At 47.5% G+C, this 482,500-nt stretch overlaps 1 protein-coding gene across 1 annotated transcript; it reads left to right on the top strand.

Moving 5' to 3' along the window:
* Positions 1 to 223,012: 223,012 nt before the first annotated feature.
* Positions 223,013 to 476,505, top strand: LOC145348421 (disintegrin and metalloproteinase domain-containing protein 12-like; the record flags this gene model as incomplete). The annotated part of the gene is made up of 21 exons (XM_080196638.1): positions 223,013 to 223,439; positions 281,250 to 281,359; positions 305,175 to 305,251; positions 312,908 to 312,986; positions 315,922 to 315,998; positions 330,287 to 330,461; positions 339,822 to 339,887; positions 349,740 to 349,811; positions 356,903 to 357,069; positions 361,350 to 361,434; positions 368,633 to 368,775; positions 376,745 to 376,922; positions 379,692 to 379,784; positions 383,853 to 384,048; positions 404,103 to 404,211; positions 418,297 to 418,489; positions 436,224 to 436,301; positions 441,328 to 441,442; positions 455,191 to 455,265; positions 462,617 to 462,691; positions 476,374 to 476,505. Coding segments are annotated over exons 1-21 (2,524 nt in total), but the record flags the coding sequence as incomplete, so codon positions are not given.
* Positions 476,506 to 482,500: the final 5,995 nt, after the last annotated feature.

The raw sequence follows: 482,500 nt of genomic DNA, 5'->3' as shown, positions 1-482,500 counted from the left end.
AATTACAGATCAGAGAGTCTCACGTCTGTGGTGGGAGAAGATTCTGAAGGAGAGAATCTATCTCCATTTGGAGAGGCAAGGGTCGTTCAGGGATAGTCAGCATAGTTTTGTCAGAGGGAGGTCATGCCTAACACATTTGATTGAATTTTTTGAGCATGGAACCAAATGTGTGGATGAGGGTAGTGCAGTTGATGTTGTTTACATGGATTTCAGTGAAGCCTTTGATAAAAATCCCACATGGGAGACTTTATTAAGAAGGCTGATGCACATGGGATACAGAGTGATCTGATAAGGTGGATTCATAATTGGCTCGCGGTCGGAGACAGAGGGTGGTGACAGATGCCTGCTTTAGTGACTGGGAGCCAAAGACTAGTGGCTTACCACAGGGATCGGTGCTGGGCCCCCTATTGTTTGTCATTTATATAGATGACATAGATGACTATGTGGGGGTGTGTGTGTGGGGGGGGGGGGGGGGGTGGTGGGGGCAGGGGGGTTAGGATCAGTAAGTTTGTTGATGACACAAAGATTGACCTGATGGTTAATAGTGAGGTTGAGTCTATCGTGTCACAGGAAGATATGGATGAGTTGGTCAAACGGGCGGGTAAGTGGCAGATGGAATTAAACCCTGAAAAGTGTGAGGTGATGCACTTTGGAGGGAGTAATTTGACAAGGAGGTATTCAATGAAAGATCTGACACAAGGAAGTTCTGAGGGACAAAGGGACCTTGGCATGTTTGCCCATTAGTCTCTGAAGGCAGAAAGGCAGGTTAATAGGGTGGTGAAAAAGGCATATGGCACACTTGGAATACTGTGTACAGTTCTGGTCACCCTGTTATAGAAAGGATAATATTAAACTAGAAGGAGTGCAGAAAAGATTTATTACAATGTTACCGGGACTTGATGGATTGAGTTATAAGGAGAGGCTGGATAGACTGGGACTTTTTTCTCTGGAGTGTAGGAGGCTGAGGGGTGACCTTATAGAGGTCTATAAAATAATGAGAGGCACAGACAAGGTAGATACCAACATCTTTTCCCAAAGGTAGGGGAGTCTAAAACTAGAGGGCATAAGTTGAAGGTGAGAGGGGAGAGAGACAAAATTATCCAGAGGAACAATATTTTCACAGAGGGTGGTGCGTACCTGGAACAAGCTGCCAGAGGTAGGAGTAGAGGCGGGTACAATTTTGTCTTTTACAAAGCGTTTAGACAGTTACATGAGGAAGATGGGTAAAGAGGAATACGACCCAAATGCTGCAACTGGGATGAGCTTAGGGGTTAACAACAAAGGGAGGCATGGACAAGTTGGGCCAAAGGGCCTGTTTCCATGCTGTAAATCTCTGTGATTCTATGATTGATACTGCCTGACGCTGATTGATTGATGCAGACTGACGCTGAATGATTGATACTGACTGACACTGATTGATTGATAAAGACTGACTCTGATTGATTGATGCAGATTGACGCTGACTGATTGATACTGACTGACGCTGATAGATTGATTCTGACTGATGCTGATTGATTGACACTGACTGACGCTGAATGATTGATACTGACTGACGCTGATTGATTGATACTGACTGACGCTGAATGATTGATACTGACTGACACTGATTGATTGATACAGACTGACGCTGATTGATTCTAAGTTGATTGATTAATGCTGACCGCAGCATATTTATTAATATTGATGCTGGATGTTACAGACTGAGTTACTGAATCTCACAGTCACTCAATGATACTGACTGACATCATTCTTATGCTCGTCTCTGCCTGATTTTTGTTCCCTCGTGTACGTCAGTGCATGGGCACAGAATCTCACTCTGATTTTTATTTCTTGTTGTTTAACAGCTACAACCGCTGAGACAACATTAGCCACAACTACCAAAGGTACGAGGAAAGATTAAATTTCAATCTCACTCTGACCCAGCCTCCCATATTTATTTGGGATTTTATCATTGAAATTCAGATGAATATGGATAATGAATTAATTATTGTCAGTTGTGCTTGCAGTGTTTCACTGTCTGTGTTGGAAGCTAGATTTCTCCGTACACAGAGCTGTGTTCTTTGCAGACAGAATGTATTGTACACACCGTGTGCTAGTTTCTGTTTCTCAAAATATTTTACAGACATTTACTGGTTTATTCCTCAGTCCAATGTAATGACCAATCAGAATCAAGCTGTCCAGCTAGGAATTTATCAATAAATAGTGAGAGTTTCTACAGGTATTTGATCAGGAAAAAATCTGATAGTGAATGAAGCTGATTGATTGATACTGACTGACTCTGATTGATTGATACTGACTGATGCTGATTGATTGATACAGACTGACACTGATTGATTGATACAGACTGACCCTGATTGATTGATACAGACTGACAGTGACTGATTAATACAGACTGACCCTGATTGATTAATACTGACTGAATCTGATTGATTGATACAGACTGATACTGATTGATTGATACTGACTGACAGTGACTGATTGATACAGACTGACCCTGATTGATTAATACAGACTGACACTGATTGATTGCTACTGACTGACACTGATTGATTGATACTGACTGACACTGATTGATTGATACTGACTGACACTGATTGATTGATACTGACTGACACTGATTGATTGATACTGACTGACACTGATTGATTGATACTGACTGACACTGATTGATTGATACAGACTGACACTGATTGATTGATACTGACTGACACTGATTGATTGCTACTGACTGACACTGATTGATTGATACTGACTGGCACTGAGTGATTGATACTGACTGACTCTGATTGATTGATACTGACTGACACTGATTGATTGATACAGACTGACACTGATTGATTGATACTGACTGACACTGATTGATTGATACTGACTGACACTGATTGATTGATACTGACTGACACTGATTGATTGATACAGACTGACACTGATTGATTGATACTGACTGACACTGATTGATTGATACTGACTGACACTGATTGATTGATACAGACTGGCACTGATTGATTGATACTGACTGATGCTGATTGATTGATACTGACTGACACTGATTGATTGATTGATACTGACTGACGCTGATTGATTAATACTGACTGACACTGATTGATTGATACTGACTGTCGCTAATTGATTGATACTGACTGATGCTGATTAGAACATAGAACATTACAGCGCAGAACAGGCCCTTCGGCCCACGATGTTGCGCCGACCAGTTACAAAACAATGACCCACTAACCTAAACCAATCCCTTCTCGTCCATAAACCTATCCACGGATCTCTTAAACGCCCCCAAACTAGGCACATTTACAACTGCAGCAGGCAGGGCATTCCAATCCCTCACCACCCTCTGGGTAAAGAACCTACCCCTGACATCCGTCCTATAACTACCCCCCCTTAATTTAAAGCCATGCCCCCTCGTGCTAGATTTCTCCATCAGAGGAAAAAGGCTATCACTGTCCACCCTATCTAAACCTCTAATCATCTTATATGTTTCAATAAGATCCCCTCTTAGCCGCCTTCTTTCCAGTGAAAACAACCCTAAATCCCTCAGTCTCTCCTCATAGGACCTCCCCTCCATACCAGGCAACATCCTGGTAAACCTCCTCTGCACCCTCTCCAACGCCTCCACATCCTTCCTGTAATGTGGGGACCAGAACTGCACACAATACTCCAAGTGCGGCCGCACCAGAGTTGTGTACAGTTGCAACATGACGCTGCGACTCCTAAATTCAATCCCCCTACCAATAAACGCCAAGACACCGTATGCCTTCTTAACAACCTTATCTACTTGACTCCCAACTTTCAGGGATCTATGTACACATACACCTAGATCCCTCTGCTCATCCACACTATTCAGAGTCCTCCCGTTAGCCCTATACTCGACACATCTGTTATTCCTACCAAAGTGAATTACCTCACACTTCTCCACATTAAACTCCATCCGCCACCTCTCGGCCCAGCTCTGCAACCTGTCCAAGTCTCCCTGCAGACTATGACACCCTTCCTCACAATCTACCACACCTCCGACTTTGGTGTCATCAGCAAACTTACTAATCCACCCAACTATACCCTCATCCAGATCATTAATAAAAATTACAAACAGCAGTGGCCCCAAAACAGATCCCTGACGCACACCACTTGTAACCGAACTCCATGATGAATATTTACCATCAACCACCACCCTCTGTCTCCTATACGCTAGCTAATTCCTGATCCAATTACCTAGATCACCCCCAATCCCATACATCTGCATTTTCTGCAGAAGCCTACCATGGTGAACCTTATCAAACGCCTTACTAAAGTCCATATATACCACATCCACTGCCTTACCCCCATCCACCTCTTTGGTCACTTTCTCAAAAAACTCAATAAGGTTAGTAAGGCACGACCTACCCGCCACAAAACCATGCTGACTATCTCCAATCAATTCATTACTCTCTAAATAACTATAAATCCTATCCCTAATAATTTTTTTCTAAAACCTTGCCCACAACAGAAGTGAGACTCACTGGTCTAAAATTCCCAGGGAAGTCTCTGTTCCCCTTCTTAAACAATGGGACAACATTCGCTAACCTCCAATCTTCCAGTACTATACCAGAGGCCAACGACGACCTGAAGATCAGAGCCAGAGGCTCTGCAATCACTTCTCTTGCCTCCCAGAGAATCCTGGGGTAAATCCCATCCGGACCAGGGGACTTATCTATTTTCAGACCCTCCAGAATATCCAGCACATCCTCCTTATCAACTGTAACACTGTCAATTCTACTCCCCTGCAATCCAGTGTCCTCCTCAGCTATATCCATGTCCCCTTGCGTGAACACCGAAGAGAAATATTGATTGATACTGACTGACGCTGATTGATTGATACTGACTGACCCTGATTGATTGATACTGACTGACGCTGATTCATTGATACTGACTGACACTGATTGATTGATACTGACTGACACTGATTGATTGATACTGACTGACTCTGATTGATTGATACTGACTGATGCTGATTGATTCATACTGACTGATGCTGATTGATTGATACTGACTGACACTGATTGATTGATACTGACTGACACTGATTCATTGATACTGACTGACACTGATTGATTCATACAGACTGACACTGATTGATTGATACAGACTGACACTGATTGATTGATACTGACTGAAACTGATTGATTGATACTGACTGATGCTGATTGACTCATACTGACTGATGCTGATTGATTGATACTGACTGACACTGATTGATTGATACTGCCTGACACTGATTGATTGATACTGACTGACACTGATTGATTGATACAGACTGACACTGATTGATTGATACTGACTGACACTGATTGATAGATATTGTCTGACGCTGATTGATTGATGCAGACTGACACTGATTGATTGATACTGACTGACGCTGATTGATTGATACTGACTGAAGCTGATTGATTGTTTCTGGCTGATGTTGATTGATTAATACTGTCTGACACTGATTGATTGATACTGACTGTCGCTAATTGATTGATACTGACTGATGCTGATTGATTGATACTGACTGATGCTGATTGATTGATACTGACTGACACGGATTGATTGATACTGACTGACACTGATTGATTGATACTGACTGATGCTGATTGATTCATACTGACTGATGCTGATTGATTGATACTGACTGACACGGATTGATTGATACTGACTGACACTGATTGATTGATACAGACTGACACTGATTGATTGATACTGACTGACACTGATTGATTGATACTGACTGACACTGATTGATTGATACAGACTGACACTGATTGATTGATACTGACTGACACTGATTGATTGATACTGAATGACACTGATTGATTGATACAGACTGGCACTGATTGATTGATACTGACTGATGCTGATTGATTGATACTGACTGACACTGATTGATTGATACTGACTGACGCTGATTGATTAATACTGACTGACACTGATTGATTGATACTGACTGTCGCTAATTGATTGATACTGACTGATGCTGATTAGAACATAGAACATTACAGCGCAGAACAGGCCCTTCGGCCCACGATGTTGCGCCGACCAGTTACAAAACAATGACCCACTAACCTAAACCAATCCCTTCTCGTCCATAAACCTATCCACGGATCTCTTAAACGCCCCCAAACTAGGCGCATTTACAACTGCAGCAGGCAGGGCATTCCAATCCCTCACCACCCTCTGGGTAAAGAACCTACCCCTGACATCCGTCCTATAACTACCCCCCCTTAATTTAAAGCCATGCCCCCTCGTGCTAGATTTCTCCATCAGAGGAAAAAGGCTATCACTGTCCACCCTATCTAAACCTCTAATCATCTTATATGTTTCAATAAGATCCCCTCTTAGCCGCCTTCTTTCCAGTGAAAACAACCCTAAATCCCTCAGTCTCTCCTCATAGGACCTCCCCTCCATACCAGGCAACATCCTGGTAAACCTCCTCTGCACCCTCTCCAACGCCTCCACATCCTTCCTGTAATGTGGGGACCAGAACTGCACACAATACTCCAAGTGCGGCCGCACCAGAGTTGTGTACAGTTGCAACATGACGCTGCGACTCCTAAATTCAATCCCCCTACCAATAAACGCCAAGACACCGTATGCCTTCTTAACAACCTTATCTACTTGACTCCCAACTTTCAGGGATCTATGTACACATACACCTAGATCCCTCTGCTCATCCACACTATTCAGAGTCCTCCCGTTAGCCCTATACTCGACACATCTGTTATTCCTACCAAAGTGAATTACCTCACACTTCTCCACATTAAACTCCATCCGCCACCTCTCGGCCCAGCTCTGCAACCTGTCCAAGTCTCCCTGCAGACTATGACACCCTTCCTCACAATCTACCACACCTCCGACTTTGGTGTCATCAGCAAACTTACTAATCCACCCAACTATACCCTCATCCAGATCATTAATAAAAATTACAAACAGCAGTGGCCCCAAAACAGATCCCTGACGCACACCACTTGTAACCGAACTCCATGATGAATATTTACCATCAACCACCACCCTCTGTCTCCTATACGCTAGCTAATTCCTGATCCAATTACCTAGATCACCCCCAATCCCATACATCTGCATTTTCTGCAGAAGCCTACCATGGTGAACCTTATCAAACGCCTTACTAAAGTCCATATATACCACGTCCACTGCCTTACCCCCATCCACCTCTTTGGTCACTTTCTCAAAAAACTCAATAAGGTTAGTAAGGCACGACCTACCCGCCACAAAACCATGCTGACTATCTCCAATCAATTCATTACTCTCTAAATAACTATAAATCCTATCCCTAATAATTTTTTTCTAAAACCTTGCCCACAACAGAAGTGAGACTCACTGGTCTAAAATTCCCAGGGAAGTCTCTGTTCCCCTTCTTAAACAATGGGACAACATTCGCTAACCTCCAATCTTCCAGTACTATACCAGAGGCCAACGACGACCTGAAGATCAGAGCCAGAGGCTCTGCAATCACTTCTCTTGCCTCCCAGAGAATCCTGGGGTAAATCCCATCCGGACCAGGGGACTTATCTATTTTCAGACCCTCCAGAATATCCAGCACATCCTCCTTATCAACTGTAACACTGTCAGTTCTACTCCCCTGCAATCCAGTGTCCTCCTCAGCTATATCCATGTCCCCTTGCGTGAACACCGAAGAGAAATATTGATTGATACTGACTGACGCTGATTGATTGATACTGACTGACCCTGATTGATTGATACTGACTGACGCTGATTCATTGATACTGACTGACACTGATTGATTGATACTGACTGACACTGATTGATTGATACTGACTGACTCTGATTGATTGATACTGACTGATGCTGATTGATTCATACTGACTGATGCTGATTGATTGATACTGACTGACACTGATTGATTGATACTGACTGACACTGATTCATTGATACTGACTGACACTGATTGATTCATACAGACTGACACTGATTGATTGATACAGACTGACACTGATTGATTGATACTGACTGACACTGATTGATTGATACTGACTGATGCTGATTGACTCATACTGACTGATGCTGATTGATTGATACTGACTGACACTGATTGATTGATACTGCCTGACACTGATTGATTGATACAGACTGACACTGATTGATTGATACTGACTGACACTGATTGATAGATATTGTCTGACGCTGATTGATTGATGCAGACTGACACTGATTGATTGATACTGACTGACGCTGATTGATTGATACTGACTGAAGCTGATTGATTGTTTCTGGCTGATGTTGATTGATTAATACTGTCTGACACTGATTGATTGATACTGACTGTCGCTAATTGATTGATACTGACTGATGCTGATTGATTGATACTGACTGATGCTGATTGATTCATACTGACTGATGCTGATTGATTGATACTGACTGACACGGATTGATTGATACTGACTGACACTGATTGATTGATACTGACTAACTCTGATTGATTGATACTGCTTGACACTGATTGATTGATACTGCCTGACACTGATTGATTGATACTGACTGACACTGATTGATTGATACAGACTGACACTGATTGATTTATACAGATGGACGCTGATTGATTAATACTGACTGACACTGATTGATTGATACTGACTGACACTGATTGATTGATTCTAAGTTGATTGATTAATGCTGACTGGAGCATATTTATTAATATTGATGCTGGATGTTACAGACTGAGTTACTGAATCTCACAGTCACTCAATGATACTGACTGACATCATTCTTACGCTCGTCTCTGCCTGATTTTTGTTCCCTCGTGTACGTCAGTGCATGGGCACAGAATCTCATTCTGATTTTTATTTCTTGTTGTTTCACAGCTACAACCGCTAAGACAACATTAGCCACAACTACCAAAGGTACGAGGAAAGATTAAATTTCAATCTCACTCTGACCAAGCCTCTCTGATTGATTGATACTGTCTGATGCTGTTTGATTATTTCTGACTGACACCGATCAGTACTGATTGACCATAAGATTTCGGAGCAGAATTAGGCCACTCGGCCCATTGAATCTGCCCCGCCATTCAATCGTGGCTGATATTTTTCTCTTCCCCATTCTCCTGCCTTTTCCCCATAACTCCTGATCCCCTTATTAATCAAGGACCTATCTATCTCTGTCTTAAAGACACTCAATGACCTGGCCTCCACTGCCTTCTGCAGCAAAGAGAGTTCCACACATTCCCCACTCTCTGGCTGAAGAAATTCCTCCTCATCTCTGTTTTAAAGGATCGTCCCTTTAGCCTGAGGTTGTGTCCTCTAATTCTAGTTTTTTCCACTAGTGGAAACATCCTTTCCACATCCACCGAATCCAGGGCTTGCAGTATCCTGTAAGTTTCAGTTAGACACCTCATCCTTCGAAACTCCAACGAATACAGATCCAGAGTGCTCAACCCGTTCCTCATACGACAAGCTCTTCATTCCAGGGATCATTCTTGTGAACCTCCTCTGGACCCTTTCCAAGGCCCAGCACATCCTTCCTTAGATACAGGGCTCAAACTGCTCATAATATTCTAAATGGGGTTTGACCAGAGCCCTATACAGCCCCAGAAGTACACCCAGCTCTTGTATTCAAGCCCTCTGGACACGAATGTTAACAGTTCAATTACCTTCCTAACTGCCGACTGAACTGTACATTAACCTGAAGAGAATCTTGAACAATGACTCCCAAGTCTCTTTGTGCTTCTAATTTCAGAAGCATTTCCCCATTTAGAAAATAGTCTATGCCTCCATTTCTCCCTCCAAAGTGCAGGACCTCACACTCTGCACTGTCCCCGCTTCCTCAATACTAGCTGACCCTCTACAAAGCTTTGTATCATCTGTAAACTTAGCAACAGTGTCTTCAGCTCCTTCCTTCAAATCATTAATGTATATTGTGTGAGGCTAATTGATTGATACTGTCTAATGATGATGAATCGCTGATTGATTGATACTGACTGAAGCTGATTGATTGATACTGACTGACGCTGATTGATTGATACTGACTGAAGCTGATTGATTGATACTGACTGACGCTAATTGATTGATACTGACTGACACTGATTTGTTGATACTGACTGTCGCTGATTGATTGACACTGACTGACGCTGATTGCTTGATACTGACTGTCGCTAATTGATTGATACTGACTGATGCTGATTGATTGATGCTGACTGACGCTGATTGATTGATACTGACTGATGCTGATTGATTCATACTGACTGATGCTGATTGATTGATACTGACTGATGCTGATTGATTGATACTGACTGACACTGATTGATTGATACTGACTAACTCTGATGATTGATACTGCCTGACACTGATTGATTGATACTGACTGATACTGATTGATTGATACAGACTGACACTGATTGATTGATACTGACTGACACTGATTGATTGATACTGACTAACTCTGATGATTGATACTGCCTGACACTGATTGATTGATACTGACTGACACTGATTGATTAATACTGACTGACACTGATTGATTGATACTGACTAACTCTGATGATTGATACTGCCTGATACTGATTGATTGATACTGACTGACACTGATTGATTAATACTGACTGACACTGATTGATTGATACTGATAATGGAAGTTTGATGAGGACTTGTCTTTTGAGGTAGTATGGGCAGAGATTAGAAATAGGAGAGGAGAGGTCACCCTGTTGGGAGTCTTTTATAGACCTCCTAAAAGTTCTAGAGAGGTTGAGGAAAGGATTGCGGAGACGATCCTGGTTAGGAGTGAAAGTAATAGGGTAATTGTTATGGGGGACTTTAACTTTACTAATATTGATTGGAATTGCTATAGCTCTAGCTCGTTAGAGGGGTCAGTTTTTGTACAAAGCGTGCAGGAAGGTTTTTTGACTCAGTATGTAGATAGGCCAACTAGAGGTGAGGCTATATTGGATTTGGTGCTGGGAAATGAGCCAGACCAGGTGCTAGACTTGGAAGTTGGTGTGCACTTTGGTGATAGTGACCACAATTCGGTTACGTTCACCTTAGTGATGGAAAGCGATAGGCATGAACCTCGGGCTAGTGGTTTTAGCTGGGGGAAGGGTAATTATGAGGCTATTAGGAGAGAATTAGGAAGCATAGGTTGGACTAGGAGATTACAGGGACTGGGAACGTCTGAAATGTGGAGTTTTTTCAAGGAGCAGCTACTGCGAGTCTGTGATAGGTATGTCCCTGTCAGGCAAGGAGGAATTGGTAGGGCTAGGGAACCGTGGTGCACCAAAAAAGTTTTTCGTTGGTTAAGAGGAAAAAGGAGGCTTATGTTCGGATGAGACGTGAGGGCTCGGGTAGTGCACTAGAAAACTTTAGATTGGCTAGGAGGGAGTTGAAGAGTGAGCTAAGAAGGGCTAAAAGAGGACATGAGAAGACTTTGGCTGATAGGATTAAGGAGGATCCTAAGGCGTTCTATAGGTATGTTAAGAACAGAAGGTTGGTTAGGGCAAGATTAGGGCCAGTTATAGACAGCAGAGGGAAGTTATGTGTGGAACCGGAGGAGATTGGAGAGGCATTGAACCAATATTTCTCTTCGGTGTTCACGCAAGGGGACATGGATATAGCTGAGGAGGACACTGGATTGCAGGGGAGTAGAATTGACAGTGTTGCAGTTGATAAGGAGGATGTGCTAGATATTCTGGAGGGTCTGAAAATAGATAAGTCCCCTGGTCCGGATGGGATTTACCCCAGGATTCTCTGGGAGGCAAGAGAAGTGATTGCAGAGCCTCTGGCTCTGATCTTCAGGTCGTCGTTGGCCTCTGGTATAGTACCGGAAGATTGGAGGTTAGCGAATGTTGTCCCATTGTTTAAGAAGGGGAACAGAGACTTCCCCGGGAATTATAGACGAGTGAGTCTCACTTCTGTTGTGGGCAAGGTTTTAGAAAAAAATTATTCGGGATAGGATTTATAGTTATTTGGAGAGTAAAGAATTGATTGGAGATAGTCAGCATGGTTTTGTGGCGGGTAGGTCGTGCCTTACTAACCTTATTGAGTTTTTTGAGAAAGTGACCAAAGAGGTGGATAGGGGTAAGGCAGTGGACGTGGTGTATATGGATTTTAGTAAGGTGTTTGATAAGGTTCACCATGGTAGGCTTCCACAGAAAATGCAGATGTATGGGATTGGGGGTGATCTAGGGAATTGGATCAGGAATTGGCTATCAGATAGGAGACAGAGGGTGGTGGTTGATGGTAAATATTCATCATGGAGTTCGGTTTCGAGTGGTGTGCCTCAGGGATCTGTTTTGGGGCCACTGCTGTTTGTAATTTTTATTAATGATCTGGATGAGGGTATAGTTGGGTGGATTAGTAAGTTTGCTGATGACACCAAAGTCGGAGGTGTGGTAGATTGTGATGAAGGGTGTCATAGTTTGCAGGAAGACTTAGACAGGTTGCAGAGCTGGGCCGCGAGGTGGCGGATGGAGTTTAATGCGGAGAAGTGTGAGGTAATTCACTTTGGTAGGAATAACAGATGTGTCGAGTATAGGGCTAACGGGAGGACTTTGAATAGTGTGGATGAACAGAGGGATCTAGGTGTATGTGTACATAGATCCCTGAAAGTTGGGAGTCAAGTAGATAAGGTTGTTAAGAAGGCGTACGTGTCTTGGCGTTTATTGGTAGGGGGATTGAATTTAGGAGTCGCAGCGTCATGTTGCAACTGTACACAACTCTGGTGCGGCCGCACTTGGAGTACTGTGTGCAGTTCTGGTCCCCACATTACAGGAAGGATGTGGAGGCTTTGGAGAGGGTGCAGAGGAGGTTTACCAGGATGTTGCCTGGTATGGAGGGGAGGTCCTATGAGGAGAGGCTGAGGGATTTGGGGTTGTTTTCGCTGGAAAGAAGGCAGCTAAGAGGAGATCTTATTGAAACATATAAGATGAATAGAGGTTTAGATAGGGTGGATAGTAATAGCCTTTTTCCTCTGATAGAGAAATCTAGCACGAGGGGGCATGGCTTTAAATTAAGGGGTGGTAGTTATAGGACGGATGTCAGGGGTAGGTTCTTTACCCAGAGGGTGGTGAGGGATTGGAATGCCCTGCCTGCTGCGGTTGTAAATGCGCCTAGTTTGGGGGTGTTTAAGAGATCCGTGGATAGGTTTATGGACGAGAAGGGATTGGTTTAGGTTAGTGGGTCATTGTTTTGTAACTGGTCGGCGCAACATCGTGGGCCGAAGGGCCTGTTCTGCGCTGTAATGTTCTATGTTCTGACTGACGCTGATTGATTGATACAGATTGACGCTGATTGATTGATACAGACTGACACTGATTGATTTATACAGATGGACGCTGATTGATTAATACTGACTGACACTGATTGATTGATACTGACTGACGCTGATTGATTAATTCTAAGTTGATTGATTAATGCTGACTGGAACATATTTATTAATATTGATGCTGGATGTTACAGACTGAGTTACTGAATCTCACAGTCACTCAATGATACTGACTGACATCATTCTTACGCTCATCTCTGCCTGATTTTTGTTCCCTCGTGTACGTCAGTGCATGGGCACAGAATCTCATTCTGATTTTTATTTCTTGTTGTTTCACAGCTACAACCGCTAAGACAACATTAGCCACAACTACCAAAGGTACGAGGAAAGATTAAATTTCAATCTCACTCTGACCAAGCCTCTCTGATTGATTGATACTGTCTGATGCTGTTTGATTATTTCTGACTGACACCGATCAGTACTGATTGACCATAAGATTTCGGAGCAGAATTAGGCCACTCGGCCCATTGAATCTGCCCCGCCATTCAATCGTGGCTGATATTTTTCTCTTCCCCATTCTCCTGCCTTTTCCCCATAACTCCTGATCCCCTTATTAATCAAGGACCTATCTATCTCTGTCTTAAAGACACTCAATGACCTGGCCTCCACTGCCTTCTGCAGCAAAGAGAGTTCCACACATTCCCCACTCTCTGGCTGAAGAAATTCCTCCTCATCTCTGTTTTAAAGGATCGTCCCTTTAGCCTGAGGTTGTGTCCTCTAATTCTAGTTTTTTCCACTAGTGGAAACATCCTTTCCACATCCACCGAATCCAGGGCTTGCAGTATCCTGTAAGTTTCAGTTAGACACCTCATCCTTCGAAACTCCAACGAATACAGATCCAGAGTGCTCAACCCGTTCCTCATACGACAAGCTCTTCATTCCAGGGATCATTCTTGTGAACCTCCTCTGGACCCTTTCCAAGGCCCAGCACATCCTTCCTTAGATACAGGGCTCAAACTGCTCATAATATTCTAAATGGGGTTTGACCAGAGCCCTATACAGCCCCAGAAGTACACCCAGCTCTTGTATTCAAGCCCTCTGGACACGAATGTTAACAGTTCAATTACCTTCCTAACTGCCGACTGAACTGTACATTAACCTGAAGAGAATCTTGAACAATGACTCCCAAGTCTCTTTGTGCTTCTAATTTCAGAAGCATTTCCCCATTTAGAAAATAGTCTATGCCTCCATTTCTCCCTCCAAAGTGCAGAACCTCACACTCTGCACTGTCCCCGCTTCCTCAATACTAGCTGACCCTCTACAAAGCTTTGTATCATCTGTAAACTTAGCAACAGTGTCTTCAGCTCCTTCCTTCAAATCATTAATGTATATTGTGTGAGGCTAATTGATTGATACTGTCTAATGATGATGAATCGCTGATTGATTGATACTGACTGAAGCTGATTGATTGATACTGACTGACGCTGATTGATTGATACTGACTGACACTGATTTGTTGATACTGACTGTCGCTGATTGATTGACACTGACTGACGCTGATTGCTTGATACTGACTGTCGCTAATTGATTGATACTGACTGATGCTGATTGATTGATGCTGACTGACGCTGATTGATTGATACTGACTGATGCTGATTGATTCATACTGACTGATGCTGATTGATTGATACTGACTGACGCTGATTGATTGATACTGACTGACACTGATTGATTGATACTGACTAACTCTGATGATTGATACTGCCTGACACTGATTGATTGATACTGACTGACACTGATTGATTAATACTGACTGACACTGATTGATTGATACTGACTAACTCTGACTGATTGATACTGCCTGATACTGATTGATTGATACTGACTGACACTGATTGATTAATACTGACTGACACTGATTGATTGATACTGACTGACACTGATTGATTGATACTGACTAACTCTGATGATTGATACTGCCTGACACTGATTGATTGATACTGACTGACACTGATTGATTGATACTGACTGACACTGATTGATTGATACTGACTAACTCTGATGATTGATACTGCCTGACACTGATTGATTAATACTGACTGACACTGATTGATTGATACTGACTAACTCTGATGATTGATACTGCCTGATACTGATTGATTGATACTGACTGACACTGATTGATTAATACTGCCTGACACTGATTGATTGATACTGATAATGGAAGTTTGATGAGGACTTGTCTGTTGAGGTAGTATGGGCGGAGATTAGAAATAGGAGAGGAGAGGTCACCCTGTTGGGAGTCTTTTATAGACCTCCAAAAAGTTCTAGAGAGGTTGAGGAAAGGATTGCGGAGACGATCCTGGTTAGGAGTGAAAGTAATAGGGTAATTGTTATGGGGGATTTTAACTTTACTAATATTGATTGGAATAGCTATAGCTCTAGCTCGTTAGAGGGGTCAGTTTTTGTGCAAAGCGTGCAGGAAGGTTTTTTGACTCAGTATGTAGATAGGCCAACTAGAGGTGAGGCTATATTGGATTTGGTGCTGGGAAATGAGCCAGACCAGGTGCTAGACTTGGAAGTTGGTGTGCATTTTGGTGATAGTGACCACAATTCGGTTACGTTCGCCTTAGTGATGGAAAGGGATAGGCATGAACCTCGGGTCAGTAGATTTAGCTGGGGGAAGGGTAATTATGAGGCTATTAGGAGAGAATTAGGAAGCATAGGTTGGACTAGGAGATTACAGGGACTGGGAACGTCTGAAATGTGGAGTTTTTTCAAGGAGCAGCTACTGCGAGTCCGTGATAGGTATGTCCCTGTCAGGCAAGGAGGAATTGGTAGGGCTAGGGAACCGTGGTGCACCAAAAAAGTTTTTTCGTTGGTTAAGAGGAAAAAGGAGGCTTATGTTCGGATGAGACGTGAGGGCTCGGGTAGTGCACTAGAAAACTTTAGATTGGCTAGGAGGGAGTTGAAGAGTGAGCTAAGAAGGGCTAAAAGAGGACATGAGAAGACTTTGGCTGATAGGATTAAGGAGGATCCTAAGGCGTTCTATAGGTATGTTAAGAACAGAAGGTTGGTTAGGGCAAGATTAGGGCCAGTTATAGACAGCAGAGGGAAGTTATGTGTGGAACCGGAGGAGATTGGAGAGGCATTGAACCAATATTTCTCTTCGGTGTTCACGCAAGGGGACATGGATATAGCTGAGGAGGACACTGGATTGCAGGGGAGTAGAATTGACAGTGTTGCAGTTGATAAGGAGGATGTGCTAGATATTCTGGAGGGTCTGAAAATAGATAAGTCCCCTGGTCCGGATGGGATTTACCCCAGGATTCTCTGGGAGGCAAGAGAAGTGATTGCAGAGCCTCTGGCTCTGATCTTCAGGTCGTCGTTGGCCTCTGGTATAGTACCGGAAGATTGGAGGTTAGCGAATGTTGTCCCATTGTTTAAGAAGGGGAACAGAGACTTCCCCGGGAATTATAGACGAGTGAGTCTCACTTCTGTTGTGGGCAAGGTTTTAGAAAAAAATTATTCGGGATAGGATTTATAGTTATTTGGAGAGTAAAGAATTGATTGGAGATAGTCAGCATGGTTTTGTGGCGGGTAGGTCGTGCCTTACTAACCTTATTGAGTTTTTTGAGAAAGTGACCAAAGAGGTGGATGGGGGTAAGGCAGTGGACGTGGTGTATATGGATTTTAGTAAGGTGTTTGATAAGGTTCACCATGGTAGGCTTCCGCAGAAAATGCAGATGTATGGGATTGGGGGTGATCTAGGGAATTGGATCAGGAATTGGCTATCAGATAGGAGACAGAGGGTGGTGGTTGATGGTAAATATTCATCATGGAGTTCGGTTTCGAGTGGTGTGCCTCAGGGATCTGTTTTGGGGCCACTGCTGTTTGTAATTTTTATTAATGATCTGGATGAGGGTATAGTTGGGTGGATTAGTAAGTTTGCTGATGACACCAAAGTCGGAGGTGTGGTAGATTGTGATGAAGGGTGTCATAGTTTGCAGGAAGACTTAGACAGGTTGCAGAGCTGGGCCGCGAGGTGGCGGATGGAGTTTAATGCGGAGAAGTGTGAGGTAATTCACTTTGGTAGGAATAACAGATGTGTCGAGTATAGGGCTAACGGGAGGACTTTGAATAGTGTGGATGAACAGAGGGATCTAGGTGTATGTGTACATAGATCCCTGAAAGTTGGGAGTCAAGTAGATAAGGTTGTTAAGAAGGCGTACGTGTCTTGGCGTTTATTGGTAGGGGGATTGAATTTAGGAGTCGCAGCGTCATGTTGCAACTGTACACAACTCTGGTGCGGCCGCACTTGGAGTACTGTGTGCAGTTCTGGTCCCCACATTACAGGAAGGATGTGGAGGCTTTGGAGAGGGTGCAGAGGAGGTTTACCAGGATGTTGCCTGGTATGGAGGGGAGGTCCTATGAGGAGAGGCTGAGGGATTTGGGGTTGTTTTCGCTGGAAAGAAGGCAGCTAAGAGGAGATCTTATTGAAACATATAAGATGAATAGAGGTTTAGATAGGGTGGATAGTAATAGCCTTTTTCCTCTGATAGAGAAATCTAGCACGAGGGGGCATGGCTTTAAATTAAGGGGTGGTAGTTATAGGACGGATGTCAGGGGTAGGTTCTTTACCCAGAGGGTGGTGAGGGATTGGAATGCCCTGCCTGCTGCGGTTGTAAATGCGCCTAGTTTGGGGGTGTTTAAGAGATCCGTGGATAGGTTTATGGACGAGAAGGGATTGGTTTAGGTTAGTGGGTCATTGTTTTGTAACTGGTCGGCGCAACATCGTGGGCCGAAGGGCCTGTTCTGCGCTGTAATGTTCTATGTTCTGACTGACGCTGATTGATTGATACAGATTGACGCTGATTGATTGATACAGACTGACACTGATTGATTTATACAGATGGACGCTGATTGATTAATACTGACTGACACTGATTGATTGATACTGACTGACGCTGATTGATTGATTCTAAGTTGATTGATTAATGCTGACTGGAACATATTTATTAATATTGATGCTGGATGTTACAGACTGAGTTACTGAATCTCACAGTCACTCAATGATACTGACTGACATCATTCTTACGCTCATCTCTGCCTGATTTTTGTTCCCTCGTGTACGTCAGTGCATGGGCACAGAATCTCATTCTGATTTTTATTTCTTGTTGTTTCACAGCTACAACCGCTAAGACAACATTAGCCACAACTACCAAAGGTACGAGGAAAGATTAAATTTCAATCTCACTCTGACCAAGCCTCTCTGATTGATTGATACTGTCTGATGCTGTTTGATTATTTCTGACTGACACCGATCAGTACTGATTGACCATAAGATTTCGGAGCAGAATTAGGCCACTCGGCCCATTGAATCTGCCCCGCCATTCAATCGTGGCTGATATTTTTCTCTTCCCCATTCTCCTGCCTTTTCCCCATAACTCCTGATCCCCTTATTAATCAAGGACCTATCTATCTCTGTCTTAAAGACACTCAATGACCTGGCCTCCACTGCCTTCTGCAGCAAAGAGAGTTCCACACATTCCCCACTCTCTGGCTGAAGAAATTCCTCCTCATCTCTGTTTTAAAGGATCGTCCCTTTAGCCTGAGGTTGTGTCCTCTAATTCTAGTTTTTTCCACTAGTGGAAACATCCTTTCCACATCCACCGAATCCAGGGCTTGCAGTATCCTGTAAGTTTCAGTTAGACACCTCATCCTTCGAAACTCCAACGAATACAGATCCAGAGTGCTCAACCCGTTCCTCATACGACAAGCTCTTCATTCCAGGGATCATTCTTGTGAACCTCCTCTGGACCCTTTCCAAGGCCCAGCACATCCTTCCTTAGATACAGGGCTCAAACTGCTCATAATATTCTAAATGGGGTTTGACCAGAGCCCTATACAGCCCCAGAAGTACACCCAGCTCTTGTATTCAAGCCCTCTGGACACGAATGTTAACAGTTCAATTACCTTCCTAACTGCCGACTGAACTGTACATTAACCTGAAGAGAATCTTGAACAATGACTCCCAAGTCTCTTTGTGCTTCTAATTTCAGAAGCATTTCCCCATTTAGAAAATAGTCTATGCCTCCATTTCTCCCTCCAAAGTGCAGGACCTCACACTCTGCACTGTCCCCGCTTCCTCAATACTAGCTGACCCTCTACAAAGCTTTGTATCATCTGTAAACTTAGCAACAGTGTCTTCAGCTCCTTCCTTCAAATCATTAATGTATATTGTGTGAGGCTAATTGATTGATACTGTCTAATGATGATGAATCGCTGATTGATTGATACTGACTGAAGCTGATTGATTGATACTGACTGACGCTGATTGATTGATACTGACTGACACTGATTTGTTGATACTGACTGTCGCTGATTGATTGACACTGACTGACGCTGATTGATTGATACTGACTGACACATTGATTGATACTGACTGAAGCTGATTGATTGATGCTGACTGACGCTGATTGATTGATACTGACTGACACATTGATTGATACTGACTGATGCTGATTGATTGATACTGATGCTGATTGATTGATACTGACTGACGCTGATTGATTGATACTGACTAACTCTGATTTGTTGATACTGACTGACGCTGATTGATTGATACTGACTGACACTGATTTGTTGATACTGACTGATGCTGATTGATTGATACTGACACTGATTGATTGATACTGACTGACGCTGATTGATTGATACTGACTGACACTGATTTGTTGATAGTGACTGATGCTGATTGATTGATACTGACTGACACTGATTTGTTGATACTGACTGACACATTGATTGATACTGACTGAAGCTGATTGATTGATGCTGACTGACACTGATTGATTGATACTGACTGACGCTGATTGATTGATACTGACTGACACTGATTTGTTGATACTGACTGATGCTGATTGATTGATACTGACTGACACTGATTTGTTGATACTGACTGACAGTGATTGATTGATACTGACTGAAGCTGATTGATTGATACAGACTGACACTGATTGATTGATACTGACTGACTCTGATTGATTGATACAGACTGACACTGATTCATATTGATTGACCATGACTGATTGATACTGACTGATGCTGATTGATTGATAAAGTCTGGCAATGATTGATTTACGCTGACTGACACTAATTGATTGACAAGGACTGATGGCAGTTTCACTGATAGTGATTGCAACTGATTGACTGGTAATGACTCACAGTGATTGATACTGACTGAAGCTGACTGATATGGACTGACGGTGATTGATTGATACTGACTGACTGATTGATTGATACTGACTGACTCTGATTGACTGATGCAGATTGACACTGATTGATTGATACTGAGACTGATTGATTGATACTGACTGAAGCTGATTGATTGATGCTGACTGACACTGATTGATTGATACAGACTGACACTGATTGATTGATACTGACTGACCCTGATTGATTGATATTGACTGACCCTGATTGATTCATACTGACTGACTCTGATTGATTGATACTGACTGACACTGATTTATTGATACAGACTGACGCTGATTGATTGACACTGACTGACACTGATTAATTGATACTGACTGACACTGATTGATTGATACTGACTGACACTGATTGATTGATACTGACTGACGCTGATTGATTGACACTGACTGACACTGATTAATTGATACTGACTGACACTGATTGATTGATACTGACACTGATTGATTGATACAGACTGACATGGATTGATTGGTACTGACTGACACTGATTGCTTGATACTGACTGACACTGATTGATTGATACTGACTGTCGCTGATTGATTGATACAGACTGACACTGATTCATATTGATTGACCATGACTGATTGATACTGACTGATGCTGATTGATTGATACAGTCTGGCAATGATTGATTTACGCTGACTGACACTAATTGATTGACAAGGACTGATGCAGTTTCACTGATAGTGATTGCAACTGATTGACTGGTAATGACTCACAGTGATTGATACTGACTGAAGCTGACTGATATGGACTGACGGTGATTGATTGATACTGACTGACTGATTGATTGATACTGACTGACTCTGATTGACTGATGCAGACTGACACTGATTGATTGTTACAGACTGACACTGATTGATTGATACTGACTGGCACTGATTGATTAATACTGACTGACACTGATTGATTGATACAGACTGACACTGATTGATTGATACTGACTGAAGCTGATTGATTGATACTGCCTGACACTGATTGATTGATACAGACTGAAGCTGATTGATTGATACTGCCTGACACTGATTGATTGATACTGACTGACACTGATTGATTGATACAGACTGACACTGATTGATTGATACTGACTGACACTGATTGATTGATACTGACTGATACTGATTGATTGATACAGACTGACACTGATTGATTGATACTGACTGAAGCTGATTGATTGATACTGCCTGACACTGATTGATTGATACAGACTGACACTGATTGATTGATACTGACTGACTCTGATTGATTGATACTGACTGATACTGATTGATTGATACTGACTGATTGATTGATACTGACTGACTCTGATTGATTGGTACTGACTGACACTGATTGATTGATACTGACTGACGCTGATTGATTGATACTGGCTGACGTTGATTGATTGATACTGACTGACACTGATTGATTGATACTGACTGACGCTGATTGATTGATTCGAAGTTGATTGATTAATGCTGACTGGAACATATTTATTAATATTGATGCTGGATGTTACAGACTGAGTGACTGAATCTCACAGTCACTCAATGATACTGACTGACATCATTCTTATGCTCGTCTCTGCCTGATTTTTGTTCCCTCGTGTACGTCAGTGCATGGGCACAGAATCTCATTCTGATTTTTATTTCTTGTTGTTTAACAGCTACAACCGCTAAGACAACATTAGCCACAACTACCAAAGGTACGAGGAAAGATTAAATTTCAATCTCACTCTGACCAAGCCTCCCATATTTATTTGGGATTTTATCATTGAAATTCAGATGAATATGGATAATGAATTAATTATTGTCAGTTGTGCTTGCTGTGTTTCATTGTCTGTGTTGGAAGCTAGATTTCTCCGTACACAGAGCTGTGTTCTTTGCAGACAGAATGTATTGTACACACCGTGTGCTAGTTTCTGTTTCTCAAAACATTTTACAGACATTTACTGGTTTATTCCTCAGTCCAATGTAATGACCAATCAGAATCAAGCTGTCCAGCTAGGAATTTATCAATAAATAGTGAGAGTTTCTACAGGTATTTGATCAGGAAAAAAATCTGATAGTGAATGAAGCTGATTGATTGATACTGACTGACTCTGATTGATTGAAAGGATGGTTTGATCGAGTAGACGCAGCATGGATTCGTGAAGGGGAAGTCGTGTTTAACGAATTTATTGGATTTCCATGAGGATGTGACTTGTGCGGTAGACAGAGGGGAACCGGTGGATGTGGTGTTTTTAGATTTCCAAAAGGAGTTTGATAAGGTGCCTCACAAAAGGTTGCTTCAGAAGGTTAGGGTGCACGGAGTTGGGGGTAAGGTGTTAGCATGGATAGAGGATTGGTTGTCTAATAGGAGGCAGAGAGTTGGTATCAATGGGTGCTATTCTGGTTGGCAGTTGGTGACTAGTGGAGTGCCGCAGGGATCGGTGCTGGGGCCACAGCTGTTTACTATTTATATAGACGATCTGGAGGAGGGCACTGAGTGTAGGGTAACGAAATTTGCTGATGACACGAAGATGAGTGGAAAAGCAAATTGCGTGGAGGGCGTGGAAAGTCTGCAGAGGGATCTGGATAGGTTGGGTGAGTGGGCGAGGACCTGGCAGATGGAGTATAATGTTAGTAAATGTGAGGTTATCCACTTTGGCAGAAATAATAGTGGGAGGGATTATTATTTAAAAGGCAAAAAGCTGCAACATGCTCCGGTGCAGAGGGACCTGGGGGTCCTTGTGCACGAATCGCAAAAACCCAGTCTGCAGATGCAGCAGGTGATCAAGAAGGCGAATGGGATGCTGGCCTTTATAGCGAGAGGGATAGAATATAAAAGCAGGGAGGTCTTGCTGCAACTGTACAGGGTACTGGTGAGGCCGCAGCTGGAGTACTGTGTGCAGTTTTGGTCGCCGCATTTGCGGAAGGATATTTTGGCCTTGGAGGGAGTGCAGAGGAGGTTTACTAGGCTGATACTGGAGTTGAGGGGGTTGAGCTATGAGGAGAGGCTGAATAAACTGGGCTTGTACTCGTTAGAGTTTAGAAGGCTGAGGGGGGATCTTACAGAGACGTATAAGATAATGAAGGGGCTACAGAGGGTAGAGGTAGAGAGATTCTTTCCACTTAGAAAGGAAACCAGAACTAGAGGGCACAGCCTCAAAATAAGGGGGGGACAGTTTAGATCGGAGTTGAGGAGGAACTTCTTCACTCAAAGGGTGGTGAGTCTCTGGAATTCTCTGCCCGTTGAAGTGGGGGAGGCTACCTCACTGAATATATGTAAGTCACGGGTAGATAGATTTCTGACAGACAAGGGAATTAAGGGTTATAGGGAGAAAGTGGGAAAGTGGAACTGAGCCACTTCAGATCAGCCATGATCTTATTGAATGGCGGGGCAGGCTCGAGGGGCTAGATGGCCTGCTCCTGTTCCTATTTCTTATGTTCTTATGACACTAAAACAAAAGAACAAAGAAAATTACGCTACAGGAATAGGCCCTTCTGAACATGCTGCCCGACTGAACTGAAACCCTCTCCCCTTCTGGGACCATACCCCTCTATTCCCTTCCTATTGATGTATTTGTCCAGACACCCTTTAAAACACAGTATTGTATCTGCTACCACTACCTCCCCCGACAACAAGTTCCAGGCACCCACCACCCTCTGTGTAAAAAAAAACTTGTCTCATACATCTTCTTTAAATTTTGTCCCTCACAACTTAAACCTGTGCCCCCTAGTAATTAACTGTTCCATCCTGGGAAAAAACTTCTGACTATCCACTCTGCCCATGCCCCTCATAATCTTGTAGACTTCTATCACATCGCCCCTCAACCTCCGTTGTTCCAGTATATACGTGAAACAAACCAAGTTTCTCCAATCACTCCTCATAGCAAATACCCTCCATGTAGTCAACATCCTTGTAAATCTTTTCTGTACCCTCACCAAAGCCTCCACATCCTTCTGGTAGTGTGGCGATCAGAATTGAACACTTTATGCCAAATGCCGCCTAACTAAGGTGCTATAAAGCTGCAACATGACTTGCTAATGTTTAAACTCAATGCCCCGGCCGATGAAGGCAAGCATGCCGTATGCCTTCTTGACTACCTTATCCACCTGCATTGCCACTTTCAGTGACCTGTGTACCTGTACACCCAGATCCCTCTGCCTATCCTATCCATATTAGACCTTCCAAGAGGCCCTATCACATATTTGTCTGGATTAAACTCCATCTGCCGTCTCTCCGCCCTAGTCTCCAACTGATATATATTCTGCTGTATTCTCTGACCTCTATAAGATCACCCCTAAGCCACCTACGTCCCGGAGAAAGAAGTCCCAATCTATCTAGCCTCTCCTTATAACTCAAACCATCAAGTCCCGGTAGCATCCTAGTAAATATTTTCTGCATTCTTTCTAGTTTAATAATATTCCAAGTGTGGCCTTACCAATGTCTTGTACAACTTCAACAAGACATCCCAACTCCTGTATTCAATGCTCTGACCAATGAAACCAAGCATGCCGAATGCCTTCTTCACTACTCTGTCCACCTGTGACTCCACTTTCAAGGAACCATCAACATGTACCCCTAGATCTCTTCGTTCTATTTCTTTGTCCTTAACGCTCCACTATTAACTGAGTAAGTCCTGCCCTGGTTCAATCGATCAAAATGCATTACTTCGCATTTATTTAAATTAAACTCCATCTGCCATTCGTCAGCCCACTGGCCAATTGATCAAGATTCCATTGCAAACATAGATGACCTTCACTGTCCACTATCCACTGTCCACCAATCTTGATTTGATTTATTATTGTCACATGTATTAACATGCAGTGAAAAGTATTGTTTCTTGCGTGATTATTGTTGCTGAACCACTTCACCAGATTCTCCATCTCATTCCTGTATTCTGTCTTGTTATTGTTTGAGATCTGACCCATTATGGTGGTGTCATCACTAAACTTGAAAATCAAATTGGAGGGGAATTTGGCCGCACAGTCAGAGGTGTATAGTAAGGGCTGAGAACACAGCCTTGTGGGGCACCGGTGTTGAGGATAATCATGGAGGAGGTGTTGTTGTTAGGAAGTTCAGGATCCAGTCACAGAGAGAGGTGCCGAGGCCCAGGTCACAGAGTTTTGAGATGGGTTTGTGAGAATAATAATGTTGAACGCTGACCTGTAGTGAATAAATAGGAGTCTGGCACATAGGTATCTTTGTTATCTAGGTGGTCCAGGGTTGAGTGCTGGGCCAAGGAAATGGCGTCTGCTTTGGACCTGTTGCAGCACTAGGCAAACTGTAGTAGATCCAAGTAGTCCGGGAGGCTGGAATTGATTCGTGCCATGCCTAACCTTCCAAACACTTCATAATGATGAATGTCAGAGCCACTGGCCGATAGTCATTAAGGCACGCTGCTTGGTTTCTCTTTGGTACTGGAATGATGGTCATCTTCGTGAAGCAGATAGGGACCTCAGATTGTTATAAAGTCAACAATGTTGCAGTGTTACAGATGTTATCTGCCTACTAAATCCTCATCCAGATCATTAATATGAATTACAAATAATAGTGGACTCGTACCACCGAGGAACACCACTTGTCACAGCCCTCCATTCAGAAACACACCCCTCCGCTGCTACCCTCTGTCTTCTATGACAGAACCAGTTCTGTATCCACCTTGCCGGCTCACCTCTGATCCCATGCGACTTCACCTTCACGCCATGAGGGACTTTGTCAAAAGCCTTACTGAAGTCCATGTAGACAACAGCCACTGCCCTACTCCCATAATCATCTTTGCCACTTCTTCAAAAACCTGAATCAAGTTAGTGAGACACACTGCCCCTTCACTAAACCGTGTTGTCTCTCGCTGATACACCCACTTATTTCCAAGTGGGTGTAAATCCTGTCTCGAAGAATCCTCTCTAATAATTTCCCTACCATTGACTTAAGGCTCACCGGCCTGTGATTACCTGGATTATTCTTGCTACCCTTCTTAAACACAGGGACAACACTGGCTATTCTCCAATCCTCTGGGATCTCCCCTGTAGCCAGTGAGGATACAAAGATTTCTCTCAAGGCCCCAGCAATTTCCTCCCTTGTCTCTCTCAGTATTCTGGGGTATATCCCATCAGACCCTGGGGATTTGTCCATCTTAATGTTTCTCAAGGACCCCAATTCCTCCTTTTTGATCTCAACATGACTCAAACTATCTACACACCCTTTCCCAGATTCATCATCCACTAAGTCCTTCTCTTTGGTGAATCCTGACGCAGAGTACTCATTTAATACCTCACCCATTTCCTCTGGCTCCATGCATAGATTTCTTCCCTGTCCTTGATTGGTGTAGGGCAGAGGGTTTTAGATTCGTAGACCACTGGGAAGTCTTTATGAAAGAGGGGCAAATATACAAGAGGGATGGGGTACAGTTAACTGGGAAGGGCATGCATATCTTAGCTGGAAGGTTAGCTGGAGTGTTTCGGCAGGGTTTAAACTAATATGGAGGGGGGGTGGGGAGGTGGACGGAACTGGGATTGGGGATAGGGTAAGCCCGGAGGGTAGGAAGAAGGATCGGATTGTTTCTGAGGGTCTTCGGTGCATGTGTTTCAATGCTAGGAGTGTGACTGGCAAAACAGATGAACTGAAGGCATTAATGTTCGAAAGGAAGTTGGAAGTGGTGGCGGTGACAGAGACTTGGTTAAAGGAAGGGCAGGACTGGCAGTTGAATGTTCCTGGGTATAAGTGCTTCAGGCGTGATAGGGGTGGGTCGCTGAGAGGTGGGGGAGTGGCGTTGTTAGTTAAGGATTGCATCATAGCAGTGCAGAGGGAGGGAGGTATAGAGGATATAGGAATCGAGTCGCTTTGGGTGGAGTTGAGGAATAGGAAGGGAGATGTTACTATGTTGGGTGTGTACTACAGACCGCCCAACAGCCCGAGGGCTGTGGAAGAAGGGATAAGCAGGGACATTCTAGATAAGTGCAGGAAGAATAGGGTGGTGGTAGTGGGAGATTTTAATCTCCCCGGGGTAGATTGGAAGGTGCCGAGATCAGAGGGTGCTGACGGGGAGGAATTTGTACAGTGTGTAATGGAAGGATCCCTGGAGCAGTATGTGGATAGCCCGACCAGAGAGGGGGCTATACTGGACTTGGTTCTGGGGAATGAGCCTGGGCAGGTGGTTGACGTTGAAGTAGGAGAGCATGTGGCTAACAGTGACCACAACTCTGTCTGGTTTAAGATATTAATGGATAAAGATGAAGCCTGTCCTAAGGGGAGGGTGTTAAACTGGGGGAGGGCTAGATACAACTGGATTAGGCAGGATCTTAAAGATACGGACTGGGGTAAGCTGTTTGATGGCAGGTCGACGCTGGGTATGTGGGAGTCTCTCAAGGGAAAACTAAAATCTTTGCAGGAAAGACATGTGCCGGTCAAGAGGAAGGATGGGAAGGGTAGAATTAGAGAGCCGTGGGTAACTAGGGATATTGAGGACCTGGTCAGGAGGAAGAGGGAGGCGTACATTAGATCTAGGCATTTGAGGACAGAGATAGCGTTAGAAGAATACAGAGAATGTAGGAGAGAACTTAAAAGGGGCATCAGAAAGGCAAAAAGGGGCCACGAAATGGCTTTGGCGGGCAGGATTAAGGAAAATCCTAAGGCATTTTACTCCTATGTTAGAAACAAAAGGATGGTTAGAGGGAAGATTGGTCCTCTCAGGGACAGAGGAGGGGAACTATGCTTGGAGCCTGGGGGAATGGGGGAGATCTTGAATGAATACTTTGCGTCGGTATTCATGCAGGAGAGGGGCCTGATGTCTGGTGCTGTGCTTGAGGAGTTTGAGGATCCGTTGAGGGAAATAGTCATCACGAGGGAAGAGGTGTTGGGACTTTTAGACAGTATAAAGACGGATAAATCTCCGGGGCCTGATGGCATCTATCCCAGGCTGCTAAGGGAGGTGAGGGATGAAATTGCTGGGCCTCTGATGCAAATCTTTGTCTCTTCTTTGGACACAGGTGAGGTCCCAGAGGATTGGCGGATTGCAAATGTAGTACCGTTGTTTAAAAAGGGTCAGAGGGATAACCCAGGGAATTATAGGCCGGTGAGCTTGACTTCAGTTATAGGCAAGCTAATGGAGAGGATCCTCAAGGATAGGATGTATGAACATCTGGAGCGCTGCAATCTGATCAGGGATACGCAGCATGGCTTCGTCACAGGGAGGTCGTGCCTTACGAATCTAGTGGAATTTTTTGAAGAGGTGACAAAAACGGTTGACGAAGGACAAGCCGTTGATGTCGTCTATATGGATTTCAGTAAGGCGTTTGACAAGGTCCCTCATGTAGGCTGATAGAAAAGGTGAAGGCTCATGGGATACAAGGCCAGGTATGTAGATGGGTGGAGAACTGGCTTGGGAGGAGGAGACAGCGGGTAGTAGTGGAAGGCTCCTTTTCCAATTGGAGGTCTGTCACCAGTGGTGTGCCGCAGGGCTCGGTACTAGGACCTCTTCTATTTGTAGTATATATTAATGACTTGGAAGAGGGGGTAGGTGGTGTGATCAGCAAATTTGCTGATGACACTAAGATGGTTGGATTGGTGGGTACTGAGGAGCAGTGCCTGGCAATGCAACAGGACATAGACAGGCTGGTAGATTGGGCAGATAGATGGCAAATGGAATTTAATCCGGAGAAATGCGAGGTGATGCACTTTGGCCGGAATAATGTGGAGGGGAGTTATATGATAAAAGGTAGAACTATCCGGAGTATAGATACGCAGAGAGACCTGGGGGTGCAAGTGCACAAGTCCCTGAAGGTGTTGGTGCAGGTGCAGAATGTGATGAGGAAAGCGTATGGTATGTTAGCCTTCATAGGAAGGGGTATAGAATATAAGAGTAGGAGTCTGATGTTGCAGTTGTATAGAACGTTGGTTAGGCCTCACTTGGAGTAATGCGTCCAGTTCTGGTCGCCGTATTACCAGAAGGATGTAGAGATCCTGGAGAGAGTGCAGAGGAGATTTACCAGGATGCTGCCTGGTATGGAAGGGTTGTCTTACGAGGAAAGATTGAACGAACTTGGGCTGTTTTCCCTTGAGAGACGTCGGCTGAGGGGGGATCGAATAGAGGTTTATAAGATTATGAAGGGGATAGATAGAGTAAATGTGGTAAGCTTTTTCCGCTATTAGAAATGGATAGAACGAGGGGTCACGGGCTTAGGGTGAGGGGGGCTAGGTATAAGACAAATATTAGAGGGCAGTTTTTCACGCAAAGGGTAGTGGGGGTGTGGAATGCACTGCCGAGTAAGGTGGTGGAAGCAGGCACGCTAGGGTTGTTTAAGAGTCACTTAGACAGCCACATGAGCGGTCTACATATAGGGGGATATAGCAGGCCTTACTAAACATTGTAGGCTTGGGATTCCATTTTTGCCTCAGGGATGTTACAGTCTTTGCCTGTTTAATAATGAATTTTTTGTCTCCACAGGCATTTAAGTCCACCTTGTTGACCAGCAAGGGGCATGCATGCGGCAGGTTGTAGTGGGCGTTGGACGTTGCTTCGGGAGTTGCCTATTGCTTCATGTCGTTAGTGTGCTTAAACTGGACCATCTCGAGGGCAACATGACAGCTCAGAGACTATCTCTGTTGCTGTGCGGACACATGGATTTGGGCCTGTGTCTGTGGGAGTTTGCGCGTTCTCCCCGTGGTTGCGTGGGTTTCCTCCGGGTGCTCCGGTTTCCTCCCACATCCCAAAGATGCGCTTTTAGGCTGATTGATTGGGTAACAAATTGTCCCTATATTGGACCTCCCTGATCCTCGCACATTAGGCGTAGACTAAAATCATGAATAGGTCACTGAGACAGTGGGACGGCGGCGCGGGCTCGTTGGGCCGAAGGGCCTGTTTCCCGTGCTGTGTTGTTCTTTGTTCTTTGTTCTTTTTGTTCTTGAGTCATAGAATCATAGAGGTTTACAGCATGGAAACAGGCTCTTTGTCCATGCAGCCCTTTTTTTTAAACCCCTAAGCCAATCCCAATTGCCTGCATTTGGCCCATATCCCTCTGTACCCAATTTATACATGTACCTATCTGTTGTTCGTCCATTGTCATCGATGAGGACCTCGACACCATTAGTCATTTTGAGGCTGGTTGTGGTGTGTCCGAAGATGACTGATCAGGTTAATTCAGGCACGGAATGTCCTGGCACATATCGGACAGTCTTGTGTAGACACTGTAGTTGTTGCGCTGGTGGCTGTGGACTTGCGCAGCTCACACTTAAGTTGTGCTTCAGCAATACACCTTGCTTCATGAGCTTGTCGGCCTTTGTGGATGAGGCAGCGCCAGGTAGGGTGGTTTTGTGCCAGCGTTTCCCAGGTGGTCATGTCAATGTCAAGCGACTTCAGGGAGGCCTTGAGTGTGTCTTTGAAACGTTTCTTCTGCCCTCCATGCAAGCGCCTTCCAGCAGAGAGTTCCCCAAAAAGGAGCTGCTTGGGTCTGCGCTCATCTGACATACGGATGACATGACCTGCCCACCGGGTCTGCGCTCTCATCAGCAGTGTGTGGACTGACGGTAGACTTCCTCTAGAGAGAACTTCAGTATCTGGTACTTTGTCTTGCCATCGGATGCATAATATTGTGCTAAGGCAAGTCACGTGGAAATGATTGAGCTGTCTTGCATGCCTTCGATACACAGTCCATGTTTCACAGGCATCCAGGAGGGTAGTGAGTACCACGGCACTGTAAACCTTCAGTTTTGTTGCTGAGATGATTCCTCAATGTTCCCATACAATGAAGCACAGTCTACCGAAAGCAGAACTTGCCTTTGCTATTCTGCAGTTAACTTCTGTATCAATAGTCACTGCTTGGGAGAGGATGCTGCCAAGATAAGTGAACTGGTACACTGCCTGTAGTATCTACCCTTTGATTGTGATTATGGGTTCTGTGTACGGTGCATGAGGAGCAGGCTGGTGCATGACTTCGGTCTTTTTAATGTTGTTGGTGAGTCCAAAGTTGTCACAAGCCGTGGAAAATTTGTCCATACTGACTTGTATCTCTGGCTCTGAGCCAGTATACAGGGTGCAGTCATCGGCAAAGAGGAAGTGTCTCAGAACAGTCTCCTTCACTTTGGTAATAGCTTGAAGTCTCCTCAGGTTGAAGAGTTTCCCATCCACTCTGTACTGGAGGCTGATTCCAGCAACACTGTCCTGGAAGGCATCATTCAGCATGGCAGTAAACATCATGCTGAACAGTGTGGGTGCGAGCACACAGCCCTGTTTGACACCATTGGTGACTGGGAATGCCTCAGAGGATTCTCACCATTCAGTACTCTGGCCATCATGGAACCAGCGTATGATCTGTATGAATTTGAGAGGGCAGTCGAACTTTGACATGATCCTTCACAGAGTTGTTGGCTTACAGTGTCGAAGGCTTTCGCAAGGTCAACAAAGGTTGTGTAGAGCTCGTGATTCTGCTCCTGACACTTCTCCAGAAGTTGGTGCGCAGCAAAAGTCATGTCAGTGGTCCCACGACCTTTGCAGAAGCCACACTGTGATGCATCCACTCTGGATGCAGGCCCAGTGGCAGATGAGTGACCAGACGATTTAGCAGGACTCTTGCGAGGGTTTTTCCTGCGATGGAAAGCAGCGAGATTCCTCGGTGGTTGTCGCATACTTGCCGATTGCCCTTCCTCTTGTAGAGGTGTACGATGGAAGCATCTTTAAGTTCCTGGGGAATGGATCCTTGCTTCCAAAAGGACTGGAACAACTCAGTGAGCCTCTTGATAAGTGCAGGACCAGCAGCTTTGTAGATCTCGGCAGGTATGGCATCTGCCCCTGGGGCTTTGCCATTGGATAGCTGGCTGACAGCTTTCGTGACTTCGGCTACTACCGGTGGGTCATCCATGGAGCTCTTGATATCAACCTGGGGAATCCTGTCTATTGCCTCATCGTTAATACATGACGGTCGGTTGAGGACGGCTTCAAAGTGTTCAACCCATCTCTGCAGGATGTGAGCCTTCTCTGTAATGAGAGTTGTATCATCTGTACTCAGGAGGGGGGAACTCCCGAGAGATTGAGGTCCATAGAGAGTGCTGAGGGCTTCATAAAACCATTTCAAGTCGTTTCTGCCAGCGTATCCCTGTATTTCATCTGCCTTGGCGCTCAGCCAGGGATCCTGCAGTTTATTCTGGACTGTCTGGCGAGCACTGGGGGTAAAAGCATTTTTCTTGGCAGCTGAGGATGGGTCGTTCTGACAGGCCTGATGAAGATGGTGCTTTTCAACAAGTAGAGCCTGTATCTCCTCATCATTCTCATCGAACCAATCATGCTGCTTGCTGGTAGAGGGCCCAAGCATCTTCAGCACAGATGTATGGATAACATCTCAGAAGTGTTCCCAGTCATCCTCAGCGCTGCCTGCGAGGTGTAGGTCAGCAAGCTTGATTTCTAAGTCTTCAGCCAGTGCTGAAGCTATGCTGGGGTTCTTCAGCTTGGCCGCATTGATTCTTTTCATAACCTTGTTTCCTTGTGGTCGCCTCATGGGTCTGATGCGGAGCCTCATTTTGGAGACAATGAGCCTGTGATCTGTCCAGCAGTCAGCGCCACACACGGCCTTGGTCACTCTGACATCCTGCCTGTCTTTTCTCCTGACAATGACATAGTCGATAAGATGCCAATGCTTAGAGCGGGGCTGCATCCAGGGTGTCTTGTTACGGGTAGGCAGACGGAAGGTTGTGTTGGTGATGAGGAGGTCGTGTGCTCCACAGGTCTTCATTAAGAGTAGGCCGTTACTGTTACACTTGCTCACTCCATGCCTCCCAATGACTCCCTGCCAGATTGCAGAGTCACACCCTACTCTTGCATTGAAATTGCCAAGCAAGATCAGTGTATCGGTACTGCTCACTGCTGACAGTAAGGCGCCCAGTTCTTCATAGAACTTGTCTTTCATCTCGTCCGGGTTGTTCATTGTGGGGGCATAGACACTGATCAGGGTGGCTTGACTTCTGTTCTGGAGCAGAAACTGTAATGTCATAAGCCGGTCGTTCACACCCTTGGGTAGACTATCAAGTTTCCGAACAAGGTGACTCCTGACGGTGAATCCAACTCCAGCATCACGTCGCTCATCTCTGCCGCAACTGCTCCAGTAAAAAGTGTATCCACCTCCAGTTTCAGTCAACTGACCCACGTTGGCAAGACGAGTTTCACTCAGGACTGCAATGTCAATGTTGTATCTTGCAAGATCTCTGGCAACTAAGGCTGTTCTTCTCTCTGGTCTGTCTGCTGTAGGGTTGACCAAAAGCGTGCACACATTCCAAGTGCCAATGGTGAGCGGTGTCATCTTGTGTTTTATTTTGTTTGTTCAATTGCAAGATGGGATCCCCGCCAGCCGCGATAAACTGGCCAGGGTGTAGTGAACCAGGCAATGTTTAGGGCACCTTTTCTAGCCCCTTCCTCATTCTATGGAGGTGAGCAGTGTATTCCTGAAGAGGACTGCTCAGTCGCCCAGGTAGACGCCGAGTTTCACTGCTGCTTTGGTCAGCGGAAAATGACCATTAGACCTGAGTCGCCTGTGTGCAGGTCCGTGGCTACAGCTCCCAGTGTATCCACACCTGCTACTTCATCACTCACCCATTGCCACAGGACTTCAAGGGTTGATCAGGACACTGATGATGATGATGATGATGATGTCGAAACTAGCGCTTGATTTGGATTAAAGTGAGGGAGATTTGTGCAGCGTCAGCCTCACTCTCTCTTCCTAATTCCCATCTCTATCCACTGGCAAGACAAGACTCAAGACGGCTGGAGGTGGGACGAGGCGCAGTGGATGACCAGGACATCTTCTGTGTCTTGTCCTGCTCTTTGCGTTCCATGACACTTGCAGAGACCGCCTTCTTGACCACTGGACCTTCCATTGGCCTCGTTCGCTCAATCCGCTGGAGTCTGTCTTCACATGCTGGGATAGATATCTCCCTATCTCACCGAGGGTTGAGACCCATTGGCTATCCTCACCTGGTTTAGCCGGCTTGTTGAAGCTGTTGCCCCGGGTGTGGCCGCTGTCACATGCAAACAGCCACTGGGAGCCACAGATGAGAGCTGAGTGCCAGGTGGGGACAAAGGATGGACAAACAGCCCTGAAAAGGACACGACATGTTCCCCCACCAGACGTACTACCCCTCCCTGACACCCCACACACGCCCTATCATGTACCTATTTAAAAGCTTTTTAAAAGACAAAATTGTACCCACCTCTACTACTACCTCTGGCAGCTTTTTCCAGACACTCACCACCCTCTGTGTGAAAAAATGCCCCTCTGGGCACGTTTGTATCTCTCCCCCCTCACCTTAAACCGATGCCCTCTAGTTTTAGACTCCCCTATCTTTTGGAAAAGATATTGACTATCTACCTTGTCTATGCCCCTCATTATTTTATAGACATCTATAAGACCACCCCTCAGCCTCCTACGCTCCAGAGAAAAAAGTCCCAGTCTATCCAGCCTCTCCTTATAATTCAAACCATCAAGTCCTGGTAGCATCCTAGTCAATCTTATCTGTATTCTTTCTGGTTTAATAATATCCTTAATAAGTGGGCCAACCCTCTCTCTGGCTACCCTCTTGCTGTTTATATATGTATAAAAAGCCTTAGGATTTTCCTTAATCCTGCTAGCCAATGATTTTTCGTGACCCTTTTTAGTGCTCCTTACTCCTTGCTTCAGTTTCTTTTGACTTGTATTCCACACTTGCTTCGTGTGTTCCCAGTCTCCTAGCTTTGACAAATGCTTCCTTTTTCTCTTTGACCAGGCTCAGAATATCTCTTGTTATCCAAGGTTCCCAAAACTTGCCACACTTATCCTTCACCCTTACAGGAATGTGCCGGTCCTGAATCCCTATCAACTTACACTTGAAAGCTTCCCACATACCAGATGTTGATCTGCATCAAACATCTGCCCCCAATCTACTTTCTTCAGTTCCTGCCTAATATTGTTGTAATTAGCCTTCCCCCAATTTAGCACCTTAACTTGAGGACGACACTTATCTTTATCCATCAGTACCTTAAAGCTTACTGAATTGTGGTCACTGTTCCCAAACTGCTCCTCTACTGAAGTTATAGTTATAGGGACTGTACAATTAGGGATGCAGATAGGCGGTCCTGTGGATGTGAAAGGGACTCGTGGATGATATGTTGCCTCCCTGGTGCCAGGGTCCAGGATGTCTCTGAACATGCAGAAAGCATTCTGAAGGGAGAGGGTGAATAGCCAGAGGTTGTGGTACATATTGGTAGTAACCATATAGGTAGGAAGAGTGATAAGGTCCTGCAGCAACAGTTTAGGGAGTTAGATTGAAAGTTAAAAAGCAGGACCTCTAGGGTTGTAATCTCAGGATTATTCATAAGAACATAAGAAATATGAGCAGGAGTATGCCATCCTGCCCTTCGAGCCTGCCCCGCCATTCAATAAGATCATGGCTGATCTGTCGTGGCTCAGTTCCTCTTTCCCGCCCTCTCCCCATAACCCTTAATCCCCTCGCTTATCAAAAACCTATCAACCCGCGTCTTAAATATATTAAGCGAGGCAGCCTCCACCACGTCAACGGGCAGAGAATTCCAGAGATTCACCACCCTTTGAGTGAAGAAGTTCCTCCTCAACTCCGTTCTAAACCGCACCCCCTTTATCTTGAGGCTGTGCCCTCTAGTCCTACTGTCCTTTCTGAGCGGGAAAAGCCTCTCCACCTCTATCCTATCCATCCCATTCATCATCTTATATGTCTCAATGAAATCTCCCCTCATTAAACTCTAACAAGTACAAGCCCAGTCTATTCAGCCTCTCCTCATAGCTCAACCCCCTCAACTCCAGTATCAGTCTAGTAAACCTCCTCTGCATTCCCTCCAAGGCCAAAATATCCTTGCGTAAGTGCGGCGACCAAAACTGCACACAGTACTCCAGCTGCGGCCTCACCAATGCCCTATACAGCCGCAGCAAGACCTCCCTACTTTTATATTCAATCCCCCTCGCTATGAAGGCCAGCATCCTATTCGCCTTCCTGACCACCTGCTGCACCTGCAGGCTGAGTTTTTGCGACTCATGCACAAGGACCCCGAGGTCCCTCTGCACCGTCGCCTGCTGCAATTTGTCGCCATGTGAGTAATAGTCCTTCCTACCATTATTCCTACCAAAGTGGACCACCTCACACTTGCCAACATTAAATTCCATTTGCCATTTCCTGGCCCATTCCCCCAGCCTATCTAGATCCTTCTGCAGACTTTCCACACCCTCCGCACAATTTGCCGTTCCACCAACCTTGGTGTCATCAGCAAATTTCGACACCATACACTCGGTTCCCTCCTCCAGATCATCTATATAAATGGTAAATAGCTGAGGCCCCAGCACCGACCCCTGGGGCACTTCACTAGTCACCAACCGCCAATCCGAACAGCAGCCATTGACCCCCACTCTCTGCCTCCTATTTGACAGCCAATCCTCGATCCACGCTAACACCCTACCCACAACTCCATGTCCCCTAACCTTCTGTAATAACCTCTTGTGCGGCACCTTATCAATCGCCTTCTGAAAATCAAGAAACACCACATCCACTGGCTCTCCTCTATCCACCGCCCTAGACACATCCTCATAGAACTCCAATAAATTCGTCAGACACAACTTCCCCTTAACGAAACCGTGCTGCGTCTGCTCTATCAAACAATTCTCCTCAAGATGCCTCGCTATTTTCTCCTTGATCACGGATTCTAACATTTTGCCTACAACAGACGTTAAACTAACCGGCCTATAATTCCCCGCCTTTTGCCTGCCACCCTTCTTAAACAACGGCGTAACATTAGCCGTTTTCCAATCTTCCGGCACTTCTCCGGAATCCAGCAATATTTGGAAAATAATCATCAAGGCATCCACTATCACCTCCGCCATTTCTTTCTGAACCCTTGGATGCATTCCATCCGGTTCTGGGGACTTGTCCACAATCAGTCCCTCCAGTCTGTCAATCACTGCCTCTCTAGTAACAATAATGTCATTCAGGCCCTCCACTCCTACCACCTTTCCATCGCTAACACCCGGCAAACTATTCACGTCCTCCTCCGTGAAGACCGAAACAAAAAAGTTATTCAAGACCTCAGCCATTTCCCCATCCCCTACCACTAAGTCCCTCCTCTCATCCTCTAAGGGTCCAACGTTCACCCGAGCCAGCCTCTTCCTTTTTATATATTTATAAAAACTCTTGCTATCCTTTTTTATATTAAGCGCTAGCCCAGCTTCATAGTTTATCCTACCCTTCTTTATCAACTTCTTTGTCAATCTTTGTTGACATTTAAACCTCTCCCAATCCTCTTCTTGCCCACTACTCTTAGCTACTCTAAACGCATCCGATTTTAATTTAACACTTTCCTTCACCTCCTTCGTTATCCACGGCTGATTATCTCTCCTCCTACGGTCCTTTTTAACCATCGGAATAAATTTCTGCTGAGCACCAAGAGTGATCTCCTAAAAGATCCTCCACTGTTCCTCAGTGGACCTACCTTCCAACGCGCTCCCCCAGTCAACATTCGCCAATTCCTCTCTCATCCTACCGTACTCCCCTCTGTTCAAACAAAGGACACAGGCCTGGGAACCCACTTTCTCCTCCTCCATCTGCATCAGAAACTCCACCATACAATGATCACTCTCCCCAAGAGGATCCTTCACCACAAGGTCCCTAATTCTACCCGCCTCATTACATAACACCAGATCCAAGATAGCTCGCTCCCTCGTCGGCTCTGTCCCTGTGCCATGTGCCAGTGAGGTTAGGAATAGGAAGATAGTGCAGCTCAACATGTGGCTAAACAGCTGGTGTAGGAGGGAGGGTTTCAGATATCTGGAATTAACCAGAGACCAGGTTATATTCAACTTAGAGTTGTGTAATGTGACAGGATTAATTAATGAGCTCAGAGTAAAGGCACCCTGAGGTAGCAGCGACTACAATATGATTGGATTTTACATCCAGTGTGAAAGGAAAGAGAGTGGGGCAAAGACGAGTATTTTGAATGTAAATGAGGGCAACTGAGTGGGCATGAAAGCTGAGCTGAATGAAGTGAATAGCAATACTAAGCTATGGGATAGATCAATGAAAAAGCAGTAGCAGGCATTTAAGACAATATTTCAGAAAATTGAGAATAAATATATCCTTGCTGTGATGAAAATGTTTGAACAGAGAAGACACCAATCATTGTTAACTAAAAAGTTAAGGGAACCATCAAACTCATCACAATACACAAAAATGAGCGGAAGGTCAGATGATTGGTCAGAATATAAATAACAGCAGAGAAGAAAAGGATATTCAAGTGAAAGAGATTAGAGTATGAGAAGAAGATAGTTCGGAATGTATAAATAAATAGCAAGAGTTCTACAAGTATTTATTCAGAAAAGAGTAAGTAAAATGAGTTTCGGTCATCTAGAGAGTAGGAATGGGAAGTTAGTCATAGATAATAAGGAAATTGCAGATGAAATGATTACATATACTGCTTCTGTATTCACTCTAGAGGATATAAGAGTCATTTCAGTAATAGCTGTTAACCAGGAAGTGGAGGTAAGTGGGGAAGCAGTACTGAGTTAATTGGTAGAGCGGTGGGCTGACAAGTCTTCGGGTCCTGATGGACTTTATCCCAAGTGCTATAAAGAGGTGGCTGATGAGATTGTAGATATATTGGTGTTCATGTTCCAAAATTTGTTACATCCTGGAAAGGTTCCATCATGATGTGGATGTGCCGGCGTTGGCCTGGGGTAAACACAGTAAAAAGTCTGACAACACCAGGTTTTAGTCCAACCGATTTATTTGATAGTACACGCACAAGCTTTCGAGATTTCCCTCTTCGTCAGGTGAATGGAGAGTTCTGGCCTTGGACAGAGCATATAAAGCACAGACAGTTTAGAGATTACTGATTAGAATGCGAATCTTTACACCTAACCTGCTGTTCAAGTCCTAAAGTGGCTGACAATGTGAGTGGAAGGAGCTCCACTCACATTGTCAGCCACTTTAGGACTTGAACTGCAGGTTAGGTGTAAAGATTCGCATTCTAATCAGTAATCTCTAAACTGTCTGTGCTTTATATGCTCTGTCTGAGGCCAGAACTCTCCATTCACCTGACGAAGAGGGAGTCCCCTCGAAAGCTTGTGAGTTTACTATCAAATAAATTGGTTGGACTAAAACCTGGTGTTGTCAGACTTTGTAGAAGGTACCATCAGTCAGGAAAGTAGCAAATATGCCAATTATCTGTTCATGAGGGGAGGGAGGCAGAAAATAGGAAATTGCATCTAGTAAGCTTGAATTTGTAGATGACATTAAGGTAGGTACGAAACGATGTTGTGAAGAAGACATACAGAGTTTGCAGAAGTGTTTAGTAGGTTGACTGAGTTGAGCAACACCTCCTCCATGTTCATTCACAACACCGCTGTCCCACCAATTATCTACCGCTATCCCACCAATTATCCACCGCTGTCCCTCCAATTATCCACCGCTATCCCACCGACTATCCACCGCTGTCCCTCCAATTATCCACCGCTATCCCACCAATTATCCACCGGTATCCCACCAATTATGCACCGCTATCCCTCCAATTATCCACCGCTGTCCCTCCAATTATCCACCGCTGTCCCACCAATTATCCACCGCTATCCCTCCAATTATCCACCGCTGTCCCTCCAATTATCCACCGCTGTCCCACCAATTATCCACCGCTGTCCCTCCAATTATCCACCGCTGTCCCTCCAATTATCCATCGCTATCCCTCCAATTATCCATCGCTATCCCTCCAATTATCCATCGCTATCCCTCCAATTATCCACCGCTATCCCTCCAATTATCCACCGCTATCCCTCCAATTATCCACCACTGTCCCTCCAATTATCCACCGCTGTCCCTCCAATTATCCACCGCTGTCCCTCCAATTATCCACCGCTGTCCCTCCAATTATCCACCGCTATCCCCCCTATTATCCACCGCTGTCCCTCCAATTATCCACCACTGTCCCTCCAATTATCCATCGCTATCCCTCCAATTATCCACCGCTATCCCTCCAATTATCCACCGCTGTCCCACCAATTATCCATCGCTATCCCCCCTATTATCCACCAATTATCCACCGCTATCCCTCCAATTATCCACCACTGTCCCTCCAATTATCCACCGCTATCCCCCCTATTATCCACCGCTGTCCTTCCAATTATCCACCACTGTCCCTCCAATTATCCATCGCTATCCCTCCAATTATCCACCGCTATCCCTCCAATTATCCACCGCTGTCCCACCAATTATCCATCGCTATCCCCCCTATTATCCACCAATTATCCACCGCTATCCCTCCAATTATCCACCGCTGTCCCACCAATTATCCACCACTGTCCCACCAATTATCCACCGCTATCCCACCAATTATCCACCGCTGTCCCCCCTATTATCCACCGCTGTCCCACCAATTATCCACCACTGTCCCTCCAATTATCCACCACTGTCCCTCCAATTATCCACCGCTGTCCCTCCAACTATGCACCGCTGTCCCACCAATTATCCACCACTGTCCCTCCAATTATCCACCGCTGTCCCACCAATTATCCACCGCTGTCCCTCCAATTATCTACTGCTGTCCCACCAATTATCCACCGCTGTCCCACCAACTATCCACCGCTGTCCCTCCAATTATCCACCAGTGTCCCTCCAATTATCCACCACTATCCCACCAATTATCCACCGCTGTCCCATCAATTATCTACCGCTGTCCCACCAATTATCCACTGCGATCCCACCAATTATCCACCGCTGTCCCATCAATTATATACCATTGGGGATGATTTGATTTGATTTATTATTGTCATATTTTTAGTATTCAGTGAAAAGCATACCATTCATAGAGAAGAGTGCAGAATATACTGTTCCAGGTTAAGCTAGGGTGTAGAGAAAAATCAACTCACTACGAGGTAGGCCCATTCAAAAGTCTGATGGCAGAAGGGAAGAATCTAGTAGAACCGTAGAACCATAGAAAATTACAGCTCAGAAACAGGCCTTTTGGCCCTTCTTGTCTGTGCCGGACCTTTTTTTGCCGAGTCCCACTGACCTGCACTTGGACCGTATCCCTCCACACCCCTCTCATCCATGAACCTGTCCAAGTTTTTCTTAAATGTTAAAAGTGACCCTGCATTTACCACTTTATCCGGCAGCTCATTCCACACTCCCACCACTCTCTGTGTGAAGAAGCCCCCTCTAATATTCCCCTTAAACTTTTCTCCTTTCACCCTTAACCCATGCCCTCTGGTTTTTTTCTCCCCCAGCTTCAGTGGAAAAAGCCTGCTTGCATTCACTCTCTCTATAATCCATCAAAATCTTATACACCTCTATCAAATCTCCCCTCATTCTTCTACGCTCCAGGGAATAAAGTCCTAACCTACTCAATCTCTCTCTGTAACTCAGCTTCTCAAGTCCCAGCAACATCCTTGTGAATCTTCTCTGCACTCTTTCAACCTTATTTACATCCTTCCTGTAACTAGGTGACCAAAACTGTACACGATACTCTAAATACAGCCTCACCAATGCCCTATATAACCTTACCATAACACTCCAACTTTTATACTCGATACTCCAATTTATAAAGGCCCATGTACCAAAAGCACTCTTTATGACGCTATCCACCTGTGACATCACTTTTAGGGAATTCTGTATCTGTATTCCCAGATCCCTCTGTTCAACTGCACTCTTCAGAGTCCTACCATTTACCCTGTACGTTTTACTTTGCTTTGTCCTTCCAAAGTGCAATACCTCACCCTTGGTGGCCTATTCTTATTGATTGCAGTCTGTGGGTTAGGAAGTCCAAGATGTAGAAGCAGAGGGAGTTGTCGAGGACCAGGCCATGGAGTTTGGAGATGAGTCTCACCGGAATAATGGAGTTGAAGGCTGAGCTGTCATCAATAAATAGGAGTCTTTGTTATCAAGGTGTTTCAGAGTTCACTGTAGGGCCAGGGAGATGGTGTCTGCTGTGGACCTGTTGCGGCAACAGACGAACTGTAATGGATCCAGGCAACCCGAGAGGCTGGAATTGATTTGTGTCATGACTAACCTTTCAAATCACTGTGATGGATATCACAGCCACCAGATGATACTCGCTGAGGCAAGCTGTCTCGCATTTCTTTGGAGCAGCGATGATGGTTATCTTCTTGAAGCAGTTAGAGACCTCAAGTTGTTTTAAGGTTATTTGGCCATGCTAAAATTGCCCTTTAGGGAGATGAGCAGGATAAATACTTGCGATTATGGAGATAGGGCCTGGATGGGATTTTGGTCGGGTCAGACTCGATGGGCCAAATGGCCTTCTTCTGCACTGAAAGAACGCTATGATTCCATGATTCTGGGTCAGGGTTGCCTGATTTGAATACCTGAGACCTGGACTTCAGCAAGCAGTGGATATCTCTGTCCACCCATAGTTTCTGGTTGGGAAATGTACGGATTTGCTTCTTTAGCACATATTCTTCTACACACTTACTAATGAAGTCAGTTACTGTAGTGATGGAAATACAGGTAATCTCTTCTCTTCCAAATTTTAAAATCTCCACTGGCATTCCATCCATCCCTTCTTTACATGTTTAATGGCAGTTTTGACTTCATTCACTCTTGGTCATGTTTCATAGGGAGTTGGTGAATTTCCTCAAACACAATTTCCTCATCTACAATTGTACCACATTTTAGGAGTTCTCTCCATTAAAGGCTGATATTTTATCTGTCTACCAGGTGGGTTCCCTCCTTACTCTACACTAGTTTGATGTCTCAGATGTTGGTCCATATATTGCCTTGGTGACACCAAGTAGGTGAGCATTCAGCTCCTTAGTTAGAGCGGCACGGTGGCACAGTGGTTAGCATTCCTGTCTCACAGCGCCAGGGACCCGGGTTCAATCCCTGGCTTGGGTGACTGTGTCGAGTCTACACATTCTCACCATGTCTGCATGTGTTTCCACCCAGTGCTCCGGTTTCCTCCCACAGTCTGAAAGACATGCTGGTTAGGTGCATTGGCCATGCTAAGTTCTCCCTCAGTGTGCCCAAACAGACGTCGGAGTGGACTTTCACAGTAACTTCTTTGCAGTGTTAATGTAAGCCTAATTGTGACACTAATCAATGAACTTTAAACTTTCCACCATTGGTTCTTGATTTCACTAGTTGTTCTTTGTATCTCTGTCTTTTCTGCTTGATGGGTTCTCCTCTTTAACTTGCTTGTTATGTCATTTTGCCAGGCATGGAAAGATTTCCTCTTCTTGCTGATGAGGTCTTGGATGGTAGGGTCCTTCTCATTGAACCAGTGTTGGTGTTTCCTGATCTTGTCGTTGATGGTTTCTTCATAGCTTGAGATGATGGCTGTCTTCAGCTCTTTCCAGTTTTCCTGCATTAGAATGTACGCTTTGAAGATTTCGGTGAACACAGTGTTGATTGTTTGCTCGTATGTTTGCTTCTTGAAACCATTCAACATGGATCTTTTCTCTGAGCTGTTTCTTCATGTTTCTGGTGGAGTTTGATGAACACAGAGGAGCCAATAGGCTGTCCAGCAGTCTTCTGCACTGATCATCGCGTTGGTGATGAGGGGATCTGTTTGATCTTGGCATGATGATGGAGTTGGTCCTGTACTGATGCTTTGATGATGGATGTTTCCAGCAAGTCTTGAGCTTGTCTTTTTGTGGGAATGTATGTTCGTGATGACAAACTGGTGCCGGGCATTTGGTGACCAGGAGAACCCCATTGGAGTAGTAATTCCCAACTCCTTTCTCAATGGTTCCTTTCCAGAGTTGGGATTCATTTCCAACTTTTTTCATGGATTGCCACCTTGCCATGCTGGAGGGGCTTAAGTGTTCCATTGATCCAAAATGTGATGCCATTGAAGTCTTAAACTCCTAGCAGAGTCACCCAACGACATAGGCAAAATGGGAACTAAGGATCTGCAGAGGGAGTATGCAAAGCTGGGAATCAAATTAAAAAGTAGAACCGACAAGGTGGTTATCTCTGGATTACTACCTGAACCACATGCAGATGGGCGCAAGGTAAATAGGATTAACGAGATGAATGGGTGGTTCAGGGATTGGTGTGGGAGGAATGGGTTTGAATTTATGGGGCATTAGCACCAGTATTGGGGCAGATGGGACCTGTTCAGATGGAGTGGTCTTCGTCTGAACCGTGCTGGGACCAGAATCCTGGTGAATCGTATAACTAGGACTGTAGATAGAGCTTTAAACTAATTAGGTGGGGAAGGGGTGGGAGAAATTACAATATCTAAAGTAAAGGCGGGAAAGTGGAACTGAGCAGCGACAGATCAGCCATGATCTTATTGAATGGCGGGGCAGGCTCGAAGGGCTGGATGGCCTACTCCTGCTCCTATTTCTTATGTTCTTATGTTCTTAAAAGAGAGGGTACAGACACGGGAAAATGTTGAGGATGTCCCAATAATAAAGGGAGTAGGGGGCATGAGAAAGGTTGGTAGCGTTCCTGCAAATAGGGTCCAGATAAAGGCTGGGATAAAGACACTTTACCTGAATGCACAAAGCATTCGGAACAAAGTGAATGAGCTGGTGGCGCAGATCAGCACAAATGGATATGATCTGGTGGCCATTACAGAAACGTGGTTGCAGGGTGGCAGGGAGTGGGAGCTGAATGTCCAGGGGTGTCAAGTGTTTAGGAAGGATAGACAGGAGGAAAAAGGGGGTGGGGTAGCTCTGCTGATTAAGGATAATATCAGGGCGGTAGTAAGGGATGATATAGGCTCCAAAGAGCAGAACGTGGAATCGTTGTGGGTGGAGATAAGGAACAGTAAAGGGAGGAAGACGCTGGTGGGTGTGGTCTATAGGCCCCCAAATAATAACTTAGAGGTGGGGCAGGCTATAAACAAGCAAATAAATGATGTGTGCAGGAATGGAATGGCGATAATTATGGGGGATTTCAATCTGCATATTGATTGGTTGACCCAAGTTGGATGCGGTGGGTTTGAGGAAGAGTTCTTGGGATGCTGTCGGGATAGTTTCCTTGAACAGTGTGTGACGGAACTGACAAGGGAGTGAGCTATCTTAGATCTGGTGTTATGTAATGAGGCAGGAAGAATTAGGGATCTTATTGTGAGGGATCCTCTTGGGCCAAGCGGTCATAATATGGTTGAGTTTCTGATGCAGATGGAGGATGAGAAAGTGGGGTCCTGAACCTGTGTCCTCTGTTTGAAGAGGGGAGTACAATAGGATGAGAGAGGAATTGGCAAATTTAGATTGGGGGCGCAGATTGGTCGGTAGGACTGCTGAGGAACAGTGGAGGATTTTTAAGGAGATCTTTTTCGGTGCTCAGCTGAAATATATTCCGATGGTAAAGAAGGAATGTAGGAGGAGATAACCAGCCGTGGTTGTCGAAAGAAATAAAGGAGAGTATTAAATTAAAAGCTGATGCGTTCAGAGTGGCTAAAAATAGTGGGCGAGTAGAAGATTGGGAAAGGTTTAAAAATCAACAAAGAATGACTAAGAAGTTGATAAAGAAAGGAAGGATAGACTATGAAGCTAAACTAGCACTAAATATAAAAAAAGGACAGTAAGAGTTTTTACAAATATATAAAGAAGAGGAGGCTGGCTAGAGTGAATGTTGGACCCTTGGAGGATGAGAAGGGGGATTTAGCGGTGGGCGATGAGGAAATGGCTGAGGCCTTAAATAAGTTTTTTGCCTCGGTTTTCACGGAGGAGGACACGAATAGTTTGCCAGATATTAAAGATAGAAGGATGGTAGGAGATGAGGGCCTGAATGCGATCACTGTCACTGGAGAGGTAGTGCTCGATAGACTAACGGGATTGATGGTAGACAAGTCCCCAGGACCGGATGGAATGCATCCCAGGGTCTGAAGGAAATGGTAGAGGTGATAGTGGATGCCTTAGTGATTATTTACCAAAATTCACTGGATTCCGGGGAAGTGCCGGAAGACTGGAAAACGGCTAATGTTACGCCGCTGTTTAAAAAAGGTAGCAGACAAAAGGCAGGGAATTATAGGCTGGTTAGTTTAACGACTGTAGTTGGAAAAATGCTTGAAGAAGTAGCGTCATCAAAGAAGAAATAGCAAGGCACCTGGAAAGGAATGGTTTGATAGAGCAGACGCAGCATGGATTTAAGAACATAAGAACATAAGAAAATAAGAAATAGGAGCAGGAGTAGGCCATCTAGCCCTTCGAGCCTGCCCCGCCATTCAATAAGATCATGGCTGATCTGTTGTGGCTCAGTTCCACTTTCCCGCCCTCTCCCCATAACCCTTAATCCCCTCTCTTATCAAGAACCCATCAACCCGCTTCTTAAAAATATTTAGCGAGGCAGCCTCCACCACTTCAACGGGCAGAGAATTCCAGAGATTCACCACCCTTTGAGTGAAGAAGTTCCTCCTCAACTCCGTTCTAAACTGCCTCCCCTTTATCTTGAGGCTGTGCCCCCTAGTCCTACTGTCTTTTTTGAGCGGGAAGAGTCTCTCCACCTCTATCCTATCCATCCCATTCATCATCTTATACGTCTCAATGAGATCTCCCCTCATTCTTCTAAACTCTAACGAGTACAAGCCTAGTTTATTCAGCCTCTCCTCATAGCTCAATCCCCTCAACTCCGGTATCAGCCTAGTAAACCTCCTCTGCACTCCCTCCAGGGCCAAAATATCCTTGCGCAGGTGCGGCGCCCAAAACTGCACACAGTACTCCAGCTGCGGCCTCACCAATGCCCTATACAGCTGCAGCAAGACCTCCCTACTTTTATATTCAATCCCCCTCGCTATGAAGGCCAGCATCCCATTTGCCTTCCTGACCACCTGCTGCACCTGCAAGCTGGGTTTTTGCGACTCATGCACAAGGACCCCGAGGTCCCTCTGCACCGTCGCCTGCTGCAGTTTTTCGCCACGTAAGTAATAGTCCTTCCTACCATTCTTCCTACCAAAGTGGACCACCTCACACTTGCCAACATTAAATTCCATTTGCCATTTCCTGGCCCATTCGCCCAGCCTATCTAGATCCTTCTGCAGACTCTCCACACCCTCCGCACAATTTGCCTTTCCCCCAATCTTGGTGTCATCAGCAAATTTCGACACCCTGCACTCGGTTCCCTCCTCCAGATCATCTATATAAATGGTAAATAGCTGAGGCCCCAGCACCGACCCCTGGGGCACCCCACTAGTCACCAACCGCCAATCCGAATAGCACCCATTGACCCCCACTCTCTGCCTCCTATTTGACAACCAATCCTCTATCCACGCTAACACCCTACCCCCAACTCCATGTCCCCTGACCTTCTGCAATAACCTCTTGTGAGGTACCTTGTCAAACGCCTTCTGAAAATCCAGAAAGACCACATCCACCGGCTCTCCTCTATCCACTGCCCTAGACAAGTTGTGTTTGACAAATTTATTCGACTTCTATGAGGATGTGACTAGTGCAGTAGACAGAGGGGAACCGGTGGATGTGGTGCTTCTCAATTTTCAAAAGGCGTTTGATAAGGTGCCTCACAAAAGGTTAGAACAGAAGAACATAAGAAATAGGAGCAGGAGTAGGCCATCTCGCCCCTCGAGCCTGCCCCACCATTCAGTAAGATCATGGCTGATCTGTTGTGTCTCAGTTCCACATTCCCACCCTCTCCCCATAACCCTTAATCCCCTTGCCTATCAAAAACCTATCAACCCGCGTCTTAAAAATATTTAGCGAGGCAGCCTCCACCACTTCAACGGGCAGAGAATTCCAGAGATTCACCACCCTTTGAGTGAAGAAGTTACTCCTCAACTCCGTTCTAAACCACCCCCCTTTTATCTTGAGGCTGTGCCCTCTAGTCCTACTGTCCTTTCTGAATGGGAAGAGCCCCTCCACCTCTATCCTATCCATCCCATTCATCACCTTATACATCTCAATGAGATCTCCCCTCATTCTTCTAAACTCCAACGAGTACAAGCCTAGTTTATTCAGCCTCTCCTCATAGTTCAACCCCCTCAACTCCAGAATCAGCCTAGTAAGCCTCCTCCGCACTCCCTCCAAGACCAAAATATCCTTGCATAAGTGCGGTGACCAAAACTGCACACAGTACTCCAGCTGCGGCCTCACCAGTGCCCTACACAGGTGCAGCAAGACCTCCCTACTTTTATATTCAATCCCCCTCGCTATGAAGGCCAGCATCCCATTAGCCTTCCTGACCACCTGCTGCACCTGCAGGCTGGGTTTTTGCGACTCATGCACAAGGACCCCGAGGTCCCTCTGCACCGTTGCCTGCTGCAGTTTGTCGCCATGTAAGTAATAGTCCATCCTACCATTATTCCTACCAAAGTGGACAACCTCACAGTTGCCAACATTAAATTCCATTTGCCAGTTCCTGGCCCATTCGCCCAGCCTATCTCGATCCTTCTGCAGACTCTCCACACCCTCCGCACAATTTGCCGTTCCACCAATCTTGGTGTCATCAGCAAATTTCGACACCCTACACTCGGTTCCCTCCTCCAGATCATCTATATAAATGGTAAATAGCTGAGGCCCCAGCACCGACCCCTGGGGCACTCCACTAGTCACCAACCGCCAATCCGAATAGCACCCATTAACCCCCACTCTCTGCCTCCTATTTGACAGCCAATCCTCTATCCACGCTAACACCCTACCCCCAACTCCATGCCCCCTGTCCTTCTGTAATAACCTCTTGTGAGGCACCTTGTCAAACGCCTTCTGAAAATCAAGAAACACCACATCCACCGGCTCTCCTCTATCCACCGCCCTAGACACATCCTCATAGAACTCCAATAAATTCGTCAGACACGACTTCCCTTTAACGAAACCGTGCTGCGTCTGCTCCACCAAACAATTCTCCTCAAGATGCCTCGCTATTTTCTCCTTGATCACGGATTCTAACATTTTTCCTACAACAGACGTTAAACTAACCGGCCTATAATTCCCCGCCTTTTGCCTGCCACCCTTCTTAAACAACGGCGTAACATTAGCCGTTTTTCAATCTTCCGGCACTTCCCCGGTTGCTTCAGAAGGTTAGGGTGCATGGAATTGGGGGTAAGGTGTTAGCGTGGATAGAGGATTGGTTGTCTAATAGGAGGCAGAGAGTTGGTATCAATGGGTGCTATTCTGATTGGCGGTTGGTAACTAGTGGAGTGCCACAGGGATCGGTGCTGGGCCCTCAGCAATTTACCATTTATATAGATGATCTGGAGGAGGGCACTGAGTGTTGGATGACGAAATTTGCTGATGACACGAAGATGAGTGGAAAAGCAAATTGCGTGGAGGGTGTGGAAAATCTGCAGAGGGATCTGGATAGGCTGAGCGAGTGGGCGAGGACCTGGCAGATGGAGTATAATGTTAGCAAGTGTGAGGTTATCCACTTTGGCAGAAATAACACTAGGAGGGATTACTATTTAAAGGACGAAAAGCTGCAGCATGCTACGGTGCAGAGGGACCTGGGGGTCCTTGTGTATGAGTCGCTAAAACCCAGTCTGCAGGTGCAGCAGGTGATCAAGAAGGCTAATGGGATGCTGGCCTTGAAAGCGAGGGGGATAGAATGTAAAAGCAGGGAGGTCTTGCTGCAACTGTACAGGGCACTGGTGAGGCCGCAGCTGGAGTACTGTGTGCAGTTTTGGTCACCACACTTGCGCAAGGATATTTTGGCCTTGGAGGGAGTGCTGAGGAGGTTCACTAGGCTGATACCGGAGATGAGGGGGTTGGACTATGAAGAGAGACTAAAAAGACTGGGTCTGTACTCGTTGGAGTTTAGAAGGATGAGGGGGGATCTTATAGAGATGTATAAGATAATGAAGAGGATGCATAGGATAGAGATGGAGAGGCCCTTCCCGCTTAGAAAGGACAGCAGGACTAGAGGGCACAGCCTCAAGATAAGGGGAGGGCGGTTTAGAACGGAGTTGAGGAGGAACTTCTTCACTCAAAGGGTGGTGAATCTCTGGAATTCTCTGCCCATTGAAGTGGTGGAGGCTACCTCGCTAAATATATTTAAGTCACGGGTAGATAGATTTCTGACAGATAAGGGAATTAAGGGTTATGGGGAGAAAGTGGGAAAGAGGAACTGATCCACTTCAGATCAGCCATGATCTTATTGAATGGCGGGGCAGGCTCAAAGGACTAGATGGCCTGCTCCTGCTCCTATTTCTTATGTTCTTATCCATAGTAAGAAGTCTCACAACACCAGGTTAAAATCCAACAGGTTTATTTAAGAACATAAGAATGTAAGAACTCGGAGCAGGAGTCGACCATCTGGCCCCTCCAGCCTTCTCTGCCATTCAATAAGATCATGGCTGATCTTTTTGTGGACTCAGCTCCACTTATTCGGCCACTCACCATCACCCTTAATTCCTTTACCGTTCAAAAATGTGTCTATCCTTGCGTTAAAAACATTCAATGAGGGAGCCTCAACTGCGTCACTGGGCAGGGAATTCCACAGATTCACAACTCTTTGTGTGAAGAAGTTCCTCCTGAACTCAGTCCTAAATCTGCTTCCCCTTATTTTGAGGCTATGCCCCCTAGTTCTAGTTTCACCCACCAGTGGAAACAACTTCCCTGCTTCTATCTTATCTATTCCCTTCATAATCTTGTATGTTTCTATAAGATCTCCCCTCATTCTTCTGAATTCCAATAAGTATAGCCCTAGTCTACTCAGTCTCTCCTCATAAGCCAACCCTCTCAACTCCAGAATCAACCGAGTGAATCTCCTCTGCACCCCCTCCTTTCTCAAGTAAGGAGACCAAAACTGTACACAGTACTCCAGGTGTGGCCTCACCAGCACCTTATACACTGCAACATAACCTCACTGTTTTTAAACTCCATCCCTCTGGCAATGAAGGACAAAATGCCATTTGCCTTCTTAATTCTTAATCAATTAGTTGCAAACCAACTCCTTGAGATTCCTGCACATGGATACCCAGGTCCCTCTGCACAGCAGCATGCTGCAATTTTTTACCATTTAAATAATAGACCATTTTGCTATTATTCCTACCAAAATGGATGACCTCACATTTACAACATTGAACTCCATCTACCAGATCCTCGCCCACTCACTTAGATTATCAATAAACCTTTGCAGACTTTCAGCTTCCTCTGTACATTTTGCTCTGCCACCCATCTTGGTGTCATCTGCGAATTTTGACACACTACACTTGGTCCCCAATTCCGAATCATCGATGTAAATCGTAAACAGTTGCGGTCCCAACACTGACCCCTGAGGCACATCACTAGCACAGGTTTTCAGAGTGTCTTTCCTTCTTCAGGTAAGTGAGGAGTTGTGTTCACAATCAGGGCATGTATAGACACAGACTCAATTTACAAGACAATGGTTAGAATGCAAGTCTTTACAGGTAATCAAGTCTTTACAGGTTTACTGTAAGTGGAGAGGGTTAAGCACAGGTTAAAGAGGTGTGAATTATTTCTAGCGATGACAGTTAGTGAGATTTTGCAAGCCCAGGCAAGTCATGGAGGTTACAGATAGGGTGACATGAACCCAAGATCCCAGTTGAGGCTGTCCTCATGTATGGCTGTCAGTTTCTGCTCAGCAATTCTGTGTTGTGAAGGCCACCTTGGGGAACACTTATCTGAAGGTCAGAGACTGAATGCCCGTGACTGCTGAAGTGTTCCTCGACTGGAAGGGAACAGTGATTCTCGAGCGGTGTTCATTCATCCGTTGTTGTAGCATCCGCATGGCCCCCTCATAATGTGCCATGCCTCAGGATATCCTTTCCTGCAGCATATCAGGTCGACAACATTGGCTGAGTCACAAGAATATATACCGTGTACCTGGTGGATGGTGTTCTCACATGAGATAATGGCATCCGTGTCGATGATTCGGCACGTCTTGCAGAGGTTGCTGTGGCAGGGTTGTGTGGTGTTGTGGTCACTGTTCTCCTGAAGGCTGGGTAGTTTGCTATGTATAATGGTCTGTTTGAGGTTGTGTGGTAGTTTGAAGGCAAGAAGTGGGGCTGTGGGGATTGCCTTGGCAAGACATTTGTCTTCATCGATGACATGTTGAACGCTCTGGAGAAGATGTTGTAGCTCCTCCACTCCGGGGAAGTACAAAGGGTACTCTGTCCACCGTGTCCCACGTTTGTCTTCTGAGGAGGTTGGTGTGGATGTTTGCTATGGCACGTTGGAACGGACAAGCCCTCCTTATATACGGGATCTGCTCAGATGAGGAGGATCACAAGAGCCACCTACAGATGCTGAGAGATGCCCTCATAAGAACAGGACATGGCAGTCGACTCATCGATCGACAGTTCCGACGCACCAAGCGAAAAACTGCACCGACCTCCTCAGAAGACAAACATGGGACAACGTGGACAGAGTACCCTTCGTCGTCCAGTACCTCCCCGGAGCGGAGAAGCTACAACATCTTCTCCAGAGTCTTCAACATGTCATCGATGAAGATGAATATCTCGCCAAGGCCATCCTCACACCCCCACTTCTTGCTTTTAAACATCTGCACAACCTCAAACAAACCACTGTCCACAGCAAACTATCCAGCCTTCAGGAGAACAGTGACCATGACACCACACAATCCTGCCACAGCAACCTCCGCAAGATGTGCCGGATCATCAACACGATGCCATCGTCTCACGTGAGAATACCATCCACGAGGTACATGGTACATACTTTTGCAACTCAGCCAACGTTGTCCACCTGATACGCTGCAACAAAGGATGTCCTGAGGCATGGTACACTGGGGAGACCATGCACATACTGCACTGAGCAGAAGCTGATAGCCAAATTCTATACACATGAGGATGACCTCAATTGGGATCTTGTGCTCATGTCACACTATCTATAACCCCCACAACTTATCTGGGCTTGCAACATCTCCTAATAGTCCTGGCTGGAGACAATACACATCTCTTTAACCAGTGCTTAATTTTCTCTTCACTCACATTGTCTGTATCTCTAAAGACTTGATTACTCATAAACTCACATTCCAACCATTAAATTGAGTTTGTGTCTATATATGCTCTATTTGTGAACACAACTCCTCACACATCTGAAGAAGGAGTAACACTCCGAAAGTTTGTGCTGGCAAATAAACCTGTTGGACTTTAACCTGGTGTTGTGAGACGTCTCACTGTGCTTACCCCAGTCCAACGCCGGCATCTCCACTTCAGGGTCACCCATGACAATAAGACCAAGCGGAGGAACCAGATGAAGGGCAATCCAAACAAGTTTTCAACAGAAGATATCGATGTGATATCGAGCTGCAATGGTGGATAGGGACATCTCCAGCTGTTGAGATTATCTTGCAAGTCTAACCGGATCTATTTTCTGTCAAGAACCATGTGTTTGAGGATGTGCAATGGCTTTCCCATCTATTTTAATGTCATCTATAAATTTGGATATGTACATTCTACCCCTGGACTCAAGACATTAATATAGATTGGTCCCGAGGACTGAACACTGTGGCAACCCACCAGTTACAGTCGCCAACCAGAACAAAGACCCATTTATCTCCACTCTGTTGGTGAGCCAATCCTCTATCCAAGCTAATGTATTACCCCAAACCCCACATGACCTTACCTTGTGTACTAACATTATGTGCACACCTTTACCAAATGTCTTCCTGAAGAACAGATACGTATTTACTGGACACTGTTATCCACTTGGCTTGTTACATCTTTGAAGAACTCTAGCAAATAAGTCAACATGAAACCATGCTGACTCTGATGGATTGTATTTTAGCTTTCTAAAATATCTGTTTTTTCATTCTTAATAATGGATTTCAACAGTTTCCACCAACTGATGTTAAACTAACTGGTCAGTAGTTTCCAACTTAGTGCCTTTCCCCCTTCTGAACTGATCAACAGTGACTGGTGATGACAGATACTCAGTGATATTGACCAACACTCACTGACACTGACCGAAAGGTTAAATCTCATGGGATCCAGAGTGAGGTATCTAAATGGATACAAAATTAGCTTCTTGTCAAAAGCCAGAGGGTGGTTGTAGAGAGTTGTTTTTCAAACAGGAGGCCTGTGGCCAGCGGTGTGCCTCAGGAATCAGTGCTGGGTCCACTGTTATTTGTCATTATATAAATGATTTGGATGAGAATATAGGAGGCATGGTTAGTAAATTTGCAGATGACACCAATATTGGTGGCATAGTGGACAGTGAAGAAAATTATCTCCAATTGCAACGGGATCTTGATCAGTTGGGCCAGTGGGCTGATGAATGGCAGATGGAGTTTAATTTAGACAAATGCGAGGTGATACATTTCGGTAGATTGAACCAAGGCAGAACTTACTCAGTTAATGGTAGGGTGTTGGGGAAAGTTACAGAACAAAGAGATCTCGGGGTACATGTTCATAGCTCCTTGAAAGTGGAGTCACAGGTGGACAGAGTGGTGAAGAAGGCATTCGGCATGCTTGGTTTCATTGGTCAGTATCAGTGAGTGTTGGTCAGTGTCAGTGAGCGTCGGTCAGTATCAGTGAGCGTTGGTCAGTGTCGGTCAGTGTCACTGTGTGTCAGTCAGTGTCAGTGAGTGTCGGTTAGTGTCAGTGAGTGTCGGTTAGTGTCACTGTGTGTCAGTCAGTGTCAGTGAGCGTCGGTCAGTGTCAGAGTGTCAGTCAGTGTCACTGTGTGTCGGTCAGTGTCAGTGAGCGTCGGTCAGTGTCAGTGAGTGTCGGTCAGTGTCAGTGAGTGTCGGTTAGTGTCAGTGAGTGTCGGTCAGTGTCAGTGAGTGTTGGTCAGTGTCAGTGAGTGTTGGTCAGTGTCAGTGTCAGTGAGCGTCGGTCAGTATCAGTGAGCGTCGGTCAGTGTCAGAACATTGAATACAGAAGTTGGGATGTCTTGTTGAAGTTGTAGAAGACATTGGTAAGGCCACGCTTGGAATACTGTGTGCAATTCTGGTCACCCGATTATAGAAAGGATATTATTATACCAGAAAGAGTGCAGAAAAGATTTACTAGGGTGCTACCGGGACTTATGGTTTGAGTTAGAAGGAGAGGCTGGATAGACAGGGACTTTTTTCTCTGCAGCGTAGGAGGCTGCAGAGCTTATAGAGGTCTATAAAATAATGAGGGGCACAGATCAGCGAGATAGTCAATGTCTTTTCCCAAAAGTAGAAGAGTCTAAAACTAGAGGGCATAGGTTTAAGGTGAGAGGGGAGAGATACAAAAGTGTCCAGAGGGACAATTTCTTCACACAGAGGGTGGTGAGTGTCTGGAGTGCCAGAGGTAGTAATACAGGTGAGTTCAATTTTATATTTAAAAAGCATTTAGACAGTTACATAGGTAAGATGTGCATAGAGGCATATGGGCCAAATGCAGGCAATTGGGATTAGCTTAGGGGTTTAAAAAAAGGGCAGCATGGACAAGTTGGGCTGAAGGACCTGTTTCCATGCTGTAAACCTCTATGACTCTACGACACTCACTGATACTGTCTGACACATAGACACTGACCAGCATACACTGATACTGACCAATACTCACTGATACTGACTGACTCGCACTGACACTGCCTGACACACAGTGACATTGACTGACACTGACCGACGCCCACTGATACTAACCGATGCTCATTGACACTGACCCACGCTCACTGACACTGACCGACGCTCACTGACACTGACCGACACTCACTGACACTGACCGACACTGACACTGACCGACACTCACTGACACTAACCGACACTCACTGACACTGACACACAGTGACACTGACCGACACTCACTGACACTGACCGATGCTCACAGACACTGACCAACACTCACTGACACTGACCGACGCTCACTGACACTGACCGACACACACTGACACTGACCGACACTCACTGACACACAGTGACACTGACCGACACCGACCAACACTCACTGATACTGACCAACGCTCACTGACACTGACCAACACTCACTGATACTGACCAACGCTCACTGACACTGACCAACACTCACTGATACTGACCAATGCTCACTGACACACAGTGACACTGACTGACACTGACACTGACTGACACTGACTGACACTGACACTGACTGACGCTCACTGACACTGACCAACACTCACTGATACTGACCAACACTCACTGATACTGACCAACGCTCACTGATACTGACCAACGCTCACTGACACTGACCAACACTCACTGATACTGACCAATGCTCACTGACACACAGTGACACTGACTGACACTGACACTGACTGACACTCACTGACACGGACCGACGCTCACTGACACGGACCGACGCTCACTGACACTGACCGACACACACTGACACTGACACACAGTGACACTGACCGACACTCACTGACACTGACACACACTGACACTGACCGACACTCACTGACACGGACCGACACACACTGACACTGACACACAGTGACACTGACCGACACTCACTGACACTGACCGACGCTCACTGACACTGACCGACACTCACTCACACTGACCGACGCTCACTGACACTGACCGACGCTCACTGACACTGACCGACACTCACTGACACTGACCGACACTCTGACACGGACCGACGCTCACTGACACTGACCGACACTCACTGACACTGACCGACACACACTGACACTGACCGACACTCACTGACACTGACCGACACTCACTGACACGGACCAACGCTGACTGACACTGACCGACACTCACTGACACGGACCGACACTCACTGACACTGACCGACACTCACTGAAACTGACCGATACTCACTCACACTGACCAACACTCACTGAAACTGACCGACACTCACTCACACTGACCGATACTCACTCACACTGACCAACAGTTGGGGCCACTGCTGTTTGTAATTTTTATCTGGATGAGGGTATAGTTGGGTGGATTAGTAAATTTGCTGATGACACCAAAGTCGGAGGTGTGGTAGATAGTGAGGAAGGGTGTCTTAGTCTACAGGGAGACTTGGACAAGTTGCAGAGCTGGGCCGAGAGGTGGCGGATGGAGTTTAATGCGGAAAAGTGTGAGGTAATTCACTTTGGTAGGAATAACGGATGTGTAGATTATAGGGCTAACGGGAGGACTTTGAATAGTGTGGATGAACAGAGGGATCTAGGTGTATGTGTGCATAGATCCCTAAAAGTTGGGAATCAAGTAGATAGGGTTGTTAGGAAGGCATACGGTGTCTTGGCGTTTATTGGTAGGGGGATTGAATTTAGGAGCCGCAGCGTCATGTTGCAACTGTACATAACTCTGGTGCGGCCGCACTTGGAGTATTGTGTGCAGTTCTGGTCCCCACATTGTAGGAAGGATGTGGAGGCTTTGGAGAGGGTGCAGAGGAGGTTTACCAGGATGTTGCCTGGTATGGAGGGGAGGTCCTATGAGGAGAGACTGAGGGATTTGAGGTTGTTTTCGTTAGAAAGAAGGCGGCTACGAGGGGACCTTATTGAAACATATAAGATGATTAGAGGTTTAGATAGGGTGGACAGTGATAGCCTTTTTCCTCGGATGGAGAAAGCTAGCACGAGGGGGCATAGCTTTAAATTAAGGGGTGGTAGTTATAGGACGGATGTCAGGGGTAGGTTCTTTACCCAGAGAGTGGTGAGGGATTGGAATGCCCTGGCTGCTGCAGTTGTAAATGCGCCTAGTTTGGGGGTGTTTAAGAGATCCGTGGATAGGTTTATGGATGGAAAGGGTTTGGTTTAGGTTAGAGGGTCATTGTTTTTTAACTGGTCGGCGCAACATCGTGGGCCAAAGGGCCTGTTCTGCACTGTAATGTTCTATGTTCTATGTTCTAACTCTCTCTGATACTGACCGACACTCACTGATACTGACTGAAACTCACTCACATTGACCGACACTCACTGACACTGACCGACACTCACTGACACTGACCGACGCTCACTGATACTGACCGACGCTCACTGATACTGACCGACGCTCACTGATACTGACCAATACTCAGATACTGACTGACACTCACTGACACTGACCGACATTCATTCACACTGACCGACACTAACTGACACTGACTGACGCTCACTGATACTGACCGACACTCACTGACACTGACCGACACTCACTGACACTGACTGACCCTCACTGATACTGACCGACACTCACTGACACTGACCGACACTCACTGATACTGACCGACGCTCACTGATACTGGCCAAGGCTCACTGATACTGACCGATACTCAGATACTGACTGACACTCACTGGCACTGACCAACATTCATTCACACTGACCGACACTCACTGATACTGACCGATACTCAGATACTGACCGACACTCACTGATACTGACTGACACTCACTGACACTGACTGACACTCACTAACACTGACCGACACTCACTGACTGACAGTATCTTATCTTTCTTCATCCATTCGTGGGACATGCATGTCGCTGACTATCCAGCATTTATTGGCCATCCCTAGTTGCCCCTTGAGAAAGTAGTGGTGAGCTGCCTTCTTGAATCACTGCAGTCCATGTTCTGTTGTTTGACCCACAATGCCATTAAGGAGGGAATTCCAGGATTTTGACCCAGAGAACGGTGATATATTTCCAAGTCAGGGTGGTGAGTGGCTTGACAGGAAATTCAGAAACTGCTGTCTAAGGATAGAAGCATAGAATCCCTCCAGTGCAAGAGGAGGTTGTTTGGCCCATTCAAACCTGCACCAACAACAAGCCCTATCCCTGTATTTACCTTGCTTATCGTCCTGATTAAGGGGAAATTTAGCATGGTCAATCAACCTAACCTGCACATCTCTGAACTGTGGGAGGAAACTCACATAGACACAGGAAAAATGTGCAGACTCTGCACAGTCAGTGACCCAAGCCAGGAGGAACCGTGCCCCCAGAATTACTGCAGTGCATTTTATAGATAGTACACACTGCTGCTACTGAGCATCGATGGTGGAGAGAATGTATGTTTGTAGATGTGGTGCTAATCAAGCAGGGCTGCTTTGTCCTGGATGATGTCGAGCTTCTTGAGTGTTGTTGGAGCTGCACCCATCCAGGCAAGTGGGGAGTATTCTCTCACACTCCTGACCTGTGTCTTGTAGATGGTGGATATTCTTTGGGGAGTCAGGAGGTGAGTTAGTCGCTGAAGTATTCCTAACCTCTGACCTGCTCTTGTAGCCACTGTGTTTATGCGGTGAATCCAGTTACGTTTCTGGTCAATGGTAACCCCAAGGATGTTGACAGTGGGGGATTCAATGATGGTAACACCATTGAATGTCAAGGGGCAGTGGTTCGTGTGTCTCTTATTGATGATGGGCATTGCCTGGCATTTGTATGGGGTGAATGTTACTTGCCACTTGTCAGCCCAAGCCTGGATATTGTCCAGATCTTGTTGCATTTGAACATGGACTGTTTCGGTATCTGAGCAGTCGTGAATGGTGCTGAACATTGTGCAAACATTGGCGTATATTCCCACTTCTGACCTTATGACAGAAGAAAGGTCATTGATGAAGCAGCAGAAGATGGTTGGGCCTAGGACACTACCCTGAATTTAGTTTATTTATTATTATCACAAATAATTAACACTAACATTAACACTGCAATGAAGTTACTGTGAAAATCCCCTAATCTCCATACTCCGGGTACACTGAGGGAGAATTTAGCATAGCCGTTGCATCAAACCAGCAGGTTTTTCAGAATGTGGGAGGAAACTAGAACATGCATAAGAAACTCACGCAGATCTGAGGAAAATGTGCAGACTCTGTACAGACGGTGACCCAAGCTGGGAATTGAACCTGTATCCCTGGCACTGTGGTGCTGCAGTGCTAACAACTATGACACTGTGCCGTCCATAGGGACTTATGCAAAGATGTTGTGGAGCTGCGATGACTGACACTCCACAACCACGACCATCTTGCTACATGCCAGGTATGATTGCAACCACTGGACAGTTTGCCCTAGATACCAATGATTCCAGGTTTGCTAGGGCTCCTTGACACCACACTCTTCAAATGCAGCCTTGATGCCAAGGGCTATCATTCTCACCTCACCTCTGGAAATCAACTTTTTTGTCCTATACAGACAAAACATACCGTTCATAGAGAAGGAATCAAGAGAGTGCCATGTAGTATTACAGTCATAGCTAGGGTGTAGACAAAGATCAACTTGATGTAAGGTAAGTCCATCCAAAAGTCTGACAGCAGCAGGAGTCGGCTGGGACATGACCTCAGACTTTTGTATCTTTTTCCTGATGGAAGGAGGTGGAAGAGAGAATATCCACGGTGCGAGGGTCCTTAATTATACTGGCTGCTTTGCCATGTAAACAGAATCAATGGTTGGGAGACGGGTTTGCGTGATGGATTGGGCTACATTCACAACCTTTTTCAGTCCCTGTGGTCTTGGCAGAGCAGGAGCCATACCAAGTTGTGATACAACCAGAAAATGCTTTCTGTGGGGCACCTGTAAAAGCTGGTGAGAGTCATAGCTGACATGCCAAATTTCCTTAGCCTTCTGAGAAAGTAGAGGTGTTGGTGATCCTTCTTAACTATAATGTTGACATGGGGTGACCAGGACAGGTTGTTGGTAATCTGGGCACCTAAAAACTTGAAGCAGTGGACCCTTCTACTTCGATCCTGTTGACGTAGACAGGGGCAAGTTCTCCTTTATGCTTCAATGACAATCTCCTTCGCTTTGTTGACATTGAGGGAGAGATTATTGTTGCTGCATCAGTTCCCCAGATTCTCTATCTCATTCCTGTATTCTGTCTCATCATTGTTTGACTTCAACAAAACGTCCCAACTCCTGTATTCATGTTCAGACCAATGAAACAAAGCATGCCGAATGCCTTCTTCACCTTGCTGTCCACCTGTGTCCAAATCTGTGACAATCTGGCAGTAATATTCTTCAGGGCCAGGCTAAGTCAGTCTGTGGTGGTGCCACAGAGCCATGTGGGCTTCGTTGGTTGAGGAGATTTAAGAGTCAATCACATTGCTGTGGGTCTGGAATAACATCTAGGCTACACTAGGTAGAACATAAAATAGAACATAGAAAAACTACAGCACAAACAGGCCCTTCGGTCCACAAGTTGCGCCGATCATATCCCTACCTACTAGGCTTACCTATAACCCTCTATCTTACTAAGTCTCATGAACTCATCCAAAAGTCTCTTAAAAGAACCGATCGAATCCGCCTCCACCATCATCGCTGGCAGTCGATTCCAGGCACCCACTACCCTGAGTGAAAAACTTACCCCTGACATCTCCTCTGTATCTACTCCCCAGCACCCTGAACCTGTGTCCTCTTGTGGCAGCCATTTCAGCCCTGGGAAAAAGCCTCTGAGAATCCACTCGGTCAATACCTCTCAACATCTTATACATCTCTATCAGGTCACCTCTCATCCTTTGTCTCTCTAAGGAGAAAAGACCGAGCTCTCTCAACTATCCTCATAAGGCATGCCACCTAATCCAGGCAACATCCTTGTAAATTTCCTCTGCACCATTTCTATGTCTTCCACATTCTTCCTGTAATGAGGTGACCAGAACTGAGTACAGTACTCCAAGTGGGGTCTGACCAGGGCCTATAAAGCTGCAGCATTATCTCCCAACTCCTAAACTCAATTCCTCGATTGATGAAGGCCAGTACACCATATACCTTCTTAACCACATTCCCTATCTGCAAAGCTGATTTGAGCATCCAATAAACCCGCACCCTAAGATCCTTCTGATCTTCCACACTACTAAGAGTCTTACCCTTAATATTATATTCCTTCATCCCATTTGACCTGCCAAAATGGATCATCACACACTTATCTGGGTTGAAGTCCATCTGCCACTTCTTCACCCAGTCTTGCATCCTATCTATGTCACATTGCAACTTCTGACGTCCCTCCAAACTATCCACAACACCTCCAACCTTTGTGTCATTGGCAAACTTACCAACCCATCCCTGCACTTCCTCATCCAGATCATTTATAAAAATCACAAAGAGCAAGGGTCCCAGAACAGATCCCTGGGGCACTTCACTGGTGACTGACCTCCATGCAGAAAAAGACCCATCTACAACCACTCTTTGCCTTCTGTGGGCAAGCCAGTTCTGGATCCACAAAGCAATGTTCCCTTGGATCCCATGCCCCCTCACTTTCTCAATAAGCCTTGCATGGGGGACCTTATCGAACTCCTTGCTGAAGTCCACATAAACCACATCTACTGCTCTCCCTTCGTCAATGTGTTTAGTCACATTTTCAAAAAACTTAACCAGGCTCGTAAGGCACGATCTGCCTTTGACAAAGCCGTGCTGACTATTTTTGATCATACTATATCTCTCCAAATATTCATAAATCCTGCCTCTCAGGATCTTCTCCATCAACTTACCAACCACTGAGGTTAGACTCACCAGTCGATAATTTCCTGGGCTATCTCTTCTCCCTTTCTTGAATAGAGGAACCACATCCGCAATCCTGCAATCCTCCGGAACTCTCCCGTCTCCATTGATGAAGCAAAGAAGCCAGAGGGTCTGGAATCTCTTCCCTCGCCTCCCATAGGAGCCTGGGGTACATCCCATCCGGTCCTGGCGACTTATCTAACTTGATGCTTTTCAAAAGCTCCAACACATCCTCTTTCTTAATGTCAACATATTCAAGCTTTTCAGTCCGCTGCAAGCCTGCACTACAACCACCAAGATTCTTTTCCACTGTGAATACTGAAGTAAAGTATTCATTGGGTACCTCTGCTATTTCCATCGGTTCTATACAAACTTTCCCACCGTCACATTTTATAGGTCCTATTCCTTCACATCTTATCCTTTTGCTCTTCACATACTTGTAGAATGCCTTGGGGTTTTCATTAATTTTACCTGCCAAGGCCTTCTCATGACCCCTTCTGGCTCTCCTAATTTCCTTCCTACAAGTCGTACACTCCTCTAGATCCCTAACATTACATAGCTCCCTGAACCTTTTGTACACTTTTCTTCTTGACTAAATTCATCACAACTTTCGTGCACCACAGTTCCTGTAACCTACCAAAATTTCCCTGTCTCATCAGAATGATGTCATGCAGAACTCCAGACAAATATTCCTTGAAAATCTGCCCCATGATACTGGCTGACACTGATTGATTGATTATTTCTGCACATTTCCCTTGGAAAACCTCTTCACAATTTATGCCTCTAATTTCCTACCTGATAGCTTCATAATTCCCCTTACTCCAGATAAACACTTTCCTAGCTTGTCTGATCCTATCTCTCTCCAATGCTAATGTAAAGGGGATAGAGTTCTCCCACTGAGCGATCCGACACCTGTCCAAGTTCATTACCCAATACCAAATCAATTACAGCCTCTCCTCTGGTAGGCTTATCCACATACTGTGTCAGGAAACCCTCCTGAACACACCTAACAAACTCCTCCTCATCTAAACCCCTTACCCTAGGGAGATTCCAGTCGATATTTGGGAAATTAAAGTCTCCCATCACAACAACTCTGTTATTAATACATCTGTCCAGGATCTGTTTCCCTCTCTGTTCCTCAACATCCCTGTTATTATTGGGCAGGCTATAGAAAACACCCAGTAAAGTTATTGACCCCTTCCTGTTCCGAACCTCCACCCACAGAGACTCCTTAGACAATTCCTCCATGGCGTCCACCTCTTCTACAGCCGTGACACTATCTCTGATCAACAGTGCCACTCCTCCACCTCTTTTGCCTCCCTCCCTGTCCGTCCTGAAACATCTGAAACCCGGCACTTGAAGTATCCAGTCCTGTCCCTGAGATGCCCAAGTCTCTGTAATGGCCCCCACATCACATTTCCAAGTAGCGATCCACGCTCTAAGCTCATCCACTTTGTTATCAACACTCCTAGCGTTGAAATAGACACTTCTCAAACCTTCGGCCTGTGCACTCTCCTCCATCACCTGCCTATTCTCCCTCTCACACTGACGACAATCTCTTTCTATTTGCGAGCTAACCTCCTCTCTCCCAGTCACCTCATTTCGATTCCCACCTCCCAACCATTCTAGTTTAAAGTCTCACCAGTAGCCTTAGCGAATCTTGCCGCCGGGATATTCGCCCCTCTGGGATTCAAGTGCAACCCGTCCTTTTTGTACAGGTCACACCTGCCCCTAAAGAGGTCCCAATGATCCAGGAACCTGAATCCTTGCCCCCTACTCCAATCTCTCAGCCACGCATTTATCCTTCACCTCATTCCGTTCCTGCTCTCACTTTCTCATGGCACAGCAATCCCGAGATTACTACCTTTGTGTTCCTCCTTCTCAACTCTCAACCTAACTCCCTATATTCTCTTTTCATGACCCCTTCCCTTTTCCTACCTATGTCAGTGATACCAAAATATACCATGACCTCTGGCTCCTTTCCCTCCCACTGTTCATTAGTGATAGACCATACGGTTTTGTATGAGGGAGGTTATGCCTCACAAATTTAGTTGAGTTTTTTGAGGAGGTGACAAAATACGATTGATGAGGGAAGGGCCATGGATGGATTTTACATGGATTTTAAAATCATCTACATGGATTTTAGTAAAGCATTTGACAAGGTCCCTCATGGCAGGCTGGTGCAAAAGATTAAATCATACGGGGTCAAAAGTGAACTCGCTAGATGGAATCAGAACTGACTTGGCCATAAAAGACAGAGGGTAACAGTGGAGGGGTCTTTTTCTGATTGGAGGTCTGTGACTCATGGTGTTCAGCAGGGGTCTGTACTGGGACCTTTGCTGTTGTGATATATATAAAGGACTTGGAAGAAGATGTAGCTGGTCTGATTAGTCAGTTTGCAGACGACACAAAGATTGCTGCAGTTGCAGATAGTGATGAACATTGTCTGAGAATACAGCAGGATATAGGTTGGCTGGAAAATTGGGCAGAGAAATGGCAGATGGAATTTAATCCAGATAAATCCAGATGCATTTTGGTAGAACCAATGCAGGAGGGAGCTATACAATAAATGGCAGAACCATTAGGAGTACAGACACACAGAGGGATACTTAAAGGCAGCAACACAGGTGGAAAGGTGGTGAAGAAGGCATATGGCATGCTGGCCTTTATTGGACGGGACATAAGAGTATAAAAGTTGACACATGATTTTGCAGTTATATAGAATGTTGGTTAGGCCATGTTTGGAATACTGCGTCCACTTCTGGTCACCGCACTACCAGAAGGACGTGGAGGTTTTGGAGAGTGCAGAGAAGGTTTACCAGGATGTTTCCTGGTATGGAGGGTCTTAGCTATGAGGTGAGATTGAGTAAGCTAGGATTGATCTTCCTGGAAAGATGGAGGTTGAGGGGCAACCTGATAGAAGTTTATAACATTACGAAGGGCATAGATAGGGTGAACAGTTAGAAACTTTTTCCCAGGTCGGAAATGACAAACACAAGCGGCCACAAGTTCAAGGTAAGTGGCGGAGGGGGGGCTTCAATATAGATATGCAGGGGACACAGAGGGTGGTAGGAGCCTGGAATGCACTGCCAAGCCAGGTGGTTGAGGCAGATACGCCAGGATCATTTAAGACTTATCTAGATAGCCACATGAACAGACTGGGAATAGAGGGCTACAAATGGATGGTCTAGTTAGGAGCACGTGATCGGTGCAGGAGGGTTGAAGGACCTGTTCCTGAGATGTATTGTTCTTTGTTCTTTGTAAATTGAAGGAACATTTACATACACTGTGATTCAGCAGATGATTCAGCGCGGACAGGCATTTTTGTGGACGTAGACGGGAGTCGCGGATGGTGGTTTGTCTCCCTGGGGCTGGGATTTGGGATGTCTCTGGGCGTGTCCCAGACATCCTGAAAGGGGAGGGTGAGGAACCAGAGGTTATAGTACATATAGGTACTACTGATGTAGGTAAGAAGAGGGAGGCACTCGTGAAAAGGGACTATAGGGAACTGGGTAGGCAGCTGAGGAAGAGAAAAGCGAAGGTAGTAATCTCAGGATTGCTGCCTGTGCCACGGGAGAATGAGGGCAGGAATGGAATGAGGTGGAGGCTGAATGCGTGGCTGAGGGACTGGTGCAGAGGGCAGGGATTTCGGTTCCAAGATCACTGGGACCTCTTTAGGGGTAGGTGAGACCTGTACAGTAAGGACGGGTGGCACTTAAATCCCAGGGGGACTAATATCTTGGCGGGAAGACTGGCTAAGGCTACCGGGGGGACTTTAAACTAGAAAGGATGGGGGGAGGGAATTGTGATGGGGAAACTGGGACGGAGAAGGTTAGCTCCCAGGTAGGGGAGGACCGCAGGCAGAATAGGAGGGAGGTTAGACAGGGGGTGGAGAAGGGAAATGCCCAGACTGAGGGGCTGAAGTGTATATATTTTAATGCAAGGAGTGTAGTGAATAAGGTAGATGAGCTTAGGGCGTGGATTGCTGCTTGGGAATGTGATGTGGTGGCCATTACGGAGACTTGGATGTCTCAGGGACAGGACTGGGTACTTCAGGTGCCAGGTTTCAGATGCTTCAGGAAGGACAGGGAGGATGGCAGAAGAGGTGGTGGAGTGGCACTGTTGATCAGGGACAGTGTCATGGCTGCAGAGAAAGAGGATGCCGTGGAGGGACTATCTACAGAGTCTCTGTGGGTGGAAGTTATGAACAGCAAAGGGTCAAAAACTTTGCTGGGTGTATTCTATAGGCCTCCCAATAGTGACAGGGAAGTTGAGGTGCAGATAGGGAAACAGATTCTGGAGAGATGTAGTAATAACAGAGTTGTCGTGATGGGAGACTTCTATTTCCCAAACATCGACTGGAATATCCCTAGGGTAAGGGGTCTGGATGGGGAGGAGTTTGCTAGGTGTGTTCAGGAAGGTTTCCTGACACAGTACGTGGATAAGCCTACGAGGGGAGAGGCTGTACTTGACCTGGTACTGGTGAATGAACCAGGGCAGGTGATGGATCTCTCGGTAGGTGAGCATCTTGGGAATGGTGACCATAATTCTATCTCCTTCACAATTGCATTGGAACGAGATAGGATCAGGCAGGCTAGGAAGGTGTTTGCCTGGAGTAAGGGGAGATACGAAGAAGTCAGGAAGTTACTTGTACAAATAAACTGGAAGGAGGCGTTCTTAGGGAAAAGTACCGAAGGAAGGTGGCGGATATTCAAGGAATGTTTGTCTGGAGCTCTGCATGACAACGTTCCGATGAGACAAGGGGGTTTTGGTAGGTCGCGGGAACCGTGGTGCACGAAGGCTGTGTTGAACCTAGTCAGGAGGAAAGGGAAGGTGTACAAAAGGTTCAGGGAACTAGGAGAGGTTAAGGATCTTGAGGAGTATAAGGACTGTAGAAGAGAGCTTAAAAGGGAAATTAGGAGAGCCAGAAGGGGTCATGAGAAGACCTTGGTGGGTAAGATTAAGGAGAATCCCAAAGCCTTCTATAAATATGTGAAAGGTAAAAGGATGAGAAGAGAAGGGATAGGCCCTATAAAAGGTGAAGGGGGAAAGGTCTGTGTGGAACCAGAAGAAATGGCAGAGGTGCTCAATGAGTACTTTGCCTCAGTATTCACGGTGGAAGCTGATCTGGGAGATTTTGCTACGGATTTGCAGCAGATGGAAAAGATTGAGTTTGTGGATATTAAGGTGGAGGATGTGTTAGAACTTTTGAATTCTATCAAGATAGATAAGTCGCTGGGACCAGATGGGATGTACCCCAGGATACTGTGGGAGGCGAGGGAAGTGATTGCAGAGCCCCTGGCGATGATCTTTGCGTCGTCAATGGAGACAGGAGAGGTTCCGGAAGATTAGAGGATTGCGGATGTAGTACCTATTTTTAAGAAAGGGAACAGAGATAGCCCGGGAAATTACCGACCGGTGAGTCTGACCTCAGTGGTTGGTAAGCTGATGGAGAGGCTTCTGAGGGACAAGATTTACGAGCATTTGGAGAGGTTTGACATGATCAGGAATAGTCAGCATGGATTTGTCAAGGGCAGGTCATGCCTTACGAGCCTAGTTGAGTTCTTCGATAATGTGACTGAACACATTGACGAAGGAAGTGCCGTGGACGTGGTGTACATGGACTTCAGCAAGGTGTTTGATAAGGTCCCCCATGCAAGACTTCTTGAAAAGGTGAGAGGGCATGGGATCCAAGGGGCTTTGGCCTTGTGGATCCAGAACTGGCTTGCCTGCAGAAGGCAGAGAGTGGTTGTGGATGGGTCTTTTTCTGAATGGAGGTCAGTCACCAGTGGAGTGCCCCAGGGATCTGTTCTAGGACCCTTGCTGTTTGTCATTTTCATAAATGACCTGGATGAGGAAGTGGAGGGATGGGTAAGTAAGTTCGCTGATGACATGAAGGTCGGTGGTGTTGTGGATGGTCTGGAAGGATGTCAAAAGTTGCAGCAGGACGTAAATAGGATGCAGGACTGGGCGGAGAAGGGGAAGATGGACTTCAACACAGATAAATGCGTAGTCGTCCATTTTGGCAGAACCAACGGGATGAACGAGTACACTATCAAGGGCAGGAGTCTTAGTAGTGTTGAAGAGCAGAAGGATCTTGGGGTCCGGGTCCACAGGACTCTTAAATCGGCCTCGCAGGTGGAAGAGGTGGTCAAGAAGGCGTATGGTGTACTGGCCTTCATTAATCGAGGGATTGAGTTTAGGAGTCGGGAGGTAATGCTGCAACTTTATAAGACCCTTGTCAGGCCTCATTTGGAGTATTGTGCGCAGTTCTGGTCGCCTCACTATAGGAAAGACATAGAAGCTATTGAAAGGGTACAGATGAGATTTACAAGGATGTTGCCTGGACTGGGAGGCATGCCTTATGAAGTTAGGTTGAGGGAGCTGGGTCTCTTTTCCCTGGAGAGACGAAGGTTGAGAGGCGACCTGATAGAAGTTTATAAAATGTTGAGAGGAATAGATAGGGTGGATTCTTAGAGGCTATTTCCCCGGGTTGAAATGGTCGCTACGAGAGGACCCAGATTTAAGGTGCGGGGAGGAAAGTACAGAAGTGATGTTAGGGGTAAGTTTTTCACTCAGAGGGTGGTGAGTGAATGGAATCGGCTGCCGTCAGTGGTGGTGGAGGCGAACTCGCTGGGGTCGTTTAAAAGACTTCTGGATGAGTATATGGGGTTTTATGGGATTGGGGGTTATAGATAGGTCTATAGATTGGTAGGTGTTGATGTGATCGGCGCAACTCGTGGGCCGAAGGGCCTGTTTGTGCTGTAGTGTTCTATGTTCTATGTTCTATGAAAGGGAAATGTCGAGGCCAATCAGAATCAAGTTACCAATGGGACCCACTTCTTGATCTCTAAGGTGCCTCTCTTTCATGCTGCAAGCCTGCACGACTTCTCCTGTGAAACTACCCCTTCCTAGCCCCCTGTTCCTTCAGGTGTTGACCTCTTCCATCACTTTACGGATGATCGAGAGTACACTGATTGGGCGGTAATTGGCCAAGTTGGCTTTGTCCTGCTTTCGGTGTACAGGACATACCTGGACAATTTTCTACATTATTGGGTAGATGCCAGTGTTGTAACTGTAGTGGAAGAGCTTTGCTAGGGGAGCATATATCACATGGAGTGAATCAAATAGCTGGAAACTGGCATCTGAGATGCTGAGGACCTCTGGAGGAGGACAAGATAGATCAAGCACTCAGCACCTCTGGCTGAAGATTGCTGCGAGTCAGCCTTATCTTTTGCACTGATTTGTTGGACTTCTCAATCATTGAGGATGGGGCTATATGTGAAGCCTTCTCCTCCAGTGAGTTGTTTCATTGTCCACCACCATTCATGACCGGATGTGCAGGACTGCAGAGCGTGGATCTAATCCACTGGTCGTGGAATCCCAGATTTACACTTCATTTTAGGTATGCCTGGTGCTGCACCTGGTGTGCCCTCTAGCACTCTCCATTGAACCAGGGTTCATCCATTGGTTTGATGGTAATGGTTGAGTGGGGAATATGCCGGGCTATGAGGTTGCAGATTGTGCTGGAATATAATTCCGTTGGTGTTGACGGCCCACGGGCGCCTCATGGATGCCTTGCCGAGTTGATAGATCGAAGTCTGTCCCATTTAGCATGGTGATGGTGCCACACAACACAATAAGGTTAGTCTCAATGTGAAGGCAGGATTTCATCTCTACAAGGACTGTGCGATGGTCACTCTTACCAATACTGTCATGGACAGATGCGCCTGCAGACGGCAGATTGGTAAGGGTGAGATCAAGTATGTTGTTCCTTCTTGTTGATTCCCTCACCACCGGCTGCAGTCCCAGTTTAGCAGTTATATCCTTCAGGACCAGACCAGCTCGATCAGTAATGCTGCTTCTTGAGGGTGGAAATTGAAATCCCCGCCCTGAGTATATTTTGTGCCCTTGCCACAGTCAGTGCTTCCTCCAAGTGTTGTTTAATATGGGGGAGTACTGATTCATCAGCTGAAGGAGGATGGTAGGTAGTGACCAGTAAGAATTGCCCATGTTTAACCTCAAGCCATGAGATTTCATGGGGTCCAGATTTTCTGACATACAGTGCCTTATATAGACTGACGCTATCTTGCATGACCAACACTGTCTCTCTTTGTATTCATTCATGGGGTGTGGGCGTCGTTGGTTGGGCCAGCATTTTTGCCCATGTCTGAGGGCATTTATGAGTCAACTACATTGCTGTGGGTCTGGAATAACATCTAGGCTACACTGGGTAAGGAAAACAACATTAGTGAACCAGATGGGTTTTTGCGACAATTGACAGTGGTTTCATGGTCATCATTAAACTTCTAATTCCGGAGTTTTATTGAATTCTAATTTCACCATCTGCCGTGGTGGGATTTGAACTGATGTCCCCAGAACATTGCCCTGGGTCTCTGTATTACTGATCGAGTGACAATTCCACTGCGCTCGTGCCTCCCCTTATACTGACCGATACTGTCTCGTACTGACCGACACTGTGTGATGTTTGTAGACACTAACTAATACTGGCTGACATACACTGATACTCACAGGCAAGCACTGATGCTGAATCATATGAATGACATCACTCTAACGCTCATTTCAGCCGGATTTTAAAATCTGCATCAGCTCAGAATCTGACTTTGATATTTTCTTGCCATTCAACAGGTACAATAGCCCAGCCAACTCAAATCCCAACAGATGAAGCTAGCACAATGACTGAAGGTAGGGACTCTCTTTGACCAAAACTCTCAAACTGAAGAAGTGTTAAACCAAATGAATTACAATTAATATATATAATGAATTAAAAATTGTCAGTCGGGCTTGCAGTGTTTCATTGCGTGTGGTGGAGGTTACATATGTTCAGATACAAGTCTCTATTCTTTGTGAATTGAAGGAACATTTACATACACTGTGATTCAGCAGACAAAAGGGAAATGTCTAGCCCAATCAGAATCAAGGTCCGAATGGGACCCCCATCTTGACCCCTGAGATGCTTCTCTTTCATGTTGCAAGCCTGCATGACTGTTCTGTGAAACTGCCCCTTCCGAGCCACACACTTGAATGACGTCTTCCATGACTTTACTGATTGGGCAGTAATTGGCTGGGTTGAATCTGTTCTGCTTTTAGTGTACAGGACATTCCTGGACAATTTTCCACATTGTTGGGTAGATGCCAGTGCTGTAACTGTATTGGAAGAGCTTATCTAGGGGAGCAGCAAGTTCTTAAGCACAAGTCCTCAATACTATTGCTGGAATGTTATCAATGTGCATTGCCTTTGCAGTATCCAGTGTCTCCACCACATCTTGATATCACCTGGAGTGAATCAAATGGCTGGAGACTGGCATCTGAGATGCTGAGGACCTCTGGAGGAGGCCAAGATAGATCAGCCACTCAGCACTTCTAGCTGAAGATTGCTGCAAATGCTTCAGCCTTATCTTTTGCACTGATTTGCTGGCTTCCTCCATCATTCAGGATGGGGATATTGTGAAGCCTCCTCCTCCACTAAGTTGTTTCATTGTCCACCACCATTCACGGATGTGGCAGGACTGCAGAACTTGGATCTAATCCACTGGTTGGAATTGCTGATACTGGTTTGAACAGAAAGTTTGCAGACGACACAAGGGTTGGTGGATTTGCAGATAGTGATGAGGAACATCAGAGGATACAGCAGAATATAGATTGGTTGGAGTCTTGGGCAGAGAGATGGCAGATGGAGTTTAATCCAGACAAATGTGAGGCAATGCATTTTGGAAGGTATAATACAGATAGGAAATATACAGTGAATGGCAGAACCCTTAAGAGTATTGATAGGCAAAGGTACACAGGTCACTGAAAATGGCAATGCAGGTGGCGAATGTAGTCAACAAGGCATAAGGCATGTTTGCCTTCATTAGCTAGGGCATTGAGTTTAAAAATTGGCAAGTCATGTTGCAGCTTTATAGAATCTTTGTTCGGCTGCATTTGGAATATAGTGTTCAATTCTGGTTGCCATACTACCCAGAAGGATGTGAAGGTTTTGGAAAGGGTACAGAAAAGATTTACCAGGATGTTGCCTGGTATACAAGGTATTAGCTGTGAGGATAAGTTGGAGAAAATTGGTTTGTTCTCATTGGAATGAATGAGTTTGAGGGGTGACCTGATAAAAATCTATAAGATTATGAGAGGCATGGACAGAGTGGATAGTCAAAAGCTTTTTCCCAGGGTGGAAGAGCCAATTACTAGGGGGCACAGGTTTAAGGTGCGAGGGGCAAGGTTTAAAGGAGATGTACAAGGCTGATTTTTTACACAGAGTAGTGGGTGCCTGGAACTCATTGCCAGGGGAAATAGTGGAAGTGGATACGGTAGTGACTTTTAGGGGGCATCTTGACAAATACATGAATAGGATGGGAATAGAGGGATATGGTCCCTGGAGGGTTAGGGGGTTTATGTCAGGCAGCATGGTCGGTGCAGGCTTGGAAGGCTGAAGGGTATGTTCCTGTGCTGCAATTTTCTTTGGGGGATATGCCGGGCCATGAGGTTGCAGGTTGTGCTGGAGGACAGTTCTACTGCTGTTGATGGTCTACAGCGCCTCACGGATGCCCAGTCTTGAGTTGGTAGATCGGTTCAAAGTCTGTCCGATTTAGCAAGGTGATTGTGCCACACAACACAATGAGGTTGGTCTCAATGTGAAGGCAGGATTTCGTCTCCACAAGGACTGTGCGGTGGTCACTCTTACCAATACTGTCATGGACGGATGCATCTGCAGCCGGCAGATTGGTAAGGATGAGATCAAGAATGTTGTTCCATCTTGTTGGTTCCCTCACCACCGGCTGCAGTCCCAGTTTAGCAGTTATATTCTTTAGGACCAGACCAGCTCGATCAGTAATGCTGCTGTCAAGACGTTCTTAGGGGCACAAATTGAAATCCCCGCCCTGAGTATATTTTGTGCCCTTGCCACAGTCAGTGCTTCCTCCAAGTGTTGTTTAATATGGGGGAGTACTGATTCATCAGCTGAAGGAGGATGGTAGGTAGTGACCAGTAAGAATTGCCCATGTTTAACCTCAAGCCATGAGATTTCATGGGGTCCAGATTTTCTAACAGACAGTGCCTTATATAGACTGACACTAGTTTGCATGACCAACACTTTCTCTCTTTTTATTCATTCATGGGATGGTCAGGCCAACTTTATTGCCCATCCCTGAGGGCATTTAAGAGTCAATGGAGTAAAAGTGTTGGTAAGTGTAAGGTTATCCACTTTGGAAGGAATAATAGTAAAATGGACTATTATTTAAATGGTGCAAAATTACAACATGCTATTGTGCAGAGGGACAAAGAACAAAGAACAACACAGCACGGGAAACAGGTCCTTCGGCCCAACGAGCTCGCGCCGCCATTTTAACATTGTGAGTGCCCTCTTTTACCTATGACCTTTGTCTACACCCACTGGACTCCACAATAAAGGAACCATAACCAGACAACTAATTTAGGGACAATTTGTTAACACCAGTGAGCCTAAGAGCATGTTTTTGGGGTGTGGGAGGAAACTGGAGCACCCGGAGAAAACCGACGCAAGCACAGGGAGAATGTGCAAAACTCCCACAGACACTGGCCCAAATCCATGTATCTGCACAGCAAACAGTGATAGTCCCTGAGCTGTCGTGTTGCCCATCAGCTGGTCCAGTTTAAGCGCACACGAACGACATGAAGCATTAGGCAACTCTTGAAGCAACATCCAAGAGCAGCCCTCGCATGATCCACCGCGTGTACGCCCCTTGTTGGACAACAAGGCGGACTGAATCACCTGTGCATTAAAACAAAATCAATAAACATGCACAACTTATACAGACATTTACGGAATCCCCAGAAGCTCAGATGTAAGACAAGGGAGCCATAAAATATGTTGGAAGGTCCATAGGAATCAATTGATTCCCAGGAACATCCCAAGGCTCTTGATCCTTATTTAGAACAGTTTCCTGTATCCCTCCATCTCTAGTCCACTCATCTGCCTATCGAAGTAAACCTTAAACAAGTCTAGCGTGCCTGCCTCCACCACCCTACTTGGCAGTGCATTCCAGGCCCCCACAACCCTCTGTGTAAAAAACCTCCCTCTAACATCCGAATTATAACTCGTCCCCCTCACCCTAAGCCCATGGCCCCTCGTAATTTTTATCCAACCTAGGAAAAAGCTTACCACTGTTCACTCTATCTATACCCTTCATAATCTTATACACCTCTATTAGATCTCCCCTCATTCTCCGTCTTTCTAAGGAAAATAACCCCAGTTTGCCCAATCTCTCCTCATAGCTCAATCCTTCCATACCAGGCAGCATCCTGGTAAACCTCCTCTGCACTCTCTCCAGGGTCTCCAAGTCCTTCCGGTAGTATGGCGACCAGAACTGGACGCAGTCCTCCAAATGCAGTCTAACCAACGTTCTGTACAACTGCAACATTAGATGCCAGCTTTTATACTCTATACCCCTTCCTATAAAGGCAAGCATACCATAAGCCTTCTTCGCCACCTTCTCCACCTGTACTGCCACCTTCAAGGGCTTGTGTACTTGCACCCCTAGGTCCCTCTGCGTTTCTATACTCTTAATAGTCCTACCATTTTATCGTATAACTCCTCCCTACATTATTTCTTCCAAAATGCATCACCTCACATTTATCTGGATTAAATTCCATCTGCCATTTCTCTGCCCAATATACCAGCCTATCTATATCCTGCTGTATTGTCTGAGACTGCTCCTCACTATCAGCAAGTCCAGCCGTCTTTGTGTCATCTGCAAACTTGCTGATCACACCACTTACTCCCTCTTCCAAGTCATTTATGTATATTACAAATAGTAAAGGTCCCAGTACTGAGCCCTGCGGCACACCACTAGTCACAGACCTCCAGCTAGAAAAAGACCCTTCCACTTCTACCCTCTGTCTCCTGTTACCTAGCCAGTTCTCAATCCATCTATACACCTGTCGTTGTATCCTATGAGCCTTAACCTTTTCCACCAACCTACCATGAGGGACTTTGTCAAACGCCTTACTGAAATCCATATAGATGGCATCCATGGCTCGTCCCTCGTCGACCGTTTTTGTCACCTGGGGGTCCTTGTGCACGAATCACAAAAACCCAGTTTGCAGGTGCAGCAGGTGATCAAGAAGGCGAATGGCGTGCTGGCCTTTATAGCGAGGGGGATAGAATATAAAAGCAGGGAGGTCTTGCTGCAACTGTACAAGGCACTGGCGAGGCCGCACCTCGTGTACTGTGTACAATTTTGGTCCCCTTATTTAAGAAATGATATATTAGCTTTGGAGGAGGTGCAGAGAAGGTTCACCAGGTTGTTTCTGGAGATGAGGGGGTTAGCTTACTAGGAGAGATTGAGTAGACTGGGTCTGTACTCATTGGAGTTTAGAAGGCTGAGGGGAGATCTTATAGAGACATATAAGATAATGAAAGGGCTAGATAGGGTAGAAGCAATGAGATTATTTCCACTTAGAATGGAAACAAGAACTAGAGGACACAACCTCAAAATACGGGGGAGTCAATTTAGAACAGAGTTGAGGAGGAACTTCTTCTCCCAGAGGGTAGTGAATCTTTGGAATTCTCTGCCCATTGAAGCAGTGGAGGCTACCTTGTTAAATGTTTAAGTCACAGATAGATAGACTTTTGACCAATAAGGGAATTAAGGGTTATGGGGAGCAGGTGGGTAAGTGGAACTGACCCACTACCAGATCAGACATGATCTTATTGAATGGCGGGGCAGGCTTGAGGGGCTAGATGGCCTACTCCTGCTCCGATTTCTTATGTTCTTATGTTCTAATGTTCAACTACATTGCTCTGGGTCTGGAGTAACATCTAGGCCAAACCAGGTAAGGAAAACAAATTTCCTTTCTGAAAGAACATGAGTGAACAAGATGGGCTTTTATGACAACTGACAATGGTTTCATGGTCATCATTAAACTTCTAATTCTGGAGTTTTATTGAATTCTAATTTCACCATCTGCCGTGGTGGGATTTGAACTGATGTCCCCAGAACATTGCCCTGGGTCTCTGTATTACTGATCGAGTGACAATTCCATGCGCTCGTGCCTCCCCTTATACTGACCGATACTGTCTCGTACTGACCGACACTGTGTGATGTTTGTAGACACTAACTAATACTGGCTGACATACACTGATACTCACAGGCAAGCACTGATGCTGAATCATATGAATGGCGTCACTCTAACGCTCATTTCAGTCGGATTTTAAAATCCGCATCAGCTCAGAATCTGACTTTGATATTTTCTTGCCATTCAACAGGTACAACAGCCCAGCCAACTCAAATCGCAACAGCTGAAGCTAGCACAATGAGTGAAGGTAGGAACTCTCTTTGACCAAGACTCTCTATCAATGGTTTGATCGAGCAGACGCAGCACAGATTCGTTAAGGGGAAGTCGTGTTTGATGAATTTATTGGATTTCTATGAGGATGTGACTAGTGCCGTAGACAGAGGGGAACTGGTGGATGTGATGTTTCTCGATTTTCAAAAGGCGTTTGATAAGGTGCCGCACAAAAGGTTGCTTCAGAAGGTTAGGGGGCATGGAGTTGGGGGTAAGGTGTTAGTGTGGATAGCGGATTGGTTGTCTAATAGGAGGCAGAGAGTTGGTATCAATGGGTGCTATTCTGGTTGGCGGTTGGTGACTAGTGGAGTGCTGCAGGGATCGGTGCTGGGGCCTCAGCTATTTACCATTTATATAGATGATCTGGAGGAGGGGGCTGAGTGTAGGGTAATGAAATTTGCTGATGACACAAAGATGAGTGGAAAAGCAAATTGTGCGGAGGGTGTGGAAAGTCTGCAGAGGGAACTGGATAGGCTGAGCGAGTGGGCGAGGACCTGGCAGATGGCAAGTGTGAGGTTCTCCACTTTGGCAGAAATAATAGTAGGAGGGATTATTATTTAAAGGGTGAAAAGCTGCAGCATGCTACGGTGCAGAGGGACCTGGGGGTCCTTGTGCATGAGTCACAAAAACCCAGTCTGCATGTGCAGCAGGTGATCAAGAAGGCAAATGGAATGCTGGCCTTTATTGTGAGGGGTATAGAATATAAAAGCAGGGAGGTCTTGCTGCAACTGTATAGGGCACTGGTGAGGCCGTAGCTGGAGTACTGTGTGCAGTTTTGGTCACCGCATTTGCGCAAGGATATTTTGGCCTTGGAGGGAGTGCAGAGGAGGTTTACTAGGCTGATACCGGAGATGAGGGGGTTAGACTATGAAGAGAGACTAAATAGACTGGGTCTGTACTCGTTGGAGTTTAGAAGGATGAGGGGGGATTTTACAGAGACGTAGAAGATAATGAAAGGGATGGATAGGGTAGAGGTAAAGAGATTCTTCCCGCTCAGAAAGGACAGCAGGACTAGAGGGCACAGCCTCAAGATGGGCGGGGGGTGCAGCTTAGATCAGAGTTGAGGAGGAACTTCTTGACTCAAAGGGTGGTGAATCTCTGGAATTCTCTGCCCGTTGAAGTGGTGGAGGCTACCTCGCTGAATATATTTAAGACATGGGTTTATAGGTTTCTGATAGACAGGGGAATTAAGGGTTATGGGGAGAAGGCGGGAAAGTGGAACTGATCCACTTCAGATCAGCCATGATCTTATTGAATGGCAGGGCAGGCTCGAAGGGCTAGATGGCCTGCTCCTGCTCCTATTTCTTATGTTCTTATGTTCTCTCAAACTGAAGAAGCATTAAACAAATTGTATTACAATTAATATATATAATGAATTAAAAATTGTCAGTCAGGCTCTCAATGTTTCATTGCGTGTGGTGGAGGTTACATATATTCAGATACAAGTCTCTATTCTTTGTGAATTGAAGGAACATTTACATACACTGTGATTCAGCAGACAAAAAGGAAATGTCTAGACCAATCAGAATCAAGTTCCCAATGGGGCCCACTTCTTGACCTCATGCTGCAAGCCTGCACAACTTCCCCTGTGAAACTGCCCTTTCCTAGCCCTCCCCTTGTACAACCTTTTCATTACTTTACTGATTGGGCAGCAAGTGGCAGATTGGATTTGTCTTGCCTTTTGTGTACAGGACATTCCTGGACAATTTTCCACATTGTTGGGTTGATGCCAGTGTTGTAACTGTACTAGAAGAGCTTATCTAGGGGAGCAGCAAGTCCTCAAGACTGTTGCTGGAATGTTATCAGGGCCCTTTGCAGTATCCAGTGCCGCCAACCATATCTTGATATTATGTGGAGTGAATCGCTTTGGCTTCTGAGATGCTGGGGACCACTGGAGGAGGTTGAGATGGATTATCCACTCAGCGCTTCTGGCTGAAAATTGCTGAATATACTCCACCCTTATCTTTTGCACTGATTTGAGGATGGGGATTTTGTGGAGCTTCCTCCTCCAGTAGGTTGTTTCATTGTCCACCACCACTTACAACTGGATGTGACAGGACTGCAGAGCTTGGATTTAATCCACTAGTTGTGGAATCACTTAGCTCCCAGATGTACACCTCATTTTAGCTATGCCTGATGCTGCTCCTGGCATGCCCTCCTGCTCTGTCTTTTGAACCAGCATTGATTCCCTGGCTTGATGGTAATGGTAGAATGGGGGATATGCCGGGCCTTGAGGTTGTAGATTGTGCTGGAGTTCAATTCCGCTGCTGTTGATGGCCCACAATGCCTCATGGATGCCGTCCTTGAATTGGTGGATTGTTTCGAAGTCTGTCCCATTTAGCAGACAGTGTGACAGTGCCACACGACACGATGGAGGTTAGTCTCAACATGAAGGCGCGATTTCATCTCCACCAGGACTCTGCGGTGGTCACTCTTACCGACACTGTTGTGGACAGATGCATCTGCAGCTAGCAGATTGGTAAGGATGAGTTCAAGTATGTTATTTCCTCGAGTTGGTTACTTGACCACCTGCTGCAGTCCCAGTCTAGCAGTTATATTTGCTGTTATTAGGGGGCATAACTATAAAATTCATGGTGGGAGATATAGGAGGGATGTCCGAGGTAGATTCTTCACTCAGAGAATGGTTGGAGTGTGGAATACACTGCCTGCTGTGATAGTGGAGTTGGATACTTTAGGAACTTTCAAGCGGTTATTGGATAGGCACATAGAGTCATAGAAAAACTGCAGCACAAACAGGCCCTTTGGCTCATAAGTTGCGCCGATCTTATCTCTACCTACTAGACTTTCCTATAACCCTCAATCCTATTAAGTCCCACGTACTCGTCCAGAAGTCTCTTAAAAGACCTTATCGAATTTGCCTCCACCACCACCGAAGGCAGCCGATTCCACTCACACACCATCCTCTGAGTGAATAACCTACCCCTGACATCTCCTCTGTACCTACTCCCCAGCACCGTAAACCTGTGTCCTCTTCTGGCAGCCATTTCAGCCCTGGGGAAAAACCTCTGAGAATCCACTCGATCAATACCTCTCATCATCTGATACACCTCTATCAGGTCCCCTCTCATCCTTCGTCTCTCTAAGGAGACGAAGGATGGAGCACACCAGAATTATGGGGAGTGAGATAGCTTGATGTTGGAATTGGACATAGCTCGGCACAACATTGAGGGCCAAAGGGTCTGTACTGTGCTATAATGTTCTATGTTTTCTATGTTTTATATCCTTTAACACCCGACCAGCTCAATCAGGAGTGCTGCTGCCAAGACATTCTTGGGGGCAGAAATTAAATTCCCCACCCTGAATATATCTCAATGCTTCCTCCAAGTGTTGTTTAACATGGAGGAGTACTGATTCATCAGCTGAAGGAGGATGGTAGGTGGTAACCAGTCAGAGGTTCCCTTGTCCATGTTTAATCTCAAGCCATGAGATTTCATGGAGTCCAGATTTTCTGACAGACAGTGCCTTATGTAGACTGACACTATCTTGCATGACCAACACTGTTTCTATTTTTATTCATTCATGGGGTGTGGGCATGGTTGGTTGGCCAGCATTTATTGCCTATCTCTGAGGGCATTTATGAGTCAACTACATTGCTGTGGGTCTGGAATAACATCTAGACTACACTGGGTAAGGAAAACAACATTAGTGTTTTAACGACAATTGACAGTGGTTTCATGGTCATCATTAAACTTCTAATTCCGGAGTTTTATTGAATTCTAATTTCACCATCTGCCGTGGTGGGATTTGAACTGATGTCCCCAGAACATTGCCCTGGGTCTCTGTATTACTGATCGAGTGACAATTCCACTGCGCTCGTGCCTCACCTTATACTGACCGATACTGTCTCGTACTGACCGACACTGTGTGATGTTTGTAGACACTAACTAATACTGGCTGACAGACACTGATACTCGCAGGCAAGCACTGATGCTGAATCATATGAATAACATCACTCTAACGCTCATTTCAGTCGGATTTTAAAATCCACATCAGCTCAGAATCTGACTTTGATATTTTCTTGCCATTCAACAGGTACAACAGCCCAGCCAACTCAAATCGCAACAGCTGAAGCTAGCACAATGACTGAAGGTAGGAACTCTCTTTGACCAAGACTCTCAAACTGAAGAAGCATTAAACAAATTACATTACAATTAATACATAATGAATTAAAAATTGTCAGTCGGGCTCACAATGTTGCATTGCGGACGCTGGAGGTTATATATATTCAGACACAAGTTTCTATTTGTGAATTGAAGGAATATTTAAATACACTGTGATTCAGCAAGCGAAATGGAAATACCTAGACCAATCAGAATAAAGGTCCCAATGAGACCTACTTCTTACCCCCGAGATGCCTCTCATTCATGCTGCAAGCCCGCACGACTGCCCCTGTGTACCTGCCCATCGGAGCCCACCTTGTACCATGCCCCCCCCAACCCCCGCACAATCTGATACTGACTAAAATTGACAAGGACTGATAATGACTGACATTGATTATTGCTCCCAGATACTGCCAGGCACCGACTATTACAGGCAGGAGGTGTCGAGCCACAGACTGTTACAGCCAGATACTGCCAGGCACCGACTGTTATAGCCAGATACTGCCGTGTACCGACTGTTACAGGCAGATACTGTCGGGCACAAACTGTTACAGGCAGATACTGTCGAGCCACAGACTGTTACAGGCAGATACTGCCAGGCACTGACTATTGCAGCCAGATACTGCTGGGCACCGACTGTTACAGGCAGATACTGCCAGGCACCGACTGTTACAGGCAGATACTGCCAGGCACTGACTGTTACAGGCAGATACTGCTGGGCACTGACTGTTACAGGCAGATACTGCTGGTCACTGACTGTTACAGGCAGGCACTGCCAGGCACTGACTGTTACAGGCTGACATTCTTGTGGGCAGAAATTGACCTCCCCACCCTGAATATATCTCAATGCTTCCTCCAAGTGTTGTTCAACATGGAGGAGTACCGATTCACCAGCTGAAGGAGGATGGTAGATGGTAACCAGTAACAGGTTTCCTTGTCCATGTTCAATCTCAAGCCATGAGATTTCATGGGGTGCAGATTTTCTGACAGACAGGGCCTTATGTGGACTGACGGTTACAGGCAGACACAGCCAGGCACCAACTGTGACAGGCAGACACTGCCGGGCCACCGACTGTTACAGGCAGATACTGCAGGCCACTGACACCGACTGATACTCATTGACAACGACCAACACTCACTGATAATTACTGGCACTTATTGATGTTGACCAATGCAAACTGACACTGACCAACACACACTGACACTGACCGACACTCACCCACGCTGACTGACACTCGCTGATACTGACCGACACTCACTGACACTGACCGATACACACTCCAACTGACCCACACTCACTGACACTGACCGACACTCACTCACACTGACCGACACTCACTCACACTGACCGACACTCACTGATACTGACCGACACTCACTCACACTGACCGACACTCACACTGACCGACACTCACACTGTCCGACACTCACTGACACTGACCGACACTCACTGATACTGACCGACACTCACTGACGCTGACCAACACTCACTCACACTGACCGATACTCAGACACTGACCGACACTCACTGATACTGACCGACCCTCATTCACACTGACCGACCCTCATTCACACTGATAGATGCTCACTGATACTGACTGACACTCACTGACACTGACCAACACTCACTCACACTGACCGACACTCACTGATACTGACTGGCACTCACTGACACTGACCGACACTCACTCACACTGACCGACACTCACTCAGACTGACCGACACTCACTCTCACTGACTGACACTCACTCACACTCACTCACACTGACCGACACTCACACACTGACAGACACTCACTGACACTGACCGACACTCTGACACTGACCGATACTCACTCAGACTGGCCGACACTCACACTGACCGACACTCACTCACACTGACCGACACTCACTGACACTGACCGACACTCACTCACACTGACCGACACTCACTGATACTGACCGACACTCACTGACGCTGACCAACACTCACTCACACTGACCGATACTCAGACACTGACCGACACTCACTGATACTGACCGACCCTCACTCACACTGACAGACACTCACTGATACTGACTGACACTCACTGACACTGACCGACACTCACACTGACCGACACTCACTGACACTGACCGACACTGACACTCACTCAGACTGACCAACACTCACTCTCACCGACCGACACTCACTCACACTCACTCACACTGACCGACACTCACTCACACTGACAGACACTCACTGACACTGACCGACACTCTGACACTGACCGACACTCACTCAGACTAGCCGACACTCACTCACTGACCGAAACTCACTCACACTGACCGACACACACTGACCGACACTCACTGACACTGACCGACACTCACTGATACTGACCGACACTCACTGACGCTGACCAACACTCACTCACACTGACCGATACTCAGACACTGACCGACACTCACTGATACTGACCGACCCTCACTCACACTGACAGACACTCACTGATACTGACTGACACTGACCGACACTCACACTGACCGACACTCACTGACACTGACCGACACTGACACTCACTCAGACTGACCAACACTCACTCTCACCGACCGACACTCACTCACACTCACTCACACTGACCGACACTCACTCACACTGACAGACACTCACTGACACTGACCGACACTCTGACACTGACCGACACTCACTCAGACTAGCCGACACTCACTCACTGACCGAAACTCACTCACACTGACCGACACTCACACTGACCGACACTCACTGACACTGACCGACACTCACTGATACTGACCGACACTCACTGACACTGACCAACACTCACTCACACTGACCGACACTCACTGACACTGACCAACACTCACTCACACTGACCGATACTCAGACACTGACCGACACTCACTGATACTGACCGACACTCATTGACACTGACCGACACTCACTGATACTGACCGACACTCACTCACACTGACCGACACTCACTCACACTGACCGACACTCACTGACACTGACCGACACTGACGCTCACTCAGACTGACCGACACTCACTCTCACTGACCGACACTCACTCACACTCACTCACACTGACCGACACTCACTCACACTGACAGACACTCACTGACACTGACCGACAATCACTGACACTGACCGACACTCTGAAACTGACCGACACTCACTCAGACTGGCCGACACTCACTCACACTGACCGACACTCACTCACACTGACCGACACTCACTCACACTGACCGATATGGTATATATGGATTTTAGTAAGGCGTTTGATAAGGTTCACCACGGTAGGCTTCTGCAGAAAATGCAGATGTATGGGATTGGGGGTGATCTAGGTAATTGGATCAGGAATTGGCTAGCAGATAGGAGACAGAGGGTGGTGGTTGATGGTAAATATTCGTCATGGAGTTCGGTTACGAGCGGTGTGCCTCAGGGATCTGTTTTGGGGCCACTGCTGTTTGTAATTTTTATTAATGATCTGGATGAGGGTATAGTTGGGTGGATTAGTAAATTTGCTGATGACACCAAAGTCGGAGATGTGGTAGATTGTGAGGAAGGGTGTCATAGTTTGCAGGAAGACTTAGACAGGTTGCAGAGCTGGGCCGAGAGGTGGCGGATGGAGTTTAATGCGGAGAAGTGTGAGGTAATTCACCTTGGTAGGAATAACAAATGTGTTGAGTATAGGGCTAACGGGAGGACTTTGAATAGTGTGGAGGAACAGAGGGATCTAGGTGTATGTGTACATAGATCCCTGAAAGTTGGGAATCAAGTAGATAAGGTTTTAAGAAGGCATACGGTGTCTTGGCGTTTATTGGTAGGGGGATTGAATTTAGGAGTCGCAGCGTCATGTTGCAACTGTACACAACTCTGGTGCGGCCGCACTTGGAGTACTGTGTGCAGTTCTGGTCCCCACATTACAGGAAGGATGTGGAGGCTTTGGAGAGGGTGCAGAGGAGGCTTACCAGGATGTTGCCTGGTATGGAGGGGAGGTCCTATGAGGAGAGACTGAGGGATTTGGGGTTGTTTTCGCTGGAAAGAAGGCGGCTAAGAGGGGATCTTATTGAAACATATAAGATGATTAGAGGTTTAGATAGGGTGGACAGTGATAGCCTTTTTCCTCGGATGGAGAAAGCTAGCATGAGGGGGCATGGCTTTAAATTAAGGGGGGGAAGTTATAGGACGGATGTCAGGGGTAGGTTCTTTACCCAGAGGGTGCTGAGGGATTGGAATGCCCTGCCTGCTGCGGTTGTAAATGCGCCGAGTTTGGGGGCGTTTAAGAGATCCGTGGATAGGTTTATGGACGAAAAGGGATTGGTTTAGGTTAGTGGGTCATTGTTTTTTAACTGGTCGGCGCAACATCGTGGGCCAAAGGGCCTGTTCTGCGCTGTAATGTTCTATGGTCTATGTTCTATGATACTCAGACACTGACCGACACTCACTGATACTGACCGACCCTCATTCACACTGACCGACCCTCATTCACACTGACAGACACTCACTGATACTGACACTGACCGACACTCACACTGACCGACACTCACTGACACTGACCGACACTGACACTCACTCAGACTGACCGACACTCACTCTCACTGACCGACACTCACTCACACTCACTCACACTGACAGACACTCACTGACACTGACCGACAATCACTGACACTGACCGACACTCTGACACTGACCGACACTCACTCAGACTGGCCGACACTCACTCACACTAACCGACACTCACTCACACTGACCGATACTCAGACAGTGACCGACACTCACTGATACTGACCGACCCTCATTCACACTGACTGACCCTCATTCACACTGACAGACACTCACTGATACTGACCGACACTCACTGACACTGACCAACATTCACTGACACTGACCGACACTCACTGACACTGACCGACACTGACACTCACTCAGACTGACCGACACTCACTCACACTGACCGACACTCACTCACACTGGCCGATACTCACTGATACTGACCGACACTCACTGACACTGACTGATACTCACTGACACTGACCGACACTCACTGACGCTGACCGACACTCACTGACACTGACCGACGCTCACTGACACTGACCGACACTCACAGACACTGACCGACACTCACTGACACTGACCGACGCTCACTGTTACTGACCAACACTCTCTGACACTGACCGACACTCACTGACACTGACCGACACTCATTGACACTGACCGACACTCACTGATACTGACCGACACTCACTCACACTGACCGACACTCACTGACACTGACCGACACTCACTGATACTGACCGACACTCACTCACACTAACCGACACTCACTGACACTGACCGACACTCACTGATACTGACCGACACTCACTCACACTAACCGACACTCACTGACACTGACCGACACTCACTGACACTGACCGACACTCACTCACACTGACCAACGCTCACTGATACTGACCGACACTCACACTGACCAACGCTCACTGATACTGACCGACACTCACTGACACTGACCGACGCTCACTGACACTGACCGACACTCACAGACACTGACCGACACTCACTGACACTGACCGACGCTCACTGTTACTGACCAACACTCTCTGACACTGACCAACACTCACTGACACTGACCGACACTCATTGACACTGACCGACACTCACTGATACTGACCGACACTCACTCACACTGACCGACACTCACTGACACTGACCGACACTCTGATACTGACCGACACTCACTCACACTAACCGACACTCACTGACACTGACCGACACTCACTGACATTGACCGACATTCACTCACACTGACCAACGCTCACTGATACTGACCGACACTCACACTGACCAACGCTCACTGATACTGACCGACACTGATACTGACCGACACTCACTGACACTGACCGACACTCACTAGCACTGAAAATTCTATCAAGTTTATTAGGCATGAATGACCTCTCTCTGACAAAGTCATACTAACTCTCTCTAATTAACACAAGCATTTCCTCGTGGATATTCATTCCCTCCATCAGAACTTTCTCCAATAGTTTTCTTACCACTGACATGTGATTCACCAGTCTGTAATATCCTGGTTCATATTTACCATTCCTCTTGAATGGTGGAACCACATGAGCCGTCCTCCAGACCTCTAGTCCTTCCCTTGTGATGTGGGGATGCCAGCGTTGGACTAGGGTCGGCACAGTAAGAAATCTCACAACCAAAAGCTTGTGCTACCAATCTGTTGGGCTTTAACCTGGTGTTGTGAGACTACTGACTGTGCCCACTCCAGTCCAACACCAGCAACTCAACATCAGGAGGGGATTCAGCAATGGTAACACCACTGAATGTCAAAGGGCTTGATCATTGATCATGGTTTGATCATTTCATGTCAGAGATGGTCACTGCATGGGATTTACTGTCAGTATCAGTCAGTGTCCACTGGTGTCTGCAAGAATCCTTTCAATCGATCGTCTCATTTAACACTGAAGTTACGTTACATAAGAGATCTGGAAAAGCAATCCAGGGATAAGGGTGGGATTCTCCCAAAAAGATTCTAAGTGTAAAATTCACTTAAATCTGGAGTCGATCCTGCTGAGTTTTTCCACTGGATTTTAAAAAAAAATCTCCAACAGTCTATGTCTGTAGACTACCTTCACGTGAATTACTCTGAAAAGTGGTGGACGGAGCTGATTCCTGCTGAAGAGGCTGAAATCAGCATGCTGAGCAGGCCATTGCACATGTGCCAATCTCAGGGAGAACACGAGACAAATGCTCCCATTATTGACACACTGCCCTCATCACTGACCCTCACTACCACACAGACATCACTGGCCTCATCACTGACCCTCACTCTCACACGGACATCACTGGCCTCATCACTGACCCTCACTCTCACACGGACATCACTGGCCTCATCACTGACCCTCACTACCACACGGACATCACTGGCCTCATCACTGACCCTCACTAACACAGACATCACTGGCCTCATCACTGACCCTCACTACCACACAGACATCACTGGCCTCATCACTGACCCTCACTCTCACACGGACATCACTGGCCTCATCACTGACCCTCACTACCACACGGACATCACTGGCCTCATCACTGACCCTCACTAACACACAGACATCACTGGCCTCATCACTGACCCTCACTAACACAGACATCACTGGCCTCATCACTGACCCTCACTAACACAGACATCACTGGCCTCATCACTGACCCTCACTCACACAGACATCACTGGTCTCATCACTGACCCTCACTACCACACGGACATCACTGGCCTCATCACTGACCCTCACTCTCACACGGACATCACTGGCCTCATCACTGACCCTCACTACCACACGGACATCACTGGCCTCATCACTGACCCTCACTAACACACAGACATCACTGGCCTCATCACTGACCCTCACTCACACGGACATCACTGGCCCCATCACTGACCCTCACTCTCACACGGACACCACTGGCCTCATCACAGATCCACACTATCACACGGACATCACTGGCCTCATCACTGACCCTCACGACCACACGGACATCACTGGCCTCATCACTGACCCTCACGCTCACACAGACATCACTGGCCTCATCACTGACCCTCACTACCACACGGACATCACTGGCCTCATCACAGACCCACACTACCACATGGACATCACTGGCACCATCACTGACCCTCACTCTCACACGGACATCACTGGCCTCATCACTGACCCTCACTACCACACGGACATCACTGGCCTCATCTCTGACCCTCACTCTAACACGGACATCACTGGCCTGATCACTGACCCTCACTACCACACGGACATCAGTGGCCTCATCACAAACCCACACTACCACACGGACATCACTGGCCCCATCACTGACCCTCACTCTCACACGGACATCACTGGCCTCATCACTGACCCTCACTACCACACGGACATCACTGGCCTCATCACAAACCCACACTACCACACGGACATCACTGGCCCCATCACTGACCCTCACTCTCACACGGACATCACTGGCCTCATCACTGACCCTCACTCTGACACGGACATCACTGGGCGCATCACTGACCCTCCCTACCACATGGACATCACTGGCCTCATCACTGACCCTCACTCTAACACGGACATCACTGGCCTCATCACTGTCCCTCACTCTCACACGGACATCACTGGCCTCATCACTGACCCTCACTACCACACGGACATCACTGCCCTCATCACTGACCCTCACGAACACACACACATCACTGGCCTCATCACTGACCCTCACTATCACACGGACATCACTGGTCTCACCACTGACCTTCACTATCACACGGACATCACTGGCCACATCACTGACCCTCACTACCACACAGACATCACTGGCCTCATCACTGACCCTCAATCTCACACGGACATCACTGGCCTCACCACTGACCTTCACTATCACACGGACATCACTGGCCTCATCACTGACCCTCCCTACCACATGGACATCACTGGCCTCATCACTGACCCTCACTACCACACGGACATCACTGGCCTCATCACTGACCCTCACTACCACACGGATATCACTGGCCTCATCACTGACCCTCACTCTCACATGGACATCACTGGCCTCATCACTGACCCTCACTCTCACACGGACATCACTGGCCGCATCACTGACCCTCATTCCCACACAGACATCACTGGCCTCATCACTGACCCTCACTACCACACGGACATCACTGGCCTCATCACTGACCCTCACCACCACATGGACATCACTGGCCTCATCACTGACCCTCACTCTCACACGGACATCACTGGCCGCATCACTGACCCTCACTACCACATAGACATCACTGGCCTCATCACTGACCCTCACTCTCACACGGACATCACTGGCCTCATCACTGACCCTCACTACCACACGGACATCACTGGCCTCATCATGACCCTCACTCTCACACGGACACCACTGACCTCATCACTGACCCTGCCTACCACATGGACATCACTGGCCTCATCACTGACCCTCACTACCACACGGACATCACTGGCCTCATCACTGACCCTCACTCTCACACGGACACCACTGGCCTCATCACTGACCCTCCCTACCACACGGACATCACTGGCCTCATCACTGACCCTCACTCTCACACGGACACCACTGGCCTCATCACTGACCCTCAATCCCACACAGACATCACTGGCCCCATCATTGACCCTCACTCTCAAATGGACATCACTGGCCTCATCACTGACCCTCACTACCACACAGACATCACTGGCCTCATCACTGACCCTCCCTACCACACAGACATCACTGGCCCCATCATTGACCCTCACTCTCACATGGACATCACTGGCCTCATCCCTGACCCTCACTACCACACAGACATCACTGGCCTCATCACTGACCCTCCCTACCACACGGACATCACTGGCCTCATCACTGACCCTCACTCTCACACGGACACCACTGGCCTCATCACTGACCCTCCCTACCACATGGACATCACTGGCCTCATCACTGACCCTCACTCTCACACGGACATCACTGGCCGCATCACTGACCCTCACTACCACACGGACATCACTGGCCTCATCACTGACCCTCACTCCCACACAGACATCACTGGCCCGATCATTGACCCTCACTCTCACATGGACATCACTGGCCTCATCACTGACCCTCACTACCACACGGACATCAGTGGCCTCATCACTGACCCTCACTACAACCCAGACATCACAGGCCACATCACTGACCCTCATTCCCACACGGACATCACTGGCCTCATCACTGACCCTCACTACCATACGGACATCACTGGCCTCATCACTGACCCTCTCTCTCACACGGACATCACTGGCCTCATCACTGACCCTCACTACCACACGGACATCACTGGCCTCATCACTGACCCTCACTACCACACGGACATCACTGGCCTCATCACTGACCCTCACTACCACACGGACATCACTGGCCTCATCACTGACCCTCACTCTGACACGGACATCACTGGCCGCATCACTGACCCTCCCTACCACATGGACATCACTGGCCTCATCACTGACCCTCACTCTCACACGGACATCACTGGCCGCATCACTGACCCTCACTACCACATAGACATCACTGGCCTCATCACTGACCCTCACTCTCACACGGACATCACTGGCCTCATCACTGACCCTCACTACCACACGGACATCACTGGCCTCATCATGACCCTCACTCTCACACGGACACCACTGACCTCATCACTGACCCTGCCTACCACATGGACATCACTGGCCTCATCACTGACCCTCACTACCACACGGACATCACTGGCCTCATCACTGACCCTCACTCTCACACGGACACCACTGGCCTCATCACTGACCCTCCCTACCACACGGACATCACTGGCCTCATCACTGACCCTCACTCTCACACGGACACCACTGGCCTCATCACTGACCCTCAATCCCACACAGACATCACTGGCCCCATCATTGACCCTCACTCTCAAATGGACATCACTGGCCTCATCACTGACCCTCACTACCACACAGACATCACTGGCCTCATCACTGACCCTCCCTACCACACGGACATCACTGGCCTCATCACTGACCCTCACTACCACACAGACATCACTGGCCTCATCACTGACCCTCCCTACCACACGGACATCACTGGCCTCATCACTGACCCTCACTACCACACGGACATCACTGGTCTCATCACTGACCCTCACTCTCACACGGACACCACTGGCCTCATCACTGACCCTCCCTACCACACGGACATCACTGGCCTCATCACTGACCCTCACTACCACACGGACATCACTGGTCTCATCACTGACCCTCACTCTCACACGGACACCACTGGCCTCATCACTGACCCTCCCTATCACATGGACATCACTGGCCTCATCACTGACCCTCCCGACCACACGGACATCACTGGCCTCATCACTGACCCTCACTCTCACACGGACACCACTGGCCTCATCACTGACCCTCAATGCCACACAGACATCACTGGCCCCATCACTGACCCTCACTCTCACATGGACATCACTGGCCTCATCCCTGACCCTCACTACCACACGGACATCACTGGCCTCATCACTGACCCTCCCTACCACACGGACATCACTGGCCTCATCACTGACCCTCACTACCACACGGACATCACTGGCCTCATCACTGACCCTCACTCTCACACGGACACCACTGGCCTCATCACTGACCCTCCCTACCACATGGACATCACTGGCCTCATCACTGACCCTCACTCTCACACGGACATCACTGGCCGCATCACTGACCCTCACTACCACACGGACATCACTGGCCTCATCACTGACCCTCACTCCCACACAGACATCACTGGCCCGATCATTGACCCTCACTCTCACATGGACATCACTGGCCTCATCACTGACCCTCACTACCACACGGACATCAGTGGCCTCATCACTGACCCTCACTACAACCCAGACATCACTGGCCACATCACTGACCCTCATTCCCACACGGACATCACTGGCCTCATCACTGACCCTCACTACCACACGGACATCACTGGCCTCATCACTGACCATCTCTCTCACACGGACATCACTGGCCTCATCACTGACCCTCACTACCACACGGACATCACTGGCCTCATCACTGACCCTCACTACCACACGGACATCACTGGCCTCATCACTGACCCTCACTCTGACACGGACATCACTGGCCGCATCACTGACCCTCCCTACCACATGGACATCACTGGCCTCATCACTGACCCTCACTCTCACACGTACACCACTGGCCTCATCACTGACCCTCCCTACCACAGGGACATCACTGGCCTCATCACTGACCCTCACTACCACACGGACATCACTGGCCTCATCACTGACCCTCACTCCCACACAGACATCACTGGCCTCATCACTGACCCTCACTCCCACACAGATATCACTGGCCTCATCACTGACCCTCACTACCACACGGACATCACTGGCCTCATCACTGAACCTCACTACCACACCGACATCACTGGCCTCATCACTGACCCTCACTACCACATGGACATCACTGGCCTCATCACTGACCCTCACTCTCACACGGACAACACTGGCATCATCACTGACCCTCACTACCACACGGACATCACTGGCCTCATCACTGACCCTCACTACCACATGGACATCACTGGCCTCATCACTGACCCTCACTACCACACGGACATCACTGGCCTCATCACTGACCCTCACTACCACACGGACATCACTGGCCTCATCTCTGACCCTCACTCTCACACGGACACCTCTGGCCTCATCACTGACCCTCCCTACCACATGGACATCACTGGCCTCATCACTGACCCTCACTCTCACACGGACATTACTGGCCTCATCACTGACCCTCACTACCACACGGACATCACTGGCCTCATCACTGACCCTCACTCTCACACGGACACCACTGGCTCATCACTGACACTCACTACCACATGGACATCACTGGCCTCATCACTGACCCTCAATCTCACACGGACATCACTGGCCTCATCACTGACCCTCACTACCACACGGACATCACTGGCCTCATCACTGACCCTCACTACCACATTGACATCACTGGCCTCATCACTGACCCTCACTACCACACGGACATCACTGGCCCCATCATTGACCCTCACTACCACACGGACATCACTGGCCTCATCACTGACCCTCACTACCACACGGACATCACTGGCCTCATCACTGACCCTTACTCCCACACAGACATCACTGGCCTCATCACTGACCCTCACTACCACACGGACATCACTGGCCCCATCATGGACCCACAACCCCAAACGGACATCACTGGCCTTATCACTGACCCTCACAACCACACGGACATCACTGGTGACATCACTGACCCTCACTCTCACACGGACATCACTGGCCTCATCACTGATCCTCACTACCACAAGGACAACACTGGCCTCATCACTGACCCTCACTACAACCCAGACATCACTGGCCTCATCACTCACCCTCACTACCACACGGACATCACTGGCCTCATCACTGACCCTCACAACAACCCAGACATCACTGGCCTCATCACTGACCCTCACTCTCACACGGACATCACTGGCCTCATCACTGACCCTCACTACCACACGGACATCACTGGCCTCATCACTGACCCTCACTACCACATGGACATCACTGGCCTCATCACTGACCCTCACTACCACACGGACATCACTGGACTCATCACTGACCCTCACTCTCACACGGACACCACTGGCCTCATCACTGACCCTCCCTACCACACGGACACCACTGGCCTCATCACTGACCCTCACGACCGCACAGACATCACTGGCCTCATCACTGACCCGCACTTCCACACGGACATCACTGGCCTCATCACTGACCCTCCCTACCACACGGACATCACTGGCCTCATCACTGACCCTCACTATCACACGGACATCACTGGCGTCATCACAGACCCTCACTACCACACCGACATCACTGGCCGCATCACTGACCCTCACTATCACACGGACATCACTGGCGTCATCACAGACCCTCACTACCACACCGACATCACTGGCCGCATCACAGACCCTCACTACCACACAGACATCACTGGCCTCATCACTGACCCTCACGACCGCACAGACATCACTGGCCTCATCACTGACCCTCACTTCCACACGGACATCACTGGCCTCATCACTGACCCTCACTACCACACGGACATCACTGGCCTCATCACTGACCCTCACTATCACACGGACATCACTGGCGTCATCACAGACCCTCACTCTCGCACGGACACCACTGGCCTCATCACTGACCCTCCCTACCACATGGACATCACTGGCCTCATCACTGACCCTCACTCTCACACGGACATTACTGGCCTCATCACTGACCCTCACTACCACACGGACATCACTGGCCTCATCACTGACCCTCACTCTCACACGGACACCACTGGCCTCATCACTGACCCTCCCTACCACATGGACATCACTGGCCTCATCACTGACCCTCACTACCACACCGACATCACTGGCCTGATCACTGGCCCTCACTACCACACGGACATCACTGGCCTCATCACTGACCCTCACTCCCACACAGACATCACTGGCCTCATCACTGACCCTCACTCTCACACAGACATCACTGGCCTCATCACTGACCCTCACTCTCACACAGACATCACTGGCCTCATCACTGACCCTCACTCCCACACAGACATCACTGGCCTCATCACTGACCCTCACTCTCACACGGACATCACTGGCGTCATCACTGACCCTCACTCTCACAGACATCACTGGCCTCATCACTGACCATCACTCTCACACGGACACCACTGGCCTCATCACTGACCCTCCCTACCACAGGGACATCACTGGCCTCATCACTGACCCTCACTACCACACGGACATCACAGGCCCCATCATTTACCCTCACTACCACACGGACGTCACTGGCCCCATCACTGACCCTCACTCCCACACAGACATCACTGGCCTTATCACTGACCCTCACTACCACACGGACATCACTGGCCCCATCACTGACCCTCACTACCACACAGACATCACTGGCCTCATCACTGACCCTTACTCCCACACAGACATCACTGGCCTCATCACTGACCCTCACTCCCACACAGACATCACTGGCCTCATCACTGACCCTCACTACCACACGGACATCACTGGCCTCATCACTGACCCTCACTACCACACGGACATCACTGGCCTCATCACTGACCCTCACTCTCACACGGACACCACTGGCCTCATCACTGACCCTCACTACCACATGGACATCACTGGCCTCATCACTGACCCTCACTCTCACACGGACAACACTGGCCTCATCACTGACCCTCACTACCACACGGACATCACTGGCCTCATCACTGACCCTCACTACCACATGGACATCACTGGCCTCATCACTGACCCTCCCTACCACACGGACATCACTGGCCTCATCACTGACCCTCACTCTCACACGGACACCACTGGCCTCATCACTGACCCTCCCTACCACATGGACATCACTGGCCTCATCACTGACCCTCACTCTCACACGGACATCACTGGCCGCATCACTGACCCTCACTACCACACGGACATCACTGGCCTCATCACTGACCCTCACTCCCACACAGACATCACTGGCCCGATCATTGACCCTCACTCTCACATGGACATCACTGGCCTCATCACTGACCCTCACTACCACACGGACATCAGTGGCCTCATCACTGACCCTCACTACAACCCAGACATCACAGGCCACATCACTGACCCTCATTCCCACACGGACATCACTGGCCTCATCACTGACCCTCACTACCATACGGACATCACTGGCCTCATCACTGACCCTCTCTCTCACACGGACATCACTGGCCTCATCACTGACCCTCACTACCACACGGACATCACTGGCCTCATCACTGACCCTCACTACCACACGGACATCACTGGCCTCATCACTGACCCTCACTACCACACGGACATCACTGGCCTCATCACTGACCCTCACTCTGACACGGACATCACTGGCCGCATCACTGACCCTCCCTACCACATGGACATCACTGGCCTCATCACTGACCCTCACTCTCACACGGACATCACTGGCCGCATCACTGACCCTCACTACCACATAGACATCACTGGCCTCATCACTGACCCTCACTCTCACACGGACATCACTGGCCTCATCACTGACCCTCACTACCACACGGACATCACTGGCCTCATCATGACCCTCACTCTCGCACGGACACCACTGACCTCATCACTGACCCTGCCTACCACATGGACATCACTGGCCTCATCACTGACCCTCACTACCACACGGACATCACTGGCCTCATCACTGACCCTCACTCTCACACGGACACCACTGGCCTCATCACTGACCCTCCCTACCACACGGACATCACTGGCCTCATCACTGACCCTCACTCTCACACGGACACCACTGGCCTCATCACTGACCCTCAATCCCACACAGACATCACTGGCCCCATCATTGACCCTCACTCTCAAATGGACATCACTGGCCTCATCACTGACCCTCACTACCACACAGACATCACTGGCCTCATCACTGACCCTCCCTACCACACGGACATCACAGGCCTCATCACTGACCCTCACTACCACACAGACATCACTGGCCTCATCACTGACCCTCCCTACCACACGGACATCACTGGCCTCATCACTGACCCTCACTACCACACGGACATCACTGGTCTCATCACTGACCCTCACTCTCACACGGACACCACTGGCCTCATCACTGACCCTCCCTACCACACGGACATCACTGGCCTCATCACTGACCCTCACTACCACACGGACATCACTGGTCTCATCACTGACCCTCACTCTCACACGGACACCACTGGCCTCATCACTGACCCTCCCTATCACATGGACATCACTGGCCTCATCACTGACCCTCCCGACCACACGGACATCACTGGCCTCATCACTGACCCTCACTCTCACACGGACACCACTGGCCTCATCACTGACCCTCAATGCCACACAGACATCACTGGCCCCATCACTGACCCTCACTCTCACATGGACATCACTGGCCTCATCCCTGACCCTCACTACCACACGGACATCACTGGCCTCATCACTGACCCTCCCTACCACACGGACATCACTGGCCTCATCACTGACCCTCACTACCACACGGACATCACTGGCCTCATCACTGACCCTCACTCTCACACGGACACCACTGGCCTCATCACTGACCCTCCCTACCACATGGACATCACTGGCCTCATCACTGACCCTCACTCTCACACGGACATCACTGGCCGCATCACTGACCCTCACTACCACACGGACATCACTGGCCTCATCACTGACCCTCACTCCCACACAGACATCACTGGCCCGATCATTGACCCTCACTCTCACATGGACATCACTGGCCTCATCACTGACCCTCACTACCACACGGACATCAGTGGCCTCATCACTGACCCTCACTACAACCCAGACATCACTGGCCACATCACTGACCCTCATTCCCACACGGACATCACTGGCCTCATCACTGACCCTCACTACCACACGGACATCACTGGCCTCATCACTGACCATCTCTCTCACACGGACATCACTGGCCTCATCACTGACCCTCACTACCACACGGACATCACTGGCCTCATCACTGACCCTCACTACCACATGGACATCACTGGCCTCATCACTGACCCTCACTACCACACGGACATCACTGGCCTCATCACTGACCCTCACTCTGACACGGACATCACTGGCCGCATCACTGACCCTCCCTACCACATGGACATCACTGGCCTCATCACTGACCCTCACTCTCACACGTACACCACTGGCCTCATCACTGACCCTCCCTACCACAGGGACATCACTGGCCTCATCACTGACCCTCACTACCACACGGACATCACTGGCCTCATCACTGACCCTCACTCCCACACAGACATCACTGGCCTCATCACTGACCCTCACTCCCACACAGATATCACTGGCCTCATCACTGACCCTCACTACCACACGGACATCACTGGCCTCATCACTGAACCTCACTACCACACCGACATCACTGGCCTCATCACTGACCCTCACTACCACATGGACATCACTGGCCTCATCACTGACCCTCACTCTCACACGGACAACACTGGCATCATCACTGACCCTCACTACCACACGGACATCACTGGCCTCATCACTGACCCTCACTACCACATGGACATCACTGGCCTCATCACTGACCCTCACTACCACACGGACATCACTGGCCTCATCACTGACCCTCCCTACCACAGGGACATCACTGGCCTCATCTCTGACCCTCACTCTCACACGGACACCTCTGGCCTCATCACTGACCCTCCCTACCACATGGACATCACTGGCCTCATCACTGACCCTCACTCTCACACGGACATTACTGGCCTCATCACTGACCCTCACTACCACACGGACATCACTGGCCTCATCACTGACCCTCACTCTCACACGGACACCACTGGCTCATCACTGACACTCACTACCACATGGACATCACTGGCCTCATCACTGACCCTCAATCTCACACGGACATCACTGGCCTCATCACTGACCCTCACTACCACACGGACATCACTGGCCTCATCACTGACCCTCACTACCACATTGACATCACTGGCCTCATCACTGACCCTCACTACCACACGGACATCACTGGCCCCATCATTGACCCTCACTACCACACGGACATCACTGGCCTCATCACTGACCCTCGCTACCACACGGACATCACTGGCCTCATCACTGACCCTTACTCCCACACAGACATCACTGGCCTCATCACTGACCCTCACTACCACACGGACATCACTGGCCCCATCATGGACCCACAACCCCAAACGGACATCACTGGCCTTATCACTGACCCTCACAACCACACGGACATCACTGGTGACATCATTGACCCTCACTCTCACACGGACATCACTGGCCTCATCACTGATCCTCACTACCACAAGGACAACACTGGCCTCATCACTGACCCTCACTACAACCCAGACATCACTGGCCTCATCACTCACCCTCACTACCACACGGACATCACTGGCCTCATCACTGACCCTCACAACAACCCAGACATCACTGGCCTCATCACTGACCCTCACTCTCACACGGACATCACTGGCCTCATCACTGACCCTCACTACCACACGGACATCACTGGCCTCATCACTGACCCTCACTACCACATGGACATCACTGGCCTCATCACTGACCCTCACTACCACACGGACATCACTGGACTCATCACTGACCCTCACTCTCACACGGACACCACTGGCCTCATCACTGACCCTCCCTACCACACGGACACCACTGGCCTCATCACTGACCCTCACGACCGCACAGACATCACTGGCCTCATCACTGACCCGCACTTCCACACGGACATCACTGGCCTCATCACTGACCCTCCCTACCACACGGACATCACTGGCCTCATCACTGACCCTCACTATCACACGGACATCACTGGCGTCATCACAGACCCTCACTACCACACCGACATCACTGGCCGCATCACTGACCCTCACTATCACACGGACATCACTGGCGTCATCACAGACCCTCACTACCACACCGACATCACTGGCCGCATCACAGACCCTCACTACCACACAGACATCACTGGCCTCATCACTGACCCTCACGACCGCACAGACATCACTGGCCTCATCACTGACCCTCACTTCCACACGGACATCACTGGCCTCATCACTGACCCTCACTACCACACGGACATCACTGGCCTCATCACTGACCCTCACTATCACACGGACATCACTGGCGTCATCACAGACCCTCACTCTCGCACGGACACCACTGGCCTCATCACTGACCCTCCCTACCACATGGACATCACTGGCCTCATCACTGACCCTCACTCTCACACGGACATTACTGGCCTCATCACTGACCCTCACTACCACACGGACATCACTGGCCTCATCACTGACCCTCACTCTCACACGGACACCACTGGCCTCATCACTGACCCTCCCTACCACATGGACATCACTGGCCTCATCACTGACCCTCACTACCACACCGACATCACTGGCCTGATCACTGGCCCTCACTACCACACGGACATCACTGGCCTCATCACTGACCCTCACTCCCACACAGACATCACTGGCCTCATCACTGACCCTCACTCTCACACAGACATCACTGGCCTCATCACTGACCCTCACTCTCACACAGACATCACTGGCCTCATCACTGACCCTCACTCCCACACAGACATCACTGGCCTCATCACTGACCCTCACTCTCACACGGACATCACTGGCGTCATCACTGACCCTCACTCTCACAGACATCACTGGCCTCATCACTGACCATCACTCTCACACGGACACCACTGGCCTCATCACTGACCCTCCCTACCACAGGGACATCACTGGCCTCATCACTGACCCTCACTACCACACGGACATCACAGGCCCCATCATTTACCCTCACTACCACACGGACGTCACTGGCCCCATCACTGACCCTCACTCCCACACAGACATCACTGGCCTTATCACTGACCCTCACTACCACACGGACATCACTGGCCCCATCACTGACCCTCACTACCACACAGACATCACTGGCCTCATCACTGACCCTTACTCCCACACAGACATCACTGGCCTCATCACTGACCCTCACTCCCACACAGACATCACTGGCCTCATCACTGACCCTCACTACCACACGGACATCACTGGCCTCATCACTGACCCTCACTACCACACGGACATCACTGGCCTCATCACTGACCCTCACTCTCACACGGACACCACTGGCCTCATCACTGACCCTCACTACCACATGGACATCACTGGCCTCATCACTGACCCTCACTCTCACACGGACAACACTGGCCTCATCACTGACCCTCACTACCACACGGACATCACTGGCCTCATCACTGACCCTCACTACCACATGGACATCACTGGCCTCATCACTGACCCTCACTACCACACGGACATCACTGGCCTCATCACTGACCCTCACTTCCACACGGACATCACTGGCCTCATCACTGACCCTCACTACCACACGGACATCACTGGCCTCATCACTGACCCTCACTATCACACGGACATCACTGGCGTCATCACAGACCCTCACTCTCGCACGGACACCACTGGCCTCATCACTGACCCTCCCTACCACATGGACATCACTGGCCTCATCACTGACCCTCACTCTCACACGGACATTACTGGCCTCATCACTGACCCTCACTACCACACGGACATCACTGGCCTCATCACTGACCCTCACTCTCACACGGACACCACTGGCCTCATCACTGACCCTCCCTACCACATGGACATCACTGGCCTCATCACTGACCCTCACTACCACACCGACATCACTGGCCTGATCACTGGCCCTCACTACCACACGGACATCACTGGCCTCATCACTGACCCTCACTCTCACACAGACATCACTGGCCTCATCACTGACCCTCACTCTCACACAGACATCACTGGCCTCATCACTGACCCTCACTCCCACACAGACATCACTGGCCTCATCACTGACCCTCACTCTCACACGGACATCACTGGCGTCATCACTGACCCTCACTCTCACAGACATCACTGGCCTCATCACTGACCATCACTCTCACACGGACACCACTGGCCTCATCACTGACCCTCCCTACCACAGGGACATCACTGGCCTCATCACTGACCCTCACTACCACACGGACATCACAGGCCCCATCATTTACCCTCACTACCACACGGACATCACTGGCCTCATCACTGACCCTCACTACCACACGGACATCACTGGCCTCATCACTGACCCTCACTCTCACACGGACACCACTGGCCTCATCACTGACCCTCACTACCACATGGACATCACTGGCCTCATCACTGACCCTCACTCTCACACGGACAACACTGGCCTCATCACTGACCCTCACTACCACACGGACATCACTGGCCTCATCACTGACCCTCACTACCACATGGACATCACTGGCCTCATCACTGACCCTCACTACCACACGGACATCACTGGCCTCATCACTGACCCTCACTACTACACGGACATCACTGGCCTCATCAGTGACCCTCACTCTCACACGGACACCACTGGCCTCATCACTGACCCTCCCTACCACATGGACATCACTGTCCTCATCACTGACCCTCATTCCCACACGGACATCACTGGCCTCATCACTGACCCTCACTACCACACGGACATCACTGGCCTCATCACTGACCCTCTCTCTCACACGGACATCACTGGCCTCATCACTGACCCTCACTACAACACGGACATCACTGGCCTCATCACTGACCCTCACTACCACATGGACATCACTGGCCTCATCACTGACCCTCACTACCACACGGACATCACTGGCCTCATCACTGACCCTCACTCTGACACGGACATCACTGGGCGCATCACTGACCCTCCCTACCACATGGACATCACTGGCCTCATCACTGACCCTCACTCTCACACGGACAACACTGGCCTCATCACTGACCCTCACTACCACACGGACATCACTGGCCTCATCACTGACCCTCACTACCACATGGACATCACTGGCCTCATCACTGACCCTCACTACCACACGGACATCACTGGCCTCATCACTGACCCTCACTACCACACGGACATCACTGGCCTCATCAGTGACCCTCACTCTCACACGGACACCACTGGCCTCATCACTGACCCTCCCTACCACATGGACATCACTGGCCTCATCACTGACCCTCACTCTCACACGGACATCACTGGCCTCATCACTGACCCTCACTACCACACGGACATCACTGGCCTCATCACTGACCCTCACTACCACATTGACATCACTGGCCTCATCACTGACCCTCACTTCCACACGGACATCACTGGCCCCATCATTGACCCTCACTACCACACGGACATCACTGGCCTCATCACTGACCCTCACTACCACATTGACATCACTGGCCTCATCACTGACCCTCACTTCCACACGGACATCACTGGCCCCATCATTGACCCTCACTACCACACGGACATCACTGGCCTCATCACTGACCCTCACTACCACAGAGACATCACTGGCCTCATCACTGACCCTCACTCCCACACAGACATCACTGGCCTCATCACTGACCCTCACTCCCACACAGACATCACTGGCCCCATCATTGACCCTCACTACCACACGGACATCACTGGCCTCATCACTGACCCTCACTACCACACGGACATCACTGGCCTCATCACTGACCCTCACTCTCACACGGATACCACTGGCCTCATCACTGACCCTCCCTACCGCATGGACATCACTGGCCTCATCACTGACCCTCACTACCACACGGACATCACTGGCCTCATCACTGACCCTCACTCCCACACAGACATCACTGGCCTTATCACTGACCCTCACTCTCACACGGACATCACTGGCCTCATCACTGACCCTCACTCTCACAGACATCACTGGCCTCATCACTGACCATCACTCTCACACGGACACCACTGGCCTCATCACTGACCCTCCCTACCACAGGGACATCACTGGCCTCATCACTGACCCTCACTACCACACGGACATCACAGGCCCCATCATTTACCCTCACTACCACACGGACATCACTGGCCCCATCACTGACCCTCACTCCCACATAGACATCACTGGCCTCATCACTGACCCTCACTACCACACGGACATCACTGGCCCCATCACTGACCCTCACTACCACACAGACATCACTGGCCTCATCACTGACCCTTACTCCCACACAGACATCACTGGCCTCATCACTGACCCTCACTCCCACACAGACATCACTGGCCTCATCACTGACCCTCACTACCACACGGACATCACTGGCCTCATCACTGACCCTCACTACCACACGGACATCACTGGCCTCATCACTGACCCTCACTCTCACACGGACACCACTGGCCTCATCACTGACCCTCACTACCACATGGACATCACTGGCCTCATCACTGACCCTCACTCTCACACGGACAACACTGGCCTCATCACTGACCCTCACTACCACACGGACATCACTGGCCTCATCACTGACCCTCACTACCACATGGACATCACTGGCCTCATCACTGACCCTCACTACCACACGGACATCACTGGCCTCATCACTGACCCTCACTTCCACACGGACATCACTGGCCTCATCACTGACCCTCACTACCACACGGACATCACTGGCCTCATCACTGACCCTCACTATCACACGGACATCACTGGCGTCATCACAGACCCTCACTCTCGCACGGACACCACTGGCCTCATCACTGACCCTCCCTACCACATGGACATCACTGGCCTCATCACTGACCCTCACTCTCACACGGACATTACTGGCCTCATCACTGACCCTCACTACCACACGGACATCACTGGCCTCATCACTGACCCTCACTCTCACACGGACACCACTGGCCTCATCACTGACCCTCCCTACCACATGGACATCACTGGCCTCATCACTGACCCTCACTACCACACCGACATCACTGGCCTGATCACTGGCCCTCACTACCACACGGACATCACTGGCCTCATCACTGACCCTCACTCTCACACAGACATCACTGGCCTCATCACTGACCCTCACTCTCACACAGACATCACAGGCCTCATCACTGACCCTCACTCCCACACAGACATCACTGGCCTCATCACTGACCCTCACTCTCACACGGACATCACTGGCGTCATCACTGACCCTCACTCTCACAGACATCACTGGCCTCATCACTGACCATCACTCTCACACGGACACCACTGGCCTCATCACTGACCCTCCCTACCACAGGGACATCACTGGCCTCATCACTGACCCTCACTACCACACGGACATCACAGGCCCCATCATTTACCCTCACTACCACACGGACATCACTGGCCTCATCACTGACCCTCACTACCACACGGACATCACTGGCCTCATCACTGACCCTCACTCTCACACGGACACCACTGGCCTCATCACTGACCCTCACTACCACATGGACATCACTGGCCTCATCACTGACCCTCACTCTCACACGGACAACACTGGCCTCATCACTGACCCTCACTACCACACGGACATCACTGGCCTCATCACTGACCCTCACTACCACATGGACATCACTGGCCTCATCACTGACCCTCACTACCACACGGACATCACTGGCCTCATCACTGACCCTCACTACTACACGGACATCACTGGCCTCATCAGTGACCCTCACTCTCACACGGACACCACTGGCCTCATCACTGACCCTCCCTACCACATGGACATCACTGGCCTCATCACTGACCCTCATTCCCACACGGACATCACTGGCCTCATCACTGACCCTCACTACCACACGGACATCACTGGCCTCATCACTGACCCTCTCTCTCACACGGACATCACTGGCCTCATCACTGACCCTCACTACCACACGGACATCACTGGCCTCATCACTGACCCTCACTACCACATGGACATCACTGGCCTCATCACTGACCCTCACTACCACACGGACATCACTGGCCTCATCACTGACCCTCACTCTGACACGGACATCACTGGGCGCATCACTGACCCTCCCTACCACATGGACATCACTGGCCTCATCACTGACCCTCACTCTCACACGGACAACACTGGCCTCATCACTGACCCTCACTACCACACGGACATCACTGGCCTCATCACTGACCCTCACTACCACATGGACATCACTGGCCTCATCACTGACCCTCACTACCACACGGACATCACTGGCCTCATCACTGACCCTCACTACCACACGGACATCACTGGCCTCATCAGTGACCCTCACTCTCACACGGACACCACTGGCCTCATCACTGACCCTCCCTACCACATGGACATCACTGGCCTCATCACTGACCCTCACTCTCACACGGACATCACTGGCCTCATCACTGACCCTCACTACCACACGGACATCACTGGCCTCATCACTGACCCTCACTACCACATTGACATCACTGGCCTCATCACTGACCCTCACTTCCACACGGACATCACTGGCCCCATCATTGACCCTCACTACCACACGGACATCACTGGCCTCATCACTGACCCTCACTACCACATTGACATCACTGGCCTCATCACTGACCCTCACTTCCACACGGACATCACTGGCCCCATCATTGACCCTCACTACCACACGGACATCACTGGCCTCATCACTGACCCTCACTACCACAGAGACATCACTGGCCTCATCACTGACCCTCACTCCCACACAGACATCACTGGCCTCATCACTGACCCTCACTCCCACACAGACATCACTGGCCCCATCATTGACCCTCACTACCACACGGACATCACTGGCCTCATCACTGACCCTCACTACCACACGGACATCACTGGCCTCATCACTGACCCTCACTCTCACACGGATACCACTGGCCTCATCACTGACCCTCCCTACCGCATGGACATCACTGGCCTCATCACTGACCCTCACTACCACACGGACATCACTGGCCTCATCACTGACCCTCACTCCCACACAGACATCACTGGCCTTATCACTGACCCTCACTCTCACACGGACATCACTGGCCTCATCACTGACCCTCACTCTCACAGACATCACTGGCCTCATCACTGACCATCACTCTCACACGGACACCACTGGCCTCATCACTGACCCTCCCTACCACAGGGACATCACTGGCCTCATCACTGACCCTCACTACCACACGGACATCACAGGCCCCATCATTTACCCTCACTACCACACGGACATCACTGGCCCCATCACTGACCCTCACTCCCACACAGACATCACTGGCCTCATCACTGACCCTCACTACCACACGGACATCACTGGCCCCATCACTGACCCTCACTACCACACAGACATCACTGGCCTCATCACTGACCCTTACTCCCACACAGACATCACTGGCCTCATCACTGACCCTCACTCCCACACAGACATCACTGGCCTCATCACTGACCCTCACTACCACACGGACATCACTGGCCTCATCACTGACCCTCACTACCACACCGACATCACTGGCCTCATCACTGACCCTCACTCTCACACGGACACCACTGGCCTCATCACTGACCCTCACTACCACATGGACATCACTGGCCTCATCACTGACCCTCATAAGAAAACATAAGAACATAAGAACATAAGAAATAGGAGCAGGAGTAGGCCATCTAGCCCTTCGAGCCTGCCCCGCCATTCAATAAGATCATGGCTGATCTGTCGTGGCTCAGTTCCACTTTCCCGCTCTCTCCCCATAACCCTTAATCCCCTCTCTTATCAAAAACCCATCAACCCGCTTCTTAAAAATACTTAGCGAGGCAGCCTCCACCACTTCAACGGGCAGAGAATTCCAGAGATTCACCACCCTTTGAGTGAAGAAGTTCCTCCTCAACTCCGTTCTGAACCGCCCCCCCTTTATCTTGAGGCTGTGCCCCCTAGTCCTACTGTCTTTTTTGAGCGGGAAGAGTCTTTCCACCTCTATCCTATCCATCCCATTCATCATCTTGTACGTCTCAATGAGATCTCCCCTCATTCTTCTAAACTCTAACGAGTACAAGCCCAGTTTATTCAGCCTCTCCTCATAGCTCAACCCCCTCAACTCCGGTATCAGCCTAGTAAACCTCCTCTGCACTCCCTCCAGGGCCAAAATATCCTTGCGCAGGTGCGGCGCCCAAAACTGCACACAGTACTCCAGCTGCGGCCTCACCAATGCCCTATACAGCTGCAGCAAGACCTCCCTACTTTTATATTCAATCCCCCTCGCTATGAAGGCCAGCATCCCATTCGCCTTCCTGACCACCTGCTGCACTTGCAGGCTGGGTTTTTGCCACTCATGCACAAGGACCCCGAGGTCCCTCTGCACCGTCGCCTGCTGCAGTTTTTCGCCGTCACTCTCACACGGACAACACTGGCCTCATCACTGACCCTCACTACCACACGGACATCACTGGCCTCATCACTGACCCTCACTACCACATGGACATCACTGGCCTCATCACTGACCCTCACTACCACACGGACATCACTGGCCTCATCACTGACCCTCACTACCACACGGACATCACTGGCCTCATCAGTGACCCTCACTCTCACACGGACACCACTGGCCTCATCACTGACCCTCCCTACCACATGGACATCACTGGCCTCATCACTGACCCTCATTCCCACACGGACATCACTGGCCTCATCACTGACCCTCACTACCACACGGACATCACTGGCCTCATCACTGACCCTCTCTCTCACACGGACATCACTGGCCTCATCACTGACCCTCACTACCACACGGACATCACTGGCCTCATCACTGACCCTCACTACCACATGGACATCACTGGCCTCATCACTGACCCTCACTACCACACGGACATCACTGGCCTCATCACTGACCCTCACTCTGACACGGACATCACTGGGCGCATCACTGACCCTCCCTACCACATGGACATCACTGGCCTCATCACTGACCCTCACTCTCACACGGACAACACTGGCCTCATCACTGACCCTCACTCTCACACGGACACCACTGGCCTCATCACTGACCCTCACTACCACACGGACATCACTGGCCTCATCACTGACCCTCACTCTCACACGGACAACACTGGCCTCATCACTGACCCTCACTACCACACGGACATCACTGGCCTCATCACTGACCCTCACTACCACATGGACATCACTGGCCTCATCACTGACCCTCACTACCACACGGACATCACTGGCCTCATCACTGACCCTCACTACCACACGGACATCACTGGCCTCATCAGTGACCCTCACTCTCACACGGACACCACTGGCCTCATCACTGACCCTCCCTACCACATGGACATCACTGGCCTCATCACTGACCCTCACTCTCACACGGACATCACTGGCCTCATCACTGACCCTCACTACCACACGGACATCACTGGCCTCATCACTGACCCTCACTACCACATTGACATCACTGGCCTCATCACTGACCCTCACTACCACATGGACATCACTGGCCTCATCACTGACCCTCACTACCACACGGACATCACTGGCCTCATCACTGACCCTCACTACCACACGGACATCACTGGCCTCATCACTGACCCTCACTCTCACACGGACACCACTGGCCTCATCACTGACCCTCCCTACCGCATGGACATCACTGGCCTCATCACTGACCCTCACTACCACACGGACATCACTGGCCTCATCACTGACCCTCACTCCCACACAGACATCACTGGCCTCATCACTGACCCTCACTCTCACACAGACATCACTGGCCTCATCACTGACCCTCACTCTCACACAGACATCACTGGCCTCATCACTGACCCTCACTCTCACAGACATCACTGGCCTCATCACTGACCCTCACTCTCACAGACATCACTGGCCTCATCACTGACCCTCACTTTCACAGACATCACTGGCCTCATCACTGACCCTCACTCTCACAGACATCACTGGCCTCATCACTGACCCTCACTCTCACAGACATCACTGGCCTCATCACTGACCCTCACTCTCACACGGACATCACTGGCCTCATCACTGACCCTCACTACCACACGGACATCACTGGCCTCATCACTGACCCTCACTACCACACGGACATCACTGGCCTCATCACTGACCCTCACTACCACACGGACATCACTGGCCTCATCACTGACCCTCACTACCACACGGACATCACTGGCCTCATCACTGACCCTCACTACCACACGGACATCACTGGCCTCATCACTGACCCTCGCTCTCACACGGATATCACTGGCCTCATCACTGACCCTCACTACCACACGGACACCACTGGCCTCATCACTGACCCTCACTACCACACGGACATCACTGGCCTCATCACTGACCCTCACTACCTCACGGACATCACTGGCCTCATCACTGACCATCACTACCAAACGGACATCACTGGCCACATCACTGACCCACACTACCACACGGACATCACTGGCCTCATCACTGACCCTCACTACCACACGGACATCACTGGCCTCATCACTGACCCTCACTCTCACACGGACATCACTGGCCTCATCACTGACCCTCGCTCCCACAGAAAGGACAAAGAAAGTTACACCACAGGAACAGGCCCTTTGGCCCTCCTAGCCTGCACCAACCATGCTGCCCAACTTAACTAAAACCCCCTACCCTTCCACGGATCATTTCCCTCTATTCCCAACCTATTCATGAATTTGCCAAGACGCCCCTTAAAAGTCACTACTGTATCCGCTTCCACTACCTCCCCCGGCAACGAGTTCCTGACACCTACTATTCTCTGTGTAAAAAGTCTGCCTTGTACATTTCCTTTAAACCTTGCCACTTCACCTAATGAAGGGCAATGCTCTGTAAGCTCGTGCTACCAAATAAACCTGTAGGACTTTAACCTGATGTCGTGAGATTACTTACTGTGAATTCCCCACTGTTACCATTCTGGGGGTGTTCGAGAGAGGGCTATGTGGGTCACCATTGACCTGAAACTGAACTAGACTAGCCATTTAATTACTGTGGCAGACTGCAAAAGAAAACCTGGCATTGATATTGACAAGATATTAACACTGAACAATATGGGGAATCTAATGCTAAAATTCACCTGTTTCTAAAATTCAAAGTGCTATCGTAATAAAACACAAAATATTGAGCCTGTTTCTGGTTTTTCCTTTCCACAGATATGAGGTCCACAGATACTGATGTGAGTACCTCTCCAGAATTCCAGCCGCTTACCACAGAGTCTGCAGGTAACAAATCACATGAAACCTTCATGTTTAATAATCGTTACTTTTGGTTTTCTGCTTTCCTGAGGTCTGGGCTTTGCTGGCAGACCAGCATTTATTACCCATCTCTGTATGCCCTTAAGAAGATTGTGGTGAACTTCCTTCTTGAGCCGTTGCACTTCGTATGGCATCGCTACACCTATAGTGCTGTTCGGGAGAGAGTGTCAGGATTTTGTCCCAGTGACATTAAAGGAACGTTGCTGTTAGTCTGGATTGTTGTCTGGATTGTGGAGCGGAACTTCCAGAATGTGGAATTTCCCCCTGTATCTTCTACCTTTCTTCTTTGAAGTAGTCAAGGTTACATGAGCTGCACTCCAACTGGCAGAGGGTGTGCAACTCAAGTTGGTGAGTGAGTGATTTTTAAGGGTTGACTTCTACCTGAAGTCTAGTCAGGTACTTGGCATGTCATAATATTCAAGGCTATGAGCCAAGTGCTGGTAAATGGGATTAGATGGGAGTTCAGATGTATCTCGCATGTCAGTGCAGGCTCAATGGGCTGAAGAGCCTCTTGTGCACTGTATGATTTTGTGATTTTGTGATTCTAAGTCACATGGGATCCGAGACTCCTATTTACTGACTATAGCTTAGCATTCAACACCATTATTCCCACAAAAATCATCTCCAAACTCCGTGACCAAGGGCTCAGCTCCTTCCTCTGTAACCGGATCCTTGACTTCTGAACCCATGAACCGCAGTGGATAAAAATAGGCAAAACGCCTTCTCCATGATCATCCTCAACATCGGTGCCACAGAAGGCTGTGTCCTCAGGCTCTCGCTATATTACTTATATACTCTGTGGCTAAATTCCCATCTGATGTTTTCTGATGACATCACCATAGTGGGTCAGATGTCAAACAATGATGAGACAGAGCACAGGAATGAGATGGAGAATCTGGTGAACTGGTGCAGCAACAATAATCTCTCCCTCAATGTCAACAAAATGAAAGAGATAGTCATCACTTCAGAAAGTGTAAGAGCGAGCATACCCCTGTCTACATTGTTGGTGATGAAGGAGAAATAAAGGACAAAGAAAGAACAAAGAAAAGTATAGCACAGCAACAGACCATTAGGCCCTCCAAACCCGTGCTAAAATAATCATAGTCATAGAGGTTAACAGCATGGAAACAGGCCCTTCGGCCCAACTTGTCCCAAAGCTAGTCCCACTTGCCCGCATTTGGACCATATCCCTCTTTCCCATCTTACCCATGTAATTCCCTGTGTTGTTGTTCATCCATCATCATCCATCGGGACCTCGACACCATTAGTCATTTTGAGGCTGGTTGCGGTGTGTCCGAAGATGACTGATCTGGCCAATTCGGGCATGGAATGTCCTGGCACATATCGGACAGTCTTGTGTAGACACTGTAGTTGTTGCGCTGGTGGCTGTGGACTTGCACAGCTCACACTTAAGTTGTGCTTCAGCAATACACCTTGCTTCATGAGCTTGACGGCCTTTGTGGATGAGGCAGCGCCAGGTAGGGCGGTTTTGTGCCAGCGTTTCCCAGGTGGTCGTATCAATGTCAAGCGACTTCAGGGAGGCCTTGAGTGTGTCTTTGAAACGTTTCTTCTGCCCTCCATGCAAGCGCCTTCCAGCAGAGAGTTCCCCAAAAAGGAGCTGCTTCGGTATGCGCTCATCTGACATATGGATGACATGACCTGCCCACCGGGTCTGCGCTCTCATCAGCAGTGTGTGGACTGACGGTAGACTTCCTTTAGAGAGAACTTCAGTATCTGGTACTTTGTCTTGCCATCGGATGCATAATATTGTGCTAAGGCAAGTCATGTGGAAATGATTGAGCTGTCTTGCATGCCTTCGATACACAGTCCATGTTTCACAGGCATACAGGAGGTAAGTGAGTACCACGGCGCTGTAGACCTTCAGTTTTGTTGCTGGCCTGATTCCTCAATGTTCCCATACAGTGGAGGGCAGACTACCAAAAGCAGAACTTGCCTTTGCTATTCTGCAGTTAACTTCTGTATCAATAGTCACTGCTTGGGAGAGGGTGCTGCCAAGATAAGTGAACTGGTCCACTGCCTGTAGTATCTACCCTTTGATTGTGATTATGGGTTCTGTGTACAGTGCATGAGGAGCAGGCTAGTGCATGACTTCGGTCTTTTTAATGTTGTTGGTGAGTCCAAAGTTGTCACAAGCCGTGGAAAATTTGTCCATACTGACTTGTATCTCTGGCTCTGAGCCAGTATACAGGGTGCAGTCATCGGCAAAGAGGAAATCTCTCAGAACAGTCTCCTTCACTTTGGTAATAGCTTGAAGTCTCCTCAGGTTGAAGAGCTTCCCATCCACTCTGTACTGGAGGCTGATTCTAGCAACACTGTCCTGGAAGGCATCATTCAGCATGGCAGTAAACATCATGCTGAACAGTGTGGGTGCGAGCACACAGCCCTGTTTGACACCATTGGTGACTGGGAATGCCTCAGAGGATTCTCACCATTCAGTACTCTGGCCATCATGCCATCATAGAATTGGCGTACCATCTGAATGAATTTGGGGTATCAGCCAAACTTTGACATGATCCTTCACAGAGTTGTTGGCTTACAGTGTCGAAGGCTTTCGCAAGGTCAACAAAGGTTGTGTAGAGCTCGTGATTCTGCTCCTGACACTTCTCCAGAAGTTGGTGCGCAGCAAAAGTCATGTCAGTGGTCCCACGACCTTTGCAGAAGCCACACTGTGATGCATCCACTCTGGATGCAGGCCCAGTGGCAGATGAGTGACCAGACGATTTAGCAGGACTCTTGCGAGGGTTTTTCCTGCGATGGAAAGCAGCGAGATTCCTCGGTGGTTGTCGCATACTTGCCGATTGCCCTTCCTCTTGTAGAGGTGTACGATGGAAGCATCTTTAAGTTCCTGGGGAATGGATCCTTGCTTCCAAAAGGACTGGAACAACTCAGTGAGCCTCTTGATAAGTGCAGGACCAGCAGCTTTGTAGATCTCGGCAGGTATGGCATCTGCCCCTGGGGCTTTGCCATTGGATAGCTGGCTGACAGCTTTCGTGACTTCGGCTACTACCGGTGGGTCATCCATGGAGCTCTTGATATCAACCTGGGGAATCCTGTCTATTGTCTCATCGTTAATACATGACGGTCGGTTGAGGACGGCTTCAAAGTGTTCAACCCATCTCTGCAGGATGTGAGCCTTCTCTGTAATGAGAGTTGTATCATCTGTACTCAGGAGGGGGGAACTCCCGAGAGATTGAGGTCCATAGAGAGTGCTGAGGGCTTCATAAAACCATTTCAAGTCGTTTCTGCCAGCGTATCCCTGTATTTCATCTGCCTTGGCGCTCAGCCAGGGATCCTGCAGTTTATTCTGGACTGTCTGGCGAGCACTGGGGGTAAAAGCATTTTTCTTGGCAGCTGATGATGGGTCGTTCTGACAGGCCCGATGAAGATGGTGCTTTTCAACAAGTAGAGCCTGTATCTCCTCATCATTCTCATCGAACCAATCATGCTGCTTGCTGGTAGAGGGCCCGAGCATCTTCAGCACAGATGTATGGATAACATCTCAGAAGTGTTCCCAGTCATCCTCAGCGCTGCCTGCGAGGTGTAGGTCAGCAAGCCTTTCTAAGTCTTCAGCCAGTGCTGAAGCTATGCTGGGGTTCTTCAGCTTGGCCGCATTGATTCTTTTCATAACCTTGTTTCCTTGTGGTCGCCTCATGGGTCTGATGCGGAGCCTCATTTTGGAGACAATGAGCCTGTGATCTGTCCAGCAGTCAGCGCCACACACGGCCTTGGTCACTCCGACATCCTGCCTGTCTTTTCTCCTGACAATGACATAGTCGATAAGATGCCAATGCTTAGAGCGGGGCTGCATCCAGGGTGTCTGGTTACAGGTAGGCAGACGGAAGGTTGTGTTGGTGATGAGGAGGTCGTGTGCTCCACAGGTCTTCATTAAGAGTAGGCCGTTACTGTTACACTTGCCCACTCCACTGCCTCCCAATGACTCCCTGCCAGATTGCAGAGTCACACCCTACTCTTGCATTGAAATTGCCAAGCAAGATCAGTTTATCTCATTGTTCTCCGGAGCAGTGTACCTGGTAGCTGTGGGGAGTGTTGGATTTACTTTAAACCCTTTTTGACTGCATTTCCGGTTCGTGGGGTTTCTGTGAGTACTTTTTATTTCCGTAGCGGAAGTTAGGCGAGAGGCTAGTTGGGAAGGGAGAGCGGGGGATATAAATAAAAGACAGTGATAGACAGCGGGCAGTGTCGGGAGCGGGCAGCGGAGTGAGCGGGAGCTGAGTGAGAGTTATAAGGGCTTTGGCTCGCTGGGCTTAGGCGAGAGCAGGCTTAGGCAAGGTGAGTTGCAGTTTCTATCTTTCCCGTGTTGCATTTCGGCGCATACAAACCCAAGTGAGGTTGGGACATGGCAGGGGCTATGGGGAGATGTTTTAGCTGTGTTAGGTGCCACATGTGGGAGTTCCTGGAGGCATCACGTCTCCTGAAGGCCCACATCTGCGTCAAGTGTTCAGAGCTGCAGCGTTTGAGGGCCCGGGTCAGGCAACTAGAGGTGCGTTTAGAGGATGCATTTCTGGTCAGGGAGAATGAGGAGTTAATGGCTATGAACAATGAACAAGTGGAGGTCCCAGGGGCTGAGGAGCAGGATGGGTGGATAACTGTTAAGAGGAAGAAGAGGAAGAAGGAGAATAGTCCTGGTCTAAAGACCACCCCAGTGGCCCCCCAAAAGGCATCGACAGGGGTACAAAAGGAAAGACAGGAGGGCCAGAATGACTCAGAGGGAAGGAAGGGGGCTGGCAATGTGATAGTGGTGGGGGATGGGAGGGTCAAAGGAATTGACAGGAGGTTTTGTGGGCAAAAGCGTGACTCCAGGATGGTAGTCTGCCTCCCTGGAGCAGGGGTACAGAACATATCGGAAAGGATAGAGGGAATTTTGAAAGGGGAGGGGACCCAGGCAGAAGTAATAATACACGTAGGAGAGAGGGACATAGGAAGGCAGAGTAGGGCAGATGTACGCAGGCAATTTAGGGAGTTGGGGTCCAAACTGAAGAGCAGGACCTCCAGGGTGGCATTCTCTGGGCTGCTGCCTAGTACCAGCAGGGCTAGGAATAACGAGATCATGCAGCTGAATGCATGGCTGAGGGATTGGTGCAAGGTAGAGGGCTTCACTTTTGTAGACCACTGGGAAGTATTTGAGAGAGAAGGGCAACTGTACAGGAGGGGTGGGGAGAATTTGAATGGGAGAGGGACAAATGTCTGAGCAGGGAGATTAGCTGGAGTGTTTAGGCAGGGTTTAAACTAATAGGGAAGGGGGGCGGGTGGTGAGACTGATAGCTCATTAGACACTGAGGTCGGGAGTGAGTTGGGTGACAGGGTAGGTTTGGGTGAAAGGAAAATTATCCGGGGGAAGGAGGTTCCGAGTGGTCCTGGAGGGTTGGACTGTGTCTATTTCAATGCGAGGAGTGTAAAACGGATGAGCTTAGGGCCTTGATGTTCGTGAGGAATTTAGATGTGGTGGCAGTGACGGAGACGTGGTTAAAGGAAGGGCAGGACTGGCAGCTGAATGTTCCTGGGTATAAGTGTTTTAGGTGTGATAGGGGAGGGTTGAAGAGAGGTGGTGGGGTGGCGCTGTTAGTAAAGGAGCACATCACAGCAGTGCAGAGGGAGGATAATATGGAGGAGTTAGGGATCGAGTCGCTGTGGGTGGACTTGAGGATTAAAAAGGGAGAGATTACGATGCTAGGGGTATACTATAGGCCACCCAACAGCCCGAGGTCAGTGGAGGAAGGTATTTGTAGAGGCATTTTAGATAGGTGCAGAAAGAATAAGGTGGTTGTAGTGGGTGACTTTAATCTTCCTGGAGTGGATTGGAAAGTACCTAGAGCTGGAGGTACGGATGGGGAGGAATTTGTAAAATGTGTGTTGGAAGGGTCCTTGGAGCAGTACGTAACTAGCCTGACTAGGGAGGGGGCTATATTGGATTTAGTGTTGGGAAATGAGCCGGGGCAGGTGGTTGAGGTTGCGGTAGGCGAACATGTGGCTAACAGTGACCACAAGTCTGTCTACTTTAGGATATGATGTGGATGCGCCAGCGTTGGACTGGGGTAAACACAGTAAAAAGTCTGACAACACCAGGTTTTAGTCCAACCGATTTATTTGATAGTAAACGCACAAGCTTTCGAGGTTTCCCTCTTCGTCAGGTGAATGGAGAGTTCTGGCCTCAGACAGAGCATATAAAGCACAGACAGTTTAGAGATTACTGATTAGAATGCGAATCTTTACACCTAACCTGCTGTTCAAGTCCTAAAGTGGCCGACAATGTGAGTGGAAGGAGCACTGATCACAGGTTAAAGAGATGTGTATTGTCTCCAGACAGTACAGTAAGTGAGGTTTTGCAAACCCAGGCAAGTCACGGGGGTTACAGATAGTGTGACATGAACCCAAGATCCCTGTTGAGACCGTCCTCATGTGTGTGGAACTTGGCTATCAGTCTCTGCTCAGCGACTCTGCGCTGTCGTGTGTCGTGAAGGCTGCCTTCGAGAACGCTTACCCAAAGGTCAGAGGCTGAATGCCCGTGACCACTGAAGTGTTCGCCAACAGGAAGGGAACAGTCTTGCCTGGTGATTGTCGAGCGATGCTCATTCATCCATTGTCGTAGCACCTGCATGGTCTCCCCAATGTACCATGCTTCAGGACATCCTTTCTTGCAATGTATCAGGTAGACAATGTTGGCTGAGTTGCAAGAGTATTTACCGTGTACCTGGTGGATGGTATTCTCACGTGTGATGATGGTATCCATGTCGATGATCCGGCATGTCTTGCAGAGGTTGCTGTGGCAAGGTTGTGTGGTGTTGTGGTCACTGTTCTCCTGAAGACTGGGTAGTTTGCTGCGAACAATGGCCTGTTTGAGGTTGTGTGGTTGTCTGAAGGCAAGAAGTGGGGGTGTGGGGATGGCCCTGGCGAGATGTTTGTCTTCATCAATGATATGTTGAAGACTCTGGAGAAGATGTCGTAGCTTCTCCGCTCCAGGGAAGTACTGGACGGCGAAGGGTACTCTGTCCACTGTGTCCCGTGTTTGCCTTCTGAGGAGATCGGAGCGGTTTTTCGCTGTGGCACATCGGAACTGTCGATCTATGAGTCGAGCGCCATATCCTGTTCTTAAGAGGGCATCTTTCAGGGTCTGGAGGTGTCTGTCACGATCCTCCTCATCTGAGCAAATCCTGTGTATACGGAGGGCTTGTCCATAGGGGATGGCTTCTTTAACATGTTTAGGGTGGAAACTGGAGAAGTGGAGCATTGTGAGATTGTCTGTGGGCTTGTGGTACAGTGAGGTGCTGAGGTGACTGTCCTTAATGGAGATGCGTGTGTCCAAGAATGCAACTGATTCTGGGGAATAGTCCATGGAGAGGCTGATGGTGGGGTGGAATTTGTTGATATCATCATATAGTTGTTTCAGTGATTGTTCACCATGAGGCCAAAGGAAGAAAATGTCATCGATGTATCTAGTGTACAGCATCGGTTGAAGATTCTGTGCGGTGAAGAAGTCTTGTTCGAACCTGTGCATGAAGATGTTGGCATATTGAGGTGCAAATTTGGTCCCCATGGCTGTTCCGTGTGTCTGGATGAAAAACTGGTTGTTGAAGGTGAAGACATTGTGGTCCAGGATAAAGCGGATGAGTTGTAAAATTGCATCTGGAAACTGGCAGTTGTTAGCATTGAGTACTGAGGCAGTCGCAGCAATGCCATCGTTGTGGGGGATGTTGGTGTAGAGTGCCGAGACATCCATTGTGACGAGGAGTGTCCCTGGTTCAACTGCTCCATGTGTGCTGAGTTTCAGTAGGAAGTCCGTAGTGTCGCGACAAAAGCTGGGGGTTCTTTGTACAATGGGTTTCAGGATGCCCTCGACGTAGCCGGAGAGGTTCTCACACAGAGTCCCATTGCCCGATACGATGGGACGGCCAGGTGTGTTTGCCTTGTGTATCTTTGGGAGGCAGTAGAGATCTCCAATGCGGGGAGTACGTGGAATGAGAGCACGGAGGGTGCTCTGAAGGTCCGGATCAAAGGTCTTGATCAGAGTGTTGAGTTGACGAGCGTGTTCTTTGGTTGGATCTGTGGGTAACTGTCTGTAGTATTCCTCATTGTTTAGTTGTCAGTACACTTCTTTACAGTAATCCGTTCTGTTCAGTATGACGATGGCCCCTCCTTTGTCTGCTGGTTTGATGACAATGTTGCGGTTGGTCTTGAGAGCATGGATGGCGTTGCGTTGTGCTTGGGTGATGTTCGGGGCTGTCTTGTGAGTGCGGCTGATGAATCTGGTGTTAACGCACCTTCTGATGGTTTGGGCATACAAGTCCAGTCGAGGGCAGCGGCCTTCCGGAGGAGTCCAATTGGATTCCTTCCTCTTAGGTTGCTGCACTGCGGCTGCGGGCAATGGAACTCTGTGTGAGAACCTCTCCGGCTATGTCGAGGGCATCCTGAAACCCATATTTCTTATGTTCTTATGACCTACGTTGGCAAGACGAGTTTCACTCAGGACTGCAATGTCGATGTTGCATCTTGCAAGATCTCTGGCAACTAAGGCTGTTCTTCTCTCTGGTCTGTCTGCTGTAGGGTTGTCCAAAAGCGTGCACACATTCCAAGCACCAATGGTGAGTGGTGCCACCTTGTGTTTTATTTTGTTTGTTCGACCGCAAGATGGGATCCCTGCCAGCCATGGTAAATTGGCCAGGGTGTAGTGAACCAGGCAATGTTTAGGGCACCTTTTCTAGCCCCTTCCTCATTCTATGGAGGTGAGCAGTGAGTTCCTGAAGAGGACTGCTCAGTCGCCCAGGTAGATGCCGAGTTTCACTGCTTCAGTCAGCGGAAAATGACCATTAGACCTGAGTCGCCTGTTTGCAAGTCCGTGGCTACAGCTCCCAGTGTATCCACACCTGCTGCTTCATCAATCGCCCATTGCCACAGGACTTCAAGGGTTGAACAGGACACTGATGATGATGATGATGGTGTCGAAACTAGCACTTGATTTGGATTAAAGTGAGGGAGAGTTGTGCAGCGTCAGTCTCACACTCTCTTCCTAATTCCCATCTAGATCCACTGGCAAGACAAGAGTTGAGACGGCTGGAGGTGGGACCAGGCACAGCGGATGACCAGGACGTCTTCTGTGTCTTGTCCTGCTCTTCGCGTTCCACGACGCTTGCAGAGACCGCCTTCTTGATCGTTGGACCTTCTATTGGTCTTGTCTGTTCAATCCGCCGGACTCTGTCTTCACATGCTGGGATAGACATCTCCCTATCTCACTGAGGGTTGAGACCCTCACCTGGTTTAGCCGGCTTGTCGAAGCCGTTGCCCGGGGTGTGGCCGCTGTCGCATGCAAACAGCTACAGGGAGCCACAGGTGAGAACTCAGTGCCAGGTGGGGACAAAGGATGGACAAACCACCCTGAAAGGATGCGACATGTTCCCCCACCAGAGGTACTACCCCCCAATCCCCCATCACCCCATTCATGCCCAAATTCCCTAAATGCTTTTTAAAAGACAGAATTGTACCCGCCTCTACTACTACCTCTGACAGTTTGTTCCGGATACTCACCACCCTCTGTGTGAAAAATTGCCCCACTGGACCCTTTTGCTTAATGTAGAAAAGTGTGAAGTGATTCACTTTGGAAGTAGTAATAGGAATAGCGTACTGGACTAATGGTAAGTTACTTGGTAGTGTGGATGAGCAGAGAGATCTTGGGGTACATGTGCATAGATCTCTAAAAGTTGGCACCCAGTTTGATAGGGTTGTTAAGAAGGCATACGGTGTGTTAGCTTTTATTGGTGGAGGGATTGAGTTTAGGAGCCATGAGGTCATGTTGCAGCTGTACAAAACTCTGGTGCGGCCGCACTTGGAGTATTGTGTACAGTTCTGGTCGCCGCATTATAGGAAGGACGTGGAAGCATTGAAAGGGTGCAGAGGAGATTTACCAGGATGTTGCCTGGTATGGTGGGAAGGTCTTATGAGAAAAGGCTGAGGGACTTGAGGCTGTTTTCATTAGAGAGAAGAAGGTTAAGAGGTGAATTAATAGAGGCATATAAGATGATCAGAGGATTAGATAGGGTGGACAGTGTGAACCTTTTTCCTCAGATGGAGATGGCTAACACGAGGGGACATAGCTTTAAATAGATATAGGACAGATGTCAGAGGTAGATTCTTAACTCAGAGAGAGTAAGAGCATGGAATGCCCTGCCTGCAACAATAGTGAACTCGCCAACATTAAGGGCATTTAAATGGTCATTGGATAAACATATGGATGATATTGGAATAGTGTAGGTTAGATGGGCTTTAGATTGGTTTCACAGGTTGGCACAATATCGAGGGCCAAAGGGCCTGTACCGCGCTGTAATGTTCTATGTTCTTTTGTATCTCTCTCCTCTCACCTTAAACCTATGCCCTCTCACTTTAGACTCCCTTACTTTTGGGAATAAATATTGATTATCCAGCTGATCTGTGCCCCTCATTATTTTATAAACTTCTATAACATCACCCCTCAGCCTTCTCCGCTCCAGAGAAAAAAGTCACAGTCTATCCAGCCTCTCCTAATAACTCAAACCATTAAGTCCTGGTAGTATCCTTGTAAATTGTTTTTTCTGCACTCTTTCTGGTTTAATAATATCCTTTCTATAATAGGGTGACCAGAATTGCTCACAGTATTCCAAGTACGGCCTTACCAATGTCTTGTACAAATTCAACAAGATATCCCAACTCCTGTATTCAAAGTTCTGACCAATTCTCACAAAGCCATGCTGACTGTCCCTAATTTGTCCTTGTGTCTCTAAATGCCTGTAGATCCTGCCTCTCAAAATACCTTCCAACAATTTACCTACCACAGATGTGAGGCTTACTGGCCTGTAGTTCCCAAGCTTTTCCCTGTGAGAAGGCAAAGGGATGTTTGGTAAGTAGGAGGCTTTCAAAAGTGTGTTAACCAGGGTTCAGGGTCAGCACGTTCCTTTTAGAGTGAAAGGCAAGACTTGGAGAAGTAGGGAACCATGGATGACTCGGGACATTGAGGCTCTGGTCAAGAAGAAGAAGGAGGCACGTGACAAGCATAGGCAGCTGGGATCAAGTGAATCCTTGAACAGTACAGAAGGTGCAGTAGTAGACTTAAGAGAGAAATCAGGAGGACATAAAGGGGACACGAGATTGTTTTGGCAGATAAGACAAAGGAGAATCCAAAGAGATTCTACAAATACATAAAGGGCAAAAGAGTAAATAGGGAGAGAGTAGGACCTCTTAAGGATCAACAAGGTCATCTATGTATGGATCGACAAGAGTCGGGTGAGATGCTACATGAATATTTCTCATCAGTATTTACTGTTGAGAAAAGCATGGATGCGAGGGAATTTGGGGAAATAGTGATATCTTGAGGAGTGCACATATTACAGAGAAGGATGTGTTGGAAGTCTTAAAGTGCATCAAAAAACAAAGAACAATACAGCACAGGAACAGGCCCTTCAGCCCTCCAAACCCGCATCGATCATATGTTCCTAACTAGACCATCCATTTGTATCCCTCTATTCCCAGTCTGTTCATGTGGCTATCTAATAAGTCTTAAATGATACCAGCATGTCCGCCTCGACCACCTTGCTTGGTAGTGCATTTTCGGCCCCCACCACCCTCTGTGTAAAATACGTCCCCTGCATATCTGGATTGAATCTTGCCCCCCTTACCTTGAACTTGTGAGCCCTTATGTTTGTCATTTCCAATCTGGGAAAAAGCTTCCAACTGTTCACCCTATCTATGCCCTTCACAAATTTATAAACTTCTATTAGGTTGCCCCTAAACTCCATCTTTCCAGGGAGAACAACCTTAGTTTACTCAATCTCACCTCATAGCTAAGACCTCCATACCAGGCAACATCCTGGTAAACCTTTTCTGCACTCGCTCCAAAGCCTCCATGTCCTTCTGGTAGTTTGGCGACCAGAACTGGACGCAGTATTCCAAATGTGGCCTAAACAACGTTCTATATAGCTGCAACATCATACGCCAACTTTTATACTCTGTGCCCCACCTAATAAAGGCAAGCATGTCATATGCCTTCTTCATCACCTTTTCCACCTGTATTGCCAACTTTAAGGATTTGTGGGCTTGCAGATCCCTCTGTGTGTCTATAGTCCTGATGGTTCTGCCATTTATTGTATAGATCCCCCTTGCATTATACCTACCAAAATGCATCACTTCGCATTTATCTGGATTGAATTCCATCTGCCATTTCTCCACCCAATTTTCCAGCCTATCTATATCCTGCTATGTTCTCGGACAATGTTCATCACTATCCGCAACTCCAGCAATCTTTGTGTCGTCCACAGACCAGCTACATCTTCTTCCAAATCATTGAAATATATCATAAACAGCAGAGGTCCCAGTACAGAGCCCTGCGGAACACCACTAGTCACAGACCTCCAATCAGAAAAAAACCCCTCCACTGCTAGCCCCTGTCTTCTGTCCAAGCCAGTTCTGTACCCATCTTGCTAGTTCACCTTTGGTCCTGTGAGATTTAACCTTTTGCACCAGCCTGCCATGAGGGACCTTATCAAATGCTTTATTAAAATCCATGTAGACGACATCCACGGCCCTTCCCTCAGCAATCATTTTTGTCACCTTCTCAAAAAACTCAACCAAATTTGTGAGGCATGACCTCCCTCGTACAAAACCATGTCTATCACTAATTAGACTATTCTGTTCTAAATATGTATAGATCCTACCTTGAAGAATCTTCTCCAACAATTTCCCTACCACGGACATCAAGCTCACTGGCCTATAATTACCTGGGTTATCCTTGCTACCCTTCTTAAATAACGGGAACACATTTGCTATCTTCCAATCCTCTGGGACCTCACTTGAGTCCAATGAAAAAACAAAGATTTCTGTTGGAGGCCCAGCAATTTCATGTCTTGTCTCTCTCTCAGTAATCTAGGACAAATGCCATCTGGCCCTGGGGATTTGTCAACCTTAATACTTCCTAAAACACCTAACACTTCCTCCCTTGTAATTGTGATTTGTTCTAACAGGTCTACACATCCTTCTGAGACACTACCGATCAATGCGTCCCTCTCTGTTGTGAATACTGATACAAAGTATTCATTTAGGATCTCACCTACTTTGTTGTTTTAAGCATAACTTGATGGTTTCAGTTATAAGAAGAGGCTGGATAGACTGGGACTTCTTTCTCTGGAGCATAGGAGCTTAGGGGTGATCTCATAGGTCTATAAAATAACGAGGGGCAGAGATCAGCTAGATAGTCAATATCTTTTCCCAAAGGCAGGGGAGGGTACAACTAGAGGGCATAGGTTTAAGGCGAGAAGGAAGAGATACAAAAGGGTCCAGAGGGGCAATTAACACATGCGGGTACAATTTACAAAGAGTTTAGACATTTACCAGTTACATGTGTAAGCTGGGTACAGAGGGATATGGGCCAAAGGCAGCCAATTGGGACTAGCTTAGGGGTTTTAAAAAAAGGGGCAGTATGGACAAGTTGGGCCAAATGGCCTGTTTCCAAGCTGAAAAGCTCTATGACTCTACGACCCTTAACCAAGGGGAACAGCTGCTCCCTATTCACCGTAACCACACTCTCCATAATCTTATACAGTGCAATCATGCCCCCCCCCCAGCAAGCCTTCTCTGCTCGAAAGAAAACAATCCAAATCTATCCAATCTCTCCATATAGCTCAAATGCTCCATCCCAGGCAACATCTTGGTGTATCTCCACTATTACCCCAATCACATCCTTCCTATAGTTAGGTACCAGTATTGCACACAGTACTCCTCACCAACGTTACCTCCTTGCTCTTATACTCTATGCTATTGCTGATAAAATCAAGAGTCCCATAAGCCTTCTTAACTGCCCCAGTCACCTGCCATGTTGCATTCAGGGATCTGTGAATAATTACCCAATGTCCCTCTGAGCTTCCTCAAGTCTTGCCATTCCTTGAATACTCCCTTGTCTTTTTACTTCTTCCAAACACTTATCAGCATTAAATAATATCTGCCAGTGCTCTGTCCATCTGACCATCCCATCAATATCTTCTGTAACCAATGTTCTTCTTCTTCACTATTAACCACGCTGCCAATCTCAGTGTCAGCTGCAAACTTGCTAATCATTTAGTTTCCCTCAATGTGGATGGCCATAAAACAATAGATAAGGGTCATGGGTAGAGGGGGGGACTGGTAGTGTTGAAATAGCGGCGTGGGCTTGTTGGGCCGAAGGGCCTGTTTCCCGGGCTGTTTTTGTTCCTTGTTCTTTATTCCTCCCACATGATCATCCATATTGTTTATGGATATAACAAACAATAAAGGTCCCTGTCGGCCTCCAGTCACTCAAATATCCTTCAATTTGGATCCTTTGCATCCTGTTACTGAGCCAGTCCCTGGCCCATCTGCCAGGGTTTTCTGAATTCCATGTGCTTTAACCATCTCAGTCAGTCCCCCAATGTGGGATCTTATCAAAAGCTTTACTAAAATCCATATAAACTACATCAACTGAACTTCCCTCATCCACACACTTGTTCACGTTTTCAAAAAATGTTATCAAATTTGTCAGGCATGACCTCCCTCTGACAAAGCCATGCTGACTATCGCTAATTAACCCATGCCTTTCCAAGTGGAGATTAATTCACTCCTTCAGAATTCTTTCCAATAGTTTCCCAACACTGACGTGAGATTCACCAGTCTGTAATATCTTGGTTCATCTCTACCATTCTTCTTGAAAAGTGGAACCACATTAGCAGTCCTCCAGTCCTCTGACTCTTCCCCCATGGCCAGGAAGGAACCCCCTGCAATTTCCTACCTTGCCTTCCACAGTAGGGCAGCATGGTGGTTAGCAATGCTGTCTCACAGCTCGGACCTGGGTTCAATTGGGTTCAATTCTGCCCTTGGATCACTGTCTGTGTGGAGTTTGCACATTCTCCCTATGTCTGCGTGGGTTTCCTCTGGGTGTTCCAGTTTCCTCCTATGCTCCAAAGATGTGCGCGTAATGTGGATTGGCCATACTAAATTGCCCCTTAGTATCAGGGGATTAGCAGGATAAATGTGTGGGGTTATGGTAAATAGAGCCTGGCTGGGTTAATAGAACATAGAACACTACAGCACAAACAGGCCCTTCGGCCCACGAGTTGTGCCGATCACATCAACACCTTGGTCTGTACAGACTCGATGGGCCAAATGGCTTCCTTCTATTTTGTGGAGAGGGTCCAAGTGGAGAGGATCTCCATATTGACACAGATATCAAGTTTCTACAAAGACTCGCATTCCATCTAGTATTCTGTAAGTTGAATTTGTGTCTTTATATGCCCTGTTTGTTTACAGAACTCCCACTTACCTGATGAAGGAGCAGCACTCTGAAAGCTAGTGGCTTTTGCTACCAAATAAACCTGTTGGACTTTAACCTGGTGTTGTAAGACTTCTTACTTCCTTCTATATTGTAGGGATCCTATGATTCTAGCTTGGGATGCAATTCATCCGAGACGGGGATTTGATCAGTCTTCAGCTTATCAGAGCCTCCAATGGGGGGTGCAGTTTAGAACAGAGTTGAGGAGGAACTTCTTCACTCAAAGGGTGGTGAATCTCTGGAATTCTCTGCCCGTTGAAGTGGTGGAGGCTGCCTCGCTAAATATATTTAAGACGCGGGTAGATAGGTTTTTGATAGGCAAGGGGATTAAGGGTTATGGGGAGAAAGCGGGAAAGTGGAACTGAGCCACGACAGATCAGCCATGATCTTATTGAATGGCGGGGCAGGTTCGAGGGGCTAGATGGCCTACTCCTGCCCCTATTTCTTCTGTTCTTGTGTACCTCCCCCTTTCCCTATGTCAAACTGGTCAAGGTTCTCACAGTCCCTTTTCCTGAATTCTGTAACTACACCCTCCTTTTCCTAAGTGAAGACCAATGAGAAGCATTCCTTTAACACCCTTCCGAAGGCTTGCAGCTTCACATACAGGTTGTGTCTCTGCTCGGCCCTACACTTTGACATGCTGGTTAGTTGCATTGACCCGAACAGGCACCGGTCGGTGGCAACTAGGGGAATTTCACAGTAACTGCATTGCACTGTTAATGTAAGCCTTATTTGTGAATCATAAATAACTTTAACTCTTTTTTCCCTGGTGAACCTCTTCCCCTTAATGTATTCATAGAATATTTTAGGATTTTCCTTAATTTGTTTGCAAGTCCTTTTTCATACCACCCCCCCATGTTCTTCTAATGAGTCGTGATACTCTTTTGGAGAGCCATTGCAGACATGATGGGCCAAATGGACTTCTTCTACACCATAATAATTCTGATTTACAATATCTATCAGATACTCTGAACTTCAGAGTAGATATGAGGTGCGTGCGAATTAACAAACTGTGATTGAATATACCGCACTATAGAATAAGTGACAGATGTAACCAATCCCAATTCCATGGATTTGTTGACATCCCAACCAAATGTCTATCACTCTGTGCACTGAACAATCTCACTGAAACTTTGTTTTTTCCATCAGTTTTTTTTAGTCTCCACATCTGAAGATCTCTCAAAGTCACTCTGATTCAAACTGCCTCAACAGCAATCCACTTCGCAGGGTTGTGTCTCACCATCTGAGATAATTTTTCCTGGTTATCAGCGTACACTCAAAATTCATTGTTCAGGAACAAGTTCAGATCTTCAGCCTTGCCAGGCAGAATACCATAGCTCCAAGTGTGTAACTTTTGCCCAATGACCTGCAGTACAGAGTCACCATACTTCAGCTGCCATCTCTGATCTTCAGGACTTCTCTTGTGCCAATTTTGCTCAAAGTCTGCTTCCTGAAGTTGTTTTTTTTTAATTTGGAGCCTATGGTTCTATTCCTTTATTTTAATTTGACTTAACAGGATCCATTTATGTCCCCTGTCTTTTATCCCTTGTCTGGAATATCTTTTTGGGGCCATCTTTTTGAGATGTGCTGGTTAGGTGCATTGGCCATGCTAATTTCTTCCTTGTTGTACCCAAACAGGCACTGGTGTGTGGCGACTAGGGGATTTTTACAGTAACTTTGTTACAGTGTCAAGCTTCTTGAGTATTGTTGCAGCTATACTCAGCCAAGCAAGTGGCTAGTATTCCTGACTTGTGCCTCATAGGTCCTGGACATGCTTTTGAGTTACACATAACATAGAAACATCAGCAACTTGGCCGTTCAAGCCTGCTCCGCTATTCGTTACGATCATGGCTAATCATCCAACTCACTAGCCTATTCTTGCTTTTTTCCCATAACCTTTGATCTCATTCACCTCAAGTGCTTTATCCAGCCGCCTCTTGAATACATTCAATGTTTTAGCATCAATTACTTCCTGTCGTAATGAATTCCACAGGCTCACCACTTTTTGGGTAAAGAAATATCTCTTCACCTCCATCCTAAATGGTCTCCCCTGAATCCTCAGACCGTGACTCCTGGTTCTAGACTCCCCCACCATCCTCCCTGCCTTTACTCTGTCTAATCCTGTTAGAATTTTATAAATCTCTCTGAGATCCCCCCGTCATTCACCTGAACTCCAGCAAAAACAATCCTCACCGAGCCAATCTCTCCTCATATCTCAGTCCTGCCACACCTGGAATCAGCTTGGTAAGCCCTCACTGCACTTCCTTGAGAAAGGATATCCTTCCTCTGAAAAGGAGATCAAAACCAGGATGTTGCCTGGTATGGAGGGGAGGTCCTATGAGGAGAGACTGAGGGATTTGAGGTTGTTTTCGTTAGAAAGAAGGCGGCTAAGAGGGGATCTTATTGAAACATATAAGATTATTAGAGGTTTAGATAGGGTGGACAGTGATAACCTTTTTCCTCAGATGGAGAAAGCTAGCACGAGGGGGCATAGCTTTAAATTAAGGGGTGGTAGTTATAGGATGGATGTCAGGGGTAGGTTCTTTACCCAGAGGGTGGTGAGGGATTGGAATGCCCTGCCTGCTGCAGTTGTAAATGCGCCTAGTTTGGGGGCGTTTAAGAGATCCGTGGATAGGTTTATGGATGGAAAGGGATTGGTTTAGGTTAGAGGGTCATTGTTTTTTAACTGGTCGGCGCAACATCGTGGGCTGAAGGGCCTGTTCTGTGCTGTAATGTTCTATGTTCTATGTTCTAAAACTGTGCACAATAGTCCAGGTGTGGCCTCACCAAGGCCCTTTCATTGCAACAACACATCCCTGCTCCTGTACTCGAAACCTGTCACGATGAAGGCCATTTGCCTGCTTTACTGCCTACCGTACCTATGCGCTTACCTTCAGTGATTGGTGCTCAAGTTCATCCAGGTCCCGCTGCACACTCTCCTCTCCCAACTTATAGCTATTCAGGTAGTAATCTGCCTTCTTGCTTTTGCTTCCAAAGTGAATAACACGCCAGAATGAATAATTGCATCTGCCATTGATTTGCCCACTCACCCAACTGGCTCCCGCTTGTCAACTCTACTAGTTACATCTTTAAAGAATCCCAACAGATTGTCAAGCATGATTTCCCCTTCATAAATCTATGCTGACTCTGTTTGATCGTGCCACTACTTTCCAAATGCTCCACTATAAAGTCCTTGATAATGGATCCATGAATTTTCCCCACTACTGATGTTAAGCTTACTGATCCATAATTCCCTGTTTACTCTCCACCTCACTTTTTGAATTTTGGAGTGACATTAACTACCCTGCAATCTACAGGGACTGTTCCCAGTCTATAGAATCCTGACCACCAATGCATCCACTATTTGTAGGGCCACTTCTTAAATACTCTGGGATACAGGTTATCAGGCCCTGGGGATTTATCTGCCTTCAATCCCACCAATTTTCCCAGTACCATTTTTCAATATTGATCTCCCTCAGTTCTTCCTTCTCACGATATTTTGCATTCACCAACATTTCTGACATCTAATTTGTGTCCTCTTTTGAAGAGAGAACCAATGTATGTATTCAGTTGCTCAGCCATTTCTTTGTTCCCTATTACACATTCCCCCATTTCTGTCTGTAGGGGATCTACATTTGTCTTCAGTAACCTCTTCAAGTATCTATAGAAATCAGTCTTTATGTTCTCTGCAAGCTTTCTTTCATACTGCATTTCCCCTTCTTAATCAATCCCTTGGTTCTTCTTTGCAGAATTCTACGTTGCCCTCAATTCTCAGACCTATTATTTTTCTTGGCCAATCTGTATGCTTCTTCCTTGGATCGGATACTCTCTCTAATTTCCTTTGTAGACCATGGATTGGCCCTGTTAACCATTTTGCTTTTGTGCCAGACAGGAATAAACAGTTCTCCTCACAGAATTTCTTCAGACTGTTTCCCTTAGATAAAGAAGGTTGGGAGCTTTGATAGAGATATTGAAAATCATGAAGGGTCCGGACAGCTTAAAAAGGGAGAAACTGTTCCCATCGTAAAAGAATGGAGAACGACAGGACATAAATTTAACGTAATTAATAAAAGAAGCAAAAGTGATTGGAGGTGAAAATTTTTCACACAAGGAATGGTCAGAGTTTGGAATGAACTGCTGCAGAATGTGGTGGAGGCAGGTTCAATTGAAGCATTCAATATAGAATTAGACTGTTATTTGAAAGGATAAATGTGCAGGGTTCTGGGGAGAGGGTAGGAGAATGACACTAGGTGAATTCCTCTTTTGGTTCAGATGCAAATGAGTCAATTGACTTTCTGCTACACTGTAACAATTATGTAATTTTTGTGACGTCCCAACCAGTTCTGGTAGCCACAGTATTTATATGGCTGGTCTAATTCTTCTGCTTCCCACTGTTCAGTCGAGGTGACTGTGCTGACTTCTCCCAGAATGCTCCTCGGTGAAGTCTCTCTGCCACGCTCTGTTGATCTTTCAGCGAAACCATTAATTAATGGATGATAAGGTTTTGATTTTTAAGCTGAATACCATTTACAAAGAACAATACAGCACAGGAACAGGCCCTGTGGCCCTCCAAACCCGCACTGATCATGTGTTCCTAACTAGACCAACCGTTTGTATCCATCTATTCCCAGTCTGTTCATGTGGCTATCTAGATAGATCTTAAATGATCCCAGCGTGTCTGCCTCAACCACCTTGCTTGGTCGTGCATTCCCGGCCTCCACCATCCTCTGTGTAAAATACATCCCCCGCATGTCTGTATTGAATTTTGCCCCCCTTGCCTTGAGCTTGTGACCACTTGTCAATTCTGACCTGGGAAAAAGCTTCAAACTGTTCACCCTATCTACGCCCTTCATAATTGTATAAACCTCTACTAGATCACCTCTCAACTTCCGTCTTTCCAGGGAGTACAACCCTAGTTTACTCAATATGGGCGGCATGGTAGCACAGTGGTTAGCACTGCTGCTTCACAGCTCCAGGGACCTGGGTTCGATTCCTGGCTTGGGTCACCGTCTGTGTGGAGTTTGCACATTTTCCTGGTGTCTGCGTGGGTTCGCTCCGGTTTCCTCCCACAGTCCAAAGCTGTGCAGGTTAGGTTGATTGGCCATGCTTAAATTACCCTTTAGTGTCCTGAGATGTTTAGGTTAGATGGATTAGTGGGTAAAACATATAGGGATATGGGTATAGGGCCTGGGTGGGATTATGGTTGGTGCAGATGGGCCGAATGGCCTCTCTCTGTACTGTATGGTTTCTATGATCTCTCCTCATAGCTAATACCCTCCATACCAGGCAACATCCTAGTAAACTTCTTCTGCACGTGCTCCAAAGCCTCCATGTCCTTCTGGTAGTTTGGCGACCAGAACTGGATGCAGTACTCCAAATGTGGCCTAACCAACGTTCCATATAACTGCTACATCATCTGCCAACTTTTATACTCTATGCCCCGTCCAATAAAGGCAAGCATGCCATATACCTTCTTCACCACCTTTTCCACCTGTGCTGCCACCTTTAAGGATCTGTGGACTTGTACATCCAGGTCCCTCTGTGTGTCTATACTCCTGATGGTTCTGCCATTTATTGTATAGCTTCCCCCCTGCATTAGGTCCACCAAAATGCATCACTTCGCATTTATCTGGACTAAATTCCGTCTGCCATTTCTTCAACCAATCTTCCAGCCTATCTATATCCCGTTGCATTCTCTGACAATGTTCATCACAATCCACAACTCCAGCAATCTTTGTGTCATCCACAAACTTACTGATCAAACCAGGTACATCTTCTTCCAAATCATTTATATATATCACAGAACAGTAGAGGTCCCAGTACAGAGCCCTGCGGAACACCACTAGTCACCGACCTCCAATCAGAAAATAACCCCTCCACTGCTACCTCTGTCTTCTATGGCCAAGCCAGTTCTATACCCATCTAGCTAGTTCACCTTTGATCCCGTGTGATTTAACCTTTTGCACCAGCCTGCCATGAGGGACCTTGACTAAGGCTTTATTAAAATCCATGAAGATGACATCCACGGCCCTTCCCTCATCAATCATTTTTTGTCACCTCCTCAAAAAACTCAACCAAATTTGTGAGGCATGCCCTCCCTCGTATAAAACCATGTTGTCTATCGCTGATGAGACTACTCAGTTCTAAATATGTATAGATCCTATCTCTAAGAATCTTCTCCAACAATTTCCCTACCAAGGACGTCAAGCTCACTGGCCTATAGTTACCTGGGTTATCCTTGCTACCCTTCCTGAATAACATTTGCTATCCTCCAATTCTCTGGGACCTCACCTGTATCCAATGAAGAGACAAAGATTTCTGTTAGAGGCCCAGCAATTTCATCTCTTGTCTCTCTCAGTAATCTAGGACAGATGCTATTTGGCCCTGGGGATTTGTCTGCCTTAATGCTTCCTAAAACACCTAACACTTCCTCCCTTGTAATTGCGATTTGTTCTAACAGGTCTACACATCCCTCTGAGACATTAGCAATCAACGTGTCCCTCTCCTTTGTGAATACTGATGAAAGTATTCATTTAGGATCTCACCTACTTCCTTGGGTTCTAAAAATGATTCCCCTCCTTTGTTCTAGAGAGGTCTAACTCTTTCTCTGACAACCCTCTTGTTCCTTATGTATGTATAAAATGCCTTGGGATTCTCCTTAATCCTGTCTGCCAAGGACATTTTGTGACCCTTTTTGTCCTAACTCCCTGTTTGAGTTCTTTCCAACTTTCTCTGTATTCCTCCAGCGCTTCATCTGTTTTTAGCTGCCTGGACCTTATGTATACCTCTTCTTTCTTTTTGATTAGACCCACAATTTCTCTGGTTATCCACGGCTCTCAAATCCTACCTTTCCTGTCCTTCCTTTTATCGGCACATGCCTGTCCTGCACTCTTATCAACTGCTCCTTAAAAGACTCCCACATACCAGATGTGGATTTACCCTCAAACAGCCTTTCCCAATCAACGGCCACCAAATCCTGCCTAATCCAGCTGTAGTTAGCCTTCCCCCAATTCAGCACCTTACCCATAGGCCAACACTCATCCTTTTCCATGACTATCTGAAAGTTTACAGAATTGTGGTCATTGTTCACCATATGTTCCTCACTGAAACTTTGATGACCTGACCGGGCTCATTCCCCAGTAATAGGTCCAGTATAGCCCCCTCTCGACTTGGACGATCAACATATTGTTTCAAAGAACCTTCCTGGACACATCTTACAAATTCCTCTCTATCCAGACACCCAGCCCTAAGGGATTTCCAGTCTAAATGAAGGAAGTTAAAGTCTCCCACTATAACAACTCTATTTTTACTACACCTGTCCAGAATCTCTTGACATACCCGTTCTTCAACTTCCCGTGGGCTGTTGGGAGGCCTGTATACCCCCAACATAGTGACTGCGCCCTTCCTGTTTCTGAGCTCCACCCAGAGTGTCTTATTACATGATCCTTCCAAATTGTCCACCCTCTGCAATATGCTCCCTCACCAGTATTGCTAATCCCCCACCTCTTCTAGCCACTCCTCTGTCTCGCCTAAAACACTTATACCCCAGAATATTCAGCTGCTAGTTATACCCCGGAATATACAGCTGCCTTCTCTTAACCAAGTCTCTGTCACTGCAACCAAATCCAAGTTCCGTGCGTGCAGGCTCTAAGTTCATCTGTCTTACCTGTTATGCTCCTTGCATTTAAGCAAATGCACTCCAGACCTCCAGGCCCACTGACTTCACCTTCCCCCAGATTGCTCTTCTTCTTAGGTTGCCTTGTCTTGGCCCCAGGCTCATCCCCAGTCTCTACGCTTGCTGACCTATCGTTCTGATTCCCACCCATGTGCCACATTAGTTTAAACCCACCCGAACCACACTAGCAAACCTCCCAGCAAGATATTGGTGCCCCTCCAGTTCAGGTGTAACCTGTTCTTCTTGTACAGGTCCCAGCCTCCCTGGAAAACTTTCCAGTGATCCATGAATCTGAAATCCTGCCTCCTGCACCAGTTTAGCCATACGTTAGCTGCACAATCTCCCTGTCCTAGCCTCACTAGCACATGGCACGAGGAGTAATCCAGAGATTGCTACCCTAGAGGTCCTTTTTTTTCAGCCTTCTACCTAATTCCCTAAATTGCTCTTACAGGACCTCCCTGCTCTTTCTGCCTGTGCCATTTGTACCAATGTGGGCAATGACATCGACTGATTACCGTCCCCTTTCAGTGTGCTTTCTACCCGCTCAGATACATCCAGGATCCTGGCACTAGGGAGGCAGACTACCATCCTGGAGTCTCGTTCGCTCCCACAGAACTGCCTGTCTGTGCCTCTAACTATTGAGGCCCCCACTACTATTGCTCTCTTATTCTCCCCCTTTTCCCTTCTGAGCCACAGAGCCCAACTCCGTGCCAGAGATCTGGTCACTGTGACTTACACCTTGAAGGTCATTTCGCCCCCGCCACCCCCCCCCCCACCCCACCCCCCTCCCCCCGCCCCCACTGTATCCAAAATGGTATACTTAATTTGGAGGGGAACAACCCTCCCGCACTGACTGCTTCCTCCCCTCCCCTCTCCTGACTGTCACCCAGCAAGCTTCGTTTTTAGGTGTTACCACTTCCCGATAACTGCTATCTATCACCCCCTCTGCCTCCCGAATGATCTGAAGTTTATCCAGTTCCAGCTCCAATTCCTTAAGGCTGTCTGTGAGGAGCTGGAGCTGGATGCACATCCCGCAGGTAAAGTCAGCAGGGTCACTAATGGTGTCCCTTACTTTGAGAGAATCCTCAAACTCTTGTGAACTGTGAACCCTTATCATGAACAATAGTTGTTGAGATGTCATAGATCTCATGATAATAACTTCTGGCCACATTAAATGTGCATCTATTAGAACAAAATCTACATGCAATTGTTGCCATAGCATTTCAGGCCTCTCAGCGAGTAACATTCACATTCCATTACGGATACAATCCAGGTAACCCAGTCACTGATTGCAACAGACTCTATAATACCACTGTTAACAAGTCATACTAACTCCTCTTGGACCTTGGGACAAATTGCATATGGCACATCTCTTGCTTGCTTGATCTTGAGTTTCACTTGAACCCCTTTAACTGAGTCAAATGTTTATTCGGATGTACTCTTGTATTTATCCAGAAGGTGCTATAGTCTGTTTTGGCATCAACTAATCTGTTGAAAGCACCAAGTCTCCCAAATAGAGCTGATATGGATGGCTCATACCAAAGAAAAGCTAAGCAGCAGCCTTAATGACTATTGGCTGGTGGCGCTGACATGCATCATTATAAAGTGCTTCAAAAGGTCAGTCATGGCACAAATCAATTCTGCCCTCCCAGACTGCCTAGGTCCACTACAGTTTGCCTATCGCCGCAACAGGTCCACAGCAGATGCCATCTCCCTGGCCCTGAACTCAACCCTGGAAAACATAGATAACAAAGACATCTATGTCAGACTCTTATTTATTGACTGTAACTTCAATATCATTGTTTCTACGAAACATGTCTCCAAAATCCGTGACCTGGGCCTCGGCTCCTCCCTCTATGACTGGATCCTGAACTTCCTAACCCACAGACTACATTCAGTAAGGATAGGCAATAACACCTCCTCCAAGATCATCCTTCACACGGTGCCCCACAAGGATGTGTCCAAAGCCTCTTACTATACTCTTTATACGCACATGATGGTGTGGCCAATTTTCCTCCAAGTCGATTTTCAAGTTTGCTGATGACAGCACTGTAGTGGGTCGGATCTCAAACAATGATGAGACAGAGTACAGGAATGAGGTAGAAAATCTGGCAAATTGGTACGATGACAATAATCTCTCCCTCAATATCAACAAAAGAGATTGTCATCGACTTCAGGAAGCATAAAGGAGAACATGCCCCTGTCTACATCAATGGGGACAAAGTAGAAGTGGTCAAGAGCTTCATTTTTAGGTGTCTAGATCACCAACAATGTGTCCCAGTCACCCCATGCCAACACTAAGTCCACAAACGTCTACTTTCTCAGAAGACTAAGGAAATTGGCATGTCAGCTACAACCCTGACCAACTGTAACAGATGCACCAAAGAAAGCATTCTTTCTGGTTGTATCACAGCTTGGTTTGACTCACTCTGCCCAAGGCCGCAAGGAATACAAAGAGTTGTGAATGAAGCTCAATCCATCACACAAACCAGCCTTCCATCTGTTGACTCTGCCAACACTTCCCACTGCCTTGGAAAAGCAGCCAACATAATTAAGGACCCTACACACCCCGGAAATTCTCTCTTCCACTTTCTTCCGTCGGGAAAAAGATACAAAAGTTTGAGGTCACATACCAACCGACTCAACAGTGTCTTCCCTGCTGCCACCAGACTTTTGAACCGTAACCTTTAAATGGCACAATCTCTCCTATGTTCGCCCTTAAAATAAATCATCTGGTTTTAAAAGAAAATGTTGCAGCTTTTACTGGCATGTAGCCTCAGGAATTAAAGATACAGCAGCATCAGTATCAACATCCATCCTAATATTACGACTATTAGGTGGCATGGTGGCACAGTGGTTAGCACTGTTCCCTCATAGTACCAGGGACCCTGGTTCGATTCCCAACTCCTCTGTGTCTACGTGGGTTTCCTCTGGGTGCTTCGGATTCCACCATCTCATTAAAAAGATATGCAGGTTAGATGGATTGCCATTTAGTGTCAGGGGGACTAACTAGGGTAAAATGCATTGGGTTATGGGGTTAGGACCTGGATAGGTTTGTGGTTTGTGCAGACTTGATAGATTGAATGGGCTCCTTCTGCACCGTAGGATTCTACAATATGATGCCCATTTAACTTCAGAATCACCCAGAATCAATGAGATTCATCCTGTATGGATGAGATGTTCAAAAAACAAAGAAAATTACAGCACAGGAACAGGCCCTACAAGCCTGCACCAACCATGCTGCCTGACTGAAGTAAAACCTCCTACCCTTCTGGGGACCATATCCCTCTATTCCCATCCTTTTCATGTATTTGTCAAGATGCCCCTTAAAAGTCCACTACCTCCTGTAAGAACATAGAACTTAGAACATTACAGTGCAGTACAGGCCCTTCAGCCCTCGATGTTGCGCCGACCAGTGGAACCAATCTAATGACCCTCCAACCTAAACTATTCTAATGTTATCCATATGCCTATCCACTGACCATTTGAGCGCCCTTAAAGTTGGCGAGTCCACAACTGCTGCAGGCAGGGCATTCCACGACCTTACAACCCTCTGAGTAAAGAACCTACCTCTGACATCCGTCCTATAACTACCACCCCTTAATTTAAAGCTATGTCCCCTCGTGTTAGCCATCACCATCTGAGGAAAAAGGCTCTCACTGTCCACCCTATCCAATCCTTTGATCATCTTGTATGCCTCAATTAGTCACCTCGTAACCTTCTTCTCTCCAATGAAAATAACCTCAAGTCCCTCAGCCTTTCCTCATAAGGCCTTCCCACCATACCAGGCAACATCCTGGTAGACCTCCTCTGCACCCTTTCCAATGCTTCCACATCTTTCTTATAATGCGGCGACCAGAACTATATGTAATATTCCAAGTGTGGCCGCACCAGAGTTTTGTACAGTTGTAACATGACCTCACGGCTCCGAAATTCAATTCCTCTACCAATAAAAGCTAACATACCGTACGCCTTCTTAAAAACCTTATCAACCTGGGTGCCAACTTTCAGGGAGCTATGCACGTGTACCCCGAGATCTCTCTGCTCGTCAACACTACTAAGAGTCCTTCCATTAGCCCTATATTCTGTACTCCTGTTGCTCTTACCAAAGTGAATCACCTCACACTTTTCTGTATTAAACTCCATCTGCCACCTCTCGGCCCAGCTCTGCAGCTTATAAGAACATAAGAACATAAGAAATAGGAGCAGGAGTAGGCCATCTGGCCCTTCGAGCCTGCCCCACCATTCAATAAGATCATGGCTGATCTGTCGTGGCTCAGTTCCACTTTCCCGCCCTCTCCCCATAACCCTTAATCCCCTCTCTTATCAAAAACCCATCAACCCGCTTCTTAAAAATATTTAGCGAGGCAGCCTCCACCACTTCAACGGGCAGAGAATTCCAGAGATTCACCACCCTTTGAGTGAAGAAGTTCCTCCTCAACTCCGTTCTAAACCGCCCCCCCTTTATCTTGAGGCTGTGCCCCCGAGTCCTACTGTCTTTTTTGAGCGGGAAGAGTCTCTCCACCTCTATCCTATTTATTATGTCCCTCTGCAAACTATAATATCCATCCTCGCTGTCTACAACTCCTCCGACTTTGGTGTCATCAGCAAATTTACTAATCCATCCTTCTACACCCTCATCTAGGTCATTTATGAAAATGACAAACAGCAGTGGCCCCAAAACAGACCCTTGAGGTACACCACTTGTAACTGAACTCCAGGTTGAATATTTCCACCACCACCCTCTGTCTTCTAAGGGTAAGGGTAATGAGTTCCAGGCACCCACTGCTCTCTGTAAAAAATCTGCCTTGTATATCTCGTTTAAACCTTGCTCCTCGCACCTTAAACCTATGTCCTCTAGTAACTGACTCTTCCACCCTGGGAAAAAGCTTCTGACTATCCACTCTGTCCACGCCTCTCATAATCTTGTAGTCTTCTATCAGGTCTCCCCTCAACCTCCATCGCTCCAGCCAGAACAAACCAACTTTCTCCAATCTCTCCTCACAGCTAATGCCTTCCATACCAGGCAACATCCTGGTAAATCTTTTCTGTACCCTCTCCAAAACCTCCACATCCTTCTGGGTAGTGTGGCGACCAGAACTGAACATTATATTCCAAGTACGGACTAACTAAGGTTCTATAAAGCTGCAACATGATTTGCCAATTTTTAAACTCAATACCCCAGCTGATGAAGGCAAGCATGCCGTATGCCTTCTTGACTACCTTCTCCACTTGCATTGCCACTTTCAGTGACCTGTGTCCCTGTACACCCAGATCCCTCTGCCTATCAATACTCTTAAGGGCTCTGCCATTTACTGTATATTTCCTATCTGTATTAGACCTTCCAAAATGTATTACCTCACATTTGTCCAGATTAAACTCTATCTGCCATCTCTCCATCCAAGTCTCCAACTGATCTATATCCTGCTGTATCCTCTGATGGTCCTCATCGCTATCTGCAAATCCACCAACCTTACGTCCACAAACTTACAAATCAAACCAGTTACATTTTCCTCCAAATCATTTTTATATATTACAAACAGCAAAGGTCCCAGCACTGATCCCTGAGGAACACCACTTGTCACAGTCCTTCATTCAGAAACACACCCTTCCACTGCCACCCTCTGTCTTCTTTGACTGAGCCAGTTTTGTATCCATCTTGCCAGCTCACCTCTGATCCCATGCGACTTCACCAGTTTGCCATGAGGGACCTTGTCAAAAGCCTTATTGAAGTCCATATAGACCACATCTAATGCCCGACCCTTATTGAGTGGGAAGGCAAATTGCGTGGAGGACGCGCAAAGTCTGCAGAGATTTGGATAGGCTAAGTGAGTGGGCAACGATCTGGCAGATGGAGTTTAACGTTGGTAAGTGTGAGGTTATCCACTTTGGAAGGAATAATAGTAAAATGGATTAATTTAATGGATTTATTTAAACGATGAAAAATTACCACATGCTGCTGTGCAGAGGGTCCTTGTGCATGAATTGCAAAAACTCAGTCTGCAGGTGCAGCAGGTGATCAAGAAGGCAGATGGAATGTTGGCCTTTTACGCGAGAGAGATGGAGTATAAAAGCAGGGAGGTCTTGCTGCAACTGTACAAGGCACTGGTGAGACTAGAGTACTGTGTACAATTTTGGTCCCCTTATTTGTGAAAAGATATGTTGGCTTTGGAGGGAGTGCAGAGAACGTTCACCAGGTTGATTCTGGAGATGAGGGGGTGAGCTTATAAGGAGAGATTGAGTAGACTGGGCCAATATTCTTTGGAGTTTAGAAGGCTAAGGGGAGATCTTATAGAGACATATAAGATAATGAAGGGGCTAGACAGGGTAGAAGCAGAGAGATTATTTCCACTTAGAAAGGAAATAAGAACTAGAGGGCACAGCCTCAAAATAAGGGAGAGTCAATTTAGAACAGAATTGAAGAGGAACTTCTCCCAGATGGTAGCGAATCTTTGGAATTCTCTGTCCATTGAAGCAGTGGAGGCTACCTTCTTAAATGTGTTTTAAGTCACAGGTAGACAGTTTTTTGACCAATAAGGGAATTAAGGGTTATGGGGAGCAGGCGGGTAAGTGGAACTGAACCACTATCAGATCAGCCATGATCTTATTGAATCGCGGGGCAGGCTTGAGGGGCTAGATGGCCTACTCCTGCTCCTATTTCTTATGTTCTTATCAATCATCTTTGTCACTTCCTCGAAAAATTTGATCAAGTTCGTGAGACACGACCTCCCCTTCACAAAACCACGTTGCCTCTCACTAAGTTCCAAGTGGGAATAAATCCTATCTCGAAGAATCCTCTCCAATAATTTCCCTACCGCTGATGTAAGGCTCACCGGCCTGTAATTACCTGGATTATTCTTGCTACCCTTTTTAAACAAAGGAACAACATTGGCTATTCTCCAATCCTCTGGGACTTCCCCTGTGGTCAGTGAGGATACAAAGATTTATCTCAAGACCCCAGCAATTTCCTCCCTTGCCTCTTTCAGCATTCTGGGGTTTATTCAGTTGGAGCTTTTCTTCATGTTTTTGGACATTTTCTTCTACACAGTCAGAATTCATTTCTTCTGTGTTACCAATTATTTTTGTTGAATGCATCTTGTTCTACTTTTTGAAGGTACCCAGATTCTTCTTCTGAATATTCTCCTCAGGAAAAGCTGGTATAACACAATAAAGCTTTGCAATGTGACCCATTTTGACACACTGTTTGCTTTGACTATCATAGCTCCAGTTTTCACTCACTGAATAGTCCATTTTGGCACATCTTTGACATGTTTGTTGCTGTTTTAAGAACATAAGAACATAAGAAATAGGAGCAGGAGTAGGCCATCTAGCCCTTCGAGCCTGCCCCGCCATTCAATAAGATCATGGCTGATCTGTCGTGGCTCAGTTCCACATTCCCGCCCTCTCCCCATAACCCTTAATCCCCTCCCTTATCAAAAACCCATCAACCCGCGTCTTAAAAATATTTAGCGAGGTAGCCTCCACCACTTCAACGGGCAGAGAATTCCAGAGATTCACCACCCTTTGAGTGAAGAAGTTCCTCCTCAACTCTAAACCGCCCCCCCTTTATCTTGAGGCTGTGCCCCCTAGTCCTACTATCCTTTCTGAGCGGGAAGAGTCTCTCCACCTCTATCCTATCCATCCCATTCATCATCTTATACGTCTCAATGAGATCTCCCCTCATTCTTCTAAACTCTAACGAGTACAAGCCTAGTTTATTCAGCCTCTCCTCACAGCTCAACCCCCTCAACTCCAGTATCAGCCTAGTAAACCTCCTCTGCACTCCCTCCAAGGCCAAAATATCCTTGCGTAAGTACGGCGCCCAAAACTGCACACAGTACTCCAGCTGCGGCCTCACCAATGCCCTATACAGCCGCAGCAAGACCTCCTTACTTTTATATTCAATCCAACCTGTGGATCTTCATTCCTGCAACAAATTGTGAAGCTTTTTTAGCAGCCAGTTCCACTGACACTGCCATGTTTACTGCTGTCTATGTAGTCAAAGTATGTTCATAAGCAATTTTCTTTGGATAGTCACATTTTGGAGTCCACAAACTAGATGATCTCAAAGAGTATCTTCTAGTGACTCACTGAACTCACAATGTTGTGCCAGCCTTTATAAGGTTGCTACAAACTGAGCAATGCTTTTGCCTTTCACCTGATTCTCTTCAGTGGAACATAAACCATTCCGTGATGATCAAGGCTTTGGGGAGTAATGCATTCAATGATCTTTGTCAAGTCAAGGTAAATTTTAGTGCCTAGCTTTGCTGGATGAACCAAGTTCCACAGCAAATTGAATGATTTACTCCCAACTGTTATGTAATTTTATTTGCTTGTACAAAGTACTGAAATACTCGGCAGAAGAATTCCATGATTCATTTTCTTCATTGAAAGGACCCATGACTCCTAATTGACCCATCATTTCTCCTGCAGACACTAGCAACTTGAGACTGCTCGGTACATTTTTTTTATTGTCTCCCCAATATTCCCTTTATCACCATGAAAACTGTTGATTTTATGCTTTTCTTTTCAAACAACCCCAGCCATATGGATGAGCATCCACTCTTTTCAAGGATAACAGATACTGCCTTGAATCTTTTCTGATCAAACCACCTACCCTCCCTCACCGCCCCCAACCAACCCCCCACCCCCCCACTTTTAAAACCAAAGCAAGAAATTACACAACAGTAGGTTCAAGTCCAATGGGTTTATTTGGTAGCACATGATTATTTGGTGACTCACCTGATGAAGGAGCATTTGGTAGCATGATCGACTTACGTTACCTCTCACTTCTCATTTCAGTTCTCCACCTTGGAAATCTGCCATCCTCACTGATCTCGTCTAGATCCACGGCAATGGGTTCACTTCTACCTGCCCCTCTGAAATGACCTCGCAAACCACACCACTCAAGGGCAATTCGAGATGGGCAACAAACACTGACCCAGCCAGCAACATTCACATTCCATAACAGAATAAATTTTTTAAAATAACTTGCTCAAAGCAAATTACATTACAATCGATCTGTGAGTTGATAAAAATTCCCAGTCCTGGAATGTTAACTCCCTTTCATAGATTGTGCCAGACATGTTCAGCATATCCGGCATTTCAGCTTTTATTTCAGACTTGCAGCATTGGCAGTATTTTGTTTTTGTCTCAAGGGATTGAATGAAACAAGTCACTGATCAGACTGCAACGTGGGCACTGTCTGCGCACCACAACCAAAATGCAGGATAAATGTTATTATCAAGCTGAACCTTGTGCAGTAATGTGCTGTAGTCTGACCCATTTCTCTTTTCTTCACTAGAACCAGAGCCTTCAATTGGCCCAACACTTGTGGTGCCAATATTGACGATGGCCGTTATGACCTATGTTGCCTCGAAGCTACTGGCAAGGGGGGGATTTATATGCCAAAAACCATTTTTAATCTCTCCAGCTTCACAGTTGGCTTGTGGTATTCGGTAAGCAACACCAGAATTATAATACGATTTCTAACACTGCAGGCTTCTAAAGCAGTCCAAAGCAGTATCATAGAGTCGTCGAATCCCTACAGTGCAGAAGGAGGCCATTTGGCCCACCAAATCTCTCAAAGAGTATCTTACCTAGGCAATGCTGACCATTGTGCCACCATGCTGCAAGGTGGATTTAAAAGTGTCGATCGATAGTGGACCAGGAGTGAGACAGAATGAAACAGGAGAGAGACTGGGGAACGGGATCAGGAAGAGACTGGGAACGGGATCAGGAAAAGACTGGGGAACGGGACTCGGACAGAGACTGGGGAATGGGACCAGGAGAAAAAGACTGGGGAATGGGATCAGGAGAGAGAGAGAGAAAGAGAGACTGGGGAACAGGATCAGAAAGAGACTGGGGAACGGATCTGGAGAGAGACTGGGTAATGAGATAAGGAAGAGACTGAGGAACGGATCAGGAAGAGACCGGGGAACAGATGAGGAGAGAGACTGGGGAATGGAATCAGGAGAGAGACCGGGGAATGGGATCAGGAAAGAGACTGGGGAATGGGACCAGGAGAGAGACTGGGGAACAGGATCAGTAGAGAGAGACTGGGGAACGGATCAGGAAGAGACCAGCGAACGTGTCAGGTGAGAAACTGGGGAACAGGATCAGGAGAGAAACTGGGGAGCGGGATCAGTAGAGAGAGACTGGGGAGCCAGATCGCGAGAGAGATCAAAGAATGGGATCAGGAGAGAGACTGGGGAAAGGATCAGGAGAAAGACTGGGGAACGGATCAATCTTAGCAAACTGTTATAGCTTCGGCTGATAAATCCATGGTCCTCCTGGATTTCTTCCTTGGATCTTAGCAGAAATGGCTGTTCCATTTGCTTTAATTTCCCAACTACCCTGAGATTCATGGAATGGATCTTTAGGTTGGTAAGTGGCAAGAAGGGAGACAGGCAGAAAGCAGCAAAGTACTGGCAGAAAAATTCACGGCAAACTGGTTGTTACAAAAAGGAAATCATGTTTAACAAATTGAGTGGATTTTTTGAAGGAGTCACATGTGATGTGGATGAAGAGGAACTGCTGGATGTACTGTATTTGGATTTCCAAAATGCATTGGATAAGTTGCCACATCAAAGTTTATCGTGGAAAATAAAAGCTCATGGTGTAGGGGCAACATATTGGCATAGGTTAAAGATTGGCGAACTAACAGGAAGCAGAGAGTTTTGTTGACCATTGGGAAGTCTTTGCCAAGGAAGGGCACTTCTATAAGAGGGATAGGGAACACTTAAATGGGAAGGGGACACATATTTTAGCTGGGAGGTTGGCTGGAGTGTTTAGGCAGGGTTTAAACTAGTATGGAGGGGGGGTGGGGAGGAGAGAGACAGCTCACTCACTGGGAGTGAGTCGGAGGTCAGGGGAAGTCTAGTTGATAGGGAAATCCCCCAGGAGAAGGAGGATCCGAGAGGGCCTGAGGGTCTTAGGTGCATCTGTTTTAATGCGAGGAGTGTGACGGGAAAGTCGGATGAACTTAGGGCCTTGATGTTCGCGAGGAATTTAGATGTGGTGGCAGTGACAGAGACGTGGTTAAAGGAGGGGCAGGACTGGCAGCTAAATGTTCCGGGGTATAAGTGTTTTAGGTGTGATAGAGGTGGGTTGAAAAGAGGAGGGGGAGTGGCACTCTTAGTTAGGGAGCAGATCACAGCGGTGCAGAGGGAGGATAACATGGAGGGGTTGGACATTGAGTCTTTGTGGGTGGAGTTGAGGAATAGGAAGGGGGCCATTACTATGCTAGGAGTGTACTATAGGCCACCTGATAGCCTGCGGGCAGTGGAAGAGGGTATATGTAGGGACATTTTGGATGAGTGTAGGAAGAATAGGGTCGTTGTAGTGGGAGATTTTAATCTCCCTGGGGTGGATTGGAAGGTGCCTAGAGCTGGGGGGTCTGATGGGGAGGAATTCGTAAGATGTGTATTGGAAGGATCCTTGCAACAGTATGTAGGTAGCCCGGCTAGAGAGGGGGCGATACTGGATTTAGTTCTGGGAAATGAGCCAGGTCAGGTGGTTGAGGTTGCAGTAGGCGAACATGTGGCTAATAGTGACCACAACTCCGTCTACTTTAGGATACGAATGGAAAAAGATGAGAGCTGTCCTAAGGGGAGGGTGCTAAATTGGGGGAAGGCTAGATACAGCCGGATTAGGCAGGAGCTTAGGGATACAGACTGGGACAGGCAGTTGGAAGGCAAGACCACGTTAGGCATGTGGGAGTCTTTCAAGGGAAAACTGCACAGGGTGCAGGAAAGGCAATGTGCCGGTTAGGAGAAAGGATGGGAAAAGTAGGATTAGGGAACCGTGGATTACTAGAGATATAGAAGACCTGGTTAGGAAGGAACGAGAGGCGTATGCCAGGTCTAAGCAGCTGGGAACGGAGAGAGCGTTGGAGGAATACAGAGAGAGTAGGAGGGATCTCAAACGGGGAGTTAGGAGAGCAAAGAGGGGGCATGAGATGGCTTTGGCAGGTAGGGTTAAGGAGAATCCAAAGGCGTTTTACTCCTATCTTGAGAACAAAAGGGTGGTTAGGGGTAAAATCGGTCCTCTCAGGGACAGACGTGGGGAATTGTGCTTAGAGGCAGAGGGAATGGGGGAGATCCTGAATGAATACTCTGCGTCGGTATTCACGAAGGAGAGGGGCTTGATGTCTAGTACGGTCATTGAGGGAGCGGTAGACCGATTGAAAGATCTATTGATTACGAGGGAAGAAGTGTCAGGGCTTTTAGAGGGCATTAAGACCGATAAATCTCCGGGGCCTGATTGCATTTATCCTAGCCTGCTTAGAGAGGCGAGGGATGAAATTGCTGGGCCTCTGACGCGAATCTTTGTCTCTTCTTTGGACACAGGTGAGGTCCCAGAGGACAGGAGGATAGTGAACGTGGTACCGTTGTTTAAAAAGGGTAGGAGGGATAGCCCGGGTAACCGTAGGCCGGTGAGCTTAACGTCAGTGGTAGGTAAGTTGATGGTGAGGATTCTTAGGGATAGGATGTATGCGCACTTGGAGCATTGCGATCTGATTAAGGATACGCAGCATGGCTTTGTCAAGGGGAAGTCTTGCCTTACGAATCTGGTAGAATTCTTTGAGGAGGTGACAAAAACGGTTGACGAAGGACGAGCCGTTGATGTCGTCTATATGGATTTCAGTAAGGCGTTTGACAAAGTCCCTCATGGTAGGTTGGTACAGAAGATTAAAGCTCATGGGATATGTGGTCAGATATCTAGATGGGTAGAGAACTGGCTTGCAAAGAGGAGTCAGAGAGTAGTTGTGGAGGGGTCTTTTTCTAGCTGGAGGTCTGTCACTCGTGGTGTGCCGCAGGGCTCGGTACTGGGACCTCTTTGTAGTGTATATAAATGATTTGGAAGAGGGATCCATCAGCAAATTTGCTGATGACACCAAGATGGCTGGATTGGCGGGCAGTGAGGAGCAGTGTCTGGCAATACAGCAGGATATTGATAGGCTGGTTGATTGGGCAGATAGGTGGCAAATGGAGTTTAATCCGGATAAATGTGAGGTGATGCATTTTGGCCGGAATAATGTAGGGGGAAGTTATATGATAAAGGGTAAGCCCGTAAGGAGTATAGAGTCGCAACGAGACCTGGGGGTGCAAGTGCACAAGTCTTTGAAAGTGGCAGCGCAAGTGGAGAGTGTGGTGAAGAAAGCCTATGGTATGTTAGCCTTTATAGGAAGGGGTATAGAATATAAGAGCTGGAGTCTAATGTTGCAGTTGTACAGAACGTTGGTTAGGCCGCATTTGGAGTACTGCGTACAGTTCTGGTCGCCTTACTACCAGAAGGACGTGGAGACTCTGGAGAGAGTGCAGAGGAGGTTTACCAGGATGTTGCCTGGTATGGAAGGACTGGGGTATGAGGAAAGATTGAAGAAATTGGGGCTCTTTTCCCTTGAAAGACGCCGACTGAGGGGGGATCTAATAGAGGTATATAAGATTATGAAGGGTATAGACAGAGTAAACAGAGGTAAGCTATTTCCTATAATAGAGTCACGTAGGACAAGGGGCCATGGACTTAAGGTGAGGGGGGAGCGGTACAACACAGATATTAGAGGGAGGTTTTTCACACAGAGGGTAGTGGGGGTATGGAATGCTCTGCCAAGTAAGGTGGTGGAGGCAAACACGCTAGAGTCCTTTAAGAGTAACTTAGACAGGCACATGACTGAGTTGGAGATGGGTGGATATAGGAGAACCTTTAAATAAGGGTCATTAGCATTGGGGTGTCCCTAGAAATGTAAATGGGTATAGTATGATAATAATGTTTTTCTCTTTTCATTCACAGGTTTTAAGTCGGTCCACCTCGTGTCCAACGAGGGGCATACACGCGATGGGTCGTACTGGGGCTGCTCTTGGTTGTTCGAGCTTGGCCTAGTGCTTCATGTCGTTAGTGTGTGCCTAAACTGGACAAGATACTGGGCAAGACGACAGCTCAGTGACTATTGCTGACTGCTGTGCAGACACATGGATTTGGGCCAGTGTCTGTGGGAGTTTACGCATTCTCCCCGTGCTTGCGTGGGTTTTCTCCGGGTGCTCCAGTTTCCTCCCACACCCCAAAGATGTGCTGTTAGGCTGATTGGCAGGAATAAATTGTCCCTAAATCAGTTTTCCCTCAATCTGGATGGCCATAAAACATTAGATAGGGGTCATGGGTAGAGAGGTGGTGTTGAGATGGCAGCGTGGGCTCGTTGGGCCGAAGGGCCTGTTTCCCAGGCTGATTTTGTTCTTTGTTCTTTGTTCTTTATAATATTTTTCTAGTTAGCAGAATGTGATGAGTGGTGTGACACAGGGTCACTGCTGGGCCCCTAAACCTTTACAATTTTTCTCAATGGCTTGGATGAAGGGAGCACGGTTGCTAAATTTGCTGATGCTAAAATGTTAATTGAGAAAGCAAGTTGAGAAACATAGAAATATAAAAAATTGGAGCAAGCCATTCAGCACTTCAAGTTTGCTCCACCATTCATTATGATCATGGCTGATCATTGAACTCAATAGCCTAATCTCACTTTCCCCCATATCCTTTGATTCCCTTCATCTCAAGTGCTAAATCTAACTGCTTCCTGAAAATACTTAATGTTTTGGCCTCAACTACTCACTGTGGTAATGAATTCCACAGATTCACCACTCTCTTGGTGAAGAAATTTCTTCTCATCTCTGTCTTAAACAGCCTACCTTGAATCCTCAGACTGTGACCTCTGGTTCCTGATAGCCATCAGGAACATCCATCTTAGAAACACAGAAACATAGAAATAGAAGCACGAGTGGGCCATTCACTCATCTAGCCTGCTCCGCCATTCATTACAATAATGGCTGATCATCAAATTCAATAGCCACCATTGGGAACATTCTTTCTGAATCCTATGTTAGAATTTTATAAGTTTCTAGAGTTCCCCTCTCAATCTTCTAAATTTCAGTGAATATAACCCAAATAACAGACCTGCCATTCCAGGAATACTGCACTCTCTCAATAGCATGGGCATGCTTCTTCAGATAAGGACACTAAAACTGCACACAATACTCAAGATGTGTTCTCACCAACACCTTATACAATTACAGCAAAACATCTCTATCACTATACCCAAATCATCTCACTACACAGGCCACAATGCCATTTGCCTTCTTTACTGCCTACTTTACCTGCGTGCTTACTTTCAGCGACACCTCACTCAAGTTACGCCCATTCAAATAATAACCTGCCTTTCTATTACTGCTACAGAAGTGGATAACCTCACATTTATCCACATTACACTGTATCTGCCATGCAGATGCCCAAACACTCAACCTGTCCAAATCACGCTGAAACATCTCTGCATCCTCCTCACAGCTCACCTTCCCACCCAACTTTGTATCAGCTGCAAATTTGGAGATAAAACATTCAGTTCCCTCTTCCAAATCATTAATATATAATGTGAACAGTTGGGGTTCTAGCACAGATCCCTGTAGAACCCCAATAGTCACTGACTGCCAATCGGAAAAAGACCCTGATCACTGGACCCAATCCTTTCCATTGCAAGTTAGTCTCCAATCCCAAGCAGGTGTTTTCTAGATAATCATCTATACACTAAACCAAACCAAATGGTCGATAAGGATGCCAGTAAAAGTGTGAAGTCTGAGGATTGGGAGCAATTTAAAATGCAGCAAAGAACGACCAAGAAACTGATGAAAGATAAAAGAAAATATGAATAGAAACTAGCAAGGAACATAAAGGTGGACCATAAAAACTTATTTAGATACGTGCAAAGGAAAAGATTAGCTAGAACAAATGTGACCTCATTACAGGCGAGAAGAGGAGAATTTAAAGTAAAATTAAAGTTTATTTATTTGTCATAAGTAGGCTTACATTCACACTGCAATGAAGTTACTGTGAAAATCCTCCAGTCTCCACACTCTGGCGTCAGCACCTGTTCGGGTACTCTGAAGGAAAATTTAGCATGGCCAATCCACCTAACCTGCACATCTTTGGGCTGTGGGAGGAAACCAGAGCATCTGGACGAGACCCACGCAAGCATGGGGAGGATATGCAAACGCCACACAGACAGTGACACAAACTGGGGTTTGAACCCGGGTCCCTAACCACTGTGTCACTGTGCTGCTCTATGATGGAGAACTAAGAAATGGCAGAGAAACCCAATTTCTTTGCATCTGTCTTCACAGACGAAGTGACAGAAAAATTCCCAGATTTACTAGACAGCAAAGGGTTTTTGTGAAACTGTGGGGGTAAAATAAATCAGCATTAGTAGAGAGGTAGTATTTGAAAGGTTAATTGGATTGAAGGTTGATAAGTCCCCAGGACAGGTGGATAGGGAACAGCTCTTCCCCTTAGTTGAAGGGTCAGTTATGAGGAGATACAAGTTAAAAGTGAGGGGTGGGAGCTTAAGGGGGGAATTTGAGGAATTTTGTTTTTACCCAGAGTCTGGAATGCGCTGCCTTGGAGGGTGGTGGAGGATGGATGCCTCACATCCCTTAAAAAGTACCTGGATGAATACTTGGCATGCCATAACACTCAAGGTTATGGGCCAAGTGCTGTCAACTGGGATTAGATGGGCAGGTCAGGGTCTTTCATGCATCAGTGCAGACTCGATGGGCCGAAGGGTGTTATGTAATGAGGCGGGTAGAATTAGGGACCTTGTGGTGAAAGATCCTCTTGGGGAGAGTGATCATTTTATGGTGGAGTTTCTGGTGCAGATGGAGGAGGAGAAAGTGGGTTCCCAGACACGCGTCCTTTGTTTGAACAGAGGGGAGTACGGTAGGATGAGAGAAGAATTGGCAAATGTTGACTGGGGGAGCGCGTTGGAAGGTAGGTCTGCTGAGGAACAGTGGAGGATCTTTAAGGAGATCTTTCTTGGTGCTCAGCAGAAATTTATTCTGATGGTTAAAAAGGACCGTAGGAGGAGAGGTAATAAGCTGTGGATAACGAAGGAGGTGAAGGAAAGTGTTAAATTAAAAGCGGAGGCGTTTAGAGTAGCTAAAAGTAGTGGGCGAGAAGAGGATTGGGAGAGGTTTAATGTCAACAAAGATTGACAAAGAAGTTGATAAAGAAGGGTAGGAGAAACTATGAAGCTGGGCTAGCGCTTAATATAAAAAAGGATAGCAAGAGTTTTTATAAATATATAAAAAGGAAGAGGCTGGCTAGGGTGAACGTTGGACCCTTAGAGGATGAGGGGGGGACTTAGTGGTAGGGGATGGGGAAATGGCTGAGGTCTTGAATAACTTTTTTGTTTTGGTCTTCACGGAGGAGGACGTGAATAATTTGCCGGGTGTTAGCGATGGAAAGGTGGTAGGACTGGAGGGTCTCAATGACATTATTGTTACTAGAGAGGCGGTGCTCGACAGACTGGAGGGGCTGATTGTGGACAAGTCCCCAGGACCGGATGGAATGCATCCGAGGGTTCTGAAAGAAATGGCGGAGGTGATAGTGGATGCCTTGGTGGTTATTTTCCAGACGTCGCTGGATTCCGGGGAAGTGCCGGAAGATTGGAAAATGGCTAATGTTACGCCGTTGTTTAAGAAGGGTAGCAGGCAAAAGGCAGGGAATTATAGGCTGGTTAGTTTAACGTCTGTTGTAGGTAAAATGTTAGAATCCGTCATCAAGGAGGAAATAGCGAGGCATCTTGAGGGGAATTGCTTGATAGAGCAGACGCAGCATGGTTTTGTTCAGGGGAAGTCGTGTCTGACAAATTTATTGGAGTCCTATGAGGATGTGTCTAGGGCGGTGGATAGAGGAGAGCCAGTGGATGTGGTCTTTCTTGATTTTCAGAAGGCGTTTGACAAGGTACCTCACAAGAGGTTATTGCAGAAGGTAAGGGGGCATGGAGTTGGGGGTAGGCTGTTAGCATGGATAGAGGATTGGTTGTCAAATAGGAGGCAGAGAGTGGGGGTTAATGGGTGCTATTCGGATTGGCAGTTGGTGACTAGTGGAGTGCCCCAGGGGTCGGTGCTGGGGCCTCAGCTATTTACCATTTATATAGATGATCTGGAGGAGGGAACCGAGTGTATGGTGTCGAAATTTGCTGATGACACCAAGATTGGTGGAACGGCAAATTGCGCGGAGGGTGTGGAGAGTCTGCAGAAGGATCTAGATAGGCTGGGCGAATGGGCCAGGAACTGGCAAATGGAATTTAATGTTGGCAAGTGCGAGGTGGTCCACTTTGGTAGGAATAATGGTAGGAAGGACTATTACTTACGTGGCGAAAAACTGCAGCAGGCGACGGTGCAGAGGGACCTCGGGGTCCTTGTGCATGAATCGCAAAAACCCAGCCTGCAGGTGCAGCAGGTGGTCAGGAAGGCGAATGGGATGCTGGCCTCCATAGCGAGTGGGATTGAATATAAAAGTAGGGAGGTCTTGCTGCAGCTGTATCGGGCATTGGTGAGGCCGCAGCTGGAGTACTGTGTGCAGTTTTGGTCGCCGCACTTTCGCAAGGATATTTTGGCCTTGGAGGGAGTGCAGAGGAGGTTCACTAGGCTGATACCGGAGTTGAGGGGGTTGAGCTATGAGGAGAGGCTGAATAAACTAGGCTTGTACTCGTTAGAGTTTAGAAGAATGAGGGGAGATCTCATTGAGACATATAAGATGATGAATGGGATGGATAGGATAGAGGTGGAGAGACTCTTCCCGCTCAGAAAGGACAGTAGGACTAGGGGGCATAGCCTCAAGATAAAGGGGGAGCGGTTTAGAACAGAGTTGAGGAGGAACTTCTTCACTCAAAGGGTGGTGAATCTCTGGAATTCTCTGCCCGTTGAAGTGGTGGAGGCTGCCTCGCTAAATATTTTTAAGACGCAGGTTGATGGGTTTTTGATAAGCGAGGGTATTAAGGGTTATGGGGAGAGGGTGGGAATGTGGAACTGAGCCACGACAGATCAGCCATGATCTTATTGAATGGCGGGGCAGGCTCGAAGGGCTGGATGGCCTACTCCTGCTCCTATTTCTTATGTTCTTATGTTCTGCACTGTTGTCTTCTGTGATTCTGTGACCAGGTGACCAGAGTGTTCAAGGAGGTGACTATAGACATAATGGATGCATCTGTGGTTATATAAATTCTAGAAAGGTTCCTGCGGATGGGAAAGTTCCAAATGTAACCCCACTATTTAAGAGGAAGAAGGAGAATGGAGAATTACAGACCTGTTAGTTTGATGTCAGCGGTTGGGAAAATGTTAGAGTTTATTATTAAAGATGTGATAAGTAGACATTTGGAAAGGAAGGTAAAATTGGGCTGAGTCAGTATGGGATTATGAAAGGGAAATCATGTTTGACAAGACTGTTGAGAGCTGTTTGGGAATGCTGCTTGTGTATAGATAAAGGAGAACCAGCGGATATGCTGCATATGGATTTTCAGAAGGCTTTTGATATTACAAAATACAATTCAAATGGAATTGTCGGAAATATGCTGGTATTGATTAAGATTCATGTTGGGGTCACAGTTATTCACAATCAAATGATTTAGATGTTGGGACCAAATGTAATATTTCCAAATTTGCTGATTGACACAAACTCGGTAGGAATATAAGTTGTGAGGAGAATGCAAGGAAGCTTCAAGAGGTCTTGGGCAGGCTAAGTGAATGGGTTGAAACACGGCAGATGCAAAGTAATGTGAATAAGTCTGAAGTGATGAACTTTGGTAAGAAAACAAGAAGACAGAGTATTTTTGAAATGGTGAGACTGTGGAGTACAGTCCTAAAGTGCCCTGGATGCCCTCGTTCACAAGTTGCCAGAAGTTAGCATGCAGATGCAGCAAGCAACTAGGAAAGCAAATGGTATGTTGTCTTTACCACAAGAGGATTTGAGTACAGGAATAAATATATCTTGTTACTGTTTTATCAGAGCCTTAATGAGACTTCATCTTTGTGCATGACTTTTGCTGCCTTATCTAAGTTATAGAGAGAATGCAATGATGATTCATCAGAGATGGTTGGATTAATTTATGGGGAGAAATTGAGGAGACTGGGTCTGTATTCCCTCGAGCTTTAAGGAATGAGGGGTGACTTCACTGAAACTTATAAAATTCTTAAAGGTATGGCCGGATAGATTAAATGAAATGCTTCCTTGCCTTGAGTCTGAAACAAGCAGACATAATCTCAGGATCACAGACAGGCCATTTAAGACTGATGAGGAGGAATTTCTTCACTTGGAGGATGGTGAATCTTTGGAATTCTCTATCCAAAGGAGTTTGGGAAGCTCAGTCACCAAGTCTGTTCAAAACAGAAACTGATAGATTTCTAGGGACTGAGGACATTGAAGGATATGAAAGTTGCACAGGGAGGTGTTGTAGAGGTAGATGTTCATCTAGGATCTAATTAAAATGCGGAGCAGACTCAATGGGCTGAATTCCCTCCTCCTGTTCCCATGTTCCTACTAAACTCTTACTGCCTGTGGAGTGATTGCCTCCTGCAATGTTTGGTTCAGGAGGATTCACCTTCCCTGATGTTCTGATGTGATTCTAGCTGCCCCTTGGAAATCCTGAGTTCATCTGATACAGCTGGAGACACTTACTACATGCACGGTTCTCCAAGTATCCAGGCATGACACTGCATTGCAAGCAAAAGTCTCAGGTGCCCATCCATGATCCAAGGAAAAACCCTCTATTCCCTCTCTAACAGTCTAGTTGGCACCTTGATTAAACTATTAATTTTAATTAATGTTTCTAGATCTGCTATTTCTTATGATCTTTTGGTATGTGTGCTGTATAACAAGCTCAAAGCGAGTTATTCTCAATTTAGAGCGCGGCAAGATGCCTCTGCTGAACCGGATGATCTATCCCCACATACCACAGTCTAACAGCTCAATCCAGTAAGTAACCATTTCCAAAACTCAATCACTATTACAAACATTAACACGTTGAAGCAACCTAGCTAGGGCCAGTGATAGGGCCAAATATCACTTACATCCAACTATTCGTGAATTGCAGTGAATGTAACATCTATCTGCTGTTACAATTCAGGCCAGAAACTCCGAGTATTTTACGAAGTCTGTGCGAATCCTAAGTTTTGCAGTTTGAATTTGGCTCAGATAAGCATGAGATGTCACACATCAGGTTTCAAATGACCCACCAGGGAACTTTTATCAAACAAAGTTTACTGAAGTATATATACTGCAGGCCTTTGCTTCAGAAAGGCAACTCCCCCCAATCCCCTTGGAACTTTATAAACTCCTAACTCAATAGAAGCAAACCGACTGGAAGAGGAATTATTTCCTCCGCTAAGATCTCTACTCTCATTACATGACACAAATTCAACTGATGGAACAACAAACCTGTTGTAAAGGATCTGACCTTAGAAAATTCAGAGTTTCTGTCTTAGAAGAAGGGATCCGAAACAAATCATAGCTGAAAACCTCTGTCTTCCTTGGTAACTGAGATTCTCCACTGAAAGTGAATGGAATTTTGGCCAGAACGCCAAATTCTGTTCTCACTTGCAGGTAGACAGGCACGGATGTGATCGGTGAATCCTTTGCCACAATATTCATGGACTTTGGGAAGCCCCTTGTTCGCATTGTTACAACATACAATTTTGCCATTGAGTTATTTCTTCTAGAATTCATATAGGGCAATCCTAACTTCAACAAGATTCTTTTCAAATCATTAAATTTCTTTTGGATCTACATTGTTAATCTTCCATTTTTAAATCCTCCCCAAAGGTTCCACTTTGTCATTCTGCAAGGACATTGTTAGAAAATGATTGATTGAACAGCTACTTATTTGTCCCCTAAATTGGAACTAAATACCCCAGAATCTAAAATCATTTCTTATATCACCATTTATTGACAAAGTTAATCTACTTATGTCTTTGTTAATCCATCTTTGGGGTCCTGGTGCATAAACCAGGTTCGGGAAATAATCAAAGATACAAATGGAACATTGGCCTTTTGCACCACCTGCCATGAGGGACTTTGTCAAACGCTTTACTAAAATAAACTGCTCCAGGTGCAAAGGTTAATCTCATGGGATAAAAGGAGAGGTGGCTAGATGGGTGGAGAACTGATGTGGCCACAGAAGACAGAGGGTAGAAGTGGAAGAGTCTTTTTCCGGCTGGAGATCTGTGACTAGTGGTGTTCCGCAGGGCTCTGTACTGGGACCTCTGCTATTTGTGATATATATAAATGATTTACAAAAAGATGTAGCTGGTGTGATCAGTAAGTTTGCAGATGACACAAAGATGGCTGGACTTGCGGATAGCGCTGGACATTGTCAGCGAATACAGCAGGATATAGATAGGCTGAAAAATTGGGTGGAGAAATGGCAGATGGAAATTAATCCAGATAAATGTGAAGTGATGCATTTTGGTAGAACTAATGTTGGGGGGAGCTATACAATAAATGGCAGAACCATCAAGAGTATAGATACACAGAGGCACCTAGGTGCGCAAGTCCACAGATGCTTGAAGGCGGCAGCACAGGTGGAGAAGGTGGTGAAGAAGGCATATGGCATGCTTGCCTTTATAAGACAGGGCATAGAGTATAAAAATTGGCGTTGCAGCTGTATAGAACATTGGTTAGACCACATTTGGAGTACTGAGTCCAGTTTTGGTCGCCACACTACCAGAAGGACATGGAGGCTTTGGAGAGAGTACAGAGAAAGTTTATCAGGATGTTGCCTGGTATGGAGGGTCTTAGCAATGAGGAGAGATTGGGTAAACTGGGGTTGTTCTCCCTGGAAAGATGGAGAATGAGGGGAGACCTATTAGAGGTGTATAAAATTATGAAGGACATAGATAGGGTGAACAGTGGGAAGCTTTTTCCCAGGTCAGAGGTGACGATCACGAGAGTTCATAGGTTCAAGGTGAGGGGGGCGAGGTTTAACTCAGATATCAGAGGGACATATTTTACACAGAGGTGGTGGGGGCCTGGAATGCACTGCCAAGCAGGGTAGTCAATGCGGACACGCTGGGATCGTTTAAGACTCATCTGGATAGCCACCTCAACAGACTGGGAATGGAGGGATACAAACGAATGGTCTAGTTGGACCAATGAGCGGCGCAGACTTGGAGGGCCAAAGGGCCTGTTTCTTGTGCTGTACTGTTCTTTGTTCAGTCAAAGTGTGAAAGTCATCAAATATACGCAATCCTGCTTGAAGCACATCTGGAATGTTGTAAACATTCTGAGCAACCACACCTTGGAGGATAAGCAGAGTAAATGTCACTGGATACTAAGCAGAAGCCCAGGCTAATTTTCTAGGAGCAAAGGTTCAAATCCCACAACAGTAGCTGGTAGAACTTAACTTAAATTCGAGAACTGAAAAGCTAATCACATCAATGATGGCCACAAAACCATTATCTATTGTCATTTTAAAAAATTCATCCAGTTCATCAATGCCCTTTAGAGAAGAAAATCTACCAAAATTGCTGAGTCTGACCAACATTGGATTTCAGACTCCAATTAGTTGACTCTCAACTGTCCTCTGAAATAGCCCAACAAAGCCACTCGATTCAAGAGCAAATGTGGGATGGAGACAAATGGTGGTCTTGTCAGCAAAGCCCACACTCGATGGAAGAATTTTTACACTTACCAGAATGATACCTGGACTCTAAGGGTGAAATTATGATGTCTGTTCAATCAACAAAGTAGAAATGTATTTCCTGGAATTCCAACTCAGGGATAATTTGATCAAAGTGCCTCAGATCTTGAGGAGAACAGAAACAATTTCCACAGGAAGGTTTCCAAAGGAAACTTTTGGGATTTGGATCAGCTCAAATTTTTTACACTGTTTTGCAAGACCCGTCCATCTCGTCAGGAAACTCATGATGGGGGTTGACTACAACGAGACTGGAAGATCCTGCCAAAGGAAAGGCTGGAAAATCCCGCCCACTGTCTGAAAATCAGAGCCAGTACTTTTGAGATTGAGACTGGGAAGAGTTTCTAAGAGTGGTAGAAGTTTGGGAATGTTCTACAAATGGCAATTGAGTTCAATTGTGAATTTTAAATTACAATAGATTGCAGATCATCCTTGATCCCACTGCATGCTGGAACAGGATCATGGAGTTAAATAGCCTACCTCTCACAGAAATACTCCTGTTACAATTTTTAGTGACCTGATACTCCCAAGCTGATTTTACTGCCATGACCCACCTGAGGGCCAGTCAGCATTTTTCTGTCTCACCTTCACTCCACTTTCGTTTTCTGTATTTTTTCCTCTCCCATATCCTTGTTTCAGAGCAACTGATGGAACCACTACAACCAAGATATTGTGATGCTCTGATCTGAGATTCAGATCTGAGAAACCTAGGGCTTTCTGTTTTCACTTGCACCTGCCCAGTTAGTCAGCCACTTGCTCCTTGGTCCTTACATATTCTTTTATCTGGGTGAATGTGGGAGATGGGGACTGCAGAGCGACCAAAACATTCACTCCTATAAAGTAAAGCTAAGTGAATCTCAAATTCAGCATTCATTTGCTTGAACAATACACAATACCCCTCCACACACAAATCTAGCATCTCGAATGTTGCACTGCTCACTCCAGCGTGCAGATCTCGGAGATTAAATATAACTTCCCATAAAGTTAATTGCTACATTTTTCTGGAATAATACTTTCATGTTTGTAAATGTATTCTTCACAGCATTACACAGCAGAGAGTTTGTTAAACAATAAAGGAGAAAGGCATTCTTTGGCAGTTCTTTCTCTGCCAAACCAAAAACCATTTATTAAAACTTTCTCTTCTCTCTACAGATTTAGACATCAATCAACAAACTGCAATGACTGCCTATTATACAAAATCGCCATGTGCTATATATCTCTATTCTGTGTATTTCCTTGTACTAAAACCCTACATAGTATGTGGAGCATATGGATCATGGACATTTCAATATATCTAATAACACTTAATCAGAATGAACAGACAATCCTCTTACCGAAGCAATAAATCACAGTGAGAACAACAGAGGCATTAGTTGTGATTAAATTGAGCCATTCTTTCATCTCATTGCTTTGCAGCAAATTGTGTTTTCAACTTTGCAGTTTTTCATCAGCAGTAACTTTGTTGCTTAGAATTAATTAAAATATGTCAATGTGTATTTATATTTATCTATTCCCTGGAGATAACAGGCACCTACCTAGTCAGGCTGAAATATAGCAATTAATTGACAATTACTAATCCATTTCACTAAACTTGTTCATGGTAAATGGAAATCCCAGAAATTGTTTTAATTGAAACACAGCAAGTTTCTGGTCCACTTTGCAGAAATAAGTAATGTTACGATTTACACACTCTCTGTAATGACAAAAATGATCATTTTACTACACCAATGACTCAGCTGTCTGTTTTACTCCTGTGACTATTTTTAATAAGTATTTTTCCTGTACTCACAGCTCTTTAGGGATGTGTTATCTGGCTCCCTGAGCATCTAACAACATAACCTGTGGATATCTCTCCACGGTTTCCCTAAGATGCAATATCTTGCATTGTTTCTCCCTGCTGAGAATGTCTTTTGGGCTCACGTAGAGTCATAGAGGTTTACAGCATGGAAGTGGGCCCTTTGGCCCAACTTGTCCATGCTGCCCTTTTTTTTAAAGCCCCTAAGCTAATCCCAATTGCCTGCATTTGACCCATATCCCTCTATACCCATCCTACCCATGTAACTATCTAAATGCTTTTTAAAGGACAAAATTGTACCCGCTTCTACTACTACCTCTGGCAGCTTGTTCCAGACACTCACCACCCTCTGTGTGAAAAAATTGCCCCTCTGGACATTTTTGTATCTCTCCCCTCTCACCTTAAACCTATGCCTCTGGTTTTAGACTCCCCTACCTTTGGGAAAAATATTGACTATCTATCTGATCTATGCCCCTCATTATTTTATAGATCTCTATAAGATCACCTCTCAGCATCCTACACCTCCAGTGTAAAAAGTCCCTGTCTATCCAGTCTCTCCTTATGACTCAATCCATCAAGTCCTGGTAGCATCCTAGTAAATCTTTTCTGCACTCTGTCTAGTTTAATAATATCCTTTCTATGACAGGGTGACCAGAATTGCACACAGTATTCCAAGTGTGGCCTTACCAATAAATACAGGAGTTGGGATGTCTTGTTGAAGTTGTACAAGACAATGTTCTGACCAAAGAAACCAAGCATGCCGAATGTCTTCTTCACCACTCTGTCCACCTGTGACTCCACTTTCAAGGATTTGATTCCCTTTAGTTTCAAACAGTTTATTTTCCAGAATTAAACATTGGTGATGTAACAGAGTCAGGAATCCTGTATCAGAGTCAGAACTGAACAAGTTCAGAGTGCTGTAATAGGAAAGGCACCAGTCACACCAATTAACAGAACATTTTGCATGTTCACCCTTTTGGTTAGGTTTTACACAGTCCCATTCCTAATTTCTTCCTAGATCCTTTTTATTGGTTTTCCTGATTGAGTTTTTTTACTTGGATGACAGGGGAAATTGTCAGCTTAGTCAAGAAGATAAAGGAAGCGTACGTAAAGTCTAAGCAACTAAAAATAGACAAAGCCGTTGAAGAATATAGAGAAAGCAGAAGGGAGCTCAAACAGGGTCTAAAAGGGGCCATGAAATGTCCTTGCCCAGCAGGGTTATGGCAAATCCCAAGGCATTTTATACATACATTAGGAGCAAGAGGGTAGCTAGGGAAAGATAAAGGAGGGAAATTTTGTCATGTCAGCTACAAGTGTCACCAACTTTTACAGATGCACCATTCTTTCTGGTTGTATCATATCTTGGTATGACTCCTGCTCTGCCCAAGACTGCAAGAAACTACAAAAGATTGTGAATGCAGCCCAATCTATCACGCAAACCAACCTCCCATCCATTGCCTCTGTCTACACTTCCCACTGCCTCCGCAAAGCTGCCAATTTTCAGGACCCCACACACTCAGGACATCCTCTTTTCCACCTCCTTTCGTTGGGAAAAAGATACAAAAGTCTGAGGTCACATACCACCTGACTCGAGAACAATTTCTTCCATCAGACTTTTGAATGGACCTGCCTTACATTAAGTTGATCCTTCTCTACACCCTAAATATGATTCTAATGCAACATTCTGCACTCTCTCCTTCTCTATGAATGGTATGCTCTGTCTATATTGTGCACAAGAAACAATACATTTCACTGTATGCTAATACATGTGACAATAAATCAAATCAAATCAAATTGGAAGTTATGAATGGAGCCACAGGAAGTGGGTGATATCCTTAATGAGTACTTTGCATCTGTATTCACCAAAGAGAGGGGCATGAGAGCTGTTGAGTTTAGGGAAGGGTATGTGAATACTCTCAGGCAGATCAGTATAATCAAGGAAGAAATGTTTGGGTGCCTTACATGCATCAAAGTAGCCAAATATTCAGGGCCGGATGGGATCTATCCCATTCAAAGGAAGGCCAATTAGCTTTTAATATCAAGGAACATATTTATTAAACATGAAAAGTTTGATTATAACAGCATACTCCATCACACCCCCTTCTCTTTACTAATGTGACTAGATCTCAAAGATATATCTGATGCTGATCTCAACAAACACAAGAGCTTCTAACTCAACAAGCTAACCATGATCAGACAACACTCCATTCTGAAACCCAGTGGCAGAGGGCACTCGATTGATTTTGTGGATTTCTCCTCCAATTTCCCCGGATGATTTTCACACGACTGCTTCCAAACTCCACTCTCAAAAAGACATGCTTTAAAATCTTATTTCAAACAATACTTTTTCTCAGCTGTTTTCATCAAGGATCCACTTCCAGGTTTTCCAACGAGACTGTTAAACAAGGTTTCCACTTCATTGTTTTAGCAAAGATCCACCTCCAGATTTTCCATATCTCTTTTTAATATTCCACTGCCTTGAAAGCTTTTAAGATTTTACACAAACCCCCTGAGATAAAGCAACTAATTGCTTCACAATTGCAGAAATTTTTGCTTTGCAGAAACGTTAGGGCTGCACAGCGGTTAGTGCTACTACCTCACAGCGCCAGAACCCAAGTTCAATTCTGGCCTTGGGTGACTGTCTGTGTGGAGTCTGCGTGTTCTCCCTGTGTGGGTTTCCTCTGGGTACAAAGAACAAAACAAAGAACAAAAACAGCCCGGGAAACAGGCCCTTCGGCCCAACGAGCCCGCGCCACCATCTTAACACCACCAGTACCCCCCCCTCCACCCATGACCCCTATCTAATGTCTTATGGCCATCCACACTGAGGGAAACTAATTGAGGGACAATTTATTACTGCCAATCAGCCTAATAGCACATCTTTGGAGTGTGGGAGGAAACCGGAGCACCCGGAGAAAACCCATGCAAGCACGGGGAGATTGCGCAAACTCCCACAGACACCGGCTCAAATCCATGTGTCTGCACAGCAATCAGTGATAGTCACTGAGCTGTTGTCTTGCCCAGTATCTGGTGTCCTCCCACAGTCCAAAGATGTGTGGTTTAAATTGATTAACTTGGCTAAATTTCCCCTTAGTGTCCCTAAATTTGTCGGCTAAGTGGATTAATGTGGTAAAAAAGTGGAGTTACGGGAAAGTGCTAGTGCAGATTTTGCCTTTAGATATTGTTATGGTTCAGGTAGAAACTCTAAAGTGTTTTATGGAGCCCACCTGGATCATAAGGTTTGCATCTTGAATTTGGCAAGGATAAGCATGATGTTTTCCACTTCAGGTATAATTCAAATGACCCACTAGGGACCTTTCAACAAACAACATTTGTTTAAGAATATAGTCAACATGTATCGTAAGAAAATGAGCAAAAACTTTTATCAATTACAAACAAGAAATAAAACAGCCACTATAGTGTATAATTCTGAACAAATATATCTAATGTGTTCCAATCAAACCAAAACCATTGCCACAAACAAAACCCTTTAAACAGGTTCAATACAGTAAAGTTTACTGCTTACATGGTAATGGAAATTGAGTCCTTTGGTTGAAGTCTGCATTTCCCTGGATTTGCTCCAAACAGTTTGAAGACAAGGCAGGTTTTCAAAATACCAGACAGACTCTGATCCAGTCCCCAACAACAGCAGATTTTCACCTTTTAGGAAAACAAGATATTGTTTTCAGCGAACCAACAGAATTTCCAAAACAACAGGGAGAGAGGGAAAACACTTCTTTTTAGATTGCTGACCCTTCTAAAACTCAACTGCAGCTCAGAACTGAAAATGAAATCTTAAAAACCCTGTCAAAAAAACACATGACCATTCTCCTAACAATGCAGGATCATAAAACTAATCCCAGAGTAAACACAAACAGCTCCATTTAAACCACCTAAGTAGCAATAAAAGGAATCATCGTAGTCAGCCCAGCAATTTAATGACATTAACTAAGTCTGTGAGCCGAGAATCCATTGAAGCTGTGAGCTGCAGAAATCATGTTTACAAAGAAAATCCTTCTTAAAGGTACACAAATATAATAAGAACATAAGAAATAGGAACAGGAGTAGGCCATCTAGCCCCTCGAGCCTGCCCCACCATTCAATAAGATCATGGCTGATCTGAAGTGGATCAGTTCCATTTTCCCACTTTCCCCCCATAACGCTTAATCCCCTTGTCTATCAGAAATCTATCTACCCGTGACTTTAATATATTCAGCGAGGTAGCCTCCACCACTTCAATGGGCAGAGAATTCCAGAGACTCACCACCCTTTGAGTGAAGAAGTTCCTCCTCAACTCCGATCTAAACTGCACCCCCCCCCCCTTATTTTGAGGCTGTGCCCTCTAATTCTGCTATCCTTTCTAAGCGGGAAGAATGTCTTTACCTCTACCCTATCTAGCCCCTTCATTACCTTATACGTCTCTATAAGATCCCCATCAGCCTTGTAAACTCCAACGAGTACAGACCCAGTCTATTCAATCTCTCCTCATAGGCTAACCCCCTCATCTCCGGTATCAGCCCAGTGAACCTTCTCTGCACTCTCTCCAAGGCCAATATATCCTTTTGCAAATGCGGCGACCAAAACTGCACACAGTACTCCAGTTGTGGCCTCACCAGTGTCCTGTACAGTTGCAGCAAGACCTCCTTGCTTTTATATTCTATTCAAAAAACAAAGAACAACACAGCATGGCAAACAGGCCCTTCGGCCCAACGAGCCCGCGCCGCCATTTTAACATTGTGCTTTTCCTCTTCCACCCTTGACCCATGTCTATGCTTATGGCGCCCACATTGAAAACCAGATTGAGGGGAGAATAATTTAGGGACAATTTGTTACATCAATCAGTCTAAGAGCACATCTTTGGTGTGTGGGAGAAAACCAGAGCGCCCGGAGGAAACCCACGCAACCACGGGCAGAATGCGCAAACCCCCACAGACACAGGCCCAAATCCATGTATCTGCACAGCGAACAGTGATAGTCACTGAGCTGTCGTGGTGCCCATCTGCTGGTCCAGTTTAAGCGTACACAAATGACGCAAAGTACTAGGCTACTCTCGAAACATCCAAGAACAGCCCTCGCACGACCCACCACGTGTATACCCCTCATTAGACAACAAGGTGGACCGACACACCTGTGGAGTAAAAGAGAAAAACATCAACACATGTAACAGTTGATTTCCAGGAACGTCCCGAGGCTCTGATCCTTATTTAAGACAGTCTCCTATATTCCTCCATCCCTATTTCGCTCATGTGTCTATCTAAGTACACCCTAAACAAGTCCAGTGTGCCTGCCTCCGCCAACCTACATGGCAGTGCATTCCATACCCCCACAACCCTCTGTGTGAAAAACCTCCCTCTAGTATCCAAATGATACCTCGCCCCGCCCCCCCCCTCCACCCTAAGCCCGTGGCCCCTCGTGATATTTGTCTCCAATCTCAGAAAAAGCCTGCCACTGTTTACTCGATCTATACCCTTCATAATCTTATACATCTCTATTAGATCCCCCCTCAATCTCCGTCTTTCTAAGGAAAACAGCCCCAATTTACCCAATTTTTCCTCATAACCCAGTCCTTCCATACCAGGCAGCATCCTGGTAAACCTCCTCTGCATTCTCGCCAGGGTCTCCACGTCTTTCCGGTAGTAAGGTGACCAGAACTGGACGCAGTACTCCAAATGCGGTCTAACCAACATTCTGTACAACTGCAGCATTAGACACCAGCTCTTGTACTCTATACCCCTTCCTATAAAGGCTAGCATACCATAAGCTTTCTTTGCAACCTTCTCCACCTGTGTTGCCACCTTCAAAGACTTGTGCACTTGCACTCCCAGATCCTTCTGCATTCCTCTACTCTTAATAGGTCTACCTTTTATCATATAACTCCCCTCTACATTATGCCTTCCAAAATGCATCACCTCGCACTGTGGTGTAGGAAAAACACATGGTTAAGATGGTGGCGCGGGCTCGTTGGGCCGAAGGGCCTGTTTCCCGTGCTGTGTGTTGTTCTTTGTTCTTTGATTTATCAGGATTAAATTCCATCTGCCATTTATCTGCCCAATATACCAACCTATCTATATCCTACTGTGTTGCCTGACACTCCTCCTCACTGTCCGCCAATCCTGCCATTTTTGTGTCATCTGCAAACTTGCTGATCACACCACATACGCCCTCTTCCGAGTCATTTATATATAAGAGGTCCCAGTACTGAGCCCTGCGGCACACCACTAGTGACAGACCTCCAGCTAGAAAAGGACCCTTCCACTACTACTCTCTGTCTCCTGTTACCTAGCCAGTTCTCAATCCATCTAGATACCTGTCCTTGTATCCCATGAGCCTTAATCTTTTCAACCAACCTACCATGAGGGACTTTGTCAAACGCCTTACTGAAATCCGTATAGACGACATCAACGGCTCGTCCTTCGTCGACTGTTTTTGTCACCTCCTCAAAAAATTCTACCAGATTCGTAAGGCAAGACCTCCCTTTAACAAAGTATCCCTAATCAGATTGCAACGCTCTAAATGCGTATACATCCTATCCCTAAGAATTTTTTCCAACAACTTTCCTACCACTAATGTCAAACTCACCGGCCTATAATTACCAGGGTTATCCCTACTACCCTTTTTAAACAGCAGTACCACATTCGCTATCCTCCAGTCCTCTGGGACCTCACCTATGTCCAAAGAAGAGACAAAGATTTGTGTCAGAGGCCCAGCAATTTCATCTCTCGCCTCCCTAAATAGCCTGGGATAAATGCCATCAGGCCCCGGAGATGTATCAGTTTTTATGCTGCCTAAAAACCCCAACACTTCCTCCCTCGTAACGGATATTTCCTTCAACTGGTCTACAGCTCCCTCCAAGAAAGTACAAGACACCAAGCCCCTCTCCTTCGTGAACACTGATGCAAAGTATTCATTCAGGATCTCCCCCATTCCTTCAGACTTTAAGCACAGTTCCCCTCCTCCGTCCCTAAGAGGACCGATTTTCCCTCGAACCACCCTTTTGTTCCTAACATAGGTGTAAAATGCCTTTGGATTTTCCTTAATCCTATCTGCCAAAGCTATTTCATGCCCCTTTTCACCCTTCTAACTCCCCTTTTGAGCTCCCTTCTATTCTGTCTATATTCCTCCAGTGCTCTCTCCGTTCCCAGTTGCTTAGACCTAATATATGTCTCTCTTCTTCTTGACCAAGTCCTCAATATCCCCTGTAATCCACGGCTCTCTAATCCTACCTTTCCCATCCTTCCTCTTAACCGGCACATGTCTTTCCTGCAACCTTTTCAGTTTTCCCTTGAAAGCCTCCCACCTGCCGAACGTGGACTTACCCGCAAACAACCTCTCCCAATCAGTATCCATAAACTCATGCCTAATCTGGCTTTAACTTGCCTTCCCCCAGTTTAGCACCCTCGCGATAAAGGCCAGCATCCCATTCGCCTTCCTGATCACCTGCTGCATCTGCAGACTGAGTTTTTGTGATTTGTGCACAAGGGCCCCCAGGTCCCTCTGCACCATAGCCTGCTGCAGCTTTTCGCCCTTTAAATAATAATCCCTCCTACTATTATTTCTACCAAAGTGGATAACCTCACATTTGCCAACATTATACTCCACCTGCCAGGTCCTCACCCACTCACTTAGCCTATCCAGATCTCTCTGCAGACTTTCCGCACCTTCCACGCAATTTGCTTTTCCACTCATCTTTGTGTCATCAGCAAATTTCGTTACGCTACACTCAGCCCCCTCCTCCAGATCGTCTATGTATGTATAACATCACAAAATACAAAGAAGAAAGAAAATTACAACACAGAAATAGACTCTTTGACCCTCTAAGCCATGACGATCTTGTCGCCCTAACGAAATTTTAAAAAATTTTCTACCCTTACTCGGTCTGTATCCCTCTATTTATGTATCCATCTAGATGCCTCTTAAATGTTATTGATGTGCTTGCTTCCACCAGTTGGAATCAATGGATGCTTTTCTGGTTGGTAGTTGGTGACTAGTGGAGTGCCGCAGGGATCGGTGCTGGGGCCTCAACTGTTTACCATTTACATGGACGATCTGGAGGAGGGGGCTGAGTGTAGGGTAACAAAATTTGCTGATGACACGAAGATGAGTGGAAAAGCGAATTGCGTGGAAGGTGCGGAAAGTCTGCAGAGAGATCTGGATAGGCTGAGCGAGTGGGCGAGGACCTGGCAGATGGAGTATAACGTTAGTAAATGTGAGGTTATCCACTTTAATAGAACTAATAGTAGGAGGGATTATTATTTAAAGGGTGAAAAGCTGCAGCATGCTACAGTGCAGAGGGACCTGGGGGTCCTTGTGCATGAGTCGCTAAAACCCAGTCTGCAGGTGCAGCAGGTGATCAAGAGAGCGAATGGGATGTTGGCCTTTATAGCAAGGGGGGTAGAATATAAAAGCAGGGAGGTCTTGCTGCAACTGTACAGGGTACTGGTGAGGCCACAGCTGGAGTACTGTGTGCAGTTTTGGTCCCCGTATTTGCGAAAGGATACATTGGCCTTGGAGGGAGTACAGAGAAGGTTCACCAGGCTGATACTGGAGATGAGGGGGTTAGCTTATTAAGAGAGAATGAATAGACTGGGTCTGTACTCATTAGAGTTTAGGAGGCTGAGGGGGATCTTATAGAGATGTACAAGATAATGAAGGGGCTAGACAGGGTAGTGGTAGAGAGATTCTTCCCACTTAGAAAGGATAGCAGAACTAGAGGGCACAGCCTCAAAATAAGGGGAGGGCAGTTTAGAACGGAGTTGAGGAGGAACTTCTTCACTCAAAGGGTGGTGAATCTCTGGAATTCTCTGCCCATTGAAGTGATGGAGGCTACCTCGTTGAATATATTTAAGTCACGGGTAGATAGGTTTCTGATAGACAGGGTTATGGGGAGAAAGTGGGGAAGTGGAACTGATTCACTTCAGATCAGCCATGATCTTATTGAATGGTGGGGCAGGCTCGAAGGGCTAGATGGCCTACTCCTGCTCCTATTTCTTATGTTCTTATGTTCACCACTTCCTCTGGCAGCATGTTCCAGGCACACATCCACACACAGGTAAAAATTTACCCCTCACATCTCCCTTAAACTTTCTGCCTCACCTTGAAGCTGTGCTGCCTTGTAATTGACACTTACACCATGGGAAAAAATCTCTGACTATCCATCCTGTCTATGCCCCTCATAATTTTGTAGACCTCGATCAGATCTTCCCTTAGTCTCTGTCTTTCCAGTGAGCATTTCAGGAAATGGCCCTGAAAATAGTAGATACGTTGGTGGACATTTTCTAAAATTTTTTGGACTCTGGCCTGGTTCCTACAGATTGGAGCATAGCTAATGTAAGTGCACAATTCAAAAAAAGAGAGAGAACATAGGGAACTGTAGACCAGTGAGCCTAACATTGGTACAGGGGAAGTTGCTAAAGTCCATTTTCAAGGAGTTCATAACTCAGCATTTGGAAGGCAGTGACATAATCAGACAAAGTCAGCATGGATTTACAAAAGGGAAATCATGCTTGATAAATCTATTGGAATTATTTGAAGATGCAACTAGTACAGTTCACCGAGGAGTACCAGCGGATCTGATTTATTTAGACTTTCAGAAGGCTTTCAATAAGGTCTCACAAAACATATTACTATGTAAAATGAAAGCACATGGGGTTGCAGGTAATATCTTGAGATGGATAGAAAGCGAGCAGACAGGAGGCAAAGAATTGGCATAAATGAGTCATTTTCTGATTGCAGTCAGTGACTAGTGGGTTCTGCAGGGATCTGTGCCCAGACCCCAACTATTTACATTATACATTAATGATCTGGAAGAGGGAACTGAATGTATTAACTCCAAATTTACAGATGATACAAAGTTGGATGGGAGGGTGAGTTGTGAGGAGGATGCAGAGTTACTTCAGCCTGAATTGGACAGTTTGAGTGTGTGGGCATATGCATGGCAGATGCAGTATATTGTGGATAAATCTGAGGTTATCCACTTATTATCTGGCTTTTAATGTAAACACCTTGCAAGCATTCCAGTTTAATGAGACAACAAGGACAGTAATCGACTTTTTAATTAATTCATTATTTGTTGAATACTTCTCATACCAATCAAACATAAACAGTTGCAACTCATTAAATCTTTACTGAACCTTAACACTGAACTAACTGGACATCAACTGAACTTTAACTCTTAACTGCACATTAACTGAATATCAACTTTAACTATTAAACTGAAAATAGAAACTGAGTTTAGGAAACACCTTGGCCAACAAATATCCTCAATGCAGGATCTATTTTCCTCTCTGAAGCATCCTTTAGGGCATATGCCTTGCGACTATATAGCCGTCGCTGGCAAACAAAGACTCCAGTGACTTTTATTCACAAATCCTCCACTTGCTTCCAGAAGATTCTCTGTCACCCAGTCAACTGTGTAACCAGAAACAAATCCCACTGAACACCCAATGAAATTAATTGTGAACAACACCATTATGCTTAGTTCATTAACATGTAGTACGGAGGCACAGTGGTTAGCACTGCTGACTCACAGCAATGGGGAAGATTCGAATCCTGCTTGGGGCACTGTCTGTGTGGAGTTTACACATTCTCTCTGTGTCTGCATGGGGTTCGTCTGGGTGCTCCGGTTTCTTCCCACAGTCAAAATATGTGCAGGTTAGGTGGATTGGCCATGCTAAGTTGCCCCTTAGTGTCAGGGGACTAGCTAGGGTAAGTGCATAGGGTTATGGGGATATGGCTTGGGTGGGATTGTGGTTAGTACAGACTCAATGGGCCCAATGTCCTCCTTCTCACTGTAGGATTCTATGAATCTATGTTCTACACGTAACGGCAATAAACTGAAACCACAATATCTGAATCAAATGTAAACAACTTCCCCTATTTAGCCAACACAGGAAGCTTCAGATCACAGCTTCCAAACCAGACCTGCAATTGGTTTTAATTATAAGTTGACCAGAAATCCCAGCAAACTTAATTCTCAGCGAGAAAATGAAGGGGATTCATGAAGGGGAAGTCGTGTTCGATGAATTTGCTGGATTTTTATGAAGATGTGACGAGTGCGGTAGACAGAGGGGAACTGGTGGATGTGGTGTTTTTAGATTTCCAGAAGGCATTCGATAAGGTGCCTCACAAAAGGTTGCTGCAGAAGGTTAGAGTGTACGGGGTTGGGGGTAAAGTGTTAGCATGGATTGAGGATTGGTTATCTAACAGGAAGCAGAGAGTTGGAATCAATGGACACTTTTCTGGTTGGCAGTTGGTGACTAGTGGTGTGACGCAGTGATCGGTGCTGGGGCCTCAACTGTTTACCATTTACATAGATGATCTGGTGGAGGGGGCTGAGTGTAGGGTAACAAAATTTGCGGATGACATGAAGGTGAGTGGAAAAGCGAATTGCGTGGACGACGCAGGAAGTCTGCAGAGAGATTTGGATAGGCTGAGTGAGTGGGCGAGGACCTGGCAGATGGAGTATAACGTTAGCAAATGTGAGGTTATCCACTTTGGCAAAAACAATAGTAGGAGGGATTACTATTTAAAGGGCGAAAAGCTGCAGCATGCTACGGTGCAGAGGGATCTGGGGGTCCTTGTGCATGAGTCACAAAAACCCAGTCTGCAGGTGCAGCAGGTGATCAAGAAGGCGAATGGAATGTTGGCCTTTATAGCGAAGGGGATAGAATATAAAAGCAGGGAGGTCTTGCTGCAAATGTACAGGGTACTGGTGAGGCCACAACTGGAGTACTGTGTGCAGTTTTGGTCCCTGTATTTGCAAAAGGATATATTGGCCTTGGAAGGAGTACAGAGAAGGTTCGCCAGGCTAATGCCGAAGATGAGGGGGTTAGTTTATGAGGAGAGATTAAATAGACTGGGTCTGTACTCGTTAGAGTTTAGAAGGCTGAGGGGGGATCTTATAGACACTTACAAGATAATGAAGGGGCTCGATAGGGTAGCGGTAGAGAGATTCTTTCACTTCGAAAGGAAACCAGAACTAGAGGGCACAGCCTCAAAATAAGTGGGGGGTGGGCGGGGGGGCGGTGCAGTTTAGAACAGAGATAAGGAGGAACTTCTTCTCTCAGAGGGTGGTGAATCTCTGGAATTCTCTGCCCATTGAAGTGATGGAGGCTACCTCGTTGAATATGTTTAAGTCACGGATAGATAGATTTCTGATAGATAAGGGAATTAAGGGTTATGGGGAGCAGACGGGAAAGTGCAACTGATCCACTTTAGATCAGCCATGATCTTATTGAATGGCGGGGCAGGCTCGAAAAGCTAGATGGCCTACTCCTGCTCCTATTTCTTATGTTCTTATGTTCTTAAAAGCCATTTTAAAGCCACTATTGCCAATATTGTTGGTAAATCATTGTTGAAGTAACTTTTTCTCTGTCCACACACTTTAGTAGCAATACTAAGAAGACAAATTATTACTGGAATGGAGAATGGAGTAAATTGAGAAAGGTGGATCAGCAGCGAGACCTTTGAGTCCTCATGCATCAGTCCATAAAGTAAGCAGGTATAGCAGGCAGTAAAGAAGACACTGTATTTATCTGAGGAAGGATGAACTTGCTATATAGGGAGTACGGTGAAGGTTTACCAGACTGATTCCTGGGATGGTAGGTCTGTCATATGATAAGAGATACATTGGTTAGGATTATATTCACTGGAGTTTAGAAGAGTGAGAGGGGATTTAATGCAAACTTATAAAATTCTAACAGGTAGATTCAGAATGTTCCCAACATTGTGATTTCGCCATTCCAGTTCCTGAGCTCCACCCATTATGCCTCACTGCAAGATCCCCCCAGTTTCACAGAATCACAGAGTAGTAGTGTGGAAGAAGCCCTTCAGCTCATTGAGTCTGTACCAATGCAAGAAAGGCCCTAACCTGCCAACCTAATCCCACTTGCCAGCACTTGGCACATGGCTTTGAATGTTATGATGGGCCAAGGACTCATCCAGATACATTTTAAAGGATGTGAGGCATTCTGCTTCCACCACTCTCCCAGGCAGTGCATTCCAAACTGTCACCATCCTCTGGGTAAAAAAGGTTTCTCACAAATCCCTCCTAAACCTCCCACCCCTCACTTTTAACTTGTGTCCCCTCGTAACTGACCTTTCAAAAAAGGGGAATAGCTGCTCCCTATCCATCCTGTCCATGCCCCTCACAATCTTGAGCATCCCAATCAGGTCATCCCTCAGTCTTCTCTGCTCCAAAGAGAACAAGCTAAGCCTATCCAACCGCTCTTTATAACTTAAATATTTCATCCCAGACAGCAATCTGGTAAATCTCCTCTGCACCCCTTTCAGTGCGATCACATCCTTCTGACATCCTTCACATTGACGAAGGAAGTGCGGTAGACGTGGTTTACATGGACTTCAGCAAGGCGTTTGATAAGGTCCCCCATGCAAAACTTCTTGAGAAGGTGAGAGGGCATGGGATCCAGGGGGCTTTGGCCTTGTGGATCCAGAACTGGCTTGCCTGCAGAAGGCAGAGAGTGGTTGTGGATGGGTCTTTTTCTGCATGGAGGTCGGTCACCAGTGGAGTGCCCCAGGGATCTGTTCTAGGACCCTTGCTGTTTGTCATTTTCATAAATGACCTGGATGAGGAAGTGGAGGGATGGGTTAGTAAGTTCGCAGACGATACAAAAGTTGGTGGTGTTGTGGATAGTCTGGAGGGATGTCAGAAGTTGATGCGGGACATAGATAGGATGCAAGACTGGGTGGAGAAGTGGCAGATGGACTTCAACACAGATAAATGTGTAGTGGTCCATTTTTGCAGGACCAATGGGATGAAGGAATACAATATCAAGGGCAGGAGTCTTAGCAGTGTTGAAAAGCAGAAGGATCTTGGGGTCCGGGTCCATAGGACTCTTAAACTGGCCTCGCAGATGGAGGATGTGGTCAAGAAGGCGTATGGAGTACTGACCTTCATTAATCGAGGGATTGAGTTTAGGAGTCGGGAGGTAACGCTGCAACTTTATAAGACCCTGGTCAGACCCCACTTGGAGTACTGTGCGCAGTTCTGGTCGCCTCACTATAGGAAGGACGTGGAAGCGATTGAAAGGGTGCAGAGGAGATTTACAAGGATGTTGCCTGTATTGGGAGGCATGCCTTATGAAGGTAGGTTGAGGGAGCTGGGACTCTTCTCCCTGGAGAGACGAAGGTTGAGAGGCGACCTGATAGAGGTTTATAAGATGTTGAGAGGAATAGATAGGGTGGATTCTCAGAGGCTATTTCCCCGGGCTGAAATGGTCGCTACGAGAGGACACAGATTTAAGGCGCAGGGAAGCAAGTACAGAGGAGATGTTATGGGTAAGTTTTTCACTCAGAGGGTGGTGAGTGAATGGAATCGGCTGCCGTCGGTAGTGGTGGAGGCGAACTCACTGGGGTCTTTTAAAAGACTTCTGGATGAGTACATGGGATCTAATGGGATTGGGGGTTATAGATAGGTCTATGGCTTAGTAGGTATAGAAGTGATCGGCGCAACTTGTGGGCCGAAGGGCTTGTTTGTGCTGTAGTGTTCTATGTTCTACAATGTGATGACCAGAATGGCACAGCTGTGGCCTCGCCAAAGTTCTATACAATTCCATCATGAACTCTCTGCTTTTGTAATCTGTACGTGGATCAATAAAGACGCATGTGCCAAATGCCTTTTTCACTGCCTTATTAATCAGCCTTTCCACCTTCAGAGATCTGTAGACAAGCATGCCAAGGTCCCTTTGCTCTTTGGAACAAAGAACAAAGAACAATACAGCACAGGAAACAGGCCCTTCGGCCCTATAAGCTTGCGCCACTCATTGGTCCAACTAGACCAACTAGACTGGGAACTTCCCAGTGTCAGACCTTTCATTGAATACCTCGTCAAATTACTCCTTCAAAGTATGTCACCTCATACTTTCCATGGTTAAATTCCATCTGCCACTTTTCTGCCCAACTCATCTATGTTTTCCTGTAAGCCAAGACATTCAACCTCACTAATAACCACCCAGCCAATCTTTGTGTCATCAGCAAATTTACTGATCCTACCCCCCCGACATAGTCATCTATGTCATTTATATGAATGATGAACAATAGGGGGCCCAGCACGGATCCCTGTGGTATGCTCTTTGTCACTGGTTTCCAGTCACTAAAGTAGCTGTCTGTCACTACCCTCTGTCTCCTACTGCTATGAATCCACCTAATCAGGTCACCCTGTTCCCAAGTGCATCAGCCTTCTTAATAAATCTCCCGTGTGGGACATTGTCAAAGGCTTTGCTGAAATCCATGAATTTGGTGCAGCACTGCATCGTCCCTTGTTGGATCCTCTACACATTGATCTAAAAAGTTTTCCTGTATACGTTTTTAAGAATTCTATACCGTCTGTGCCATTAGAACATAATAACATAAGAACATAAGAAATAGGAGCAGGACTAGGCCATCTAGCCCTTCGAGCCTGCCCCGCCTTCAATAAGATCATGGCTGATCTGTCGTGGCTCAGTTCCACATTCCCACCCTCTCCCCATAACCCTTAATCCCCTCGCTTATCAAAAAGCCATCAACCCGCGTCTTAAAAATATTTAGCGAGGCAGCCTCCACCACTTCAACGGGCAGAGAATTCCAGAGATTCGCCACCCTTTGAGTGAAGAAGTTCCTCCTCAACTCCGTTCTAAACCGCCCCCCTTTATCTTGAGGCTGTGCCCTCTAGTCCTACTGTCCTTTCTGAGCAGGAAGAGCCTCTCCACCTCTATCCTATCCATCCCATTCAACATCTTATATGTCTCAATGAGATCTCCCCTCATTCTTCTAAACTCTAACGAGTACAAGCCTAGTTTATTCAGCCTCTCCTCATAGCTCAACCCCCTCAACTCCGGTATCAGCCTAGTAAACCTAGCAAACCTAGGGCAGGAGTCTTGGTAGTGTTGAGGAGCAGAAGGATCTTGGGGTCCGGGTCCACAGGACTCTTAAATCGGCCTCGCAGGTGGAAGAGGTGGTCAAGAAGGCGTATGGTGTACTGGCCTTCATTAATCGAGGGATTGAGTTTAGGAGTCGGGAGGTAATGCTGCAACTTTATAAGACCCTTGTCAGGCCTCACTTGGAGTACTGTGCGCAGTTCTGGTCGCCTCACTATAGGAAAGACGTAGAAGCTATTGAAAGGGTACAGAGGAGATTTACAAGGATGTTGCCTGGACTAGGAGGCATGCCTTATGAAGTTAGGTTGAGGGAACTGGGTCTCTTTTCCCTGGAGAGACGTAGGTTGAGAGGCGACCTGATAGAGGTTTATAAAATGTTGAGAGGAATAGATAGGGTGGATTCTCGGAGGCTATTTCCCCGGGTTGAAATGGTCGCTACGAGAGGACACAGGTTTAAGGTGCGGGGAGGAAAGTACAGAAGTGATGTTAGGGGTAAGTTTTTCACTCAGAGGGTGGTGAGTGAATGGAATCGGCTGCCGTCAGTGGTGGTGGAGGCGAACTCGCTGGTGTCTTTTAAAAGACTTCTGGATGAGTATATGGGGTTTTATGGGATTGGGGGTTATAGATAGGTGTTCATGTGATCGGCGCAACTCGTGGGCCGAAGGGCCTGTTTGTGCTGTAGTGTTATATGTTCTATGTTCTATGTTCCTATGCACTCCCTCCAAGGCCAAAATATCCTTGCGTAAGTGCGGCGACCAAAACTGCACACAGTACTCCAGCTGCGGCCTCACCAATGCCCGATACAGCTGCAGCAAGACCTCCCTACTTTTATATTCAATCCCCCTCGTTATGAAGGCCAGCATCCCATTAGCCTTCCTGACCACCTGCTGCACCTGCAGGCCGGGTTTTTGCGACTCATGCACAAGGACCCCGAGGTCCCTCTGCACCGTCGCCTGCTGCAGTGTTTCGCCACGTAAGTAATAGTCCTTCCTACCATTATTCCTACCAAAGTGGACCACCTCGCACTTGCCAACATTAAATTCCATTTGCCAGTTCCTGGCCCATTCACCCAGCCTATCTAGATCCTTCTGCAGACTCTCCACACCCTCCACGCAATTTGCCGTTCCACCAATCTTGGTGTCATCAGCAAATTTCGACACCATACACTCGGTTCCCTCCTCCAGATCATCTATATAAATGGTAAATAGCTGAGGCCCCAGCACCGACCCCTGGGGCACTCCACTAGTCACCAACTGCCAATCCGAATAGCACCCATTAACCCCCCACTCTCTGCCTCCTATTTGACAACCAATCCTCTATCCACGCTAACAGCCTACCCCCAACTCCATGCCCCCTTACCTTCTGCAATAACCTCTTGTGAGGTACCTTGTCAAACGCCTTCTGAAAATCAAGAAAGACCACATCCACCGGCTCTCCTCTATCCACCGCCCTAGACACATCCTCATAGAACTCCAATAAATTTGTCAGACACGACTTCCCCTTAACGAAACCGTGCTGCATCTGCTCTATCAAGCAATTCCCCTCAAGATGCCTCGCTATTTCCTCCTTGATCACGGATTCTAACATTTTACCTACAACAGACGTTAAACTAACTGGCCTATAATTCCCTGCCTTTTGCCTGCCACCCTTCTTAAACAACGGCGTAACATTAGCCATTTTCCAATCTTCCGGCACTTCCCCGGAATCCAGCAACGTTTGGAAAATAACCACCAAGGCATCCACTATCACCTCTGCCATTTCTTTCAGAACCCTCGGATGCATTCCATCCGGTCCTGGGGACTTGTCCACAATCAGCCCCTCCAGTCTGTCGAGCACCGCCTCTCTAGTAACAATAATGTCATTGAGACCCTCCAGTCCTACCACCTTTCCATCGCTAACACCCGGCAAATTATTCACGTCCTCCTCCGTGAAGACCAAAACAAAAAAGTTATTCAAGACCTCAGCCATTTCCCCATCCCCTACCACTAAGTCCCCCCTCTCATCCTCTAAGGGTCCAACGTTCACCCAAGCCAGCCTCTTCCGTTTTATATATTTATAAAAACTCTTGCTATCCTTTTTTATATTAAGCGCTAGCCCAGCTTCATAGTTTCTCCTACCCTTCTTTATCAACTTCTTTGTCAATCTTTGTTGACATTTAAACCTCTCCCAATCCTCTTCTCGCCCACTACTCTTAGCTACTCTAAACGCCTCCGCTTTTAATTTTACACTTTCCTTCACCTCCTTCGTTATCCACGGCTTGGACTTCAACGCGGATAAATGTGTAGTCGTCCATTCTGGCAGAACCAATGGGAGGAACGAGTACACTATCAAGGGCAGGAGTCTTAGTAGTGTTGAAGAGCAGAAGGATCTTGGGGTCCGGGTCCACAGGACTCTTAAATCGGCCTCGCAGGTGGAGGATGTGGTCAAGAAGGCGTATGGTGTACTGGCCTTCATTAATCGAGGGATTGAGTTTAGGAATCGGGAGGTAATGCTGCAACTTGATAAGACCCTTGTTAGGCCTCATTTGGAGTACTATGCGCAGTTCTGGTCGCCTCACTATAGGAAAGACGTAGAAGCTATTGAAAGGGTACAGAGGAGATTTACAAGGATGTTGCCTGGACTGGGAGGCATGCCTTATGAAGTTAGGTTGAGGGAGCTGGGACTCTTTTCCCTGGAGAGACGAAGGTTGAGAGGCGACCTGATAGAAGTTTATAAAATGTTGACAGGAACAGATAGGGTGGATTCTCAGAGGCTATTTCCCCGGGTTGAAATGGTCGCTACGAGAGGACACAGATTTAAGGTGCGGGGAGGAAAGTACAGAAGTGATGCTCGGGGTAAGTTTTTCACTCAGAGGGTGGTGAGTGAATGGAATCGGCTGCCGTCAGTGGTGGTGGAGGCGAACTCGCTGGGGTCTTTTAAAAGACTTCTGGATGAGTATATGGGGTTTAATGGGATTGGGGGTTATAGATAGGTCTATAGATTGGTGGGTGTTGATGTGATCGGCGCAACTCGTGGGCCGAAGGGCCTGTTTGTGCTGTAGTGTTCTATGTTCTATTACCTCTCCTCCTACGGTCCCTTTTAACCATCGGAATAAATTTCTGCTGAGCACCAAGAAAGATCTCCTTAAAGATCCTCCACTGTTCCTCAGCAGACCTACCTTCCAATGCACTCCCCCAATCAACATTTGCCAATTCTTCTCTCATCCTACCGTACTCCCCTCTGTTCAAACAAAGGACGCATGTCCGGGAACCCACTTTCTCCTCCTCCATCTGCACCAGAAACTCCACCATACAATGATCACTCTCCCCAAGAGGATCCTTCACCACAAGGTCCCTAATTCTACCCGCCTCATTACATAACACCAGACCCAAGATAGCTCGCTCCCTCGTCGGCTCCAACACTGTTCAAGGAAACTATCCCGGCAGCATTCCAAGAACTCCTCCTCGAGCCCACCGCGTCCAACATGGGTCGACCAATCAATATATAGATTGAAATCCCCCATAATTATCGCCATTGCATTCCTGCACGCCACACTTATTTGCTCGTTAACAGCCCGCCCCACCTCCAGCTCCAGATCATTATTCGGGGGCCTATAGACGACACCCACCAGCGTCTTCCTCCCTTTGCTGTTCCTAATCTCCACCCACAACGATTCCACTTTCTGCTCTGTGGTTCCTATATCATCCCTTGCTACTACCCTGATGCTATCCTTAATCAGCACAGCTACGCACCCCCCTTTTTCCTCCCACCTATCCTTCCTAAACACTTGATACCCCTGGACATTCAGCTCCCAGTCCCTGTCACCTTGCAGCCACATCTCTGTAATGGCCACCAGATCATATCCATTTGTGCTGATCTGCGCCACCAGCTCATCCACTTTATTCCGAATGCTTCGTGCATTCAGATAAAGTGCCTTCATCCCAGCCTTCACCTGTACCCTATTTGCCAGAACGCCACCAACCATACTCAGGCCCCCTACTCCCTTTATTATTGGGACATCCTCGGCCTCTTCCCTTACCTGTACCCTCTCCTTAACTTTAGACCCCGTAATGTCACCTACCCTCGCACCCTCCCCCCCACTAATTAGTTTAAAGCCCTGTCTACAGTCCCATTTACACGATTCATAGAACATAGAACATAGAACACTACAGCACAAACAGGCCCTTCGGCCCACGAGTTGCGCCGATCACATCAACACCTACCAATCCATACACCTATCTATAACCCCCAATCCCACTAAATCCCATATACTCATCCAGAAGTCTTTTAAAAGACCCCAGCGAGTTCGCCTCCACCACCACTGACGGCAGCCGATTCCATTCACTCACCACCCTCTGAGTGAAAAACTTACCCCTAACATCACTTCTGTACTTTCCTCCCCGCACATTAAATCTGTGTCCTCTCGTAGCGACCATTTCAACCCGGGGAAATAGCCTCTGAGAATCCACCCTATCTATTCCTCTCAACATCTTATAAACCTCTATCAGGTCGCCTCTCAACCTTCGTCTCTCCGGGGAGAAGAGTCCCAGCTCCCTCAACCTATCTTCATAAGGCATGCCTCCCAATCCAGGCAACATCCTTGTAAATCTCCTCTGTACCCTTTCAATAGCTTCTACGTCCTTCCTATAGTGAGATGACCAGAACTGCGCACAGTACTCCAAGTAAGGCCTGACAAGGGTCTTATAAAGTTGCAGCATTACCTCCCGACTCCTAAACTCAATCCCTCGATTAATGAAGGCCAGTACACCATACGCCTTCTTGACCACATCCTCCACCTGCGAGGCCTTCTGCTCTTCAACGCTACTAAGACTCCTGCCCTTGATAGTGTACTCGTTCATCCCATTGGTCCTGCCAAAATGGACGACTACACATTTATCCGCGTTGAAGTCCATCTGCCACTTCTCCGCCCAGTCCTGCATCCTATTAACGTCCTGCTGCAACTTCTGACATCCTTCCAGACCATCCTCAACACCACCGACCTTCATGTCATCGGCGAACTTACTAACCCATCCCTCCACTTCCTCGTCCAAGTCATTTATGAAAATGACAAACAGCAAGGGTCCTAGAACAGATCCCTGGGGCACTCCACTGGTGACTGACCTCCATGCAGAAAAAGACCCATCCACAACCACTCTCTGCCTTCTGCAGGCAAGCCAGTTCTGGCTCCACAAGGCCAAAGCCCCTTGGATCCCATGCCCTCTCACCTTCTCAAGAAGTCTTGCATGGGGGACCTTATCAAATGCCTTGCTGAAGTCCATGTACACCACGTCCACTGCTCTTCCTTCGTCAATGTGTTCAGTCACATTTTCGAAGAACTCAACGAGGCTCGTAAGGCACGACCTGCCCTTGACAAAACCATGCTGACTATTTCTGATCACGCCAAACCTCTCCAAATGCTCGCAAATCTTGTCCCTCAGAAGCCTCTCCATCAGCTTACCAACCACTGAGGTCAGACTCACCGGTCAGTAATTTCCTGGGCTATCTCTGTTCCCTTTCTTCAAAATAGGAACCACATCTGCAATCCTCCAATCTTCTGGAACCTCTCCCGTCTCCATTGACGACGCAAAGATCATCGCCAGGGGCTCTGCAATCACCTCCCTCACCTCCCACAGTAACTTGGGGTACATCCCATCTGGTCCCGGCGACTTATCTATCTTGATAGAATTCAAAAGTTCTAACACATCCTCTTCCTTAATATCCACATACTCAATCTTTTCCATCTGCTGCAAATCTGTAGCAAAATCTCCCAGATCAGTTTCCACCGTGAATACTGAGGCAAAGTACTCATTAAGCACCTCTGCCATTTCTTCTGGTTCCACACAGACCTTTCCCCCTTCACCTTTTATAGGTCCTACCTCTTCTCTTCTCATCCTTTTACTTTTCACATATTTATAGAAGGCCTTGGGATTCTCCTTAATCTTACCCACCAAGGCCTTCTCATGACCCCTTCTGGCTCTCCTAATTTCCCTTTTAAGCTCCTTTCTACAATCCTTATACTCCTCAAGATCCTTAACATCTCCGAGCTCCCTGAACCTTTTGTACACCTTCCTTTTCCTCCTGACTAGGTTCACCACAGCCTTCGTGCACCACGGTTCCCGTGACCTACCAAAACCTCCTTGACTCATCAGAACGTTGTCGTGCAGAGCTCCAGACAAACATTCCTTGAATATCCGCCACCTTCCTTCGGTACTTTTCCCTAAGAACGCCTCCTTCCAGTTTATTTGTCCAATTAACTTCCTGATGTCTTCGTATTTCCCCTTACTCCAGACAAACACCTTCCTAGCCTGCCTGATCCTATCTCGTTCCAATGCAATTGTGAAGGAGATAGAATTATGATCACCGTTCCCAAGATGCTCTCCTACCGAGAGATCCGTCACCTGTCCTGGTTCATTCGCCGGTACCAGGTCAAGTACAGCCTCTCCTCTCGTAGGCTTATCCACGTACTGTGTCAGGAAACCTTCCTGAACACACCTAACAAACTCCTCCCCATCCAAACCCCTTACCCTTGGGATATTCCAATCAATGTTTGGGAAATTGAAGTCTCCCATCACGACAACTCTGTTATTACTACATCTCTCTAGAATCTGTTTCCCTATCTGCACCTCAACTTCCCTGTCACTATTGGGTGGCCTATAGAATACACTCAGCAAAGTTTTCGACCCTTTGCTGTTCCTAACTTCCACCCACACAGACTCTGTAGATAGTCCCTCCACGGCATCCTCCTTCTCTGCAGCCATGACACTGTCCCTGATCAACAGTGCCACTCCACCACCTCTTTTGCCTCCCTCCCTGTCCTTCCTGAAGCATCTGAATCCTGGCACCTGAAGTACCCAGTCCTGTCCCTGAGACATCCAAGTCTCCGTAATGGCCACCACATCACATTCCCAAGCAGCAATCCACGCCCTAAGCTCATCTACCTTATTTACTACACTCCTGGCGTTAAAATAGATACACTTCAGCCCCTCAGTCTGGGCATTTCCCTTCTCCACCCCCTGTCTAACCTCCCTCTCATACTGCCTGCAGTCCTTCCCTACCTGGGAGCTAACCTCCTCGCCAGGACTCTGGTCCCAGCACGGTTCAGACCAACCCCATCCCACCTGAATAGGTCCCACCTACTCCAATACTGATGCCAATGCCCCATAAATTCAAACCCATTCCTCCCACACCAATCCCTGAGCTACCCATTCACTTCCTTAATCTTATCAACCTTACGCCCGTCTGCACTCGGTTCAGGCAGTAGCCCAGAGATAACCACCTTGTCGGTTCTACTTTTTAATTCCATTCCCAGCTTTTCATACTCCCTCCCCAGATCCTCAGTTTGCATTTTGCCTACGTCGTTGGCACCCACATGTACTACAACGACCGGATTCTCACCCTCCCACTCCAGGTTCCTCTGCAGCCCAGATGCGACATCCCGGACCCGAGCACCAGGCAGACAACACACCCTTCTGTGCACTTTGTCATTGTGACAAAGGACAGTGTCAATACCCTTAACCACACTATCCCCAATTACTACTACGTTCCTTTTCACCTTCTCTTTGCCTATATCCTGCGTCTGCATCACTGTACCGTGTGCAGTTTGCTCACCAGCCTCACCTCCCTCGTTCTCGTCCAGACTGGAAGCAAGAACGTCAAACCTGTTATGCAGATTGGCAGGCTGAGGCATCCGCTCCCCACCCTCCTTCCTCCGCTCCCCACCCCCCTTCCTCCGCTCAGCAGCCCCCTCTTGTTCCTGACCCTTAGAGTTAGCCAGTCTAGGGGGGGGTGGATGTCACTTGCACCCCATTGACAATGGCACCCTCTCTCCCCCTGATGAGCCTCAGTGTCTGTAGCTCAGAGGCCAGCTCATCTACCTTGAGCTGGAGCTCCTCCAGCAACCTGCACTTACTGCAGACATGGTCACTGGGAAGGACCCTGGTGTCCACCAGCTCCCACATCATACAGAAACAACACATCACATGCCCCTCCATTATTCACTGTAGTAGTATTGAAAATGTCCGCACGAACTTACCTGGCCCTTTTTCTCCCCAGCCCTTTTGCTCCTAAGCCCTAGTAGCTCACTCTGCTTCCCTCTCACTCCGCTGCCCTCTCCGACGCTGCCCGCTGTCTCCACCAGAGCTCCTTTTAAACCTGGCGCTGTTTTAAAGCCTGCTCCCCCACAACTCCCTGCTATCCACTCCATTAGAATTCTTAAAGTGGTAAATACAAAAAGCCCGCAAAAATGCTTTTAAATGATTTAAACAGTTCTACAAGGTAAGTTCTTACTACGAAAGTGCTTTAAACTTATTGAAACAGGATTTTAACAGGTAATTTCTTATCTGTCTCTCTGCTCCTTCACTCGTCTGCTCCAGCAAACAATGGAAGGCTTCACCGTGTGAGCACCTGATAATTAAAGCCTGCTCCCCCACAACTCCCTGCTATCCACTCCCTTAGAATTCTTAAAGTGGTAAATACAAAAAGCCCGCAAAAATGCTTTTAAATGATTTAAACAGTTCTACAAGGTAAGTTCTTACTACGAAAGTGCTTTAAACTTATTGAAACAGGATTTTAACAGGTAATTTCTTATCTGTCTCTCTGCTCCTTCACTCGTCTGCTCCAGCAAACAATGGCTAGCATGATGGCTATCTCAATTAATGTTGGGAAAGTTGAAATCACCTAATATAATTACTCTCTTATTATTTTTACTCCCTTCTGCAAATTGTACACATATTTTCTCAATTACTCGCTGACTATCGAGGGATCGATAATAAGCATATTCAGCTTTTAAATTCTACTTGCCACCAACTCATTTAACTCTATACGCTATTTCTAATACTTAGCACTACAATTATACATCACTTAAGACTGTTTCTGATTCCTGACACTCAATTACAGTGCTGTGTGTGTACCTACACCACAGAGTGTCCAGTGGTTAAGGAAGGGCAATTCTCAAATAGGAAATATATGCTGGTCTAGCCAGAACCACTGTGAAATAATTTTTAAAAAATTAACATCTGAGGACATAGGGAAGGCAGTGGAATAGTGGTGTTGTCACTGGGCGAGTAATGTAGATCCCACCATACAGATGATGAAATCTGAATTTAATCAAAAGTCTCTAGAATTAAAGTCTAATGATGAAACCATCCTTGGTCATCGTTAACAGCTCATTAGGTTCACTAATGTCCTTTATGGTAGGAAACCTTCCATCCTTACCTAGTCTAGCCTACATGTACAAAGAACAAAGAACAACACAGCATGGGAAACAGGCCCGTCAGCCCAACGAGCCCGCGCCACCATCTTAACAATGTATTTTTCCTACACCTCCCGTGACCCGTGCCTACACTTATGGTACCCCCATTGGAAACCAGATTCAGGGTAGAATAGTTTAGGGACAATTTGTTACACCAATCAGCCTAAGAGCACATGTTTGGGGTGTGGGAGGAAACTGGAGCACCCGGAGGAAACCCATGCAACCACATGGAGAATGTGCAAACTCCCACAGACACTGGCCCAAATCCATGTATCTGCACAGCTAGCAGTGATAGTCACTGAGCTGTTGTGGAGCCCATCTGGTGACTCCAGACCCCAGCAATGTGGTTGACTCTTAACGCTAGCCACTCAGTTCCAGTGCAGGTAGGGATGGGAATGCCTGCTGCCCAACCAGCAGCTCCCATATCTCTTGAATGAATCAAAAATATGTGTTAGAATTTGGACAGCAGTCCCATAGATCAATCAAGCAATATTCTGATCTGGTCATACTCAGCAAATCATAACTTTTAGCTAATGTCATTGTCAAAATTATTTGTCTCTCCTGTCCTTCCTGCAGAAGGAGCTGACCAACAGGTATTATTATATTGTTGGAAGGCTCTGGAAGCTGCCAACGTAGCTGGAAAACCATGAGGGTTCATAGCACCATAGCATACATGGGAAGACAACTTTCTGCTGATTACAATAATTTCATCCATTTAACTGTCACAGATGCATCTTCTATGACAGCATGGGAGCAAGAAGCCACCAAAGTTGTGCTTTCACACTGAAGACACACTACATTATGAGCTACCACTGTCTTAAATAGGGTAGATTCAGACAGATCCATCAGCTCCAAAGTGAGCATCCATGAGGCTGCATCGGCCATAAGCAGCATCAAAATTGTATTCAACCATAACCTACAACCACATGGCCTGGCATATTCTTCACTCTGCTGTTTCAGTTTACTCTGGGACCAACCATAGTTCCATAAAGAGTGAGCGAGTGCAGGAGAATAACACAAATTACATTACAAAACATGAGTTACAACACAGAACTGCATGCAATCTAAAGAGAGAAAAACACTCTTCAGTCTGAACTAAGCAGTTCATTCATCATTTCTGAGTTAAAATCCTGAATAAAGGGAAACTAGGGTTAAGCAATGAATGTTGGCCTCTCCAGCAATACCCACAACCCATGAATGAATGAAAAAACACATACCCACAACCAACAGTGATCAGATTAAAAGGCTACAGTCTTACATACCTTATGAAAGATTATGGACAATTAAACAGCTAACAGAAGGAGAAATCTTCAAGAACATCTCTATGACAGGATGGATAGGGTGCAGCTATTCCCCTCAGTGATACTGGGGCCCAATGTAGAACCTATCCAAGTATCTATCCTTGGCTGTTGTCTGCTTCTCACCTACATACCGCTACTCAGTGACATCTTGCAAAAACACAGAATGATTTTTCGCAGGTATGCTCCCAAGACCCAATACTACTTCACAATCACCATTCTTGACTCTTTCATTATCACCAAACTATTAGAGTGCTTGTCAGTAATGCCTGAACTATGTTAGGGATTGTGGATTTTAATGGAAAAAGATTTGGTCTGCACACATAAATACAAAGTAACATAGTAACAGGCGCCCAACTCTTACCACGTGAGTGCCAGAGTTCTATTTCACCCCTTCCCCTCAGTGACAGAGGAGTTGCCGTGGCTTTGACTGTGTATCCATTTCAGACTCCAAGTTTGTAACTATGGGTGGTGGAGATGTGAGGCAGGCTGGCTCCAGGATGAACTGTGAATTTGAGGCCCACACCTGTCCAGATGTTTTCAGGATGACCTCACCCAAGCGCATTCTGCAGGATACAGACTCAACTGTTCCAGATAACCATGCAGGACCATTTGCGTAATTCTTTACCCAAACGTTTTCACCTCCTGCTCCACACAGAAATTACGAATGTAATCCTTAATGGGTCCCATTCTTTTGTATTTATCCTTCTCCTCTTAATGTACTTGTAAAACAACTTACAATTTTTGTTTATTTTCCCTGTTAGTACCCTTTCATGTCCCCATATTGCTCTCCTAATTTTTTTAAAGTTCTTTCTTGCACATACTATACTCATTTAGGGCTCCTGCTGTTTCAAGTGCTCGATACCTTTCATAAGCCTCCCTTTCTATCATTAAACAATGCTGTATGGCCCTTGCCTTTGTCCCTCACCTGCCCAAGTGCATCCACGGTTCACTGCATTTGTTGGTCACACCCTTTGTCTTTCTTAGAACATGTTGGCCCTGGACTTTCCCTATTTCCTTTTTGAATGTATCTCATTATTCTATCATTGAATAATCAGTTCTCAATGAAGAGTACTTGTGGAAACAAGATGTTACAATATTGGAACTCTAAAACATCACACGGCAGTCGAGGGGTGGCAGCAATGGTGTCAAAAATGTAAGAGAAAATACTCCAGAGCAGTGTGGAGGCTCATTAATGAGCCATTGCAGGCATTGCCAAAGGGAAAAATCAACGTGAAATTTTAGGAATAGGAAAAACGCATCCTGTTCAACAAAATAGAAAAGACCAGTACCTGACTGTACCATACAGGTATCCCATCTTCGAGGAACAGGGACATTATGCCTGAATTCCATCACCACCACAAAAATCACCGTATAGTTGCAGAACTATCAGTAAATAAACATTCCTTGAAAATAGAGGTGGACACAGGAGTTGCGATCTCTGTTATCAGAGAACGACATATAACCACTTCCAAGCTGGCATCCAACTCCTGAGCTTCAAAGATGTGAAGGCTAGACTCGCCACCTACAAAGGGGAATCTTTACAAATAAAAGGCACCACAATGGCCCCCGTGAGTTAAAGGCAGCAATCAACTCATCTCCCACTCCTTGCTGTACATGGATAAGGACCACACTTTATACAAAGAACAAAGCACAGTACAGCACAAGAACAGGCCCTTTGTGCTACCTAAACCATTTACCTATCAAAACCAACTGCTTATATCCCTCTATTCCGTGTTTGTTCATATGCCTATCAAGATAAGTTTTAAATGTGGCTACTATAACTGCCTCAACCATCTCAATGCATTCCAGACCCCCACCACCCTCTGTGCAAAAAACTTTCTCCGCACGTCTCCACTGAACCTTTCCCCCCTTGTCTTGAATGTGTGCTCCCTTGTAATTATCTTTTCTGCCCTTGGAAAAAGCTTCCAACTGTTCATCCCTTCAAAACCTCCCATAATTTTATAAACTTTTGTCAGGTTGCTGTTCAGCTTTCACCTTTTCAGAGATTTATTTAATCTCTCCTCATGGCTAATGCCCTCCAAAGCAAGCAACATTCTGGTGAACCTTTTCTGTACTCTCTCCAAAGCCTCCACATCTTTCTGGTAGTGTGGACCAGAATTGCACAGTATTCCAAATGTAGCCTAACCAACATTTATAATAACTGCAACATAATTTGCCAACTTTTATACTTGATGCCCTGTCCGTTGAAAAAAGCATGCCATATGCTTTCTTCACCAACTTTTCCACCTGTGCTGCCAGTTTTAAGGATCTGTGGAACAGTACTCTCAGACCTTTCTGTGAGTCTATACTCCTGATTCTTCGGCCATTGATTTTATAGCTCCCACCTGAATTGGATGTACCAAAATGCATCACCTCACATTTATCCGGATTAAATTCCATCTCCCATTTCTCCGCCCAATTTTCCAGCCTATCTATATCCTGCTGTATTGTCTGACAACCTTCATCACTATCCACAACTCCAGCAATCTTGTGTTCAGTGCAGACTCGATGGGCCGAAGGGCCTCTTTCTGCACTGTAGGCTTTCTATGATGATTCTATGATGATTCTATGATCATCCGTAAACTTGCTGATCAGGCCAGATATGTTTTCTTCCAAGTCATTTATACATATTAGAAGCAGCAGAGGTCCCAGCACTGATTCCTGCGGAACACCACTAGTTGCAGACTTCCATTCAGAAAAACATCCTTCCACCATTACTTTCTGTCTTCTACGGTCAAACTAGTTCTGAATCCATCTTGCTCGTTCACCCCTGATCCCGTGAAATTTAATCTTTGCACCAGCCTGCCATGAGGGACCCTGTCAAATGCTTTACTTAAGTCCCTGTACATCACATCGACAGCCCTCCCTTCGTCAATTATTTTTGTCACCTCCTCATAAAATTCAATTAAATTAATGAGACATGACCTCCCATGTACAAAACCATGCTGTCTATTGCTAACAAGACCATTCAGTTTCAAACGTGCATAGATCCCATTCCTAAGAATCTTATCCAACAGTTTCACTATCACTGATGTCAAGTCCATAAGAACATAAGAACATAAGAAATAGGAGCAGGAGTAAGCCATCTGGCCCTTCGAGCCTGCCCCGCCATTCAATAAGATCATGGCTGATCTGTCGTGGCTCAGTTCCACTTTCCCGCCCTCTCCCCATAACCCTTAATCCCCTCTCTTATCAAGAACCCATCAACCCGCTTCTTAAAAATATTTAGCGAGGCAGCCTCCACCACTTCAACGGGCAGAGAATTCCAGAGATTCACCACCCTTTGAGTGAAGAAGTTCCTCCTCAACTCCGTTCTAAACCGCACCCCCTTTATCTTGAGGCTGTGCCCCCTAGTCCTACTGTCTTTTTTGAGCGGGAAGAGTCTCTCCACCTCTATCCTATCCATCCCATTCATCATCTTATACGTCTCAATGAGATCTCCCCTCATTCTTCTAAACTCCAACGAGTACAAGCCTAGTTTATTCAGCCTCTCCTCATAGCTCAACCCCCTCAACTCCGGTATCAGCCTAGTAAACCTCCTCTGCACTCCCTCCAAGGCCAAAATATCTTTGCGCAGGCGCGGCACCCAAAACTGCACACAGTACTCCAGCTGCGGCCTCACCAATGCCCTATACAGCTGCAGCAAGTCCACTGACCTATAATTACCTGGGTTATCCTTGCTACCCTTCTTAATTGATGGGACAACACTAACTATCCTTCAATTTTCTGGGACTTCACCAGTGGCCAATGAGGAAACAAAGATTTCTGTCACAGGCCCAGCAATTTCATTTGTTGTCTCCCTCAGTAATTTGGGATGGATGCCACCTGGCCCTGGGGATTTATCTGCCTTCATGCTTTTTAATTCACTCCGCACTTCCTCCCTCGTAATGATGACATGTTCTAAAGGGTTTACACCTCTCCAAGACACCATCAATCGATGTATCCCTCTCCTTTGTGAATACTGATGCAAAGTACTCATTAAGAATCTCACTCATTTCCGTTGGTTCTACACATTATTACCCTCCTTTGTCCTTAAGTGGACCAATTCTTTCTCTAGCTACCCTCTTGCTGCTAATGCCTTGGGATTCTCCTTAATCATGTCTGCTGAAGACATTTTGTGACCCCTCCTTCCCACCCTCTTTGTTTGAGCTCTTTCCACTTTCCTTGTATTCTTCAACTGCTTCATCTGTTTTTAGTTGCCTAGATCTCATACATGCATCATTTTTCTTTTCGAGTAGATTGACAATTTCCCTGATCATCCACGGTTCCTAAATCCTGCCTTTCCTGGCCTTTCTTTTCCTAGGCATATGCTGTCCTGCACTCCAATCAACTGCTCCTTAAAAGACTCCAAATGTGGATTTACCTCAATCATCCTCTCCCAAACAGCAGCCTCCAAATCCTGCCTAATCTGGTTGTAGTTAACCTTCCCCCAATTTAGTATCTTAACCCTAGGACAACACTTGTCCTTTGCCATCAGTATCTGAAAGCATACGGAGTTGTGGTCACTGTCCACCACATGTCCCCCAACTGTAACTTTGATGACATGACCAAGCTCATTCTCTAGTACTAGCCCCAATACGAAAAAGTGTGAGGTGATTCACTTTGGTAAGAGTAACAGGAGTACAGAATATAGGACTAATGGAAGGACTCTTAGTAGTGTTGACGAGCAGAGAGATCTCGGGGTACATGTGCATAGCTCCCTGAAAGTTGGCACCCAGGTTGATAAGGTTGTTAAGAAGGCGTACGGTGTGTTAGCTTTTATTGGTAGAGGGATTGAATTTCAGAGCCGTGAGGTCATGTTACAACTGTACAAAACTCTGGTGCGGCCGCACTTGGAGTATTGCGGACAGTTCTGGTCGCCGAAATATAAGAAAGCTGTGGAGGCATTGGAAAGGGTGCAGAGGAGGTTTAACAGGATGTTGCCTGGTATGATGGGATGGTCTTATGAGGAAAGGCTGAGGGACTTGAGGTTATTTTCATTGGAGAGAAGAAGGTTACGAGGTGATCTGATTGAGGCATATAAAATGATCAAAGGATTGGACAGGGTGGACAGTGAGAGCCTTTTTCCTCGGATGGTGATGGCTAACACAAGGGGACATAGCTTTAAATTAAAGGGTGGTAATTATAGGACGGATGTCAGAGGTAGGTTCTTTACTCAGAGGGTAGGAAGGGCGTGGAATGCCCTGCCTGCAGCAGTTGTGGACTTGCCAACTTTAAGGGCATTCAAATAGTCAGTGGATAGGCATATGGATAACATTGGAATAGTTGAGGTTAGAGGGTCATTAGATTGGTTCCACTGGTCGGCGCAACATCGAGGGCCGAAGGGCCTGTACTGCGCTGTAATGTTCTATGTTCTAACCCCTCCTCATTGCTAATGCCCTCCATACCAGGCAGTATCCTCGTAAATCTTTTCTGTACTCTCTTCAAAGCCTCCCCATCCTTCTGGTAGTGTAGTGATCAGAATTGAACATTACCTTCTAAGTGTGGCCTAACTCAGATTCTATAAAGTTGCAACATGACTTGCTAAATTTTAAACAAGCATTTCCTCACATTTGTCCTGTCCAACCTCTCCTTATAACTCAAACCATCAACTCTTGGCAGCATCCTGGTGACATTTTCTGCACTCTTTGGAGTTTAATAATATCCTTTCGATAATAGGGTGATCATAACTGTACACAATATTCCATGTGTGGCCCAAGGTCTTGTACAACTTCAACAAGACGTCCTAATTCCTGTATTCAAAGTTCTGACCAATGCCAAATGTCTTCTTCACCACTCTGTCCAAGGAGCTATGAACCTGTACTCATAGATCTCTTTGTTCTTTAACTCTCCATAACACCCAACCATTAACTGAGTAGTCCTGCCCCAATTCCATCTACCAAAAGGCATCATCACATCACATTTATTTAAACTCCATCTGTCATTCATCCGCCCACTGGCCCAATTGATCAAGATTCCATTGCAATCCAAGATAACCTTCATTGTCCACTATGCCACCAATCTTGGTGTTATCTGCAAACTTACTAACTATGCCTCTTAAATTGTCATCCAAATTATTAATATAAATAACAAGTAATAGCGGACCCAGCACCAATCCCTGAGGCATGTCCCTGGTCACAGGCCTGCAGTTTGAAAAGCTATCTTTTACAACACCCTCTGTCTTCTGTCATCAAGCCAATTTTGTATTCAATTGGCTACCTCACTCTGGATCCCAAGAGATTTAACTTGATGCAACAATCTGCCATGTGGTACCTTGTCAAAGGCCCTGCTAAAGTCCATGTGGACAACATCAACTGCACAACCCTCATCTACCTTCTTGGTTACACTTCAAAAAAAACCCAATCAAATTCATGAGGCAAGATTTTCCACTCACAAAGCCACGCTGACTGTCCCTAATCAGTCTTTGTCTTTCTAAATACCTGTAGATCCTGTCTCTCAGAATACCTTCTAACAATTTATCCACCACAGATGTTAGGTTCACCTGTCTGTAGTTCCCAGCCTTTTCCCTGGAGCCCTTCTTAAGCAAAGGCACAACGTTTGCCACTCTCCAATCTTCAGGCATCTGTGGCTGGTAATAATTCAAATATCTCTGCTAGGGAGCTCGTAATTTTCTCCCTGCCTCCCACAATATCCTGGGATACATTTCCTCCCTCGCCTCCAACATCATCCCGGGACTTATCTGCCTTGATGTACTTAGAGACTTCCAGAATCTCCTTCTCTTTTATATGTACTTTGCTTAAGACATCACTATTTATTTTCCTAAGTTTCCTAACATACATGCCTTTCTGAACAGTAAATACCGATGAGAAATATTAATTTCACCCATCTGGGCCTGTTCTGCGCTGTAATGTTCTATGTTCTATCTCTTGTTGATCCGCACATAGATGACCTTGTTGATCCTTGAGAGGTCCTACTCTCTCCCTAGTTACTCTTTTGCCCTTTATGTAATTGTCAAAGATCTTTGGATTCCCTTTTGCCTTATCTGGCAAAGAAGTTTACTTGATGGACTGGAGCTTTCCCGTCTAGTGATGCCACAGCCAAAACTGTAGCTCTGATATTGGCCAATGAGATAATACCTAGATGGGGAATGCCTCTTCAGTTCAATTCAGACCAGGGAACTCATTTTATAGGAAGCGTTTTAAGGCAACACAAAGGCTGGTGGATTTGCGGATAGTCATGAGGACCATCAGAGGGTACTGCAGGAAATAGATCGATTGGAGACTTGGTGGAGAGATCACAGATGGAGTTTAATCTAGACAAATGTGAGGTAATGCATTTTGGAAGGTCAAATATAGATAGAAAATATACAGTAAACGGAAGAACCCTTAAGAGTTCTGATAGGCAGAGGGATCTGGTGTACAGGTACAGGTCACTGAAATTGGCAACGCAGGTGGAGAAGATAGTCAAGAAGCCATACGGCATGTTTGCTTTCATCGGCCAGGGTATTGAGTTTAAAAATTGGCAAGTCATGTTGCAGCTTTCCAGAACCACAGTTAGGCTTCACTCGGGGGAAGCAGTAGAAGCAGATACGATAGTGATTTTTAAGGGGTGCCTGGACAAATAAATGAATAGGATGGGAATATAGGGATATGGTCCCCAGAAGGATAGGGGATTTTGATTTAGATGGGCAGCATGGTCGGTGCAGGCTTGTAGGGCCGAAGAGCCTGTTCCTGTTCTGTAATTTTTTTTTGTTCCTAGACAGGGACTTTTCCCCTGGAGCACAGAAGTCTTCGGGGTGAACTTATAGAAATTGATAAAATAATGAGGGGCAAAGATAAGGTAGATCGTCACATTTTTTCCAGAGGTACGGGCATCTAAAACTAGAGGGCTTTAAGGTGAGAGGGTACAAAAGGATTCAGAGGGGCAATGTTTTCACTCAGAGAGCAGTGTGTCTGGAATGAGCTGCCAGAGGTAGTAGAATCATAGAACCCTACAGTGCAGAAGGAGACCCTTCGGCCCATCGAGTCTGCACCGAACACAATCCCACCCAGGCCCTACCCCTATATCCCTACATATTTTACCTACTAATCCCTCTCACCTACACACCCCTGGACACTAAGGGACAATTTTTTAGCATGACCAATCAACGTAACCCACACATCTTTGGACTGCGGGAGGAAACGGGAATACCTGGAAGAAACCCATGTAGATGTGAGGAGAATGTGCAAACTCCACACAGACAGTGACCTGAGCTGGGAATCGAACCCAGGACACTGTAGCTGTGAAGCAGCAGTGCTAACCACTGTGCTACCGTGCCACGGCAGTGGTAGAGGTGGGTTCAATTTTGTCTTTTAAAAATTGGTAAAGAAGGATATGGGCCAAATGTGGGCAATTGGGACCAGCTTAATGGTAAACCAGGCCAGCATGGACAAAACAAAGGGCCTGTTTCCATGCTTGTATGAGATTAAAAGATAGCAAGCACAGCTCCAGTCTTCAAAAAGGGAGAGATACACAGAAAGCAGAATATTATATGTCAGTTAGCTTAACACCTTTGTGGGGAGAAGGATTCAATTTATTGTTGTCACATGTACAAAGAACAACACAGCACGGGAAACAGGCCCTTCGGCCCAACGAGCCCACGCCGCCATTTTAACATTGTGAGTCCCCTCTCCATGCATGACCCATGTCTACGCTTGTGGCACTCCACATTGGAAACCAGATTGAGGGGAGACTAATTTAGGGACAATTTGTTACACCAATCAGCCTAAGAGCACATCTTTGGGGTGTGGGAGGAAACCGGAGCACCCGGAGAAAACCCACGCAATGACGGGGAGAATGCGCAAACTCCCACAGACAGCGGCCCAAATCCATGTGTCTGCACAGCAAACAGTGATAGTCACTGAGCTGTCATGTTCCCCAGCATTCACCATTATCGTGCCTGGAAGCTCTTGCTGAGCGGTTGGAGATGGGGAAATGTGATGTTATTGAATTTTGGGTCAATCTCTCAGTTGGAAAACCGTTTTCTTTTAAACATTTTCCACGCGGCTCACCTTCCCGCTCTTTCTCCACCGACTGCAGAATGCGGCTGCGCGGCCGATTGGTTTGTCAGCGCGCCTGCGCGTTAGGTTAGGTTATTTCTGTGGCTGCGCAGCCGATTGGTTTGTCAGCGCGCCTGCGCGTTAGGTTAGGTTATTTCTGTGGCTGCGCAGCCGATTGGTTTGTCAGTGCGGCTGCGCGCGATTTAAATTGTGGTGACGGTTGGAGGTGCTCACTCCGCCTGTCTCCGGCGGCGGTGAACGGTCCCGGGGTTCCGCTCATTGTCCAGCCCCAGCTTTTCTTATTCCACCCGCAGAAGTGAACGACTGATTCTAGCGCTCACCGTCCGGCAGCAGGAGAAGAGAAGCGATTTCCGTCCAGAAAACCGTCGTTGCTGCTCGGGAAAGCGGAGTTGCCGCCAACCGGCCCCGAGTTAGCAGCGGCTCCTGGGCACTGTCCTCATGCGAACCGCCTGAGCCCGACAGAAATCAGGCCCTCGGACCGGGACATCACCCCCCGCCACCCCCCCCCCCCCAAAAAAAAATCTGGCGTGGGGTGGCAGGGTTTGAAGCTGCCTCACAGCGCCAGGGACCTGGGTTTGATGTCAAGCTTGGGTCACTGTGTGGAGCTTGCACGTTTCCCCCATGTCTACATGGGTTTCCCCCGAATGCTGTGGTTTCCTCCCACAGCCTGAAAGATGTACGGGCTGGGATGTATTGACCCGAACAGCCGCCTGAGTATGGCGACCAAGGGAATTTCACAGTAACTTTGTTGCAGTGTTAATGTAAGCCTTACTTGTGACTAATAAATAAACTTTAACTTTAATCATCCCCTCAGTCCAGGAAATCACCCCCTTGATTGGGGATGAGCAGCCAGCTGGAGGAAATAGGGTAGTGGTATTGTCACTGTGCTTGTAATGCAGAGAACCTGGGTTCAAATCCCACCTGGCAGACATTGAAATTTGACTTACCAACTCTGGGTCCATGCTTGTGTTGCCTGGTCTTCACCATCCCACAAGTCTTTACGTTCAAAAGATCATCCTCTAATTTCTGCCATATCCCTCTGTTTCCCCACCCTCCAACAAGCATTCTGCTCTGTGTCTCTGTGACATCCTATCATGCCCAACTCCCTGCCCTTGCAATCTTTACCTCTTCACCATTCAAGGCCCCAAATGGTCCTTTCAGGTTAGCACCTCCTTCAATTTAATCTTCTGTATTCCCACTTCAGTCACCTCCGCATTGGGAGAATTAAACACAGTGAAAAGTCTGACAATACCAGGTTTAAGTCCAACTGATTTATTTGATCGTAAACTCACAAGCTTTTGGGGTTTGTTCCTTCGTCAGGTCGCTGAGCAGAGACTGATAGCCAAGTTCCGCACACATGAGGACGGTCTCAACAGGTATCTTGGGTTCATGTCGCACTATCTGTAACCCCCTGGACTTGCCTGGGTTTGCAAAACCTCACTACTGTATGGAAACAATACACGTCTCTAACCTGTGGTCAGTACTCCTTCCACTCACATTGTCGGCCACTTTAGGACTTGAACAGCAGGTTAGGTGTAAAGATTTGCATTCTAATCAGTAATCTGTAAACCGTCCGTGCTGTTATATGCTCTGTCTGAGGCCTGAACTCTCCATTCACCTGTCAAAGGGACAAACCCCGAAAGCTTGTGAGTTTACTATCAAATAAATTGATTGGACTTAAACCTGGTGTTGTCAGACTTTTTACTGTTTACCCCAGTCCAACGCCAGCATATTCACATCTTGGGGGATTAAACACAGACTGGGTGACTGGTCAGCCCGTAAACATGACCCCCAATCTTCCTGTTGTGTCCCGTTTAACTCAGCACCTTGACCTCGTGCCGATGTGTCTTACAAGCCGAAGGAACAGCACCTCATCTTCTGATTAGGCACTTTGCAGCCCTCATTACTGAATATTGAGTTCAACAACTTTAGACTGTAACCTTTTTCCTCCACCTTTACACTTTCTTTATGTCCTATACATTTTTAGTCATAATACCAAAGCCAACCCTCCCTATCACCCATTTCACATTGTGCTGTTTCTGCCATTGTGGCTATATTTGTTGCAAAGTTTGCTACATTTTTTGTTGCAATCTTTGCTGGCCACAGTATACAGGGGTGGCACAGTGGTTAACACTGTTGCTTCACAGTGCCAGGGAGTTGGGTTCAATTCTACCCTGGGGTGTCTGTGTGGAGTTTACATGTTCTCCCGATGCCTATGTGGGTTTCCTCCGGGTGCTCCCATTTTCTCGCACACTCCAAAAATGTACACGTTAGGTTGATAGACCATGTTAACATTCCTTAGGATCCTAAGATGTGTAGATGGATTAACGATGATACCTTGAGTTTAGCTAGAGGTTGATTGGCCATGGTAAATTGTCAGGGGTATACGTGGGGTTATGTGGATAGGGCCTGGGTGGGATTGTTGTTGGTGCAGGCTTGATGCACTAGAGGGATTCTATGTATTTTATATCCAACACATTTCCCCCTAATTCTGAAGAAGAGTCAAATAGACTCAACATGTTAACTCTGTTTTCTCTTGCTATAGATGCTGCCAAATTTGCTTTGATTCTCCAGCACACTGTTTTGTTTAATGAAACCATTATCGACTTGTAAAAATATACCTGGTCCACTAATGTCCTTCAGGGAAGAAAATCTGCCATGCTGGTCTGGCCTACACGTGACTTCAGACCCGTAGCAATGTAATTGACTCTTAAATGTCTCTGAAATGGCCAAACAACCCACTCAGTTCAAGCGCAGTTAGGGGTAGGCAATAAATGCTGTTCCAGCTAGAAATGCCTGCTAGAAAACAATGGCAATTTCAAATGTTTATTGGATTTAAATTTCACCATCTGTTGTGGTAGAATTTGAACCCAGGTCCCCAGAACATCTATTGCAGTGAGATGCCCCTGCACTACCAACCTCACTTATTTGCCATCTTACATAAGATAGGTACTATACCCTTATAATCCAACATTCAGGGTTAATATAAGGCTCAGTATGAATTAAAAGAGAAACTGTGGTGGAACAACATTGCACAATAAATGCCAAGTGCAATCAAAGTAGGTTCCTCTTATTTTCTAACAGCCCTTCCAGACGTCAATATGGGTCAACCATTTTCACTGAAAACTGGTCTCATTCTCTTGCAAGGGATTTCAAGCTTTACATTTGAAGGTTATGCCTTTGAACTTGCAAGGCTTCAAATGTGGCCCACATTGTAGGGTTTCAAGGTTTTATTTCCTGGATTCCACTTCCACGGCTACACTTGAGCACCAAATCTGCCTGAAGCAGAACACCCTTGACCCAACAGTTCACAGCAATGAAATCACCAACTTTTGGCTGTCTTCTTTGGTCTGCTCCTTTATAAAGCCTGTTTTCTGCTCCTCTCTTAACTGGGACGTGTATCTGACCCTTGTTTCCTAACTTGGTCATCCTTTTGAATCCTCTCATTTTCCCTAATCCTTTTTTGGGACCTCCACTTGCTCCCTATCCTCTGCCTCGGATACATCTCAATGGTGCTCCACTTCTGGTTTTAACACTTTTGTTTCTCTCTTTATCTACAGGCGTGTGGGCCTTTCCAAACTCCAAAAAACACAAAATGATGCAAAACTTGAATTGCATGTGTTCTGTTGTCCGAATCTACACTTGTGTCGGAAGTCCGAAGTTTGTCAGGACTTGGAGTTCTTGATACTCAAGCTCAGCAATAATAAATATACTTTTTGTAGCACTCTTTAATCTGTTTTTCCCAATGGGAAGTTGCTTCTGGTTCAGGTAAGAAATATTGCATTTAAGATTCTGCCTTTTAATTAGCCCTAGCCCCTAGATGCTCATACCCCATCAGTGGAACCTTTTTTCTGGTTCTGCTTCTGTTGTTGGCACCTACAGAGCTTCAGTATTATTCCTGAAATGTTGTCAGGACTCATAGACTTTACAGTATTATGCCATTATGAAGTGTGTCTGTTTTAACTTTTGTACCATCACCTATTCTGCCGCTGCCTCAGCTCATCTGCTGATTGATCCTCATTCAGGCCTTTGCTCCGCTTGGCTTGATTAATCCAATCCAGGCTTGGACGAACTTGCAATGCTCTATCCTCCATAAACTTAAGGTAATAATAAGTTACAGAAGTTCCTGGTCACTCTTAATCATTGTTTCGGCAGCACATTCATTCCTGATTAAGCAGTGCCTTGAGTTTAAACTTTCCTTGTTTTCAAAATCCTCTCTTTCATCTCTGAGTTAATCCAACATGATGTGGGTATGCCGGCGTTGGACTGGCGTAAACACAGTAAAAAGTCTGACAACACCAGGTTTTAGTCCAACCTATTTATTTGATAATATACTCGCAAGCTTTCGGGTTAGCCCCTTCGTCAGGTGAATGGAGAGTTCTGGCCTCAGACAGAGCATATAAAGCACAGACAGTTTAGAGATTACTGATTAGAATGCGAATCCTTACACCTAACCTGCTGTTCAAGACCTGAAGTGGCTGATAATGTGAGTGGAAGGAGCACTGATCACAGTTTAAAGAGATGTGTATTGTCTCCAGACAGTACAGTAAGTGAGGTTTTGCAAACCCAGGCAAGTCACGGGGGTTACAGATAGTGTGACATGAACCCAAGATCCCTGTTGAGACCGTCCTCATGTGTGCGGAACTTGGCTATCAGTCTCTGCTCAGCGACTCTGTGCTGTCGTGTGTCGTGAAGGCCGCGTTGGAGAATGCTTACCCGAAGGTCAGAGGCTGAATGCCCGTGACCACTGAAGTGTTCGCCAACAGGAAGGGAACAGTCTTGCCTGGTGACTGTCGAGTGATGTTCATTCATCCGTTGTCGTAGCGTCTGCATGGCCTCCCCAATGTACCGTGCTTCAGGACATCCTTTCTTGCAACGTATCAGGTAGACAGTGTTGGCCGAGTTGCAAGAGTATTTACCATGTACCTGGTGGACGGTATTCTCACGTGTGATGATGGTATCCATGTCGATGATCCGGCATGTCTTGCAGAGGTTGCTGTGGCAGGGTTGTGTGGTATTGTGGTCACTGTTCTCCTGAAGGCTGGGTAGTTTGCTGTGAACAATGGTCTGTTTGAGGTTTTGTGGTTGTCTGAAAGCAAGAAGTGGGTGTGTGGGGATAGCCCTGGCGAGATGTTTGTCTTCATCAATGATATGTTGAAGACTCCGGAGAAGATATCGTAATTTCTCCGCTCCAGGGATGTACTGGACGATGAAGGATACTCTGTCGGTCATGTCCTGTGTTTGTCTTCTGAGGAGGTTGGTGCAGTTTTTTGCTGTGAGTATGTCAGTACTGTCAATTGATGAGTCGAGCGTCATATATTGAGGATGCCCTCAACTGGGATCTTGGATTCATGTCACACTACGTGTAACCCCCACCATCTTGCCTGGGCTGCAAAATCCTATCAACTGTACTGGCTTAAGAACATAAGAAATAGGAGCAGGAGTAGGCCATCTAGCCCCTCGAGCCTGCCCCGCCATTCAATAAAATCATGGCTGATCTGCTGGTGGTTTAGTTCCGCCTGCTCCCCATAACCCTTAATTCCCTTATTGATCAGAAATCTGTCTACCTGTGACTTGAACATATTTAACAAGGCAGCCTCCACTGCTTCAGTGGGCAGAGAATTCCAGAGGTTCACTACCCTCTGAGAGAAGAAGTTCCTCTTCAACTCTGTTTTAAACTGACTCCCCCTTATTTTGAGGCTGTGTCCTCTAGTTCTTGTTTCCTTTCTAAGTGGAAAGAATCTCTCTGCCTCTATCCTGTTTAGCCCCTTCATTATCTTATATGTCTCTAGAAAAACCTCTCTTATATGTCTTTTAGAAAAAATTATTAGGGATAGGATTTATAGTTATTTGGAGTGTAATGAATTGATTAGAAATAGTCAGCATGGTTTTGTAGCAGGTAGGTCGTGCCTTACTAACCTTATTGAGTTTTTTGAGAAGGTGACCAAAGAGGTGGATGGGGGTAAGGCAGTTGACGTGGTATACATGGATTTTAGTAAGGCGTTCGATAAGGTTCACCATGGTAGGCTTATGCAGAAAATGCAGATGTATGGGATTGTGGGTAATCTAGGAAGTTGGATCAGGAATTGGCTATCAGATAGGAGACAGAGGGTGGTGGTGGATGGTAAATATTCATCATGGAGTGCAGTTACGAGTGGTGTGCCTCAGGGATCTGTTTTGGGGCCACTGTTGTTTGTAATTTTTATTAATGATCTGGATGAGGGTATAGTTGGGTGGATTAGTAAATTTGCTGATGACACCAAAGTTGGAGGTGTGGTAGATTGTGAGGAAGGGTGTCATAGTCTGCAGGGAGACTTAGATAGGTTGCAGAGCTGGGCCGAGAGGTGGCGGATGGAATTTAATGCGGAGAAGTGTGAGGTAATTCACTTTGGTAGGAGCAACAGATGTGTCGAGTATAGGGCTAACGGGAGGACTTTGAATAGTGTGGATGAACAGAGGGATCTAGGTGTGTGTGTACATAGATCCCTGAAAGTTGGGAATCAAGTAGATAAGGTTGTCAAGAAGGCGTACGGTGTCTTGGCGTTTATTGGTAGGGGGATTGAATTTAGGAGTTGCAGTGTAATGTTGCAACTGTACACTACTCTAGTGCGGCCGCACTTGGAGTACTGTGTGCAGTTCTGGTCCCCGCATTACAAGAAGGATGTGGAGGCGTTGGAGAGGGTGCAGAGGAGGTTTACTAGGATGTTGCCTGGTATGGTGGGGAGGTCCTATGAGGAGAGACTGAGGGATCTAGGGTTGTTTTCGTTGGGAAGAAGGCGGCTAAGAGGGGATCTTATTGAAACATATAAGATGATTAGGGGTTTAGATAGGGTGGATAGTGATAGCCTTTTTCCTCGGATGGAGAAAGCTAGCACGAGGGGGCATGACTTTAAATTAAGGGGGGGTAGCTACAGGACGGATGTCAGGGGTAGGTTCTTTACCCAGCGGGTGGTGAGGGATTGGAATGCCCTGCCTGCTGCAGTTGTAGATGCGTCTAGTTTGGGGGCGTTTAAGAGATCTCTGGATAGGTTTATGGACGAAAAGGGATTGGTATAGGCTAGTGGGTCATTGTTTTTGTAACTGGTCGGCGCAACATCGTGGGCCGAAGGGCCTGTTCTGCGCTGTAATGTTCTATGTTCTATGTTCTATAAGATCTCCCCTCAGCCTTCTAAACTCCAACGATTACAGGCCCAATGTACTCAATCTCTCCTCATAGGCTAACCCCCTCATCTCCGGTATCAACCTAGTGAACGTCTCTGTACTCCCTCCAAGGCCAATATATCCTTCTGCAAATAAGGGGACCAAAATTGCACACAGTACTCCAATTGCGGCTTGAGACAATTCACACCTCTTTAACCTGTGATTATTCCTCTCTCTACTCACATTGTCTGTACCTGTAAAGACTTGATTACCTGAAAAAGCTCACATTCCAACCATTATCTTGCATTTGAATCTTTGCCTATATATATATACCCTGTTTGTGAACCCAACTCTCCACTCACCTGATGAAGGAGCAGCGCTCCGAAAGCTCATACTGTTGCGAGACTTCTTACTCTTCTAGACGCCAGTGAATATAATCCTAACCGACTCAATCGCTCCTCTTGTGACAGACCTGCCATCCCAGGAATCAGCCTGGTAAACCTTTGATGTTCTCCCTTGATAGCAAGGACATCCTTCCTCAGATAAGGACACCAAACCTGCACATAGTATTTCAGGTGTGGCCTCACCAACGACCTATTCAATTGCAGCAAAACATCCCTATCCCAATACTCGAAACCTCTTGCTATGAAGGCTAATTTACCATTTACCTTCTTTACTGCCTGCAGTACCGGCGCACATTAAGCTGAAACATAAATTCATACTTTATTCCTATCACAAAAATGAAAATATAAGTGTCTTCAAACTGTATTTATTTCCAAGCATCAACAAACACTGCAAGATACTAATCACCACCGACAAACAATGGCAGAGACAGGGAGATGCTAACTGATAGCCAATGTTATCCTGCTAATCTCAGCCTGGCTTGTGAACTGAGTGTTCCAGAGCATAAGCATAACGTCTCACATCCATTGAGGATGTTTCTATTCTTTCGTTTCCACAGCTGCATCGCATGTTGGAACAGTAACTGCTACAGGTATCACAACAGATCTTCAACAAAGTGTTGGAGAGACTTCAGGTAAGAAATTTCCATCAGTAAACCTTTTCAGTTCAATCACATTGAATAAATCATTTCATGTTCACTGTCTCCATATAATGGGCGGTGATCTCCTGGCTCCCCTGACTCAGATTTGAGGGGTATCTCAAAGATGCGCTGCGCAACCTCTCTTGAAAGATCCAGGTAAGGGTTTACCTGGCAATCAACCAGAAGGGGTAACTTGCCCTGGACAATTGCTCTTTGCTGGGTACCATCTGACAAAACAATTTAAATCGCTAACTTCAATGGTTCTGCCGTCTCAGACTCAGCCACTCTAATAGAGTTCAAAGGGAAAAATGCCCTTCTAAAGTCACAGTAACTATTTTAAATTCACAGACCAAGCCGTGATCAGGACACCAGGAGAGCACAATGGCACAGAGCTTCACACTGCTGCCTCACAGTGCCAGGTTCAATTCCCGGCTTGGGTCATTATCTGTGCAGAGTCTGCATGTTCTCCCTGTGACTGCGTGTTTCCTCTGGGTGTTCTGGTTTCCTCCCACAGTCTGAAAGACGTGTTAACTTCTTCCTAGGTGTACCCGAACAGGCGCCGGAGTGTGGCGACGAGGGGATTTTCCCAGTACGAACATAAGAAATAGGAGCAGGAGTAGGCCATCTAGCCCTTCGAGCCTGCCCCGCCATTCAATAAGATCATGGCTGATCTGAAGTGGATCAGTTCCACTTTCCCGCCTTCTCCCCATAACCCTTAATTCTCTTGTCGATCAGAAATCTATCTATCCGTGACTTAAATATATTCAGCGAGGTAGCCTCCACCATTTCAATGGGCAGAGAATTCCAGAGATTCACCACCCTTTGAGTGAAGAAGTTCCTCCTCAACTCTGTTCTAAACTGCCCCCACCTTATTTTGAGGCTGTGCTCTCTCGTTCTGGTTTTCTTCCTAAGCAGAAAGAATCTTTCTACCTCTACCCTATCTAGCCCCTTCATTATCTTGTAAGTCTCTATAAGATCCCCCTTCAGCTGTCCAAACTCCAAAGAGTACAGGCCCAGTCTATTTAATCTCTCCTCATAAGCTAACCCCCTCATAGAACATTACAGCGCAGTACAGGCCCTTCGGCCCTTGATGTTGCGCCGACCAGTGGAACCAATCTAATGACCCTCTAACCTAAACTATTCCAATGTTATCCATATGCCTATCCACTGACTATATGAATGCCCTTAAAGTTGGCGAGTCCACAACTACTGCAGGCAGGGCATTCCACGCCCTTCCTACCCTCTGAGTAAAGAACCTACCTCTGACATCCGTCCTATAATTACCACCCTTTAATTTAAAGCTATGTCCCCTTGTGTTAGCCATCACCATCCGAGGAAAAAGGCTCTCACTGTCCACCCTGTCCAATCCTTTGATCATCTTATATGCCTCAATCAGGTCACCTCGTAACCTTCTTCTCTCCAGTGAAAATAACCTCAAGTCCCTCAGCCTTTCCTCATAAGACCATCCCACTATACCAGGCAACATCCTGTTAAACCTCCTCTTCACCCTTTCCAATGCCTCCACATCTTTCTTATAATGCGGCGACCAGAACTGTACACAATACTCCAAGTGCAGCCGCACCAGAGTTTTGTACAGTTGTAACATGACCTCACGGCTCCGAAATTCAATCCCTCTACCAATAAAAGCTAACACACCGTACGCCTTCTTAACAACCTTATCAACCTGGGTGCCAACTTTCAGGGAGCTATGCACATGTACCCCGAGATCTCTCTGCTCGTCAACACTACTAAGAGTCCTTCCATTAGTCCTATATTCTGTACTCCTGTAACTCTTACCAAAGTGAATCACCTCACACTTTTCCGTATTAAACTCCATCTGCCACATCTCGGCCCAGCTCTGCAGCTTATCTATGTCCTTCTGCAAACTGTAACATCCATCCTCACTGTCTACAACTCCTTCAACTTTGGTGTCGTCAGCAAATTTACTAATCCATCCTTCTATACCCTCATCTAGGTCATTTATGAAAATGACAAACAGCAGTGGCCCCAAAACAGATCCTTGAGGTACACCACTTGTAACTGAACTCCAGGTTGAATATTTCCCATCAACCACCACCCTCTGAAAGAAATGGCGGAGGTGATAGTGGATGCCTTGGTGGTTATTTTCCAGACGTCGCTGGATTCCGGGGAAGTGCCGGAAGATTGGAAAACGGCTAATGTTACGCCGTTGTTTAAGAAGGGTGCCAGGCAAAAGGCGGGGAATTATAGGCTGGTTAGTTTAACGTCTGTGGTAGGTAAAATGTTAGAATCCATCATTAAGGAGGAAATTGCGAGACATCTTGAAGGGAATTGCTTGATAGAGCAGACGCAGCACGGTTTCATTAAAGGGAAGTCGTGTCTGACAAATTTACTGGAGTTCTATGAGGATGTGTCTAGGGCGGTGGATAGAGGAGAGCCGGTGGATGTGGTCTTTCTGGATTTTCAGAAGGCGTTTGACAAAGTACCTCATAAGAGGTTATTGCAGAAGGTCACGGGACATGGAGTTGAGGGTAGGGTGTTAGCGTGGATAGAGGATTGGTTGTCAAATAGGAGGCAGAGAGTGGGGGTCAACGGGTGCTATTCGGATTGGCGGATGGTGACTAGTGGAGTGCCCCAGGGGTCGGTGCTGGGGCCTCAGCTTTTTACCATTTATATAGATGATCTGGAGGAGGGAACCGAGTGTAGGGTGTCGAAATTTGCTGATGACACCAAGATTGGTGGAACGGCAAATTGTGCGGAGGGTGTGGAGAGTCTGCAGAAGGATCTAGATAGGCTGGGCGAATGGGCCAGGAAATGGCAAATGGAATTTAATGTTGGCAAGTGTGAGGTGGTCCACTTTGGTAGGAAGAATAGTAGGAAGGACTATTACTTACGTGGCGAAAAACTGCAGCAGGCAACGGTGCAGAGGGACCTCGGGGTCCTTGTGCATGAGTCGCAAAAACCCAGCTTGCAGGTGCAGCAGGTGGTCAGGAAGGTGAATGGGATGCTGGCCTTCATAGTGAGGGGGATTGAATATAAAAGTAGGGAGGTCTTGCTGCAGCTGTATAGGGCATTGGTGAGGCCGCAGCTGGAGTACTGTGTGCAGTTTTGGGTGCCGCACCTGCGCAAAGATATTTTGGCCTTGGAGGGAGTGCAGAGGAGGTTTACTAGGCTGATACCGGAGTTGAGGGGGTTGAGCTATGAGGAGAGGCTGAATAAACTAGGCTTGTACTCGTTAGAGTTTAGAAGAATGAGGGGAGATCTCATTGAGACGTATAAGATGATGAATGGGATGGATAGGATAGAGGTGGAGAGACTCTTCCCGCTCAAAAAAGACAGTAGGACTAGGGGGCACAGCCTCAAGATAAAGGGGGGGCGGTTTAGAACGGAGTTGAGGAGGAACTTCTTCACTCAAAGGGTGGTGAATCTCTGGAATTCTCTGCCCATTGAAGTGGTGGAGGCTGCCTCGCTAAATATTTTTAAGAAGCGGGTTGATGGGTTTTTGATAAGAGAGGGGATTAAGGGTTATGGGGAGAGGGCGGGAAAGTGGAACTGAGCCACAACAGATCAGCCATGATCTTATTGAATGGCGGGGCAGGCTCGAAGGGCCAGATGGCCTACTCCTCCTCTTATTTCTCATGTTCTTATGTTCTGTCTTCTATCAGCTAGCCAATTCCTGATCCAAACTGCTAAATCATCCTCAATCCCATGCATCTGCATTTTCTGCAATAGCCTACCATGGGGAACCTTATCAAACGCTTTGCTAAAATCCATATACACCACGTCAACTGCCTTACCCTTATCCACCTCTTTGGTCACCTTTTCAAAAAACTCGATACGGTTTGTGAGGCACGACCTACCCTTCACAAAACCGTATTGACTATACCTAATCAATTTATTTCCCTCTAGATGATTATAAATCCTATCCCTTATAATTCTTTCCAAAACTTTGCCGACAACAGAAGTAAGGCTCACTGGTCTATAATTCCCAGGATGGTTTCTACTCCCCTTCTTGAACAAGGGGACAACATTTGCCATCCTCCAGTCTTCCAGCACTATACCTGAAGCCAATGACGACATGAAGATCAAAGCCAAAGGCTCTGCAATCTCTTTCCTAGCCTCCCAGAGAATCCTAGGGTAAATCCCATCCAGCCCAGGGGACTTATCTATTTTCACACTCTCAAGAATTGCCAACACCTCGTCCTTATGTACCTCAATCCCGTCTAGTCTACTACCTGGTATCGCAGTATTCTACTCGACTGCACTGACTTTTTCCTGCATGAATACTGATGAAAAATACTCATTCAGTGCCTCTCCTATCTCTTCAGGTTCCACGCACAACTTCCCACTGCTGTCTCTGACTGGCCCTAATCTTGCCCTAACCAATCTTTTATTCTTGACATACCTGTAGAAAGCGTTAGGATTTTCCTTGATCCTATCCGCCAAAGTCTTCTCATGTCCTCTTCTATCTCTTCTTAACTCTCTCTTTAGCTCCTTCCTCATCTCCGGTATCAGCCTGGTGAACCTTCTCTGTATTCCCTCCAAGGCCAATATATCCTTACGCAAATAAGGGGACCAAAACTGCACACAGTACTCCAGTTGTGGCCTCACCAATGCCTTGTACAGTTGCAGCAAGACCTCCCTGCTTTTATATTCTATATATAAAGGCCCTCGTGATAAAGGCCAACATTCCATTCGCCTTCTTGATCACCTGCAGACTGAGGTTTTGCGAATCGTGCACAAGGACCCCTCTGCATAGTAGCATGCTGCAACTTTTCACCCTTTAAATAATATTCCTTCGACTATAATTTCTACCAAAGTGGATAACCTCACATTTGCTGACGTTATACTCCACCTGCCAGGTCCTCACCCACTCACTCAGCCCATCCAAGTCTCTGCAGACTTTCCACATCCTCCACGTAATTAGCTTTTCCACTCATCTTCGTGTCATCAGCAAATTTTGTTACCCTACACTCAGCTCCCTCCTCCAGATCGTCTATGTATATAGTAAACAGTTGAGGCCCCAGCACTGATCCCTGTGGCACTCCACTAGTCACCAACTGCCAACCAGAAAAGCCCCCATTGATTCCCACTCTCTGCTTCCTGTTAGATAACCAATCCTCAATCCACGCTGGGTTGTTCTTTGTTCTTTTGTTCTTTGTAACACTTTACCCCCAATTCCGTGCACCCTAACCTTCTGCAGCAACCTTTTGTGAGGCACCTTATCGAATGCCTTCTGGAAATCTGAAAACACCACATCCACTGGTTCCCCTCTGTCTACCGCACTAATCACATCTTCATAAAAATCCAGTAAACTTGTTGAACACGACTTCCCCTTCACGAATCCGTGCTGTGTCTGTTTGATCAAATCGTTCTTCTCGAGGCGTCCTGCTATTTCTTCTTTGATGACGGATTCTAGCATTTTTCCAACTACGGACATTAAGCTAACCGGCCTGTAGTTCCCTGCCTTTTGTCTGCTACCTTTTTCAAACAGCAGCGTAACAGTAGCTGTTTTCCAATCCTCTGGCACTTCTCCAGAGTCCAGCGAATTTTGATAAATAATTACTAAGACATCTGCTATTACTTCTGCCATTTCTTTCAGAACCCTGGGATGTATTCCATCCGGTCCCAGGGACTTGTCTACCTTCAGTCCCGTTAGTCTACCAGGCACTATCTCTCTAGTAACAGTTATTGTATTGAGGACCTCATCTCCTACCAACCCTCGACCTTTAATATTCGGTAAGCCATTTGTGTCCTCCTCCGTGAAGACCGACACAAAAAACTTGTTTAAAGTCTTAGCCATTTCCTCATTTCCCACCGTCAAACCACAGATGACATGTCTGAAGAACAGCAATCATTGTCCATCCAGATTCCTCAGCCACTGACTTGTACAGTACTGACTTGTACTGACTTGTACTCAGCCACCAAACACAGCCTTGTGTTTGGCCATTGTTGGGCTTGTTCCTCACTTTCTTACGTGAATGCTGCTGAAGGGAGATATCTCTACACTCACTTTTCCTTACCCTCCTTCAGTCAGAAGACCTTTCCCCTTCTGTCCTCTTACAGGCACCTAAAGATCCCCCCAGCCCAGTCCCTCCACAATGCTTTCTGTAACCTTTTCCTCCTCACTACACAGAAAAAGTTTCTTCCCTGCATCTACCCTGTCTAGTCCTGTTAGAATTTTATAAGTCTCTATAAGATCCCCCCTCATTCGTTTGAACTCCAGTGAAAACAATCCCAATCTAGTCAATCTCTCCTCAGACATCAGTCCCGTCATCCCGGAATCAGCCTGGTAAACCTTCACTGCACTCCCTCAACAGCAAGAACATCCCTCCTCAGAAAAGGAGACCAAAACTGCATACAATACTTGAGGTGTGGCCTCACCAAGACCCTGTATAATTGCAACAACACATCCCTGCTCCTGTACTCGAAACCTCTCGCAATGAAGGCCAATGTACCATTTGCCTTCTTTACTGCCTGCTGCACCTGCATGCTTACCTTCAGTGACTGGTGTACAAGGACACCCAGATCCCTCTGCACACTCCCCTCTCCCAATTTACAGCCATTGAGGTAGTAATCTGCCTTCTTATTTTTGCTTCCAAAGTGAATAACCTCACATTCTCTGCATCCTAGTCACAGTTCACCCTCCCACCCAACTTGGTATCATCTGCAAACTTTGAGATGTTACATTTTGTTCCCTCATCCAAATCATTAATATACATTGTGAATGGCTGGGGTCCCAGCACTGATCCCTGTGGCACCCCACTAGTTACAGCCTGCCAATTTGAAAAGGACCCATCAATTCTTACTCTTGTTTCCTCTCTGCCAACCAGTTTTCTATCCATCTCAATACACTTCCCCCAATCCCATGTGCTTTAATCTTGTAAGATAATCCCTTATGCGGGACTTTGTCAAATGCTTTCTGAAAGTCCAAATATACCACATCGACTGGTTCTCCCTTGTCAACTCTACTAGTTACATCTTCAAAGAATTCCAACAGATTTATCAAGCATGATTTCCATTTCATAAATTCATGCTGACTCTGTCTGATCCTGCCACTGCTTTCTAAATGCTCCGCTTTAAAGTCCTTGATAATGGATTTGAGAATTTTCCCCACTATCGATGTTAAGCTTACTGGTCTATAATTCTGTTTTCTCTCTACCTCCTTTTCTGAATATTGGAGTGACATTTTCTGCCTGCCAATCTGCAGGGAATGTTCCAGAGTCTATAGAATCCTGGAAGATGACCACCAATGCATCCACTATTTACAGAACCACTTCCTTAAGTACTCTGGCATGTAGATTATCAAGCCCTGGGGATTTATCCACCCTCAATCCCACCAACTTTCCCAGCATCATTCCTCTAATAATATTGATCTCCCTCAGTTCTTCCCTCTCACTAAATCTTGCAATCTCCAACATTTCTGGCATCTGATTTGTGTCCTCTTTTGTGAAGACAGAACCAAAGTATGTATTCAGTTACTTGGTCATTTCTTTGTGCCCTATTACACATTCCCCTGTTTCTGTCTGTAGGGGATCTACATTTGTCTTCAACAACCTCCTTCTGTTCACATACCTATGAGAACTCTTCGCGTCAGTCTTTATGTTCCCTGCAAGCATACTTTTGTCCTGTATTTTCCCCTTCTTAATCAATCCCTTGGTCCTTCTTTGCTGAATTCTAAACTGTTCCCAATTCTCAGGCCTATTACTTTTCTTGGCCAATCTGTATGCTTCTTCCCTGGATCAGAAACTCTCTCTTATTTCCTTTGTAAGCCATGGATTGGCTCTCTTACGCATGTTGTTTTTGTTCCAGACAGGAATAAACAGTTGCTACAGTACCTCATGCATTCCTTGAATGTTTGCCATTGCTGATCCACTGTCATCGCTTGAAGTAACTCTCCCCAATCTATCAAGGCCGACTCACACCTCATATCCTCATATTTTCCTTTATCAAGATTCAGCACCCGAAAACTCGAATCAACGACTTCACTCTCCATCTTGATAAAAAGCTCCATTGTGTTTTGGTCGCTCATCCCCAAGGGTCTCGTACAGCTAAATTGGCAATGATTCCCTTCTCATTACACAGTACCCAGTCTGAGATGGCCTGCTCTCCAGTTGGTTCCTCCACATATTGGTTAAGAAAACCATCCCGTATACACTCCAGGAATTCCTCCTCTACGGCATTGTGGCTAATTTGATTTGCCCAATCTATGTGCAGATTAAAACCACCCATGATCACCGATATTCCCTTATCACGTGCGTCTCTAGTTTTGTGTTTAATGTCATTCACATCATCACCACTGCAGTTTGGGGGTATATATATGACATCTACTAATGTTTTTTGCCCCTCTGTATTTCTCAACTCTACCCATACAGACTCCACGTTATCAAAGCGAATATCCTTTCCCACTATTGTGTTAATTTCCTCTTTAACCAGCAGTGCTACTCCACCACCTTTTCCTTTATGCCTGTCCTTCCGAAATATTGAATACCCTGGGACATTTAATTCTCACCCTTGCTCACCCTGCAACCATGTCTCCGTAAACCCAATTATCTCGTCCCTTTTTACATCTATCTGAGCGATTATTTCAGCCACTTTATTGCAAATGCTCCATGCATTAAGACACAGGGCTTTAAGCTTGTCTTTTTAACATTGTTTTCCTTGCTCCAAATATTTTTCTGTATAGCCCTGTTTGAACTTTGTCCTTGGTTTCTCTGCCTATCACTTTTCTGATTCCCTTTTCTCCCTTTTATTTTTGTCCTTGCTCCCTCCTTCTCTGACTCCTTACATAGGTTTCCATCCCCGTGTCATTTGTTTAAATGCTCCCCAACCACTCCCGCAAACACTACCCCAGGACATCTGTCCCAGTCCTGCCCAAGTGTAACCCATCCAATTTCTACCGGTCCCAGCTCCTCCAGAATCGGTCCCAGTGGCCCAGGATCTGATCCTGCGAGGCCAGCTTGGGATGCATGTCACTGAAATAACTCCTCAGGGGCTGGTGTTACTTCACCAGATTCCCTTTAATTACAAACTCTATTCCACTCAGACTGCTTCAGCGACACAGTGAGAATCTGGAGCGCCAGGGACCTGATACTCAGTTTTATATACAGATGAGGCTTGCTGATTGGCCAGGCAATTATGACCTCAATCAGAGTTCCAACTCCAAGAGGTCAACCTCATTTTCCTCATTGAAGTTATTACTCCCCTTCTCCACCGCCAAGTCTGAGGAATCTTGGTGGTCCATGCCTCATGGGTCTTTTGCGATATTTCAGTGCTGGGTCTAGATCCTCCAACTCAGCATTCGATGTGGCAAGAGTGTATCTAACAGGCTCCTATCTCTTGTGATGTCAGTGCCAGAGTTCTAGTTCACCCCCTTCCTCGGACGGCAAAAGAGTAGCTGTGGCTTTGTCCACAGAGCCCATTTTGGACTCTGAGAACCCAACTATGGGTGATGGAGAGGTGGGACTAGCCTGTCTGGGAGGATTCTCCTTTGTTCTCGACTCACTGGACAGAATTAGCTCCAGGACGAACTGATTGAGGCCCATACCTGGTCCAGATGTTTTTCAGGATGATCTGACCCACACGTACTCTGTTGGAAACAGGCCTCATTCGGGAGTCCACTATTCCAGGTAACCATGTGGGACCATTTGTGTCATTCTTTACTCAAATTTTTTCACCAGCCTCCAGTTGTCTCTCGCGGCTGCTATTGCCATGGCCTTTGCATTGGACTTCTTGCTGCTTTTCCATCATCCCTGCACCAGGTTTGGGAATGGCAAACTTAATGTGGTGTGGAGTCACCTGTTAATCCGGGAGTAAGAATTCTCCAGTAGTAACTTCACAAATGAAATGAAACAAAAGTTGAATAAAGAAACTTCATTCCATTAACACTTGGGCCATCCTGGGCCACAAATGCTCCCCGTAATCCCCAGCTGTTTCCTGTTTATACTGGGTCAGCTGACCAGCACATCACGTTGCCATTGGTTACATTATCACGGATTCCCTTTTTCTCTTTTCCAATTCTTTCTGAACAATTTTCCGGTCACTGTACCTCTTTCAGGAAAACGGTCAGATAATTGTAGATTTGAACCAACCCAGTTGGGCTTTGAAACCGCCTTGTTTTCCAGCATCTGTTTAATGCTGACCAATTCAATTCTCAGTCGCTTTTCTGTTACACCTTTTGGAGAGTGTCATTGTCCCAAAAGGACCAATTGTCCACATAACCCTCAATTGTAACCTTCTTTCCCAACATTGTGTTGAAAAAATGTGTCAGACAGATATATCCCCATACCTACCACCTCCACTAACACTCGGGTTTAACCAGACTTTTAACATTTTCCTTCCTTACCCACCAGGAATATTATGAATCCGGGACTGCTTGAATGTCCATCTGGGAGATTTTAAATTTACACTGGAATGGAGTTACTGTAAAAATCCCCCTAGTTGCCACTTAGGCGCCTGTTCGAAGACACTGAGGGAGAATTTAGCATGGCCAATGCACCTAACCAGCACATCCTTCAAACTGTGGGAGGAAACCGGAGCATCCAGAAGACACCCAAGCAGACTCAGAGAAAGTGCAGATTCCGCACAGACAGTGACCCGAGCCCAGATTAGAACCTGGGTCCCTGGTGCCACCCCCATCTCACTTTAATTGGGCAAGCAGGAAAACATAAACACTGATTCAATTTCAAGAGCAAAGGCAGAAAGTGGAAGTATAGATTGGGAAAATGGGGTGGAAAAAGGGAAGCCAAAAAAAGGAGATTTAAGTTCTTATGATGAGCCAGTGAGTGCTGAGCATCCCGGCACAGCATGGTGCTGGAATTTGAATTCAATAAAAAATTTCTGAAATTAAGAATCTACTGATGACCATAAAAAGATTGTCCAGAGATGAGGGGGTTGGACTATGAAGAGAGACGAAATAGACTGGGTCTGTACTCGTTGGAGTTTCAAAGGATGAGGGGGGATCTTATAGAGACGTATAAGACAATGAAGGGGATGGATAGGATAGAGGTAGAGAGATTCTTCCCGCTCAGAAAGGACAGCAGGACTAGAGGGCACAGCCTCAAGATAAGGGGGGGACAGTTTAGATTGGAGTTGAGGAGGAACTTCTTCACTCAAAGGGTGGTGAATCTCTGGAATTCTCTGCCCATTGAAGTGGTGGAGGCTGCCTCACTAAATATATTTAAGTCACGTGTAGATAGGTTTTTGGTAAGCAAGGGAATTAAGGGTTATGGGGAGAAAGCGGGAAAGTGGAACTGATCCACTTCAGATCAACCATGACCTTATTGAATGGCGGGGCAGCACAGTGACACAGTGATTAGCACTGCTGTCTCACAGCGCCAGGGACCCGGGGCAGCACGGTGACACAGTGGTTAGCACTGCTGTCTCACAGTGCCAGGGACCCGGGGAAGCACGGTGACAGTGATTAGCACTGCTGTCTCACAGCACCAGAGACCCGGGTTCAATTCCTGGCTTTGATCGCTGTCTGTGCGGACTCAATACGTTCTCCCTGTCCCTGCTCCAGTTTCCTCCCACACTCTGAAAGACGTGCTGGTTAGGCGCATTGGCTGTGCTAAATTCTCCCTCAATGTACCTGAACAGGCACTGAATATGGCAACTCGGGGATTTTCACAGTAACTTCATTGCAGTATTAATGTCAGCCTACTTACATAAGAACATAAGAAATAGGAGCAGGAGTAGGCCATCTAGCCCTTCGAGCCTACCCCGCCATTCAATAAGATCATGGCTGATCTGAAGTGGATCAGTTCCACTTTCCCGCTTTCTCCCCATAACCCTTAATTCCCCTGTCTATCAGAAACCTATCTACCCGTGACTTAAATATATTTAGCGAGGTGGCCTCCACCACTTCAACGGGCAGAGAATTCCAGAGATTCAGCACCCTTTGAGTGAAGAAGTTCCTCCTCAACTCTGATTTAACGTCCCCCCTTATCTTGAGGCTGTGCCCTCTAGTCCTGCTATCCTTTCTGAGTGGGAAGAATCTTTCTGCTTCTACCCTATCTATCCCCTTCATTATCTTATTCGTCTCTATAAGATCCCCCCTCATCCTTCTAAACTCCAACGAGGACAGACCCAGTCTATTTAGTCTCTCTTCATAGTCCAACCCCCTCATCTCTGGTATCAGCCTAGTGGACCTCCTCTGCATTCCCTCCAAGGCCAATATATCCTTCCGCAAATGCGGCGACCAAAACTGCACACAGTACTCCAGCTGCGGCCTCACCAGTGCCCTGTACAGTTGCAGCAAGACCTCCCTGCTTTTATATTCTATCCCCCTCGCTATAAAGGCCAGCATCCCAAACGCCTTCTTGATCACCTGCTGCACCTGCAGACTGGGTTTTTGCAACTGGTGCACAAGGACCCCCGGTCCCTCTGCACCATAGCATGCTGCAGCTTTTTGCCTTTTAAATAATAATCCCTCCTACTATTATTTCTGCCAAAGTGGATAACCTCACACTTGCTAACATTATACTCCATCTGCCAGTTCCTTGCTGACTCGCTCAGCCTATCCAGATCTCCCTACAGACTTTCCACACCCTCCACGCAATTTGCTTTTCCACTCATCTTCATGTCATCAGCAAATTTCGTCACCCTACACTCAGCCCCCTCCTCCAGATCATCTATATAAGTGGTAAATAGCTGATGCCCCTGCACTGATCCCTGTGGCACTCCACTAGTCACCAGCCACCAATCAGAATAGCACCCATTGATACTATCTATCCATGACTTAAATTTATTCAGCGAGGTCGCCTCCACCACTTCAACGGGCAGAGAATTCCAGAGATTCACCACCCTTTGAGTGAAGAAGTTCCTCCTCAACTCCGATCTAAACTGCTTTATCTTGAGGCTGTGCTCTCTAGTCCTGCTATCCTTTCTAAGCGGGAAGAATCTCTCTAACTCTACCCTATCCATCCTCTTCATTATCTTATATGTCTCTATAAGACCCCCCTCAGCCTTCTAAACTCCAACGAGTACAGACCCAGTCTATTTAGTCTTGTGATACTAATAAATAAACTAAGGTAACTGCACCATCCACGATCACCATGCTACCATGTCAGTGGCATTTTTGGGTGAGTGGCACATACCACGTCGGGTGGAGGCAGGAATGTCAGGACTCAGGCAAACAGAGGTCTCTGAATACTGAGGAAGCAGCTGGCCTCCAGCCAGGTACTGGGCCACTGGAATCCGCTTTCCTGAAGCTGCTGGAGATGCAGCAAGAGAGCTGGAGAGTGTCAACAACACAGCAACAACTGTGAGGCGAATTGGAGCACTCCCATAGCCTTCAGTCACAGGAAATAGAGTTGGCATTGCAAGATACCCAGGCCAACACTGCAAGGTTAGTGACTTCAGTGGAAGCTTGGGGCAGGAACTGGTCTTCATGGATGGCAGAGTCCAAGCCATGGCCAAGTCACCATGGACCATGGCTGAGGACCTGGGAGATACAGTGGACCATGGCTGTAAGAGCTTGACCCAGTCACAGAGGGTCAGTGATGAGGGGTAACAGAGCTTGACCCAGTCACAGAGGGCCAGTGATGAGGGGTTACAGAGCTTGACCCAGTTACAGGGGGCCAGTGATGAGGGGTTACAGAGCTTGACCCAGTCACAGGGGGCCAGTGATGAGGGGTTACAGAGCTTGACCCAGTCACAGGGGGCCAGTGATGAGGGATTACAGAGCTTGACCCAGTCATAGGGGGCCAGTGATGAGGGGTTACAGAGCTTGACCCAGTTACAGAGGGCCAGTGATGAGGGGTTACAGAGCTTGACCCAGTTACAGAGGGCCAGTGATGAGGGGTTACAGAGCTTGACCCAGTCATAGGGGGCCAGTGATGAGGGGTTACAGAGCTTGACCCAGTTACAGAGGGCCAGTGATGAGGGGTTACAGAGCTTGACCCAGTTACAGAGGGCCAGTGATGAGGGGTTACAGAGCTTGACCCAGTTACAGAGGGCCAGTGATGAGGGGTTACAGAGCTTGACCCAGTTACAGAGGGCCAGTGATGAGGGGTTACAGAGCTTGACCCAGTTACAGAGGGCCAGTGATGAGGGATTACAGAGCTTGACCCAGTTACAGAGGGCCAACGATGAAGACTCGCACGTCGTGGGGCAAATTCAAGTCGGCCTCCAGGCCAGGCAGGGCTAGGTGATGCATAGGCTTCTGGAGCTCAGTCCAGCTGCCCTGCCATCCCATGGAGTGTCCCCAGGGGAGGAGAAAGCGCTGGAACCCATGCTGGGACCTTCCACCTGAAGACCCTGGCTATCTCCAGTCATTCTGCTTCCCCCCTTCCTGTCTCTGACAGTGGGATGAACACGGCTATTCCGTGATCCCCGAAAGTTAACTGGGGGCCCTCCAGCCCACCCACGGCTGGCCTCCTGTCAAATGAGTATTCCATTTGGGATACTGATGAAGGGGATTCCCATCAGGTGACAGCAGCCAGAGCAGTGGCACCATGGCTGGCCATGCTGTACAGAGGGGAGGGACAAAGTATCGTAGAGCAATAGTAATTGGGGATTCAACAGTCAGGGCTCAGACAGGCACTTCTGAGAAAGAGAGAGAGAGATTCAAGGATGGTATGTTGCTCCCTGGTGACAGGGTCATGGATGTCTCAGAGTGGGCACAGAGCATCCTGAAACAGGAATATAAACAGACAGATGTCATTGTCCACAATGGCACAAAAGACATCGGCAAGACAAGGTCCTGTAATGACTATTCAGAGAGTTAGATAGCCAGTTAAAAAGCAGGACCTCTAGGGTAGTAATCTCACTTCCTTTGCCACATGCCACTGAGGCTAGAAATAGAAAGATAGAACATAGAACATTACAGTGCAGAACAGGCCCTTCGGCCCACGATGTTGCGCCGACCAGTTTTTAAAAAAAAACACTGACCCACTAATCTAAACCAATCCCTTTTCGTCCATAAACCTATCCACAGATCTCTTAAACGCCCCCAAAAGATGGTACAGTTGAACATGTGGCTAAAGAGATGGTGTAGGGAGGAGAGCTTCGGATATGTGGATCATTGGGATATCTTCCAGGGAAGGTGGGACCTGTACAAGAAGGATGAGGCATCAATGTCCTGCCGGGTGTTGCCTGTAGCGGGGGTGGAATGGAAACTGGAGCAGCAGGTCAGTCAGTACAGAGAGTGGGGAAGAGTTTGAGATTAAGGCGGATCGAGCAGTCAGGGAGAGGTCACTGAGCTGAGCAGGACTGGTGGTTTGGAATGTATTTTCTTTAATGCAGGAAGTATAACAGGTAAAACAGATGAATTCAGAACCTTTGGGCTCCTTAACTGCCTCTCAAAGAAATGATGTGAATGACTCAAGGAATACAAGTGAAAGCAAGCAAATCTATGACTGAAGGATAGTAAAGTGTGGAATTGTGATGTTTTTGCTGTTGCAGAGACATCGTTGAAAAGGGGACAGGATTCGTAGCCGAACTTTCCAGGATATCAGTGTTTTAGATGAGATACTGGAAGTAGCAAAAGAGGTGGGAACTGAAAAGAGGTAGGCAGGAACTGAAGAATGTGGATTGGGGGCAGATGTTTGAGGGCAAATCAACATCTGGTATGTGGGAGGCTTTCAATTGTAAGTTAATAAGGACTTGGGACCAGCTCCTGAAGAATGAACGATAAGTGTGGCAAGTTTTGGGAACCTTAGATAATGAGAGACATTGTGAGCCTAGTCAAAGAGAAAGGAAGCATTTGTCAAGGCCAGGACGCTGGGAACACATGAAGCAAGCGTGGAATACAAGGAAAGTAAAAAGAAATTTAAGCAAGGAGTAAGGAGGGCTAAAATGGGTCGCAAAAGGTCATTGGCCAGCAGGATTAAGGAAAATCCCAAGACTTTTTATACATATATAAAGCGCTGGGAGAGAGTTGGCCCATTCAAGGACGGGAGGGAGTCTATCCGTGGAGCCAGAGGATTTGGGTGAGGTATTAAATCAGTACTTTGTGTCAGTATTCACCAAAGAGAAGGATTTGGTGGGTGATATGTCTGGGAAAGGGTGTGCAGAGAGTTTGAGTCATGTTGAGATCAAAAAGGAGGAGGTATTGGTGTTCTTGAGAAACATTAAGGTGGACAAGTCCCCAGGGCCTGATGGGATATACCCCAGAATAGTGAGAGAGGCAAGGAAGGAAATTGCTGGGGTCCTGAGAGAAATCTTTGTATCCTCACTGGCCATAGTGGAGGTCTCATAAAACACAGAACAGTACAGCACAATACAGGCTCTCTGGCCCTCCATGTTGTGCCGAGCTATGTCCAAACCCAAGATCAAGCAATCCCACTCCCTATCATTCTGGTGTGCTCCATGTGCCTATGTGCTCCATGTCCATGTGTTCATGTGTCTCAGAGGATTGGAGAATAACCAATGTTGTTCCTTTGTTTAAGGGTAGCAAGAATAATTCAGTTAATTACAGGCCAGTGAGCTTTACATCAGTGGTAGGGAAATTATTGGAGAGGATCCTTCGAGACAGGGTTTATTTGCACATGGAATAGCATTGGTGTCCCATGCGCATCTCCCAATCTAAGATTACTGGCACCATTGGAACCATGTGAAAACTGGCGTGATGGTCATTTGCTATGTTTGCATGCGATTATTGGGCTCAACACAGCAATCTCCACCCTCGTTAGCATCTCTCATCACTCTGGCATGATGTCATGCGAGTGCAGATCAAATTAGGTATATATAAGTTTGAACCTGGCACAGCAGCTTTGAACAGGCATGAGAAGGTAAGTGCTGTGGACCAGACCCTGGTGATTTCCTGCTTGCTGTGGACTGCCTCCTGGATATCTTTGGGTGCTGTACCATAGACCAGAAATGTGCTACCTCCGGGGTGGGGGGGGGGATCTTCTACTTTTGGAGTGCTGTCTGGGGGTCGGGTGGGGGGCCTTATTGGAGTCCTGGTTCGGCTGCTGTCTGTAGACGTTGTGTGGTCACTGTGGGGCAAGGTCTCTTATCGGACTCCAGGTCAGGTTGCTCTCTGCAGACACTGCATATTGCTTTGCTCTTGCTTCAGGTTGTGGTTATGGAACTGCACTGATTGCTGGTGTTTTGGTGAGGCGGTTGGGGAGGGGGAGGTTGGTGGAAGCTGTGGTTGGGGGGCTATGGGTGGAGTGCACCACATGTTGACTGAGGGTTAATCAGCTCAAGCAACTGGTGCTGCAAGCAGGGTGCCCAGGTTCAGACACACAGTGAGACTGCATGGAATCTGCACTTAGTGCAGACCTGGCAGCCTATCCCTTCCCCCTGTCCCTGACATACAAACATAGAAACATATAAACATCAAAACATCGAAGATAGGAGCAGGAGGAGGCCATTTGGCTCGACGAGCTTGCTCTGCCATTCATTACGATCATGGCTGCTTGTCAAACTCAGTAGCCTAATCCTGCTTTCTCCCCATAACCTTTGATCTCATTCACCCCAAGTGCTATATCCACCCACCTCTTGAATGCATTCAATGTTTTGGCATCAGCTTCTTCCTGTGGCAATGAATTCCACAGGCTCACCGGGTGAAGAAATGTCTCCTCATCTCCGTCCTAAATGGTCTACTCCGAATCCTCAGACTGTGACCCCTGGTTCTGGACTCCCCCACCATCGGGAATACGCTCCCTGCATCTACCCTATCTAGTCCTGTTAGAATTTTATAAGTCTCTATCAGATCCTTTTCATTCATCTGGACACCAATGTCCTCATAGATCAATCCGCCCATCCCCGGAATCAGCCTGGTAAACCTTTGCTGCACTCCCTCGAAGGCAAGAACATTCTTCCTCAGAAAAGGAGACCAAAGCTGCACACAATACTCTCGGTGTGGCCTCACCAAGGCCCTGTATAATTGCAACAACACATCCCTGCTCCTGTACTCAAAAACTCTCGCAATGAAGGCCAACATATCATTTGCCTGCTTTACCGCCTGTTGTATCTGCACGCTTACACAGAAACATAGAAAATAGGTGCAGGAATAGGCCATTCAACCCTTCGAGCCTGCTCCACCATTCAATACAGATGCATGGGATTGAGGGTGATTTAGCAGTTTGGATCAAGAATTGGCGAGCTCATAGAAGCTCATAGAGCTCATAGGTGTTTGATGGGAAATATTCAACCTGGAGTTCAGTTACTAGTGGTGGACCGCAGGGATCTGTTTTGGGGCCACTGCTGTTTGTCATCCTTATAAATGACCCAGATGAGGGTGTAGAAGGATGGATTAGTAAATTTGCGGATGACAGTAAAGTTGGAGGAGTTGTAGATGGTGAGGATGGATGTTACAGTTTGCAGAGGGACATAGGTAAGCTGTAGAGCTGGGCTGAGAGGTGGAAAATGGAGTTTAATGCAGAAAAGTGTGAGGTGATTCACTTTGGAAAGAGTAACAGGATTACAGAATATAGGGCTAATGGAAGGGCTCTTGGTAGTGTCGACGAGCAGAGATATCTCAGTGTCCATGTGCATAGCTCCCTGAAAGTTGGCACCCAGGTTGATAAGGTTGTTCAGAAGGCGTATGGTGTGTTAGCTTTTATTTAGAGGGATTGAATTTTGGAGCCGTGAGGTCATGTTACAACTGTACAAAACTCTGGTGTGGCTGCACTTGGAGTATTGCGTACAGTTCTGGTCGCCGCATTATAAGAAAGATGTGGAAGCATTGGAAAGGGTGCAGAGGAGGTTTACCATGATGTTGCCTGGTATGGTGGGAAGGTCTTATGAGGAAAGGCTGAGGTTGTTTTCGTTAGAAGAAGGTTACGAGGTGACTTAATTGAGGCATACAAGATAATCAGAGGGTTAGATAGGGTGGACGGTGAGAGCCTTTTTCCTCGGATGGTGATGGCTAACATGAGGGGACATAGCTTTAAATTAAGGGGTGGTAGTTATAGGACGGATGTCAGAGGTAGTTTCTTTATTCAGAGGGTAGTGAGGGCGTGGAATGCCCTGCCTGCAGCAGTTGTGGACTCACCAACTTTAAGGGCATTCAAATGGTCATTGGATAGGCAAATGGATAATATTGGAATAGTTTAGTTTAGAGGGTCATTAGATTGGATCCACTAGTCGGTGCAACATCGAGGGCCGAAGGGCCTGTACTGCACTGTAACGTTCTATGTTCTAGTTGTATGTTCTATGAGCAGGCTGACGAGGGGGTCCTTGGGACCGTGTTGTTTCAGTCTCACCTGCAGGTATGTTCTGTTTGCTTTTTTGGTAGCGGGAACCACTTAACTCCACCCCATCGCCCCAAGCTCCAACTTTCCAGCTCCCAGCAATCCTGACCCGGTAAATGACTTGGAATTGTGCCAAAGGAACAGGTCACAGTCTCAGGAAGTCCCACCCTCAATATCCACCTTCACTCAAAAAGCTGGCAATGCAGCACTCCCTCAGTAATGCACATGGAACAAGTATACACAGCTGTACATTCTGTATCTGTACCGTAGGAGTTTATGGTGTACCAGTCGAATGCATTGCTTCATCCGAACTCCCAACTTGTTGGAACCTATCTCCTGTTTCAGATCCTGTGTTTCACTTCCTCCTCTTACTTCCTGGGTGAGACTGGGGCTGTTACAAAGTTACTCCTGACACAAGACACAGACTAACAGGTTTAAAAACAAGCTGACAGAGAGGCAGTGAACAGGACAAAGAGACAGCAGGGAAAGACAGGCTGACCAGGAACACACACACACACAGAAAGTTGTGTTCACAGAGAGAGAACATTTGAGTGGCGAGTTCAGAGCTGTGATTATTCACAATGCTTTGCAGCTTTGGCTGTTTGGTATTTCTGATCTGGTGCCAGCTTTTAAATTACTCAGCAGCAACAAATGAAGAGACTCAGGCAGGTAATGTGCTAACTCTGAGCAATGGCACATTGTTAACTGTCCGCAGTAATGGACCACTCACCAGTAACAGCCACTCACCAGGAGCTGACTCGGACACCGGGATAGAAGGAGCGATTTCCACTGGAGAAGATGCTGCTTCAGGTGAGGAAGAGGGTGCTGGTTTTCCATTCAGTAATATTGAGAGCTTGCTCTGAACAGTGCAGTTTAGGAGTTAAGCATCAGTGGATTTGAAGGAGATTGGCATTGTACAAAGCTGGGGTCAGCAACCTATCAGGAGTGGCATGCTAAATCTTCATTTATTAATTCTAACTTAACATGGAGTGCGCCAGTAATACATTTGAACTTTTATTGGGTATATGTAATGAACCGAGAGTGGTTTATAAAGTAAATAAGGTTTTAAAAATGCTTTGTTTAATTTAGTATGATCCTTACCCTTGCTTTACTTCATTGAGTTTTCCCAAGTCCTGCATGTATTTGGAATCTATAAATAGCTCCCAAGTTTCTGAGTCATGTTGTTTATGTGCACGTCCCTAACTGAGCCAGCAGTTGTCACCCAACCCCAAAGAAAACATTAAAAAGTCTCAAGGTTTTTTTACCTGAATGCTCAGAACATTGAAAATAAAATGGGTGAGTTAGTTGCACAGATAAATGTAAAGGGGTATGATACAGTTGGCATTACGGAGACGTGGTTCCAAGGTGAGCAAGGATGGGAACTAAACATGGAGGCTATTCAGTGTTTAGGAAGGACAGACAGGAAGGAAAAGGTGGTGGAGTTGCATTGTTGATTAAAGATGATATTGATACAATATTGAGGAAAGATATAAGCATAAATGATGTGCAATCTGTATGGGTCGAGTTGAGAAACAAGGGCAAAAACATTGGCAGGGTTGGTTTACAGAACACCAAACTGTAGGGGTAATGTTGAGAAAAGCATTAGACAGGAAATCAGAGATGCATTTGTGAAAGGAACATCTGTGACTATGGGCAACTTTAATCTGTATATAGATAGGGAGAGTCAAATTAGTCACAGTACAATAGAGGAGGAGTTTCTGGAGTGCACACGAGGTGGTTTTCTGAAGCAATACATTGGGGGACCAACAAGGGCATGGTCATATTGGACTGGGTGTTGTGCAATGAGAAAGGATTAGTTAGCAATCTAGTTGTGAGAGAACCCTTGGGGATGACTGACCATAATGTGGTAAATTTTTTTTCAAGGTGGATAATAATGTAGTTGATTCTGAGACCATAGCTAACTATGAGGCATGAATTGGCCATGATGGACTGGGAAACATTACTGAGAGACAGTGGACAGGCATTTAAAGAACAAATAGGTGAACTCCAGAAGTTGTTTATTCCTGTTTACCAGGAAGTTTACCAGGCTGGTTCCTGGGATGGCAGGTCTGCCACATGAGGAGAGACTAAATCTGTTAGGATTATATTTACTGGAGTTTAGAAGAATGAGAGGGGATCTCAACGAAACTTATAAAATTCTAACAGGGTTAGACAGGGTAGATTCAGAAAGAATGTTCCCAATGGTTGGGGCATCCAGAACTAGGGGCCATAGTTTAAGGATAAGGGGTAAACCTGTTAGAACTGAGGTGAGGAGAAATTTCTTCACCCAGAGGATAGCGAATGTGTGGAATTCACTGCCACAGAATGTAGTTGAGGCCAAAACGTTGTACGATTTCAAGAAGAAATTACATACAGCTCTTGGGGCTAAAGGATTCAAAGGATGTGGAGGGAAGGGGGAGATCAGGATATTGAATTTGATGATGAGCCATAATCAAAATGAATGGTGGAGCAAGGTAGAAGTTTCTATGCTTCTATGTAATTGCCAAAAAAGCAATTGGCTTACTAGGCCACCTCAGAGGATCTTTAAAGTGGCATTGTGGCACTGTGGTTAGCACTGCTGCCTCACACTGCCAGGTCCTGGGGCGGCACAGTGGATAGCACTGCTGCCTCACAGCGCCAGGGTCCTGGGGTGGCACAGTGGTTAGCACTGCTGCCTCACAGCGCCAGGGAACCAGGTTTGATTCCTGTCTTAGGTAACTGTCTGTGCAGAGTTTGCATTTTCTCTCCATGTCTGCTCGGGTTTCCTCACACAGTAATAAGTCTCACAACACCAGGTTAAAGTCCAACAGGTTTAATTGGTAGTAAGCGTCACTAGCTTTCAGAACGTTGTTCCTTCGTCAGGTGAGTGGAGAGTTCTGATAGCAAACACTCACCTCACCTGATGAAGGAACAGCGTTCCAAAAGCTAGTGGTGTTTACTACCATATAAACTGTTTGACTTTAACCTGGTGTTGTGAGACTTCTTAGTGTGTTTACCCCAGTCCAACGCCGGCATGTCCACATCATGACCTCCCGCAGTCCAAAGATGTGCAGGTTAGGTTGACTGACCATGCTAAATTGCTGTTTAGTGTTAGGGGAATTAACTGGGTAAATACGTTGGGTTACGGGGATAGGACCTGGGGGCGATTGTGGTCGGTGTAGGCTCAATGCACTAAATGGCCGCCTTCTGCACTGTTGGGACTGTATTTTGTTCTATTCTAAGAGACATTGTTAAGGATTTGGATCACATGTAGGGCAGACCAGGTAAGAAGGGTTGATGGATTTTCGTATACCAGGTGAGTTTTTACAACAGTCTGCGATAGTTTCATGGTCATCATTAGGCTTTTAAGAACATAGAACAGTACAGCACAGTACAGGCCCTTCGGCCCTCAATGTTGTGCCGAGCTATGTCCAATCAAACTATCCCCTCCCTATCATTCTCGTGTGCTCCATGTGCCTATCCAATAACCGCTTGAAAATTCCTAAAGTGTCTGACTCCACTATCACAGCAGGCAGTCTATTCCACACCCCAACCACTCTCTGAGTGAAGAATCTACCTCGGTCATCCCTCCTATATCTCCCACCATGAATGAACCTTGTAGTTATGCCCCCGCGTAACAGCTACATCCACCCGAGGAAATAGTCTCTGCATATCCACTCTATCAATCCCTCTCATCATCTTATAAACCTCTATTAAGTCGTCTCTCATCCTCCTCCGCTCCAAAGTGAAAATCCCCAGTTCCCTCAACTTTTCTTCATAAGACCTACCCTCCAAACCACGCAGCATCCTGGTAAACGTCTGTGGTAGGTAAAATGTTAGAATCCGTCATTAAGGAGGAAATTACGAGGCATCTTGAAGGGAATTGCTTGATATAGCAGACGCAGCACGGTTTCATTAAAGGGAAGTCGTGTCTGACAAATTTACTGGAGTTCTGTGAGGATGTGTCTAGGGCGGTGGATAGAGGAGAGCCGGTGGATGTGGTCTTTCTGGATTTTCAGAAGGCGTTTGACAAAATACCTCATAAGAGGTTATTGCAGAAGGTCACGGGACATGGAGTTGGGGGTAGGGTGTTAGCGTGGATAGAGGATTGGTTGTCAAATAAGAGGCAGAGAGTGGGGGTCAACGGGTGCTATTCGGATTGGCGGATGGTGACTAGTGGAGTGCCCCAGGGGTCGGTGCTGGGGCCTCAGCTTTTTACCATTTATATAGATGATCTGGAGGAGGGAACCGAGTGTAGGGTGTCGAAATTTTGCTGATGACACCAAGATTGGTGGAACGGCAAATTGTGCGGAGGGTGTGGAGAGTCTGCAGAAGGATCTAGATAGGCTGGGCGAATGGGCCAGGAAATGGCAAATGGAATTTAATGTTGGCAAGTGTGAGGTGGTCCACTTTGGTAGGAAGAATGGTAGGAAGGACTATTACTTACGTGGCGAAAAACTGCAGCAGGTGACGGTGCAGAGGGACCTCGGTGTCCTTGTGCATGAGTCGCAAAAACCCAGCTTGCAGGTGCAGCAGGTGGTCAGGAAGGCGAATGGGATGCTGGCCTTCATAGCGAAGGGGATTGAATATAAAAGTAGGGAGGTCTTGCTGCAGCTGTATAGGGCATTGGTGAGGCCGCAGCTGGAGTACTGTGTGCAGTTTTGGGCGCCGCACCTGCGCGAAGATATTTTGGCCTTGGAGGGAGTGCAGAGGAGGTTTACTAGGCTGATACCGGAGTTGAGGGGGTTGAGCTATGAGGAGAGGCTGAATAAACTAGGCTTGTACTCGTTAGAGTTTAGAAGAATGAGGGGAGATCTCATTGAGACGTATAAGATGATGAATGGGATGGATAGGATAGAGGTGGAGAGACTCTTCCCGCTCAGACAAGACAGTAGGACTAGGGGGCACAGCCTCAAGATAAAGGGGGGGGCGTTTTAGAACGGAGTTGAGGAGGAACTTCTTCACTCAAAGGGTGGTGAATCTCTGGAATTCTCTGCCCGTTGAAGTGGTGGAGGCTGCCTCGCTAAATATTTTTAAGAAGCGGGTTGATGGGTTTTTGATAAGAGAGGGGATTAAGGGTTATGGGGAGAGGGCGGGAAAGTGGAACTGAGCCACGACAGATCAGCCATGATCTTATTGAATGGCGGGGCAGGCTCGAAGGGCCAGATGGCCTACTCCTGCTCCTATTTCTTATGTTCTTATGTTCTTAAATCTCCTCTGCACTCTCTCCAATGCTTCCACATCCTTCTTATAGTGAGGTGACCAGAACTGAACACAGTATTCCAAATGTGATCTCACCAAGGTCCTGTACAGTTGCAGCATAACCCCATAGCTCTTAAACTCAAACCCCCTGTTAATAAACGCTAACACACTATAAGTCTTCTTCACGGCTCTATCCACTTGAGTGGCAACCTTCAGAGATCTGTGGCTATGAACCCCAACGTCTCTCTGTTCCTCCACATTCCCTAGAACCCTGCCGTTGACCCCGTAATCTGCATTCAAGTTTGTCTGACCAAAATGAATCACCTCACATTTATCAGGGTTAATGAATCACCTCACGTTTATCAGGGCTGCAATATTCCTCTTGGATTTACCACAATAGCTTGCGACAATTACACGGTGGCACAGTGGTTAGCACTACTGTCTCACAGCGCCAGAGACCTGGGTTCAATTCCTGCTTGCATTACCATCTGTGAGGAGTCTGAGCGTTCTCCCATGTCTGCGTGGGTTTCCTCTGGGTGCTCTGATTTCTCCCCAGTTCTGAAAGACATACTGACCAGGTGCATTGGCCATGCTAAATTTTCCCTCAGTGTACCTAAACAGGTGCCGGAGTGTGGCAGCTTGGGGATTTTCACAGTAACTTTATTGCAGTGTTAATATAAGCCTGCTTGTGACACTATTAAATAAACCTTACCAAACATGGATCATCATTGAGTGCAGCGCTAACCACTACTGTGTCTGATCACGTGCTGTTCATTCTTGGACGAGCAGTCAGATCCTGCACGGTTCAGCTGGCAGGAGTATTCGCAGACATCTTCAATCTCTCTTTAAAACAATCTGAGGTCCCTGTCTGCTTCAAGAAGATGACCATCATCCTGATACCTCAGAAAAACTGAGCAACATGCCTTAATGACTATTGGTCAGTGGTTCTTACATCCATCATTATGAAGTGCTTCAAAAGGCTAGTCATGGCACAAATCAATTCCAGCCTCCAGGACTGCCTGGGTCCGCTACAGTTCATCTACCACCGCAACAGTACACAGCAGACGCAATTTCCCTGGCCCTGCACTCAACCCTGGAGCACCAAGATAACAAGGACACCTATGTCAGACTCCCATTTATTGACTACAGCTCAGCCTTCAACACCATTATTCTATGAAACTCATCTCCAAGCTCTGTGGCCTGCGCCTCGGCACTCTCTCTGCGAATGGATCCTGAACTTCCTAATTCACAGACCAGTAAGGATAGGCAACAACACCTCCTCCGTGATCATCCTCAACACTGGTGCCCCACAAGCCTGTGTTCTCAGCCCCCTACTATACTCCTTATACACCATCCATTAGCTAACTTCCCCTCCAATCCAATTTGCTGACGACACCACCATAGTGGGTTGGATCTCAACTGATAAGACAGGAATAAGATAGAGGATTTGGTAAACTGGTGTGGCAACAATAATCTCTCCCTTAATGTCATCAAAATGAAGGAGATTGTTATTGACTTCAGGAAGCTTAAAGGAGAACATGCCCCTGTCTACATCAATGGGGACGAAGTAGAAAAGGTCGACAGCTTCAAGTTTTTAGATGTTCCAGATCACCAACAACCTGTCCTGACCCCACCATGTCAACACTACAGGTAAGAAAGCCCACCAACGTCTCTAATTTCTCAAAAGCCTAAGAAAATTTGTCATGTCAACTACGACTCTCACCAGTTTTCACAGATGCATCATTGAAAGCATCATAGAAAAGTATGGCTCCTGCTCTGCCCAAGACCGCAAGAAACTACAAAAGGTTGTGAATGTAGCCCAGTCAAACACAAACCAACCTCCCATCCATTGACTCGATCTACACTTCCCATTGCCTAGGCAAAGCAGCAGCATAATTAAGGATTCCACACACCCTGGACATTCTCTCTTCCACCTTCTTCCTTCAGGAAAATGATACAAAAGTCTGAGGTCACGTACCAACCGACTCAAGAACAGCTTCTTTCCTGCTGCTGTCAGACTTTTGAATGGACTTGCCTTGCATTCAGTTGATCTTTCTCAACACCCTAGCAATGACTGTAACACTAGATTCTGCACTCTCACCTTTCTGTCTATGAATGGTATGTTTTGTTTGTATAGTGTTCAAGAAACAATACTTTCCACTGTATATTAATACTTATGACAGTAATAAATCAAATCCAATCAGATCCTGTTTCCTGCTGCATCATTGTGTGTCTGTCTCAGTGGTCTTGCATCTCCACATCAGTGGTTTTGGGCAGAGACAGGCAGTTTTTATTTGGTATGGGATTTTCACAGCAACTTCACTGCAGTGTGAATGTAAGCCTCACTTCTGACAAATAAATAACCTTAATCTTTCACCAAAATCTCTGAATTCTTTCATACATTTATCATTGCTAAACATTTCTTTTTCTTTCACTATTATACAATGCGACTTCCTTCTAACATTTGATTTTTATTCACACTCAAGTATAGGAAGATATTGCTTTGCTGATGCTGCCATTACCTTTTGATCAATTCAAACTTGTTCCCTTTGTCAAGAAAGGTTTTCTCGTGATTTATGTGAAAGTACCATCAAATACCGAGAACCATAGAACTACAGAATATTACAGCACAGAAACAGGCCTTTTGGCCCTTCTTGGCTGTGCCGAACCATTTTTCTGCCTAGTCTCACTGACCTGCACCTGGACCATACCCCTCCATACCCTGTCATTATGTACCTGACCAAGTTTTTCTTAAATATTAAAAGTGAGCCCACATTCACCACTTCACCTGGCAGCTCATTCCACACTCCCACCACTCTCTGTGTGAAGAACCACCCCCTCCCAATATTCCCTTTAAACTTTTCCCCCTTCACCCTTAACCCATGTCCTCGAGTCTTTTTCTCCCCAGCCTCAGATAGAAAAAATTGCACCAGTTCTGTCCCTCCACTTATAAGAGCACTCTGTTTCGTCTCCCACTCTCTCTGCCTGGTGCGCGATGCGCGGTGAACCACACATTTACAACAGAAAGCACAGGCAGCACGCTCCTTCTGAATTAATCCAAGTGTATCTGTCCAAAGGGTGAAATGGATTTGCTTTCTTAGGAGTTGACATTTTGTCAAATATATTTAAGACATGTTCTCATGTCAGTAGGTGGGAAACTATTAGAGAAACCTTTGAAGAAGAGAATCTAGAATATAAGAATTAGGAGCAGAAGTAGACCATCTGACCCCTCGAGCCTGCTCCGCTCTTCAATAAGATCATGGCTGATCTTTTCGTAGACTCAGCTCCACTTACCCACCCACTCACCGTAACCCTTAATTCCTTTACTGTTCAAAAATTTATTTAGTCTTGCCTTAAAAATCTGTCTCCACCTTGAGAGGCAAAGCTTGATTCGGAACAGTCAGTATGGCTTCGTAAGAGGAAGGTCAGGCCCAACAAATTTGATTGAATTTTTTGAGATGTGTTGGTGAGGCTGGTGTAGTCCATGTAGTTTATATGGATTTTAGCAAAGCCTTTGACAAGGTCCCACATCGGAGACTTGGAGAGAAGGTAAATTCACACAGAATACAGGGTAATTTGATAAGTGGATTTAAAATTGGATCAATTGTAGGAGATAGTGTGCGGTGACAGAAGGCTCCTTTAGTGAGCAGAAGACAGTGTCCAGTGGCGTAGCACAGGGATCTGTGTTGTATTCCCTGTTATAGGTAAAGATACCTCTGAGACGAATTGTGAGTCAAAGTGCAGCAGTTTATTCAAAAGCTTTTGGGAGACACACCTGTCACCTAACAGCGGTTCCCCAGGCATCTCTCCGAACACAAGTTAAGAGCACATATTTATATCCCCCCAGTCACGTACACATCTTCTCATTCTCAGCAGGTTCCCAGGCTGTGGGTTGTCCTCCATCATGGGAACATGGCTGCCTCGGCATTTCTTCATGGTTATCTCAAGGCTGCAATTGACGTGTGTGATTAGCCCTTAGCTAACATACAGGCTGACAAGACTAGTTAAACTTAACGGGCCGGTATAACAATCTGTGCTCACAAGTTGTATAACATATGTATATGTAAAATATGTTACTACATGACACATAAGCAGTATATAATGAATATAAATATAAAATATATTTAGGACATGCAGGCTTTTCTATATTAGGTGAAAGTCCACGAAATTAAAGACACAACATAACTACAAGCTGGGTCAACTACAGTTCTAAGCGGGCTTATCATAAACTTGTGTATAATAGTAACTGCAACTGTACAGGGCACTGGTGAGCCCGCAGCTGGAGTACTATGTGCAGTTTTGGTCGCCATACCTGCGCAAGGATATTTTGGCCTTGGAGGGAGTGCAGAGGAGGTTCACTAGGCTGATACCGGAGTTGAGGGGGTTGAGCTATGAGGAGAGGCTGAATAGACTGGGCTTGTACTCATTAGAGTTTAGAAGGATGAGGGGAGATCTCATTGAGATGTACAAGATGACAGTAGGACTAGGGGGCACAGCCTCAAGATAAAGGGGGGGTGGTTTAGAACGGAGTTGAGGAGGAACTTCTTCACTCAAAGGGTGGTGAATCTCTGGAATTCTCTGCCCGTTGAAGTGGTGGAGGCTGCCTCGCTAAATATTTTTAAGAAGCGGGTTGATGGGTTTTTGATAAGAGAGGGGATTAAGGGTTATGGGGAGAGGGCGGGAAAGTGGAACTGAGCCACGACAGATCAGCCATGATCTTATTGAATGGCGGGGCAGGCTCGAAGGGCCAGATGGCCTACTCCTGCTCCTATTTCTTATGTTCTTATGTTCTTATGATGAAAGGGATGGATAGGGTAGAGGTGGAGAGGTTCTTCCTGCTCAGAAAGGTCAGCAGGACTAGAGGGCACAGCCTCAAGATAAGGGGGGGTGCAGTTTAGAACGGAGTTGAGGAGGAACTTCTTCACTCAAAGGGTGGTGAATCGCTGGAATTCTCTGCCCGTTGAAGTGGTTGAGGCTACCTCGCTAAATATATTTAAGACGCGGGTAGATAGGTTTTTGGTAGGCAAGGGGATTAAGGGTTATGGGGAGAAATCGGGAAAGTGGAACTGATCCACTTCAGATCAGCTATGATCTTGTTGAATGGCAGGGCAGGCTCGAGGGGCTAGATGGCCTACTCCTGCTCCTATTTCTTATGTTCTTATGTTCTAAGAGCAGCTGCCGTCTCCCTGTCTGGGCACACGAAAACAAAGGTACATTTATCTGAAATATATGAAAACTAGCTGCATGTAGGCTACTGGATATTTTTCTCATTCTCCACCAAGTATTACAAAGTTCATTAACTCATTCCCTACTACATCTCCCCTCTTTTGGTCACGGGGCCATTCAGATATGGCCCCAAGACCAATTCAGAACCAATTGTTCCTGGCATAAGGGCCTAACTCCTTCATCAGGTGGTCCAGTCCCTCAGCTTGTACACTTGCACTCAGTATAACTTGGGCTGTTACTGTTTTACAACAGGTGTTCAATAATGTTATACAAACACAGCAAGTGATAATAATTACAATTAATACAATTATTCCATGCATCAGGTATGATCCCCACGACCCAAACCACCGAACCAGCCAGCCCAGAGGGCTATAGTCATGATATTGGTGTCCTTTATTTTGTATCGTCTTGGCTATCTGTTTGATATGATCTGTCAACTGAGTTATATTCTCTGAGGCGTCGGGAATATATATACAGCATTCGGAGCCAACCATAGCACGTGTTCCTCCTTGGGAGGCTAGCACATAATCAAGGGCCAATCGATTTTGTAAGGCAATGGTCAGGAGAGCTACAACCTCTGCTGATATCTCAGAGATGGCTATGCTTACTTCCTCGAACCCTTCTTTAGTCTCGTTTTCAATTCTCTCTAGGGTCGAGGCCATAAGTATAAGTTCCTGCGCTGCCTTTGCTATCCCGTAGAATGGATATGCTAGCATGAGGAATTGTTCTGGCCCACTAATAGCTCGTTTGACCTTGAGCAAGTGTATCTCGGAGCGGTTCCGTAAGTCGGCGTAATGGTGAACATATGCTAAATAACATGACCCCGACCAGTCCCACAGAAGCCAAGGATAGACATTGTTTCCACAGATAAAATAGGTGCCATTATAGGCAGTCATGCTGCTCACATAGGCAGAGTAGAGGCTAGGGTGCATCCTCCACCTTCCAACCCCAGAACAGCATCCCTGCCACTGACAGTGAAAGAACCTTGTATCGTGGTTCCGAATGAGGATTTAACTATCCTGTCCTGAGTTCCATTCTGGCTCAACATTCATTCTATCATTTCTGGGGTCGATAAAGGGATCGGGGACAAAGGACTCCCTCCTTTGCCTCCGTGCGTGGGAATGTGTGAACAGACCCAGCACCTGCTCAAATTTGACTGTACTGCATATAAGTAGGACACGTACATGAATGTGTTCTATGAAGAGGTCCAATTTCAAAGGACTGTTCATCCCACCCATACTCTCCCTCTGATGCTGGCAGGGCCGAAGTTGTGAGAAGCAGTAGGAAAATCATCACATTACTTATACAATAGTCCAATAGTCTGAAAATCCGCGCTCAGTTTCCCGCGAACCCGATCGCCCGCGCTCAACTTCCCATGATCCCGATCGTTCGCACGCAACGTCCCGCGAGCCCGATCAGCTTGCTTGGACGTCAGTCTTCTTTGTGAATTGAGCAAATTACATATTTTCAATTGGGCTGGCATACTCTTTCAATTGACTCCAGTGTTTCCAGATACCTCTGCCTTGCAGGCACAGGTGTCGCCACTAATAATAACCTTGTATGGACCATTCCATTTGGGGGCAAACCCAGGTTTTCCGGGCAATGTTTAAACCATAACTTTGCTGCCCACTGGGGGCACCTCAGGGGCCTGTTCTAGTTCAATTTGCTCATCACTGGTTAATTGGTTTTCCCTTACTGTTTTCCGCATACCCTTCAGTTGGGCGCTTAACTCTAAAACATACTGCCTAATTCTATCTCGTAGAGAGCCTACATCTGTCCGCCCGCTAATTATGGATTCGGGCAGTTGCATAGCCCTTCTGGTCATTAACTCATGAGGGTTACTCCGGTTTGTGATAGCTCTTAGCCTCACTCTTCTAGTGGGCAATATCTCTGTTCAGATTTTTTCCCATGTCTGTATGGCTTTAGCCAATGCATTATACATTTGATTACATTTCCCCCCCTTCCATAGAAAGCTAAATGTGAATCAAATAACACTCTGCACAGGCTGCAGCTGGACATCCATTCATTTGTATGTAATCCCATCAAAAGACATCACTTTCCCCATTAAAATTGCATGCCATACAGCTCCAATCTTTGTATGATGTACTCTTACATTATATCTAATTTGATCATTTGTTTGACCACATTGAAAGTGTGATGTTTAAACAGAAATGATCCTTCTAGAGAAGATTTTCTCATGAGGTAAATAGCAGTATTTCGTGGTTACAGATGCCAATTGTTTATGCAGCCAGACAAGTTTGTACCCAGCTCTTTAAAAACACAGATAACTGAAAAGTTGTAATGAGCTTTCTGTTGTGTTCAGCTGAATGTTGCAAGATTTTTCAGCTGGCTGCGTTGTCAGTCTCCAACTCTTTCTTTCTCTCTCTCCCAAGTAATCTGATTTCACTTCCTGTCAGATTTATGAAATTAGTTAAGGCTTTTCGGGATTTGATTTTATTCTTGGGTCTATATGGCAGTGTGATACTGTGTAATAAAAATAAGCACGCGAAAGTTGTATCATATCACTTTACATATCAAAACCATGATATCCAAACCCCTTTAAGATATTTCTATTTTTAAACTGAGTTAAGTTTTGCAGTTCAAGGCAAACCTAGATGGCACATGAAATTCCAATGGCAGTACATTCGTAAATCGCGAAATGCTGCGGACTTCACTGACTTGATATATTTTACACTGACTCATAGACAGTATATTTATTATTTCATTATTATTATTATTTATTATTACAAAACCATTCTTTTGTTCCTACTTTTCTACCTTTCCATAAAGTTACTTATTCTCTTCTCTTAACTTCTCAATTAACTCTTGCATAACTTCTACTTCAGACAAAGGAAAGAGCGCATGGTTCCCTCCAAGGTTTACATCCTTTCTTAAATTTCAATTTACTTTCCAATTTTTATTTAAACTCTGTATCAAACCCACTGTTGTGAAATCACAATTAGGGGAAGAACATTAAAGCAAATAATAAGGAAATATCCACACAACCAATATATTAAACACACACACACACAGACGGAAGCTTCCAACATACATTCCAAAATGGATTAAGTCATCTTCATTCGTCTTTCTTCCAAACTGTAATTAAACTCAAAACAGAAGTAAATTCAAGACATTTTAACAATTTCTCAGCCCCTTTGAGGTTAAACTGAAATGTAAAACATTGCATTTATTGCCTGCAATAAATACTCCACAAAAAGACAAGTACCCAGACCTCACAAACACACTGAAATACAAAAACTAAGATTATAACAGGGTGAGCTTTTGGGATCAGCTCTACTCCAGTAGTCGCACTTGTTTTAAACACACGCTCTTATTCTACTTTATGTAACTCCCATTTCTGTTAGTTTTTTTGTGACTTTTTATGTCCTAAAATTACTGTGAGTCTTATAACACTAAGATCCATCCTGTCTGGGACAGAATGGGTTAATTTTCTGTTTGTTGCAGCAGTGGGGCAGGGGGAGTAAGTTCACTCAGATGGACTCTTCAAACACTTGGGAATAATTCTTTCATTGTCAGTTCTATCAAGAACCCATTTTCAAATTTAACAAAAGCCTGATTCAGAAAATCCAAAATAAGATTTATTTTTATCACCTTCAAATATCCCCACTAAATTAAGACCCTTGCACATTCTTACAATTCTGGTACAATAAAACAAAACATCCACAAGAGCACACAACTGGATCTTATCACTTGGAGCACAGATACACGAAGAAATACTGAAAGCATTCTAATGTGCAATCTACATGATTAATTATTTCTACAGCTCTGCCTTTGTAACCAACACAGGCAAGTACAAAATCAAATCTACTGTGTGCCTAAATGGTTAACTCTCCTTACAACTTTAAGATGCAATGTAATGCCACCTTTCCCACTTGGCAGAACTCAAATCTCTGTCCGATCCCTACGTAATTTATTAAACTTGAAGCAATTCACTTTGATTGGCTATACCTATTGCATCACATGAGGCTCTCGATTACACAGTTACGCCCTCTCTCTCTCTGTACCAGACAGAGTCAGCCTGCTTGTCTCTTTTTAACCCTTTACTGATGGGAGCTCACTGGCCTCTAATAAATTTGACCATGTTTGATTCGGGTGCCTCATGTCGTGACAAATCCCTTTCTCCCTCAAACAGTCATATAGTCATGCACAACTCCAAATACATAACCGCTATTAGCATTCTCCCCACACTTCAGTAAAAGCCTATGTCAGGGTTACCAGTTCCGCCACTTGTGCTGACATACTTCTCTGTACTCTTCCTGCTCGGACCAATTGTGGGTCCATTCCATTCATGGTGATCCGTGTACTTCGTGACCCATCCACAAACTCCAGTGCTTCTAGGGGCACCTCCCTTATTCTACTTTCCTCTGCACCCTCATCTACATTCCCATGTGTATGTGGTCTTCCTTCACCTAACCTTCCTTTGGCAGGGTTCTCTCTCATGTCTCGTACAATAGTGATACTGGGGGGAAGGAGAGCCGCCTCCCACTTTGCCCTTCTCATATTGGAGACAGATCGTAGTTTCCCCGTGTTTAACATTTCTACCAAGGTATGCTTGGTGTGTAAAACTATATTTCCCCGTCATTACAATGGGCTCACTAACCTTTACTGCCCAGGCTGCGCAGTCTAGTGCAGCTATACCCCGGGGTAAGCCGGCCACTACAGGGCCTTTGGCTGTCGAATAATATCCCACCGACTGCTGCTCGTCCCCATGGATTTGGGTTACTACTGCTGAATAAAATCCTCCTTCGTTATTGCAATAGATATGAAAATCTTTACTAGCGTCAGGTAGTCCGGGCCCGGGGGCTGACATCAATCCTGCTTTTAGTTTGCTATATGCCTCTTCCCGTTCTGGTCCCCATTCCACAGTTTCGAGAGCAGGTTTCCCCCCTTTCACTAGCCTTTGTATTGGCTCAGCCAATTTAGCAAACTCTGGCATAAAGTCAAAACTATAATTAAATAAATCCAAAATCTTCCTTACCCCTCAGATGGTCACCAGCCTAGGCATTTGCTATATGGCAGCTTTCCTGTCCATGCGCATCTCCTTGATCCCTTGGGATATGAAATGTCCCAAATATAACACCTGTGTCTTTCCTATTTGGACCTTTTCCAGATTTGTCTTTAACCCTTGATCTTCTAAGTGCTTCAAGATTGAGTATAATGCTGTCTAAAGTGAAGTTCCACTTTAGTTTTAGAGGCTATCAAAATATTGTCTACATACTGTAAGATTGTGCTCCCTTTTGAGAGTTCCAACTGTTCTAGAAGTTACTCATTGCTTGGTGAAATATGGCCAGGCTATTATGGAATCTAGTCCATGTATATTGCTTATCACCTATTGTGAAGAAAAATTTATCCTGTGACTTAAAGTTCAGGGGGATGGACGAGAACTCGTTAGCTATATCTAATACTGTAAATACCTTGTGGGACAATGATAATACCAAAATTTGGCATTTGAACTCCAGGGCTGGAGTTTTCCCAGTGACACTAGGATCTGATGTCTTTCCCTGGTGTGAAGGATTTAAATTGGTCAATGGATTATTTACTGTTCCTCCCCTCGTTACCGGAGCAAGGTTGCAGACCTTCTCCTCAGTATCAAAGTCGCCCCCAGGCGCTGTGAGTTTCATGGTCATACTGCTGGGGTAGGGAGGTGATGTCCCCCTGCAGTAGTCTTCTAACACTTGGTTTTGTTTCTCCAGTTCCCATACTCTGAATTCTAATTCCTTAATCTTTTTTATCCTCACTCCACTTCTGAGTGGAAGTGACTACTTGTTCAATCAGTCCAGCTAACTGATGTATTAACAATACTGCTATTTTCTTTGTTTGGTTTCTCTTTTCTAACTCTCTAATCTGTGATTCTGATGTTTTAATTCTCTCCTTGTCGTCAGCCCATTTTTTACCCAAGACTGAGATGTGTTCAATTAATCTGGTTTAAACCTGTTTAATTAATTCAAACTAAGAGAATTCCAATTTTCTTTGTTCTGTCCTTTTTTTCCCAATCATTTCCATTGTTGATCTAGTGGGTGAAATGGATCCCACCCCTCTTTCCTCCTCTGTTTAATGAATTTGCCCCTTTCTATTACATACTTGTTTATCAGGGATCCCGGGTCCCCACTGTCCTTGTCCTGCCATAACACCGATAAGTTTATACTCACCACCTGGAGTCCTCTATTCTCTCCTTTCTCACTCTCCCACTCCTAGGTCGCTCTTATCAGAGTCCGGTGATACCTGTCAGGGGTGATCAGTGCCCTCCGTACCACCGCTTACACTCGTGAGCTTACAGCCTTAAGCTCACACTATTAAGCTGGCTTTTCTTTCTACTCCGGCGATCACTCAGACAGATTCTTTCTTCACATCTGAACATCACATCCCAGGCATCCTTCTCCAGCCTTTACACCCACTTCAAACTCCTGACCTTCGCGTGGCGGGGCTACCCCTCGAAACAACTGGTCTAAGGCTGGGTGTAAAGACAGATGCCTCCTTGTCCGTACGTGTTCAGTTCAGACCTCTCACACTCTCTCACACTCTTTCATCACAGATGAGCACCTACTGTACTTTGATTCACTCCCTTAAATTCGGTAATCTATTCCAGAGCTCCGGTTGTGGCCATTCAACCAGACCCGTAAACAGATCCCGGGTTTCAGCACCAATTGTTGGAGGTAAAGATACCTCTGAGACTAATTGTGAGTCAAAGTACAGCAGTTTATTCAAAAGCTTTTGGGAGATACACCTGTCACCTAACAGCGGTTCCCCAGGCATCCCTCCGAACACAAGTTAAGAGCACATATTTATACCCCCCCAGTCACGTACACATCTTCTCATTCTCAGCAGGTTCCCAGGCTGTGGGTTGTCCTCCATCATGGGAACATGGCTGCCTCGGCATTTCTTCATGGTTATCTCAAGGCCTCAATTGACGTGTGTGATTAGCCCTTAGCTAACATACAGGCTGACAAGACTAGTTAAACTTAACGGGCCGGTATAACAATCTGTGCTCACAAGTTGTATAACATATGTATATGTAAAATATGTTAGTACATGACACATATATAATGAATATAAATATAAAATATATTTAGGACATGCAGGCTTCTCTATATTAGGCGAAAGTCCACGAAATTAAAGACACAACATAACTACAAGCTAGGTCAACTACATTTCTAAGCGGGCTTATCATAAACTTGTGTATAATAGTAAGAGCAGCTGCTGTCTCCCTGTCTGGGCACACGAAAACAAAGGTACATTTATCTGAAATATATGAAAACTAGCTGCATGTAGGCTACTGGATATTTTTCTCATTCTCCACCAAGCATTACAAAGTTCATTAACTCATTCCCTACTACATCCTGAATTCGCAGTGCCCTGCTATTCACCTTAATCTGGCACAAAGGCTGCAATCGCTTGTCCAAGGACTCTTGTGAAATTAAATTTATAACTTTAGACAAATACCAAGGGCTTTGGATGGTATTGCCCTTTCACAAGATCCAGTAGCTCCGCAAAAGTCTTTGTCTCGGGGCATCTGGAGATGTGAAACTCTGATTAAATTATAAGTTTGGGTTCCACAAGCTGTGATTAATATGACCTTTCTCTTCAACCTCACCTATTTCATTTGTCTGAAAAGAGTACTGCAAATGTTCAACAAATTGGAGCCAACCTTCAGAGATGGCATCAAAAGGCTCAAATTTGCTATAAAAAGGCATATTGGTGATCACTGATTGTAGATTGACTTGGCTTGAACACAGGGTCTGCTAAATTTTTCCTCAATGATTCAATGGCCAGCACGGTGACACAGTGGTTAGTACTGCTGTCTCACAGTGCCAGGGACCCGGGGCAGCACGGTGACACAGTGGTTAGCACTGCTGTCTCACAACACCAGAGACCCGGGGCAGCACGGTGACACAGTGGTTAGCACTGCTGTCTCACAACGCCAGAGACCCAGGGCAGCATGGTGACACAGTGATTCACACTGCTGTCTCACAGTGCCAGGGACCCGGGGCAGCACAGTGACACGGTGGTTAGCACTGCTGTCTCACAGTGCCAGGGACCCGGGGCAGCACGGTGACACAGTGGCTAGTACTGCTGTCTCACAGCGCCAGGGACCCGGGGCAGCACGGTGACACAGTGATTAGCTGTCTCACAGCGCCAGGGACCCAGGGCAGCACAGTGACACAGTGGTTAGTACTGCTGTCTCACAGCGCCAGGGACCCGGGGCAGCACGGCGACACAGTGATTAGCTATCTCACAGCGCCAGGGACCCGGGGCAGCACGGTGACACAGTGGTTAGCGCTGCTGTCTCACAGCGCCAGGGACCCCGGCCAGCACGGTGACACAGTGGTTAGCACTGCTGTCTCACAGTGCCTGGGACCCAGGGCAGCACGGTGACACAGTGGTAGCACTGCTGTCTCACAGTGCCAGGGACCCATGGCAGCATGGTGATACAGTGGTTAGCACTGCTGTCTCACAGTGCCAGGGACCCGGGGCAGCACGGTGACACAGTGATTGACACTGCTATCTCACAGTGCCAGGGACCCGGGGCAGCACGGTGTTACAGTGGTTAGCACTGCAGTCTCACAGCGCCAGGGACCCGGGGCAGCACGGTGACACAGTGATTAGCACTGCTGTCTCACAGCGCCAGGGACCTGGGGCAGCACGGTGACACAGTGATTAGCACTGCTGTCTCACAGCGCCAGGGACCCGGGTTCAATTTCTGGTGCTGGGTCTCTGTCTGTGCAGAGTCTACACGTTGCCCCTATGTCTGTGTGGGTTTCCTCCAGGTTCTCCCGTTTTCTCCCGTTGTCTGAAAGACATGCTGGTTAGGGTGCATTGACCATGCTAATTCTCCCTCAGTGTACCCGAAGAGGCACTGGAGTGTGGCGACTAGTGAATTTTCACAGTAACTTCATTGCAGTGTCAATATCAGGCTCCTTGTGACAAATAAATAAGCTTAAAAAAAAACACTGTGGGAATCTCATAGGTTTTCCCAATGGGGAAAATATTTTGAAATGTTTTGGGAGAATTGCATTCAATTTGAATGCTAATCTTTTCAGGCAGTGAATTCCACTTGATCAGAACCCCTCTTTCTCTCTGTTGTCAATTCCTTAATCTGTCTCTCTTCTGATTACCTCCCTTGGTCCATATCCCTCTTTTCTTTGCATACTAATATGCTTATCTAAAGGCCTGTTAAATATTCCTATTGTATCTGCCTCCAGCACCATGCCTGGCAGCGCGTTCCAGATACTCACCACTCTCTGTATAAAAAAACCTGCCCCTCACATTTCCTTTGAATTTTTCCCCTCTCACCTAAAGTGTGTGCTCCCTTGTATTAGACATTTCAACTTCTTCTTAGTGTGGTCAAAATTAGTTTTGACCCATGTGGAAATTTCTGTCCGCTCACAGGATGTGGGTGGTGTGCTGCAGTTCCTCACAGAAGTTGGAAATGGGTAGTTGGTATCAGCCAGTTTCCTGTCTGGAACCATTCTTGTTCAGACCTGGGTTGGAGGACTCTGCAGACAACCGGCGGGATTGTCTAGCTGTGCCGGCCCTCAAACCAGAAAGTCCCGCCCAAGACAACAGACCTTTCCATGGTCTGCCCCCTGTCCACTCCAACTCTGTGGCAGACAGGACAGTAAAATTCACCCCAGGATGTCATGTTGCAGCTTTATAAAACTTTGGTTAGGCCGCACTTAGAATGTTGTGCTCAGTTCTGGTCGCCACATTATGGGAAGGATGTGGAGGCTTTGTAAAGGGTGCAGAAGAGGTTTAATCAGGATGCTGTCTGGAACAGAGGATATAACCTATAAGGAGAGGCTGGATAAATGGGTTGTTTTCTCTGGAGTGGTGGAGGCTGAGGGGAGACCTGATAGAAGTCTATAACATTATGAGAACCGTAGATCAGGTTGAGAGTCAGAATCTTTTCTCCGGAGTTAAAATGTCCAATACTAGGGGGCACGTACTTGAGGTGAGAGTGGGAATGTTTAAAGGAGATGTGAGGGGCAGGTTTTTTATACAGAGAGTGGTGGGTACGTGGAACACGCTGCCAGGTGTGGTGGTGGAGGCAGATACAATAGGAATATTTAACAGGCCTTTCGATAAGCACATTAATATGCAAGGACTAGTGGGATATGGACCAAGGGCAGGCAGAAATAAGAACATAAGAAATAGGAGCAGGAGTAGGCCATCTAGCCCTTTGAGCCTGCCCCGCCATTCAATAAGATCATGGCTGATCTGAAGTGGATCAGTTCTACTTTCCCGCTTTCTCCCCATGACCCTTAATTCCCTTGTCTATCAGAAACCTATCTACCTGTGTCTTAAATATATTTATCGAGGCAGCCTCCACCACTTCAATGGGCAGAGAATTCCAGAGATTCACCACCTTTGAGTGAAGAGGTTCCTCCTCAACTCTGATCTAAACTGCACCCCCCCCCTTATCTTGAGGCTGTGTCCTTGAGTCCTGCTATCCTTTCTAAGCGGGAAGAATCTCTGTACCTCTACCCTATCCATCCCTTTCATTAGAAAGAATTAGTTTAATTTGGCATCATGTTCAACACAGCATTATGGGCCGAAGGGCCTGGTTCCTGTGCTGTACTATCCTATGTTCTAAAACTTAACTTCTCTTGTTGCTATTTATTTGAGTCTATCTGAGGGGACTGCATCTCAGCCAGCTGGCTGTACAGAATGCTTAATTAGTTCTACATAAAGATTGGAAATCTCTGACCTTGCCCATGCTGGGATTTTCCAGTTGAGCTGCAGTGAATGGAGTGTGGGCTGAGCACAAAGCTCTCCATTTCAGCTGTCAGCGGGCCAGGCGAACAAGATGGGAGAATCCTGATGTGCTATATGACACTGTGTTACAGATATTTACATGGACCAATCTCAACCACCATTGTCAAGTTAGCCCGTTACAAGTCCTACCTGCTCCAGACAATTGTATCCATCAGCAGGTACAGTGTTTACCAGATAACAAAGACTCAGGGTCTGCTGCTTACCAGCCACCCATTTCCCTCCAATTGAAGTAACCTTCCTCCGTTTAGGGGACTCTGATTAAATTTAATAAATCACATTTGTGGTTTTTTACTGTTTCCCCTTTTGGCACTGTTCAAAGTCAGCCTCTGTATTGCATCCGAACAGCATTAACTTGCATTCCTCTCTCCTCATACAGAGGAGGAATCTAGATTCCTCTTCAATCCATCTGTGCTATTCCGCTTAATATTCTATGTTCCATTTTAAAGTTAATTTATTAGCGTCACAAGTTGGTTTACACTAACACTGCAATGAAGTTACTGTGAAAATCCCTTAGCCACCACACTCCAGCATCTGTTCGGGTACACTGAGGGAGAATTTAACACAGCCAATGCACCCTAACCTGCACGTCTTTTGGACTGTGGGAGGAAACTGAAGCACCCGGAGGAAACCCACGCAGACACAGGGAGAATGTGCAAACTCCTCAAGCCAGGAATTGAACCTGGGTCCCTGGCACTATAAGGCAGCAGTGCTAACCCATGTGCCGCTGTGCTGCATGATTTTGTCAAAGTCCTTACCGGATTTAATAGCGACTAATGTCCTTTAAGGAAGGAAATCTGTCTGGCCTACATGTGACTCCAGATCCTCAGCAATGTAGTTAACTCAGAAACACCAGTGCAAGCCACTCTGTTGAAAGACACTTTGGGATAGGTAATAGGCCTGCTTGCTTGCGATGTTCATGCCCCAGAAAATAATCTTTTGCCAAGTTAACAGTTTAATTATTTTATCCCCATTTCATTATTTGGCAGACAATTTTCACTAAGTGACTCATTCCCAACTTCTGCATAATAATTAAATACCTTTAAACATCTCCTCCCTTTAAACAGGATCAGTAAAAGTCTGTATTAAACACAGAAGTGTTAGTTATTTTAAAGATTGATATCATTCTGAACTCGAGCACCACCCACCTTTGGAACTGGGCTCTGTCTACCTAATCAATTTCATTCGTCTTTGCACATTCGTCCTTGTTTGGGGACATTTCACACCCCCAGTTTATTGAAATTCTTACTCTGTCCACTCCCACTGGCTTCCTGCTTGGATTCTCAGTTTTTATAGGGAGTGCCAGTATTCTCACCCATTCCCCATCAATCAGCTCAGACTCCACTGCAGGCAGGGAGGAGGGTGATTCTCCTCAGGGAGTGCAGAGGAGGTTTACTGGGCTGATGCCGGAGTTGAGGGGGTTGAGCTATGAGGAGAGGCTGAATAAATTAGGCTTGTACTCGTTAGAGTTTAGAAGAATGAGGGGAGATCTCATTGAGACGTATAAGATGATGAATGGGATGGATAGGATAGAGGTGGAGAGACTCTTCCCGCTCAGAAGGGATAGTAGGACTAGGGGGCACAGCCTCAAGATAAAGGGGGGGCGGTTTAGAACAGAGTTGAGGAGGAACTTCTTCACTCAAAGGGTGGTGAATCTCTGGAATTCTCTGCCCGTTGAAGTGGTGGAGGCTACCTCGCTAAATATTTTTAAGACGCGGGTTGATGGGTTTTTGATAAGAGAGGGGATTAAGGGTTATGGGGAGAGGGCGGGAATGTGGAACTGAGCCATGACAGATCAGCCATGATCTTATTGAATGGCGGGGCAGGCTCGAGGGGCTAGTTGGCCTACTCCTGCTCCTATTTCTTATGTTCTTATGTTCTTATGAGCTCATTGCTGCTTGACTTGGCGCCTGTGATTTGTGTGAAAAAATTATTTACTGAACTTTCTTTGGAAATATTGACGGTTTTCAGTGTGTCCCGATCCGTCCCAATCACCAGGCCACACTGAGCTGGCAAACCCAAACTATGACATGGAGATGCTGGCATTGGACTGTGGTGAACACAGTAAGAAGTTTCACAATGCCAGGTTAAAGTCCAACAGGTTTATTTGGTAGGAAAAGCCACTAGCTTTAGGAGCGCTGCTCCTTCATCAGGTAAGTAAGTGAGATTTCAGTTCACTAACAGGTCATGTAAAAACAAACTCAATTTACAAAATAATGGTTGAAATGCGAGTCTTTACAGGTAATCAAGCCTTAAAGATACTGACAATGTGATTGGAGAGAGGGTTAAACACAGGTTAAAGAGATGTGGATTGTCCCCAGCCAGGATAGTTAGTGAGATTTTGCAAGCCCAGGTAAGTCGGGGGAGTTTCGACAGTGCAGAGTCGCTGAGCAGAGACTGATAGGCAAGTTTCACGCACATGAGGACGGCCTCATTCGGGATCTTGGGTTCATGTCACTCTATCTGTGACCCCCACGACTTGCCTGGGCTTGCAAAATCTCGCTAACTGTCTTGGCGGAGACAATACGCATCTCTTTAATCTGTGCTTAACCCTCTCTCCACTCACATTATCTATACCTTTAAGACTTGATTACCTGTAAAGAGTCGCATTCCAATCATTACTTTGTAAATTGAGTTTGTGTCTTTATTTGCCCTGTTTGTGAACTCAAATCCCACTCACTTGATGAAGAAGCAGCACTTTTAAAGCTAGTGGCTTTTGCTACCAAATAAACCTGTTGGGCTTTAACCTAGTGTTGTGAAACCTGAACCTCCCACTCTGCAGGTTAACATTGTACAGAATACAGCACATGGCCCCATCCGTGGCCTGATCACTTCCACAGCACACTGACAAACCTAAACCTCCCACTCTGCAGGTTAACATTGTACAGAATACAGCACACTGCCCCATCTGTGGCCTGATCACTTCCACACCACACTGAGCTGGCAAACCTAAACCTCCCACTCTGCAGGTTAACATTGTACAGAATACAGCACACTGCCCCATCCGTGGCCTGAGCACTTCCTCACATTGTTTCAGCATTCACTTTCTTGCTTCTGATTTTATTTCTGGATTATAAAAGAACTTGTTTACTTTTTAAACGATCTTCTCAACATATAGAATCCTAAAATCGCTACAGTGCTGAAGGAGGCCATTCAGCCCATTGAGTCTGCACTGACCACAAACACACCCAAGCCCTACTCCCGCAACCCCACATATTTGCCCTGCTAACCTCTCAACACTAAGGCAATTTAGCAAAGCTTGTCCACCTAACCTGCACATCTTTGGCATGTGGGAGGAACTGGAGCACCCAGAGGAAGAGAATGTGCAAACACAGAATCGATCATAGCGAGGGGGATTGAATATAAAAGTAGGGAGGTCTTGCTGCAGCTGTATAGGGCATTGGTGAGGCCGCAGCTGGAGTACTGTGTGCAGTTTTGGGCGCCGCACCTGCGCAAGGATATTTTGGCCCTGGAGGGAGTGCAGAGGAGGTTTACTAGGCTGATACCGGAGTTGAGGGGATTGAGCTATGAGGAGAGGCTGAATAAACTAGGCTTGTACTCATTAGAGTTTAGAAGAATGAGGGGAGATCTCATTGAGACGTATAAGATGATGAATGGGATGGATAGGATAGAGGTGGAGAGACTCTTCCCGCTCAAAAAAGACAGTAGGACTAGGGGGCACAGCCTCAAGATAAAGGGGAGGCGGTTTAGAACGGAGTTGAGGAGGAACTTCTTCACTCAAAGGGTGGTGAATCTCTGGAATTCTCTGCCCGTTGAAGTGGTGGAGGCTGCCTCGCTAAATATTTTTAAGAAGCGGGTTGATGGGTTCTTGATAAGAGAGGGGATTAAGGGTTATGGGGAGAGGGCGGGAAAGTGGAACTGAGCCACAACAGGTCAGCCATGATCTTATTGAATGGCGGGGCAGGCTCGAAGGGCTAGATGGCCTACTCCTGCTCCTATTTCTTATGTTCTTATGAACCCAGGTCCCTGGTGCTGTGAAGCAGTAGTGCTAACCACTGTGCCACCATATCCACTCCCATCCCACAGCTTGACAACACCCAGCCCAATTCCACTGTTAATGGTACCACTTGGCCCCATTGCTCTGCCTTATGCTTCACCACAACAACAAGAGCTTGCATTTTTATATCATCTTTGGTGGGTGTTTGAAACGAGCACTATCAAGTACATTTTACACAAAAGGTGACATCAGGCCAGAAGAAGAGTTTAATCACTGGGTAGGCTTTACACAAAAGGTTCGGTGGGTACCCTGACTGCTATTCTCAAGCATGACCCCGACCTTCTGCTTGTTGCCATTTTGCCTCAGCATTATTCTCTCATATCAACATGTCCACCCGTGCCCAGCTGCAATGTTCCAGTGAGTCTCAATTCAAACTGCAGGAATAAAGGCAGCCAGCATAATTAAGGATCCCACGCACCACAGATATTCTCTCTTCCACCTTCTTCCGTCGGGAAAAAGATACAAAATCTGAGGTCACGTACCAACAGACTCAAGAACAGCTTCTTCCCTGTTGCTATCAGACTTTTGAATGGACCTACCTCGCATTAAGTTGATCTTTCTCTACACCCTAGCTATGACTGTAACACTACACTCCATGCTCTCTTGTTTCCTTGCTATGAATGGTATGCTTTGTCTATATGGCGTGCAAGAAACAATACTTTTTATTGTGTGTTAATACATGTGGCAAGAATAAATCAAATCAAATATCTCTGATTTATTATTGTCAAATGTGTTAGCATACAGCGAAAAGTATTGTTTCTTGTGCATTATACAGTCAAGCTGTGATACAACCAGAAAGAATGCTTTCTATGGTGCATCTGTAAAAGTTGGTGAGAATTGTAGCTGACATGCCAAATTTCCTTAGTCTTCTGTGAAAGTAGAGGCACTAGTGGGCTTTTGTAAGTATAGTATTAGCATTGGGGGACCAGGACAGGTTGTTGGTGATCTGGACACCAAAAAACTTGAAGCTCTTGATCATTTCCATTTTGTCCCCAGTGATGTGGATATCTTCTGATCATGTCCTCAGGACTCAGCACTGAGTCAACAACTTTAGACTGACCTTTCTCCTTGTGCCTGCCGCACATTCTGTTTCAACTCTTATACGGTGGACAAATAACTGCAAATAGACTCTTGTTAGTACAACCAATATTTATTTAAGACACACGTCTGGGACGTCTGGTAAATGGGAGGCTTTCAAAAGTGTGTTAACCAGGGTTCAGGGTAAACACATTCCTCTTAGAGTGAAGGGCAAGGATGGCAGAAGTCATCCAGGGAATCCTGGATGACCCGGGATAGTGAGGTCCTGGTCAAGAAGAAGAAAGAGGCACATGATGTGCATCGGCAGCTGGGATCAAGTGAATCTGTTGAAGAGTATAGGGGGTGTAGGAGTAGAGTTAAGAGAGAAATCAGGAGGGCAAAAAGGGGTCACAAGATTGTTTTGGCAGATAAGGCAAAGGAGAATCCAAAGAGCTTCTACAAATACATAAAGGGCAAAAGAGTAACAAGGGAGAGAGTAGGGCCTCTTAAGGGTCAACAAGGGCATCTATGTGAGGATCCACAAGAGATGGGTGAGATCCTAAATGAATATTTCTCATCAGTATTTACTATCGAGAAAAGCATGGATGTTCGGGAACTTGGGGAAATAAATAGTGATGTCTTGAGGAGTGTACACATTACAGAGAAGGAGGTGCTGGAAGTCTTAAAGTGCATCAAGGTAGATAAATCCCCAGGACCTGATGAAGTGTATCCCAGGACACTGTGAGATGCTAGGGAGGAAATTGGGAGTCCCCTAACCGAGATATTTGAATCATCGATAGTCACGGGTGAGGTGCCTGAAGATTGTAGAGTGGCAAATGTTGTGCCTTTGTTTCAGAAAGGCTGCAGGGAAAAGTCTGGGAACTACAGGCCAGTGAGCCTCATCTGTGGTGGGTAAATTGTTGGAAGTTATTTTGAGAGACAGGATTTACAGGCATTTAGAGATGCAAGGACTGATTAGGGACAGTCAGCATGGCTTTGTGAATGGAAAATCATGTCTCACAAATTTGATTGAGTTTTTTGAAGGTTTTGTGAAGGGTAGGTCGTGCCTCCTGGGAATTATAGACCAGTGAGCCTTACTTCTGTTGTCGGCAAAGTTTTGGAAAGAATTATAAGGGATAGGATTTATAATCATCTAGAGGGAAATAAATTGATTAGGTATAGTCAATACGGTTTTGTGAAGGGTAGGTCGTGCCTCACAAACCTTATCGAGTTCTTTGAAAAGGTGACCAAAGAGGTGGATAAGGGTAAGGCAGTTGACGTGGTGTATATGGATTTTAGCAAAGCGTTTGATAAAGTTCCCCATGGTAGGCTATTGCAGAAAATGCAGATGCAAGGGATTGAGGGTGATTTAGCAGTTTGGATCAGGAATTGGCTAGCTGATAGAAGACAGAGGGTGGTAGTTGTTGGGAAATATTCAACCTGGAGTTCAGTTACAAGTGGTGTACCTCAAGGATCTGTTTTGGGGCCACTGCTGTTTGTCGTTTTTATAAATGATTTAGATGAGGGTGTAGAAGGATGGATTAGTAAATTTGACCAAAGTCAGAGGAGTTATCAACAGTGAGGATGGATGTTACAGTTTATTACGGCTAATGGAAGGACTCAGTAGTGTTGACGAGCAGAGAAATCTCGGGGTACATGTGCATAGCTCCCTGAAAGTTGGCACCCAGGTTGATAAGGTTGTTAAGAAGGTGCATGGTGCGTTAGCTTTTATTGGTAGAGGGATTGAATTTCGGAGCCGTGAGGTCATGTTGCAACTGTACAAAACTCTGGTGCGGCCGCACTTGGAGTATTGCGTACAGTTCTGGTCGCCGCATTATAAGAAAGATGTGGAGGCATTGGAAAGGGTGCAGAGGAGGTTTACCAGGATGTTGCCTGGTATGGTGGGAAGGTCTTATGAGGAAAGGCTGAGGGGCTTGAGGTTGTTTTCGTTACAGAGAAGAAGGTTACAAGGTGACCTAATTGAGGCATACAAGATGATCAGAGGGTTAGATCGGGTGGACAGTGAGAGCCTTTTTCCTCGGATGGTGATGGCAAACACGAGGGGACATAGCTTTAAATTAAGGGGTGGTAATTATAGGACGGATGTCAGAGGTAGGTTCTTTACTCAGAGGGTATTAAGGGCGTGGAATGCCCTGCCTGCAGCAGTTGTGGACTCACCAACTTTAAGGGCGTTCAAATGGTCAGTGGATAGGCAAATGGATAACATTGGAATAGTTTAGGTTAGAGGGTCATTAGATTGGTTCCACTGGTCAGCAAAACATCGAGGGCCGAAGGGCCTGTACTCTGCCGTAATGTTCTATGTTCTAACCATGAAGGTAGATGAGGGCAGTCCGTTGATGTTGTCTACGTGGACTTTAGCAAGGCCTTTGACAAGATACCGCATGGTAGGTTGTTGGATAAAGTTAAATCTCATGGGATACAAAATTGGCTTCTTGACAGAAGCCAGAGGGTGATTGTGGAGGGTTGGTTTTCAAACTGGAGGCCTGTGACCAGCAGCGTGCCTCAGGGATCAGTGCTGGGCCCACTGTTTTTTGTCATTTATATTAATAATTTGGATGAGAATATCGGAGGCATGCTTAGTAAGTTTGCAGATGACACAAAGATTGGTGACATGGTGGATAATGAAGAAAGTTGATCAATTGGGCCAGTGGGCTGACAAATGGCAGATGGAGTTTAATTTAGACAAATGTGAAGTGCATTTTGGTACATTGAACCAGGGCAGGATTTACTCAGTTAATGGTCGGGCGTTGGGGAGAGTTACAGAACAAAGAGATCTCAGGGTACAGGGTCATAGCTCCTTTAAAGTGGAGTCACAGGTGGACAGAGTGGTGAAGAAGGCATTTGGCATGATTGGTTTCATTGGTCAGAACATTGAATACAGGAGTTGGGATGTCTTGTTGAAGTTGTACAAGACATTGGTAAGGCCACACTTGGAATACTGTGTGCAATTCTGGTCACCCTATTATAGAAAGAGTTCAGAAAAGATTTACTTGGATGCTACCAGGACTTGATCGGTTGAGTTATAAGGAGAGGCTGAATCGACTGGGACTTTATTCTCTGGAGCGTAAGAGGCTGAGGGGTGATCTGATAGAAGTCTATAAAATAGTGAGGGCACAGACAAGGTACATAGTCAATATCTTTTCCCAAAGGTAAGGGAGTCTAAAACTAGAGGGGATAGGTTTAAGGTGGGAGGGGAGAGATACAAAAGTGTCCAGAGGGACAAAATTTTTCATACAGACGGTGGTGAGTGTCTGGAACAAGCTGCCAGAGGTAGTAGTAGAGGTGGGTACAATTTTATGTTTTAAAAAGCATTTAGATAGTTACGTGGGTACGATGGGTATAGAGGGATATGGGCCAAATGCAGGCAATTGGGATTAGTTTAGGGGTTTTAAAAAAAAAGGGGCGGCATGGATAAGTTGGGCTGAAGGGCCTGTTTCCATGCTGTAAACCTATGACTTTATGACTCTATGACACACAATCAATCGTCACCCACCCAACCAAAAATAAGTTATCTTACAGAAAATAGAACATAGAAAATACTAAAGTTCAAGTCCAATACAAGACCTTGACTTAACTTTGCGTGACTGACAAGTACCCAAACAGATATTGGCCTTTATCTGTGCGCTGGTCAAAGAACAATACAGCACAGGAAACAGGCCCTTTGGCCCTCCATGTCTGCGCTGCTCATTGGTCCAACTAGACCATTTGTTTGTATCCCTCCATTCCCAGTCTGCTCAAGTGACTATCCAGGGAAGTCTTAAACGATCCCAGCGTGTCCGCTTCCACCACCCTACTTGGCGGTGCATTCCAGGCCCCCACCACCCTCTGTGTAAAAAATGTCCCTCTGATACCTGAGTTAAACCTTGCCCTTCTCATCTTGAACCTGTGACCCCTCGTGATCATCACCTCCGACCTGGGAAAAAGCTTCCCACTGTTCACCCTATCGATACGCTTCATAATTTTATACACCTCTATTTGGACTCCCCTCATTCTCTGTCTTTCCAGGGAGAACAGCCCCAGTTTACCCAATGTCTCCTCATAGCTAAGACCCTCCATACCAGGCAACATCCTGGTAAACCTCCTCTGTACTCTCTCCAAAGCCTCCACGTCCTTCTGGTAGAGCGGTGACCAGAATTGGATGCAGTATTCCAAATGGGGCCTCTACAGCGTTCTACAGCTGTAACATCAGACTCCAGCTTCTATGCTCTATACCCTGTCCTACAAAGGCAAGCATGCCATATGCCTTCTTCACCACCTGTGCTGCCACCTTCAAGGATCTGTGGGCTTGCACACCCAGGTCCCTCTGTGTGTCTATACTCTTGATGGTTCTGCCATTTATTGTATAACACCCCCCTACATTAGTTCTATCAAAATGCATCACTTTGCATTTATCTGGATTAAATTCCATCTGCCATTTCTCTGCCCAATTTTCCAGCCTATCTATATAAGAATATAACATAAGAACATAAGAAATAGGAGCAGGAGTAGGCCATCTAGCCCTTCGAGCCCGCCCCGCCATTCAATAAGATCATGGCTGATCTGTCTTGGCTCAGTTCCACATTCCCGCCCTCTCCCCATAACCCTTAATCCCCTCTCTTATCAAAAGCCTATCAACCCACGTCTTAAAAATATTTAGCGAGGCAGCCTCCACCACTTCAATGGGCAGAGAATTCCAGAGATTCACCACCCTTTGAGTGAAGAAGTTCCTCCTCAACTCTGTTCTAAACCGCCCCCCCTTTATCTTGAGACTGTGCCCCCTAGTCCTACTGTCCTTTCTGAGCGGGAAGAGCCTCTCCACCTCTATCCTATCCATCCCATTCATCATCTTATATGTCTCAATGAGATCTCCCCTCATTCTTCTAAATTCTAACGAGTACAAGCCTAGTTTATTCAGCCTCTCCTCATAGCTCAACCCCCTCAACTCCGGTATCAGCCTAGTAAACCTCCTCTGCACTCCCTCCAAGGCCAAAATATCCTTGCGTAAATGCGGTGACCAAAACTGCGCACAGTACTCCAGCTGCGGCCTCACCAATGCCCCATACAGCTGCAGCAAGACCTCCCTACTTTTATATTCAATCCCCCTCGCTATGAAGGCCAGCATCCCATTAGCCTTCCTGACCACCTGCTGCACCTGCAAGCTGGGTTTTTGCGACTCATGCACAAGGACCCCGAGGTCCCTCTGCACCGTCGCATGCTGCAGTTTTTCGCCACGTAAGTAATAGTCCTTCCTACCATTATTCCTACCAAAGTGGGCCACCTCGCACTTGCCAACATTAAATTCCATTTGCCAGTTCCTGGCCCATTCGCCCAGCCTATCTAGATCCTTCTGCAGACTTTCCACACCCTCCGCGCAATTTGCCGTTCCACCAATCTTGGTGTCATCAGCAAATTTCGACACCATACCCTCGGTCCCCTCCTCCAGATCATCTATATAAATGGTAAATAGCTGAGGCCCCAGCACCGACCCCTGGGGCACTCCACGAGTCACCAACCGCCAATCCGAATAGCACCCATTGACCCCCACTCTCTGCCTCCTATTTGACAACCAATCCTCTATCCACGCTTACACCCTACCCCCAACTCCATGCCCCCTTACCTTCTGCAATAACCTCTTGTGAGGTACCTTGTCAAATGCCTTCTGAAAATCAAGAAAGGCCACATCCACCGGCTCTCCTCTATCCACCGCCCTAGACACATCCTCATAGAACTCCAATAAATTTGTCAGACACAACTTCCCCTTAACGAAACTGTGCTGCATCTGCTCTATCAAGCAATTCCCCTCAAGATGCCTCGCTATTTCCTCCTTGATGACGGATTCTAACATTTTACCTACAACAGACGTTAAACTAACCGGCCTATAATTCCCTGCCTTTTGCCTGCCACCCTTCTTAAACAACGGCGTAACATTAGCCGTTTTCCAATCTTCCGGCACTTCCCCGGAATCCAGCGACGTTTGGAAAATAACCACCAAGGCATCCACTATCACCTCCGCCATTTCTTTCAGAACCCCCGGATGCATTCCATCCGGTCCTGGGGACTTGTCCACAATCAGCCCCTCCAGTCTGTCGAGCACCGCCTCTGTAGTAACAATAATGCCATTGAGACCCTCCAGTCCTACCACCTTTCCATCGCTAACACCCGGCAAATTATTCACGTCCTCCTCCGTGAAGACCGAAACAAAAAAGTTATTCAAGACCTCAGCCATTTCCCCATCCCCTACCACTAAGTCCCCCTTCTCACCCTCTAAGGGTCCAACGTTCACCCTAGCCAGCCTCTTCCTTTTTATATATTTATAAAAACTCTTGCTATCCTTTTTTATATTAAGCGCTAGCCCAGCTTCATAGTTTCTCCAACCCTTCTTTATCAACTCCTTTGTCAATCTTTGTTGACATTTAAACCTCTCCCAATCCTCTTCTCGCCCACTACTCTTAGCTACTCTAAATGCCGCCGCTTTTAATTTAACACTTTCCTTCACCTCCTTCGTTATCCATGGCTTATTATCTCTCCTCCTACAGTCCTTTTTAACCATCGGAATAAATTTCTGCTGAGCACCAAGAAAGATCTCCTTAAAGATCCTCCACTGTTCCTCAGCAGACCTACCTTCCAACGCGCTCCCCAAGTCAACATTCGCCAATTCTTCTCTCATCCTACCGTACTCCCCTCTGTTCAAACAAAGGACGCGTGTCCGGGAACCCACTTTCTCCTCCTCCATCTGCACCAGAAACTCCACCATACAATGATCACTCTCCCCAAGAGGATCCTTCACCACAAGGTCCCTGATTCTATCTGCCTCATATCCTGCTGTATTGTCAGACAATGTTCATCGCTATCAGCAAGTCCAGCCATCTTTGTGTCATCCGCAAACTTACTGATCACACCGGTTACACCTTCTTCCAAATCATTTATATATATCACAAATAGCAGAGGTCCCAGTACAGAGCCCTGCAGAACACCACTGGTCACAGACCTCCAGCCGGAAAAAGATCCTTCGACTGCTACCCTCTGTCTCCTGTGGCCAAGCCAATTCTCTACCCATCTAGCCACCTCTCCTTGTATCCCATGAGCCTGAGCCTTTTTCACCAACCTGCCATGAGGGACCTTGTCAAACACCTTACTGAATTCCATATAGACGACATCCACGGCCCTTCCCTCATCAGCCGTTTTTGTCACCTCCACAAAGAACTCCACCAAATTTGGAAGGCACGACCTCCCTCTTACAAAACCATGCTGTCTGTCACTAATGAGATTGTTCCGTTCTAAATGTGCATACATCCTAAGAATCCTCTCCAACAACTTCCCTACCATGGACGTCAAGCTCACCAGCCTATAATTACCCAGGTTATCCCTGATACCCTTCTTAAATAATGGTACCACATTTGCTATCCTCCAATCCTCAGGGACCTCACCTGTGTCCAATGAAGAGACAAAGATCTCTGTCAGAGGCCCAGCAATTTCATCTCTTGTCTCCATGAGCAGTCTAGGATAGATGCCATCAGGCCCTGGGGATTTGTCTGTCTTCATGTTCCCTAAAAAATCTAACACATCCTCCCTTGTAATGGAGATTCTCTCCAACGGGTCAATACTTCCCTCTGAGACACTCCCAGTCAACACGTCCCTCTCCTTTGTGAATACTGATGCAAAGTATTCATTTAGGATCTCCCCTATTCATAAGAACATAAGAACATAAGAACATAAGAAATAGGAGCAGGAGTAGGCCATCTGGCCCTTCGAGCCTGCCCCGCCATTCAATAAGATCATGGCTGATCTGTCGTGGCTCAGTTCCACTTTCCCGCCCTCTCCCCATAACCCTTAATCCCCTCTCTTATCAAAAACCCATCAACCCGCTTCTTAAAAATATTTAGCGAGGCAGCCTCCACCACTTCAACGGGCAGAGAATTCCAGAGATTCACCACCCTTTGAGTGAAGAAGTTCCTCCTCAACTCCGTTCTGAACTGCCCCCCCTTTATCTTGAGGCTGTGCCCCCTAGTCCTACTGTCTTTTTTGAGCGGGAAGAGTCTTTCCACCTCTATCCTATCCATCCCATTCATCATCTTATACGTCTCAATGAGATCTCCCCTCATTCTTCTAAACTCTAACGAGTACAAGCCTAGTTTATTCAGCCTCTCCTCATAGCTCAACCCCCTCAACTCCGGTATCAGCCTAGTAAACCTCCTCTGCACTCCCTCCAAGGCCAAAATATCCTTGCGCAGGTGCGGCGCCCAAAACTGCACACAGTACTCCAACTGCGGCTCACCAGTACCCTGTACAGTTGCAGCAAGACCTCCCTGCTTTTATATTCTATCCCCCTCGCTATAAAGGCCAGAATCCCATTCGCCTTCCTGACCACCTGCTGCACCTGCAGGCTGGGTTTTTGCGACTCGTGCACAAGGACCCCCAGGTGCCTCTGCACAGTAGCATGCTGCAGCTTTTCGCATACTTGTCCATTACTATCCTCAAGTTAACAGAATTGTGGTCACTATTTGCCACATGTTCCCCTACTGAAACTTTGATGATCTGACCGGGCTCATTACCCAGTACTAGGTCCAGTATAGCCCCCTCTCTAGTTGGGCTATCCACATATTGTTCCAAAGAACCTTCCTGTACGCATTTTACAAATTCCTCCCCGTCCAGATCCCCAGCCCTAAGCGATTTCCAGTCTACACCAGGGAAACTAAAGTCCCACTACAACAACCCCATTTTTTCTGCACCTATCCAGAATCTCCTTACATATGCGTTCCTCCACTTTCCGTGGGCTGTTGGGTGGCCTGTAGTATACCCCCAGCATAGTGACTGCGCCCTTCCTGTTTCTGAGCTCCACCCACAGTAACTCATTACATGGCCGCTCTAAATTGCCCACCCTCTGCACTGCTGTAATATGCTCCCTAACCAGTATCGCTACTCCCCCACCTCTTTTAGCCCCTCCTCTGTCTCGCCTGAAACACTTATACCCCAGAATATTCAGCTGCCAGTCCCATCCTTTTAACCAAGTCTCTGTCACCGCAACCACATCCAAATTCCGCGTAAGCATTAAGGCCCTAAGTTCGTCTGTCTTACCTGTTACGCTCCTTGCATTGAAGCAGATGCACTCCAGACCTCCAGGCCCTTTGAGGTCACCCTCCTCCAGAATGTTCTTCTTCTTAGCTAGCGTTGTCCTGGCCCCAAGCTCATCCCCAGCTTCTGTGCTTACTGACCTCTTGTTTTGATCCCCCACCCCACATTAGTTTAAACCCTCCCGAAACACTCTAGCAAAACTCCCAGCCAGGATATTTGTGCCCTTCCAGTGCGGGTGTAACCCATCCTTCCTGTACAGGTGTCACCCTCTCTTGAAGACTTCCCAGTGATCCACGAATTTGAAACCCTCCCTCCTGCACCAGTCCTTTAGCCACGCGTTCAATTGTACAATATCCCTGTTCCAAGCCTCACTAGCACTAGGCACTGGGAGCAGTCCAGACATTGCTACCCCAGAGGCCCTACTTTTTAGCCTAGCACCCATCTCCCTGAACTGCTCTCGTATGACCCCCCTGCTGTTTCTACCTATGTCATTTTCACCAATGTGCACAATTACATCTGTTTGATTACCTTCCTCTTTTAATATGCTTCCTATTCGCTCAGAGACACCCAGGACCCCGCCACCAGGGAGGCAGACTACCATCCTGGAGTCCAGTTCGTGCCCACAGAACCACCTGTCCGTGCCTCGAACCATCGCATCCCCCACCACTATTGCTCTCCTAATCCCCTTCTTTCCCTTCTGGGCCACAGAGTCTGTCTCTGTGCTGGTGATCTGGTCATCGTGGCTTACCTCTGGACGTCATCCCCCTCCACAGAATCCAAAATGATATACCTATGTTGGAGGGGGACAACCACAGGGGATCCCTCCACTGACTGCACACTCCCCTCCCCTCTCTCATCTGTCACCCAGCCCTTACTGTTATGGGAGACAGCCACCGGGGTACTCTCTGGTACGTCACCCTTCTGACTTTTACCCTTCCTAACTGTGACCCACTTGTCTTCCTCCCAAGGCCCTGGTGTAACCACCTGCCTATAACTGTCCTCTATTAATTTCTCATTCTCCCTGACTAAACTAAGGTCATCGAGCTGCAGCTCCAGCTCCCTGACACGGTCCCTCAGGAGCTGCAGTTCCACGCACCTGGCACAGATATGGACTTCTGGGAGGCTAGGCGTCTCCAGGAACTCCCACATCTGACACCGAAAGCAGCAAACTGGCCTCTCACTCATACTTACCCCTTTCCTTCATAGTTTTGGAAGAACCAAACAAAAACACACAACCTACCTTGCCTCTGCCTATTTTTGCCGAAGCCCCTTGAGCCAAAGCCCTTACAGCTCACACTCTGCGTAGTCTGCTCACTCCGCTGCCCACTCCCGACGCTGCCCACTGTATAGTGCAGCCTTCCTTTTATACTTTGTGCGCTTAAAAAAACCCCTTCCCAGCTCACCCCACGGCCCACTTCCGCTTAAATTTTAAAGTAACTTCTAAAAACAGGAACCCCACAGAGGTCTTGGTCGCCCTCTGCATAGTCTGCTCCTTTGGTCTGGTCTGGCACTCTGGCTCTGGCCTTCCTTCCTTCTCAGGTGTGGTGGGTCTCCTCGTGCTGGTCATCTCTGGCTGTGATCACCATCATTGCTCATTCGTGGGGCCAGAGGGAAAGAGAGAGATTCTTGGTTGCGTAGCACCCTTCATACCCTGCTGGGTTTCATACCCTTTTTGGCCATTGCCAATCAATTGATCAGGACTTGATCACCCTGAGCGATAAAGTCCAATTGGGTGCTGCCACAGCAATCACTGGGTGTGTCCCCAACGGCCATGTCTCTAAGTGCTGGGAGCACATAGAATGCACAACTCCCTCCCAAATACTGCGCCTCTATGTCTGACAAACAACCCAATTTGATCAGAAAGTCTCTTTTGTCCTGGAGATGACCCATATCCAGGAATTCCCATTTGTCCTGGAGATGACCCATACCCAGGAATTCTCCAGTCACTCAGCAGACTGGAGAATTCCTGACAGATACTAGTCCTGAGTTTGTGATCCATCACAGGCATTGGCATGCTTAATAATGACAAATCTCTACAACATATTGATATTCCAGAAGCTACAGCCAACGACCATCTAAAAATACAAACAACCACTTATTCGAAACACCATTATTACAATAAACTAATTATAAAGCAACATCAAACGAACATTAGAATAAAGTATTCGCAGATCTGAGGCACATTTTGGTAGTAGGATTTCCAACGGCTCATTAGTACAAATCGCAAAATGGCAAGCTTCCTGTAAACATTGCTCTATTGAATTAGAGGGGACTATAGTTCAATGGCGGACCCTCCGTTCTGCCTCCAGGGATCCTCTTTTTCCATCGGCTGGATTGGACTGTGAGGATGATTAGGTATACCAGGGTGAACAAAATCAGTACTATCACCAGGTGTGACATTGTGTGAACAAATGGGTGGAGTTGGATGTTTGAGCCCCAGTTCCAGAGGTCATCCCACCAAGAGGTGACTTTAATTCCTTTAATCTTCCTTTTCACCTTTTGCGTCTGCCGAATTACTTTGGTGAAGGTTCTGTGGGCTGTAGCCAATTTTGCCCACATCTGGTTCAACTCCTCTGGCAGGAGTTTGAGGCTTGTGTCATATTTCTCATGGTATTCTCCTCGAGTCTGTCGGAACTCATCAGTGGCATTCAAATCTACTCTCTCCCTCTTATGAATTTCTATTAGTTGAATGAAGCTACCTTGGCTGGTATATCTGGTTTGATGCAGAATGTAGTGTTAGTAACGTTACAATGTGCCATGCCATACTGATATTGTTTCAGGGAGGTTGTGAGACAGTATCTTCCTGCTCCCTTGTAAGCTACCCAAGTTAAGTCTGTGTCCAGACGATGAGCTTCTACTGAGCAATTTAGGCTAGTGTTTGTTCTGAAGCCACACAGTGCATGCTCATTCAAGCAGACTGGGTACGGGCATGCGATTATTTTGTCAGTTTGTTGACATCTGTCCAGAGTAGTGCCTATGAGTTGCCCTTCTTCTCTACTGCATACAGTAAAGTGCTGTCATACTTGATCCAGATATCCTCATGGATAGTCCCTATATCCTCCACTTCAAAGACTTTCAGTCCACCTGGTCGTCAGTGATTATGGGGAGTCCGAATATCATTCCCAGGGCTTTCCCTGGAGTCCCTTTGTAGTGTCATTGAAACAGACTTTGGTCAACTGTCGCATCTGGCAGCCAGATAACTCGGGGTGTTTCTTGCCCGTAAATAGGTGTTCCATCTGTTTGTCACTAATCCAAGATGGACCCTGCCCACTGCATACCTGCTCTAGGTTTTCCCTTAGCTGTTCTATCACCCACTGTCCATATGCACTACATAAAGTCCGGTTCTGTTGTCGGTCATCATCCTCTAATTTTTCCCTGATAATTTGATTGACTGTCTTGGCGTGTCCTTCTAATACAGTTACCGTGTGGCTGCTGGCTGTGTTCCCAGTCAGCTCCCCTTCAGCATCTTGCTGATTGTCCTCATTGATAGAACTTAGTGTCTGTTTAATCTGTTGGGTCAGAATCTGAAAATTATTGTCCAGGTCGGCTACCCTTGCCCTGTATGCTGTGGCCATGTCATTGACTAACTCCCTCTTGGATCTTTCCTGTCTTTCATCCATTCCTATCTTCTGTCCTAACAGTCTGTGACTTAAGTGGAGGTATAATCTCTTAAGTTGGAGAGGGCACCATCACTCTGGCAGTTGTGTCCCAGCTATATCCACCACCACAGGTACCAATTCGTAGTGGATGTTGTCATACAAGGTTTTCCTTGTGTGTTTTAGTATCAATCCATTCTGTGGTCCGGGGGTGGCTTCAGGACAAATTGAGTGGGATGGGTCTGGGCTTGGCTTCGGCCCAGTTCTTATTTCATACAGTGCAAAGTTCCCCTCTCTGAGTGTCCCGGGGCACCGCTGCCCCAGCTCTAATCCTTTTTCTGGGCTGTTAGCCAGATATCCAATTTCGGAGCACCTATTATTTGAAAATCCCCACCAATCCCCTGTTACAGTGACACTCAGATAACATTCAGTTGAACTGCCCTATGATTTTTTGTATATCAGCCACTGGCTGTTACACCCAAACATGATACTCTTATTGGGATGCACCCAAAACACACCCTCCTCACATTCCCCCCGCATCAGGTGAGGCAAACTATAAATAACCGGGATATCACATGTTCATTTGCTTGGAGTGTCCTGTGTGCTTATCCCAATGATAAGTCCGATGAGATAGACCGTAAGTTGCATCTCTATCATCGTCCATCACTGTCCTGAGGAGATCAGTGTAATTTCTGTTGTTATCACATCTAAATTTGATGTATATACATGTATTTAAACTGTCCATGCACCCCACTTTTTTTTTCTGAACAGTTATTTGACTGTGGTGTGGTCAGGAGGACCCGGGCATATCAACTGTCGCTTGCATGTCATAATTTTTTTATTCTAATTGTGGAGCACTATGGAGCAATTTTTGTTCAGACCGATGAATAGACGAGTCATGGGGTTGTCGGAAAATAGTTGATTTAACTGGCCAGCAAAATCAAGGCGGCCGGTTTTAGTCTAGCAATAGTCATCATTAGTCCTAGGGATTTGAACAGCACTGGAGTCGGTCTGTAATGACCTGAAGAGGTGTCCGTTCTGATAAGTGGGTTTGAGTTTGAAAGTGGGTCGCCTGTAAAATTTAGCACAAGTGCCTCTATGAGTTAAAATGTGTCCCTTCAACATTAGGGGTAAAGAGATGGTCCTTCTATCATGAGAACATTGGAAATAAAATTCTCAGTGTCACTTGGAACACTAAGGAACCGGGTTAAGAGCAGCTGCATACTGTTGACCTTGCGAAAGCCTTCGACATGGTAAGCCAACAAGGCCTGTGGAGGATCATGTCAAAGTTCGGCTGTCCCCCCAAATTCATTCAGATGGTACGCCAGTTCCATGATGGCATGATGGCCAGAGTACTGGACGCCAGAAAATCCTCTGAGGCATTCCCAGTCACCAATGGTGTCAAACAGGGCTGTGTGCTCGCACCCACACTGTTCAGCATGATGTTTACTGCCATGCTGAATGATGCCTTCCAGGACAGTGTTGCTGGAATCAGCCTCCAGTACAGAGTGGATGGGAAACTCTTCAACCTGAGGAGACTTCAAAGTGAAGGAGACTGTTCTGAGAGACTTCCTCTTTGCCGATGACTGCGCTCTGTATACTGGCTCAGAGCCAGAAATGCAAGTCAGTATGGACAAACTTTCCACGGCTTGTGACAACTTTGGACTCAACATCAACATTAAAAAGACCAAAGTCATGCACCAGCCTGCTCCTCATGCATCGTACACAGAACCCATAATCACAATCAAAGGGGCAGAAACTGCAGGCAGTGTACCAGTTCACTTATCTTGGCAGCACACTCTTGGCAGTGACTATTGATACAGAAGTTAACTGCAGAATAGCAAAGGCAAGTTCTGCTTTCGGTAGACTGCGCTCCACTGTATGGAAACATCGAGGAATCAGCCCAGCAACAAAACTGAAGGTCTACAGTGCCACGGTACTCACTACCCTCCTGTATGTCTGTGAAACGTGGACTGTGTACCGAAGGCATGCAAGACAGCTCAATCATTTCCACATGACTTGTCTTTGCAGAATATTACACACCAGATGGCAAAACAGATGGAGGATGAGAAAGTAGGGTCCCGAACCTGTGTCCTCTGTTTGAACAGAGGGGAGTATGGTAATATGAGGGCGGAATTGGCGAATGTAGATTGGGGGCGCAGATTGGTTGGTAGGACAGCTGAGGAACAGTGCAAGATTTTTAAGGAGATCTTTTCCGGTACTCAGCAGAAATATATTCCGATGGTAAAGAAGGAATGTAGGAGAAGGGATAATCAGCCGTGGTTATCGAAGGAAATAAAGGAAAGTATTAAATTAAAAGCTGATGCGTTCAGAGCGGCTAAAAATAGTGGGTGATTAGAAGGTGGGGAAAGATTCAAAAAACAACAAAGAATGACTAAGAAGGTGATAAAGAAAGGAAAGATAGAGTATGAAGCTAAACTAGCTCTAAATGTAAAAAAAGATAGTAAAAGTTTTTCTAATATAAAATGAAGAGGAGACTGGCGAGAGTGAATGTTGGACCCCTGGAGGATGAGAGGGGGGATTTAGCGGTGGGTAATAAGGAAATGGCTGAGACTTTAAATAAGTTTTTTGTGTCGGTCTTCATGGAGGAGGACGCGAATAGTTTGCTGTTAGAAGGATGGTAGGAGATGACGTCATGAATACAATACTGTCACTAGAGAGGTAGTGCTTGACAGACTAATGGGACTGAAGGTAGACAAGTCCCCGGGACTGGATGGAATGCATCCCAGGGTTCTGAAAGAAATGGCAGCAGTAATAGCAGATGCCTTAGTAATTATTTATCAAAATTCACTAGACTCCGGGGAGGTGCTGGAAGATTGAAAAATGGCTAATGTAATGCCGCTGTTTAAAAAAGGTAGCAGACAAAAGGCAGGGAATTATAGGCCGGTTAGTTTAAAGTCCATAGTTGGAAAAATGCTAGAATCCATCATCAAAGAAGAAATAGCAAGAAAAGAATGGTTTGATCGAGCAGACGCAGCATGGATTTGTTAAGGGGAAGTCGTGTTTGATGAATTTATTGAATTTCTATAAGGATGTGACTTGTGCGGTAGACAGAGGGGAACCGGTAGATGTGGTGTTTTTAGATTTCCAAAAGGCGTTTGATAAGGTGCCTCACAAAAGGTTGCTGCAAAAGGTTAGGGTGCGCGGAGTTGGGGGTAAGGTATTAGCGTGGATAGAGGATTGGTTGTCTAATAGGAGGCAGAGAGTTGGAATCAATGGGTGCTATTCCGGTTGGCAGTTGGTGACTAGTGGAGTGCCGCAGGGATCGGTGCTGGGGTCTCAACTATTTACCATTTATATAGATGATCTGGAGGAGGGGGCTGAGTGTAGGGTAGTGAAATTTGCTGATGACACGAAGATGAGTGGAAAAGCAAATTGCGTGGAAGGTGTGGAAAGTCTGCAGAGAAATCTGGATAGGCTGAGTGAGTGGGCGAGGACCTGGCAGATGGAGTACAATGTTGGCAAATGCGAGGTTATCCACTTTGGTAGAAATAATAGGAGGAGGGATTATTATTTAAAAGGTGAAAAGCTGCAGCATGCTACGGTGCAGAGGGACCTGGGAGTCCTTGTGCACGAATCGCAAAAACCCAATCTGCAGGTGCAGCAGGTGATCAAGAAGGCGAATGGGATGCTGGCCTTTATAGCGAGGGGGATAGAATATAAAAGCAGGGAGGTCTTGCTGGTACTGGTGAGGCCGCAACTGGAGTACTGTGTGCAGTTTTGGTCACTGCACTTGTGGAAGGATATATTGGCCTTGGAGGGAGTGCAGAGGAGGTTCACCAGGCTGATACCAGAGATGGGGGGGTTAGCCTATGAGGAGAGATTGAATAGACTGTGTCTGTACTCGTTGGAGTTTAGAAGGCTGAGGGGGGATCTTATAGAGACATATAAGATAATGAAGGGGCTAGATAGGGTAGAGGTAGAGAGACTCTTTCCGCTTAGAAAGAATAGCAGGACTAGAGGGCACAGCCTCAAAACAAGGGGGGTGGGGGGCCAGTTTAGAACGGAGTTGAGGAGGAACTTCTTCACTCAAAGGGTGGTGAATCTCTGGAATTCTCTGCCCGTTGAAGTGGTGGAGGCTACCTCGCTGACTATGTTTAAGTCACAGGTAGATGGGTTTCTGATAGACAAGGGGATTAAGGGTTATGGGGAGAAAGTGGGAAAGAGGAACTGATCCACTTCAGATCAGCCATGATCTTGTTGAATGGCGGGGCAGGCTTGAAGGGCTAGATGGCCTACTCCTGCTCCTATTTCTTATGCTCTTATGTTCTTACAAAGTACCAGACACTGAAGTTCTCTCGAGAGCAAATCTACCATCAGTCACACGTTGCTGATGAGAGTGCAGACCCGGTGGGCAGGTCATGTCATCTGTATGTCAGACAAGTGCATCCCCAAGCAGCTCCTTTTTGGGGAACTCTCTGCTGGAAGGCGCTCGCTTGGAGGGCAGAAGGAACATCTCAAAGACACACTCAAGACCTCCCTGAAGTCGCTCGACATTGACACGACCACCTGGGAAACGCTGACACAAAACCGTCCTACCTGGCGCTGCCTCATCCACAAAGGCTGTCAAGCTCACGAAACAAGGTGTATTGCTGAAGCACAACTTAAGTGCGAGCTGCGCAAGTCCAGAACCACCAGCGCAACAACTACAGTGTCTACACAAGTCTGTCCGATATGTGCCAGGACATTCCGTGCCCGAATTAACCTGATCAGTCATCTTCGACACACTGCAACCAGCTTCATAATGACTAGTGGTGTCAAGGTCCTCATCAATGACGATGGACGAACATTGTCCCAGACTTTTGCACTGTAAGAGTTTTGTTTATTTTATTTCCTGTTGAAAATGTCGCCCAGCTGCCTTGAAGAAGTTAAAATTTAACATAGCTGCCTCAAAGATTTGTATAGTTGGCTTAATGATGTCTCAACTCAAGAAAGGAGGCGAAAGACCAGGTATCAGATTGTATAAATAACCTGGTTAATCGGACGAGCAGTGTACAACTGCTTTTAAGTGGGTGCTTCCATCAGAGATATTTGTACCTTGCATTGGTCTGTACTGTGGGCTGAATTTCATCATTTGGAGCACCTTAGATTCCTTCATTCAGCATTTCCATTAACCAATTGCCCAACGGAGATTCATCTTCTGAAACATTTGTCTCATGGGGCTCCATCATTATAGAACATAGAACATTACAGCGCAGAACAGGCCCTTCGGCCCACGATGTTGCGCCGACCAGTTACAAAACAATGACCCACTAACCTAAACCAATCCCTTCTCGTCCATAAACCTATCCACGGATCTCTTAAACGCCCCCAAACTAGGCGCATTTACAACTGCAGCAGGCAGGGCATTCCAATCCCTCACCACCCTCTGGGTAAAGAACCTACCCCTGACATCCGTCCTATAACTACCACCAGTTAATTTAAAGCCATGCCCCCTCGTGCTAGATTTCTCCATCAGAGGAAAAAGGCTATTACTATCCACCCTATCTAAACCTCTAATCATCTTATATGTTTCAATAAGATCCCCTCTTAGCCGCCTTCTTTCCAGCGAAAACAACCCCAAATCCCTCAGCCTCTCCTCATAGGACCTCCCCTCCATACCAGGCAACATCCTGGTAAACCTCCTCTGCACCCTCTCCAAAGCCTCCACATCCTTCCTGTAATGTGGGGACCAGAACTGCACACAGTACTCCAAGTGCGGCCGCATCAGAGTTGTGTACAGTTGCAACATGACGCTGCGACTCCTAAATTCAATCCCCCTACCAATAAACGCCAAGACACCGTATGCCTTCTTAACAACCTTATCTACTTGACTCCCAACTTTCAGGGATCTATGTACACATACACCTAGATCCCTCTGCTCATCCACACTATTCAAAGTCCTCCCGTTAGCCCTATACTCGACACATCTGTTATTCCTACCAAAGTGAATTACCTCACACTTCTCCGCATTAAACTCCATCCGCCACCTCTCGGCCCAGCTCTGCAACCTGTCTAAGTCTTCCTGCAAACTATGACACCCTTCATCACTATCTACCACACCTCCGACTTTGGTGTCATCAGCAAACTTACTAATCCACCCAACTATACCCTCATCCAGATCATTAATAAAAATTACAAACAGCAGTGGCCCCAAAACAGATCCCTGAGGCACACCACTCGAAACCGAACTCCATGATGAATATTTACCATCAACCACCACCCTCTGTCTCCTATCCGCTAGCCAATTCCTGATCCAATTTCCTAGATCACCCCCAATCCCATACATCTGCATTTTCTGCAGAAGCCTACCATGGTGAACCTTATCAAACGCCTTACTAAAATCCATATACACCACGTCAACTGCCTTACCCCCATCCACCTCTTTGGTCACTTTCTCAAAAAACTCAATAAGGTTAGTAAGGCACGACCTACCCGCCACAAAACCATGCTGACTATCTCTAATCAATTCTTTACTCTCCAAATAACTATAAATCCTATCCCGAATAATTTTTTCTAAAACCTCAACATTCCTCCATACCCGTGTCTGCTCGTTGGACTGCACTGTCGGGTCTGTGTTTGAATCAGGATTCAGGGGTCCTTCATCTTTGAAGCACCTCCCTGATGGTTGGATCACTGCTAATCGTTAAGAGATCAAACCCTATTGCGCTAACCATATGAGCATTTGTCCCGACTGGATTGATGGCTCTGTGCTAATCGTAGCCATCTGCTGAATCCATCGATTAGCTCGATCAAATGAAAAGTTACATTTATTCATGTAATCAGACCGAAGGATGTGTTCAGCGTTTGGGGGAACGAACACCATCGGATGGTCACACATGTTACTCTAGGCGGACCTGTAAAGGGGCTGTAATGCGTCCCTCCTACATGTGTCCTGAATGTAATTGTGCCCTTGGTTGGCCAAGGGATGTCTGTTTTTAATTTTGAAACATTCAAGGTAATACTGGAGCCTCCTGTATCCCAAAGGAATTCTACAAGGTGGCCTCTAAGTTTGCCATTAACTAGGGGTCTCCCTATGCTACCCCACCTGGTGCTACAGACCCAGGTTGGAAAGGCCGGGAACATCAATTTAGGGTTCCATGGGCGGAGACAACTGGATACAATGATGGGCTCATGCTTATGGTATGCATGAGGTGACCAGGACCTTCCATCAGTAGTGAGCAATGTCCTCTCTCGTACCTAGGAGCTGGCCTAACTGGGTGGAGCCGGTGGTCCTGGTAGTCTTGGGGACCGTGTATATGGTGGTTGGAGTCTCCTACAATCTTGGGTGAAATGTCCTGGCTACCTACAATTAAAACATGCCCCTCTATCTGTCCCCGGTGGAGCTGTACCTCTCCAGTATTGGTGATCCCTTTTAACCTCGTTTCTCCATACTTGACCCTGGCTGGCCCTCATCAGAAGCATTCTCGCCTCCCTTTCTGACCACGACATTGGGGTTCCCTGAATTTCCTGTTCCCAGGCTTGAGCTAACCGTCGGGGAACCCATGCTTCATTGTGTGTGGTCTCTGCGGGGTCAAAATTAGCGCAGACTTCCTTTCCTTCCTCCATGGTGTGCGAGACTCATGTCCTAGCCCACTTGAATGAATCAGGCTCATTGAATCTAGCCCGATCTAATTCCCCATATACTCCCGTGAAGTGGATCCATAAACAACCGACAACAGCATTCGGATGTTCCCCTTTCCTCTGTTTACATTTATTTAACCCATTTACGGGATCCCCTTTATTAAACCCTACCACGGTCAATATTCGCTTCCTTAATTTTAACTTAAGGTTCCTTCCCCAACATTTTGAAGGGCTGGCAGGGCAGACTGTACAGATTTGCTTAAGCACATGACTATCAGTTTCACTTCTTGCCTTCCATCTCGCCCATGCATTATCTTCTGCTGCCAACATGCTCAAAGAAACTGTGTGGATTAGCCGATGGCTCAAAGGTTGTGATTTTATTTGTGATTTCGGCCAATTGTGCCACCGTGAACAGGATCATGTACATAACAGCTGAGCCCTGAGACTCCTACCTGATGTTCAGTCATCACTGGGTTATTGGTACTGGAGGTGAATCTGCGGGTGCAGTGGGTATGACTTCCCCTGGGAAAGATGATGGTGGACCCCAATCCTAGGTTTGCGTAATGTAAAGTCTAGCATTCTCCTTTAACTCTCCCCAGTCTGCATTCTCTATCTCTTCTTCCTCTACTTTCCCAAAGGTACAAATAAATCCATTTTGAACTAATAATAGGGATTCCAGCTGTCAAATTTCTCGCTGATATTTAGAGTGGTCAGTGGTTGCCAGTCTCTGTTCTTTACTGGCTTGATGTAGCGTTTTTATTACCACCTGCAGATCAGTGCACCTAGCTTCCAATCGTGTTACTGCCTGCTCGGCCTCACCTTTGGCCAAGACAGTGCGCTGGGTGTCTTGGTAAGCTCTCTCATACTGGGTTTGAAAATTGCCCAGATATAATAAATTTGCCTGGTTGGTTTTCTTTAATTCATCTACCTCCCTGTCCTTTTGGCTCTTATTTGCACTATCCTCTCCTGCTATTCCTTTAGTTCATTAATCTCCTCCTCCTTTTCGGCTCTTATTTGTTATATCCCATCCTGCTGCCGTTCCTTTAGTTTCTTAATCTCATCCTCCTTTTCCTCCTGTGCCTGCTTCGATTCCTCCAGTTCCTTATGAACTGTGTTTAACTCCTTTTCTTTTCCTAGCAGCTGTCCTAAGCAGCTCACAATGGCAATTTCTATCTCATTTTTATCTGCCCGTTTTCTCAGATCGTCCCAGTATTTCTGCCCGAGGGATCCCAGTCCCATCTCAGTATTGGCACAAGATTCTGCCCATAGGGGACACCCCTTCTTCTCAATAAATTCCCTGATTTTTGATATGAGACACTTCTCTATCTCTCTGCTGTTTCCTGCCATTCTATATTCAACGACAAGGGGTAGGGAGTTTATTGGACTGCGGGTATGGCTTTGGACTATGTTCCGGTCCTAATCCCTCTGGACTCTACTGCAAACCTACGGAGTTTACCCTATCCTCCTTGTTAGTAACAATGCATGCACAATAAACAATTTCCCGAAAGCTGTTGTTGCCCATGAAGGAGTTTATACCCGTTGACTCTGAATTTTAAATAATTGTTCAGTATAGATTCTGTGGGATTCAATATCAGAGCAACAAAGTTACTTCTTGTCGACGTCCTGGTGGAGTCGCCAACTGTTGTGTCTGTGGCACACTCTGTTTTAACCCTTATACAGTGGACAGATAACTGCGAGTAGACGTCTTGTTAGTACAACCAATATTTATTTAAGACATACAATCAATAATCACCACCCAACCAACAATATGTTATCTTGCAGAAAATACTAGGGCTCAAGTCCAATACAAGACCTTGACTTAACTTTGCATGATTGGTTTTTATCTGTGTGCTGGTCTCAGTCATGTCTGCGTAGTCTGGTCCTTTGGTCTGGTCTGGCACTCTGGCTCTGGTCTTCCTTCCTTCTCGGGTGTGGTGGCTCTCCTTGTGCTGGTCGTCGTTGGCGATGTTCACTGTTGTTGTAGCTTCTTCATGGGGTCAGAGAGGGAGAGGGAGAGAGATTCTTGGTTGTGCAGCACCGTTTATACCCCGTTGGGGTTTGTCCCCCTTTTGGCCATTGCCAGTCAATCGATCAGGACTTGATCACTCTGATCGATAATCGGATGCTGCCACACCAATCTCTGGGTGTGTCCCCAATGGCAATGCCTGTAAATGTTGGAGGCACATAGGTCACATACCTCCCTCCCAAGTAAGGGTTCACAGCACCCCTATATCTGGTAAACAACCCAGTTTGACCAGAAAGTCCATTTGATCCTGGAGATGACCCATATCCGTCTGGACTGCAGCCTGTCTGTCTGTCTTTTAAACTGCAGACTGTCATTTCTGGTCACTCTGTGTCCCAGAGTGCTTCACAAATCACCATTTTAGATGGCCCATTTGGCCACATCCTCCATGTTGGCTGTTTTCTTAATTTAATTCTTTTTAACCGAATGCAACCCTCCCCCCATTCCCAAACAGGACCATCTGTCACTTGTCCTGAAGTTATGCTTTCACTGAGCACTGACTGCACATTCCGTAAATTTGTTTGTACAGTCTCTCCGAGCTCCCACCTATCACTGTCCTCTCTCTTTGCCCAAACTGCTGCACCCCCTGTGAAACCCATAATATCCATCGCATTTCTTCCTCTCTGTCACTCCGAAGGAGATGATCTGGAGATGCCAGCATTGGACTGGGGTACTTCTGAAGGAGAGTCACAGCAACTGGAAACCTTCATTCTGTTTCTCTATCCACAGATACTGTCAGACCTGTGGATTGTATCCAGTATTTTCTTTTATTATTTCAGAGTTCCAGCATTCTTTGCTTTTATTGAAGTCACCCATCATTACGACAGCAGCCTACACCTCAAATTCCCCGTCACCCCTGGAGATCTTCAGATAATTCCCACAAATATTCCTTGCCTCTTGCTGCTTCTTAGCTCCGTCCAGACTGATTCTACACCCAGATTTTCTGATCCAATATTCTCTCTCTGGTGCACTGATTTTATCTGGAGCTAACAAAGTCACTACATCTCCTTTGCCTTTTTAGCTGTCATTCTGAAATATCAAGCCCTCTTGGATAAAGAGTTTCCACATCAGTCAACCTTCAGCCATATCTCTGTAATCATAATCATCAGACCCATTTATATCACTTTGCACTGTCACTATATCTACCTGACAGTGAATACTCTGTGCACTCAGTTACAGCGCTTTACACTCTTTTACAGTTTTTGTGCTCTGGCCCAATTTGCTGTTAGTCCTCATTTCCTCTGATTTCCAATTTCTGTTTCAACCTTTAATTTCTCTTTGATTCAGAAACATGGATACTAGAAGCAGGAGGAGGCCATTCAACCCTTTAAACCTGCTCTGCCATTCATTTTATCATGGCTGGTCATCGAATTCAATATCCTGATTCCCGCCCCCCACTTCGTTTCCATATACCTTGATCTGTTTAGCCCCAAGAGCTACATCTAATTTCTTCTTGAAATCAGACGTTTTGGCCTCAACTACATTCTGTGGCAGTGAATTCCACACATTCACCACCCTCTGGGTGAAGAAATTTCTCCTCACCTCAGTTCTAAAAGGTTTACCCCTTGCCCTCAAACTATGACCCTTGTTCTGGACTCCCCCAAGGGGAACATTCTTTCTGAATCTATCCTGTCTAACCCTGTTTCTGTGAGATCCCCTCTCACTCTTCTAAACTCCTGTGGATATAATCCTGACCGACTTAGTCTGTCCTCATATGATGGACCTGCCCTCCCAGAATCACCTTTGAATTTCAGCTCTCTTGTTCATCACAGAATCCTACAGTGCAGAAGAGGCCCCTCGGCCCATCAAGTCTGTACCGACACATGAAAGGGCCTGACCTGCCCACTAAATCCCACTTGCCAGCACTTGGCCCATAGCCTTGAATGTTATAACACGCCAAGTGCTCATCCAGGTACATTTTGAAAGATGTGAGGCATCCCACCTCCACCACCCTCCCAGGCAGCACATTCCAGACCCTCATCACTCTCTGGGTGAAAAGGTTTTTCCTCACATCCTCCCTTAAACCTCCCACCCCTCACTTTTAAGTTTTAAGAGTATCAGCTGCTCCCTTTCCAACCTGTCAATGCCCCTCAAAGTCTTGAACATCTCAGTCAGGTCGCCCCTCAGTCTTCTCCATTCCAACAAAAACAACCCAAGCCTATCCAACATGTCTTTATAACTGAAATGTTCCATCCCAGGCAGCATCCTGGTGAATCCCCTCTGCAGTCCCTCCAGTGCAACCACTTCCTTCCTATAATGTGACGACCAGAAGTGTACACAGTACTCCAGCTGTGGCCTCACCAAAGTTCTATATTACTCCATCATGACATCGCTGCTTTTGTAATCACATGCCTTTTTCACCACCCGATTGACCTGCCTTTCTGCCTTCAGAGATCTATGAACAAACAAGCCAAGGTCCCTTTGTTCCTCGGAACTTCCCAGTGTCAGACCTTCCATAGTACACTTCCTTGTCAAATTATTCCTTCCAAAGTGCATCACCTCACATTTTTCAGGGTTAAATTCCATCTGCCGCCCATTTGACAACCTCATCTATATCTTCCTGTAAACCAAGACTCTCAACCTCATTGTTAACCACCTGGCCAATCTTCTGTGTCATCGGCAAACTTACTGATTCTGTCCCCCACATCTATGTCATTAACATCAATGACGTACAATGGGAGGCCCAGCATGGATCCCTGTGATAAGCCACTGGTCACTGGCTTTCAGTCACTAAAGCAGGTGTTTGTCACCACCCTCTCTCTCCTACCACTAAGAAATCTCACAACATCAGGTTAAAGACTTCTTACTGTGTTTACCCCAGTCCAACACCGACATCCTACCACTAAACCAATTTTGTATCCACCTTATCAGATCACCCCAAATCCCATTTGCATTAATTCCTTAATAAGTCTCCCACGTGGGACTGTTTGAACCAAGGCTGTAATGAGGTCAGGAGCTGAGGGACCCTGAGAAACCAAAACTGAGCAGGTTATTGCTGACCAGGTGCTGCTTGGTAACACTGTCGATAGCCCCTTTGTTATGCCAGGGTAAGTCACTCCTCCCAGCACACTCAACACTGTAGGGGCTCTTTCATCCTTTTGTGGCACAGATGCCTGTCCTCCCTGCTGGGAGTTGGTACTGACCATCGCTGGCATTGCCTCCCAGGCTGGCTTCCTGTTCCTGTCAGCTGGTCTCCCTGTGCGAGGGAACAGGGCGTCATGTTAGGCCTACACTGCATCCTGCAGTCTGGTGAGGGACAGTCCAAAAAATCTGGGCACTGACTTCTTAGCATCCATGAGTATTCCTGGAGCAGGAGGACGTGGCTGGTGAGTGCTGGGGTAGCTTTAAATGGAGTGGCCCCAACATTAACACACTGAGGTGATACTAGGGTGGGCGAATCAGAGACCAGTCGCCACGGCGACAGCGGGAATCCAGTGCACGAAGGTTTTTCTCTAAATGGTGAAAAATAGAGTGTGAAGAGCTGTCACCAGTGAGCTAAAGGCCACTTTTCTCACCCACCATCACACTCTGCATATACAGGGAAAGTTCCAGCCACTGACTTTCCCCAATTATTCTGAATCTGGATTGCTCTCTGTCCTCGGCTGTAGTTAACCTGAAGCTGATGATCACCATCCCCTCAGTATTCCGCCCCGGATATTTGATCCACTCGCTCCCTCTCATTCTCGAGAAGCAGGTATCATTTCCTCATTTTACATTGGAGTGGAAACTTGCTGCTGAATATCACAACCAGAACTCAACTCCCCCTCGACCTGGATAAAAACTCGACACCATCCGGGACAAAGCTTTACTGGCAACCCATCCATCACCGTCAACATTCACTCCCTCCACCACAGACACACAGTGGCAGCCATGTGTACCATCTACAAGATGTACTGCAGGAACTCAGTGAGAAGGCAGCAGCTTCCAGACTCACAATCACGAACATCTAGAAAGGCAAGTGCAGCAGATACCTGGAAACAGAATCACCTGGAGATTCCCCTCTCGGAAATTCCACCACATCTCCATAAACCCATGATATATCCCAGTACCAATGGATTTCATTCCAATTCCTCACTGGCACTGTGTAATGTCCTGTCCTCTTCTGAAAGTTACAATGAAACGCACCAAGCCTGGGTACAGGCTTTTGACCAGTGGGGAGCCCATGTTGGCCAGTGAGAATTAAATCCGGGTTACTTAGTGCCAATATTCAGGATCGAGACAGAGAGCATGCCTGTGTGACTGGGGCCTTTCCGTGGCAGCGGCTGCCGTGCCGCTCACCGACACCCAGTGACACCCAACCCATGACACTTCACCCAGCAACTCCCCAGCCAGCGACTCCCCAACCAGCAACACCGCAGCCAGCAGCACCCAGCGACACCCCCCCAGGCAACACCCCACCCAGCGACTCCCCACCCAGCAACTCTCTAACCAGCGAGTCCCCACCCAGTGACACCACATTCAGCGACACCCAACCCAGCGACACCCCATCCAATGACACCCAGTGGCACCCCACCAAGCAACTACCCACCCAATGACACCCCAGTCAGCAACACCCCACCCAGCGACTCCCCACCCAGCAACACCCCACCCAGCGACTCCCCACCCAGCAACACCCCACCCAGCCTCACCCGTCCCAGCGACACCCAACGACTCTCTACCCAGTGACACTCCACCCATCGTCACCCCACCCCGCAACTCCCTACCCAGCGACACCCCACCCAGCGAGTCCCCACCCAGCGACTCCGCACCCAGCGACAACCCACCCAGTGACTCCCCACCCAGCGACTCCCCACCCAGCGACTCCCCACCCATCGTCACCCCACCCATCGTCACCCCACCCCGCAACTCCCTACCCAGCGACACCCCACCCAGCGAGTCCCCACCCAGCGACTCCCCACCCAGCAACACCCCACCCAGTGACTCCCCACCCAGCGACTCCCCACCCAGCGACAACCCACCCAGCGACTCCCCACCCAGCGACTCCCCACCCAGCGACAACCCACCCAGCGACTCCCCACCCAGCGACTCCCCACCCAGCGACTCCCCACCCAGCGACTCCCCACCCAGCGACACCCCACCCAGCGAGTCCCCACCCAGCGACTCCCCACCCAGCGACAACCCACCCAGTGACTCCCCACCCAGCGACCCTCCACCCAGCGACACCCCACCCAGCGACTCCCCACCCAGCGACTCTCCACCCAGCGACACCCCACCCAGCGACTCTCCACCCAGCGACAACCCACCCAGTGACTCCCCACCCAGCGACACCCCACCCAGCGACTCCCCACCCAGCGACTCCCCACCCAGCGACAACCCACCCAGCGACTCCCCACCCAGCGACTCCCCACCCAGCGACTCCCCACCCAGCGACACCCCACCCAGCGAGTCCCCACCCAGCGACTCCCCACCCAGCGACAACCCACCCAGTGACTCCCCACCCAGCGACCCTCCACCCAGCGACACCCCACCCAGCGACTCCCCACCCAGCGACTCTCCACCCAGCGACAACCCACCCAGCGACTCCCCACCCAGCGACTCTCCACCCAGCGACAACCCACCCAGTGACTCCCCACCCAGCGACTCTCCACCCAGCGACACCCCACCCAGTGACTCCCCACCCAGCGACTCCCCACCCAGCGACTCCCCACCCAGCGACACCCCACCCAGCGACTCTCCACCCAGCGACAACCCACCCAGTGACTCCCCACCCAGCGACACCCCACCCAGCGACTCCCCACCCAGCGACACCCCACCCAGCGACTCCCCACCCAGCGACTCCCCACCCAGCGACACCCCACCCAGCGACTCCCCACCCAGCGACTCCCCACCCAGCGACTCCCCACCCAGCGACTCCCCACCCAGCGACACCCCACCCAGCGACTCCCCACCCAGCGACTCCCCACCCAGCGACTCCCCACCCAGCGACACCCCACCCAGCGACTCCCCACCCAGCGACTCCCCACCCAGCGACACCCCACCCAGCGACTCCCCACCCAGTGACTCCCCACCCAGTGACTCCCCACCCAGCGACACCCCACCCAGCGACACCCCACCCAGCGACTCCCCACCCAGTGACTCCCCACCCAGCAACACCCCACCCAGTGACTCCCCACCCAGCAACACCCCACCCAGCGACTCCCCACCCAGTGACTCCCCACCCAGCAACACCCCACCCAGCGACACCCCACCCAGCGACACCCCACCCAGCGACACCCCACCCAGCGACACCCCACCCAGTGACTCCCCACCCAGCGAATCCCCACCCAGCAAATCCCCACCCAGCAACTCCCCACCCAGCGACTCCCCACCCATCGACACCCCACCCAGCAACACCCAGCGACTCCCCACCCAATAACATCTCCCCATCCACACCTCACCCTTCCCCACAACCCCCTTTCCTCCCTGCCCACGCTGACACAAGACATGCAGCAATTTGCAGAGACTTCAGTCAAAGATCAGAAGAGAGTAGATGGGAACTCACTCAGTCTTTACATTGAAATGCATTAACATGGAAACATGTTGGGTTGTTTCTTTGTAAGAATTGCTGTCCCAAAACTAACACCTCAGAATGGAAATGTTTAGTGAAATCAGCAAAGGGCCCATGGCCGTCTGACTCGATGGGTGGAAATTTATAGCCTGGCTCAATCCCAAATCCATAACATCCCCTGCCGGAGTTCAGCACACCTCTCCATTGTCCGCCCCTCACCTGCTCAGATTCCTGTGGCAGCAGATGTGGCGGTAAAATTCCAACCCATGTTTTAAAAAGGCTTCAGAATGGGCTGGAGTTATACCACATCTGGTGTGAGGCCCAGGGCAGTTTCTCATTCCATTTCAGTATGTCGGATAGTCAGGTCTGCTGCCTCACCCCTAGGTTGTACTTTTGATTCAATTTATTATTGTCACATACAGTGAAAAGTATTGTTTCTTGTGCGCTATACATGCAAAACATACCATTCGTAGAGAAGGAAACAAGAGAGTGCAGAATGTAGTGTTACAGTCATAGGTAGGGTGTAGAGAAAGATCAACTTAATGCAAAGTAAGTCCATTCAAAAGTCTGATTGTAGCAGGAAAGAAGCTGTTCTTGAGTCAGTTGGTATGTGACCTCAGACTTTTGTATCTTTTTTCTCGAAGGAAGGAGGTGAAAGAGAGAATGTCCAGGCTGTGTGGGGCCCTTAATTATGTGGCTGCTTTGCTGAGGCAGCTGAAAGTGTAGACAGAGTCAATGGATGGGAGGTTGGCTTGCGAGATGGATTGGGCTACATTCACAACCTTTTATAACTCCTTGCGGTCTTGCGCAGAGTTGGAGAATTACCAAGCTGTGATACAACCAAAAGAATACTTTCTATGGTGCATCTGTAAAAGTTGATGAGAATCGTAGCTGACATGCCAAATTTCCTTAGCCTTCTGAGAAGGTAGAGGCGTTGGTGGGCTTTCTTAACTATGGTGTCAGCATGGGGAGTCCAGGACAGTTATTGGTGATTTGGACACCTAAAGATATGAAGCTCTCAACCCTTTCTACTTCATCCCCATTGATTTAGACAGGGCATGTTCTCCTTTACACTGCCTGAAGTCGATGACAATTTCCTCCATTTTGTTGACATTGAGGGAGAGATTATTGTTGCCGCACCCGTTCACCAGATTCACGATCTCATTCCTGTATTCTGTCCCATCATTGAGGTCCGACCCAGTACGGTGGTGTTATCAGCAAACTTGAAAATCGATTGGAGGAGAATTTGGCCGTGCAGTCATAGGTCTATCAATAGTATACTAGGGTAGCATAGTCATTCCACATTCCAAGCAATTCCAAAATTCTTACTTCACTATTGAAAAGGATAACTTTACATCCAAGATGCTGTCCTGACCCAACAGAACAATATTCAAAATGAACAGAGGAGCTGAAGTGTCAGTAAAAACCGCTCAGAGGTAAAGCTATTCCTGGACAGCATGATATAGCAGTTGGTCAAATGTGACACACGGATTCCATGTTAGTATAAAGTTATGAAGTTTAGGGTTGGATTTCTTGGAATTAGCTCTCTCCCTTTCTCTCTCTCCCAGTTTCTCTTTCTCTTGTTTTAACTCTCTCTGTGTCTCCCACTCTGCCCCTTATCCATCCTTTCCAGAGACCTCAGTGGCTTTGATTCTGTTGCACAGTCCCTCTTCTCTCCTTGATTAACTGTCTCTTTACCTCCCTGGAATCATCTTGGACCAAGAGAGTGTTTTGTCCTGTTGTACCAAGAGATTCCAGTTCTGAGACAGACTGGTGCCACAAGATGCCAGTGCTGTGAGTGGCTGGTGCCACGAGATGCCAGTGCTGTGAGTGGCTGGTGCCATGAGATGCCAGTACTGGGAGTGGCTGGTGCCATGAGATGCCAGTACTGGGAGTGGCTGGTGCCATGAGATGCCAGTGCTGTGAGTGGCTGGTGCCATGAGATGCCAGTACTGGGAGTGGCTGGTGCCATGAGATGCCAGTACTGGGAGTGGCTGGTGCCATGAGATGCCAGTACTGGGAGTGGCTGGTGCCACGAGATGCCAGGGCTGGTGCTGTTGGGTGATTTCTTTGATGGGATGTGGGGGTGTCAGTGAAGAGGTGGGGATTTGTTGCCCATCCCTAATTGCCCTTGAATTGACCCATTTGTGAGGGCATTTCAGAGTCAGACACATTGCTGTGGCTCTGGAGTTACATGTAGGCCAGACCGGGTAAGGGCAGCAGATTTCCTTCTCTGAAGAACATGAGTGAACCAGATGGGTTTTTCTAACAATACATTCATGGTCACCCAGCTGAAGTTAGCTTTTAATTACAGATCTTGGAATAGAACATAGAACACTACGCAGAAACAGGCCCTTCGGCCCACAAGTTGCACCGATCAGATCCATACCTACCAGGCCATAGAACTATTTATAACTCCCAATCCCATTAAATCCCATGTACTCATCCAGAATTCTTTTAAAAGACCCCAGCGAGTTCGCCTCTACCACCACCGACGGCAGCCGATTCCATTCACTCACCACCCTCTGAGTGAAAAACTTACCCCTAACATCTCCTCTGTACTTGCTTCCCAGCACCTTAAACCTGTGTCCTCTCGTAGCGACCATTTCAGCCCTGGGAAATAGCCTCTGAGAATCCACCCTATCTATTCCTCTCAACATTTTATAAACCTCTATCAGGTCGCCTCTCAACCTTCGTCTCTCCAGGGAGAAGAGACCCAGCTCCCTCAACCTATCTTCATAAGGCATGCCTCCCAGTCCAGGCAACATCCTTGTAAATCTCCTCTGCACCCTCTCAATAGCTTCCACATCCTTCCTGTAGTGAGGCGACCAGAACTGCGCACAGTACTCCAAGTGGGGTCTGACAAGGGACTTATAAAGTTGCAGCATTACCTCCCGACTCCTAAACTCAATCCTTTGATTAATGAAGGCCAGTACACCATACGCCTTCTTGACCACATCCTCCACCTGCGAGGCTGATTTAAGAGTCCTATGGACCCGGACCCCAAGGTCCTTCTGATCCTCAACACTGCTAAAAGTCCTACCCTTGATATTGTATTCCTTCATCCCACTGGACCTGCCAAAATGGACCACTACACATTTATCCACGAATAGTTTTGAAATTCCACAGGCTGTTATGGTGAGATTTTTATATTGATATACGGGATTTGCCTGTTGCTGGTTCGACTTATTCTCCCCAGTTGCTCTTGAGAAGAGGGTGATGAGCCGCCTTTTTAACCACTGAGTCCCTGAAGTGTAGGTACACCCACAGTGCTGTTAGGGAAGGAGTTCCAGGATTTTGAACCAGTGACTGTGAAGGAATGGTAATATATTTCCAAGTCAGGATGGTGAGTGACTTGGAGGGGAGCTTGTAGGTGGTGGTGTTCCCATGTATCTGCTGCTCTTGTCCTTCTAGATGGAAGTAGTTGTGGGTTTGGAAGGTGCTGCCTAAGGAACCTTGGTGAGTGCCTGCATGTCCCACGTTAGTCTGGATCTCAGGATTATTAGTGCAGGAATATTACCACCACATCAGCATCTCCCTGTGTGGCAGATTGTATTTACACAGCACAGTCGATCAACTAATCCTTATTATAATGCCAATGACATTCTCATTATATTTCACACAGGTTATCGATTTCTCCAGAAAAAACTACTTGAAGAACTGAACGATTACAAGTTTGTAACCCCGCAAGTCCTTGCTGGGAAAAAGAAACGCAGTGTCGCGATACTGCCTCAGGTAATTAATCGAACAGGCTCTACATTCTGAATGCTGCAATAACATAAGAACATAAGAAATAGGAGCAGGAGTAGGCCATCTAGCCCTTCGAGCCTGCCCCGCCATTCAATAAGATCATGGCTGATCTGAAGTGGCTCAGAAACCGCTTTCTCCCCATAACCCTTAATTCCATTGCCTCCCAAAAAACCTATCTACCCGTGTCTTAAAAATATTTAGCGAGGCAGCCTCCACCACTTCAACGGGCAGAGAATTCCAGAGATTCACCACCCTTTGAGTGAAGAAGTTCCTCCTCAACTCTGATCTAAACCGCACCCCCTTCTCTTGAGGCTGTGCCCTCTAGTCCTGCAGTCCTTTCTGAGCGGGAAGAACCTCTCCACCTCTATCCTATCCATCCCTTTCATCATCTTATATGTCTCAATAAGATCCCCTCTCATCCTTCTAAACTCTAACGAGTACAAGCCCAGTCTATTCAGCCTCTCTTCATAGCTCAACCCCCTCAACTCTGGTATCAGCCTAGTAAACCTCCTCTGCACTCCCTCCAAGGCCAAAATATCCTTGCGTAAGTGCGGCGACCAAAACTGCACACAGTACTCCAGCTGCGGCCTCACCAGTGCTCCGACACCTTTGTCTGCTGCAGTCTGCTACATCAGCAGTCGACAGCCTGCATCCTGGGGGCCACGTGCGCTGAGTGTGATCCACAAGACATTTTGTCGACCGTTGCCCATGTACAGGACTGCCACATTTCACAGATTTCCAACCCTATAGATTTTTTTTGTATGCAAAGCAAGGGTAGGTAAAGTGATGTGCACGCTGATTAGAACGGAATAATCTCATTAGTGATAGACAGGATGGTTTTGTAAGAGGGAGGTCGTGCCTTACAAATTTGGTTGAGTTTTTTGAGGAGGTGACAAAAAAGATTGATGAGGGAAGGGCCGTGGATGTCGTCTATATGGATTTTAGTAAAGCATTTGACAAAGTCCCTCATGGCAGGTTAGTGCAAAAGGTTAAATCTCACGGGATAAAAGGAGACCTCGCTAGATAGGTGGAGAACTGGCTTGGCCATAGAAGACAGAGGGTAGCAGTGGAAGGGTCTTTTTCCGGCTGGAGGTCTGTGACTAGTGGTGTTCCACGGGGCTCTGTATTGGGACCTCTACTGTTTAGGACATAGAAAACTACAGCACAAACAGGCCCTTCGGCCCACAAGTTGCGCTGATCATTTCCCTTCCTACTAGGCCCACCTATAATCCTCAATCCCATTAAATCCCATGTACTCATCCAGAAGTCTCTTAAAAGACCACAACAAGTTCGCCTCCACCACCACTGATGGCAGCCGATTCCACTCACCCACCACCCTCTGAGTGAAAAACTTAGCCCTGACGTCTCCTTGCCTCCCACAGTAATCTGGGTACATCCACAGAACATAGAACATTCCAGTGCAGTAGAGGCCCTTCGGCCCTCGATGTTGCACCGACCAGTGGAACCAATCTAATGACCCTCTAACCTAAACTATTCCAATGTTATCCATATGCCTATCCACTGACCATTTGAACGCCCTTAAATTTGGCGAGTCCACAACTGCTGCAGGCAGGGCATTCCACGTCCTTACTACTCTCTGAGTAAAGAACCTACCTCTGACATCCATCCTATAATTACCACCCCTTAATTTAAAGCTATGTCCCCTCGTGTTAGCCGTCACCATCCGAGGGAAAAGGCTCTCAGTGTCCACCCTATCTAACCCTCTGATCATCTTGTATGCCTCAATTAGGTCCCATCTGGTCTCGGTGACTAATCTAACTTGATGCTTTTCAAAAGCTCCAACACATCCTCTTTCTTAATGTCTATATGCTCAAGCTTTTCAGTCCGCTGCAAGTCCGTACGACAGCCACCAAGATCCTTTTCAACTGTGAATACTGAAGTAAAGTATTCATTAAGTACCTTTGCTATTTCTTCCGGTTCCATCCAAACTTTCCCACTGTCACACTTGATAGGTCCTATTCCTTCACGTCTTATCCTCTTGCTCTTCACATACTTGTAGAATGCCTTGCGGTTTTCCTTAATCCTGCCTGCCAAGGCCTTCTCATGACCCCTTCTGGCTCTCCTAATTTCCTTCTTTAGATCTTTCCTATTAGCCGTATACTCTTCTAGATCCCTAACGTTACCTAGCTCTCTGAACCTTTTGTAAACTTTTCTTCTTGGCTAGATTTATTACAGCCTTTGTCCACCACGGTTCCTGTAATCTACCATAACTTCCCTGTCTCATTGAAACGTGGCTATGCAGAACTCCAGAAAAATATTCCCTGAAAATTTGCCACATTTCTTCCGTACATTTCCCTGAGAAAACCTCTTTCCAATTTAAACCTCCAATTTCCTGCCTGTTAGCCTCGTAATTCCCCTTACTCCAATAAAACACTTTTCTAACTTGTCTGATCCTCTCTCTGTCCAATGCTATTGTAAAGCAGATAGAATTATGATCACTATCTCCAAAATGCTCTCCCACTGTGAGATCTGACACCTGACCAGGTTCATTTCCCAATACCAAATCAAGTACAGCCTCTCCTCTTGTAGGCTTATCCACATATTGTGTCAAGAAACCCTCCTCTACACACCTAACAAACTCCTCCCCATCTAAACCTACAAAGATAGCTCTATTAATGCATGAATGATTAAGAATAGTCTATAATTCATTGTGCAATATTCAGCCTGTATTAAATATATTCAGTTTTAATTTAGAATCAGAGTGAACAGACCTGATTTCAGTTCTGTGACCCCCTGAGATGGTGGAGAGCCACACATTGGGACAAGTGTTGGAGTAATAAGCAGTGAACTGGGTTCTCTAGAATGTGGTTGACATTAATGTTCCAGTGTCTCCCAGTCAAAGGTACTAATTAACCAGTACTGATAAAAACAACTCCATCTGAGACAGAGTCAGGAGGAAGTGTTTTCAAACCTCACCCGTGGGACAATGAGGATGAAAGTTCAAACAAAAAATAAACTCAAAGTGAAGTTTTCAAAATGTCTGCTATAGTTAAAACTGAATGCCCAAATGTTTCTAAAAGTGAATTAGTGTTTTGGAATTGAATTTGTTTTAGATTTGAATTAATTTTGGAATTCATTTTGAACCCTGTGAGGAACAAGCTGCAAAGGAGAAAAACGTTCTCAGCTTTTTGACTCAGATCATAGAACATAGAACATAGAACATAGAACACGTTCTCAGCTTTTTGACTCAGATCAGGTGTGGGATCAAATCCAGAATAGGGTGCAATGCCTCAACCCATCAGCCTGGATCTTGTTAGTATCTCTGGGGAACGTGAATTTGATTAAATTAGAATTGGAACTTGTTTCTTGGAGTGAGCAGGGAGATGGATTCAGGTCCACGGACCCCACTCTGAACATTGGATTTGTAACTTTAAGAATAGAATAAAAAAGTCACAAAAGTCGTGGAGGAGCAATGAAGGGAGCTGGAAATCCCGCTAGGATCACATTTCTTCAGACAGAGAGCTGGAAATCCCGCTAGGGTCACATTTCTTCAGACAGAGAGCTGGAAATCCCGCTAGGGTCACATTTCTTCAGACACAGAGCCGGAAATCCCGCTAGGGTCACATTTCTTCAGACAGAGAGCTGGAAATCCCGCTAGGGTCACATTTCTTCAGACAGAGAGCTGGAAATCCCGCTAGGGTCACGTTTCTTCAGACAGACAGAGAGCTGGAAATCCCGCTAGGGTCACATTTCTTCAGACAGACAGAGAGCCGGAAATCCCGCTAGGGTCACATTTCTTCAGACAGAGAGCTGGAAATCCCGCTAGGGTCACATTTCTTCAGACAGAGAGAACTGGAAATCCCGCTAGGGTCAAATTTCTTCAGACAGAGAGCTGGAAATCCCGCTAGGGTCACATTTCTTCACAGACAGAGAGCTGGAAATCCCGCTAGGGTCACATTTCTTCAGACAGAGAGCTGGAAATCCTGCTAGGGTCACATTTCTTCAGACAGAGAGCTGGAAATCCCGCTAGGGTCACATTTCTTCAGACAGAGAGCTGGAAATCCCGCTAGGGTCACATTTCTTCAGACAGAGAGAACTGGAAATCCCGCTAGGGTCACATTTCTTCAGCAGACAGAGAGAGCTGGAAATCCCGCTAGGGTGACATTTCTTCAGACAGAGAGCTGGAAACCCTGCTAGGGTCACATTTCTTCAGACAGACAGAGAGCTGGAAATCCCGCTAGGGTCACATTTCTTCAGCAGACAGAGAGAGCTGGAAATCCCGCTAGGGTCACATTTCTTCAGACAGAGAGAGCTGGAAATCCCGCTAGGGTCACATTTCTTCAGCAGACAGAGAGCTGGAAATCCCGCTAGGGTCACATTTCTTCAGACAGACAGAGAGCTGGAAATCCCGCTAGGGTCACATTTCTTCAGCAGACAGAGAGCTGGAAATCCCGCTAGGGTCACATTTCTTCAGACAGAGAGCTGGAAATCCCGCTAGGGTCACATTTCTTCAGACAGAGAGCTGGAAATCCCGCTAAAGTCACATTTCTTCAGACAGACAGAGAGCTGGAAATCCCGCTAGGGTCACATTTCTTCAGCAGACAGAGAGAGCTGGAAATCCCGCTAGGGTCACATTTCTTCAGACAGAGAGCTGGAAATCCCGCTAGGGTCACATTTCTTCAGCAGACAGAGAGCTGGAAATCCCACTAGGGTCACATTTCTTCAGACAGAGAAGAGCTGGAAATCCCGCTAGGGTCACATTTCTTCAGTTAGAGAGCTGGAAATCCCGCTAGGGTCACATTTCTTCAGACAGAGAGAGCTGGAAATCCCGCTAGGGTCACATTTCTTCAGACAGACAGCTGGAAATCCCGCTAGGGTCACATTTCTTCAGCAGACAGAGAGAGCTGGAAATCCCGCTAGGGTCACATTTCTTCAGACAGAGAGAGCTGGAAATCCCGCTAGGGTCACATTTCTTCAGACAGAGAGAGCTGGAAATCCCGCTAGGGTCACATTTCTTCAGACAGAGAGAGCTGGAAATCCCGCTAGGGTCACATTTCTTCAGACAGAGAGAGCTGGAAATCCCGCTAGGGTCACATTTCTTCAGACAGAGAGAGCTGGAAATCCCGCTAGGGTCACATTTCTTCAGCAGACAGAGAGCTGGAAATCCCGCTAGGGTCACATTTCTTCAGCAGACAGAGAGCTGGAAATCCCGCCAGTGGCACATTTCTTCAGACAGAGAGAGCTGATCGAATATCACTGACAGTAGACGGGTGTGTTGCCATAACTTGCCTCAGGCTCTGTGCTGCAACATTTCTGTCAAACTGGTTTGGAAACTGAATGTAAAGAGTTTAAATAATCCCAGAGCTGGAGCAGCAGTGCACAGGGGCCGATAAGCAAAAAAGGGAAATCAACACCATATATCCTCACTGTTTGAAGATGGAAGGATGAAGACCATAAGACCATAAGGGCGAGTTTGAAGAATAGAATCCAAGTCAGAGCAAGACCTGAGCAAACTGCCATGTCAAACTGGCAAAGAGAAAGAGGAGGCAAATCGCAGACAGAGTGAGGGGCTGCCAGGTGTTTGATTCTAGGTGGAGCAGCGAACATAAGAAAATAAGAACTAGGAGCAGGAGTCGGCCATCTGGCCCCTCGAGCCTGCCCCGCCATTCAGTACGATCATGGTTGATCTTTTTGTGAACTCAGCTCCACCTACCCGCCCGCCCACCATAACCCTTAATTCCTAAACTATTCAAAAATTTATCTATCTTTGCCTTAAGAACATTCAATGAGGGAACCTCGACTGCTTCACTGGGCAGGGAATTCCACAGATTCACAACCCTTTGTGTGAAGAAGTTCCTCCTCAACTCAGTCCTAAATCTGCTTCCCCTTATTTTAAGGCTATGACCCTAGTTCTAGTTTCACCCGCCAGTGGAAGCAACTTCCCTGCTTCTATCTTGTCTATTCCCTTCATAATCTTATATGTTTCTATAAGATCTCCCCTCATTCTTCTGAATTTCAGTGAGTATAGCCCCAGTCTACTCAGTCTCTCCTCATAATCCAACCCTCTCAACTCCGGAATCAACCGAGTGAATCTCCTCTGCACCCCCTCCAGTGCCAGTATATCCTTTCTCAAGTAAGGAGACCAAAACTGTACACAGTACTCCAGGTGTGGCCTCACCAGCACCTTATACACTGCAACATAACCTCACTGTTTTTAAACTCCATCCCTCTAGCAATGAAGGACAAAATTCCATTTGCTTCTTAATTACCTGCTGCACCTGCAAACCAACTCCTTGAGATTCCTGCACATGGACACCCAGATCCCTCTGCACAGCAGCATGTGCAATTTTTTACCATTTAAATAATAGTTCATTTTGCTGTTATTCCTACCAAAATGAATGACCTCACATTTACCAACATCGTACTCCATCTACCAGGCCCTCACCTACTCACTTAGATTATCGATATCCCTTTGCAGACTTTCAGCATCCTCTGCACACTTTGCTCTTCCACCCATCTTAGTGTCATCTGCGAATTTTAACACACTACACTTGGTCTCCAACTCCAAATCATCTGTGTAAATCGTAAACAATTGAGGTCCCAACACTGATCCCTGAGGCACACCATTATTCACTGATCGCCAGCCAGAAAAACACTCAATTATCCCTACTATTTGCTTTCTGTTAGTTAACCAATCCTCTATCCATGCTAATACATTACTCGTAACACGGTGCACCTTTATCTTATGTAGCAGTCTTTAGTGTGGCACCTTGTCAAATGCCTTCTGGAGACACACTGCGTCCCTGTGCACACTACCTCCCAATGCACACTCCCTCCCAATGCGCACTACCTCCCAACGCACGCTCCGTCCCAATGCACACTCCCTCCCAATGCACACTACCTCCCAACGCACGCTCCGTCCCAATGCACACTCCCTCCCAATGCACACTACCTCGCAATGCACACTCCGTCCCAACGCACACTCCGTCCCAATGCACACTCCGTCCCAATGCACACTCCATCCCAATGCACACTCCCTCCCAATGCACACTCCCTCCCAATGCACACTCCGTCCCAACGCACACTCCCTCCCAATGCACACTCCCTCCCAATGCACACTACCTCGCAATGCACACTCCGTCCCAACGCACACTCCGTCCCAATGCACACTCCCTCCCAATGCACATTACCTCGCAATGCACACTCCGTCCCAACGCACACTCCGTCCCAATGCACACTCCATCCCAATGCACACTCCATCCCAATGCACACTCCCTCCCAATGCACACTCCCTCCCAATGCACACTCCGTCCCAACGCACACTCCCTCCCAATGCACACTCCCTCCCAATGCACACTACCTCGCAATGCACACTCCGTCCCAACGCACACTCCCTCCCAACGCACACTCCCCCCCAATGCACACTCCCCCGCAATGCACACTCCGTCCCAATGCACACTCCCTCCCAATGCACACTGTCTCCCAGTGCACACTCCCCCCCAATGCACACTCCGTGCCAATGCACACTCTCTCCCAATGCACACTCCCCCCCAATGCACACTCTCTCCTAATGCACACTCTCTCCCAATGCACACTCCCTCCCAATGCACACTCCATCCCAATGCATACTCCACCCCAATGCACACTCCCCCGCAATGCACACTCCGTCCCAATGCACACTCCCTCCCAACGCACACTCCCTCCCAATGCACACTCCGTGCCAATGCACACTCCACCCCAATGCACACTCCCCCGCAATGCACACTCCGTCCCAATGCACACTCCCTCCCAATGCACACTCCGTCCCAACGCACACTCCCTCCCAATACACACTCCGTCCCAATACACACTCTCTCCCAATGCACACTACCCCCCAATTTACACTCCATCCCAATGCACACTCCGTCCCAATGCGCACTCCCTCCCAACACACTCCGTCCCAAAGCGCACTCCACCCCAATGTGCACTCCCTCCCAATGCACACTACCTCCCAATGCGCACTCCACCCCAATGCGCACTACCTTCCAATGCACACTCCTTCCCAATGCACACTCTGTCCCAATGCACACTCTGTCCCAATGCACACTCCCTTCCAATGCACACTCCCTTTCAACGCACACTCCGTCCCAACGCACACTACCTCCCAATGCACACTCCGTCCCAACGCACACTCCGCCCCAATGTACACTCCCTCCCAATGCACACGCCCTCCCAATGCACACTCCCTCCCAATGCACACTACCTCCCAACGCACACTCCGTCCCAATGCACACTCCCCCCCAATGCACACTCTGTCCCAATGCACACTCCCCCCCAATGCACACTCTGTCCCAATGCACACTCCGTCCCAGTTGAGGGGGTTGAGCTATGAGGAGAGGCTGAATAAATTAGGCTTGTACTCGTTAGAGTTTAGAAGAATGAGGGGAGATCTCATTGAGACGTATAAGATGATGAATGGGATGGATAGGATAGAGGTGGAGAGAGTCTTCCTGCTCAGAAAGGATAGCAGGACTAGGGGGCACAGCCTCAAGATAAAGGGGGGTGGTTTAGAACGGAGTTGAGGAGGAACTTCTTCACTCAAAGGGTGGTGAATCTCTGGAATTCTCTGCCCGTTGAAGTGGTGGAGGCTGCCTCGCTAAATATTTTTAAGACGCGGGTTGATGGGTTTTTGATAAGAGAAGGCATTAAGGGTTATGGGGAGAGGGCGGGAATGTGGAACTGAGCCACGACAGATCAGCCATGATCTTATTGAATGGCGGGGCAGGCTCGAAGGGCTAGATGGCCTACTCCTGCTCCTATTTCTTATGTTCTTATGTTCAATGCACACTCCCTTCCAATGCACACTCTCTCCCAATGCACACTCCGTCCCAATACACACTCCCTCCCAATGCACACTCCGTCCCAATGCACACTCCCTCCCAATGCACACTACCCCCCAATTTACACTCCATCCCAATGCACACTCCATCCCAATGCACACTCCCTCCCAACACACTCCGTCCCAATGCGCACTCCCTCCCAACACACTCCGTCCCAATGCGCACTCCCTCCCAACACACTCCGTCCCAATGCGCACTCCCTCCCAACACACTCCGTCCCAAAGCGCACTCCACCCCAATGTGCACTCCCTCCCAATGCACACTCCCTCCCAATGCACACTCCCTCCCAATGCACACTACCTCCACACCCTCCGCACAATTTGGCGTTCCACCAATCTTGGTGTCATCAGCAAATTTCGACACCCTACATTCGGTTCCCTCCTCCAGATCATCTATATAAATGGTAAATAGCTGAGGCCCCAGCACCGACCCCTGGGGCACACAACCAGTCACCATCCGCCAATACGAATAGCACCCATTGACCCCCACTCTCTGCCTCCTATTTGACTTGGTGGCTGTAGAGGGTTGCTTTTCAAACTGGAGGTCTATGACCAGCGGTGTGCCTCAGGGATCAGTGCTGGGCCCACTGTTATTTGTCATTTATATTAATGATTTGGATGAGAACATAGTTTCGTAGATTTTCAGATGACACCATGATTGGTGGCATAGTGGACAGTGAAGAACGTTATCTCGGATTGCAACAGGATCTTGATCAATTGGGCCAGTGGACTGATGAATAGCAGATGGAGTTTAATTTAGACAAATGCGAGGTGATAAATTTTGATAGATTCAACCAGGTCAGGACTTACTCAATTAATAGTGGGGTGTTGGGGAGAATTCTCGAACAAACAGATCTAAGGGTACACTGTGCCACCGTGCTGCCCTGGGTCCCTGGCACTGTGAGGCAGCAGTGCTAATCACTGTGCCACTGTGCTGCCCTGGGTCTCTGCTGCTGTGAGACAGCAGTGCGATCCACTGTGCCACCGTGCTGCCCTGGGTCCCTGGCACTGTGAGACAGCAATGCTAATCACTGTGTCACCGTGCTGCCCTGGGTCCCTGGCACTGTGAGACAGCAGTGCTAATCACTGTGTCACCGTGCTGCCCCGGGTCCCTGGCACTCTGAGACAGCAGTGCTAATCACTGTGTCACCGTGCTGCCCCGGGTCCCTGGCACTGTGAGACAGCAGTGCTAATCACTGTGTCACCGTGCTGCCCCGGGTCCCTGGCACTGTGAGACAGCAGTGTGAATCACTGTGTCACCGTGCTGCCCCGGGTCCCTGGCACTGTGAGACAGCAGCGCTAATCACTGTGTCACCGTGCTGCCCCGGGTCCCTGGCACTCTGAGACAGCAGTGTGAATCACTGTGTCACCGTGCTGCCCCGGGTCCCTGGCACTGTGAGACAGCAGTGTGAATCACTGTGTCACCGTGCTGCCCCGGGTCCCTGGCACTGTGAGACAGCAGTGCTAATCACTGTACCATTCTGCTGCCCCGGGTCCCTGGCACTGTGAGACAGCAGTACTAACCACTGTGTCTCCGTGCTGCCCCGGGTCCGTCATGCTGTGAGACAGCAGTGCTAACCACTGTGCCATTCTGCTGCCCCGGGTCCCTGGCACTGTGAGACAGCAGCGCTAATCGCTGTGTCACCGTGCTGCCCCGGGTCCCTGGCACTGTGAGACAGCAGTGCTAATCACTGTGTCACCGTGCTGCCCCGGGTCCCTGGCACTGTGAGACAGCAGTGCTAATCACTGTGTCACCGTGCTGCCCCGGGTCCCTGCGCTGTGAGACAGCAGTGCTAATCACTGTGTCACCGTGCTGCCCCGGGTCCCTGGCACTGTGAGACAGCAGTGCTAATCACTGTGTCACCGTGCTGCCCCGGGTCCCTGGCACTGTGAGACAGCAGTGTGAATCACTGTGTCACCATGCTGCCCTGGGTCCCTGGCACTGTGAGACAGCAGTGCTAATCACTGTGTCACCGTGCTGCCCCGGGTCCCTGGCACTGTGACACAGCAGTGTGAATCACTGTGTCACCATGCTGCCCGGGTCCCTGGCACTGTGAGACAGCAGTGTGAATCACTGTGTCACCGTGCTGCCCTTTTTCCCTTTTTTTGTTTTTCATTTTTTAAGAGCTTTCTGGAATCTTCTCTTTGCTCTCCTAATTGCTCTCTTAAGCCTCACCTTGCAATTTCTTTATTTCACTGATTTGCTGCTTTTGTACTTTTTAAAAGCCTCTTATTTCTCATAGACAAGGGATTAAGGGTTATGGGGAGAAAGCAGGAAAGTGGAACTGATCCACTTCACATCAGCCATGATCTTATTGAAAGGCGGGGCAGGCTCGAAGGGCTAGATGGCCTACTCCTGCTCCTATTTCTTATGTTCTTATGTGCCATTGTTGGTTCCTCAATGTATTGCTTCAGAAAACCACCTTGTGTGCAGTCCACATTGTACTGTGACTAATTTGACTCTCGCAATCTATATGCAGATTAAAGTTGCCCATAATCTCAGATGTTCCTTTCACAAATGCATCTCTGATTTCCTGTCTAAATGCTTTTTCCAACATTACCCCTACAGTTTGGTGTTCTGTATACCACCTTGCCAAAATTTTTTTGGCCCTTGTTGTTTCTTAACTCTACCCACACAGATTCCACATCATTTATGCTTATATCTTTCCTCAATATTGTATCTATGTCATCTTTAATCAACAATGCAATTCCACCACCTTTTCCTTCCTGTCTGTCCTTCCTAAACACTGAATAGCCTCAATGTTTAGTTCCCATCCTTGCTCACCTCGGAGCCACGTCTCCGTAATGCCAACTGTATCATACCCCTTTACATTTATCTGTGCAACTAATTTATCCATTTTGCTTTGAATGTTCCGAGCATTCAGGTACAAAACTTTGAGGTGAGCACATTCAACATTTCTTTTCCCTTTCCTACTATTTTTACTCCTTATTTAACTCTGGCCCTTGATTTCTCTGCCTATCACTTATTCTCTTCAGTGTCTCTTCCCCTGCCATATTATCTTAAACCCACCTCAATCACTCTAGCAAGTACCGCCCCAAGGATATCTCTCCCTGTCCTGCCCAGGTGTAACCCATCCAGTTTGTACATGTGCCACCAGTCCCATTGCCCCAGGTGTGGTCCCTGCTCCTTGCAAGGTTGAGGGGTATTCGGTCACGGACACCCAGCCCACTCCTGCACAATGTCCAGCTCCTCTGGGGCAAGCCACAGCAGTGCCCCTGGAGTCAGCAGGGGGACTGCAAAAGCCACAATGTAGTCACAAACTCCTGTCCTCTTTATTTTATAGTCTTTGAAGTGAAGAAAATTAGACATTAAAACATAGAGACATAGAAAAACTATAACACAATACAGGCCCTTCAGCCCACAGAGTTGTGCCGAGCATGTCCCTAGTTAGAGATTACTAGACTTACCTATAACCCTCCATTTTACTAAGTTCCATGTGCTTATCTACATAAGAACATAAGAACATAAGAAATAGGAGCAGGAGTAGGCCATCTAGCCCTTCGAGCCTGCCCCGCCATTCAATAAGATCATGGCTGATCTGTTGTGGCTCAGTTCCACTTTCCCGCCCTCTCCCCATAACCCTTAATCCCCTCTCTTATCAAGAACCCATCAATCCGCTTCTTAAAAATATTTAGCGAGGCAGCCTCCACCACTTCAACGGGCAGAGAATTCCAGAGATTCACCACCCTTTGAGTGAAGAAGCTCCTCCTCAACTCCGTTCTAAACCGCCTCCCCTTTATCTTGAGGCTGTGCCCCCTAGTCCTACTGTCTTTTTTGAGCGGGAAGAGTCTCTCCACCTCTATCCTATCCATCCCATTCATCATCTTATACGTCTCAATGAGATCTCCCCTCATTCTTCTAAACTCTAACGAGTACAAGCCTAGTTTATTCAGCCTCTCCTCATAGCTCAATCCCCTCAACTCCGGTATCAGCCTAGTAAACCTTCTCTGCACTCCCTCCAGGGCCAAAATATCCTTGCGCAGGTGCGGCGCCCAAAACTGCACACAGTACTCCAGCTGCGGCCTCACCAATGCCCTATACAGCTGCAGCAAGACCTCCCTACTTTTATATTCAAGTCTCTTGAATATCTAAAAGTCTCTTAAAAGATCCTATCGAATCCGCTTCCACCATCGTTGCCGGCAGCTCATTCCGTGCAACCACCACCCTCTGAGTGAAAAACTTATCATAGACCATAGAACACTACAGCACAAACAGGCCCTTCGGCCCACAAGTTGCACCGATCATATCCATACTTAACAGGCCATAGAACTATCTGTAACTCCCAATCCCATTAAATCCCATATACTCATCCAGAAGTCTTTTAAAAGACCCCAGCGAGTTCGCCTCTACCTCCACCGATGGCAGCCGATTCCATTCACTCACCACCCTCTGAGTGAAAAACTTACCCCTAACATCTCCTCTGTACCTGTGTCCTCTCGTAGCGACCATTTCAGCCCTGGGAAATAGCCTCTGAGAATCTACCCTATCTATTCCTGTCAACATTTTATAAACCTCTATCAGGTTGCCTCTCAACCTTCGTCTCTCCAGGGAGAAGAGACCCAGCTCCCTCAACCTATCTTCATAAGGCATGCCTCCTAATCCAGGCAACATCCTTGTAAATCTCCTCTGCACCCTCTCAATAGCTTCCACATCCTTCCTGTAGTGAGGTGACCAGAACTGGACACAGTACTCCAAGTGGGGTCTGACAAGGGTCTTATAAAGTTGTAGCATTACCTCCCGACTCCAAAACTCAATCCCTCGATTAATGAAGGCCAGTACACCATACGCCTTCTTGACCACATCCTCCAATCAAGGCTGATTTAAGAGTCCTATGGACCCGGACCCCAAGATCTGTCTGTTGTAGGAAAAATGTTAGAATCCGTGATCAAGGAGAAAATAGCGAAGCATCTTAAGGAGAATTGTTTGATAGAGCAGCCGCAGCACGGTTTCGTTAAGGGGAAGTCGTGTCTGACGAATTTATTGGAGTTCTATGAGGATGTGTCTAGGGCGATGGATAGAGGAGAGCCGGTAGATGTGGTGTTTCTTGATTTTCAGAACGCGTTTGACAAGGTGCCTCATAAGAGGTTATTGCAGAAGGTCAGGGGGCATGGAGTTGGGGGTAGGGTGTTAGCGTGGATAGAGGATTGGCTGTCAAATAGGAGGCAGAGAGTGGGGGTCAATGGGTACTATTCGGATTGGCGGTTGGTGCCTAGTGGAGTGCCCCAGGGGTCGGTGCTGGGGCCTCAGCTATTCACCATTTATATAGATGATCTGGAGGAGGGAACCGAGTGTATGGTGTCAAAATTTGCTGATGACACCAAGATTGGTGGAACGGCAAATTGTGCGGAGGGTGTGGAGAGTCTGCAGAAGGATCTAGATAGGCTGGGCGAATGGGCCAGGAAATGGCAAATGGAATTTAATGTTGGCAAATGTGAGGTTGTCCACTTTGGTAGGAATAATGGTAGGAAGGAGTATTACTTACGTGGCGAAAAACTGCAGCAGGCGATGGTGCAGAGGGACCTCGGGGTCCTTGTGCATGAGTCGCAAAAACCCAGCCTGCAGGTGCAGCAGGTGGCAAGGGGATTAAGGGTTATGGGGAGAGGGCGGGAATGTGGAACTGAGCCACGACAGATCAGCCATGATCTTATTGAATGGTGGGGCAGGCTCGAGGAGCTAGATGGCCTAATCCTGCTCCTATTTCTTATGTTCTTATGTTCTTATCCTTCTCCTCCTCAACAATGCTAAGACTCCTACCCTTGATCTCATTGGTCCTGCCAAAATGGAGCACTACACATTTATGTCAGAGATATCCCTGACACCTCCTCTTTATCTACTCCCCAGCACCTTAAACCTGTGTCCTCTTGTGGCAGCAATTTCAGCCCTGGGAAAAATCCTCTGACTATCCACTCGATCAATCTCAACATCTTAACCTCTCAACATCTTATACACCTCTATCAGGTCACCCCTCATCCTTCGTGTCTCCAAGGAGAAAAGCATCCTATATAGCTGCAACATTGTCTCTCGACTCCTAAACTCGTTTCCTCGATTGATGTAGGCCAGTACACCATACGCCTTCTTAACCACAGCTTCAACCTGCGCAGCTGCTTTGAGCGTCCTATGAACTCGGACCCCAAGATCCTTCAGATCTTCCACACTGCCAAGAGTCTTACCATTAATATTATATTCTGCCATCCTATTTGACCTGCCAACATGAACCACTTCACATTTATTTAGATTGAACTCCATCTGCCACTTCTCTGCCCAGTTTTCCATCCTATCAATGTCTTGCTGCAACTTTGGACATCGCTCTACAATATCCACAGCACCTCCAACCTTTGTGTCATCAGCAATCTTACCAACTCATCCCTGCACTTCCTCATATAGGTCATTTATAAAAATCACAAAGAGTAAGGGTCTCAGAACAGATCCCTGGGGCACTCCACTGGTGACTGACCTCCATGCAGAATATGACCCATCTGTAACCACTCTTTGCCTTCTGTGGGCAAGCCAGTTTTGGATCCACAAAGCAATGTTCCCTTGGATCCCATGCCCCCTCACTTTCTCAATAAGCCTTGCATGGGGGACCTTATCAAATGCCTTGCTGAAGTCCATATATACTACATCCACTTCTCTTCCTTCATCAATGTGTTTTGTCATATCCTCAAAAAATTCAATTAGGCTTGTAAACCATGCTGACTATTCTTAATCATATTCTACTTCTCCAAATGTTCAGAAATCCTGCCTCTCAGGAACTTCTCCATCAACTTACCAACCGCTGAGGTTAGACTCACTGGTCTATAATTTTCAGGGCTATCTGTACTCCCTTTCGTAAATAAATGAACAACATCCGTAATCCTCCAATCGTCCGGTACCTTTCCTGTCTCCACTGATGACGCAAAGATCATTGCCAGGGGCTCTGCAACCTCTTCCCTCGCCTCCCACAGTAACCTGGGATACATCCCATCCAGTCCCGGTGACTTATCTAACTTGATGCTTTTTAAAAGCTCCAACACATCCTCTTTCTTAATGTCTACATGCTCAAGCTTTTCAGTCCACTGCAAGTCTGCACTACAGCCACCAAGATCCTTTTCCATAGTGAATATTGAAGCAAAGTACTCATTAATTACCTCTGCTATTTCTTCTGGTTCCATACAAACATATTTGTCTCCCTTTGCCAAGTTACCACACCCATGTCCATTCTGCCTTTTTAGTTGGGTGACAGTCAGGGTGATAGCATCATTCATCATCCAATATGAAAATCGTTCTCTGGAAGCGTGATGTTCAGGTGCCTGATTCCAGTTGAGATAAAGTGGAAAATTTGAATTTGTGAATGAACTGCCTGTGATGACAAGCTGATTGGTATCTGTTAATGGTACGTGCCCAGAGGGACATGGCAAACAAACCCAGAGCTTTTGTGTTAATTTAGAAACAGGAACAGGAACATTCTGTGGCTAAATATGGAACCTGCAAAGGTTACAGTGAAGACAGAAGCAGCCTCAGAAAATGCAGAAGAGCCTGATGGGTAACAGTGATGGAATGGCCTTCTCCAGGCGCCCCTCTCTGGGGGGAAGGTTGATTCGGGGGTATGGTTGATGTGCTGTACATGGACTTCAAAGACACATTATTGGATCAAGAACAAAGTTGAGTATAATATCAAGGGTGGAACTCTTAGCAGTGTAGAGGATCAGAAGGACCTTGGGGTCCCGGTCCATCGGACTCTTAAATCGGCCTCGCAGGTGGAGGATGTGGTCAAGAAGGCGTATGGTGTACTGGCCTTCATTAATCGAGGGATTGAGTTTCGGAGTCGGGAGGTAATGCTGCAACTTTATAAGACTCTTGTCAGACCCCACTTGGAGTACTGTGCGCAGTTCTGGTCACCTCACTACAGGAAGGATGTGGAAGCTATTGAGAGGGTGCAGAGGAGATTTACAAGGATGTTGCCTGGATTGGGAGGCATGCCTTATAGGATAGGTTGAGGGAGCTCGGTCTTTTCTCCCTGAAGAGACAAAGGTTGAGAGGCGACCTGATAGAGGTTTATAAAATGTTGAGAGGAATAGATAGGGTGGATTCTCGGAGGCTATTTCCCAGGGCTGAAATGGTTGCTATGAGAGGACACAGGTTTAAGGTGCTGGGGAGTAGGTACAGAGGAGATGTCAGGGGTACGTTTTTCACTCAGAGGGTGGTGGGTGAGTGGAATCGGCTGCCAACGGTGGTGGTAGAGGTGAACTCGTTAGGGTCTTTTAAAAGACTTCTGGCTGAGTATATGGGATTTAATGGGATTGAGGGTTGTAGATAGGCCTGTTAGGTAGGGATATGATTAGCTCAACTTGTGGGCCAAAAGGCCTGTTTGTGCTGTAGTTTCCTATGTTCTATGTTGATGGAATAAGAGGGAGATTGGCAGAATAGATTTGAAGTTCAGAAACAGCTGGATAAATACTGCAACTCAGAAAGCTTTTCTACATTTCTGCTGAGAGGTACATCACCATGATGTGGAGATGCTGGTGTTGGACTGGGGTGGGTGCTGTAAGAAGTCTGACAACACCAGGTTAAAGACCATCAGCTTTAATTGGTAGAATGAGCTTTTGGAGCGCTGCCCTTTCATCAGGTGAGTGCAGGAGCAGTGCTCCGAAAGCTCATGCTACCAAATAAACCTGTTGGACTATATTCTGGTGTTGTGAGACTATTTACTGTATAGACCTGAAACATTAACTCTTCGTCTCTTCACAGATGTTGCTAGAGCTGCTGGATTTATCCACAATTTTCTGTTTTTATTTCCAATTTCCATCATCCCCAGTATTAATCTTTTAATTATAACATTGATGAGATCTGTTTGTCAGGGATCAGAGAGCTATGCTGACTGCTTGTTGGACAGGAAGTTGCCTCATATATTGACTGTGGGTGTGAGGGACAGAACATCACCATTCACAGCAGACAGAACATTTGGAGGATAGAAAGAGTAAGATCATCTCTCTGATCAGACTTGGCTGCTGGAGCAGGGAAAGCAGCAGCAGTGAGACAGCTCACAGCAATGGTACCTTTCCTGCTGGATAATGCAGTAAAACAAAGAGAAGGAGAGGTACCAGTGGCTCCCTCTTAAATCATTGGCAGCCAGCCTCTGATTGGTCCAACTAACTCTGGCCACCATGTTTACAGACTCGCAGAATGGGTACACACATAGACTCGCAGAATGGGTATACACATAGACTCACAGAATGGGTACACACATAGACTCACAGAATGGGTACACACATAGACTCACAGAATGGGTACACACATAGACTCACAGAATGGGTACACACATAGACTCACAGAATGGGTACACACATAGACTCACAGAATGTGTACACACATAGACTCACAGAATGGGTACACACATAGGCTCACAGAATGGGTACACACGTAGACTCGCAGAATGGGTACACACGTAGACTCGCAGAATGGGTACACACATAGACTCGCAGAATGTGTACACACATAGACTCACAGAATGGGTACACACATAGACTCACAGAATGGGTACACACATAGACTCACAGAATGGGTACACACATAGACTCACAGAATGTGTACACACATAGACTCACAGAATGGGTACACACATAGACTCACAGAATGGGTACACACATAGACTCACAGAATGGGTACACACATAGACTCGCAGAATGGGTACACACATAGACTCACAGAATAGGTACACACATAGATTCACAGAATGGGTACACACATAGACTTGCAGAATAGGTACGCACATAGATTCACAGAATAGGTACACACATAGACTCACAGAATCGGTACACACATAGACTCAGAATGGGTACACGGATAGACTCACAGAATGGGTACATGGATAGACTCACAGACTGAGAACATGGATAGACTCACAGAATGAGTACACAGACTCACAGAATGAGTACATGAATAGACTCACAGAATGGGTACACGGATAGGCTCACAGAATGTGTCCACAGATAGACTTACAGAATGAGTACACAGACTCACAAAATGGGTGCATGGATAGACTCAGAATGGGTACACAGATAGTTGCACAGAATAAGTACACAGATAAACTCACGGAATGGGTACACACAGACTCAGAATGGATACACACAGACTCACAGAATGTGCACTCAGATAGAATCACTGAATGGGTACACGGATAGACTCACAGTATGGGTACACACATCGACTCACAGATTGGGAATTCACATAGACTCACAGAATGAGTACACAGGTGAAGTCATAGAATGGGTACATGGATAGACTCACAGAATGATTTTTCCACAAGTCACAATGAGGTATTGCTAACTTAAAACCTGACTGGATTGTGAGCTGCCCCAGCTGAATAACTCTAATTGATCTGCTGCCAGCATTCTGCTTCACCCAAAGAAAAGCTTAGCTTCTGATGCCTAGACATGGTTATGAATGCGATTAATCTGTGTGCACAGAATGTGTACACAGAGAACCTCACTGAGTGTGAACACACATGGACTCAGAATAGGTACACACATAGACTCACAGAACGTCTACACAGAGAGACACACAGAATGGCTACATAGATAGACTCACAGAATGGGTACACACAGACTCAGAATGGGTACACATATAGTCTCACAGAGTGAGTGTCTGGAACAAGCTGCCAGAGATATTAGGAGAAGCAAGTTCAATTTTATCTTTTAAAAACCATTTAGACAGTTACATGGATGCAAAGAGACTCACAGAATGGCTACATAGATGGACTCATAGAATGGGTACACAGATAGAGTCACAGTTTGGGTACACAGATGAGGGCAGCAGAGCGGCAAAGGTGATTGGCAGTTGCAGGTCACATTTGCGTAAGTGCAGTCACTGTGACCAGAAGGTGCTTTGTGAAAGAGCTGCTATGAAGGGACAGTTAATCCCCAAACCTTCTCTCCCTCCTCCCCTAACCAACTCGGCCTTTAGGCGAAGATCAACATGCTGTGTTTGGTTGAAGTCATTAGGTTACATTTCAGCTTCATTTGAAGCAATTTTTAAAAGTGGCATCTCAGCGTTTTGGCTAAGATGCAAATGAGATCAAGCCTCGGAGGAGGAGCTATGCTGACTCCAATCAGCTTGGATCATGTAGATCAAGCCCGAGACAGGAGGTGAGAGCCCTGTCTTGTCAGCTTGGATCGGGAATGTCTCAACTTGTTGAGACTCAGAATTAGACTTGATTGGATTGAATTGGAATAAAAACAAAAAAAAATGTTGGCAGGAGGACCACAAGCAACGGGAGAGGTGAGTTAAGATGATTTTATCCTTTTACCTGCATAGGGGCAATATGGCAGCTAGGGCAGTGGTATGCTTCTCCTGCCAGATGTGGGCAATTAGGGAGCAATCTAGTCTCCCTGGGAACTTTGTCTGCAGGAAGTGTGTCCAGTTGCAGCTCCTCACAGACTGCATTGTTCGGTTGGAGCGGCAGGTGGATGTGCTGTGGAGCATTTAGGAGGCAGAGAGTGCGATAGACACTAGTTACAGGGAGGTTGTCACATCACAGGTTCAGACAGGTAGATGGGTGACTGCCAGGAGAGGCAGGCAGGTCGTGCAGGAGTCTCCTGTGCCTATTCCCCTTTCAAACAGGTATATTGTTTTGGATACTGTTGAGGGGGATAGTCTGTCAGGGGGAGATACCAGCAGCAACCAGGCCTGTGACACCACATCTGGTTCTGCTGTGGGACAGGGTCGGGCAAAGAGCAAGCAAGCAGTAGTAATAGGGGACTCGCCAGTTTGAGGCACGGATAGGCGTTTCTGTGGCCGCAATGGAGACTCCAGGATGATGTGCTGCCTCCCTGGTGCCAGGGTCAAGGATGTCTCTGAGCAATTGCAGGACATTCTTAAGGTGGAGGGTGAGCAGCCAGAGGTCATTGTACATATTGGTACCAATGACATAGGTAGGAAAAGGGATGAGGTTCTGAAATGTAAATATAAAGAGTTAGGCGGAAAGCTAAAGTGCAGAACCTCAAAGGTAGTAATTTCAGGACTACTACTGCTGCCACGTACTATTGGGAATTTCAATAGGAAGATTAGGCAGATGAATGCCTGGCTTGGGAGCTGGTGCAAGGGGCAGGGATTTAGATTTGTGGTTCATTGGGATCTTTTCTGGGGAAGGGCTGATCTGTTCAAGAGGGACAGATTACACCTAAACTGGAGGGGGACTACCATTCTGGCATGGAGATTTGCTGGAGCCAATTGGGAGGGTTTAAACTAGTTTGGCAGGGGGATGGGACCCAAAGCAGTAGGGAGACAGAAGAGAAGTTTGAGGACAGCACAGAAGTTAAAGACAGCACAGTAAGTGGTCGTGGATGGGTCTTTTTCTGCATGGAGGTCGGTCACCAGTGAAGTGCCCCAGGGATCTGCTCTAGGACCCTTGCTGTTTGTCATTTTCGTAAATGACCTGGATGAGGAAGTGGAGGGATGGGTTAGTAAGTTTGCCGATGATACGAAGGTTGGTGGTGTTGTGGATCGTCTGGAGGGATGTCAGAAGTTGCAGCTTGACATAGATAGGATGCAAGACTGGGCGGAGAAGTGGCAGATGGACTTCAACCTGGATACATGTGTAGTGATCCATTTTGGCAGGACCAATGGGATGAAGGAGTATAATATCAAGGGTAAGACTCTTAGCAGTGTAGAGATCAGAAGGACCTTGGGGTCCGGGTCCACAGGACTCTTACATCGGCCTCGCAGGTGGAGGATGTGGTCAAGAAGGCGTATGGTGTTCTGGCCTTCATTAATCGAGGGATTGAGTTTAGGAGTCGGGAGGTAATGCTGCAACTTTATAAGACCCTGGTCAGACCCCACTTGGAGTACTGTGCGCAGTTCTGGTCGCCTCACTACAGGAAGGATGTGGAAGCTATTGAGAGGGTGCAGAGGAGATTTACAAGGATGTTGCCTGGATTGGGAGGCATGCCTTATGAAGATAGGTTGAGGGAGCTCGGTCTTTTCTCCCTGGAGAGACGAAGGTTGAGAAGTGACCTGATAGAAGTTTATAAAATGTTGAGAGGTGTAGTTCGGGTGGATTCTCAGAGGCTTTTTCCCCGGGCTGAAATGGTTGCTACGAGAGGACACAGGTTTAAAGTGCTGGGGAGTAGGTATAGAGGAGATGTCAGGGGTAAGTTTTTCACTCAGAGGGTGGTGGGTGAGTGGAATCGGCTGCTGGCGGTGGTGGTGGAGGCGAATTCGATAGAGTCTTTTGAGAGACTTCTGGATGAGTACATGGGATTTAACAGGATTGAGGGTTATAGGTAGACCTAGTAGGGAGGGATATGATCAGTGCAACTTGTGGGCAGAAGGGCCTGTTTGTGCTGTAATGTTCTATGTTCTAAGTAGTAAAAGGAGTGTCAGTAGTCATTTTACTGGACAGATCAGACAACAGCAAGACAGAGAGCAAGGAAAGTCCAGATTAAACTGCATTTATTTCAATGCAAGAAGGCTGATGGGCAAGACAGATGAACTCAGGGCATGGATGGGTACGTGGGACAGGCATATTATTGCAGTTACTGAAACATGGCTAAGGGAGGGACAGGACTGGCAGCTCAATGTTCCAGGGTGCAGATGCTATAGGAAAGACAGAACAGGAGGTAAGAGAGGAGGGGGAGTTGCACTTTTGATTAGGGAAAATATCACAGCAGTACTGAGAGGGGTTATATATTCGAGGGTTCAGCCACTGAGTTTATATGGGTAGAACTGAGAAATAAGATCCGATGCCCGAACAGATGCAAGTTATTGCAATTTCTGTCTGTTGATCTGGTGGAAGCATGTCAGACTACAGCACGGTGCACTGTTTCACAAGACAGGAAAACCCCTCATAGCTCCAATTTATAATTGTCCACCTCATGTTTAAAATAGAACTGAGTTCAGAGTAAATTAGCTACTGAAGCTTGTTTAAGGAGTTAAAGGTGGAGCGATGCAACGATTTGTGGTGATTGTCCCTTTAAGAGTCACCAATGGCTTCAATGGAGATGGAGAGTTGTTGATCACCCCAGGGGGTGGAGTCCTGTCTCAGGCAGGAGACATGTAGTGGATGAGGGTAGCTGTGTGGCTGCTACCCTGTAGGACAGTTCCTCTTATTCATCAGTCTTTCAGTATTACTGATGAACTGTGGAAGTGCATCACTGCAGTGGTCAAATCATTCCTGACAGTGTGAGTTCCAGAAACACTCACACTCTCCAAGTTGCTCACAGAACAAGAAATGATCTCAGGAAAAGCATGTTGTCATCAGAATTTATTATTCAATTATTACTACATCACAAAAAACAAAGAATCTTGTCACAGTTGATTGGAGATGATGTTACAGAGGAGATGATGAATGAGACAGAGTGTGGAGATGTCGGTGTTGGACTGGGGTGGGCACAGTAAGAAGTCTCACAGCACCAGGTTAAAGTCCAACAGGTTTATTTGGAATCACGAGCTTTCAGAGCGCTGTCCCTTCATCAGGTGAGTGATAGGAGACAGAGTGATTGAGAGCAGTAGGAGAGGATTTGCCCAGTTCTGTTGCTGCAGTAGTGAAAACTAAGCCAGTATTAGGTGGGGACATGCTCACCTCAGAAGCACAGCAACATGCCAATGTCATTACACAATATTGTGGTTAGCGAGTGCACACCAGAGTTCAAACACACCCCTGATGTTCAAGCTGGCAACTTTGCCCACTCGGGCCAATTGAGGCAATGTGATGTGGTGGGTTCCAGCTGGTGGGTGGGTGGGTGATCAGTCAGGTGGTCTTCACATTGCAGCTTCAACCTGGAGCCAGGACCCGGGATGAAACATCCAAGCTGAAATTAAATGAAGAAGGCGTTTGGGATTGAGGTTGTGTTTGAATGGGCTACTGAGACATTCCTTGTATAGTGTCCATTGCAGTGTATTTCGTACAGTCTGCTGCTTCCTGACACAGCTCAATAACAAGTAATTATTTGTATCCTGTGCAGGAGAGCTATCCAGATCACATCAGTTTCTCAGTGAAACTGGAAGGAGAGGATTTATTGCTGGATCTCAGCAGAAACCGGTGAGTAATCTTGCTTTGTACAATGAATAAGAAAACTCTGCCTTAGTGTGAGATTCACTGTGCTCTGTCCATGGGTGATCAGTTAGCCTTTTCTATTCATTATGACCACCATCCGGTGAAGGTCCCCAGTGCTGCTGATCTGCCCTCGTTTGTTACCATCGGTAAGAATATCCCAAATTGTTCCGAAGTTGGGTGAGAGAGAGTGGACTGACTCCATCTTTACTCAACACTGCCCTCTGCTGCTACCAGTAAGGTTTCATCCAACAAAGTTCCCTTTCCCCGGCTACTTTCTCCACATCCTGGAAAGGGAGCCAATCTAACCAGATTAGATTAAGAGAGTGAGTTTATTAACTGCTAAAAACAGTGAAGAGAAACAGTTAAAATGCACGCATCAACATCCATACAGATTAGAAATGAGAATTGAGTCCAGGAGTAAGTAAGTATGAAATAGAACAAAGAACAGTACAGCACAGGAACAGGCCCTTTGGCCCACCAAGCCTGTGCTGGTCATGATGCCCTAACTAAAAATAACTTTCTCCCCTTACTCGGTCCATATCCCTCTATTCCCTCCTTATTCATCTACCCATCCAAATGCCTCTTAAATGTTGTTAATGTACTTGCTTCCACCACCTCCTCTGGCAGCACATTCCAGGAATCCATCACTCTCTGTGTGAAAAACTTCCCCCGCACACCTCTCTTAAACTTTTCCACTCTCGCCTTGAACCTCTGCCCCTTGTAATTGATACTTCAACCTTGGGAAAAAGTCTCTGTCTATCCACCCTGTCTATGCCTCTCATCATTTTGTAGACCTCTATCAGGTCTCCCCTCAGCCTTTTAGGGAACTGTGGATCTGCATACCCAGATCCCTCTGTATGTTCATGTTCCTCAGGGTTCTGCCATTTAGAAGCATACACAACAATTCTTGGCTAGTGAGGAGTACATGAAGCACCTGGAGCTTATCTCCAATAGAGTTAGTTTCAGTCGGTGGAGAGTTAATTCTTCACTTCCTGTGTTCTGAGATTTGGTGAAGAGGTTTCAGTTCTCTTTCCAGCAGCAATCCTTTTCTTAGCTGTTTGATTTCCACAGTCAGGGAGAGAGAGAGAGACTTGGATATTCCTGAAAAAGATGGTTATTTTTGCAGGGGCGCTGTTCTGTTACTATTTCATACACTTTCAGTATAGAAAACCTCCAGTTGCTTATCCTCACAGCACACACAGACAGACCCACACTGGAGCAGTTCTTTCAGTAAGTTTTAAACCCCTTCTTCGTATATTCCAAATGAAAACATGAGTCCACTCATCCGTCTAGGCATTGCACAAAGGATGAGGTATGATCGTGTTCCTTTGTCTGTACCGTACATGGTAATCAGTCTCTGAATGTTGGTGTGAAGCAGGCAGAGATCTGTTGTCCCTCAGAGAATCAGTTTCAGAGGCTGACTGTCCGTTCTCACTCAGCTTTGGGGTTTAAATACAAAACTCAGTGTTGATTTTGGAAGTAATTCTGTGTTTCTTTCCCCATATGATAACATATTTAAGTATTAAATAGAGAGTGTTACAATGTAATCAACTGAAATAGCTAATGTTACCAAATCAGCCTCAAATAAAGATAACCAATGAGATTCCTCTTCTTTAAATTCTTACAGCAACATAAATCAGAAGTGACTTACTTGTGAATTAACCGGCCAATGAAAGATATATTTAATTTGAACAACGATACCTGTTTGTGATTTGGTTTATTCTTTTTATTTGTTAATTTGATGTTGTCTGTTATTTTGTGAGTTGTCTCTGCCTGTTTTCCTCAGTCAGGTAATTTGATTTTCAGAAGGCGTTTGACAAGGTGCCTCACAAGAGATTATTGCAGAAGGTCAGGGGGCATGGAGTTGGGGGTAGGGTGTTAGCGTGGATAGGGGATTGGCTGTCAAATAGGAGGCAGAGAGTGGGGGTCAATGGGTGCTATTCGGATTGGCGGTTGATGACTAGTGGAGTGCCCCAGGGGTCGGTGCTGGGGCCTCAGCTATTTACCATTTATATAGATGATCTGGAGGAGGGAACCGAGTGTATGGTGTTGAAATTTGCTGATGACACCAAGATTGGTGGAATGGCAAATTGCGTGGAGGGTGTGGAGAGTCTGCAGAAGGATCTAGATAGGCTGGGCGAATGGGCCAGGAAATGGCAAATGGAATTTAATGTTGGCAAGTGCGAGGTGGTCCACTTTGGTAGGAATAATGGTAGGAAGGACTGTTACTTACGTGGAGAAAAACTGCAGCAGGCAACGGTGCAGAGGGACCTCGGGGTCCTTGTGCATGAGTCGCAAAAACCCAGCCTGCAGGTGCAGCAGGTGGTCAGGAAGGCGAATGGGATGCTGGCCTTCATAGCGAGGGGGATTGAATATAAAAGTAGGGAGGTCTTGCTGCAGCTGTATAGGGCACTGGTGAGGCCGCAGCTGGAGTACTGTGTGCAGTTTTGGTCGCCGCACTTACGCAAGGATATTTTGGCCTTGGAGGGAGTGCATAGAACATAGAACATAGAACACTACAGCACAAACAGGCCCTTCGGCCCACGAGTTGCGCCGAACACATCAACACCTACCAATCTATAGACCTATCTATAACCCCCAATCCCATTAAACCCCATATACTCATCCAGAAGTCTTTTAAAAGACCCCAGCGAGTTCGCCTCCACCACCACTGACGGCAGCCGATTCCATTCACTCACCACCCTCTGAGTGAAAAACTTACCCCTAACATCACTTCTGTACTTTCCTCCCCGCACCTTAAATCTGTGTCCTCTCGTAGCGACCATTTCAACCCGGGGAAATAGCCTCTGAGAATTCACCCTATCTATTCCTCTCAACATTTTATAAACTTCTATCAGGTCGCCTCTCAACCTTCGTCTCTCCAGGGAAAAGAGTCCCAGCTCCCTCAACCTAACTTCATAAGGCATGCCTCCCAGTCCAGGCAACATCCTTGTAAATCTCCTCTGTACCCTTTCAATAGCTTCTACGTCTTTCCTATAGTGAGGCGACCAGAACTGCGCACAGTACTCCAAATGAGGCCTGACAAGGGTCTTATAAAGTTGCAGCATTACCTCCCGACTCCTAAACTCAATCCCTCGATTAATGAAGGCCAGTACACCATACGCCTTCTTGACCACCTCCTCCACCTGCGAGGCCGATTTAAGAGTCCTGTGGACCCGGACCCCAAGATCCTTCTGCTCTTCAACACTACTAAGACTCTTGCCCTTGATAGTACCCGTTCATCCCGTTGGTTCTGCCAAAATGGACAACTACACATTTATCCGCGTTGAAGTCCATCTGCCACTTCTCCGCCCAGTCCTGCATCCTATTTATGCCCTGCTGCAACTTTTGACATCCTTCCAGACCATCCACAACACCACCAACCTTCGTGTCATCAGCGAACTTACTTACCGTCCACTTCCTCATCCAGGTCATTTATGAAAATGACAAACAGCAAGGGTCCTAGAACAGATCCCTGGGGCACTCCACTGGTGACTGACCTCCATTCAGAAAAAGCCCCATCCACAACCACTCTCTGCCTTCTGCAGGCAAGCCAGTTCTGGATCCACAAGGCCAAAGGCCCTTGGATCCCATGCCCTCTCACCTTCTCAAGAAGTCTTGCATGGGGGACCTTATCAAACGCCTTGCTGAAGTCCATGTACACCACGTCCACGGCACTTCCTTCGTCAATGTGTTCAGTCACATTATCGAAGAACTCAACGAGGCTCGTAAGGCACGACCTGCCCTTGACAAATCCATGCTGACTATTCCTGATCATGTCAAACCTCTCCAAATGCTCGTAAATCATGTCCCTCAGAAGCCTCTCCATCAGCTTACCAACCACTGAGGTCAGACTCACCGGTCGGTAATTTCCCGGGCTGTCCCTGTTCCCTTTCTTGAAAATAGGAACTACATCCGCAATCCTCCAATCTTCCAGAACCTCTCCCGTCTCCATTGACGACGCAAAGATCATCGCCAAGGGCTCTGCAATCACTTCCCTCGCCTCCCATAATATCCTGGGGTACATCCCATCTGGTCCCGGCGACTTATCTATCTTGATAGAATTCAAAAGTTCTAACACATCCTCCTCCTTAATATCCACATACTCAATCTTTTCCATCTGCTGCAAATCCGTAGCAAAATCTCCCAGATCAGCTTCCACTGTGAATACTGAGGCAAAGTACTCATTAAGCACCTCTGCCATTTCCTCTGGTTCCACACAGACCTTTCCCCCTTCACCTTTTATAGGGCCTATCCTTTCTCTTTTCATCCTTTTACCTTTCACATATTTATAGAAGGCCTTGGGATTCTCCTTAATCTTACCCACCAAGGTCTTCTCATGACCCCTTCTGGCTCTCCTAATTTCCCTTTTAAGCTCCTTTCTACAGTCTTTATACTCCTCAAGATCCTTAACCTCTCCTAGTTCCCCGAACCTTTTGTACACCTTCCTTTTCCTCCTGACTAGGTTCAACACAGCCTTCGTGCACCACGGTTCCCGCGACCTAACAAAACCTCCTTGTCTCATCGGAACGTTGTCATGCAGAGCTCCAGACAAACATTCCTTGAATATCCGCCACCTTCCTTCGGTACTTTTCCCTAAGAATGCCTCCTTCCAGTGCAGAGGAGGTTTACTAGGCTGATACCGGAGTTGCGGGGGTTGAGCTATGAGGAGAGGCTGAATAAACTGGGCTTGTACTCGTTAGAATTTAGAAGAATGAGGGGAGATCTCATTGAGACATATAAGATGATGAATGGGATGGATAGGATAGAGGTGGAGAGGTCTTCCCGCTCAGAAAGGACAGTAGGACTAGGGGGCACAGCCTCAAGATAAAGGGGGGGCGGTTTAGAACAGAGTTGAAGAGGAACTTCTTTACTCAAAGGGTGGTGAATCTCTGGAATTCTCTGCCCGTTGAAGTGGTGGAGGCTGCCTCGCTAAATATTTTTAAGAGGCGGGTTGATGGGTTTTTGATAAGAGAGGGGATTAAGGGTTATGGGGAGAGGGCGGGAATGTGGAACTGAGCCAAGACAGATCAGCCATGATCTTATTGAATGGCGGGGCAGGCTCAAAGGGCTAGATGGCCTACTCCTCCTCCTATTTCTTATGTTCTTATGTAATCTCCTGCCCTTTTGGGTTGATTCTTTTTCCAAGCTGATCTGTTTTTTAATCATTAACAGATGCTGGAAACCCAAAATCAGAATCGAAAATGCTGGATAAACTCAGCAAGTCTGTCAACATCTGGGGAGAGAGAAACTTAGTTAGTGTTTTAATATTCCCTGTTTAGTTAAACATTAATTCTGTTGCTCTCCCTCAGAATGTTCCCTGTGTATTTGCCTGTATCTGATGTGCATTCGAAACCAAATCGTGTACTATTCGTTGCTTGCTCAGGGAGTCATCCATAGCCTTTGTGGTTCTGTTTTTTAATTGAGCTGCTGGCACTCCCTTTGCAGAATCTGCAAACTTTGCAAAGGTATGGGGCACGATCTTGCTGGCCATTTGTGCCACACTCCTGCTGCAGCGAGGTCGGAGGATTTGACGCCCAGTGAAATCTCCGTTCACTGCAGCGGGATAGGAAAATTCTGCTGGCGTGAAGGGTGATCAAATTCCAGCCATCTTGTTCATATCCAAATCACAGAGAACTTTATATCACCCACTAAGAGCGACTAGAACCCAGTCTTCAGCCCGGTGTACAACCATTTATCACCATGCTCTCTTTAAAATTAATTTATGGGATGTGGGAGTCACTGGCTGGACCAGCATTTATTACTCAGTCCTTGTTGCCCTTGACATTGTGAGCTGCCCTGAAGTTTATGAGATTTAGGTACACCCACAATGCCATTAGAGAGAAAATTCCAGAATTTTGACCCAGCGAAGTGAATTAACGGTGATGTATTTCCAAATCAGTATGGTGAACGACTTGGGGGAACCTCCACGTGGTGGAGGCTATCTGCTGTCTGCTGTCCAGCTATCTGCTGTCCTTGTCCTTCTAGATGTTCCTGGTTGTGGGTTTGGAAGGTGTTGCCGAAGGAAAGTTGGTGAGTTTCTGCAGTGCATTTTGTAGATAGTACACACTGCTGCTATTGAGTGTTGATGGTGGAAGGAGTGAATGTTTATGGAAGGGGTAGTAATCCATTGTCCTGCTTTGTCCCAGAAGGTGTCAAGTTTCTAGTGGCTCCTAGGGGGTGATATAAAGTTCTCTGTGGTTTGGATATGAACAGGATGGCTGGAGCTGCACCCATTCCATCGCAATCCTGACTTGTGTTTTGTAGGTGATGGAAAGGCTTTGGGGAGTCAGGAGGTGAGTTACTCGCCGTGGTATTCCTAGCCTCTGACCTGTTCTTATAGCCAGGGTATTTATATGGCTAGCCTAGTTGAGTTTTCGGTGAATGGTAACCCCAGGACAGAGAGAGAGTTTAACCATTTGGGTCCACACAGAAATACTAAATGGCAAAAGCAGCAAGGGACTGTACAAAACTCTCCCAGTAATCTTAACATTGCCAGAGAGAGCAGCAAGAGAGCAATCAGACTGTTTATAGAGCGGGTTTCTCAGCATCCTGATGATGTCTACATGCAGAAACCCAAAGCTACAGTCTGATCGGGATTATATTCACTGATTTGATTCATTATTGTCATATGTATTAGTATACAGTGAAAAGTAGTTTCTTGCACACTTTACAGACAAAACATATCATTCATAGAGAAGGAGAGGGTGCAGAATGGAGAGTTACAGTCATAGCAAGGGTGCAGAGAAAGACCAACTTAATTAATGCAAGTTCAGTCTGTTCAAAAGTCTGACAGCAGCAGGGAAGAAGCTGTTCTTGAGTCGGTTGGTAAGTGACCTCAGACTTTTGTATCTTTTTCCCAAAGGAAGAAGGTGGAAGAGAGAATGTCCGGGGTGCGTGGGGTCCTTAATTATGCTGGCTGCTTTTCTGAGGCAGCGGGAAGTGTAGACAGAGTCAATGGATGGGAGGCCGGTTTGCCTGATGGAATGGGCTACATTCACTAGAGTTTAGAAGAGTGAGAGAGGATCTCATTGAAACTTACAAAATTCTAACAGGGCTCGACAGGATAGATCCAGAAAGAATGTTCCCAGTGGTGGGGGAGTCCAGAACTTGGGGTCATAGTTTGAAGATAGGGGGTCAACCTTTTAGGACTGAGGTGAGGAGAAATTTCTTCACACAGAGGGTGGTGAATGTGTGGAATTCATTCCCACTGAAAGTTGAGGCCAAAACATTGTCTGATTTCAAGAAGAAATTAACTACAGCTCTTGGGGCTAAAGGGATCGAGGGATATCGGGGCAAAGGTGGGAGATCAGGATATTGAATTTGATGATCAGCTATGATCAAAATGAAAGGTGGAGCAGACTCGAAGGGCTGAATGGCCTCCTCCTGCTTCTAGTTTCTATGTTTCTGTGATAGAAAAGTGAAGCTTTCACCCCCTCCCCCTGAGAATTCATTCAGCAACAGAAGATTGGCCTGGATTAGAGCCATTAACACTTCAGTGTGTATCACACACACACACACACTCACACACACACTCACACACACACGTGCACACACCTACACACACACTGCAGTGTGTCTTCTATTCTGACATAACTCCTGCATTCTTTTGAAACCTGATCCTTCCTGTTTCTTCCACAGTTTGCTTTTGCCGAGAGGGTTCCAGGTTTCGTTTTATGATTCAAATGGGACTCTGGTGACAGAGAAGGAGACGGAAACGGTGAGACATTGTCTTGATTTCCACTCTCTCAAAATACCTTCCAACAATTTACCCACCACAGATGTGAGACTCATCGGCCTGTAGTTCCCAGGCTTTCCCCTGCAGCCCCTTTCAAACAAAGGCACAACATTTGCCACTCTCCAATCTTCAGGCACCTCACCCGTGACTATCGATGATTCAAATATCTCGGTTGGGGGACCCGCAATTTGCTCCCTAGCCTCCCACAGTGTCCTGGGATACACTTCATCAGGTCCAGCAGATTTATCTACCTTGATGTGCTTTAAGACTTCCAGCACCTCTTCCTCTGTAATATGCACACTCCTCAAGACATCACTATTTATTTCCCCAAGTTCCCTAACATCCATGCTTTTCTCAACAGTAAATACTGATGAGAAATATTCATTTAGAATCTCACCCATCTCATATTCATTTAGAATCTCACCCATCTCATAGATGATCTTGTTGATCCTTAAGAGGCCCTACTCTCTCCCTTGTTACTCTTTTGCCCTTTATGTATTTGTAGAAGCTCTTTGGATTCTTCTTTGTCTTATCTGCCAAAACAGTCTTGTGCCCCCTTTTAGCCCTCCTGATTACCACCCAATCAGTCTGCTGTCGATTATCAGTAAAGTGATGGAAGGGGTCATCAAAAGTACTATTAAGCAGCACCTGCTCAGCAATAACCTGCTCAGTGATGTCCAGTTTAGGTTTTGCCAGCGTCACTAGGATCCTGACATTATTACAGTCTTGGTTCAAATATGGACAAAAGAGCTGAATTCCAGAGATGAGGTGAGAGTGACAGTCCTTGACATCAGGGCTGTATTCGACCAACTGTGCTATCAAGCAGCCGGAGCGAAACTGGGTATCGGGAGGCAAACTCTCCGCTGGGGTTGTTCTAAGTGCATAAGAACTAGCAGCAGGAGTAGGCCATCTGACCCCTTCAGCCTGCTCCGCCATTCAATAAGATCATGGCTAATCTTTTTTTGTGGACATGATGTGGAGATGCCAGTGTTGGACTGGGGTAAAACAAAGAAATCCCACAGCAGCTTAAAGTCCAAACAGGTTTATTTGGAGCAAAAGCCGTAAACTTTCGGGACAGGCTGTCCCTTTGTCTGAACTCCCAGCCACCTCACGAAGGGACAGGCTGTCCTGAAAGCTTGTGGCTTTTGCCACAAATAAACCTGTTTGGACTTTAAGCTGGTGTTGTGGGATTTCTTTCTTCACTTACCTGCCTGCTCACCTAATCCTTAATTCCTTTACTGTTCAAAAATTTATCCACCCTTGTTTTAAAAACATTCAACGAGGTAGCCTCAACTGCTTCACTGGGCAAGGAATTCCACAGATTCACAACCCTTTGTGTGAAGAAGTTCCTCCTCAACTCAGTCCTAAATCTGCTTCCCGTTATTTTGAGGCCATGCCCTCTAGTTCTAGTTTCACCCGCCAGTGGAAACTACTTCCCTGCTTCTATCTTGTCTATTCCCTTCATAATCTTATATGTTTCCATAAGATCTCCCCTCATTCTTCTGAATTTCAGTGAGTATAGCCCCAGTCTACTCAGTCTCTCCTCATAAGCCAACCCTCTCAACTCCAGAATCAACCTACTGAATCTCCTCTGCACCCCCTCCAGTGCCAGTATATCCTTTCTCAAGTAAGGAGACGAAAACTGTACACAGTACTCCAGGTGTGGCCTCACCAGCACCTTATACACTGCAACATAACCTCACTGTTTTTAAACTCCATCCCTCTGGCAATAAAGGACAAAATTCCATTTGCTTCTTAATTACCTGCTGCACCTGCAAACCAACTCCTTGAGATTCCTGCACAAGGACACCCAGGTCCCTCTGCACAGCCGCATGCTGCAATATTTTACCATTTAAATAATGGTCCATTTTGCTGTTATTCCTACCAAAATGGATGACGTCACATTTACCAACATTGTACTCCATCTGCCAGACCCTCACCTACTCAGTTAGACTATTTATATCCCTTTGCAAACTTTCAGTATCCTCTGCAGAATTTGCTTTGCTGGTCATCTTACTTTCATCTGAAAACTCTGGCACACTACACTTGGTCCCCAACTCCAAATCATCTACGTAAACAATTGCAGTCCCAACTCTGATCCCTGAGAGACACCACACGTCACTGATCACCAACCAGAAAACACCCATTTACCCCCACTCTTTGCTTTCTGTTTGTTAACCAATCCTCTATCCACGCTAATACATTACCCATAACACCATGCACCTTTATCTTATGTAGCAGTCTTTGGTGCGACACCTTGTCAGATACCTTCTGGAAATCCAGATACATCACATCCACAGGTTCCCCATTGTCCACTGCGCATGTAATGTTCTCAAAGAATTCCACCAAATTAGTCAAACATGACCTGCCTTTCATGAACCCAATCTGCATCTTACCAATGGGACAATTTATATCCAAATGTCTTGCTTTTTCTTTCTTGATGATAGATTCGTGCATTTTTCCTACTACAGAAGTTAAACTAACCGGCCTATAGGAATGGAATCTACCATGTGCTACTGCACACTTCTATCCAGCTTCTGATGGTTTGGCAGAGGGCGCTGGTCAGACACTGAAAGAAGGATTGAGGAGATTGGTATCTGACACTTTGAGAAACTAGCTGTCAAGTTTCCAGTATTGTGTCACACCACAAACAACAACAGCACTCTGACCTGCAGGGGAAGGAGCGATTTAGAGTAAATTTTCACCAAAATTAACCCCAGTGCCCCCACACCCCTCACTGCACAGCCACCCCTCACTGCACAGCCAGCCACCACCTCTGACTCTCCCCCAGACTCTGTGTATCCTTTCTGATACTCTGTTACCCTGGTTATTAATGTGATTTACAATCTGAAATTGTTATCAGCGATATCATCAATATCAGGAACATTGGCACTGACATTTACCCATTATGCTGCAGTATCGATGTTGCTATGAGGGCTCCGTCAGAGAATTCCCCGGATCCAAGGTCTCTGCGAGCATCTGCTCAGGACTCAGGTAACAAAACTGACAATTCCTGAGGATTCCTCACTGTGTAACTGTACTGGGATGTGTTTATTCAGCAGGGTAAGGATTACTCACTGTGTAACTGTACTGGGATGTGTTATTCAGCAGGGTAAGGATTACTCACCGTGTAACTGTACTGGGATGTGTTTATTCAGCAGGGTAAGGATTACTCACTGTGTAACTGTACTGGGATGTGTTATTCAGCAGGGTAAGGATTACTCACTGTGTAACTGTACTGGATATGTTAATTCAGCAGGGTAAGAATTAGACAGAGTCATAGCGTCATAGAGGTTTCAGCATGGAAACAGGCCCTTCGGCCCAACTTGTCCATTCCACCCTTTTTTTATAAACCCCTACACGAATCCCAATTGCCTGCATTTGGCCCATATCCTTCTATACTCATCGTACCCATGTAACTATCTAAATGCTTTTTAAAAGATAAAATTGTATCTGCCTCAACTACTACATCTGGTAGCTTGTTCCAGACAATCACCGCTCTCTGTGTGAAAGAATTGCCCCTCTGGACCCTTTTACATCTCTCCCCTCTCACATTAAACCTATGCCCCCTAGTTTTAGATTCCCCTACCTTTGGGAAATAATATTGACTATCTACCTTGTCGATGCCCCTCATTAATTTATATACCTCTTTAAGGTCACCACCCAGCCTCCTACACGACAAAGAAGAAAGACCCAGTCTATTCAGCCTCTCCTTATAACTCAATCCATCAAGTCCTGGTAGCATCCTAGTAAATCTTTTCTGTACTCTTTCTAGTTTAATAATACCCTTTCTATAATAGGGTGACCAGAACTGCACACAGTATTCCAAGTGTGGCCTTACCAATGTCTTGTACAACTTCAACGAGACATTCCAACTTCTGTATTCAATGTTCTAACCAATGAAACCAAGCATGCCGAATGCCTTCTTCACCACTCTGTCCACCTGTGACTCCACTTTCAAGGAGCTATGAACATGTACCCCTAGATCTCTTTGTTCTGTAACTCTCCCCAATGCCCTACTATTAACTGAGTAAGTCCTGCCCTGGTTCAATCTACCAAAATGCATCACCTCGCATTTGTCTAAATTAAACTCCATCTGCCATTCGTCAGCCCACTGGCCCAATTGATCAAGATCCCGCTGCAATTGGAGATAACCTGCCTCGCTGTCCACTATGCCACCGATCTTGGTGTCATCTGCAAACTTACTAACCATGCCTCCTATATTCTCATCCAAATCATTAATATAAGTGACAAATAACAGTGGGCCCAGCACTGATCCCTGAGGCACATGGCTGGTCACAGGCCTCCAGTTTGAAAAGCAACTCTCTACAACCACCCTTTGGCTTCTGGCCAATTTTAAATCCATTTAGATACATCAACCTGGATCCCATGAGATTTAAGCTTATGCAACAACCTACCATGCGGTATCTTGTTAAAGGTCTTGCTAAAGTCCATGTAGACAACATCAACTGCACTGCCCTCATCTACCTTCTTGGTTACCCCTTCAAAAAAACTCAATTAAATTTGTGAGACATGATTTTCCACTCACAAACCCATACCAACTGTTCCTAATCAGTCCTTGCATCTTTAAATGCCTGTAGACCCTGTCTCTCAAAATATCTTCCAACAATTTACCCATCACAGATGTGAGGCTCACTCGTCTGTAGTTCCAGGCTTTTCCCTGCAACTATTAAACAAAGGCACAACTTTACTGAAACAAAGGCACAACATTTGCCACTCTCCAATCTTCAGGCACCTCACTCGTGACTATCAATGAGTCAAATATCTCAGCTAGGGGACCTGCAATTTCTTCCCTAGCCTCCCACAACACTTCATCAGGTCCCTCAGAACTATCTACCTTGATGTGCTTTAAGACTTCCAGCACCTCATTCTCTTTAATATGTACACTCCTCAAGTCATCAATATTTATTTTCCCAAGTTCCCTAACATCCATGCTTTTGTCAACAGTAAATACTGATGAGAAATATTAATTTAGGATCTCACCCATCTCTTGTGGATCCACACATAGAAGACCTTGTTGATCCTTAAGAGGCCTACTCACTCCCTTGTTACTCTCTTGTTCGAGCCTTAATACATGTGTGGAACTTGGATGTGGTTGCAGTGACAGAGACTTGGTTCAAAGGACAGGACTGGCAGCTGAATATTCCGGGGTATAAGTCCAGGCACGTAAAAAACAGAAGAAGCTCTGAAAGAATACAGAGAAAATAGCAATGAACTCAACCAGGGAGTCGTAAGGGCAAAAAGGGTTACAAAATGTCCTTGGCAGACAGGATTAAGGAGAATCCCAAGGCATTTTGTACATACGTAAGGAACAAGAGGGTTGTCAGAGAAAGAGCCAGACCTCTCAAGAATAAAGGAGGGGAATTATATTAGAACCCAAGGAAGTAGGTGAGATCCTAAATGAATACTTTCATCGGTATTCACATAGCAGAGGGACAGGTTGATCGGTAGTGTCTCAGAGGGATGTGTAGACCTGTTAGAACAAATCACAATTACAAAGGAGGAAGTGTTAGGTGTTTTAGGAAGTATTAAGGTAGAAAAATCCCCAGGGCCAGATGGCATCTGTCCTAGATTACTGAGAGAAACAAGAGATGAAATTGCTGGGCCTCTACCAGAAATCTTTGTTCCTTCATTGGACACATGTGAGGTCGCAGAGGATTAGAGGATAGCAAATGTGGTCCCGTTATATAAGAAGGGTAGCAAGGATAACCCAGGTAACTATAGGCCAGTAAGCTTGACGTCCATGGTAGGGAAATGGTTGGAGAAGATTCTTAGAGATAAGATCTATACATATTTAGAACTGAATAGCCTCATCAGCGATAGACAACATGGTTTTGTACGAGGGAAGTCATGCCTCACAAATTTGGTTGAGTTTTTTGAGGAGGTGACAAAAAATGATTGCTGAGGGAAGGGCCGTGGATGTCGTCTACCTGGATTTTAATAAAGCCTTAGTCAAGGTCCCTCATGGCAGGCTGGTGCCAAAGGTTAAATCACACGGGATCAAGAATGAACTAGTTAGATGGATTCAGAACTGGCTTGGCCATAAAAGACAGAAAGTAGCAGTGTAGGGGTCTTTTTCTGATTGGAGGTCTGTGACTAGTGGTGTTCTGCAGGGCTCTGCACTGGGACCTCTGCTTTTGTGATATATATAAATGATTTACAAAAAGATGTAGCTGGTCTGATCAGTAAGTTTGCGGACAACATGAAGACTGCTGGAGTTGCAGATTGTGATGATCATTGTTAGACAATACAGCAGGATATAGATAGGCTGGAAAATTGGGCAGAGAAATGGAAGACGGAATTTAATCCAGATAAATGCAAAGTGTTGCACTTTGGTGGATCTAATGCAAGGGAGGAGCTATAGAATAAATGGCAGAACCATCAGGAGTATAGACACACAGAGGGATCTGGGTATGCAAGTCCACAGATCCTTAAAGGTGGCAGCACAGGTGGAAAAGGTGGTGAAGAAGGCATATGGTATGCTTGCCTTTATTGGACAGGGCACAGAGTATAAAAGTTGGTAGATGATAGTGCGGTTATATAGAATGTTGGTTAGGCCACATTTGGAATACTGCATCCAGTTTTGGTCGCCAAACTACCAGAAGGACATTGAGGCTTTGGAGCACGTGCAGAAAAGATTTACCAGGATGTTGCCTGGTATGGAAGGTAATAGCTATAAGGGGAGATTGAGTAAACTAGGGTTGTTCTCTCTGGAAAGACAGAGGTTGAGGGCCGACCTAATCGAAGTTTATAAAATTATGAAGGGCAGAGATAGGGTGAACAGTTGGAAGCTTTTTCCTAGGTTGGAAATGACAAACACAAGTGGTCACAAGTTTAAGGTAAGGGGGGCAAGGTTCAACACAGATATGCGGGGGATGGATTTTACACAGAGGGTGTTAGGGGCCTGGAATGCACTACCAAGCAAGGTGGTTGAGGCGGACATGCTGGGATCATTTAAGACTTATCTAGATAGCCACATGAACAGACTGGGAATAGAGGGATACAAACGGATGGTCTAGTTAGGAACATATGATCGGTGCAGGTTTGGAGGGCCGAGGGCCTGTTCCTGTACTGTATTGTTCTTTGTTCTTTTGTCCTTTATGTCTTTATAGAAGCTCTTTCGTTTCTCCTTTGCCTTAGTCACCGTGTACAAAGTTTACAATTTAGTTATTAGTGTCAAAAGTAGTGTTGGAAGAGGAGAAGCAATGAGTTAACAAACTGTGGTGCCCAAATCAAAATATTGATAAGGAGTTTGACTTTTCTGGATGCCCGCAAACTAAAAGAAGGTGAAATGTATTTATGTTAGGGACCAATAAACATTGACAAAAACAGTGAATAAACCTGTAGTAACTCACAATTCCCAAAAATGACTTGACCTCAGATGTGTTTTGGAGGCTCTGACCTGGTCTTCCACATTGGGTAATCCCTATGTATCGACACAGTACTCCAGGTCAGCTACCTCTGTGGCTGGAAAAGTACATTGCTCTTTCTGGAGGTGTACATTAATCTCTGGAAGTCTCTTCAGCACCTCCTTCTTAGCTAGGTACTCAGCTTCTATCGATCCAGTTATAAGAACATCATCCAGGTATACTGTAACTTATGGCAGGTCTTCAACAGACTCTCCACTGACCTCTGGGAAATAGCAGCTGCTTACATTAACACTGTAATGAAGTTACTGTGAAAATCCTCTGGTTGCCACACTCCAGCAGCTGTTCAGGGACAGAGGTAGAATTTAGCATAGCCAATGCACTGAAACAGCATGTCTTTTAGACTTTGGGAGGAAACCCGGAGCATCTGGAAGAAACCCATGCAGACATGGGGAGAACATGTAGACTCCATACAGACAGCCAGGAATTTAACCTGTATCCCTGGCACTGTGAGACAGCAGTGTGAATCACTGTGTCACCGTACTGCCACAGGTCCCTGGTGCTGTGAGAGAGCAGTGCTAATCACTGTGTCACCGTGCTGCCCCGGGTCCCTGGCATTGTGAGACAGCAGTGCTAATCACTGTGTCACCGTGCTGCCCCGGGTCCCTGGCACTGTGAGACAGCAGTGCGAATCACTGTGCCATGGTGCTGCCCCAGGTCACTGGCACTGTGAGACAGCAGTGCTAATCACTGTGTCACCGTGCTGCCCCGGGTCCCTGGCGCTGTGAGACAGCAGTGCTAACCACTGTGTCACCGTGCTGCCCCGGGTCCCTGGCACTGTGAGACAGCAGTGCTAATCACTGTGTCACCGTGCTGCCCCGGGTCCCTGGCACTGTGAGACAGCAGTGCTAATCACTGTGTCACCGTGCTGCCCCGGGTCCGTGGCACTGTGAGACAGCAGCGCTAATCACTGTGTCACCGTGCTGCCCCGGGTCCCTGGCGCTGTGAGACAGGAGTGCTAATCACTGTGTCACCGTGCTGCCCCGGGTCCCTGGCGCTGTGAGACAGCAGTGCTAATCACTGTGTCACCGTGCTGCCCCGGGTCCCTGGCGCTGTGAGACAGCAGTGCTAACCACTGTGTCACCGTGCTGCCCCGGGTCCCTGGCGCTGTGAGACAGCAGTGCTAATCACTGTGTCACCGTGCTGCCCCGGGTCCCTGGCACTGTGAGACAGCAGTGCTAATCACTGTGTCACCGTGCTGCCCCGGGTCCCTGGCACTGTGAGACAGCAGTGCTAACCACTGTGTCACCGTGCTGCCCTGGGTCCCTGGCACTGTGAGACAGCAGTGTGAATCACTGTGTCACCGTGCTGCCCCGGGTCCCTGGCACTGTGAGACAGCAGTGCTAACCACTGTGTCACCGTGCTGCCCCGGGTCCCTGGCACTGTGAGACAGCAGTGTGAATCACTGTGTCACCGTGCTGCCGTGGGTCCCTGGCACTGTGAGACAGCAGTGTGAATCACTGTGTCACCGTGCTGCCCCGGGTCCCTGGCACTGTGAGACAGCAGTGCTAACCACTGTGTCACCGTGCTGCCCCGGGTCCCTGGCACTGTGAGACAGCAGTGTGAATCACTGTGTCACCGTGCTGCCGTGGGTCCCTGGCACTGTGAGACAGCAGTGCTAATCACTGTGTCACCGTGCTGCCCCGGGTCCCTGGCACTGTGAGACAGCAGTGTGGATCACTGTGTCACCGTGCTGCCCCGGGTCCCTGGCACTGTGAGACAGCAGTGCTAATCGCTGTGTCACCGTGCTGCCCCGGGTCCCTGGCACTGTGAGACAGCAGTGCTAATCACTGTGTCACCGTGCTGCCCCGGGTCCCTGGCACTGTGAGACAGCAGTGCTAATCACTGTGTCACCGTGCTGCCCCGGGTCCAATCACTGTGTCACCGTGCTGCCCCGGGTCCCTGGCACTGTGAGACAGCAGTGTGGATCACTGTGTCACCGTGCTGCCCCGGGTCCCTGGCACTGTGAGACAGCAGTGCTAATCGCTGTGTCACCGTGCTGCCCCGGGTCCCTGGCACTGTGAGACAGCAGTGCTAATCACTGTGTCACCGTGCTGCCCCGGGTCCCTGGCACTGTGAGACAGCAGCGCTAATCACTGTGTCACTGTGCTGCCCCGGGTCCCTGGCACTGTGAGACAGCAGTGCTAATCACTGTGTCACCGTGCTGCCCCGGGTCCCTGGCACTGTGAGACAGCAGTGCTAATCACTGTGTCACTGTGCTGACCCGGGTCCCTGGCACTGTGAGACAGCAGTGTGAATCACTGTGTCACCGTGCTGCCCCGGGTCCCTGGCACTGTGAGACAGCAGTGCTAACCACTGTGTCACCGTGCTGCCCCGGGTCCCTGGCACTATGAGACAGCAGCGCTAATCACTGTGTCACCGTGCTGCCCCGGGTCCCTGGCACTGTGAGACAGCAGTGCTAATCACTGTGTCACCGTGCTGCCCCGGGTCCCTGGCACTGTGAGACAGCAGTGTGAATCACTGTGTCACCGTGCTGCCCCGGGTCCCTGGCACTGTGAGACAGCAGTGTGAATCACTGTGTCACCGTGCTGCCGTGGGTCCCTGGCACTGTGAGACAGCAGTGCTAATCACTGTGTCACCGTGCTGCCCCGGGTCCCTGGCACTGTGAGACAGCAGTGCTAATCACTGTGTCACCGTGCTGCCCCGGGTCCATGGTGCTGTGAGACAGCAGTGTGAATCACTGTGTCACCGTGCTGCCCCGGGTCCCTGGCACTGTGAGACAGCAGTGCTAATCACTGTGTCACCGTGCTGCCCCGGGTCCCTGGCACTGTGAGACAGCAGTGCTAATCGCTGTGTCACCGTGCTGCCCCGGGTCCCTGACACTGTGAGACAGCAGTGCTAATCACTGTGTCACCGTGCTGCCCCGGGTCCCTGGCACTGTGAGACAGCAGCGCTAATCACTGTGTCACCGTGCTGCCCCGGGTCCAATCACTGTGTCACCGTGCTGCCCCGGGTCCAATCACTGTGTCACCGTGCTGCCCCGGTTCCCTGGCGCTGTGAGACAGCAGCGCTAATCACTGTGTCACTGTGCTGCCCCGGGTCCCTGGCACTGTGAGACAGCAGTGCTAATCACTGTGTCACTGTGCTGCCCCGGGTCCCTGGCACTGTGAGACAGCAGTGCTAATCACTGTGTCACCGTGCTGCCCCGGGTCCCTGGCGCTGTGATACAGCAGTGCTAATCACTGTGTCACCGTGCTGCCCCGGGTCCCTGGCACTGTGAGACAGCAGTGCTAATCACTGTGTCACTGTGCTGACCCGGGTCCCTGGCACTGTGAGACAGCAGTGTGAATCACTGTGTCACCGTGCTGCCCCGGGTCCCTGGCACTGTGAGACAGCAGTGCTAATCACTGTGTCACCGTACTGCCCCGGGTCCCTGGCACTCTGAGACAGCAGCGCTAATCACTGTGTCACCGTGCTGCCCCGGGTCCCTGGCACTGTGAGACAGCAGTGTGAATCACTGTGTCACCGTGCTGCCTCGGGTCCCTGGCACTGTGAGACAGCAGTGTGAATCACTGTGTCACCGTGCTGCCCCGGGTCCCTGGCACTGTGAGACAGCAGTGCTAATCACTGTGTCACCGTGCTGCCCCGGGTCCCTGGCACTGTGAGACAGCAGTGTGAATCACTGTGTCACCGTGCTGCCCCGGGTCCCTGGCACTGTGAGACAGCAGTGCTAATCACTGTGTCACCGTGCTGCCCCGGGTCCCTGGCACTGTGAGACAGCAGTGCTAATCACTGTGTCACCGTGCTGCCTCGGGTCCCTGGCGCTGTGAGACAGCAGTGTGAATCACTGTGTCACCGTGCTGCCGTGGGTCCCTGGCACTGTGAGACAGCAGTGCTAATCACTGTGTCACCGTGCTGCCCCGGGTCCCTGGCACTGTGAGACAGCAGTGCTAATCACTGTGTCACCGTGCTGCCCCGGGTCCCTGGCACTGTGAAACAGCAGTGCTAATCACTGTGTCACCGTGCTGTCCCGGGTCCCTGGCACTGTGAGACAGCAGTGCTAATCACTGTGTCACCGTGCTGCCCCGGGTCCCTGGCACTGTGAAACAGCAGTGCTAATCACTGTGTCACCGTACTGCCCTGGATGCCTCCTCAACTCAATCCTGAATCTGCTTCCCCTTATTTTGAGGGGACGTCTGAGAGGATCCCTAACTGCAAGATCATTAATTATTCCTGTCTCATGAACAGGACCAGATCGAGGATAGTTTGCTCCCTTGTAGGTTCCATTACATACTGTTCAAGGAATCCATCGCAGATACATTCTATCAACTCCTCCTCAAGGCTGCCTTGACTGACCTGGGTTTGACCAGTTGATATGTAGATTAAAATCCCCCATGATAATTGCTGTACCATTTTTACACGCATCAGTTACTTCTTTGTTTATTTCTCACCCCACCGTTATGTTATTATTTGGTGGCCTATGGACTACGCCTATCAGTGACTTTTTCTCCTTACTATTTTTAATTTCCACCCAAATGGATTCAACCTTTGTTTCCATACAACCTACATCATCTCTCACTACCACCCTGTTCTGATCCTTAAATGATGTGGAGATGCCGGCATTGGACTGGGGCAAACACAGTAAGAAGTCTCACAACACCAGGTTAAAGTCCAGCGGGTTTATTTGGTAGCAAAATCCACTAGCTTAGAGAGCGCTGCTCCTTCATCAGATGGGTGGGAGTTCTGATCACAAACAGGGCATATAAAGACACGAACTCAATTTACAAAATAATGATTGGAATGCAAGTCTTTACAGGTACATAAGAACATATGAAATAGGAGCAGGAGTAGGCCATCTAGCCCTTCGAGCCTGCCCCGCCATTCAATAAGATCATGGCTGATCTGAAGTGGATCAGTTCCACTTTCCCGCTTTCTCCTCATAACCCTTAATTCCCCTGTCTATCAAAACCCATCTACCCGTGACTTAAATACATTTAGCGAGGTAGCCTCCACCACTTAAACGGGCAGAGAATTCCAAAGATTCATCACCCTTTGAGTGAAGAAGTTCCTCCTCAACTCTGATCTAAACTGCCCCACCCCTTATCTTGAGGCTGTGCCCTCTAGTCCTGCTATCCTTTCTAAGCGGGAAGAATCTTTCTACCTCTACCCTATCCATCCCCTTCATTATCTTATACGTCTCTTAAGATCCCCCCCTCAGCCTTCTAAACTCCAACGAGTACAGACCCAGTCTATTTAGTCTCCCTTCATAGGCCAACCCCCTCGTCTCCGGTAACAGCCTAGTGAACGTCCTCTGCACTCCCTCCAAGGCCAATATATCCTTCCGCAAGTGCGGCGACCAAAACTGCACACAGTACTCCAGTTGCAGCCTCACCAGTGCCCTGTACAGTTGCAGCAAGACCTCCCTGCTTTTATATTCTATCCCCCTCGCTATAAAGGCCAGCATTCCATTCGCTTTCTTGATCACCTGCTGCACCTGCAGACTGGGTTTTTGCGACTCGTACACAAGGATCCCCAGGTCCCTCTGCACAGTAGTATGTTGTAATTTTTCACTACTTAAATAATAGTCCATTTCACTATTATTCCTTCCAAAGTGGATAACCACTTTGCCTAAATAACATTAGATAAAGTGCCCTTATGTTCGTTTTTTTATACCTTTTTGAATTCTAACACTTTATTAGTTACTTCTCCTGAGTTCTCCTTCCTTTGAACTTTTTTCCTGATGTTTAAAGTAGTTGGAAGCTTCTCCCATAAGAACATAAGAACAGAAGAAATAGGAGCAGGAGTAGGCCATCTAGCCCTTCGAGCCTGCCCTGCCATTTAACAAGATCATTGCTGATCTGAAGTGGATCAGTTCCACTTTCTCCCCATAACCCTTAATTCCTTTGTCTATCAGAAACCTATCTATCTGTGACATAAATATATTTAACGAGGCAGCCTCCACCACTTCAACGGGTAGAGAATTCCAGAGATTCACCACCCTTTGAGTGAAGAAGTTCCTCCTCAACTCCGTTCTAAACTGCTCCCCCCTTATCTTGAGGCTGTGCCCTCTAGTCCTGCTATCCTTTCTGAGCGGAAGAATCTCTCCACCTCTACCCTATCCATTCCCTTCATTATCTTATATGTCTCTATAAGATCCCCCTCATCCTTCTAAACTCCAACGACTACAGACCCAGTCTATTTAGTCTCTCTTCATAGGCCAACCCCCTCAACTCCAGTATCAGCCTAGTGAACCTCCTCTGCACTCCCTCCAAGGCCAATATATCCTTGCGCAAGTGCGGCGAACAAAACTGCACACAGTACTCCAGTTGCAGCCTCACCAGTGCCCTATACAGTTGCAGCAAGACCTTCCTGCTTTTATATTCTATCCCCCTCGCTATAAAGGCCAGCATCCCATTCACCTTCTTGATCACCTGCTGCACCTGCAGACTGAGTTTTTGCGACTCATGCACAAGGACCCCCAGGTCCCTCTGCACCGTAGCATTCTCCCCATATGCTAACCTGCTGGTTTGCTTTCCATTAACCATATTTCCCATCCTTTCACTCTTCCCTTCCTCCCCACTTGCTAGTTTATAGAAATGGTTCGAGGCACTGAATACTGAAAAGGCAATGGGCCCTAATAACATTCCAACAATAGTACTGAAGACTTGTCCTCCAGAGCTTGCTGCTCCCCTAATCAAGCTCTTCCAGTACAGTTACAACACTGACATCTACCCAACAACATGGAAATTTGTCCAGGTATGTCCTGTACACAAAAAACAGGACAAATCCAACCTGGCCAATTATCATCCAATCTGTCACTCTCGATTGTAATGGAAGGGGTCATCGACAATGCTATCAAGCAGCACTTGCTCAGCAATAACCTGCTCAGTGACGCAGGTTTCACCAGGGTCACTCAGCTCCTGACCTCATTACAGCTTTCGTTCAAACATGTACAAAAGAGCTGAATTCTAGAGGTGAGGTGAGAGTGACAGCCCTTGAAATCAAGGTCGCATTCGACTGAGTGTGTCATCAAGGAGCCTGAGTGAAACTGGAATCAGTGGGTGTCAGGAGACAAACTCTCCGCTGGTTGGAGTCATACCTGGTACATAGGAAGATGGTTGTGGTTGTGGAGGGTCAGTCTTCTCAGCTCCAGGACATCGCTGCAGGAATCCCTCAGGGGAATGACTGAGGCCCAACAATCTTCAGCTGCTTCATCAATGACCTTCCCTTCATCATAAAGTCAGAAGTGGAGATGTTCACCGATGTTTGCACAATGTTTAGCACCATTCAGCACAAGTCCTCAGATACTGAAACAGTCCATGTTCAAATGCAGCAAGATCTGGACAATATCCAGGCTTGGGCTGACTGCTAGCAGGAGTATTCGCAGTCATCTTCAATCTCTCTTTACAATAATCTGAGGTCCTTATCTGATTTAAGAAGATGACCATCATCCCGGTACCTAAGAAAAACCAAGCAGCATGCCTTAATGACTATCGGCCAATGTTGCTAACATCCATCATTATCAAGTTCTTCAAAAGGTTAGACATGGCACGAATCAATTCCAGCCTCCCGGACTACCTGGATCCACTACAGTTTGCCTATCAGATCCACAACAGATGCCATTTCCCTGGTCCTGCACTCAACCCTGGAACACCTAGATAACAAGGACACCCATATCAGATTCCTATTTATTGACTGCAGCTCAGTCTTACACACTTTATTCCTACAAAACTCATCTCCAAACTCCATGGCCTGGGCCTCAGCACCTGCCTCTGTGACTGGATTCTGAACTTCCCAACACACAGACCACAATCAGTAAGGATCGGCAACAACACCTCCTCCATGATCATCCTTAACATCTGTGCCCCACAAGGCTGTGTTCTCAGCCCCCAACTATACTCCTTATACACCTCTGACTTGCAGCCAAATTCCCCTCCAGTTCCAGTTTCAAGTTTGCTGACGACACCACCTTAGTGGTTGGACTCGAAACAATAATGAGACAGAGTACAGGATTGTGATAGAGAATCTGGTGAACTGGTGTGGCAACAATAATCTCTCCCTCAATGTCAACAAAACGAAGGGGATTGTCATCGGCTTCAGGAAGTGTAAAGCATCATCGGGGATGAAATAGAAAGGGTCAAGAGCTTCAAGTTTTTAGGTGTCCGGATTACCAATAACCTGTCTTGGTCCCCCCATGCTGACGCTATAGTTAAGAAAGCCCACCAACGCCTCTACTTTCTCAGAAGACTAAAGACATTTGGCATGTCAGCTACGACTCTCACCAACTTTTACAGATGGACCATAGAAAGCATTCTTTCTGATTATATCACAGCTTGGTACGGCTCCTGCTGCACCCAAGACTGCAAGGAACTATAAAAGTCCATGAATGTAGCTCAATCCATCATGCAAACCAGCCTCCCATGCACTGACTCTGTCTAAACTTCCTGCTGCCTTAGCAAAGCAGCCGCATAATTATGGACCCCATGCACCCCGGACATTCTCTCCTCTGTCTTCTTCCATCGGGAAAAAGATGCAAAAATCTGAGGTCACGTACCAACCGAGTCAAGAACAGCTTCTTCCCTGTTGCCACCAGACTTCTGAATGGACCTACCTTGCATTAAGTTGATCTTTCTCTACACCCTAGCTATGACTGGAACACTACATTCTGCACTCCCTCCATTCCTTCTCTATGAATGGTATGCTTTGTCTGTACAGCGCATAAGAAACAATACTTTTCACTGTTTGCTAATACATGTGACAGTAATAAATCAAATTGAATAAAACAAGTAGCAAGTAACATTCATGCCACACAATTGCCAGGCAATGACCAGTCTGGAGGGAGTTACCTGGGATCATCACCATAAGAACATCAGGACCAGGAGCAGGAGGAGGCCATTTGGCCCCTCCTAGTTTGGATGTTCTTATTAACATTGGCTCTGGACCCTATGAGGTTTCATGGAGGTCAAACATGGGCAAGGAAACATCCCACTGATTACCAAGTCCTGGCATTTGTTTAAAGAGACCTCACATCACTGGGTTAAAGCACAAGCTACCAAAATCTCACTAACTGTCCTGGCTGGAGACAATTCACACCTCTTTAACCTGTCATTATCCCTCTCTCCACTCACATTGTCTGTACTTGTAAAGAATTGATTACCTGTTAAGACTCACATTCCAACCATTGTCTTGCAATTGGGTCTGTGTCTATATAAACCCTGTTTGTGAATCCAGTCCTCCACTCACCTGATGAAGGAACAGCGTTCTGAAACCTCGTGATACCAAATAAACGTGTTGAACTTTAACCTGGTGTTGTGAGACTATTTGTCCCCGCCAGTCCACATCATGTTGTAAGAAAATTATGAATGGGTTTTTGAAGTGTTCACACACATGCTATTCTTCCAATCAGATTAACTGATTTAGCAGCGCCTGTCTGGGTGAATGGAAGTTATAATAGAATGTATGATGGGTCCCCTGTGGGTGGGTGGAGGCACGGGTTTGCCTGAGTGGGTGTGGCAGGCAATTGTTCTTGGGCATAAGGCCCAGATTGGTTTTCTCAGCTTTGACCCATGTAAGCCTTGTAAGAACACATCCTTGACATTGGACAGTCTATGTGCCGCCTCCAGCCTGTGTTCTGAGTGATAGCTCTGACAAACGGTCACAATGTGAATGAACATCCCATTATTCTCAGCGTGAGGAAACAGTGAGAAAATATCTTCACTCAAAGCTACTCGCCTCTGAATAAACTGTGTTCAGGAGCTGCCCCACTCCACTCTGTCTCTCTCTGTCTTGCCACAACAGCCATATCTGCTGAATATTTCCAGCATTTTCTCTTTATTAAGGGATAACTTTGTATTTTCATTTTCTCTCCTGCAGTGCTCTGATTGTGTTCAGCAATCGCAGTTACATCATTGAACATCTTGCAGGGGATAAGCACGGCCGCCATTTATTATACCAACCAGAGGATCTCTCTCCAGTACCGAGTAGCTGTGGAGTTAAAAACACCTCCCCTGGGTTCACCCCGACTGATCATCTGCTGCGTTCCCGGAGGGTGAGTAAACATACAGCAGCTGACTGAACACAACCATTCAACCACGTTTAGAAATCACAACACACAAACACACCACCCTGACTCAGAAGTACATTATCGCTCCTTCACTGTCACTGAGTCAAAATCCTGGAATTCCCTCTCAACTAGTCAGACATATTGCTGTGGCTGTGCAGTCTCCTGTAGGCCAGACCAGATAAGGATGGCAGATGGTCTGGAGTGCATCTGCTTCAATGCGAGGAGCGTAACAGGTAAGACAGACGAACTTAGGGCCTTAATGCTTACGCGGAATTTGGATGTGGTTGCGGTGACAGAGACTTGGTTAAAAGGATGGGACTGGCAGCTGAATATTCTGGGGTATAAGTGTTTCAGGCGAGACAGAGGAGGGGCTAAAAGAGGTGGGGGAGTAGCGATACTGGTTAGGGAGCATATTATAGCAGTGCAGAGGGTGGGCAATTTAGAGCGGCCATGTAATGAGTTACTGTGGGTGGAGCTCAGAAACAGGAAGGGCGCAGTCACTATGCTGGGGGTATACTACAGGCCACCCAACAGCCCACGGAAAGTGGAGGAACGCATATGTAAGGAGATTCTGGATAGGTGCAGAAAAAATGGGGTTGTTGTAGTAGGAGACTTTAGTTTTCCTGGTGTAGACTGGAAATCGCTTAGGGCTGGGGATCTGGACGGGGAGGAATTTGTAAAATGCGTACAGGAATGTTCTTTGGAACAATATGTGGATAGCCCAACTAGAGAGGGGGCTATACTGGACCTAGTACTGGGTAATGAGCCCGGTCAGATCATCAAAGTTTCAGTAGGGGAACATGTGGCAAATAGTGACCACAATTCTGTTAACTTGAGGATAGTAATGGACAAGGATGAGTGTTGTCCTACAGGTAGGGTGCTGAATTGGGTAAAGGCTAACTATAGCCAGATTGGGCAGAATTTGGTGGCCGTTGATTGGGAGAGGCTGTTTGAGGGTAAATCCACACCTGGCATGTGGGAGTCTTTTAAAGAACAGTTGATAGGACTGCAGGACAAGCATGTGCCTGTAAAAAGGAAGGACAGGAAAGGTAAGATTCGAGAGCCATGGATAACCAGGGAAATTGAGAATCTGATCAAAAGGAAGAGAGGCGTACGTTAGGTCCAGGCAAATAAAAACAGATGGAGCACTGGAGGAATACAGAGAAAGTAGGAAAGAACTCAAACAGGGAGTTAGAAGGGCTCCGGTTTCCTCCCACACCCCAAAGATGTGCTCTTAGGCTGATTGGTATAGCATATTGACACTATTCTCCCCTGAATCTGGCTAAGTTAGGGGTTCCACTCACATACACGCAGGGCAGGGTAGGTGTAGGAGGATGCAGCGGCGCGGGCTCGTTGGGCCGAAGGACCTGTTTCTCGTGCTGGGTTGTTCTTTGTTCTTTGTTTGTTCTTTGTAAAAAGGGGTCATGAAATGTTCTTGGAAGACAGGGTTAAGCAGAATCCGAAGGCATTTTATTCATACGTCAGGAACAAAAGAATTGTCAAGGAAGAAATTGGGCCTCTCAGGGACAAAGGAACATAAGAAATAGGAGCAGGAGTAGGCCATCTAGCCCTTCGAGCCTGCCCCGCCATTCAATAAGATCATGGCTGATCTGAAGTGGCTCAGTTCCACTTTCCCGCTTTCTCCCCATAACCCTTAATCCCCTCGCTTACCAAAAACCTATCTACCCGCGTCTTAAATATATTTAGCGAGGTAGCCTCCACCACTTCAACGGGCAGAGAATTCCAGAGATTCACCACCCTTTGAGTGAAGAAGTTCCTCCTCAACTCTGATCTAAACTGTCCCCCCCTTATCTTGAGGCTGTGCCCCCTAGTCCTGCTGTCCTTTCTGAGCGGGAAGAATCTCTCTACCTCTACCCTATCCATCCCATTCATTATCTGAGACGTCTCTGAAAGGTCCCCCCTCATCCTTCTAAACTCCAATGAGTACAGACCCAGTCTATTTAGTCTTTCTTCAGTAAGTTTGCGGACGACACTAAGATGGCTGGACTTGCTGATAGCGATGAACATTGTCGGACAATACAGCAGGATATAGATAGGCTGGAAAATTGGGCAGAGAAATGGCAGATGGAATTTAATCCAGATAAATGTGAAGTGATGCATTTTGGTAGGACTAATGTAGGGGAGAGCTGTACAATAAATGGCAGGGCCATCATGAGTATAGACACACAGAGGCACAGAGGGGTGTGCAAGTCCACAAATCCCTGAAGGTGGCAGCACAGGTGGAGAAGGTGGTGAAGAAGGCATGTGGCATGCTTGCCTTTATAGGACGGGGTACAGAGTATTGAAGCTGGAGCCTAAAGTTGCAGCTGTGTAGAATGCTGGTTAGGCCACATTTGGAATACTGCGTCCAGTTCTGGTCGCCACACTACCAGAAGGACGTGGAGGCTTTGGAGAGAGTACAGAGAAGGTTTACCAGGATGCTGCCTGGTATGGAGGGTCTTAGCTATGAGGAGAGATTGGGTAAACTGGGGTTTGTCTCCCTGGAAAGACGGAGAATGAGGCGAGACCTAATAGAGGTGTATAAAATTATGAAGGGTATAGATAGGGTGAACAGTGGGAAGCTTTTTCCCAGGTCGGAGGTGACAAACATGAGGGGGTCACAGGTTCAAGGTGAGGAGGGTGAGGTATAACTCAGATAAGAACATAAGAACATAAGAAATAGGAGCAGGAGTAGGCCATCTAGCCCTTCGAGCCTGCCCCGCCATTCAATAAGATCATGGCTGATCTGTCGTGGCTCAGTTCCACTTTCCCGCCCTCTCCCCATAACCCTCAATCCCTTCTCTTATCAAAAACCCATCAACCCGCTTCTTAAAAATATTTAGCGAGGCAGCCTCCACCACTTCAACGGGCAGAGAATTCCAGAGATTCACCACCCTTTGAGTGAAGAAGTTCCTCCTCAACTCCGTTCTAAACCGCCTCCCCTTTATCTTGAGGCTGTGCCCCCGAGTCCTACTGTCTTTTTTGAGCGGGAAGAGTCTCTCCACCTCTATCCTATCCATCCCATTCATCATCTTATACGTCTCAATGAGATCTCCCCTCATTCTTCTAAACTCTAACGAGTACAAGCCTAGTTTATTCAGCCTCTCCTCATAGCTCAATCCCCTCAACTCCGGTATCAGCCTAGTAAACCTCCTCTGCACTCCCTCCAGGGCCAAAATATCCTTGCGCAGGTGCGGCGCCCAAAACTGCACACAGTACTCCAGCTGCGGCCTCACCAATGCCCTATACAGCTGCAGCAAGACCTCCCTACTTTTATATTCAATCCCCCTCGCTATGAAGGCCAGCATCCCATTCGCCTTCCTGACCACCTGCTGCACCTGCAAGCTGGGTTTTTGCGACTCATGCACAAGGACCCCGAGGTCCCTCTGCACCGTCGCCTGCTGCAGTTTTTCGCCACGTAAGTAATAGTCCTTCCTACCATTCTTCCTACCAAAGTGGACCACCTCACACTTGCCAACATTAAATTCCATTTGCCATTTCCTGGCCCATTCGCCCAGCCTATCTAGATCCTTCTGCAGACTCTCCACACCCTCCGCACAATTTGCCGTTCCCCCAATCTTGGTGTCATCAGCAAATTTCGACACCCTGCACTCGGTTCCCTCCTCCAGATCATCTATATAAATGGTAAATAGCTGAGGCCCCAGCACTGACCCCTGGGGCACTCCACTAGTTACCATCCGCCAATCCGAATAGCACCCGTTGACCCCCACTCTCTGCCTCCTATTTGACAACCAATCCTCTATCCACGCTAACACCCTACCCCCAACTCCATGTCCCCTGACCTTCTGCAATAACCTCTTGTGAGGTACCTTGTCAAACGCCTTCTGAAAATCCAGAAAGACCACATCCACCGGCTCTCCTCTATCCACTGCCCTAGACACATCCTCATAGAACTCCAGTAAATTTGTCAGACACGACTTCCCTTTAATGAAACCGTGTTGCGTCCGCCCTATCAAGCAATTCCCTTCAAGATGCCTCGCAATTTCCTGCTTAATGACAGATTCTAACATTTTACCTACCACAGACGTTAAACTAACCGGCCTATAATTCCCCGCCTTTTGCCTGGCACCCTTCTTAAACAACGGCGTAACATTAGCCGTTTTCCAATCTTCCGGCACTTCCCCAGAATCCAGCGACGTCTGGAAAATAACCACCAAGGCATCCACTATCACCTCCGCCATTTCTTTCAGAACCCTCGGATGCATTCCATCCGGTCCTGGGGACTTGTCCACAATCAGCCCCTCCAGTCTGTCGAGCACCACCTCTCTAGTAACAGTAATGTCATTAAGACCCTCCATTCCTACCACCTTTCCATCGCTAACACCCGGCAAATTATTCACGTCCTCCTCCGTGAAGACAGAAACAAAAAAGTTATTCAAGACCTTCGCCATATCCCCATCCCCTACCACTAGCTCCCCTTTCTCATCCTCTAAAGGACCAACGTTCACCCTAGCCAGCCTCTTCCTTTTTATATATTTATAAAAACTCTTGCTATCCTTTTTTATATTAAGTGCTAGCCCAGCCTCATAGCTTCTCCTACCCTCCTTTATCAACTTCTTTGTCAATCTTTGTTGACATTTAAACCTTTCCCAATCCTCTTCTCGCCCACTGCTCTTAGCTACTCTAAATTCCTCCGCTCTTAATTTAACACTTTCCTTCACCTCCTTCGTTATCCACGGCTTATTACCTCTCTTCCTACTGTCCTTTTTAACCATCGGAATAAATTTCTGCTGAGCACCAAGAAAGATCTCCTTAAAGATCCTCCACTGCTCCTCAGCAGACCTACCTTCCAACACATTCCCCCAGTCCACATTCGCTAATTCTTCTCTCATCCTACCATACTCCCCTCTATTCAAACAAAGGACGCGCGTCCGGGAACCCACTTTCTCCTCCTCCATCTGCACCAGAAACTCCACCATACAATGATCACTCTCTCCAAGAGTATCAGAGGAACGTGTTTTACACAGAGGGGGTGGGGGCCTGGAATGCACGGCAAAGCAGGGTGGTGGAGGCGGACACACTGGGATCGTTTAAGGCTTATCCGGATAGTCACATGAGCAGACTGGGAATGGAGGGGTACAAACAAATGGTCTAATTGGACCAATGAGCAGCGCAGGCTTGGAGGGCCGAAGGTCCTGTTTCCTGTGCTGTACTGTTCTTTGTTCTTTATTTCCTTCCCTGAAGGGCATCAGTGAAGCAGATTTTTTTTTAGTGTTGTTGATAGTTGGGAAGGTCCCTGTTCCTGAGATGTTTAAAATTGCAGATGTTGTTGAACAGAGTGTGTGAGTTTCTAAGCTGAGGGAATTGGAGAGGCGGGGGGAGGGTTGGAAGGGGTGGTCGGCGGGGGGGAGGCACTCCTTTGCTTTTTTTAACTCAAACACAGCAGAAGGACTGAGCTGTTTGTGAGATTCTGGTAAATGGTTAAGATCTGTTCTTGTCCGAAGGTTCAAAATAGTACAGGACTTTCTGATAAGATTAATAGATAAATCTAGTCTGATAGCTCTGACAGAGACATGGTCAGTGGGTGATATAGATTAGGACCTGGATATTCAAGAGTGTGTGACACTTGGTGCAGGAAGTTGAGAACAGGAGGAGAGGTCGCTGTTAACTAATGCACCTCAGAGGGTGGGCTGACCTAAGTTCAGGAATGATATGGAAATGCCGGTGTTGGACTGGGGTAAACACAGTAAGAAGTCTGACAACACCAGGTTTAAGTCCAGCCGATTTATTTGATAGTAAACTCACAAGCTTTCGAGGTTTCCCTCTTCGTCAGGTGAATGGAGAGTTCAGGCCTCAGACAGAGCATATAAAGCACAGACAGTTTAGAGATTACTGATTAGAATGCGAATCTTTACACCTAACCTGCTGTTCAAGCCTTAAAGTGGCCGACAATGTGTGTGGAAGGAGCACTGATCACAGGTTAAAGAGATGTGTATTGTCTCCAGACAGTACAGTAAGTGAGGTTTTGCAAACCCAGGCAAGCCACGGGGGTTACAGATAGTGCGACATGAACCCAAGATCCCTGTTGAGACCGTCCTCATGTGTGTGGAACTTGGCTATCAGTCTCTGCTCAGCAACTCTGCGCTGTCGTGTGTCGTGAAGGCCACCTTGGAGAATGCTTACCCGAAGGTCGGAGGCCGAATGCCCGTGACCACTGAAGTGTTCGCCAACAGGAAGGGAACAGTCATGGGGAGACCATGCAGACGCTACGACAACGGATGAATGAACATCGCTCGACAATCACCAGGCAAGACTGTTCCCTTCCTGTTGGTGAACACTTCAGTGGTCACGGGCATTCAGCCTCTGACCTTCGGGTAAGCATTCTCCAAGGTGGCCTTCACGACACACGACAGCGCAGAGTCGCTGAGCAGAGACTGATAGCCAAGTTCCACACACATGAGGACGGTCTCAACAGGGATCTTGGGTTCATGTCGCACTATCTGTAACCCCCGTGACTTGCCTGGGTCTGCAAAACCTCACTCACTGTACTGTCTGGAGACAATACACATCTCTTTAAACTGTGATCAGTGCTCCTTCCACTCACATTGTCGGCCACTTTAAGACTTGAATAGCAGCTTAGGTGTAAAGATTTGCATTCTAATCAGTAATCTGTAAACTGTCTGTGCTTTATATGCTCTGTCTGAGGCCAGAACTCTCCATTCACCAGAAGAGGGGAACCTCGAAAGCTAGTGAGTTTACTATCAAATAAATCGGTTGGACTTAAACCTGGTGTTGTCAGACTTTTTACTAAGTTCAGGAAACCAGACTGGAGAAACACATTGGGTTGAGTTAAGAAATTACTTACCTGCAAGGAGTGGGGAGAATGGGACCTGCTAGGGACTCGCTCTTGGGAGCAGAGGGTAAAGGGAACGTGAGACTCGAGATTCTCAGTTAACTGTGTGGAATGGGGAAAAGATTGGACCTACAAGGGGCTCTGTCTCGGGAGCGGAGGGTAAAGGGAGAGCGAGGCTTGAGTTCTCACTTACCTGTGGAGAGAATGGGACCTGCGAGGGACTCTCTCCCGGGAGTGTGACATGGGACAGAAAGTGACACTGGACAAACCAAGGCAGCTGATTGGTGAGTGCATTCTGGTGAGTATTTTCAATATGTTCATGTGATTCGTTGCTTAACTGGTAGGAACTGAAAAAAAGATGAAAAAACAGTCCTGAACGATGATACTGTGCATCTGGAGTTGCATGTAAACATAAGAACATAAGAAATAGGAGCAGGAGTAGGCCATCTAGCCTCTCAAGCCTGCCCCGCCAATCAATAAGATCATGGCTGATCTGATAATGGTTCAGTTCCACTTACCCGCCTGCTCCCCATAACCCTTAATTCCCTTATTGGTCAAAAATCTATCTATCTGTGACTGAAACACATTTAACAAGGTAGCCTCCACTGCTTCAGTGGGCAGAGAATTCCAAAGATTCACCGCCCTCTGGGAGAAGAAGTTCCTCCTCAACTCTGTTCTAAATTGACTCCCCCTTACTTTAAGGTTGTGCCCTCTAGTTCGCCGTCTTGATCACCTGCTGCACCTGCAGACTGAGTTTTTGTGATTCATTCACAAGGACCCCCAGGTCCCTCTGCACAGTAGCATGTTGTAATTTTTCACCGTTTAAATAATAGTCCATTTTACTATTATTCCTTCCAAACTGGATAACCTCACACTTGCCAACATTATACTCCATCTGCCAGATCCTTGCCCACTCACTGAGCCTATCCAAATCTCTCTGCAGACTTTCTGTGTCCCCGACGCAGTTCGCTTTTCCACTCATCTTTGTGTCATCCGCAAATTTTGTTACCCTCCACTCGGCCCCCTCCTCCAGATCGTCTCTGTAAATGGTAAACAGTTGAGTCCTCAGCACCGATCCCTGTGGCACTCCACCAGTCACCAACTGCCAATTGGAAAAGCACCCATTTATTCCAAATCTCTGCTTTCTGTTAGATAGCTAACAGTTTACCCCCAACTTCATGTACCTTAATCTTATGCTTAATCTTAAACCAAATATTATTTTACGATAATCAGTAATGTTTTGTGGTTATGATTTTGGAGACTTGTGGCGGGATTTTCCACGCAGCCCAACACATGTCAGCGGAGGTGGCCTGCCATTGGCTGGCGCTGGGATCAGCGGAGGTGGCCTGCCATTGGCTGGCGCTGGGATCAGCGGAGGTGGCCTGCATTGGCTGGCGCTGGGATCAGCGGAGGTGGCCTGCCATTGGCTGGTGCTGGGATCAGCGGAGGTGGCCTGCCATTGGCTGGCGCTGGGATCAGCGGAGGTGGCCTGCCATTGGCTGGCGCTAGGATCAGCGGAGGTGGCCTGCCATTGGCTGGCGCTGGCATCAGCGGAGGTGGCCTGCCATTGGCTGGCGCTGGGATCAGCGGAGGTGGCCTGCATTGGCTGGCGCTGGGATCAGCGGAGGTGGCCTGCCATTGGCTGGCGCTAGGATCAGCGGAGGTGGCCTGCCATTGGCTGGCGCTGGCATCAGCGGAGGTGGCCTGCCATTGGCTGGCGCTGGGATCAGCAGAGGTGGCCTGCCATTGGCTGGTGCTGGGATCAGCGGAGGTGGCCTGCCATTGGCTGGCACTAGGATCAGTGGAGGTGGCCTGCCATTGGCTGGCGCTGGGATCAGCGGAGGCAGCCTGCCATTGGCTGGTGCTGGTGATCAGTGGAGGTGGCCTGCCATTGGCTGGCACTGGGATCAGCAGAGGTGGCCTGCCATTGGCTGGTGCTGGTGATCAGTGGAGGTGGCCTGCCATTGGCTGGCACTAGGATCAGTGGAGGTGGCCTGCCATTGGCTGGTGCTGGTGATCAGTGGAGGTGGCCTGCCATTGGCTGGCACTAGGATCAGCGGAGGCAGCCTGCCATTGGCTGGTGCTGGTGATCAGTGGAGGTGGCCTGCCATTGGCTGGCGCTGGGATCAGCAGAGGTGGCCTGCCATTGGCTGGTGGTGGTGATCAGTGCAGGTGGCCTGCCATTGGCTGGCGCTGGGATCTTCCAATCCTATCATTATTAATGGGTTTCCCATTGAATCCACCCCCTTGCTGCCGGGTAACACAGGATGGGGATGGACCAGCGGCAGGACTGGAAGATTCCATTGACATCAATAGTTGGAACATTCTGGCCGATGTTTTTATATTACAGCTATTTTGATTATTTAAATTGAAATGAGATTTGAACCCTTGCCCCCAAAGTATTAGCCTGGCGTCTGATTATTCGATACAATCGCTGGGCCACTGTCTCCACTTGCTGTGGAATTGGCTCCTTTCCAATCAAAACCCAAAATCAATTCACCTCAAACTGACTGAGATTTCTTCTCTTTCAGATGAAAAGAGATGTGCTGACAGAAATGAGATACCTGGAGCTCGTACTTGTTGCTGATAATGCATTTGTGAGTGACTTCTCCAGATATATTGAACAGGAGTGCCTGAGACTGGAGCCTAGGCTGAGTTTCTATAGCACCCCCTGACCCCCGCATGCTGGCACCTGTCCCTGTAGATGCAGCAGAAGATCAAATCACCCAGTGACTGTCGGCAGGTGCAGACAATCCTAGTGATGGGTGGAAAGGTAAAACCCCACCCTTAGTGTCAGGATCCACAGAAACATAGAAATTAGAGGCAGAAATAGGCCATTCAGCCCTTCCAGCCTGCACCGCCATTCATTTTGATCATGGCTGATCATCAAATTCAAGATCCTGATTTCCCCTTCCCCCCATAATCCCTCGATCCCTTTAGCCCCAAGAGCGAAATCTCATTTCTTCTTGAAAATCAGACAACGTTTTGACCTCAACACACACTAGTACACGATAACACAGTGAAACACACTAGTACCCGTAACACACAATAACTATAACACACACTAGTACACGATAACACAGTGAAACACACTAGTACCCGTAACACACAATAACTATAACACACACTAGTACACGATAACACAGTGAAACACACTAGTACCCGTAACACACAATAACTATAACACACACTAGTACACGATAACACAGTGAAACACACTAGTACCCGTAACACACAATAACTATAACACACACTAGTACACTATAACACAGTAAAACACACTAGTACCCATAACACACAATAACTATAACACACACTAGTACACAATAACACAGTAAAACACACTAGTACCCGTAACACACAATAACTATAACACACACTAGTACACGATAACACAGTGAAACACACTAGTACCCGTAACACACAATAACTCTAACACACACTAGTACACGATAACACAGTGAAACACACTAGTACCCGTAACACACAATAACTATAACACACACTAGTACACGATAACACAGTGAAACACACTAGTACCCGTAACACACAATAACTATAACACACACTAGTACACTATAACACAGTAAAACACACTAGTACCCATAACACACAATAACTATAACACATACTAGTACACGATAACACAGTGAAACACACTAGTACCCGTAACACACAATAACTATAACACACACTAGTACACGATAACACAGTGAAACACACTAGTACCCGTAACACACAATAACTATAACACACACTAGTACACGATAACACAGTAAAACACACTAGTACCCATAACACACAATAACTATAACACACACTAGTGCACTATAACACAGTAAAACACACTAGTACCCGGAACACACATTAACTATAACACACACTAGTACACTATAACACAGTAAAACACACTAGTACCCGTAACACACAATAACTATAACACACACTAGTACACGATAACACAGTGAAACACACTAGTACCCGTAACACACAATAACTATAACACACACTAGTACACGATAACACAGTGAAACACACTAGTACCCGTACACACAATAACTATAACACACACTAGTACACTATAACACAGTGAAACACACTAGTACCCATAACACACAATAACTATAACACACACTAGTACACTATAACACAGTGGAACACACTAGTACCCGTAACACACAATAACTATAACACACACTAGTACACGATAACACAGTAAAACACACTAGTACCCGTAACACACAATAACTATAACACACACTAGTACACGATAACACAGTGAAACACACTAGTACCCGTACACACAATAACTATAACACACACTAGTACACTATAACTCAGTAAAACACACTAGTACCCGTAACACACAATAACTATAACACACACTACTACACTATAACTCAGTAAAACACACTAGTTCCCGTAACACACAATAACTATAACACACACTAGTACACGATAACACAGTAAAACACACTAGTACCCGTAACACACAATAACTATAACACACACTAGTACACTTTAACACGGTAAAACACACTAGTACGCGTAACACACAATAACTCTAACACACACTAGTACACTATAACTCAGTAAAACACACTAGTTCCCGTAACACACAATAACTATAACACACACTAGTACACGATAACACAGTAAAACACACTAGTACCCGTAACACACAATAACTATAACACACACTAGTACACTATAACACAGTGAAACACACTAGTACCCGTAACACACAATAACTATAACACACACTAGTACACGATAACACAGTAAAACACACTAGTACCTGTCACACAATAACTATAACACACACTAGTACACTATAACACAGTAAAACACACCAGTACCCGTAACACACAATAACTATAACACACACTAGTACACGATAACACAGTAAAACACACTAGTACCCGTAACACACAATAACTCTAACACAGACTAGTACACGATAACACAGTGAAACACACTAGTACCCGTAACACACAATAACTATAACACACACTAGTACACTATAACACAGTAAAACACACTAGTACCCGTCACACAATAACTATAACACACACTAGTACACCATAACACAGTAAAACACACTAGTACCCGTAACACACAATAACTATAACACACACTAGTACACTATAACACAGTGAAACACACTAGTACCCGTAACACACAATAACTATAACACACACTAGTACACGATAACACAGTAAAACACACTAGTACCCGTCACACAATAACTATAACACACACTAGTACACTATAACACAGTAAAACACACCAGTACCCGTAACACACAATAACTATAACACACACTAGTACACGATAACACAGTAAAACACACTAGTACCCGTAACACACAATAACTCTAACACAGACTAGTACGCGATAACACAGTGAAACACACTAGTACCCGTAACACACAATAACTATAACACACACTGGTACACTATAACACCGTAAAACACACTAGTACCCGTAACACACAATAACTCTAACACAGACTAGTACACCATAACACACAATGTCACGTACTGGTACCGTATATGACACAATAACACACAGGTACATTATAAGAAAAAAGTACACAGTAGTACATTATGCTGCCCGGTCGAGGGTGAATGGTCAGGTAGAGTGTGAAGGGTTAGGTCAGACGTCATAATCATAGAGTCATATAGGTTTACAGCATTGAAACAGACCCTTCGGCCCAAATTGTCCATGCTGCCTTTCTTTTTAAACCCCTATAAATATATAAAAAGGAAGAAGCTGGCTCAGGTGAATGTTGGACCCTTAGAGGATGAGAGTGGGGACTTAGTGTTAGGGGATGGGGAAATGGCTGAGACCCTGAATAACTTTTTTGTTTCGGTCTTCACGGAGGAGGACGTGAATAGTTTGCTGGGTGTTAGCGATGGAAAGATGGTAGGAGTGGAGGGCCTGAATGACATTATTGTTACTAGAGAGGCAGTGCTTCACAGACTGGAAGGACTGATTGTGGACAAGTCCCCAGGACCGGGTGGAATGCATCCAAGGGTTCTCAAAGAAATAGCGGAGGTGATAGAGGATGCCTTGATGATTATTTTCCAAACCTCACTGGATTCCGGGGAAGTGCCGGAAGATTGGAAAACGGCTAATGTTACACTGTTAAAGTACTCTTAAAGTACTCTTAAAATCGTTGTTTAAGAAGGGTGGTAGGCAAAAGGCAGGGAATTATAGGCCGGTTAGTTTAACGTCTGTTGCAGGTAAAATGCTAGAATCCGTGATCAAGGGGAAAATAGCGAGGCATCTTGAGGAGAATTGTTTGATAGAGCAGACGCAGCACGGTTTTGTTAAGGGGAAGTCGTGTCTGACAAATTTATTGGAGTTCTATGAGGATGTGTCTAGGGCGGTGGATAGAGGAGAGCCGGCAGATGTGGTGTTTCTTGATTTTCAGAAGGCGTTTAACAAGGTACCTCACAAGAGGTTATTACAGAAGGTTAGGGGGCATGGAGTTGGGGGTAGGGTGTTAGCGTGGATAGAGTATTGGCTGTCAAATAGGAGGCAGAGAGTGGGGGTCAATGGGTGCTATTCGGATTGGCGGTTGGTGACTAGTGGAGTGCCCCAGGGGTCGGTGCTGGGGCCTCAGCTATTCACCATTTATATAGATGATCTGGAGGAGGGAACCGAGTGTATGGTGTCGAAATTTGCTGATGACACCAAGATTGGTGGAACGGCAAATTGTGCGGAGGGTGTGGAGAGTCTGCAGAAGGATCTCGATAGGCTGGGTGAATGGGCTAGGAACTGGCAAATGGAATTTAATGTTAGCAAGTATGAAGTTTCCACTTTGGTAGGAATAATGGTAGGAAGGACTATTACTTACATGGTGAAAAACTGCAGCATGCTACGGTGCAGAGGGACCTCGGGGTCCTTGTGCATGAGTGGCAAAAACCCAGCCTACAGGTGCAGCAGGTGGTCAGGAAGGCAAATGGGATGCTGCCCTTCATAGCGAGGGGGATTGAATATAAAAGTAGGGAGGTCTTACTGCAACTGTACAGGGCACTGGTGAGGCCGCAGCTGGAGTACTGTGTGCAGTTTTGGTCGCCGCACTTACGCAAGGATATTTTGGCCTTGGAGGGAGTGCAGAGGAGGTTTACTAGGCTGATACCGGAGTTGAGGGGGTTGAACTATGAGGAGAAGCTGAATAAACTCGGCTTGTACTCGTTAGAGTTTAGAGTTAATTATGAAGCTGTTAGGAGAGAATTAGGGAGCATAGGTTGGACTAGGAAGCTACAGGGGCTGGGAACGTCCGAAATGTGGAGTTTATTCAAGGAGCAGCTCCTGCGAGTCCTTGATAAGTATGTCCCTGTCAGGCAAGGAGGAATTGGTCGAGCAAGGGAACCGTGGTGCACTAAAAAAGTTGATTCGCTGGTTAAAAGGAAGAAGGAGGCTTATGTCAGGATGAAACTTGAGGGCTCAGGTAGTGCACTGGAAAGCTTTAGATTGGCTCGGAGGGAGTTAAAGAGTGAGTTAAGAAGAGCTAAAAGAGGACACGAGAACATAAGAACATAAGAAATAGGAGCAGGAGTAGGCCATCTAGCCCTTCGAGCCTGCCCCGCCATTCAATAAGATCATGGCTGATCTGTCGTGGCTCAGTTCCACTTTCCCGCCCTCTCCCCATAACCCTTAATCCCCTCTCTTATCAAGAACCCATCAACCTGCTTCTTAAAACTATTTAGCGAGGCAGCCTCCACCACTTCAACGGGCAGAGAATTCCAGAGATTCACCACCCTTTGAGTGAAGAAGACTTTGGCTGATAGAATTAAGGAGAATCCTAAGGCGTTCTATAGATATGTTAAGAATAGAAGACTGGTTAGGGCAAGATTAGGGCCAGTCAGAGATAGCAGTGGGAAGTTATGTGTGGAACTGGAAGAGATTGGAGAGGCACTGAACAAATATTTCTCTTTGGTATTCACGCAGGGAGACGTAAATGTAGTTGTGGAGAACACTGGGCTACAGGGTTGTAAACTGGACAGTATTGCAGTAGATAAGGAGGATGTGCTAGATATTCTTGAGGGTTTGAAAATAGATAAGTCCCCTGGGCCGGACCGGATTTACCCTAGGATTCTCTGGGAGGCAAGAGAGGCGATTGCAGAGCCTCTGGCTCTGATCTTCAGGTCGTCGTTGGTCACAGGTATAGTGCCAGAAGACTGGAGGATAGCGAATGTTGTCCCATTGTTTAAGAAGGGGAATAGAGACTTCCCCGGTAATTATAAACTGGTGAGTCTTACTTCTGTTGTGGGCAAAGTATTAGAAAAAATTATTAGGGATAGGATTTATAGTTATTTAGAGAGTAATGAATTGATTGGAGATAGTCAGCACGGTTTTGTGAAGGGTAGGTCGTGCCTTACTAACCTTATTGAGTTTTTTGAGAAAGCGACCAAAGAGGTGGATGGGGGTAAGGCAGTTGACGTGGTATATATGGACTTTAGTAAGGCATTTGATAATGGAAGGCTTCTGCAGAAAATGCAGATGTATGGGATTGAGGGTGATTTAGTTAATTGGATCAGGAATTGGCTAGCTGATAGAAGACAGAGGGTGGTGGTTGATGGAAAGTATTCGCCATGGAGTTCGGTTACAAGTGGTGTGCCTCAGGGATCTGTTTTGGGGCCACTGCTGTTTGTAATTTTTATAAATGATCTGGATGAGGGCGTAGAAGGATGGATTAGTAAATTTGCTGATGACACCAAAGTCGGAGGAGTGGTAGATAGTGAAGAGGGGTATCATAGTTTACAGAGAGACTTGGACAAGTTGCAGAGCTGGGCCGAGAGGTGGCAGATGGAGTTTAATGTGGAAAAGTGTGAGGTAATTCACTTTGGCAGGAATAACAGATGTGTAGAGTATAGGGCTAATGGTAGGACTCTGAATAGTGTTGATGAACAGAGGGATCTAGGTGTATGTGTACATAGATCCCTGAAAGTTGGGAATCAAGTCGATAAGGTAGTTAGGAAGGCATACGGTGTCTTGGCGTTTATTGATAGGGGGATTGAATTTAGGAGCCGCAGCGTCATGTTGCAACTGTACAAAACTCTGGTGTGGCCACACTTGGAGTATTGTGTACAGTTCTGGTCCCCACATTATAGGAAGGATGTGGAGGCATTGGAGAGGGTGCAGAGGAGGTTTACCAGAATGTTGCCTGGTATGGAGGGGAGATCCTATGAGGAGAGACTGAGGGATTTGAGGTTGTTTTCGCTAGAAAGAAGGCGGCTAAGAGGAGACCTTATTGAAACATACAAGATGATTAGAGGTTTAGATAGGGTGGACAGTGATAGCCTTTTTCCTCGGATGGAGAAAGCTAGCACGAGGGGACATAGCTTTAAATTAAAGGGTGGTAGTTATAGGACGGATGTCAGAGGTAGGTTCTTTACCCAGAGGGTGGTGGGGGAATGGAATGCCCTGCCTGCTGCAGTTGTAGATGAGCCTAGTTTGGGGGTGTTTAAGAGGTCTGCGGATAGGTTTATGGATGGAAAGGGATTGGTTTAGGTCAGAGGGTCATTGCTTTTATCTTAATTGGTCGGCGCAACATCGTGGGCTGAAGGGCCTGTTCTGCGCTGTAACGTTCTATGTTCTATGTTCAAAGAATGAGGGGAGATCTCATTGAGACATATAAGATAATGAATGGGATGGATAGGATAGAGGCGGAGAGGCTCTTCCTGCTCAGAAAGGACAGTAGGACTAGAGGGCACAGCCTCAAGACGGGGGGGCAGTTTAGAACGGAGTTGAGGAGGAACTTCTTCACCCAAAGGGTGGTGAATCTCTGGAATTCTCTGCCCGTTGAAGTGGTGGAGGCTGCCTCACTAAATATATTTAAGACGTGGTTAGATAGGTTTTTGACAGGCAAGGGGATTAAGGGTTATGGGGAGAGGGCGGTAATGTGGAACTGAGCCACTTCAGATCAGCCATGATCTTATTGAATGGTGGGGCAGGCTCGAAGGGCTAGATGGCCTACTCCTGCTCCTATTTCTTATGTACTTATGTTCTTATATTCTAAGCTAATCCCAATTGCTGCATTTGGCTGATATCCCTCTATACCCATCATACCCATGTAACTATCCAAATGCTTTTTAAATGACAAAATTGTACCCACCTCTATCACTACCTCTGGCAGCCAGTTCCAGAAACTCACCACTCTGTGTGAAAAAATTGCCCCTCTGGACACTTTTTTGTAACTCTCCCCTCTCACCTTAATCCTATGCCCTCTAGTTTTAGACTCGCCCACATTTGAGAAAAGATATTGACCATCTAGCTGATCTGTGCCCCTCATTATTTTGTAGGCCTCTATAAGATCACCCCTCAACCCCCAACGCTCCAGAGAAAAAAGTCTCAGTCTATCCAGCCTCTACTTGATACTCAATCCATCAGGTCCCAGCAGGATCCTAGTAAATCCTTTCTGCACTCTTGCTAGTTTAACAATATCCTTTCTGTAATAGGGTGACCAGAATTGCAAGTGTGATCTTACCAATGTCTTGTACAACTTCAACTGGATGTCCCAACTCCTGCATTCAATGTTGTGACCAATGAAACCAAGCATACCAAATGCCTTCTTCACCACTCTGCCCACCTGTGACTCCACTTTCGAAGCATTTATCCCTTGATCTCTTTGTTCTATCATTTTCCCCAACGTCCTGCCCTGGTTCAATCGACCAAAATGCATTACCTTGCATTTGACTAAATTAAACTCCATCTGCCATTCGTCAGCCCACTGGTCCAATTGATCAAGATCCCACTGCAATTGGAAATAACTTTCTTCGCTGTCCACGAAACCACCAATCTTAATGTCATCTGCAAACTTACTAACCATGACTCTATATATTCTCATCCAACTCATTAATATAAATGACAAATAACAGTGGACCCAGCACTGATCCCTGAGGCACACCGCTGGTCACAGGCCTCCAGTTTGAAAAACAACTCTCGACAACCACCCTTTGGCTTTTCTCAAGAAGTCAATTTTGTATCCATTTAGATACCTCACCCTGGACCTGTGAGATTTAACTTTGTGCAACAACCTACCACGTGGTACCTTGTCAAAGTCCATGTAAACAACATCAACTGCACTGCCTTCATCACCTTCTTGGTTACCCCTTCAAAAAACTCAATCAAATTTGTGAGACATGATTTTCCACTCAGAAAGCCATGCTGACTGTCCCTAATCAGTCCTTGCGTCTCTAAGTACCTGTCAATCCTGTCTCTCAAAATGAAGGTGAAGGGTCAGGCCGAGGGTGAAGGGTCAGGCTGAGGGTGAAGGAGGTCAGTTGAGGGTGAAGGGGGTCAGTTGAGGGTGAAGGGTGTCAGGCTAAGGGTGAAGGGTCAGGCCGAGGGTGAAGGGTCAGGCTGAGGGTGAAGGGTCAGGCCGAGGGTGAAGGGGGTCAGTTGAGGGTGAAGGGTGTCAGGCTGAGGGTGAAGGGTCAGGCCGAGGGTGAAGGGTGTCAGGCTAAGGGTGAAGGGTCAGGCCGAGGGTGAAGGGTGTCAGGCTAAGGGTGAAGGGTCAGGCCGAGGGTGAAGGGTGTCAGGCCGAGGGTGAAGGGTCAGGCCGAGGGTGAAGGGGGTCAGGCCGAGGGTGAAGGGTGTCAGTTGAGGGTGAAGGGGGTCAGGCCGAGGGTGAAGGGGGTCAGGCCGAGGGTGAAGGGTCAGGCTAAGGGTGAAGGGTCAGGCCGAGGGTGAAGGGTGTCAGGCCGAGGGTGAAGGGTCAGGCCGAGGGTGAAGGGGGTCAGGCCGAGGGTGAAGGGGGTCAGGCCGAGGGTGAAGGGTGTCAGGCCGAGGGTGAAGGGTCAGGCTGAGGGTGAAGGGTCAGGCTGAGGCTGAAGGGTGTCAGGCTGAGGGTGAAGGGTGTCAGGCCGAGGGTGAAGGGTCAGGCCGAGGGTGAAGGGTGTCAGGCTGAGGCTGAAGGGTGTCAGGCTGAGGGTGAAGGGTGTCAGGCTGAGGGTGAAGGGTGTCAGGCCGAGGGTGAAGGGTGTCAGGCTAAGGGTGAAGGGTCAGGCTAAGGGTGAAGGGTGTCAGGCCGAGGGTGAAGGGTGTCAGGCTAAGGGTGAAGGGTCAGGCTAAGGGTGAAGGGTGTCAGGCCGAGGGTGAAGGGGGTCAGGCCGAGGGTGAAGGGTCAGGCCGAGGGTGAAGGGGGTCAGGCCGAGGGTGAAGGGTGTCAGGCTGAGGGTGAAGGGTGTCAGGCCGAGGGTGAAGGGTGTCAGGCCGAGGGTGAAGGGTGTCAGGCTAAGGGTGAAGGGTCAGGCTAAGGGTGAAGGGTCAGGCTAAGGGTGAAGGGTGTCAGGCCGAGGGTGAAGGGTGTCAGGCCGAGGGTGAAGGGTCAGGCTAAGGGTGAAGGGTCAGGCCGAGGGTAGGTGGTGTGACGGGGATTCCAGTTTGATCTGTGTGATACATGAAACCATCCCAATTATTTCCTTCTCTTTCAGTATCAGAATCTAGGAAGGGACAGGAACGCTGTGGTGAAACGTTTGCTCGATGTTGCCAACACAGTGGACATGGTGAGTATGCAGATTGTTTTCTGAAGGATATGTACAGCACTTAAGATACTTAATATTGTTAACACTTCTCCGTCACAGCACCAGGGACCCGGGGCAGCACGGTGACACAGTGATTAACACTGCTGTCTCATAGTGCCAGGGACCCGGGGCAGCACGGTGACACAGTGATTCACACTGCTGTCTCACAGTGCCAGGGACCCGGGGCAGCACTGTGACACAGTGATTAACACTGCTGTCTCATAGTGCCAGGGACCCGGGGCAGCACGGTGACTCAGTGATTCACACTGCTGTCTCACAGTGCCAGGGACCCGGGGCAGCACGGTGACACAGTGATTAGCACTGCTGTCTCATAGTGCCAGGGACCCGGGGTAGCACGGTGACACAGTGATTCACACTGCTGTCTCACAGTGCCAGGGACCCGGGGCGGCACGGTGACACAGTGATTAGCACTGCTGTCTCACAGCGCCAGGGACCCGGGGCAGCACAGGGACACAGTGATTGGCACTGCTGTCTCACAGCGCCAGGGACCCAGGGCAGCACAGTGACACAGTGATTGGCACTGCTGTCTCACAGTCCCAGGGACCCGGGGCAGCACGGTGGCACAGTGATTAGCACTGCTGTCTCACAGTGCCAGGGACCCGGGGCAGCACGGTGACACAGTGATTCACACTGCTGTCTCACAGTGCCAGGGACCCGGGGCAGCACGGTGACACAGTGATTCACACTGCTGTCTGACAGTGCCAGGGACCCGGGGCAGCACGGTGACACAGTGATTCACACTGCTGTCTCACAGTGACAGGGACCCAGGGCAGCACGGTGACACAGTGATTCACACTGCTGTCTCACAGTGCCAGGGACCCGGGGCAGCACGCTGACACCGTGATTAGCACTGCTGTCTCACAGTGCCAGAGACCCAGGGCAGCACGGTGACACAGTGATTAGCACTGCTGTCTCACAGTGCCAGGGACCCAGGGCAGCACGGTGACACAGTGATTAGCACTGCTGTCTCACAGTGCCAGGGACCCGGGGCAGCACGGTGACACAGTGATTCACACTGCTGTCTCACAGTGCCAGGGACCCGGGGCAGCACGGTGACACAGTGATTCACACTGCTGTCTCACAGTGCCAGGGACCCGGGGCAGCACGGTGACACAGTGATTAGCGCTGCTGTCTCACAGTGCCAGGGACCCAGGGCAGCACGGTGACACAGTGATTCACACTGCTGTCTCACAGTGCCAGGGACCCGGGGCAGCACGGTGACACAGTGATTCACACTGCTGTCTCACAGTGCCAGGGACCCGGGGCAGCACGGTGACACAGTGATTGGCACTGCTGTCTCACAGCGCCAGGGACCCGGGGCAGCACGGTGACACAGTGATTGGCACTGCTGTCTCACAGCGCCAGGGACCCAGGGCAGCACAGTGACACAGTGATTGGCACTGCTGTCTCACAGCGCCAGGGACCCGGGGCAGCACGGTGACACAGTGATTAGCACTGCTGTCTCAGAGTGCCAGGGACCCAGGGCAGCACAGTGACACAGTGATTGGCACTGCTGTCTCACAGTGCCAGGGACCCGGGGCAGCACGGTGACACAGTGATTGGCACTGCTGTCTCACAGCGCCAGGGACCCAGGGCAGCACAGTGACACAGTGATTGGCACTGCTGTCTCACAGTGCCAGGGACCCGGGGCAGCACAGTGACACAGTGATTGGCACTGCTGTCTCACAGCGCCAGGGACCCAGGGCAGCACAGTGACACAGTGATTGGCACTGCTGTCTCACAGCGCCAGGGACCCGGGGCAGCACGGTGACACAGTGATTAGCACTGCTGTCTCAGAGTGCCACAGACTCCAGTTTGATTCCCAGCTCCAATGATGTGCGGGTAGATTGATTGGCTCTTGTAAATTTCCCCTTCGTGTCAGGTGGGTTAACAGGATAAATACGTGGAGTTACAGGAATAGGGCCTGGGTGGGATTGTTGTTGGTGCAGACTCGATGGGCGGAACAGTCTCCTTCTGCACTGTAGGTATTTTATGATTCAGTATTGCAAATTATTATGGACCCAGCACGGATCCCTGTGACACTTTACCAGTTACAAATTGTCATCCTGAAAACACCCCTCTGTTCAAATTCTCCCTCTGTAGTTGGCCAATTCTCCATCCATGCTAAAATACTATCCCCAACACCATGGGCTCTTAATTTATTAAGTTTAAAGTTTATTTGTTAGTGTCATAAGTAGGCTTACATTAACACTGCAGTGAAGTTAACATAGAACGCTACAGCACGAACAGGCCCTTCGGCCCACAAGTTGCGCCGATCATATCCATACCTCCCAGGCCATAGAACTATCTGTAACTCCCAATCCCATTAAATTCCATGTACTCATCCAGAAGTCTTTTAAGAGACCCCAGCGAGTGTCCCTCTACCACCACCGATGGCAGCCGATTCCACTCACTCACCACCCTCTGAGTGAAAAACTTAACCCTGACATTTCCTCTGTACCTACTCCCCAGCACCTTAAACTTGTGTCATCTTGTAGCCCTCATTTCAGCCCTGGGAAATAGCCTCCGAGAATCCACCCTATCTATTCCTCTCAACATTTTATAAACCTCTATCAGGTCACCTCTCATCCTTCGTCTCTCCAGGGAGAAGAGACCTAGCTCCCTCAACCTATCTTCATAAGGCATGCCTCCCAATCCAGGCAACATCCTTGTAAATCTCCTCTGCACCCTCTCTATAGCTTCCACATCCTTCCTGTAGTGAGGCGACCAGAACTGCACACAGTACTCCAAGTGGGGTCTGACAAGTTCACAAGCATTCTTATGTTGTACGTAATTATTTTCCCCCAGTTTGTTTGTCTGCCAGAGGGTGGTTGTAGCAAGTTGTTTTTCAAACTGGAGTCCTATGACCAGTGGTATGCCTCATGGATCTGTGCTAGGTCCACTGTTTTTTGTCACTTATATTAGTGATTTGGATGAGAATATACGAGGTATGGTTAGTAAGTTTGTAGATGTCACTAAGATCAGTGGCATAGTGGACAGTGAAGAAAGTTATCTCCAGTTACAACGGGATCTTGATCAATTGGGCCAGTGGGTTGACGAATGGCAGATGGAGTTTAATTTAGACAAATGCGAAGTGATGCATTTTGGTAGATTAAACCAGGGCAGGACTTACTCAGTTAATGGTAGTGCGTTGGGGAGAGTTACAGAACAAAGAGATATAGGGGTACATGTTGTACAGAACAAAGACATCTAGGGGTACAGGGACACTTGAAAGTGGAGTCACAGGTGGACAAAGTGGTGAAGAAGGTATTCGGCAAGCTTGGTTTCACCGGTCAGAACATTAAATACAAGAGTTGGAATGTCTTGTTGAAGTTGTACAAGCCATTGGTAAGGCCACACTTGGAATACTGTGTGCAGTTCTGGTCACCCTATTATAGAAATGATCTTATTAAACTAGAAAGAGTGCAGAAAGGATTTACTAGGATGCTCCGGGGACTTGATGGATTGAGTTATTAGGAGAGACTGGATAGAGTGGGACTTTTTTCTCTGGAGTGTAGGTGGCTGAGGGGTGATCTTATAGAGGTCTATAAAATAATGAGGGGCATAGATCAGCGAGATAGTCAATATCTTTTCCCAAAAGTAGAGGAGTCTAAAACTAGAGGGCATAGGTTTAAGGTGAGAAGGGAGAGATACGAAAGTGTCCAGAGGGGCACTTTTTTCACACAGAGAGTGGTGAGTGTCTGGAGAAACTGCCAGAGGTAGTAATAGAGGTGGGTACAATTTTGTCTATTAAAAAGTATTTAGGTAGTTACATGGGTACAATAGGTATAGAAGGATGTGGGCCAAATGTGCGCAATTGGGATTAGCTTCGGGGCTTTTAAAAAAAAAGGGTATGGACACCAGGAAGCTGCAGCATGCTACGGTGCAGAGGGACCTGGGGGTCCTTGTGCATGAGTCGCAAAAACCCAGCCTACAGGTGCAGCAGGTGGTCAGGAAGGCAAATGGGATGCTGGCCTTCATAGCGAGGGGGATTGAACATAAAAGTAGGGAGGTGTTGCTGCAACTGTACAGGGCACTGGTGAGGCCGCAGCTGGAGTACTGTGTGCAGTTTTGGTCGCCGCACTTGCGCAAGGATATTTTGGCCTTGGAGGGAGTGCAGAGGAGGTGTACTCGGCTGATACCGGAGTTGAGGGGTTGAGCTATGAGGAGAGGCTGAATAGACTGGGCTTGTACTCGTTAGAGTTTAGAAGGATGAGGGGGGATCTCATTGAGATGATGAAAGGGATGGATAGGGTAGAGGTGGAGAGGTTCTTCCCGCTCAGAAAGAACAGCAGGACTAGAGGGCACAGCGTCAAGATAAAGCGGGGGCGGTTTAGAACAGAGTTGAGGAGGAACTTCTTCACTCAAAGGGTGGTGAATCTCTGGAATTCTCTGCCCGTTTAAGTGGTGGAGGCTGCCTCGCTACATATATTTAAGACGCGGGTAGATAGGTTTTTGGTGGGCAAGGGAATTAAGGGTTATGGGGAGAGGGCGGGAAAGTGGAACTGAGCCACGACAGATCAGCCATGATCTTATTGAATGGCGGGGCAGGCTCGAAGGGCTAGATGGCCTACTCCTGCTCCTATTTCTTATGTTCTTATGACAAGTTGAGCCAAAAGGCCTGTTTCCTGTCAGCTGTCAACCTCCATGACTCTACAACTGAGTAGGCAGAAACTTGGCAGTATTGCAAATGTGGCCTTACCAATTTCTTGTCCAAGTAATTAATTTAGGATCTCACCCCTCTCTTGTGGATCTGCATATAAATTATCTTGTTGATCCTTCCTTACTCTCTTCCTAGTTACTTTTTTGCCCTTTATGTATTTGTCGAAGCTCTTTGGATTCTCCTTTGCCTTATCTACCAAAACTTGTTTCCCCTTTTTGCCTTCCTGATTTCTCTCTTAACTCCGACACATCCAAACTCTTCAAAGGATTCACTTGATCCCAGCTGCCTAGCATAAACTATGCCTCCTTCTTCTTCTTGACCAGGGCTGAAAATCCTGAGTCAAACAGGTTTCCCTATTTCTGCCAGCCTTGCCCTTCAGTCTAAGAGGAATGTGCTTACCCTGAACCCTGATTAATATACTTCTGAAAGCCTCCCACTTACCAAACGTCTCTTTGCCTTCTCACAGACTTGACCAATTAATTTTTGAAAGTTCCTGTCTGATATCATCAAAATTGGCCTTGCCCAATTTAGAATGTTAGCTTTTGGTCCAGACCTATCATTCTCCATGGCTATCTGAAAACTAATGGAATTATGTTCACTTATCCCAATGAGAACCCCCACTAACACTTCTGTACTGCCCTTCCTTCGTTCTCAAGAGGAGGTCAAGTTTTGCCCCCTCTCTAGTCGGGCCATCCACATACTGAATGAGAAATTCCTCCTGAATCCAGTCAACAAATTTCCCTCCACCCAACCCTCTAATCCTATGGCTGTCCCAATCAATGTTGGGAAAGTTAAAATCTCCGACTATTACTCCCCTATTTTTCTTGGAGCTATCTGTAATCTCCTTACATATTGGCTCCTCAATTGCCTGCTGACTGTTTGGGGTCCTATAGTACAACCCTACCAGAGTGATTTCCCCCTTCTTATTTCTCAGTTCTATCCATTTGGACTCAGTCGCTGAACCCTCAGATATATCCTCTCTCAATACGGCCGTAATGTTTTCCCCAATCGAAAGTGCAACTCCCCCTCCTCTCTTACCTCCTGTTCTATCTTTCCTCTCGCATCTGAACCCTGGAACATTGAGCTGCCAGTCCTCTCCCTCCCTTAGCCATGTTTCAGTAATTGCAATAATATCCCAGTCCCACGTACCCATCCATGCCCTGAATTCATCTGCCTTGACCGTTGGATGAAATAAATGCAGTTTAATCTGGATCTCCCTTGTTCTCTGTCCTGCTTTTGCCTAATCTCACTCGTACTAGGATTACTGACACTGCCTTTACTGGCAGGTCAGAGACATCCTTGACCCTGGCACCAGGGAGGCAGCACACCATCCTGGAGTCTCGAATGCGGCCACAGAAACGCCTGTCCGTGCCTCGAACTGGCGAGTCCCCTATTACTACTGCTCACTTGCTCTTTGCCCGACCCTGTCCCACAGCAGAACCAGATGTGGTGTCACAGGCCTGGCTGCTGCTGATATCTCCCCCTGACAGACTATCCCCCTCAACGGTATCCAAAACAATATACCTGTTTGAAAGGGGAATAGGCACAGGAGACTCCTGCACGACCTGCCTGCCTCTCCTGGCAGTCACCCATCTACCTGTCTGAACCTGTGGTGTGACAACCTCCCTGTAACGCACTCTCTGCCTCCTGTGTGCTCCACAGCACATCCACCTGCCGCTCCAACCGAACAACTCTGTGAGGAGCTGTAGCTGCATACACTTCTTGCAGACAAAGTACTCAGGGAGACTAGATTGTTCCCTGATTTCCCACATCTGGCAGGAGGAACATGCCACTGCCCTAGCTGCCATAACTACCCTTTTACAGTTAGGAAGATAAAATAATCTTAACTCACCTTTCCCTTGCCTGTGGTCTTCACAGTGAGTGTTTAATTTTGGTTAGAGGAGGAGGTAGGGAGGGAAACACTGAAGTTGTGTTTGGGGTTTTAGTGTCCCTTTACAACAGCTTCTCCACAAACCACCTTCTGGAACCAGTCACTGCGTCACTGCAAATATTCCCCGCAACAACCAATCAGCATCGCCTCACTGCTGCCCTCTGCTGGAGGCTGGCCTTCACTTGAACATGGAGAGTATCTTCCTGAGGTGCACCTTCTAGAGCAGTGGATGTGCCGATGCCAATATTCCTCGAGACAACCAATCAGCATCGCCTCACTGCTGCCCTCTGCTGGAGGCTGGCCTTCACTTGAATGCAGTGGGTGCTTGCTGAGGTTATTCATGAAGGTCCTGCTTTCCCAACCCTACCCCTCGCCTGAGGTGTGTTGATCCTCAGGTTAAATAACTACCAGTCAGTCTCCCCCTCAAAGGGGAAAACAGCTTATGGTCACCTGGCACTTTGGTAATTTTCATTGTTGTCATGTTTGTGTCTTTTGCAGTATTACAGACCATTTAATCTTCGGATTGCTCTGATTGGAGTTGAGGTGTGGACCACAGACCAAATCAGTGTGGACAGGAGTGCCTCAGGGACAATGAGCCGGTTTCTCCATTGGAGGAAAACTCATCTTCTTCCACGACTCCCCAATGACAGTGCTCATCTTGTCATGTGTGTACCCGACAGCCAAACTTCATATCAAACTAGCTGGGTGGCAGATAGGACTTCTTTTTCAATGTGTTTCCTATGTTGTAAACTCTACTGGTTCATGCAGCTTTTACAACCCATTCTTACTTGAGAGGGAGATTGTCAGCTTTGACCCGCTGCAGACCATGTGGTAAAGACACATGCACCATATTGGTAGGATGGGACTTTTATCAGGAAGGTCAATAATGAAAGATTCCAGATGTATTGATTGAATTTGAACCCCTATCTCGGTGGTGGGTGGGATTTGAACTCATACGCTGTGGGAGAGTGAGAGCAGGAATGGAATGAGGTGGAGGGTGAATGCGTGGCTGAGGGACTGGAGCAGGGGTCAGGGATTCCAGTTCCTGGATCATTGGGACCTCTTTAGGGGCAGGTGTGACCTGTACAGTCAAGACGGGTGGCACTTGAATCCCAGGGGGATCAATATCTTGGTGGGAAGATTGGCTAGGGCTACTGGGGGGATTTTAAACTAGAAAGGTTGTGGGGAGGGAATAGAGATGAGGAGACTGAGAGCGAGGAGGTTAGCTCCCGGGTAGAGAAGGACTGTAGACAGTTTGAGAGGGAGGTTAGACGGGTAATGGAGAAGAGAAGTGCCCAGACCGAGGGTCTGAGGTGTGTCTATTTTAACGCCAGGAATGTAGTGAACAAAGTAGATGAGCTTAGGGCGTGGATTGCTGCTGGGGAATGTGATGTGGTGGCCACTACAGAGACTTGGATGTCTCAGGGACAGGACTGGGTACTTCAGGTGCCAGGTTTCAGATGTTTCAGGAAGGACAGGGTTGGGGGCAAAAGAAGTGGTGGAGTGGCACTGTTGATCAGGGACAGTGTCATGGCTGCAGAGAAGGTGGATGCCATGGGGGGACTGTCTACGGAGTCTCTGTGGGTGGAAGTTAGGAACAGCAAAGGGTCGGTAACTTTGCTGGGTGTTTTCTATAGGCCGCCCAATAGTGACAGGGAAGTTGAGGTGCAGATACGGAAACAGATCATAGAGAGATGTAGAAATAACAGAGTTGTCGTGATAGGAGACTTTAATTTCCCAAACATCGACTGGAATATCCCGAGGGTAAGGGGTTTGGATGGGGAGGAGTTTGTTAGGTGTGTTCAGGAGGGTTTCCTGACACAGTATGTGGATAAGCCTACGAGGGGAGAGGCTGTACTTGACCTGGTGCTGGCTAATGAACCAGGACAGGTGTCGGATCTCTCGGTGGGAGAGCATCTCGGGGATGGAGATCATAATTCTATCTCCTTCACGATAGCATTGGAAAGAGATAGGATCAGGCAGGCTAGGAAGGTGTTTGTCTGGAGTAAGGGGAAATATGAAGACATCAGGCAGATAATTGGACAAGTAAACTGGAAGGAGGTGTTCTTGGGGAAAAGTACTGAAGGAAGGTGGCGGATATTCAAGGAATGTTTGACTGGAGCTCTGCACGATAACGTTCCGATGAGACAAGGAGGTTTTGGTACCGTGGTGCACGAAGGTTGTGGTGAACCTGGTCAGGAAGAAAAGAAAGGCGTATAAAAGGTTCAGAGAGCTAGGAGATGTTAAGGATCTAGAGGAGTATAAGGCTTGTAGAAAGGAGCTTTAAAAAGGAAATTAGGAGAGCCAGAAGGGGTCATGAGAAGGCCTTGGCGGGTAAGATTAAGGAGAATCCCAAGGCCTTCTACAAATATGTAAAGAGTAAAACGATGAGAAGTGAAGGGATTGGACCTATAAAAGGTGAAGGGGGAAAAGTCTGTGTGGAACCGGAAGAAATGGCAAAGGTGCTTAATGAGTACTTTGCCTCGGTATTCATGATGGAAAGTGATCTGGGAGGTTGTACTACAGGTTTGCGGCAGACTGAAAAGATTGAGTATGTGGATGTTAAGAAAGAGGATGTTGGAAGTTACAGATAGTTCTATGGCTTGGTAGGTATGGATATGATCAGCGCAACTTGTGGGCCGAAGGGCCTGTTTGTGCTGTAGTGTTCTATGTTCTATGTTGCAGTCATTGTCCCAATGTCTCAGCTGCTCCTACTGTTCCTTTTCTCCTCTGTATAAACGAATTCCTTTCGAAAGTTATGATAGACGCTGTTTTCTCAACACAATCATTTCTCCAACACTCTTTTATGAGTAATATGAATTTCCCTCAATTCTTTCCACTGACTAGAGCCTTGATTCCCTTTTGGGAATCATTTGTGTCTTTCTCCATGAAGAAGCTGTTTAATTGCCTTGTTCTACATTGTAACTGTTTTAGTTCTGGATTGTAAGGAACCTACAATTATTTTTATGAACCTTGTCATTTTTATATACTCATGCAAGCTTTTCCAGCCCACTTTGATGTTACTTGAAAGTTTACTCTGACTCTGTTTTTGCTCTCTGAATCAATCCCCTTTGCAGAGATCTGGGCTGCTCCCAATCCTGAGGCTTGATACTTTTTCTAGCAACTTTAGATGATTCCTCTTTGTATTGAATACTAACCTGACCTCACATCAAACTGATCTGTTCTAGTGCCACAGAACAAAGAAAAGTTTTGATGCCGCAGAACAAAGAAACAGCACAGAAACAGGCCCTTCGGCCCTCTAAGCCTGTGCCGATCATGATGCCCAAACTAAATTACTCGGTCTGTATCCCCCTATTCCCTCCCTATTCATGTACCCATCCAGATGCCTCTTAAATGTTGTGAATGTGCCTGTTCGTCCATCTCCTCTAGCGATGTGTTTCAGGCACCTCTCTCTGTGTGAAAAACTTCCCCTGCACGTCTCCTTTAAACTTTCCCCCTCTCACCTTGAACCTAAGCCCCCTTGTAATTGACACTTCCATCCTGGGAAAAAGTCTCTGACTATCCACCGTGTCTATACCTCATCAGTTTGTAGACCTCTATCAGGTCTCCCCTCAGTCTCTGTCTTTCCAGTGAAAACAGTCCTAGTTTATTCAACCTCTCCTCATAGCCAGCACCCTCGAGACTCAGAGATTTTCACAGTGACTTCATTGCAGTCACCGTAAGCCTACTTGTGACACTAATAAATAAACTTGAACGTAAAACTTTTAAACAACATCCCGGTGAACCTTCTTTGCAGTCTCTCCAAAGCTTCCATGTCCTTCTGGTAGTGTGGTGACCAGAACCGCATGCAATACTGAAATGCAGCCTAACCAAGATTTTATATAGCTGCAGCATGATTTCCCTTGGTTGGTTGGCAAGTGGACTCTGACTGGTGGAACTGTTGCCATGGAGAATGCAGCATGGAACAGTGAACAGCGCAGCTTTGTTCAAATTTAGACTGGACAGGCTGACTCTGATTGAGCAAGGAATGTGGAATGAACCAGGGAAGAACTGTGGTAAAACATGTTCATACCCACAAGCGTTAGGCAATGACCATCTTTAACAAGAGAGGATGGAGTAAGGAGTCTCCCAGCACCAGCTTAAAGTCCAACAGGTTTATTTGGAATCACAAGCTTTCAGAGCACTGTCACTCACCTGGGTGAAGGAGCAGCATTCCGTGATTCCACTTCATGATTCCAAATCAACCTGTTGCACTTTAACCTGGTGTTGTCAGATTTCTTACTGTATCCATCCCAGTCCAACGCCAACATCCTTGCATCAAGAGAGGATCTAACCATTTCCCCTTAATATTTTGTCACTGAATCACAGAATCCCACAGTGCTATCAGTCCATCGAGTCTGCACTGACCACAATCCCACCCAGGCACTATCCCCATAACCCAAGCATTTACCCTAGCTAGTCCCCTTGACATTAAGGGGCAATTTAGCATGGCCAATCCACCTATCCAGCACATCTTTGGACACTAAGGAACAATTTAGCATGGCCAATCCACCTATCCAGCACATCTTTGGACACTAAGAAACAATTTAGCATGGCCAATCCACCTAAACCTACACATCTCCGCACTGTGGGAGGAAACCGGAGCACCCAGAGGAAACCCACGCAGACACAGGGAGAAACTGCAAATTCCACGCAGACAGTGATCCAAGCCAGGAATTGAACCCGGGTTCGTGGCAGTGCTAACCACTGTGCCAGCGTGCCACCCATGTTTTGGTAACATGTGTCCCTTCATTCAAGAGGACAAGAGACCATGACAACACCCTGACTTTATCTCAGTTGCGGGGTGTCTTGGAGGTGCGTCACCGTGAGCGTGGAGATAATTCCATGGTCTTTATAAAAATGATGTGTCTGTTCCCTCCATGGGAGATCATTGTTTTTGGATTCCTGCCCATTATTGAAATTAATTTTGGTTTGTCTTTTACAGAGGTAGCTTTTTTACAAATGGAATCGCAGGTTTGGCAATATTTGGCAGTATATGTTCAACTGACCAGTCCGGTGGGGTGGACACGGTGAGTGCCGTAATCGTAATGAATGGAAAAGGCTTGAAGGGCCGAATGGCCTCCTCATGTTCCTATTTTCTATGAGTGCCCAGTCTTTGGTCTCTCTCCCCGCATTCCTCTTGGACTCTGGTTCACAAATTGACCTTGTTAATATGGAAAGATTAGAACCCCAAACTGATGATGCCTCCAGATTAATACTGAGCAGAAAGGGATGATATGATCATGAGGCATCTCCTCGAATGGGTTTTTATTTCATTTCTTTCATGTGATATTTATCAATTTAAAGAAAAGCTGCCACTGCATCTGGAATCTCCGGATTGGGAGGGAGGACTGCATCCTCATTATCCTCCAATCAAAGAGCCAGCCTTCAGGACAATGAGGAGAATGGGGTGGCAGGATGGTATAGTGGTTAGCACTGCTGCCTCACAGCACCAGGGATCTGGGTTCAATTCCTGGCCTGGGTGACACTGTGGACTTTGCTATTCTCCTCGTGTCTGCATGGCTTTCCCCTGGGTGCTCCAGTTTCTTCCCACTGTCGAAAGATGTGCAGGTTAAGTAGATTGGTCATGCTAAATTGCCTTTAATGTCAGGGGGACGAGCTAGGTGGGATTGTTGTTGGTGCAGATTTGATGGGCTGAATTGTATCCTTCTGCACTGTTAGATTCTATGAGGAGAATATTCCAGAAAATGAGTTGTCAAACAGGTGATGCTGCAAAATCTCTGTCACTATCAGAGGAAACAATTCATCTGCTCAGGATCATCTTATAGCTTTTACCCCAGTAATTACACTTCCAGATGGACTTGCACCATCTACCAGGCACAAGTCTGGATTGCTAACCCCGTGAGCTGCTTTGTCCTGGATGGTGTTGAGCTTCTTGAGTGTTGTTGGAATTGACCCCATCCAGGCAAATGGAGAGTATTGCATTATACTCCTGACTCGTGCCCTGTGGATGGTGGACAGGCATTAGGGAGTCAGGAGTTGAGTTACTTGCTGCCGTATTCCTAGCCTCTGAGCTGCTCTAGTAGCCGCTGTGTTTATGTGGTGAGTCCAGTTGAGTTTTTGGTCAGTTGGAGCCCCAGAGCTGAGAGTGCAGGTGGCTCAAATGACGGAATCAAATGTGAACAGTGGCAGCCATGCGTACCACTTACAAAATACACTGCAAGGCAGATAGTGGCATAGTGCTAATGTGATTGGCACAGAGATTGAGGTGAATGTGCTGGGGGCATGATTACAAATCCCACTTGAGCATTTCATGAAATTTAAATTTATTTAATGAAGTAGAAAGCAAATTGAGACCATGGAACTGGGTAGAGATAAGGAACAGCAAGGGGAGGAAGACGCTGGTGGGTGTGGTCTATAGGCCCTCCAATAATGACCTGGAGGTGGGGCGTACGATAAACACGCAAATAAATGATGCGTGCAGGAATGAACGGCGATAATTATGGGGGATTTCAATCTACATATTGATTGGTTGACCCATGTCGGACACGGTGGGCTTGAGGAAGAGTTCTTGGAATGCTGCCGGGATAATTTCCTTGAACAGTGTGAGACGGAACCAACGAGGGAGCGAGCTATCTTAGGTCTGGTGTTATGTAATGAGGCAGGTAGAATTAGGGACCTTGTTGTGAGGGATCCTCTTGGGAAGAGCGATCATTGTATGGTTGAGTTTTTGATGCAGATGGAGGATGAGAAAGTAGGGTCCCGGACCTGTGCCCTCTGTTTGAACAGAGGGGAGTACGATAGGATGAGAGAGGAATTGGCAAATGTAGATTGGGGGCGCAGATTGGTCGGTAGGACTGCTGAGGAACAGTGGAGGATCTTTAAGGAGATCTTTCTTGGTGCTCAGCAGAAATTTATTCCGATGGTAAAGAAGGATCGTAGGAGAAGGAATAATCAGCAGTGGTTAACGAAGGAAATAAAGGAGAGTATTAAATTAAAAGCTGATGCGTTTAGAGTGGCTAAAAGTAGTGGGCAAGTAGAGGATTGGGAGAGGTTTAAAAATCAATAAAGAATGACGAAGAAGTTGATAAAGAAAGGAAGGATAGACTATGAAGCTAAACTAGCACTAAATATAAAAAAGGATCGTAAGAGTTTTTACAAATATATAAAAAGGAGGAGGCTGGCTAGGGTGAATGTTGGACCCTTAGTGGATGAGAGGGGGGATTTAGTGGTGGGGGATGAGGAAATGGCTGAGGCCTTAAATAGGTTTTTTGCCTCGGTCTTCACGGAGGAGGACGCGAATAGTTTGCCGGATATTAAAGATAGAAGGATGGTAGGAGTTGAGGGCCTGAATGCGATCACTGTCACTAGAGAGGTAGTGCTCGATAGACTAACGGGACTGATGGTGGACAAGTCCCCAGGACCGGATGGAATGCATCCCAGTTTTTTGAGAAAGTGACCAAAGAGTTGACGTGGTATATATGGACTTTAGTAAGGCGTTTGATAAGGTTCACCATGGAAGCCTTCTGCAGAAATTGCAGATGTATGGGATTGAGGGTGATTTAGGAAATTGGAATAGGAATTGGCTGGCGGATAGGAGACAGAGGGTGGTGGTTGATGGTAAGTATTCGACATGGAGTTCAGTTACAAGTGGTGTGCCTCAGGGATCTGTTTTGGGGCCACTGCTGTTTGTAATTTTTATAAATGATCTGGATGAGGGTATAGTGGGGTGGATTAGTAAATTTGCTGATGACACCAAAGTCGGAGGAGTGGTAGATAGTGAGGAAGGGTGTCTTAGTCTACAGGGAGACTTGGACAAGTTGCAGAGCTGGGCCGAGAGGTGGAGGATGGAGTTTAATGCGGAAAAGTGTGAGGTAATTCACTTTGGCAGGAATAATGGATGTGTAGAGTATAGGGCTAACGGTAGGACTCTGAATAGTGTGGATGAACAGCGGGATCTAGGTGTATGTGTACATAGATCCCTGAAAGTTGGGAATCAAGTAGATAAGGTTGTTAAGAAGGCATACGGTGCCTTGGCGTTTATTGGTAGGGGGATTGAATTTAGGAGCCGCAGCATCATGTTGCAACTGTACAAAACTCTGGTGCGTCTGCACTTGGAGTATTGTGTGCAGTTCTGGTCCCCACATTACAGGAAGGATGTGGAGGCTTTGGAGAGGGTGCAGAGGAGGTTTACCAGGATGTTGCCTGGTATGGAGGGGAGGTCCTATGAGGAGAGACTGAGGGATTTGAGGTTGTTTTCGTTAGAAAGAAGGCGGCTGCATTGAAACATATAAGATGATTAGAGGTTTGGATAGGGTGGACAGTGATAGCCTTTTTCCTCGGATGGAGAAAGCCAGCACGAGGGGGCATAGCTTTAAATTAAGGGGTGGTAGTTATAGGACGGATGTCAGGCGTAGGTTCTTAACCCAGAGGGTGGTGAGGGATTGGAATGCCCTGCCTGCTGCAGTTGTAAATGCGCCTAGTTTGGGGGCGTTTAAGAGATCCGTGGATAGGTTTATGGATGGAAAGGGTTTGGTTTAGGTTAGAGGGTCATTGTTTTTTAACTGGTCGGCGCAATATCGTGGGCTGAAGGGCCTGTTCTGCGCTGTAATGTTCTATGTTCTATGTTCTGAAGGAAATGGCAGAGGTGATAGTGTATGCCTTAGTGATTATTTTCCAAACCTCGCTGGATTCCGGGGAAGTGCCGGAAGATTGGAAAACGGCTAATGTTACGCCGCTGTTTAAAAAGGGTAGCAGGCAAAAGGCAGGGAATTATAGGCTGGTTAGTTTAACGTCTGTTGTAGGAAAAATGCTTGAATCCGTCATCAAAGAAGAAATAGTGAGGCACCTCGAGAAGAATTGTTTGATAGAGCAGACGCAGCACGGATTCGTTAAGGGGAAGTCATGTCTGACGAATTTATTGGAATTCTATGAGGATGTGACTAGTGCAGTGGACGGAGGGGAACCGGTGGATCTGGTGTTTCTCGATTTTCAGAAGGCGTTTGATAAGGTGCCACACAAAAGGTTGTTACAGAAGGTTAGGGGGCATGGAGTTGGGGGTAAGATGTTAGCGTGGATAGAGGATTGGATGTCGAATAGGAGGCAGAGAGTTGGTGTCAATGGGTGCTATCCGGATTGGCGGTTGGTGACGAGTGGAGTGCCCCAGGGATCGGTGCTGGGGCCTCAGCTATTTACCATTTATAATGATGATCTGGAGGAGGGAGCTGAGTGTAGGTGTTGAAATTTGCTGATGACACAAAGATGAGTGGAAAAGCAATTTGTGCGGAGGGTGTAGAAAGTCTGCAGAGGGATCTAGATAGGCTGAGCGAATGGGCGAGGACCTGGCAGATGGAATACAATGTTGGTAAGTGTGAGGTTATCCACATTGGCAGGAATAATAGTAGGAGGGATTATTATTTAAAGGGCGAAAAGCTGCAGCATGCTACTGTGCAGAGGGACCTGGGGGTCCTTGTGCATGAGTCGCAAAAACCCAGCCTGCAGGTGCAGCAGGTGATCAGGAAGGCAAATGGGATGCTGGCCTTTATAGCGAGGGGGATAGAATATAAAAGTAGGGAGGTCTTGCTGCAGCTGTACAGGGCACTGGTGAGGCCGCAGCTGGAGTACTGTGTTTTAGTTATGGTCGCCGCACTTGTGGAAGGATATACTGGCCTTGGAGGAAATCCACACAGACATGGGGAGAATGTGACCCAAGCTGGGAATCAAACTTGGGTCCCTGGCACTGTGAGACAGCAGTGCTAATCACTGTGTCACCGTGCTGTCCCGGGTCCCTGGCACTGTGAGACAGCAGCGCTAATCACTGTGTCATCGTGCTGCCCCGGGTCCCTGGCACTGTGAGACAGCAGTGCTAATCACTGTGTCACCGTGCTGCCCCGGGTCCCTGGCACTGTGAGACAGCAGTGCTAATCACTGTGTCACCGTGCTGCCCCGGGTCCCTGGCACTGTGAGACAGCAGTGCTAATCACTGTGTCACCGTGCTGCCCCAGGTCCAGGGCACTGTGAGACAGCAGTGCTAATCACTGTGTCACCGTGCTGCCCTGGGTCCATGGTACTGTGAGACAGCAGTGGTAATCACTGTGTCACCGTGCTGCCCCGGGTCCCTGGCACTGTGAGACAGCAGTGCTAATCACTGTGTCACCGTGCTGCCCCGGGTCCCTGGCACTGTGAGACAGCAGTGCTAATCACTGTGTCACCGTGCTGCCCCGGGTCCCTGGCACTGTGAGACAGCAGTGCTAATCACTGTGTCACCGTGCTGCCCCAGGTCCAGGGCACTGTGAGACAGCAGTGCTAATCACTGTGTCACCGTGCTGCCCCGGGTCCATGGCACTGTGAGACAGCAGTGCTAATCACTGTGTCACCGTGCTGTCCCGGGTCCCTGGCGCTGTGAGACAGCAGTGCTAATCACTGTGTCACCGTGCTGCCCCGGGTCCCTGGCACTGTGAGACAGCAGTGCTAATCACTGTGTCACCGTGCTGCCCCGGGTCCCTGGCACTGTGAGACAGCAGTGCTAATCACTGTGTCACCGTGCTGCCCCGGGTCCCTGGCACTGTGAGACAGCAGTGCTAATCACTGTGTCACCGTGCTGCCCCAGGTCCAGGGCACTGTGAGACAGCAGTGCTAATCACTGTGTCACCGTGCTGCCCCGGGTCCATGGCACTGTGAGACAGCAGTGCTAATCACTGTGTCACCGTGCTGTCCCGGGTCCCTGGCGCTGTGAGACAGCAGTGCTAATCACTGTGTCACCGTGCTGCCCCGGGTCCATGGCACTGTGAGACAGCAGTGCTAATCACTGTGTCATCGTGCTGCCCCGGGTCCCTGGCGCTGTGAGACAGCAGCGCTAATCACTGTGTCACCGTGCTGCCCCGGGTCCCTGGCACTGTGAGACAGCAGTGCTAATCACTGTGTCACCGTGCTGCCCCGGGTCCCTGGCACTGTGAGACAGCAGCGCTAATCACTGTGTCACCGTGCTGTCCCGGGTCCCTGGCACTGTGAGGCAGCAGTGCTAATCACTGTGTCACCGTGCTGCCCCGGGTCCCTGGCACTGTGAGGCAGCAGTGCTAACCACTGTGTCACCATGCTGCCCCGGGTCCCTGGCGCTGTGAGACAGCAGTGCTAACCACTGTGTCACCGTGCTGCCCAGGGTCCCTGGCACTGTGAGAGAGCAGTGCTAATCACTGTGTCACCGTGCTGCCCCGGGTCCCTGGCACTGTGAGACAGCAACGCGAATCACTGAGTCACCGTGCTGCCCCGGGTCCCTGGCGCTGTGAGACAGCAGCGCTAATCACTGTGTCACCGTGCTGCCCCGGGTCCCTGGCGCTGTGAGACAGTAGTGCTAATCACTGTGTCACCGTGCTGCCCCGGGTCCCTGGCGCTGTGAGACAGCAGTGCTAATCATTGCTGTCATGTTGCCTGAATGTGTGACTCAGCTGAAGACCTGATCTGAAATCAGCTCACTTCATGGCACAAGGATTTAAATGAAATTTGAAAAGTTATATTGAAAATAGTTGAAGCCAAAGCATTGAATGTATTCAAGAGGCGGCTGGATATAGCATAGAACATAGAACACAACAGCACAAACAGGCCCTTCGGCCCACAAGTTGCGCCGATCACTTGGAGTGAATGTGATCCAAGGTAATGGGGAGAAAGCAGGATTAGGCTGTTGAGTTGGACAATCGGCCATGATCGTTATGAATTGCGGAGCAGGCTCAAAGGGCTGAATGGCCTCCTCCTATGTTTCTGTGAAATGGTGGAGACTTGCCACCATAGGGTAATAGGGTAAGATTCACCCTATTTGAGCCCTTGGGGTTACCCTGGGCCATGTTGCCTACAGTGGGCACTCATCAACTGATTTCAATTTGGGGTTGAATGGTGTCATTTAAAGTTTCCCCTTTGCATCCCTCCTGGATCCTTTCCCCAGTTTTGCTGCCCCTCTCCACACTAATACCCCCTTCATTCCCTCTGGCTGTGGAGGGGGGCTAACTGCCTGTCCCCAATCACTGACATACACACATGATAAGAAACGTGAGTGCAGAAGAGGGAATTCTTTTAAATTAATTTGATGGGAAGTGGAGGTCTCTGGCTTGACCAGCATTTATTACCTATCCCTACGTGTGCCAGAGGGCTGACAGACTGAGTACAAGGCAGTGAGGTGGTTTTGTGTGTGTGTTAACCAGTCTATCCAGCCCCTTATTGTCTGTAGGTGAGGATATTGAAATGCATTGACAGATACTTCATTCTGTTCTCTCTCAGGACACTCGAGCAAGCATTTTGAGCCTTTCCGCAATTCTTGCCCACGAAATAGGCCACAATTTGGGAATAGCACATGATACGGATTCACGGAATTGTAAATGTACAGATCAGACAGCTGGTTGTATCATGGAAGATGCACTGGGGTGAGAACTACACTGAAACACTGTGCCTGTGATTCACATTCTCTATGCAATGCCTACCAGCCTTACTTTCTAACACAAGGTCAGTGGGAAGACTTGTTTTTGTAAAGCTGGGTGGAATTGTGTGTGTTTTGGAATAATTGGAATATTGCTGCTTCAAGCTGCAGCCAAAGCCTCCACAAACATCTGCAGCCCCTGTGATGTGGAGGCCAGAACAAGAAGGTTGAAACAGTAAAAAGCAATCTCTGTGAATGGTGAAACATTTTGAGAGAGGAGAGAAAAACATCATGTTTTATGTGTCTGTCTTTTCACAACTATTTTGAAGCGTTTGCAAACATCTCCAACAAGTGCTGAGAGGCAGCATTTGAACAAGTTTGCCATCAGCAAACCCTCACAAAGCTGCAGTCAATGGGAATCTGGGGGAGCAGCTTCCATTGGCTAGAAGCATTCCTGGCACAAAGGGAGAGCTAATAGGACCATGGCAGAGGGAGGAGGGTGAGGTGATTGCCCCTTGATGTTCAATGGCATCAACATCGCTGAGTCCCCTATAATCAATATCCTGGGGGTTACCATTGACCAGAACCTGACCTGGACTAGCTATATAAATACCGTGGCTTCAGGTATAGGCCAGAGGCTGAGAACCCTGCAGCCAGTAACCCACCTCCTGCCTCCCCAAAGCCTGTTCCGAATGGGCAATGAATGTTCACCTACCCACTGATGAATTCATCCCATGAATGAATAAAAAGAAAGACAATCTCCCACCTGATTATCCTGAGCTCCTGGGGGGTGGTTTCTACCCTCCTTGTACCTGGCAGACCCTGCACTGATCCTGAAAAGGAGTGTGGCCTAAAGATCAGCCCCACACTGACACCAAACAGCCAGAGAGGCTCAGATAAACATTAAAGTGGACAATTCCCCAGGCCTGGATAATGTCTGTCCCAGAACACTGAGAGAGGCGAGGGAAGAAATTGCTGAGACATCGACCAGAGAAAACATGGAACATTACAGCACAGTACAGGCCCTTCGGCCCTCAATGTTGTGCCAAGCTATGTCCAATCCTAAGATCAAGCTATCCCCACCCTATCATTCTGATCTGCTCCATGTGCCTATCCAGTAACCACTTGAAAGTTCCTAAAGCGTCTGGCAATCTATTCCACACCCCAACCACTCTCTGAGTGAAGTACGTTGGTCAAAATCTTTGCATCCTCTTTAACAATGGGTGAGATACCAGAAAATTGGAGAGTAGCTCACATCTGTTTAAGTAGGGCAGAAGGGAGGAATATAGAGAGAGTAGGAGGGAGCTAAAAAGGGGAATTAGAAGGGCGAAGAGAGGGCATAAGATGGCTTTGGCTGGTAGGATTAAGGAAAATCCAAAGGCATTTTATTCCTATATTAGAGGCAAGAGAGTAGTTAGAGGGAAAATTGGCCCTCTTAGGGACAAGAGTGGAGAGTTGTGTATTGAGTCGGAGGGAATGGGGGAGCTCCTGAATGAATACTTTGCGTCGGTATTCACGAAGGAGAGGGGTTCGGAATCGTGCAGTCTCTTGGAGGGAGCGGAGGTTCCGTTGCAGGATATAGTTATTACGAGAGAGGAAGTGCTAGGGCTTTTAGGTAGCGTAAGGACGGATAAAGCTCCGGGGCCTGATGGTATTTATCCCAGGCTGCTTAGGGAGGTGAAAGATGAAATTGCTGGGCCTCTGGCGCAAATCTTTGTCTCTTCTTTGGACACAGGTGAGGTCCCAGAAGACTGGAGGGTAGCAAATGTGGTCCCGTTGTTCAAAAAAGGTAGTAGGGATAACCCTGGGAATTATAGACCGGTGAGTTTGACGTCGGTGGTCGGGAAGTTAATGGAAAAAATACTTAGGGGTAGGATGTATGAGCATTTGGAGCGTTGCGATCTGATTAGGGATACGCAACATGGCTTTGTTAGAGGGAGGTCTTGCCTTACGAATCTGGTGGAATTCTTTGAGGAGGTGACAAAAACGGTTGACGATGGGAGAGCCGTTGATGTCATCTATATGGATTTCAGTAAGGCGTTTGACAAAGTCCCTCACGGTAGGCTGGTAGAAAAGGTTAAGGCGCATGGGATACGAGGCCAGGTAGCTAGGTGGATTGAGAACTGGCTGGGAAATAGGAGACAGAGGGTAGTTGTGGAGGGGACCTTGTCGGGCTGGAGGCCAGTGACCAGTGGTGTGCCGCAGGGCTCAGTACTGGGACCTCTCCTCTTTGTAGTCCACATAAATGACTTGGAAGAGGGCGTAGGTGGTGTGATCAGCAAGTTTGCTGATGACACCAAGATGGCAGGGTTGGCGGGTACGGAACTGGATTGTCAGGTGATACAACAGGATATAGATAGGTTGGTGCAGTGGGCAGATAGGTGGCAGATGGCATTTAATCCTGACAAATGCGAGGTGATGCATTTTGGACGGAATAATGCAGAGAGGAGCTATGTGATAAAAGGTAGGCCGATTAGGAGTATAGACATACAGAGGGACCTGGGAGTGCAGGTTCACAAATCCATGAAGGTTGTGTCACAAGTGGAGAAGGTTATTAGGAAGGCTTATGGGATGTTAGCCTTTATAGGAAGGGGCATAGAGTATAAAAGCTGCCGTCTAATGCTTCAGTTGTACAGAACGTTGGTTAGACCGCATTTGGAGTACTGCGTCCAGTTCTGGTCACCTTACTACCGGAAGGACGTGGAGTCTCTGGAAAGGGTGCAGAGGAGGTTTACCAGGATGTTGCCTGGCATGGGGGGACTGGGTTACGAGGAGAGGTTGAAGAAACTGGGACTATTCTCCTTGGAAAGACGGAGATTGAGAGGGGACATGATAGAAGTATATAAGATACTGAAGGGAATAGATAGAGTTAATAGTGAGAGACTGCTCCCTAGACTGGGTACGAACACGAGAGGTCATGATTTAAGGGTGAGGGGGGAGAGGTATAATTTGGAGGTGAGAAGAAGGTTCTTTACGCAGAGAGTTGTGGGGGTCTGGAATGCGCTACCGAGTAGGGTGGTGGAGGCAGGAACGTTGGACTCGTTTAAGATGCAGTTAGATAGGCACATGAGTGAAACGAGAATGGAGGGATATGGTAGGGGCTATTAAATAGGGTTAAACCTCGGGAGACACCGGAAGGGCAGGCTGTAAGATTAATATTTTTGTCTTTATTCCACAGGTGGAGGTCCACCTCGTGTCAAACGAGGGGCATGCACACGGCGGGTCGTGCGTGGGCTGCTCTTGGAAGTTCCAGGAGTGGCCTAGTACTTCATGTCGGTGTGTGTGCTTGATCCTGGACCGGTAGACGGGCGCCGCAACAGCTCAGTGACTAGCACTGCTAGCTGTGCAGATACATGGATTTGGGCCTGTGTCTGTGGGAGTTTGCGCATTCTCCCTGTGGTTGCGTGGGTTTCCTCCGGGCGCTCCGGTTTCCTCCCACACCCCAAAGATGTGCTCTTAGGCTAATCGGTTTTTAGCAAATTGACACTATTTCTTCCCTGAATCTGACTGAGTAGGGTCCCATTCGTAGACATGCAGGGTAGAATAGGTGTAGGGTGATGCGGCGGCGCGGGCTCGTTGGGCCGAAGGGCCTGTTTCCCGTGCTGGGTTGTTCTTTGTTCTTTGTTCTTTGTTCTTTGAGACAATCTGGAAAATTACAGGCCTGAGGCCTTCAATCAGTGGTGAGGAGATTATTGAAGAAGATTCTTAGGAACAGGATGTACTCACATTTGGAAGAGAATAGGCTTATTCGCGATAGTTAGCACGGTTTTGAAGGGAAGGTTGTGCTTCACGAACCTTATTGAGTTTTTTGAGGGCTGATTAGAGACAGTCAGCATGGCTTTATGAGTGGAAAATCATGTGTCACAAATTTGATTGAGTTTTTTCAAGGGGTAACCAAGAAGGTAGATGAGGGCAATGGAGTTGATGTTGTCTACATGAACTTTAGCAAGACCTGTTGTTGCATAAGGTTAAATCTTGACAGGATCCAGGGTGAGATATCTAAATGGATACAAAATTGGCTTCTTGACAGAAGCCAGAGGGTGGTTGTAGAGAGTTGTTTTTCAAACTGGAGGCCTGTGACCCGCGGTGTGCCTCAGGGATCAGCGCTGGGCCCACTGTTATTTGTCATTTATATGAACGATTTGGATGAGAATTTAGGAGGCATGGTTAGTAAGTTTGCAGACAACACTAAGATTGGTGGCATAGTGGACAGTGAAGAAGATTATCTCGGATTGCAACAGGATCTTGATCAATTGGGCCAGTGGACTGATGAATGGCAGATGGAGTTTAATTTAGATAAATGCAAGATGATGCATTTTAGTAATAAGAACATAAGAACATAAGAAATAGGAGCAGGAGTAGGCCATCCAGCCCTTCGAGCCTGCCCCGCCATTCAATAAGATCATGGCTGATCTGAAGTGGCTCAGTTCCACTTTCCCGCTTTCTCCCCATAACCCTTAATTCCCTTGCCTACCAAAAACCTATCTACCCGCGTCTTAAATATATTTAGCGAGGCAGCCTCCACCACTTCAACGGGCAGAGAATTCCAGAGATTCACCACCCTTTGATTCACCATCCTCAACTCCGTTCTAAACTGCACCCACCTTATCTTGAGGCTGTGCCCTCTAGTCCTGTTGTCCATTCTGAGCAGGAAGAATCTCTCCACCTCTACCCTATCCATCCCCTTCATTATCTTATACGTCTCTATAAGATCTCCCCTCATCCTTCTAAACTCCAACGAGTACAGACCCAGTCTATTTAGTCTCTCTTCATAGTCCAACCCCCTCATCTCTGGTATCAGCCCAGTGAATCTCCTCTGCACTCCCTCCAAGGCCAATATATCCTTGCGCAAGTGTGGCGACCAAAACTGCACACAGTACTCCAGCTGCGGCCTCACCAGTGCCCTGTACATTTGCAGCAAGACCTCCCTGCTTTTATATTCTATCCCCCTCGCTATGAAGGCCAGCATCCCATTCGCCTTCTTGATCACCTGCTGCACCTGCAGACTGGGTTTTTGTGACTCATGCACAAGGACCCCCAGGTCCCTCTGCACTGTAGCATGCTGCAGCTTTTCGCCCTTTAAATAGTAATCCCTCCTACTATTATTCCTGCCAAAGTGGATAACCTCACACTTGCTAACATTGTACTCCATCTGCCAGGTCCTCGCCCACTCGCTCAGCCTATCCCGATCCCTCTGCAGACTTTCCACACCCTCCGCACAATTTGCTTTTCCACCCATCTTCGTGTCATCAGCAAATTTCGACACCCTACACTCAGCCCCCTCCTCCAGATCATCTATATAAATGGTGCTATTCGGATTGGCGGCTGGTGACTAGTGGGGTGCCCCAGGGGTCGGTGCTGGGGCCTCAGCTTTTTACCATTTATATAGATGATCTGGAGGAGGGAACCGAGTGCAGGATGTCGAAATTTGCTGATGACACCAAGATTGGGGGAAAGGCAAATTGTGCGGAGGGTGTGGAGAGTCTGCAGAAGGATCTAGATAGGCTGGGCGAATGGGCCAGGAAATGGCAAATGGAATTTAATGTTGGCAAGTGTGAGGTGGTCCACTTTGGTAGGAAGAATGGTAGGAAGGACTATTACTTACGTGGCGAAAAACTGCAGCAGGCGACGGTGCAGAGGGACCTCGGGGTCCTTGTGCATGAGTCGCAAAAACCCAGCTTGCAGGTGCAGCAGGTGGTCAGGAAGGCGAATGGGATGCTGGCCTTCATAGCGAGGGGGATTGAATATAAAGGTAGGGAGGTCTTGCTGCAGCTGTATAGGGCATTGGTGAGGCCGCAGCTGGAGTACTGTGTGCAGTTTTGGGTGCCGCACCTGCGCAAGGATATTTTGGCCCTGGAGGGAGTGCAGAGAAGGTTTACTAGGCTGATACCGGAGTTGAGGGGATTGAGCTATGAGGAGAGGCTGAATGAACTAGGCTTGTACTCGTTAGAGTTTAGAAGAATGAGGGGAGATCTCATTGAGACGTATAAGATGATGAATGGGATGGATAGGATAGAGGTGGAGAGACTCTTCCCGCTCAAAAAAGACAGTAGGACTAGGGGGCACAGCCTCAAGATAAAGGGGAGGCGGTTTAGAACGGAGTTGAGGAGGAACTTCTTCACTCAAAGGGTGGTGAATCTCTGGAATTCTCTGCCCGTTGAAGTGGTGGAGGCTGCCTCGCTAAATATTTTTAAGAAGCGGGTTGATGGGTTCTTGATAAGAGAGGGGATTAAGGGTTATGGAGAGAGGGCGGGAAAGTGGAACTGAGCCACGACAGATCAGCCATGATCTTATTGAATGGCGGGGCAGGCTCGAAGGGCTAGATGGCCTACTCCTGCTCCTATTTCTTATGTTCTTATGTTCTTAAATAGCTGAGGCCCCAGCACCGATCCCTGCGGCACTCCACTAGTTGCCAACCGCCAATCCGAATAGCACCCATTGATACCAACTCTCTGCCTCCTTATAGACAACCAATCCTCTATCCATGCTAACACCTTACCCCCAACTCCATGCCCCCTAACCTTCTGAAGCAACCTTTTGTGCGACACGTTATCAAGTGCCTTTTGAAAATCGAGAAACACCACATCCACCCGTTCCCCTCTGTCTACCGCACTATTCTTATCCTCATAGAAATCCAATAAATTTGTCAAACACGACTTCCCCTTAACGAATCCGTGCTGCGTCTGCTCTATCAAACAATTCTTCTCAAGGTGCCTCGCCATTTCTTCTTTGATGACGGATTCAACCAGGGCAGGACTTATTCAGTTTATGGTAAGGCATTGGGGAGAGTTATAGAACAAAGAGACCTTGGGATACATGTTCATAGCTCCTTGAAAGTGGAGTCACAGGTGGACAGAGTGGTGAAGAAGGCATTTGGCATGCTTGGTTTCACTGGTCAGAACATTGAATACAGGAGTTGGGACATCTTGTTGAAGTTGTACAAGACATTGATAAGGCCACACTTGGAATACTGTGTGCAATTCTGGTCACCCTATTATAGAAAGGATATTATTAAACTAGAAAGAGTGCAGAAAAGATTTACTAGGATGCTACCAGGACTTGATGGATTAAGTTGTAAGGAGAGGCTGAATAGACTGGGACTCTTTACCCTGCAGCATTGGAGACTTAGGGGTGATCTTATAGAGGTCTATAGAATAATGAGGGGCACAGATCAGCTCGATAGTCAATATTTTTTCCCAAAGGTTGGGGAGTCAAAAACTAGAGGGCATCGGTTTAAGATGAGAGGGGAGAGATATAAAAGTGTCCAGAGGGGCAATTTTTTCACACAGAGGGTGGTGAGTATCTGCAACGAGCTGCCAGAGGTAGTAGTAGAGGTGGGTACAATTTTGTCTTTTAAAAAGCATTCAAGTAGTTACATGGGTACGATGGGTCTCGAGCAATTTGGGCCAAATGCGGGCAATTGGGATTATCTCAAGGGTTAACAAAAAAGGGGGCATGGACAAGTTGGGCCAAAAGGCCTGTTTCCATGCTGTAAACCTCTATGACTCTAACTGACAAGAAAAACTGACCAGGGCAGGGCACTGGATGTTGTATACACAGACTTTAGTGAAGCCCTCGATAAGGTTCCACGTGGCAGGCTGATACAGAAGGTGAAGTCCTTGGACTTGGTATGGTAGCACAGTGGTTAGTACTGCTACCTCACAGCATAAGGGACCTGGGCTCGATTCCTGGCTTGGGCCACTGTCTGTATGGAGTTTGCACATTCTCCCCGTGTCTGCGTGGGTTTCCACCGGGTGATCCAGTTTCCTCCCATTGTCTGAATGACGTGCGAGTTAGGTGCATTGACCCAAACAGACGCTGGAGTGTGGTGACTCGGGGAATTCCACAGTGACTTCATTGCAGTGTTAATGTAAGCCTTACTTGTGACACTAATAAATGAACTTTAACTTTAAGAAATGTATGTGAACATTATTTTCTGTTTTGGTCTTTATCTTTTTGTGTGTTCTGATCTTCAGTTTCAAACTTCCAAAGGCTTTCAGTTCCTGCAGCCAACAGGATTTTCAGGGAAGCCTACTCACTGGCCGAGGGAGTTGTCTCTACAATCTGCCGAACACTGGCCAGCTGGTCGGAGGCCCTGAGTGTGGTAACCTGTATGTGGAGGCAGGGGAGGAATGTGACTGCGGCAAACCTTCGGTAAGGAGCAGTCAGAGAGTGATGATGTACAAGAGTTCTTTGTAGCAGACTACAGGGCAGTCTTATAGCTAAGGGCAAATCAGAATCAGGTCAATATTTCACTTGCTGAGCTATCTGCATCAGACATTCAATGATGCTGGGTCCAGAATGATGGAGCTAATTGAGCTTTACAAGATTGAGGGGCTTAGACAGGACAGCCAAGAAAGATCTGATTCCCCTGGTTGAGGGGGCAATTACCAGGACACTGTATTAAAGCAATTGGTAGAATCCGGAGTCATCCGGAATTCACCGTCCAATTGATGAGACTGAAACTCAGGGTAGCTGGATCTGGTGTCTGAAGCAATGTGACCTGTGAGACAATCGACCAGGATTGGAAAATGGGATTAAAATGAACGGCTAATTTTTTTTTATCTGCCCAGCACAAACACAGTGGGCTGAATGGCCTTGTTCTTTCTGTGTGGGGGTGTGAAATGATCAGGAACCTTGGGCTATGTTAGCCTGTGGGTGAGGTGAGAAACTTGCACACAGCTAAAGGATGCATTTGCAATGCCAGAGGAATTCAGAGTTTCCTTTATGATGGAGGCTGCTACGGAAGCTTTGATGGAAGCTGGGGAAATCCAGTGATGTCCTGAGTCCTTTAACTCTCTCAGGAATAGTGCTGAAGTACATGGATTCACTATCCCATTTCCAGATGGATAAATGCAGAGGTGAGCAGCAGGTTGGGAGATTTCACACATTGCTCCAGATGTGCCCTGGAATGGGGTTTGGAATGCAGGTCACTGTCTTTCTGATGGTCATTAGGTACCTATCTCCTGCTGGGCTCAGTTCACCCTCCACAGTCACATCACATTTCACATATCAGAGACATGTTTCAGTGAAGTGAGACTGCGGTGTGCTGCAGAGGGATCTGGGCGTCCTTGGACACAAATCATAACACGTTAATGCACAGGTACAGCAAGTAATTCGGAAGGCAAATGCAATATTGCCATTTTATTGCAAGAGGAATGGAATATAAAAGTAGGGAAGTCTTGCTACAAGTGTTCAGAACATTGGTGGGGAGTTTGGTTGATGAGTGGAGACTTGGGCCACAGCGACACAAAGACATTGAGAATAAGCAAAATACTGCAGACACTGGAATCGGAAACAATCACTCCCTAGAACATCATGAAGACTGTGAAACCCAATTCTAGCAAAGGTAGACCAGGGTTTGTGCTTTCAGATAGCTCCCAGCACGGACCCGCCACAGTAAAGCTCTTCTACTGAGATCGAAGGACAAGCCCTCAATACCAAACAAAGCAAATCTCCATGTAGGTCAGCAGGCGTTGGAGCTTTCCACATGCTCTGCCAGTGTGAGTGACAAGCTACAGTTTCCCCCTTGGATCATTCGTAAATGAGTGTAGGTACAGATGTTGAGAATTTGGACTGGACCAGCTTGGGGGGGAGTGGGTGTGGACACAGATGTTGGGATCTTGCATTGCTCCAGCTGGGAGGGCGTGCGTGTGGATACACATGTTGGGATCTTGCTGTGCAGCAGCTGGGAGGGCGTGCGTGTGGATACAGATGTTGGGATCTTGCATTGCTTCAGCTGGGAGGGAGTGGGTGTAGATACACATGTTGGGATCTTGCTGTGCAGCAGCTGGGAGGGAGTGGGTGTGGATACAGATGTTGGGATCTTGCTGTGCAGCAGCTGGGAGGGAGTGGGTGTGGATACAGATGTTGGGATCTTGCATTGCTCCAGCTGGGAGGGTGTGCGTGTAGATACACATGTTGGGATCTTGCTGTGCAGCAGCTGGGAGGGAGTGGGTATGGATACAGATGTTGGGATCTTGCTATGCTCAAGCTGGGAGGGTGTGTGTGGGGATACAGATGTTGGGATCTTGCTATGCTCCAGCTGGGAGGGTGTGCGTGTGGATACAGATGTTGGGATCTTGCTGTGCAGCAGCTGGGAGGGCGTGTGTGTGGATACAGATGTTGGGATCTTGCTATGCTCCAGCTGGGAGGGCGTGTGTGTGGATACAGATGTTGGGATCTTGCTATGCTCCAGCTGGGAGGGCGTGCGTGTGGATACCGATGTTGGGATCTTGCTGTGCAGCAGCTGGGAGGGAGTGGGTGTGTTTACAGATGTTGGGATCTTGCTATGCTCCAGCTGGGAGGGCGTGCGTGTGGATACCGATGTTGGGATCTTGCTGTGCAGCAGCTGGGAGGGAGTGGGTGTGTTTACAGATGTTGGGATCTTGCTATGCTCCAGCTGGGAGGGCGTGTGTGTGGATACAGATGTTGGGATCTTGCTGTGCAGCAGCTGGGAGGGAGTGGGTGTGGATACAGATGTTGGGATCTTGCTATGCTCCAGCTGGGAGGGAGTGGGTGTGTTTACAGATGTTGGGATCTTGCTATGCTCCAGCTGGGAGGGCGTGCGTGTGGATACAGATGTTGGGATCTTGCTGTGCAGCAGCTGGGAGGGAGTGCGTGTGGATACAGATGTTGGGATCTTGCTATGCTCCAGCTGGGAGGGCGTGCGTGTGGATACAGATGTTGGGATCTTGCTATGCTCCAGCTGGGAGGGCGTGCGTGTGGATACAGATGTTGGGATCTTGCTATGCTCCAGCTGGGAGGGCGTGCTGCTGTCTAAATGATGGCTATCTGACATGCAGAAAATTTTCACCATTTCCTTGGTTTTCTTCCTTTCTTGAGTTGCAGCATCTGCTGGTTTTCCGATTGTGATTTTGTTGTACCACTCACTGGAAGTTTCTGTTTCTACTTTCCCCTCAGGAATGTTCTGATTCCTGCTGCGAGGCTTCGACTTGTAAACTCAAACCTGGTGCACAATGTTCATCCACTGGTGCTTGTTGTAAGAACTGCGTGGTAAGACCCGATTCGATCATTCTTCACACAAACATACAGATAGATGAATATATGAAATAGGAGCAGAAGGAGGCCATTTGGCCCCTTCAACCTGTTTCACCATTAAATAAGGTCATGGCTGATTTATCTGTATCCAGTTCCACATTTCCACCTACCCGGATAACCTCTGATGCCATTTGTCCAGCAGGAATCTAACCACCTCCGCCTTAATATTCAGTGAGTGTGCCTCCATCACCTTCTGAGGCAGAATGTTCCAGAGTCACACAGTCCTCTCAGAGGAAAACAAGTCTTCACCTCCTTCCTAAAAGGGCAACTTCTAACTTTAAAACAGTGCCCCCTTGATCTGGAGCCACCACATCCACCATTCCAAATCTTATAGACGTCATTCAGACCATTGCTCACTCTTCTAATACCCAGTGGAAACAGGCTCGGACTTGTTCATCCGACAGTAAGAATCCTCCAGTAGCATGCAATAATAAACATTCACAAAGTAAATCCAAAATAAAGGTTTAATAAAAATGCTTTATTACACAACCACTTGGACACACCCTGGACTCTGCCTGCCCCAGTCACCACCTCCTTCCTGTTCCTACTGCTCAGTTGGTCAGCTGACCACCACAACATGTTGCCATTGGTTACATTGCTTACACTGCGTCCACAGAATTTCACTGTTAAATTCCTCCTATTGGTCTGTCAGTGATGTCCCTTCAAATGGCTGGAACCAGTCAGCTTTCAACAGTGAAACTCCCAGCTTCATAACAGCTTCTTTCCCCAGTTTAAAAATGTTACTTGTGTTATTCATTCGGGCATCGCTGGCTGGCCAGTAATTATTGCCCATCCCTAGTTGCTCAAGGGCAGTTGGGAGTCAGCTCCATTGCTGTGGGTCTGGAATCTCATGTAGGCCAGACCAGGTCAGGACAGAAGATTTCCTTCCCTAAAGGACATTAGTCAATCAGATGGATTTTTCCGACAATCGACAATGCTTTCATGGTCATCAGTAGATTCTTAATTCCAGATTTTTTTTATCGAATTCAAATTCCACCACCTGCCATTGCTGGATTCGAACCTGGGCCCTCAGAACATAAGCTGAGTTGCTAGATTAATAACCTAGTGATAAAACCAGTAGGCCATCGCCTCATTTTTTTAACGCCTGTAATTTTGTTCACACTATTCATGCTCTAGAAGGTCTTATTATATCTAAGCATGCAAATTTAGCAGCAGAATAGCACAGTTCAGTCTTTCTTTTCCAATGTTGAATACCCTAACCTTTCACATCCAAGTTGTGATGAAGCATCTGCAATCACATTCTGTCCTTCTGCTAAAGGGATAGAGTCTGCCCAATGAAGTGGTGGAGGCTACCTCGTTGAGTATGTTTAAGTCACGGGTAGATAGATTTCTGATCGATGAGGGAATTAAGGGTTATGGGAAGCAAGCGGGTAAGTTGAATTGATCCACTTCAGATCAGCCATGATCTTATTGAATGGCGGGGCAGGCTTGAGGGGCTAGATGGCCTACTCCTGCTCCTATTTCTGATGCTCTTATGAAATTAAATGGCTGGAATAATAAGTTCATCTGTACAGTCTGGTATTTTTACTTTCAAACTTCCCCAGAAACCTCCAGAAAAACAAAATTGTACCCGCGTTTACTACTACCTCTGGCAGCTTGTTCAGACACTCACCAACGTCTGTGTGAAAAAATTGCCCCTCTGGACACTTTTTACATCTCTCCTGTCTCACGTTAAACCTATGTCTTCTAGTTTTAGACGCCCCTACCTTTGGGAAAAGATATTGACTATCCAGCTGATCTGTTCCCCTCATTATTTGATAGACCTCAATAAGATCACCCCTCAGCCTCCTACGCTCCAGAGAAAATAGTACCAGTCTATCCAGCCTCTCCTTGTAAGTCAAACATAAGAACATAAGAACATAAGAAATAGGAGCAGGAGTAGGCCATCTAGCCCTTCGAGCCTGCCCCGCCATTCAATAAGATCATGGCTGATCTGTTGTGGCTCAGTTCCACTTTCCCGCCCTCTCCCCATAACCCTTAATCCCCTCTCTTATCAAGAACCCATCAACCCGCTTCTTAAAAATATTTAGCGAGGCAGCCTCCACCACTTCAACGGGCAGAGAATTCCAGAGATTCACCACCCTTTGAGTGAAAACCATCGAGTCCCGATAGCATCCCAGTAAATCCTTTCTAGTTTAATAATATCCTTTCTATAATAGGGTGACCAGAATTGCACACAGTATTCCAGGCCTTACCAATGTCTTGTACAACTTCAACAAGACATCCCAACTCCTGTATCCAAAGTTCTGACCGATGAAACCAAGCTTGCCGAGTGCCTTCTTTACCACTCTGTCCACCTGTGACTCCACTTTCAAGGAGCTGTGAACATTCACCCCGAGATCTCTTTGTTCTGTAACTCTCCCCAATGCCTTACCATTAACTGAGTAAATCCTGCTGTGAATCAATCTACCAAAATGTATCACTTCAGATTTGTCTAAATTAATCTCCATCTGCCATTCATCAGCCTATTTGCCCTATTACATTCACAGAGTCATAGAGGTTTACAGCATGGAAACAGGGCCTTTCGTCCAACTTGTCCATGTTGCCCTTTTTTTTTAAGAAACCACTAAGCTAGTCCCAATTGCCCACATTTGGCCCATATCCCTCTATACCCATTATACCCATGTAACTATCTAAATGCTTTTTGAAAGACAAAATTATATCTGCCTCTACCAGTACCTCTGGCAGCTTGTTCCAGACACTCACCACCCTCGGTGTGAGAAAATTGCCCCTCTGGACACTTTTATATCTTTCCCCTCTCTTAAACCGATGCTCTCCAATTTTAGACTCTCCTACCTTTGGAAAAAGATATTGACTGTCTCGCTGAACTGTGCCCTCATTATTTTATAGACCTCTATAAGATCACCTCTCAGCCTCCTATGGCCCAGAGGAAAAAGTCCCAGTCTATCCAGCCTCTCCTTATAACTCAATCTATCAAGTCCCGATAGCATCCTAGTACTTTTCTGCACTCTTTCTAGTTTAATAATATCCTTTCTATAATGGGGTGACTTGAATTGCACGCAGAATTGATCAAGATCCTGTTGCAAATGGAGATGACTTCCTTCACTGTCCACTATGCCGCCAATCTTGGTGTCATCTTCAAACTTACTAACCATGCCTCCCACATTCTCATCCAAACCATTAATATAAATGACAAATAACAGTGGATGCGTCACTGATCCCTGAGGCAGACCACTATTCATAGGCCTCCAGTTTGAAGAACAACCGTCTACAGCCATCCTCTGATGGATGGACTGGGCTACAGTCATCATCTTTTGTGGTTCCTCGTGGTCTTGGGCAGAGCAGGAGCCATATCAAGCTGTGATACAACCAGAAAGAATGCTTTCTATGGTGCATCTGTAAAAGTTAGTGAGAGACGTAGCTAACATGCCAAATTTCCTGAATCTTCTGAGAAGGTAGAGGCGTTGGTGGGCTTTCTTAACTATAGTGTCGGCATGGGGGGGACCAGGTCAGGTTTTGGCGATCTGGACACCTAAAAACTTGAAACCCTCAACCGTTTCTACTTTGTCCCCATCGATGTAGACAGGGGACTCTAGTAGACTCTGATGTAGACTCGAGTATTCTAGAGTCTAAAGAATTTTGGAAAATAACCATCAATTGATCTGGTATTTCCAGAGCCACTTCCTTAAGTTATTCTGGGATGAAGATTATCCACCTTCAATCCCATCAATTTCTCCAAAACCATTACTCTACTAATGCTGATTTCCTTCAGCTTCTCACTAAAACATGTTTCTCTCAGAATTTTATGACTCTATTTTTCTTGCTGCCCATCACAATTGTTCAATATGGACTCACTGAGGCTATATTCCAATGCTCGAACGATAGGTCACTGTTAACCCCTAATCCCTCGATCCTGATCAGCTCCTTCAACCCCAACCTTCTCTCTCTCTCCAGACACCAACCCGTTCTCAGCAATTACACATCACTCTCAGCCCTGCCTGAACAATGAACTGATTGAAACCTGATCACTTTGTTCTGCAGTTCCTTCCAGCGGCGACCATTTGTAGACCATCGAGGGGAGAATGTGACTTGCCAGAGTTCTGCACAGGAAAGTCCTCAGATTGCCCCGTCAATGTATTTCTGAAAGATGGCCACACATGCAGCAATGGAAATTTATACTGCGGCGATGGGATCTGTCAGTCTGCAGATAAGCAGTGCCAGGAGATCTGGGGTGAGGGTAAGTACAGACGACCAGAATCTCCCATACTCTTACAGCACAGTTATATTCAAACACCAAACATGCCAGAGTAGAAAGTCATCCCAGAAAATAGTCAGCCAGTCAGGCAGCATCTGTGAAGAGAGAAAACAGCAACACTTCAGGTAATGATGTTTGTCATGAATATAAAATATCACTGACCTGAATAATTAACTCTGTCTCTCTCCACAGAGCTGCCTGAGCTGCTGAGTATTTCCACAATGTCCTGTTTTACACTGCATTTTGTTTGGGGTTTGTTGTGTCTGTTTATTCACCTTTGAATGGATAGTGAATTGTGCCTTTAACTCTTTAGTTATTCTGTCAAATTAATTAATCATCTAACAATCATCCAGCAGATAAAAGCATTGCAAGGCATCTTAATCCCATGTGATGCACATCCTGTTCAATGTGGGAAATCAGGAATACATCTCACATGATGAATAACCATAAATCCATCCAGGAAGGATTGTCAGAAAATCCAGGTTTTAGAGTTTGAGCAGGAGCAGATGTCACTGTGACACAGCTACATGGCTGAGAGCTACATGGGGAGCACTTTTCAGAAGATGATTAACTCTTCACTTAGAAGTGCTCAAACAGAGAGGGACAGAGTGTCCACCAGTCAGTCATGGAGGGATAGGTAAAATGTAGGAGATCTCTGAGTGCATCCCTCTCTTTAGCCAATATTCAGATCTCACTACTCGTGCTGGTTTACCTGCAGAGTGCAGCCAGAACCATGTCCATGGCAGCACAGCTGAGATAGCCGCATAGGACACAGGGTGGGAATGGGAGTAGGAAGGGGAAGAAGATCAGAAACTAAATAGATGAACCATAACAAATACCAAGGGACAAAATCGTGTAAAATACTTCAAAAAGGGTCAGTTTGAAAAACCATCTGAGTTTGGTAAATCAAAATTAAATATTCAAATATAAAACTGTAACAAAACTATTGGCTGCTTTGAAAGATAAGTGCTTTGGACACAACCTAACTTTATTCCATTAAAGATTATAGGTAGTTTAAATAATTTCTATTTGTTTTTGTTATTCAGAATAAGATCCAGGTTGAACTTTAAGCTTAATTCATGTTTCTGTATTCATGTGCTAAGCAAGGGTTAAAATTTCAGCTGACTTCAAGTTAAACTAAAGTGCTGCATGTCTGTCGGTTTAAGTTTCACTCAAATTTTGACTGCATTGTAATCCAGGTTTACAATGTAAAAGCAATGGCACAGCTAAAAAGGACAAAGCTGTTGCTTAGCAACCAGAGAGCCAGTCGGAGTTCAGTTCCAATCAGATAATCCATGAAGCAAGAAGGGAAGCTGCCAGTTGAGTCCTGATAATAGAGAATAGACTGTGAGCCTGAGAAACTAAAGGACATTCTGAAATCAGCAGAGATCCAGAAATGTTTGATTTGATTTGATTTATTATTGTCACATGTTAGTGTACAGTGAGAAGTATTGTTTTTTACACAAAACACATTCGGTTTAAAGGAATAATGATCAAAAATGTGGGAAAAGGTTCAGTGATGTCAGGAGCAGAGAGAAACTCTGGTGAAGTCAGTGAGTGAGATGCCAGACATAGAACATAGAACACTACAGCACAAACAGGCCCTTCGGCCCACAAGTTGCACCGATCATATAAGAACATAAGAACATAAGAAATAGGAGCAGGAGTAGGCCATCTAGCCCTTCGAGCCTGCCCCGCCATTCAATAAGATCATGGCTGATCTGTCGTGGCTCAGTTCCACTTTCCCGCCCTCTCCCCATAACCCTTAATCCCCTCTCTTATCAAGAACCCATCAACCCGCTTCTTAAAAATATTTAGCGAGGCAGCCTCCACCACTTCAACGGGCAGAGAATTCCAGAGATTCACCACCCTTTGAGTGAAGAAGTTCCTCCTCAACTCCGTTCTAAACCGCCTCCCCTTTATCTTGAGGCTGTGCCCCCTAGTCCTACTGTCTTTTTTGAGCGGGAAGAGTCTCTCCACCTCTATCCTATCCATCCCATTCATCATCTTATACGTCTCAATGAGATCTCCCCTCATTCTTCTAAACTCTAACGAGTACAAGCCTAGTTTATTCAGCCTCTCCTCATAGCTCAACCCCCTCAACTCCGGTATCAGCCTAGTAAACCTCCTCTGCACTCCCTCCAAGGCCAAAATATCCTTGCGCAGGTGCGGCGCCCAAAACTGCACACAGTACTCCAGCTGCGGCCTCACCAATGCCCTATACAGCTGCAGCAAGACCTCCATACCTACCAAGCCACAGAACTATCTGTAACTCCCAATCCCATTGGATCCCACATACTCATCCAGAAGCCTTCTAAAAGACCCCAGCGAGTTCGCCTCCACCACCACCGACGGCAGCCGATTCCACTCACTCGCCACCCTCTGAGTGAAAAACTTTCCCCTAACATCTCCTCTGTACTTGCTCCCTTAAACCTGTGTCCTCTCGTAGTGACCATTTCAGCCCTGGGAAATAACCTCCGAGAATCCACCCGATCTGTACCTCTCAACATTTTGTAAACCTCTATCAGGTCGCCTCTCAACCTTTGTCTCTCCAGGGAGAAGAGACCCAGCTCCCTCAACCTATCTTCATTAGGCATGCCTCCCAATCCAGGCAACATCCTTGTAAATCTCCTCTGCACCCTCTCAATAGCTTCCACATCCTTCCTGTAGTGAGGCGACCGGAACTGCGCACAGTACTCCAAGTGGGGTCTGACAAGGGTCTTATAAAGTTGCAGCATTACCTCCCGACTCCTAAACTCAATCCCTCGATTAATGAAGGCCAGAACACCATACGCTTTCTTGACCACATCCTCCACCTGTGAGGCTGATTTAAGAGTCCTATGGACCCGGACCCCAAGATCCTTCTGCTCCTCAACACTGCTAAGACTCCTACCCTTGATATTGTACTCCTTCATTCCATTGGTCCTGCCAAAATGACCACTACACATTTATCCGCGTTGAAGTCCATCTGCCACTTTCCACCCAGTCTTGCATTCTATCAATGTCCTGCTGCAACTTCTGACATCCCTCCAGACTATCCACAACACCAACAACCTTTGTGTCTTCGGCGAACTTACTAACCCCTCCCTCCACTTCCAGGTCATTTTTGAAAATGACAAACAGCAAGGGTCCTAGAACAGATCCCTGGGGCACTCCACTGGTGACCGACCTCCATGCAGAAAAAGACCCATCCACAACCACTCTCTGCCTTCTGCAGGCAAGCCAGTTCTGGATCCAGAAGGCCAAAGCCCCTTGGATCCCATGCCTTCACACCTTCTCAAGAAGTCTTGCATGGGGGACCTTATCAAACGCCTTGCTGAAGTCCATGTCAACCACATCCACGGCACTTCCTTCATCAATGTGTTCAGTCACATTTTCAAAGAACTCGACTAGGCTCGTAAGGCACGACCTGCCCTTGACAAAGCCATGCTGACTATTTCTGATCATGTTAAACTTCTCTAAATACTCATAAATCCTGTCCCTCAGAATCCTCTCCATCAACTTACCAACCACTGAGGTCAGACTCACCTGTCGGTAATTTCCCGGGCTATCCCTGTTCCCTTTCTTGAAAATAGGAACCACATCTGACATAGTCCTGAGGTCACGGAAGCCTCAACACAGCGTGTGAAGTTATGATGTCCTGTTGGAGCGACTGGGTAGCTGGAAAATGGTGTGGCAGCTGGAATGTTGATCCAGTGAAGACGAATGCTGAAATGAGAGGTTAAAATCCTGGAGGCAAAAAAAAAATCTCGTGTGGAAGAAGATTTAAAAGCCTGTTGTTCGAGTGTGGAAATTGTAACGATGTGAGCGGTTTTGGGTTTGAATCAAAAAAAGATATCTGGGGCAGTTTTCCCCAAAAAATCCAAGTGCCCAATGGGTGGGAAATGGGAGATTTTCCTGCCTTTTTTTTGGGTGGGGTGGATTTCCAGCACTTCGCGCTCCGCAGAGGGGGATTTACGCTGGAAAGCGGGATACGGAGCCTTATCCCACCCGAGAAGCCAATACCATAGAAACTAGAAGCAGGAGAAGGCCATTTGGCCCTTCGAGCCTGCTCCGCAATTCATTTTGATCATGGCTGATCATCAAATTCAATATCCTTTCCCTCATATCCCTCGATCCCTTTAGCCCAAGAGCTATATCTAATTTCTTCTTGAAACCAGACGTTTTGGCTTCAACGACTCTCTGTGGGAATGAATTCCACACATTCACCACCCTCTGGATGAAGAAATTTCTCCTCACCTCAGTTCTAAAAGGTTTATCCCTTATGCTCAAACTCTGACTCCCTTGTTCTGGACTTCCCCACCATCGAGAACATTCTTTCTGAATCTACCCTGTCTAACCCTATTAGAATTTTATAAGCTTCTATGAGATTCCCTCTCACTCTCCTAACTCCAGTGAATATAATCCTAACCAATTTAGTCTTTCCTCATATGACAGAGCTGCCATCCCAGGAGTGTGCCTGGTAATCCTTTGCTGTACTCCCTCTATAGCAAGGACATCCTTCCTCAGATAAGGACACTAAAACTGCACACGATACTCCAGGTGTGGCCACACCAATGCCCTTTTCAATTGCAGCAAAATATTCCTATCCCAATACCCAAATCCTCTCACTCTGAAGGCAAGCATACCATTTGTTTCTTTATTGCTTGCTGTCCCTGTGCACTTACTTTCAGTGACCGATGCACGAGGACTCTGAGGCCTTGTAGAGTATCCACTTCTCTCAATTTACACTCATTCAAGTAATAATCTGTCTTCATATTGTTGCTACCAAAGTGGATAACCTCACATTTATCCATATTATCCTGCATCTGCCATGCAGATCCCCACACACTCAGCCTGTCCAAATCACTCTGAAGCATTTCTGCATCCTCCTCACAACTCACCCTCCCACCCAACTTTGTATCAGCTGCAAATTTGGAGATAATACATTTAGTTCCCTTTTCCAAATCATTAATATATAATGTGAACAGTTGTGGTCCCAGCACAGATCCCTGCGGAATCCTACTAGTCACTGACTGCCAATCAGGAAAAGACCCATTTATGCCAACTCTTTGCTTCCTATTTGCTAACCAGCTTTCTATCCATCTCAAGACATTACCTGCAATCCCATGTGCTTTAATTTTACACAGAGTCTGTTACGTGAGACCTTGTTGAAAGCCTTCTGAAAGTCTAAATAAATCACCTCCACTGGTTCTCCTCAGTCAACTCTACCAGTTACATCCTCAAAATATTCCAATAGATTCATCAAGCATGATTTCCCTTGTGTAAATCCATGCTGACTTTGTCTGATTATCCCACTGCCTTCCAAATGCTGAGTTAGGAAATCTTTGATAATGGCTTGAGCAACTTCCCCAGTATCGGCATTAGGCTCACTGGTCTATAGTTCCGTTTTCTCTGTATCTCCTGTTTTGAATAGCGGGCTTACATTAGCTACCCTCCAATCTGTAGGAACAAGTCCAGAGTCCAATTCTTAAATTACTCTGGGATGAAGATGATGAGGATCTGGAGACTTAGCCACCGTCAATCCCATCAATTTCCCCAAAACCATTTCTCTAGTCATGCAGATTTCCTTCAGCTCCTCACTAAAACATGTTTCTCTCAACATTTCTGGTATGTTTTTCATGTCTTCCTTTGTGAAGACTGAAGCAAAGTACATAGCACTGAGCAGGCTCCTGCAAATGTGCTGATCTGTCAGTGGGGACATTGGCGCATGCACACTGCCACCCCTCCATCACCGGCTTCCCGATCACCAGTTTCCCTGAACCCTCCAACCCCCAGTCGCCAGCATCCTCGACCCTCCCACCTCCCCCTCACCGGGCCAGCCCCGATCCCACTCCCCCATGGCCAGCCCCGATCCCACTCCCCCATGGCCAGCCCCAATCTCACTCTCCCACGTCCAACCCCGATCACCCCACCTTCCCTGCTAATCCCAAATTCCGAGAGCGCAGCTGTTACTCCACCAATAGCAATTGTTTCTGCCCCTTCAGTGGATCCTGCCCCCTCAGGCTCCACCCTCCTGTCACTGTCCAGTGCCCAGTGTGAAGTGCCAGGGTGTCAGGTGGGCAATGCCAGGATGCCAGGCTCACACTGCCAGGGCGCCAGGCTCGCAGTGTTAGACTGATACTGCCAAGAGTCACCCTCCCCCATCCCTGATCTCTCAAGGTACCTCAATGGCCTCTGTCCCCACCAGCGGAGCGATCATGCCTGGTCCCTGGTGACGGGAACCAGCTTTAATCCCTGCTGGGGGAACCTTTCCCCTTGACGGGGGTGGGTGGAAATATTAGTTAGCCTGGACAATACTGAACGATTCCTGCTACAGACCCTACAGGTCCCCTGCTGACATTTCAACCCGCACAGCTCAGTGAGCTGGGAAAATTGGGCCTGTGGTTTGCACACATCGATTCAATGTAACAAAATCAAGGTTTATTGAGTGGCTGTTGCTAGTTCAGAATAGAAACTGGAACTAAACAGCAGCCTACTTTGCAGGGCCTATAAATATTTACAAGGGTGTTGTCGATAGATTTTCTGCTAGCAGGGGGTGGGGGGAAGGTTCAAAGGCTATCGGCTGAGGAGTTACCTGGAATTGAGGTTGCAATCAGATCAGCCAAGACAGTATTGGATAGTGAGGCAGGCTCAAGGGGCCAAATAGCCTATTCATGCTTGTATTGCATATGTTTACATCAGTGGTGGATGGGGTGCAGACTGGAATGTCAATGGGCTGCAAATCAAGCAGGCTACTTTGTACTTAGTGATGTTAAGTTGAAGATGATTGTGTAAAGGGTTGTGTAACTATTATCTCACCTCAAGGTACTGCATGGTAAGTGGTTACATAAGGTTAAATCTGACAGGATCCAGGGTGAGGCATCTAAATGGATACAAAATTGGCTTCTTGACAGAAGCCAGAGGGTGGTTGTAGAGAGTTATTTTTCAAACTGGAGGCCTGTGACCTACAGTGTGCCTCAGGGATCAGTGCTGGGCCCACTGTTATTTGTCATTTATATTAAAAGATTTGGATGAGAGTATAGGAGGCATGGTTAGTAAGTCTGCAGATAACACTAAGATCAGTGGCATGCTGGACAATGAAAAAGGATATCTCTGATTGCAACGGGATCTTAATCAATTGGGCCAGTGGCAGATGGAGTTTAATTTAGACAAATACGAGGTGATGCATTTTGGTAGATTGAACCAGGGCAGGATTTACTCAATTAATGGTAGGGTGTTGGGGAGAATTACAGAACAAAGAGATCTAGGGGTACATGTTAGTAGCTCCTTGAAAGAGGTGGATACACTGGTGAAAAAGGCATTCAGCATGCTTGGTTTCATTGATCAGAACATTGAATACAAGAGTTGGAATGTCTTGTTGAAGTTGTACAAGACATTGGTAAGGCCACACTGGGAACAGTGTGTGCAGTTCTGGTCACCCTATTATAGAAGGGATATTATTAAACTGGAAAGAGTGCAGAAAAGATTGACTAGGATGTCACCAGGACTTGATGGATTAAGTTACAAGGAGAGGCTGGATAGACTGGGACTTTTTCTCTGGAGCATAGGAGGCTGAGGGGTGACCTTATAGAGGTCTATAAAATAATGAGGGGCACAGATCAGCGAGATAGTCAATATCTTTTCCCAAAGGTAGGGGAGTCTAAAACTAGAGGGCATAGGTTTAAGGTGAGAGGGGAGAGATACAAAAGTGTCCAGAGGGACAATTTTTTCACACAGAGGGTGGTGACTGTCTGGAACAAGCTGCCAGGGGAAGTAGTAGAGGTGGGTACAATTTTCTCTTTGAAGAAGTATTTAGGTAGTTACATCAGTACGATGGGTATAGAGGAATATGGACCAAATGCAGGCAATTGGGATTAGTTTAGGGGTTTAAAAAAAAGGGTGGCATGGACAAATTGGACCGAAGGGCCTGTTTCCATGCTGTAAACCTCTGTGACTATATGACTCTCGTCTGTGTTTGGTCCAAGATAGTACTAGGTTCAGGAGCTGATTGGTGATGATGGAAGTCAGACTAAGTGAGTTCTATTGATGCCTTTTCCATCGCTTTCCTGATAGCTGGGGGATGATTGGCTGTTTGGACTAGTCCTGGTTATGGTGTACGGACCCAGTGGGGGAACTTTGCACATTGCTAGATCAGTGCCAGTGTTGGAACTGAAGTGAAGCTGCTGGAACAAATGTTGTGTAAACATCACAGCATGAGAAATTCTGAGGCCTGGTTAATTCTTTGGGACATTAGTTCAAATTTCACTATGGCAGCTGGTTAGATACATGGCTCAGGAATCTGAAATAAAAACAGAATATAATGGAGAGATTTAGCAGGTGAGCCAGCATTGAAACAGCACACATAAATCATAGAAACCTGACAGTGCAGAGGAGACCACTCTGCCCATCGAGTTTGCACTGACTCTCTGATGGAGTAACTTACTCAGGCACTCTCTCCTGCCTATTCCTGTAAACCTAGGCATTTACCATGGCCAAACTATTTAACCCGCACATCTTTAGACTGTGGGAGGAAACCGGAGAACCCGGAGGAAACCATGATCAGCCTGGCACTGTGAGACAGCAGTGCTAATCACTGTGTCACCGTGCTGCCCTGGGTCCCTGGCACTGTGAGACAGCAGTGCTAATCACTGTGTCACCGTGCTGCCCTGGGTCCCTGGCACTGTGGGACAGCAGTGCTAATCACTGTGTCACCGTGCTGCCCCGGGTCCCTGGCACTGTGGGACAGCAGTGCTAATCACTGTGTCACTGTGCTGCCCTGGGTCCCTGGCACTGTGAGACAGCAGTGCTAATCAATGTGTCACCGTGCTGCCCCGGGTCCCTGGCGCTGTGAGGCAGCAGTGCTAATCACTGTGTCACCGTGCTGTCCCGGCTCCCTGGCACTGTGAGACAGCAGTGCTAATCACTGTGTCACCGTGCTGCCCCGGGTCCCTGGCGCTGTGAGACAGCAGTGTGAATCACTGTGTCACCGTGCTGCCCCGGGTCCCTGGCGCTGTGAGACAGCAGTGCGAATCACTGTGTCACCGTGCTGCCCCGGGTCCCTGGCGCTGTGAGACAGCAGTGTGAATCACTGTGTCACCATGCTGCCCCGGGTCCCTGGCACTGTGAGACAGCAGTGCTAATCACTGTGTCACCGTGCTGCCCCGGGTCCATGGCACTGTGAGACAGCAGTGTGAATCACTGTGTCACCGTGCTGCCCCTGGTCCCTGGCACTGTGAGACAGCAGTGCTAATCACTGTGTCACCGTGCTGCCCCGGGTCCCTGGCACTGTGAGACAGCAGTGCTAATCACTGTGTCACCGTGCTGCCCCGGGTCCCTGGCGCTGCGAGACAGCAGTGCTAATCACTGTGTCACCGTGCTGCCCCGGGTCCCTGGCACTGTCAGACAGCAGTGTGAATCACTGTGTCACCGTGCTGCCCCGGGTCCCTGGCACTGTCAGACAGCAGTGTGAATCACTGTGTCACCGTGCTGCCCCGGGTCCCTGGCACTGTCAGACAGCAGTGTGAATCACTGTGTCACCGTGCTGCCCCGGGTCCCTGGCACTGTCAGACAGCAGTGCTAATCACTGTGTCACCGTGCTGCCCCGGGTCCCTGGCACTGTGAGACAGCAGTGCTAATCACTGTGTCACTGTGCTGCCCCGGGTCCCTGGCGCTGTGAGACAGCAGTGCTAATCACTGTGTCACCGTGCTGCCCCGGGTCCATGGCACTGTGAGACAGCAGTGTTAATCACTGTGTCACCGTGCTGCCCCGGGTCCCTGGCACTGTGAGACAGCAGTGCTAATCACTGTGTCACCGTGCTGCCCCGGGTCCCTGGCACTGTGAGACAGCAGTGCTAATCACTGTGTCACCGTGCTGCCCCGGGTCCCTGGCACTGTGAGACAGCAGTGCTAATCACTGTGTCACCGTGCTGCCCCGGGTCCATGGCACTGTGAGACAGCAGTGTGAATCACTGTGTCACCGTGCTGCCCCTGGTCCCTGGCACTGTGAGACAGCAGTGTGAATCACTGTGTCACCGTGCTGCCACGGGTCCCTGGCACTGTGAGACAGCAGTGTGAATCACTGTGTCACCGTGCTGCCCCGGGTCCCTGGCACTGTGAGACAGCAGTGTGAATCACTGTGTCACCGTGCTGCCCCGGGTCCCTGGCACTGTGAGACAGCAGTGTGAATCACTGTGTCACTGTGCTGCCCCTGGTCCCTGGCACTGTGAGACAGCAGTGTGAATCACTGTGTCACCGTGCTGCCCCTGGTCCCTGGCACTGTGAGACAGCAGTGTGAATCACTGTGTCACCGTGCTGCCCCGGGTCCCTGGCACTGTGAGACAGCAGTGTGAATCACTGTGTCACCGTGCTGCCCCGGGTCCATGGCACTGTGAGACAGCAGCGCTAATCACTGTGTCACCGTGCTGCCCCGGGTCCCTGGCACTGTGAGACAGCAGTGTGAATCACTGTGTCACCGTGCTGCCCCTGGTCCCTGGCACTGTGAGACAGCAGTGTGAATCACTGTGTCACCGTGCTGCCCCGGGTCCCTGGCACTGTGAGACAGCAGTGTGAATCACTGTGTCACCGTGCTGCCCCGGGTCCCTGGCACTGTGAGACAGCAGTGTGAATCACTGTGTCACCGTGCTGCCCCTGGTCCCTGGCACTGTGAGACAGCAGTGTGAATCACTGTGTCACCGTGCTCTCCCGGGTCCCTGGCACTGTGAGACAGCAGTGCTAATCACTGTGTCACCGTGCTGCCCCGGGTCCCTGGCACTGTGAGACAGCAGCGCTAATCACTGTGTCACCGTGCTGCCCCGGGTCCCTGGCACTGTGAGACAGCAGTGCTAATCACTATGTCACCGTGCTGCCCCGGGTCCCTGGCACTGTGAGACAGCAGTGCTAATCACTGTGTCACCGTGCTGCCCCGGGTCCCTGGCACTGTGAGACAGCAGTGCTAATCACTGTGTCACCGTGCTGCCCTGGGTCCCTGGCACTGTGAGACAGCAGTGTGAATCACTGTGTCACCGTGCTGCCCCGGGTCCCTGGCACTGTGAGACAGCAGCGCTAATCACTGTGTCACCGTGCTGCCCCGGGTCCCTGGCACTGTGAGACAGCAGTGCTAATCACTGTGTCACCGTGCTGCCCCGGGTCCCTGGCACTGTGAGACAGCAGTGCTAATCACTGTGTCACCGTGCTGCCCCGGGTCCCTGGCACTGTGAGACAGCAGTGCTAATCACTGTGTCACCGTGCTGCCCCGGGTCCCTGGCACTGTGAGACAGCAGTGCTAATCACTGTGTCACCGTGCTGCCCCGGGTCCCTGGCACTGTGAGACAGCAGTGTGAATCACTGTGTCACCGTGCTGCCCCGGGTCCCTGGCACTGTGAGACAGCAGTGCTAATCACTGTGTCACCGTGCTGCCCCGGGTCCCTGGCACTGTGAGACAGCAGTGCTAATCACTGTGTCACCGTGCTGCCCCGGGTCCCTGGCACTGTGAGACAGCAGTGCTAATCACTGTGTCACCGTGCTGCCCCGGGTCCCTGGCACTGTGAGACAGCAGTGCTAATCACTGTGTCACCGTGCTGCCCCGGGTCCCTGGCACTGTGAGACAGCAGTGTGAATCACTGTGTCACCGTGCTGCCCCGGGTCCCTGGCACTGTGAGACAGCAGTGCTAATCACTGTGTCACCGTGCTGCCCCGGGTCCCTGGCACTGTGAGACAGCAGTGTTAATCACTGTGTCACCGTGCTGCCCCGGGTCCCTGGCACTGTGAGACAGCAGTGCTAATCACTGTGTCACCGTGCTGCCCCGGGTCCCTGGCACTGTGAGACAGCAGCGCTAATCACTGTGTCACCGTGCTGCCCCGGGTCCCTGGCACTGTGAGACAGCAGTGCTAATCACTGTGTCACCGTACTGCCCCGGGTCCCTGGCACTGTGAGACAGCAGTGTGAATCACTGTGTCACCATGCTGACCCGGGTCCCTGGCACTGTGAGACAGCAGTGTGAATCACTGTGTCACCGTGCTGCCCCGGGTCCCTGGCACTGTGAGACAGCAGTGCTAATCACTGTGTCACCGTGCTGCCCCGGGTCCCTGGCACTGTGAGACAGCAGTGTTAATCACTGTGTCACCGTGCTGCCCCGGGTCCCTGGCACTGTGAGACAGCAGTGTGAATCACTGTGTCACCGTGCTGCCCGGGGTTCCTGGCTCTGTGAGACAGCAGTGTGAATCACTGTGTCACCGTGCTGCCCCGGGTCCCTGGCACTGTGAGACAGCAGTGTGAATCACTGTGTCACCGTGCTGCCCCGGGTCCCTGGCACTGTGAGACAGCAGTGTGAATCACTGTGTCACCGTGCTGCCCCGGGTCCCTGGCACTGTGAGACAGCAGTGTGAATCACTGTGTCACCGTGCTGCCCCTGGTCCCTGGCACTGTGAGACAGCAGTGTGAATCACTGTGTCACCGTGCTGCCCCGGGTCCCTGGCACTGTGAGACAGCAGTGCTAATCACTGTGTCACCGTGCTGCCCCGGGTCCCTGGCACTGTGAGACAGCAGCGCTAATCACTGTGTCACCGTGCTGCCCCGGGTCCCTGGCACTGTGAGACAGCAGTGCTAATCACTATGTCACCGTGCTGCCCCGGGTCCCTGGCACTGTGAGACAGCAGTGCTAATCACTGTGTCACCGTGCTGCCCCGGGTCCCTGGCACTGTGAGACAGCAGTGCTAATCACTGTGTCACCGTGCTGCCCTGGGTCCCTGGCACTGTGAGACAGCAGTGTGAATCACTGTGTCACCGTGCTGCCCCGGGTCCCTGGCACTGTGAGACAGCAGCGCTAATCACTGTGTCACCGTGCTGCCCCGGGTCCCTGGCACTGTGAGACAGCAGTGCTAATCACTGTGTCACCGTGCTGCCCCGGGTCCCTGGCACTGTGAGACAGCAGTGCTAATCACTGTGTCACCGTGCTGCCCCGGGTCCCTGGCACTGTGAGACAGCAGTGCTAATCACTGTGTCACCGTGCTGCCCCGGGTCCCTGGCACTGTGAGACAGCAGTGCTAATCACTGTGTCACCGTGCTGCCCCGGGTCCCTGGCACTGTGAGACAGCAGTGTGAATCACTGTGTCACCGTGCTGCCCCGGGTCCCTGGCACTGTGAGACAGCAGTGCTAATCACTGTGTCACCGTGCTGCCCCGGGTCCCTGGCACTGTGAGACAGCAGTGCTAATCACTGTGTCACCGTGCTGCCCCGGGTCCCTGGCACTGTGAGACAGCAGTGCTAATCACTGTGTCACCGTGCTGCCCCGGGTCCCTGGCACTGTGAGACAGCAGTGCTAATCACTGTGTCACCGTGCTGCCCCGGGTCCCTGGCACTGTGAGACAGCAGTGTGAATCACTGTGTCACCGTGCTGCCCCGGGTCCCTGGCACTGTGAGACAGCAGTGCTAATCACTGTGTCACCGTGCTGCCCCGGGTCCCTGGCACTGTGAGACAGCAGTGTTAATCACTGTGTCACCGTGCTGCCCCGGGTCCCTGGCACTGTGAGACAGCAGTGCTAATCACTGTGTCACCGTGCTGCCCCGGGTCCCTGGCACTGTGAGACAGCAGCGCTAATCACTGTGTCACCGTGCTGCCCCGGGTCCCTGGCACTGTGAGACAGCAGTGCTAATCACTGTGTCACCGTGCTGCCCCGGGTCCCTGGCACTGTGAGACAGCAGTGTGAATCACTGTGTCACCATGCTGACCCGGGTCCCTGGCACTGTGAGACAGCAGTGTGAATCACTGTGTCACCGTGCTGCCCCGGGTCCCTGGCACTGTGAGACAGCAGTGCTAATCACTGTGTCACCGTGCTGCCCCGGGTCCCTGGCACTGTGAGACAGCAGTGTTAATCACTGTGTCACCGTGCTGCCCCGGGTCCCTGGCACTGTGAGACAGCAGTGTGAATCACTGTGTCACCGTGCTGCCCGGGGTTCCTGGCTCTGTGAGACAGCAGTGTGAATCACTGTGTCACCGTGCTGCCCCGGGTCCCTGGCACTGTGAGACAGCAGTGTGAATCACTGTGTCACCGTGCTGCCCCGGGTCCCTGGCACTGTGAGACAGCAGTGTGAATCACTGTGTCACCGTGCTGCCCCGGGTCCCTGGCACTGTGAGACAGCAGTGTGAATCACTGTGTCACCGTGCTGCTCCGGGTCCCTGGTGCTGTGACGGAGAAGTGTTAACAATATTAAGTATCTTAAGTGCTGTACATATCCTTCAGAAAACAATCTGCATACTCACCATGTCCACTGTGTTGGCAACATCGAGCAAACGTTTCACCACAGCGTTCCTGCTCCTCTCCCAATTCTGATACAGAAAGGAAAGGAAATGATTGGAATGGTTCAATGTATCACACAGATCAAACCGGAATCCCCGTCACACCACCGACCCTCGGCCTGACCCTTCACCCTCAGCCTGAACCTTCACTCTCGGCCTGACCCCCTTCACCCTTGGCCTGACCCTTCACCCCTGACCTGACCCTTCACCCTTGACCTGACCCTTCACCTCTGACCTGACACTTCATTCTTGACCTGACCCTTCACCCCTGAACTGATCCCTCATCTTCCACATTATTTAATTTGATTTGATTTATTGTTGTCATATGTATTAACATACAGTGAAAAGTATTGTTTCTTACGCCCTATACAGACAAAGCATACCGTTCATAGAGAAGGAAACAAGAGAGTGCAGAATATAGTGTTACAGTCATGGCTAGGGTGGAGAGAAAGATCAATTGTTCTTGTGTCGGTTGGTACGTGACCTCAGACTTTTGTATCTTTTTCCCTATGGAAGAAGGTGGAAGAAGAGTGTCCGGGATGCGTGGTGTTGTTAATTATGCTGGTTGCTTTTCTGAGGCAGCGAGAAGTGCAGACAGAGTCAATGGATGGGAGGCCGGTTTGTGTGATGGATTGGCTCAGAAGACAAAGGAAATTTGGAATGTCAGCTGTGACTCTCACCAACTTTTACAGATGCATCATAGAACGGAATTGAGGAGGAACTTCTTCACTCAAAGGGTGGTGAATCTCTGGCATTCTCTGCCCGTTGAAGTGGTGGAGGCTGCCTCGCTAAATATATTTAAGATGGGGGTTGATGGGTTTTTGATAAGAGAGGGGATTAAGGGTTATGGGGAGAGGGCGGGAATGTGGAACTGAGACATGACAGATCAGCCATGATCTTATTGAATGGCGGGGCAGGCTCGAAGGGCTAGTTGGCCTACTCCTGCTCCTATTTCTTATGTTCTTATGTTCTTAAAGCATTCTTTCTGGTTGCTAGCAAGTGTGAGGTTATCCACTTTGGCTGAAAAAATACTAGGAGGGATTATTATTTAAAGGGTGAAAAGCTGCAGCATGCTACGGTGCAGAGGGACCTGGGGGTCCTTGTGCACGAGTCGCAAAAACCCAGTCTGCAGGTGCAGCAGGTGATCAAGAAGGCGAATGGAATGTTGGCCTTTTTAGCGAGGGGGATAGAATATAAAAGCAGGGAGGTCTTGCTGCAACTGTACAGGGCACCGGTGAGGCCGCAGCTGGAGTACTGTGTGCAGTTTTGGTCGCCGCACTAGCGCAAGGATATTTTGGCCTTGGAGGGAGTGCAGAGGAGGTTCGTTCGGCTGATACCGGAGATGAGGGGGTTGGACTATGAAGAGAGACTAAATAGACTGGGCCTGTACTCGTTGGAGTTTAGAAGGATGAGGGGGGATCTTATAGAGACGTATAAGATAGATCCGCTCAGAAAGGATAGCAGGACGAGAGGACACAGCCTCAAGATAAGAGGGGGGCAGTTTAGATCGGAGTTGGGGAGGAACTTCTTCACTCAAAGGGTGGTGAATCTCTGGAATTCTCTGCCCGTTGAAGTGGTGGAGGCCACCTCACTGAATATATTTAAGTCACGGGTAGATAGGTTTCTGATAGACAGGGGAATTAAGGGTTATGGGGAGAAAGCAGGAAAGTGGAACTGATCCACTTCACATCAGCCATGATCTTATTGAATGGCGGGGCAGGCTCGAAGGGCGAGATGGCCTACTCCTGCTCCTATTTCATATGTTCTTATGTTCTTGTATCACAGCTTGGTATGGCTTCTGCTCTGCCCAAATCCACAAGAAACTACAAAAGGTTGTGAACGTAGTCCAATCAATCACGCAAACCAGCTTCCCATCCATTGACCCGAGGCAGCATGGTGGCACAATCCACCCAGGAAATTGTCTCTGCACATCCACTCTATCTATCTGCCTCATCATCTTATCAACTTCTATTAAGTCGCCTCTCATCCTCCTCCACTCTAAAGAGAAAAGCTCCCTCAACCTTTCCTCATAAGACCTATCTGCCAAACCAGGCAGCATCCTCTGCACTCTCTCCAATGCTTCCACATCCTTCTTATAGTGAGATGACCAGAACTGAACACAATATTCCAAATGTGGTCTCACCAACGTCCGGTATAGTTGCAGCATAAGTTTGTCGTACCAAAATGAATTGTTAGTTAACCAATCCTTTATCCATGCTAATACATTACCTGTAACACTGTTCATCTTCATCTTATGTAGCAGCCTTTGGTGCAGTATCATGTACCTAAGTTTGCTGATAATACCAACAAGATAAGAGGGTAGCTGTGCGGAGGATACAGACAGCTGCAAAAAGATAGACAGGTTAGGTGAGTGGACAACACAACAGCGGACCGAGTATCATGTAGCAGTGTGAAGTTATTTGGTTATCAGAACAGAAAAGTTTTTAGATGGTGTGAAACATGTGAATGTTGCTGTGATTTGGGTGTGCAGAAAGCAGATGGTGCAACCAGCAACATGGAAGAAAATTGTCTTTATTGTCAGGAGATTAGAACATAGAACATTCCAGCGCAGTACAGGCCCTTCGGCCCTCGATGTTGTGCTGACCAGTGGAACCAATCTAATGACCCTCTAACCTAAACTATTCCAATGTTATCCATATGCCTATCCACTGACCATTTGAACGCCCTTAAAGTTGGTGAGTCCACAACTGCTGCAGGCAGGGCATTCCACGCCCTTACTACCCTCTGAGTAAAGAACCTACCTCTGACATCCGTCCTATAATTACCACCCCTTAATTTAAAGCTATGTTCCCTCGTGTTAGCCATCACCATACGAGGTAAAAGGCTCTCACTGTCCACCCTATCCAATCCTTTGATCATCTCGTGTGCCTCAATTAGGTCACCTCTTAACCTTCTTCTCTCGAATGAAAATAACCTCAAGTCCTTCAGCCTTTCCTCATAAGACCTTACCACCATACCAGGCAACATCCTGGTAAACCTCCTCTGCACCCTTTCCAATGCCTCCACATCTTTCTTATAATGCGGCGACCAGAACTGTACGCAATACTCCAAGTGCGGCCACACCAGAGTTTTGTACAGTTCTAACATGACCTCACGGCTCTGAAATTCAATCCCTCTACCAATAAAAGCTAACACACCGTACGCCTTCTTAACAACCTTATCAACCTGGGTGCCAACTTTCAGGGAGCTGTGCACATGTACCCCAAGGTCTCTCTGCTCATCAACACTACTAAGAGTCCTTCCATTAGCCCTGTATTCTGTACTTCTGTTACTCTTACCAAAGTGAATCAACTCACACTTTTCCGTATTAAACTCCATCTGCCACCTCTCAGCCCAGCTCTGCAGCTTATCCATGTCCCTCTGCAAACTGTAACATCCATCCTCACTGTCTACAACTCCTCCAACTTTGGTGTCCTCAGCAAATTCGAGAGCAAGAGTAAAGAAGTCTTGTTACAATTGTACAGGGTTTTGGTGAGAACGTGGCCAGAATTCTCTGACCTCATGGCACGGTGACACAGTGGTTAGCACTGCTCCCTCACAACGCCAGGGACCTGGGGCAGCACGGTGACACAGTGATTAGCACTGCTGTCTCACAGCGCCAGGGACCCGGGGCAGCACGGTGACACAGTGATTAGCACTGCTGTCTCACAGTGCCAGGGACCCGGGGCAGCACGGTGACACAGTGATCAGCACTGCTGTCTCACACTGCCAGGGACCTGGGGCAGCACGGTGACACAGTGATTAGCACTGCTGTCTCACAGCGCCAGGGACCCGGGGCAGCACGGTGACACAGTGATTAGCACTGCTGTCTCACAGCGCCAGGGACCCGGGGCAGCACGGTGACACAGTGATTCACACTGCTGTCTCACAGCGCCAGGGACCTGGGGGAGCACGGTGACACAGTGATTAGCACTGCTTCCTCACAGCGCCAGGGACCCGGGGCAGCACGGTGACACAGTGATTAGCACTGCTGTCTCACAGTGCCAGGGACCCGGGGCAGCACGGTGACACAGTGATTAGCACTGCTGTCTCACAGTGCCAGGGACCCGGGGCAGCACGGTGACACAGTGATTAGCACTGCTGTCTCACAGTGCCAGGGACCTGGGGCAGCACGGTGACACAGTGATTAGCACTGCTGTCTCACAGTGCCAGGGACCCGGGGCTGCACGGTGACACAGTGATTAGCACTGCTGTCTCACAGTGCCAGGGACCCAGGGCAGCACGGTGACACAGTGATTCACACTGCTGTCTCACAGTGCCAGGGACCCGGGGCAGCACGGTGACACAGTGATTAGCACTGCTGTCTCACAGTGCCAGGGACCTGGGGCAGCACGGTGACTCAGTGATTAGCACTGCTGTCTCACAGTGCCAGGAACCCGGGGCAGCACGGTGACACAGTGATTAGCACTGCTGTCTCACTTTGCCAGGGACCTGGGGCAGCACGGAGACACAGTGATTAGCACTGCTGTCTCACAGTGCCAGGAACCCCGGGCAGCACGGTGACACAGTGATTAGCACTGCTGTTTCACAGTGCCAGGGACCCGGGGCAGCACGGTGACACAGTGATTAGCACTGCTGTCTCACAGCGCCAGGGACCCGGGGCAGCACGGTGACACAGTGATTAGCACTGCTGTTTCACAGTGCCAGGGACCCGGGGCAGCACGGTGACACAGTGATTAGCACTGCTGTCTCAGAGTGCCAGGGACCCGGGGCAGCACGGTGACACAGTGATTAGCACTGCTGTCTCACAGTGCCAGGGACCCGGGGCAGCACGGTGACACAGTGATTAGCGCTGCTGTCTCACAGTGCCAGGGACCCGGGGCAGCACGGTGACACAGTGATTAACACTGCTTCCTCACAGTGCCAGGGACCTGGGGCAGCACGGTGACACAGTGATTAGCACTGCTGTCTCACAGTGCCAGGGACCTGGGTTCGATTCTCTGCTTGGAGGACTGTCTGTGTGGAGTTTGCACATTCACTTTGTGTCTGCCTGGGTTTCCTCTGAGTGCTCCAGTTTCCTCCCACAGTGCAATGATGTGGACTGGCCATGGTAAACTGACGGGTCATGCGAGACGAGAGAATTCCGGTTCATATCTGGAACACAATGTGCCATTCACTCTCCACATCGAAGCATGAATACATTGAAGGCAGCACAGTAAAGTTTGACTGGATCGGTCCCTGGGAGATTTGGAATATGGAGATTAGATGAATCAATCAGGTTTATAGTCTGTGGAGGCTGAGACTGAGAGAAAATGTCATTGAAATTGACCCAATTCTGAAGGAGTTTGACAGGGGGCATGCTGAGAGATTGATCCTGTTGGTCCAGAATCTAAAACACAGGGGCACAGCCTGAGGATAAGGCGGATTGTTTAACACTGAGAAGGGTGGTGAATGTTTGAAATATTCTATGCACAGCTTTGTGGGTTTTCCATTGCTGAAGGGGCTGAGGGACGGACAGTTTCTGTTTTCTTGGGAAGCAGGTTTGAGGGAAAGTGAGTTGAATAGTGGAGCAGGTTTAATTGGCCATTGGATCTAATCCTGTTCAGATATCTGACACCCTTAAACTGTGGGAGGTGCTATATGAATAAAAGTTGTTGCATTCTCGTCAGTTTGTTTCATTCTTTCTCTTTCAGTCATTCTCCTGTCACCTGTTTCCTTTGATCAGAGCCTGGAGCAGGGGATGGTTGTCTAGAATGGCCAAGTCTGGGGGTCTTAACACTCCCCCTTTCTGTCTAACAGGTGCCACGTCTGCTGAAGATCTTTGTTATCAAGTTACAAATGAGGAAGGAAGTGAATTTGGAAACTGTGGCAAGGATGAAAATGATAAATACATCAAGTGTCGGAAGCAGTAAGTTTGGCTGCAAGCTGCAGAAATTTATACTGGGAGTAATAGTTTGTGACACTGTTCTCAATGCTCACTTTCAACTCAAGGAAAGAATTATTCTTTTCATTGGAGATTTCTGATCACATTATCAAAGGACGTTAAACCACAAGACCCTCACTGAATGATAATTCCAGAAACACTGATATATATGCGTGTGTCTGTGTATGCATGTGTGTAGCGTGTGTGCACGTGTGTGTGCATATATGGGTATATTGTGAACAGGGTAATTGGAGGAATTCTGTTCCTATTGATAGAAGCATTAAGAATCTAGGGGTGTTGATTTAAGGTAAAATCGTGACATGAAAAAAGTCTGTTTAGGCAGTGAGCAATTAGAATGGGAAGTGAACACAATCTCACCAAAAGTTAAAAGAACAAAGAAAATTCCAGCACAGGAACAGGCCGTTTGGCCCTCCAAGCCTGCACCGACCATGCTGTCCAACTTAACTAGAACCTCCTACCCTTCCGAGGACGTTATTCCTCTATTCCCATCCTATTCATGTATTTTTCAAGACGCCCCTGAAAACTCACTATCGTATCTGCTTCCACTACCTCCCTCGGCAACGCCACTCTCTGTGTAAAAAAAATCTGCTTCATACATCTCCTTTAAACCTCCCCCCTCACACCTTAAACCTGTGCCCCCCAGCAATTGACTCTTCCACCCTGGGAAAAAGCTTCTGACTATCCACTCTGTTCATGCCCCTCAATGTTGTCAACTTCTATCAGGTCTCCCCTCAACCTGTGTCATTCCAATGAGAACAAATCAAGTTTCCATACCAGGAAAAATCCTGGTAAATCTTTTCTGTGCCCTCTCCAAAGCCTTGTGGTAGTGTGGCGACCAGAATTGAATGCTATATTCCAAGTGCAGCCTAACTAAGGTTCTATAAAGCTGCAACATGACTTACCAATTTTTAAACTCAATTCCCCGGCCGATGAAGCCAAGCATGCCATATGCCTTCTTGACTACCTTCTCCTCTTGCATTGCCACTTTCAGTGACCTGTGTACCTGTACACTCAGACCTCTCTGCCAATCAATTCTCTTAAGGGTTCTGCCATTTTCTATATAATACAGATAAGAAATAGACCTTCAAAAATGCATTATCTCTCATTTGTCTGGATTAAACTCCATCTGCCATCTCTCTGCCCAAGTCTCCAACTGATCTATATCCTGCTGTATCCTCTGATGGTCCTCATTGCTGTCCGCAAATCCACCAACCTTTGTGTCGTCCGCAAACTTACTAATCAATCCAGTTACATTTTCTTCCAAATCATTTATATATATTACAAACAGCAAAGAACCCAGCACTGATCCCTGAGGAACACCACTTGTCACAGCCCTCCATTCAGAAATGCACTCTTCCACTGCTACCCTCTATCTCCTTTGACCGAGCCAGTTTTGTATCCGCCTTGCCAGCTCACCTCTGATCCCGATCAACTTCGCCTTCTGCACCAGTCTGCCATGAGGGACCTTGTCAAAGGCCTTACTGGAGTCCATGTAGATAATATCCACTGCTGAACCCTCATCAATCATCTTTGTGTCTTCCTCGAAAAACTCGATCACCTTAGTGAGACACGATCCCCTCTTCACAAAACCATGTTGCCTCTCGCTAACATGTCTACATATTTCCAAGTGAGAGTAAATCCTGTCTCGAAGAATCCTCTCCAAAAATTTCCCTATCACTGACATAGAACATAGAAAAACTACAGCACAAACTGGCTCTTCGGCCCACAAGTTGCGCTGATCATATCCTGAACTACTAGGCCTACCGATAACCCTCAATCCTATGAAGTGCCATGTACTCATCCAGAAGTTTCTTAAAAGACCCTTTCGAATTTGCCTCCACCACCACCAATGGCAGCCGATTCTACTCACTCACCACCCTCTGCGTGAAAAACTTACCCCTGAGATCTCCTCTGTACCTACTCCCCAGCACCTTAAACCTGTGTCCTCTCACAGTGACCATTTCAGCCCTGGGGAAATAGCCTGTGAGTATCCACCCGATCTACAAGACTTACAAGATAATGAAGGGGCTAGATAGGGTAGAGGTAGAGAGATTCTTCCCACTTAGAAAGGAAAACAGAACTAGAGAGCACAGCCTCAAAATAAGGGGGGGCAGTTTAGAACGGAGTTGAGGAGGAACTTCTTCACTCAAAGGGTGGCGAATCTCTGGAATTCTCTGCCCATTGAAGTGGTGGAGGCTACCTTGTTGAATATATTTAAGTCACGGGTAGATGGGTTTCTGATAGACAGGGGAATTAAGGGTTATGGGGAGAAAGCGGGAAAGTGGAACTGATCCACTTCAGATCTTATTGAATGGCGGGGCAAGCTTGGGGCTAGATGGCCTACTCCTGCTCCTATTTCTTATGTTCTTATGTTCTATACCTCTCAACATCTTATAAACCTCTATCAGGTCATCTCTCATCTTCGTCTCTCCAGGGAGAAAAGATTGAGCTCCCTTAACCTATCCTAATAAGGCATGCCACCCAATCCAGGCAACATCCTTGTAAATTTCCTCTGCAACCTTTCAATAGCCTCCACATCCCTCCTGCGACCAGAACTGCGCACAGTACTCAAAGTGGGGTCTGACTAGGGTCTTATAAAGCTGCAGCATTATCTCCCAACTCCTAAACTCAATCCCTTGATTGATGAAGGCCAGTGCACCATACGCCTTCTTGACCACATCCTCCACCTGTGAGGCCGATTTAAGAGTCATATGGACCCATACTCCAAGGTCCTTCTGATCCTCTACACTGCTACTCTATACTCCTTCATCCCATTGGACTTGCCAAAATGGACCACTACACATGAATCCGGATTGAAGTCCATCTGCCACTTCTCCGCCCAGTCTTGCATCTTATCAATGTCTCGCTGCAACTTGACATCCCTCCAGACTATCCACAACACCACCAACTTTTGTATTGTCGGCGAACTTACTAACCCATCCCTCCACTTCCTCATCCAGGTCATTGAAGAAAATGACAAACAGTAAGGGTCCCAGAACAGATCCCTGGGGCACTCCACTGGTGACCGACCTCCATGTAGAAAAAGACCCATCCACAACCACTCTCTGCCTTCTGCAGGCAAGCCAGTTCTGGATCCACAAGGCCAAAGCCCCTTGGATCCCATGCCCTTTCACTTTCTCAAGAAGTCTTGCATGGAGGACATTATCGAACACTTTGCTGAAGACCATGTAAACCACATCCACCGCTCTTCCTTCGTCAATGTGTTTAGTCACATTTTCAAAGATATCAACTAGGCTCATAAGGCACGACGTGTTCTGGACAAAGCCGTGCTGACTACTTTTCAGCATACTAAACTTCTCTAAATGTTCATAAATCCTATCCCTCAGAATCTTTTCCATCAACTTACCAACCATTGAGGTTAGACTCACCGGTCGGTAATTTCCTGGGCTATCCCTTTTCCCTTTCTTGAATATAGGAACATAAGAACATAAGAAATAGGAGCAGGAGTAGGCCATCTAGCCCTTCGAGCCTGCCCCGCCATTCAATAAGATCACGGCTGATCTGTCGTGGCTCTGTTCCACTTTCCCGCCCTCTCCCCATAACCCTTAATCCCCTCGCTTATCAAAAACCTATCAACCCGCGTCTTAAAAATATTTAGCGAGGCAGCCTCCACCACTTCAACAGGCAGAAAATTCCAGAGATTCACCACCCTTTGAGTGAAGAAGTTCCTCCTCAACTCCGTTCTAAACCGCCTCCCCTTTATCTTGAGGCTGTGCCCTCTAGTCTTACTGTCCTTGAGCGGGAAGAGTCTCTCCACCTCTATCCTATCCATCCCATTCAACATCTTATACGTCTCAATGAGATCTCCCCTCATTCTTCTAAACTCTAACAAGTACAAGCCTAGTTTATTCAGCCTCTCCTCATAGTTTAATCCCCTCAACTCCAAGCTTAGTAATCAGCTTAGTAAACCTCCTCTGCACTCCCTCCAAGGCCAAAATATCCTTGCATAAGTACGGCGACCAAAACTGCACACAGTACTCCCGCTGCAGCCTCACCAATGCCCTGTAGAACTGCAGCAAGACCTCCCTACTTTTATATTCAATCCCCCTCGCTATGAAGGCCAGCATCCCATTCGCCTTCCTGACCACCTGCTGCACCTGCAGGCTGGGTTTTTGCGACTCATGCACAAGGACCCCGAGGTCCCTCTGCACCGTCGCCTGCTGCAGTTTCTTGCCACGTAAGTAATACTCCTTCCTACCATTATTCCTACCAAAGTGGACCACCTCACACTTGCCAACATTAAATTCCATTTGCCATTTCCTGGCCCATTCGCCCAGCCTATCTAGATCTTTCTGCAGACTCTCCACACCCTCCACGCAATTTGCCGTTCCACCAATCTTGGTGTCATCAGCAAATTTTGACACCATACACTCGGTTCCCTCCTCCAGATCATCTATATAAATGGTGAATACCTGAGGCCCCAGCACCGACCCCTGGGGCACTCCACTAGTCACCAACCGCCAATCCGAATAGCACCCATTGACCCCCACTCTCTGCCTCCTATTTGACAACCAATCCTCTATCCACGCTAACACCCTACCCCCAACTCCATGCCCCCTTACCTTCTGCAATAACCTCTTGTGAGGCACCTTGTCAAACGCCTTCTGAAAATCAAGAAACACCACATCCACCGGCTCTCCTCTATCCACCGCCCAAGACACATCCTCATAGAACTCCAATAAGTTCGTCAGACACGACTTCCCCTTAACGAAACCATGCTGCGTCTGCTCTATCAAGCAATTCTTCTCAAGATGCCTCGCTATTTTCTCCTTGATCACGGATTCCAACATTTTTCCTACAACAGCCGTTAAACTAACCGGCCTATAATTCCCCACCTTTTGCCTGCCACCCTTCTTAAACAATGGCGTAACATTAGCTGTTTTCCAATCTTCCAGCACTTCCCCGGAATCCAGCGAGGTTTGGAAAATAATCACCAAGGCATCCACTATCACCTCCGCCATTTCCTTCAGAACCCTTGGATGCATTCCATCCGGCCCTGGGGACTTGACAACAATCAGTCCCTCCAGTCTGTCGAGCACCGCCTCTCTAGTAACAATAATGTCATTCAGGCCCTCCACTCCTACCATCTTTCCATCGCTAACACCCGGCAAATTATTCACGTCCTCCTCCGTGAAGACTGAAACAAAAAAGTTATTCAGGGCCTCAGCCATATCCCCATCCCCTACCACTAAGTCCCCCCTCTCATCCTCTAAGGGTCCAATGTTCACCCTAGCCAGCCTCTTCCTTTTTATGTATTTATAAAAACTCTTGCTATCCTTTTTTATATTAAGCGCTCGCCCAGCTTCATAGTTTATCCTACCCTTTATCAATTTCTTTGTCATTCTTTGTTGACATTTAAACCTCTCCCAATCCTCTTCTCGCCCACTACTCTTAGCTACTCTAAACGCATCCGCTTTTAATTTAACACTTTCCTTCACCTCCTTCGTTGTCCACGGCTGATTACCTCTCTTCCTACGATCCTTTTTAACCATCGGAATAAATTTCTGCTGAGCATCAAGAAAGATCTCCTTAAAGATCCTCCACTGCTCCTCAGCAGACCTACCTCCCAACGCGCTCCCCCAATCAACATTTGCCAATTCTTCTCTCATCCTACCGTACTCCCCTCTGTTCAAACAAAGGACGCATGTCCGGGAGCCCACTTTCTCCTCCTCCATCTGCATCAGAAACTCCACCATACAATGATCACTCTCCCCAAGAGGATCCTTCACCACAAGGTCCCTAATTCTACCCGCCTCATTACATAACGCCAGATCCAAGATAGCTCGCTCCCTCGTCGGCTCCAACACTGTTCAAGGAAACTATCCCGGCAGCATTCCAAGAACTCCTCCTCAAGCCCACCGCGTCCAACATGGGTCGACCAATCAATATGTAGATTGAAATCCCCCATAATTATCGCCGTCCCATTCCTGCACACTGCATTTATTTGCTCGTTAACAGCCCGCCCCACCTCCAGATCATTATTCGGGGGCCTATAAACAACACCCACCAGTGTCTTCCTCCCTTTGCTGTTCCTAATCTCCACCCACAACGATTCCACGTTCTGCTCTTTGGTTCCTATATCATCCCTTACTACCACCCTGATGCTATCCTTAATCAGCAGAGCTACGCCCCCCACTTTTTCCTCCCGTCTATCCTTCCTAAACACTCAGGAACCACATCCACAATTCTCCGGAACCTCTCCCGTCTCCATCAACGATGCAAAAATCATCACCAGAGGCTCTGCAATCTCTTCCCTCACCTCCCACAGTACCCTGGGGTACATCCCTTCCGGTCCCGGCGACTTATCTATCTTGATGCTATTCAAAATTTCCAACGCATCCTCTTTCTTAATGTCCATATACTCCATCTTTTCAGTCTGCTGCAAACCTGCAGTACAACCTCCCAGATCATTTTCCACCATGAATACTAAGGCAAAGTACTCATTAAGCACCTCTGCTATTTCTACCGGTTCCACACAGACTTGTCCCCCTTCACCTTTCTCGGTCCATTCCTTCACATCTCATCCTTTTACTCTTCACATATTTGTCGAACGCTTTGGGGTTCTCCTTAATCTTACCCGCCAACGACTTCTCATGACCCCTTCTGGCTCTCCTAATTTCCTTTTTACGTTCCTTCCTACAGGCTGTATACTCCTCTCGATCCCTAACATCTCTTAGCTCTCTGTACGCCTTTCTTTTCTTTTTAACTAGGTTTGTTACAACCTTAGTGCACCACGGTTCCAATAACCTACCAAAACCTCCTTGTCTCATCGGAACGTTGTTGTGCAGAGCTCCAGACAAACATTCCTTGAAAATTTGCCACCTTCCTTCAGTACTTTTCCCCAAGAACACCTCCTTCCAATTTACTTGTCTAATTTCCTTCCTAATGGCTTCATATTTCCTCTTACTCCAGATAAACACTTTCCTAGTTTGCCTGATCCTATCTCTTTCCAATGCTATTGTGAAGGAGATAGAATTATGATCTCCATCCCCGAGATGCTCTCCCACCGAGAGATCCGACACCTGTCCTGGTTCATTCGCCAGTACCAGGTCAAGTACAACCTCTCCCCTCGTAGGCTTATCCATGTACTGTGTCAGGAAACCTTCCTGAACACACCTAACAAACTCCTCCCCATCCAAACCCCTTACCCTTGGGATATTCCAGTCGATGTTTGGGAAATTAAAGTCTCCCATCACGACAACTCTGTTATTACTACATCTCTCTAGGATCTGTTTCCTTATCTGCACCTCAACTTCCCTGTCACTATTGGGCGGCCTATAGAAAACACCCAGCAAAGTTATCAACCCCTTGCTGTTCCTAACTTCCACCCACAGAGACTCCGTAGACAGTCCCTCCACAGTGTCCATCTTCTCTACAGCCATGACACTGTCCCTGATCAACAGTGCCACTCCCCCCCAACTTTTGCCTCCCTCCCTGTCCTTTCTGAAACATCTGAATCCTGGCACCTGAAGTACCCAGTCCTGTCCCTGAGACGTCCAAGTCTCCGTAATGGCCACCACATCACCACACATAAGGCACACCAGCCTGTAATTACAAAGAACAAAGACAATTACAGCACAGGAACAGGCCCTTCGGCCCTCCAAGCCTGCACTGACCATGCTGCCTGACTAAAACCCCCTACCCTTCTGGGTACCATATCCCTCTATTCCCATCCTATTCATATATTTGTCAAGACACCCCTCAAAGTCACTACCATATCTGCTTCCACTATAAGTACATAAGAACATAAGAAATAGGAGCAGGAGTAGGCCATCTAGCCCTTTTGAGCCTGCCCCGCCATTCAATAAGATCATGGCTGATCTGTCGTGGCTCAGTTCCACATTCCCGCCCTTTCCCCATAACCCTTAATTCCCCTGTCTATCAGAAACCTATCCACCCGTGTCTTAAATATATTCAGCGAGGTAGCCTCCACCACTTCAACGGGCAGAGAATTCCAGAGATTCACCACCCTTTGAGTGAAGAAGTTCCTCCTCAACTCTGATCTAAACTGCCCCCTCTTATCTTGAGGCTGTGCCCTCTAGTCCTGCTATCCTTTCTAAGCGGGGAGAATCTCCCTACCTCTATCCATCCCTTTCATTATCTTATACGTCTCTATAAGATCCCCCCTCATCCTTCTAAACTCCAACAAGTACAGACCCAGTCTATTTAGTCTCTCTTCATAGTCCAACCCCCTCATCTCCGGTATCAGCCTAGTAAACCTCCTCTGCATTCCCTCCAAGGCCAAAATATCCTTGCGTAAGTGCAGCGACCAAAACTGCACACAGTACTCCAGCTGCGGCCTCACCAGTACCCTGAACAGTTGCAGCAAGACCTCCCTGCTTTTATATTCTATCCCCCTTGCTATAAAGGCCAGCATCCCATTCGCCTTCTTGATCACCTGCTGCACCTGCAGACTAGGTTTTTGTGACTCGTGTCTTGAAGAATCCTCTCCAATAATGTCCCTACCACTGATGTAAGGCTCACCGGCCTGTAATTACCTGGATTATTCTTGCTACTCTACTCAATAGTGAAGATGCCTGATTGCTGGAATGGGTGCATTTCTCTGTTCCTCTACACAGAACCCAGCAGCACTCAGTCCAGGCTGGTGTTTATCTTCTGAGATGTTCTATCTTCCAAGGCGGTGAGTTCCAGGCATCCATCACCCTCTGTATAAAAAAATCTGCCTCGTACATTTCCTTTAAACCTTGCCCCTCACATCTTAAACTTCTGCCCCCTAGTTTTGACTTTTCCACCTTGGGAAAAAGCTTCTGAGTATCCAGTCTATCCATGCCTCTCATAATCTTGTAGACTTCTATCAGGTCTCCCCTCAACCTCTATTGTTCCAGTGAGAACAAACTAAGTTTCTCCAGTGTCTCCTCATAGCTAATGCCTTCCATCCAGATAAATCTTTTCTGTCCCTCTCCAAAGCCTCCACATCCTTCTGGTAGTGTGGTGACCAAAATTGAACACTATATTCCAAATGCGGCCTATCTAAGGATCTATAAAGCTGCCACATGACTTGCAAATAACGTGGGTTATCCTTGTTACTCTTCTTAAACAAAGGAACAACATTGACTATTCTCCAATCCTCTGGGCCTTCCCCTATACAGTAAGAAGTCTCACAGCAACCTGATGTTGTGAGAATTTTACTGTGCTTACCCCAGTCCAATGCTGGCATCTCAGCATCATGACTTCCCCAGTAGCCAGTAAGGACACACAGATTTCTCTCAAGGCTCCAGCAATTTTCTCCCTTGCCTCTCTCAGTATTCTGGGGTATATCCCATCAGGACCTGTAGACTTGTCTACCTTAATGTTTCTCAAGAAACTCAATCCATGTGTCTGCACAGCAAACAGTGATAGTCACTGAGCTGTTGTGTTGCCCAGCATCTGGTCCAGTTTAAGCGTACACTAACGACGTGAACTATTAGGCTACTCTCGAAACAACCAAGAGCAGCCCTCGTACGACCCATCGCGAGTATGCCCCTTGTTGGACAACAAGGTGGACTGAAGCACCTGTGGATTAAAAGAGAAAGACATCAGTATCATCCACATCCTTATACACACATTCACGGGAATCCCCAAGTGAAACAAGTGAGCCAGAAAAGATGTCAGGGGTAAGTTTTTCACTCAGAGGGTGGTGATTGAGTGGAATCGACTGCCGTCAGTGGTGGTAGAGGCAAACTCGCTGGGGTCTTTTAAGAGACTTCTGGATGAGTACATGGGATTTAATGAGATTGAGGGTTATAGATAGACCTGGTAGGTATGGATATGATCGACGCAACTTGTGGGCTGAAGAGCCTGTTTGTGCTGTAGTGTTTATATGTTCTATGTACCTCCTCCTTTTCCATGTCAACATGTCTCAAAATATCTACACACCCTTTCTCAGATTCAACATCCACCAAGTCCCTCTCTTTGGTGAATCCTGCAAAGTACTCATTTAATAAAGCCTGAAGATTTTCCTTAATCCTGACTTTCCATGACCACTTTTAACCCTCCTTACTCCTTGCTTAAGTTTCTTTCTACTTTCCTTGTATTCCACACTTTCTTCCTGTGTTCCCAGCCTCCCAGCTTTGACAAATGCTTCCTTTTTCTCTTTGACTAGGCTCACAATATCTCTCATTATCCAAGGTTCCCAAAACTTGCCATCCTTATCCTTCATCCTGACAGGAATGTCCTGGTCCTGAATCCTTATCAACTTACATTTGAAAGCCTTCCACATGCCAGATGTTGATTTGCCCTCAAACATCTGCCCCCAATCTACATTCTTCAGTTCCTGCCTAATATTGTTGTAATTAGCCTTCCCCCAATTCAGCACCTTAACTTGAGGACGACACTTATCTTTATCCATCAGTATCTTCAAGCTTACTGAATTGTGGTCACTGTTCCCGATCTGCTCCCCTACTGAAACATCAACCACCTGGCTGGGCTCATTCCCCAATACCAGGTCCAGTGTGGCCCCTTCCCTAGTTGGACTATCTACAGACTGTTTCAAGAAGCCTTCCTGGATGTTCCTTACAAACTCTGCCCCATCCACACCCCGGGTAAATGAGTCCCAGTCAGTTAAAATCTTCCACCACAACAACTCTGTTACTTTCATACTTTGCCAAAACCTGTCTACATATCTGTTCCTCCAGCTTCCGCTGGCAGTTGGGTGGCCTATAGTAAACCCCCAACATTGTGACTGCACCCTTCCTATCCTGAGCTCTACCCATACTGCCTCGCTAGATGAACCCTCTGAGATGTCCTCCCAGAGTACAGCTGTGATATTCTCCTTAACCAATAGTGCAGCTCCCCCACCCCTTTTCCATCCCCTCTATCCCGCCTGGAACATCTCTATCCTGGAATGCTAAGCTGCCAATCCTGTCCTTCCCTTAACCAAGACTCTGTAATGGCAACAACATCATAGTTCCTAATACTAATCCAAGCTCTAAGTTCATCTGCCTTACCTGTTACACTTCTCACACTGAAACAAATGCACTTCCCTTCCAGTTTAGATGCAACCCATCTTTCTTATAGAGGTCCCACCTGTCCCAGGAAAGACCCCAATAGTCCAGATATCTGAAACCTTTCCTCGTACACCAGCTGTTTAGCCACATGTTGAGCTGCACTATCTTCCTATTCCTAGCCTCACAGGTACGTGGTATAGGAAGTAATCCTGAGATTACAACCTGAGAGATCCTGCTTTTTAACTTTCTACCTAACTCCCTAAACTGCTGCTGCAGGACCTCATCACTCTTCCTGCTTATGTGGTTAGTACCAATACATACCAAAACCTCTGTCTGTACACTCTCTCCCTTCAGAATGCTTTCTGTCCGTTCAGAGACATCCTGGACCCTGGCACTAGGGAAGCAACATATCATCCTGGCGTCTCTTTCACATCCACAGAATCGCCTATCTGCAACCCTAATTATAGAGACCCCTATAACTATTCCTCTGCTCTTTCTCCTTCCCTGCTTAACAACTGAACCAGCTGTATCACTGCTTTGGCTGCTGCTGTTGCTGTTATCCCCGATAGACCATCTCCCCCAACAGTATCTTAAACCGTATACTTATTAGAGAGAGGAATAACCACAGGGGATTCCTGCACTGACTGCCTGCTCCTTCTAGCGGTCACCCATCTATCTGGCTACACCTTGGGTGTGACCACATCACTGAAGCTTCTATCTATGGCACTTCTCACCAGCTGCTGCTCCAACCTATCCATGTGGTCTGTAAAAAGCTGCAGTTGGGTGCACCTCATGCTGATGTAGTCGTCTGAGACGCTGGAAGCATCACGGATCTCCCACATTTCACAAGTGCAGCACTTAACCCCATTGACCGACATTTCAAGCACCAACTAACTTATTTAAGAAAATTTATGAAAATCTTTCCTTCACTTTTACCTCCTCACAGTGCCCTTTTTTTTGGTTATAAGTGGAGAAAGTCAAACCTTGCCTCATTTTGAGGTAAAATGAAGCAAGATCTGTTTTCTGGAAGCAGTGGGAAGGGGCGAAGCCTAAGCTCACCCGAAAGCCGGCAGTGTTCAGCAGAGAGCGCCATTGTGCATGTGCAGATCTCTCAGCCACTTTCCTCAGCTGCCACTGGCCTCTGTGACCAATTGCCACCCCCTCCCCACATGAACATACTGCCCCTCTCGTGCACAGACCAGCCAATCGCCTGACTCCCACCGCATGAACCGACCAATCATCCACAACCCCCACCCTGCAGGAGCCAGTGGATTGTGGTTACAGAGCGTGCAGTATTCCACCGTCCTGGTTTCAGAGTGTACCCCCAACCCCTTCCCCTGCCTGCCTCTGCTGTATGCCCTGACCCTCAGCCTTATCCCCTTGGCTCTGACTTAGGCCCTGCCCTGCAGTCTCATCCCATTGGGTCTGCCCGGTGCTCAGTGGGTGCTGCTAGGGTGTCTGGTGTGCAGTGCCAGGGCGCCAAGCTGGCACTGCCCAAGGGCACTCCACCCTGCTCCTCCTGGGGGAGGGGGTAACCTCAATGGTCTCTGGTCCAACCGGCGAGGCCATCGTGACAGCGTCCTGTCGATGGGGATCTTGCTGGTAAGGAACTTCACTGGTGAGGCCCAAAAACAAGTGAGCCCAGGACACGCCCCCCCCTTTTCAGGCTGGAGGCTGATCTCACCGCACAGCCGGTGCCAGTAAGTCCGCGAGAGGTGAACCGTCCCCCTTGTAACCTTATAAATTGCCCCTTCCACCAACCAGCGCTACAAGATGGTAAGATCGCCCCCTATGTGACAACATGGGGGAAGCAGTTTTCAAAAGGCAATTTGACATGAACTAAAGACAATGGGATATTGCAGAGAAAGGGCAGGAGGGTAGGACTGGCTGAGTTCCTGTTGCAAAGCACCAGCAACTTGTCAAAGGGCTGAATGGTTACACCACAGAGGCCGACCATTCTCACAATGTGTCCACATGGAGGTGCAGTCTCACAACACCAGGTTAAAGCCCAACAGGTTTACTTTACATCACGAGCTTTCGGAACGCTGCTTCTTCATCAGGTGGAGGTAGAAGGAAGAGGAGCTCTCTGCCAAACCTGAAATCTGCTTTCAAAATATCCAATAGAATTGTAGAATCCTACAGTGCAGAAGAGGCCCTTCAGCCCATCGAGTCTGCACTGATGCATGAAAGGCCCTGACCTGCCCACCTAATCCCACTCGCCAGCACTTGGCCCAGAGCCCTGAATGTTATGGCGTGTCAAATACTCATCCAGGTACTTTTTAAAGGATGTGAGGCATCCCACCTCCACCACCCTCCCAGGCAGCGCATTCCAGACCCTCATCACCCTCTGGGTAAAAAAAGTGTTTTTTCAAATCCCCTCCCTAAACCTCCCACCCCCTTGATTTTTAACTTGTGTCCCCTCATAACTGACCCTTCAACTAAGAGGAACAGCTGCTCCTTATCCACCCTGTCAATGCCCCTCATAATCTTGAACACCTCATTCAGGTCCCCTTTCAGTCTTCTCTGCTCCAGAGAAAACAACCCAAGCCTGTCCAACCTCTCTTTATAACTTAAATGTTCCATCCCAGGCAGCATCCTGGTGAATCTCCTCTACATCCCCTCCAGCGCAAACATGTCCTTCCTATAATGTGGTGACCAGAACTGCACACAGTACTCTAGCTGTGGCCTCACCAAAGTTCTACACAGCTCCATCATGACCTCTCTGCTTCTGTAATCTATACCCTGATTGATAAAGGAGACTGTGCCATATGCCTTTTTCACTACCCTATTCACCTGCCTTTCCACCACTTATCCACTCATTTGACCATCTTCTTGTAACCCAGGACACTCACCCTCAGTGTTAACCACCCAGCCAATGACAAACCTACTGATCCTACCCTCCACATAGTCGTCTATGTCATTTGTAACAATGATGAACAATAGGAGGCCCAGCACGGATCCCTGTCGTACCCCACTGATCATTGGCCCCCAGTCACTAAAGCAGCCATCTGTCACCATAGTCTGTCTCCTACTGCTGAGCAATGAGAATGTGGAAGCTTCTAACTACCCCTCTCTCCGACAGGGATGTAGCATGTGGAAAAATCCAGTGTAAGGGTGGAGGTTCTAAGCCAATCCGAGGAGGGAACCTGGATATTGTGACCACCAGAATGACTGTCAATGGTGTGAAGTATGTTTGCAGAGGAACATATTCTTCTTTCTTTGATTCAAGTAGTCCTGACCTCGTTCAACAAGGAACCAAGTGTGGAGACAACAAGGTAACTAATTCCCAGTCAATATTCCAGCAATTAACACCAAAGCAATTGACATTGCTCCACTTCCCCATTCCCACCTTGCTTCTTGCTGTCCTCTCCATATTTGGGGAAAGAGGGTTCAGGATATTGAAGCAGAGCAGGTTCAAAGGGCCAAATGGCCTACTCCTGCTTCTAATTTCTGTGTTTCTTCAGCACACTATCCCTAACAACCCAGATCCTCCACTTTACCACATTCACTTTCTGCTCCAATTCCTCACCCTCATTGCTGTTCAGCACTGACTTCCCCTTTCCCTTAGTGCAGATACATGACATCAACTACACTCCCCTCATCTATCCTCCTCAGGAAATTCACTGCCATTCCTCAAACTGCTGCCCCTCCATGTTTTACTGAACAGAAGTCTTTGGTGACATTAATAAGTCCCCTTGAGCTGCCGTGGCAGTGAGTATAGGAAATGGAGGATGAAGTGGACAGCTGGAGAGGGGTTTTCCATTCCTGAGACATTGGATCTGGTTCTGGGGCGGAAGGGACATTTAGGTGACAGTGATTATTGAACCATAAGCTTTAGGTTGACTGCACAAAAGGAGAATTTGCAGTAAATGAAAGTGATAACGAGATTCTTGGTCAAGAAGGGAGTCAAAGGTTACCATGGTGGGGACAGGAAAGTGGAGTTGAGGCTATAGTCAGATCAGAGCATGGTGGAGCAGGGTTAAGGGGTTAAATTAAACTGATTTGATTTATGATTGTCACATGTATAAGCATAGTGAAAAGTATTGTTTTTTGTGCGCTATACAGACAAAGCATACTGTTCATAGAGAAGGAAACAAGAGAGTACAGAATGTAGTGTTACAGTCATAGCTAGAGTGTAGAGAAAGATCAACTTACTGCAAGGTAAGTCCATTCAAAAGTCTGACTGCAGCAGGGAAGAAGCTGTTCTTGAGATGGTTTGTACGTGACCTCTGACTTTTATACATTTTTGTCAATGGAAGAAGATGGAAGAGAGAATGTCGCGGGTGTGTGGAGTCCTTGGTTTGCTGGCTGCTTTTTCGAAGCAGTGTACACAGAGTCAGCGGATTGGAGCTGATTTGCGTGATGGACTGGGCTTCATTCACGACTCTTTGCAGTCTTGGGCAGAGCAGGAGCCGTACCAAGCTCTGACACAACCAGAAAGAATGCTTTCTCTGGTGCGCCTGTAAAAGTTGGTGAGAGTCGTAGCTGACATGCCAAATTTCCTTTGTCTTCTGAGGCATTGGTGGGGCTTTCTTCACTATAGTGTTGGCATGGAGGGACCAGGACAGCTTGTTGGTGATCTGGACACCAAAAAACTTGAATCTCTCAACGATTTCTACTTCATCCCCATTGATGTAGACGGGGATATGTTCTCCTTTATGTTTCCTGAAGTCAATGACAATCTCCTTCGTTTTGTTGACATCGAGGTAGAGATTATTGTTCACATTTTGAAAGGGCACTCTCATTCTCCCAGTTCACAAAGGTTGTCGAGTTGTGTAGTGCCTTCCACCAACCAAAGTACTGCTCGCTGAGACTACTTCCTGGCAGTCTAACCTCCCTGTGAAGTGGGTTGGAACATCAATGCAGCTGTACACCCCTCACTGCTGCCTGAGAGTGGGGTTCAAAACACACGGCAGCTGCTCTACCCCATGTTGCAGCAAGGAAGACCCCACCCCCACCCCCGTCAACCCCTGTTCCCGAGGAGGCTGTTCACACACCAAGCACAGCATGGGAGCTGAGAGTGCAATCAGTACTGATCTTCAGCTGCCTCTGACATGACCAATCCTCAAGCTCACACGAGATTGAGTGAGTCAGATGCACACTCCCTCACTCTCTCATGGTCTATTTATTAATTAGAGTTGAATACACACACTCACTCTCTCGGGGTGATATTTATTAATTAGAGTTGGATACACACTCCCTCACTCCCTCAGGGTGATATTTATTAATTAGAGTCGAATACACACTCTCTCACTCTCTCGGGGTGATATTTATTAATTAGAGTCGAATACATACTCTCTCACTCTCTCGGGGTGATATTTATTATTTAGAGTCGGATACACACTCTCTCAGGGTGATATTTATTAATTAGAGTCGGATACACACTCTCTCACTCTCTCGGGGCGATATTTATTAATTAGAGTCGGATACTCACTCTCTCACTCTCTCAGAGTGATATTTATTAATTAGAGTCGGATACACACTCTCTCACTCTCTCAGGGTGATATTTATTAATTAGAGTCAGATACTCACTCTCTCACCCTCTTAGGGTGATATTTATTAATTAGAGTCGGATACACACTCACTCTCTCAGGGTGATATTTATTAATTAGAGTCGGATACTCACTCTCTCACTCTCTCAGGGTGATATTTATTAATTAGAGTCGGATACACACTCTCTCGGGGTGATATTTATTAATTAGAGTCGAATACTCACTCTCTCACTCTCTCAGGGTGAAATTTATTAATTAGAGTCGGATACACACTCACTCTCTCAGGGTGATATTTATTAATTAGAGTCGGATGCTCACTCTCTCACTCTCTTGGGGTGATATTTATTATTAGAGTCGGATACACTCTCAGGGTGATATTTATTAATTAGAGTCGGATACACACTCTCTCAGGGTGATATTTATTAATTAGAGTAGGATACACACTCTCTCAGGGTGATATTTATTAATTAGAGTAGGATACACACTCTCGTGGGGTGATATTTATTAATTAGAGTCGAATGCACACTCTCTCATTCTCTCGGGGTGATATTTATTAATTAGAGTCGGATACACACTCTCTCGGGGTGATATTTATTTAGAGTCGGATACACACTCTCTCAGGGTGATATTTATTAATTAGAGTAGGGTACACACTCTCTCAGGGTGATATTTATTAATTAGAGTCGGATGCAGACTCTCTCACTCTCTCAGGGTGATATTTATTAATTAGAGTCGGACACACACTCTCTCGGGGTGACATTTATTAATTAGAGTCGGATACACACTCTCACTCACTCTGTGTGATATTTATTAATTAGAGTCATATACACTCTCTCACTCTCTCAGTGTGATATTTATTAATTAGACTCGAATACACAGTCTCAGGGTGATATTTCTTAATTGGAGTCAGATACACACTCTCTCACTCTCTCGGGGTGATATTTATTAATTAGAGTCGGATACGCACTCTCTCAGGGTGATATTTATTAATTAGAGTCGAATACTCACTCTGTCACTCTCTCGGGGTGATATTTATTAATTAGAGTCGGATACACACTCCCACACTCTCTCAGGGTGATATTTATTAATTAGAATCAGATACACACTCTCTCACTCTCTCAGAGTGATATGCAGAGGGACCTCGGGGTCCTTGTGCATGAGTCGCAAAAACCCAGCCTGCAGGTGCAGCAGGTGGTCAGGAAGGCGAATGGGATGCTGGCCTTCATAGCGAGGGGGATTAAATATAAAAGTAGGGAGGTCTTGCTGCAGCTGTATAGGGCATTGGTGAGGCCGCAGCTGGAGTACTGTGTGCAGTTTTGGGCGCCGCACTTACGCAAGGATATTTTAGAACATAGAACATTACAGCGCAGAACAGGCCCTTCGGTCCACAATGTTGCGCTGACCAGTTAAAAAAAAACAACAACAATGACCCACTAACCTAAACCAATCCCTTTTCGTCCATAAACCTGTCCACAGACCTCTTAAACGCCCCCAAACTAGGCGCATTTACAACTAGGCGCATTTACAACAATTTTGGCCTTGGAGGGAGTGCAGAGGAGGTTTAGAACATAGAACATAGAACATTACAGCGCAGAACAGGCCCTTCGGCCCACGATGTTGCGCCGACCAGTTACAAAAACAATGACCCACTAGCCTATACCAATCCCTTTTCGTCCATAAACCTATCCAGAGATCTCTTAAACGCCCCCAAACTAGACGCATTTACAACTGCAGCAGGCAGGGCATTCCAATCCCTCACCACCCGCTGGGTAAAGAACCTACCCCTGACATCCGTCCTGTAGCTACCCCCCCTTAATTTAAAGCCATTTACTAGGCTGATGCCAGAGTTGAGGGGGTTGAGCTATGAGGAGAGGATGAATAAATTAGGCTTGTACTCGTTAGAGTTTAGAAGAATGAGGGGAGATCTCATTGAGACGTATAAGATGATGAATGGGATGGATAGGATAGAGGTGGAGAGACTCTTCCCGCTCAGAAAGGACAGTAGGACTAGAGGGCACAGCCTCAAGATAAAGGGGGGGCGGTTTAGAACGGAGTTGAGGAACTTCTTCACTCAAAGGGTGGTGAATCTCTGGAATTCTCTGCCCGTTGAAGTGGTGGAGGCTGCCTCGCTAAATATTTTTAAGACGCGGGTTGATGGGTTTTTGATAAGCGAGGGGATTAAGGGTTATGGGAGAGGGCGGGAATGTGGAACAGAGCCACGACAGATCAGCCATGATCTTATTGAATGGCGGGGCAGGCTCGAAGGGCTAGATGGCCAACTCCTGCTCCTATTTCTTATGTTCTTAAGTTCTTATGTTCTTATTTAGAGTCGGATACACACTCCCACACTCTCTCAGGGTGATATTTATTAATTAGAGTCAGATACACACTCTCTCACTCTCTCAGGGTGATATTTATTAATTAGAGTCGGATACACACTCTCTCAGGGTGATATTTATTAATTAGAGTCGGATACACACTCTCAGGGTGATATTTATTAATTAGAGTCGGATACACACTCTCTCGGGGTGATATTTATTAATTAGAGTCGGATACACACTCTCTCAGGGTGATATTTATTAATTAGAGTCAGATACACACTCTCTCAGTCTCTCGGGGTGATATTTATTAATTAGATTCGGATACACACTCTCTCAGGGTGATATTTATTAATTAGAGTCGAATACACACTCTCTCACTCTCTCAGGGTGATATTTATTAATTAGAGTAAGATATACACTCTCTCACTCTCTCGGGGTGATATTAATTAGAGTCGAATACACACTCAGGGTGATATTTATTAATTAGAGCCGGATACACACTCTCTCACTCTCTCGGGGTGATATTTATTGATTAGAGTCGAATACACACTCTCTCACTCTCTCAGGGTGATATTTATTAATTAGAGTCGAATACACTCTCACTCTCTCGGGGTGATTTTTTTAATTAGAGTCGGATACACACTCTCTCAAGATGATGTTTGTTATTTAGAGTTGGGTAAACACTCTCACTCTGTCAGGGTAACATTTATTAATTACTCTTTATTATGAATTAAATTTTTTCTTTTCTCAGCAAGTTGCTTCTTTTCTCCTGTTCCAACTTCTTTCGAAATTGAACGTTTAATGTTGTGCCAAACCCGAGTGCTGAAATTTGATCATCCACAACTTGAGTGAGACGAAAATGGGAATGTGGCTTCACAAATGAAAAGTTTGGCCAATGTTGTCAGTGTCTCATCTGCCCTTACCAAAACCCCGTGCCCCTCGTTTGTTACCTCTCCAACTGATCTAAACAAAAAAGACTGCAGCCTGGAATATGGACTTCCATTCCTGTTTGTGCGTTATTGTGATAGCTGCAACCTCACACAGTCATGTTTCCATCTGTGTCATAGAACATAGAACATAGAACATTACAGCGCAGAACAGGCCCTTCGGCCCACGATGTTGCGCCGACCAGTTACAAAAACAATGACCCACTAGCCTATACCAATCCCTTTTCGTCCATAAACCTATCCAGAGATCTCTTAAACGCCCCCAAACTAGACGCATTTACAACTGCAGCAGGCAGGGCATTCCAATCCCTCACCACCCGCTGGGTAAAGAACCTACCCCTGACATCCGTCCTGTAGCTACCCCCCCTTAATTTAAAGCCATGCCCCCTCGTGCTAGCTTTCTCCATCCGAGGAAAAAGGCTATCACTATCCACCCTATCTAAACCTCTAATCATCTTATATGTTTCAATAAGATCCCCTCTTAGCCGCCTTCTTTCCAACGAAAACAACCCTAAATCCCTCAGTCTCTCCTCATAGGACCTCCCCACCATACCAGGCAACATCCTAGTAAACCTCCTCTGCACCCTCTCCAACGCCTCCACATCCTTCTTGTAATGCGGGGACCAGAACTGCACACAGTACTCCAAGTGCGGCCGCACTAGAGTAGTGTACAGTTGCAACATTACACTGCGACTCCTAAATTCAATCCCCCTACCAATAAACGCCAAGACACCGTACGCCTTCTTAACAACCTTATCTACTTGATTCCCAACTTTCAGGGATCTATGTACACACACACCTAGATCCCTCTGTTCATCCACACTATTCAAAGTCCTCCCGTTAGCCCTATACTCGACACATCTGTTGCTCCTACCAAAGTGAATTGCCTCACACTTCTCCGCATTAAATTCCATCCGCCACCTCTCGGCCCAGCTCTGCAACCTATCTAAGTCTCCCTGCAGACTATGACACCCTTCCTCACAATCTACCACACCTCCAACTTTGGTGTCATCAGCAAATTTACTAATCCACCCAACTATACCCTCATCCAGATCATTAATAAAAATTACAAACAACAGTGGCCCCAAAACAGATCCCTGAGGCACACCACTCGTAACTGTACTCCATGATGAATATTTACCATCCACCACCACCCTCTGTCTCCTATCTGATAGCCAATTCCTGATCCAACTTCCTAGATTACCCACAATCCCATACATCTGCATTTTCTGCAGAAGCCTACCATGGTGAACCTTATCGAACGCCTTACTAAAATCCATGTATACCACGTCAACTGCCTTGCCCCCATCCACCTCTTTGGTCACCTTCTCAAAAAACTCAATAAGGTTAGTAAGGCACGACCTACCCGCTACAAAACCATGCTGACTATTTCTAATCAATTCATTACACTCCAAATAACTATAAATCCTATCCCTAATAATTTTTTCTAAAACCTTGCCCACAACAGAAGTAAGACTCACCGGTCTATAATTCCCGGCAAAGTCTCTGTTCCCCTTCTTAAACAATGGGACAACATTCGCTATCCTCCAATCCTCCGGGACTACACCAGAGACCAATGACGACCTGAAGATCTGAGCCAGAGGCTCTGCAATCACCTCTCTAGCCTCCCAGAGAATCCTAGGGTAGATCCCATCCGGACCAGGGGACTTATCTATTTTCAGCCCCTCAAGAATTTCCAGCACATCCCCTTTATCAACCGTAATACTGTCTATTTTACACCCCTGCAACCCAATGTCCTCCTCAGCTATATTCATGTCCCCCTGCGTGAACACCGAAGAGAAATATTGGTTCAATACTTCTCCAATCTCCTCCGGTTCCACACACAACTTCCCCCTGCTGTCTGTAACTGGCCCTAATCTTGCCCTGACCAACCTTCTGTTCTTGACATACCTATAGAACGCCTTAGGATTCTCCTTAATCCTATCAGCCAAAGTCTTCTCATGTCCTCTTTTAGCCCTTCTCAACTCACTCTTCAACTCCCTCCTAGCCAATCTAAAGCTTTGTAGTGCACTATCTGAGCCCTCCAATCTCATCCGAACATAAGCCTCCTTTTTCTTTTTAACCATCGACTCAACTCTTTTAGTGCACCACGGTTCCCTAGATCTACCAAATCCACCATGCCTGACAGGGACATACCTATCAAGGACTCGCAGTAGCTGCTCCTTGAAAAAACTCCACATTTCAGACGTTCCCAGTCCCTGTAATCCCCTAATCCAATCCATGCTTCCTAATTCACTCCTGATAGCCTCATAATCGCCCTTACCCCAGCTAAAATTGCTGACCCGAGGTTCATGCCTATCTCTTCCCATCACTAAGGTGAACGTAACCGAATTGTGGTCACTATCACCAAAATGCACACCAACTTCCAAGTCTAGCACCTGGTCTGGCTCATTTCCCAGCACCAAATCCAATATAGCCTCACCTCTAGTTGGCCTGTCTACATACTGAGACAAAAAACCTTCCTGCACGCTTTGTACAAACACTGACCCCTCTAGCGAGCTAGAACTATAGCAACTCCAATCAATATTCGTAAAGTTAAAGTCCCCCATAACAATTACCCTATTACTTTCACTCCTAACCAGGATTGTCTCCGCAATCCTTTCCTCAACCTCTCTAGAACTTTTAGGAGGTCTATAAAAGACTCCCAACAGGGTGACCTCTCCTCTCCTATTTCTAATCTCCGCCCATACTACCTCAACTGACAAGTCCTCATCAAACTTTCTCTCCGACACTGTGATACAGTCCTTGACTAGCAATGCTACCCCACCCCCCCTTCTACCTTCTTCTCTACTCCGACTAAAGCATTTGTACCCCGGAACCTGCAACATCCATTCCTGACCCTGCTCTATCGATGTCTCAGAAATGGCCACAACATCAAAGTCCCAGGAACTGATCCACGCTGCAAGTTCATCCACTTTATTGCGAATACTCCTCGCATTAAAGTACACGCATTTCAAACCCTGCTCCGCCCCACCCCCACTATGCCGTGCCTTGCATTCCCCAACTATGCCCCCCTCACTTTCACCCCCTTTCCTCACTATCCCTCCCCCCCTCCGAATCAGTTTAAACCTTCCTGCATCGCTTTTGCAAATTTACCCCCCAGGATATTGATTCCCCTCTGGTTCAGGTGTAGACCATCCCTCTTATAGAGGTCCCACCTTCCCCAGAATGAGCCCCAATTGCTCAAGTACCTGAACCCCTCCCTCCTGCACCATCCCCTCAGCCACGAGTTCAAACTTTCCCTCTCCCTATTCCTCTCTAAACTATCCCGTGGCACAGGCAAGAGTCCAGATATAACTACTCTTTCTGACTTTGCCTTTAGTTTCCACCCCAACTCCATAAATCTTTGCTTAATATCCCCTTCCCTTAATCTCCCTATGTCATGTGTCCCCACATGAACTATAACTTGGGGTTGATCTCCCTCTCCCCTAAGAGTCCTGAATACTCTGTCCGATACATCCTGGACCCCAGCCCCTGGTAGGCAACACACCAGCCCAGAGTCCCTACCCTTACCTCCAACTCTCCTATCTGTCCCCATAACTGTGGAGTCCCCAATCACGAGGCCCAATCTCTTACCCCTAACCACCTGAGGCTTGCCAATAGGCTCACCCCCAGAGACCTGCTCCCTTTGGCTATCCCCAGTTGATTTCTCCTCAACTGTAGCCTCCAGGACCGAAAACCTATTTTGGAGGGGAACAGCCCCTGTGTCATAAGAACAGCCCCTGTGTCATAAGAACAGCCCCTGTGTCATAAGAACATAAGAAATAGGAGCAGGAGTAGGCCATCTAGCCCTTCGAGCCTGCCCCGCAATTCAATAAGATCATGGCTGATGTGAAGTGGATCAGTTCCACTTTCCCGCTTTCTCCCCATAACCCTTAATTCCCCTGTCTATCAGAAACCTATCTACCCGTGACTTAAATATATTTAGCGAGGTAGCTTCCACCACTTCAACGGGCAGAGAATTCCAGAGATTCACCACCCTTTGAGTGAAGAAGTTCCTCCTCAACTCTGATCTAAACTGCACCCCCCTTATCTTGAGGCTGTGCCCTCTAGTCCTGCTATCCTTTTTAAGCAGGAAGAATCTCTCTACCTCTACCCTATCCATCCCCTTCATTATCTTATACGTCTCTATAAGATCCCCCCTCATCCTTCCAAACTCCAACGAGTACAGACCCAGTCTATTTAGTCTCTCTTCATAGTCCAACCCCCTCATCTCTGGTATCAGCCTAGTAAACCTCCTCTGCATTCCCTCCAAGGCCAATATATCCTTGCGCAAGTGCGGCGACCAAAACTGCACACAGTACTCCAGCTGCGGCCTCATCAGTGCCCTATACAGTTGTAGCAAGACCTCCCTGCTTTTATATTCTATCCCCCTCGCTATGAAGGCCAGCATCCCATTCGCCTTCCTGACCACCTGCTGCACCTGCAGGCTGGGTTTTTATGACTCATGCAAAAGGACCCCCACGTCCCTCTGCACCGCAGCATGTTGCAGCTTTTCGCCCTTTAAATAATAATCCCTCCTACTATTATTTCTGCCTAAGTGGATAACCTCACACTTGCTAACATTATACTCCATCTGCCAGGTCCTCGCCCACTCGCTCAGCCTATCCAGATCCCTCTGCAGACTTTCCACACCCTCTGCGCAATTTGCTTTTCCACTCATCTTCGTGTCATCAGCAAATTTTGTCATCCCACACTCAGCCCCCTCCTCCAGATCATCTATATAAATGGTAAATAGTTGAGGCCCCAGCACCGATCCCTGCGGCACTCCACTCGTCACCAACTGCCAACTAGAATAGCACCCATTGATACCAACTCTTTGCTTCCTATTAGACAACCAATCCTCTATCCATGCAACACCTTACCCCCAACTCCGTGCACCCTAACCTGCTGTAGCAACCTTTTCTGAGGCACCTTATCAAACGCCTTTTGGAAATCTAAAAACACCACATCCACCAGTTCCCCTCTGTCTACCGCACTGGTCACATCCTCATAGAAATCCAATAAATTCGTCAAACACGACTTCCCCTTAACGAATCCATGCTGTGTCTGCTCGATCAAACCATTGTTTTCTAGGTGCCTCGCTATCTCTTTGATGACGGATTCCAGCATTTTTCCAACTACAGACGTTAAACTAACCTGCCTTTTGTCTGCTACCTTTTTTAAACAGCGGCGTAACATTAGCTGTTTTCCAATCTTCCGGCACTTCCCCGGAGTCCAGCGAATTTTGATAAATAATTACTAAGGCATCCACTATCACCTCTACCATTTCCTTCAGAACCCTAGGATGCATTCCATCCAGTCCTGGGGACTTATCCACCTTCAGTCCCGCTAGTCGACCAAGCACTACCTCTCTAGTGATAGTAATCGCATTCAGGCCCTCAACTCCTACCATCCTTCTATCTTTAATATCTGGCAAACTATTCGTGTCCTCCTCTGTGAAGACCGAGGCAAAAAACTTATTTAAAGCCTTAGCCATTTCCTCATCACCCACCGCTAAATCCCCCCTCTCATCCTCCAAGGGTCCAATATTCACTCTAGCCAGCCTCCTCTTCTTTATATATTTGTAAAAACTTTTACTGTCATTCTTTATATTTAGAGCTAGTTTAGCTTCATACTCTATCTTTCCTTTCTTTATCACCCTCTTAGTCATTCTTTGTTGATTTTTAAATCTTTCCCAATCTTCCAATCGCCCACTATTTTTAGCCACTCTGAACGCATCAGCTTTTAATTTAATACTCTCCTTTATTTCCTTCGATAACCACAGCTGGTTATCCCTTGTCCTACAGTCCTTCTTTACCATCGGAATATATTTCTGCTGAGTACCAAAAAGATCTCCTTAAAAATCCTCCACTGTTCCTCAGCCGTCCTACCGACCAATCTGCGCCCCCAATCTACATTCGCCAATTCTGATCTCATCCTATCATTATCCCCTCTGTTCAAATAGAGGACACAGGTTCGGGACCCTATTTTCTCATCCTCCATCTGCATCAGAAATTCAACCATGTTATGATCACTCATCCCAAGAGGATCCCTTGCAATAAGATCCCTAATTCTACCTGCCTCGTTACACAACACCAGATCTAAGGTGGCTCGCTCCCTCGTAGGTTCCGTTACACACTGTTCAAGGAAACTATCCCGACAGCATTCCAAGAACTCTTCCTCAAGCCCACCCCGTCCAACTTGGGTCATCCAATCAATATGCAGATTAACATCCCCCATAATTATCGCCGTTCTGTTTCTGCACACATCAATTATTTGCTTGTTTATAGCCCACCCCACATGAAAGTTATTATTGTGTCCACAGATCATTCCTTTTTTTATACTCCTTCCATTGAAGTACAGACTCTTGAAGACTGTCAAACTCCCTTTTTGATTTTCTCTTTAATTTCCTCTGTCTTCCAGACTCAGCCACTGATTTCCTGACCTCTGTTAACATTCCTGATTCTGTCCAGCCTTCTAATTCTCCCAAGCTTCCAAACACCCCCCGTGGTCAGCACGGTGACACAGTGGTTAGCACTGCTGTCTCACAGTGCCAGGGACCCGGGGCAGCACGGTGACACAGTGGTTAGCACTGCTGTCTCACAGTGCCAGGGACCCGGGGCAGCATGGTGACACAGTGATTAGCACTGCTGTCTCACAGTGCCAGGGACCCGGGGCAGCACGGTGACACAGTGATTAGCACTGCTGTCTCACAGTGCCAGGGACCCGGGGCAGCACGGTGACACCGTGATTCACACTGCTGTCTCACAGTGCCAGGGACCCGGGGCAGCACGATGACACAGTGATTAACACTGCTGTCTCACAGTGCCAGGGACCCGGGGCAGCACGGTGACACAGTGATTAGCACTGCTGTCTCACAGTGCCAGGGACCCGGGGCAGCACGGTGACACAGTGATTAGCACTGCTGTCTCACAGTGCCAGGGACCCGGGGCAGCACGGTGACACAGTGATTAGCACTGCTGTCTCACAGTGCCAGGGACCCGGGGCAGCACGGTGACACAGTGATTAACACTGCTGTCTCACAGTGCCAGGGACCCGGGGCAGCACGGTGACACCGTGATTCACACTGCTGTCTCACAGTGCCAGGGACCCGGGGCAGCACGGTGACACAGTGATTAGCACTGCTGTCTCACAGTGCCAGGGACCCGGGGCAGCACGGTGACACAGTGATTAGCACTGCTGTCTCACAGTGCCAGAGACCCGGGGCAGCACGGTGACACCGTGATTCACACTGCTGTCTCACAGCGCCAGGGACCCGGGGCAGCACGGTGACACAGTGATTAGCACTGCTGTCTCACAGTGCCAGGGACCCACATTCAGTTCCAGGCTTGGGTTGCTTTCTGTGTGGAGTCTGCGCATTCTCCCAGTGTCTGCGTGGGTTTCCTCCCAGTGCTCCGTTTTCCTCGCACAGTCTGAAAGACAGTGCTGGTTGTGTGCATTGGCTGCGCCAAAGTAGCAGTGGCCTGTTGGTATTATCACTCAAGTAGTAATGTAGAAACTGAGCTAATGTTCTGGGGACCGGGTTTGAATCCCACCACAGCAAAATAGGCAACAACACCTCCCCCACGATCATCCTCAATACTGGTGCCCCACAAGACTGTGTTGTTAGCTTCCTACTATACCCCTTATACACCTATATCTGTGTGACCAAATTCCCCTCCAGTTTGATTTTCAAGTTTGCTGATGGCACCACCAGAGTAGGTCAGATCTCAAAGAATGACGAGACAAAGCACAGGAATGAGATAGAGAATGTGGTGAGTTGGTGCAGCAACAATAATCTCTCCCTCAATGTCAACAAAATGAAGGTAATTGCCATTGACATCAGAAAGTGTAAAGAAGAACGTGCCCCTGTCTACATCAACGAGTAGCAAATGCCCCAAGCTTTCGGAACAGCTTGGGGCATTTGCTATAAATAAATTTGTTGGACTTTAAGCTGTTGTTGTGTGATTTTTTTCTGTTTTACCCCAGTCCAACGCTGGCATCTCCACATTACATCAACGAGGACAAGGTAGAAACGGTTGAGAGCTTCATGTTTTTAGGTGTCCAGATCACCAATAACTTTTCCTGGTCTCCCCATGCTGACACTATAGTTAAGAAAGCCCATCAATGCCTCTACTTTCTCAGAAGCCTCAGGAAATTTGGCATGTCAGCTCTGACTCTCACCAAGTTTTACAGATGCACCATAGAAAGCATTCTTTCTGGTTGTATCACAGCCAAATTTCCTCAGACTTCTGAAAAAATAGAGACGTTGGTGGGCTTTCTTCACTATAGTGTCGGCATGGGAGGGGGAGTGGATCCAGGACAGGTTGTTGGTGATCTGGACACCTAAAAACTTGAAGCTCTCAACCCTTTCTACTTCATCCTTGTTGATGTAGACAAGGACATGTTCTCCTTCATGCTTCGAGAACATGACAGTCGCCTTCTTTTTGTTGACATTGAGGGAGAGACTATTGTTGCTGCACCAGTTCACTAGATTCTGTACCTCATTCCTGTATTCTGTCTTATCATTGTCACTACGATGGTGTCATCAACAAATTTGAAAATCGAATTTGAGGGGTATTAGGCCACACAGTCATTGGTGTACAAGGAGTATAGTAGGGGGCTGAGAACCCAGCCTTGTGGGACACCAGTGTTGAGGATGATCGTGGATAACGTGTTGTTGCCAATCCTTACTGATTGTGGTCTGTGAGTTAGGAAGTTCAGGATTCATAGAACATAGAACATAGAACATTACAGCGCAGAACAGGCCCTTCGGCCCACGATGTTGCGCCGACCAGTTACAAAACAATGACCCACTAACCTAAACCAATCCCTTCTCGTCCATAAACCTATCCACGGATCTCTTAAACGCCCCCAAACTAGGCGCATTTACAATTGCAGCAGGCAGGGCATTCCAATCCCTCACCACCCTCCGGGTAAAGAACCTACCCCTGACATCCGTCCTATAACTACCACCCCTTAATTTAAAGCCATGCCCCCTCGTGCTAGATTTCTCCATCAGAGGAAAAAGGCTATTACTATCCACCCTATCTAAACCTCTAATCATCTTATATGTTTCAATAAGATCCCCTCTTAGCCGCCTTCTTTCCAGCGAAAACATCCCCAAATCCCTCAGCCTCTCCTCATAGGACCTCCCCTCCATACCAGGCAACATCCTGGTAAACCTCCTCTGCACCCTCTCCAAAGCCTCCACATCCTTCCTGTAATGTGGGGACCAGAACCGCACACAGTACTCCAAGTGCGGCCGCACCAGAGTTGTGTACAGTTGCAACATGACGCTGCGACTCCTAAATTCAATCCCCCTACCAATAAACGCCAAGACACCGTATGCCTTCTTAACAACCTTATCTACTTGACTCCCAACTTTCAGGGATCTATGTACACATACACCTAGATCCCTCTGCTCATCCACACTATTCAAAGTCCTCCCGTTAGCCCTATACTCGACACATCTGTTATTCCTACCAAAGTGAATTACCTCACACTTCTCCGCATTAAACTCCATCCGCCACCTCTCGGCCCAGCTCTGCAATTCAGTTGCAGAGGGAGGTGCCGAGCCCCAGGACACGGAGTTTGGAGATGAGTTTCACGGGAATAATGGTTTGAAGGCTGAGCTGTAGCCAATAAATAGGAGTCTGACATAGGTGTCCTTGTTATCTAGATGTTCCAGAGTTGAGTGCAGGGCCAAAGAGATGGCGTCTGCTTGGTTTTTCTTCAGTACCGGGGTGATGGTTGTCTTCTTGAAGCAGACAGGGGCCTCAGAGTAGTGTAAAGAGAGGTTTTAACTACTAGTTTTAAGTTAGCTACAGGTCTGGCTCAAAAGTTAAAGTTCTAAATTGGGGCAAGGCTAATTTTGATAGGAACAGGCAGGCTCTTTCAAAAGTTAATTGGGAGGGGGCCTGTGGGAAGACAAAGGGACATCTGGGAAGTGGGAGGCTTCCAAAAGTGTGTTAACCAGGGTTCAGGGAAAGCACGTTCCTCTTAGAGTGAAGGGCAAGGCTGGCAGAAGTTGGGAACCCTGGATGACTCAGGATATTGAGGCTCTGGTCAAGACAAAGAAGGAGGCACATGACATGCATAGGCAGCTGGGATCAAGTGAACCCCTTGAAGAGTATAGGGGGTGTAGGAGTAGGGTTAAGAGAGAAATCAGAAGGGCAAAAAGGGGACACAAGATTGTTTTGGCAGATGAGACAAAGGAGAATCCAAAGAGATTCTACAAATACATAAAGGCCAAAGGAGTAACAAGGGAGAGAGTAGGGCCTCTTAAGGATCAACAAGGTCATCTATGTGAGGATCCACAAGAGATGGGTGAGATCCTAAATGAATATTTCTCATCAGTATTTACTGTTGAGAAATGCAAGGATGTTCGGGAACTTGGGGAAATAAATAGTGATGTCTTGAGGAGTGTACACATTACAGAGAAGGAGGTGCTGGAAGTCTTAAAGTGCATCAAGGTATATAAATCCCCAGGACCTGATGAAGTGTATCTCAGGACATTGTGGGAGACGAGGGAGGAAATTGCGGGTCCCCTAGCAGAGATATTTGAATCATCGATTGTCACGGGTGAGGTGCCTGAAGATTGGAGGGTGGCAAATGTTCTGTCCTTGTTTAAAAAGGGCTGCAGGGAAAAGCCTGGGAACCACAGGCCAGTGAGCCTCACATCTGTGGTGGGTAAATTGTTGGAAGGTATTTTGAGAGACAGGACCTACAGGCATTTCGAGAGGCAAGGACTGATTAGGAACAGTTAGTATGGGTTTGTGAGTGGAAAATCATGTTCCACAAATTTGATTGAGTTTTTTGAAGTTGTAACCAAGAAGGTAGATGCGGGCAATGCAGTTGATGTTGTCTACGTGGACTTTGTCAAGGTCTTTGACAAGGTACCACATGGTAGGTTGTTGCATAAGATTAAATTTCACAGGCTCCAGGGTGAGGTAGCCAAATGGATACAAAATTGGCTGGATGACAGAAGCCAGAGGGTAGGTGTAGAGGGTTGTTTTTTTTTAAAGTGGAGACCTGTGACCCCTGGTGTGCCTCAGAGATCGGTGCTGGGTCATTTATATCAATGATTTGGATGATAATACAGGGGGCACAGTTAGTAAGTTTGCAGATGACACCAAGATTGGTGGCATTGTGGACAGTGAGGAAATTTATCTCAGATTGCAACAGGATCTTGATCAATTGGTTCAGTCTGCTGACAAATAGTGGGCTATTTGTCAGCTCACTGGGTTTAATTTAGATAAATGCAGGGTGATGCATTTTGGTAGATTGAACAAGGGCAGGACTTATTCAGTTAATGATAGAGCATTGAGGAGAGTTACAGAACAAAGATCTTGGGGCATATGTTCATAGCTCCTTGAAAATGGAGTCACAGGTGGACAGAATAGTGAAGAAGGCATTCGGCCAAGCACGGGCAGAACATTGGATACAGGCTTTGGGACGTCTTGTTGAAGTTGTACAAGACATTGATAAGGCCACACTTGGAATACTGTGTGCAGTTCTGGTCACCCTATTACAGAAAGGATATTATTAAACTAGAAAGAGTGCAGAAAAGATTTACTAGGATGCTAGGACTTGATGGATTAAGTTATAAAGAGAGGCTGGATAGACTGGCATTTTTTTTTCCATGAGCGGAGGAGGCTGATGGGTAAACTTAAAGAGGTCTATTAAACATTGAGGCGCACAGATCAGCTGGATCGTAAACATCTTTTCCCAAAAGTCAGTCTAACACTAGAGGGCATAGGTTTAAGGTGAGAGGGGAGAGATACAAAAGTGTCCAGAGGGGCAATTTTTTCACACACAGGGTGGTGAGTGTCTGGAACAAGCTGTCAGAGGTAGTGGTAGAGGTGGGTACAATTTTGTCTTTTAAAAAGTGCTTACATGAGTATGATGGCTATAGAGGGCTGTAGGCCAAATTCGGGCAATTGGGATTAATATAGGGGTTTAAAAAAGGGGTGGCATGGACAAGTTGGGCTGAAGGGCCTGTTTCCATGCTGTAAACCTTTGAGCCTATGACCTCTATGACTCTATGTGTGACAAAATCAATGAATCAGACTCCATCACCCAGCAATCTCTGACCATCTGCGACCCCAACAACTGATCCCATCAAACATCCTGAATCTGGACACAGTCTCAGAGAGTTTGGAGTCAGATGTTTTGACACATTACTATACCCGAATGATTGTGACACTGTGGTGAAAATAATGTGATATTTTGTTTATTCCACAGGCCTGTATTGACACAAAGTGTCAGAGTGTGGAGTTATTCAATGTAGAAAGCTGTGACCAGACCTGCAATAACAAGGGGGTATGGAATGATATCACTCTGTTTCCAATCAGACTGATAGATTTACGGATTATACTATTAGAATGCAAAGTCTATCTTACCCTCTGATCATCTTGTATGCCTCAATTAGGTCACCTCTTAACCTTCTTCTCTCGAATGAAAATAACCTCAAGTCCCTCAGCCTTTCCTCATAAGACCTTCCCACCATACCAGGCAACATCCTGGTAAACCTCCTCTGCACCCTTTCCAATGCCTCCACATCTTTCTTATAATGCGGCGACCAGAACAGTACGCAATACTCCAAGTGCGGCCGCACCAGAGTTTTGTACAGTTGCAACATGACCTCACGGCTTCGAAATTCAATCCCTCTACCAATAAAAGCTAACACACCGTACGCCTTCTTAACAACCTTATCAACCTGGGTGCCAACTTTCAGGGAGCTATGCACATGTACACCGAGATCTCTCTGCTCGTCGACACTATCAAGAGTCCTTCCATTAGCCCTATATCCTGTACTCCTGTTACTCTTACCAAAGTGAATCACCTCACACTTTTCCGCATTAAACTCCATTTGCCACCTCTCAGCCCAGCTCTGCAGCTTACCTATGTCCCTCTGCAAACTGTAACATCCATCCTCACTGTCTACAATTCCTTCAACTTCAGTGTCATCAGCAAATCTACTAATCCATCCTTCTACACCCTCATCTAGGTCATTTATGAAAATGACAAACAGCAGTGGCCCCAAAACAGATCCTTGAGCTACACCACTTGTAACTGAACTCCAGGTTGAATATTTCCCATCTTCTATCAGCTAGCCAATTCCTGATCCAAACTGCTAAATCATCCTCAATCCCATGCATCTGCATTTTCTGCAATAGCCTACCATGGGGAACCTTATCAAATGCTTTGCTAAAATCCATATACACCACATCAATTGCCTTACCCTTATCCACCTCTTTGGTCACCTTTTCAAAAAACTTGATAAGATTTGTGAGGCACGACCTACCCTTCACAAAACTGTGTTGACTATCCCTAATCAATTTATTTCTCTCTAGATGATTATAAATCCTATCTCTTATAATTCTTTCCAAAACTTTGCCCACAACAGAAATAAGGCTCACCGGTTTATAATTCCCAGGATGGTCTCTACTCCCCTTCTTGAACAAGGGGACAACAAGGGGTAGACCTGCAGTGGATGCTTCCCCTTGTGGGGTATTCTGGGATGAGAGGGCATAGTCTGAGGATAAGGAGCAGCAAATTTTGAAGAGAAACTATTTCTCCCAAAGGGTTATGAATCTGTGGAATTCACTCCCTCAAAGTGCGTTGGTTGCTGGGACAGTGAGTAAAGTTCAGGATTTTTAATTGGGAGTGGATTGAAGGGTTATGGGGCGAAGGCTGGGAATGGGGATGAGGAACACATCAGCCATGATCAAATAGCAGAGCGGACTCAATGGGCTGAATTCTGCTCCGATATCTTATGAACTTAACTTGAACCATACAGATTCCACATCATCTATGCTAAGATCTTTCCTCAATATTGAATCAACATCATCTTTAATCAACAATGCAACTCTACCACCTTTTTCTTTCTGTCTGTCCTTCCTAAACACTGAATAGCCTCAATGTTTCAGTCCTATCTTTGCTCACCTTGGAGCCACATCTCCACAATGCCAACTATATCATACCCCTTTACATCCATTTTGTTTTGAATGCTCCAAGCATTCAGGTACAAAACCTTAAGGTTAAATTTTGTAACGTTTCTTGTCCCATTTCTACTTTTTTTAAGTCTGTCTTTATCTGACTCTGCACTCATTTAATACCTCACCCTTTTCCTCTGGCTCCAGGCATAGATTCCCTCCTTTGTCTTTGAGAAGGCCAACACTCTCCTTGGCTATCCTCTGGTTCTTTATGAGTATATAAAAAGCCTTGGGATTTTCCTTAATCCTACTGGCCAATGCTTTTTCATGACCCCTTTTAACCCTCCTTCCTCCTTGTTTAAGTTTCTTTCTACCTTCCTTGTATTCTACAGTTTCTTCCTGTGTTCCCAGCCTCCGAGCTTTGATAAATGCTTCCTTTTTCTCTTTGACCAGGCTCACAATATCTCTCATGATCCAAGGTTCCCAAAACTTGCCATCCTTATCCTTCATCCTGACAGGAATGTGCCGGTCCTGAATCCCTATCAACTTACATTTGAAAGCTTCCCACATGCCAGATGTTGATTTGCCGTCAAACATCTGCCCCCAAACTACTTTCTTCAGTTCCTGCCTAATATTGTTGTAATTAGCCTTCCCCCAATTTAGCACCTTAACTTGAGGACGACACTTATTTTTATCCATCAGTATCTTCAAGCTTACTGAATTGTGGTCACTGTTCCCGATCTGCTCCCCTACTGAAACATCGACCACCTGGCTGGGCTCATTCCCCAACACCAGGTCCAGTGTGGCCCCTTCCCAAGTTAGACCATCAATATACTGTTTCAAGAAGCCCTCCTGGATGCTCCTTACAAACTCTGCCCCATCCACACCCCCAGCACTAAGTGACTCCCAGTCAATTTTGGGGAAGTTAAAATTTTCCACCACAACAACTCTGTTACTTTTACACCTTGCCAAAATCTGCCCACATATCTGTTCCCCTATCCCCCGCTAGCTGTTGGGTAGCCTATAATAAACCCCCATCATAGTGACTGCACCTTTCCTATTCCTGAGCTCTTACCCACATTGCCTCGATGTATGAACCCTTCGAGGTGTCCTCCTGCAGTACAGCTGTGATATTCTCCTTAACCAATAGTGCAACTCCCCCATCCCTTTTCCATCCCCCTCTATCCCGCCTGGAACATCTGTATCCTGGAATGTTAGGCTGCCAATCCTGTCCTTCCCTTAACCAAGTCTCTGTATTAGCAACAACATCATAGTTCCAAGCTCTAAGTTCATCTGCCTTACATTTTACACTTCTCACACTGAAACAAATGCAATTCAGTTCACCGGACCCTCTCTGATTAGCAATCCCACCCTGCCTGCTGTTTTTGAGTATTACAGGCCCTATTCTCTGGTTCCCCTTCAGCTAATTCACCTTTGCTTTGGTTCCCACCCCTCTGCCAAACTAGTTTAAACCCTCCCATGTGACACTAGCAAACCTCCCAGCCAGAATGTTTATGCCCTTCCAGTTTAGATGCAACCCATCGTTCTTGTATAGGTCCCACCTGCCCTGGAAGAGACCCCAATAGTCCAGATATCTGAAACCCTCCCTCCTACACCAGCTGTTTAGACAGGTGTTGGGCTGCACTATCTTCCTATTCCTAGCCTCACTGGCACGTGGCACAGGGAGTAATCCTGAGATTACAACCCGAGAGATCCTGCTTTTTAACTTTCTACCTAACTCCCTAAACTGCTGCTGCAGGACCTCATCACTCCTCCTGCCTACGTCGTTACTGCCAATATGTACCAACCTCTGGCTGTTCACCCTCTCCCTTCAGAATGCTTTCTGTCTGTTCAGAGACATCTTGGACCCTGGCACCGGGAAGTCAACATACCATCCTGGAGTCTTTTTCATGTCCACAGAATCGCTGATCTGCACCCCTAACTGTAAAGTCCCTTATAACTGTTGCTCTAGTCCCCTTTGTTCCTCCCTGCTTAACAACAGAGCCAGCTGTGATGCCATTGCTCTAGCTATTGCTGCTGTTATCCCCTGAGAGGGCATCCTCCCTAACAGTATGATATACTTGTTAGAGAGGGGGATAACCACAGGGGATTCCTGCACTGACTGACTGCTCCCTCTAGCAGTCACCCATCTATCTGCCTGCACCTTGGGTGGTGACCATGTCTGTAAAGCTTCTATCTATGATGCTTTCTGCCATCTTCATGCTCCTGAGTGCATCCAGCTGCTGCTCCAACCTATCCATGCTGTCTGTAAAGAGCTGCAGTTGGGTGCATTTCCTGCAGACACAGTCATCTGAGAGACTGGAAACGTCACGGATCTCCCACATCTCACACGTGCAGCACTTAACCCCACTAACCGACATTTCAAGCATCAATTAGAGTATTTCAGAAAATTTATAAAACTCTTACCCTCACTTTTACCTTCTCACAGTGGCCTTTTGTTTTGGTCAGAGGAGGAGGGAGGGAATGAAACACTAATATAGTATTTTGGGCTCACCGCTCCTTGACACCAGATCTTCCACTTCCTACTTCTTGGTAGATGTTACTGGTCTGACTACTCCCAGAATGCGCTGGTAAAGTCCCTCAGCCGAATCCACCGGAATGCAATGGGATCTTGATCAACTGGGCCAGTGGGCTGATGAATGGCAGATTGAGTTTAATTTAGATAAATGTGAGGTGATGCATTTTGGTAGATTGAACCAGGGCAGGGCTTACTCAGTTAATGATAGGGCGTTGGAGAGAGAAAATGAACAAGGAGATCTACATGGAAAAGGTTCATAGCTCCTTGGAAGTGGAGTCAGAGGTGGACAGAGTGGCGAAGAAGGCATTCAGCATTCTTTGGTTACATCGGTCAGAACATTCAATGAAGGAATTGGGATGTCTTGTTGAAGTTGTACAAGACATTGGTAAGGCCACACTTGGAATACTGTGTGCAATTCTGGTCACCCTATTATAGAAAGGATATTATTAAACTAGAAACAGTGCAGAAAAGATTTACTAGGATGCTGGGGGGACTTGTTGGAGTGAGTTACAAGGAGAGGCTGAATAGACTGGAGCTTTTCTCTCTGGAGCGTAGGAGGCTGAGGGGTGATCTGATAGAGGTCTATAAAATAATGAGGGCACAGATCAGCGAGATAGTCAATATCTTTTCCCAAAGATAGGGGAGTCTAAAACTAGAGCGTATAGGTTTAAGTAGAAAGGGGAGAAATGCAAAAGGATCGAGAGGGGCAATATTTTCACACAGAGGCTGGTGAGTGGAACAAGCTGCCAGAGGTAGGAGTACAATGTTGTCTTTGAAAACACATTTAGAGTAACATGTATATGATGAGTACACACGAAAATGGACAAAATGCGGGCAATTAGGAAGACAAGAGTTGTGGTTTTTCTTTCAGGTTTGTAACAGTAAAGACCACTGTCACTGTGAGGAAGGCTGGGCTCCTCCATACTGTGCTGTCAGAGGAGTAGGTGGCAGCATTGACAGTGGGCCAATGAACAGGACAGAAACAGGTAATCATTCTGTATTTACTGTGCTCTTATCCAGCTCCCATTCTGTATTTACTGTGCTCTTATCCAGCCCCAATTCTTTATTACTGTGCTCTTATCCAGCTCTCATTCTGTATTTACTGTGCTCTTAGCCAGCTTCCATTCTGTATTTACTGTGCTCTTATCCAGCTCTCATTCTGTATTTACTGTGCTCTTGTCCAGCTCCCATTCTGTATTTACTGTGCTCTTATCCAGCTCTCATTCTGTATTTACTGTGCTCTTATCCAGCTCTCATTCTGTATTTACTGTGCTCTTATCCAGCCCCAATTCTTTATTACTGTGCTCTTATCCAGCTCTCATTCTGTATTTACTGTGCTCTTAGCCAGCTTCCATTCTGTATTTACTGTGCTCTTATCCAGCTCTCATTCTGTATTTACGGTGCTCTTATCCAGCTCCCATTCTGTATTTGCTGTGCTCTTATCCAGCTCCCATTCAGTATTTACTGTGCTCTTATCCAGCTTCCATTCTGTATTTACTGTGCTGCTCTTATCCAGCTCTCATTCTGTATTTACTGTGCTCTTATCCAGCTTCCATTCTGTATTTACTGTGCTGCTCTTATCCAGCTCTCATTCTGTATTTACTGAACTCTTATCCAGCTCCCATTCTGTATTTACTGTGCTGCTCTTATCCAGCTCTCATTCTGTATTTCCTGTGCTCTTATCCAGCTTCCATTCTGTATTTACTGTGCTGCTCTTATCCAGCTCTCATTCTGTATTTACTGTGCTCTTATCCAGCTCCCATTCTGTATTTACTGTGCTGCTCTTATCCAGCTCTCATTCTGTATTTACTGTGCTCTTATCCAGCTCTCATTCTGTATTTACTGTGCTCTTATCCAGCTCTCATTCTGTATTTACTGTGCTCTTATCCAGCTCCCATTCTGTATTTACTGTGCTCTTATCCAGCTCTCATTCTTTATTTACTGTGCTGCTCTTATCCAGCTCCCATTCTGTATTTACTGTGCTCTTCTCCAGCTCCCATTCTGTATTTACTGTGCTCTTCTCCAGCTCCCATTCTGTATTTACTGTGCTCTTCTCCAGCTCCCATTCTGTATTTACTGTGCTGCTCTTATCCAGCTCTCATTCTGTATTTACTGTGCTGCTCTTATCCAGCTCTCATTCTGTATTTACTGTGCTCTTATCCAGCTCCCATTCTGTATTTACTGTGCTGCTCTTATCCAGCTCCCATTCTGTATTTACTGTGCTGCTCTTATCCAGCTCTCATTCTGTATTTACTGTGCACTTATCCAGCTCCCATTCTGTATTTACTGTGCTCTTCTCCAGCTCCCATTCTGTATTTACTGTGCTGCTCTTATCCAGCTCTCATTCTGTATTTACTGTGCTCTTATCCAGCTCCCATTCTGTATTTACTGTGCTCTTATCCAGCTCCCATTCTGTATTTACTGTGCTGCTCTTATCCAGCTCCCATTCTGTATTTACTGTGCTGCTCTTATCCAGCTCCCATTCTGTATTTACTGTGCTCTTGTCCAGCTCCCATTCTGTATTTACTGTGCTGCTCTTATCCAGCTCCCATTCTGTATTTACTGTGCTCTTATCCAGCTCTCATTCTGTATTTACTGTGCTCTTATCCAGCTCTCATTCTGTATTTACTGTGCTCTTATCCAGCTCCCATTCTGTATTTACTGTGCTCTTATCCAGCTCTCATTCTGTATTTACTGTGCTCTTATCCAGCTCCCATTCTGTATTTACTGTGCTCGTATCCAGCTCCCATTCTGTATTTACTGTGCTCTTATCCAGCTCTCATTCTGTATTTACTGTGCTCTTATCCAGCTCTCATTCTGTATTTACTGTGCTCTTATCCAGCTCTCATTCTGTATTTACTGTGCTCTTATCCAGCTCTCATTCTGTATTTACTGTGCTCTTATCCAGCTCCCATTCTGTATTTACTGTGCTCTTATCCAGCTCTCATTCTGTATTTACTGTGCTCTTATCCAGCTCTCATTCTGTATTTACTGTGCTCTTATCCAGCTCTCATTCTGTATTTACTGTGCTCTTATCCAGCTCCCATTCTGTATTTACTGTGCTCTTATCCAGCTCCCATTCTGTATTTACTGTGCTCTTATCCAGCTCTCATTCTGTATTTACTGTGCTCTTATCCAGCTCCCATTCTGTATTTACTGTGCTCGTATCCAGCTCCCATTCTGTATTTACTGTGCTCTTATCCAGCTCTCATTCTGTATTTACTGTGCTCTTATCCAGCTCCCATTCTGTATTTACTGTGCTCTTATCCAGCTCCCATTCTGTATTTACTGTGCTCTTATCCAGCTCCCATTCTGTATTTACTGTGCTCTTATCCAGCTCCCATTCTGTATTTACTGTGCTGCTCTTATCCAGCTCCCATTCTGTATTTACTGTGCTCTTATCCAGCTCTCATTCTGTATTTACTGTGCTCTTATCCAGCTCCCATTCTGTATTTACTGTGCTGCTCTTATCCAGCTCCCATTCTGTATTTACTGTGCTCTTATCCAGCTCCCATTCTGTATTTACTGTGCTCTAATCCAGCTCCCAGGAGGAATTGGAGGAAAAGGAGGAAAAGGAGGAATTGGTAGGGCTAGGGAACCGTGGTGCACAAAAAAAGTTGATTTGTTGGTTAGGAAGAAGAAGGAGGCTTATGTTCGGATGAGGCTTGAGGGCTCGGGTAGTGCAGTAGTAAGCTTTAGATTGGCTAGGAGGGAGTTGAAGAGGGAGTTAAGAAGGGCTAGAAGAGGGCATGAGATGACTTTGGCTGATAGGATTAAGGAGAATCCTAAGGCGTTCTATAGGTATGTTAAGAACAGAAGGTTGGTTAGGGCAAGATTAGGGCCAGTTACAGACAGTAGGGGGAAGTTGTGTGTGGAACGGAAGAGATTGGAGAGGCATTGAACCATTATTTCTCTTCGGTGTTCACGCAGGACGATATGAATGTAGCTGAGGAGGTCACTGGGGTGAAGGGGTGTAAAATAGAAAGTATTGTAGTTGATACAGAGGATGTGTTGGATATTCTAGATGGGTTGAAAATAGATAAGTCCCCTGGTCCAGACGGGATTTACCCTAGGATTCTATGGGAGGCAAGAGAGGTGATTGCAGAGCCACTGGCTCTGATCTTCAGGTCGTCGTTGGTCTCTGGTATAGTACCGGAAGATTGGAGGACAGCGAATGTTGTCCCATTGTTTAAGAAGGGGAGCAGAGACTTCCCTGGGAATTATAGACCAGTGAGTCTTACTTCTGTAGTGGGCAAGGTTTTAGAAAGAATTATTAGGGATAGGATTTATAGTTATTTGGAGAGTAATGAATTGATTAGAGATAGTCAGCATGGTTTTGTAGCGGGAAGGTCGTGCCTTACTAACCTTATTGAGTTCTTTGAGAAGGTGACCAAAGAGGTGGATAGGGGTAAGGCAGTAGATGTGGTATATATGGATTTTAGTAAGGCGTTTGATAAGGTTCACCATGGTATGCTTCTGCAGAAAATGCAGATGTATGGGATTGGTGGTAATTTAGGTACTTGGATCAGGAATTGGTTAGCGGATAGGAGACAGAGGGTGGTGGTTGATGGTAATTATTCATCATGGAGTTCGATTACGAGTGGTGTGCCTCAGGGATCTGTTTTGGGGCCACTGCTGTTTGTAATCTTTATTAATGATCTGGATGAGGGTATAGTTGGGTGGATTAGTAAGTTTGCTGATGACACCAAAGTCGGAGGTGTGGTAGATTGTGAGGAAGGGTGTCGAAGTTTGCAGGGTGACTTGGACAGGTTGCAGAGCTGGGCCGCGAGGTGGCGGATGGAGTTTAATGCGGAGAAGTGTGAGGTAATCCATTTCGGTAGGAATAACAGATCTGTTGAGTATAGGGCTAACGGGAGGACTTTGAATAGAGTGGAGGAGCAGAGGGATCTAGGTGTATGTGTACAGAGATCCCTGAAAGTTGGGAATCAAGTAGATAAGGTTGTTAAGAAGGCGTACGGTGTCTTGGCGTTTATTGGTAGGGGGATTGAATTTAGGAGTCGCAGCGTCATGTTGCAACTGTACACAACTCTGGTGCGGCCGCACTTGGAGTACTGTGTGCAGTTCTGGTCCCCACATTACAGGAAGGATGTGGAGGCTTTGGAGAGGGTGCAGAGGAGGTTTACCAGTATGTTGCCTGGTATGCAGGGGAGGTCCTATGAGGAGAGACTGAGGGATTTGGGGTTGTTTTCACTGGAAAGAAGGCGGCTAAGAGGGGATCTTATAGAAACATATAAGATGATTAGAGGTTTAGATAGGGTGGATGGTGATAGCCTGTTTCCTCGGATGGAGAAATCTAGCACGAGGGGGCATGGCTTTAAATTAAGGGGGGGTAGTTATAGGACGGATGTCAGGGGCAGGTTCTTTACCCAGAGGGTGGTGAGGGACTGGAATGCCCTGCCTGCTGCAGTTGTAAATGCGCCTAGTTTGGGGGCGTTTAAGAGATTGGTGGATAGGTTTATGGACGAAAAGGGATTGGTTTAGATTAGTGGGTCAATGTTTTTTTTTAAAAATAAGACTGGTCGGCGCAACATTGTGGGCCGAAGGGCCTGTTCCGCGCTGTAATGTTCTATGTTCTATGTTCTATGTTCTATGTTCATTCTGTATTTACTGTGCTCTTATCCAGCTCCCATTCTATATTTACTGTGCGGCTCTTATCCAGCTCCCATTCTGTATTTACTGTGCTGCTCTTATCCAGCTCCCATTCTGTATTTACTGTGCTCTTATCCAGCTCCCATTCTGTATTTACTGTGCTGCTCTTATCCAGTTCCCATTCTGTATTTACTGTGCTGCTCTTATCCAGCTCCCATTCTGTATTTACTGTGCTCTTATCCAGCTCCCATTCTGTATTTACTGTGCTGCTCTTATCCAGTTCCCATTCTGTATTTACTGTGCTCTTATCCAGCTCCCATTCTGTATTTACTGTGCTGCTCTTATCCAGCTCCCATTCTGTATTTCCTGTGCTCTTATCCAGCTCCCATTCTGTATTTACTGTGCCGCTCTTATCCAGCTCTCATTCTGTATTTACTGTGCTCTTATCCAGCTCTCATTCTGTATTTACTGTGCTCCTCTTATCCAGCTCCCATTCTGTATTTACTGTGCTGCTCTTATCCAGCTCTCATTCTGTATTTACTGTGCACTTATCCAGCTCTCATTCTGTATTTATTGTGCTCTTATCCAGCTCCCATTCTGTATTTACTGTGCTCTTATCCAGCTCTCATTCTGTATTTAATGTGCTCTTATCCACTTTCATTCTGTATTTACTATGCTGCTCTTATCCAGCTCCCATTCTGTATTTACTGTGCTGCTCTTATCCAGCTCCCATTCTGTATTTACTGTGCTCTTATCCAGCTCTCATTCTGTATTTCCTGTGCTCTTATCCAGCTCTCATTCTGTATTTACTGTGCTCTTATCCAGCTCCCATTCTGTATTTACTGTGCTGCTCTTATCCAGCTCTCATTCTGTATTTACTGTGCCGCTCTTATCCAGCTCTCATTCTGTATTTACTGTGCTCTTATCCAGCTCCCATTCTGTATTTACTGTGCTCTTATCCAGCTCCCATTCTGTATTTACTGTGCTCTTATCCAGCTCCCATTCTGTATTTACTGTGCTGCTCTTATCCAGCTCTCATTCTGTATTTACTGTGCACTTATCCAGCTCTCATTCTGTATTTATTGTGCTCTTATCCAGCTCCCATTCTGTATTTACTGTGCTCTTATCCAGCTCTCATTCTGTATTTACTGTGCTCTTATCCAGCTTCCATGCTGTATTTACTATGCTGCTCTTATCCAGCTGTCATTCTGTATTTACTGTGCACTTATCCAGCTCTCATTCTGTATTTACTGTGATCTTATCCAGCTCCCATTCTGTATTTACTGTGCTGCTCTTATCCAGCTCCCATTCTGTATTTACTGTGCTGCTCTTATCCAGCTCCCATTCTGTATTTACTGTGCTCTTATCCAGCTCCCATTCTGTATTTACTGTGCTGCTCTTATCCAGCTCCCATTCTGTATTTACTGTGCTCTTATCCAGCTCCCATTTTGTATTTACTGTGCTCTTATCCAGCTCTCATTCTGTCTTTACTGTGCTGCTCTTATCCAGCTCTCATTCTGTATTTACTGTGCTGCTGTTATCCAGCTCCCATTCTGTATTTACTGTGCTCTTATCCAGCTCCCATTCTGTATTTACTGTGCACTTATCCCGCTCCCATTCTGCATTTACTGTGCTGCTCTTATCCAGCTCTCATTCTGTATTTACTGTGCTCTTATCCAGCTCTCATACTGTATTTACTGTGCCGCTCTTATCCAGCTCCCATTCTGTATTTAATGTGCTCTTATCCAGCTCTCATTCTGGATTTACTGTGATCTTATCCAGCTCCCATTCTGTATTTACTGTGCTCTTATCCAGCTCTCATTCTGTATTTACTGTGCTCTTATCCAGCTCCCATTCTGTATTTACTGTGCTGCTCTTATCCAGCTCCCATTCTGTATTTAATGTGCTCTTATCCAGCTCTCATTCTGGATTTACTGTGATCTTATCCAGCTCCCATTCTGTATTTACTGTGCTCTTATCCAGCTCCCATTCTGTATTTACTGTGCTCTTATCCAGCTCCCATTCTGTATTTACTGTGCTCTTATCCAGCTCCCATTCTGTATTTACTGTGCTCTTATCCAGCTCCCATTCTGTATTTACTGTGCTCTTATCCAGCTCTCATTCTGTATTTACTGTGCTCTTATCCAGCTCCCATTCTGTATTTACTGTCCTCTTATCCAGATTTGTTCGGATGTTACCGGGGCTTTGTGGTTTGACAAATAAAGAGAGGCATTCCTTTTCCTTGAGCGTCGGGGGCTGATGGGTGATCTTAAAGATGTTGATGAATCATTGAGGGGCACAGGTCAGCTGGATCGGAAATATCTTGTCCGAAAAGTCAGTCTAACACTCGAGGCCCTAGTTGTAAAGGTTGAGGGGAGAGGTACGAAAGTGTTTAGAAAAGCAATTCTTTTCACACAGAGTGGTGAATGTCTGGAACAAGTTGCCAGAGGTAGTGGTAGAGGCGGGTACAGTTTTGTCTTTTGAAAGATGTTTACACTGTTACACGACTATGATTGATCTACTTGGTGGCACGGTGCCAGTCTTCTGGGGCCGCACGGTGACACAGTGATTAGCACTGCTGTCTCACAGTGCCAGGGACCCGGGGCAGCACGGTGACACAGTGATTAGCACTGCTGTCTCACAGTGCCAGGGACCCGGGGCAGCACGGTGACACAGTGGTTCACACTGCTGTCTCACAGTGCCAGGGACCCGGGTCAGCATGGTGACACAGTGATTCACACTGCTGTCTCACAGTGCCAGGGACCCGGGGCAGCACGGTGACACAGTGATTAGCACTGCTGTCTCACAGTGCCAGGGACCCGGGGCAGCACGGTGACACAGTGATTCACACTGCTGTCTCACAGTGCCAGGGACCCGGGGCAGCACGGTGATACAGTGATTAGCACTGCAGTCTCACAGTGCCAGGGCCCCGGGTCAGCATGGTGACACAGTGATTCACACTGCTGTCTCACAGTGCCAGGGACCCGGGGCAGCACGGTGACACAGTGATTAGCACTGCTGTTTCACAGTGCCAGGGACCCGGGGCAGCACGGTGACACAGTGATTAGCACTGCTGTCTCACAGTGCCAGGGACCCGGGGCAGCACGATGACACAGTGACTAGCAGTGCTCTCTCACAGTGCCAGGGACCCGGGGCAGCACGGTGACACAGTGGTTAGCACTGCTGTCTCACAGTGCCAGGGACCAGGGGCAGCACGGTGACACAGTGATTAGCACTGCTGTCTCACAGTGCCAGGGACCCAGGGCAGCACGGTGACACAGTGGTTAGCACTGCTGTCTCACAGTGCCAGGGACCCGGGGCAGCACGGTGACACAGTGATTAGCAGTGCTCTCTCACAGTGCCAGGGACCCGGGGCAGCACGGTGACACAGTGGTTAGCACTGCTGTCTCACAGTGCCAGGGACCCGGGGCAGCACGGTGACACAGTGATTAGCACTGCTGTCTCACAGTGCCAGGGACCCAGGGCAGCACGGTGACACAGTGGTTAGCACTGCTGTCTCACAGTGCCAGGGACCCGGGGCAGCACGGTGACACAGTGGTTAGCACTGCTGTCTCACAGTGCCAGGGACCCGGGGCAGCACGGTGACACAGTGATTCACACTGCTGTCTCACAGTGCCAGGGACCCGGGGCAGCACGGTGACACAGTGGTTAGCACTGCTGTCTCACAGTGTCAAGGACCCGGGGCAGCACGGTGACACAGTGATTCACACTGCTGTCTCACAGTGCCAGGGACCCGGGGCAGCACGGTGACACAGTGATTCACACTGCTGTCTCACAGTGCCAGGGACCCGGGGCAGCACGGTGACACAGTGATTAGCACTGCTGTCTCACAGTGCCAGGGACCCGGGGCAGCACGGTGACACAGTGATTCACACTGCTGTCTCACAGTGCCAGGGACCCGGGGCAGCACGGTGACACAGTGATTAGCACTGCTGTCTCACAGTGCCAGGGACCCGGGGCAGCACGGTGACACAGTGGTTAGCACTGCTGTCTCACAGTGTCAGGGACCCAGGGCAGCACGGTGACACAGTGATTAGCACTGCTGTCTCACAGTGTCAAGGACCCAGGGCAGCACGGTGACACAGTGATTAGCACTGCTGTCTCACAGTGCCAGGGACCCGGGGCAGCACGGTGACACAGTGATTAGCGCTGCTGTCTCACAGTGCCAGGGACCCGGGGCAGCACGGTGACACAGTGATTAGCACTGCTGTCTCACAGTGCCAGGGACCCAGGGCAGCACGGTGACACAGTGATTAGCACTGCTGTCTCACAGTGCCAGGGACCCGGGGCAGCACGGTGACACAGTGATTAGCACTGCTGTCTCACAGTGCCAGGGACCCAGGGCAGCACGGTGACACAGTGATTCACACTGCTGTCTCACAGCGCCAGGGACCCGGGGCAGCACGGTGACACAGTGATTAGCACTGCTGTCTCACAGCGCCAGGGACCCGGGGCAGCACGGTGACACAGTGATTAGCACTGCTGTCTCACAGTGCCAGGGACCCGGGGCAGCACGGTGACACAGTGATTCACACTGCTGTCTCACAGTGCCAAGGACCCGGGGCAGCACGGTGACACAGTGATTAGCACTGCTGTCTCACAGTGCCAGGGACCCGGGGCAGCACGGTGACACAGTGATTAGCACTGCTGTCTCACAGCGCCAGGGACCCGGGGCAGCACGGTGACACAGTGATTAGCACTGCTGTCTCACAGCGCCAGGGACCCGGGGCAGCACGGTGACACAGTGGTTCACACTGCTGTCTCACAGTGCCAGGGACCCGGGGCAGCACGGTGACACAGTGATTAGCACTGCTGTCTCACAGTGCCAGGGACCCGGGGCAGCACGGTGACACAGTGATTCACACTGCTGTCTCACAGTGCCAGGGACCCGGGGCAGCACGGTGACACAGTGATTAGCACTGCTGTCTCACAGTGCCAGGGACCCGGGGCAGCACGGTGACACAGTGATTAGCGCTGCTGTCTCACAGTGCCAGGGACCCGGGGCAGCACGGTGACACAGTGATTAGCACTGCTGTCTCACAGTGCCAGGGACCCGGGGCAGCACGGTGACACAGTGATTAGCACTGCTGTCTCACAGTGCCAGGGACCCAGGGCAGCACGGTGACACAGTGATTCACACTGCTGTCTCACAGCGCCAGGGACCCGGGGCAGCACGGTGACACAGTGATTAGCACTGCTGTCTCACAGCGCCAGGGACCCGGGGCAGCACGGTGACACAGTGATTAGCGCTGCTGTCTCACAGTGCCAGGGACCCGGGGCAGCACGGTGACACAGTGATTCACACTGCTGTCTCACAGTGCCAGGGACCCGGGGCAGCACGGTGACACAGTGATTAGCACTGCTGTCTCACAGTGCCAGGGACCCGGGGCAGCACGGTGACACAGTGATTAGCACTGCTGTCTCACAGCGCCAGGGACCCGGGGCAGCACGGTGACACAGTGATTAGCACTGCTGTCTCACAGCGCCAGGGACCCGGGGCAGCACGGTGACACAGTGATTAGCACTGCTGTCTCACAGTGCCAGGGACCCGGGGCAGTACGGTGACACAGTGATTAGCGCTGCTGTCTCACAGTACCAGGGACCCGGGGCAGCACGGTGACACAGTGATTAGCGCTGCTGTCTCACAGCGCCAGGGACCCGGGGCAGCACGGTGACACAGTGATTAGCACTGCTGTCTCACAGTGTCAAGGACCCAGGGCAGCACGGTGACACAGTGATTAGCACTGCTGTCTCACAGTGCCAGGGACCCGGGGCAGCACGGTGACACAGTGATTAGCACTGCTGTCTCACAGTGCCAGGGACCCGGGGCAGCACGGTGACACAGTGATTAGCACTGCTGTCTCACAGTGTCAAGGACCCAGGGCAGTGCGGTGACACAGTTCTTGGTCCTGCTGTCTCATAGCGCCAAGGACTCTCGTTCAATTCCTGCCTTGGATTACTGTTTGTGATGTTTGCACATTCTCCCAGTGTCTGCGTGGGTTTCCTTCCACAATCTGAGGATGTGTGGGTTCGGCTGACTGGCCATGCTAAAATTTCCCCTTAGTGTCAGGAGCAATAACACTGCCAGCAGGTTGTAGTCAGCTGCTATCTTGAACTATTACAGTCCCTGATACATCACGTATGTACGTCACAGTACCCGATGCTGTTCGGGAGGGGATTCCAGGATTTTGACCCAGTGACAGTGAAGGAACGGTGATGTATTTCCAAGTCAGGATGGTGAGTGATTTGGAAGCTTTCTCCCAGATGGTCCTGTTCCCTGGTATCTGCGGCCCTTGTCCTTCTCGATGTTCATGGTCATGTGTTTGGAAGGTGCTGCCTTGGGAACCTTGTTGAGTTCCTGCAGTGCGTTTTCCACAGCATCCACAGAATCCCTACAGTGCAGAAGGAGACTTTCGGCCAATCGAGTCTGCACCCACCACAATCCCGTCTCGGCACTATCCGTGTAACCCCATGTATTTACACTGGCTATTCCTCTGACACTAAGGGGCAATTTAGCATGGCCAGTCCACCTCACCCACACATCTTTCAGATAGTGGGAGAAAACCGGAGCACCCGGAGGAAACCCACGCTGACACAAGGGAAATGTGCAGACTCCACACAGACAGTGACCCAATCTGGGAATCGAACTCAGATTCCTGGCGCTGCGAGGCAGCAGCGCTAACCACTGTGCCACGGTGCCACCTTACCTTATAAATGGTACGCACTGTTGCCACTGTTCGTCAGTGATGGAGGGAGTGGATATTTTTGGAAGGGGTAGCAATCAAGCAGGCTGCCTTGTCCTGGATGGTGTCAGTGTTGTTAGAGCTGCACACATCAAGGCAAGTGAAGAATATTCCATTTCACTAATGACTTGTGCCTTGTCGATGGTGGACTGGTTTCGGGGGAGTCAGATGATGAGTTACTTTCCACAGGATCCCAGCCTCTGGCCTGTACCTGAAGCCACAGTATTGATATGGCTGGGTCCAGTTCAGTTTCTGGTCAATGGTAACCCCCAGGATGTTGATAGTGGGAGATTCAGTGATGGTGATGCCATTGAATGTCAAGGGGTGATGGTTAGATTCTGTGTTGTTGGGGATGGACATTGCCTGGAACTGGTGTGGTGCGAATGTTGTGAGCCAGTTACAGCCCAAGCTTGGATATTGTCCAAGTCTAACTGCACAGAAACACAGTCTGCTTCAGTATCTGCACCATTGTAAACTGCCCCGGCTCACACACTGATTCTAGTTGTTCTGAATGAGTTCCACACTGCCAAGGAGGACAGACAGTGAAAGAAGCAGGAGGCTTGGGAAGGGAATTGTATCGTTTTGGCTCCAGATACCTGAAGGCATGGCCATGGAGGGGCCTTTGATGCAGCCTCTGTCTGCTCCAATGGAAGGTGACTGGGACAGCGGGCCGAGGGATTTGCACCAACTGACTGTGGATAAGAACGCAAGAAAATAAGAACTAGGAGCAGGAGTGGGCAATCTAGCCCCTCCAGCCTGCCCCACCATTCAATAAGATCATGGCTGATCTTTTTGTGGACTCAGCTCCACTTACCCGCCCGCTCACCATAACCCTTAATTCCTTTACTGTTCAAAAATGTATCTGTTCTGTGAAAATTTATCTATCTTTTGGAGAGGTTTATCCGTTCTGTGGAAATTTATCTATCTTTTGGAGAGGTTTATCCGTTCTGTGAAAATTTATCTATCTCGTGGAGAGGTTTATCCGTTCTGTGGAAATTTATCTATCTTTTGGAGAGGTTTATCCGTTCTGTGAAAATTTATCTATCTCGTGGAGAGGTTTATCCGTTCTGTGGAAATTTATCTATCTCGTGGAGAGGTTTATCCGTTCTGTGAAAATTTATCTATCTCGTGGAGAGGTTTATCTGTTCTGTGGAAATTTATCTATCTTTTGGAGAGGTTTATCCGTTCTGTGGAAATTTATCTATCTTTTGGAGAGGTTTATCTGTTCTGTGGAAATTTATCTATCTCGTGGAGAGGTTTATCCGTTCTGTGGAAATTTATCTATCTTTTGGAGAGGTTTATCCGTTCTGTGGAAATTTATCTATCTCGTGGAGAGGTTTATCCGTTCTGTGAAAATTTATCTATCTTTTGGAGAGGTTTATCCGTTCTGTGGAAATTTATCTATCTCGTGGAGAGGTTTATCCGTTCTGTGAAAATTTATCTATCTCGTGGAGAGGTTTATCCGTTCTGTGGAAATTTATCTATCTCGTGGAGAGGTTTATCCGTTCTGTGAAAATTTATCTATCTCGTGGAGAGGTTTATCCGTTCTGTGAAAATTTATCTATCTCGTGGAGAGGTTTATCCGTTCTGTGAAAATTTATCTATCTCGTGGAGAGGTTTATCCGTTCTGTGGAAATTTATCTATCTTTTGGAGAGGTTTATCCGTTCTGTGGAAATTTATCTATCTTTTGGAGAGGTTTATCCATTCTGTGGAAATTTATCTATCTCGTGGAGAGGTTTATCCGTTCTGTGGAAATTTATCTATCTCGTGGAGAGGTTTATCCGTTCTGTGGAAATTTATCTATCTTTTGGAGAGGTTTATCCGTTCTGTGGAAATTTATCTATCTCGTGGAGAGGTTTATCCGTTCTGTGGAAATTTATCTATCTTTTGGAGAGGTTTATCCGTTCTGTGGAAATTTATCTATCTTTTGGAGAGGTTTATCCGTTCTGTGGAAATTTATCTATCTTTTGGAGAGGTTTATCCGTTCTGTGGAAATTTATCTATCTCGTGGAGAGGTTTATCCGTTCTGTGGAAATTTATCTATCTTTTGGAGAGGTTTATCCGTTCTGTGGAAATTTATCTATCTTTTGGAGAGGTTTATCCGTTCTGTGGAAATTTATCTATCTTTTGGAGAGGTTTATCCGTTCTGTGGAAATTTATCTATCTCGTGGAGAGGTTTATCCGTTCTGTGGAAATTTATCTATCCTGTGGAACATTCTGTGGATGTTCTGTGGAAAGTGATTGTGCTGAGGGATAATTAACACCATACACAGCCTGCTTTGCGAACTGCCACCGTCCCAATGTGGGAACATCGGACATCCCATTCATTGACGATTCCTGTTTAATTTCTTTTCCACAGCCACTTCACCCGAGACAACAATAACTCAGCGAAGTATCGTAACAGAGTTCCAACAAAGCACCCAAGCATCTCCAGGTCAGAAACCACTCACAATAAATCTTTGAATTTATAGGGACTTAGGTAGACAGCTGAGGATGAGGAACACAAAGGTAGTAATCTCGAGATTGCTGCCTGTGCTGCGGGAGAGTGAGAGCAGGAATGGAATGAGGTGGAGGGTGAATGCGTGGCTGAGGGACTGGAGCAGGGGGCAGGGATTCCGGTTCCTGGATCATTGGGACCTCTTTAGGGGCAGGTGTGACCTGTACAGTAAAGAGGGGTGGCACTTGAATCCCAGGGGGACCAGTATCCTGGTGGGAAGATTGGCTAGGGCTACTGGGGGGATTTTAAACTAGAAAGGTTGTGGGGAGGGAATAGAGATGAGGAGACTGAGAGCGAGGAGGTTAGCTCCCAGGTGGAGAAGGACTGTAGACAGTATGAGAGGGAGGTTAGACAGGTAATGGAGAAGAGAAGTGCCCAGACCGAGGGTCTGAGGTGTGTCTATTTTAATGCCAGGAATGTAGTGAACAAAGTAGATGAGCTTAGGGCGTGGATTGCTGCTTGGGAATGTGATGTGGTGGCCATTACGGAGACTTGGATGTCTCAGGGACAGGACTGGGTACTTCAGGTGCCAGGTTTCAGATGTTTCAGGAAGGACAGGGTTGGGGGCAAAAGAAGTGGTGGAGTGGCACTGTTGATCAGGGACAGTGTCATGGCTGCAGAGAAGGTGGATGCCATGGGGGGACTGTCTACGGAGTCTCTGTGGGTGGAAGTTAGGAACAGCAAAGGGTCGGTAACTTTGCTGGGTGTATTCCATAGGCTGCCCAATAGTGACAGGGAAGTTGAGGTGCAGATACGGAAACAGATCATAGAGAGATGTAGTAATAACAGAGTTGTCGTGATGGGAGACTTTAATTTCCCAAACATCGACTGGAATATCCCGAGGGTAAGGGGTTTGGATGGGGAGGAGTTTGTTAGGTGTGTTCAGGAGGGTTTCCTGACACAGTACGTGGATAAGCCTACGAGAGGAGAGGCTGTACTTGACCTGGTGCTGGCTAATGAACCAGGACAGGTGTCGGATCTCTCGGTGGGAGAGCATCTCGGGGATGGAGATCATAATTCCATCTCCTTCACGATAGCATTGGAAAGAGATAGGATCAGGCAGGCTAGGAAGGTGTTTGTCTGGACTGAGGGGAAATATGAAGCACGACAATGTTCTGATGAGAAAAGGAGGTTTTGGTAGGTCGCGGGAACCGTGGTGCACGAAGGCTGTGGTGAACCTGGTCAGAAAGAAAAGAAAGGCGTACAGAAGGTTCAGAAAGATAGATGTTAAGGATCTAGAGGAGTATACGTGTTGTAGGCAGGAGCTTAAAAAGGAAATTAGGAGAGCCAGAAGGGGTCATAAGAACATAAGAACATAAGAAATAGGAGCAGGAGTAGGCCATCCAGCCCTTCGAGCCTGCCCTGCCATTCAATAAGATCATGGCTGATCTGTCGTGTCTCAGTTCCACTTTCCCGCCCTCTCCCCATAACCCTTAATCCCCTCTCTTATCAAAAACCCATCAACCCGCGTCTTAAAAATATTTAGCGAGGCAGCCTCCACCACTTCAACGGGCAGAGAATTCCAGAGATTCACCACCCTTTGAGTGAAGAAGTTCCTCCTCAACTCCGTTCTAAACCGCACCCCCCCCTTTATCTTGAGGCTGTGCCCCCTAGTCCTACTGTCCTTTCTGAGCGGGAAGAGTCTCTCCACCTCTATCCTATCCATCCCATTCATCATCTTATACGTCTCAATGAGATCTCCACTCATTCTTCTAAACTCTAACGAGTACAAGCCTCGTTTATTCAGCCTCTCCTCATAGCTCAACCCCCTCAACTCCGGCATCAGCCTAGTAAACCTCCTCTGCACTCCCTCCAAGGCCAAAATATCCCTGCGTAAGTACGGCGATCAAAACTGCACACAGTACTCCAGCTGCAGCCTCACCAGTGCCCTATACAGCTGCAGCAAGACCTCCCTACTTTTATATTCAATCCCCCTCGCTATGAAGGCCAGCGTCCCATTAGCCTTCCTGACCACTTGCTGCACCTGCAGGCTGGGTTTTTGCGACTCATGCACAAGGACCCCGAGGTCCCTCTGCACCGTCGCCTGCTGCAGTTTTTCTCCCCGTAAGTAATAGTCCTTCCTACCATTATTCCTACCAAAGTGGACCACCTCGCACTTGCCAACATTAAATTCCATTTGCCAGTTCCTGGCCCATTCGCCCAGCCTATCTAGATCCTTCTGCAGACTCTCCACACCCTCCACACAATTTGCCGTTCCACCAATCTTGGTGTCATCAGCAAATTTCGACACCATACACTCGGTTCCCTTCTCTAGATCATCTATATAAATGGTAAATAGCTGAGGCCCCAGCACCGACCCCTGGGGCACTCCACTAGTCACCAACCGCCAATCCGAATAGCACCCATTGACCCCCACTCTCTGCCTCCTATTTGACAACCAATCCTCTATCCACGCTAACACCCTACCCACAACTCCATGCCCCCTTACCTTCTGCAATAACCTCTTGTGAGGTACCTTGTCAAACGCCTTCTGAAATTCAAGAAAGACCACATCCACCGGCTCTCCTCTATCCACTGCCCTAGACACATCCTCATAGAACTCCAATAAATTTGTCAGACACGACTTCCCCTTAACGAAACCGTGCTGCGTCTGCTCTATCAAGCAATTCCCCTCAAGATGCCTCGCTATTTCCTCCTTGATGACAGATTCTAACATTTTACCTGCGACAGACATTAAACTAACCGGCCTATAATTCCCTGCCTTTTGCCTGGCACCCTTCATGAGAAGGCCTTGGCGGGTAAGACTAAGGAGAATCCCAAGGCCTTCTACAAATATGTGAAGAGTAAAAGGATGAGAAGTGAAGGGATAGGACCTATAAAAGGTGAAGGGGGAAAGATCTGTGTGGAACCAGAAGAAATGGCAGAGGTGCTTAATGAATACTTTGCCTCGGTATTCACGGTGGAAAGTGATCTGGGAGGTTGTACTACAGGTTTGCAGCAGACTGAAAAGATTGAGTATCTGGATGTTAAAAAAGAGGATGTATTGGAACTTTTAAATTGCATCAAGATAGACAAGTCGCCGGGACCGGATGGGATGTACCCCAGGTTACTGTGGGAGTTGAGGGAAGTGATTGCAGAGCCCCTGGCGATGGTCTTTGCGTCATCGATGGAGACGGGAGAGATTCCGGAGGATTGGAGGATTGCATATGTGGTTCGTATTTTCAAGAAAGGGAACAGGGATAGCCCGGGAAATTACCGACCAGTGAGTCTGACCTCAGTGGTTGGTAAGTTGATGGAGAGGATTCTGAGGGACAAGATTTATGAACATTTCGAGAAGTTTAGTATGATCAAAAGTAGTCAGCACGGCTTTGTCAAGGGCAGGTCGTGCCTTACAAGGAAAGGCTGAGGGACTTGAGGCTGTTTTCGTTGGACAGAAGAAGGTTAAGAATGATTTAATAGAGGCATATAAGATGATCAGAGGATTAGGTAGGGTGGACAGTGTGAACCTTTTTCTTCGGATGGAGATGGCTAGCACGAGGGGACATCGCTTTAAATTGAGGGGTGATAGATATAGGATGTCAGAGGTTGGTTCTTTACTCAGAGAGTAGTAATGCCCTGCCTGCAACAGTCATAGATTCACCAAAATTAAGGGCATTTAAATGTCATTGAATAAACAAATGGATGATATTGAAATCAGTGTGAAAAACAGAGGCGCTGAAATGGAAGTTGCAGCTTTACGTAGTGCTTGGGTGACGGTACAGAACAAGGATTTTAAAAGAGAAATGTAAGGAATGGAACAAGACCAGTGGCTGGAGGAGAAGTTATCAGAGGAGTAGGAAGACAGAGAAAGGTGTGGTGTAAAAATAAAAACTAAACTACACAAACAGCAGTTGGAGCAAAACAAATGGTGGACTGTCTCATCAGGAGAAGTTTCATTGAAGGGAAAGAACCATAGAACCCTACAGTGCAGGAAGAGGGCCTTTGAGTCTACACCAAACACAATCCCACCCAGGCCCTACCCCGACTAATCCCTCTAACCTATGCATCCCTGGGTACTAAGGGACAATTTCTTAGCATGGCCAATCAACCTAACCCGCACTTTGGGAGGAAACCAGGGTACCCAGAGGAAACCCATGCAGACACAAGGAGAATGTGCATACTCCACACAGACAGTGACCCGAGCTGGGAATCGAACCTGGGACCCTGGAGCTGTGAAGCAGCAGTGCTAACCACTGTGCTACCCCTACTATTACATTTTTTTAACTGGTTTTCTTGGAGCTAACTGTAATCTCCTTACATTTTGCTCCTCAATTTCCTGCTGACTATTTGGGGGCCTATAGTACAACCCTATCAGAGTGATTTTCCCCTTTCTATTTCTCAGTTCTATAGACTTAATGGCTGAACCTTCAGGTATACCCTCTCAGTACGGTCATGATGCTTTCCCTTAACAAAAGTGCAACTCCCCCTCCTCTCTTAACTCCTCTCCTGTTCTATCTTTCCTCTCGTATCTGTACCCTGGAACATTGAGTTGTTAGTCCTGTCCTTCCCTTAGCCATGTTTCAGTAATTGCTATAATATCCCAGCCCCATGTACCCATCCATGCCCTGAGTTCATCTGCCTTGCCCGTCAGGCCTCTTGCATTGAAATAAATGCAGTTTAATCTGGACTTCCCTTGCTCTCTGTCTTGCTTTTGCCTGATCTGTCTGGTACTAGGATTACTGACACTGTCTTTACTACTTAATGTGTTGTCTTTAACTTCTGTGCTGTCCTCAAACTTCTCTTCTGTCTCCCTATTGCTGTGGGTCCCACCCCCTGCCAAACTAGTTTAAACCCTCTCGAGTGGCTCTCGCAAATCTCCCCGCCAGGATGTTAGTCCCCCTCCAGCTCAGGTGTAATCCGTCCCTCTTGAACAGGTCAGCCCTTTCTCCAGAAAAGATCCCAATGATCCAAAAATCTAAATCCCGATCCCGTGCTCCAGCTCTCAAGCCATGCATTTATCTGCCTAATCTTCCTACTTCTATTCTCAGTAGCATGTGGCACTGGTAGTAGTCCAGAAATTACTACCTTCATGGTCCTGCACGTTAGCCTTCTGCCTAACTTTCTATATTCGCACTTCAGGACCTCATCTCTTTTCCTACCTATGTGCAACGACCTCTGGCTGCTCACCCTCCCCCTTTAGAATGTCCTGCAATCACTCAGAGATGTCCTTGACCCTGGCACCAGGGAGGCACCAGGAAGGCAGCACACCATCCTGGAGTCCCGATTGCGGTCACAGAAATAGAACATAGAACATAGAACATAGAACATTACAGCGCAGAACAGGCCCTTCGGCCCACGATGTTGCGCCGACCAGTTACAAAAACAATGACCCACTAGCCTATACCAATCCCTTTTCGTCCATAAACCTATCCAGAGATCTCTTAAACGCCCCCAAACTAGACGCATCTACAACTGCAGCAGGCAGGGCATTCCAATCCCTCACCACCCGCTGGGTAAAGAACCTACCCCTGACATCCGTCCTGTAGCTACCCCCCCTTAATTTAAAGTCATGCCCCCTCGTGCTAGCTTTCTCCATCCGAGGAAAAAGGCTATCACTATCCACCCTATCTAAACCCCTAATCATCTTATATGTTTCAATAAGATCCCCTCTTAGCCGCCTTCTTCCCAACGAAAACAACCCTAGATCCCTCAGTCTCTCCTCATAGGACCTCCCCACCATACCAGGCAACATCCTAGTAAACCTCCTCTGCACCCTCTCCAACGCCTCCACATCCTTCTTGTAATGCGGGGACCAGAACTGCACACAGTACTCCAAGTGCGGCCGCACTAGAGTAGTGTACAGTTGCAACATTACAATGTCTGATGTGCCTGCAACATCTGTACCAGCCCTGACTGAAAGCTGTTAAAACTCATTTCAGACACCAACAGCAGCTTTTAATTCATTATGAAATTAAAGAAAGAGTAGAATTCACTGGAAATTAATCCCTAATTTAACCTTTGAATTCCCTCAGACAACAAACTCCAACTGTCACATTCGACTGCAGTCCAAAGCCGCACTCCATTGTCATCCACAAGATGCTCTGCAGGAACTAACCAAGGTTCCTTAGGTAGCACCTTCCAACACCACAACCTACAACCTAAAAAGTTTATTTATTTATTAGTCACAAGTAAGGCTAACATTCACACTGCAATGAAGTTACTGTGAAATTCCCCTAGTTGCCACACTCTGGTGCCTATTCAGTTCAATCCACCTAACCAGCGCACCTTTCAGTCTGTGGGAGGAACCAGAGCACCCGGAGAAAACCCACACAGACACAGGGAGAACGTGTAGACTTCACACAGACAGTGACCCAAGCCTGGAATCGAACCCAGATCCCTGGCGCTGTGAAGCAGTAGTGCTAACCACTGTGCCACCATGCCACCCATGATGACCAGGACAGCAAATTCCTGGGAACACCACCATCTGTACATTCCCCTCAATGCAACACACAACCCTGACTGGGAAACACATTGCCGTTCCTTCACTGTCACAGGTCACAAACCCGGAATTGCCTCCCTGACACCTCATAGACTGTGCATCCGTGATGGAAGGAGTGACTAATTAACTTGATGCCAATTAAACTGTGCAGTTTGGATGGATTTGATTTATTATTGTCACATGTATCGGTACACAGTGAAACGTATTGTTTCTTGTATACTATACATACAAAGCATACTATTTATAGAGTACACAGGAGAGAAGGAAAGGAGAGTGTGCTGACCTTCTTGAGTGTTGTTAGAGCTGCACACATCAAGGCAAGTGAAGAATATTCCATTTCACTAATGACTTGTGCCTTGTCGATGGTGGACTGGTTTCGGGGGAGTCAGATGATGAGTTACTTTCCACAGGATCCCAGCCTCTGGCCTGTACCTGAAGCCACAGTATTGATATGGCTGGGTCCAGTTCAGTTTCTGGTCAATGGTAACCCCCAGGATGTTGATAGTGGGAGATTCAGTGATGGTGATGCCATTGAATGTCAAGGGGTGATGGTTAGATTCTGTGTTGTTGGGGATGGACATTGCCTGGAACTGGTGTGGTGCGAATGTTGTGAGCCAGTTACAGCCCAAGCTTGGATATTGTCCAAGTCTAACTGCACAGAAACACAGTCTGCTTCAGTATCTGCACCATTGTAAACTGCCCCGGCTCACACACTGATTCTAGTTGTTCTGAATGAGTTCCACACTGCCAAGGAGGACAGACAGTGAAAGAAGCAGGAGGCTTGGGAAGGGAATTGTATCGTTTTGGCTCCAGATACCTGAAGATATTTCTTTTCTGTACTTTCCACAGCTACGTCACCTGGGACAATGGTAACTGATAAAAATATCACCACACAGTTCCAACAAATCATCCAAGCATCTCCAGGTCAGAAACCGCTAACAATAAATCTCTCAATTTAAGAACATGGAAGTAATTGGAGGTGGTTTGTGTCAGAATGTAACCAATGATAACATTTACTCTGTTGTTGTGTGACAAATGGCTACAAGTTGTAAGGGTCAACTGACCCAGTAAGTTATGTCACCAATAACAAAATGATGCAGTGATCAGCTGACTCAGTATGAATAAGAATCTGTTTGGGATTATGGGGAGCTTGGAATGGCTCAGTGTGAGGCCTCGGCTGTTAATGAAGTTTTTTTATTAAATCTTTTTCTTTGATTTAGAAGTTGAAATAAGAATTGTTTTATTTTACTGCCGACAATTGAAGAGCTTCCTCTGGAGAATCAACAGTTTGTACTTACCCAATCCCAATGGGTTTGGGTTCAAGTTGTATAATTTGCCAAGTTGTAGCGAGGAGCATTGCAATGTTTTTGACTTGATAAATAGTAAATGCTGATGAGGTGAGATTGAGATTTGAGGATGGCACAGACAGAAAGTCGCGAGTTTCGGCGTTTTTTTTTAAATTAGTTAGAAACCGGAAGTCGTCACTAGGACGCTTACCGGTAGTTGTAGTTTTTTTTTTCTCGGGTTTATAAGCACCTACCTCCGTGTATCGGCCTCATTGTTCCTGAGGAGCAGTATCGAGAGGCAGCGATTTTTGGGCGTGTGAGGAGGCAGCAAAAAAGGTACATTTTTCTGTTTATATTGTTTAACTTTTTATTTCTAGTTTAAAGTCGCGAGTTTCGGCGGTTTTTTTTAAATTAGTTAGAAACCGGAAGTCGTCACTAGGACGCTTACCGGTATTTGTAGTTTTTTTTCTCGGGCCCCTAACCCTATAAATTAGCGCAGAGAGGATACCCGATCCTCTACACTGGTAGAGAATCCCACCCTCCCACCTCCTCTAACCTAACTATAAGTGTGGGGGAAGTTTTTTTTTATATTTTTATTTTTCTGCTGGTAATTGTTTCAGGGATGGCAGTTCAGGCAGTGTGCTGCATCTCCTGTGGGATGTATGTGGTGAGGGACTCCAGTAGTGTTTCTGGTGATTTTACCTGTAGGAAGTGTGTACGATTGCAGCTTCTGGAGGAGCGTGTAAAGGAGCTGGAGGTGGAATTAGAGGAACTCCGCATAATTCGGGAGGCGGAGGCAGACATTGATAGGAGTTATAAGGAGATAGTCACTCCTAGAAATGAGTCTTGGGTCACTGCCAGGAAGAGGGGAAAGAAGCAACTGGGGGGACAATCCCCTGGGGCTGTTCCCCTCCAAAATAGGTTTTCGGTCCTGGAGGCCACAGTTGAGGAGGAATCAACTGGGGATAGCCAAAGGGAGCAGGTCTCTGGGGGTGAGCCTATTGTAAAAGCTCAGGTGGTTAGGGGATGTAAAAGATTGGGCCTCGTGATTGGGGACTCCACAGTTTAGGGGACGGATAGGAGAATCGGAAGTAATGGTAGGGACTCAGGGCTGGTGTGTTGCCTACCCGGGGCTGGGGTCCGGGATGTATCGGAAAGGGTATTCAGGACACTTAGGGGAGAGGGAGATCAACCCCAAGTTATAGTTCATGTGGGGACGCATGACATAGGGAGTTAAGGGAAGGGGATATTAAGCAAAGATTTATGGAGTTGGGGTGGAAACTAAAGGCCAAATCAGAGAGAGTGGTTATCTCGGGACTCTTGCCTGTGCCACGGGATAGTTTAGAGAGGAATAGAGAGAGGGAAAGTTTGAACTCGTGGCTGAGGGGATGGTGCAGGAGGGAGGGGTTCAGGTACTTGAGCAATTGGGGCTCGTTCTGGGGAAGGTGGGACCTCTATAAGAGTGATGGTCTACACCTGAATCAGAGGGGAACAAATATCCTGGGGAGTAAATTTGCAAAGGCTATGCAGGGAGGTTTAAACTGATTCGGAGGGGGTTGGGATCCTGAGTAGAGGGGGTGAAAGTGAGGGGGGCATAGATGGGGACTGCAATGCATGGCATCGTGGGGGTGGGGCGGAGCAGGGTTTGAAATGCGTATACTTTAATGCGAGGAGTATTCGCAATAAAGTGGATGAACTTGCAGCGTGGATCAGTACCTGGGACTTTGATGTTGTGGCCATTTCAGAGACATGGATAGAGCAGGGTCAGGAATGGTTGTTGCAGGTCCCGGGGTTCAAATGCTTCAGTCGGAGTAGAGAAGGAGGTAGAAGGGGGGGAGGGGTAGCATTATTAGTCAAGGACTGTATCACAGTGTCAGAGAGGAAGTTTGATGAGGACTTGTCTGTTGAGGTAGCATGGGCAGAGATCAGAAATAGGAGAGGAGAGGTCACCCTGTTGGGAGTCTTTTATAGACCTCCTAAAAGTTCTAGAGAGGTTGAGGAAAGGATTGCGGAGACGATCCTGGTTAGGAGTGAAAGTAATAGGGTAATTGTTATGGGGGACTTTAACTTTACTAATATTGATTGGAATTGCTATAGATCTAGCTCGTTAGAGGGGTCAGTTTTTGTACAAAGTGTGCAGGAAGGTTTTTTGACTCAGTATGTAGATAGGCCAACTAGAGGTGAGGCTATATTGGATTTGGTGCTGGGAAATGAGCCAGACCAGGTGCTAGACTTGGAAGTTGGGGTGCATTTTGGTGATAGTGACCACAATTCGGTTACGTTCACCTTAGTGATGGAAAGGGATAGGCATGAACCTCGGGTCAGTAGTTTTAGCTGGGGGGAAGGGTAATTATGAGGCTATTAGGAGAGAATTAGGAAGCATAGGTTGGACTCGGAGATTACAGGGACTGGGAACGTCCAAAATGTGGAGTTTTTTCAAGGAGCAGCTACTGCGAGTCCGTGATAGGTATGTCCCTGTCAGGCAAGGAGGAATTGGTAGATCTAGGGAACCGTGGTGCACCAAAAAAGTTGATTCGTTGGTTAAAAAGAAAAAGGAGGCTTATGTTTGGATGAGACTTGAGGGCTCAGGTAGTGCACTAGAAAGCTTCAGATTGGCTAGGAGGGAGTTGAAGAGTGAGTTAAGAAGGGCTAAAAGAGGACATGAGAAGACTTTGGCTGATAGGATTAAGGAGAATCCTAAGGCATTCTATAGGTATGTCAAGAACAGAAGGTTGGTTAGGGCAAGATTAGGGCCAGTTACAGACAGCAGAGGGAAGTTGTGTGTGGAACCGGAAGAGATTGGAGAGGCATTGAACCAATATTTCTCTTCAGTGTTCACGCAGGGGGACATGAATATAGCTGAGGAGGACACTGGGTTGCAGGGGTGTAAAATAGACAGTATTGCAGTTGATAAGGGGGATGTGCTGGATATTCTTGAGGGTTTGAAAATAGATAAGTCCCCTGGTCCGGATGGGATTTACCCTAGGATTCTCTGGGAGGCAAGAGAGGCGATTGCAGAGCCTCTGGCTCTGATCTTGAGGTTGTCGTTGGTCTCTGGTATAGTACCGGAAGATTGGAGGATAGCAAATGTTGTCCCATTGTTTAAGAAGGGGAACAGAGACTTCCCTGGGAATTATAGACCAGTGAGTCAAAACAAAGAACAAAGAACAACCCAGCACGGGAAACAGGCCCTTCGGCCCAACGAGCCCGCGCCGCCGCATCGCCCTACACCTATTCTACCCTGCATGTCTACGAATGGGACCCTACTCAGTCAGATTCAGGGAAGAAATAGTGTCAATTTGGTGGAAACCAATTAGCCTAAGAGCACATCTTTGGGGTGTGGGAGGAAACCGGAGCGCCCGGAGGAAACCCACGCAACCACAGGGAGAATGCGCAAACTCCCACAGACACAGGCCCAAATCCATGTGTCTGCACAGCTAGCAGTGCTAGTCACTGAGCTGTTGTGGAGCCCGTCTATCGGTCCAGGATCAAGCACACACACCGACATGAAGTACTAGGCCACTCCTGGACTTCCAAGAGCAGCCCACGCACAACCCGCCGTGTGCATGCCCCTCGCTTGACACGAGGTGGACCTCCACCTGTGGAATAAAGACAAAACATATTAGTTATACAGCCTGCCCTTCCGGTGTCTCCCGAGGTTTACCCTATTTAATAGCCCCTACCATATCCCTCCATTCCCGTTTCACTCATATGCCTATCTAACTGCATCTTAAACGAGTCCAACGTGCCTGCCTCCACCACCCTACTCGGTAGTGCATTCCAGACCCCCACAACTCTCTGTGTAAAGAACCTTCCTCTTACCTCCAAATTATACCTCCCCCCCCTCACCCTTAATTGATGACCTCTTGTGTTCGTACCCAGTCTAGGGAGCAGTCTCTCACTATTAACTCTATCTATTCCCTTCAGTATCTTATATACTTCTATCATGTCCCCTCTCAATCTCCGTCTTTCCAAGGAGAATAGCCCCAGTCTCTTCAGTCTCTCCTCGTAACCCAGTCCCCCCATGCCAGGCAACATCCTGGTAAACCTCCTCTGCACCCTTTCCAGAGACTCCACGTCCTTCCGGTAATAAGGTGACCAGAACTGGACGCAGTACTCCAAATGCGGTCTAACCAACGTTCTGTATAACTGAAGCATTAGACGGCAGCTTTTATACTCTAAGCCCCTTCCTATAAAGGCTAACATCCCATAAGCCTTCCTAACAACGTTCTCCACTTGTGACACAACCTTCATGGATTTGTGGACCTGCACTCCCAGGTCTCTCTGTACATCTATACTCCTAATCGGCCTACCTTTTATCACATAACTCCTCTCTGCATTATTCCTTCCAAAATGCATCACCTCGCATTTGTCAGGATTAAATGCCATCTGCCACCTATCTGCCCACTGCACCAACCTATCTATATCCTGTTGTATCACCTGACAATCCAGTTCTGTACCCGCCAACCCTGCCATCTTGGTGTCATCAGCAAACTTGCTGATCACACCACCTACTCCCTCTTCTAAGTCATTTATGTAGACTACAAAGAGGAGAGGTCCCAGTACTGAGCCCTGCGGCACACCACTGGTCACTGGCCTCCAGCCCGACAAGGTACCCTCCACAACTACCCTCTGTCTCCTATTTCCCAACCAGTTCTCAATCCACCTAACTACCTGGCCTCGTATCCCATGCGCCTTAACCTTTTCTACCAGCCTACCGTGAGGGACTTTGTCAAACGCCTTACTGAAATCCATGTAGATGACATCAACGGCTCTCCCATCGTCAACCGTTTTTGTCACCTCCTCAAAGAATTCCACCAGATTCGTAAGGCAAGACCTCCCTCTAACAAAGCCATGTTGCGTATCCCTAATCAGATCGCAACGCTCCAAATGCTCATACATCCTACCCCTAAGTATTTTTTCCATTAACTTCCCTACCACCGACGTCAAACTCACTGGCCTATAATTCCCAGGGTTATCCCTACTACCTTTTTTGAACAACGGGACCACATTTGCTACCCTCCAGTCTTCTGGGACCTCACCTGTGTCCAAAGAAGAGACAAAGATGTGCGCCAGAGGCCCAGCAATTTCATCTTTCGCCTCCCTAAGCAGCCTGGGATAAATACCATCAGGCCCCGGAGCTTTATCCGTCCTTACGCTACCTAAAAGCCCTAGCACTTCCTCTCTCGTAATAACTATATCCTGCAACTGAACCTCCGCTCCCTCCAAGAGTCTTACTTCTGTTGTGGGCAAGGTTTTAGAAAAAATTATTAGGGATAGGATTTATAGTTATTTGGAGAGTAATGAATTGATTGGAGATAGTCAGCATGGTTTTGTAGCGGGTCGGTCGTGCCTTACTAACCTTATTGAGTTTTTTGAGAAAGTGACCAAAGAGGTGGATGGGGGTAAGGCAGTTGATGTGGTATATATGGATTTTAGTAAGGCGTTTGATAAGGTTCACCATGGTAGGCTTCTGCAGAAAATGCAGATGTATGGGATTGAGGGTAATCTGGGAAATTGGATCAGGAATTGGCTAGCAGATAGGAGACAGAGGGTGGTGGTTGATGGTAAATATTCGTCATGGAGTTCGGTTACGAGTGGTGTGCCTCAGGGATCTGTTTTGGGGCCACTGCTGTTTGTAATTTTTATTAATGATCTGGATGAGGGTATAGTTGGGTGGATTAGTAAATTTGCTGATGACACCAAAGTCGGAGGTGTGGTAGATTGTGAGGAAGGGTGTCATAGTTTGCAGGGAGACTTAGACAGGTCGCAGAGCTGGGCCGAGAGGTGGCGGATGGAATTTAATGCGGAGAAGTGTGAGGTAATTCACTTTGGTAGGAATAACAGATGTGTCGAGTATAGGGCTAACGGGAGGACTTTGAATAGTGTGGATGAACAGAGGGATCTAGGTGTATGTGTACATAGATCCCTGAAAGTTGGGAATCAAGTAGAGGGCCTCCCCAGAGGCCCCCCAAGGTTCGTCGGCAGGGGCACAGAAAAATAGGAAGGAAGGGGAGACTGACTTAGAGGGACAGAACGGGGCTGGTAAGGTGATAGTGGTAGGGGATGGGAGGGTCCGAGGGATTGATAGGAGGTCCTGTGGGCAGGGGCGCGACTCCAGGATGGTGGTCTGCCTCCCTGGAGCAGGGGTAAAGGATATAATGGAAAGGGTAGAGGGAATTTTGAAAGGGGAGGGGACCCAGGCAGAGGTCATAGTACACGTAGGGGAGGGGGACATAGGAAGGTGGAGTAGGGGAGAGGTCCGTAGGCAATTTAGGGAGTTGGGGGCCAAACTAAAGAGCAGGACCTCCAGGGTGGCACTGTCTGGGTTGCTGCCCAGTACGAGCAGGGCAAAGAATGACGAGATCATGCAGTTGAATGCATGGTTGAGGGATTGGTGTAGGGTAGAGGGGTTTACTTTTGTGGATCACTGGGAGGTGTTTAGGAGAGAAAGGCAATTGTACAGGAGGGGTGGGGAGGATTTGAACGGGAGGGGGACTAGTGTCTTAGCCGGGAGGTTAGCTGGGGTGTTCAGGAATGATTTAAACTAATAGGGAGGGGGGGTGGGGAGGTGGCTGGGAGAGAGTCGGGTGAAAGGAAAATTATAAGGGAGAAGGTGGTTCCGAGGGACACTTGTGGGTTGAACTGTGTCTGTTTCAATGCTAGGAGTGTGGCAGGGAAAACTGATGAGCTTAGGGCCTTGATGTTTGTGAGGCAGTTAGATGTGGTGGCTGTAACGGAGACGTGGTTACGGGAAGGGCAGGACTGGCAGCTAAATGTTCCTGGGTACAAGTGTTTTAGGTGTGACAGAGGAGGGTTGAAGAGAGGTGGAGGGGTGGCACTGTTAGTCAAGGAAAACATCACAGTAGTGCAGAGGGAGGACGATATGGAAGAGACAGGGATTGAGTCACTGTGGGTGGAGTTGAGGAATAAAAAGGGAGAGATCACATTGCTAGGGGTGTACTATAGGCCACCCAACAGCCCAAAGTCAGTGGAGGAAGGCATTTGCAGGGGCATTTTGGACAGGTGCAGGAAGAATAGAGTGGCTGTAGTGGGTGATTTTAATTTTCCCGGAGTGAATTGGAGGGGGCCCAGAGCTGGGGGAACAGAGGGAGAGGAGTTTGTGAAATGTGTTATGGAAGGGTCTCTAGAGCAGTATGTAACTAGCCCGACTAGGGGAGGGGCTATACTGGATTTAGTGTTGGGAAACGAGCCGGGGCAGGTGGGTGAGGTAGAGGTAGGCGAACATGTGGCGAACAGTGACCACAAGTCCGTCTACTTTAGGATAAAAATGGAAAGGGACGAGTGCCGTCCGAACGGGAGTGTGCTGAACTGGGGAAAGGCGAGCTATGGCAGGATTAGGAGGGAGCTGCAGGACACTGATTGGGAGGGACTGTTAGCTGGCAAGTCCACGGTTGGCAAGTGGGAGGCTTTTAAGGGCAAAATGAAATGGTTGCAGGGGAGGTATGTTCCGGTTAAGCGAAAGGATGGGAAAGGTAGGATTAGAGAGCCGTGGATTACGGGGGATATTGAAGACTTGGTCAGGAAGAAGAGGGAGGCGTATGTTAGGTCAAAACAACTGGGTACGGAGAGTGCGCTGGAGGAATATAGAGAGAGTAGGAGGGAGCTAAAAAGGGGAATTAGAAGGGCGAAGAGAGGACATGAGATGGCTTTGGCTGGTAGGATTAAGGAAAATCCAAAGGAATTTTATTCCTATATTAGAGGCAAGAGAGTAGTTAGAGGGAAAATTGGCCCTCTTAGGGACAAGAGTGGAGAGTTGTGTATTGAGTAGGAGGGAATGGGGGAGCTCCTGAATGAATACTTTGCGTCGGTATTCACGAAGGAGAGGGGTTCGGAATCGTGCGGTCTCTTGGAGGGAGCGGAGGTTCAGTTGCAGGATATAGTTATTACGAGAGAGGAAGTGCTAGGGCTTTTAGGTAGCGTAAGGACGGATAAAGCTCCGGGGCCTGATGGTATTTATCCCAGGCTGCTTAGGGAGGCGAAAGATGAAATTGCTGGGCCTCTGGCGCAAATCTTTGTCTCTTCTTTGGACACAGGTGAGGTCCCAGAAGACTGGAGGGTAGCAAATGTGGTCCCGTTGTTCAAAAAAGGTAGTAGGGATAACCCTGGGAATTATAGACCGGTGAGTTTGACGTCGGTGGTCGGGAAGTTAATGGAAAAAATACTTAGGGGTAGGATGTATGAGCATTTGGAGCATTGCGATCTGATTAGGGATACGCAACATGGCTTTGTTAGAGGGAGGTCTTGCCTTACGAATCTGGTGGAATTCTTTGAGGAGGTGACAAAAACGGTTGACGATGGGAGAGCCGTTGATGTCATCTATATGGATTTCAGTAAGGCGTTTGACAAAGTCCCTCACGGTAGGCTGGTAGAAAAGGTTAAGGCGCATGAGATACGAGGCCAGGTAGCTAGGTGGATTGAGAACTGGCTGGGAAATAGGAGACAGAGGGTAGTTGTGGAGGGGACCTTGTCGGGCTGGAGGCCAGTGACCAGTGGTGTGCCGCAGGGCTCAGTACTGGGACCTCTCCTCTTTGTAGTCCACATAAATGACTTGGAAGAGGGCGTAGGTGGTGTGATCAGCAAGTTTGCTGATGACACCAAGATGGCAGGGTTGGCGGGTACGGAACTGGATTGTCAGGTGATACAACAGGATATAGATAGGTTGGTGCAGTGGGCAGATAGGTGGCAGATGGCATTTAATCCTGACAAATGCGAGGTGATGCATTTTGGAAGGAATAATGCAGAGAGGAGCTATGTGATAAAAGGTAGGCCGATTAGGAGTATAGACATACAGAGGGACCTGGGAGTGCAGGTTCACAAATCCATGAAGGTTGCGTCACAAGTGGAGAAGGTTATTAGGAAGGCGTATGGAATGTTAGCCTTTATAGGAAGGGGCATAGAGTATAAAAGCTGCCGTCTAATGCTTCAGTTGTACAGAACGTTGGTTAGACCGCATTTGGAGTACTGCGTCCAGTTCTGGTCACCTTACTACTGGAAGGATGTGGAGTCTCTGGAAAGGGTGCAGAGGAGGTTTACCAGGATGTTGCCTGGCATGGGGGGACTGGGTTACGAGGAGAGGTTGAAGAAACTGGGACTATTCTCCTTGGAAAGACGGAGATTGAGAGGGGACATGATAGAAGTATATAAGATACTGAAGGGAATAGATAGAGTTAATAGTGAGAGACTGCTCCCTAGACTGGGTACGAACACGAGAGGTCATGATTTAAGGGTGAGGGGGGAGAGGTATAATTTGGAGGTGAGAAGAAGGTTCTTTACGCAGAGAGTTGTGGGGGTCTGGAATGCGCTACCGAGTAGGGTGGTGGAGGCAGGAACGTTGGACTCGTTTAAGATGCAGTTAGATAGGCACATGAGTGAAACGAGAATGGAGGGATATGGTAGGGGCTATTAAATAGGGTTAAACCTCGGGAGACACCGGAAAGGCAGGCTGTAAGATTAATATTTTTGTCTTTATTCCACAGGTGGAGGTCCACCTCGTGTCAAACGAGGGGCATGCACACGGCGGGGTTGTGCGTGGGCTGCTCTTGGAAGTTCCAGGAGTGACCTAGTACTTCATGTCGGTGTGTGTGCTTGATCCTGGACCGGTAGACGGGCGCCGCAACAGCTCAGTGACTAGCACTGCTAGCTGTGCAGATACATGGATTTGGGCCTGTGTCTGTGGGAGTTTGCGCATTCTCCCTGTGGTTGCGTGGGTTTCCTCCGGGCGCTCCGGTTTCCTCCCACACCCCAAAGATGTGCTCTTAGGCTAATCGGCTTTTACCAAATTGACACTATTTCTTCCCTGAATCTGACTGAGTAGGGTTCCATTCGTAGACATGCAGGGTAGAATAGGTGTAGGGTGATGCGGCGGCGCGGGCTCATTGGGCCGAAGGGCCTGTTTCCCGTGCTGGGTTGTTCTTTGTTCTTTGTATAAGGTTGTTAAGAAGGCATACGGTGTCTTGGCGTTTATTGGTAGGGGGAGGGATTGAATTTAGGAGTCGCAGCGTCATGTTGCAACTGTACACAACTCTGGTGTGGCCGCACTTGGAGTACTGTGTGCAGTTCTGGTCCCCACATTACAGGAAGGATGTGGAGGCTTTGGAGAGGGTGCAGAGGAGGTTTACCAGGATGTTGCCTGGTATGGAGGGGAGGTCCTATCAGGAGAGACTGAGGATTTGGGGTTGTTTTCGCTGGAAAGAAGGCGGCTAAGAGGGGATCTTATTGAAACATATAAGATGATTAGAGATTTAGATAGGGTGGATAGTGATAGCCTTTTTCCTCGGATGGAGAAAGCTAGCACGAGGGGGCATGGCTTTAAATTAAGAGGGGTTAGTTATAGGACGGATGTCAGGGGTAGGTTCTTTACCCAGAGGGTGGTGAGGGATTGGAATGCCCTGCCTGCTGCAGTTGTAAATGCGCCTCGTTTGGGGGCGTTAAGAGATCCGTGGATAGGTTTATGGATGGAAAGGGATTGGTTTTGGTTAGTGGGTCATTGTTTTTTAACTGGTCGGCGCAACATCGTGGGCCGAAGGGCCTGTTCTGCGCTGTAACGATCTATGTTCTGTGTTTTATAGAATGCTGAAATGTGCAGTGACATGGTACATGGAGCTTAATACAGAGAAATGTGAAATAATTCACTTTGTGAGGAACATGCAGAGATAATGTCCTCTTCATATCATGGCTCTGAGAGAGTGCTGATGTTGTGGTGCTACTGACACATTTTGCAATCTTACCTTGGTACCAGCTTCTGATGTCTTTAACATAATCATTAACATTTCTTTTGACTTGTCACCATAACACCAATGTCCAATTTCTCCAATTCCTCTGATTTTGCCCCACCCCCTGTTTAACATTATATATATATATCACAAAAAGGAAAAATACTGGAAAATCTCAGCAGGTCTGGCAGCATCTGTAAGGAGAGAAAACAGCTGACATTTTCAGTCCAGATGACCCTTTATCAAAGCTCAACATAAGAACATAAGAAATAGGAGCAGGAGTAGGCCATCTAGCCCTTCGAGCCTGCCCCGCCATTCAATAAGATCCTGGCTGATCTCTCGTGGCTCAGTTCCACTTTCCCGCCCTCTCCCCATAACCCTTAATCCCCTCTCTTATCAAGAACCCATCAACCCGCTTCTTAAAAATATTTAGCGAGGCAGCCTTCACCACCTCGACGGGCAGAGGATTCCAGAGATTCACCACCCTTTGAGTGAAGAAGTTCCTCCTCAACTCCGTTCTAAACTGCCTCCCCTTTATCTTGAGGCTGTGCCCCCTAGTCCTACTGTCTTTTTTGAGCGGGAAGAGTCTCTCCACCTCTATCCTATCCATCCCATTCATCATCTTATACGTCTCAATGAGATCTCCCCTCATTCTTCTAAACTCTAACGAGTACAAGCCTAGTTTATTCAGCCTCTCCTCATAGCTCAATCCCCTCAACTCCGGTATCAGCCTAGTAAACCTCCTCTGCACTCCCTCCAGGGCCAAAATATCCTTGCGCAGGTGCGGCGCCCAAAACTGCACACAGTACTCCAGCTGTGGCCTCACCAATGCCCTATACAGCTGCAGCAAGACCTCCCTACTTTTATATTCAATCCCCCTCGCTATGAAGGCCAGCATCCCATTCGCCTTCCTGACCACCTGCTGCACCTGCAAGCTGGGTTTTGCGATTCATGCACAAGGACCCCGAGGTCCCTCTGCACCGTCGCCTGCTGCAGTTTTCGCCACGTAAGTAATAGTCCTTCCTACCATTCTTCCTACCAAAGTGGACCACCTCACACTTGCCAACATTAAATTCCATTTGCCAGTTCCTGGCCCATTCGCCCAGCCTATCTAGATCCTTCTGCAGACTCTCCACACCCTCCGCACAATTGAAAGTGAATTTGATGTTGAGACTGGAAGGCTGTAAAGTGCCTGGCCGGAAGATGAGATGCTGTTCCTCCAGTTTGTGTTCACTGGAACATTGCAGCAGGTCAAGGACAGACACGTGGCCATGGGAGCAGGATCGTGTGTTAAAATGACAAACAACGGAAGGTCAGGGTCCTGATTGTGCACAGACCGAAGGTGCTCAGCAGAGTGATTACCCAGTCTACCTTGGTCTCTCCAGTATAGAGGAGACCACATCTTCCAGCTCAGCACTTTACAGGCTTCCGGTCTCAACATCAAATTCAACAACTTCAGATGATTAGCTCCATCCCACCTCAACCCCTCTGTTTTCATTTTATGCAATTTTTTTACTGTTCTCTACCTTTATTTTTTTATTGTCCTTCTTCATTTTTCTTGCCTCCCTCCCTATTTTATCCCTCTTTCCTTACTTTTACTCCCCCTTTCATCTTTCATAATTCACTCTGATTTTAGCTTCTCTGCCATTTGGCCGTTCACACCCTTTATTCTCTCTCTGGAGCATTCGCAGCATTTTCTGTGGCTATGACTCATCTTTCATTCCCACACCTGCAGTTTGAATGTCTCCCATTTTCTATGCCTTTTAGCTTTGAGAAGGCAATTGTATGCTGGCATTCATAGGGAGAGGATTTGAGTGGAGGAATAGGGATGTTTTGCTGCAATTGTATAGGCATTGGTGAGTCCACACCTGGAGTATTGTGTGCAGTTTAGTGTCCTTATCTGAGGAAGGATGCCCTTGCTATAGAGGGAGTACAGCAAAGGTTACAGGCTGATTCCTGGGATGGCAGCTCTGTCATATGAGGAGAGATTAAATCAGTTAGAATTATATTCGCTGGAGTTTAGGGGGCGGGGGGGTGGGGTGCGGATGTGATGGTGGTTCTCCCACCCCGCTGTGCAAATTTGCTAGCATGGCGGGATGGGAGAATCTTGCAGCTGGGTATGCAAGGGATTCGCGTGTGAGTTCCGCCGGATTTCTGGCACCAGCAAATCCATGCTGGAAACAGGTAAATGACTTGAATATAACTTCAACCTGATTTGAATGTGATTAGACTCGGGGAGGTTAAATCCAAGGACGTGTCAGGCTCCAGACTCAGTACTCCACCAGTCGGACTTTAGGGAGATGCCAGTGGGTTCTTACAGATCTATGGGGTGTTCACGGTGTCCCCTCCGAGAATGCTGGTCCAGTTCCCACGGCAACTGGGCACCAGTGAAATCAATTAGAGGCAACGCACAACTTCACAAATTGCTGGCTGTCCCAGCTGGAGGCATCTGGGTTAAACCCTGTGTGTGAGTTACACAAACCAGCTTCAGAACTGAATAACATTGAATCCTGAACTTTGATGGAAGGTAGTGGGTGTGCGATATCTTCACCTCTTCTATCTCCTTCCTCCCCAAATACAACAGACTGGACTGCGGTGATCATTGCCGTTGTGGTGATCGTCTCAATACTGTTAACGCTGACTGCAATCTTCACTTACATCTTTGTAAAGAAAGCAGCAACAGAGCGTTCCACCACTGGGGAATCACCAGGACCAGGTAATCAGGGGAGTGTGAGTGTCGGGGGGAGGGAGTGTGAGTGTCGGGGGGGAGTGTGAGTGTCGGGGGGGAGGGGAGTGTGAGTTGTCGGGGAGGAGTGTGAGTGTCGGGGGGGAGGGAGTGTGAGTGTCGGGGAGGAGTGTGAGTGTCGGGGGGGGGAGTGTGAGTGTCGGGGGGGAGGGAGTGTGAGTGTGGGGGGGGAGTGTGAGTGTCGGTGGGGAGGGAGTGTGAGTGTCGGGGGGAGTGTGAGTGTCGGGGGGGGAGTGTGAGCGTCGGGGGGGAGTGTGAGTGTCCGGGGGGAGGAGTGTGAGTGTCGGGGAGGGAGTGTGAGTGTCGGGGGGGGAGTGTGAGTGTCGGGGGGGGAGGGAGTGTGAGTGTGGGGGGGGAGTGTGAGTGTCGGTGGGGAGGGAGTGTGAGTGTCGGGGGGGAGTGTGAGTGTCGGGGGGGGAGTGTGAGCGTCTGGGGGACTGTGGGAGCGTGAGCGTCGGGGAGGGAATGGGAATTTGAGTGTCTGGCGGGGAGTGGGAGTGTTGGGGGGGCAGTGGGAGTGTGAGCGTCGGGGGGGAGTGTGAGTGTGAGCGTCGGGGGGAGTGTGAGTGTGAGCGTCGGGGGGGCCTTGGGAGTGTGAGCGTCGGGGGGAGTGTGAGTTGTGAGCGTCGGGGGGGCCTTGGAGTGTGAGTGTCGGGGGGGCCTTGGGAGTGTGAGCGTCGGGGGGGGAGTGTGAGTGTCGGGGGGGAGTGTGAGTGTGAGTGTCGGGGGGGAGTGTGAGTGTGAGTGTCGGGGGGGAGTGTGAGTGTGGAGCGTCGGGGGGGGAGTGTGAGTGTGAGTGTCGGGGGTGAGTGTGAGTGTGAGCGTCGGGGGCGGAGTGTGAGTGTGAGTGTCGGGGGGGAGGTGAGTGTGAGTGTCGGGGGGGAGTGTGAGCGTCGGGGGGGCCTTGGGAGTGTGAGTGTCGGGGGGGGAGTGTGAGTGTCGGGGGGGGAGTGTGAGTGTGAGTGTCGGGGGGGAGTTGTGGTGAGTGTGAGTGTCGGGGGGGAGTGTGAGTGTGAGCGTCGGGGGGGAGTGTGAGTGTGAGTGTCGGGGGTGAGTGTGAGTGTGAGCGTCGGGGGGGAGTGTGAGTGTGAGTGTCGGGGGGGAGTGTGAGTGTGAGCGTCGGGGGGGCCTTGGGAGTGTGAGTGTCGGGGGGCCTTGGGAGTGTGAGTGTCGGGGGGGGCCTGGGGAGTGTGAGCGTCGGGGGGGCCTTGGGAGTGTGAGCGTCGGGGGGGGAGTGTGAGCGTCGGGGGGCCTTGGGAGTATGAGTGTCGGGGGGGGAGTGTGAGTGTCGGGGGGGGGAGTGTGAGTGTGAGTGTCGGGGGGGGAGTGTGAGTGTGAGTGTCGGTGGGGGGAGTGGGAGTGTGAGCGTCGGGGGGGCGGTGGGAGTGTGAGTGTCGGGGGGGCCGTGGGAGTGTGAGTGTCGGGGGGCCGTGGGGAGTGGTGAGCGTCGGGGGGAGTGTGAGTGTGAGTGTCGGGGGGCCGTGGGAGTGTGAGCGTCGGGGGGGAGGTGTGAGTGAGCGTCGGGGGCCGTGGGAGTGTGAGTGTCGGGGGGGCCGTGGAGTGTGAGCGTCGGGGGGGCCGTGGAGTGTGAGCGTCGGGGGGGAGTGTGAGGTGAGTGTCGGGGGGCCGTGGGAGTGTGAGCGTCGGGGGGGAGTGTGAGTGTGAGTGTCGGGGGGGAGTGTGAGTGTGAGTGTCGGGGGGCCGTGGGAGTGTGAGCGTCGGGGGGGGAGTGTGAGTGTGAGTGTCGGGGGGCCGTGGGAGTGGTGAGCGTCGGGGGGGGAGTGTGAGTGTGAGCGTCGGGGGGGGTGTGAGTGTGAGTGTCGGGGGCCGTGGGAGTGTGAGCGTCGGGGGGGCCGTGGGAGTGTGAGCGTCGGGGGGGGAGTGTGAGTGTGAGTGTCGGGGGCCGTGGGAGTGTGAGCGCGGGGGGGAGTGTGAGTGTGAGTGTCGGGGGCCGTGGGAGTGTGAGCGTCGGGGGGGAGTGTGAGTGTGAGCGTCGGGGGGCCTTGGGAGTGTGAGCGTCGGGGGGGCTGTGGAAGTGTGAGCGTCGGGGGGCTGTGGGAGTGTGAGTGTCGGGGGAGTGTGAGTGTGAGTGTCGGGGGGGCATGGGGAGTGTCGGGGGGAGTGTGAGCGTCGGGGGGCTGTGGGAGTGTGAGCGTCGGGGGGGAGTGAGTGTTGTGAGTGTCGGGGGGCTGTGGGAGTGTGAGCGTCGGGGGGGAGTGTGAGTGTGAGTGTCGGGGGGGGGCAGTGGGAGTGTGAGCGTCGGGGGGCAGTGGGAGTGTGAGCGTCGGGGGGGCTGTGGGAGTGTGAGCGTCGGGGGGCAGTGGGAGTGTGAGCGTCGGGGGGCTGTGGGAGTGTGAGCGTCGGGGGGGGAGTGTGAGTGTGAGTGTCGGGGGGGCAGTGGGAGTGTGAGTGTCGGGGGGGGAGTGTGAGTGTGAGTGTCGGGGGGCCTTGGGAGTGTGAGCGTCGGGGGGGCAGTGGGAGTGTGAGCGTCGGGGGGGCAGTGTGAGTGTGAGCGTCGGGGGGGCAGTGGGAGTGTGAGCGTCGGGGGGGGAGTGTGAGTGTGAGCGTCGGGGGGAGTGTGAGTGTGAGCGTTGCGGGGCCGTGGGAGTGTGAGCGTCGGGGGGGGAGTGTGAGTGTGAGTGTCGGGGGGCCGTGGAGTGTGAGCGTCGGGGGGGAGTGTGAGTGTGAGTGTCGGGGGGGGCCGTGTGAGTGTGAGTGTCGGGGGGGCTGTGGGAGTGTGAGCGTAGGGGGGGGCCGTGGGAGTGTGAGTGTCGGGGGGCTGTGGGAGTGTGAGCGTCGGGGGGAGTGTGAGTGTGAGTGTCGGGGGGCCGTGGGAGTGTGAGCGTCGGGGGGGAGTGTGAGTGTGAGCGTCGGGGGGGCCTTGGGAGTGTGAGCGTCGGGGGGGGAGTGTGAGTGTGAGCGTCGGGGGGCCTTGGGAGTGTGAGCGTCTGGGGGGGCTGTGGAAGTGTGAGCGGTTGGGGGGCTGTGGGAGTGTGAGTGTCGGGGGGGAGTGTGAGCGTCGGGGGGCTGTGCGAGTGTGAGCGTCGGGGGGGGAGTGTGAGTGTGAGTGTCGGGGGGGCAGTGGGAGTGTCGGGGGGGGAGTGTGAGCGTCGGGGGGTGCTGTGCGAGTGTGAGCGTCGGGGGGGAGTGTGAGTGTGAGCGTCGGGGGGGCTGTGGGAGTGTGAGCGTCGGGGGGGCAGTGGAGTGTGAGCGTGGGGGGGGAGTTGTGAGTGTGAGCGTCGGGGGGGCGAGTGGGAGTGTGAGCGTCGGGGGGCAGTGGGAGTGTGAGCGTCGGGGGCTGTGGGAGTGTGAGCGTCGGGGGGCAGTGGGAGTGTGAGCGTCGGGGGGGGAGTGTGAGTGTGAGCGCCGGGGGGGGAGTGTGAGTGTGAGCGTCGGGGGGGCTGTGGGGAGTGTGAGCGTCGGGGGGGGGAGTGTGAGTGTGAGTGTCGGGGGGGCAGTGGGAGTGTGAGTGTCGGGGGGGAGTGTGAGTGTGAGTGTCAGGGGGGCCTTGGAGTGTGAGCGTCGGGGGGGCAGTGGAGTGTGAGCGTCGGGGGGGCAGTGTGAGTGTGAGCGTCGGGGGGGCTAGGGAGTGTGAGCGTCGGGGGGGAGTGTGAGTGTGAGCGTCGGGGGGGGAGTGTGAGTGTGAGCGTTGCGGGCGCGTGGGAGTGTGAGCGTCGGGGGGGCCGTGTGGGTGTGAGCGTCGGGGGGGCTGTGGGAGTGGTGAGACGTCGGGGGGCAGTGAGTGGAGTGTGAGCGTACGGGGGGGGAGTTGTGAGCGTGAGTGTCGGGGGGGTCCTTGGGATACTCTCGATGTGTCGGGGGGGCCTTGGGAGTGTGAGCATCGGGGGGGCAGTGGGAGTGTGAGCGTCGGGGGGGGAGTGTGAGTGTGAGCGTCGGGGGGGGCAGTGGGAGTGTGAGCGTCGGGGGGGCCTTGGGAGTGTGAGCGTCGGGGGGGGCAGTGGGAGTGTGAGCGTCGGGGGGGTTGTGTGAGTGTGAGTGTCGGGGGGGCCTTGGGAGTGTGAGTGTCGGGGGGGAGTGTGAGTGTGAGCGTCGGGGGGGCAGTGGGAGTGTGAGCGTCGGGGGGGCTGTGGGAGTGTGAGTGTCGGGGGGCCTTGGGAGTGTGAGCGTCGGGGGGGCTGTGTGAGTGTGAGCGTTGGGGGGGCTGTGGGAGTGTGAGTGTCGGGGGGGAGTGTGAGCGTCGGGGGGGGCTGTGCGAGTGTGAGCGTTGGGGGGGAGTGTGAGTGTCGGGGGGCTGTGGGAGTGTGAGCGTCGGGGGGGAGTGTGAGTGTCGGGGCAGCTGTGGGAGTGTGAGCGTCGGGGGGGGAGTGTGAGTGTGAGTGTCGGGGGGGCTGTGGGAGTGTGAGCGTCGGGGGGCCTTGGGAGTGTGAGCGTCGGGGGGGCCTTGGGAGTGTGAGCGTCGGGGGGGAGTGTGAGTGTGAGTGTCGGGGGGGCTGTGGGAGTGTGAGCGTCGGGGGGGGAGTGGGAGTGTGAGCGTCGGGGGGGCTGTGGGAGTGTGAGCGTCGGGGGGGCTGTGGGAGTGTGAGCGTCGGGGGGGGAGTGTGAGTGTGAGTGTCGGGGGGGCCTTGGGAGTGTGAGCGTCGGGGGGGGGGAGTGTGAGTGTGAGCGTCGGGGGGGCCTTGGGAGTGTGAGCGTTGGGGGGGGCAGTGGGAGTGTGAGCGTCGGGGGGGCAGTGGGAGTGTGAGCGTCGGGGGGGGCAGTGGGAGTGTGAGCGTCGGGGGGGAGTGTGAGTGTGAGCGTCGGGGGGGCAGTGGGAGTGTGAGCGTCGGGGGGGGAGTGTGAGTGTGAGCGTCGGGGGGGCCTTGGAGTGTGAGTGTCGGGGGGGCTGTGGGAGTGTGAGCGTCGGGGGGGGAGTGTGAGTGTGAGTGTCGGGGGGACAGTGGGAGTGTGAGTGTCGGGGGGGCCTTGGGAGTGTGAGCGTCGGGGGGGCAGTGGGAGTGTGAGCGTCGGGGGGGAGTGTGAGTGTGAGCGTCGGGGGGGGCTGTGGGAGTGTGAGTGTCTGGGGGGCTTGGGAGTGTGAGCGTCGGGGGGGGCAGTGGGAGTGTGAGCGTCGGGGGGGAGTGTGAGCGTCGGGGGGGGAGTGTGAGTGTGAGTGTCGGGGGGCTGTGGGAGTGTGAGTGTCGGGGGGCCTTGGGAGTGTGAGCGTCGGGGGGGAGTGTGAGTGTTGAGTGTCGGGGGGGCAGTGGGAGTGTGAGCGTCGGGGGGCCGTGGGAGTGTGAGCGTCGGGGGGGAGTGTGAGCGTTGGGGGGGCTGTGCGAGTGTGAGCGTTGGGGGGGCTGTGGGAGTGTGAGTGTCGGGGGGGGAGTGTGAGTGTGAGTGTCGGGGGGACCTTGGGAGTATGAGTGTCGGGGGGGCTGTGGGAGTGTGAGCGTCGGGGGGGCGTGGGAGTGTGAGCGTCGGGGGGGAGTGTGAGCGTTGGGGGGCAGTGGGAGTGTGAGCGTCGGGGGGGCAGTGGGAGTGTGAGCGTCGGGGGGCAGTGAGTGTGTGAGTGTCGGGGGGGCTGTGGGAGTGTGAGCGTCGGGGGGGGAGTGTGTGTGTGAGTGTCAGGGGGGCTGTGGGAGTGTGAGCGTCGGGGGGGCAGTGGGAGTGTGCGTGTGGGGGGGGAGTGTGAGTGTGAGTGTCGGGGGGGCAGTGGGAGTGTGAGCGTCGGGGGGCAGTGGGAGTGTGAGTGTCGGGGGGCAGTGGAGTGTGAGCGTCGGGGGGGAGTGTGTGTGTGAGTTGTCAGGGGGGCTGTGGGAGTGTGAGCGTCGGGGGGGCCTTGGGAGTGTGAGTGTCGGGGGGGGAGTGTGAGTGTGAGTGTCGGGGGGCTGTGGGAGTGTGAGCGTGGGGGGGAGTGTGAGTGTGAGTGTCGGGGGGGCAGTGGGAGTGTGAGCGTCGGGGGGGAGTGTGAGTGTGAGTGTCGGGGGCAGTGGAGTGTGAGCGTCGGGGGGGCAGTGGGAGTGTGAGT

Source organism: Carcharhinus amblyrhynchos, chromosome 1 (genome assembly GCF_965287045.1).
Source record: "Carcharhinus amblyrhynchos chromosome 1, sCarAmb.v2.hapA, whole genome shotgun sequence".
Lineage (NCBI taxonomy): Eukaryota > Metazoa > Chordata > Chondrichthyes > Carcharhiniformes > Carcharhinidae > Carcharhinus > Carcharhinus amblyrhynchos.
Note: the sequence above shows the minus strand (reverse complement) of the source record. Positions and strands in the feature narration are given on the sequence as shown.